Source organism: Periplaneta americana, chromosome 7, assembly GCF_040183065.1.
Source record: "Periplaneta americana isolate PAMFEO1 chromosome 7, P.americana_PAMFEO1_priV1, whole genome shotgun sequence".
Classification (NCBI taxonomy): domain Eukaryota; kingdom Metazoa; phylum Arthropoda; class Insecta; order Blattodea; family Blattidae; genus Periplaneta; species Periplaneta americana.
This window is the reverse complement of record NC_091123.1, coordinates 75,967,192-76,543,907: the sequence shown is the minus strand read 5'-3', so window position 1 is coordinate 76,543,907 and position 576,716 is coordinate 75,967,192. Positions and strand designations below refer to the sequence as shown.

Genomic DNA, 576,716 nt, shown 5'->3' with positions numbered 1-576,716 from the left:
AGGTACTGACAGTTCAGTGGCTTCAAGGCTCAAACCGCTCAAACCAACCAGCCAGGGTACTTTTCACAGCCAGCTGTTTTGTTTCGAAGAGTTTAATCTTCGTTACTGTGCCACAGCAAGCACTTTTGTTCTGTAGTGGCCATTGTTTTCGTATTTATTCCGGCGGTAAGTTTACTTATATTACCTTTACTTAAAAAATATATATACAAAATTCGTTACGAGTTGCGGAATCCTCCACGGCAATTTTTCTACTCTGCACACTATCGTAAAGAATTTTGATTATAAGTACTCGTATATTTTAAAAATCAATGGTCGAAAGATGTTAATGGGGAGAACTGACATTTCGTTGTTTTTCATCATTCCTCATGGTTCCGCAAAACAAACTTTTACTTAAGTATACCTCGGAAAGTCAATATATTGCCTGCGTGAATTTTCAAAATCACCGTCAGTAGTTTGAGTAGCATAACTTCACATTATGACTCTCAAATTTACGTAGGCCTGACACTTCTCCAGGAGACAGTATTAGCTAATGTAAGATAGCCCATGGAGCTCAAAACTGTCTTTCCTTTATAACTTCAAATTTATAGCATGAAACCTTGATTACAGTTTATATTACATAAATGGTTTGCACACTGTATCATATTCATTACCTTTAAAATAATAATAATAATAATAATAATAATAATAATAATAATAATAATAATGTTTGTCTAGCTGAAGAGTCCGTATGACACAAATTTAAGAGTTCGTCAACTGCTCGGTTCCGACATGGCAGGCAGGAGGCGCAATCAGCTGCACCGCACAATTTCACGAAGTCGCTCCCTTTCCGTGTATGACAGAGAGAATTGTCTATATCATTCTAGTTTTGTATAGACTGTAATAAAGTATTTCGTTTGCCTATATATTACATATTTTTATGAATGTACATATTTAACTACATAATTCACTGCATTTTACTACATATTTACATACGTACATATTTTGCTGTATGATCCAAGCTCTTAAGTACCTGTTGTGCTAAGAAGAGGAAGAATTTGATAGGCCCATACAGGGTGATTCAGGACCTCTGCCACAAACTCTGGAGATCGATATATCTCGCAATGAGGATCTTTTTCGTAAAACAACATAATATGATCTCCGATCCTTCGTGTAGGAGATACGCGGCATAGAAAAAATACAGGTTTTAGTGACATTTACAGTTAATTATGAAATGAATTCTTTATTTATTTCTACAAGTACCCTTGCGGACAAGTTACAAGTGTCCTGTCATTTGCTGCCCCATTTGAATGGAGCGTTCTTCGGAACACGAGTCCGCTGCTCAATGCACTTTAACCTGGTTGTACGAGCACATCTGAACAACATCTACTGGGAGCAATGAATAGAGAGAGCCGGACCTGTTGCAGGGCCAGCATGATCACCCGACTTCACGCCCTTATTTTTTTTTTCTTTTGGGATATGTGAAGTAATACGTTACTCGAATTGACACCAGAGAGGAAACGACTATGCGAGTATTAGCTGCGTTTCATCAAATTCGATACAGGCCGATAACCACTGCTACGACGGTGTAATGAATGCAATAAAATTCAGGGTAGACACTTTGAACACCTGTAACTTGTCAGCAAACATACTTGAAAAATAATTCATTTCATAATTGAGGGGCTTAGAACAAAAAGCAGGTAAGTGACGGAAACCTAGTTTTGAGGAAATTACAGTTAAAGTTCTACATGCAATGAAATATTATACACTAGTTTGGTGAAATGATGTCCATATAGCAGCACTGCACAGTGTGATCACGTACCTGATTTTATCCCAAAGAAACATCCTTTTGGGCTATCACAATACGCACTTACCTCATTTTTCTAATAATGTCACTTACCTGCTTTTTGTTCTAAACCCCTCAATTGTTAATATCACTAAAACGTGCATTTTTTCGGTGTCCCTTAGATCCTAACGAGGCATCGGAGAACATAGGTTGTTTTACGAAAAATTATTCTCATTGCGAGATCTATCGATTCCCAGAGTTTGTTGCATAGGTTTTGAATCACCTTGTATAAATAAATGACCGTGGATAATTATTCATTTGACATATTTTATTTGCAACTTTGATACGTTCAGTTATTACTGGACAAAATGCAAAAAGGGGAATAATATACTATTAGTAGGACAATGTTCATTTTATCCGCCATAATCATTAATTATAATCTAGGTTGTCTTCTCTGATTTGTCAGATAATAAACGGTGATTTATGTGGAACTTCTTGGGCCGTGGTTAGGGATGCAGAGATCTACCTCCATGCATACGCAAAAAAATTTTAGACGTCTTCAAGATGAGGTAAATAAAGACGTGCTGGAATATTTAAGGCAGTACACATGATCCCCGTTTGCGGACGATCTTCAGCTAACGTCGTAGGTGCCATGTACACGAATACCAATGCGTCAAGATATCTGTTGGAAGTGTTAAGTCTTATGTAAACGCAAACAGAGTGCATTAAGTGTTTGGCCACGAGGAGACAAGCGTTGTCTCGGTGTGAACAAGCCTCGAAGGAAATGTGAACTCTTGACTTATGAATTAATACCCCCGGAGGCTTCCAGATTTAACAACCTTGACTGGCGATGTCAAAACGTCAATGTCTACATTTTATTGAACGTCATGGTACAATACGGTCAAAGATAGCCGGCATGAGCATTACGCAATAGGAAGTCTTCACTACATAATGCATGGCATGTCGATATTCTAATTAACGAAGCCAGTCGCCGTAACCATTTTGTCGATCCCATCAATTTGTGTATGTCAATTTGATGGCCCACTATAACAGTAGTCTACTAAATTCTCGTTTTGATAGAAATAGACGAAACAGTCATGAACCTTTCCTGAGTTATGCTTAAACTAGTAAACAGCGACACATTTTCTCCTACTTTTGGGCATTGTATGCAGGCATTTAAAAACGGGAAAAGAATATAATTTGCCTAGACGTAAGAACCTATTGTTTTTCTCGATTATACAAAGGCGTTTGATAATATAAATCGGAACAAATTCTTGAGAGTACTGAAATGGAAAGGGCTTCCTCGTAATCTAAGTATGAGCAATCTATTCCTTAGATGGAGGAAAAAACTTAGGGGTTAATTATGGAGATTGTAGTAAAAAGTAAAATTGTAATAAACCATGAAGTGGGAGAAGAATGGCAGATGCCACCCGTATTTTTTAATAAACAGAAAAAAGAAAGACACATCCTCCGCTTGATATGTAACGACTCTCCTTTTCGAAGCTAATCAACGAGATTGTAACCTCATCGGAAAATTCTCTTAAAATGTTTAAATAAACTACAGAGCGATCCAAAAGTCGCGCACATCTTAATAATATATTCACATATATTTATAAAGATGAATTTATTACGTTTACTTACGTCAGTTTTCACATGAGTTACATCATTTTTCGCAACATATGCTGAAAACGACAGCCCCATTCAGTAATGCACGTACGAACTCTTTTTACCATGTTTTCGGCCACTTTTTTGAGCACGCGTACACTGACGTTGTTAATCTCCGTTATGTTCCTCTGTAGTTCCTCCAGCGTGTGTGGCTTGTTTTTGTTTACCCTCCCTTTAAGATAACCCCACAGGAATAAATCTGGGGATGTCAAATCGGGGGAACGTGGGGGCCATAATCCTTGAGAAATGATACGCTCACCAAAAAAATTCGCACAAAAACTGCGTGGTTTCTTTAGATGTGTGACATGTGGCACTAACCTGCTGGAACCAACAATCACGTTCATCATTGTCAAGAAGCGCTGACCCACATTCCCTAAAACGGGCGATTAATCTCGTTATGGTCGAATTGTTAGGCACTGCCACATCGAATAATTCCTACGAAATTCGTCTACAACACGTACGTAAGAAAAACTGGAAAAATAATGTTCAACAAGGAAAACTCGTTGTTCTTGGAAAAACGACATGTTTGCCGAGCAATAAACAAAGGACTACTGCAAGCGTCAGTGTATACATACACATCACAATGACGTCTCGGTTTGTTGCTGTTAAAACCTATGATCCTATCTAGCGGTAGCCGATAGCACTTTCCAACTGCACTACTCAATATAGACACTATAATTTTAATGTGCGCGACTTTTGGATCGCTCTGTATACAAAAAATAGCCTTAACATATAATCTGAATAGGTAGATGGATATATCGAAAACAAACAATATTAGCTGTTGAAGTGAAAAAAAAAAAATCTTGCACCGTATAGTCTAAAATAAAGGATAGTAATTCAATATAAAAAAGTGAGTAAAAATGCTAATTGTGTTGACTGTGAACAGGCTTCAATAGAAACTCCGATCAGAGGGCAAAATAGAGATCTTTAAAAACTCACATGAGGCAAATTTAAAATTATATAACGAATAAATAGTAACATTTCTATTATAGGTTTTTAGCGTTAACAAGAAAAAAACAATCACAGAAAACCAAGACACAGAGTATGGCTGTATAAAAGCGACAATAACAAACGATACAATAGTAATTTAGAATATAAAAGAGTGAAATTACATTTCATTCGTGAGTGGAAAGTTTAGCCCCGAAGCGAAGCCGAGAGTGATAATTTGCACGAGTCTATAAAATCTGTTTACTCTTGGGTGCTATACAATATTTTATCCATTACTAGTATCTAACTTTAATTCCAAATTGTAGGCCTTTTCTTTGTAATTTGTTTTTTGAAAGGAAGTTATAAATCAATTAATTTATGGATTATTATTGTTGGTAATGTGTTTGTTGACATGAAGAGAGTGATTTAAAACATTTTAATTCACTGCTGGTGAATAAAGCCATAGTTTAGGTTGCTAACGACGATGAAAATAAGACCAGTTTAGATAGGCCTACGTTTCACGGATAAAAATAATTATTCTATGTGAAAAATGGTAGAATCAGGGCTCGAAATGGACTTTTTTACGAACTGGAACACAGTTATTTTCGTGGACAGGGTGCTGTTGATGAAGACAACGGTGGAATTAATGGCCAATAAGATGACGCCGAGTATCACCATGAAATATTTATATACACATCATCAATATTATTATAAAAATTTTGGACATATGTCTTCGGAAATTTTCATACCCTTGTTATATTTACACAGATGGAAATCAGGAACCGTAGTCACTTTACGTACGTACGTACGTACGTACGTATTCTGCCCATGGACAGGTTTTTCTCCAATCTTTCATATTTTCTGCCTTCCTCTTCGTCTTCGCATATGATCCATATATCTTAATCTCGTCTATCATCTGATATTTTCTTCTGCCCCGAACACTTCTCCCGTTCACCATTCCTTCCAATGCATCCTTCAGTAGACTGTTTCTTCTCAGCCAGTGACCGAACCAATTACTTTTTCTCTTTATGATCAGTTTCTTTCTTCATCCACTCTTTCCAACACAACTTCATTTCTTATTCTGTCTGTCCATTTCACACGCTCCATTCTTCTCCATGTCCACATTTCAAATGCTCCTATTCGTTTCTCTTGATTTCGTCGTAATGTCCATGTTTCTGCCCCATACATGCTACACTTCACATAAAGCACTTCACCATTCTCTTCCTTAGTTCTTTTTCTAGATATCCGTAGAAGATGCTCCTTTTTATATTAAAACCTTCCTTTGCCATTGCTATCCTCTTTTTGACTTCCTGGCTGCAGCTCATAGTAGAGTCCGATCGCAAACTCGTGGCACCTGCGCGAAAGACGAATTGACATCCACTTACATGGACTCGCCCAAGAGTCTTGTTGGGGGTGGGGGGGGGGTGTTTGAACAGTACGCTCTATGAGTAAGCATCCGCCCGCACACACAGAACTCCACCCACTACCAAGACTCAGAAAGAAGTTCGCGCATGTTGGTGCCACGAGTTTGCGATCAGGCTCTACACCCCAAGTAATTAAAGCTGTTCACTTGCTCTACTGCCTCATTTAGAATTCGCAAGTTCACCTTCTTTATTTTTCTTGCGATAACCATGGTCTTCGTCTTCTTTGCATTTATCTTCAGTCCATGCTGCTCACAGCTGTCATTTAGCTCCAGTAGCATATGCCTTTGTATCGTCTCCTCTTCTGCTAACAGCGCCATACCATCACCAAATCTGATGCACTTTATTCTTCTTCCTCCTACTTTTACCCCTCCCATGTTCTGAAAACAGTTCTTCATCAAATCCTCGAAATAGATGTTGAACAGCGTAGATAATAACGAGTATCCTTGTCATGAAGGTATATTTCGTAAAATAGAACTTCTTTAATAATTTGCTTCGACGAGTGCATTATTATTATTATTATTATTATTATTATTATTATTATTATTATTATTATTATTATTACCAGCAAAAGAACTTATGACTAGAATCTTTGTTTCTCTTTGAAATGGATGCTCAGGTCACAGTTTAATCGATAATAAATTCGACTCGCTGCCTAGTAGTGGCATATGACATCTGATCATTAGCTCAATACGGAGTGATGAAGTATTGCCGAGTCCCGATCCTTTCAATTTCATTAATGCTACGCAATTATTCATAACCTCAACGATACTCAATACAGAGGAATCGCAAGTGAGAGCTTATACATACGAAATTATAATACAAAAAAACAGCACCAACATTGCCGACAGTGCCTTTGTCAATATTTTAAACAATTTAAGTCAAACTTAATTGAAAAGCGCACAGATATATTATACATAATTAATACCAAATTAAAAAGATCCGGAACGGACAATAACCATTTCTTACTAGATGGAATAGGAATATTTCTGAAATTCACCAACCGAAACACCGTTCTGGTCCGGTCCGGTACATTTCGAGCCCTAACAGAATGAAGACAGTCATACATGAACAGGCTTTACATCCTAAAATTGGAATATCACCGAATATCACGAAAGTCGAAAACCAGTAAGTTTTTTGGACGTTCACCAAAGAGATAGTGAGCAAAGTTGAACTTATTGAGGTTGGAACGGGTCAATAAGGCCTACCTTTAATTGCTATGATGGTGGCGGTGGTAATGATAATGGTTATGATGATGATTATGATTATAATGACAACAACGATGATGTTGGTTACTTAAAAAAACGTCGTTTTAAGTCAGTCATGTCAACTGATGCCCATAGGCGAGCTTTAGAGCCCAGGAGAACCTGAGCGCTTTACAGCGGAAAGCAAAGAGACAAAAGAAAGAGGTAGTATATGCTGCTTGGTCGAGCTACGTACATTCAGATGGCCAGCACTGATTTAATAGATAAAGGGAAGAACTTATTAAAACTGTATCCACGTTAATTTTTATATTTGTCTGAGAACTCATTATAAGAATGCAAGTTTTAATTTTAATGCTCATTTTTCACAAGTTTGCTAATTTATTCAAAATTAATAGGCTACGTTATCACCTTTTCTACAGAAAAGTGAAATTTTCAGATACGTTTATTTAGTGGTCTTACAGGTACTGAAACAATGTTTTCGTAAATCTAATATATCGTAAATACGTAATTTTGAAAATATTCGCATGGAAAATGTTTGTAAGGAAATGAATTAACAAAGCAATTACTGTTAAATCATAAACAAAAGATACGTGCACATGTGTTGTAAAAACGTCAGCTCTACGGCTTCAGCAGATTTCGAGAAAATAATTTAATATTCTGATGATAGGAAATTGCGCATCAATATCACCTTAAAAGCATAATGCGATAAGAGTTTTGTTATGTAATATTAGTTATAGTTAAAGTTTTGATTAGTTTATTGATTACTTTTATATGTCTAAAGATACCATCAGTATACCTAATAATTATTTAACATCAATACTTGTTAATACACCCAAATTCCAACTTATCATGCCATATGCAATCTCTTTCTTTGAAATGTCACTTTCTTTATGATGTTTCATTCACTTAGTACAGTATAGTTGTAGGCCTACTACTATGGACTTTATGTGAATATTCCTTCTTAACTCTTTATTATGTTATTAACGTTTAAAACATAACTGCAATATTAAGAAATTGGTGTTAGTAGGGTACTTTTGTTTCATAGACAATATGGATAATATCAAACAGAAAGAAGCCATATAAAAATAACGAATACAATTTCACTTTCCGTTTGAAATTTGTGTACCACTGTCTTCTTAATCCAACAGGCTGCTTATTCATATACATAATCCTTCCTTCTTCCATACCTAGCGCTTGATGCCAGCGCACGATGTCAAGGTCAGAAAAATGAGCTTGCTTTGACAGCACTGTTTTAAGTAATCGTGTTTCTCAACACACTAATTCAGAAAGTAAACGAAAAGGCAAAACGACAAATTCGCTGTCTCGCGCGACAGTCGCTTCTCTAGTTTTGTTGGTACGTACAATATCCTCAGTCATTGGAGGTAAAAAAGTTTTAATGTGGGTTAAATGATTAGTTACAAAGAGTAGCATATCATGTTTGGAAATACAAAAATTAACAGTTTTCTGCAGTTGGTAATACGTAGAAGAGCAAATAAATTTAACTTGCTGTGTTTACTTTCAGAAGCGTAATATACCCACAAGCGAAATTCAATAGTACAAATTATTGACTCTCAACGGCTGTTGTAATTTGATTCTAATTACCTATTCTGCTCTTTTGTAAACATGAAACCATATTTACAAATGAACCTACGAATACTGTTAGAGGAATTTGCATAATACAGTAAGTTACAACTCACACGATTAGAATAAAGTAGGCTTAATACAAATTCTGTAACAATAACATTTAAACGCAACTTAACCATTTGCAATGGAAACTGAAAAATTAAGCCGGAACAATAAAACCGAAATTATTTAGCGAACATTTACAAGCACATGTGATGGACGTGGCATGTAACACACGGTACTATACAGTGTGTCCTCGTATAGTATAACTAACGAATGTGCAGCAATTTCTATAATGGAAAGGCGTATTTCGATAGACAGCTGATCGGCTAGTAGCGATCCTAGTAGTTAGCAACTATCTATGGATGCATATTTACTACGTATTGAGCTTCGTGACTGTATATACTAGACTGTGGTTTAACGTAAAGATATGCAGCATGGTAAAGCTATGCACAGCCACCGTCGTAGCTCATGCGGTAGCGCGTTTGCGTGTGACCTGGAGTTGCGCTCGGGCGTGGGCTCGAGTCCCGCTTAAGCTGATTAACGGTTGGGTCTTTTCCGAGATTTCCCCAACCGTAATGCGAATGTCAGGTAATCTATGGCGAATCCTCGGCTTCATCTCTCCAAATACTATCTCGCTATCACAAAATCCATCAACGTTAAATAACCCAGTAGTTGATACAGCGTCGTTGATTAACAAAGTAAAAAAAAAAAAACTTTGCACTTGTCATTTTCCTTATTCCGAGGCAAACCTATTTTAATATTCATAGGCCTACATACCCATATGTCTCTGAGGCAATTTTACATTGATTCTAGTTCAAAATTTGTGCACGTATCTGCCTTGATAACTTCATTCGTAGACGGAACAACCAGACGAGCGATGACCCATGCCGAATGAGAGGTTTATATTTTATGATCCTCTGGCTCGGAACACTACGTACACCCTTTATAACTCAAATGGAAACAAAATACAATTTCACTGCATTCTGCGAACACTGGCGTAATAGAAGGCTAAGATGGAAGACGATAACATGCATCATAACTTCCTGTCATTTGAATCGAAATTCCAATTTTCCGAAAAAAACAAATATTTGTAGTAATGAATGTTACACCACTTTTTATCATCGACAGAGAGATTCATCAATTCACAAAGGTAACGTAAGACATCGAATGTGATAGACGAAGGAAAATGAAGATGCCACGAGTTCTTTTTTTCACAGTTAGTACGAGAAGGCAGGAAGAAAGCAAGGAAGAATAGGGTTGTGAAAGAAAATAGAATGGTCGCGAAATGAAAAAGTTACATGATGGCTGTAATATACTCCGTGGGAAAAGCAGGACTGCAGTCAATAGCCTGGGCCGGGCTGCGTGCCAAGTGGGTAAGTCCAGGCTGGGTTGAAGCAATGGCCGGCTCTAAGATACTTCCCTAAGCACTAAGACTTAGCGAAAGGCTTATTTCCAAGAGCTATATAATTGAAAATTATTTACGTGAATCTAACTACACTAAAGTAACTAACGTACTTCTGTCTACTCAATAAATTGAATACAGTCTATGTGAATAAAAATATGAATAGCCTATGTGAGGAAAAAGAGACCTAATTAGAGTCTGGCTGGGCGGAAGAGAAGGCCTACTGGCCTTAGCTCTGCCAGATTAAATAAATAAATAAATAATAATAATAATAATTATTATTATTATTATTATTATTATTATTCAATTAATAAAAATTATCAAAACAATTATTAAAATCTATATACAATAGTCAAGGTCAAATTAAAATCGAACCTAGAACACACAAGGAAAAACATTAAGTATTAAATCACAATTGAAAAAATACGAACATATCAACAAAATTGAAAACCGTATTTGCAACGTCTCTGTCCTTCAAAATTAGTATTTTACAACTAGCAAGAGAACGTAAAGATATAAGATGGTCGAGGCTTCGATGGAATGATCAGGACCATCTTTCTTCAGAAAATTCATAGAAACAAACCACAAAGCCTAATCTTAAATAGTTCAAGTTTATTTATTTATTTATTTATCTAATATTAATATATTAGCCAATAGTGATTAATTTATGTAAAGATTAATTTTTTTATCCTACAGAATTATCTGATGACTAGGGCTAGGATTTTGATGAAATTGCATCTTTTTTCTAGTAAGCCTGAAACATAGCTGCTTTTGTATTTATATGTTATGTGATAAACTGAGTGTTTTAAGACGTATTTGTTATGACATTTTTTTTTTTTGCATTTTCTGCCTGTTTCAACCCATAAGAGCATCTTTTGTTTTATTCGGTCATTTTTTTAGGCATTTTCATATAATTTTGGTCATAAATCCCCATGATTAATGTAAAATAATGTTTATTTCCCTTGATATTTTCTTTACATATTTTTTCCATTAATGCCTATAATTTTATATAATATTTTAATCGTTTGCTACACAAATTTTGCCATTTTAACTTAGTACACCCCATGTAATGGATCAGTCCAACCACCCCTTCAATATACACTCCTCTATATCTGCTAATTCCGGATAAGAGTGACCTTCTGATAGACTACATGAAAACTAGAAGTAAAGTAAATCCATGGCACTACAGCCCATGAAGGGCCATGACCGAACAGCTGACTGCTGACCTCACGTCCACATGGCGAAGCAGAAGTGAATGATCATGCATGGAAACTACATCAGGCAAAATAATTAATTAAAGTGTATTACTTAGAAAAAATTATGTAAAATTTAATTTAATTACAAGTTAGTCTAAATATTAAGTAGTACAAAACCTCTTTTCCTACTAAGCCAATTATGTAAGATCAATTTTTAGGGCATTTTAAGGGCATTTTTGAAAGATTTTTAGGTCATAAATGTATTGTTTTTAGGACATTTTTTCATTATTTATAGGTCATCAAAATCCTAGCCCTAATGATGACTTAATAAGTCGAACATGGAGTAAGACCACTAAGGGAAAAGAGCCACAGGAGAAAGATTCGATCCGGTGCAGTGGGTTGAACTTCGGCGTAGCTCAGTTGTTAGAGCACCCAGTGCGTAGAACTGGAGATCTCGGGTTTGATCCCCAGTGCCGGAACGAATTTTTCTCCATTAATAACAAATGGCAACAACGATTAGCCACTAATAGGTTATCATAATGTTAACAAATACAACAATATTAATGAAATTGATGATGTTGATAATAATAATAATAATAATAATAATAATAATAATAATAATAATAATAAAATTTCGTTGACATTTTCCACAGTACAGTGGTTTACCACCTTACCTACCGAGCACATCTTTCCCAAGTGTGGTGGCAGGCCCATGGCGGCGAGATGATAGGATGATAGATGAGATATGATGATGAAGGTGCAATGAGGACTGGAAAAGAGTCGAATCGTCGACCTTGTAATAGGTACTATCCCAGCATTCGTCTACAGGAATTTGAAAAACTACGAAAAACACAAGTCAAGATACGTAGCTCGTCCGTGGGATCGAACCCCGGACCTCCCGAATGAAAGGTAGGAATGAAAACCATTACACCACCACGCTCGGGAATAATAATAAAATGAAAATATTATCATTATTAATTTTATTTTGTCATTTTTAAGCATCCGTTAATTAACATTATAATTTTAATTTACTTATTTTAAATTCTGTATTATAATAATAATTATTATTACTGTAAATTTTCAATTGTGTTCAAATTTTAATTCTGTGCTATTATTGTATCGCTTGTGCTGGGCTATATTGGCCTATGGCTGTTGACCATAAAAATAAATGCAAGAATGAATGAATCAATGAATATATGAATGAATCAATGAATCAATCAAGCAATTAAAGAATGAATAAATCATGAATGAATCAATCAATGAACGAATGAATGAATAAATGAATGAATGAATGAATCAATGAATGAATCAATCAATGAATGAATAAACCAATGAATAAATAAATAAATAAACCAATGAATGAATGGATGAATAAATCAATAAATGAATGAATGAATGAATGAATAAATAAATAAATAAGTAGATAGATAAATAAATAAAATTATTATTCTTATTTGCAATGTCCAGATGAATGTCATTGCACTTCTTGGCTGAGAACGAGTCAAGCAGAAGGGCAGACATAGCCATCGATCACCGGAATCAAAGAAACCTCATTCTTAACCCCAAAGTCAGTTTTGAGGACGACGACCAACAAGCCAATAACGTTAACGACGAAAATAAATATATTTACAATCAATGTATTCCTCACTTTAATGAAAGATACAAAATGGATATCAATACATGGAAAGTGAAAGGACTTCTTTCTAGCACTAAGAGAACTTCATTTAAGTTAACCGAAACCATTATTCTTTCTCTTAAATGTTCTAATGAGGACATTAACAGAATTTGTCTAATGGTATTGAGAGATTAATTGTCCATTTTACATAATCACTTGTCTAATATTACACAATATTATTTACTTCATTTGAATTATTCTTCTTAGTACTTTTATCTCATATTTCACCGAAATCGTATTTTATTTTTAAGTTAATCTTTGCTTTGTATTCTGGATCCTAGTGGTCAGCTGTAGATGTCGGCCAGATGTCCCAAATTGTGGAATTAGTAGTATTTATTCGAGCAACGTAACAATAATCATAATCCGCCAAACAAATGCAGAACATGTGACCTGTCAACTAAGGTCTCCATTCATCGTTTAGCTAGCAGTTCAATCAATTGATCTTCCACCTCTAGGATATTACATCAGGAGCTGGGTTGTATTGCTTCTCTGCTTGCACAATTGACCTGGTTTATCCAATTCTTTCTATATATACTCCTATGCAATTTATTGCAGGTTATATCTTCAGCTCTTGTATTATTTCTTCGAGTTATTATGTGAGCTCATTTTCTGTAACTTGCTGTATGTCCAATGGACGTAATTAATTCTGATATTAAACGCGTTTCATGTCATTTAAGGGGACACGCTACTGAGATTTCTAATCTCCACAATTTTGATTGTAAGTTTTTGAAATTTTAAAATCGAATAGATGTTGATGAGTTACATGTGCACAATTATTTTCAAAATTTTATGTTGAAAAATGTACTCGGAAAAAAATAAAATATAAAAAAGTGTTTATAATTTTAGTAAACAAATACATGGGTCTCATATAAAGATAATTTGTTTCTTAAACTTTTAAAATGATGCTAAGACTACCTACAATGAAATGGTGCATGGGTTTGTTCCTAGTCAATACAGTTCATCAGTAAAAAATAACTTTTAACATTGACCAAAATTGACGAAAACTCAGTAGCGTGTACCCTTAATAAATCAAGCTTGCAGCTGTATGTCAGAATGGCATTTAACAGTTTTGTGTCGTCTTTAGATAATTCCATGATTAAATTTACGGTGTCCAGGTTTCAATACTTGAAAAAATTGTTATCGACATCGGTGTCATATATGAAATGTTGAGTAGCCAAGATAGTTGTAACAGAAGAACATTTTTGAGTTTTGAGCCATGTGTTGAGATCTCATATTTCAACGTTCTGGGAGTACTTGCAGGTGTCATTATCACGTCAATTGACCAAAGTATTAAATGTCGCTCATTCTACCGACACGTCATGCATTCTACACCAAACAATAAACTCACAAAACGATGAAAACAGCAAAGCTCTTCTAAACACTCTCATCATGAAAACCTAAACACTGTATTTAGTTTATGTAGTAACAGTCAAACATTTGTAATATTTTATTTTTTAGCCAAATTGTCCAGGTAAATAAATAATTTCCTTAAAAGGTAGTATTTGGATTTTCTCAACTAAAACTGTAATGCTATAACTTAAAAAATAACCTTCACCATGACCTTCATAGTCGTTGCACTATCATCACTTCTTCCACCGCACTTTGTCTTCAGAGACAGAGCAAAACGAAATCTCGACACGTACCATGAGCGTAATGTTTGACAAATTTAGTAATCTGGACGTAGATTGAATGGCAGAAGTGAATGTAAAGGTCTATCTATGTTTTATTGATTTCAAAAATACATTTGAGAAAGCGAGTCTATCCAAATCATCAAACTCTTAAAATATAAAATTATATTAGTAGCAATAAAAGCTTTTTGTCGTCGTAATCATAATCATCACCAACACCACCACATAAATTACCGCTATGACACCTCTTACTCATAGTTCGTCTTCAAATATTTACTTTTAATTCCAGCTCTTTCACGGAAATTTTATGCTTCTACTCCCTTATGTAGGCCTACATAATTCAGCAGTTGATTTGGTATACGGTCCACCACCACCACCACCACCACCACCAACAACTTGAAGGATTAGGCCTAGCCAAACAGCTGGGTCTCCAAAGAACTACCCACTCCATATATTTCGTCTTTCCAGAAGTTCTCAAAATATGGTACGTGTTTGGTAGATGGTATACTTCCAAATTTCTAAAAATAACCAATTGCTTCATTTGAAAGTACACCGTAAGTACTTTCTAGTCAATATGCAATTGGCCAACTGTAAATGTTTCAGTTCTAGTCTTGGCAGCAGTAACGAGTATTTTCAATTCTAGGATTTTGTATTTTCATTATTCCCTCTCACGAAGAAAAAAAAATCAATGTTTGCTTATGCTGATTCTGAAAGCTTTGTTAAGGAAAATGATATTCGTCTCAATTCTGAAGCGATGGCCGAGATACAGGAGCACTACTATTATTTGAGAACAGAGTTCATACATAGAAATTCGCTGTTCTAATGTGTATCGCACTGCCACGGACTAAACTGAACAGCACCGAATGGAAGTCAGCTTTATACTAATGCTTTAACTCTGACATTCCTTCAGTCTTTATCTGTCCATACTAAGTTAGAAAAAGCTTTCCCACTTTCCAGGGGAAATGTACACACTATTTCTTCTGGCGTGTCGTTCAACTTATATCAGTAAAAGGCTGATGGTATTCACATGAGCGAAACTTTTCAAATGATACATCAAGAAAGAAAAATTTCAAGGTTTTAACACAAAAGATTTACTCTGATGTCACTCGTGGTACCATAGAAACAGAAATGTAAGATGAACTTCGCGGTTTTCCGTACGGTCTATCTCGCTCCATTTCCATTTAATTTCACCTGGATTAAATTGGAGTAAGGTAAGTGACCAAGAGGGTTGCTGCTCATACAATCACTTCCCTCAGCTTCAATTTCCCCTACAAGGACCCGTTTTTGCATAGATGCATTAATATCAAATAAGAATATATTATCGCGTTAAAGCATGCAGACCTACATACTGTATTTTATTTATTTAATTCGAGTACAGACGTTTTACGCATATGATTACGTCTCGTGACCAGAATATTCTACGAAATGGAAATATAAAAATTGGAGATTTATCCTTCGAAGAGGTGGAAAAATTCAAATATCTTGGAGCAACAGTAACAAGTGAAGAGTCCACTACAAGCATGATGGATGTCACTTTCTTGTCAAAAATGAATCAAGACTGTCAATGCATAGCTTAAGACATATAGAATGTACATAGGGAGTTATATGGCATTAACACTGATAGTCATTGTCAGGTAATGATCGGAAAATCTCAGTTAAGCTTTGAGTGCTAAGGATTTCAAACTTTCAATTGCTTCTCCTGCAAAATGTATTCTAAATTACATCCATCATTCTTGCAGTGGACTCTTCAAATATAAAAGACACTCGGGAGGAAATTAAACGCAGAATAAATATGTGAAATGCGTGTTATTATTCGGTTGAGATGCTTTTGTCATCTAGTCTACTGTCAAAAAATATGAAAGTTAGAATTTATAAAACAGTTATATTACCGGTTGTTCTGTACGGTTGTGAAACTTGGACTCTCACTTTGAGAGAGGAACAGAGATTAAGGGTATTGAGAATAAGGTTCTTAGGAAAATATTTAGGACTAAGAGGGATGAAGTTACAGGAGAATGGAGAAAGTTACACAACACAGAACTGCACGCATTGTATTCTTCACCTGACATAAATAGGAACATTAAATCCAGACGTTTGAGATGGGCAGGGCATGTAGCACGTATGGGCGAATTCAGAAATGTATCTAGAGTGTTAGTTGGGAGGCCGGAGGGAAAAAGACCTGTGAGGAGGCCGAGAAGATAATATTAAAATGGATTTGAGGGAGGTGGGATATGTTGATGGAAACTGGATTAATCTTCCACAGGATAAGGACTGATGGCGGGCTTATGTGAGGGCGGCAATGAACCTCCGGATTCCTCAAAAGCCATTTGTAAGTAAGTCTAGACGTTTCACGCAATCACTGGAATTTCTTTACATCCACTGTCAATTTTATCCGTGATAAACGCTCTACATTATAATAAATTAAGGTGAAATAAATAGAGCAACATTATTACACAGGCCTACTTAAAAAAGTATGGTTAAATATATTTCAATTGTAAATTTATAAACTTAGCTTTAAAATTTGAAACGAGTAAGAAAATGGAAAGAAGATTAAAATGATGTATAGCAGAAGAGAATAGGGTAGAAGAGGAAAGAGCTGAGAAAGTTGTGAGAGAACAAGGAAGAAATTAATAATTTTGGTCTAGTTATCTCGTACAGTAGTGGCAAAAAAAACGGACCGACGGAATAATCAAAGTCCCCGAAATGAGCCACTGCGCATGCCACGCCCGCATTCACAAGATAGCGAGTAATCTATTGAAATTGTTGTAGTTTCGACTGCTGACGTAGCCCATTTCGAAAACCATTAGAAAGTAAGCTGGTAAAATTTAAGTTCTAGGAATAATAAGTTAATTAAGTATAGTAAAATATCGCTGCAATCGAAAAGTATTGGGAATAAATTTGAATAAAGAACAAAAAAAAGTTTCCTTCCCAGGCAGGATTCGAACCACGAAAGTCTTAGTTACCAGTCAATCGTGCTGTCACTGTGAACACGGCTCTGAAATCAGCTACAAGGGTCGGTCCGTTTCTTTTTGCCACTGCTGTACAGTCTCAGAAAAAAGCTTTACCGCACAGATACTTCATAAGTCTCAGAAAGGAGGCAGTGCGCATGATCAGAAGACGTGCCACCTGGGTCACAAGAGGACTAGTGGAGATAATAAAATTAGTTTTGTCTCGCTGTATGTTTGATCATGCGCACTGCCTCCTTTCTTGGACTTAGAAAGCATCTGTGCGAAGAAACGTTTTTTCTAAGACTTTACAAGAAAAATAAATAATTCACTAGTGAGATAAGCTTTCTACGCAATGCACCATCCAAGCAGACACACAATGTCGAATATTATTTCCATTACCAGTGTTGAAGACAAATATTCTCGTAACGGTGTATATTCGTAGAATTTTTAATACCCAACTCATTTTAAATCTCTTCGCAGTAAGAACAGAAATACGGTATAGGGCTAATACTACCACTCCAAAAGTGTAAATTGGCTAAAAGAGAAGAAACAGAAGCACAAACGGATGAGAATGCATCATAATTGCCCTCGAAACCTTTTTTTCCCTCCTTTCTCAGCGACACGGTTGAAGATATAGAAAATGGGTCTTGAGCCCTGGTCAGATGCAGATATACGCGTCTGCAAAAGAAAGATGAAGTTCTCCCAAGTGACGCAAATAAGGGCACAGAGGCAAAGCTCCACGCCTGCATAATTTGCGAGAGAGATCGAAGTGACAGGAAAGAAAGCGACGGCCCGCGAACCCGACGCGGCAAACGTCTACTATGAACTTCATAATTATATGCCAGAAACAAAATTAATTTTTAATTTTTAAGTCTATTTAGAGTTCATAGCATGTTGTATTATTTACATGAAACAAATATTAATTTTTACATAAAATTATTAGGCCTATATATTTTACAAAACTATTGTAATTTTAAGCCCTATTTTCATATTATTTATTACTTATTCAATCGATATGAAAGAGTGTGTGATGATGAGTGGAACAGTGAATGTGCTTCCAAAAGTTTTTCATAGTCTTGTTGACTCTCAGAAGTGCACTTTAAAATCCATCTATCATTCTGATCCTAACGCTACTTTTATTCAATTTCAACGTAGAAAACACTTGCTCATTTATATAAATATGAGGATGTAAACATTGAGATAATCTACTGACATGAGGCAACAAATTTGGGAAACTTGATTTCGATTAGGAATTTTCGAAGTAACATTTTCGGGCGTTGGGAAACAACTGCTTAAATTGAGTGTTACATTGCAAGTCAATCAATTTGAGTTGAATGTACTGTACAGTTTTACTATTACGTAGTAGACCTACACATTAAAAAGGAATACGGAAAATATGGAAGTCTTGTTCAAAAATAAATGTCGACAGTCAGTGTCTAGTATCAAATGATTACTCTCAACCAAATGTTCACTGAAATTTCGTGGACAGTTTTTGTATTAATTAGTCTCTGGCGAGTCACTACAAATGAGTACGAAATGCTCCTCTTCCCCCTCGTTTCTCATTAGAAAAAATGATCGGATTTGGATTTGTCGTGGGCTGCATTGAATATGTTTGAGGACCGCATCTGGCCCGCAGGCAGTACTTTGTTCATAATTGCTGTAGACAGACAAATGTCATGACCAAACAATTTCTGAGGATCAGGGGTTGTTGAAAACATGAGTTACAAGAAAATATCGAGATCCATTTCTGCAGCATCACAACACTTCCTTTTTTTTAAAATGAGAAAGTAAATATGACTCTCATAAAATTATACATACGTTTTCATAACGCATGTAGTCTTCGTTCACTGATGTTTTAGCTTGTGGCAAGGGGTGGTAGGCTATCTGTCCAGGTTGAAGGCAGTGAGGTGTATCGGCACACGACAGATAGAATAACGCAAACGAGGTACCAACACGTTACTTTAAGAAGAAGCTAGTTGATATTCATGGCTTAGGCCTATAAGTTGAAAGTAAGTTTTGTATTGCGACTAAGTGTAAACCAGTTGTTATCATGTGTTCTTGGGAATCTGTGTCTCGAAATATTGACAGTTATCATGAAAGTTAACGTTGTGTGTCATCAACTACACGCGGTAAACCCATACATCAGCGGTCATCAAAACACTGCACGCTCGGGCTAGAGTCTCTTACCCGCAGACAAGACACAGCCCTAGCGTGCAACCGTCGCTGCTGGAGGGTATGCTGTCTCTCTATCCCTTGTGCACGACGGAGCAGAGTTCCTTACCCTCCATGCACTCTACCCATTTCAGCGAGCGTTGACGACCACTGCCATACATAATCAGATAAAATCATTCAAAATGTAGCCTATGTAAATATTTTAAGGAGGGAGGAAGACAATGACATGACCCACTTACAAAAGCCATAGCTGCGACAGAAATAGGCCTTTCGGGTGAGAGAAGAGAAGAGAAGAGAAGAGAAGAGAAGAGAAGAGAAGAGAAGAGAAGAGAAGAGAAGAGAAGAGAAGAGAAGAGAAGAGAAGAGAAGAGAAGAGAAGAGAAGAGAAGAGAAGAGAAGATAGTGGAGTGGAGTAGATGTGGAGAGGGAGAGGGAAGAGGGGAGGGGAAAGAAGAGAGAAGGGGAGAGGAAGGAAAAGGAGAGGAGAGGAGATAGAGAGGAGAGGAGAGAGATGAGAGTGGAGTGGAATGGAGAAAAGGGGAGGGGAAAGAAGAGGCAAGGATAGAGGATAAACGAGGGGCGGAAGGACTGGAGTGGTGTGGAGAGGAGTGAAGAGAAGTGGAGTGGAGAAGTGAAGTGAAGTGAAGTGGAGAGGAGAGGAGAGGAGAGGAGAGGAGAGGAGAGGAGAGGAGAGGAGAGGAGAGGAGAGGAGAGGAGAGGAGAGGAGTGAGTGGAGTGGAGAGAGGAGCAGAAAAAATTGGATAAAAGGAAAGGAAATGAGGGTGAGGTACCGATGATATAATGAAATGAATGAGAAGCAGAGGAAGAGAAGATGGCGGTAGTAAAGAAGGCAATTGAAGAGGGTAGGAGTGACAAGTACGTGGGCGTTTCTATTCGACTGAAGAGTCCGGAGTATAGCATGTCTCTTATATTGCCTAAAGGTGGTACGGAAAAGGGTATTGAAACCAGTACTTGCTGGATATCTATAGACACAGTGCTCTAATGACCTGTCATCATAACGCTTCACTTGAAACGGTCATTAGACAATTCATAGAACGGTATTGAGATAGGACGTCAGTGCTTTAGCCAAAGAAGCAAGGAACGAGATTCTGATTAGTGGGTAACTGCATGGAAAACTGAGGTATCTCACTGAGGCACGCAACACACTTTCATTGTAATAACAATTCTAAGTTGTTCCACAAAGCGAAATAACGTAAAGAATAATTATCTTAATAAATTCATTTAAAGGATAAAGACGAATAAAATATTTTGTAGGAAAATTCCACCGTATTACTCAACATACGTAATTATAAAGGGATCTGTAAGGCGGTATACGGATTTGAAACATTCTTGCATTGAAGGTCGGTGCGGAAGAATAAAAAGCCTTTGGCAAAACGGATAATTAAAAAGTTCGAGAAAGATACTCCGCAACACACAGAATACGTAACAAAACCCGACTATTTCCAACTTATCAATGGCTGTTTTGGACCCTCCCAGCCACTGGCTTTCTCTACAAAAGGACTGCCCTCTTCCGTTAATCCTTCTGGGGAAAGAGACGCCTTTTATTAAAGACTTAACCCTTTTATCACAAAAGTGTAGGTCAAGGGTGTCAACACGTCTTCATTAAACACATTTCGAAGTATTCTTACTAGAAAAAAAGTATTTGGCGGTGAAAAACATTCTAAGCGGTGGAAATCACGCATCAAACGTCATACGTGTTATGTAACAGAATCAATTTTATGAATAAAACAAAGCAAATTTGACGTCAACTTCGCTGTCTTATATTTCTGTCTCATTACAACTGTGATGGTACAGTGTCATCACCACCCACTAGCGTGCTATTATTATAACTATGTATGTATGTATTTTTTTTTTGTATATCAGCATGCTCCATTACATTGGAGTAATACTACATGCTTTACATAAAATATTACAATAATTAGTTACATAAGTTATGATATGAGAACAAGATATTTACAATTTTGATCGAGATCTTGAAATTCTTATAGATACAAGTGTTGCCTAATTGTACTTCTTCTATTTTAGGTTACCATCATTGTTAATATTATTTCTAATTTCAATTAGTTATATTTTGCCAAATTCTATGGATTGTATAAATTTTCTGAAGCTTTTGAGGTATGTTGTTGTGAACTGATCAAAAGGTGGAGGCCAGATTTGACCTGTGGGTATTATATTAGCTCGTAGATTTCTTCTTTCTTTTATCAGTGTGGCACATATTAATATTATATGGTTGACTGTCTGTTCTCCTTGTAGTCTGCAAGGGCACGTTGGAGTTGGAATAATCTTGAATCTGTGAAGGTAAGATCTTGTGAAGCCATGATCTGTCACAATAGAAGTAAATTCGGCTCCGATAGGTAAATTTATCTTCAATCTGTCTTTAATTGATGGGAAGAATGATTTCGTTATTGCGCCTTTAGTTGAGATAGTCCACTGCTCTTGCCATTTTCTTAAAGTCTTTTCTCTCTCTTCTGTTAATATGGTATCTCTCGATATTTTGTTATAAACTATTTCCCCTTCATCTTCTATGCCGGCATGTTTGGCAAGACTGTCAGCTATCTCATTCCCTAATATTCCGACATGGGCCTTCACCCACCTAAAGAGAACTGTCCATTGCTGTCTCTCCAATTTTTTCCATTCTTTCTTTATATTTTCAATGATTGGATTATGTTTATTTTTGTTCTGTAAAGTGTCCAGTGTCACTTTGCTGTCTGTGTTAACTACTGCAATATTCTCTGTTTCTTCTGTTATTTCTACATTCTCAATATGTTGTAGTGCCGTCAAGATTGCTATTTGTTCTGCCTGAATATTAAAACATTTTTCATGCAGTTTGTATTTGGATCGGTGGATGATCATGTCGTTCTGGATTATAACCGCAGCAGCTCCAACTTTTCCTCCGATTTTACTTCCATCCGTGTATATATCTATTTTGTTTGCCGTATCATCCATAGGTGATCTTATGAGAGGTTCTTCAGCTGGGTGTGGCCAGTGAATCACTTCCAGAGGTGCATCGTACTCGATGTTTTTGTGGGTGGATCTATAAATTCTGACCTTTTCTTCTATGACTAGACGAATTGGAAGAACTCCTGCTAGTACACATGAGGCGTCATATGGAAGTGATCTGAATGCCTTCGCTATTTATATGTTCATTAGTCTTTGTACACGTTGATATTTCCTTAAGTTGTTTTGTTTTGTTAAGGCCTTCTCCCATATCGGTGCGCCATATGTTAATACTGGTTCAATTGCACCCATGTATATGGTTTTCAGTGCCCGATGTTCTAGACCCCATTTGAGTTTCGCTACTCTTGCTAGCATGTTTATTATCGGAGTGCATTTCTCTGTAATGTAATCTACATGTTTGTCAAAATTAAATCTGGTATCGAGATAGATACCCAAAGTAGTTCGGATACTTGCTCCAGACGTTTATTGTTTAAGTAGATGTTCAGTGTTTTGTATGTATGTATGTACTATTTATTCACACTGCAAATGGGTAAATACCCGGTGGCAGTGGTAACTAATTACACTCAATAATGATAATTAATAAACATAATTAATAAAAAATACAATTAATAATAATAACAATAATAATAATAATAATAATAATAATAATGATGATAAGGAGCATCCCAAATTAAATGAAGCACGATCAATTTAAATAACATTTAAAGTAAATCTAATTTGTATCTTAAACCTAAGTTCGAACTAAAACCCACGAGTATGATATGTTTAGGCCTACATGCACAACTATCTTTCAGAACTGCATCATTTCGCTGTCAACTCACTTACTGTAATGGAACTGCGACACATTTCACTGATACTATTCTGATTTCACTAACACTTCAAAAACATTTCGGTGTTCAGATACTTTGTACTACACTGACACAAACACACTTCACTTACACAACACACTTCACTGACACAACACACTTCTTCACTGATACAACACTTCGATAACAATATCAATTACATTCTTTAAATAGTGTGTATAATATACTACCGTCTGCTAGTAAAGTCTTTAAGCCTATTTGGTTATTGGTAAAGCCTTTGTACTATGTACATATACTGTACTACCAACAACACCTATGTGTGTCGTCCGTCTGTGCTTATCTCGTCTACTATCGAATGAAATTTATTCTTGTCGAATACTTAAGAGTAAATTCATTTGTGAAACAGACCTATGTGCAAAATGCCGTGGTTCTTACAAAATATCACAAAACTGGATTTAACCTAAAATCGATTGTAAGCCTAAAATTTTTCTCGACATCGTACAAACCATCGGTGTAGTTTAGGCGATAGCGTTTTTACCCGCTGATACTAAGCTGTGCTCGAGCGTGGGTTCTATTCCCGCTTAGATGAATACTTGGTTGGGTTGTTTCGACGTTTTCGTCAATTGTAAGGCGAATGCCAGGTAATCACATAATGAATCCTCTGCCTCACATCGCCTAATATCATCCTGCTACCACAAATTCCATGTCGACCTGGTTGGCAAGTTGGTATAGCGCTGGCCTTCTATGCCCAAGGATGCGGGTTCGATCCCGGGCCAGGTCGATGGCATTTATGTGTGCTTAAATGCGACAGGCTCATGTCAGTAGATTTACTGGCATGTAAAAGAACTCTTGCGGGACAAAATTCCGGCACATCCGGCGACGCTGATATAACCTCTGCAGTTGCGAGCGTCGTTAAATAAAACATAACATTAACATTAACAAATTCCATCCATGCTAGATATTCTAGTTAGGCCCAGTTGTACGATCGTGGAATAAATCTTGGAATAGTCATTCGTGGAATAGACTAATTATAGAATAAATGGAGTAGGTACTGTAGTGCATGACGTTCGTTTATTCCAATGACACCTATTCCATAGCAGAATTGGAGCAGAGGTTGGCAATATTTTCAGATGATGTTCCGTTTATAAAGTACATTCACAATACCAATAAAGGTTGGTCCACAATAAACCGGGAACGAGAACGAGAACGGAAATATTGTTAAAATAAACGTATTTAAATGTGGGCATTCACAATTAACCAAAAGCTTGCCTGAGCCCTGGAACGGGAACGTGAAAATTAATTGTGAAAGCTGTTTTTTTACTGTTTAGAGTAGAGACTACGAGACAACGTTTATACACCCTTACGTTTTGAATTTCGGATTTTTTTTTCGATATGCTATACATAAATCGTGTAACAGAAGTTCACATGAAAGGCACTTTCATTTAGATAAAAAATCACATCATATGCACTTTTAACTGCGCTAGCATGTACTTCACGTCAAGTGCTACCTAGATTGGCACTAGCAACAAGTACATGCTCAGACAGAGGCTGAAAGAGGTGCAAGGGAAATGAAATCGGCGTTGCTAACTTTAATTGGTTGTGAATTTAAATAACAACTTATTATATCTGTCTTCATAAAAGTGCAAGCTAGTATCGTTAGACTCTGAATGAACTAAAACACAATAGGTATATTGATCCTTTTTTTTTCTCTTCTTTGGAGGAGAGACCCGAAGGCTTGCACTGCAGCCTGAGGCTTATTCTTCCTACCACTCCTATTCTGTGAATGATTAGGTAGTCGAACGACCGCGTTCTTGTACAAGTACAGCACGCCGCACCGTGAACTTAACCCGAGCTATTGTATAGGTAATGATGTTATGTGAATTAATGATGGCGAAATGAGTCCGAGGTCCAACGCCGAAAGTTACCCAGCAATTTTGCTTCAATTGGTTGAGGGAAAACTCCGGAAGAAAACTCAACCAGGTAACTTGTTCCAACCAGGATTTGAACCCGAACCCGCTCGTTTCATGGTCAGACACGTTAACCGCTACTCCGCAGCGGTAGACTTATACAGAGTGTTTCCGGGCTGGTGTTACAACTTTCAGGGACGATGGCGAAGGGCACATGTATCATTTTGAGATAAGGAACCCTGGTCCGGAAATGACTGAGTCGAAAGTTATAAGCAAAAATAGTTCTGTGGAAATGAAATAATTTTATTCCTCTGTACTTCTTATTTATGTGTATTTATCTGTGCATCTTACACATACTGTATTCATCTAACGTTGTTTACGTTAATTAACTTTTTTATATATATGCCCCCATCAGAATGTTTGCTTGTAACACTTGGTTATATATTATTTTGTTAAGTTTGCATTCCCTCTCTTCCGAATGCACGTTGCATTTCAGTATTATTCAGTTAATTCTTCAGACTGTCTCATACGATATTTATCTGGTTAGGGCAGTGGTTCCCAAACTTTTTCAGCCACGGAGCCCTTTTTGAAGAAAAGGTTTCTCGTGGAGCCCCAAGAAATGTTTAGTGTTTAGTTCTATCTGTGAAGCACAATACACACGATATATATACGGAAGTATGAATAATGATAATAATATATATAAAGGAAATAATAGTAAAAAATAACTGGAGACAATATTATTAAACGTACAAAATCATAATTATAAGTAGTACCGGTAGTTAAGATATGTAACAAATGTTAAAATGTTACATTTACACCCGAATTAATGTGAAGAATGTACCTGCTTCTTGCGACAGAGTTTGTCAATGTCCGATGTCACAGTCAGTTGAAGACGCATATCGTCTTCTGCATCCAAACGAGTTCGATATTATGTTTTTGTAGCCGTGTACTTCGAAAAGGCCGTTTCACAGAGGTATGTAGCACCAAAAGGCAGTAAGATCAATTTAGCTTTTGATCTTAATATCGAAAGATCCTCCCCTAACTGAACCCAGAATTCGGGAAGTGGTTTGCTTTTAAATGATGCCTGACAGGCTATCCGAAACCATGTCTATAAAGGCCTCATATTCTGTCGCAGTGAGGGCTGATGGTTTTGACTTCATTGAAAATGGATCTACAATCCACTCATATTTGTTTCGAATCGATTCCTGAGTTTCCCTTGGAAAGTATGAATTCAAATTTTGAAGAAAATTGTCAAGGTGCTCTTTTATTATTGCTATGAATGAGTTATTCATTGTTATGTTATTTTCTTCTGTAAAGTTTGAAGTCAATGAGAAACATGTCAGATTCTTATTCTAGACTCTTTCCATGTAGAACGTTATTTTTTTTCTTCAGTGCGGCAATTTTGTCATTAGCACTGAATATAGTTTTCTGTTTCCCTTGTATGGATGTGCTGAATTCGTTATTTTTTACAAAATGTGTGCTAAGTAACATAATTTGCACAACGATTCCTGATCATTCAAATAATCTGCTAGCAAACTCTTTTGGTCATTGAAAACTAAAGACAACGCTTATCAAGCGACAACCATGTGTAATAAATAATTAATAACAATGACTTGTACATACTTCCCTATCTTCACACAGAATTTTGAGTAGCCTACACTGCAAAGGTCGTGCCTTAACAAAGTTGATAATTTAGACGACGTTGTCTAGTACATGCCTTAATAACGCTGGTATTTTTTTTTTCCTTGCGAGGGCGTGTCGGTATAGTACACAATAACTACTTGTGCAGTCTTTTAAACTTTCTTGATCCTTGTAACAGCGCCAGCAACAGGACCTACCATGGGTTTTGCACCATCTGTGCGTATATTAATGCAATTGTTCCATGGTATCGATGAAGGATGGATAGAACAGAGAAAAATTCTCTTCGGCACCAGGACCCGAACCCGGGTTTTCAACTCTATGTGCTGACACTTTATCCACTAAGCCACACCGGATTCCAGTTCCGATGCAAGATCGAATCCCCTCAGTTTAAGTTCTATCTTTCAGTTTTCCCTTTGGTGGCCTATCCTCATATACTGTGTCACAGAATATGTGACAGTGGCACAATGTCCAACGCACTATGTACGAGTACAGAGGTTCACTCATTACGAGTGACTAAGTGGCCGGGATCCGACGGGATGAGTACCGGTATCGAGTTTTCAATGAAGACATCTAACAGGGCGGAAAAAAAAAATCAAAACCTCTTGTGGAGGATGGCAATGGATTGCAGAACAAAATATCTTCATGAAAGGAATCTGAAAATTCGTACTGAACAAACGTCATTAGCACAGCTAATCCGGCAACGTCCGTGGATTCGTCAAGTTGTAGCAAAAATTTCGTGTCACTGATACGGGAAATTATGGTATTTTTAACATCATTTGATAGATCTTGGATGCTATTACGCACAGTGTTATTTGATAAGGGCACACTGGAGATCAAGTTTGCAGTTCTTTCGTCCACCATTTACTTCACTACCTTCACTAATAGTGGTTTTATAAGAATTCCGGCAAGGGTGTGAGGTTTACCAGTAAGACCCAGGTCATGGCTAACCAAGTACGACGTTCCCAGTGCTTTATAGTTATTTGTCTTTACACGAGATAAAACTTTTGTCTGAACTGCATGGAGTTCGTCATATTATTTTCTTTTGATGTAGTCTGCAGTTTTATTTGTGAAGTCAGGATAAGATTCGAAATGCTGCCTAAGCTTGGCAGGGAACATAGAACTATTGGACAAACTTTGTTACATATCACACACTGTGGACGTCCATCAGCAAACTCAGTGAATCCCATATCCAAATATGAATCACAATATTTGTGTTTTTTACTTCCTTTTCTGTACTTCTACACTAGGCATAGTAAATTCTGAAGCAGGATCATGTGTAATATATTCTGAATTCAATCCCAAAGAATTCGCACTATTTTCTTCAAAAGTAAGGTTACAGTTATTATCCCCCTTTGACTGAGCACTGGTTGATGACTAATGGCTATAGTAGATCTATTATTATTGCTGCTTCTATATAGCAAGAAGAAATCAAACTACTTTCTGAGAAAGTACTTTTCGCTTGATGGAAGTAGTTTACGTTTTTCGCACTAGAGGCTAGATAGAAGCAGAAATTCTTGTCACCCGCGGTCGGAGCCCCTGAGATTTACTTGCGGAGTCCCAAGGGCTCCGCGGAGCACACTTTGGGAACCGCTGGGTTAGGGAAAGTCATTTAGGTCTACTTGTACATTTAGAATTCTACAAGACTGTAGTCCTCAGAAATTTACTGATATATGTTAACGTAAAATTTTAGCATGTTACATGATACCGCTTGAAGAAAATATTGAGAAATTACGTTTACTATGCGTGCATTTCGCCGCTTTGCCGCAGGGTGTATATGATAGCAGAAAGTTTCATACAAAAATAATATCAGGGTTGAAGGAAAGGAAACAGTAGACATCGAGATAATGAAGAGGTTACGACAAGAAAGTGTAATCTCTCTCCTATTCTGTTCAAAATACATCTTGATAAAGGTCTACGAATCTGGAGAAGGAAATGTCATCGAATTGGAAGGAAACAACCCGTATTCTTCCTGTTGCAGAAGGCAAGAGACAGTTCTTGGTACGAAAATGAAATAACAATAACAAAAACGGGAGTTTCAAATAAATTTACAATATTATTAGCCACTTATGTAGTAGGGTGAACTAAACGGTTGATAACGTAGTTCTAGACCCAGAAATGCAAATGTTCAGGCTGCATAATAAAAAAGGCGGTAATCAAGGCAAGGAAATTAAACGTAGAATATCTCATGCACGAAAAGTTCCGATGCAAAAACAAAACAGATTAACATCTAACAGGATAAACATGTGTTTAAAATATGACTGAAATGCAACACACTTAGATATCTCAAACATTAAACTAAAGGAATTAACAGAAGTTTTCAAAAGGATTTCGAGCAAGGTGGACGCAACAAATGAGCCCAATAAGAAAAACAGTACAGAAGGTGTAGAAAGCCACTGAAGGGTATGAATGACAGAATGGCCAAGCCAATTATGAAATGGACCTCTGAAAGAAAAGGAGTAGCTGACTGGAAATTGAAGCAGAAGACAATGGAATGCAAGAAGGGAAGTGTGCTATTTTAAAGCTGGAAAACGAAGCATTTCCATGTGAAGCATTTCCATGTATGTGTGTATATATGCATGTATGTATGTATGTATGTATGTATGTATGTATGTATGTATGTATGTATGTATGTGGGATTTAAAAAGGGCGCGTCAGCTACTAGGGCTATTTGCGCTCTTTGTTTATTTGCATGTATGTATTTTATTGAGTTATTTTACGACGACATCTCAGGTTATTTAACGTCTGAATGAAATGAAGGTGATAATGCCGGTGAAATGAGTCGGGATCCAGCACCGAAAGTTACCCAGCATTTGCTTGTATTGGGTTGAGGGAAAACCCGGAAAAAACCTCAAGCAGGTAACGCCCCGACCGGGATTCGAACCCGGGCCACCTGGTTTCGCGGCCAGACGTGCTGACTGTGTATGTGTGTATGTATGTATGTATGTATGTATGGTACTGTGATTTAAAAAAGGGCGCGTCAGCTACTATGGCCATTTGCGCCCTTTATATGTATGTATTTAGATGTATGTATAGATTTAAAAATACTTTAATCACAGCAATGAAAATGAAACATGTCAAATCTTTCTGATACAAATTCTTAAGTTTCACACCTTCCATTCCGAATCAACAGCAATACAGCGTAAAAATTGTGGCTTTAAACATGACGTTTCAGCTCTTCCTTTCCTTGTTTCTTTTATTTTGATCTCCTCGGACACTCGTTAGTGCAATGTTTATATGTACAGGAAGTTCGTACCACGAACGTTATAACTGTAGAATTATTAGGTCATGGTGGTAATTATAAAAACATATTACATAACGCTTCTAAAGGAGCGCCGACTGATTTGCACGCCCCCATCCCACGGGAAGGCTCTGCATACATTTGCTGGTAATGACACAGAAGAACATTAGCGAGGAGTGCACTTTTTTTGACTCGCTCTTGAATTGCTGATTTCTTAGCAAGTTTCTTTGAATAATTTCAGCGACGCATTTGTTTCGCCGCAGTAACGTCCAGATATAAAAGAACTTCTGCAACACAGATTTCTTATAACGTAATCTCTATATTAAAATATTTCGACAAGAATCAAGTCCCATGGCTAGGCATCATAAATAAAAACAAAAATGGCCATTAATTATGTAGTATATTTCTTGAATCATATGCTCAGATACAGCTTAATTCCGGAAAATAAATGTGATTGTAATATATGATGATGATGATGATGATGATGATGATGATGGTGATAATAATAATAATAATCTTCTGGGATTAAACCCAATTAAGTTTGCTCCGATGTCATGAATTAGAACTGTTCTATCCATCTCTTCCTCTGTCTGCCAATATTTTTTGTGCCTTTCACGCTATACTTCAATATTAACTCAGAGATTCGGTAATTCTCCATTCGTTCTACATATTCTTTCCAATTATTCCTATTTGGTGTATTTTTTGTACTAAGTTAGAATGTGTCGATTTGGATGATGATGATGATGATAACATGTCTAATATGTACATTATAAAAAAGTAGAAGGAGTACCAATACCTATGCAGACCGGTCCCAATCCAACCTCTACCTAACAAAATCTGATGACAGGCCGCGTTCAGGAGAAATTGTACACGCTGCCCTACGCAGACGTTCCTACTACAACCTTTACCGCTTAGCTTCATCAGGAAGGGAGCTCCTACCGTCATTAAGCCCACGAAACCTTACTACCTGGGACCGGTCTCCATAGGAACTCTCTCTACATCTCAGTTTGACGATATGTCAGAGGAGAACAATTATTGTTTGTAAACATCTTTAAGGGGATAGTCTGGTGAAAATTGAGGTAAAATTAATAAAAAAATTAAAATATATATATATATATATATATATATATTTTATTTGGATTCAGGAGTCTTCTGGCATTTATTCTCATGAGATATGGCTATTTTTGGTATTGGAAATATTGAAAGGTCCTTAGCTGCCATTTTTATATTACTGTGCATTTGATTTGATCCTCTGAATGAAGCTACATAATTTATTTCGGAAAATTATTTTCCTAATTTCATATAATATCTTTCTCAGAGTGTGTATTTGTGTAAAAAACAATTTTATCACAAATTTATACTATAATTTCTTCCATTTTATAATATATCATTATTCTGCATAGCAGTAAACAGAGAAATGTATCCAAAAATATTATAATATGCTGTTGTAACAACAGTATGCCAAATCATTATGAGGTATGAAGTGTGAAGCTTGGAAGTAAGGCAGGCGAAGAGATGAGTGAAATTGCAAGGAAAATCAATGCTCAACGAGACAACCACCGGACTTCCCTGCCCAAAGCTAGGAGTACTGAGAAGTCCAAACATGTGATAATAAATTTGAAACTTCAAAAAATAAGACTAGAACATTGCATGAGACGAAAGGAGGGATCTACATATGGCGTAGGAGAATTTTAGGCAACTTGTAATTATCCTGATACTTCAAGAAGGTATTTCGAAAACCTTTTTTTTTTTTCTCATTTTCAAATTGCTCCTTGCACAATAGTTTTTGCCTAATTGCCTTGCAAATATGTACATACATTCCTTGATACCTTCTGAAGAAATTCACAGAGCATTTTCAGGATAAAATTGAGGAAAGTATGAGAGTTTTGACTTTTTGTTGAAAAAATTAAGTAAACCATGTTAAAAAATGTATATCTCATTATGTGTAAGTATAATCTGTGAAGTAATTTAAGATGTTAAAGTGAACTTGTAAACAAAATTTGAAGTGTCTATCTTAAAAACTCTTGTGCAAAGAACTTTTTCTATTCGTTCCAGATTTTTATTTATAAGAATACAAACAAATTAATATCTTAGAAACTACTCAACGTACAGCCTCCCAATTTTGTGTCTAGAGTGGCATAATATAGATATAATGATTAGCAAAGTTTCAAATGTGTACCTGAAAAAAATATAGATTTTAGTATTTTCACCAGACTATCCTCTTAAACCTGATTAGGCCTAGTAAAAATATGTGACTAGTCAGCGATGTATGCAATAGAGAGGGGAAAAAACTGGCCACCTTACCCCATTATCTTCTGGCTTAGTTGCCTCACGAGTGAAGCCTTATTGGTGTCAGTTATGAGTAGAGCCCGGATGTTTAGGCATTCATAACAGTTAAAACAGGTAGGCAAGAGAGGCAATAAAACTTAAAAAAGGCACAATAATATTTGAAAATGTCATTATAAATTTAAAAAAGGCATAATACTGTATAGGTATTTTAGCAATAAATTTAAATTATATCAACATAACTTAACTCACATATTTACTTCGTAGGTGACACATGTTAACTTATAAAATACTTTTTTTTCGTGATTGTATTTTCACAAATATTACATAACAAAACTGTTCAATCGGTTAAAAAAATACACGAGCATCAAATTCACTAACGTAACCATGAAGTTTACTTTTCAATGGTTTACTGAATTTAACCATTATAGCTAAACGATCTTATACCTTCTGTCACCCGACAATAGCTGACTGTTCCTCACTCAAATTTCTTTCTCCCGCAATAATAAACACGTGTACCACAAATTTGTAATAGTAACATTTTGAAACTATGAAAGCAAACAATTGGAAATGCTACGTGACAACTTCTATGAGAACGACCTTAATATTTAAAATTATAAAGCTGATTGTTGGTACCGTGAAAACATGACAATATTACATTTGTAACTGTGGATTGTCTACCATTATTCTTATTACACCAATAGTATTAAAGCACGATTATTAGTAGATTAAGCACCGAAATAAATTACTTTTATTTACTGTTGTTAGTAAAGTTAGTCATTGTTTGAAATATTTAAATATCATACACATTACATTACAATTAATTAGGAAACTGCAAATAAACAATAAATATTGCTTTAAAATGACAAAAAAAAGGCATTTATTTAGTAAGAAACACCTTAAAAAGGCAAAATAAAAATTGACCCTATCACTTTGATTTATTCCAAATCACATTTATATCTATGCAAATAATGATTTAATAACATATATAAAAATATGATTAATTATTATTCAGTCAATATGGCTTAAGCATTGAATTACATATGAAAGAAAAACATATGAGAAAAATATTGATGTGTTACATCCTATTTAATCTTGATACAAATGTTTTCACCCCTAATGGGGCATCTTCAGGTACAAATATAAGTATCATCTAAAATCAATTACAATACAAGCTTACTTTTGAAACTGCCTTGACTAAAATAAAATATGACATAGCGAGAATATTATCTATACCAACATTAAATGTCCTGTCAAAATGTTAGAAACAAATTTATTTTAAAACAATGTGAATGTGCTTAGCCATACTAAGTAGATCCCCTTGTATGATATCTCAAATGTATTGCGTTGTTGTCAATAAAATCATTAAAATACTAAAACTATACAAATTAAAATATAATATTATCAAATGTGGAGTCATAAAAGCATATATAACTAATTTCGTGGAGCAATTGGAATTTTCGTAAAATGTTCAATGCCCTCGTATCTGAAAACAAACATATATCTGTGATAGGTGAAATAGAGATTATTTTGAAATGCCATGTGAAGGTATGAAATTACGAGTACTTACAACATCATGCGAGTCTAATCATCATACACGAGTTGTTGAACAAATGGATGTGCTTTGCCCGTAATCGGTCTAATGGAATAAACTGCAATCCGATGACAAGTTGTTTGTATTCATTTTAATCTGTAACATATGTTTTATATTATAAAATGAAAGATTTGAAAAGGGGGTCAAAAGAATGTCTAAAAAATTTTTACTTACGTACAGAGGAATGAAATAATGATTTACTCCCACCCAGTAAAAAAAGGCATTTTGCCAAACATCCGGGCTCTAGTTGAGATTCGAACCTGTCTTCGGACAGCTGACTAAACAACAATGACTGTGAATTCAATATGCGTATCTCCAATTTATAGCGCTCTGTATGTAAACTGTAATTAAAAGTAAACACGACAACTAGAAAGATAAAAATAATATCTCACTTTTCTATTTCCATTTTCATAAAGATTTTATTTATGTTAATAATAGTTTTGTGAAATGTTTTGGTATTGATTGCCGCAAATAGTAAATATACATAGCCTAAATTTGTTTTGAAACAAATACAAAATCAAAAGAATAACAAATTTCAGAATATAATTCAAGCAGAACTTCTGACAAAAGTGATCGTACAAGAATGACCGCCGTAAGGAAGACTGGATCAATAGATTCCACGCCACATCAACATTTTGTCACGCGATATCATTGATAAAGCATGACACTTATAAATGCAATAGCATGATCAATTAATATAACTGGTGGTGATTATGATGATGGGGTTGATTTCAGACCAGAATATTATATATGTGATTTCCTGGTCTGAACAGGTTCTCTTTATGATATCACTAAAAAATTCATCACAATTTAATATGTACACTACGACTTTTTAGGAGAATTGATTTTCGATTCTTTACAGGACTTGTCGGACATGTCACCCGGTACTTTGAACAAAAGATTGCATGACAAAACAGTCAATATATAACTCGAGATGAAGATGTCACATTTAACCTTGAATAAGTTGTAGAAATAGATTACATGATTCGATTCTCTATAATTCATGTGCGAATATAAAGAAGATAAATTCACTCTAACTTCTACGATATCTTTGTTACCAGATTCACTAGCCTATATCTATACAACAACGTACGTACCTAAACAAATTAACATACTAAACACTGGTGATCGCCGTTGCACTACTTATTTGCGTCAACGCTTAAGTATTGCTATTCAACGCGGAAATGCAATGAGCGTTTTGGGTACTCTTCCAGAGTCCAGCCCTTTGGACGAACTTTTTCTTCTGCAAAATTTTTTATCTCTATGTAAATGTTTATATTTAGTGTTTATATATATGTAATTATAACGGTGGAAATATTGTTAATCCAATAATTTTTTATTTTTTTTTATATTTTTTTTCATAAGTGTATATTATTTTTGGGAGTGTTTTTGTAAGTAATTTTATGAGGTTGTTATTGATATGCTGATAAATTATTTGTAATGATATTTCAATCGACAAATAGGAATAACACTGGAAAATAACTATGAAGGAAAACCTAATACTGGATGATGAAGTGGGTACAAACAATCCTAGCTTTAATACTGGAAAAATATATGAAAATAGAGACGTCAAGTTAGGAAAGTTATCGGTTAGTAAATCCTGGAGTTTCAGGGTTCAAACTCTAACCTTAAATGCTTATGTCAGGACACTACGAAAAGGTAAAACCTAGTTCGGTACATAATAATAATAATAATAATAATAATAATAATAATAATAATAATAATAATGGAACATGATAGGCTAAATGTAAGTGGGATTGCTACTAAATTGAAATGGTCTGTCTAGCTATTTTTTAACCCCATAAACGCACTAACATTGCCAAACTAGCGCTCTACAAAATATTAGTGCTACATATGGGAGAAAATATAATTAGATCGATGATAATACTGAACTTTTGTATATAATATACAGGGTGTTCCCGGGCTAGCGTTACAAACTTTCAGGGATGATCGGGAAGGGCACATGTATCAATTTGAGATAAGAAACCCTTGTCCGGAAATGACAGAGTCGAAAGTTACAAGCAAAAATAGTTGTGTGGAAATGAAATAATTTTATTTCTCTGTGCACCTTATTTATCTGTACATCTTACACATACTGTATTCATGTGACGTTGTTTACGTTGTCTACTTACAGTATTCCATTCAGTGCGCTGTCTGAGGGATGGGGACAAGAAACTACACTAAAGCAATGCAGATAGCGTAATGTGTAACGGACATGGTTGGTCCTGATATGCACGTCTGTAGACAGCAGTGTATGTGTACAAGTTGCAGTGTCCAGTCGATCAGTCCTAGTGAAATGGAGTACACGCGAGCGGAATATGCAGACCTGATTTTCGAATACGGATGAGCCAATGGGTACAGTAGATAAGCTCACAGATTGTATCGTTGGAGATATCCGGCCCATACAACCTTTCCACAACTGTTCCGAAGGTTAAGGGAAGGAGGGCACGTGGTGCGAAATTACAATTCCATTTCCACACAACTATTTTTGTTTATAACTTTCGACTCAGTCATTTCCGGACCAGGGTTCCTTATCTCAAATTGATACATGTGCCCTTCCCCATCATCCCTGAAAGTTTGTAACACCAGTCCTGAAACATCCTGTATATATAATTGAAATGAATGCAATTGTTTTAATAAAAATGAAACTGAATCAACAAAACCTTCTTGAATAGCCATCGTCCATAGAGTTTAATGAAGACTGTATAGTTTGCATAGACGAGCTCATCATATTACATTACTGCCATCTAACGGAATATTTGTAATGATGACATAGTACAATAATACATTTTCAAGACAGTTCAGTATTTTAGTAAGTCAATTAATATTTTGTATTAGAGTACTTTATTTCTTCTAATCTTTATACACTTTCTTCTAATCGTGTAATAGTCAATTAAATCCCACTCGAGTTTTTATTTTCTCTAAATAAAATAAGAGTGGATAAAGGTATAGAGTGGTACAAAAAAAAGATAATCGAAATACTTTGATAACAATTTTACACAACACAATGCACAGTACCTGTTGTAACAACTCTGTGTTCTACACGTCTTCCGCCATTGTGTATAACATGTTCCATACGCTCTATTCTACTCAGTAACCACAGTATCACACTGCACCCTTGCTACATTGTACTCGTACAGAACTGTTTCGATGTTGTCACAAAGTTCGTCTAGATCTGGGATGAGCATAACGAAGGGGAGGTAAATGTGATCCACTTCACCCCTTCCACAATATTTCGGACGTGTTTACATCACATGAACTTGGCTTCTCTTCCGTTTAGGGCTGTACAAAACTAGTGCTACATGCCATTACATTAAACATTTAAAATCAAGTCAAATATGTAATACGCATTTCATATGGTCACTATGGCTTAGCACTCATTACAGCCTAAATAATCACTTACAAGGTCCAGATCGCCTATACTGTTTGGTCAGGACGAGTCTGTCTATATTAAGATGAATACTATTACTACATAAACGTAAAGCAATTACGAGATGATAGGCTGTTAGACGTGTACGCGCAACACTTTCCATCAGGTTCAATTTAGAAAAAAAATCGGAGACATAATTGGTTGAAAGATTGCCAGCATCTTAGCTGAGAAATTACGTAAGTAAGGAGATTCGTCATTATGTAATAATTCTTACAATTCCTTACTGGTTTTAGCTGATATTTGAAAAAGGGTATTTCTCTATGGCTCACCTATGTGTTTGAAATGCGATAAATTGATCGGACTGGGTGATTGTGGGTTGACTTTTCTATTAACAAATTATTATTGTATATTCTTTAAAACTTTCTCACTACTTAAACTTACACAACAAATTACATTAAAATAACGCATTTCTTTATCGTATGTACCAACTATTTTATTAATATTAATCATTTTAACAATCCTATTTCAAACTATTACCTATATGTTTATGCTCTCCAAAATCCTTCTTATGTTCAAGATCGAAGTGCCGTCTGATATTGTTTTATATAAATCTAAACTGACAGTTGATGCATTGAATTTTACCTTTACTCATAATAACAAAATAGTCTTGTTCCCATGTTTCTTGGAAATTAAAATAAATCTATAATTTTATTTATTCGCCATATTCCATCACTTTGCACATCCCTGTAAAACGCTATGGTACTGAGTTCTATCTCTGCTTGCTGTACGTACGTACACGCAGACAGGTAGAATATTTGTGGAGGGAGAAAAGAAGGGGTGGTGTAGGCTATACAGTGCCCGTGTGGGAACATTGTGCCCATCCCCGGTCTAGACTACGTGGGAGTGAAGCAGTGTTATTTGACTATTCTCTACAAAACCTATCACACAAAGACAAATCAGAACTTCGTGTAGGTCAGTATGGGATATGATATGCCTGAGTATCTAGAAATCAACCGATCGGGAAACATCTGTTAGAGCAGACACCCATTCCCATGACAAGTAAGGATGGTCTTGTTGGAACACTTGCTTGTCCATATGATTGTTTAGCTCAAATCCCCTTGGAAATGTTCAGTAACTTGATCTCTGTACAAAATTGTGCACCGATGTTAGTTCTGTTTCCATTTTCATCCACAATGAAATATGGACCAATGATACCGTGGCAAGACACAGATGTCCACACTGTTACTTTTTCCCAATGCAGTGGTCTCTGTCAGAGCCTTCTTCACTTACAAGCCGGAGCCATACGACGGCAACACTGTAATTAACTGTCAAGCGGAGGCCTACTACTCAGAACATATTGTGTTGGTGCTAATGCCGATTTTCAATGTAAATTAATGTTACAATATAAGTGTGTCGATAGAATTATGTTCGCGGTCATATCAAACGTTAATTGTTGATGTATTATAAACTAAGTGCGTGTTAGCGATAAAAACAAGACAATAAATGAAAATATGGCTGCAGTCTTTAGCAATTTTTACGGTTATTATTAATGACAAAGTGATTGACAATTCTTCTAAATATTAAATATTGTATAAACTACATTTTGATAGTGCTACTTGTGGTCTGTCATGTATCAGAATTCTAGCCAAATTGTTGGGTCTCGCCTGATATATCAATAAAGTTACGCCGTTGATTTTCAAGTTCATTGTAAACAGCTGTTTTGTGATTCCATAAATGTTGCAGTTTTGTTGAAGATTCGGAATGCCTGCTATACGTCAGAACTACCTATAATTTGTAGATGCATACACTCACTTTATTCGTTTTCAAGGTTTATTTATTAATATTATTTCTTTTGTAATAAATTTGTTATAAACATGTTTCTTTTCACTTCGTATTTACAGGATTTCAAGTTCACTGAGTTTACGCTAATTAACATACTTAATAGATAATGATGAGTTTTGTTACGTATTTTGTTGAAGGTATATTGCTTCATTTTTTCATAGATCTTTATACTTGGTCTTGGCCTATTTAAAATTCTATTTTTTTTAATTTATAACAAATAATTTAGAATAACAGTATTGTTATGGTGACTGGCGAGGTTCAAACTAAACTGGCTTCCTGGGTATCTGAAATATTTATAGAAAAGCACGACAGATAATCACATAAAATTAATACGTATATGATATCCTAGACCTCTCACAACATAAAGAGGCAAAACAATGTCAATTTACTAGCCACATAATGGTTAATTGATTGGAATAGGGTTTTGCGAAAGTACGTCGTTATTTTATTCATTTTTGGTACAAGTAACATTTCTTTAAGTATTGATTTTCCCTTGTACCATCAATAAAAAACACGTATGCTGTTAATTTTTTTAAAGTTATAAGTGGCTGTATGCAAGTACTTACGCGGTATTCTGAAACTCAAAATACCATTTCGGATTCCGTAATAAATTACGTTCATCAATACAGTGAATCTTGATCATATGCAATTAGTTTTGTATCAATTAATGTCGAAAATGTACATGTGACAACGAAATCAAAGCACTAAAACGTCGAACGTCATGCCTTTATTTCGCCTCCGCCCGTCTCCACTCAGCGTTGCCAAACCTACCCATGCTCCGGCTTGTAACTGAAGTTGGCTCTGTCTGTGTGCATGCTCATCTGTTTTTCACAACCGAGAAATCGACAATTTTATTCTATTTATTGAAATGTCAACTAAGTATAGCATGCCATTCGTGAGACTAGCACCAATTTCGGAGCTAATCAGGATGTTCTTAAACATTGTTCACAACACGTGCACAATAACGCAGACCTGCTTCGAATTCACCCGCTTTCAGTTCGTGGAATACCTATATTCGATATCGCTCTCTAGCATCCACAACCATGCGCTTAATACTATAATAACTTCGTTTCTTTTTTTTTTTTTTTTTGCACCACTCTGTATTTCTTTTACTTTGATGGAGAATTACTCTATCATCAACATAGACAAATTGCAGTAATATCACAGCGTACCTCGTTTAAAGCCCATTCCAAGCCATTTAAACTGCGAAATAGCGTAACTAAATGATTTATAAATCAAGTAATATAAAGAAATTATGTAGAATGTGTTTGTGAAGAGAGGGGAAGCGAACTGAACTTCGCTAGACCTTGAGGGCGAGGCGGAGGGAGGTTGTCATTACATAAAGTTTGGAAATCGTTGCCTTAAGGAATAACTTTTTCTTTTGTAATTGTTGAGGAGGGAAAACACATGCGTCGTAAAGCTCAAATGACGCAAGGCAAATACACAAAAAGAGGGACCGCAGTACCTTCAGAGTTGCCAAGGATCAGGGACAAGCGTTTACTACGCAAACTGCAGTTACGACAGAATCGTCCTTGCCCCACGCGAATGGTGTTACGTTGTTTCTTCTTATTCCACTTTTTGATACCTTAAATCACATGGCCTGTAACTAAATACATCATTATACATTACGTACACACTTTACTAAGTAATATCTTCGTGGACGGATAGATTTTATAATATTATTATGAAATGCATAAGGGATAGATTTTCTGCGAATTTAGTCTGTCAGCAATTGATTTATTTGTAGATTAGGGAACAGCATATGACAAAAGTATGTGTCAGATATATGGTATATATTTTCTCATTAGGTAGCTATATGTTTCATATGTTTTACAACATTTTAGTTCCTTCGTAAGTTGCAGAAGATATTAACGTGCAGTCTCCTTTCTTCAAATGCTATGCAAAAGAAACATTAAATTTAAAGATGGGTATACACTTAACAATGCTCTCCTCTAGATCCAAGGGTTGAGGGTTCAAACCCAGCTAGGGTCGTTGGATTTTTCAGGACGCAAAAGTCCGGAGCGCAAGTCCTGCGAGAAGGACTTTAAGCCGTGTGTTGCTTGTCGGAGATTTCCGAAACGTTAAAAAACTTCGCTGCGGGCTAAAGCAAGGCGATGCACTATCACCTTTACTTTTTAACTTCGCTCTAGAACAGGGTCGTCAGCACAGAGCACGCTGGGGCTAGCATCTCTTACCCGCGGAAAACGCAGTGCACCATGGTGCACTCGTAGCTGCTAGCGGATATGCTCTTTATCTCTCCCTGCTGCAAGGTGCACATTTCAGCTGACGGCCATTAATCTAGAATATGCCATTAGGAAAGTTCAGGATAACACAGAGGATTTGGAATTGAACGGGTTACATCAGCTTCTTGTCTATGCGGAATATGTTAGGAGAAATCCAGAAACGATTAGGGAAAACACGGAAATTTTACTTGAAGCAAGTAAAGCGACAGGTTTGGAAGTAAATTCCGAAAACACAAAATATATGATTATGTCTCGTGATCTGAATATTGTACGAAATCGAAATACAAAAATTGGAGATTTATCCTTCGATGAGGTGGAGAAATTCAGATATCTTGGAGCCACAGTAACAAATATAAATGACACTCGGGAAGAAATTAAAGGCGCAATAAATATTGGAAATGCTTGTTATTATTCGGTTGAGGAGCTTTTGTCATCTAGTTTGCTGTCAAAAAATCTGAAAGTTAGAATTTATAAAACAGTTATATTACCGGTTGTTCTGTATGGTTGTGAAACTTGGACTCTCACTTTGAGAGAGGAACAGAGATTAAGGGTGTTTGAAAATAAGATACTTAAAAAAATATTTGGGCCTAAGAGGGATGAAGTTACAGGAGAATGGAGAAAGTTAGACAACGCAGAACTGCATGCTTTGTATTTTTCACCTGACATAATTAGAAACATTAAATCCGGACGTTTGAGATGGCAGGGAATGTGGCACGTATGGGCGAATCCAGAAATGCTTATAGAATGTTAGTTGAAAGGCTGGAGGGAAAAATACCTTTGGGGAGGCCGAGACGTAGATGGGAGGATACTATTAAAATGGATTTGAAAGAGGTGGGATATGATGGTAGAGACTGGATTAAACTTGCGCAAGATAGGGACCGTTGGCAGGTTTATGTGAGGGCGGCAATGAACCTCCAGGTTCCTTAACAGCCATTTATTTGTAAGTAAGTTAAAAGCTTCCAAGCCTAAATTAGAGCCTTTGAAGTAAATTTTTCTCTCTCGCGTCCTAGTAACACCCTAGATGCATATTAGTGGCAACTGAGCGATGAGCATAACAAATGTCCCTCTGCCTCTTCCGCAAATAAGTGTAACTAAATTCCTTGTAGATACTAAAGCCTTCTCTAGGGGGTTACCTATGTTCCGACTCCAGAACTACGAGTTCAATGAATGAATGCACTTACAGAACGAATGACAAGTGCGAACATTGGCTATTCGTTCTCTGCTCGGAGCAAATAAGAAACACCAACGAACGAATAGAGAACATTCGCGTTCGCTGATTATTTGGAATGAAGTCCTACGAAGATATGATTATTGCAGGTGTTGCCGTTATTATTTTAAGCAATTTAACAAAAGGGGAATTAAGAAACAAAGGGCGATGGTGGCAGACGTCACTGTTCAAAATTCGCAGTCGGTAGAGAGATAGTGACTTGTTTAATGATTTACGCCGAATTGCATTGGGAAACAATTTCAGAACTTCTGTCGAATATCAGTAACAGACTTTGAAATTAAATAATTCTTTTCGGGTTGTCAGCTATATCTAGTTGGATAGTTGCTTCCAAGCTTTCGATGACTAGCTTTACCATCTTCTCCAGGAATGAAGTGCCGTGGGACCATGTATAGCGGTATATAAGCGATCAGTAGGGCTTCCCGTTGTGAGCCAAACAGGAGGTAGGTCCTAGTCTCGACCGCCTGCCGTGTTCTGATTGGTCGAAGAGTGTTGATTGCATGTTTCCATGCTGTAGTCAGCTGCAGTCCCTCATCTCTGTTGAAATTATTGCCATCTAGTTTGATTTCGAGGGTTTCCTTGACGACCAGGTCTCAGTAACCCGATGCCTTGTCCAAGACGATGGCAGAACTAGTCATCGAAAGCTTGAAAGCAACTATCCAACTTGCCGGGCTGAGAAACCGGGATTCGTACACAAGTTTTCTGTAGGCTATTTTAATCAAAGTATTTATTTATTTATTTATTTAAATTTAAATATAAAGAATACAGAATATAATTACAACAACAGAAATAGAAATAAAATAATACAATCAATATAAAAAAGAAGATACATTAGGCCTAATATTGACAAAATTTGAGGACCGAATGAGCAGCGCTCGTGTTCGGTAGCAGTTCAGAATGAAAACAAACATTGATTTCAAGGATTCTATGAATTCTTTTCTTGGAGTTAATTTATCTATCCACATCAACCTGAGTCAGCAAACGCATTCCCATATACAGAATGTTTCCGGGCTGGTGTTACAAACTTTCAGGGATGATGGGGAAGGGCACTTGTATCAATTTGAGATGAGAAACTCTGGTCCGGAAATGACTGAGTCGAAAGTTATAAGCAAAAATAGTTGTGTGGAAATGGAATTGTAATTTCGCACCAAGTGCCCTCCTTCCCTTAACCTTTGGAACAGTCGTGGAAAGATGGTATGGGGCAGATGTCTCCTACGTGGATATTTGGCCCGATAGAATCTGTGAGCTTGTCTACTGTTACCATTGGCTCATCCGTATTCGAAAATCAGGTCTGCATATTCCGCTCTCGTGTATTCCTCCATTTCATTAGGACTGATCGACTGGACACTGCAACTTGTACTCATACACTGGTGTCTACAGATGTGCATATCAGGACGACCATGTCCATTACACATTACGCTATCTGCATTCCTTTAGTATAGTTTCCTGTCCCCACCCCTCAGACAGCGCACTGAATGGAATACTCTGAGTAGACAACGTAAACAACGTCAGATGAATACAGTATGGGTATGATGTACAGATAAATACACGTAAATAAGGTGTACAGAGGAATAAAATTATTTCATTTCTACACAACTATTTTTGCTTGTAACTTTCGACTCGATCATTTCCGGACCAGGGTTTCTTATCCCAAATTGACACATGTGCCCTTCCCCATCATCCCTGAAAGTTTATAACAGTAGCCCGGAAACACCCTGTATACTGCCTAACAGATACTATTCAATATGAAGAAAATCAGGCAGATACGTTAGAAGAAATAGGCCTATCTGTACACCAACAGAAGGGATATCAAAAACCACTTTCGTAGCTTATCATTAATTCTATAGTTCTGTCCAGAAAAGAATGGGGTTTATTAAGGTATAAGCCAATTTCAAAACATTCTGATATATACATTTCTCTTTCATTAGTAGCTACTCTTCTTGGGAAACAGCATTCATAAGTAAATCTGGCGGAATATCTTGCAATTTTTTACAAACTTCCACAATAATGACAAACTGCAGGGTCCATATCTCAATCCATTGATATTTCTGGATCTTCTCAGTGCGCTGCAACAATCTCTATTATATTATATTCCTAGTAACACTGAATAAGGGCAATAAAATTGTAGAGGCGAAACTCTTATTATTTTTGGTATCAATTTAAAAAAAAAAAGAACAATGCTCATCAAGAATAATTTGAATGACTGTTAATTAGTATTTCACTTGCTATGGCAACAATAGTGAAATAGCTAGAACAGATGTTTTTGTGAATATAAAGTAATTTGTTATGGCATTTCAATAATTCTATACGTCAGATTTTAATATAGAGAAAATATCAGCAATGTTTACAGCACCTATACTTCGTATAATATTATGTATACATTTCAAGATATAGTAGGCCTATGTATTATTACAATCGATATAACTTATATTATAATGACCCACTTTCCCAACAAATCGATACAAAAAAAAGAGTACGACAAGGCTGCATATACACGGACATTTTAGAAGGAGTGAAGCAATAAAACAATATAACAGTCACTCTATGTCACAAGAATTGTTCAATTAATATATACCTAGGATTTGCAGTTGATCTGAGGATCCTGGCAATATCCGAGGATAAGTTAAATACTATAAAATAAATAATAATCCGTGGCGCTACAGCCCGTGAAGGGCCTAGACCGACCAGCCGGCTGCTGGCCTCACGCTCAAATGCCGAAGCAGAGGTGGACGATCATCCAACAAGAATGGAGGTACCGTGTGGTTAGCACGATGATGCTCCCAGCCGTTATAGCTGGTATTCGCAACCGGATTTCGCTACCTATCGTAGCTCCCCAAGTGCATCACGATGCTGGGTGGGCACCGGTCCCATACACTGGCCGAAATTTCTTCCCCCATGAGGACTCGAACCGGCGCGCATTCCGTAACGCGAGTCCTAGGAAGTTAAATACTACAAGGCATAATTTACAGAATTGTCATATCAGAAATTAATATCCACTGGAATACCGTGCCGGCTGCTGATCATGTTGCAGCGTTGCACAACGACCAAGTTTTTCCCACCCATTAAAATATTGTTTATATTAAATAACTAAACAGATTTTAAGTTTCCTTCTCGTCGAATTAAAATATATACATATTTTTATTTATATATCATTCAAGAATTCGAGTATAAAGTAGTCAGCTTTTATAAAAATCATCAAATTGTGAATACTTCAGAAGTGGTCGTTGTGCGGCTCAAGCAACAGCCAGATTCGTGTAGCGGCTGGTATTGAAGGTAGGCTCAGTTCAGGGTTCCCTATCCCAGCAGTTAACACAGCTGGTCGCGGCAAAGCTCTTGCAACAACCGGAAGCAAATAGTTCTTGTATTTGTCTGTAGATTGCAGAAGTGATCATTCCGAACGGACACAGTCGCTGACTCGTGACTTGAGACGAAATTTTCCGATTTTTTCGAATTCTTCGTTTCTCGTGTGGTTACTCACTTCCTGACTTCCTGTTTCCTGACCAACGTGTAGCTAGGTGAGCACATGGTCCAGTCGTTTTATTATCGTGTGAAATCCATTTAATCCTGTCTTAAATATTTAGTTTTTGTTGGAATTTAAGTAGTTTTATGTGAATTGTGCTGCATAATACAATTTTTTTTTTATTGGATGTGATAGTTTCGTCAAGTTTGTGACATAAGTACATAGGCATATAAGGTTATGAATTTTGTAAGTTGTTTAAAAAACAGGAACTTTTCTGGAGTTTAATTAGTTTTATGTGAATTATGGTACATATCACAATTTTTATAGTGCAGTGATGTTTTCGTCAAGTCTGTGATATACGTGAGTTTACCATTATGAATTCTGTAAATAGTTTACAAAACAAGAACTTCTCTGCACTTTCTGACGAAGAGAAATTAAAAATTAAAGAACTTAGTAGACCATTGCCTGATCTAAATATTGTCCAGACAGTTACTACGGGGAAAAGACAGTTCAAGAGCATTTTAGGAAGGAAATTTACAATAATCATGACTGGCTTTGTGGTTGTGAAGTGAAAAACGCACTGTTTTGTTTTCCGTGTATTTTGTTTGGTGGGGAACAGTCGTGGACAAGAACAGGCATTACTGATATTAATCATTTAATTACCAGCATAAAAAAGCACGAGTCTTCAGCTATTCATTTGAGAAACGTATTGAAATTTACACTTTATGGGAATGTAAATGTGGCTTCACAGCTTGATAGTTCTTACAGAAGAAAGTTAGCTGAAGATAATGAAAAAGTGAAACAAAATCGAGACATATTAAACATTTTAATAAACTGTGTTAGATTTTGTGGTGTCTTCGAATCAGCCTTGAGAGGACATGATGAAACTGAAGTTTATAGAGGCCTAATTAATTTCAGTGCAGAATTAGATTATGCAATAAAAAACCCACCTAGAAAAGGCCACAGTATTCAAGGGAACGTCCAAGACAATCCAAAATGAACTTCTTCAAGCAATGCTGGAGGTTTGTCAAGAAGAAATTGCAGAACAAATCAAAGAGGCAGATTTTCTCGCGATCATCGCAGATGAAACAAGCGATATTTCAAACATATTTCAAATGGTCATTGTATATCGCAATGTGGTTAAGGGCAAGCCTGTTGAAAGGTTTTGGAGTTTTGTTTCACCTCAGCACCATGACGCCGAAACATTGGCATGAATAAAATTTTGAAAATGGATAAAATAAAGAACTCACAAACACTCCACCAGGCTGCTGGACATAAGAAGATCCTTGTCAGCTATGGATTCAATTTTTGGTTGTCTTCAGCAAAATAATGCCACTGGTAGACATCTTGTTCGGCCAACTCCAAAAACGAGAAATCAATTCAATTTCTGCTCAGAGGGCTATATGCAACTTTGAACAGATCTGCTCAGATGGCTATATGCAACTTTGAACAGAGCATTCAAGTCATTCGAGAAAAAATTGACGTTGATTTGAAAATGCCAACACAATCTTCTAGTACGCCATCAAAGAAGAGGAAAACTGATAATACAGCGTGGAAAATAGAATCAAAGGAAGTGTGTGACGTTATAATACGTGAAGCTAAAGACCGCTTTAATTTCACAGGACATCTTGTGACATCAAACCTGTTTTCACCGGATATGTTTAAACAATATACTGTAAATTCCCAGAAGAAGCAGTGAAGAAGTGTGTTCAATATACAGTTTCTTTGATAAGGCAAAACTCTCACATGAACTATCTTCCATCTATTCAGCAGAGGAATTTCAGTCGTTGTCAGGAGTTGTGAGTTTGGTAGATTTCATTGTAGACAGTAATTTAGAAAAATCATTCAACGAATCAACAAAACTTCTAAAGTTGGTGTTGACTGTGCCTATGACGTCAATAGAAGCAGAAAGGTGTTTTTCTACACTGAACAGAATTAAAACCTTTTTGAGGAACTCTATCTGTCAAGAGAGACTGACGTTATTGGCGATGCTTTCTATCGAGAAGGACCTGATCATGGAGATACCAGACTTCAACCAGCGCGTAATTGACAAATTTGCTGCAATGAAATAGAGGAGGATGGATTTTCTATTTAGATGAGGTGAGTACAGGATTTACAGATTCATTATCAATAACAATAATTATATTAAAACATAGTTTTTTTTTTTTTACTTTTTCCAATACATACGCAGTATTGGATTAAAATGTTCATGACTATGTACTGATAAAGGTAACTAATCCTACACACCTCATCACAGAAAGTGCAACACCTGGGCCCAAACTTCACCAGTCGCCACTGCTGAAATACAAACTTCGGGGATATTCTGCTGGAAACATATAGGTCTAAAGCTTCTAAGATTTGTGATATGAGGGATTTGATATGACTCCGCAGAATTTAAAGATACTGGTACCAAATTACAGTGGTGTACGAAAAATAAATCGAATTAAATGAAATTCTATAAAATACATAAAAAGAAACGTTATGACAACACAAATTAATTTTAAATCAATGCGACAGCTTAAAAAAACTTGGGGTGTATCACACGCAGTAACATGAGCTGCTGCCAGAATGTCAAAAGGAGGACAGTAATGACCAAGGAAGCTTTTAAAAGAAAAAGAAGCATTACCTGCGGACTTCTGGAAAAAGAACTAAGGACGAGACTAGTTAAGTGCTTTGTGTTGAGTGTGACATTGCATGGGGGCAGCAACATGGACATTTCGACGAAGTGGAGGAAAACGACTAGAAACATTTTAAATGTGGATATGGAGAATAATGGAGCGTGTGAAATGGACAGACAGAATAAGAAATTAAGCTGTGCTAGAAAGACTGAATGAAGAAAGAATAATGCTGAAACTGACCAAGAAGAGAAGAAGAAATTGGCTGGGTCACTGGTTAAGAAGGAACTACTGCCCGTATCTCACTTCCTGAGCCGATATCTCCCTAGTGCTTATAGCCACGCCTCTTAAATCTGCTAGGATCGTCACGGTAGTTGCAGCGTGCGGCACGGCAGCATATTATATGTGCTGAAAACATCCTATGCCATTCCAGGGGTCTTTACTGTTTATAATACTGGAGACTTTAATCGTGATTACCACTATCGCTATTATCTCTGATAGCGATTTCCGAAAATGTATGTACATACTACGTCATTCTTCGTTCAGTCTGGACAATTGCTGAATTACCATAGAAGAGCGTTTCTTAAAGATACTGCCAGGGCTCCGTGAGTCTTATATGGTTTTAAATTTTATTTTATACTTAATGGAGTCTATAAAAATATATAAAACTTACGAAAATGTGAATCAATAATAATATAAAACATAATCGATGATGATAATAATAATAATAATAATAATAATAATTATTATTATTATTACTACTACTACTACTACTACTACTACAAGCGTAATAATAATGTTATGTCAATCATATGCGTAATAATAATAATAATAATAATAATAATAATAATAATAATAATTATTATTATTATTATTATTATTATTATTATTAAACATCTGAAACGGAAAATAATACTTATCACTTTCATCACTGGATTCTTTGCGTATGTGTCCATTAAAACAAAATACGGAAACAGACAAAATGCAGAAGTATAAACGAGACTACAACTTTCAGCCATAAAACCAGATTGGAGGCTAAAAACCAAACACATTCGTCCTACTGAACAGAAGAAAACTGAGACACTAGGTTTCACTAGTCTGTTAATTATTAAATACTAATAAAGTACGTATTACAAGAATTCCGCACTTACACTTAAGGTTAAAAGGAGTTTCGCGGTGGAATAAGTTTGAGAAACATTGCCATAGAGAAAAGAGTTTACGGATGTGTACACACATAACCGTGATCGCGATTAAGTTGATAATCTCTAACAGAGACTGTAGTCTGCCACTGGTATTAGTGTTTAGAATTGATGAGAAGGCCAATTTATTTTGTGAGGGAATAGGCTATACATTCACTTGTCGATGATTGATCTTGCTCTACAGCTAACGAAAGGAATACTGAAAAGACCGATGTGTTGAACGCAGGATAGTATTTGTAGGACCTCCCACTTTCCCTCTCTGTCTCTCGCCCCGCAAAGAAATAGCTCAGGAAGAGAGACACGGGCAGTACCTACTGACGGATGCACTGAAAGGAATGGTGAACGGAAGAAAATTTCGTGGTAGAAGAAAATATCAGATGATAGACGACATTAGGATATATGGATCATGTGCGGAGATTAAGAAGAATACGAAAAATAGTAAAGATTGTAGAATGCTGCGATTGCAGTAAAAGACGTGGCCTTGGGCAGGGCACTATGAATGAATGAAGAGAAACTGTATGCCGAATAGGTGAGATTTATAAGATAATTATTAGAAAATACTAGTCACCAAAGAAATCATATTATAAGCTAAAATCGAATACCAGATTACATACTGCAATGGATGTAATAAGAACTTGCCAATAGCAATGAACAATAATACATTTTCAAAATTTTTAAGTCCCATCCCAATATAGACCCAGGAAAGAAGAGAGGCTTGACAACCTAGACACAGAAGGTGAGCCTTGGAGGAATAAGTCTCAATAGGCCCTACATCCAAAACTTGTTCATTATAATGGCGACAACGATAAGAGTTTACGTGGAAATTTTTGCAAAAGTACACATTTCCATCACTATCGTTTTCTGAATGTCTAATTTTATCTCTATATCTCGAAAATGCATGTTGCAATTATTTTTGAGGCAACCATTGTCAGAAGTCTTGGACGCAATCCAGTTGGATATTTTCACGAAACAAGTGGCTCGAGAGTGAAGGTCCTGCTGTTCATTTTAGTTGTACTGCCAAAAACTTGACTCGGTTCATACGTTGTGATTGATGGAAGTGGAGAAACCAGTCTGTCAACAAAACAAAAAGGCTTCTAAAAAGTTTCTTTTGCTACATCCAATATTGTGACGTACTCAAGCGGTAGAAATAGCTTAGTAATTTCAGAGGGATTTCAAACTGCATCCATATCGATTTACAAAATTGTTCACACCTGCAAAATTCAATCGCCTATAACATTGCAGCTTTTATCAATAATAGCAAACAGATGTAAAATTAATTCTGTTTCACAATTTATATTGACATTAAAAACACAAAACAGTTATAATGAAAGAGAGCACTTCCAAATTCTACATTAATTACCTTCAAATAACTGACAGATTTTGTTTACTCTTCCCGCAAAATAATTCATGTCGATTTAAAAAAATAAATAAATTTCATTTATGAGACACGATTGTACTATGTTCCTTCTTCACTTTTTTTTTAATATTGCAAATCCGTATTTTGACCTGCATTAATTTCTTAACTACGTCTACCTCCAGTCTCTCCAAATGAGGAACAGACTCATACAAACATATCATATTTTATTTGTGTGAGCAGCACAGTCTGCTAGTTATCGCCTTCCTCAAATATGAACAATGCAATTCCGATAGTCTATTGTACGATAGTTCAGAGCACCACAGCACAGGCGTAATGATTCGTGAATAAGCTTCCTTATTCGTTGAATGTGGCACGACGTTGGTTCCTACTTTTTGTACTGTTGAAAGGAAGCTCTGTGCGATACGTTTTCACACTCGCTTTTCGAAACACGCTCAAAATATTTCATTGATATGCATTAGAAGTTGGGTACAATGCTCTCCGCCTGGTGATATCTGGAGTGTCGCTTCTGGGTTTCCGAATGAACTGATATCCTATTCTATTCTTGCAGTACAGGCTATAAGATTTCTTTTAACTGCACTAAAATATAAAGCACTTAAGCTTATATATTACTACTGAATGGTGACGAACGTGTTTCCTTGTTACTGTGGTAAACGAGATAACTTATAGATATTTCAATATGAGTGTTTCATTGTACTAGCACAGACGTAATGCAATAAAATTTAGAATCTAAGCTAGCAAAGTGTATAATGATATGTCATTTGTAGGTCACGATGCATACGAAAGACCAACTAAAACACGAAATACTACAATATTTTGCAAATAGACTTTCTCAAGAGGCATCTAGTCGCGATTAGGTAGCTATTTTGCCGACCTCTAATACAAAGGCACCAAGATAAGTGTACAAAGCAACTGTGAGATTACTATACCTATTCATAATACCAATAGATTCTGTGAGAGAAATAAATTAATGAGGACAGAGTCTTTGTAACAATCATATACGTAGAAAACTTACGATTTTGCGTAGCCTTTGAAGAGTGATTGGCACTCACCTGAAACAAACAAAGAAAAAAACATTTAGCTAAAAATACGATAATATCAGAAAACTTAAAAATTATAAAATAGGCTAATAGCCTATTTACCAATTTATACAGTATTAAACGTAACTCTGACTTTTTTTTTCAGATTTTTTTTAACTTATTTCAGATTTTTCAGACACAGAGTTTAACACAGAGCTAACGAGAAAGGCAAGGCCATCTTGACAATCGCCTAATATAAATACATGTTCAAAATTCTAAAAAACAAAGGAATTGCTATATTAAACTCATGTTCAACGTGCATTTATACATAAACTTATTCAATGTTGGCCATGTTATGACTAAGAATGTGACGTCGCGCCGTATCCTGTCTTTCTCGTTAGCCACAGTTTAACATAAATGACATCACTTGAGAGACTTTATTCGTTTCTCACTCTCAGTGACAGCAACAAATCGATGGTGTTTAGGTAAAAGGGCTTAACAGTCATTTTTAATGCGTCCTTTTTGCTGTAATTAAAGTATTTATTTCAAATTTAATAACAAAATGTGAAAATATATTTTTTGACAATATGTTTACATTTCTTCATATAAGGTAACTAATAATAATGTGTTAAAATTTAATTCTTAAATTATTTTCTTTCGTAGGATAAACCCTTTTACCTAAACACCAACAAAATGATTATCATCTCTCATGCGATATCGTCGGAAATATATATTAAATATTTCATTTATTGTCATTAAACTATGGCACTAGGATACTATACACTGATCACATAAACAACTCACAATATATCCGCAACTATGCGTGGATGACTTGAGTCACTACATTACAATAATATGCACTATACAGAAGTTTCATTACGTACTAACGTTCACTGTGCAGTTGTGCAGTTTAATGAACGGTTTTCAACGTGTCAGACGTTAAATCCTCCAATCATAAGAAATTGAATGCAATACTTCAAGAATTTGTTGTGACATAGTAACAAATGGAGAAAATTTTACTGGAAATTATTTAGATAATGGGGTTTTAAAGAGTGCGCCAGTTACTGGAAATTATGTAAAGTGGAAATTTAATCTATAAAACGAATAGTAATTCAGGAACACTGTGTTATGAAAAAACACGTGGAATACCTCTCTTTACATGGGAAATACAGCAATGAAGAGAGTTCGTCTTCTTCAAAACTTGAGTCAAGTATACACAATTATTTTTGATATAAGTTATAATGCTGACATGTTGCAACATCCCTTCAAACAATTCAGTTGCCTATAACAATCATTCTGCTGCAGTCAAGAAACACTTAAATTACTGAAACAGTGAGATATGTGGAAGAATAATATTGTTAAAGTATATTTACCAATCCGCAGAAATCCCAATAGTCATTAAAGCAAATATGAAAGGTATTCTCGAAAAAAAATTATTGTGGGTTTTAATATGAAGTGCCACATACGAGATTAATTATTAGATTCACAAAACTATTGCTCACTTGATAATATAGACTATTAAATACTGTATCATATTTCAGATTTGCTCCAGTTACGTTTTGTGACGTAGAAGGAACATTTACGCACAAATAGTTTTTCTGAACATAGGATTTTTCTTTTGATACACTGAAAATGTACATAATTAACTAGCTACTGTAACAAGTTTCGAGACATATCACTATGTATTTGAGTTCTTATTTTAGACTAAAAATTATGAAGGTTTTAATTGACAATTAGTGTCTTTTTATATTATCTGCTTATTATGTTTCTTGTTCTATGGGCCACAGACCACTGGCACAAAGACAAGTTTGGTTACCACCCGACTGTACGTGTTTGCTGTGCTGGTTTGTTCACGTTTAGAGCTCCCTTACTACTGTTCATTGGGTAGATATATAGTCGAAGCTCACACAACTTAATAGTTTCGGTACGAACCTCCTAGCTCTGGTAATAACAGTCGCGTACAATACTTTTGAGCGAATCATAGTGAAAAATGTGTTATGATCTGGGACTAATTTCAGAATGTCACTTCATATTAAGAGAAAATATTATAGTCTATTGCATTTCCTTCATTAGCTACTCTTCATTTGTAAATCAAAACAAAACTAAAACATTCAAGTCAACGCAACTGTAGTTTCATTCTTGAAACAAAATGATATATTCTATGTGCCAGTGTATCTCTGATACAGAGGAGAATTTTTGTATCTAAAAGTGTGGGCAAAGATCTTCTATCCTGAAAATAAGGTAGGCCTAACTTAAACTATTACATTTTCGTAACAATTTTTTCGGTAAATCCCGTGAAACATCGCTGATAGAGATACACAGTCACTTCCTTCTCCTCTCAGGACGCATTTCATTATATAAACAGAGAATTCCTATCTATTTTCGGCAAACTTGTTCATAAAAGAAATAATGTCGTCGGACTACTGGCGCGATAGAGGTTGCGAGCGGGACTCGTGTACCGAGACTATGCTCGAGAACGGGTTCCAATTGCGCTTGTGCCGTTTACATGAATATGCATTATTATGTCTTAAGCTCCTCCAACTGTAAGGTGAATATCAGGCAAGCCCATAGTGAACCCTTGTTTTCTAATATGACCCTGCTATCACCAATTCTATATATGGTAGATCAATGTTCAGTTGAAACAGCGTCATGAAATAACCAGTTAAATTAAAATAACTATTTTTGACACGGTGATCTAGTAGTTACCATAAACGGCACTGAATGCAAGGTGCTCAGGTTCAATCTCGGTTGTAAGCGATAAAGATTCTTGGAATGATTTCATTTCGAAGAGACGTATCGTACACTTGCGGTAGATGTACTTAAGAGCTTGGTTTTTCTGAACCGACGCATGCGACGTGCGAGGCGCGAGGCCGCCTCGCACAAATCCGGACTACACGAGAGATAGTGAGTGGTTTCTGTAACTCCAAGATGCGAGGTGGTCTGCGCGCCTCGCAGTCATAGAAACCACTCACTATCTCTCGTGTAGTCCGGATTTGTGCAAGGCGGGTCTCGCATCTCGCACGTTGCATGCGTCAGTTCAGAAAACCAAGGCTTTACAGATCACTCTTCTTAAATAAGGGCGCTCTACTCAAAATGCATTGGTTATTTCTCGTAATATTCAAAATTTAGAGACAGCAAAACGGATCTCTTACATCGACCTATGTGCACATGAATTTGTTTCGCCCTTCATCTGTAATCTTTACGACAGTCTAGCCACGGATTTATGTAATCGTCTATTTTATCATTGAAACAACATATTTCAAAACTGTCTCCGTATATCTTTATTTCTTAATCAATCATATTATATAACTCTTGAGTAAAGTTCTTGAAGCCTCTATTTCCACTCCTTTAATTTACTTCAACTATTTCCGTCGTAGAATAAGTTAAGCGTTAATATAGTATTCCGGGCATTACCATCTTTTTGTAATTTAGTTTGGTCTCCTTTTCCTTTATATATTTCAGTTATATTTCGATGTTGTTTGGGAAAACATATAGGTCATAAAAATGAGTTTTGGTAGAAGTGCGGTGGCTGAATGGTCAGACCTTCAGACTGTCACGTAGACGGCCCGGGTTCGATTCATTGAAAAAATCCACAGCGACACTTGTGGCGGACAAGGTCGCAGTTGGGGTTTTTCCCGGGGTTCTCCCGTTTTTCCCCAAATTAAGCATTTATATTATTCCATCGCCATTTCTCCATTTCGTTATCATTCCGTAGCATTCCCCGAACGCCGGCTGGCGAAGCATGGAGTGTGGTGGCTAGGGACGAGTGGGGGTTGCCTGCTCGAAACTTGGGCACGCAGAGAACCTTAGTGCGGTCAGCCGGTGTGGATTGGGGATGCGTCACCAGAGGGTCAGCGCAATAGATCTTAACAGGTCGCAGTGCTGGATCATAGTGCCTCTCTCCGTTCAATTCAATTCAATTCAATTCAATTCAATTCAAAGCTCCGGACCCTTATTGCAAATAATTTTCTACACAAATAAAACACATCAAATGCTAGTATTCTTTTGTTTTTGGACACCCACTTCTATAATTTAACTTGCGTTTTCACCCTAGCAACAAAATTCCATTTGCACAAAAAGTGACTTACCTCCTTTACTCGAACACTATCCATTTATCGTGTCACATATTTAATTTAATTTTTTTAGTTTCGAAATTTTTGTCGGAACTTCCCTCTGGTATTACAGATAACAGGCATTTAAAAATTCAGTAAATCACTTAGGTATTAGTTGCATCGCCATGCAGTTGAGGAAAATTTCAAAAGAAAAGGAAAAACACATATGATCATACCAAGCGGATTCGAACCCACGCCCGAGTGCAGCATCTGAACACGAGTCCCGCTGGCTACTTCTAGAGCGCATCGGTTAACTGGATTACATGGTTCCACTATGTACAAAGAATGAATATAAAGTGACAATCACCACAGATGGTTGATTATAACAACACGAAAATAGCTAAACGTGGAACAATCGAAGAAGAAATTAATTGAACTGAACTGAACCTGCAAAGCATTTCTAGTTCACTGTGTCAAGAGGAACATGATGATGATGATGATGATGATGATGATGATGATGGTGATAATGATGAACAAATATTAATTTAAGACGAAAGGTGTGGGATTCAAAATTATGTAACATAATTATGTTAGAAGAGTGCAGTAGAGTTGTTTAAATCAAATAAGTAACAAATTCATTACTTCTCATTGAGTTCAATATAGTGGATTCCGTGGCTAAGAAGTGACACCTCATATCCATAAAATTGGTCGTTTAGTTTAAACCAGGCCTGCACAAGGTTTGCGCTCTCCGAGCCGGCTCACAGCTCATGAGCGGAATGCATATATTAGCTGCGCTCTGCATAAGGGTGGACTGGAAAAAGGGGTGATCTCGTACAAAATATACACAAAAAGAAGTACTATTACGAGTGCTTATGAAATGAATTCCTGTTCAGTGTTTGCAAAACTACCTTGGACTATTATTAATTAGCTAATAAAGAAATATTTATTTTACAGAAGTAATAGAAATTCTATAGCTACTTAAATGTGCAATATCATTGTTATATTTTTATTTATCAATACATCAAAACGAGGTTTTATGCTGTTGGTAGCTGAAAGGAACAGTAGCCTACTGATCATAATGAAACATCAGTTACAGATGTTCGATGTCTGACTTTATTAAAGTTGATAATAGAAAACAGTTGCTCAAAAATATAAATGTTGAGCCAAACATAGCAATCATTTTCACAGCCAGCCTGTGTAGTTGTGGATATTATTGCTAATGTTTAGTCTTGTAAAACTCAACCAGGCTAGTAGTATTATTCAAACGATCTTTAGCCCTTAGGTCACATTGAAGATCAATAAGTTCGAGCTGTAAATTGTTAAATGTTAAATGTTATGTTCCGTCTTTTAGATTCCTCCATACTGTACTGCAGCAGTAGGTAAGCAACGTGAAACAGTTACTGAGAATAGGCCTACACACTGCACTCCACTAGATAATTGAGTGGTCGTTTCCCTCTCCTCTACCTATAGCAAGTCTACGTCATTCTGACGTATCTTCTCCGTTTCGGCGAGCGGTAAACACCGCTCTCCCGCTCGGAAGGAGCGCGCGCGCTCGTTGAGCGCTGTTTGTGCAGGCCTGGTTTAAACTGTTATTTATATTAACTACATTAATATTATGTTCAAAAAATTGAACAGTTAACTAATATTTTGTTCTCGAGTCGAAGATCTTACAATGCTATAAAAAGTTAGTGTAGTTTCAGAAAAAATAATTTCTGAAACTCTTTTTTTTTTTTTATACATCTACAAATTTACAGATGCAAGGTATCACTACTTAGCCATCGAGATGTCAGAAATTATTACAAATTATAATAGCTGCACTATTAAAATTGTTAGCCAGAACATATGTAGACACTATATTATTGTATGTATTCGTACATTGTAATTTGTGCGCACTTCAGCACTGACAGATAAAGTGCACGCCTCCCTCGTCTGACAGCAATCAAGCAAGAGGAAAAAGCAACAGGCTTTTGAACAATGACGAAGATAAAAAAAACGAGACCCGTTAAAAAGATGTTTACTACAAGAGCCTGACCATGTAAATGTGTTATGTAATTTAACAAGAAGTTCCGGGTACAAATTATATTTACATTCCCTAGAAAACACGGACGAACTTGCACACACGCACGCATACATACATGAAACTAATGTCCAAGAATTTTGGAACTCAAGAAGTGAGGTTCGTTCACGTTAAAATATTAGTTTGGTTTATATGCATATTATGTACAGGGCTTTCATTTCAAAACTTCCCAGTCTGAATAACTAATTATTTAAATTGAATTCAATTTAAACAAAAAACCTGTCAATTTAGTTATTGAGGGGGAAGTCTGAAACCAGGCTTAATTGCATTTTATATTTCATCCCCCACACCCAGCCTCCCCCACTTTGAAATTTCAAATGGCAGCCCTATATTTTTATACTTAAATATGAAAAATAACTCAATTGTTTATACACCTCATTCATTTGTTTTCGCATCTTTTGTTTTCTATCGTCGCCTGGCAACCTGGATTGTTGTTATTGTTGATTAGAGCTGAAGAGAATAAAGTTACAAAAACTTATTGAGCGTTTCATGTAATAGTATGTTTGTGTATTAAGTTATTTTACAATGGTGTATACCCTTCAAGAGAGAACATAAATCATCCTTAATGATTAAATTTAGGAAATTACACAAAATAAACTGTGTTTTCATCCTACAACCAACTGACAATAACAAGTGAAATGTGTCACGATGCTAGAAACTAGTCCAGCATGCCAACATTTTAAGAGCGCGAAAATACAAAATAATAAGAAAGTTATATGAAACGATAACATAGTCTGTTATCCACCAGAATGAATGACATTACTTCTTTATATATACAGGATGAGCCGTAAGTAAAGTCATTAATTCTGGTGGATGATTCCTTCAGTAAAGATCAGCAAAAAAGTCAAATGCCATTATGCTATATTTTAAATAGTTTTCCACAAAAAAATTAATAAATACATAAAATACATGAGATCGTGCAACGAGCAGGGAGTACATTAAGTTGTGCTGCTCTGAACAACCCCTTCAACTGGCTTGTTTAAGGTCATTGCCATATATATTGTTTTTAAATTCGTAATAAAAGATACAGGCGATATAGCATTTATTTTTTGTGTTTAAATCTGTGTTAGAGAACGGAGAATGGTTAATGCTCATTTTGCGTTAAACAGAATCTTGGAAGAATTAAAATAAACTCTACAACCTAATTTTAATTGAATTTTCAGAGAACACAGACAATAAGATATGCTTATTTCAAACTAAATGGAAAAGGCTAAGCAATATTTATACAATCCCATTTCAATTGAATACCCTAGAGATCGCAAACATTAACTGAGCACCCACGTGCAATTTTGGGGTAAGTAGATTATTGCACGTTGGTGCTAAATTATTCTCATTTTACGTTATAAAAACAAACTTTTAAAACATTTAAAACTGCAACGGAAAAAAAATTAAAACACGAGTACGATGTGCTTATTTTACATTAAAGTTACGACCTAAAATAAAAATATTTTTAAAATCTTTAATTTAATATTAATTAAATATTTGGTAAATATAGACCATAGAAAGCTTATTTTACATTATAGGAATCTAATCAATGATTAAAAAATATCCGTTTGTCGTACTACGAGCATTTTCTTCAGCCAATTAGAAATAGTTCCCTCTCACTTTTTTAAAAGTAGTAACCGGTAAACTTACATACAAGAAATTAAATTTCCCGAGCTATCCTTAAAAGCAATTATGTTCACATTTTCTCGTCTCAGCCATTCCTCGCATAAGCGAGCTGCATCTCTTCGGGCAATAATCTTAACGGCATTATCACAATGCATCACGTTTTAAAATGTCTTTGGAGAACGAAAATTTACGTTTGTTCGGATCAAATTTTTGCACATTTAAAGGTCGAAATTAAAATTCTTTCCTTCATGTATTATCATAATATACTTCTCTCTTAAATTGACTGAGCATATTGGGAAATAATTCAATAGCTTTCCCAAAAAATATTTTTTTTCTGAAAAGGGAAGCAAAAAGCGAGCAAAATTGTATTTAACTTTTTTGTTTGACATATCTCAAAGAATAACCCCTTTAAATTAATAATATTACATAGGGTTCACTCTGTATATACAGGTTGATTCACGAGGATTTACCGTCCCTTACGGATCTTATTTCCGAAGACATTCGGAGTAGAATGTCATAAACATTTGTCCTAATCTCAATGTAGCCTATTCAGAATTACACTAATTTGAAATTGTTTGTAAAATACCATTATTCTTCAGTTTTAAGGGTAAAAGAATATTAGTAGTATTGTAAAACTAAAAATGTGTTGTGAATTCCATAGTTGCTTCGTACAGAATTTTTTTTTCCGATTGTGACTATAAAATTACATTTTCTTACACATTTATCACAACAATTGTTACAAATCACGCTATTCTTGTAAATTCTTAAAGGCTATACATTAGGACGGATAATTAAACTGTAAAGAATCAAATTTCCTAAAGTCGTATGATTTATAACAATTTCTGTGATAAGTGCGTAAGAATGATGTCATTTTTAGTTAAAAATTGAAAAACAAAATCTGTACAAAGCAACTAACAACAAATTTTTATCTTCCGAACACTAGCTAATTAAAGAAGTGATACTTCTGAATAGTTCATTCTCTGTTTGTAATTGTTTTACCCTTAAAATTAAGGAAAAAAGGTATTTACGAACAACTTCAAATTAGCGTAACTCTGAAAATATTGAGATTAGGACAAATGTTTATATGAAATTTTTTGCTCAAAATGTATTCGGAAAAAGCTCCGTAAGTGACGGTAAATCCTCGTGAATCACCCTGTATATCGCACAAGGTAGACACTGTCTGGACGGTAAATCACTTACACAACCGCTCAGCTACAAGCCAAGTTCAGTTGAATCTGGAAAAAAAAAAAAAAGCTTTTCTTAGAGCTGCTTCTAGTGATTATATCGACGCTGGCAGAAATACGTTGTAGCTAGGGGAGATTACTTTGACAGGATTGCAGTTTGCGTAAGGTGCCACAACTCTACCTCAATGTTCTCAGAAGGCTATTACATAACGTGTGTTTGTGTGTGCGCACTGTACAGGGTCAGACAGGAACGGGTAATTTTAAGTAGCGTATATTTCTCACGGCACAGTTGAGAGACGATAAACTGCGAGCACAATCGAAGTTCGTCTATCACTGACTTCAGAGACCAAAAAAAAGTCAAGACCGCCTACAGGTTAGGCAATCTTCATAATCTACACGAGTGAAATTCAATGATCGTGGTGCAAATTCACATGAATGTTCACCTCTGGCCTAAATTAATATACAATCCCTAAATATTTTGCAATGATCCTGCAATATCTTGTATTAAGTTATATGCATACAGAAAATAATGAGTACATACAGAAATGCGCTCTAACGACAGAATTTCGGTTTGCCGTTCCCAAACTATCATTTTCTCCAATCTTACCTTCAATTGAAGACTGGACATAAAATAGACTGTAAGTGCCAATGTAATTAAATATCAGTTTTCCAAAAAAAAAAAAAAAAAAAAAAAAAAAAGGGGTCTATGTCCCTGACTCAAAACCACTCAGAAACATGATTTGTAATTTTATTTATGCCAAAGCTTCTCCTATAGATGTGCAAAACGTATGTTACAGCTTGATTCAGGAATTTCGGTCCCTGCAAAAGGTAAGTAGATAGACTAAGAGCAACACACAGCTCGCTCACTAGCCAAACACCAAGGACAGGGGCCAATAACGTTGAATCGAGCTGTACAATACTAGTTCCACAAGAAAGCTCTGTTTTGTACGGTTTGTCTTTTTTATGTCCAGTCGTCATTTGAGCCATGTATTTCCTTTCTTCAAAATCGTAATGACATTACAAGCCTATCGCCCAATGGTATAAAGTATTAAACCATTTTCCTTCGGCCATGCAAATTAATACGGAAAAATTCACATGATCATCGGGCAATAAAATTGTCTCACACATAGAAGTCCGCAAGCATATCGAAATAAGGCCCGTCACACACTTCAGCGAGAAATATGTAATACGTTTGTCGAGCTATGGAAAATGCTTTCCTTTAGCACGGAGTAACGCTCGAAATAAGGTATAGCTGACATTTGTCGGCTAGCGATTTTTTTAAAACATAGCTACGTACTTCCCGCTCCCATTGGTAACCTAACCTAATTTCAGCCTATAAAATTTATATTATATGAATGAAATTGACCAATTAATAGAAAGTCAGGTGTTCAAATTGATGTAACTTTATTTCTATCAGCGGATATCAAACTCGAAGACCTTGTATAGTTTTATATACAAAGTTTTTGATCAAACTGCCCTCCGTATGACGTAATAAAACTCGTGTTTTAATTATCTATACAGAGATAGCTCCACTGTGTAGCAACATATTTCTCGCTGTAGTGTGAAGACGTTAGGCTAAGCTAAGCCGTGTCCACACATCACATAGTTCATAGCTCTCTCTGTAGTGTGTAACCGACCTAACAGCAATTCTGGAGGAAGAGAAATTATCATCTTCGAAGTAACCTTTTGCAAGGTTGACAAACCAACGTCAAATCATAGAACGCGACATGAGACAATGCTTTTATGCCGACAATACATTACTCACTGTCACAAGAACGTCATAGAGTAGGCCTATATATGACACTTTAAAAAGAGAGACAAGACGTCATCCAACTGCCAAAGCCTGTTATTCTTGCCGTCTCTGTGTGGGCTCTTTATTAGATATCCACAGCTATCACACACATATCAGTGAGCCGTTTGACATCCTGTGACTGCGACCCGTTTGCCAAAAATCGATTCCTGTAATGTAACTGAGACACAATAAAGTTTCATACACTTCTCGATTACCAGCTGGCCGTATAGAAATATAACACGGCAAGAAAAGAAACTATTCTTAACAAGCAGCAGCAGCAATGATTAGTAGCATTAGCAGCGGTAGTGGTAATAGTAATAGTGGTAGTAGTAAGGGTGTTAATGGTAGTAGTGATAGTAGTAATGGTAGCAGTAGTATAGTAGTAGTATAGTAGTAGTAGTAGTAGTAGTAGCAGCAGCAGCAGTAGTATCATTTTACTATTTTTATAGTATAGGTCAGGCCTGCACAAGGTTTGCGCTCTCCGAGCCGGCTCACAGCTCATGAGCGGAATGTAGATATTAGCTGCGCTCTGTATAAGGGTGGACTGAAGAAGGGGTGTATCTCGTACAAAATATACACAAAAGGAAGTACTATTACGAGTGTTTATGAAATGAATTCCCGTTCAGTGTTTGCAAAACTATCTTGGACTATTATTAATTACTAAAAAAATATTTATTTTACAGAAGTAATAGAAATTCTATAGCTACTTAAATATACAATATAATTTTGTTATATTTTTATTTATCAGTACATCAAAACGAGGTTTTATGCTGTTGGCAGCTGAAAGGAACAGTAGCCTACTGATCTAATGAAACATCAGTTACAGATGTTGGATGTCTGCCTTTATTAAAGTTTAGAAAACAGTTGCTCACAAATATAAATGTTGAGCCAAACATAGCAATCATTTTCACAGCCAGCCTGTGTAGTCGTGGACATTATTGTTAATGTTTAGTCCTGTAAAACTCAACCAGGCTAGTAATATTATTCAAACGATCTTTAGCCCTTAGGTCACATTGAAGATCAATAAGTTCGAGCTGTAAATAGTTAAATGTTATGTTCCGTCTTTTAGATTCCTCCATACTCTATTGTAGCAGTAGGTAAGCAACGTGAAACAGTTACTGAGAATAGGCTACACACTGCACTCCTCTAGATAACTGAGTGGTCGTTTTCCTCTCCTCTATGTTATTTTGACATATCTTCCTTTCCGTTTCGGCGAGCGATAAACACCGCTCTCCCGCTCCGAAGGAGCGCGCGCGCTAGTTGAGCGCTGTTTGTGCAGGCCTTGTACAGGTGATTGTGGTTGCTACGAAAATGACTGAGATGGGAAGCCTTCGTCATGAAACGAATTTTTAGAACTGTACTACGTCTTTAAAAATTGATTTCACGCCTAAGCCGCTTACTTTTTTTCCCCCTACACTTTGTGCCAGGTGTTTTACAATGTATACAATACGAAAATACTGTCTGAGAGCCAGCTCTGAAACCGCGGCAGGAATGCGGCTTGAAACCTTTAAGCGGCTAAAGGTGTAAGACCATAGCCCTCTCTAGTCATGGCCCGGCCGTGGTAAATGTGGCAACGCGGCAGCCCGTCCTATCAGCTCAGCAATGTGTTTTCAGTTTTTCAGTGTAAGATGCTCTCCTCGCTTGTGCCTTTGTGCCTATATTTCCATTGTTATGATGTCTATGGTAACATAAACTTTTCATAACCATGCCAGATGTATATCTGTAGTGCCGAGCTGCTTAAGTAAGTACGATAAGACAATAAAAGCAGAAGGATAATATAAGTTGTTATCGGTTTCCTAAAGATCCCGAACTACGCAGTAAATGGATTCGTTGGGTTCCATCAGACTGATCACCAACCAAAGATCTGTGGTATGAAAGGGACATTTTCAGGGAAAGTGACTTGAGCTTTGTTGAAAAATACATCGACAAGGACGGAAAGACGAGTTTTCATAAACGCCATCATTCAGTTTTGTGTGAAGATGTAGTTCCGAATGTTTCCAAATTTTCCTTCATATCTAAGCAGTGTGAGTGAAACCAAATGGAAAAATCCACAACCGAGAGAAGAAATTAACAATCGCCTTAAAACCAAAAGGAGGAATTCTTACAAATCATGCCACTCTTGTAAATTCTTTAAGACTGTACTTTAGGATGCATAATTAAACTGTAAAGAATCAAGTTCCTCAAGTTGTATGATTTTTAACAATTTTTGTAGTAAGTGCGTAAGAATGATATAATTTTTAGTTAAAAATTAAAAAACAAAATCTGTACAAAGCAATTAACAACACATTTTTAGCTTCAGAACACTAGCCAAGTAAAGAAATGATACTTCTGAATAGTTCATTCTCTATTTGTAATATGTTTCTACCCTTAAAACTAAGAAAAAAGATATTTTACAAACAACTTCAAATCAGTGTAACTCTGAAAATACAGTATTAAGATTAGGACATATATTTATATGACATTTTTTGGTCATAATGTCTTCGCAAATAAGCTTCGTAAGGGATGGTAAATCCTCGTGAATCACCCTGTATAATGTATGTCTTTCTTATTTGTATCATTCAATTTCATCAGTAAAAATTTGAATGTTGTTTACAGGTGATGAGCAACAGCAAGTGTTTTCGCAAATATGTAACCACAACCTAAGAAATGTTGCGGGACTACTGCTGACTTTTAAGAGGAAGAGAGAGAATTTTTGAGAGACAAGCATTTTTATGGGCATCGAAGTAGCATATTTGTTCATCAAATTGATCCAATGATGATTTTTACGTGTGAAATAAATTTAAAAAATTTTATAAAATTAATCTCTCTCTCATTAATAGGATTCATGGGATTACAATAAGTTACCTACAGAGTCAGCTTTTTGTTCACATTAAATTCTTCAAATGTCTCGACTCAAGCCCCCACAAAACCCCCACAAAAAATGTATACTGTCAATTCCGGAATCAGAGTGTTCCTACAAGATTAAGCTAATTTCACCCTGAATATATGTTTTAATTTATCTACTTGGTTCATTATGGAAGAGCCTCGGAACGTTTTCCGGCAATAAATTATCTCTATTTGACAACACTTCAAGTTATGGACCGTAACATTGCATCAGACATTAGCACCAATCACAAAGACTCCATGTCGTTACACACCATAGCAGTTCTATAGGATTAATTTTTAGCACTGGTACGACTAAATAGTTTGTCACTATATTCAGTGTCGGTATTAGTAACCTTTGCAAAAATTGTACAGAGACATCATTTTATTTTTACTTCAATTTTTATTGTACCTGATTTTTTAATGTACTTCATTCCCACCCCTTCTAGTAGCAAACTTCCACACACAACCTAAGCCGCATGTGCAGTCAAAGTAATCTTACGGTCAGAGTAAACAGTACTGAGTGAGTTCCAGAAATATGGTCGCATTTTTCAATGAAGAAAGAGCACTCATTATTGAATCATATTTTCATACAGCCCACACCTGTGGAATAACGGCTAGCGCGTCTGGCCGCGAAACCAGGTGGCCCGGGTTCGATTCCCGGTCGGGGCAAGTTACCTGGTTGAGGTTTTTTTCCGGGGTTTCCCCTCAATCCAATATGAGCAAATGCTGGGTAACTTTCGGTGCTGGACCCCGGACTCATTTCACCGACATTATCACCTTCATTTCATTCAGACGCTAAATAACCTAAGCTGTTGATAAAAGCGTCGTAAAATAACATAGCCTACTAGACAGATATTTTCATACAAATACCGTGTGTACGTTTAGTTAATCGCATCCAGGTTTCTCGCACCAGTTTCTGTTGGCTCCTCTGTAAAGGCTAGTGGCTGAGCTGTCTCAGCTCTTTTCTGAAAACATTTGTTGTTAGGAATTGGACTTCTACGTAATATTATACAACTATTTAAAATAACATAAATAAAAGGGCCTCGTTAAGTAATTGTCACGTGATTTCCCCCTTTCTAAGACCCTCCTACATAACCACATGGACAGAGTGTAGATAGCATATCTGAGTAAATTTATCTGTGTAGATCGGGCAGAATTGAAGATTGAATTGACAGTACGTAAGGTATACTGTTATAGAGCAGGTATAGAATTATTTCAACAGGCGTAGGATTATAGCTCCTCCATGTCGCCTGATTTGAGTGCCTTGCATTATTTCTTTGGGATTACTTGAAATAGTTGTGTCTGCTAAACACCCTATAACAGTAAAAGAATTAAGTAATTATATTCAAGAAACCAAAATTCAATTTCAGAATATATGCTAAAAGCTGAAGCCTCTATCGAAATGAACGACCACCATTTTCAATAATTTGTTTGAATATCCATAATTTGATTACTTTATTTAAATTAAATTGGCTTATTATTTAAATACAATGTAAATATTGTATGCTAATGTACTGTAGACAGTATAATATACATTGTATAATAAATACGTCCGCTTGGATAGTTCAGTTAGTGAGAAAAACACTTACTGTTAATACTGTACTGTATTTTGATTAAATAAGAACCTAACGAAAATGATCAAACTTGAAATCTTAACATTTCCTAGTTTACGTAAATGGATGCACTACTTTTATTCCCTCCTATACCTAGTAAAGTGATTTGTATTGTATTTTACACTAGTGTCGTCAAACTCCGGTAGTGGAAGGGGGTAGTAAACGGTGTTTCCAGTTCTCAATCGTTAATCCAAAGGTATAGTCAGGTTAATATTAGAAATGTTAGTAAAAACAAAATGATGTCCCGGTATAACATCCGGGATAGTTTTAACGTGATCATGCTAAATATATCTCCTTCCACCACAATTTTCATAAGTTTGCCGGGACTAGAAGCTCCGCCAACAGTACTTCCAAAAATTCCGACAGAATCGTACTCCACAATTTGAATCAGTAGCTTAAAAATACAAAACATTATCTCGTTTCTAAATAAAAGCTCTTTGCTGTAAACTTAATGGCGTATATGAATCCGGTCACGTCAGAAAAAAAGGAGAAGAATGGCATAGGAAATCCCATACATTCTGTTATCGGAATATCCAGACCATGCATTATTCGTTCTCCGTCCTTAAAACTTCTGCGTCAGAACAGATGCTTCCGAGCTCCAACAGATAGCATTAACCCTGGACAAGATATCACCTTCATTTGTTTTAACGTATTTCGTACCGTTACTCTGACCGGCACTTTCAACGCTAGCCACATGCGGTGGGTCGAGCCAGCTGAGGATGTCATCAGTTACAAACGTTTCTTGTGATTAAAGTATTAATTACATGACAATTTATAAATACAATCCGCACAAATTCAAAATAAAAAAAAAACGCTTAATAATGAAAATAAGCTTTCTTTCTTCTCATTATAAGAAACATACACAAGAAACTAAGATGCTAATGGCGAAGTGCATCAACCTCGGTTAAAATGTAGTAACCATGTTTAAAATACAATTTCTGTGCATCATTCAAAATCACCGGATACTTACACCGGATACTAGCTGACACCTCACTTGACCAAGGTAAAGTCTTTGATGTCACACTGTTTCTACAAAACGAAGAAAGGAAAACATCCATCTCTCTGCAAAGATAATAGTCAACGTCTAAAAACGACTGCGCTTACTCCGTCCTACATCCAAACGAACGTATGCTATATTTTCGCGTTGCATTTGTTTGCCCTTGGGCGTTATTATCAAATACCTTACTATAATAATACCGGACAGCTGTATACTAGCAGCATTGACATGAGTGCGAAATATCGCGGACCTGACATCTAGAGGAGCGGTGTGGAATTACGTCCACAAATACAAATATTAACGTAGCAGGAATCGGACTATTGTTTCAAACGTGAGGTACTACTGTAATATCGAATAATATATGAGTCACTTAAGAAACGTTGATTAGTATTTAATGTAATATTATTATTTTGTATCAAAGCTGGATATTATAAGAAATATTCCATACTTCGTATTACTTTCCGTAATTAGTTGTTAACATATTTTTTCTTTGCTTTAGTGAGACAAAATTAATTCCGACATTAAGAATGAATTTACAATAACGCTTTATATACGCATCACAAAGATAAAATTGGTAGTAATTTGATGCTTGTAATAACTAGTAAAGGCATGTGGACAACAATAAAACTTAATTTGTTAAAACCTTAAATTTCCCAATACATTTTAACTTCTATTCATTTATTAGGCCTAATTTAAAAAGCTAATTTTTATTGTTCTATCAATACAAGATGAAGGCATTAGGCCTACTAAAGAATGTTGTTGACTCACGTTTTATGATCCCTCGGAAATCGAAAGTACGATTTGGAGCAGTTTGTAATGCTGTAATTGTAGCAGTTATAAACAGCACATATACACCCTGACATTTTAACAAAGAACTAATTAACAGAACTATTTACTAGCCCAGTAACAATCTATATTATAGTAGGTTACAGCTTGTTTCGCGGGTTTCAGCACACTCTGCCGCTTAGGTAGCAGCACCTGCACCGTTCGCGCGCAGAACTGCTAGCTGTCCGGTATTACTATAGTAAGGTATTTGTTATTATGCTTGCAGGTTGCATTTTTTGTTTTTCAGTGCTGTTAGGTTAAAATCGTACAAAATGGAAAAATGAAAGCGAAAAAATTAAATCCCAATGTGAGTCTGAAGTATTGCTAGACTTCATTATTAGATTTAAATATGGGGAATCCTAAATGTGTTAAATTAAAAGAGACGGAATATCCATAAAGGAAAAGGATGAAGAAGATTAGTAGGAATGTGTGTACAATCCAGGGTACCCAATTATAGCAGAGAACTGTGCAATATCGTAAGACCCATCCATAACCTCTCTTCGTTCAGCCTGCGACGTAGGACAGAAATACTCGAGTGATCCCTCTTAAAATACTAAAAATATCAGTTGCATAGAATCATAATGCAAGCAGCCGACTCATGAAATAAATAGAACTGTTCATGGATTATTCCAAGTGATCCATTTGTTGCAGCAGAAATGACACGGTAGATTTTGATAATCAAATTCCCTCCTGAAATGTTCTGTCACATAATTCTCCGTAAAAAATTCTCTTTCCACTAATGAAACTTCACGCTCACCATCATTCCAATCCAAGTAATCTTACAATAATAATAGTCTTCGAAATAATCAGTTGTGGATCTGGCGTCATTTTGTTTTACTAAGCCTACTAATCACTGGTTATCTCCTTTAACCGCTCGAATATGGTCGTTTTGGGTGCTATGCATAGACATTTTGCTAGTCTGCGATACGAGCGTGCTAAACTAGCCCCGGTTATCGACTGATTACTTGTACAGGATTCATATCATATCGCTAACACTGGTTTATGAATACGAAAAATGTTAGTTCGCTGATCATCCTACGGAAGCCCGCGCTAAGAATGTTCTATGAATATGGCCCTTAGAGATTACCGTGGTTAATCTCCAGTTTAAGACCTGAGGTCGATGCACCGTAAAAATGCTTAACCAGGGGTTGGATGGCAATTTTAACCGGTGGTTACACTAATCCAGATTGATGCATGTTGCCATAATAAAATTATTTAAAAAAATACAGGGTTTCAAGCATGTCTGACAAAGGGAAAGTACAGTAGTGTGTCGTCCAAATAGTCGTTTCTATTAAACTATTACTCGGAAAGTATTTATGTGAAGTAGGTACGAGAAAAGTAGTAGGGAAACACTGAAATGAAATATAGAAAAGTATCAGGGGAGTTATAAGATCTCTGTAATTGCATGACACGTTTATGTTCTCTGCTGGCTGTTATTGTGATACTAAGATTTTCAAGGAATTGATTCTTATTTACAAGGATTGTGAATATGATTGAGAGTGAAATAAATTTAGTGCATTTGTGTTGTAGGCTTATTATTTCATCTTTATTTTATTTATTTATTTATTTATTTATTGAGTTTATATGATATATAATTGTACAAGACATATTTTGACTGGCTACGGACTGGAAGGTCCGGGGTTCAATCCCAGGTGGTGAAGGGATTTTCTCGTTGCCAAACTTCCAGAACGGCTCAGAAGTTCACTCAGCCTCCTATAAAATTGAGTACCGGGTCTTTCCCTGAGGTAAAAGGCGGTCAGAGTGTGGTGCCGACCACATCACCTCATTCTAGGTCAGGAAAGCATGTAGCTCTATCTTCATGCCCCTCCCCCCAAGTGCCTTCATGACGTGTGACGGGGATACTTTTTTTTTACGTATTTACAATGGGATTATTGTGATTCATCTGAACTGATTTGTTAGAGAGTGGTTAGTAAGAGTCTATGATAAGCAGGCTTCAGCCTAGGGACACAGAGTAACCAGTATGAGGTTTAAAGTACACGAAGTATAAATGACGTCATGACCCGTGTGCAGTCACCCGACTGCAACAGCACAGGTGGATCCGTAATGTGCATTACCGTTGTGTTGCTTCTTGGCTGCGGTATGTGTAACAGGCTTCGGCGTAGGGACACCTGATTGAAGATTACAACTCACGTTAATACTTTAATAGTAGACATTTATTGGATACACTAGGAATGTACTGTAGTACTGCATCTGTGAAATATATTTCGTGCCGTACTGTGACGGACTGTTTGCATGTTGAGGCACGAAGTAACGGCGTGCTCCATCTCCCACTCCACTCGACCAACACAACACTGTCGGCCGTGCGTTCTGAACTTCATGCGTTTCAGTGCCCAGGACCGAAGCCTGATGATAAGATAAATAAGACAAATAATCTTAATTGCAATTTATGCATAGAAGTGAGGCTATCCCTAGCAAACGTCATATCAGTACGAGAGTCTAATCCGTTGCTAATAAAGTGACGTCAGAAAAGTGTGATGTAACTCATAAATTGCAGTTTTGAAGCAAGTGACGTGAGATGTTGAAACATTATGTAGGATTTTATTCATATGACACTCCAGCATAAACGTTTCATGTTAAGGTAATAATATTAGCAATGATTAAAATATAAATTTAAAAACTACTTCACACAAAATTTTCCAAAATAAACATAATCTACGCAAACACAAATTTTAAAAAGAAGTCGAAAATAATACATTTCGGTATTATAAATAATAAATTTTATGTACAATTCAGGAAACGAAACGTTATTTTATTCATCTGTATAGTAAACGGTTTCATCTTACCTCTATATGTATTTTAAGTAAAATAATTAAAAGATACTTAGGCTATAAAATATAAAAAAAAACACTTGCATTATATCGAAAACCAACATAATACAAATGGATATAAACTATATTTACAATCAACAAAAACAGCATACTATTTACAATATTAGAGAGAATAATTTTATACTCGAATGGAATAGTAATGCGTATAAGTCAAAAGACAAAGAAACGACGTAAAAACAAATTAGTAGCATTAATTAACAAACAAAACACAAAATACAGAACCACATACAAATTTTACTATAGAATATTTAAGAACACCAACGTAACATTCACTCAAAATGAAACAGAACTACTAGGAACGGAATTAAAACATAACCTACAACACAAAATGACAACAAATACAATCATTAATGCAGAGACGGCAATACAAAACAAGCAAACACAACACCACGAATACATCAAGCAAGCAAGACATATAAGGAACAAAGATAAAATAAACAAACCCATTACCGATAAACATGAAATCAAAACAATAAAGACATTAAGAGAGAAACAACATAATTTAATATATTGTAAAAGCAGACAAAGGAAACTGCACCGTAATACTGAATGCACACGATATACACGACAAAATCAACACTCTTGTTATGATAATAATATCACAAGTAAAAGCAGAAAGAACAACAAAGTATCAAACTATATCAAAGAACGCAATAAGCCGAAACACACACGTAATAGCAAATAACAAAAAACAGCAATTAAAACAAATCAAATCTGGGGCACCAAAGCTAAAAGCATTACCAAACATTCACAAACAAAATATCTCAATTAGACTATTAATAAATTACAAAAATAAGCCAGCACACAAATTAGCGAAATACATAGACGAAATTACACTACTCGACAAGAAATTGTTTATCTTAATTTGTTCACTATTCCTCAATGAAATTTGCTGCTGAACATGGTTTTTCTCAAATGTGAATATTTAAAAACAATATTATGTATTTTATGTTTCTGAAAAACCAGCCATAACCAAAAACATGCTCTACTTAGTTTTCTTACCAGCAGCTTCAAAAATGGATGTTCCCCCTTCCTTAACGTAAAATAACAAAATACACAACTCCATATATGAAATTCTCATCTTTTTTCCACACGCAAGAAAAGTTCTGATATTGTTTAACGCCAATTATCTCTTTGAAGCTATTGAGATATCCCATTATCCAGAAGATTGGTGTCTCTTCATAAATAGTTCAGCCAGAAGTCTCAAGATTGCTTTCATTCAAATTGAAATCATTTCCTGTTGGTTACTCCAGCCAGTTGAAGAAGGACTACGAGAATGTGTTTTATTTTAATAGGTTCTTTTACGACACTTTATCAACAGCTTGGGTTATTTAGCGCCTGAATGAGATGAAGGTTATAATGCCGGTGAAATGAGTCCGGGGTCCAACACAGAAAGTTACCCAGCATTTGCTCATATTGGATTGAGAGAAAACCCCGGAAAAAACCTCAACCAGGTAACTTGTCCCGACCGGGAATCGAACCCGCGGGTAGACGCGCTAACCGTTACATCACAGGTGTGGACATGAGAATGTAAGGCTAATGCTAGAGAAAATAAACTGTGCCGGTTACTATGATTAGTGGGATATTTGTGGAGACTTTAAGATGCTGACTTCTCTTAGCACTAAAAGGTGCTTTCACAAAGTATTCATGTTTTCTATGATTTTCGGATAGTAGAGCTACTCATTAGCACTATACTAAAAAAAATGGAGCAACCAAGGGAACACTTTATTCCAGGTATATGCCATTACGCAATGTTATCTTCAAGGCTCTAGTTGCAAGGGGAATATTTTGCTGCCCGCTTCAACATAAAACTTGGACTAATGCAACAATTTGTTATAGCACTGAAACCTAATTCTGCTCCTTTCCGTCATAATATTCACTTACCCACAGATTCATGTAATGCTTTTATCTTAAGAAAGTGTGCAGAAAATAGTTGGAATCAAGAGAAATGTTTGGAAGGGCTTCAGAGCAGTGGTGACAGAAGTTCTAATCAAGAATAGAAGTTACAACCAAGAATAAATAATCGCATAATTGAATATTACCAAGTGCTGGGCTGCAGCATGTCAATAAAATTGCGTTATTGCATTTCACCTATAATTTTTTTGGCCAAATTTGGGAGACGTCAGTGAGGAAGACGGTGAATGCTTCCCTCAAGATATGCAAACAATGGAGAAAAGATATCAGGGTCGATGTGTTACTGCTTTGATGGGAGATTACATTTGGAGTCTAGTTCACACTGAATCACCTGCCTCTCATAAAAGAAGTTGCACAGCTTCTCTTCATATGTGAATGATTGGATAACATAATAACAAGCATAAATGTATTATATATGATGTGTATCACTGTATTTTCTCAACTTTTTTGTATTATTTGTTTATTGTTAGTTTTATGAATACTGATTGTACTGTATATTGCAATATGACTAAAAACGTATATGATTTCTGTGCAAATATTGACATTTCAGGCAAACGAATATAATATTCATGACCAGCACCATCAAATTAAGTAACATTATAAAAATAAGATAAACACAAAGTGAGCCAAATTTTGTAGAGTATTGTTATAAGAAATAATGTAACATTTGAGAACCCAACCAGTATAATAAACACCTACTCAACAAACATATTCCATACAACACAATACTAGAATAATTTGAACTCGAAAATTTATATGTACAAATATACCAATAATATAAATACTCAAAACACTCGAACAAATGGCGCGTGGCTTGACAAATCTCGAGTGGTTTCGAGTGGACCACTTCTCGTCAATACACCATTGCCAGACGTTCTTCTACAATTTCATTTGTTTCGCTGTTCTTCAATTTTTATTACTTGTTTTTTTTTTTATGGAAATAATTTTCAATAAAAATTAAATAAAGTTTATGAATCGGACAGTGACGAAAAAGTTTGTTTCGCTGTTCTTCAATTTTTATTACTTGTTTTTTGTAATGGAAATAATTTTCAATAAAAATTAAATAAAGTTTATGAATCGGACAGTGAAGAGAAAGTAGCTTGTGCCGCAGAGGTTTATATATTGTTGAGTGGTGAGTTTTTGAAGAGGAAAACGGTGAAACGTAAAAGGCGTTGGTGGACGGTGTCATTCAATAAAAGTCAGAGAAGGTAATTATAATAATACGGAAACTAATCAAATAAATATGAAATTTAATTTAGGCCATTTAAACAAACTGTAAGGCCATAACACAAGAGCTCCAAAAAGAAGTAAAGGTAAGCGGTACCTACTTAGTATAAAAGAATAAACTTTTGTTTACAGAAATGTAAAAGTTTAATGCTATTTTTAAAGAACTACAATTGAAAAGTGATTAATGGCATTATTATGAAGTGATGTGGAAAGTTATAACAAGCATCATTTTAAAAACACGGCAGTAAAATAATCATAAACATTTACAAAAACTAAGTTAGTGTTATTCACTATTATCAATGCAATAATTAAGTTCAATATTGTCTCCAGACTCTCCACATAGACAGCCTAAATGAATTTGATTGACTTTCATCGCCAACTTCCTGTAAATAGTTATCAAATTTTCTTTCTTGTTCTTTTAGCTCTTTAAAGAACAACTCGAAACTTATCTTACTTTGAATTCATTTCCAAGCATCATAAACCTGGTTCCTATCTTTATGGTGTTGATTTTGTGGATTCCATACGACAGGTTCTCCCTCGTATATATCCAAAAACTCCATAATCACTTCATTACTCCACGCCATAATGAACTAATTGAAACTGCGAACTACTTGAAAACTGTGATGTGAAACTGTGCAACTACATCTCACAATCTCGCTACACAATCTACAACAGGCCGTGGGAACAGGTGCAAGAGCCGTACTCATGCTCGTCATCCGTCGATCCACAAGCCTTTGATGTCCGGCATTTACCGACATTTCACGGGAAAGGTCGAGCCACTCCGAGTCACTTCGAGCAATAACGAGTCTTTACATTTCCATGGCGCGAGGTATGACAAACATTCAGACCAGGCTCGCCAAGCCACATGCCGTGGAAACAAGCCTTAATGTAATGATGAGTCAATCTTTTCATTGTGATTGTACAGTCATTTCGGAATGTGGGGAATAGAGGGGTGGTTTCAAGAAGATATGGAGTGGTTAAGACTTGATACAATCGTCCTGCATTCTACTCAGGACCTCTCAGCTAAGACCCATAACCAGCAATATTAATTCTGTTTACTGTACTAGTAGCGGTTAAATGGTAGTAGTAGTTTTGATAGTGCTCGGACAGTGTTTGAGTTTTATGAGCATACGTTATTAATAATAGCATAATAGTGTTTACTGAAGCTCTTTTGGTATTGATAGTGATGAATGTCATGAAATGTTATAGCAAATAATTTTTTACTCATTGTCATTAAATAGAATACGCACATTTAAAATTTAATGTGTAAGTTAATATCATCACTAATAACAGGGGTCATCACTAGGAGCGTTCAATATGTTGTAGACCACTCAAGTTTTTACGATATAAATTTCATATGCTTTTAGCTTCCGATATATTCTACACACAGGACGTGGTAAATGAATTTAATTATTGCCCCTTTGTCGAGCTTTTTTACTACCGCAACTACAGTAGTTTAATTCTCTTTTGTACAAGAACAGTCAAAATGTTAGGAAAATGGATAAATCGATGTTATTGTATATACACACGGTTTAGCTGTACTTCGTCTTGATAGAGCTTTTTTGTTCTCCAATTGCACCTGCAAAAATCACAGAGTTCATGTTCATATACAGAACTAACGAAAAATCTCGATCACTGAATGAGAATAAGACCAACGTTGCTGGTTCAAACCAGTTCGTGAAGTATTACCAAAATGAAACCCTGGAAACGAAGTTCCGATACGTTTAGACCAGCGGCCGTCAACTCAGTGCACTCTCGGGCTAGCGTCTCTTACCCGCAGGTCTCTTACAGCACCAGCGTGCATTCGTGGCTGGCGGGTATGCTGTCTACCTCTTCCTACTGCACGACGGGCCAAATTATGTTGCTCCGCTTACCCTTTACCCATTTCAGCGAATGCTGACGATCACTGGTTTAGAGTATTAAAAAGTCATAAACATACTATGTATTTAATTTTATCTACCGACTGGAAAACTCGTTAGTGTCGGATTCAAACTTTCAATTTTGGATTTCAGAAATCGGAACTTATACCAAAGATATTATTGGAGCTTATGTCTACGGTATATCTCATCTCTTTAAAAAGTAATATATTTTTGTGAAAAATTATGCGCACTAGATGACAGAAATTATTTTCCAAAAATAACTGTAACTTCTGAAACTCTTTGGTATAGAAAAGTAAAATAATTTTCTCGTAATGGGCTCCAAGAACTTTTTAGTTAAAGTCCACTATCTCCTTAAATATTTTTACAACACTGTTGGACTGTGTTTCTAATAACATCGCTCTCTTATTATAGCGATGTACCGAAGTACATATGATATTTCCATGCAGGAATAATATGATATGCGTATAATCACTTTAAGATTTAGGACGGTGCTCATTCCGTCGGATCCCGGTCACTTAGTCATTCGTAATGAGTGCACCTCTGCACATTGGTGTGTTGGACAATGTGCCACTGTCACACATCTGTGACACAGTGCATGAGGGTTGGCCACTAAAGGGAAACTAAGAGGTGAAGATTAAACTGAGAGGATTCAATCCGGCATCGAAATTGGAAACCGGTGTGGCTTAGTGGATAAAGCGTCAGCGCACAGAGCTGAAAACCCGGATTCGAATCCCGGTGCCGGAGAGAATTTTTCTCCGTTCCACCGATCCTTCATTGTTCTCTTGGTTTCTTACTTCTTCAGATATGGTTTATGAACTTCCTGGATTTCCAGTCTAACGCGGTGAAAAATATCTAAGATGGAAGAACTTGTAAGGGACATTTCTAACCTCCCGATGCAGTAGAAAAAAAGATAGATTTTGTAAGAGTTGAAAATAGTGGGTAAATTTGCTTGAAGCCCTCCCAATCCTTGAAAGGAAGCTGTTAAGTGTTCTAAAACAGCGGTAATGATCCTCCAACTTCACATTCTATCGGAGTGATATTGTTCTTAAAAATACTGTGCATCATCCTCAGGCAGATCTGGGATGTAATATACAAGTAACCAGTGGGTTAGGTAAGAGTAATACAAAGTATTTTATACTATAACCGAATCCATGACAGGTTCGGAGGAGTACTACTCGCTTCAGCAGACGCAAAAAAGGGAAGGAGATAGGGACTATACGTATTTGCCCTCGCCTCAATACGGCAGAGACTGATTAATTCAACAATGGATAATTCTCATTACGAATTATTGAATACTGTACTTCGAATAAAAATTTATTTCCCTTGAAATTCATATTTAAACCAATGTTAAAAATTCATATTTAACTCTAATTCTGGAAGCTTACATTTGGATAATTCGAAGCCAGAACTTCACTGTCTCAATGAAAATAGCATCCTATCTAGAATTCAAGAGAAAGTTCAAAATATTTTAGTGTCAATCTCACTTATTGCTAGACTTCGAAGTTAAGGTCCCAGTCGGGACGGAACACGTTAACTGATAGCGGAGTATATAAGGTGGAGGTGGGGAAACAGACGAGGGCTTTTCCATCTTCTTATCCACTGCTGTCTGTCCAGGCATGGCTGACATTGAATGTTTCGTACTAGCAGCTGTTAAGTTGAAGTACACTGCGCATTTATTACCCATTACTGTATACGAGTGTATACAAAAGTAATTTTTCTTTTTATATGAATTTTCTAAAATATATAACTAGCAGGTTAGTTCGAACTTTGGATATTTCGAATTGTTTTAAATTTCCCCGTAAATTTTAAATCAAAGTGATTTCACTATACAGTTGCATCTATGGAATTCCTGGCTTTTAATTTTCGATGGCAAAGATGTCAATCAAGATGGAAAAAGACAATATTAATTTCGCGAAACCTTACGTAAAATTATGTTTTCAACAAATGACGAGCGACAGATAGAAATATTCACAAAGTTATAATGATATTTATACATGTTACTGTTACTATTTGGGTCACTTTCAGTAAATGATCACTAAACATAAACTTCCAAAAGAGTTATTTATACTAGTTTCCATGTTTAAAAGCGACGAAATAGGAAGTAGTTCTATAGAGGGGTGAGTGCGGGCTAGAGGGATAGCTTGTACAGCGTTGTCACATTGAGTGAGAACGTAACTTTTTACTGGCGTTTACAATAGAAAAATTCGTCCGCTAGGAACAAACTGGCAATACAATGCCAACCGAGCGCGATGCGATATTCTCTTGTTCGCCGGGACAATGTTGCCACACTTATGGCGCCAGGCCACGTGTGTTATATGCAGGCTTCGGCCTTGGGACACAGAGTAACCAGTATGAGGTATAGAGTACACGGAGTATAAATGACGTCATGACCCGTGTGGAAGGGTGACTGCACAGCACAGGTAGGTTCGTGTCGTGTTTCTTGTTCTATGGTCATGGATCACTGGTAGAAAGACAGTATGGTTACCACCCGACTGTACATGTTTGTTCTGCCGGTTTGTTGACATACAGAGCGGCGTTACTACTTCTCATTCGGCAGATAGGGTAGGAGGTTGGTAATACTGTGATACGAGTAATATTGTGATAGTTCTTTTTGAGAATTTATTACAATTGTACTGAGAGAAGAAGGACCGGATTTGTGCAGCAAATTGTCCACAAACGTTGACGCAAAAAAAACCGATCTTCCTATCGCCCAGTAAAATTGTAATAAATTCTCAAAAAGAACTATCACAATATTACTCATATCATTATATTACCAACCTTTACCCTATATGGTTCAAGCTCACACAACTTAATAGTTTCAGTACCAACTTCCTACTCTAGTTATAAATAAAGTGTTTTTTTTTTTTTCGGAGAACATGAAATAATAATCAGTAGCCCTACTTTGTGAGTGCTATGAGTATATTTACATCTAATAGAAAACATTTTATTCGCACAAAATTGCATTCGCAGCAGATTTTGAAACATTATACTTCTCGTCCCCATGGGGTCTGGCCATACACGTGAAAATAATTCTAGATGAACTTTAAAATATTTAGCTTTTGCCAAGTACAGAAAGCTTTTGCTGTGCAAAGACATGCCTGATAAGGATGCATGGGAGCAAAGTCTGTCATGTAGGCCTACTCCTCAAAATACAAATTAACTGTGTTACTTTCCCAAATCGGGCTTATATAGGTCTTGCAAGCAAGGATTACCGACGATACGAATGCGAACGAAACAATTCGATAAGGAAGAGCAGGCAACAGGAAAGGTCACGAGATAACTTGAATAACATAACTCGAATAATATTCAAGAGTACAGTCGGAAGAGGAACGACATCGATAGAATCAGTCTTGCATTGTGATAGTTACATTATGGTTTTAGTTTCAGTTCCACTGCATGTGAATACGTGTCTTGTCCCAAGTGAGTTTATTTTATTATGTAGTGATGGAGAATTCCCCTCGCAGAGTATCATTATTTTATTCGTGAACATAATGTTGCGCGTTTAATTCGCTTCGAATTTCTCTCTTGCTAAACTCTTCATTTCCACAGGCGATGTCCCCATCTGTTCATCTTCTTGGAAGAAGCAGTACTTCCATCGTCCCGCACCTCTCATTTCCTCGGCGTGCCTACATACACACGTCAAAACGCCCGCTCATCTCGCTCCCTCGGCGTGCCTACATCCACACGTCATAACAGACAGTAAAGCCACCACGTTTTTTCGGTAATCGTTCCTTGGGAGAGTTATATCTATATACACACGCTGTTACGCAATAGGAAAAAACTCCGTATTTACTATACTGCTGTTGCTGCTGCTACTACTACTACAGTGTGGCAACATATAAAACATAGCTCTTCCGTTCTTAAGTAGCGCATGATATCATTCCTTCACATACACTAACTGATATCGCGACGCGTGACAAAGAGGTAGGCCATTTTACTATACGCTAACGTAGTAGGAATAAAATAATTTTATATTGTACAATCTAGAGTAAACCGTACTGCACAGGAGCAGATTCGCACTCTTTCATAGACGAGTCTAATGACGTAACCCCACTGCAGTCTGACTGGTAGAAATATTTGGTTTCTATGCACTTTGAAATGTATGTTACCTGGCTATACGCCAGCTCTACACCAGCTTCTACTGTTGCACGCAAAATAGTCCCAGAAACTCATGCAAGGATACAAGCCTGGGGTCCTGTGTACCATTTAGATGATTAATTCTCGTTGATTCACTGAAATTTCATAGCACTGCTCAATGCAAGTCCTTCAAGTTCCATTTGAGCGTGCTTTTCCGATATATTATGTCTGTTATTAGGCCTATTCATCGCAGCATTATGTTTTCTGTGTCATATTAAGCCTTCTGACATATTCTATACTGTCCAAATGCTCCAATTTTTTACACCCAATATGTACATTTAATGAGAAAATAATGCCACTTGCGTTACACCATGTACTTACGAAACAAAACCGCAAACAGTATGCACGTTTGGAAGGTGTATTAAGAATATAGCGACTAGTGAACGACGGGTGGTCCATCAGCTTGGACACTGGCCATGAATACAAGTTTTCACAATAAAAACTGATTTATTATGCAACCATTACAACAGACAGGCAAGACCTAAGGAACGTTTCAAGGATTATGATTATTGGTACAGAGAATATTTATAGACGACAGGTTCTTAGAAATTACTATTAGCATATGTATTCGACTAAAAAAGTAAATAACAAGACACTTGATTGTCGTGGACAGCAATTCGGCGTTAAGGTGTTAATTAATTTTTTACAGAAAGGGAAAATAACCACTAAGTCAAATTTTTAATAAAATAGCATACCATCGTAGAGTTAGTGAAGTCATGGTAGTGTTAAGACGCGTTATTTTATGGTTGTAATAACTCTGGAAGACGTTAAATGACAAAAGTAATAACTTACAAGCAACCTTATAGACCATGAAATAGCTTCTTTCAAAACTTATTACCAGATTTCAAAAGCTCAGAAAGAAAAATAATTGTTTTTACACAAACGAAGCATTAAGTTACAAAAATGATGTTGGAAAACAATTTGAAATTAACACCCAGTATGTTCCAACTTTAACGACAGAGATTTTTACTACTTCTTATAGTAAGTGTACTTTCTCATAAAAAAAACGTATAGAGTTTACAGTAAATCTAATTTAAGATTTTCGCGGTCGGTGTTGGCGTGGCATGTCTTTGCACAGTGTTCTAAATGCCCCAAGTTTCGGTGCTACAAGACCGATTATTTACTCCTGACAGCTCAGCAACGCGAAAGATGGGAAGTAATACGAGTAGTGGGGAGAGCTTCGGAGTAGAGATACGGGCGAGCTGTCAGTAAAGGAATGTAGTACAGATCAACTGTACTGGAAATACAACGCCATACCTCATGCGTGACATCCGATCGCTCTGACTGCAAGCAACAGACTAACCTGAACATCCCTTGGCGTAACTTAATGGACTCGCCTGACCTGGGCGCACATTGCCGGCGACTGTCAGGACTAAATCGTACTATACTTACCGACTCCCGCGCCAGGGATGGAAAGAGGAACCTATCCGTTACCACAAACTTTCGGTAACGAATATAACAGATAGATTCCTCTTTCCATATCTTTCCTGATGATGGAACATATACGTTACGAAGAGCTCTTGATAAAGAATATAATAGATTTCTATTTCTTATCTTACTTAATGATGGAAAACATAAACAACAGCTCTTGGCAAAAATTGCAGCAGATAAGTTTCCTTTTCCTTACCTTTCTTGATGATGGAACATATCCGTTACCAACAGCTCTTGGTTTAGTCTCCTTCAGCTGTTTCCTATAGTTATGACGTCTAAGTCTTGCAGTTTTCTTACTCTTATCAGGTGGAAGTATTAGCAGCGGAACTGGTTAACCTCCTGTTTACTTCTAACCGAGGTCGATGCAAAATAAAAATGCTTAACCAAGAGTTTGATGGCAGTTTAACCGGTGGTTACACTAAGCAACGTTGATGCACGTGGCCACCGGAATGTCAAAATCAGAGCTAGAAGTTGGTACTAAAACTGTTAAGGTGTGTGACTTTGGACTATATCTCTACCGAATGAAAAGTATTCACGCAACTCTCAATGTCAGTGAACCAGAACGACGAACACGTACTACAGCCGGGTGGTAACCAAACATGTAGGCCTATTCTAATCGTCCACGGCTTTAGAAAAAGAATATAATATGCGAATAATATAAAAAGCAATAATTTGTAATTATAAACGTCGTAACTTCCAATCTAAAATAATTTGCCCACACATATAAAAATAACAAAGTATAAAATTATGACTCTAGCCTCATTATAACAAATAACAATGGACGTTTTCATTTTATCTATAGTAATCTCAGACCTGGAGTGACATTTATTGGAACTATTTCGTGAATAAAATAAAAATGTAAACAAATGTATCCCTAAAACTCGCTTAAAAATGTTAATAATACTTAACCTATTGAGACATTATGAAGTTAAAATAGACGAATATCGATTACTGAAATAAAGAAATAGGATATTATTCAGTAATGCCAATTGCGAAAAGCGAAATACAGGTTTGACAATCTTAATTGCATGTATTGAGCTTCTCTCTTATTATAACAGAAACACATTTTCATTATCTGCTGAAATCATAATTTAATTTAAACATTTGATAATATAATACAAATAACCTGATTAATACATTAATTAAATAACATTTATTGTAAACTCACTTACTTATAAATGGCTTTTAAGGAACCCGAAGGTTCATTGCCGCCCTCACATAAGCCCGCCATCGGTCCCTATCCTGTGCAAGATTAATCCACTCTCTATCACCATATCCCATCTCCCTCAAATCCATTTTAATATTATCCTCCCATCTATTATTGTAAACACAATTATCAAATCTGAATGAAGACGAGAATGAAGGAGTGTTATTTTCTTTAAATAGTCTACAATAGACATGGAATTAGAAGATGAAGATTTATATGTGGAAGTAGGATTTCGCACTTTATTTAGTACTTCATCGTTATATTACACACTATACCTAGTACTATGAACTATGTAATATGTGTGAAGTGGAGACAGCTAGGAATGCTTGTGTCTTACAGTACAGCGAGAAATATGTTGCTTACACAGTGGAGCCATCTCTGTATAGACGATTGAAAGTTCAGGACCATAGTGGGCCAAGCGCCATTTACTGATACCGTAGAAAACAAGGCTTAAAATGAAGTTATCATCATAATTCAATGGAAAAATATAACAAGTAATATAAAGTATACACATTCAAACTAAATGATATGTCAATCTTCATTAAACTATGGTATTCACTTAACTTTAACCCTTGCTTTCTCCGTGTTTAATAAATGGCGCTTGGCCCACTATGGCTCTGAACCGTTCAATTAAAACACGAATTTTTATTACGCCATACGGAAGGCAGTCGCATCAAAGGCCTTGTATATAGAGTAAGTTAATACTATACAAGGTCTTTGGTATGATAAGCGCTGACAGAAATAATGTTATATAAATTTGAACATCTGACTTTCTATTAATTGTTCAATTTCATTCACGTAATCTAAATATTGTAGGCTATAATTAGATTAGGTTACCTATGGGTAGCTATGTTTTCAAAAAGTCGCTAACCGACTAATGTCAGCTATGCCTTATTTCGAACGTTACTCCGTGCTAAAGGAAAGCATTTTCCATAGCTCGACAAAAGCAGTAGTAGGCTTACATATTTCTCGCTGTAGTGTGTTACGAGCCTAATGGATTCGATTTACGGGGGGACAACTGGCGACCTCACTAAACAAAAGAACGACCATGCGATAAATTGATCGTGATAAAACGAGTTGCAAAAATTATCGCGATGTATGACTGTGTTTGGTTGGAATTCAAAATTTCATTATACTTTATTGGTCGAAAATAGAATGACGTCAGATAAACGAAATAGTCAAAATAAATACTGCTTTTATGTTCAGAAAAAATTAAAACAATATTCGTTTTTCGAAAATATTCGTTCTACGTCACAAGGCGTTATAGGAGTAAATGTCAAATATGATACAGTATTTCTTACTATCATCTGGTGAACAACTACTTTGTGAATCTAATAGCGTATCTCGTATGTGGCACATAATATTAAACCCATAATTGTTTTCAAGAAATTTTTTCACTTCTATTGTAATAACAGCTAGGAAGTTCGCATCATAATTCCGATGTTGAACTTGGACGGTAACGCAACCGAATGCATAGCAGCACGAGACGTCAACATTTAACGAACAATATTCGGGGAAAAACAGACGTGTTACACATTCCTGTTTGTATGATTATTTAACAACAGATAGGTTTACTTTTTTTGAATCATGCATAATATTAATATTACGTAAATAATACAATAATAACAGAATAGCTCACTTTGTTCAGAACCTAATATAAATTAACAATATTCTTCAAACTATTCATGACTGTACACAGATCCACAGAATGCCACTATGCGTTGTTTATTTATGTATTGGGTTATTTTACGACGCTGTATCAACATCTCAGGTTATTTAGCGTCTGAATGAAATGAAGGTGATAATGCCGGTGAAATGAGTCCGGGGTCCAACACCGAAAGTTACCCAGCATTTGCTCGTATTGGGTTGAGGGAAAACCCCGGAAAAAACCTGAACCAGGCAACTTGCCCCTACCGGGATTCGAACCCGGGCCACATGGTTTCGCAGCCAGACGCGCTGACTATTACTCCACAGGTGTGGACCTATGCGTTGTTTATGTGAACTGCTTAACATCTGTAGCAAGCGGGAGCAGACCGAGGTGTGGGTGATATCTACATATACTTCTCGCTGTCATCAACTGAAATCTACTGTTTTCGTACGAACTTCCTACCAATGGTCATTATAATTCACTAACATACATTCTAATATTCATCATCGTCATCCTTTACGATCCTAAACAAGGCGATCCGTTCCGGCACACAAAATTAAATCGTTGGACGTTTTAACAGTCCGAGTCTTCTTTAGCTTCAAGTCTGTAATTAAAACATTGTAGAGTTATTCTATTTTATTCGATTGTTAACATACGACAGTTGACCAAAAATTAGATTCCCCGTTTTGCGAAGGGTTTTATATATAACTTGAGCACAAATTAAACCTACAATGCCTAGTAGTTGATACAGCGTCGTTAAATAACCAATTAAAAAATCTACAATGATAACCTACAACGTGATTAATACTTTTCTACATAGCCTCCGAGGACCTAGACAATTTATACACTTATCCCATCGTGGCACAAATTGAAGATTACCTATCTAAAGAAATAGAAACCCTGTTCCTGATGTTCGAACCAATCTTGCATCATACAGAAACTGTCCTCCTTCAAGAAGTTTCTTCAGTGGTCCAAACAAATGAAAATCGGATAGGGCTAAATCTGGACTGTAAGGAGGATACTCCATAATGTTCCAGTGAAAGGACTGTAAAAGTTCATGTTCACTGTGCAGTATGAGATTTGACATTATCGTGAAGAAGCTTAACATCTTTGGATAGAAGACCAGGCCTCTTCCTGCGAACTGCCGCCTTTAATCGTTTTAATGTTGCGCAGTACTTTTCAGTTGACTTGTTGTTCAAGTCACCATGAAATCAAGGTAAAGTAACGTAGGATCATGATGGAAGAAAATAACTTTCTCTCATATGAAAGGAACTAACATCGTGGGAACCTTATCTAATGACCAGCTCTTGTATGTTGTTTAAAATTTAAAATATACGTCATTTTTAATATTCATACGAGTATCACTTCAAATATTTATTTACGTAAGTATAAAAACAAAAATTATAAGAACAGAAAAGAGACGCATGATAGAAAATGAGGTTACACAATACCTCGATGAATACGCTTACTTGGGAAAAACTGTCTCTTGAAAAGGAATTGCGACACCGAGATAAAAATAACATTGGACTCGCCTGGACCAAATTCTAGAGCGTACAGGAAATTTGGCAAGACAAAGAGATCAGTTTCAAACTGAAATATCAAGTAATAGAAGGACATGTCATTCCAGTATTATTAATTTCAACGGTGTATACACAGTTACACGGAAAACTATAATGTTAGTAACAGTATTATCTAAAACAGTAAATTCAATAAATAATAATAATAATAATAATAATAATAATAATAATAATAATAATACATTAAATAACATCTTTCATGGATTGGCGAGCCACTGGAGATCAACGGAGCCATTCTACTTGAGCAGAAGATCTTTAGTCAATAGCAATCTACAGAGTATCTCATATTTCATGTCTCAAATGGGAAAGTAAATTAGAAATTATTACAAAATACGAATAGCTACTTTAATTTAAACTCTACATTGTCCTTTGTGTTCCATCACGAAAATGAAATATAATTTGCAACATGATAAGTCAATCGTTGCGAAAGAGCGTGCTAATATTAGTAGCACCAATTTATTTATTACAGTATAACTTAGTTCGAAATTACGGGCCTTGCAAATTTTACCTAACCGCATAGGCCAATGTATACTCTATGTACGTATCTGCATCTATATACACAGTGGGCCAAAAAAAAAAAGGCACAAAATTAGAAATACTCTATTTTCGAAAATGTGTAACATTAATTTATGTTGAAAACACTGTTGGAAAGAGTAGACTTTAAAGATGAGCAGGACTTTTTATTATGTATTTTTGAGGCTCAATTAAAATCTTATGAAGGTCAATACACAATGATGCGAAAAATGTGGTTTTTGAAGACATTACCTCAAAATGCAGAAACTGAATGTTAGTAAAATTAATCATAATTAATGATCTTTCAAATAATCAAAATTAAAAATGATGCTCTATGTGACCGCCATTTTCGCGCACAACCATTTGTAGGCGTCTTTTCCATTATCCAATAGCACTGGACATCTATCTTTGATCACTCCGGTCTCAACATTCAAGAAGGCGTTGTCTTAAATGTTCAATATTACGAATTCTTGTTTTGTAGTAAACTGCTTTTTGTAGTTCACTCCATACAAAACAGTCCACAGAATTAAGATCTCGTTTGAAACTCCAGTGGAAACCATCAGAGAATCTGAGAAATGCGATCTTTCACGCAATAATCTCTCAGGAGGGATATCATGTCCGTATCTTGCTAATCAATCGTTGTACACTTGAAACAAACCATTCTCGCTGAGCGTAGTTCTTTACAATTTGAAGGGCAGATAAATTATCATATTGGTGCAAATGTTTAATGAAAATCTTGTCTTCGTTCGTTGAGTGACCCATCATGAGAACTCAAAACGGAAGAAAACAAATGATGATGGCATAACAAACGGCTTGGCCTGCTGAACTCGTAAGATCATAATGCTTAGTTCGGCATAAAGGATCAATTTTGCACTGCCTTACAACAAAATAAAAAATAATGTTTAATAAATGGTAAAAAATTAAATATTACAGTACTTTCCCGGTCTACAAGGACTGTGAAATTACTTGTGAAATAAACTTTCAAGTAAAATCATTAGCTACTGAAACATAAACATTTAAATATTGTGCCTTTTTTTGGCCCACTGTGTATATTTTCTTTCTTTCTTTCCTTTCCGTCATCCTCGCTGTACGTTACAGTTAGGTTCAACTCTGACGCTGCATGGAAGCCATGGTCGTAAATTCGAATCCCCCCTAGGGCATGAATGTTTATCTGTTGTCAATGTGATGATGTCCTGTGTTCTCTTTGATGAAGGCCCGGCTTCGTGCGGACCCCACGTTACGTGTCACAAGAATAAAGTTCAAATATGTGGTTGGACAAACATAGACAACAATATGAAGACCGCTGACAGCCAGACACAAAGAGGAAAAGAGACACAAACAGACAAGGCATGTACATACACAAGGCTTGACCAACAATAATCAAGATAGCTTGATTAAAGTCAAAACGTTTAATGACTATCAAAGACCTTATTTTCACTTCAGTAAAATTCGTAATCTGTGACAATAGTCAATTTGATGTGATGTTTGAAAATGGAATATCAGAGCGTTGTTGACCAGACTGACTGACTAAAAACTGTTATTTTTGCCTAAATCAAAATATAAAGACCGGATGTATATTTGATGCTGAGTTGTACTGGGCGTGCCTATAAAATATACGAAATGAATATCCTTCGCCAGAAAGGAACAGTATTTGCTACATCCAATCTGTATAAAAGGCGATCCATAGGGTAATATCATGCTACCAGCAAAGTTCTCGTTTTATATTCAGCACATTTTAAAAATGAAAAAAGCAAAGGACAATTATGACAATTGAACAAGGAAATTTATAAATATCTACTGTTTAATAATTTGTAACGCCATTCTGCATTATATATATATATATATTTTTTTTTTTATTATACTTGCCAAACAATATATTCAACTTTAATTGATACGACAAGGATATCCTTCATCACTTACCTGTTGAACATTTACTTGGAGAATTTAGTGAAGAACTGTTGTCAGAACGCAGGAGGAGTGATTACAGGAAGAAGAATAAGTTCATACTACTAAGATATATTTAAAATCATCCGTCCTCAAATGAGGTTGACCACTGAGATCCGGTGTTAAGAAAAAAAAAAAATTATTCGATTTGCACATTAAAACAAAAATTATGTGTTAACATATAAATGATAGTGTAGAATTTCAAGAGAGGCCTTCAGAATTTCCATCACAATTTTCTGAACCTCATAAAAGGTAATTTTAGAGGATTTAAGGATATTACACGTAAATTTTGGCAAAAAAAAAAAACCCTCGTAAGCCTGTAACATCCCAGTTATAAAGCGAAATGCCATATTTTTCACTCAGATATGGAAGGCTTGTCATCATTTATCTGCTGTGCCTGATTCGTGTCTCGCTCAAACATATTGTAGGGTCTAAAACCATCGCTTTCTGGTTTCTTCCATTGATGGCAATTATATCCACCCTTCTATGAGAATCATCTTCAGACACACAATAAATCTCCTCATGTACTTCCCATCCTCTGCATCTTAGCAGGTTGGCAATTGCTGTACGGGCACGATGACGTTGTTGTTACGCAGTAACTCCCCCTTCTTACACAACCCCAGTACGTGGTCAAGTGTTTCAGTCTCGCTGCAGCCGGATGGTGACAACGGGTAGTACTGAAGGTTCTTCTGATAATATGATGTCAGCAAAAGAGACGATACAAAGGTAGTTATATGCTACTGAAGCTAAACGACAGCTGTGAGCAGTATGGGATGAAGATAAATGCAAACAAGACGAAGACCATGCTTATCAAAAGAAAAATAAAGAAGGCAAATGTGAGAATTCAAAACGAGGCAGTAGAGCAAGTGGACAGCTTCAAATATTTCGGTTGTACTATAAGCAGTAACATGAGCTGCTGCCAGGAGGTCAAACGTAGGACAGCAATGGCAAAGGAAGTTTTTAACAGAAAAAGAAGCAACTTCTGCGGACCTCTGGAAAAAGAACTAAGGAAGAGACAAGTGAAGTGCTTTGTGTGCACTGTTCGACTGGTGGTATGAGCGGCACTCATGAATCCAATGCTGACAGATGGACCTTCAGTCATGACAGAGCTAAGTCCCATAATTAGACGAGCCCGAAACTCTCAGCCTTTCGTATATCAGTATCGGAAATACATACTACCCCCTCCCCCTAATACTTCAATAAAACCTACTTTTAACTGCAAATCATAGATAAAATGGATGAAGAAGGATAGTGTTGGTGGAATGGCAGAGGAAACGGGAATACCCCGACAAAATTCCCTCTGCTACGTCTGCTTTTTCCACCACAATTACCATCACGACCTGACCGGAAATCTAACCCAGGCCACGTAAATGAAAGATCAACTGCCCAGCACTTGAGCCATAGACAGGCGTAATTTTATTCAGTACGTATTATAATCAATAAAAATGGATAAAAATCACTATAAAGTAATATACTGTACAAGTGAATGAAACAGTTGATGAATTCTTCCCATCTTCTACAGGAGTGATATAAAATTGCAAAAGGTTTCTTCATTTATAAGCTACATGACACGAATCAAGTGCTTTTTGTATTAAATGAAAATGAATGTCCTAACTTACTTACTTACAAACGGCTTTTAAGGAACCCGCAGGTTCATTGCCACCATCACATAAGCCCTCCATTGGTCCCTATCCTGTGCAATATTAATCCACTCTCTATCATCATATCCCACCTCCCTCAAATCCATTTTAATATTATCCTCCCATCTACATCTCGGCCTCCCTAAAGGTCTTTCCCCCTCCGGTCTCCCAACTAATACTCTACATGAATGTCTGGCTTCGCCCATACGTACTACATGCCCTGCCCATCTCAAAAGTCTAATGTTCCTAATTATGTCAGATGAAGAATACAATGCGTGCAGTTCTTCCTTGTGTAACTTTCTCTTTCTCCTGTAACTTCATCCCTCTTAGCCACAGATATTTTCCTAAGAACTTTATTCTCAAACACCCTTAATCTCTATTCCTCTGTCGACCTGGTTGGCAAGTTGGTATAGAGCTGGCCTTCTATGCCCAAGGTTGCGGGTTCGATCCCGGGCCAGGTCGATGGTATTTAAGTGTGCTTAAATGCGACAGGCTCATGTCAGTAGATTTACTGGCATGTAAAAGAACTCCTGCGGGACAAAATTCCGGCACATCCGGCGATGCTGATATAACCTCTGCAGTTGCTAGCGTCGCTAAATAAAACATAACATTTCTATTCCTCTCTTAAAGTGAGAGTCCATGTTTAACCACCATACAGAACAACAGGTAATATAACTGTTTTATAAATTCTAACGTTCAGAATTTTTGACAGCAGACTAGATGACAAAAGCTTCTCAACCGAATAATAACAGGCATTTCCCATATTTATTCTGCGTTTAATTTCCTCCATGAGTATCATCTAGCCTATATTTGTTACTGATAAATGTCCTTACTAATTAATATTGATTTGCATCACTTGCAACCAATAATTAGCAGAAATCACTGTAGACAGGCTGAGGAAAAGCGTGTAAATATCTTTTCGATATGTTGGGTGTAAAATATGTGCTTCCATAAAAACCCCGAATTACATTTTTGCCGTATCACATTATTTCTCGTGCAAATCTCGAATGACATTTTTGCATTATTACACTATATTTTATAGCCTATTTTACAAAGGCTGTCCTATAAAGACAGCAATATTTTATTTCGTAATAGACTAGTACAGAAAAATTGCAGGTATTATAATTTTAGTAGAAAGTGCGCTTAATGCGGCTAATAGTGAAACACTAAATAAGAAAAATGTCCTCCGTCACTACTGAAACGATACCCTATTGCAGCCAAAGCTAGATTCTGCAGTTACTTTGTTCAGTTCAAGTACTATTCGACCGAGGCCAGTGGAGTCCTGCAGTCCGAGGCGCCACTTGTACTGCTCTTGCGTTCGTATAGCGTCATCGTGACAGTTTACATAACGCCCGCGGCTCCACTCGCCTCGGTCGAGTAATACCTATGTCATATGTTGTCAACCCTGAGCTAGCATTGTAAAATAAGGAATATCGTACATAATAAAAGGAACATCATTTGACTGTGAAGAGTGTGTTTCTCTTCAATAAATACGAGAAGAGAGCACCCGAGAATCTAGCATAGAAATAACTATTTTCACGTTATAACTCGACTAGAGCATTCCAAAACCAACAGATCGTATAACTAAACTACTAAAGAATCGAACCCAGGTTTGCAAACAGCAGAATATTTTTATAACCAGACTGCCGATAGCTTCATAAAATTAGTACAGTGGAAGCTCTTAAATTCGACGGAAAACAAATTCGGCATCCTATAGTTCGATTGCTTATGTAGGAGAATTAGACACGCCCCTATACTGCCACTAAGAAATGAGTTATACCATTTGAATGGGAATTGGTTCTGTGTCTTGTAGTGATACTTTTGTTACAGGAAAACATTAGGACATCCATATTTAAACACTGATTTTAAATTAATGAACTCTTCTTCTTCTATTTGAGAATTGTGTCATTTGTGAGACGGAACTGTCGAAACCCACTGTGCTACTAGAAGCGCATACACAAGTCTCGGGGCGGGCAGGAAATGCAAGTACAGTACTGTATTCGTTGATGGATAACCAACAAGAATTTGAATTCATTTCACCTGCCACACCCACTACCCTTATTGGACTGAATTTTCAATTGTGTTCAGTCGAACTTAGGAGAGTTTACTGTAGTGTACTGTAATATTTTGAATGCTTATATAATGTACTGCTATGGTATCTGCCCAGTAAGTCTTTAGTGACCCATCCAAATGAATGCCGCTTCTGTCCTAAATCCATGAGTTTGTAATATTGGACAATTATGCATAACTATCCATTATTTTTTCATGATCATATTAACACTAACATACACAGTGTACAAAAAAAAAAAAAAAAAAAAAAAAAAAAGGCACAAAATTAGAAATACTCTATTTTAGGAAATACATAACATTAATTTATAATGAATACACTGTTGGAAAGAATAGACTTTAAAGATGAGCAGGATTTTTTATTATGCTTTTTGAGGCTCAATTAAAATCTTATGGAGATGAATACTTATGCGAAAAATATGGTTTTTGAAGACAATTTATTACTTCAAAATTCAGAAACTGATTGTTGGTAAAATTAATAATAATTAATGATCTTTCAAATAATCAAAATTAAAAATGATGCTCTAAGTGACCGCCATTTAGCCCGCACAACCATTTGTAGGCGTCTTCTCCATTGCCCAATAGCACTGGATATCTGTCTTTGATCAAGCCGGTCCCAACATTCAAGGAGGAGTTGTCTTAAATGTTCAATATTACGAATTCTTGTTTTGTAGTAAACTGCTTTTTATAGTTCACTCCATACAAAATAATCCATAGACAGATCTCGTTTGAAACTCCAGCGGAAACCATCAGTGAATCTGAGAAATGCGATCTTTCATGCAATAATCTCTCAGGAGGGATATCATGTCCGTATCTTGCTAATCAATCCTTGTACACTTGAAACAGACCATTCTCGCTGAGCTAGTTCCTTACAATTTGACGTGAAGATAAATTATCATATTGGTGCAAATGTTTAATGAAAATCTTGTCTTCGTTCGTTAGGCGATACATTATTCACAAAATGAGAACTCAAAACGGAAGAAAACAAATGATGATAGCACAACAAACGCCTTGACCTGCTGAACTCTTAAGACCATAACGCTTAGTTCGGCGTAAACGATCGTTTTTGCACTGCCTTACAAAAAATAAAAAATAATGTTTAATAAACGATAAAAAAATTAAATATTACAGTACTTTCCCGGTGTACAAGGACTGTGAAATTTGTCTGTGAAATAAACTTTCAAGTGAAATCATTAACTACTGGAATATAACCATTTAAATTTTGTGCCGTTTTCTTGGCCCACTGTGTACATAGTCAGGAAATCTATATATATAATTTGAACTGGTAATGTAACTTACCGGAAAACGGCCGGACGGATTTTAATAAATGACCCCTCATTTTGAAGCTTGGAACTCAAAGTTTTTCGGAAAAATAGTAGTTTTCAGTGAAATGTCAATTTTCAAACATAATTTTCCTATTTTTCAAAATCCATCTGTCGTCAGTTTTGAGAACTAGCTAATAGCATTCACGGCCAACTTGATATACCCTTCGCTTTTTTGTAAAGGAGAAGCGAAGCGAGCATCAAGTCAGCCGTGTTGCATTTCACAATAAAACAAAACACATACTACAGTAAACAATATTACACGAAGGCCATGATCTGCAAGAATGCTGACATATTTAGAGCTCAAATTAAATTGGTTATTAAAAACTTAACTTACTAAAAATAATTTACAGGTTGGATTCTGTGGTGTGTAATTTTCTGGATACAGCTGTATATTGGATAGACTATTAAAAACTACAAAACTTGAGGTGGTTTGATGACATTATTACCATTAGAAATGAAATATTATTGTAGTTAATGCCATGATGTGACTATTTTTCATTAATTATACATATTAATGCTATATTGATATGAAAGTGAAACGTTTTGGGGTTATATAAGTAGATGTAGAGAACAACTTAAATTAGATTTTGATTTCTATATTTTACTGAGTGGCGGCTATATAGTATATATAGTATATGTTACTGAAAGCTATAAAACTTACGTAAGATAATAAAATTATTAAAAATCAAATATTTTTATAATTATTAATCAAGTGGGGTTGGGTCTTTTTCATATATTTAATGGCGGTGTGGTGTAGATATTTATATGCGAGGTTCTCAGTATTGGCTCGAGAGAGAGTATCTTTCATTGTTATGGAAGCAAATAACTTTCCGAATGTCTGGTATTCTTCATTGAAAATAAATCTGAAAAATGTTTATTTGAACGTCTAATGAACTTAGTTTGCAGCATTTGCTGCACAAGCCACTAGTTACATTAAAAAATAAAACTTACATTTCTTCCTTACACTGCAACGCTTCATACTGCACAAATGTACAGCAACGATTCAATGGGCAATTTAGTTAGACGAAGACTGGATAACCATGTCATTCAAAAGAGAAATTATTGTGCCCAATATCTTAATGTTGAACTTGAGACTGTAATTGTTATCAACGTCAACAAAGCATTTATTTTGTAATCTGAAACAATTAAAAAAAAATCTTTGAGTGGGTCGTTAACGATCCCATGGGCTGATATGGGTGCTGAGAAATAAAGACTAAAAACACGCCAGACTCGCCACCCCCAATCTCGATTCACTGGAAACAAAACACACATGGCCTCATACCAAAACTTCTTGAAGGACCGACCGGGCATGGTGGCGTGTCCACAGATAAGCCCGGCAGTGTGCAGCACATGTGCGTGCTGTGATCCAGGCCCGCGGGATTGCATTACAAAAGAATGCCATCACCATATGAGAGGTAATATATCATCCGACACCGCCACCACCCCCGACGCATCTCTTCCGCCTTCCTGTACAAAAACAGCGAAAATGCAATCGCGTGGCTACAAACAATACAGTGCAGAGTGCGTTTCCAATTCAGGGCTCCAGGATGCAGTCGCACCCGTTATCACCCAGTGTTTTATTATCTCGCCCAATATACTGAAAACTAACCACTCCTATCGAGCAATATAACATTCTCTCAATTAGCTACCAGAGAGCGATTATTTCAATACCTCCGGTTGTTCTGTGACAACAGCGTAGGCTTATCACTTCCTTTACTCGTGTTCGAATCCCGGCATTCATTATAGTGATATGTGTAATAAACAAGCTCGGAGGATGATTTTCTCGTGTCTCTCTCTTTACACTCAACTTGTCAAATTTAATAATCTCCATTTGAATTGACTTTTCCCTCATTTCGCACTATTTCATTTTATTTAAAAAAATATGGCACAGGATAACGTGAAACTTCGGTATCGAAGGTGATCATCGTCGTGGAGATGTGGGATAAGGTCCAATTTTGCAATCGAGTCTATAACCAGTGACCGTTAGGAGACAACGGCTCAACTATATAGCAACTTCAATACTGAAAATCCAAGAGTTAAGTTTTCCATCACCACTAGACCTGAAGACTACATATAACTTAAGGAATGACCCCCAGTCTATCGAACAGCCCAAAAACCCAACAGAGCAGTGGTCGTCAGCACTCGCTGAAATAGGTAGAGTGCATGGAGGGTAAGGAACTCGTGCACAAGGGATAGAGAGATAGCATACCCGTCAGCAGCGACGATTGCACCCTAGGGCAGTGTCTTGTCCGCGGGTAAGAGACGTTAGTCCTAGCGTGCAGTGTGTGATGACCACTGTAATAGAGGATCAACAAGACTTTAACATAAATCTGCTAAAAATCATTGCCAAAATTGATACAAACAGGAAACACTTCGACTCCTAGCTCTTGAAACCATCAATGAGAGAGTCCCAGAAGACGGCTCCAAAATAGATAAATGTCTTAACGCAGAAGCAGAAGTACACAGTGACCTATTTGCATTTTATGCTCCCATCGGAACACAGACGACAGCTTTCGATGGGGAGATTAAAGCCATCCGCATTGCACTGAAACAGTTAATCTACCAACACGACTCTTTTGAAAATGCCGTCATTTTATGTGATTAAAAGGCCGCAATTCAATCTGTTTGCACCTTCAACTCACCATAATCTTAAAAAATCAGAGACTGCCAGATAATATTACAACTGAAGGAAATAAATAAAACTATAATACTGTAATGGATTTCAGGAGACTGTCAAATCTAAGACAATGAACAGGTTGACGTCTTACAAGCAAACATTCTGATGGGGGCAGATAAAAAAGTTAAATTGTTTTCTACCACCATGTTAATAATGTCAAAAGAAGTGCTTATATAAATTTTGGCCACTCGACCGCAATTACAAGGACGTCCACAAAGTGATTTTCCCTAGGGCCATTTACAGAAAAAAAAAACAGAATTGCATGGAAAGACTTATTGAAACAGATACAGCAATTGTTGCGCTAATTGTCAACATATCCCATATTGAAATTGAGATATCTGTCATACCATGGGATCAATTTTTGTATCCTTGTGTCGTAGAAGTCAGCCGCCTGGGGTCGGAACCAGCGTTTGACAGCCATCTGCACCTCTCTGTCGATCCCATGATATGACGAATGTCTCAGTTCTAGTGGGAATATGTTGCAAAATAGCTCAACAATTGCTGTGTCTGTTCCAATTATTTTTTTTTTCCAATGAAATTATGTTTTCTTTCTGTTAAAGGCCTCTGGCGAACTTATTTTTTACGGCCCTTGTAATTACGGTCGAGTGGCCAAAATTTGTATAAGCACTTCTTTTGACATTGTTAACATGGTAAAATAAAAAAATTAACTTTTTTATCTGCCCCCATCAGAATGTTTGCTTGTTAGCTAAAAAGATCACCAAGATTCTACAAATAACAGCACATAAGACCTCATTCCACTCTTCCAAAGTCCATACACAGAAAACTATTAGAAGCATAATATATAATCAGAAACTAATAGAACGAGCTTCCACCAAGCATTGGTAGCTTATAGTGTACCCGATCAGTCCAGGAAGAATGCTGTTGTAGCCTTTCGCCTAATAGTTGATCATGAATGTTTGGCGAAGCACCTCAATCGAATAGGCATCTTGCTCGAACCCTACTGCACATTGTGTAATCAACAGGAGGAAATGATCAAAAGTCACCTTAGTCGCTCCACATTGTTATCCAGCACTTCTGAATGGGACCGATTGTGGGAAGTCAGAAGACAAATAGGTCAATAATTTTTTTTAATGTACCCAGCCATTATAAAGAAAAAAAATCCATGACATTCTTACTTTTCCAGCGGAATTTAATAGACATAATACTGCGCAACAACGTTAACAAAACATGTGGAAAACATGATAACTGGCCGTAGGAGTTGAAAATGTGCGTGGGTGAAATTGAGAATCGGGCAGTTACCTCTCCCACTGGCTAGGCAATTGTGTGCATTCTACCATGTGATTTACGTGTATTAATACTATGAGAGCTTCAAAACAGAATACATGAACAAATACCTACTATCCATATCGAGGATTGTGAAGTAACTGGAAATGAAATGAAGTTTTATGACGAAGAAAAGTCAACCGGAAAATTGAAGTAGGCTATCCCGTGCTACAAACCGCGCCGCTGTTACTCAAAGTATGGATTCACGATTTGTAATATACTAAAAGAGTTTTAACAAAATATTTATGACAAAGAATTAAATCTCCAAAATTTCTTACGGCATCGTAAAATGTGACATGTTGGTATGATAATGGAAGAAAATTTGGTCATGTGTTTACAATTTAAAGTACACTACCGGTCAAAAGTTTTCGATCAGCTATGAAAACAACTATATACTTTATTTCAATGTACAAACACGCGGAAAAACTAAAGAGACCAACAAAATAAATATTTTCTCTCTCTAGCATTATGATATGATAGAATAATGAAATCCTTGTTTTAACCACAAATCCATAGTTGTGATAGGTGATCGAAAGCTTTTGACCGGTAGTGTAAGTATCGGCAAACAGAAGAACTTATCGATTACATTGTGGTCAGTCGTATTATCAGTCCAGATGGCAATTTCAATGATAGGCGGAATGCAATATAGCCACACATACTCCGCTCCGCTTTTGATGACATTTAACATCGCCCTCATTCAGTCCCTTTGACCGATAGTAAGAAGCCCTACGTTCTGATAATTTTCAGATAAATTACTCCCTCATTATGATGATGTGTCAGCAAAGTGACTGCATTTCTTGAAGGACTGTATGGTCACTTCATCTCGTTTCTTATCAACTGCAACTAGTGAAATAGAACCGACAGTCAGCGCTCTGCTTCCTCTCTCCGGATTGAAAGTTAATATAATCGACTAGTAGTTGGCACGAGAGAAGGTTGATAAGTTTAGCCCATCAGACAATTAATTTCAGATCGAAAAAAAATTTCAATCTTACATACTATCTCTTCCTATTACAGACAACAATGTTGGAGCCTGTAGTTACATTATTCTATGCTAAGTTGATCCCTAAAACATTAAATGCTGATCAGAAGCGGGAAAGGATGAAGTGTTGCCTTCAGATTGTCCAGTACATATAGGGAAATGAAAATCATGTATAAGGGGAAATACAGGGTGAGTCAGGAGGAAAGGTACAAGGTGTGAGGTGTGATAATATTGGTGATTTTGAACAAAAAAGTTTATATGAACGTATGCCCTGTTCTTAACAGTATTTGACATACAGCTCTTTGAAAATAACGGGCGTCAGTCTCATGTCCATCAGCACTCGCATGCGGATGCAACCAATACAACATAAGGTTGTAATAGGATCAATGAAACGTATCCTAGGCGTTGGGTCAGTCACGATGGAGTTATTTCTTGGCTACCGAGGTCACCTCACCTTACTTCATTGGATTACTGTGTGTGAGGTTGGCTTAAGAGCGAAGTCTACAAGCACAAAGTGGAAACAAGGGAAGAACTTCTTACTCGCATTTTATATGCTTGTGTTCAAGTAAAGGAATGTTCGAATCAGCTCAGATGAGCAACACAACAACTGTCTACAAGAGCTGCAAAGTGCATTGAAGTTGACGGTGGATTTTTTGAACATGTTCTGTAAAAAAAGTACACAATTAAATAGAACATAAGGTAACAATGTTTTAATTTACTATCACCTGCACTTTTCCCGTTCTTCATTGTTTTTATTAGTTTACTCCGAAACCATTAAGAATAGACATTATGTTCATATAAACTTTTTTTGTTTAGAGTCACCAATATTACCATCCCTCAAACCATGTACTTTCCTCCTGACTCACCCTATATGTTATTATTAGAGACCACAATTTTATGTACTAATAGTTAACAATATCACCAAGTATACCTGAATGGATGTGATGTAGATTAGAACCGTTTTCAGATCTTGTTCACAACATTCTGAAATGTAACAAAGAATATCTTTATAAAAAAAACTGGAGAATGCATCTTGTAAAGAGAGCTTGCTAATTAATTATTTGTAACTAAATGCTGAGACAGCTAACTTGAACTTTCGTTTGAAAAGCGAGCACCACCCACTAAAGTCATACACAATTCTATTTGTAGTCAATTACAGTGAATGTCGGTAATATGAAGTTCGAGCCATTCATTGCAATTGGCCACTACTTTCAACAGAGTGAGAATATTTCTTGCTTCTTTATAACTGCAGCTAATTAGAATATTAGTTCTTAGTTTAGTAGCAAAAAATCCTAACTCCAGTTGTTATGAATGAAATATGAGTTCACCACTTTGACCTTAACAACAACATCCATGAAAACAGTGAAAACATTCATCTACTCCTACCCCAGAAACATATCCAGCACAGAAATCAGCTGGGGAAGTTATGCTTTCAGATTTTAGAATGCAGGAGGAGTTATTGTCGATTTCCTGGAACGTAGTGTTACTGTCAACTGTTATTCTAACCTTCTAAGACGACTGCGTGAATAAATTAAGCTCAAAAGGGGAGGGAAACTCAGCAAATACTTCATCCTTCAACTGTTATGTCACGCAACATACGAGTATTAACAGAATTTAGCTATTTAAGACTTCTTTCCGTTTCAAATCTCATACAAGACTTTAATTGAAAAAAATTCTAGAGTGATATTCAAGTGATGGAAGCCGGGATATTCAGTTTCAGTAAAAAGCTTTTGAAATTTTTGGAGATAAATCTTCTGTTTACTGTCAATGTTTTTTTAAGATAAAGGGGTATTGCTGGATAATACTCATAAACAGGTAAAAAAATCATGTTATTTCGGGGCATTGCAGTTCTCATAATTCAAAAAGAGTTTAAAATTCTGTCAATGTAAATTCCCTTAAAGACTGAACAGAATATATTTGGGCCATATGTAAATTAACCCTAAATCCAGAACCATTATTACAACCATTATCGAGAGGACGACTTGTGTGGATTGTTCTTTTTTATATAGGTATTTTACGTTTGTAACTATCAATTTGGAAGTCGACTCACCTTGAAGGCTTTCGCGTAGAATCGTGGTTGGCCTCTCTTGAGGATCGTCATTTGCTTCTCGTTTTCCCATTCCAGTTACTTGTCGATGCTGCAAGAGTCGATTACTGTATGGTTGATCATTATGACCCTCATTACATGAAATCAAATTATTTTCAGGACCGAAAACTTAAAAAATGCAAGATATTTTTTTTTCTTGGTGCACAGCCAATCACACTGTAAAGATCGTTTGAAGTAAAATTTGGAATTTCTCAAAACTGTTTCTTCTTAGAGATTTATTTCTCCTTCAGTATCGATACATTTTAATAGTTGAAATGTAGGTCTATGTCTTCGATAAAATTTATGTCATAACTTTACTTCGATTAGGGGAGTTTACTACTGCCAGATAGACCGCTTGGAGTAGTTGTAGGGGAATTTACATATGTTTTTGATAATTTAGGGGAATTTACATTATCCGTTATTTCAATGTAAAACGTTCATGCTCGAGGATCAAATGGATGAAATGCTACGGAAGTTTCAACATCTGACTGGCGCACTTGCTTAGAGAGGAATAAGGCCCCTACATTGATATCGTGTTCTACAGGAGAACAAACTTATTTTCTTGCATGAATAAATTTATATTTATAATTTGTTACCATAGACTCATACTAACGGCTCTAAAACAAATTCAGATGAAACAGCAATTCCATTATTAGAATCTGCAATCTAGAGACGATCTGGACCTGCACTTTTCGGCACAATCAAGAACATTATTCTCATAAGTAGGGCTCGGAAGTTGAGGAAAAATACTCTTTTTTTTTTCTTTGGAGTGTCCGAAGACGAGGCCCAACATAATAATGTTCATTTGGGGTCATTGTAGGCCAGAAAATGTGGGTTTTATTTGTTTTTTTTTTTTTGCCTTTTTCGGCGTTTTTCAGCTTATTGGTCCTTTTTAGCCTCTCTTTTAGGTCTTAATGGCTCTTTTTGCAACTTCCGCTTCTTTCGAACACATTTTTACTGTCATTTTTACAATTCACCACGAGATCTCACTTGCTTCAAGTATGCACCATTGACATCCGTTGATGTGGAGAGAAGTTTATCGATGTTTCACAACATGCTGTCAGAAAACCGAAGATCCTTTACACCTAAGAATCCGGAGATGACTATTGTGATATACTGCAATGCTAACTGAGGTAAAGTTTCCGAAGTCCAATTTCTGTAACCCTAGTGTGATTAAGCCAGATATTCTAGTTATACTAATTTCGATTTCTTTTTCCAGGATGTCCATTGGGGGTTCGCTGAATTAATTCTAAATGGAAAAATCGTTCATTCTAATTTCTCCAAGTACTTAAAAAACACGGAATTCCTTTTTTTTTTTTAATTATATTAATCTAAAAAATATATGTCTGAAAGAAGAAACATTGAACTCATATTATCTTTTTCCCCATTGTATGTTGCATACCACCAGAATTTTGTATTTTTGGAACATTATATTCATTAAATAGGCTATGTAATTGAAACTGAAATTATTAATTAATTTGGATCACCTATTTTACGTCCCTTTTTCAATCTTTAGGTCCTTTACCTTACCGAATCTTGCACACCTCTGCTCCCTCTTACTTATTTGTCCGATTCCACAATCTTTCTCGTTGTCATAACTTAAATACTCGGTCACAATATAACACGCTAGAAATACAACTTCACACATCATCTCTTTATTCTTCATCTTTCACTATTGCTACTTCTCGTCACTGGAATTCTCTGCCGCCTGAAGTCAAGGACTGTCGAACTTTAATTTATTTTAAATGTAAAGTTGAAAAATATCTTATGGTGAGTTGCAAATATTTAATTGAATGTATTCCACTGTATTTATTTTTATTGTTTGTTTCTTAATTTTATTGTGTAATTATATAAATTGTGTTTATTTATCACTTAACACCAATATGTATCCTACTGTGTTTTCTTTTATTATTATTATTAGTCTATTATTTTTTATTGTGTACATTTTATTCAATTGTCGGTTTCTGGTTTAATTATGTGAATCCTACTTACTTGTAATCTAATACTAATATGTATTACAATGTGTACTTTTTTTACTGTGTACATTTTTTATTGAATTATCGGCTTCTGTTTTTGTGTAATTCTTATTCGATTCTAACAACATTAGTATGTATTCCACATTGTTTATTTTTATTTTATTAGGTAAAGTTTTATGTAACTACCTCTTTTGATCTCATTATGTACCTAAATCGTATCAGTATGTAATTACTTAATTCCGATCCAGTTGTTCTTCAATTATGTAAGCAAGTTTCAATCCTGGTTGAGTGTAAGAAGAGGCCTTACGGCCTTAACTCTCCTAGGTTAAATAAAGTCATTATTATTATTATTATTATTATTATTTTAGGATAACTTTAGGTCCTTTTAAAGGTCTTTTTAGGAAATTTATAGGTCTTCAACTTCCGAGCCCTACTCATAAGAATATATGCACTATAAAATACTCATTCGTAAAAAAAATACTTAGAAGAATAAAATGACAAAATTCAGGAGAATATCTCGCAGTCCGATATAGCCCAACAGGCGGCTAAGAAACACTGCTCTAGTTCCTTTCCCTCTAGCAGGCGATCGGGGAATACTATGAATAAAAATCGGTCGGAATTATGTTGATGTCTAACACGGAGAAACTGGAGAATCCTGAGAAGAACCCCAACTGGGGTCTTGTCCGCAACAAGTGCCACTATGGACTTTCAATAAAATCCCAGACCTCACAGAGAGACTAACTAGGAATACCTGCATGATAGACCAAAGATCTAGATTTCTTAGTCACGGCTGAGGAATTTACACGTTTTATTTGTACATATCTTTGAAGGAAGAACATTACACCGTCCGTAAGTTTGGTGTGAAGTACAATAGAAATTCAGGGCCTGTTTCATGTCGTGATAGCAGTAAACATTTACCTTCACAAACATGACGCACATGTATTGTAACAACAAAATGCGTTTTGTATGTCATGTGTGCGTTACTCTTTCCAAGAAACCCATCATTAACTGAAATTAATGGCACTGTCCATTAACAGCACAAAAAATAAAACGAAGTTAATAATAATTGTTTCTGGATGATTTGTCACGCAATGCCTACATTTCTTCTGTTTTTACACGTACGCAAATTATCTCTTCTCGTGATGTTCTGTCGTAGGTAAGGCATCAGACGGATTCTCATCAAAGGGACAAGCGTTCGATTCTAAGACACATGTAGGTGACTGTAGTAATCAAAACAGCTGTAGTGCAGCACTCCAGCGAAAATATCTGTTAGCATTTAGTTTTAGTCATACATTATCGTCCTGTCATTTTACCGTATCAAAATAGCGTTCCGTTTTTCTTAAGATTACGTACTTACTTAATACTGACCAACTGCCAAGATCTCAATGTGTCATTTCTGTTACTGTTCTGAGAAATTAAGCTATGAAGCCATCGCGACTTTTTCGAGATCTTCAACACAAAACATTCCGATCTAGTCAATAAACACATTAAATTCTTCATACGTAAAAGAGATGCACTTGAAATAGAAAAGAAAATAATTTTCCCAAGTTTCATCACTGGTACTCTTTTTAAGTCTTAAATTTTTTCTAAGTTGAAAGAGACTGAAAATGAACATGGAGACACGAAAGTGCGAGTAAATGGATAAAATTGTGTTATTTTTCATGTTTAGAACCTTGCATTATACTGTATTTCACTTATCTGAGTCTTGTATTTTATATTAACTCTCAGATCCACGAATCTGTCTGGTATCTGCATCCATGTGTATATAGTTGTCGTATACTGTCGATCCATTCACCTACATGCCATATAATCCTCAACCTGTTTTGCAGTATTTTCAACTTAAAACCTGACAAGTGTAGGATGACAGTTGTGTTTTGTAGGGTCATCATTTGGCCTCCACTTTAACTAAGCCAGGTGATGTTACTAATATCGATACATGACTAGTACATCCTGGACGAGATTAGAACACACGGACTCCATGTCACCATCGTCTGAGATTAACGGACCCGCATGTAACGTAATGCTCTGTTGTTATTATTATTATTATTATTATTATTATTATTATTAATTAAATAAATAAATAAAAAATATTATCCTTCCGGTGAAAAGGGTCTCACTGAATGGATTGTTATCATTATTATCATTATTATTATTATTATTATAAATGCTAACTTCCATGTAGATGATTTCGATTCAATGTATAAAAGTAATAGAACATGACTTTCTCATCTGCTTTTATAATATTATTTGCATAATTTTTCTATACAAACTGATAATACTTACTGTAATATTTAACTTCTTTTTATAACATTTAATAGTATAGATTGTTGTAAATTGACCATTGTAATTCATGTTCTTCATTTTGTTGTTATTGTCACAATTATAGCCTATAGTTAATTTGTATCATTGTTGTTCATTTTATTATTGTATTCACTGTGCTGACTTTTATTGGCAAATGGCTGTTGTCCAGCACATAAATATCTATGAATAAATAAAATAATAAATAAATAAATAAATTATCCATTCAATGTATAGGAGTATTAGATCACGGCAATGTAAATTGCTTTATATTATTTGCAAAATTTGTTATACAAACCGGTAATTTTTCTGTAATATTTAACTTCTTTCTATAACATTTAATAGTATTGATTATTGTAAATTAACCATTATAATTCATGTTTTTCATTTTGTTGCTAATGTCACAATTATAGCCTATAGTTAACTTGTATCATTGTTGTTCATTTTATTATTGTATTCGTTATGCTGGACTTTTACTGGCCAATGGCTGTTGTCCAGCACGTAAATATTGTGATAGCGACGTGAGATTCGAACTCACGACCAGCGTCCCGCAAGAAAGCAGATCGCGCGGGGACGGCGCGCGGCGTAGAGAAGTAAGGGGAAAGGGCCTACGCGGCGAGAGAGTGAAGAGAGTGCGCGCGCGCATCTGGTGCTGGTAGAGAGGAGAGGGCTCTGGATTTTTCTGGAGTGTCATCTCTAGAGACGCGTGGAACTTTCGAGGCTACGTCGCTGTGGTTATAAATTACGGACGCAAAGGAACGACAGAGAGAGTTACAATTTTGAGTTGATTAGTCAGCTAGTCAGTGAGAAAGCCAGAGCAAGCAAGCCAGTCTTGTGTACCGGAGTTCGACTCGAGTGTGCGTCCGCAACTGTATCAGCATCCGAAGGCCTGAGTTCGAGTGCAGTGGACCGCAGTTGGAGGGACCTGAGTTCGAGTGCAGTGGACCGCAGTTGGAGGGACCTGAGTTCGAGTACAGTGAACTGTCTCTGAAGGTATGTGGTTCGAGATACTGTGAACTCGAGTGACTGAGGTAGAAGAACTGTGAACTGAGAACTGATAGTTCTGATTTGTAAATAGTGCTTTGTAAATATTAGTTGAGATTAACAGTTCATTGTTGTTCGTAATAGTCCAAGTAAATTGTCATTGTCGTCGCTGGAGTGCTATAACGAATACTGTGTTGAGTGAAAATCCAATTGTTGACGAGAGCGTTAAGGCGAATTGTAGAAAGGAATTATTGTTGGAAGAATAAAATCCTATTGTTGAGTTGAAAAAATTTACATTGGTGTCAGAATCGGGATATTATCGACAATGGAGAACCTACAGTTGATCCTGCAAGCCATCGCAGAACTGAAAAACGACTTAAGTGCAGTGAAAAAAGAAATGAAAGACGACATGAACGACATGAACAAGCACATCAGTGAGGTGAAAAGTGACATAAGTGAAGTGAAAGGCGACATAAGCGGAGTGAAAGGCGACATAAGCGGAGTGAAAGATGACGTCACTACGCAAATTGAAAGCGTTTCGGCCCACGTAAATGGAATTGTTGCCATCGTGAAAGACGAACTTAAGGCCGATTTGGATAAATTAAACCAGAATGTTACAACTATAAACGAGACAGTAGCCGAGTTGAGACAGGATGTAGACCATTTCGATGGCAAAATCCGCGATCTCGAGCGTCGTCAAGAGCAGACGAGCGAGTTGCTGGACAAGACGAATGAGGTGATGGACAAACACGCTGAGGAAAACAAGCACATCCTCGCGTTGGTGGATCGCCAGGCTAGAGAACATAAACAGATAGTTGCCGAGGAGGTTCGACGTGCCATGCAAGAAGCGGCCACAGAGTTGATGACTCCATGTAGTGGCCCCGGAGAACCATCGCCTTCAGCCAGACATTACAACGTCAAGACGCCGAAGTTCGACGGTACGACGTCTTGGGCGATATTCCGTCGCCAGTTCGAGGCCATTGCACAGCACAATGGGTGGACGCCAGCAGAGAAAACCACTCAGCTGCTGGCCGCGCTTCAGGGACAGGCGTCGGAGATTCTTCACAGCGTTCCAGAAGATGGGACAGCCGCTGAGATAATGGCGGCCCTGGAGGGACGTTATGGTGACCATCAACTTGCTGCAGCATTTAGGACCCAACTAAAACGAGGGTCCAACAGTCAGGCGAGTCCCTACAAGAATTCGCAATGGCGGTGGAACAACTGGCCCATAAGGCCCTCAGGGGCCTGCCTACTGACTTCATCGCTGGAGAGGCGGCCTACACCTTCGGCAGCGGAGTTCGAGACCCGGAAATAAGACAACAGCTACTCTTGGCAGAGCATCGCACCATCAACGCAGCCCTGGCGGTGGCCCTCAGGATGCAGGCAGCCAAGTTGGCGGCGGGAGTCTCAACACCGCACTGGGTCAGGAGCGTCACGGCGACGGATGCTGGGGGGCGCCAACCGAAGCCACCCGAGCGGCAGAGGAGCGGAGCGTCTACCTGCTGGTCCTGTGGCAGACCAGGACACTTGAAAAGGAACTGCGACCGATCTGGCCACAAGCAGGAGAGAGAGGTGGACGACGTCGAGGAGCGCCAACTGTCAACGGAGCGGCGGAGACGACGAGCGCCCACCTGCTGGTCCTGTGGCAGACCGGGACACTTGAGAGGGGACTGTGACCGATCTGGCCATGAGCAGGAGAGAGAGGTGGCCGACGTCGAGGAGCGCCAACAGTCAACGGAGCGGCGGAGACGACGGGCGCCCACCTGCTGGTCCTGCGGGAGACCGGGACACCTGAGAAGGGACTGTGACCAATCTGGCCACAAGCAGGAGAGAGAGGTGGCCGACGTAGAGGAGCGCCAACTGTCAACGGAGCGGCGGAGACGTCGGACGCCCAACTGCTGGTCCTGCGGGAGACCGGGACACCTAAGGAGGGACTGCGACTGCTCCGGCCACCGGCAGGAGAGAGAGGTGGCTGACACCGAGAGAAACCAACAGTCGCCTGAACAACGGAGACGACGGGTGCCCACCTGCTGGTCCTGCGGTGAACCTGGGCACCTGCGGAGGAGTTGCGACCGACCTGGCAATAGTCAGGAGAGAGAAGGGGCCGATGCTAGGAGGAGCACGTCGGCGCCATCATCACCGTCCCCTCGGCTCGTCCTGAAACCGGTCGACAGAAGGTGCGACGATGGGCTGATTGCTGAAGGACGGATAAGAGGCTGTCCATGCAGAGTACTGGTGGACACCGGGGCGATGCTCACTATCGCCAGACCAGACGTCGTACGTGGCCTACCTGAGAGGACGCCGCTGCGCCAATACGAGCTACGGACTGCTTCAGGCGAGAGCTTGACCATCCAGAGAGAGGTCTTCCTGGACCTGACCTTGGGGAAAAGGAAACTGGAGATGTGGGTGTTCGTCGCCAACATCACCGAGGACGTCGTCCTGGGACTCGACGCCATGCGGTTACTCGATGCGACGGTGGACGTCCGGCGCCGTATACTCCGTCTTGGTCGGGATGAAGTGTTCCTGATGGACAAGGAGGACCAACCCGTGGCCAGCGAGCTCTCCCTGGAGGGCCAAGTGGAAAAGCAAGACGGCGCCCACGCAGTACGAGTATTGCTGCCCAGCCAAACCAAGATTGGGGTGGCACCACCATAAGGACGGAGCAGCCGGAGGACCCCAAACGTTGGACCGACTAGCAGCCTACCAAGGGACTGCCCGAGACGAGCAGTCCTGAGGGAGCAATGTGACAGCGACGTGAGATTCGAACTCACGACCAGCGTCCCGCAAGAAAGCAGATCGCGCGGGGACGGCGCGCGGCGGAGAGAAGTAAGGGGAAAGGGCCTACGCGGCGAGAGAGTGAAGAGAGAGTGCGCGCGCATCTGGTGCTGGTAGAGAGGAGAGGGCTCTGGATTTTTCTGGAGTGCCATCTCTAGAGACGCGTGGAACTTTCGAGGCTACGTCGCTGTGGTTATAAATTACGGACGCGAAGGAACGACAGAGAGAGTTACAGTTTTGAGTTGATTAGTCAGCTAGTCAGTGAGAAAGCCAGAGCAAGCAAGCCAGTCTTGTGTATCGGAGTTCGACTCGAGTGTGCGTCCGCAACTGTATCAGCATCCGAAGGCCTGAGTTCGAGTGCAGTGGACCGCAGTTGGAGGGACCTGAGTTCGAGTGCAGTGGACCGCAGTTGGAGGGACCTGAGTTCGAGTACAGTGAACTGTCTCTGAAGGTATGTGGTTCGAGATATTGTGAACTCGAGTGACTGAGATAGAAGAACTGTGAACTGAGAACTGATAGTTCTGATCTGTAAATAGTGCTTTGTAAATATTAGTTGAGATTAACAGTTCATTGTTGTTCGTAACAGTCCAAGTAAATTGTCATTGTCGTCGGTGGAGTGCTATAACGAATACTGTGTTGAGTGAAAATCCAATTGTTGACGAGAGCGTTGAAGGCGAATTGTAGAAAGGAATTATTGTTGGAAGAATAAAATCCTATTGTTGAGTGAAATAAATTTACAATATCAATGAATAAATAAAATAAATTATCCATTCAATGTATAGAAGTATTAGATCAAGGCAATGTAAACTGCTTTATATTATTTGCAAAACTTTTCGACACAAACCGGTAATCTTTAACTCCTTTCTGCAATTTAATTTAACTTTAAATTTGGAAATTCATGAGGAAGTACATTGTGTATCATCAGATGGTTCTTTCAGACGGGCAGACTGCTATGAACGGACACTTAAAACGGGCTCTTGTTCTTGACCCTACTATCCGTTTCGAAAGAAACCTAAATCAGGCCACCGAAGTTGATATTGAGAAGAAGTCCATATTTGAACCTTGTCTGCCTTATCTTTCTCAAAAGTACAACGTCCCTCTTAAACAATGGTCTGTCATTGGTTTGCTGTTTGGCAGTAGAGGTTCTATTTCCAAATTCACATGGAATTATCTTAAGGAACTTCACATTCCTTTTGATTATGTAATGTCTGTCCTTATGAATATTATCAAGGATTCTCTTCAAATATTACATCATCATCTCTATTTCAATTAATCCACTCATATTTGCCTTAAACAATTAACTTTATTTTTTTTCTAATGTATCACATCACATTATATTGTACATGTTTATTGTATTCAGGACCCTTGTAGTCACTCAAATTCTTTGAGCTGATGTCTATAATTTAGAATTTATATATATTGCTCTAAATTAAACATTGCAATCCACGTTCTTCATTTGTTATTGTCATACTTATATCACAGACTAGTCTATACAGTCAGGAAGCTCAATACGTAGGGAATATGCATCCATAGATAGTTGCTAACCACTAGGATCGCTACTATCGCCTCATCACAATGTGTAATAGTACCGGTACAGTCTACTGTTCCTAGTACCATCAACAATTCAAGCTTCGTGACTGTATATACTAGACTGTAGTTATACAGACTAGTTAATTTGTATCATTGTTGTGCATTTTACCAATGTATTAATTTATTATGTCACTGTGCTAGAATTGTATTGGCCAATGGCTGTTGTCAAGCACATAAATGCAAATAAGATTATTATTATTATTATTATTATTATTATTATTATTATTATTATTATTATTATTATTATTATTATCCTTCCGGTGAAAAGGGGTTTCACTGTGACAGCCGTCTGCACCTCTCTGTCGAACCCATGGTATGACGATTGTGTCAATTCCGGTGAGGAATATGTTGAAAAATAGCTCAACAATTGCTGTATCTGTTCCAATCATTTTTTCTATGAAATTGTGTTTTTTTTTGTAAACGGCCCTCGAAACTACGCTCGAGTGGCCAAAATTTGTACAAGCACTTGTTTTGACATTATTAAGATGATGGAAGAAAAAGATAACTTTTTTTATCTGCTTGTAAGAGAAACCCAGGCAGATAAAAAAACACTTTCATCATTAGCGACTCGCATTTTCGTCAGAATATCTAAATCCATTTATTTTTAGCAGAGAATCATAATTTCTATACCGAGAAAATAAAAATCTGGTGATGAAGATACTTGTTTATATATTCACACTGCACTCTAACGTAACATCAAACCAATTAAGAGAAAATCGCTCAAAAGCTATTGCCGTAAATTAGCTTCCAGTGGAGATTTCATTATGATATACAACTTTAATTTGAAATCTTTCCTCTCGGTAAAGTTAAGTGAAGTGCTGAGTTTAATTATCCGCTCGTGAAAGCCATTCCAGTGACAGACAGGTCCGCGCTGGAAATACAACGTCAAAGTGATACACTTTTGGACAATATTTTTAATACTAGAGTGTGGTCAGGCAGAGTTGATCCCTCACGAAAGGTCAACTTTGCCAAATGTTGCAGGAAGAGTAGAGAGTTAAAACTGCCAACTTCAACATCGGTTCCGTTGTGCATTTTACAGACGGGAAAAGGTTAATTACATGCCGAAATTACAAAACATATAATAATAATAATAATAATAATAATAATAATAATAATAATAATAATAATAATAATAATAATCAGGGAAAGGATTTATATGTAAATACATATTTACTTATAAAGCTAATATAATTTATATTTTGCATTATCTTTATGTTTCACAATGTGTAGGGTTGAAAAATCCTACTTTTATTTTCCATATTTTTCCATATTTTAGAGTTTAGTACATATTTTCGTTAATTTCCATATATTTTCCATATTTCATATAAAACAGTCCATATTATATTAGGTTTAACAATAAAACAAAACAAAATTCCATTAACTTTTAAAAATACATTTCAACAATAGAGATTTAAACACATGTTCAGTAATCCCTTTAACATCAGAGTTATTTGAAAATTAGCAGTCCTATCAACAATGGGAAAGTAAGTTACAAAACTGTATTAATTTAATTTAAAATTTTTAACAGACTTCAGTTGTGCAGCTCAACAGTTAAATGCCAGTCAGAGTACACATAGGTTCAGTTTTGTAAATCATACTATAAAGACGGTAAATATGCCAAAAGTACGTCATTCAGTCAATTTAAAATCAAAACTAACAAGTTACATTTCAGAATTTAAAGAAGATGGTTTATCAACTGACAATAAAATATTATTTTGTAATTTGTGTCAGTGTGCAGTATCATCTACACAAAAGTTCCTGGTGCAACAACACATTACAACTAGTAAACATCAGGCCAACAAACAACTAAATTCCAAGCAGAGACAATTGTTTTTAACACAACCAACAACATCGAATGTAAGATCTGAGTTTAACATCGACCTGTGCCGTTCTCTCATCTCTGCTGATATTCCTCTCTACAAACTAAAGAATAAGGTCTTCAGGGAATTCCTTGAAAAATATACTCAACATACAATCCCGGATGAGTCAACACTTAGGAAGACGTATGCTCCATCCATCTACGATGAGACAATACAGAAGATAAGAGATGAAATTAAAGATAGTTCAATTTGGGTTTCCATTGATGAGACTCCCGACAAAGAAGGTAGACTTGTTGGTAATGTAGTTATCGGTTTGTTAAGTGAACAATATTCTGAACGAATTCTTTTACATTGTGATGTTCTAGAAAAGTGCAATAACAAAACTATAGTTAAACTGTTCAACGAAGCTATGGGTATCCTGTGGCCAAAGGGTATTATGTACGATAATGTGTTATTCTTTATTAGCGATGCTGCCCCTTATATGGTCAAAGCTGGACAAGCATTATCTGTTGTATATCCTAAATTGACTCATTTTACTTGTGTGGCGCATGCATTTCATCGTGTGGCAGAAGTGGTCAGAGACAATTTCCCTAAAGTAGATTTGTTGATTTCATCAGTGAAAAAAGTATTTCTCAAAGCTCCCAGTAGAGTTAACGTGTTGAAAGAAATGTACCCTGAAATTCCATTGCCACCAAAGCCAATTTTAACTAGATGGGGTACATGGCTAGAAGCAGTTGAATATTATGCCGAACATATAGACTCTATTAACAATGTTCTCCTTGCATTGGACTCTGAAGATGCAGTCTCAATTGATACTGCGAAAACAGTTACCTGTGACATAAGTGTGAAGAATGACTTAGCTCACATTCAGCATACATTTTCATGCATCATAAAAACGCTCAAAAGTCTCCAAAATAGGCACCTTTCACTATCTGAAAGTTTTGAAATTATAAATAGTACTGTGGAACAACTGAATCGTGGTAGAGGTAAAGTTGCAGATGCAGTAAGAGCTAAGGTGGACACTGTACTTTCAAAAAACCCTGGATATGAAGAACTACAAAAGGTTGTTGCTGTGATGAGTGGTGAATCAACAGTGAAGATTAACTTGGACTTATCCCCAGCAGACATTGTGAAATTGAATTATGTACCAGTTACTTCTTGTGACGTCGAACGCTCTTTTAGTCAGTATAAATCTATCCTCAGAGACAATAGAAGAAGATTCACTTTTCAGCACTTGAAAGAAATGTTTGTAACCTATTGTTATGGTAACAGACAATAAAAATTGTGTTTTGTTGAAACTACATTGGAAGATAAGGTACGTCCATTATATTTTTTGTTTAGTTTGATTAAAATGTACCAATATTTAACGTACATAGTCATTTTTTTATAATTTTAAGTCCATATTTAATTCCATATTTTGGTAAAAATCCATATTTAATTCCATATTTTGGTAAAAATAACTACATATATATTTACATATTTCATATATTTTTAGTCCATATAAATCCGTTCCCTGATAATAATATATTATGCCTATTAAGCCTTTTTTTTAACGTAAGTGATATTTTCATAGTTTCCTGACCCTTCCATGAAGATGACGATGACGATGATGATGATGATGATGATGATAATAATAATAATAATAATAATAATAATAATAATAATAATAATAATAAATGACAACTTTGAGCAGTAAGGGATGAAGATAAATACAAATAAGACGAAGACCATGGTGATAAAAAGAAAAATAAAGGAAGTACACTTCCGAATTCTAAATGAGCAGTAGAGCAAGTGGACACCTTCAAATACTTGAGGTGTAGGTGAAACTCGGCTAATTTCGCAGTACGGGTAATTCCGCAGTAGTGCGTATATGATTTTACTGCGGCTTTACAATAGCGTGAACGTAAGTTTTGAGAGGCCGTCAACAGGAGGCATGTCCTCTGCAGTGCTACAGAAAATAATCAAGGATATTGGTCGACACCTCTGTCGGCAATACAGTGAAACATCGAAAGTTGACTGTTTTTTTTTTCTTTTTTTTTTTCGTGTTTTGCTACACAGCTGTGAAGAAAGTAAGCATTGTTACATATAAATTGTTCCTTTTATGTTACTTTCATAATATATTTCATAATTATTTACGACTGCGGAAATAGTCAAGTCCTATTGCGGATCGCACTGTTACGGAATTACCTGAGTTGTTCTTTTTCAATTGTAATGTATGTACAACTAAATATATTTGCATTTTAATAGGTATCTTTATCTCATTTGGTAATGAAAGGTTTCGTCAATGTTTACATACCTTGGTAATATTTTTCAATAAACATTTTGACAAAAAATATGACAGATTTACTTCTTAATATTGCGGAATTAGCCCAGTCTCCCCTACTATAGTGACTGTTTTATTACGCCGCCATTTTGAGCTGTTGCCAGGAAGTCAAAAGAAGGATAGCAATGGCCAAGGAAGCTTTTAATAGAAAAAGGAGCATCTTCTGCGGACCTCTGGAAAAAGATCTAAGGAAGAGACTAGTGAAGTTCTTTGTATGAAGTGTGGCATTTATGGGGCAGAAACATGTACAGTACACTACTACGAAATGAAGAGAAGAGAATAGAGAAGTATTTTTAATGTGAATGTGGAGAAGATTGGAGCGTGTTAAGTGGATAGAAAGAATAAGAAATGAAGCTGTATTGGAAGAAAGAATGATGTTGAAACTGATCAGGAAGAGGAAAAAGAATTGTTTGGGTCACTGGCTGAGGAAACTGCCTACTGAAGGATACACTGGATGAATGGTGAACGGGAGAAGAGTTCGGGGCAGAAGATATCAAATGATAGATGACATTATTATACAGTATGTGGATCATATGAAGAGACGAAGAGGAAGATTGAAAGCAGGAAAGATTGGAGAGAGCTGAGTTTGCAGTGAAAGATCTGCCCTTGGGCAGAACAATGAATGCATGAATAATCTTATTAACACCCATATAAAATGAATTTATAAAATTATTCTGTTATATAAGGAGGAGATTACATTGCAATTAAGGTTTGAATCTACAACATTAACATGAACTGAAGAAAAGAATTATCGTCTATTATTGAAAAGTAGATTATTTCTCTTGTGCAGCATGTTCATTAGATTACAACTCTGTCGATTACAAATTTGTGGGTTAAAAAGCAAAGGACATTTCGAAGAGATTTTTTGGTGTGCGTGACTCCCCAAGAAAGTGAACAGTAATTTTGTAGTTAGTATGAAAACTGGAAGCAACCGGATCTCTTCTCAGCGATAGTGGTAAATAATGCCTCAAAATTGTGTAATGATATTCGACAACATTTAATCCACTAAGCACAGACGTTTTTCCGATTAAGGCAGGAGACATACTACTCATGGCACGCTTCAAGAAAATAACCATACGACCTTACAGAGCAAATTATTCAGTGCAAGAATTGAAGGAACTAAACAAGGAAATTAGAGTGCGATATTTGAGATGATTCCAGGTTATTCTAACGTCAAATTCAAAGATCCTCTTCAAAACATCGTTTTTGGATGAGGCATGTTTTCACCTGACAGGCAATGTAAACTCTAAAAAAGCAGATGCTGGACTGACAAAAATTCCCATTTTATCCACCAACATCATTACACTTTGAAAATGTTGAGTCTGAAACACAGTGAATGCCTTAAGAGTCACTGGGCCCGTATTCTTCGATGTGAGAATGCACACAGAGATTTCGGTCGTATCTTCATGGAATTAGTGGAACAAGTGGAAACCATAAAGTTGAAGGAGGGTTACTGGCGCTACAAGCCACACATCCAAAGAGTTCATAAATATTGTAACAATCTTCTTCAGTAACAGCATAATTTCAAATGATTTGTGGCTCCTCACATCACCGGACCTAACCTCTCCAGACTTTTAATTTCTGGGGCTACATAACGACAGACTGTGCATATATCGCCAAGTAACATTTATTCATCTGCGAAAAAAAAAAAAAAAATCAGGAATCAAGTTAACAATATTGACAACCATACACTTCGGGGAACGCCAGAGAATACTGTACGACGAGTACAATTCTATTTGTATGAAGGTGGAGGACATTTCCAATATCTACTGTGACACAGTGGCGGCTGATTGACTGAGGCAAGTGAGGCCGGGCCTCAGTCACTTGGCTTAACTGAAATCAGATTTTGTGTTTTTATATAATGTATTAGTTATTTGAATGAAATCGCTGTAGAAGCATTTGAAAACTTTGATGTATATAGACCTGTTTTGCAGTAAAATTAGTTCCTGAGGCCGGGATAGCTCGTGCCGGGTCTGGCTTGTGATGTATATAGACCTGTTTTGCAGTAAAATTTGTTCCTGAGGCCAGAATCGTTCGTGCCGGGTCTGGCTTAATGCATTTCATGTCCTTTCGCGGGCTTTGAGTTTACGCATAAGTCCCTATTTACACTAGCTTAATGTCGTTCGACTTATAGCGCGGGCGCATGCGCAGTACGGATTTCTTTCCTTCCCTTTCGACATCTGCTGGGTAGAAGCTGTTTCTATTTCTGTGCGACATTTCCGTAGATGGGCCTGCCGAATTCACGCGACAGGACCCGAACATGGTTCGGAAAAGGCAGTAGCAGACAATCAGCTGTTTCTCTGTTTTCGCGCGCTTTGTAGCATCATGTCAGAGTGAAACAAAAACCAAGTAATGAAATTAATCGAGCTTTACGAGGAATGTCCATGCTTATATGACACCAGAAATAAGGACTATCACAATAGGATTCGGAGGGAAAATGCACTGGAGTTTATTTGTAAAAATTTGGAGTCTGTTCGTCCCAATACTATTCCCTCCGACATCAAAACAAAAATAAAGAACATCAGGAGTCAATATGCAAGAAAAGAATTAAACTTTCAATTCATTTTAATACAATAAATAACTATTGGACAATTTTGTTCCAGTTTGAAATCTTTACTGAGAACATGGAATAACCAGAGCCTTGAATAACCCTTTCTCCTGCCTTCTGGATATCCATTTCCTTTCCCAGTCTCTCTTTGTTTGTTTGTTTTTTTTTTTTCTTCTCATTAGTGCAAGCTAACAAAACGCTTGAAGCTGCAGAAGCAAAAACAGCTACATTTTTAATTGTTAAAATCCATTCTGTTCATTTAAAAGGCTCACCACATCACTCACACGTTGCTCGAGCTCAACAACTAGCCTCGAGTAGCAGACGAGAAATCTGCCAAGAGTTAACGGTGATACTACATTTAGCCGACAGAAAGCGCTTGGTATAGGACGTTGCTCGACAACTTGCGTCGACTTGTGGACGAAAAATCTGCCAAGTGTAAACGGTGATGCTACATACAGCCGACAGAAAGCGCTTGATGTTGCGCGACAAATAGCAAGTGTAAATAGGGACTAAAACGTTGTAGCTGAGGCACAATTCGTCTGGCCTGGTCAGGTTTCACTCGTCCCATCCATGGGCCGGCCTCAAGGGTAGAGTGAGGTGGGAATAGCAGTGGTGACTTGTCTTCCTAACTAGGCCATAAATAACAAAATTCCAGCTCTTCGGCAGGCAGAGACCTACTCGATTCTCTCTCCTTATGTCTCAGTTTATGACATAAGCGGGGGTGTTCTACTATTGTACTTCGTAGTACAGTAGTGAATCTGGGGCAATGTTGTTATGTATTTGGGGAAAATATAAACAGAGACAAATGAGAGAAATAATGCTGGTGCAGTTAATTCATTGTTAGAGTGTCCTTTTTCGAGAAGAAATAATACTGAAAGAAAGGAAGTTTTAAATAAAGAGAGAGACTACCGAGATACCTACGACATCGCTGACAATTTTTCTGACACATAATCTTAAAACGCGAGTTTCTATTGCATCCTGGTATGGGCAACATAAATGGTTATGTGGTAATGTGATGCAAAATAAACTTCTCTTGGCCTTGTTTGTTGCTGTCAAAGGAAAAAAATAAAAAGAAAAGAAAGAAAGGGGAATTTCAACACATGGGTTGCTTCATCACACTGAAACAATCACTGAAACTCAGAGCATAACAACTTATGGTGAGTGAAATTATTATTTTTCATTGATAGTAATAAGAATATACTAATAGTAATAATAATAATAATAATAATAATAATAATACAGTAATAATGATATTAATAATATAATAACAGTAATAATTAATATCATAAACAAACATTTCCTATCGGAGGCAATTAAACTAGTTGCATCTGGCCTCACCGAGGATTTCGATCACCGGCCGCTACTGCTGTGATATGAAGGGAGATAGGCCTAATTCCCCCACAATTAATGTATAGCTCAGAAATGAACGCCCAGGTTTGTTGTTTTATGTTCAGAAATTGGAATTGCCTAAATTGCTTTATATAATATACGGTTTATATGGACCACCCTCTACTACATTGTAAATCTGTGATAAATACATAACACTACTTACACTATAAATTTGCAGGGTTTAATCCAGTATTAAGCTATCCAACACACAATAATACGCTTAAGAATTTTATTATTACTATATTCCTTATTAAACAAATTGAATTTCAGTAACAAATCTTAAAATAAGAATATAAATTAACAATTCACAAATAATTTGTTTCAGAACATTATGCGGCACAATACAAACAATGTTAGTATAAGCAGTTTGTGCGAGAAACAAGCTCAGACTGAAAGGCAGAAAAACAAATGCAAATTTTAGAAATACCAAGAAATTAAATTCGTTATAATACTAGGGTTGTATGAAAACGGAAATAAATTAGAAACTTGGTTGTTTGTAACCAGCTATCTTTAAAACCACAAGTTCAGCAAAAATCAAAGGTCAGCTGACAACAGTTTTAAGAAACTCTAACTTGGCACCCTTGGAACACATTTCCTTCGAGTATTTGCTCAATATTTCATTCGACTATGGAAGAAAAACAACGACACATGTTAAGTAAACTTATCTTCGGTAGATAATTATTACACAACAAAAAACTGGCCACTTTCGCATGAACGTGTTGAGAACAAGTTCACGAAGTAAGAAGATCCAAGACAAGACAAGACCTTCGTGCATTTGAAGGTCTGTGTTGCCACACGAACTTCTTCATAATCAATTGTTTGGTGTTACGCGTGGGAGTACTTAGTTTAGCCGAAGCAGTGTAGACAAAATGCTTCCATTCTCGAGAGACGAGTCAACTCATTACATAGATCAATTCGCCACGTGTTGAAAACACGCGAAAATTCCAGACTATCAGAACATTTCTCAAGCAATTAACGTGTAAATGAGATCCACAGCTGTGGAATAACGGTTAGACGTCCTGACCGTGAAACGAGCGGGCCCGGGTTCAAATCCTGGTTGGGACAAGCTACCTGGTTGGAGTTTTTTCCGATATTTTTCCTCAATCATTTGAAGCAGAATTGCTGGGTAAGTTTCGGCGTTGGACTTCGGACTTACTTCGCCTTCATTAGCATCATTCCATTAATCATCTTCAATAGTTACAAGTTGACCACGCGGACGTAGTTCCAGGATCCACCTACAGATGACATCTGTCTGCGGGAGCTACGCATATTCAGGGAAGCTGCAGGGGATTCAGTTAGCGGACTGCAACAGACAGGGGGAGTGTAGCTCCCTCGGATAGATGGCGCCTTGGTGAGTCGTGGAATCGACGGTGGCATATACCTATGGTTAAGGATGCAGCAGATGCATGCACGTGAATTGCGAACAGATGCCATCGATCTGAAGAGGCTGCAGAGAAACATCACAGAGAGGCGGAGAGGCGTTCCTGTTCACGTGGACTCCGTCAGATCTGGAATACTGTGGAGGAATCGGTAAGATGGTACAAGACAGTGAATCACGTGCTTGATGAGGAGTCCTAAATATTTAAAAAGTATCCCAATATAAGGATGTTGCACAATAAGCATAAGAATGCGGTGCTTGCCTAAGAGCCCTCCTCCAAAGGAAAAAGAAAACGTTTCAATGAAGTTAAGCAATCACGTAGACGTTTCACGGTTCTCAAAGTGATGCTCGATATTTTGTTTTTGCAGAAACATGCAACATTTCGTAGCTAAATACGGGCTCTACCACCAGCGTAGGCACGAAATGGGTAAACTATAAACCTATGCTAGATCCGTTTCCAAGAGATAATCTCTAACGTTTTTGAGCTAATATGATCTGGTATAAGGCGGCACACAAGAAAGGCATCCGTTAGCAAGAGATACTATTCTCTAACGTTTCGAAGCTACATATGATGGCTCCATCACCAGGAAAGACAAGAGAAACGGAAACTAAATTTTCGATCCCTTAGCAAGTGAGAAAGGAAAACGAAATTTTAGTTCTTCTTCTTCTTCTTCTTCTTCTTCTTGTTCTTCTTCGTCTTTTTCACTCCAGGGTTTAGGCATCAAAGACTGTTCCGTCTTCACAGTGTTATTGCCACCATTTTCTTGGACACCTACATCTCTCCTTCCTCTTTGACTGTAATTGGTTACCACTGCAGGTATTCTTTCGCTATTCAGTCTTTGTAAATTTTGTTTCCATTATTATCTTTGTTCATCTATCTTGTCGTTGAGATTTACAGAGCGAATAGTTCATGTTGCAGGGAAAAAAAAATTGTATATCATATTGGTGGAAAGTCCACAGTTTTCTCAGAAAAAAAATGTCGCCCCCCCCAAATGATTAACTCTAGGAATACTAACGGGGGGGGTGGGAGATGGTACTTTGTGTTCTCCTTCTCCAAAATTTATATTTTAAATATGTAATTGATATATGAAAAATATTAAAATATATTTATTGTCAGTTATAAAACCTTCTATCGTATTGTGTTACTGCTTAATCGTTTTAACTGATATTTTCGTATTTTAGTAAAACTATGTCAAATTGGACGACAAAAATATCCCCCCCTGTTGAAGTAATTATTCTAAAATGTACAATGACATTTCAATTTTTCTCATTTATTATAGTACAAACTACTGTCTAATTACAAATGTTAAAAAATTATACAAAACTAAACATTTTTGTAGTGGTCACAAAATATACCCCCGTTGGTACTGGAATTTATTTAAAATCCATTAGTATTGCTAGGGTTAACACTGTCTTATTCGGTAACTATTGCGAGTAGGATATTGATTTTTGTTCATATCGATAGAAAATCTAGTGCGTTTAATCACAAAAAGTAATATAGATTTTCTGTTCATTTAAGTGTACCCTATCGTCCCTTTCAATCTGCAGGATTATTTAACTTTCACATTATATTTTAAGTTCTTGGCGTTTGTCTTCATTTCTTATTAAGTCCCTTTTTGTGCATCCTTTCACTCTTCTTAAGAATCTCATTTTGTATCCTTTACTAACCTATATTCTCTAAGGTTTCCTAGCTAAATTAGGACTCTTCACCAGGAACAAGTAAAATTAAAACTAAATTTTCAATCCGTTATCAAGAGAATGGGAAACTAAATTTTGGCTCCTTTAATAAGATATATTCTCCACGGTTTCGTAGCTACGTACGATCTCTAGCACCACGAAAGATAAGAGAAATGGAAACCACATTTTGAAACCGTCAGCAAGAGGTACTTTCTATGGCTTCGTAGTTACCTATGGACTCCATTACCAGGAAAAACAAGGGAAACAGAAACTACAAGACATTATCTAACGATTAAGGGTTAGATTGGACTCCATCACTACGGAATACGAGAGAAAGAAAAACAAAAAAATATGGAACCTTTAGCAAGAGATGTAATCAAAAGTTTCGAACCCACGCCCAGGGGAGGCAAAGAAAGGGCAACTACATTATTAAGTCGGATCCGTTAGCGAGAGATATTCTCCAACTTTACGGAGCCACGTGTGGGTTACGTCACCAACGAAGGCAGGAAAAAGATAAATATATATTGGACTCGTTAGCAAGAAATAGTCTGCAACGTTTTGACGCTACGCATGGTCCCCATCATCATTGAAGACAAGGGAAGAGGAAAAAAATAGGCCTATATTGAATCTGTTATCAAGAGACATTTTTTAAGATATCGGAACTAAAGTATGGGCTACACCAGCAGGGAGGGAAAGAAAAGGAGGATGTTTAATCCGTTAACAAGAGAAATTCCATAAACTTTCGGAGCTATGAAAAGGCAAGGCATGGGGAAACGCTGTATTAGATCCATTAGCAAGAGATATTCTCTAACGTTTCGGAGCTAGGTGTAAGCTCTATCATCAGGGAATACAAAGAAAATGGGAAACAATATATCGGATCCGTTACGGAATGCGCGCTGCTTCGAGTCCTCATGGGAGAAGAAATTTTCTCATGAAACGTCGGCCAGTGTATAGGACCGGTGCCCATACACCATCGTGATGCACTTGGGGAGCTACGCTAGGTAGCGAAATCCGGTTACGAAAGCCAGCTACAACGAGGATGATAGTCCACCTCTACTTCCACATATGGACGTGAAGCTAGCAGCTGGCTGGTCGGTCATGATCCTTCATGGGCTGTCGTGTCTCGAATTATTATTATTATTATTATTATTATTATTATTATTATTATTATTACCATCATCATCCCCTCACTGCTATAGACTAACAGCACATCGAACGGACCAGGGTTCAAATCCTAGTAGGAACAAGTTATCTGGTTGAGGTTTTTTCCGGGGTTTTCCCTCAATCCATTAAGAGTAAATGCTGGGTAATTTTCGGCTCTGGACCCTGGACTCATTTCGCTGGTATTAGGACTATCACCTTCATCTCATTGAGACGCTACATAACCTTAGCAGTTGATAGAGCGTCGTAAAATAACCAATTAAAAAACTACGTATGAGCTAAATCCTCAAACAAGGCAAGGAAACAGGATACATTATATTGGATCCGTTAGCAAGAAACATTTTGTAACGTTTCGGATCTACATACATGAACTCAACTACCAGGGAAGAAAATTAAAAGAAATTAAATTTTGGATCCGTTAGCAAGAGATATTCTACAGTGCTGATGTTCAACTCCAAATGTAACTCCGAATGTTGCATGCACCTGCATGTATGACAAAGTGCAAAATCCAAAAATTTCGCTCAAACTGAATCAACCAATGAGATAATCACTTAATCACTCATCAATTAACAATGTATTTAATTCAAACAGAGTGAATTAATGAACCAGTGAGAATCAATCAAAGAATATTACGAATAACAAAATTTGATAAATTTTGCCCAATGTTATTTTCAGAAGATTAACTCCATGTAGATGAAATAATTGTTGGAGATCATCAGTGTGGTTCCAGACATAATATATACACTATTGGCCAGATTTTTTGTATTCGACAGATATTGGAGAAAAAATGGCAGTATAAGAGTACAGTACATCAATTATTCATAGATTTCAAAAAGGCATATGACTCGGTTAAGAGAGAAGATTTATATAATATACTTATTGGATTTGGTATTCCCAAGACACTAGTACGATAACTTAAAATGTGTCTCAGTGAAACGTACAGCAGAGTCCGTACAGGCCAATTTCTGTCAGATGCCTTTCCAATTCACTGCGGTCTAAAGCAAGGAGATGCACTATCACTTTTACTTTTTAACTTTTCTCTAGAATATCCCATTAGGAAAATCCAAGATAACAGAGAGGGTTTAGAATTGAACGGGTTACATCAGCTCCTTGTTTATGCGGATGACGTGACTATGTTAGGAGAAAATTCACAAACTATTAGGCAAAACACAGGAATTTTACTTGAAGCAACCGAAGAGATACGTTTAGAAGTAAATCCAGAAAAGACGAAGTATATGATTATGTCCCGTGACCAGAATAATGTACGAAATGGAAATATAAAGATTGGAAGTTTATTATCCTTTGAATAGGTGGAAAAATTCAAATATCTTGGAGCAACAGTAACAAATATAAATTTAGTAGTATTTATTTATTTATTTAACCTGGTAGAGGTAAGGCCGTCAGGCCTTCTCTGCCCCTCTATCAGGAGATTCCAACTATAATATGAAGAATAAAATTACAATTAGTATTAAATTTACAATTACAATACAAATCAAAGTACGAAAAGATTACCTGACTAATGAAAGCTAGATTAATTTATCATAGAAAAACAAAGAATATTTTATATTTACTGAATTACAAATTAAACCTACAATAAAACAAAATTTTGTAGTGATGAAATTACTGGATATTGAAATAATTTGTGATAGATTAAGGAAACTATTTACAAGAAATCAATTACTGACCAAGTGCCTAGTAAGTTTGCGTTTGAATTCAATTTTATTTCGACAGTCCCTGATGCTAGCAGGTAGCTAATTCCAGAGTTTTGGCAGGGCTATTGTGAAAGAGGATGAGTATGAGGAGGTGCGATGGGATGGTATTGTTAGTATTGTTTCATGACGAGAGCGTGTGTTCAGATTATGGTGGGAAGAAAGATAAGTGAAGCGAGACGACAGGAATAGAAGAGTTCAAGATTTCGAAGAGAAAGAGAAGTGAATGTAAATTTCTTTTCTTATCTAGTGTAAGCCAAGCTATTGCTTCCAGGGATGGGTTAATACTGTATGATCATATTTACGAACATTGCTTACAAAACGTACACACAAATTATGAGCACGTTGAAGTTTCATTCTGTTGTCACTGGAGAGGTCAGTCAGTAAAATGTCAGCATAGTCAAAATAGGGAACAAGGAAATATAAATGTCTTCAGAAGGGACTTTTTTAAGCAAGAGGGGAGATGAACATTTATCCTTTTTAGCACATGGATAATAGAATATACGTTTTTGCAGTAAATGATAAATTATACTCGGGAAGAAATTAAATACAGAATAAATATGGGAAATGCGTGTTATTATTCGGTTAAGAAGCTTTTATCACCCAGTCTACTCCCAAAAAAGTTGAAAGTTAGAATTTATAAAACAATCATATTACCAGGTCTTCTGTATGATTGTGAAACTTGGACTCTCACTTTGAAAGTGGAATAGAGGTTAAGGGTGTTTGAGAATAAGGTGCTTAGGAAAATATTTGAGGATAAGGAGGATGAAGTTACAGGAGAATGGAGAAAGTTACACAAAGCAGAACTGTAGTCTTCATATGACATAATTAGGAACATTAAATCCAGATGTTTGAGATAGGCTGGGCATGTAGCACATATGGACGAATCCAGAAACGCATATAGAATGTTATTTGGGAGACCGGAGGGAATAAAACCTTTGGGGAGGGCGAGACGTAGATGGGAGAATAACATTAAAATGGATTTGAGGGAGATGGGATGTGATGGTAGAGACTAGATTAATCCTTCTCAGGATAGGGACCGATGGCGGGCTTATGTGAGGGCGGCAATGAACCTCCGGGTTCCTTAAAAGCCGTAAGTAAGTATATTACGAATAAACAACTTATGAAACGAATAACTGAATGAATGCTTGAATAAACAGTGGATGGATACGTAAATGTATTGGCCAATAAAGAATTAAATATCCGGAAAAGTAAAAATTGATCAATGCAAGTCTTAACTCGTAAGTGAACAGACGAGTACATGGGAAAATTAATGGAATCGGTTAATCAAGATGAAAGTGACTGGATAGGAAACATAATTACAAATGGAGCGATATAATTGATAGAGTGGATGAATGAATAATCTATAAATTAATGACGAGCGAAATGAATTAATGATTGAATGAATGAATTAATTAATTAAATAATTAATGGATATATCAACAGATAAATATAAATTAATCCGTAAATGAATTCTATTAAGAATTGAATGACTGAGCAAAGAAACAAATGTTTGATTCAATTAATGAAAACGTTGATTAAGGGTAATAAAATATGTATCACTGTGTGAACGACTACATAAATAAATGAACGCAAATGTCGTCTCCACGTCACACTACCATCAACGCAATACAATGAAAGTATTATGACCGTATCTGTTAATTATTTCGCCTATTAAAAAAGTACTGTTATACCACTAGAAGTATAAATATGGAAAGAATCGTAGAGAATACTAGATAGTCTTTTTCAGTATTTACAAACGTTGACAGTTCATAATCAAGGGGATGAGGAGAAGTTCGTGTGAGAAAATCAGAGAGAGCGTGTTCAAACAGCTGAGGATCGTCGCGGACAGCCGAGGAGAGAAAAGAAGGGCAAGAGAGAAATTAAATTTCAGGACAAGACATGTGCCAGGCTGAATGACTCGCGAGATAATTCAGCACAATGGATAGAATAAATATAACTTCATGACGGATTTACCTACTTCATGAAATTTATTCAGAACGGTCCTTCGTCACGGAGCAATACCTCGTTATATTCAAGGCACTTCACTCACTGCATCCAGTTTCTTGTCATAAAACTTATGAAGATTAATAATCTCTCGAGTAAAGTTAGAAACAAAGGAGAATGTTATATGCTTGTACATATTATACATGTGGATAATATAGACATACAAGCAGTCCATCAGTCCATGTCTTATTTAAAATTTCGTTAACATTCGATAGTGGAGGAAGTCGCCAATATGTGATTCGTGGACATCTAGCGCAGATTCAGCGGAAATATGAAGTGGAGAAAGATAAGGTAAAGGCACCTATAGGTATCCTACAAACGAAACTCAGCTCGGACTCCTCGCGGCGCGCATGCTATACTCCTCTTACTCCCCTGTAGTAGGCTTGAGAGCATTTTGGAAACGGGAGCATACGTCATCTGCGCGAGACAGTCACGCGCACCGAGTTTTCCTTGTTGGATGCTTATAAGGCTGCGCAGTCTCTAAGATTGCGCAGTGTCATATTTTTATAGTTGGCAGCATTGTTAATTCCCACTGTTCCGTTGAGAGAAGTTGCTTGTGAGGTGTAACTCCATGGTGTAAAGTGTTTGTGTGAAAGTGAATTTATAAAGTTTTATTAGTAAAAATTGATTTTACCCAGATACTCTTATAAATTTGCATGTGAAGAAGGTTAAGTTTATTTAACAATTTCCAACGATATAAACATGCATGCATGTATTACTGTTGCTAGACAAATACATAAGCTACGTTATGCACGTTTCCCTGTTTGTATACGTAAACACTCCTGCCATTTATTGACTACAATGCAGAACTATATAGAATCCTCTAAGGTTGAGCACTGAACAATCTTAGAGGCACATCGTCTCATTTCACCAGTTTTTTTTTTAAATAAGATATTATTTCTTGCAGCTTTCTACTCTCATGTGTCATGACTTCGTCGTATGTTAGGGAATCAGACAGAAAATTAATATTTACCCAAGAAATGCTAGAGAAAAGTCGAACAATAATCGAAAATGATAAAAACGTACGAAAATAGAGACAAATTTCCTTAGCAGTTCAACCTGAGATTATTGAACAGGCACTAATTTCACCAGTTATGATCTCTTCGTTACCAGAGACAACGGAGTCAAAGAAAAGAAAACGAATTTCAAAAAGAAAAAATCTAAGATTTTGTCATTCTCTCCGTACAAGAACTCACTTCTAGAAACAAGCAACAAGAAACGATGCAAACGAAAGTTCTAATGATTTTTAGCTACAACAAAAAAGTCGTGCAACATTAATCAATGCAGAAAGAGTTTGAATTGCTACAATCCATCAGCGTCAACTTCATCACATCGGACAGAATCAGAAGGAAAAATTTTCTGTCCTGATTGTGAGGAAGTCTATGACGAACCAATTTCTGAGAACTGTGTGCAGTGTAATGGGTGCAAACAGTGGTGGCATGAAGATTGTTCAAGCTACGAAGGCGTTGGACTTTTTAAAATATGATATGTGTTGACGCGCGTTCTTAAAGGACAACGTGCGCAGTCTTATAGGACAGTGCCTGTATTGCGCGTTCACAATTTTTCAAAGAAGTATTTTTGCAAGGAACAAATATTTCATTTTTGTAACTTTTTTCATATTATTGTGATCTTAAGCTTCAAGAGTTTCGTTTCATAAATATAGTTTTTATATTGGTCTCAAAAATGAGTATCTAAGGACATAAATCCACTAAGTGCGCAATCTTAGGAGCATTTACCTTAATACCACTGATCGTGAGCATAATTTTGGTTTCGTATCCTGGAGTCTTGATTTCCATATCCGAGTCCTCCAAATGCAGTCTTTCTGCGAATTTTCTAATTAATAAATGCTGTGCACCAAGAAATAGATCACAATCATCGTTTCCGTCACCATGATCATTTCTACATCTTCGTCACCACCAACCGTTATCATGTCGCAGTATTATCATACATTCTGTCTGGCATTGAATTGTCTTCGTCAACATAACAACATTGTCGCCATCGTATCTCCTTTGTCTACATAATGTCGTGACCTTGTCAGCGTAGGCCTAAATCGCGGTCATGTAACGGTCAATGTTATCGCACTGTGTAGCGTTGTAAGTACTTACTGCATAATTTCCGTGTCCACCGCATCGTCACCTTTATTTGTCATTGTCAACATCGCAAACGTTCATCAATGCATTGTCTTTAGCATACTAGCATAGTCTAGTAGTATATACATTCACGAAGCTTAACACGTAGGGAATATGCATCCATGGATAGTTGCTAACTAATAGGATCGCTACTATTGCCTCATCACAGACAATGCGAAATAGTACCAGCACAGTCTATTGTTCCTAGTACCCTCAACAACTCAAGCTTCGTGACTGTATATACTAGACTGTGATACTAGTAACTTCCGTACTGCCATCATATTAGGTATATAGAAGACAACATCGATACATTGATACGATATGTAGAGCCCGATCACAAACTCGTGGCACCAACATGCGCGAACTTATTTCTGAGGCTTCGAAGTGGGGGGTTCTGTGTAAGCGGACGACTGCTTACTCATAGAGCGTACTGTTCAACCCCCCCCCCCCCAGCAAGACTGTTGGACGAGTCCATATAAGTAGACGCCAATTCGTCTTTCGCGCAGGTTCATTGTGATCGGGCTCTAATAATAATAGTTATTAACGATACTAATGTCGTAACGTTTCATTTTACAATCGAATTTGATTACCAGTCGAGTATTGTAATATGAAGTTTCGACATGTGTATCGTACAAAGTTTTATCCGCTATGATACAAAAAAATAATGTACAATTTAATATTGTCTAAATATAACATTTTTATGGTCGGCTATTTGCTTTTGTAGCTGATCGATTCATGTAGAGGCCTTATACGAGAAACATTTGAATAATGTTATTATTGTTGGTATTGTTACCGTGACTAGTCAATATAAATAATACAAATATGAGTGTTAATGATTTTGAATTAGTAGCAAATGCTGCTATTGATTTATTAATTCCAAGAAAATCGCGACAGAGGTATGAAGAGGGATATGAGAAGTTTGAACAGTGGTGTAAGAAAGAAAAGGTAAAAAATATTTCTGAAAATTTTATGCTGGCATATTTTTCAATGAAAAGTGAAAAAGAGAAATCAAGTTCTCTATGGACTCATTATTTCATGCTGCGGTGTACTAACTCATTGAATAAATACGTGGACATCAGAAAGTACACACAACTGTTAGCTTTTTTTAAAGCGGAAAAGTGAATTGTGAAAATGTTACCATTAATGTGTATAACAAATAACATTTTTACTTTACGACACTTAGTGCGGTAAAGTTGATCGTTACAATACTCTTTTCAATGTTGTTTATGTTTCACTTTACGTTATCAAAGCGGATAAAAATTATTTTTGGTACATTTATAGTTGGTTATATAACGACAGTGTATCAACTACTGAATTATTCAGCGTCGATGGGATCGGTGATAGCGAGATGGTATTTGGCGAGATGAGACCGAGAATTCGCCATAGATTACCTGACATTCGCCTTACGGTTGAGAAAAACTTCGGAAAACATTACCAGTTAGATGAAAGATGAATGTTGTGTGTCAACGCACTGTCAGTTACTTACAGTTCTGTCGACTATATTCATGTTTTTATTGAATATCACTGGCTTCTGTCTGATTGTCAATTTGTATTAAATGTGTATTTTTTTTCTTTCTTCTTTTTTTGCTCCTGTGTGTTATTTATTGGTTTGAATTAAGTTACTTACTACATTTCGTAATCTGTCCTTGTATATTTTATGTTATATTACTGATTAAGACCACACCGTACACGAGCCTGGCTCTTACGGTAGCGGATAGAAACATATTTTTTTTTATAAATTTAATTTGTACTCACTAGCTAGCTAGCTAAATAAATAAATAAAAAAATAAATGGAGAAAAATTCTCTCTGGCACCGGGATTTGAACCCGGGTTTTCATCTCTACGTACTAACGCTCTATCCACTAAGCCACACCGGATTCCAATCCCGATGTCGATCGAATCCTCTCAGTTTACGTTCCATCTTCGGTACTTCGGTACATCATAATAATATTACCACATAGGGTTAATCAGCCCAAGCGGAAATCGAACCCACACTCGAGCGCAACACCGGATCGGCAGGGAAGCGCCTCAGCCCACCCAACTACTCCGGTGGCTTTTTTTTATAATTTGTATTTGGTTATTTTACGACGCTGTATCAACATCAAGGTTATTTAGCGTCTGAATGAATGAAGGTGGTAATACCGGTGAAATGAGTCCGGGGTCCAGCACCGAAAGTTACCCAGCATTTGCTCGTATTGGGTTGAGGGAAAACCCGGAAAAAACCTCAACCAGGTAACTTGTCCCGACCAGGATTCGAACCCGGGCCACCTGGTTTCGCGGCCAGACACGCTGACCGTTACTCCACAGGTGGGACAGGGTGGCTTCTTAGATGTATTGAGTCCACACCTGTGGAGTAACGGTCAGCGCGTCAGGCTGCGAAACCAGGTGGCCCGGGTTCGATTCCCGGTCGGGGCAAGTTACCTGGTTGAGGTTTTTTCCGTGGTTTTCCCTCAACCCAAGGTGAGCAAATGCTGGGTAACTTTCGGTGCAGGACCCCGGACTCATTTCACCGGCATTATTACCTTCATCTCATTCAGACGCTAAATAACCTAAGCTGTTTATAAAGCGTTGTAAAATAACCTACTAAAATAAAATAAATAGATGTATTGAAGATAATACGTTGATGATGAATGCTATATGCTGGTGTGTTTTCGTAACTGCATCACAATTTTTATATCATATCATTACCATCATTTTATTAGGCTATCGTCGTGATGATATGACTGTTTAAAAAGAAATAAAGCAATGATAGAGCATTACGCGTCTTGTTCATCATCTTCGTCATTGTAATATTTACTGACAATGAGTAACACCCAGTGTGAAAACTTCATTTAATAAAATATCCCTTGCAATTGACACATTTGGACACACATGAAAGAGATGTGTTTTACAGTACCGACTGCACTCTAAACTGCCGTGAACGTGTAGGAGAATTCTGTAATGCACACTTTTACAGTTATGGTGTGTGCACACTGTTGGTACAACAAAAAAGAGACGTCGTATCTGGCATGATATGCAGCGGAAGTCGCAATCATTTTATTTTATGTATGAAATTTTATATCGTAAACCGTATTAAAGCATAATAAAGTTCTCACTACACAGATTTAATTGGGTAGTATACAACAACTGCAAGCACCGACGGGAAATTTTATATTTTACGTCAGCCGTAGTGCCTGTCAACATTATTTTAACTCGTTCAATTACGCCTGACTGCGCAAGGCGTAACATATTTGTTTTCATAAGATGGATTTATTACGTTTTGTAATGCAGTAAATTAAAACATTTTAAAATACGAATTATCGATGGAGGCAGATATTTTCCGCGCACTACTTAACTTCGCACTATTGTGGAGTGCATACTGTTACGAACGAAAAAAAAAAAAAAAATACCAACTCGTTCTAATTAACACACACATATCTGTCAGCAAAAATTACTACAAACCGATATATACTACACGTCTCGCTCTTTTTGTCACGAAAGTTATGTACAGCAAGCTCTATTAATAGCCTAATAAATCACTACAAAATAAGTCTCTATGATGGCGTCTTCTGCAGTGCATCTACACAACATGGATTTTATGACAATGCCAGGTTGAGAATTTGGTACGTGCGGATTGTGACAAATTCTTTAAAGTAGGCTGAATTAATACACCTATTTTGGAAAACGGTGCCATGTAAATAGAAGACAGCGTCCTTTTAAAGGGAGAAGGACTTGCATTTTAATATATTTAAACCAGGTAACAAGCACAACTCATCCGAGTTTGGCCTAAACGATATCGGAAAGTTAGCAGCTTCTTTCGGTAATAGAAAGTAATATACCAATATTTTTAATATTCTCCAAATTGAACAAATATATAAATATACATTATTAAAATAGTATTATAAAAATTGTCTGAAATATAAGGAAGAAAACATGTTTATCATACCAGAAGAAATTTGACATGTACTTTAGTTGAACCTAAATTTTACACAGCCACTGGGGTAAATCATGGCCAGAGTTACGGGCCAAGATTATACAACTCTATTTGGTCATATATTCTGACCTAGGTTATTTTGAGTCTCATAAATTTAAGACTAAGTATACACTGATAGCTTGCCATTTGTATCATTAAGTTGTAATCATTTAATTCATTGGTCTGACCCAAATTTTGGGTTTTCCCTGCAACACAGAGTACCCACAATAAAATTTAAAATGAAAAATTATATAAACAGGTTTCAAACAAAAGAGATTAAGACATAAGAAAAAAAATAGAACCTAGTACAATTTAAATTGAGTGTACACCATAAAGATGCTGGCGAAATATCGCTACAAAAAAAACTTTATTATGGTGGTGACGATGGCATCTTGAACATCTCCCTTCAGCTTGTATTTTTCCCTTCACTTTACAAAGGTTTTCGGAATGGTCCCTCTCGCTCCGAAGAAGAGACCGGTAACTGTGATTTTTTCAATGTTGTATTGCACTGATACTGAATCGTGGACTCGTAGAGTTTCCTTTTCTCTTCGTTCACTTCAGATGGTTGAGTGGCTGAAATTTCAAATCTGATAGTAGGATCAATTATTTCGGCTGTCTGTTTATTCCTATTTATAGCTATGATATCGATCCTACGATTGCTTCCACCATCAGCAATACAAAGAACTTCCTCGTGAACGTCTAGATTTTTGCATCGAAGTGCATCTGCGATCATAAAACGTATGGTGTTGTGACGTTTTGTTCTGAGTACTTCTCTCTGTAGGCAACTCCCAAGCACATGTGGTAAAGTTTCATACTCACTGCACTGTCTACAGTGGATTGTGCCTGTAGAGCGACCAGGGAGAGAACGTACTGTGTGATGGCGGATTAAGAACTGGAATACATCTAATCCGCCATGATGTGAATACAGAATGATATAATAATAAAAAAACAAATAAAAAGAGACTAGATTAAGAAAAAATTAAACAAATTATTCAGTCCATTTTTTTTTCTTTTTCTTAATTTCAATATACTATTTATTCATTTCAACTTATGTTCTGTTCTTAACTTGATTCTATATTTGAATCTTCGTAATTATCCCTATTTTGTAATAATTGTTTTGGTTTTGTAATTGTATGAAATCTTTGTTATGTCCTTTAGTACAAAATAGTTATTTATAGGAACTGTCCCTGAACACGAGCTTGCTCAAATGTGTGTGTGCTACATAAATAATACGATATGCATTTATTTTGTATTTTATGTTAACATAGATACTAAATAAGTTAATATGTTTGCGCTGGAACAAAAAATTTTATTAAAGATACTTTCCTGAAGTGTGCATCACCAAGAATACGCCAAAGAAAATTTTAGAAAAAAAAAAATGCAATACCAAATTAATTAATAACTTGCATATTAGTTACAAGAAGTTCCCTTCCCTTAAATGGCATCAAAATCACACAGAATAACTGAGCCAGTGTTTCAAGAAATATATGAGGAGCCTAGGTCCATAACGGCCCAAGCCACAAAACAGTAGTTTGGAGAAAAAATGAGTTTTGTCAAACTTGATACATTTACAAATTATCAAACAGAGAATGTATAAATTCTATAAAAAGCTACTGAGAGGATACCCTAATATTTACAGAAAACTACGAATATATCTTTCTTTATGAAAAATGTATGTAATTTTAATTTCAATTTATGTAAATATAAATTTTCATTGAGAGTTATGAATTGTTTAAAATAAAATAGAATTATGTTAGGAAAAGAAAACTACAAATGTTTTAGTAATTCAGGTAATTTAGTAACATGTCTTATTGCCTTTACACAACACACATTCAACATCAACATTAGGATCATTCACAGTTGGTCACAGATTACGAAAAAAGATCTTTTCCCTCTTAGGCATGAACTCCAACAGTTTCATAAGATCTCTCAGCTTGACTTTGAAGTCTCCCTTCCATATGGATATTTTATATGGAAGGTTTTCCAACACATTTGGAAATACTTATTTCATCAGTCATCACCATAAGACGACCTCGTACATTCTTCACCAAACCAGCTAATCCCGATTGTACTTGACTATAATCCACTTTGAAGTGGAACCGATGTTCATGACAAGAAATATACTTTATCACTGTCATGGTTATGTTCGCAGCGCTGCGCTGGAGAAAATGAAATTCAAAATATATGTATATATTATGCTTTGAAACTTTCTGGAATTGAATTTCATACTAGTTTCCAGGAAGGTGATACTTATTTACTCGTATTTTATAATTCAGCTAGGGTTTAAAGCACATGTATGTCCGTGTGCACCATTCTCGATTAAAATTTACCATAGTTAAGTCGGCACTTGACCATCTTCAACGCCAATTTTCGGAGAATCAATCTCGATCAAAGTTAAACAAGCGAGTTGATGATGATCAAATTTGATCACGGGTGTGGGACCGATTATCTTGAATTGAACATGGTCGTCGAGATAACCAAAATGGCGGCACGATTTGACGTACTTGATGGAATTGAAGATGAAATTATGTATCTTGAACACTCAATCACTGCGGAAATAACATAATTGGTGTTATTGTAGAAAGAGTAAGTTTGTAGATGAATAATAAAAATGTTTTTTTTCTCAAAATAGACTAATGTTTTATATATGTTTCTGCTTTGGAAGATCGGGTCTTTACTTGAGGACAAAATATTATTTAGGCCTAACTGTCCAATTTTGTTAACTTAATAATAAAGTAGTTATTCTATGCCGGTAATAATATAGTAAAACTAAGTTTAAATGACCATTTTGTAGAATGCGAGATTATCACTTATTAGCTACTGTATAGATTTGCCGTTTGAAACTATTAGGACCTACATGACGTTTTGGACAATTAGGCTATTTACGCTTGAATTAAGAGAAATTACACGGATACCTTCCTTTCCCTCTTACTCCAAAATTCCAACCTTGTGAACACAAAATAAATGGATAAATTTCAGAACAAGGATACTTTCCTTTCCCTCTTACTCCAAAATTCCAACCTTGTGCACACAAAATAAATTGGCACTAAAAACTTCCTTTTCGTATGCATGATGATGCGTATTCGACATACACAGACGAATTGTTTTTTTTTTTTCTATTTTAAAATAATTGTTAGCGAGGTATCCGTATACTGAAATATTCCCAAATAAATTATTGGCACTGAAATGTGTCTTTTCGTAAGCAAAATGATGAGCATTCGACAAACGCATACAAATCTGCTCTTTTTAGTAGCCTATTTCAAGATAATTGTCAGCGAGGTATCCGTATACTGAACTTTTTCCAATTATTATCAGTAATATGAAATAACCACTGTATAAATTACGTTACAAATTATACGGAATTATGTAAACACGTATAACTCATGTTGAATTGTGAGGTTAACTCCAACCAGGTAGCCTGATTTTCTCTTAGAGAACTTCCGTCAGTACTTTTATTCTCTAATATGGATGCAGAATTGCTGACGAGTTCTAAAAGAATTCCCACTTCGAACTGTGAGAAGTTCGGTGCTCTTTTCTTTTTTCCTTCCATGAATATTGAAACTTATTTGAAAACTGCGAGGATGTTTGAAACAGTCCGACAAACAAAAACGAAGCGATAATTGACAGAGTGCGTTCGTTAGCTGTTTTATACGCGGTAACCTAGCGCTCAGATGATTCTTCTCAAGCGAGTGTACCGTCAGCTGAAGGTACTCAGTTGATCGAGGGAAAATGTCGGTGCACCGCATCTGTAACTTGATCATTGTCAAGAATTAACCATGTTTCCGTGATTGCTGATAAACGGGCTAGATGATCGAGAATGGTCCACACGGCCAGTACTGTTGGTTCACAAAGTGAACACTACATGGAACCAGCATACAAAAAAGCAATAATTAAAAAATTGCCATCCTGTGTTTTAGACCCTTATAAAACTAGGTGCCTCATATGTTCCTGAAAAAATATATTTGTGACGCATTTACTCCACTCCTCTCTAGATTCACGGAGGAAGATATAACCTGCAGCTATTCACACAGAACAAAGCTACTGTGCACACTAAAATATTTCCCAATGAGAAATCGGAGCATATTTTATAGCCGTGTGATAAATTAAGAAGTGTGGCCACCACGGTCCCCAGGTTTAAATTCTTATAGTTTTTATTCATAGGGAAAGTGCACTATGCCTATAAACTGTGGCCACGCCCTAGATGAATGAAAATATAATAATTGGTGAAATGTTCAACATCACAAGACAAAAAGTGTTCTGCTATTTGGGGAAATTTTTACGAATTTCGCAGTAAGTCTTATGATTCCAAGAATGAGTTGTCACATATATGTTCTATTATAAAGTATGGAAAGTTAGGGTAAAGTTTTATCTCCACAAAACAGACCAGCAGTTTATTGAACAACAGTACACCACTTCTGGAAGCAGCTGCGCAGACTGTAGGATGACTCCACGCACACACACATTGTACACAATATATCACAGCATACAAAACAGGACATGTCATTAAATTTATTTACAGTATGTAACTGTACAGATCTAGGCCTATAATAAGACAGATTAATATAAAATTAGACAGGAAATGCAGATTAAGTTACAGAGAGTATGAATCCCAACAGTTTTGTATGGAAGTGAAATATGAACACTTAACAGTGGAAGAAGTATGCTGCAGGCAGCGGAAATGAGATTTCTGAGAAGTATATTAGGTGTGCCACGACGACACTGTATTAGAAATACATAATAAGCGATACTCAGGAGTATGAGGACGTCTTAGAGTTGATGTGGCGAGATAAATAATGAAAAGTGATAGGTTACCAGAAATTACCTGTAATTTTAAATTAAAACAGAAAGTAATGGCAGAGTGAAAATAGGAAATTTATCCTTCGAAGAGGTGGAAAAATTCAAATATCTTGAAGCAACAGTAACAAATATAAATGACACTCGGGAGGAAATTAAACGCAGAATAAATATGGGAAATGTCTGTTATTATTCGGTTCAGAAGCTTTTGTCATCTAGTCTGCTGTCCGTTAGAATTTATAAAACAGTTATATCACCGGTTGTTCTGTAAGGTTGTAAAACTTGGACTCTTACTTTGAGAGAGAAACGGAGATTAAGGGTGTCTGAGAATAAGGTTCTTACGAAAATATTTGGGGTTACAAGGGATGAAGTTATAGGAGAATGGAGAAAGTTACACAACACAGAACTGCATGCATTGTATTCTTCACTTGACATAATTAGGAACATTAGGCCTAAATCCAGACGTTTGAGATGGGCAGGGCATATAGCACGTATGGGCGAATCCATAAATGCATATAGAGTGTTAGTTGCGAGGCCGGGAGGGGAAGACCTTTTGAGAGGCCGAGACGTAGATGGGAGGATAATATTAAATTGGATTTGAAGGAGGTGGGATATGATGATAGAGACTGGATTAATCTTGCATAGGATAGGCACTGATGATGGGCTTATGTGAGGGCGGAAATGAACCTGCGGATTCCTTAATAGCTATTTGTAAGTAATGGTAGAGCGAAAAATAAATGGGCAAATCAAACCTACAGCCTAATGAGTAACGAAATTGAAGAAAATATTTTTTGTACACTACGTGATATCACTGTCCAAGACTGTCTGTCCTAGAACCCTGTCTGTTCTTACGTTCAAATCCTATTCACCGTAGTTTTGAGATGCTGACTTATTTCTGTAGGATTTTTCTCTCTTTACGTTACCAGTTTACCTACTCCGCATGCCAATAGTACAGCCAGAATCAATAATCTTGTATTGCAATATAATAGTGCCAAAGTATACACCAACACAGTCTTTTCTGCAATTAAAATATCGCTTAGATCTATCCCTTTACATTAAAATGTAGCGTACATAAATCACATTTAAGATATCCTTCAGCATTTTAGTCCTCAGTATTTTAGCTTCTAAAAAAAACTCATTCTTCATTTGTCATTGGAAATATAATTCAGTACTTGCAAATTAAAATATTTAAGCCCCACATTCAAATATCGTTCTCATATTAGGCCTATACTAAAATTTCATTCAGCAATTTTAAATTCATTCATTTTATACTGAAATATCGCTTAATCCTTTGTTGTTTGAAATAGCATTTAGTCTGTTTAGATAAAAATATTTTAGTCCTTTTTGCATTAAAAATCCTTTTTAAACAAAAATATTGTTTAGCCCTATTGCTCGTACATTAAGATATTCTTTTAATCCTTTCACATCAAAATACCGTTTCCTGTAAAACAATTATCCGGACACAAAATATCCGATTCGCCAGTTATCCGATCAATTTTCAAGAAATTTATTAATTATTTATTCAGTGACAGAAAATACCTTTATTTTGTCCAAAAGACTGCAAACATTTCGTTTTAGAGTAGACTGTAAAAATTTTGTTTCAGAATACAGTACATACATAGTAATGTTTTATTATATAGGCTACTGCAATACAAAGGGTTCCTTTTAATGCTTCGATCTCTATACAGTATTTTAAAAATACTTTTTTGTGTTTTAAATATTTGTAACTTTTGTTCTAATAAAAACATTTGTTCCTTTAATACACGTAATACTGCACTTTCAGAATAACATATTGTCAGAGTGATTTACACTTCAGTCCCATTCATCCGGATTTCTGCATATCCAGACCATGTCAATCCCCAATTAGTTCGATTAATTGAAGTTCTACTGTACGTAAAAATATCGTTCAGACTCTTCACATTAAAATATCGTTCCCCTTTTACATTAAAATGTCGTTCTTTTACATTAAAATATCGTTGATCTTTCACATTAGAATATCGTTCACCTTTCACATTAAAATATTCTTGTTCTTTCACATTAAAATAGCGTTGACCTTTCACATTAGAATATCGTTCACCTTTCACATTAAAATATTGTTGTTCTTTCACATTAAAATATCGTTGACCTTTCACATTAAAATATAGTTCACCTTTCACATTTACATTAAAATATCGTTGTCCTTTTACATTAAAATGTCGTTGACCTTTCACATTATTTTAGTTATATAACGACGCTGTATCAACTACTAGGTTATTTAGCGTCGATGAGAATGGTGATAGCGAGACGGTATTTGGCGAGATGAAGCCGAGGATTCGCCATAGAGTACCTGACATCTTTCACATTAAAATATCGTCATTTTACATTAAAATATCATTGATCTTTCACATTAAAATGTCGTTGACCTTTCACATTAAAATGTCGTTGACCTTTCACATTAAAATATCGTTGTCCTTTTACATTTCAATATCGTCAATTCTTTTACATTAAAACGTCGTTGTCCCTTTACAGTAAATTATCGTTATTCGTCTACATTAAAATATCGTTGTCCTTTTACATTAAAATATCGTTCAGATCTTTTACATTAAAACATCGTTGTCTTTTTCACATTTAAATATGGCTCAGCTATTTTATATTAAAATATGTTCTTTTACATTAAAATATCGTTGTTCTTTTACATTTAAATACAATTCAATTTTTATATTAAAATATTGTTCAGTAATTGATATTAAAATATCGTCCTTTTACATTCAAATATCGTTCTCTTACATTCAAATATCGTTGTCCTTTTAGATTTAAATATAGCTCTCCCTTTACATTAAAATATCGTAGTCCTTTTACATTTAAATATAGTTGAGTTATTTTACATTAAAAATATTGTTCAGTCGTTTGTGTTAAAGTACCATTGTCCTTTTGCATTAAAATATTGTTCAGTCCTTTTGTACAGTAGTGGCAAAAAAAACCGGACCGATCCTTGTAGCTGATTTCAGAGCCTTGTTCACTCCAGAGCACGATAGACTGGTAACTAAGACTTTCGTGGTTCGAATCCTGCCTGGGAAGGAAACTTTTTTTTTGTTCCTTATTCAAATTTATTCCCAATACTTATCGATTTCAGCGATATTTTACTACTTAATTAACTTATTCCGAGAACACGAATTTTACCAGCAATCGAGAAGTATTGGGAATAAATTTGAATAAGGAAAAAAAAAAGTTTCCTTCCCAGGCAGGATTCGAACCACGAAGGTCTTACAAGTAAACCTTCAGGTGGGGTAAAAAAACAAAGACTTACCTTTATTACCATTCGATTAAGCATTAAAAGCAATGAAAAATACGTAAATTTTACTACTCGAACACAATGAACACCAGAGATCTCGACCAATAAAGATCAAGTTGACATGGGCTACTTAGATTGCAAACAACTATACCACGCTGCAATGCTAGACGCGAGAGCGAAGACAGTACTGCTATAGACGCGCTGTCAGCTAGTTTGTACCTTGCAGTTTATTGTGTAATGTTATGTGCAGTGAGCTGAAGAAGATGAACCCAGTGAATGTAGTGATTAAAATTTTGGATAAACTAGATGAAGAGGGTTATAAGGAGACAGACTGTGAAATGTCGCGGAAGGCACTTGAAGTTGTTGATGATATATATGACTTATTAAAGAGTTATTAATCGGAAGCAGTTGAAGAAAGTCATACTCTGGACACTGATGAAAATGAACCATGAAATGATGACAATGCCATGCCTCATGTACGAGAAAAGGAGACTGAAAAAACAAATACTACGTCAGAAGAGGAATTAAGTACTTCACAAAGTTCCGGTTCTCAATACGCTCCTTCCCCTCCCAAAACATCCCGAGTCATTGACTTTAAAGAAAAATGTGAGGTAACAGAGTATTGGATTCTGCCAGCTGTACCGACAAACAAAAAGAAAAAGTTTAATCATAGGTCATGGAGCAGTATGAAGCATAAATTCACGTGGTTAACACACGAAAGTCAACTGTCAAAAGATTGCAACTCATAAGTCGTATTTGGTGGCATGATTTTGGACAGTTTGGACAAGTACAATGATGATCAAGTGTTTAATACAGACGAATGTGGGTTCCATAACGAAATGCCTTTCGGCAGAACATTAGAACGTCAAGTGTACGGTGTCGTCCAATCCAAGGGGGCAACTACACATTCCTACACTATAACGCAGGTGGTTTCTAAAGCTGGAAAACTGATGCCAAAGTTGCTACTTATTCTCGAAGAACCGAAAGGTATAAGTAAAAGATTTGCGGAACGCATTTTCCAGAGTGACAACCTTGTAGTAAAATGGACTTCGTCGGGAAAAATGACCAAAAGAAATATGGATACAATTCTTACGAGAAATATTCCTTCCTAATTCTGCAACTTGCAATTTTTGCTGTTGGACTCGTATGGTGTCCACTGCGACGAACATACAATTAAGCAACTGTTAGAAGAAGGGGACTATGGTCTTGAAAAACTAGTAGTTAAAATCATACCACCAAATACGACTTATGAGTTTCAATCTTTGGACAGGTACTTTTTTCGAATGTGTAAGCATATGATTTGACACATTTCTCATAATGTAGATTTTGATGATTCATCTGATACATTACAAAAACGCAACAATATATTGAAACTACAGTCGCTTGTTTAGCAGAAGTTTCCTTTTCCACGATTCTAACAGGCGCATGGGTATGGTTGGGTGTTAGCTGAATTGGGATCCAGAAGTGGACAACGTTTTCAAAACGCTACAGAATACTGTAACCGAAATGTACAAGGAATATGTACGATTTGTGCAAAATCAGCCTGTATAAAGTGCGGGTGGTGTACTGAATATTTGTGTTTCCAACATTTTGCATTAGCTATCACTGTTGTGCGACATATGTTTCTGGATAAAAACAAATCAGATTCTGGAATACGATGCGTTAAGTAACATGATGACCACATCATCGTTTTCCTTCTTATGCATTAATCGCTAGTTGAAGGTATGTTTTCTTGCTGCTTGAAGCCTCGTGTTCTGCGCTCTGTATCGCACTTGATAATTGCAGTCGAGTTACGAAATTTTAGGATTATTCATATTTTATTATGCTGATTCCAAAAATATAAGTTTCATTTTCATTGTTTTTTACCTCAGGTGAAGGTTTACTTGTTAGTTACCAGTCTATCTGGAGTGCTCCGGAGAGAACAAGGCTCTGAAATTAGCTACAAGGGTCGGTCCGGTTTTTTTTTTGCCACTATTGTATTAAAATTTCGTCCAGTCCTTTTAAATTAAAATATACTTCAGTCCTTTTACATTCAAATATCGTTAATTCTTTCACACTAAACTATTTTCAGCCCTTTTACATTAAAATATCATTAATTCCCTTTATATTAGAATATTACTTTGTTCTTAAGCTTTAAAATACTATTTAGCATTTTGATTTTAAATGCCTCTTTGCTATATGTGTAACAACATCGACCTGTCCATTTACCTCAGTACCGGTACTTCTACATTTAAAATTATCTCCGAGGTTCGCGAGTTAAATCCGGCCGAGGGCGATGGATTTTAAAAGGCCATTAAATCCTTAGTATGACTTTTACCGAGAGAGAAATAAAGCTTTGAATGCCGTGTGGAAGATTTACAGCAAGTAAAAGAACCCTATCATTTATAAACGGCTCCGGGCAAAATTTGTCGGCTATTTCTCGCTCGCGTTCAATTCGACACCGAATAACCTCTGCAGTTTCAACCGTCGTTAAGTAAAACAACCACCGCCGCTGCATCTGTTGTTACTTCTAAAATTATCACTGTCATTTTGCATTGAAAAATCATTGATTTCCCATTTGATATAACATCTAGCACTTACATCAAATAATTGATTATTTCACAGCCTGTTCGTGGAAAGGATGTCTGTTAAGGGGTTTAGGCACAGCTTAGAGCAATAAAATTTTTGGAAATATTCAACATTTTTTCCCTCCATTACTGTATCTTGTACAATAATGAAAATTCGTATGTGTAGAACACTGTCCTTCTGCTATATGAAAAAAAAAAAAAAAAAAAAAAACATTTTTACAATTAAAAAAAATATTTTTATATCTTTTTTTTTTTTTTTTTTTTTTCAAATTTCAAAATTGTAGCAGTTCACTGTGCAGTGATAAAGCGTTTCCCTCATAATTCATAAACTTGTTAACTTTTTCATGTTCTCTCTCTTTTATTTTATTGCTGAAACTAATTTTTACAATATCATGCTCCTTCAATTACATTCCTTAATAAATATGTTAGGAGAAAATATTGTTATTTGACCATTTTTTTCAATGAATTTATTTTTTATTAATCTATCAAAGGTAGAGAAGTGATTTTGCATCGTATTGTAGGTATGACACGCATAAATACGCCCAAAAAATTGCATCACAGAATGTTGGATAGTTTTTGAGTTATGAGGGAAACGTTTCATCTCTGCACAGTGAACTGCCACCATTTTGAATTTTGAAAAAAGAAAAAAATATTTTTTTATCGTAAAAATATTTTTTTTTCTTATAGCGGAAGGACAGGGCTTTACACATACTAATTTTCGTTATTGTACAAGATATAGTAATGGAGGAAAAATATTGAATATTTGCAAAATTTTACTGCTGTAAGCTGTACGTAACCCCTTAAGTGACAGCAACAATAAAGTAGCTCTGAAATATGCATACCAAGCTTTTTATAATTCAAACCAAGGCATTCATGCAACTTCTAGCTCTATCTTTACGTTACTCCGTCACTATAAATTCATCTTGATACTTCTTAAGTTTATAATCTCTCACAATAAAGATAAAAATCTTTAGCATCACTTGCTTCGTAAGAGAAGTAAGAGCGAAGAACCTGTGCAAGTTCAAAGCGCCTAAAGGAATTCTGTTCCTCAACATGGTGGCTGGTGAAAGCATACAAGCAATTTTTCACATTAAAATTCAACACTGCCTGTCACAAACCTTGAGCTGCCATATAATTGCATCTTACAGCTAACTTACCGTTTCAGAAACTGAACTATTTCTCTAAAGTTTGGGAAGAAAAGTAACATTTCCATATTAGAAAACAATCTAACAGTCACTGAATTAGTAACTGCTGATCGTAGTAGCCGTAGTGATTAAGATACACACCTTTCACGATGCGGAAAGGCTACTATAATCAATTATAATTCTGATTACGCCGTGGTTTCCTGACATCTTCAGCGAAGATCGAGTGGTACCAATCCCAAATCCGGGAGTGGGAGTTTGTGTACCTGGCCAATTTTCGGTCAGTAAAACTTGTGAAGAAGCCAAAGACACACACTGGATAGTCGAGATGATTATGATGATGATGATGATGATGATGATGATTATTATTATTATTTTTTTATTTATCGGAGCTTCCTCAAATTAGAGGCTGCCATTAGACAAAGCATACAAAACAATACAAGAACAAATAGATGATGAGAGCTAAAAGAGTTAGAAAAAAGGCAAAAAAATACACATTATATAGTAGAAGACTCACTGATCCAATTTTCGTTACAAATTAAACTACGAAAATTAATCAGCCAATCCATCAAAATTGTGCAATACGGGATAACAGTGGGATGACAATCAACACAGCAGAAAACAAATTTTCACTTAAACGTTGTAAAATGACTCTTGAAGGTTTTACAAGTTTCATATTTGGATAATAAACTTTTGCAATGCTGACTTTGTCATTCGTAATGAGTGTTTCTTTGTATTCAAATGAATGAATGTATATATTTGTCTTTTAAGGAATATACCTTTTGGTGAGGCGGCACTTCACATTATTAGTATACAATGTCGTCTCCCCGTTTTACTACGCCTCTCGTACAAGTCATTTACGTCATTACTTTATTATTGCAATTCTTCCGCTAGTCTTTTCTAGTCTGTCATCAATTCTTTCACTACTTTACAGCACACCCATTATTATACCAAAAATACCAGACTTTTAATTCTTGACCCCCTCCCTCCTATATGACACATTTCCCTTCACTTCACATCTCTAACTATTTGCACTTTTCACTGCTAACTTTTCCACATTGCTACTTTATTTAGGTCTTAGTTTTCTTTTCTCACGATTTATTTCCCCTCGACACCATTTCCTTAAGTTATACTGTTTTTTCACCTTGTTTTCCCCTCTTCCTTATTCGTGCTGCTTTAACAAAAGGGATTAAAATTCTTCTTCTACTTCTCACGTCGTTATCTATTCTGATCATTGTGTTCTCTAGCATCCTTCTATTCTTCATAATCCTCTCCTTCGTAACCAAACTCTTAAATTTTACTAATATTGGCCTAACTTGTTCTGAATTTTGTATTTGCTTCTTTCCTACTCTAAACGCTTCCTGTACTTATCCATCGCTCACGTCCTTACCAAAACACTCCCAACACATTCCTAATATCTTCTCATATGTATCGATACTCTGTTCTCTATCTTTTTCTTCTATCCCGAAAAATAACAAGTTTTTTCTCCTCTTTTCCTCCTCAAAGCGATCCCATTTACTTTTCAGAATTTCGTTTTCCAGTTGAATTTCTTCCATCCTCTTCCTTAGCTCTGCCATGCTCTCCTTCATTGCCATTAGGTCTTGTTTCACTGTACTGTCCTCCATTTCACTATTACACACACTTATTCACCGGTTTAACACAGGTCAACCCCTCTGCTACACGTTACTATCCCCTGACTTGCACAAAACGAACCGACTTCCTCTGCAACTTGCTTAAGATATATTCAAATGTAGTATTCTCCAACTGTCATAGCCAGTTACAATAATTCTCCTCTGACCGAAGTTAGCTCTCTCTCTCTCTCTCTCTCTATAAAGTCCAAATGGAAAGCCAGATTCACTAAATTGAAATAAAGTCCGTTGGCACACAGGACGTACAACTTAGTATCTTATTCCACTTCTTTATAAAAATTATGGTAATTAATTTACGTAATTTTAGTATAATAACAGCTGCAGACGTGATTCAGTCGGTTAGAGCGCTTTCCTGCCGGTCTGAAGTTGCGCTCGGGCGCGGGTTCGATCCCCGCTTGGGTTGATTACTTGTATGGGTTTTTTCCGAAGTTTTCCCCAACCGTAAGGTGAATGCCAGGTAATCTATGGCGAATTCTCGGCCTCACCTAGCCAAATATCATCTTGCTATCACCAATCTCATCGACACTAAATAACGTCGTAGTTGATACAGCGTCGTTAAATAACCAACTAAAAAAAGTATAAAAACAAAAGTTCTTAGACACATACTCATTTGCTACATTACCTTCTGAAAAAAACGCAAGAATAAAACCGTTCAAGCTGGTTTTTAACAGTTAATTATTTCATTATTTCAAAAGACTCTCATTTATGTTTTAGTAAACAGAATACGTACCATGTGAATCATTTCCGCACAAAATTAGACTTGCAGATTCAATATAAACAAAATTCGTCCCACAATTCACTAAAAATTTCTGTACGTTTACAAAGACAAACGCTCTGAAAAATGGATGGAATGCATGTCACTTATTTTTCTTTATGCTGTCACGGATGTTAAAAGTGTGTTTCTGTGAATGTATTCAGATCAAATTCATTGCACAACTTCCTTTATATCTACACATCATGTTAATTTGGGGAAGGCGGGAATATAAACATAAGAAAAAGGATACAAACGACATTTTCCGAAACCATTCTTTCAGTATCATGGAAAACCAAAATTTGTGAAAATACAAAAATTTGTCACTTATTTGTTTTTTCTTCCTTCCTCCCTCCCTTTCTTTCTTTCTTTCTTTCTTTATTTATTTCTTTCTTTCTTTCTTCTTTTTTAGCAGCATTTCATTTTTTCCCTAAAGAAGACACGAAAACAGAGACTGCAACTAGTGCAATAATTCCTCTACAATTTACTGAAGTGCGAATTTCTTCAGGGTAACTTAACAGTAGGAACCATATGGTTGTCTGATGCCATACTGTGAGTTCATTTCCACTAAGCAAGCCTTTCTAGACACCTAGCAACGCTGTCAGGCTGCTGGAGCTTCCCGAACTTGTTACAGAGATATTTGCATATTGTCTCCCATTACGAGAGCTTTCTGAAGCCACGCTAGTCTCCGTAGCAGCCTGATGTCACACTGTTCCAACCAACGCTACTATATAATAGTCATTACTATCACCTAGTTAAAGGACTGGGATCGTGCTTGTGAGAACCTGGATACTTGGTTTTCAGCTTATGGAAGAGAAAAACATTTACAGCAATATTATGGATACATAACTTTAATTAAATGTTCTTCTCTACAATCAGTATTTCTAGTAAATATGTTAGGAATTAATCACAAGACCACAAAATGAAGACTTTTTAAGAGATTAGGTAACACAGGCAATCCTTGCAAAATGCGTATCATGGCCACCTTAGATGCCCAGTGGGTTGGGGAGTTGAATTTGTTGGAGTCACTAAAATCTAAGTTATTGTTATTATTATTATTATTACTATTATTATTATTATTATTATTATTATTATTATTATTATTAACTCTTCAAAATGATAATAACTCTATTGAACTTTGGTCTGACGATAATGGAATGAAAATTAATGAAACAAAAACTTTTATCATTTCGTATTCACGAAAAACTACTTCCATAAAATTTAATTATTCTTTTAATAAGGTCTGTACTATTAGGAAAAATTCTATTAAAGATCTTGGTGTATTACTCGATTCTAAATTATATTTTCATGATCATGTTCAATATATTTATAATCATTCAATAAGAATGCTTGGTTTAATAAGATCTATAACTTGTTCTTTTTATACTCTAGAGTCTCTATTAATTCTATACTTTACTTTGGTTCGATCTAAACTTGAATATGCATCTGTAGCCTGGAATTCCATTACTTCAACTGATTCGGTTAAATTGGAAAATATTCAAAGAAAATTTATTTTCTTATGTGCTTTTCGATTTATACCCAATTCCTCCGACTTCAATTATGAGATTACCTGTAAATATTTTAACTGTTGTTGCCTTTATTCTAGACCTCAAAATCTTGATTATCAATTTTTTTGCAAAGTTACCAAGGGTGATATTGATTGTGAGTGTATCAAAAACAATATCAGCCTTCGTATTCCTACAAAGGGTTTAAGATTAAATATATATAACAGAAATTCAAAATCACTTTCTCCAGTCTGTATATGCATAAAATATGCCAATTTGCATGGGCACAATTTAGATCCTTTTAAAGTATAGTTTCGTTTTGATTACTAGTATTTACTGTCCTTGTTCTCAATTTTATTTATGCATGTTTTTCTTGATTTAAGATATTATTTATTTATTTTAGCACCCTTGTATCTTCTGTTTGTGTATTGTGCTGAACTATAATTGGCCTCTGGCTGTTGTTCAGGACACAAATATTAATAATAAATAATACTTACTTACTTACTTACTGGCTTTTAAGGAACCCGGAGGTTCATTGCCGCTCTCACATAAGCCCGCCAATGGTCCCTATCCTGAGCAAGATTAATCCAGTCTCTACCATCATATCCCACCTCCCTCAAATCCATTTTAATATCATCTTCCCATCTACGTCTCGGCCTCCCCAAAGGTCTTTTGCACTCCGGCCTCCCAATTAACACTCTATATGCATTTCTGGATTCTCCCATACGTGCTACATGACCTGCCCATCTCAAACGTCTGGATTTAATAATAAATAATAAATAATAAATAAATAAAATAAATTATTATTATTATTACTATTATTATTATTATTATATTTGACTACTATGGAGCGGAAACATGGAAGCTAAATCAAAATTTGCGGTCAAAATTACAAGCATAAGAAATGGATTTTTTACGACATTCGGGCAGATATTCTAAATTTTAAAAAATAAAATCAGGCAACAGATGAATAAAGAAAATTCACTTTTGGATTTCGTAAAATATAGACACAATGGTATGGACATGTAAAGCGAATAGATGATGGAAGGCTACTAAGAAGGGTTTTAGATTGAATTCCAGAGGGAAGGGAGGTAGAGATTGATCGCAAAACACCTGGTTGCAAGACATAAACAAAGCGTTGGCAGAGAAAGGACTGCAAGAACGAGATTGGAAAGATAAGAGAGAATTGGGCTGCTGCTGCTGCTCACTTTGAGAGAGAAACAGAGATTAAGGGTATTTGAGAATAAGGTTCTTAGGAAAATATCTGGGGCAAAGGGAGATGAAGTTCCAGGAAAATGGAAAAAGTTACACAACGCAGAACTGCATTCTTCACCTGATAATTGGGAACATTAAATCCAGACGTTTGAGATGGGCAGGGCATGTAGCACTTACGGGCGAATTGAGAAATGCATATAAAGTGTTAGTTGGGAGGCCGAAGGGAAAAAGACTCTTGGGGAAACCGAGACGTAGATGGGAGGATAATATTAAAATGGATTTGAGGGAGGTGGGATATGATAGAGATCTAATTAATCTTGCACAAGGTAGATAGCGGGCTGGCAATAAACCTCCGAGTTCCTTAGAAGCTACCACTACCACCACCACCACCACCACCACCACCACGACTACTACACTACCACTACCACTACTACCACCACCACCACCACCACCACCACCACCACCACCACCACCACCACCACTACTAATACTACTACTACTACTACTACTTCTACTTATTACGAAAAATATTATAAAGAAAATATACAACTATAATTCTGAAAATTTACGGCAGAAAATCAAATTTTTATGCATCTGGATTCTAGATTACAGCAACTATGCAATAATGATGTTTTAAAGAAAGTTTAATAAAAACTTACAAACCTTTCGGTAAAAGAAGAAATTAAGATATCAATAAAGAACTTAACGCTTTTAAATTAACGAAAAAAATAACTACAGTATACAGAAAGAAAGGGATAACAAACTACCATACTGAGAAATTAATACTGAATTATGGGTCCGTCAGAAGAAAAATTTTAGAAAGCCTAATTCTGTCGAGAAATTGCTACACGATAATTACACTAGTCAAAAAAAGACTTTTGATGATAGGAAAAATTTATTTACGAACAAGAATTTAAGCACAGAAAAAAAAATAATTAACAGAGTGTTATGTTTGAAATATACTGGACCAAGTCACAAATTTTCATAAATTGAGTTTAATTCATTTTCTGATTATCTGTAGTTGGATCTTTTCCAAGCAGTAATGGATCAAGTCTTAATTCGAAGCATTCGCCGGTAGGTGACACCAGTCACTTTTGGCTCAGATTATTTGTTCACGATGTTCTGAGCCATAGTGGATCAATTCACCAAAGAGTTGTATCAATTAACATCACAATTGTTTATATTTTATAAATCTAGGATTTCAGAATGGAACAATAAAATTATTGCTAGTGAAATTAGATAATCCACTAGAGCAAGTTAACTTTAAGTCCTATTATCTCAAAACTACGTCTCATGGACTTCATCCACTTTAGCTTTGAACGCCTCATTTATGTTTGCGGAGATTACACGACTCTTCACATACAGGATTTGGTCTACAAGACATTTCACATTCTGTCTATTGACACACTGCATAAAAAGTAATAGAAAGATATTGCATCCAATGGAAATGTGGCTTTGGGGAAAAATGGAAATGATAATCTGCACAGATGCGGAAACGAAGTAACAAGCTGTTGATTAAATATAAGAAGATAGCTCACTATGTTCTTTTAATTGAAAAAAAAAAATATGCTTTGGCCATACATTACGTCACAATATTTTTCTCAAAACAGTTTTTGAAGGTAACATTTTAGGGAAAAAACAACGGGAAAACCCCGAAGACGATTCTATAAGATACGATGGCAATCATAGAATGTAAAGATTAAAAAAAAAATGAAAAGAATGTAGCCGAAAGAAGAGAAAAATGGTTTCACTGACAAGACATTGCTTTTAGATGAAAAAAATAATGCTTTCGAGTGATAGTGATGATAATGATGATGATGGTAGAAACAGGGAAATTGAGCACGGATTCAAAGCGGACCAACTATTGGAACCCACTGACCCTTTAACTGAATCACGTGAACTTCCTTTGTTATGTCGCATTCACGTCTCATCTGCCCCTAGCTATGACTACAGTGTGCAAAGTTTATTTGCTTCAAATTGAACTCGGTTTACATGAATCAAAACAGTTGTAAACTGTGTTAATTTAACTCTCAAATACCGAAGTTTCGATATTCAGTGCAGAAACAATGAAATTATCGACCTCACAGAATTTAGGCGCCCACGCACAGTTTAGATCTGCACCCTGAAATGACTGCCAATGCTAGTGCATTTCATATGCTAAACTTCAATATTTTTAAAGCACTATTATTAATATAATTGTAAAATGATCTCTATAATAATCTTTATTGAAATATATAACCCTTCGTGTTGGCTACAGTTACAAAACTTTAAGTAATGAAATTGTAGTAAGTATCGTATTTTAACAATACCGAGCTAAGATTCTTTTGTATTCTGTAGAAAAGAATGTAGATCTATTATACTTAACAGAACAAATCACGATGAACGTTGAATGAATATTCTCGAAGTTGAGCGATGTTGTATGGTTTTGATTTCGAATAAAAGTACATGATTACACAACTTTTAAAACTATATCACTTCGGAAAACGTAGTATTTGTCTTTCTTGTGTTAAATTTTATATTACCTTGTTAATATGACGGTAGAGGCGGGCAAATTTTCAAAACATGGTCATTTTGACTTTTCAAAACAAGCTGCATACCGAACAATGGTACACAGACTACTCAACATACTAATGAACCAACATGACTACAAAGAAGAGCTAAACACAATCAAATACATAGCACAAGAAAAAGATACAACCCCAACATAATAGACAACATAATACATAAGACAAAACAAAACCACAAAAAACAGAAGAATACAACACAAGAACAAAAGAAATACATCACACTAACATACGAAAACAAAAACACACATAAAATAGCAACCTCATTCAAGAAATTGAACTACAACATCGCATACAGAACAAATAACACTCTACAAAAACATCTCAACACACAAACAACACAAACAAACAAATACAACCACACAGGCGTATACAAACTTAAATGCAACACCTGCAACAACGTCTATATAGGACAGACAGGCCGATCATTTCAAACAAGTTACAAAGAACACATCACAGCCATAACATAATTACAAAACACTTCCACATATGCAGAACACATCACAAATGCTAACCACACCTACATCAACATAGATATGGAAATTCTACACATCCAACCAAAAAGCCAGAAACTAAACACACTAGAACAATACAAAATATACAGACACACAAAAACACATCCAAACGAAAATCTCAAAACACACACACTCTTTGACTCCACATTACACTATACAAACACACCCTCATAGGAAACATAAACAAAAGGCGCCAAGACCAGCAACAACCAATTCTGAAGATGGCCGATAGCAGGCTGAAACATGTTAACAAGGTAATATAAAATTTAACACAAGAAAGACAAATAATACGTTTTCTGAAAAGGTACATTAATTATTGTTCACTAAAATTATTTTATCTCATGTGCATCATTTCCATACTGACTTGCACGTATTGAGTAGTCTATGAATAAATCTTTTCATTAGTTCGGCAGAAATCACGGTAAACATAGATCACGCCTAAAACTACTTTTTTTTTTCTATCAGGGATAGTCAGAACGTATATTTCCACGAAAATTTCGAAGTGAACTTTTTGCAACAACACAGTTTTTTCTCTTTATTCTTTGTATGCTGAGAACGCAGAAAAAAGAATTTTCAACAAGAAAAGGAACAGAGACATCAAATTGTGTCTCTAACAGTTATAAAACTGTTTATACGTAAATTAATAGTTCTTTAGGGAATTTTCCAGACATACAGTTAATCATAATGTTACAGTATCGCCCTCCATACTGAAGATCCAGTTTTAGATTTCGAAGATTCTAAATGCAATTTGTTGTGGACAAGGAGAGTCCTGAAGGATGTTCACCTAGTCATTATTCCTCAATTTCCTCAATCTTTACAAATATACTGATTGCCAGTGGAAAGAAAACTACTTATATCGTTATCCGAAGAGAACAACTTCATGGGATTCACGGCGCACATCTTACGCAAAAAATAACCGTAGGAGTACATGGTGATGGCACCTAGACTTTGCTTAATACGGTATAAATATAAATGAAAACACTTCATGGCCATCATTGTCACCGAACTTAAATCCCAATACTGATTGAAATAGGACCGAGATAAAAGAAGAAACGAGTCAGTTTTCAAGCAAGTAAATACAGTCAGATACAGTTACCAGTTTTTAAATCTTCCTGCACAGTGCACACCTATAACAGACGTCCTCTACGCCTCTGCGTCATTTTAATGTGCAAATAAAAAGCGAAATGAAAAGAACTGGTGGAATGTTCATCACAAGTATTATTCGCGGTCCAACCCGAATCCGAGGAATAAGTCCATTCTAGTACAGATTGCCAAGGGACTCAGTATATTGCTCCTATATGGCCTAAAATATTGGATTCTGGCAAGAAAACAATGAAAAGAAATTCAAATTGCTGAAGAGATATTGCTGTACCAAATGCGTGCAAAGACTGATCGCTCCAGCAATCATGATTGTGGAGAAGATAAATACATTTTCAGTAACATGAACGGAAATATAAGGAACAACAGTAACAGACGCCGCAAAATAAAAACAATATCATAAAACGTATGAACAGCCAGAAACGACCAGTAATGTTGAAAATCTTGAACCAGGAAGAATCACATATTATTATCAACGATAAGATAATAAAAAGTGATAGCGTGTAATAAAACAATTATAAAAATGTTTAAAATTGGCTTTCAACTGTTGGAGCCAATTGTTAGTTCTTTCCCACAATATGTCACACGACAATAATTGCAACTCATCCTTAAAGCAGTTAGAACAAAGCTAGGCATTCTTTTAGACTTATTTTCTTAAGAAACACATACAAATTAAATAAAATGCTTTAACGACTATTTTACTGATAACCATAACTTTTTACTACCGGTAACACACCAGAATTTAAGACACTTGGGGGGGGGGACATGGAGATAGAACCTCGGCTCTAGAATGAGGTGGTGTGGTCGGCACCACGCTCCGACCATCTTTCACCCCTGGTAAAGATCCGGTACTCAATTTGTTAATAGACTGAGTGAACCTCAGGCCTTTACTTTGGCAACGAGAAAATCCCGTCAACACCTGGGATCGAAATTCGGACCTTTTAGTCCGTAGCCAACTGCTCTACCAACTCAACTACCTGACTGCACTTACCAGAATTTATGGGAAGTAAATTAGAGTTTGAAAGTCTAAATGAGTGAGAGAATCTTTTTTCTGTACTTGCTTTAGTATTTTTATCTTGCACAATTCCAATGCTACTCTCACTCCAGCTTCTTTTATTTCTTCCGGTTCAATTTCGGAAGTATTTAATCATTCCATCCTTATTCATTCAATAGCAATAACAAAAGTAAGCGAATAACACATAAAATTGTTTTCAAGAAACAAAACTGTCTTTTCTTTTAATACATTTATGAGGCTGATATATATATTTTTTTCTAATTTTGTTCAATATTGCTCTTTAAAAAGCATAAAGTATAATTCCAAAATCGCAGTTTTTTCACATTTTCAATCTAAGCCTTCTATACATATTTTAAAGTATATTTCGAAGAAGTCGATTTAAATAACTTTAATAGTTTCTTCAAAATTATTTCAATCTCATCTTTCATTCGCAGCAGCAACTTACTTTCGAGTCATGTAATCATTACTAAATGTGAAACTGAACAAGCTCCTTTGGTCAATATCACGTTACAATCTTCGTCACATTATTTTTCTCCTTATTAGAGAATTGTTTGTGACACACGATATTTCATGACTTGTGTAGCGTGACAAAAGATATTAAATGTATAGACATATTTTTCATTCATTCAGAATTAGTTTTATTACCAGGAAGTCAAGTTGGTTTGAATGTTATAAAAATAAAGATCTTTCCTTTGATAAAAATATATCATATCCGGCTCTCCGCGGACTGTAATCATAAGTCTCTGCATAAAGAAGTTTATAAAAAACGTTCACTTATCACAATCTCAGGCTTAACTCATCATGAACAGTGACGATAAATTCAACACAAACTTAAACATGCAATTCAACAGGCTCTAATTAAAAAAATAGCGTGACGAAATTCACACGTACTTCCTTATTATTTTCTTAGTAATTTTTATTCTTCATCAAGTTATGAATGCTATTTTACTGTTTATACTTTATTTTTTCAAACTATTTTCTAACATACATTAATAAAATAAATAATTGTGCAAAGAAAGAAAAATAAATATATTTTTGTTGTCTGGATTGCACATAAAAATGCATTCTTTCTAAGCCCCAAAAGTAAGATATTTGACTTCACAGGCACATTTTAAGTAGGACAGATATATCGATTTTGAAAAAAATTCCCTGATCCAGCTATGAGTATACTGTATTCGCACCTAATAGCCTATCACTTTGTTCTTATTATTTTTTAAATTAAAATCAATATTTAAAAGTATGTACGTATACTCAAGATGGGACCCATACATCGGAAGAAGAAACCAGGGAAGATCACGACTCAGATGGGCGGATATGTTGTGAAGGCGACGGGAAAACAGTGGTTAAGAAAAGCAAGGGACAGATCTCAGTGGAAAGAACTAGGACTAATATGAACTAGAAATAGTTAGGAATGTTATAGTGTATAGTGTTAATAGCTACAATGACGACTAGTGCTAGATAGCATACATTAGTTTTAAAGGTATACAGACCGACAAAGTGAAATCTCGCCTGGAATAGCTCACCAAGCGAGTAATAACGAGCCACCCCTTTTATAAGGGGCCTTTATTCTTCATGGGGCATAATGGCTAAATTCAATCATTCATTCATGTATGTATTTATTCACACTGCAAATGTGTAAATACTCGGTGGCAGTGGTAACTAATTACACTCAATAAAGACAATTAATAATAAACACCATCAATAATGAATTAATAATACTAATAACAATAGTATAATAAAATTAACAAGGAGCATCCTAAATTAAATGAAGCACGATCACATAAAATAACATTTAAAATAAATCTAATTTCTATCTTAACCCTAAGTTCGAACTAAAACCCACGAGAATGATATGTTCAAACATGCACAAGTACCTTTCAGCACTACACTCATTTCGCTGTCAACTCACTCACCGCACTGGTACTACGACACATTTCACTGATACTATCCTGATTTCACTAACACTTGAAAAACATTTCAGTGTTCAAATACTTTGATCTACAACTAGAAACTATAAACCTTCACTGACACAAACACACTTCTTCGCTGATACAACACTTCAAACAACAAAACATCAAATACACCTTTTAAATAGTGTGCATAATATACTACCGTCTATTAGTAAAGTCCTTAAGCCTATTTTAAATACATTTTAGATTATTGGTAAAGCCTTTAGTAAGTCTGCAGGTAAAACAGTAAAGTGATAGAAATATTAAAAGATATTAGCGCCGTATTTCATAATGTTAACTCATTCCAAAGTCATTTATGGAGGGAATCAAAGCATTCGTGGAGGGGGATGACGCACTCTGCTAGTTCGCGAAATCAACACCGATCGATTTATAACGGATGCCAAAACGACGAACAGGTACCTAGTTCTCCCATGTAAAGGATGATCTCAATTCCATCTGTTTAAAGTTTGTGGAAAGAAACAAATTCTAACTGCATCTTTTAACACTTAGATACGTCTCGTCGATTTCGTAAAACACAATAAAAAACTTATAGGCCTACCTGAAACTTGAATATAAAAGAAAATCAGCATCACTTGAAAATAGAACATCAAAAGGCTGTTCATTATCTCATTTAAGTTTTTAGATGTTTAATTATCCAAACCTTTTTTTAAACTGATATGTTCTTTTAGTTTCAATCTTCGATCGTAAAGATGAAGTTTCATATACACTGTAATTTTTTCAAACTTCAAAGTTATATTGTTTTTAACTTAATCCATGTTTTTAATCTATTTTAATCCATCGTATCTAATATGTTTAGTCTCATAGACAATGAAGGTTATTATTTATTATTATGTATCATGTTAACGTTCATATGAAGTTATTGATTTGTATGCAATGTGACCTGATGATGCCGGAAGGGACGAAAGTGCTCTTCAGTACTTCATATAATTTTAAGGTTAATCATATTCCAGTAAGTGATTTAACCATCCTCTGACAGTTAATAAGGATTTTGCATAATATTAAATCAATTATATATTTAACTTGTCAATCCAACATGTTTACTAAATTATTATTAATAATAATAATAAAAGTAATATGTTGTAGGTTGAAGAATTGAAAATTAGGACTCGTTTCATCCCCTTTATTGTGAAGTTTTTTAATACCAACAGACACTGGCTCCAACATTGGTCAAAGTGATCATGACACAAGCACATAATGACCATACACTCAATCCCAACTCCACTTTTTTTTATAGGGAATCGAATCCCGGTCCTATTGGATTAACTGTTACATATTATACTACGTAATGTATCGTGGAGGACATGAAAATAATAGTACTACTCTCAAATACCTGCAATAGAAACACAAAGTAGGCCTACAATTAGGCTGACCAGATTCTTTATGGTCCAGCAGGGGACATTGACAATTTCAAGAAAAACCACAAAAGCTTAACTAGTCACTCTCCCTTGAAATGTTGCATAAAATACATGTAACAGTAGATACAATGACAGTACTTTGCACACTAAATTTGCAGAGCATCTTAACTGTTTTAATTAAATGCATAAACACACGTAACTCCTACACATAATTATAGTCACTAAGAATTCAATTTTAGTACTGACGCATGCATGGAAGTCTTTCACATAATATTGTATACACTGAACTCTAACATACACATTTTAAGTACTTGTCTGAAGAATGTATCTTTTTAAGGATCTGTTCATTCCCATACAGCTTCACACTAAGTTCTTCACATGAGAAATGAAAGTTTGTTTTCACTTGTAACAAAACTTTAACTGTTTCAATTTTCATTCTTGAATTTTCATCAGTCCAAATTGAGTTCATTGTGAAGAAAAGTCTTTCAACTGATGGATTACTGACTGAAATACACATGATTAATGTCACTATTTTGAGAAGATTTTCAAATGGAATGTAATATTTTTTTTTCAAATGTTAAAAAACATCATACCACTTTTCACCTGTTGGTTTGTCACAAAATTCCTCATTTTTTAACTACTTAAAAATTGACACTACGGCATCTAACACTTCCGCGCAACGCTGATGAAGGCAAAGATGCTATGTTCTTCTCAAAGAGTACAAAATATCTCATACTGTGCTCGCTGGTTCTTCTGTGTGATACTGAGAACCGTTCAGAAATATGCATGAATCGCAGCAGTTTCATCACGATACTTAAATATTTAACGTTACTGAAACAAAATCAAAACTTCTGGGGACAAAATTAATTTCCGGAGACAAAAACGGGGACATTTGCTCCCAGCGAACAGCAACTCAAAACCGGGGACTGTCCCCAGAAATCGGAGACGTCTGGTCAGCCTAGCGTACATGGTGTATCATGTGTGACGTTGTCTTTGCATATCGCCTACCAAGACACTTACCTGCGTGTACATCTCATTTGATGAAATTGGAGGTATACAATAGTCATAGAAGATAGAATTCTGTATGTAACAAAAGTAAAAACAAAGAATTCAAAATAAAAAATATACTTGATAAAAATGATGTAAAACAAATGCAGCTATAGAGTACGATTGTGGATTTTCTGCATAAATAATTATGGGATATATTCACAATACGAACAATAATCTGCAGTGGATATAATAAATGAATTGCAATTCAGTGTATTTATTTAATTACACGCAAACGCATCAAAAAACATCATCCGAAGTATAAGCATGTGTCATGCTTGAATAGATCAATAGACCCGCAATAACGGACAGAACGTTCATCAGAATTAAAATATTGTAGTTTTTATGACACGTAACAAATGAGTGTGCGTTTAACTGTTTTAATAGAATTAGTGCTACAGTTCATTAACTTCAATTTAGCGAATTTATATTTAGAAAATACGCATTTAGAAAAACTATAATTTTTAAGTCCAATTATCACGTATCCGAATTAAGAAGCTTCTTCTTCTTCTTCTTCTTCTCCTCCTCCTCCTCCTCCTCCTCCTCCAACAAATATGCAATTCCTGTACAAACGGATACAGAAATAAAATTTGGAGTTCCCGTATTGTATAAATTTCGCTTACAAAACATTGCGTATGTGCAGTGAAGACGAGCCCCTGTGTATATTAAGCTATATTGTGGACAGTCGTGCGAAATTGTTGCCTACAAACAGGTGGACTCCCATCAAGACTCGCTCCAAATTTTAATTCCGTATCTGTACACATACACTATTTGAGATTAAGTGTGCAGTTAATATGTTCATTATGCTCAACTGTGGTGAGGTCTTTCTAAATATCTGTAACACGAAATTTAGGGCCTATACAATAGTAGTCTTCGTGGTAATCAATATTGTGCAACGATTTAAGACGTCTTTAACGGTTTCAATATAGTGCAACACTTATAGGGTGCTATGCATAGACATTTCGCTAGCCCGCGCTACGAGCGTGCTAAGCTAGCCCCGGCTATCGACTGATTACTTGTACAGGATTCATAACATATCATGTCGCTAACACTGGTTTATGGATACGACAAACGTTAGTTCGCTAATTATCCACCGGAAGCCTGCGATAAGAACGTCTATGACTATGGCCCTTAGATTTTTGCGCCGTTCCGGAGCTATACACTGTTCCGTCGATATAGGAGAAAGCCAATGTTTGCCTACCTAGATAGGTCTACAACATGCGGAGGAAGTCCTCTGCAGTCGACAAGCATCATGTCTATGTAGAAGATGAACGTCAAGGAATATTATGGACAGTAAAAAATTTATCATACGGGAATGAGTACCTATTTTAGAGTTGTTAATTCATTATAAAAATTAATCTGATACAACATTAATACAAATAATTAATTTAATTTCCTAGAACGAATCTACCATAAAATACACAAATAAATAAATACATAAATAATGAATGAATAAATAGATCAGGGGTGGGAAACTAGTAGGCTATTGTAAACAGAGCAGTCGGCATGAGCATCTAGGTACAACAGCAACTGTAGCGGGAGAAGCTAAGCTCTCTGAGAGTGGCTGTTTCCCGTCCCTGAAGTAGATAAATGAATAAATATATGATCGAGTAAATAAATAAATTTATATGGTTGAGTGTTAGAAAAGGTCGTACGGCCTTAACTCTGGCAGGTTAAATAAACCATTATTATTATTATTATTATTATTATTATTATTATTATTATTATTATACAGTATAAATGCGCTTATCCGAGGTAATAGAGACCGAGGTACCTCGGAAAGCAAAAAACTCGGATAAGACGGAACATGCAGGAAATTGTGGTTTTAGGTTAGAAATGGCGAAATGGTTGTTGTTGATGTAATGCAAATCTTTAATTAATTGAGCTTGTCTTATGCAGATGGGAATTGTATGTAGGTTACAGTACTTAATAGAGTAATCTCTAGTAACCTTTTTTAAATCCAGTTAAACTTCCTTTGAAAATCCTTTATTGTTTGTTGTTCGAGCTTTTTATCCCTCTTGCTCGCAGCTATGTTGCTGCGTATTGTCTTCAGTTTACAATGAAGTTTGGAGCGCATTGTTATTAATTTTACCGTTAATTTATTACGTTGACGAAAGGAATGCCTCGGTTAACACAGAGCCTCGGATAATCGGGTCTCGGATAAACGAATTTATGATGTTTATATATTACTAGGCTCGTATTCCAGCTACCTATAAACGGAAATGAAGTTGCCTGATTCAAAGTATATGTGACGTCACAGCGCAGATACAGGTACGTTCGTATACAAAATACTCATAGTTACGCATCCTCTCCCCTCTTCCTCTAGAAAGTGAAAATCGGGACGCAGCCATAGTGAGTAGTCTTATCGATCACTGCCCTTACTAGTCGTGTTATTTAAATAATTACATCTTTGTGGCTGATTGAAGGTTCATTGCAGAGGTAATACGCCTTAGGTAAGATGTGTAATATTGCAGGGCATAGTTAAGAATATTTTAACTAATATTGTCACTGTCAATATAGACAACATTACATGTAAAATGTGTAAAATAAACGTGAAGGTGACAAAAAAACAGTGCACTGAAAGACACTACAATACCAAAAAGCACAGAAAGTATGTTGAACGTAATAAAAAAGAACCAGTACCATAAAAATCTCAAAATTATGAAGATATTAACTCGACGTTTAGCATGGATTTGTGTAGCCTACCATGATGTTCGATGCCAACATCCCAATTAATAAATTAAATAATCTCCATTTTAAGGAATTTTTAGAAAAGTACATAGAAAATTAGTGGGTTTTCAGTGATGAGTGAGATTCAATATCCTAATGAAACACGAAAAAATCACATAATAGGAATATCTTGTACTACATCATGCACCAATGACGTCATGTGCTATTGAAAGAATATCTTGCAATGTAAAATCATTTCAAGTAACATCCGCATATGTTCAAGTTCCGTAACTTACGAATGCACGTTATTCTTCACTACAAAGATCACGACGAAAATGAACATCACTGCTCAAGCATGTGTTTTCTAATATAGCTTCAGAATGTCGGGAGTTGACTGTACTCCATGGACACGCAGCGACGATCTGTTTGTCTATATCCTTATCCTTGCATTACCTGTGTTCGGCGTACTTTGTACCCAATATGTCTTTAACTTCAGTCTTTAGGTAGCTGGATTACGAAGCCTATATATTATCTTCAACTCTCTTGACTGCAGAGTATTCGGACCTTAAATTGCAATAGAGCAAAGAATGAAAACTATTCGTCTCTTTCCTTTTAATGAATTTCACCATAAGCGCTATCCTTTTCTAATCTAACGAGGTTGCCACATTTCCGTAAAATATATAGTAATCGATTAAAACACATAAATATATAATGTAGAGAATTTGAAGCTGCATCTGTTGGCGTTAATGAAAAATGTCTTACGAAGTAATTAAGGGTTAAAATATTAATATAATGAAAATTTACCTCAAATGCAAAATCTTCGCTACACGAAACATATCACGTCATAACTCCTATATTAAATCCGTTAGAAACTTTTCCTTTTTACTGTTGGTAAAGAAACATTCACTCTCCACGTACGTAAGTTTAAATCTACATTTGAATGATAAGAAAATGCAGAATATATCTTTCTTTTTAGTCATGGTCAGAAATGTTTACACGAAAACACGAAAAAGTCAGCCAGCAGAAACCTTTTTTTGGTGTTGTCTATACATGGGGTCAAAGCGGGAGAAATGTCCTTCGAAGATGGAAGTTATTTTTAGAACAAACTCCAAGTCTGTAGCTCATTTAGTTCCAGATTAATGATGTAGGAAAGGATTGAAATCTGTTTTGTTTCTGATAGCTCTTGCAGCTATCATACAACATACACACATTCGAATTTTCCCTCATGGAGATCACGGAGTTATATACGTTTCAGTCTTGGACGGTCACGTGCATTGATGGTCATAAGTGATTTTATAGTGTCATATATCCAATTACATACAAATAAGGATAGTAATTGTGTGTGTGTGTGTGTGTGTGTGTGTGTGTGTGTGTGTTGGTGCTTGTGCGTAGAGTTTCAGAAAGTAAAACGTAGTTGAGACGTTTCGCTTAACTCACTCTTGCGCGCATTCTTCTGCAGTTGACGTCGCAACAACGCACTCCATAAGCGCTGTACTGCAATTTAAGGTCCGAATACTCTATAGACGCAAAAAGTTTTCTCAAGTTGTGTCAACGACATTTTGGAGTTGTGTGAACGTGGCGCTGCCGGTGGCTGTCAGCGGGAATAGAACGGTAGTTGGCATTAAGGCTCATTCACAATGACAATTAAACATAACGTAAGCGTTATCCTAAGAATATAAACGTTACGGTAAAATCAAGAAATCATACCATCATTCACGATGGGAACATATACATAACAGCAAACATACTTGGTAACCATGGAAACATAACAACGACGCCATTTCCTCATATTCTGTCATATACTTCAGCGCTCCACGATTGTGTTCTGTTTGCAAATCACGTAAGCATAAGCATGAAAGTTTGGAGTTTGCAAACTTTCGCATGTTAACGTCTTACGGTAATGTTTATGTCAATGCTTATGTGAATCATTGTGAATGATCCCATTTGGTAGCCTGGGCGTAAACTTCTGTGTTTATGTTACGGTTATGTTTAATTTTCATTGTGAATGGGCCTTAACGGATCATAATTCGGCGAGTGCGTCTTTCATTTTGTAAGCATCCACGCGCGGTCTGTCTCTCGCTGTGAAAATACTCCCGTTTTTAATGTTCACAGACTTTGTGTATTGTTTTCATACAATTTTTATACTTGGAGGCGCTGTCATTCTTTCGTTTTATAGGATATAATAATTGTGATATCATTATCGTACTGTTTGTGAATAATGAAGTGGAAATATAAGATAATTCATAATTAAAATTGAAGCCAATCTTCATACCGGAGCAGTATGTTTTATAAATTCACATTTGAGCTGCGATTAAGCGAATACACTGCAACTGTCGTAACTTCCAGGGCGTACTTATTTCCGGGGAGGAGGAGGGGCTGCAAAAGTACATAAAACAAATCCTCTGTATTGCTGTTCAGTGAACCGACTACGAAGCAGGTGCTCCAGTTGTTGTGTGCGGTCTAACCCCGGACAAGTGGAGTGTGAACGCAGCACCAGGCGTTTATTAACGGTCCGCGTTATTGCTAATTATTACGACTTGCAACAAAAGCTTCTGGCTCCATTTTCAATTAATACGACTGTTACGACTGTCGCTAGGTTACTGCGTCTGTGGCGAGATTAGTGCCACTGTTATTCAGTCGGAATCAGACTACTGAGCTCAATGTTGTCTACCTTCTACGTATTTTTTTTATTACGTACATTTTCCAATATGCCTAATCCTCCTTGTTTGCAGGTTTTCCCACCCAGTTTTCCTATATCTACCTAAAACACCCGTTTCTATTGATTCTGACGCAGAACTACGCCTTTCTCCTCAGCAGGTTAACCTAGGAATTGACTGTCACACAAAAAATGTAAACACCCTTTCGCTTCCTTGTATTCCCCTTGTTCTCATCTTCCCTTTGTTCGCCTTATATTGCACGTCTCTTTCTTATCGCACCCTTGTTCTCCATGTAGTTCCCCTGCTTTACTTATATCTCCTTGCTCTCCCGCGTTATAAAACTCATTGTATTCCACCTTTCCTTCTTCTATTACTCTCGTCTTCCTTGTCTTCCTCTTGTTCTTCTTGTCTCTCCTGTTCTCTTTGTATTCCGCTTCGTATCCTTATCGCCCATTGTTCTCCTTATAATTTCCCTTGTTATCTTTGTATTCTCCACGTTCTCCTCGCCATTCCCTGATTCTTTTTCTATTCCCCTCGTTCTACTTGCATTTCGCTTGTTCTCCACATTTTCCCTTGTTCTTCTAGTCTTCACTTTATTCTCCTTATATTCCCCCTCATTCTAATTTGTCCTTGTATTTCCCTAGTTCTCCTTGTCATCCTACATATCCTTATATTCCTCTTTCCTTGTAGTCCTCTTGTTCTTTTTGTATTCCTTCTGTTCGCCTTGTTCTCCGCAACCATGCATAGTTGAATGTAAAGATATGCAGCATAGGACCTATGTATCTGTCGACAGATGATCGCATCTACATGCTGTTCTACGTGTACGTAAATATATACAGCATAGTAAAGCTATGTACCTGTCGAATTTTTTTAATTCCATTCAGGCACTCGTGTTTCCGGTAAGCTATTATAAGCTAGAATATCAATCATAGATATTATTTTTATGTAGGTTAACAGCACGTGTTCTCTTGTCGCATCAGCTGAGCGTAGTTTATGCTTCGCTGTCAGAAAGTGAGCTCAGCAAATATATAAGTATATATTTCTGTTGTTGTTTAGTCAACTGTCCGAAGTCAGATTTACGTAAAGATATACAGCATAGTAAAACTATGTACCTGTCGAATTTTTTTAATTCCATTCAGGCACTCGTGTTTCCGGTAAGCTATTATAAGCTAGAATCTCAATCATAGATATTCTTTTTATGTAGGTCAGCGGTGGCGAAAATGTGATCGTGCGCCGAGCCACTGTGTAACCTGCAACGTGCATGGCACCTATGGAGGGAGGCGAACACTCGAAGGGGAAGTGAAGCAACTGTCTGACTTATTAACGGATTTTCATTTTCCTTACGTCAAGCACTTAAATATAATTTTATACAATATAAGGTTACAAACTAATGTTTAGTACGTGTAACGAAGAAATAAATGACACATTATCACAACCTATTAACTGTCTTCAGAATGTCTCTGCGACAGAGTTTCAAAATCAGGAATTATATCACTTGCTACCAGTCGTAGGTATTCACGAAGGTATTTCTGTCAGTCGTGATCTAAATTTGGTTTTTATTATTTTCATTGTTGAAAATAATTTTTCACAAACGTAAGTTGCAGCGAACATGGCTTCAAAAGAACAAGCAAAAAACGAACCTTCGGATATTTATTTTTTTGACAAAGATTTGAATACATTTGTCAAGTCCTTACATCTAGCTTTCATTTAACATCACATTGTAAATCTGTGAGTTTAAATTGAAGATCTAACCGCCACATTATTCGTACATCTGCTGAAAAAGGATCGACATACATAGATAATAATAATAATAATAATAATAATAATAATAATAATAATAATAATAATAACACTTAATCTTTTAATGTTTCATGATTGATATGTAGTGTAATGCCATTTTATGTTGTACAACCGTTTTCCTCGTAATATTTGTGCACAAATCATACATTTAATATTCTTATCATATTGGCAGCAAAAAAAAAAAAAAAAAAATGCGTCCTCCCATCCTACTTGAAACCTTCGTTTTGTAGAGTTACATGGTTTCGAGAGAGACATTGCGACGACGCCACTCGCAGAACAGAGACAAATACAAATGGAACGGAGTTTGACTCCAGTGAGTGAGAGGGTGGGGTTTGGGGGAGGTAGGAAGCAAGATAAATGCACATTTAACATTGCGAGCCACAATGTGCTCGTCAGTCACATATTTGCCACGGCTGATGTAGGTTAACAGTACGTGTTCTCTTGTCGCATCAACTGAGCGTAGTTTATGCTTCGCGGTCAGAAAGTGAGCTTAGCAAATATATAGGCCTAAGTATATATTTTTGCTGTTATTTAGTCAGCTGTCCGAAGTCAGATTTGAAACTCGTAACACCAATAAGATATCGCTCATGAGGCAACTAAGACAGGAGATAATGAAGTAGGGGTCGCAAGTTCATTTTCCCACCATTGCATACGTTGCTGACTAGTAACATATTCCACCAATAAAACTTACAGATAATTGTTTTTTCCTCCGACACATATCGTGAAATGGGATGTGCTGTCTGATAACATATGTAGGTTATATTATATCAGTCAGAATTTAAATCAGAGGTAATATGTTTGTATAATTTCTTATTAAAATTACAAAATAAATTTCCTTTACGCATCAATCAGTTTGGAATTACAAACTGATATGAGGAGTGTGTCCACATTTCTTCTAAGTGCAAAAAGTAAAACAAAAGTTACAACGTGAAGTCAAATATCAGTCATTGGATAGAAAACGTTTTCTGTTGCATAGTCGTGTAAATGTGATCAGTATACTCAGATTGAATGCGGTTAGAAAAAAAGTGAAATGAAATTTTTCATAACAGCAACCGACTATATGAAGGCGAACATAAAAACATATATCTCTATAAAAATAAATTGAAAGTATACTGGGTACTTCTATTTATAATCTATACTAATGATAAATCTGTAGCCGAAATTTTTCTGGCAATTTTCGATTTTCCAAAAATAATTGGTCCTAACATATATAATTAACAACCCTGAAACCGAAAATCGCTTTTTTGAAATTTATGTTTGTATGTCTGCCTGTCTGTCTGTATGTTTGTTTGTTTGTTACCTTTTCACGCGATAATGGCTGAACGGATTTCGATGAAAATTGGAATTAAATTAAGTTCGTTGTAACTTAGATTTTAGGCTATATGGCATTCAAAATTCATTATTTAAAAGGGGGGTTATAAGAGGGCCTGAATTAATTAAATCGAAATATCTCGCTTACTATTGATTTTTGTGAAAAATATTACATAACAAAAGTTTCTTTAAAAATAATTTGCGATAAGTTTTATTCCTTGAAAAATGTTGATAGGACTGATATTTAATGAGATAAATGAGTTTTAAAATTAAAATAACTGCCAGTAATGAATTAAAAAAAAATGACTTCGTCTATAAGAGGCCTTGGACAGCAACAATCAAAAGCTATGAAAGATAGCCTACAGAGAATGCTTCTGTGTTTGTGTGAAGTAATATCGGAAGCTAAATTAACCGATTTGTATAATTAATTATTATTTCACCATTGGAAAGTGTAGTTTCTCTAGATGGACATAATGCTATAATGTTATTACAGTAACTTCTGATATAATATAATATAATATATAATATAATATAATACAATACAATATAATATAATATAATATAATATAATATAATATAATATAATATAACATAATATAATATAATATAATATAATATAAGAGTTCAGAACCATAGTGGGCCACGCGCCATTTACTGAATACGTAGAAAACAAGGTTATTTCAATGTACCGAAGTACATATGATATTTCCATGCAGATATTCTGCGTCATCATACGATGGAAGAGTAATGGAACGGATCCCGGCCAACTAGTCACTCATAACGAGTGCACCTGAGCACATGTGTGGACTTCGGTCCGATGTTCATAGACATCTATGACGTAGTGCACAGGGCGGCCACTAGAGGGAACCCAAGAGTTGGAACTCAATCAGGGACGATTCTGTTCGGCGTCGGGGTTGTATTCGGTGTGGCTTAGTGGATAAAGCATCAGCACGTAAAGCTGAAAACCCGGGTTCAAATCCCGGCGCCGGCGGGAATTTTTCTCCGTTCCATTACTCTTCCATCGTAGAAAACAAGGGTTAAAATTAAGTTATTACCATAATTCAATGGAAACCTATAACAAGTAAAATAAAATATACACATTAAATCTAAATGATGTCAATCTTCATTAAACTATGGTTGCATGTAATAAAAATTAAGAAACATGTTAAAGGAATTGTCATTGCACCAAATGAGTGTCTCTGGACCAAAATGATCGCATTTTAATTATGTTGATGCAATTTAAATTAAGTAACATATTAAACGATTTATCCTTCTATCAAACACGAATGTTCCCTGGATCAAATGTCCTATTTTAATTATGTAATTACTTTATATTTATTTCTAACGGGTGCAGCGGAGCGCACGGGTACGGCTAGTATAAAATATAACAGAACTAAATACAGGGAACACTGAAAGCCAATCATCCACGATGCAACGACCACGTCTGCTGCTTTCTTACCCTTAAGTGTATTATCGATTTCAAAAGGATCCAAGCAACCATCTTTCTGACTCGCATATGCAACCATTTACGTACCGTCGTTGATTTTATGAAACCTCCTATGTGATTATAATTATAGAGAGCATAATTTTTCAGGGGGAAGAAAAAATCAATTAAACAACAACAGGCCTAAACTGATCCTCGATGTCATCATATTCGCCAACAATTTCTACCGAATTATATGATATTCTTATGTAGGCCTTACTTACTTATTTGCAAATGACTTTGAAGTAACCCGCAGGTTCATTGCCCCCCTAACATAAGCCTGCCATCGATTCCTATCCTGTGCAAGATTAATCTAATTTACAATTCATTTTATATATCAATATGCCTGGTAAATTATTAAATAAGTGTATAATAAATTTCAATCTTAAGACATTTTTTTTCTTGTGTAAGAATTTAATTTCGTTTCTGATCCAAATTGTTTGGGCCATAGTTTTTGTTCTCTTAGCTGATTGGGTTTTGTTTTTAATTAATTAAGACAAGATGTCTTAAGATTGAAATTTATTATATACTTATTTAGATTAATCTAGTCTCTATCATCATATCCCACCTCCCTCAAATCCATTTTAATAATATCCACCCATCTACATCTCGGCCTCCCCAAAGGTTTTTTTCCTCCGGCTTCCCAACTAACACTCTATATGCATTTCTGGATTCCCCCATACGTGCTACATGCCCTGCCCATCTCAAAAGTCTGGATTTAATGTTCCTAATTATGTCAGGTGAAGAATGCAGTTCTGCGTTGTGTAACTTTCTCCATTCTCCTGTAACTTCATCCCGCTTAGCCCCAAATATTTTCCTAAGAACTTTATTCTCAAACACCCTTAATTTCCTTTCCTCTCTCAAAGTGAGAGTCCAAGTTTCACAACCATACAGAACAACCGGTAATATAATTGTTTTATAAATTTTAACTTTCAGATTTTTGACAGCAAACTAGATGACAAAAGTTTCTCAACCGAATAATAACACGCATTTCCCATATTTATTCTGCGTTTAATTTCCTCCCGAGTGTCATTTATATTTGTTAATGTTGCTCTAAGATATTTGAATTTTTCCACCTCTTCGAAAGATAAATCTCCAATTTTTATATTTCCATTTCGTAGAATATTCTGGTCACGAGACATAATCATATACTTTGTCTTTCGGAATTTACTTCCAAACCTATCGCTTTACTTGCTTCAAGTAAAATTTCCGTGTTTTCCCTAATCGTTTGTCGATTTTCTCCTAACACATTCACGTCATCCGCATAGAAAAGAAGCTGATGTAACCCGTTCAATTCCAAACCCTCTGTGTTATCCTGAACTTTCCTAATGGCATATTCTAGAGCGAAGTTAAAAAGTAAAGATGATAATGCATCTCCTTGCTTTAGCCCGTAGTGAAATGGAAAAGCATCAAACAGAAGCTGGCCTATACGGACCCTGCTGTAAGTTCATTGAGACACATTTTTAATCTTCTGTAGGCCTATTGATATTTAATTATCTTCTTCTTCGTCCAGAAGAGAATGTTTCATAAAATAAACGACGGTAGGCCTAAGTATTATTTCTTATTAATGTCTTTTACAAAGCACAAGCGACTGCTTCCCGTGATAAAGACCCAGGACACACAGTTTAAATGTGGGCGATATTTTTCCCTTTGAAGTTAAGCATCCTTATCTTAGTGATGACATAATGCGATCTACACCCATAATATACCCCGTCACACAATTCCTTGATAATACACTGACTTATAAAATAATCACGCACTTCAGTTTCTCTAAGATCCAACGGACTTGCAAATGTGTTTCGCAGCCTCCACTTAAGTCATTGTTCGCTTTCAAACTACGCGTTTCCATCTCCCATTAAATTCTGGGTGACCGAATTTCTGTTCTTTCATAATTTCTTGCGAATATATTATTTTCCTCTTACGAGAAATTTCCCTCTGGACCATGTAAACTCTTCTTCAATTTTCTCAATTACTACATCAAACAGATATGAAATCATTTCTTCCAACCAGATCCTGCATAAGACAAATTATAGTAGTCTACTTCTCATGAAATTTCGGCCAGTATATATGGGACCGATGCCCACCCAGCATCTTGATGCACTTGGGGAGATACTCGTACGATAGGTAGCGAAATCCGGTTGCGAAAGCCAGCTATAACGGCCGGGGGGATCATCGTGCTAACCACACGATACCACCATTCTGGTTGGATGATCGTCCACTTCTGCTTCGGCATGTGGGCGTGAGGCCAGCAGCAGGTTGATCAGCCTGGGCCCTTCAAGGGCTGTACCGCCACGGATTATTGTAGTAGTCTACAATGACCAAGGAAGCTTTTAACAGAAAAAGGAGCATTTTCTGCGGACCTCCAGAAAAAGAACTAAGGAAGGGACTAGTGAACTGCTTTGTGTGGAGAGTGGTATTGTATGAGGCAGAAACATGGACATTACGACGAAATGAAGAGAAGCGACTAGAAGCATGTGAAATGTGGATATGGAGAATAATGGAGCTTGTGAAATGGACAGACAAAATAAGAAATGAGGCTGTGTTAGAAAGATTGGGTGAAGAAAGGATGATGCTGAAACTGATCAGGAAGAGAAAAAGGAATTGTCTGGGTCAGTGGCTGAGAACAAATTTCCTACTGAAAAATGTACTGGAATGAATGGTGAACGGGAGAAGAGTTCGGGGCAGAAGAAATCAGATGAAAGATGATATTAAGATATATATATATATGGATCATATGCGGAGACAAAGAGGGAGGCAGAAAATAGGAAAGACTGCAGAAAGCTGGGTTTACAGTGAAAGACCTGCCCTTGGGCAAAACACTGTGAATGAAATGTTAAATTTTATGTTTTATTTAACGACGCTCGCAACTGCAGAGGTTATATCAGCGTCGCCGGATGTGCCGGAATTTTGTCCCGCAGGAGTTCTGTCGCAGGAGCCTGTCGCATTTAAGCGCACTTAAATGTCATGGACCTGGCCCGGGATCGAACCCGCAACCTTGGGCATAGAAGGCCAGTGCTATACCAACTCGCCAACAAGGTCGACCATTATGAATGAATTAATAGTAGTCTAAGTGTAAATACAGAAGAAGACAATAAGAGAGGGCAGAATAGGAGAGAAGAAGAGATGAAGAAAAAAAAATATATATATTTTTTCCTTTTTGGCATTGTTCGTAGTTTCTACTTTCTCTCATAATGTCCCCATTCAAAATCCCCCTACTTCCCACGTCTAACGTAAGTGTGCTGTAAGTTGGTCGATGCGTACTGCATAATTACCGACTGCAATTACCACATTATAGAATAGAGATCAGAAGACTTCCCTTACAATAAAATATATCGCCCTACAAGTAACTTGGTGAGCAAAGTTTGCCTTTACCGCCCAGCACGTCGGCTGATGTCAGCTGGAGATACTGCAAAGATAGGCGCTATTAGTGGGTGCGATTGAACAAGTCTTGTGCTTTGCGTTGGTGTTTAATCACTAAGCTTAAAATGGCCCAATTTAAGTATAATGTAGTATTGAAATGCATGTTAACAGAGTCGGACTGTGAAATTCATATACGATTTCTGGAAAGACTTGCTGATGACAACGATCTAAGTCGCAAAACGATTCGTGATCTGGTAAATAAATTTCGGGAGACAGGAAGCGTTACAGATAAGAGCAAACAACAGCGTATGGCCCTTAACGAGGAACATTTGGATTGTACTGCGCACTACCTAGAAGATTCTCCCTTAAAATTGCTTCTTCACGCTTCGCAGGAAGTATGTGTTCTGGTTCCGTAAGAAACATTACGAAGTTACTAAAACCATTATTACGCAACATTATCAACGTGCAATAATTACAAACAACTTGATGGTCTTCATCGAGTGTTCTCCTCATGATGCTACGATATGAAAGTAAGAGAAGATAATAGTTTTTTTTAACTGTTAACACGAGAATGTAGAGAATGCAATTTTATCTCTTGTCAAAAAATTTTACCGTAGTAGGCCTACATACAGCCGCATTTTCATAATGATAAAACTAAGGGTATTCCCTGTGATATACGCAATGAAGACACTTAGGAGGGAGCCTTAGAAATAGACCTCGGCACTGGAAAGAGATGGTGTGATCAACATCGCGAAAGTTACGTAGCCAGTTGCTCTACCAACTGAGATACGTGGCTACATTTTCCATGTAAGAAATTCATGAAATGTCCCAACAGTTATCAGCGGGCTTAGGATCTGGGACACTTTATCAACCAATGTACAGTACGATTATTTAGTCCTGACAGTCGCCGGCGATGTGGCCTGGGTTAGGCGAGTCCATTTAGTTTCGCCAAGGAGTGTTTGGGTTAGTCACTCGCTTGCCTTCGGAGCGATCGGATGTCATGCGTGCGGTAGAGCGGTATGTTTCTAGTACAATTAATCTGTACTACATTCCTTTACCGACCGCTCGCCCTTATCTCTACTCCGGAGCTCTCCCCACTATTCCTATTATTTCCCCTCTTTCGCGTCGCCGAGCTGTCAGGACTAAATAATCGGTCTGTACGCACAACTTGACTATAGAGTTCCTTGAACATAGTAGAGAGACATACTGTGAATGTAAACAACGACGTCAATGTGCTTTGATATATTCTACTGTTAACAGTAAAACCTAGTGACGGTGGAAAATGAAGCACGATACCTCAAAAGTTTTCGTCACTCGGCGACGTTGAAGGCGTTAGCGTTACAATGAACAGCCATATACATACTTGCAACTAGTTCGAAAAAAAACTGTTCATTATGAATTGAAAATGCACTGTGATGGCCTGAATTCGTTTCGTAGGGAGAGACGGAAGAATACTGTATCTCTGGTCACGAACCAGATTGTACACTAATACACAGGCAAACAAAGCTCAATTTTCGGTCTATTATTATCTATTGGTCATTGTTTAGGAAATGTTCTACTTTTTGTTACATTTTTGCGCTTTTCTACTTTTGAACGGACTTTTCTTTTACGGTGTAGTTGTTTATATTCGAGAACCTACTGCAAATTGCATACGCAATTCGATTGCGTCATGCAGAAATTTTCCTTATTGTTGAATCAGCCTTGACTCCTGATCACGTTTGTTACGTACGTGCTTTCCCCAATTCTACGCAACAGAAAAAATACTTCAGCCGCAGTGTCCGTAGTCAGCATATTCTATCTCACAAGTGAAGATAAATAGAGAAATTTAGCTCACTCCGAAAAGGAGACAGAAAACATTCCATAAGGAATACACAGGGCAGTAGTTGCATACTTGAATACTACGAAGGCATCAAGGAAGAACATCAAATTGTATTTTAGACTTCAGTTCGTTAAAATGTGATAGGATTAGATCGCTTTTAAGCTCTTGACAGGATAACTTCGAGAGATTTCAATTGCGTACTTACCTTAACAGAATCAGGTAGAAATGGAATTCATGTAAGACGTACGTATAAAAGTAGCTAATTTTCCAACTGCTTTCCAGGTACGTAATTGTCACTCGTATCAGCTTACCTGTAACAGAAGAAACGACATATCAAGGACTCTCCTAATGTTTCTTACATTATATCATTGTGTATATTGTAAGCCTATATAATTATTAGGGACCGTAGATTTATTTTGTCCCAGGGCGTACGGAGATAAAGTTAGCTGTTCATAGGCTATATTGACGTGACATCATATTTGACGCGTGCCACAGCATCTCGTTTTTGCTGAAGTTGACGTTTTATTCATGATTCAAAACTAGACCTCATAGACTGTTTGTAATGCATTATAGTGATAAAGACTGATACTACAATGTTGTTTCCTACAATTTAAATTATTTGTTCATTTAATTCATTTATTCTTACTGGCTAAGACCGAACGGCCTTCTCTTCCACTCAATCGGGATGAAATGCATAGTAAATATAAATAACAGCAACACAAAAACAATGGAATAATAATAATAATAATAATAATAATAACAGCAAAATTTACAAGTGTTTAGTTACATTTAATTCTAAGAGCTGAACAATTACAATTTAGTATTAGATAAGGCAATGTGTCAAATAAATATTTTATGATGAAGGACAAATTGAAATATTAAAAATAAAAATTATATTCCACAAAATTCATAGTTATTTGAGGAAAGATCATATTCTAGAGACGAAAAACAGTCTTTTTGACAATAGGCTTTTGAACGTAGTCAATGTCAGACAGTCCTTTCGCTATTACACATAATTTACAAAATAAGTAGCCTATAGTAGTATTAAAATTAAATAAAAGACCTTGCATTACAATACACAACACTGTACAAAATACTGTAAATAATGTTTGATCAATGTAGGTCTAGATTCTTTATCATAGTGTAAATAATAAAAATTGTAAATATTAGTGTAATTGTTACAGTGGTCCACGTTTTGTTCTGCTCAACTTGACCAATGAGGAGTCACGTGAATAAACACAAACATACTTCGCTTGCTACATGCACGCACTCACCCGCTACAGTAAAAATTCCAGTAATATTTAACCTTGCAGCCTCCTGGGGCAAAGTACAGTCTCTAATCATTACTAATAAGCAGGGCTCGGATTTTTATGATATGTCATCTGTTTTTACTCATTCAGTATGCATTGCTCTCAAGTATTAAAATCCTGAACACGAATCTCCGGTTATAAAAATATTAATTCTATTGTGCGTTTTTTCGTCACATTTTTTATTTTGTAAGTTTTAGGTCATTTTTTCAAGTTTTCAGACTTTTTCGGTCATTGTTTTCATATTTTATCTCTCTCTCTCCCCCTCCCTCTCCCTCTCTCTCTCTCTCTCTCTCTCTCTCTCTTTGCAAAACATTAAATTACTTTAAATTATTAAAAATTTATTTTTAATTTAACGAAATAAATGGAAGTTTGATCAGTGACTGGCGGAATTTAAGATTTATATCATCTTTCTACTTTTTTTTTTTTTAGCTTCTGTCATTTTAATTGTTTAATTTTGGGGGATTTTACTATTTCTTTGAACAGCTCTGCCTGTGCCATACCATGTCAAAGAATCCTCTGTTTCAGATTTCCTCGTAATCAATTCAGAAGTTGACCAATTATTATTTTAATAAAGTTTAGTAAGTAAGTTGTGTTAAATTTTGCTTTTTATTTGTATATAGATATACTGAGTGGGTCTTTTTCTTATTTTGGCGGATTCTGACGGATTTTCAGGTGTTAAACTGACGGGGATACAATATATGTATTGGCAACACTGCTCTTGTGGAAAGTTGAAGTGATCACTGGAGCAGTGTAACACACTTTTGAATAGTTGAAACAGGTTATTTCACGAAACTGTTCCGTACTGAAACAGTTTCAATTGTGAAACAGTTTCAAAAAAACTGTTCCAGCTATTTTTACACATCTCTAGTATTTATAGAATGATAATGGTGAGGGGAAACCGGAAGAACAGAGAAACTCCTCGCGCCCACTTTGTTCACCGCAAATTTCTTCTTGACGCAGGAATCGGACATGGGTCCCCACAGTGCAAAGGCAGAGAGGCTGGATAACTTACATTTTACACAAAAAAAAAAGAAACATATCTGATTTCTCATTAACAGATTTACAGACATGTTACCTTGATGAGACTTGTAAAACCATGAAAAACGTCACTAGATCCCATTTTCTAAATGTTTTTACTATTAGTTTCATGCAAAGACCGGTACACATTAAGAGAAGCTATTTCTGTGCAACAAAATGTAAAGTAAGTAGAGAGAAGCGAAAAGTTTGTCTCTGTCCGTGATTAAAATAGAAAGATCTTTTTCTTCACATTACCCTTTCCTACGACACAGTTACCAGGCAACGAATGTAGTGAGTCGGTCCGGTACTTTGTGGGTTATGAATTTTAATAAGCGAGTGTTTAAGATAGTACATAAAATCTTGCATAACTGATTATAATTTCCATTACTGTGACCTTAATGAGGGCAGACATGTAAGGAAGGCTGCGGCTGCATGTACTTTCATGCACAATTTCCAGAAACACGACAGGACTGCATGCACCTTGGTGGTCACAGTAATGAATGAATGCATACTAAAAGTGGCTTGCATTCAGTGCACTTCCTCTTCTTGGTGCTCGACTTCCTGTTAAGTCAGAGGTCACCAAGCTTTTCCATGTCCATAGCTTCATCTTACACGAATTTCACATACCTCTTACACAAATATTTCAAATAAATTGATAGACATAAGATTAATTTAGCGTAAACATCATAATCCTTCACGAATATTGAAGCAGGTGATACATTTCAGCTAAACAAATAAGAGTCGTTTGTCAAACTTATCGCAGCTCATCATACTCTTCTTTACCCGCGCTACCAATAGGCTATGGTCCAAAATTGTAGAGGAAAACTGTATTCATTCATTCCTATAATCAGGGCAGGAAGTTCATGCCATAAAAACCTACTAAATATCCAAGCAAGTACAGTCAATTCTGGATATAGTGAACTCGGTTATAGTGAACCTAAATCGTTGGTCCAGACCCGCATACATTAAAAAGTACATTAATATTTCCGTTTACAGTGAATCCTCGCTTCGATTACAGTGAAACTTAAAAATTGAAGTTACAAGAATTGTATTCTGACAAATTCTTATTTGAAGTCAGACCTTCTTGTATAAAATTGAAAGAATGCGTTGAGAACAACATCTAAGTTTCTTACTCCTTTAGTCAAAGGACAAAGGTAGTATTAGTGATTCCTAGACAATGAGCTGTACTGTAAATCCAGGTAACACGTGACGACCTTGTCTCACTCCACCGTCGAAAGTTTGCCATTCTGCTCTCAGGCACACTACTCTACTGTTATTTCTAATCCTCCACTGTCAAAGGGTTGCTTTTTGTTCTCAGAAAAGTTTCCATTATGACGGATAGCACCGAAACGGAAAATGAAATTGTCTTCTTTTATTAAAAGGGGACGGACATTATGTCCAGAATGATTTCGGTGCTGAATGAGGCCGGTGATATTCAGGGATGTTGTGGCCCGAATTTCCTGGCACTTGCCTTACGGTTGAGGGAAAACCCTGAAAAAACCTCAACCAGGAAATTCAACCCGACCGGGAATCGAACCCGGGCCCTCTGCGTAAGAGACCAGCATGCTGACCCCTACACTACAGAGGTGGCCCAGTCAATATTAATAGTCTAATTCGCAACACAAATGTTTTAGATCTGTCGATAATAAACGTAATATATTATTACATACAAATCTGACCTAATTATTATTCGTATGATTACATTAAAATAATATAAACTACAATCAGGAAAATGAAACGAACTAATTAAAAGAGACAGCAGAATAATGTGATTCGTGAATGAAATTACAGCATTTGAACTTTTACACTAATACTACATACAGAAAAAAAGTATTCTTTATACGAATATCTTGATAAAACAAAACTAAGTGTTCTAAAATCCAGTGTTCCCAAACTTTTTGAAGGTGCGACCCACTTTTGAGCGAGACCAGTTTGCGACCCTCCCCCCCCCCCATCGTACCGGTTCTTGACCCCACTCGAAAAATACAAATCCCTATAAAATCGCAAACAACTTTAATTGTGCTCGAACCAGTGGATACAGGGTTGTTTCCAATCTCTGATAACGATTTTTGAATGACGTCATGTGAATCAGGAGTCACACGACAACTGAACTGTGGTCACAGGTGACAGACCAGTAGTGAATGATTTCATAGTCAGAGTGCACGGTGTCTCACAGCACCAATGTCCAAGAAAATCGAACCTTTTTGGGAGGGGTACATTAAGAATCTTTCCGATGCAAAGTATAGTTAAGTGGAAATAATAGAAGTCTCCAAAAACCGTGGTTTCGTTATTTCCAAGAAAGATATCTTCTTTGTACTTAATAAGGCTGGTAAAGCTGGGATGGGATTAATTTGTATCAATTTCTGTGGTAGTCCGGTTTGTAACGAGGGGTGGATTTCCTTGCTATTTTCCCTCTGGAACTAATCTCATTCGAGATTTGCCAGTCGTATTAAGTACACGGAAGATGCCTTTCTTAATGTACCCATCTCAAAAAAGGCTAGATTTTCTTGGACACTGGTGCTGTGAGACACCGTGCACTCTGTGAAATGACTCACTACTGATCTGTCACCTCTGATCACAGTTCAGTTGTCGTGTGACTCTCGACTCACATGACGTCATTAAAAAATCATTATCAGAGATCGGAAACAACCCTCTATTACCCGAAGTACGATTTTAAACAACAGATTTTTTTAGCATTTTTTGGAAGAAATTCAGAACTATTACGACAGTCACAGATGGATACTGAACTGGCCGAAATAAAAAAAATAAGAAAAAACTCACTGAAATATGTACCTACTGATGGAATGTTGAAACTATACCTTTTTTTCGCAAAGCATTGACGAGTTTTGCATCAAAATAAAATCTCGAGTTTCTTAAAAAAACGCTCTTAAATAATTGTTTATAGCATTTACAACCTCGGATTCATCAAAATAAATTTCTAGTCTATGATTTCTATCAATACAAAAGCAAAAAATCTCAAACTTGAAAATTATATGACTGTGTATGTGTAGCCAATACTTAATCCAGATTTGACAGGCTACATTCTGAAAAACAGGTACACTTATCACATTAATTATTTTTTACTTTATAAGTGCTAAAAGATTTTTTATTTTTATGTTCGACGTTGTTTATGTTTCTAAATACTCTACAAAACAAGACATGTATGTCAATAAGGCGTTTTTGTTTTATTTTGCAAAACATCTAGCGACCTCCTCAGTTCTTTATACGACACCCGCTTTGGAAACCGCTGCTATAATCAGACAGATCTCCACTTTCTTCCTTGTTAGCCTAACAAGCAAACGTTCTGATGAGGGCAGGGAAAAAAGTTATTTTTTTTTTCTTCCACCATATTAATAATGTCAAAAGAAGCGCTTATACAAATTTTGGCCACTCGGCCGCAATTACGAAATCGTCCAGAAAGTGATTTTCCCTGGGCCGTTTACAGAAAAAAAGCACAATTGCATTAAAATATTTATTGAAACAGATACAGCAATTGCTCCGCTATTTGTCAACATATCCCCCACTGGAACTGAGACATTTGTCATACAATGGGCTCAATTTTTGTGTCGTAGAAGGCAGCCGTCTGAGATCGGAACCAGCGTTTGACTGCGTCTGCACCTCTCTCTGTCTATCCCATGATATGAGAAATGTCTCAATTCCTGTGGAAAATATGTTGAAAAATAGGTCAACAATTGATGTGTCTGTTCCAATAAATTTGTCACATGAAACTGTGTTTTTTTTCTGTTAACGGTCCCTGGAGAACTTTTTTACGGCTCTCGTAATTGCGGTCTAGTGGCAAAAATTTCTTTAAACACTTTTTTTGACATTATTAACATGGTGGAAGAAAAAGTTTAACTTTTTTATCTGCTCCCATCCGAACGTTTGTTTGTAAGCTTGTTCTTAATGGTAACATTACTGAGAAGGTAAATGCAATTCAAGTAATTTAAACTACAAAAGATCTAAGAACTGAAGAGAGAAGTGTACAAATATTTACAACTCCGAAGATTTAAGATGTTCTACAAATATCATTTGGCGAGACGCATTTATCAATATTGACAGCAAGACTCAAATATATGAACTGCACAAAATCAATAATGGACGCTCTTCGTAGAACTCCCTAACAAAACACTTACATAATTTGTATCATTTCAACACAAAAATGAAGGTCTTAAAGATCAACAACCGGCGAAATTCTCAAAGGCAATGTAAAAAATAAAGAGAAAGATAACTATAGTATATTAATCATATTGTGAAATGAGTGTAAAAAGAGCATATTAATGGAAAAGTATGTTACAACATACAACATACGACTTTCTGTTTGTTCAGTAAAATAACTGTTTTTCTTACAAACCGTATAAAAATAAAGAACATGGCACAGGTAATTTTATTTATAAAAAACAAAAACAATGGTATTCCATGACAATTCCCGGGGGGAACACAAATGGTTAGTGATAAGTGTACTTTTAGGACAGGCATCCCATTTGAACTACTTGGTGGAGGGGAAGAAATTGTTTTATGAAAGAAAAAAGGAGACATAAATAAAGAGAACAAATATTAGTTCCAGTTTTGGCACTGTAAGAAGAATTCTAAGGAATAAAATAACGAAAAAACACGAGTTAAATGTCATAAAACTATAGCAATATCCACAATAACACGTGTAAGGCAAAGCGAAACTTGAGTTATCTTCAACAAAGATGAACAAAAACGTAATTCCATTTGTGGCACATCAAGGAGAATGCTAAAGAATAGAACAATGGAAGCAACATGAGGTAAATTTTATTAAACTAACAATACTCCCAATACCGGTAACTTGTGAAGGCGAAATTAGGGTCTTCATCATAAAAAAATAAAATAAGAAAATAAGTCCATTTGTAGCACATTAAGAAGGACGCTAAAGAATAAAACAACGGAAGCAATATGAGATAAATTTTATAAAACTATAGCAAGACCCCACAATAACTTGTGGAAGCGAAACTGGAGTCACGTCCACCAAAAAAACGATGATGATGATGATGATGATGATGATGATGATGGTGGTGGTGGTGGTGGTGGTGGTGGTGGTGGTAATGATAATGATGATGATAATGATAATAATAATAATAATAATAATAATAATAATAATAATAATAATGTACAGAAAGAAAATAAATTGCTTCAACAACTATTGTATTGGTAACTAATATGAAACAAATAAAAATTAAGTATAATTGCACATCTGGCAATCAGAGTTCTGTGTATTGTATCACATATTTGTTGAAATTTATACAGTTCATTTGTAAGATCATTCCTCCTGTCATATGATAGCCTACATCACACCCAAGATAATTAAAATGAGAAACTTGTACTATTGGTTCATTATTTATAATTATTTTTGATCTGAGAGGTTGCTTACCTTCAAAGGCCATTATTTTAGTTACAGAATATTAAGAAATATCATTTCAGCAATATCGCTGCTGTGTTAATCGTGGTAGGACTCATGCTTACGGAGAATGAACGGCGTTTTGGATCATGTAGTACCGAAACAATAGCGACCAATATTAATTTCATACATGGCGACCGAGGATCCAGATTTAACACTCGATGACGGCGCATTGTATTTGTGGTGGACAAAGCCAAGGTTGTGAGTTTTTCGAGGGGATATCCCGTCACCCTCTCTTCATTCCAGCAACACTCCCACAACTGCTCTTTCATTATCATCCCCGTCTCGAAAAATAGAACACCATATATATTTGTGCGACGTCGGATCGCCCGTCCGTCGATATGAAATTCCTTAAGACTTGTGCAAAGATTGATAAATGACTGTAGTGATTACGGGTCATAGATCTCCATAGAGGAACAGTACATTCCCAGAATCTCACTCCTGACGGATATATAACTCCGGTGGATCTATAAAAGTACCACTGACCATCACCAGAGACATGGTGAAGAATGAATGGTTCAGAAGATGGAGTCTACTGCTGTGAAGTAACGGTTAGCATGCCTGACTGTGACACGTGCGGGCCCGGGTTCAAATCCTGGTTGGGACAAGTTACCTGGTTGGCACGTTTTGTCCAGAGTATACCCTCAACCCATTAAGAGCAAATGCTGGATAACTTTCGGCGCTGAACCCTGGACTCATTTCGCTTTCACTATCATCTTCTTCTCATTCAGACGCTAGATAACAATAGCTGCTAATAAAGCGTCGTAAAATCACCAATTAAGAAGAAGAAGAAGATGGTGGAGTTGACAACCGGGTAGCGAAATCAGCCCGAACCTAGTCACTTGGCAAGTCCCGTATTTCAACTTACTGCTAGAATTTTACGATGTTCCACGCAAGTGACAACTTCCATTTTTATATTAAACGACAATGGGTCGATCATAACATATGGCAGCACTCTTAACTCGGATACCCCAAAATTGATGACAAGTCCCGTTTTTGATCTCATCTCCTCAATTACAAATACCAATATTGAAAATTATAATATCTTATCTATGAACAGAAGCAAAAATAACGTATCACACATCAGATTAGTACAGCATTAATGCCATGTTTTACGTTGTTGATTTGTATCCTTGGAACGAGTTGCTAATGGAATTACAATGGTTCTAATTTCTACTCAAACATTACAGATAGTTCATCAGGAATCAATAGAAACGAGTGAGGAATGATAAACTGAAAGGAACATGAGCGCTCGTTCTTGCAACGGTTCATGGGCCAGTGGGTAAGAAACTATGTGGGATCCAAGTCGATATTCGGGGGTCACTGCTCCACTGAAGAAACTCCGAAAAGTTTGAAGGGGGAAAGAATGAAAATGGACGTCTACTACAAAGTTAACATCGTTAAGAAGAACACGCAGAGAGCACTAAGCCTGGTCCCCTCAACGATTTTTGCGCGATGTGAAGCAGTAGGAGAGCATGGCTCACCTCTTAGCTTGGCTTTTAGAGGGCACCACCCGGGATGGATCCCTGTACTGAGACTTACTTTTGTTCATTATGAGCCCTATATGCGATGACTATCCAACTCCGGCATATGGTTCGCGTGATATGCTCGGATCTGATGCTGACAGGTGGGCCATCCTGCCTCAGATCTGAGAGAGCCAGGTCCCATCTTCAGACCACTACCGGATAAGTCTCAAGGTCCGAAACCACATGCTCTTCCTATATCAGCATCGGAAACCCGTATTACTCCCGAAAATTCACCCACGCTTACCGTATTTTCTCGAATATCCCGCGCAATTTTTTTTCGAAATATATCCGTAAAAATACGGGTGCACGGCTTATTCGAAATAAAGTTCGCAACATTGCCCAATTTTTCTCCCACTCACCTTCTGCGCGGCTTATTCGAAAGAAAGTTCGCAACACTGCCCAATTTTTCTCCCGCTCAACTTCTGCGCGGCTTATTCGAAATAAAGTTCGTAACATTGTCCAATTTTTCTCCCGCTCAACTTCTGCGTGGCTTATTCGAAATAAAGTTCGCAACAATGCCCAATTTTCCTCCCGCTCAACTTCTGCGCGGCTTATCCGAAATAAAATTCGCAACATAGCCCAATTTTTCTCCCGCTCAACTTCTGCGTGGCTTATTCGAAATGAAGTTCGTAACATTGCCCAATTTTTCTTCCGCTCAACTTCTGCGCGGCTTATTCGAAATGAAGTTCACATCATGGTCCAATTTTTCTCCCGCTCAATTTCTAAGGTGATTGCACATGCCATTAGCTTCCTGCGCCGGTATTTCAATTGTTAACATTGTTAAATGGCGTTTGGATTAACAGTACAGAGTGGGCCATAAGTCACGTTACCCTCCCCCTCCCCCAATTTGTTTATTTCACAACTAACTAACTACTCATATACATACACAAACCTTATTTATCCAGAAGATCTGTGTGTGCACCGTCGTTATCATGACAGCTGAATACGACGGCATGTTCGACGAGAAGTTTTGCGAAGAAAATCTTCTGTTATATTTCTGAACGCTTCTGCCACAGCAACCCGTAACTGATTAATTGCAAAATATTAAAATATTTCAAGTCGTCGTTGTGGATACCTTCGCATGTTGGTATTTCAGGGAATGAGATCGCGGACGCCCTAGTAAAATAGGGGACTGAAATATTGTTACGGACGACCTCCCAACTTTCGTAGCTCACAACTTGAAACGATTAGTTAACCGCTCATTTAAGAATAAGTTTCTCTCAGATCTTAAAATAAAAAGTGATGGCAAGAAATGGGCTGGTCTTGTTGACAAGTCAGAGATACTTCCTGATCATCCTCGTAAAGAGACTGTAGCTGAGTATATACCACTAAAGGTAAGAGACTGCGAGCCTTTACTTGCAGCGAAAAAATTCATATTATTATCAAAGATACAGAGGGACATGGAAATCGTGACGCGTGCTATTAATGTTGCAGGATATCGTGTAAACAGCTGATAAAGCAAGACAACTGACATGCGTGCCATGCGTAAACATAGGAACGTAGGATGGGTTTAAAATACATTCTGTTCCAGAATAAAATGTATTTATTTATTGTTAACTGAACTTTATTTGCGTTTAATTGTATTTAATCTGTCGTGAATATATTTCTTGAAAGTTTTATTTTTGTAATTTATATTTATTTTTTCATGTTTTATTTTATTTCTGTAATTATTTCTTTCAAAAGTGGGGTGCGCGGCTTATTCGAAGGGGCAGGATAGTCGAGAAAATACCGTATTTTTAACTATTGCAGATCAAAAATTAAATGAGGGGAAGGTGGAGAGTATTAGTGAAATGATAGAAGAAGGTAAGAGCCAAACTACAACTTTATGAGACAGCCATGTGATGCATACGACGGCCAAAGCTCTATGCCCGAAAAAAAGTAATCAATCAAGCTCTCTACAGTCTATACAATGTTACAGCCACGCGACTTAGCCACTATTTAACGTTAGACTAGAGATATAGTAGTATATAGGTGCTTAACGGATAGCATAAGGAGCATCCCTACGTACTTCAACCAAAGTAGGGCTTTTATGCATCCGTATTGAAATGAGTTGCATGCCGATTGTAATGTCAGGCTAAGCTAATTCCAACGTTCGCCACAACACGCATTTTTATCCAGCCATCAAATACATACGTATACCATACCGTACCGTACCTCTGTGTGATGGTCTGCCATACTTCATAAATCTACACCCGTTACGCATGGAATCCGATGCCTCATTTGCGGATCTATAAATCGTCTAAAGTCATTATCTGTCTGCCACATATCTACCATTCTTTGATAAACTCCGAGGAACACCAGCCATGATGGACAATCAATTCGGCGTCACGCAAACACAAATGGTGACCTATTTTTCGAGATGGATAAAATGAAAGGGGACAGTGCAGTGTGTTGGAGGAATGAGGAGGAAAGAAAGGTATAACCCCGAGAAAATTCACAACCTTGGCTTTGTCTAACACAAATAAAACTCCGTCATCTCCGAGTTTTGAGCTCGGCTCCATGGTCGTCACAAATCAGCGCTTTACTACCTCAGCTATATCCACAGCCTACAAAGCTGTCTGCAACCAACAGTTCTTCTAAAGAAATGAAACAAGAATAACAAATACAAATATTGGGACGGATAATTAGGATCTTAGCCTATATCTCCTAAACGCTCAATTAGGATATTTTTATGTGACAACCCTCAAATTATGTATGCCACGTACTACTTAATTCTAATGCTATATTCACTAGAACGTGAAACTTCAAGGAAATCCGCCTGTTTCTTTTTCTGAGGCTGTCATTTTATTCTGTGCTTTTCTTCTTTATTCAAAGTTATCCTCTTTTCCAAGGACATGTATTCCTCCAGATTACAATAGAATCCGAGGCTTACCCATATCTTGGCTGGCCGATATCTTCTTTCCCAGGGACATGTCCCGTTCTCTAGAGTTCCTTTTGATTCTGGGCCCGTTTTTGTTAAAATATTAAGATGTCTTCGCTTTATTTTCCTTCAACCGCTATTAAAATGTTCAATTATCAGTGTTGTTTTACGAGCTATGTCAGATTTAGTGCGAGTAATTTTCAGGGTCGTAAAACACGTACGGTAACAATTAAGTCCACTACAATCGTATGTCTACAAGCAATACGTTTAAATCTTTGTCTTGTTTCTACTGACGCTACGCCACTGTACGGTGGGCAGGTTTATGTAAATATGGTTCAATTCATAATATGTCCTCCTTTTCATTCACAAAATCAGGTCACCCTACTCATTACAGCAAAACAAAACGCTACTTCCTTAATAAATCTGAGCTTTGAAAAGGCAAACATAGGAGTCGGTAAACATGTACTAACTCCATAGCTCTGCGCATATGCAGCGTTATTAAAACAAGATATGAGGTAGCATTTCACGTAATATTATGAAAAACACACAATAAACATTACTTGTCTTCATTATCAGTGTCTTTCCCCGTTGTAACGCCGTCTGCCGACAGTAAAAATATGGTCAATCTGATTATGAGCGACATCGCTACAAGGAGAGAACGAGCGGGCGGGCATATCTATGTACGTGGACTTGTAGGAACGTCAAGCTCTTAGTCAATGAAATTTATGGGATTGGACAACTAATCAGCTCATGAATCATTACTCGCTTCACGCATACTGCGACGTCGGCCACCACAATTCCCAGCTGTTATCTGCAAATTCGTTCTTGATAAATTTAATCTATTGCATCATCCTTATCTTCTAACACAGTGGTTTTCAACCGCCGGTCCGCGAAATTATTTTGGTGGCCCACGGCAAAAATTCGTAGATTTCAATTTTAGCATTATTTTTTTTTTTCTTTTCCCCCAGTAATTATACCGGGTCATCATTTTGTTTTTACTAACATTTATAATATTAACCCGACTGTACCTTTGGATTAACGGTTGAGAACAGCAACACTATGTTACCCCCTTCCACGACCGGAGTTTGATGATACTAGAGTAAAATACAAACAAATCACTTTACTAGGTATAGGAGGAAGAAAAGTAGTGCATCCATTTATGTAAACTAGGAACTATTACGATTTTCAGTTTGATAATTTTCGTTAGGTCTTTATTTACTCAAAATACAGTACAGTATTAACAACAAGTGTTTTACTCACTAACTGAACTTTCCAGGCGGACGAATTCATTATGCAAAGTATAATATAGTGTCTACAGCACATTAGCATACAATATGGAGAGTGCATTTAAATTGAAAAAAAAAATCAAAATCTGGATATTTAAACAAATTGTTGAAAATGATGGCCGTTTATTTCTATACGGACTTCGGTTCTTCTGTGTGTATATTATCGAAAACGTTTTTAAGCATATCTTCTGAAATTGAATGTACTGTATCCGGATGTAATTTTTAAATTCTTCTTTTGTTGTAGGATGTTTAACAAACACAACTGTTTAACAGTAACCCCAAAAGAAATAATGCAAAGCATCAGTCGACATGGGGGCCATAATCCAGTGCCTCTTGAAATAACAATTTTATACTTACTCTATAACAGCCTACCGTACTTGCGTATTGTAATCACTTCACTTCTGTCCATTTCGCATAGATAATTTTACTCAGATTGCTGTCTACTGCCGTCCAAGTAGTTATGTCACAGGGTCGTAGAAAGGGAGGAATAACGTGACAGTTACTTAACGAGGCCCTTTTATTTAAATTATTTTAAACAGTTTATAATATTACGTAGACGTCCAATTCTTGACAGTAAATGTTTTCAGAAAAGAGCTAAGAAAGCCCAGCCACTAGCCTTTACAGAGGGGCCAGTAAAACGGATGTTGGAACGCGATGTAACCAAACGGATACAGTACCTGTGCGAAATATGATTCAATAATGAATGCACTTTATTCACTGGAAAATACGACCATATTTCTGGAACGTACTATATTCACTCTGAACTGTATACTGTGACCATAGCATCTGGTAGTGTATAGTCTTTATTATGCGGCCTTGGGTGGAAGTTCCCTAGTAAAAGGGGTGGGAGTGAAGTACATTCAAAAACTCAGGTACAATAAAAATGGAAGTAAAAATAAAATGATGTCCCTGTATCTTATTTAAACTGAGTATAGGTAGCCAGTTTTCTTCCGATGTCTGAATTGCGCTGTTTATCTCTTCTTTTGTACGCCGCAAACCCTCCCCCCTGAGATAAAAAAAATAAAAAGTGATTGGTGCTAACTGTTTTGTCTTCCCTGGGTGCATTAATCTCTCTATAGGCTTTAAATATGGCTGATGCAAATAATGTTTTCCGATATCGTCAACAATGAACGTTCTAAGCTACGGGAAAAAAAAAAAGTACTATCTAAACGCCAGCTCGGAAACCGAGCCGTATGAGGAAGTGGGGAGCGGAAAGACGTGACTCGGCAAGTATAGTCCAGTATACAGCGTTCCACGCCGCATTCCTGCCGCGGTTTCAGAACTGGCGCTCAGACAGTACTCAGCCAAGAAGAGCGGACGGTTAGTACCTAGTTAAATTTAACGGACGTTCGGAGATCGGAAACTTCGTCGTATTTATGTCTCACCTTATTCAATTTTATTTCAGTTTATTTTAGTTTCTGGCCATATCATGTATAAAACGCACAATTTTTATGTAGTGAAAATTAATTATTAAGTAGTGCGTAAAAATTGTTCCGGTCGGCATTGATTTAATAGGCAATGAACCTCCGAATTCCTTAAAAGCCATATGTAACATAATGGTTTGGCTTGACTTTTCGAGAATGGGTCTCTGAATGAGTTCTTGCATTTAGGCTTGCTAACAAAATGGCAGACATCTAAATGGAATAATGTAATTAGGGTTACCATTCGTCCGGAAAAAGGAGGACATGCCCTCTTTTTAATCATTTTATTCTGTCCGACAGGCATTAAAAAAATTGAAATGTCCGGCATTTGGCATTTCGCATTTCAACTGAATTAATATGAATATTGAATAATGTGCGATATTATGCATAGAATATCTAAACAAATGGTGAAAACCTATGAAAGAATTTAACTGCTTTAAATGGTTAAAGCTGGAGCACATAAAAAACATAAAATATGATGACCTATTGACATGCATTGAATTCTTACACTCGAAAAATGTCACTATTCATGATTCTAAGGTATTATATCAATTTTATTCTGCAATGTACAAAAATATGTCAATCAAGTTAATTTGGACAAAGATTTAACTTTAGATAAAGAATGGTGAAAACTCAATTCCATTAGTTCTGCGAGCACTGAAACTTTCTCAGAACTCTTAAAAATACGTCAATTCTATTTATTTATCCCAAGTCACAGTGGAAGTTCTGAGAGAGTATTTTCCCTAATATCTGCTCAATGGACAAAAGAACGAAATCGCATACAAACGGAGAGAGTCAGAGATATCATAATGACGAAATATAATTTCAAGAACATGTCCTGTGAACAGTTCCATAGTTATTTGTTACAAGATATGTTTGTCTCTTCAGGCTCTTGTGCACAAAGTGGGCTCCACAGATATGTAGGCTACATATGTAATACTGATCCAGCAACTAGTGAGAAAACAGACTAAGGTGAGCCATTGTTTTTATTTTTAAATTTGTTCATATCAATTTTTAAAAAGTCCTTTTTTCAGCAATGTCCTCTTATTTTAGATTCCATGTCCTCCTACAGAATTTCTTCTCATGGTAACCCTACATATAATAGCCCTAATGAAAGGAAATATATCAATGCAAACTAGAACATTTATCCATCAGGATCGGTCATTTTTTTGTTTTGAAAAGTATACATTTTTTTTAAGTCCATCGTTTCAGATAGAAGAATGAAGTTGAAGATTGTAACTTTCCATAAGAGTACGAAACTGACTGCAAGCTGCTTTCCAACGTTGATGATTCAGAAGATTCCTCTAGTAGTCTTGTTACAACCTCTTACTTGCGTATTTCTTCACTGTGTATCTCTGTGTTGCACATTAAACTTATCTTTTGAAGTAAACAAAGGAGGGAGGCATGAAGTGGCAACCAGGGAGACGTCCGTAACGAGTGGGACGGGAATAGAGCAGGGAGAGCGGCAGAGTGCCAGCGCAATTAACCTATACACACTTAAGTAATTTTAAGTGGACTTCGGCAATGTAAATAATGATAAAACAATTTAAACATGTAAATAAGTAAATAAAGTATTTCACTTTCCATACACCGCAAGCAAGGCAGAGAGGCGGCGGCGAAAACGAGGTAATTAGGAAGGGGAACGTCGCTTAACGCGTAAAAACAAACTCGCATTACTTCACTATACACACCAACATCCAGTTTGCGAATAGCCTCATATTTTTTCTTTCACCTTCAGTTATAAACAGCGAGGCAAAGGGATCTTCAAAAGAGCGAGCAAAAACGATATAAAGAAAATGTTCGTCGTTAGTTCTTTCCAGGAATGCTGAATCGGTACACAAAACCTGGGCTACAACTCGCTCACAAAAATTCAATATGCCCTATTCAATTATTGTAGACCTACAACAATATGTCCTCTAACTGATACATCTACAATATTATCAGGCAGTACATCTCACTTGACGATACAAGAGTTGATCCCTTTGACCTACTTACAGTTGAAAAAAATAATCTTACCTCATTTTTCCACATTGTTCCTTACTACATTGATGCACTTCTCTCAGTTATGCTCCAACATTTTCACAGTTTCCTGGAAGAAGGGTTGTACAACCTCTCCACCAGAGACCGGCAAATTCTCTTTCAAGCCTGCCCATACCCATTTTACTTCGTGAATGGGTACCGCTCGTCTGCCTTCAACTTTCCCTCACAAGCAGACAGGCAGTGTCGTTGCACGTGACGTCAGTCCTATTAGTGACCCGAAAGGACTGTTGTGTTTTACTGACCTGCGCCAGACTGTGCTACTTTCAGATGCATGATAAATATCAACCAAGTCATTCAAACCTCATAGGAAGCATACAGATGTAGACAAAATACTGAAAACTTAATTTGTTGTTTTCTGAAACGTACCGTTAATAAATACAAAGAAAACTATTCTCGTCAACACAATATCCATTATACAGGGTGTTTAAAAAATACGGGGCATAATTTCAGGTATGTATTTCCCACATGTAGACAATCAAAATAGTTCATTACAACATGTGTCCGGAAATGCTTCATTTCCGAGTTATGGCCTTCACAACATTGAAATTCACCGGAACGTTTTTCTTTCCGCAGGTCGTTGTCATTACAGAAGATGTTCAAACTGTCCACCTCCTGCTTGAATACAGACCTCACATCGATGTCCCATTGACCTGCGAACAAGATCCCAAACTCCAGGAGTATTGCGTATGTCCTCAGAACATGCCACAATTCAATTCCGAAGGGATTTCAAATCAGGCACCGGAGACGAATAAACCAATGATTTTAAATGGCCCCACAAGTAGACATCGAGAGGGTTCAGATCAGGTGAGCGTGGAGGCCAAGCAATTGGGCTACCTCTACCTATCCATCGATCAGGAAACCTTCGATCCAAGTACCGGCGAGCCGTACGACTGAAGTGTGCAGGAGCGCCATCATGCAAGAAGTGAATGTGTTGACGATTGATCAGTGGAGTGTCTTCTAAAACATGAGGTATGGTGTTTTCCAGGAAGTTTGTTTACGCCTGCCCCGCAAGTCTGTTTACAAGTACATGGGGTCCAACTAATCGATCACCAATGATACCAGCCCACATGTTGAGGAAGAACCGCACCTGATGATAAGATGGAACAGTTGCACGTGGGTTTTCATACGCCCATACATGCTGATTGTGGAAATTTGTTATGCCATCTCGTGTGAACTGTGCTTCATCTGTAAATAATACTAAGGCAGGAAAGTTCGGATTTACACCACACTGCTGCAAGAACCACTGACAGAACCTAACTCGTGCAGGGTAATCTGCTGGTGACAGGGCCTGTACACGTTGAAAATGATAAGGATACAATTGATACACTTTCAACAGTCTCCAGACAGTCGTATGAGGAACGTTGACTTGCAACGCTACCCTTCGTGTGCTAATAGAAGGAGTCATGTTCACAGCCTCCAGAATCTCCTCCTGTACGTCTGGAGTTGTAGATCTTGGTCGTCCCCTTCCCAAACCAGGAGAGTTAAATTTTCCATACTCGCACAGACGGTAATGGAGACGTACAAATGTCTTCCGATCTGGACATTGTCGCTGTGGGTACCTCTCCTGGTACAAACGAGCCAGCGCAGCATTGCCGTCCGCATGAAGTCCGCATGAAGTTTATCTCTGCCAGCTCTTGATTTGAATACATGTCGCACAGTCTAACGCCTACACAACACTGAATGTAACCTTCGCCTCGGAATGAAATGCCGGAGTACCCTCTTAATGTCTCCTTTGACGGCAACGATATGCGGAAAGAAAAACGTTCCGGTGAATTTCAATGTTGTGAAGGTCATACCTCGGAAATAAATCATTTCCGGACACATGTTGTAATGAACTATTTTGATTGTCTACATGTGGGAAATACATACCTGAAATTATGCCCCGTATTTTTTAAACATCCTGTATACCAACAGTTATTATAAATTACTTGCACTTCCCTTTTTATCATAGTAATAACTAAATAAATTTAATGCGAATCCTACAAACTTTCAGCTTCATAAATAAAAAGTAACCTGTCCCTCAGAAATTAAGTAACAAATCAATATTCTGAAGAGCGAAAAATTTTTTTATATTTTATAGGTCTCCATGAGGCCTTTAATTATTGCTAAGGAAAAAGTGAAAATGGAATATGTTCCTATAATAGTTGTATTAATAATAATTTGTTACCAATATATTTTCACCATATTCCCTTGCCTTGCCTTTCCTTCCCTTCCCTTCCCAACTAATCACAAGTTACGAAATGTTACTATTATGTTGAGTCAGATACACTTTTCAGGAATATTAAATGTATAATATTGTCTTATTATTTTATGAAATCTGTAGCGCAATAAAATTGTAAAACTGTGTTTCTTTAATCAAGAATTATCTCCCGTTATTTCTTGAGTCACATACACTTTGTAAAAAAATGAAATGTATAATATTTATCTTATTATTTTATGAAATTCTGTAGTGCAATAAATTGTAAACCTATATTTATTTAATCAAGAATTTTCTGCCGTGTTGGACCAGAAAATAAAGATCTTTTGAAGTGACTAAATAGCCAACGAACTTAGATTTCAAACTAGTACTGTTTCATCTTAACCAGCGCAGACTGGCTTCCGTGAATGCAAGTCACTCTACCTTATAATAAGAGCAAACAGGCAAGCTTTCTTGGGTCCAGCTTGGACTGGACTTATAAAATCCGGGCTGAATGGGCCAGTCTTAACCCAAGCTTGACGGCAGGCAGTTACGGGCGTGAGTCTAATGTGATTTGCCGGTGTCTACTCTGCACACCACTGGCTTAAGGACTGCACTTCATTACTGGATGAAAATGTCTTCCCACGCTTTTCTTCTTTGAGTTTTGGGAATAGCTGAAGTCGCTGGGTTCCAGATCTAGTGAATAGGGTGGATGGTACACAATCCAAATCCTACTGTTGAAATTGCAGCCATTGCAACTGAGGACTTGCGACATGAAGCACTGTCTTTTCCACAAGGAAAAGAACCTTTCGCCTCAACTCAATATGTATTAATAGTGCTATATCTCTTGTCATGTTAAATATTACTATATGAAATTTCATAATGATAAACATTCTAGACTTATCGATCAATAGTTCGGTAGTAAATCCAATGGTTACTGTAACAGCATAATTCTGTTCTTAAAAGTAGTCTACCAGAGGCAAACGTACAAACATAGTATCCCCACACCATGGCTCAACGCAACAGTGAAGCTTTCTAAGCGTGTTGAAGGTGGTATAAAATTTTTGGGGATTTGCACTGTCATATATAGACATATCTAACGTTTCGAAGCTCCAACACGGGGGAATGTAAAGAGACGAAATATATTTGCTGGATCCTTTACCAAGAACTAGTCACCAGAATTCAACGTGGAATGCGATGAATTTTACTTGTTGGGGCATACTCAGTAAATAATAATAAAAAAAAATGTTTAGTGCACATGAATACGATATAGTGAGAAAATGGGAAAGGCTCTAGGAAGAACTGCCAATGGTTACTATCCAGAATTATTAATGAAGAATTTTAGGCGTAGAAAAAAATCTGGAAGAAAAAGAAAGTAAAGAAGAATTCTATTCGGTATCAGTTGACTGATCAAACTGAAACCTGATTGTGAAAAAAACGTGTACTTAGAAATCTGATGTGAAAATACGTGTGCTCAGAAACCTGATGGTGAAAAAAGGTGTGCTTAGAAACCTGATTGCGAAAATAACGTGTACTTAGAAACCTGCTGGTGAAAATAACGTGTGCTCAGAAACCTGATGGTGAAAAAAAAGTGTGCTCAGAAATCTGATGGCGAAAAAAGTGTACTTAGAAATCTGATGTGAAAATAACGTCTCCTCAGAAACCTGATGATGAAAAGAGGTGTGCTTAGAAACCCGAGAGTGAAAATAACATGTACTTAGAAACCTGATGGTGGAAATAACGTGAGCTCAGAAACCTGATGGTGAAAAAAAAAACGTGTACTTAGAAACATGATGGTGAAAATAACGTGTGCTCAGAAACCTGATGGTGAAAAAAAACGTGTACTTAGAAACATGATGGTGAAAATAACGTGTGCTCAGAAACCTGATGGTGAAAAAAGTGTACTTAGAAACCTGATGGTGAAAATAACGTGTGCTCAGTAACCTGGTGTTGAAAAAATGTGTACTTAGAAATACGAAGATGAAAATAATGTGTGCTTAATTGTCATATGATTATGACACTATGTCGATCTTTTAACGGTCATGAACATATTCGGGCTAAAGAAAGGGAAGTAGGCCTATCATTGTTCCTTAACTAGAAACCATAGAGATATTGAGTATCTGCCTTGTTGAGGACGATGAAATTATTACGGGTCTGTACAAGTATAAGAATAATAGGCTATTAACTACAAACATCACGAAACAATAACATATCCCAGGTCTACAGTTCCATAATTTGCTATAATCTTCCTCCTTACTGTGTAGGCGGGCCGTTCCGTCGCATTATTGGCTTGTCCTCATGTCGGTATTTATGATAGTATCTTTTTAACGTTCACTCTACATGTTCACACCAATGTTGTCTACAGCCCTTTATTTTCTAGTTTCTTGCATGCATCTGCAATAAATTCCTTGCGTAAATAATTTAGAACGTGGTTTATAGGTGAGTATCATTTCACATATGTATAAAATTTCATTCCTCCAGCTTGCAATAAAATTTATTTATTTATTTATTTATTTATTTATTTATTTATTTATTTATTTATGTATTTATTTATTTTGCGGTCGATATCCATATTTCCCTACTGATAGCAGTAGAAGCAATGTCTTCATTTTATACCAATTAAAAATTGCATTCTTTCGGAAACGTTTCCGCTACGTCACTTTTACTGTATACTGTAGTAAGAAAAGGGTTTTTATTTATTTTATTTTTTAAGATATCAGTTATGATATGAAAAATCTCACACTGCATGTTATCTAAGTTAGTATTTTGTTCTATAATACTAGCTACTATTGTTCTTTGCTGCCGCTATTTTGCAATTAAAATGTCTCCATATTTCACTTAATAAACTGTAATGATCTCTATCAATCATCTCCCAAACTATTAATCTGGACTTTATTATCTGTAAAAGACAATGTTCACATTTCTGTTACATCTCGACATTATACCTTGTGATAATTACTTTCATTATTACGATAATATAACTTATTATGAGAGCGACTATTGATCACATTTTTTGTATTCGACAGATATTGGAGAAAAATGGGAGTATAAGGGTACAGTACATCAGTTATGCATAGATTTCAAAAAGGCATATGACGCTGTTAAGAGAGAAATTTTATATAATATTTTTATTGAATTCGGTATTCCCAAGAAACTAATTCGATTAATTAAAATGTGTCTCAGTGAAACTTACAGCAGAGTCCAGTTTCTGTCTGATGCGTTTCCAATTCCCTGAGGGCTAAAGCAAGGAGATGAATATTTTTTACCTACACTCTAGAATATTCCGTTAGGAAAATCCAGCAAAACAGGATTTGGAATACGCCTATAACGGGTTACATCAGCTATTTGTTTATGAGGATGACGTGAATATGTTAGGAGAAATTGTACAAGCTCTTAGGGAAAACACGGGAATTTTACTTGCAGCAAGTAAAGAGACAGGTTTGGAAGTAAATCCTGGAAAGACGAAGTATATGATTATGTCTCGTGACCAGAACACAGTACGAAATGGAAATATAAAAATTGAAAATTATTTATCCTTTGAAGAGGTGGAAAAATTCAAATACATTGGAGCAACAGCAACAAATATAAATGACACTCAGGAGGAAATTAAACGCAGAATAAATATGGGAAATGCCTGTTATTATTCGGTTGAGAATCTTTTGTTATCTAGTTTCCTTTCAAAAAAGCTGAAAGTTAGAATTTATAAAACAGTTATATTACCGGTTGTTCTGTATGATTGTGAAACTCGGACTCTCACTTTGAGAGAGGAACAGAGGTTAAGGGGGTTTGAGAATAAGGTGTTTAGGAAAATATTTGGGGCTAAGAGGGATGAAGTTACAGCAGATTGGAGAAAGTTACACAACGCAGAACTGCACGCATTGTATTCTTCACTTAATATAATTAGGAACATTAAATCCAGACGTTTGAAATGGGCAGGGCATGTAGCAAGTATGAGCGAATCCAGAAATGCATATAGACTGTTAGTTGGAAGGACGGAGGGAAAAAGACCTTTGGGGAGACCGAGACGTAGATGGGAGGATATTAAAATGGATTTGAAGGAGGTGGGATAGAATGGTAGGGACTGGATTAATCTTGTTCAGGATAGAGACCGATGGCGGGCTTATGTGAGGGTGGCAATGTACCTCAGAGTTCTCTAAAAGCCATTTGTAAGTATGACAGCATATTATCTTGGTCCAGATTAAAGAGCACTGGTGACAATTGAAACCTTGTAGTGCATCTTGATTGATTGTGATAAATTGTTTACCTATCCTTGCCTAGAACAAAAGAGTTATCTGTTCCAATGCAGATATCGTAACGAGTTTCTACGAAGTGAACAAGAAAGCCTTCAAATCTGTCAAATGACTTTTCGAAATTTATCAGCGCTACATGCTTTGTGGGTCAAATTCTCTTCGTTTCTTTACTATAACTGTGGCGCTAATAATATTACATTTCAATCATTATCAAATTTAGTACTCTCTTGATAAATATTGCTAAATGCTAGTGCAGGTCGTTCGGTTAGACTTGAGCTATGATATGCGCGATGGAAGAAATCTGGAGTCTTGTCTTAGATAACGCTCCCAATGTAGGAAGAGACTTGAATTATAATACTGTACTACGCGATATGAAAACATTATACTGCATCCTGAAATCATTTTCTTACCATGAAAGTTATTTTCCTAGTTTAACTATGAAACACTTTAGGAAATCAATTATATACACATTATATATATATATATATATATATATATATATATATATATATATATATATATAATCCGTCCGTGAATTCTGTAAAATGTCGCAAGGTGTCACTCGAGAGAGGGCGGAGCCTGATCATTCCCTTCCCCTAGCTAGCAGGCGGGCGGGAGACAGTTCACAAGACGTGTTGTGTTCCCTCTCCCACGCGCCCTGACTGCTCATTGGACCAACCAGCTATGACGCCAATTGCGCGGAAGGCTTGTTTTGTGACTGACACTCTACAGATTCAACAGACGAACTATACTGCTTTTGTTATTACTGCAACCCTAATCATCCATTCTGAAACTGCGATATTTGACCGACGTTTATAAATTGCGGATACAAATCGATCTTAACTGGTTCGCTACTAAGATACAACTGATTTCTTTCCTCTTCCTTTGCAATGTACCGAATGTTTTTTTTTTTTTTGTTAGGAGGGATAGAGGGAGGGAACATCCCACCCACTACGGCCTTGTGGTCTACTGTACACTCCAATATATGGGATGAGTTGCGTGTCCGTCGATCCTCTACGCGCACCGACCTAACCACTTGACTACCTTAACGACCTGTCCCTACAGCCAACAGAGTCCATATACCACTCCTGCTTCGGCAACCCCACCAAGGCTCTTTTGAAGGTCAGGGGCGGAAGTCCTCCCCCGAGAAGGTCTGCCCTGGGTTCCGTTGCAGAAGCTTCCCATCATTTGAATGCAATCCACGGAGGCCGGTCGAGAAAGCCTGCAGCTTTGGAGGGTCGCCTGTAGAGCGATTGTTACTGCGCAACCAAAAGTTAGAACTCATGTCTTAACGAGCAATCTGTAATAATTTCCTTACGATTACGTTACTACGTATTACGGACATCGAATACAACTGCCTGATGACATGTAGTCATCACAGATATTTGTGTAGCGTTAAAAAATCACTATAGATATTGAAAATTCTTTGAAGATTCTAGGCCTATGTTGTTTCTAGAATGATGAAAATTAAGGATATATTTTGCGTATTGCTATGTTTAATAACGCCATTTGATATGCAGGACGAAAGGGAACTAAATAGAGTTTCATAAAAGATAAATAAGGGCAGAGAGTTAAAAACAAAGTGTAATAAAACCACTGTGGTCTTCTGTCAACGGGTTTTGAGAAAATAAGCTTTTCTAGTTGAATTTTGTAATGCACATTGCAGAAAAACGGGAGATATTGGAGAGCTGATGTTGGGGGTTCTTCAGTGAAAATACCAACAAATATGTCCTCATCTGTTTGTTGTGTAACACTGAGAGTTTTACTGTAATTTTATTGAAGAGCGGTTACAAAGTGTGTGTGAAAGGAAGCTGTGGCAACCGTGCATTCAATGATGGTAGACGCAAGTTGGAAGCAAGACTAGAGCGGGAAGGTGGAAATGCAGTCACTAATGTCTCTTTGTGACGCGTTAGATTGCCGAACCTTTCGTGAAGTCCTGTACTACTCGACCGAGGCGAGTGGAGCCGCGGGCGTATGTGAACTATAGCGATGATGCTATACGAACGCAGCAGCACTACAAATGGCGCTCCGGGCTACGGGACTCCACTGGCCTCGGTCGAGTAATACATAATTTTGCGACTCAACCGCAATTATTACGTGAATGCGTGTTGCAATTTGTTCCCTTTTATTTGTATCAATATCTCAAAACCGCTCACGAACGACTTCACTTCTCAAACGGACCTATTTTGTCCCCTATCAACGTATAATGATCCAGATAAATAGTTAATTTAACATAACCTAATTTTAAAGTACTTCACTGTGATATTAATTTCCAAATTAATTCAATGATATGTAATGAGCCAATGACATATTAATTAACTGAAGAGTTTGATTCCATAACGCATTCAGTCCATTTCTATGAAAGGACTGGGCTATTTTGTTACCACTCGTCTACGAAATGAGCGAATTTTCAAGTGATACGCACAATAACACAAACTTTTAGACAATGATTGACGTTCTTTTCGGAAAAAAAAAACAAAAAAAAAAAAAACAAAAAACAAAAAAAAAAAAAACAAAAAAAAAACAAAAAAAAAAACAAGTTTAAAATATAGCCTACTAATGACAGAGTTTCAAACATCATCATATAAGAGGCTTCAAACATCATCATATATATACAGGGACATCATTTTATTTTTTACTAACATTTTTAATATTAACCTGGCTATACCTTTCTATTAACGATTGAAACAGGAAATACCGTTTGCTACCCCTTCCACGACTGGAGTTCGATGATACTGGCGTAAAATACAAATCACTTTACTAGGTATAGGAGGGAAGAAAAGTAGTTCATCCATTTATGTAAACTAGGAAATACCCGAATTTTGAGTTTGATAATTTTCATTAGGTTTTTGTTTAATCAAAATACAGTAGTCTACTGTATTAACACTTAGTGTTTTTACTCACGAATTGAGCTATCCATTCGGACGTATTAATTATGCAGGGTATATTGTACTGTTACAGCACATTAGCGTACAATATAGAGAATGAAGTTAAATTGAAAAATAATCATAATATGGATATTTAAACACATTTTTTGAAGATGGTGGCCGTTCATTTCGATACAGGCTTCAGTTCTTCTGTGCATATTATCGCACTATAGACTATTGTACCTAATTCCAATTACCAGTTTCGTCCTTCGTACGAGTAACTCATGTTGAAATAATTCTGTACCTACTCTATAAAAGAATACCTTACGTACTGTAAATTCAGTCTTCACTTCTGCCCGATCCGAAAAGATAAAATTACTCAGAAATGCTATCTACTGTCCGTTCAAATGGTTTTGTCGCAGGGTCGTAGAGAGGGGAGGATCACGTGACAGTTAATTACTTAACGAGGCCCTTTTATTTAAGTTATTTTAAACAGTTGTTTAATAATACGTAGACGTCCAATTCCTAACAGAAATTAATGTTTTCAGAAAAGAGCTAAGATAGCCCAGCTACTAGACTTAACAGAGGGGCGAACAGAAGCAGGTAGGGGAAACCGGGATGCGACGTAGGCAAACGGACGACAGTACCTGCACGAAAATATGATTCAATATTGAAAGCTCTTTCGTCACTGGAAAACGCTAACATATTTCTGGAACGTACTATACTCGCTAACTCAGTACTGCTTACGCGCCCTCGCCTCTGTGTCGTGAACGGTTGGAAGTTTACTAGTAGAAGGGGTGGGAGTGAAGTACATACAAAAACTCAGGTACAATAAAAATTGAAGTAAAAATAAAATGATGTCCCTGTACATATATGTATAAATCATAGAAATAGCCAAATGGACTGTGCGAGTTTTGGGATTACTTACTTACTTATGGCTTTTAGAGAACCCGGAGGTTCATTGTCGCCCTCACATAAGCCCACCATCGGTCCCTATCCTGAGCAAGATTAATCCAGATTCAACCATCATATCCCACCTCCCTAAAATCCATTTTAATATTATCCTACAATCTACGTTTCGGCCTCCCCAAATGTCTTTTTCCCTCCGGCCTCCCAACTAACACTCTATATGCATTTCTGGATTCGCCCATATGTGCTACATGAGTTTTAGGATCACACTCTTTACACATTCAAACAATTAACTGGCGTCATATTGATAATATCTAGGCTTCGTATTCCAGCTACCTAAAGACTAGAATTGAAGACACGTTGAGTATATAGTACGCCGAACACAGGTAATGCAATGGATAAGCATACAGGACTAAACAAACACGTCGTCGCTGCGTGTTCGTGAAGTACAGTCAACTCCCGACATCATGAATCTATATTAGTAAACACATGCTTGAGCCATGATGTTCATTTTCATCGTGATCTTTGCAGTGAATAATAACGTGCATTCGTAAGTTACGGAACTTGAACGTATTCGGATGTCAATTGAAATTATTTTATACTCCACAAAATTCTTTCAATAGCACATGACGTTATTGGTGCATCGTAGTAGGCTAAAAGATATTCCTATTGTTGGATATTTTTTCGTGTTTTTATAGGAAATTGCATATGTCGCTCATCACTGAAAACCAATTAATTTTTCTATGTACATTTCTAGAAATCCCCTAAAATGAAACTTATTCAATTTATTAATTGGGATGTTGCCACTGAACATCCTGATAGGCTACATAAATGGATGCTAAATGTCGAGTTAATTTCTTCATAATTTTCAGATTGTGATGGTACTGGTTCTTATGGATTACGTTCAACACACTTTCTGTGCCTTTTGGTATTGCAGTGTCTTTCAGCGCACTGTTTTTGTCACTTTTACGTTTATTTTACACAATAATTTATATGTAATGTTGTCTATATTGACAGTGAAAATATTAGTTCAAATATCCTCAATTATGTCCTGCAATGTTACACGCTTGAGCGTCTTAACTAAGGCATTTTACCTCTGCAATGAACCTTCAATCAGCCACAAAGCTGTAGTTATTCAAATAATACGACTAGTAAGAGTAGTGATCGATAAGACTACTCACTATGACTGCGTGCCGGTTTTTGCTTTCTAGAGGAAGAGAGCAGGGGATGCGTAACTATTTTGTATACGAACGTACCTGTACCTGCGCTGTGACGTCACATATACTTCGAATCAGACAACCTCATTTCAGTTTATGGGTAGCTGAATTACGAAGCCTAATAATATCATATTATCTGAATCGTTTCGACTATCAATTTCATTGTTGTCTCGAGACTGGGCCTCATGGAGTAAGGAAGCGATTCTGAAATAATTAACGAAAGGCACCGCCTTGTTAAATTTAAACACAGGGAGTATAAAGACGGAGCACAGTATAAAGAAGATACAGTAGAGACAACTCTTGTCGGCACCTTTGATGTTGTTGGTACTAAAATCAAACTTAGGGAGGTGTAGTTCTCAATGAATCCAACCATGTCGCTAGTATCGGCAGCGCTAACAGCTGATTTTAGCGATCAGCTGTTCAGACATGCTAAACTTTCAGATGAAATTTTGTATTAACTGTTGTAATTATCCCTTTGTTCTGTAGTGATATTTGTGTCTTATTATGTAGGTCTAATGAAAATTCACTTTTTCTTTTCAAAATACATATAAAATCGCAGTGTTTATGATTGAAGTAAAACATAGACTACTATTAGCGAAGTGCTTACCGTTTTATTCTGTTTCTTCATATCCATTGCATTTCTTTCCATATAATGTTATTAGCTAGTCAACAAAATTTTATTATAGCCATTGTTGACGTAACTTCATCGAAACGAATGTCATGATTTATGTAGCTAATGATTGAATATTACGTTACCAACATAAGCATCTACCAGTGACTTTAAAATTAGCGTCAATTAGTAAATATTTTCATGATGTTTATATACGGAAGTAATTATTATTATGATTATGTTGCCATTCCTTTGCCTCATGTCTTTCATATTGTTAAAAGATGAGTAATAAATCTTTTCAGTTAATATTAAATTATGCCAGCCTGTCGTAGATGGAGAACCATCTGGTGGAGGTTCCAGACAATACACCCGGTTTCGTGACATGCGCACTCAGAATTTGTTCCCACGAAATGGGCTAGTTGACCTTACTGTATCTTCTTTATACTGTGGACGGAGATTAAAAGAAACCAACATTTTTACAATCCCAACCATTCCAATAATACCAATCACTATAGTCTGGATGTTTAGGCATTTATTTTGGTTAAAATAGGCAGGCTTATAGGCACTAAAAACAGCAAAAATAGGCAGTGAAATAGGCATTTATTATTCATGGAAACGTACAAAAAAATAGACAAATACTTAATAAACTATCCCATTCGGTACTCTCTTTCCTTGGTTACATGTCACAACAAGATGCTTTTTTAAGCTGTCAACAGTCATAGTGAGCCGCCTGTCAGAAAGAACATTTTTCATGGTGGGAAAAGATCTTTCTACTTCTACTGAAGTGATTGGAGGAAACTTAAAACAACTTATTTCAGAAGAACTGTCTACTTTCTTTCAGAGATCGGGAAAAACCGACTGTGTATTGTCTCAAAAAGAGGGGTGTGAGAAGGAATTAGACACTTCAAAGTACGCGTGACTTGTGCGTGCAAGCGACAACAGTAATGGGACCTGGAGACTTGCTTTTGATACTTCCCTCATCCCCTTTCTTTCGCTGGTAAACCCCAAAGTGACCTGAGCACTGAGGGTTATACTGTTCAAACATCTTTGTTAAATGACATAAAAGATTGAATCGGTAAGGGAGAAAAGTTTACGACTTCTTGGAAACCTATGTACTGCTGGAAAATAAGATTCTCAGCAAATATTAGTGTGAGGTGCATATATATTTTTAATTTGTATACAACCGTTTCTTTTTGTTTTTTTTTATATAATTTATGTGCGATTTATTTTAAATGCATTAGAAATATAGAAAATGTACTATAACGACGTAAAAAGGCTAAAAAAGGCATTTAACCTTAAAATAGGCAATGAAGCTAATATAGGCAAAAAAGGCAAAATAAAAATTGGGCCTATCGTCTCCAAATGTGTGGAAACGTGTTTATCTCTAATAGGTCTTTCATACATACACTCAGTTTAAAAAAGGCATTTTGCCTAACATCCGGGCTCTACCAATCACGAACACCAGGAACGTTTCACACAATTATAGGCATTCGTTAAATCCCCCGTCTCTTTTTTGTAATTGAATGCCTTGCATTATATAAGAAGTGGTCTTCTCAACTGTTCCCATATTTCTGATACATAGCTCAGGCTGCTAATATTTAATCCTTGTCTCGTCTTATCTCTAAATTGTTGAACTTGTATGTAGGTGCTTGTAATGGACTGCACATACATTAATCTTTCTGATATGTAACATCACCCAAGTCGTGGCGCATTGTCATCGAAAACTCTTGAGCTATAACCGCCACAGCGAACCAAAGTTCAGATATTTCTATGCCACACCACATCAACCATCGGTGCATTTTTATAACACTGACGCTGCCAGCTGATTTATTGCATCTTCGCCCGACATGAAAGAGTACCGTCCCTGATTTGGGAGACATGAGTAATTGCAATGCCGAGGGCTTTGTGATAGAACGGGCCGCAGCTTGTAATTTTAATATTTCAATGCATTATTGTGGTGAACAAGCACTATTCTTGGAACGATTACTTGCAAGCAGTATATATTTACTATGCTTGCTTGTTTCTTTCGTAAGACAGTCTTGAATATACTTCTCTCTACAACATTACTAATAAACACAAAATTAAATTTATTATATGCTCACATGAGTTCCTCTGATTGAGGTTCTGGCTGATATGTACATCTATTATCAGCAGTACATCTCACTTGACGATGTGTGTCAGAGGAAGAACAATTGAAGGGCTACCTGCAAAAACGAGATAGCTCCACTTTTACAAAGTTGTGGAAAACTACAATTAAAAAATTTCCTTTTTCAGAGTATGTCTAGTGATGGAGGAAATAAATTAAATACCGATAAATTTATATTGCAATATATTGCAAACCCAATTTCGATAAACGATATATATCGCACAAAATATATCGATATATCGCTATTCCGTAAGCAAATTTCATTTTCAGGTGTACATTTACTGTATTACAATAAAATTACTTAAATTTTAATATTCCTTTCTACCATTGAAATTAACATCTTAACAGTCAACAGCATAAATGTAAAATTCTAACAATAAACAATACATTTTCAATACCATATGATGTAGGCCCTAACCTAAATCAAAATTATGGTGGAGGCAAGGGAGCTTAAATGATATAGTGGTAAAGAGTTAAGTGAACTCTACATGGTTGAGTAAGCCTATTTGATAATGGAACACGATTCAAATATTCTAATGTTATATAGGATTCAATCCAGGCCACAGATATAATTCTACCTAACGACGTAATCATTAATTTTAAGTGTAAGTAAACAGAACTTGTAATTATTTTTAAATGTAAGTAAACGGTACTTAGAATGTTACAATTTTAACAAACTTCACAGTTGATTTGATACAATCCTTCTATGGTAAGTTTCCATTCCAAACAACAATGGTGATGAGTAAAGGGATAGAATTTTTATGCACGAAAAGATATAATAACAAAACAGAATGTCAGCACTAGGTTGTGCATAGAAATTATACACGTAAACAAATGTCACATCGGTATTAAATTCTTGTTTCTCTTTCCATTTCAGAATATAGAAATAAAAGTTTTGATACCCGTTTTGAGGTCAGACGGTTCCCTTTCAGGTTGGGAGTTGCTCTCCTGCCTTGGAGAACATTAATAACAACATTGAAGCATATTAAACAGTTTGAATTCGAATTCCAGTCCAGCCAATTAGAACAAGGTATTGAGTGAGGTTGCACAATTATGTAACTGTCCATCTTCAGTAGCGCCATCTCTCGGGAATTATCGGAGTTGTCTAGTGTGGATTTTGTCGTTGATAATAATAATAATTCCACAAAAAAAATCGATAAATTTATGAGAAAACCGATATTATTATACAATATATTGAATGAAAATTTCGATATCGATATATCGCTATATCGAAACAATAATATCGGTATTTCGTAAAAGCCGATATATCGTTCCCATCTCTAATGTATGTCCTAGGTACCTGGGAATTTCATTTTATCACTCAATCATTTATTACAATCAACAATTTGCGGGGCAGGATGAAATATAAACAAATAATGGAGCTATCCCCTTTCTGAAATAAAATAGGATATAATTAGCCACGTTTTCCACTGAACATACAATTACTGTGTCAATATCATAAACTAAAACACAAGACATAGCAGATATAGATACACACATATACATACTGGTCGAACCGTAAGTCTCTATCTATGGCTCTTAGGCCCGTTTTCGGGCCATGGCCTCCCCATTTCTTCCTCTCATTCTTCTCTGTCCCTTGCTGCCACCTTTCAGTTCCGTATTCACAGCAAACTGGTAGTATCTTCTTGAACCATATCCTCCCATCTATTCCGTGGTCTTCCAACAGGTCTTTTTCCTCCATATTACCCCTCTAAAGTTCTCCTTGGTATCCTTCCCTTCTCCATCCCGACAGTATGTCCTGCCCATTGCAGTCTCCTGATCCGTACGAAAGTTGACACAGCTGTATCGTTGTATAAGGTGTATAATTCATGATTATATCGGATTTTCCATTTTTCTTCCCTTAACACTGGTCCAAATATCCTCCTTAACACCTTTTTTTCGAAGTTGTCAACTGCATTCTGTGATTTTTTTGTGAAAGTCTAATTTTCTCTTCCATATATAATTAGGCTATACTACTGATCATTGTTTAATATAGCTCAATTCGACTTCTCCAATTAGCCCCACGATACCTAATTAGAGGAATAAGTGAATAATATGCTTTATTAGCGATTTTAATTCGATTCTGGATTTCTACATTCTCTTCATTGTCATGCGTGATAGTTACACCTAAATATTTAAATTCATTTACCACTTCTATTGAACCGTAAGTAACGTCATTAATTTCAGGGAGTTATTCTTTGATATATTTCGAACAAAAAAGTTTAATACAATTTTGTTCCTTTTTGCTTCCTTTTCGAGATAAAAATTGTTTTATATGAGACATTTCATAACGTGTTTTGGGAAAGCCATTGATTTAATCCCCAATGTACTCAGTTATTTTAAGACAACAGTGTATTATAATAAGTAATTGAAATAATTTTAGTTTTGTTCTTTAAATGTGCAGAAATCTGTTCCGAACAAATATAATATTGTAAAATTCGTTTGCAGAACGAAAAGTTACCCCACCATCATAGATCGAACGCGACTGCGTAGGACACAGTGTGTACATTCCCCTGAATCGAGCGCGGGAAGGTTTTCTTTGTGTAGTAGGGACAGATAAGACAGGCTGAAGGGACATCAAGGTTAGATCATTATTATATTTAACTGATTTCTATTCAGTTCAGTTCAGTTCACAGCAATGCATAGTCTAAATAATGTCTAATTAACTCCTGGAAGTAGGAGATATATCTGCGACGACCATTATTCGCTTCAAACGCGCCATATACTTTCAGTACTAAAATATCTGTACGATACGTCTAGTAAAATAGTCATATTGTAAAGTCACATGCCCTCCAATTTACCGAGTTCTCTGGAACAACAACTTAACAATAAAGACTTGAATTTGAGATACAGAACATCAAACATTTTAGACCTAGAACAACAGTGTTTCTAGAGACAACTGTGTTTGTTGAAGGGGAAATCATATTTTGTCAGGAGCGAGATGTGTTATTAAGGATTCAATATATACTGGAGAAGGAAAGATTACGTTAAGTCGTTATTACAAGGAACGGCTTACATCTGTAATATAATGCACAAGTCATAAAACTGTATTGCCGAAAGCTGACACTTCGAACGGCGTAGTACGAAACGAAATTATTTCCAAGCGTATACCAGTTATCCGCCTTTACTTAAAAATTGTTAAATTGGTATGCATTAATACATCGTTCCGATGTTGAAACATAGCTACCCCCTGGAGGAGGTTCCAGTACTTACAAAGACTTTACACTTATTTGGCGAAGAGGCAGTGGTAAGCTCATCACCTCAAACGTCATCTAGTAAGCAACTAAGATATTACTAGGACGCGAGAGAGGAAAAATTTGATTTATGCTTGGAGATCTTTACGTGCCGAAAAACTCCGACACAGGATATATTAAAGTCCTTTCCGGAGGACCTGCGCACCGGATTTTTACGTTCTGAAAAATCCATCGACCCCAGTCGGGTTTGCACCCGCAACTCTTGAGTCTAAAGAAGGGCGCTTTACTCATACACCACTGAGGACGACGGTTTAAGTTCATATAATTAATTTGGAGACAATATTTAGATTACAAACTATTACGCTATATGAAAGTGTTATTCTTAAGCTACCCAACAGTTGTACAAGCATGCTGTTTCTTGGCAACGATCATTACTACGTCCATGAAACATAGGATACATCATAGCTCCCAATAGAAAGGCGGGCAAAGTTACATTTATGTTAATTAACGACATGACTCATGCATTTCACAGCAGTTGCTAGGAATGTTCTCTGTCTGCATCTGTGCATATCTGACACCTCGTAGTTCTGAATTTATTTGAAGAAGTTCTTGTGGACTTGAGCAAAATGTTCTTTGTAATACATTGTTTGAATCAAAATGCAACACTGCTACAGTATTGAATCATAGTAGTAATTTAGGGCCCAGAATATATAAGAAATTTATATTTAAATATCCTAATCTTGTCAATTCTAATATTTATAGTATTCAATTTAAAAAGTTATGTATGGATTTCATAAATAAAGGAAAATTGTAAATTTACTTATATATTATTTTGTAGTAGACATAAGACAAATTGTGTTATATACTTCTCAATTTAAATTCAGGAATCCGCCCCTGAGCAAGAGTTCTACTGTTTCAGGGGTGAGCTAAAGTTTTATCTGTTTATATTATAGTCTATGTTACAATTATTATTATTAGCACAATAATACTCTATTTCAGTTCTTCACAAGTGTGGACATTGTGCTTACACAACATTTTTATTCAATTTCCCTGCATGGTAACATCACATGATATAAGATTCGAAGCGAAATTTACAGTTTTCATATTTTTTATGCTAGCACAGAACATGCCCGTTTCAGATTTCTTGCGTAAAAAACTATGTGCTTTTTTTTTCGTTATTCAGCTTTGTACACCGTGGTCCTGCTGGGAATGATGATATCGACAACATTTCGTAGGAAATTTCCCCTTATCACCAATGACTCATTCTTCACACAAACACAATGTTATCGTACAGTCACACAAGAATTGATTGTCAGTAACTGAACAACTTACCTTTCGTAATATGCTCTGAAACATCATTTATCTGAAATTGAAGGGCATGAGACTTTACAATACGACTATTTTACTAGACGTATAGTACAGATATTTTAGTACTGAAAGTATAGGGCGTGTTTTGAAGCGAGTAATGGTCGTTGCAGATATGTCTCCTACTTCAGGAGTAAATTAGACATTATTTATGGAAAACATAGTTAAGTTTTGTACGAATATTCATAGTGATTTGATTACAAATGGTCTGTGAAAGGTTCGCGACATTATGTACTTCACAAGTAACTAACCGTACACCTTAGGGGCAGAATTTTTAAAGTAATATCTATTACCAACATTGATCTGTCGAAGATCTTTACAATCATCTATTCCATTCACTCACTTATTCCATTGCTAATGCATTATCTTATTCATTCAATCACTCATCCATTCGCTTATTCAAACATTCATTCATTCACTCACCTATTCAATTGATAATACATTATCTCGTTTATTTAATCACTCATTCATTCGCTTATTCAAACATTCATTCACTCATTCAACCAATCGTACATTCACTCACTAATTCAAATCACTCATCCATTCACTCGCTTATTCAATTATCTCATCCATTCATTTACTTATTCAATCACTCACCCATTCAAGTTCTCATTCCTATTCAATCACACACCCATTCACTGACTTATAGAATGACTCAGCCATTCGCTCATTTATTAATAACTCATCCATTCACGCAGTAATTCAATTAATCATCAATTCATTCACTCATCTATTCACTCACTCACTCACTCACTCACTCAGCCATTCAATCATTTAATCACTCACCCACTCAATTACTTTTTAAAATCACTTATCCATTAGATAATTTATTCAATAACTTATCCATTCACTTACTTATTCAATCACTCTTTCATTCATTTACTTACCAGTTCACTAAAATTTAGTGACTCATTACTTCATTCATTCACTTAATCACTCATCCATTCAATCGATTACTATTCATTCACTTATTCACCCATGTATTCATTCACTTATAGCTACAATAACTCATATATTCATTCGCTATTTAATAACGCAACCATTCACCCATTTTTCATTAACTCTTCCATTCACTCACTTATTCAGTCGCAAAACAGTCACTTATCCATTTCTTTAGTTCTTCAATTATTCATCCAATCACTTACTTATTCAATCACTCATTCATTGACTTAGTTATTCAATCAATCACTCATCCACTCATTCACTTATTCAATCAATCATTCATCCATTCACTTAGTTATTTAATCAATCATCCATTCACTTACTTATTCAATCACTGATCCACTCAATTAATTATTCAATCACTCATCCATTCATTCACTTATCCATTCAATAACTTATTCATTCACTTACTTATTCAATAACTCATCCATTCATTCACTTATTCATTCAATAACTCATCCATTCAATTACTTATTCAATAACTCATCCATTCAATTACTTATTCAATCATTCATCCATTTATTTATTCAATCACTCATCCATTCACTTATTTATTCAACCACTCATCTATTCTTTTGCTTTTTCAATCACTCATCCATTGAATCACTTATTCAATCACTCATAAATTCATTCACTCGCTTATTGAATCAGTCACTCAATTATTCGTTCCATACATTGCAGCTTCACTCAGCCACACTCTCACCCTTTTACTCCCTCAACCGCCACATATCCGTTTGCAGCTGTAGCCAGAGTTGTTCTCAACACAACAAAACAACATTTAACCTTCGGATGCAGCAATGTAGCACAAAATATATTGTTATTTCCCCAGTAAAGTTGTCTTGTCTGGATATTCCATGTGCTTCCATAACCCAGGCGGAGTAAATGTGTAGTTCTTACATGCCAAAGGAGTAATCAGCTGTATTTAGAGAAAGAATAGGATTTCAGTATTATAAGAAAAAAATAAAATTCGTTTCCCCTTTTTTAGATTTTGCTTGAGGATAAGTGCTCTCACGTGGAACTTTTTTCTAACGCACATACGATCAATTCATTTACGCAGGCAGTCTCCCACATCCGATCATTCATTATGCCCATTCATCTTTCTTTTCTCCATATACTCTTTATAGGTTTATTAATCACTCTTCTTCCTATTACCTCTCTCCTCTTCCTTCAGTATATCATTTTATCTCTTTTCCTTTTATTATTCTCCTCTTCCTTTAATCCTAATCTTCAACGTTCTCTACTGCCCTTTTCTTTTTCGTTATATGTATTTGTTTCCCCGCTTCTTTCTCTATGATCCTCTCACTCTCTCTCACTCATTCTCCCTTTTTCCTTCTATTCTTCTCTATGCCACATACTAAATCGAGCAACATTTGATTCTCACTTCTCACTTAGTAATTCCCGTGATATGTCAGAAAAAAGAACTTACAGTATAAATTCCCTTTATAGCAGAGTTATCGGCACTGTTTACCGAAAGCGAAATGGCGGGGAGGAGGAGGAGGAACTCTTGGGGTTTTGTGTCACGGCAAAAAAAAAAAAAAAAAAAAAAAAAAAAAAAAAAAAAAAAAAAGCTGCAAATGTAAGATAGTGCAGCGGCGACTCTGAAAAGATGTCGAAACTAAATTTTCTAGTCATTTATCTAGCTGTTTGGTAATTAGTCAACAAAAGTTACATTAATTAGTGTACACACGGCGCAAAGTCTGGTTTCAAGTGTTTGAATAACTTGAAGCTCCTTTCAGCTCAGGTCGTACTAAGGGTCAGATTTCAATACCACATTATTATGCAGCCTCAAAACACGATCTCTTCAATCAAGTGAACTTGTGGAGTCAATGACTGCCTTCGCATTACAATAGCACATTTATTAGGCCCTCAATATACTATTATTGTACAGCCATCGAAGGCTCATTGGCAGAGTGCTGGTTTACGACCTGAGTTCAAATCCAAGCGGAGTTGTATTTGTGATGGGCAAATCAAGATTGTAAGGGATTTTCTCGTAGTTTACATCTCCCCTAATTCATTCCACCACGATACTCCACAATACCCCTTTCGCCCTCATTCCCGTTTCGAAAAACAAGGCATCTACCGGCATTTGTGTTTGTATTGTATTTCTATAGGTCTATGTACAGTAGCAGGGGTCGCTGTAGCGTCGCAGTTAAGGCGTAGCGCTGCAAGCCGGAAGGTCGCAGGTTCGATTGCGATGGGTTCATGGATTTTTTTACTGATTTAATTCTTCCAGTCGCACTATGACTCTGGGGCCTACTAAGCTTCAAACTGAAATGAGTATCAGGGATATTTTCTTGGAGGTAAAGGCGGTGAGCAGGTAGGACTGACATCCCTACTGCCATTAAATGCCGATTGTCTGTAAAGGTGGGAGCCTTAACCTCTCGCCACCCTCTGGACCGATTTGGCTTGTCATGGGATTGATTTTACTTTATGTACAGTAGTAGCAGTAGCAGTAGTAAATAAATACATATAGCTCGAGCAAGGAACGAATTACCGAAAAATAGTTGTGGCGTTACTGTCTGTTTTGACGTGTGCGAGGGAGCGAAAGTTGCGGCCGATGGAAGTACTGCTTCTTCCAAGAAGATGAACAATGGGGACATCGCCTGTGGAAATGAAGAGCGTAGCAAGGGAAAAATTCGAAACGAAGTAAACGCGCAACATTATGTTTACGAATAAAATAATGATTATCTGCGAGGGGAACGTTCCATCGCTACATAATAAAATAAATGCACTTGGAACAAGACACGTATTCACATGCAGTGGAACTGAAACTGAAGCAGTAATGTAACTATCACAATACAAGACTGATTCTATCATTGTCGTTTCTCTTTCGACTGTACTCTTGAATATCATTCAAGTTATCTCGTGACATTTCCTGTCGCCCGCTCATTCTCATCGAGTTGTTTCGTTCGCATTCCTGTCGTCGGTAATCCCTGCTTGCGAGACCTATATATACGTAGTGTTCTGCCAAATGGCAGATCGTTCACGGCAAACCAAGCATTCTCCAATCTTTCCTATTTTATACCTTCTTCTTTGTCTCCACAATATGATCCATATACCTTAATGTCGTCTATCATGTGATATCTTCTTCTGCTTCGAACTCTTCTCCCGTTCGCCATTCCTTCCAGTGTATCCTTCAGTACGCAGTTTCTTCTTTGCCAGTGACTCAGCCAATTCCTTTTTCTCATCCTGATTAGTTTCAGCATCATTCTTCCTTCACCCATTCTTTCCAACACAGTATCATTTCTAAATGTAATTAAAATTATCTCTATCATATTAAAAATCCTTAAAAAAATCTAAATAGCCCTATACAATAACAACCAATAGGATCATTGAACGTTCCACGTAATTACAGATGTAATATGAATCCCTCGTTACTTTTTCTAACCGCATTATTCTTTCGATCAAGCACTTCTCATTTTTTCTCGTCGAGATTTCCAGGCTGCTCTTCTCCAGTAATCCATTTCGACTGTCAATAATTTATACACGTCTTGTCGATTTGCGATAGGTGAAAGAAATATAACCCTGACAGAGGGCTACAGGCAAAATTCCTAGGCTATTTTTTTTTTACTCAAATTTAATTGCGGAATTACGTCTGCATCTGATAAGTAGTTAAATCTAAAGGGTTGTTTCCGATCTCTATAACGAATTTGAATGACATCATCTGCGTCAGAAGTAACACGACAGCTGAACTGTGGCGCGAGGTGACAGACCAGTAGTAAGTGATCTCACAGAGTGCACGGCTACTCACAACAGAAATTCTCAAGAAAATCGAACCTTTTTGGGAGGGGTACATTACGACCCTTTCCAATGCCAAGTAGGTACAGTTAAGTGAAAATAAAAGAAGCCTGCAATAAACGAGGTTTCGTTATTTCCAAGAAATGCAACTTCTGTGTACTTAATAAGATTGGTAAAGCTCGAATGGAATGAATTTGTATCATCTCGTGGGGTGTGGATTTGCTTGCTTTTTCCACTCTGGAATTAATCCCATCCGAGCTTTGCAAGTCTTATTAGGTACACACAAGATGCCTTTCTTGAAAATAACGAAACCACGTTTTTTTGCAGACTCCTATGATTTTAACGTAACTGTATTTGGCATCGGAGAGAGTTGTTATGTACCCCTCCCAAAGAGGCTCGATTTTCTTGGGCATTGCTACTGTGATACACCGTGCACTCTGATTATGTAATCACTCACTACTGATCTGTCACCTCTCGCTACAATTCAGCTGTCGGTGTGATTTCTGACGCATATGATGTCATTCAAATTCGTTATCAGAGAACGGAAACAACCCTGTATTGCCAACGTCACCACCACCACCACCACCACCACCACCGAAGACAAGAAACCATCTTTATAAAAAGGATCATACTGTAGCTGTTCGAAAAAAAAAGGGGGGGAACGGGGGAGGGGGGAAAAGACGAAAAAATTGCTTACGAGTCAATCAGTAAAATACATGTTGCAGGTTTCCAAAGAGGTAAAAAGTGAGCTAATACTTAGTAAAACTTGTGAGTTCACTCCAAACATGTCATCTTGATGATGGCGAGAAATTAATCAATTCCTTATGAAACAGAGTACTGTACGGAAATAAATTTTTAAGAATGTGTACCCAAAAACTATTATTTTATGTCGCCTAATTATCGGTGTATATTTTGCAACAAATTTAATCTATTATAAAGTAATACAGGTATGAGCATAATGTCAGCAAGCAAAGATGAGACCGACAATATGATTTCCTCACGCCCTTTCCTTTTCAAGTTTCGCTTTCTGATTTTACCACCCTCTGAATATTTCATGGAGCTTCGCAAGTTGTCTTCACTCGCCATTACTTTTACAGTTCTCGTGTTATAGACTATTCTTTCAGTCCTTGCTTTCACTTTTACTAAACATGGTTTCATGTGGCCTTTGTCTTCATCTGCACATGATATCAATTTTTTTTATTAACTGCATGAACTTTAATGCACAAGACCGTTTATTACGAAATCGTTTGCATAAAAGAACAGGGCTTGTTCATTTTATCTATATTCACTTTTACTCTTGACCCTTGACGTTGATTATCAAACCAATCTTTGTATTTATTTAAAACTGTAATTGTAATGTATGTTCATGGAGTCGTAAGTATTAAAATGTAATACGCTTTAATTTAATGTATGTAACATTCTGATTGCTTTAAGCAGAATTAAATAATACAAACTACACATATTTAAGTGCGGTCAATCGAGTTTATCTTCGCGTATGCTGAGTATGTGACTGCAAAACATGTGCAGGTGAAAAACAAACAACAGACACTCCGATTTCTTTTTCGCTCCCATAATAATCAAAGACCTGCTGCGAAATTTACAGAATTCCCATGCGCTGTCGCTTTTCTGCTTCTCAGAGTCCAATCTTTCGCGAATTCGTGTTCGATTCCCGGTGTTTCTACACCATTCAACATCCTCAATTCCACCCAACGTTTATCCTCATTCCATTTCATAAGAATATAACACAAAGTCACGTAAAAACCAGCAGTGGTATCAGATGAAGATGGCCGCAAGAGACAACTTCCAGACGCCCGTGGGACACTTTAGGGCGAGACCGCGACATCCTATTTCATAGTTGGGGTTGGTAATTCAATTTATAGATGGTAGGCCAGTAGTGATTCTCAACCACGTTCAAAGTACAGTTAATGAGGGCTGGGAACAATATAATAATAATAATAATAATAATAATAATAATAATAATAATAATAATATCAATAATAGAATTTTTTCTGAAAATTTAAGCGTTACACTATTTTACGTCAAATAAAAACATAATTCAAATATTTTCTTTCTACATTGATATTAACTACGAGCTTCCTCTCACCCTTTGCCTAACAAGGGCAACATATTTTCGTTAGAATAGACTGAAAGAGTGAAGGATAATTAATTTGTCTGCTTTTCGTTCACTGTTAGACCTATTAGAACAGCTGTCGAGCTCCATAGACACATGCAGTACGTGGATGAAGTCTATCAGGTCACAAGCGAAACCTGGTAATCCCTTAGAGCAGCTATGTCATCCCGTTCGATTCTCGAGTCTACCAATGTATTTTTTCCATCGTAGTCAATATATTGCCTAGGTGTTTGTGTTGTACTTAGATTTAAGTTATATATATATATATATATATATATATATATATATGTGTGTTTGTGTTGTACTTAGATTTAAGTTATATATATATATATGTGTGTTTGTGTTGTACTTAGATTTAAGTTATATATATATATATATATATATATATATATATATATATATAACTTAAATCTAAGTACAACACAAACAAGTGTGGGAACTTTTTGAAAAGCTCTTAATGAGCACTATTCAAAAATAATATATATATATATATATATATATATATATATATATATATATATGTTGTTCATTTAAAAGAAGAGAGTTGGAGTTACTTCCGGTTAAACCGGAAGTAGAAATAACTCGGTAATACCATTATTGAGTTCTTAGTATAATATACCATATTATGATTATCCCCACATACCAAGTTTTATGACACTGAACCACATGCTTCAAAAGTTATTTAGGTGGTGCTGGACTTTTAACTAATCCTGTATATGTATATAGGTACTAGGTGCGGACTCGCGCCCTACCAAAAATCCGCTGAGAATATCCTTTTAAGGCAATGATGTTACGAAATCGGCACTACATCTTATAATTTGGAGATATTCGCTTCGCCGCGTGCTCTGTCTTAAAAGACAGCTACTACTCAGCGTTCAGGCAAGAATGTAGAAAGTATTACAAGTAAGGGACTGTAGTTATAAGGAAAATCACAACCACACAAATAAGACTATTTATGTAAGAGCCTGAAATACGTCATGCACAATAATAATTTCAGAAGTAAATAAATTGTAATGCATTTATATTACAATTTCTACAAAAAGAAAATAACAAGGGAATAAGACACAAAAATTATTCTAAAATTGAAATATCTGTCATATGTAGTTATGATTTATGACTATTTATTTATAAATTAACAGTACTTCATGTTAAATAATATAGTACCGGTATATTCTTCTAATAGAAAATAGCTGTACTCCACTTTTACTGTCACAAGGCATTTTATTGCTCCATCTACTGCAATTGCAATTGCAATGTGTATAATGTCAAAACACATTTTCTTAAATTACAAGAATTCATTTTTCTTACTTGAAGGACCTGATGGAGACGTCTGACGTTTATTTTTTAGACATATCATTCTCTATATCAGGTAATAATACGTTTGCAGTTGCAATCCTTAAAACTAAACGTAAATGATTGTCTATCAGTCGACTCCTTAGACTAGATATGTTAAATTCATAACAGAAAAAAACTGCTCACATCTATACGTGCAACCGAACATAGAGAACGTTTCAGTAAGAAATTAAAGCAATTCAGAATATTGTGATAGCTTCAATGCTCTTTACTCTTTAGCATGAGGTCGAGTGATGCAATGTAGCCTATTCAATTTATACTCCGCTAGCTGTAAAATTTGGCAACTTTGGCCGAATTGGTCTGCAACTTGAAAATGAGTGACTGTCCTGCGATCTATCCGCTGTATGCGGAACCCGAATCACGCAAGTAAATTGGGTAGGCATTAGACCAATGATGTCAAAGCAAGCGCATTTTTCTGACCTTGACGATGTGCGCGGGCATCAAGCGCTAAGTATGGAAAGAGGAAGGATTATGTATTTGAATAAGCGGCGTGTTGGATTAAGAAAACAGTGGTGCACAAACTTCAAACGGGACGTGAAATTTTATGTCTTTATTTTTATATGGCTTCTTTCTGTATGATATTATCTATACTGTCTGTAAAACAAAAGTACTAACACCAATTTCTTAATATTGCACTTGTGTTTTAAATCTTAATAACATAATAAAGAGTTAAGAAGGAATATTCACATAAATTCCATAGTAGTACAACTATACTGTACTAAACAGATGAAACACATCATTCATAAAAAAGTGATATCCCAAAAAAAGAGATTGAGTATGACATGGTAAGTTGGAATTGATATTGATGGTACCTTTAGCCTTATAAAAGTAATCAATAAATTAATCAAAACAGTATTACAGTACAAAGCAAAGTTACCTAGGTGCTGTATATGTTTTAAGTGTAACTAATAATCCATAACAAAACTCTTATCGCATTATCCTTTTAAGGTGATATTGGTGAGCAACTTCTTATCATCAGAATATTAAATAATTTTCTCGAAATGTGCTGAAGCTATAAAGCTGACATTTTTACAACACATGGGCACGTATCTTTCGCTTATGATGTAACAGTAGTTGCTTTGTTAATTCATTTCCTTACAAACAATTTCCATGCGAATATTTTCAAAATTTTCAATACACTATCTTCAGTAATACGTATTTACGGTATATTAGATTTACGAAAACATTCTGTAAGGCTACTAAATAAATATACCTATATCTGAAAATTTCACTTTTCTATAAAAAAAAAGTTGAGAAAATATTTCTTTTGAATAAAAAAATGAGACTGGTGAAAAATGAGCATTACAATTAAAACTTACATTCTTATAATGCACTTATGTTTCTCAGACAAATCTAAAAATTAATATAGATACAGTTTTAATAAGTTCTCTTTCCTTTATCTATTGAATGAGTGCTGGCCATCCCTGTGTATAGTTCGACCAAGCTGTATATACTACCTCTTTCGTCTGTCTTTCCTTTCCACTGAAAAGCGCTCAGGCCACAGTATAGAGAACATTGTGCTCAGGCTCTCCTGAACTCTAAGCGCGCGCTTGCTACTATGGGCATCAGTTGACATGACTGCATTAGACACATTTTTTCGACGGAAACACCAATCAGCAATCTGTCTCTTTCATTGACAAATCTGAGACTTCAGTTCAGTAGCACTCATTGTCTGTACCAGTTCCTTGTACATACATTCCACCTAACATGAAACATTTACTAAAATTAAAATTATTATTAGTTGTGAATTTTATATAAACTCCTAAATGTCCTAAGTTGGATTTTGAAAAGTTCGAAATCTCGCTTTTGAGCACATAGAAATCCGTTCCCTACTGACAACACGAGAGAGTCCTGGATTTCATCCAGATCACCTAGAGATAGACTGTCACACTTTATTTTAATATTCAACTGGAATCGGCATCGAGAATTCTACATCAACTGTAGATTCTGTGAGTACAATTGTACTAAACTTTCCTTACCCTTAATACAGGTCACAGACAGATCGTTTGTAAACACAGACGGATGTTGCGCAATTAACATTTTAATGACCTTGGTAGTGAGACTAACACCATTGCTACAAACACGTTCACATTGACAGCGTGAGTTCATCAGCTCTGGTCAAGTGTAGTCATTGTATTCTAGCTTATGTTTCATACATTTCTTACGCTTTCTTTCTAACAGATGAAGTTAGCCGCTAACAGTGTGTCCATAATTTTTCCGAAACTAATACCCTGAACTCCATAGGACATAAGTTCTTGATTTATTTTTCTAGTACTTTCTCCACTGTAGATCAAATTGAAACACACTGATTACACATTCAGAGGACCCGAGTTCGATTCCCAGGAATTAAGTATATTGATTGATTTTCTTTCCATTGAAAATAAGAGCCGAATTCAAGAACGTCACTTCAACTTACAAAAGAAGGCATTTGTCGTCTGGAAGGGTGGAGTTTATAGACCAGATCAGGTTACTTAATACCTTAAGGGTGAAACTTAACCATTTCCCCCCTGGATTATAGTGATTTTCTAATTCTCAGGGTAAATTTTATTTTACCAACTTCATTTCTAATTTTAGTTACTGATAAATACTACAACCGACAGTTAGTTCCTAACCGTTATGTTGGCAGCAATAATTTCGGTTTGCAGTAAAGGAAACTGATGAAAATGAAAGTACCTAAGCTTGTAAATTAATAATCAATTAGTGATACTGTTATTAATATTAATATCAATACACAATTCAGTTCTGTTGCGTTGTGATTCCAATTAAAGTCTATATTCAGGTATACTCAGGTAAGTGTAATTAAATAAGAAATAACTTACAGATTATAGCCGGACCGGTTATTTACGGAGATCGCGAAATCACAAGATAATAGATATACACTAGATTTTTACTAATCTCTACAAATTAAGTGATTCAGATTAATAATATGCGGATAAAACTATCCCGACAAATCGTGAAATAGAGTTCTCACAGCGAAATCTGAACACATTCGCGAATTATTATTGTTGCGCCGTTTTATAACGAATTTCATATTCTGAGTTTTTTTTTTCGGATTTCTTTTTCTCTTGAATTTGTTATATATCCAAGTAGCCTACATTACATGCTATTAAAGCTGTTCTGATTACATTAGTGAACTAAAAAGAGGGAGAATTCAACATTTTACTAATAATTTGGAAGTGTTAATTTGAGGGCTGAAAGTTTTTTTCTTTTTTTCGTTTTTAATGAATTTGTGTTAAATACAGTCTCAATCCAACAAATATTGTCTATTAGCCATACCGCACCTTTACCAGAATCCAACGAACTTTTAACGTTAATTATATGGAAAGTAATATTCATACTGAGTTAATACTCCAATTAGATAATAATTGTATTTTCCAAAATTTCCATTAATCTCCGCCAAGAGTACACATTAATCTCCACCAATCTCCGTCGACACCAATATTAAAGAAACACAAATAATAAAATTAATCTCCATAAATACCTGCACCTGACTATAGACCTACTTTGTATGAAACATGGACAGAAATATATTTCACATTTTAATGAATTTCTGTCCTGTTTAGATTTTCATTAAAATATCCAAGATAGAAAATAGCATGGTAGCGACTTCTCCAAGAAAGAAAGCACTTCTAAGTATTTTAAGTAAGCTATACATTTCAAAAGGGTAAAAGAATATTCTGTTTTCGGAATTCGCACTAATCATTAGACGTGATCAAATTAAACACATTTTTAGGTTAAGTCTGATGAATCGTAAACAACGAATTTCATGTTGTGAAACAACGAATTTCATGTTGTGAGACAAAATAAATGTTAATATTAGATGATACTAATCCTAATTACCAACATAACATGCGAGAAATCCACGAGGAAATACACTATTTCATTAATTATTGAACCATTTAGGAAACACCTCGCAACATAAAGATGAGATGTGATAAATAAGAAGACGTTATTGTTAAAACTGTATCATTCATATTGTTAATAATAATAGGCCCTAATAATAATAATAATAATAATTATTATTATTATTATTATTATTATTATTATTATTATTATTTATTTAAAGCAACTAAAGCGATAGGTTTGGAAATAAATCCCGAAAAGACAAAGTATATGATTATGCCTTGTCCCCAGAATATTGTACGAAATGGAAATATAAAAATTGGAGATTTATTCTTTGAAGAGATGGAAAAATTCAAATATCTTGGAACAACAGTAAAAAATATAAATAACACTCGGGAGAAAATCAAACGCAGAATAAATAAGGGAAATGCCTGTTATTATTCGGTTGAGATGCTTTTGTCATCTAGTCTGCTGTCAAAAAAAATCTTAAAGTTAGAATTTATAAAACAGTTATATTACCGGGTGTTCTGTATGGTTGTGAAACTTGGACTCTCACTTTGAGAAAGGAACAGAGCTTAAGGGTGTTTGAGAGTAAGGTTCTTAGGAAAATATTTGGGGCTAACAGGGATGAAGTTACAGGACAACGCAGAACTGCACGCATTGTATTCCTCACCTGACATAATTAGGAACATTAAATCCAGGCGTTTGAGATGGGCAGGGCATGTAGCACGTATGGGCGAATCCAGAAATACATATAGAGTGTCAGTTGGGAAGCCGGAGGGGAAAAAGATCTTTGAGGAGGCCGAGACGTAGATGGAAGATAATATTAAAATGAATTTGAGAGAGGTGGGATATGATGATAGAGACTGGATTAATCTCGCACAGGATAAGGACTGATGGCGGGCTTATGTGGAGAGGCAATGAACCTGCGGGTTCCTCAAAAGCCAATTGTAAATAATAATATTTAATAATATTTAATAATAATAATAATAATTATTATTATTATTATTATTATTATTATTATTGTTATTGGTATTAGTTGGCAACATTGAAGAAACGGTCAAATCAGACTTTTAGAAACTACACCTACGTGATCTTCACTATATTTGCTGGAATAAAATTGAGCCTAAGTTATTAGTTCTTGCGTAAAGGGTTTATAAAATATCCTGAAAAGATTATGAAAGTGCACATAGCCAGTTTGGGAATGGACAGCCTCAAATGTCGGCCAACGGTTTAACGCAAAAGAACAATTCCATTTTATGTAGGAGCAATTCCTTTTCAAACAAAATTAGATTTCCTTTTATTGAAACAATTTTCGGATAAGTTTCTGCATGCATTCTAGCGATGGTGGTAAGCGAGAAATGCATTTCACGTATTCCACTTTTTAAGTCTTTTTCTCGTGCACTGGCGTCGTTGAACTGCATGTCTGACGCGAAGTTTTCCCTTATCTTCATGTTTTCCAAGACGACAATTTGAAGAGCAAACAAATGTGACTGTAACACGTCCCCAAACAATTACAGACTTCGCAAATATCCGCCGTTGACAGTGTAGACAGCACTTTTATTTCACATCGAAAACAGGGTGAGAGGAAACACTCTTGCAGTAGTCCGTCCAAATTCCTGCTTTTCAATTTCCCCGTAATTCGAACCCTGGTCTCCGAAGTGGAAAACTCACTCTGCAGTTCTTTGGATAACGGCGCGCTACTACTAAATAAAAAACTAAAAAATGTGAGAAGCTGAGTAGTTTCATGCACACAGACGAGTCATTTCCTGCAGACAACGAATTCAAAAGCTGTTTTCTCTCATGCCTTTGGCGGAGTTTCTGGAGCTTCGGTCCGTGAACTAATAGCAGTTGTAATACAGGGCGTCCATAAAGTCCCAGTACTCTAAGTTTGATAAGTGATTCACGTTGAGGCATTTGAAAAGATTGCAACTGCGTGACGCAATATAACCTTCAAGTAAGTTTCTGGAGCTTCGGTCCGTGAACTAATAACAGTTGCAATACAGGGCGTCCATAAAGTCCCAGTACTCTAAGTTTGATAAGTGATTCACGTTGAGGCATTTGAAAAGATTACGACTGCGTGGCGCAATATAACCTTCAAATGTAACTAACAACTTGTCAGTTCACAAAGAGCACTTCGTGCCATCAGAGGGTATTGTTCTCGCCAAGCTTAGACCTCACTCACCGTCTTGGGTTTGTTGAACTACAGGAAGAATCATAAGTCTGGAACTATATAAATATGGTTCATATGCTTTATTTTCGATTACTAGGAGTAGCCAGAATTTGTAAGACCAAATGCTCTATCAGCGACACATTCGATTCCAGCTCTCAGCTATCTCAAAAGCCGCCATTTTGGATGAAACTTTGAAATTTTAAATGAAAAGGGAGTCATGTAGGTACACAAAATCATGTGAAATTTCCTGCAAAAATCAATAGTGTAATCCGTTTTGAGATATCTATAATCGTTTTCAAGTTGTATAAAGATAACTGTCATAATGACACAAACATTAGTATCTGCATCTACAGATATTTTGTAAAATGGTACATTACTAAGGAGGCTTTGGGAAAGGTATTTTTATGATATTCTGCTTTACTGTTTGGTTAATCTGTGACAGTTTCAATGCATTGTTGTGATTATTTGAAGCTTTTCTGTAACAACTTTTTTTTATTTTCATGATGGCATTATCGAAACAGGGAAGAATTGATATCATTCTTCATTCTAGTGGGTTAAGCCACAGAAATGTTGCAGCAGACTGGACGAACAGTTTCCTGGACATTGGATTGGTCGGCGTGGACCAGTAGAATGGCCGGCCAGGTCTTCTGATTTAACACCTCTTGATTTTTACTTTTGGAGTTACATAAAGAGCTTGGTATTTGAAGAGAAAATTGAGTATGTGGAACATTTAAAGAATCGTATCATAGAAGCCTGCGCTAAAGTCACCCTGGAAATGCTACAAAATGTTCTCTCCACATTCTCAATTTTCAATAAAGATAACTATCATACGTTGGACGAAGCAGGCTGTAATCGCACAGAATAGACACAATCACTCCCAAAATGTTAAGAGATGTATTGCAGAACATGTGCAAGCGTGTCGACTTGTATTTACAAAAAGGAGGGGGACATTTTCATCAAGTGATGTTGTGAACGATGTGATCCACTTTCTATGTACAAATATGGTGATTTATAAACTCAAGTGATAAAGGAATAGTTCATTTAATAAATTCAGAAACTTCGAATATTGGAACTTTATTAACATCCTGTAGAATTTCATTTAAAGACTTTTTCAACTGTAGCGGTTATTCAGCGTCGAAATTCAACATGGACGACAAATGGTCGAGAAATTTTTCCTGTACATCTATAACAGAAAATTTACGTATTCCTTGATAAATCCATGATAAGGAATGTATCGCCCTTTAAAATCCATTCCCATAGACATAGTAAGAATCGGCGAATTTCGAATCAAAAGGTAATTACAGCACCAATAACAACCCGCGACTAACAACGATTCTTGACTTGTATCTTGGTCAGAAGCGATGTATTGTAAAACTATTACTTAGCAAAACCATTAATACAAGTACATTTGAATAATTCATTCTAATTCTTAATTTAAAATGGGTTAAGGATCACGGTCAACAAGTTGGTAACTACTGGTATAAAATTAACATAGGTAACTGCAGGTCAACTTGACAGGAGGGTTCCTCAAGGCTAAAGTTTTATAAGCCTGCCTCCTACTCTGAATAAATTGCCACCCGCTGTTTCCAGGACTATAAAAGTTTGGGTGCAAATTACTAATACTTGCTTGTGATCTTCTGAACAACTGTAACAAACATCGTGTTCGGTTTAACATAATAATAATAATAATAATAATAATAATAATAATAATAATAATTTCATACTCAGGAGAGCAGTCAATTGGCCCTTTTGATACACTGGTCAAGTCATTTTGCGCCAGACATAAAACCAACAAACTCTTACTGATTTAGACCTCATGAATTCAAAAATAGCAAGCAAAATTTCCCATCAGCTCGGATTTTCGAGATGCACAATAATTCATTTTCTATTAATTTTATTTTAAAAAATACCGTATTTCGTGTGTAACTATTTTGTTTTTAAAATGTGACGACCCATTCTGTTAAAACAATGTAAGTATAAATAGGCCACCATGTTAGAAGCACTTGTAGAAACGAAAATTATTTTAGGAATCTAGCCTATTTGGAGAGGCTGAAACAGGCTCGCGGTATGAATACGCTTGAGTTTACCTGATTTTATTTCAGAAGTGACTATTTCACTGTGAGCCTTAATGACATTATTGTAGTTCATATTTTGCAATACACCACTATGTCAAAATCACTTCTACAAGCGAAAATTGTTTTATTGCCCTCTTCGGTTCGACTTGGAGGGGGAGAAACAGGTTCGCCCTATGAAATCGCTTCAGTTTACCAGGAGATTTCCCTGGTGTTAGTATTCTGTGTAAGACGTGTACTTTGCGACATTATTACTATTATTTATTATCGCTATTATCACTATCATTATTATTATTATTATTATTATTATTATTATTATTATTATTATTATTATTATTATTATTATTATTACAATAACAACGGACGAAAATGAATTCCCTACGGGAAATCTGCCAAAAATTACATGACTCTCCGGAACAAACACAGCGGAAACAGAATTTCAGACTGCCAGACATGCCCAACGAAAGGTAAATTTTAGAAATGATATATATGAAACTATTTTACTTCAAGTATACAAAGATATAGTTATTTCACCCATTGTTTTTAATACTTAAATACAATAAAAAATAAAATGCGGTTGCTACTTCAAGCTTAAAATTACAACAAAATTACTACATAAACGAATTCCCTACGGAAAATCTGCCACATATTACATTTAATGACTCTCCGGAAGAAACACAGTGGAAACATAAATTCAGACTACCATGCATGCCCAACGAAAGGTAAATTTTAGAAATGATATATATGAAACTATTTTACTTCAAGTATACAATGATATAGTTATTTTACCCATTGTTTTTAATACTTAAACACAATAAAAAATAAAATGCAGTTGCTACTTCAAGCTTGAAATTACAACAAAATTAATACATGCCAACCATGTAGGAAATAGAGAAAATGCCATAATAATTATATACGATTCTTTAAGCCGCTTAAAACTAATGCGGGCATTATGATTTTACAGTATCAAAGGAAAAGAAAACGAATATTATGACCAGACTGCGGCCCTGGGTACCGAAACGCATTAAGTTACGAACACACCGACCATTGCGTTGTGTAGATCGACGGGAATGGGAGATTAAAAGTGCAGTTATTCCTTGCCTCAACATGAAAACATTCAGTCACAGTAAGACACAAAATAAATGTTAAAGTTTACAAATACAATATACTATACAGTACATTTCTAGTACAAAAAATAATTGCCTAACATTACATGTTTCAATTTATACTATGCTGTACAAGTTTTAACAATATAAAATAATCATTTGTGTGCGAGCAGAAAAGAAAAAAAAATACAGGCCTACAGTACTTACATAAAATACATTTCTTCACAATTCAATTCGCAACGTATAAAATAAAACTCACATAAAATACTTACAATTCAACGCACCGAATTACAAGGTACATTCGCAACGTAACAAAAAAGTGTCTCCTACTTTCATTCAAAATAACTTCTGATTTTGATGTTTAAGGCCAGTTTTGACTGTATAATTAAATATTTTCCATGTACCTTTTGCTATTACACATCTTGGAAGAGAAAGATCCAAGCGCCCCCATCTACAGTAATAAGAAAGAGTTTAAGAGGATTCTTGGATGTGTGATCTGAAATTACCGCTGAAACAACGAGAAATTTGGGTCATTCAATGCCGAGACGTCTGGAAGCTGTCATTCATGCTAATGGCTTGCATACAGGATACTGAAAATACACTACAGAGATACAAATCTTATAGGGGAAACATTGAGCGTGCCAATAGTTTTTAGTGCCAGTGTATGACTTTTAATTTAAAAATGCAAAAATACACTTAAAATCTCCTTCAATTTACATTTCTTTTGCCTAAACCACTAAACATGAGACAAGAATTGATGATATTATTTATGTCTCTTACTACTAGAAATGGCCAAAGATATGCTGTGAATATGATTTACACACAGAATTTTCAGTGGTTCTTGCTTTGAAAAAAAAAAAAATTAAAAATAACACTGCATAACAAATTTTAACTTTATTTATGCGCCGGGCATGTGATGCATGTTTTCTATTTAATTTGAGCCTCCTGAATACGAATATAACAATAAAAGACGGTTGTAGGTTATGGTTTTTTGACAAATTTTCGAATTTATATCTATTCAAAATATTTCTTTATTTAATGACAATAAGGTTAAATATTCACTGTTCAGAAGATTACAGGTTTCTTTTTCTGCATTTTCTTTTATACTGGGCATCCGGTACATCACGAGATAAAGTTCAACAATAGTCTGCTAGCATATTGGTACTCCACTGTCAATAATATTTTTTTTCCATAGTTGAAATTTCTTGATGAAAGAGCTCACCATGCTCATCACTGAAATCGCCATAATTCTCGGGGAAAAAATCAAGATGGAAGTGAAGGAAGTGAATTTTCAGGGATACCAGTATTTTACAACCCATAGATTCATACGCCAACAGTAAATTTTGCACTAGTTCTTCATAGTTCTCACTTCTACAATAACCCAGAAAATTTAATATACAACTTTCCTGAACACACTCCAGACGGCTTTCTCTTTTCCTTCCAACAAAGATTCGAATTGACTGTCCTTCATTATTTCTCTAATTTGTGGTCCATTAAAAACTCCCTCTTTTATTTTTGAGTCCCTAATAGCATGAAATTTTTCCTGGATATGTTTAAATGTTTCAGTTTCACGATTCATCCCTTTAACAAAATTCTTCATTAATCCTAACTTAATGTATAAGAGGTTAAATTCCTTTACTTTGAGGTACAAGGGGTTGATGTATAACATTTTTCTTCCCTGGCTCTAGTGACTGTGGTTTTCTTTATAATGCTTATCTCGAGCGCGATTGTCCCATTCGCACAGAGAGCAGCAAAATGTTGTGTAGACTAATTGCATTCCAAGAAGCAATGCTACAACCTTCAAATCCGCACATATAAATCATTCGTACTTTGAATATTATCATTAAACAACACATTAAAGAAATACACGTCTTACACAGAATACAACACCATGGAAATCTCCTGGTAAACTGAAGCGATTTCATACGGCGAACCTGTTTCTCCACCCCCAAATGGAACCTAAAAGGGCAATAAAACAAAACAATTTTTGCTTCTGGAAGTGGTTTTGACAGAGTGATCTATTGCAAAATATAAACTACAGTAATGTAATCAAAGCTCACAGTCAAAGAAATGCACATCTCAAGTAAACTCAGGTATAATCAGCGAATTCATATCGCGAACCTGTTTCACCCCCTTCAAATCGACTCGTGAAAGGGCAATAAAATAATTTCTGTTTCTACAAGTGCTTCTAACATGGTGACCTACTTATACTAATATTGTTTTCACATAATGGGTCGTCACATTTGTAAAACGAAATAGTTACAACGAAATACGGTGATTTTTTAAATAAAATGCATAGAAGATGAATTATATTGTGCATCTCGAAAAAACCCCGAACTGATGGAACTTTTTTTTTTTATTCAGGAGGTCGAAATTAGTAAGAAGTTGTTATTTTTATGTCTGGCGCAAGTGACTGTTGACCAGTGTAACCCTTGATACATGGCAATGCATATATAAAGTCCAGAATCTTGAAATGACAACTGATCAAGTTCTCATCCACAATTCTGATCCAGTCTTTGGCTGATGCTTACACAGGTCCCCACGCCTCGTACTATGTAAAGTAAATAAGACGACGCAGCAGACATCCGTGCGCATCCTTTACCTCCCGGAAGCGGAAGGAGAAATAGTTATAAATACCTCGCGAAGCGTATGTTGTCGCATCAGTCTTCCCACAACTTTTTTTATGTCTCCGCACAGCTTTGCAGGCTGTTTACGCAAACCGCGGATCTAGATCATAACCACACCAAACACTTTCACATACACCCTTTCATAAAACTCTACACGTCTCAAATAATGTAAAGTTTGTTATCTTTACTTTTTCACTACGTCATCGTCTTCATCACCAACATCAACACCATCTGCTTTGGGGGTCTGGAACCTTTGACACTGTCTGTTCTCACTGAGGATTGCCAACCAACATTAGACAATAATAGCGAAAATAAACCAAAGGAACAAATTTATAAAATTATGACAGTGCCCTACACGAAATTTAAGCCTCTACAAGATTTAGAAAGATGGAAACAACACACGCAACCGAACTGTTATTTTTTTATAATCTTTACTGAGGGTTATCCTTTCACATAAGCTCACAAGTAGATGCACCTGGGGCCTAATCCACATAGGTATAATTTTGTACAGTAGTGGCAAAAAAAAAACCGAACCGACCCTTGTAGCTGATTTCAGAGCCTTGTTCACTCCAGAGCACGATATCTTTTGACATGTTTCTTAATATTTACAATCTTACTGTAATTTTTATACGTAAGTTCATTTACTAATTTATTATTTTCAACATTTTTAAGTTGAAAATCTAGAAAATACACCTGATAACACATTGATGACATGGAATTTATATCAACGAACGTTCCACTAGAAAATGTTCCATCCAAAAGCACTTCAAAATGCTACGTTGTAGCATTAAAAGTGCTTATAAAATGCTAAATCTGATTCCTAAAGTGCTAAATGTTTTTAATTTTAGTTGCTAAATTTGTTATATTTGTGTCACTTACGAGGTTCCAATCAGTCTTTGTACTATTGACTAAATATACATAGACACTCTTTAAATTGTACTATCCACTAGCTAGTCAAACCACAGAATTATGATTGTTGCTACAGAATACCCAAAAAAACTAACAAACAAGGAAAACAGTTAATGAAATATGACACATTGTTTCAAGCGACACCATTTCACGCGCAAAAGAAAAACCTAACCGACATTTAAAGAGACACGATACGTAAACGTTTTATTAACAATTTGGGTGGGCCCGGTCCACTTGGCCAACTTGTGGCTGAGCAGTGTTCTAAAGCAGTGGTTCCCAACCGGTGTGGCGCGACACAGCGCAGCTCTATGAAGTGTGTCGCGAAATATTGGAATTTAAAAAATACATTTTATGTCATCCACAAAGTCTCTTTATAACGTATTTTTTATTTACAACGAAGTCTTTGATATGGTACATTTTGTTTTGAGACAGACTTTAACAATGAAACGTGAACACCTGCAACAATGCTCAGTTTAATTTTTTTGCCTGACGATAATTCGAATGAAAGTGAACACCTGCAACAATGCTTAGTAATTCGTTTATTCTTTCGACTTAGTTTAGAATCCTCCGAACATTTTGGTCAGTTTCAGTATATAAGTGTGAGCGGGTCATTGTGCGACTATTTTATCAAAAGTGCTTTATTTAGATTTTATCATAGACAAATTTTTAATTCGAAAAAGACAATCTGAATCAAGTTCTGGGTCAGATGACAGCAGTGCTGATTCAAATAATGTGAGCGAAAATTCCCTGCGTTTCGTTAATATAATGATGAATATTTGCAATATGGTTTTACGTGGCGTGGAGATGAATATAAACAAAATCCCGAAATACGAAATTGTTTTATCAAATCAGTCGATGGTGCCGAATAAACTAAAAATACATTTAGAATGCCGTTTGTAACTTCATACTTAAGTGAAACAGCATTTTCTACCATAAAAATTATGAAATCTAAACAAAGAAACAGACTGCTGCATGTTGAAGATGATTTGCGTGTTTGCCTGTCAACCATGAGGCCACTCTGTGCAATCCACAAAGCGCAGACTTCACATTAATTGAAATAGATGAGTTTTCAAAAATGATAATAAAAATCTTTTATCCGACATCTAGCATAGATAGGTTGGGATTTTTTACACATACCTTTGTTTTTTCTAATGTCAATCAAGTTGCCGCTTGTTTTTTTTTTAATAGAATGTTCGATTGCGTGTTAACATCGACCTATCTACTACACTGGATGTCCGACACTACATAGATGTTATCAGTGATTATTTTCTCCCGGAACGCGATGGAACGGCGTTCCGGCACTTTTTGTTGCATTCATCATGGAACCGAAATATGTCTGAATATCTACGTTTTTAATATAATTTTTCGTTGAATTCTGCTTAGACCTTGAAAGTCTTAGTTGGACGAAAACGAGGATAAAAACGACAAAATTCCCCTGCAGTGAACAGTAATCATCTCCCCGTTCACGATAAAATATTATACACAGAGTTCCATCATTTTTTTTTCCAGAAGAAAAGCACTGCTTGTTATTATACTAGTATTAAAAAAAAACAAGTGTGTGGCGATATAGTGGGCTTCAGTAAAGTGTGTCGTCAGTCAAAAAGGTTGGGAACTACAAGGTTTAAAGAATTTCACACAAGACGCTAGAGTATAGTAGATTTGCAAATTCCGGGCAAAGTCAACAGGTCATTACGGCAGAGGCAATCACAGCTGTGGTCAGCATGGTGAAGGTGAACCGCAGAGTAACTCTGCGACAACTCGCGCGGGACCACATTAGCCTGAGATTATCTCACAGAAGCCACATCGTAAAGGCGTCTCGTTTGCACATCTTGCACGCTATCAAGTCGAAAGACGCTCCTGCCTGTTGCTCATTATCGCAAGTAACGAAACTTTGTTTAATCATTTTGAACAAATCGAATTAGCATGGGACACATATAAGTCTCTTCATTGCCTTCAAACAAGATTCGTAAATGAAACAGTGCGCACATTTTTCTTTGATCAGAAATTAGGAAAAAAAAATATTCGAGTGATGAAAGTATTACAAAATTGATGTATCCTATAAGAGACTTTGGAACTCAATATATTGTAAATTAATTACATTACCTCTGATTGAACACTCAGTTTTATTTTATAATATGTAATACAAAATAACAATTGTTACTTTAAAATCTGGAAGACTGACGTCTCTCATAGTAGACACAATGTATATCTCAATTTTAGTAATATGTACAAATTTTAAGGTACGAATCTGATTATGCATCAAATAGAACAATGTTTTACTTAACCCATTCAATATAATACTTATTTAATTTTTAATACTATAGTTCGCGCAAGGGACGATTATCGAAAAACAGTGGTGGCGTTCCTGTCCATTTTGACGTGTATATGTAGGCACGCCAAGGGAGCGAGAAGCGCCTCTTCCGAGAAGATAAACAGATGGGGACATCGCCTGTGGAAATGAAGAGCGTACCAAGAGAAAAATTCGAAGCGAATTAAACGCGCAACATTACTACATAACAAAATAAACGCACTTGGGACAAGATATGTAGGCTATTCACATGCAGTGGAACTGAAACTAAAACCGCAATGTAACTATCACAATGCAAGACTGATTCTATCGATGTTATTTCTCTTCCGACTGTACTCTTGAATAGAGGTGGGGAAAAAATAACGTAACAGTTATTTTGGAACCGTTCCTTGTTTGGAACTGTTCCAAAAAGTAACAGCACCTTGGAACACTATGTTCCAGAATAACAGTGTTGCTCTGACCTAGTACAAAATACTTGCGGTTACAAATATTCGTTTCACTTTGGAACTACATTATGACAACGCCTGTTCCACAGAACGGAACATGTTTGGCACTATTGAAAGCAGTGACGCCAACTTTTGAAAAACAGTAGGTGGGCTCAAACATTTGACGAGCCTTAAGTTAAATAAATCTCACAACACGATAAATTATTGGGTGGGCTCGGATTCCACGAGGCCATATAAGTTGGCGCCACTGTTTGAAAGCAGAATTAGGAATCCTTTCGTCGTACTGAAATAAATGTTGGAAACTAAAGTAAAAGATAAATAGTAAAGATACGAAGATAGCCTTTAAAAATGTACACATTATCTTGGAACTGATGTTAATTAAGTATAGGATTCTATCAAATAACATAATATCTGTATTATAGGAACTACATTGTGAATTTCATTAAATTTTATCAAGGGAGATGAAAATATGTAGGTTATGTTTTATTTCCAAATATTTTACAGTTTTAGTTCATTACCAATTCTTGAAATTAAACTAAAATCTGTTGAAACATGACTGTATTATTGAAGTTCTTTTGTTTAAAAAAAGTACAACGGTAAATTTTAATATTTCATTACAATGAGATTATTATTCTTCATAACGGTACATTATTAATATGAATTTTAGCACGGCCAAAATTATTATAGCTTTTATTTACGCATTTTTGGAGAAATTGAACACTACTGTGACCTTCAGCTAAGCAGGAAAGGAAGAATAGGTTAGGTTTTATTTACCACTGGGATCCATTTCGATTTCGTGACCAATTTACAAATAATTTAAAATTACATTACATTTCCTGCTTCGAACAAACCTGATCTACGAATTCAATTTAGCATTAGAAATGATTTCATTTCCAGGAATTCACATCTCGACTCATCATGACATCGTACTGCATCACAAGTATGTGATCATTTAGCGTCCGTACATGTTCCTAAATACCACTGTTACATTACGTACTAGTGGTACGTGGCTCGTCCACTGTTACACTAAATACTCCTGTTACAAAAAATACTTGCTGTTACAAAAAATACTCGATGTTATGGAACTACATGAGTCATGACTATAAAATAACGTAACGGCCTGTTCCAAACCATCACTGTTACATTACATACTAGTAGTACTGTACCTGTTAAACAAAATACTTGCTGTTACATGTTACAATATACTCGATGTTATGGAACACGGCCGACTTGATGATACCTTCGCTTCCAAAGATGAAGCGAAGCTAGCTTCAAGTCGGCCGTGTATGGAACTACATTATGACAACCGTTGCTGCAGTGTTATCAATTTACCGACTTTGTCACTAGATCTGGCTACTTTTAACAATTTTCAGGGACAAAATCGATACCAACTTTTAATCCTGAACTGGCGTCTTGCGTTAATACGTGTATAACGTAACTGGTTTCGTGGTGTCAATACTGTCAGTATGACTTCTGGACTTTCTCATGGCCCTCGACTTATACTATTGCCTTTTTTTACCCAAATGTTTGCATAAACTACTTTGACTAAAGGGTTTTAACAAAAATAAATTGTGTCACACGCTTAGCAGAATGACAGAACTGAATTTAGGGACTTGACTCTGGAGGAGTTTCGTTCATTCCTGGTGTGTTTTATTTTGGTACAGTTTCCACATTATATATATATATATATATATATATATCGGCGTAGGCTATAAAATATACGGTGGTAACTTACTGTTATTTTGGAACTGTTATTTGGAACCTAGTATTTTCATGGAACTGGAACAGTTGGAACTGTTACGAGAAAATAACAACTTTTCCCATCTCTACTCTTGAATATCATTCAAGATATCTCGTGACCTTTCCTGTCGCCCGCTCTTTCTTATCCAATTGTTTCGTATGCATTCCTGTCGTCGGTAATCCCTGCTTACGAGACCTATCAACAATCCAGTGACTGACCTATATGCATACGTTCCATCTCCTTTTTTCCAGAAACAGCAATCTTGAAGCGTGTGTGGCTGGTAAGGAAATTAATTAATTTTGTTTAATTCATATTTAGATGGTGCTCCGTCTCTTCTAAGCATCCTCAACTAGTTTCAACAAAATTTAAAACATTCCTTTTTTTTCCAGAAACAGCAATCTTGAAGCGTGTGTGGCTGCTATGTATATTAATTCATATTTAGATGGTGCTCCGTCTCTTCTAAACATCCTCAACTAGTTTTAACAAAATTTAAAATATTCTTCTTGAGATGACGGAATTTTAAATAGCCTAGTACTGTTTAATGTATCCCATAAGAGACGCTAGGACTGAAGAGGATATACCAAGTACTTTACTATTTTGTTATAATAATAATAATAATAATAATAATAATAATAATATTATTATTATTATTATTATCTCATATTTTTATATTTTGTATGTCCCTAGATCATATATCTAACTATGTTAAAATCGTTTGCACTTTGAAGAGAACAACCGCCAGGATCGCCACCCGTCCGCCGTAAACGAACACAAGATGGCAGTAAAGTCGCTAATGCAATTCAAATGGGAATTTTGACGTGACTCCTTATGTAACAACTAGATGGGAGCGTAGTGAACCTGACAAAAGTTGTTAACGTCAAAGCCTATAAGGCCGACCTATCTGGGGTATATATGATCTAGGGTATGTCTAATTTATTTTAACGTACTGTTCACATTTTATTATCCTTTCTTTCTTCATGTTACATATTATGTCTCATTTCTACTGACATGCTGTTTACATTGTATTATGATTATCTACTTTAGTTTTGTTTGTGCCTGTGTGTGTGTCCTGTACTTGAAAAATTTGTAATGTTTTTTAACCATTATATTATTATTACTATTATTATTATTATTATTATTATTATCATCATCATCATTATTATTATCATCATCATTATTATTATTATTATCTTTACGACAATGAGCTTTTTTGAATATCAAATCAATGCACAGTGGAAGAAAATTTCTTGGAAAATAATATGGCTGGACTTTTTTTTTTTTGTGATCATTATGGGATTACATCATATTTTTGGACGTTATATCTGGAAAGCCTCACTACGACGTACTCAGCATAGTGTACGTATGGGATCAATTCTGACTGGCCTCTCTCTAACAGTCCAACTCGTTATGTCAGAATTCTACAAGACTGCATCGCGCACACGCGAACTAAATAAATGACAATGTGACAACTACATGACACTTCCCTGCCTGCGGGCGGACGAGATTTATAGTAATACTGATTGATGCGTCACTGCCGGTGGTCGAGCGTCGAAGGCATCGGTGCGAACGCTGGGGTCACGTATTTGAATCCCAGTCCAGGTATCTATATTTGATGATCGTTCCTTCCAGCGGAAATGAAAATTTCTCAAAACAATTATCAGTCTCTCTGTACGAAATATCGATAGTTTCCAACAAGGTTAGCACATATCTCAGACCCCAATGAAGAATATAACAAGGACAATTTTCGACGTGCAAATAATCCAAACCATGCAATGAAAAATAAATTTATATTAATTGTAACCAGTTCTAGATAAGTAAATTGTTTCGCATTCATACGCAGGATGACTTTAACATTCGCATTTTGACACTCAAAATACTGTTTTCGACACTGATTTAAAACGGCTGAAAGAATTAAAAAAAAACATTTTAGGAAAATTTATTTAAAAAAATAGAAAGAAAATAAAAAAAAAAGAATTGATAAATTGTTTACTATTCTATTACCTTCACCCCACACCTGTGGAGCAACGGTTAGCGCGTCTGGCCGCGAAACCAGGTGGTCCGGGTTCGATCCCCGGTCGGAGCAAGTTACCAGGTAGAGGTTTTTTCCGGGGTTTTCCCTCAACCCAATATGAGCAAATGCTGGGTAACTTTCGGTGCTGGACCCCGGACTCATTTCACCGGCATTATCACCTTCATGTCATTCAGACACTAAATAACCTAAGATGTTGATAAAGCGTCGTAAAATAATCTACTAAAATAAAAAAAATATTCTATCACCTTCAGAGTAATTTCAAAAAAAGACTCTTTTTACAAATTCATTTGAAGTTGGTACACTTAAACAAAAACTTAGAAATTTCACAACTTCACCTCATATTCTTGAAAATGACCACCCCTTTACTACCATTATCTAGTGCTGTTGATCGATCAAAATATTTAACCGATTAACTACTTGAATTTAATCGATTAATTGAGTTTTGATCGATTTGAAAAAATGTTTTAATATACTGTAATACACAGTAATTGTTAAATTTAACTTGTGTTCAGTGTTAAGCGTAAGTAATAAATGCATATATTGTATCGTTATATTGCAAAACAATTATTTTAATTATTTACTAACATATTTATTATGAGGCTTATAATTTATTGTGTCAATTCCTCCGAGAATTTTTGAGACAAACATAAATAACAAAAAGTATGAAGACTCACCTAGTTAATACTGCTTCAAACCATGATATTAAGTGCATTCACATGCTCCGAATTAAGTGCCGCTCTACGTTTAGTAACAATGTTTCCTGCATCACTAAACACGAAAAACTTTTTTTTTCTGTCAAGCACTTCTCCACGATCGTTCAATTTAAATCCAAACGTTTCACCGAGTTTACCTCCCAAATTCTCATATAACATAATGGAGTTTACACTTTTCTAAGACCATAGAAAAATTATTTCTTTATCAAACTAAACACACAACCTTCATATACAAACTCAGTACAGAAACTCCAACTGCAAAAGTACAGCGGTCGAAACAGAAGACTGGCCCCTATTATAATCGAATTACCAGATTTAGAAAGAGAAGAAGATATTTACGCTCTCTCTTGGACACAGTGTAGACATGGCTATTTTATAAGGAATGAGGGGAACGAATCCCAGAAAAGTATGTATTTCATATGCTAGGAAGATGAGCTGACAAGGTGGAAGTTTTCTTAGAAAATCATAAAACTTATTAAGGATTTTGCATTGTGGTTCAACTTTCAATAGAGGTTGACTAGGTCTTTGCCCTCATATCCCCATCTCTTTCTCAAGTGTTCGTGCGAAGTTTTTCCCTACGCTAGCTGGTTTACAGTTAGAAAATATTGTGCTTTTAAGTAAGCGATTTCCGAGAGAGAAATATTGTAGGAATTTTTTGTATGAGTTTATATTAACAAAATAATAATTAATATCAACTACAACCGATTGATTTCAATCGACTCGATTATTCGATTAAATATTTTTGATCGATTAATCTTACGCCAGAAACTGATCGATTAATCGATTAAATCCCACAACACTAATTTTTACTATCACAGATGATAGTTGAAATGAGAGAGAAGTGGAGAGTGTAGGTAGAATGAAAGAGAGAAACGGGAGTAGCCTACCCCAATAAAAACTCTCAGCAACGTCCCGTTTGTCAATATCTGACCGGGGATCGAACCCGGGTCGCCTCGATGAAAGACGAGCTGGCTAACATTGTAGCCATAGATTTGGCAAATTATTGACTTACTATATAATAATAATGTAGGTTTCACGCCAAAGAATATGCTGAATGCTTAAGTACATACTGTATAAAGTGCCCTGTGCATCATGTACATTATAGTTGTTTTCTTAGATTTAAACAGAGTACATCGTAGTATCTGGCACCGCAGTATATTCACGCCGTGTATTACAACATCCTGGTTGCGCCGTTATGTTCTTCCTCTTCTACCTCTGCAAATTTATTTCCATATTCTCTTGAAAAAAGAACATTTCACGTTTCACGGTTCTCTTTCATCTCCTTTTCTCTCCAATACGACTAGATTGCAATGCTTCTGAGTCTATGACCAATATCTCATTTTGTGGTGAATGTCCCTGAGCAGAGCTCTGCTCCACGTAAAGGACGCGCGTGTGTATGTATGTAGGCTATATGTATGAAATATCTTTTATGAACATACGTATCTTTGCAAGAATGTTTGAAATGAACACGCGCTTATAGATGTACATTCAACAGTCTACTTCGTTTCATTTTATTAGCTGCTTACTACTCAAATGTTCTTCCAAGAAATAAATAAACCTCCATAAAAATCATTTCTCATCATCGCAGTACGCCTGCTTTCTTTTGTTCACGTGTACTGCCTGGACTAAACGTTGCCACATACGAGGATAGATTAAAAATGCATTTTTAAAAATCGTAAATATTATTCTAACTTAATTTTCCGGGTAAAAGAGTTATCTGCGGCAAATAAAGTTTAAGTGTTACGACCAATAAGTAGGAAGTTCGTACCGAAATAGTAGATTTCAGCTGAGTGCAGCGAGGAGTATAGATGTCAACCGCGCCTCGCCCTGCTCCCGTTCGCTACAGACGATACGCAGCAGGCCTATGTTCACATAAACAACGCATAGTGGCATTCTGTGGAGCTGTGTACACTCGATAACAGTTTGAAAGAGTATTGTTAATTTATATTAATATTTTAGGTTCTGAACAAAGTGAGCTATTCTGTTATTATTATATTATCTATGTAATGCTAACATTACCTATGATTCCAAAAAAGTGAACTCATCTGTTATTAAATAATTATAAAACAGAAGTGTGTAAGACTTTTATTTTTTCTCTGATTATTCTTCGTTAAATGTTGAGGTCTCGTGCTGCTATGCATTCGGTTGCGTTACAGTCCAAGTTCAACATCGGAATTCTGATACGAACTTCCTAGCTACCATTACAATAGAAATCAAAAATTTTCTTGATAACAATTATGAGTTTAATATTATGTGCTACATACGAGATACATTATTAGATTCACAAAGTAGTTGTTCACCTAATAATAGTAAGATAAACTGCAACATAGCATAGTTTTTATTTATAGTCCTAGGTTTATTGCGTCTATTTAATTATACTTAGAATTAAATTTACATTTATTTTATTTTCATTACTGTAAAGTTTATTCATATAATTATTGTAATGTTATTACTGTATGCCTATATTATATATCACTGCCACCGGGTGTATGCCCAATTGTAGTGTACATACATACATACATACATACATACATACATACATACATACATACATACGTACGTACGTGTTTCAGATTTGCTCCAGTAACGTCTTGTGACGTAGAACGAATACTTTCAGAGTACAAATATTGTTTTTTTTTTCTAAACATAAAAGGAGTATTTCTTTTGATAAAATGAAAATGTTCATTGTTATTTGTTATAATTAGGCTATATCTCTGTTTTTATTTATTTTTTAATTTTTTGGTGACTTATCAGTTATTTACTAGTTATTGATTTAATAATAATAATAATAATAATAATAATATCAGCTATATCAGTAGCAGCAGCAGTAGTAGTAGTAGTTAATAATAATAATAATAATAATAATAATAATAATAATATAAAAGAGAAACTGATTGAATATTGCGTGACAGTGTAGTAATGAAACGAGCTATTAAACTCCAAAAACTGAAATCAGCCTTAAATCATCGTCATGAAGAGAAACATGACATAAATAAATGTGGCGAACGAAATAGCTCGTTCTCTTAAGCCTTCTAACGAAGGAAAGTTTTATAAAAGCGTAATGATCAAGGTGGCTAAAATACAATGAAAGTTGTTAATTAATTTTTAACTGCGCATTTCTCGACTAAATATGCAGAAGAGAATTCAGAAAATTTCTGCTTGTGTTCATGAGGAATTATAAGAAAATTTGTATGTATTTTTTATTGGCTCTTGATGACAGTAGTGACATTACTGATACAGCAAAGCTTGCGATTTTTATTCGCGGGATTGATGAAGAACTCAATGTTAGTGCACGAACCACCACTGGTTGCAGTTTTCATACCATGTAGGCTACCTCTCCCCCGTCTCCTTACTTCTTAGACCGTATCTCGCGTGTAATCACTGCCGTTCGAGTTTTGGTCATCGCTGTTTTAGACCTATGTAGCGCAGAGTTTAGATCATAGAGGACGATACATGCAAGCATGTACTCCGTTGGAAATCCCAATAACTGTTAAACAAAGCAATTATTGTTTTCTTTTGCGCAGTTCAATAGCTTATTTCTATATCTAATATTGGGTGTAATTTTTCAGTACGCTAGCTAATGCTACATAAACTGTTCAGCCTCTTTCATCACCTATTTTCACTATAATCTATTTCTTCATAATAAATATTTCAAAGTTAAATAACGTTTTACCAGCCTCCCCTAGACACAAAATGTAGGCTACGTTACGCTGAAATGTAACATGGTTAAATGCTAATAATTCGGTATCTGAAAACATAGATAATATGAACCTAGTAATGTAAACTAAAGAGTAAATAAAGATCTTTATATACTACTGGCGACATATCTTCAGCGATAGCAAGCATTAGATTGTAACTGGGTGGTAGTTACTGCGCATACGTGACATTGATTTCTACATTCTAGCTAAAACACATCAATTGTATTAGATGAGGTATGTGATCAAAGTTGTAGTCTGCTGTATAGAAATTAGAGTTGAACAAAACTAAGTGCCGCTCTCGCTAGCTGTGTTCGTTGCATTTGTCTTTCGAGTCTCGTCTCGTCACTCTCACGCGCCTCGAGTCTCGCTCATCATTCCCGAAACAGCACCCGGTCGGCGTGGAAAGACTTCGCAACCCCGAACAACATACATCATTGAAACAAACAACATTATAAATGTTTAATTGAGACAAAAAGATAAACAGGAACAGTATCTTAGTTATCAAAATTATATTATATTACTAATGGTTATATAAATAAAAAAAAAATCTCAAATAAATTTGCATTTTCTAAGAAATACAAAACATAACGTTAATATCTTTTTACTTGAGATTGCACACATGATCCCAAACATATGCAAAGAAATTTCCTAGCCTTTTAATAAGGGCCTAGTAATTAAACAAAGACTGGGGAGCGGATTATTATACACTGAACGTTAGAGATGATGCTTCAAATAGGCCACTTGACTGTTCATACACACATAACAGTTGCCAAAGCAGATAAAAGTTCAGTCAGGTACAAACAACTGTGGCGATTCAAGGCTGCTTGACGTTCGGGACTTCGGGAATTATCAATCTCGACGTCTCGAAACACTCACAACCGGTCCCCACGTCAACGGCGCGACGTACACAACACTGTTGTGCGGGTCATCGGCCTTGCGGGCGCCGTCAGTCCTGTCCTCTCGATCGTTGTTCATCTCTAATAGGAATGCCCGTTTTCACTCAATCCTGAAGGTCACTGATACCACTCAGAACAAACTACAAAATTCGTTACCTTTATGAAAGATACCGTCGAACTGGACTTAATCTAATATTCTAAATGTGGAACAACCAGATCAGATTCGTACATGGGAAATGGCATTTGTTACAAACGTTCTTATATGTGTCACATTTGTTACCATACACCTATACTTAGTGTAACTCAAAATGCCAAACTTAGACAAGTTGTTGAATAAATGTGTCAGTGTTGTTAATACGATATTGCAAATGGTGGCTTTTATTATCATAAATATACATATTTTACTGCAATATTTAATAAATTTCAAAACATAATATACAAATACATTACATAATGTTATTTCAACGGTAACTTGAGAATAGCGGTTTACCTGGGTTTTTTAACCCAGTCCTTGACTGCTTTTCTTACGTAAGTAAGCTATATCAAAAGCTGCTCCAGCAAAAGTAAACAATCAAATATATAACTAAAAATAAAATTGAATAGATCAGTTTCCTCTCCAAGTCGATTCGCCTTCCATTGCTTGATTCCATAATTTCCAGTCTCCTACATTTTCACTATTACAGAATTTCAGTAACCCCGAAACATAAAGTTATTACAGGCGTTTAAAAAGTAGGCTAGATAGAACTTGTTGGCTGCCTGATTATAAGAAATTAGCAAAGTTCTTTTGTTTAGGATACTTTTGAATACAGCTACTCAAAGGAAAACTGGACCGTTGGAATATTCAAAGTCCCAGATATAAGACATGAGCTCATGATCGAACACTCACAGTGCAGATACACAAGATAACGTGTGAATTGAGTTATTTACATTTCCTGTTGCTGTTGGAATTTTTTCCGAAACTCATTTCAAAAATTGCAAGAAAAATGTTGATACCTTGTAAATAGCACATAAAAATGTTATAAAAATTTATCTTTATCATATGTGAATTTAATTTCCTTTTAAGAGTTTAGAAGCGATAGAGGTAACAAAAGCAACACTAAAATTTTTATATTTCGTTTATAGCAAAGGAAATGAACTGATCAAAGATCATTTCTTTTACTTTTATTTATATTATTTCAGCCATAAATGAAATGTACAAAATTTTCAATTTATGCCTTTATTTTAACAATACGCCTATGTTCATTATAATTTATTTAGATGGTTTCAAACTTATTGGCACAGCAAACCCCCTTTCCATAGGTCAGTACTTTCGTAGACCCTTTGAAAGTCGTCGATGGAATATGGATAAGTTAGATTTTGGGATTAATATTAAGTGAATAGGCGTAGTGATATTTCAGCTACATTTTCCAAATTTGAATCAATATTAACTGTATACCAGAATTAAAACGTAAATATAATGCAGTCCTGAAAAAATAGTTGAAATAATAGTACAACGATGATATTATTATTATTATTATTATTATTATTATTATTAAATAAATTACATATCCAGGGTAAGACTGACAATATCACTTATTGTAGTCCCGTCGCTCTTATTTCCGGCAGCCAATCACGTTGCAGTCGGTTACATTTAAACGTGTGAGTCTTGTCGTTCGCTGCTGATGATGTAATGCACTTCCTAAGGATCGATAAATACTTAATATAATCGCCCGCCATTTTGGCTCTTTCGTTCGCGTTCGCAGAAAACACACGAGGACGTTATTTGGCGCTCAATTATTTGCTGAATTACAGTCGATTTGATTTATCTTAGGAGCTACGACATGATAATGTTTAACGGTGCGGCAAATAGATTCCTCGTCAGGTAGCTCGGCAATGAAAGAACAAAAATGGCGAACGATTACTACCTACCTAGACTTTATAGAGCTTTCACTTCCTAAGACGTAAGCAAAGAGGAGGAGACACGCCGGAAGTAACAGCGACACGACTATAGCATAGTTACAATACTATGTGGTATGGGTTAAGCCGATGTTGCGCAACCTGACAGGTGTTTAACAAGCAATTCCATGAACTAGACTGTAATTCTTTAATTTAAATCTGAATTTTCATATTGTCCAACAGTCTCTGACATGTTCAGGGAGAGAATTCCAGAGGAGTGGAATTGATATGCTGAAAGATGAATAGAAGGATGTTCTGCTTAAAGGAATAGAGAGAAGGTGCATATTCTTAGTTCGAGACAGTGAAAGGTAAACGTAAAGAGATGCTAGGTAAGAGGCTGTGTAGATGGGGATGATTTTAAACAGCACAGTAATAAGAGAGAGTTGAAGAGTCGTGTTTCTTTAAGTGGATACCAAGACAACAGTTCTAGTGATGGTGTTACATGATCAAATTTTCTAATGCTACAAAATACTTTAAAATTTAAGGATACTAACTCACTGAGTTGGCGGCCTTGATCATTGTTATTAACGCGCCCGTTAGCCATCTAATTTTTAAAAAACACTTATACCCAGTTCAAATGTAGAATACAATATTGTTCCGTTATTATTATATCCGGAGTCTGGTGTTTCATCTAATGAGTCCCCCCCTACTAATATTTAAAATAATAGTAGTAATAATACTAATAGTAGTAGAAGTAATAATAATAATAATAATAATAATAATAATAATAATAATAATAATAATAATATAATATGCAGTTTTTTATCGTTCTATGACGATTTCCGGTTTCATACCCTCAATCTATCACGGTCTTCCCAGTCGCCATTTCGAAGATTTCTGTCTGACATAATTGAAGGGTTCAGAACCATAGTGGGCCAAGCGCCATATATTAAAAACGTAGAAAACAAGGGTTAAAATTAAGTACCATAATTCAATGAAACATATAGAAAGTAATATAAAGTATGCATATTAAAACTAAATGATATGTCAATCTTCATTAAATTATGGTATTCACTTAACTTTAATCCTTGTTTTCTCCGTTTTCAATAAATGGCGCTTGGCCCACTATGACTCTGAACCCTTCAATAATTCTTCTGATTCCTTCCATCCAAAATTGTTTTGGTCTCCCGCGTCTTCTTCTTTCCGAGGACTGCCAATTCAAAACTTGTTTTGGAAGACAAACCTCATCTGACAGTCTTTGAACATGTCCAAACCAGAAAGTTGTTTATCCCTTATATCATCGAGTATAGTCTAATAGTAATAATAATAATAATAATAATAATAATAATAATAATAATAATAATAATAAATGTCAGAAGGACGTAAAATAGAGAGAGTACGATAAGGATGCCCTTCATCACCTACCCTGTTCAACATCTACTTGGAGAACTGTTTTCAGAACATGGGAGGGGTGATAGTAGGAGGAAGAAGAATAAAGTGCATAAGATTTGCTGCTGATATGGCGTTGTTAGCAGAAGAGGAGTTGATACTAAGGGATATGCTGCTGGAGCTAAAAGACATGTGAGCAGTATGGGATAGAGGTAAATGGGAACAATACGAAGATCATGATTATAGGAAAAAAATAAAGAAGGTAAACGTGCACATGAGCTGCTGTCAGGAATTCAAGAGGAGAACATCAATGACAAAGGAAGCTTCTAATTGAAAAATTAGCATCTTCTGCGGACTTCTGGAAAAAATAACTAAGGAAAAGACTTGTGACGTGCTTAGTGTGAGAGTGGTATTGTATGGGGAGAAACATGGACATTACGACGAAGTGAAGAGAAGCGAATAAAAACATTTGAAATGTGGGTATGAAGAAGAATGGAGACAGAATAAAAAATGAAGGTGTCTTGAAAAGAGTGGTTGAAGAAAGAATGATGCTGAAACTGATCAGAAAAAAAATAGTTGGGTCACTGGTTAAGAAGAAACTGTCTGCTGAAGGATGCAATGAAAGGAAAGATGATCGGTAGAAGAGTTCGGGGCAGAAGAAGATTTCAGATGATAAACGACATGAAGGTACATGGATCATATGCGGAGACAAAGAGTAAGGCAGAAATAGAAAATATTGGAAAATGTTGAGTTTGCAGTGAAATACCGGATATGGGTAGAGAACTATGTATAATAATAATAATAATAATAATAATAATAATAATAATAATAATAATAATAATAATAATAATAATGCCATTCCGGTGATTTCGAAGCCGATTTGTGCGGTAATAAAAATGTATTTACAGAACCTCTTGACTGGTTCATCATATGAGATAGAACTCCCTACCTTCAGCAGAAGGCATTGGCCTGTAGAGTTTCTTTTTTTTTTTCGCTATCTTTAATCTATAATACCAGATCAAGTGCTCCAAAAACAACATCTTCGTCCATTCTACGCAATTTCTTTGATTTATACAGACTTCCAAGAACTTGTGGAAATGATAAATTGGTGAACACTACACTCAAGAGGACAAGAGAAATCCACATTTTACACGGTATTCAAAACATATTGTCCTGCAGGAAGATAAGGATCTCGACGTGTGCAAAGTGACTGCTGTGATTGATCTGACGTCGGAGAGTAACTTTGTCACCGGCAAGGAACGAGACGTGACTGCCTGAGAATTTATTAATACAAATCGTTTAACCTACTTACATTAGACAAAACCTCGCCTGATGTCGTGTCTTGCACACATTCTAGAATATCCTTGAGTCGCAATACCTTGCGGGCACAGATCATGCATCACGCCACTCCGCTACGTCACAGCCTCAGATGGCCCATCAAGTGGTGTGGACTGTGGAGGGGCTTCTCAAAGGCCGACGAGTACAGTCTTGTCTGCACACTTCCTATATTGCGCAACCATCGATATATTACTGCCAAAAATTACATCTCAAAGCTGACGAACCTATTGTCATCCAATCATTTCCACCCTATTGTGACTTCATTATGCCAATAAGCTGAGCGATCCCATTCCGAAAATACACCGTGTCCATATTATCTTCACAACTTCAGATGTAAATAACTAAATAAAGAAACGTTACCACCTCAATTCACTTCTATGTGTGCCCCCCTTGTCGCCCTTAGGATATCAAGGCAATAATCAACTTCCTGCCATGTCCGCTGTAATACCTCCACAGTAACTGATGCGATGGCGTCTTGAATTCTTTATAGTAGAACATGAATATTGGAAACTGGCGTCTGGTACACAATATCCTTTGTATAACCCCACAAAAAGAAATCCAAGGGAGTTATGTCGGGTGATCGTGGTGGCCAAGGGAGTGGGCCATCCCTCCCAATCCATCGCCCAGTCGACCTGGTTGGCGAGTTGGTATAGCGCTGGCCTTCTATGCCCAAGGTTGCGGGTTCGATCCCGGGCCAGGTCGATGGCATTTAAGTGTGCTTAAATGCGACAGGCTCATGTCAGTAGATTTACTGGCATGTAAAAGAACTCCTGCGGGACAAAATTCCGGCACATCCGGCGACGCTGATATAACCTCTGCAGTTGTGACTGTCGTTAAATAAAACATAACATTAACAACATCCATCGCCTAGGAAAATAGTTATCTAAGGATGTGCGTACCTCCAGAGCCTGGTGAGATGGTGCACCATCCAGTTAGAAAAATATACCTGGAGATGCTCTAGCTGCGGGAAAACAAATTCCTCTAGCATATCCAGATAAGTATTGCTGTTAACAGTCTCTTCAGCGAAGAAAAAGGGACCAATGATTTTACTGTGCCCAAGACCGCACCACACATTAACCTTTGGACTATGGCGATCGATTTCTCGAATGTCGCGAGGCTTTTCAGACCCCCAAATCCGACAGGATGGATTGGGAGGGATGGCCCACTCCCTTGGCCACAACGATCACCCGACATAACCCCCTTGGATTTCTTTTTGTGGGGGTTATGCAAAGGATATTGTGTACCAGACGTCAGTTCCCAATATTCAAATCCTACGACAGAGAATTCAAGACGTCATCGCATCAGTTACTGTGGAGGTACTGCAGCGGAAATGGCAGGAAATCGATTATCGCCTTGATATCCCAAGGGTGACAAGGGGGGCACAAATAGAAGTGCACTGAGGTGGTAAAAACAAAACTTTGAGAAATTCTCTTTCACATGAAAAAGCAGAATCGAGATACCTCGTTTCATTATTTAGTTATTTACATCTGAAGTTGTAAAGATAATTTATGGACACGGTGTAGAATAACATGTAGATAATATTATATCAAGAAAGCAACTTTAGTGATTTTCCTCATTCGATGCCATTGCGTCACGTCGATGACTCATTGTGTCAACTGTCTCGTTTAATTGTTTAGTTATTTACATCTGAAGTTGTAAAGATAATTTATGGACATGGTGTAGAATAACATGCAGATAATATTATACCAAGAAAGCAACTTTAGTGATTTTCCTCATTCGATGCCATTGCGTCACGTCGATGACTCATTGTGTCAACTGTCTCGTTTAATTGTTTAGTTATTTACATCTGAAGTTGTAAAGATAATTTATGGACACGGTGTAGAATAACATGCAGATAATATTATATCAAGAAAGCAACTTTAGTGATTTTCCTCATTCGATGCCATTGCGTCACGTCGATGACTCATAGTGTCAACTGTCTCGTTTAATTGTTTAGTTATTTACATCTGAAGTTGTAAAGATAATTTATGGACACGGTGTAGAATAACATGCAGATAATATTATACCAAGAAAGCAACTTTAGTGATTTTCCTCATTCGATGCCATTGCGTCACGTCGATGACTCATAGTGTCAACTGTCTCGTTTAATTATTTAGTTATTTACATCTGAAGTTGTAAAGATAATTTATGGACACGGTGTAGAATAACATGCAGATAATATTATACCAAGAAAGCAACTTTAGTGATTTTCCTCATTCGATGCCATTGCGTCACGTCGACGACTCATTGTGTCAACTGTGTCGTTTCGTTATTTAGTTATTTACATCTGAAATTGTAAAGATAAATTATGGACACCGTGTAGAATAACATGCAGATAATATATCAAGAAACCAACTTTAGTGATTTCCTTCATTCAACATTATTGCGTCACGCCGATGACTCACTGTGTCAACTATCTGGATTACCTGCCTCGCGCAAAGTATAGCATAAAAATCCCGTTGTTTTTGTTGCTTAGTCAATTGTCGGAAGACAGGTTGGAACCTCAAAGTAACATCAATAAGGCATCACTCATGAGGCAACTAAACTGACAGGAGAAGTAAACATTGCCGGCAGAGGAGAGAAATATAATTGCTATTTAACCAATGGCAGAGTTCTCATTCCATGTTTATCTTGAAGTTGGGTGGGGACAGAATGCTTCAGACCTCCTAACTTCAAGTCAAACGTCGAATGTGATCACTGTAATTGGTTGAATAGCAATTATACTTCTCTCCTCCTCTGCCGACACTGTTTACATCTCCTGTCATTCATTATTGAACGAAGTATAGGCTATGAACAGTATATGCTCGTCACGGATGCAGCACCTTCGTTTTTCACTCTTGCGGTCAGCAGCTTTGGTAACTCAGTTGGTACAGTGCTGGGTTACGACGAACGCGGACTGGAGTTGTATTTGTGGTTCGTAAAACCAAGATTGTGAGATTTTTTTCCTGGGTTGTCTAATCTAGTCGTCTAGTTATTCTATAATTTCTCTTTCAGTATCATCTCCCTTTCGAAAAATGGGACATCTCCTATGTGTTTTTTTATTATTTTTAGTGAGTTATTTTATCACGCTTTATTAACGCTGTGGTTATCTAGCGTCTGAATGATATAAACGTGATAATGCTGGCGAAGCGAGTCCAGGGTTCAGCGTCGAGAGTTACCCAGCATTTGTTCTTAATGGATTGCGGGAAAACCGCGAAGAAACCTCAACCAGGAAACTTGTCCCAACCAGGATTTGAATCCGGGCCCGCTCGGTTCACGGCCACAAATGCTAGCCGTGACTCCACAGCGGTTGTGTTTGTGTAAGGTTGAAGCTACCATCTCTGTCACAATAGATGTTCCTCGCGGTTTGTACAGAAATCGTATAGTCCCGTCGTTCTTATTTCCGGCAGCCAATCATGTTGCAGGTAGGCTACATTTAAACGTGTGCGTCTTGTGCTTCGCTGCTGATGACGTTATGCACTTTCTAAGGCTCGATAAATATTTAATATAATCGTTCTTTCGTTGGCGTTATTTAATACAATCGCTCTTTCGTTGGCGTTCGCAGAAAGCCACGAGGACATTATTTGCCGCTAAATTATTTGCTCAATTACAGTGCGTTTGATTTATTATCATAGGAGCTATGACATGATAATGTTTAAAGGTTCGGTAAATAGATTCCTCGTCTGGTAGCTAGGCAACGAAAAAACAAAAATGGCGAACGATACTACCTATCTAGACTTTATAGAGCCTTCACTTCCTAAGGCGTAAGCAAAGAGGAGGAGTCATGTCGGAAATAACAGCAACGCGACTATAGATGCCAGTGACGGGGAGCTCTAGACCAGGGATCATCAGGACAGTACACGCTCGGGCTAGCGTCCCTTACCTGCGGAAAAGAGCTCGCGCTATGGTGCATCCGTGGCTGCTGAGGTATGCTCTTTCCCTCTTCCTGTTGCACGACGGGGCATGTTACGATGCACTGCTTACCCGTTACTCATTTCAGCGACTGCTGACGACCACTCTTTAGACGACTCACAGTTCAAACAGGCACCGAAGCTCTCATTTTCCGCTTTGCCTGACGGAGATATGAAGACTAAGAGAAATGCGTCGTGTGGCGGATGGTGAGGCCGGCTTAGCAGGATACCATAGTCGCCACTGAACTCAATCCATCACGGGTGCACAAAAAGTCACCGTGGGTTGAAGTTTCTAAAGATGCTCCATGTCCTGCTCGATAAGCACCCCAATAACTCTATATGTCGCAGTCCCCATACTGTTTGAGAATTCGTCAAAGAGGATAATCACTACAAACCCATATTTTATTCGTTTCTATTCGAACGGAAGTTTTCTACATCAAGGTCACTAATTGACCTATTACGCGAAATGTAGGTTCTGAGATACAGGATATGATATGACATGATTTAGTATTTAGTATTTATTTATTTAACCTGGTAGAGATAAGGCCGTCAGGCCTTCTCTGCCCCTCTACCAGGGGATTACAACTATAATATGAACAATATGATATATGATATGATATATGATATGATATGATATATGATATGATATGATATGATATGATATGATATGATATGATATGATATGATATGATATGATATGATATGATATGATATGATATGATATGATATATGATATGATATTATATGATATGATATATGAAAAAATTTAATTTACAGCTTACTTAACGACGCTCGCAATTGCACAGGTTATATCAGCGTCGCCGGTGTGCCGGAATTTTGTCCCGCAGGAGTTCTTTTAGATGTCAGTAAATCTACTAACATAAGCCTGTCGCATTTAAACACACTTCAGTACCATCGACCTCGGCAGGGATCGAACCCGCAACCTCGAACACAGAAGGCAGCGCTATACCAACTACGCTATCGAGGGCGACATGATTTATGATACGATATGATATGATATATATATGATATTGATATATTATATTATATATATGTATGATATATGATATGATACATGATATAAAAAAATAAATTATGGTTTATTTAGCGACGCTCGCAACTGCAATGGTTGTATCAGCGTCGCTGGTGTGCAGCAATTTTTCCCCGTAGGAGTTCTTTTACATCCCAATAAATCTACTGACATGAGCCTGTCGCATTTAAGTACTGAGGCCGACGATATGATATATGGTATATATGCTATAATATATGATACAGTATATGATACATGATATGATAGCCTATATGAATCGGATACTGTCGGAATAACAGATAATATATCACACAATGAAATACATTCTCGTAACTTTTTTTTCCCGCGTTTTAGTAACAACCAGGTAAGATAAAAGTTATCGGACATGTGGTATGAGAGTGTATCACATTTCCTTAAAAAAAAAAACCTCTTTCGAGAAAGAATAAAATCCGTGCATGTATTACGACTTTCATCATATCTCTATACTGATATGTGAATACTCAGTTTATAAAATGTTTGTATTCATGAACTCTAAATTTCCTAATAAAAAACAAAATCCAAGAGTAATAGTTTCTTCCCTTTCACTTCTCATCTGTTTAAAGAGCATGTCTGACTTAAAATATAACGCAATAATTTAGCTCTGGTAACTTCCAACTTACGTACGTTACATTACGTTACGTCTGTCTTACATTTGCTCTTGAGTTAATTACGTTAAATCAGTGTAAATTAACAGTCACCCAGCCTCAGACAGGCGACGGCCTTCACATTTAGGCTATCCATTCATAACCCTGCTGTTACCTCCGACCTACACTAAATTTCCATCTTAATTGATGAAGCATTATTACATAAACTAATTATTATTATTGTGCCTATATATGACGTGTTGTGACGTTGCAAACACACGTGTTCGAGAACAATACATACAATATAGCTTAAGGTGTTCAGGTTTTTCGCAGTACATGCGACAGGAGGTTGCAAGAATTGTATTGATAATTAGTTTTTTTTTTTCACACGGATTGCATCACAAATCTTACGCAAAAAAGGTTTTCAGATATTAATGAAGAAGAAGTGATAAATAATTTATGAATGTCGCCATATACAACATTGACATAAAAGTAAAATTATGGGAGAATACTTTTACGGAAATAAATAAATATATACATAAAATAAATAAATAAATAAATAAATAAATAAAGTAAATAAATAGATAAAATAAATAAATAAATAGATAAATAAATAAATAAATAACATAAATAAATAGATAAAATAATTAATAAATAAATAAGCAAATAAATAAATCTGTAGTTTTTATGTTCAGTGACTTTTAAAACGTTTGTGCAACGAGAAACTTGACCATCGGATTTTAAAAGTCGTCAATGTCTGACGCCCCTTTATACACTAGGCCTATTATACACAATTTTCAAAATAATTAGTCTACGTTATTATGAAATAAAATACCTTTGATTACAACACACAACACTGTACATAATACTTACTTACTTACTTATGGTTTTTAAGGAACCCGGAGGTTCATTGCCGCCCTCACATAAGCCCGCCATCGGTCCCTACCCTGAGCAAGATGAATCCAGTCCCTACCATCATATCCCACCTCCCTCAAATCCATTTTAATATTATTCTCCCATCTACGTCTCGGCCTCCCCAAAGGTCTTATTCCCTCCGGCCTCCCAACTAACACTCTATATGCATTTCTAGATTCGCCTATACGTGCTACATGCCCTGCCCATCTCAAACGTCTGGATTTAATGTTCCTAATTATGTCAGATGAAGAATACAATGCGTGCAGTTCTGCAAATAAAGCTTTCAGGTACAACTCCCTATAAGTTGATTTGAATAATTTCGAGGGAGAAATCGTTCCGGGGCCGGGCATCGAACCCGGGACCTTTGGTTAAACGTACCAACGCTCTACCCTAGATCACTTATATACCCAGATAGGTCGGCCTTATAGGCTTTGAGGTTAACAACTTTTGTCAGGTTTACTACGCTGCCATCTAGTTATTACATAAGGAGTCACGTCATAATTCCCATTTGAATTGCATTAGCGACTGTACTGCCATCTCGTGTTCGTTTACGGCGGACGGTTGGCGATCCTGGCGGTTGTTCTCTTCAAAATGCTGCCGATTTTAACATAGCGATGAGTTATCTGCTACATATATGATATAGGGCTCTACCAATTGAGCTACCCGAGAACTCTACCGATCTAATTTTTCCCTCTATATCCACTGACTTCAAAGTGGGGTGACAACCGTCAAGCAACCAACATTGAGTGCACACTAACTCTATGTGACTTTAAATTGTGGTTTTCTGTTAACGAGCAGTGACGTGTATTATGCAAATCAAGCTTTCAGGTATAACTCTCTGTAAAGTTGATTTAAATAATTTCGAGAGAAAAATATTCCGGGGCCGGGCATTGTGTATTGTTTATATTATTTGTACCACTCCCACCAGGCGCTTGCCCACTTGTAGTGTATAAATACATACATATCAAAATTGGAATGGTATACCACTCTGCTATGTTTTTCTATCATTATTCTCTTTTTGCATACATTTTGCAAAATCTCTTCAGGAAATAATCAGAAATAACGTAAAATATAAACTTCTTTCAAATATGCGTTAAGGATTACACAGATTGCTGTTTCAGCTGTAATCGTCCTCAGCGGATTCAAATACAGCGACGTGCAGTCTGTTGTGTTTAATGAATTAGGAACGACAAAGACAATGTAACAGTTCGAGTGTGCAAGCTAGTTAAACATTGCTCTCTCGGTTTCGTGACAGAATCTCGAGGCAGCGAAATACGAATTTCCTCCCACTAATCCTCTTGCAGGACGTCTCGTCCCCAGATACTAACTCGTAATTCGGCTCCATGAAACATTTTCATTCACATTTTACAAAGACATGCAGTAGGTCCGCTACATTCGCTAACGCCAATACTGCTAAATGGTTTTCTCAGTTCTTAAGACTTCAAGGATGTTTTAAATCTTACCAACACGAGACAAAAAAAATTGTCTGCTACATTCAGAATAGAGTCGCTCTTAGTTACATTTTTCTTTCATAACATTCAGTAATAATGAATTCTTTCCTTCATTGTCTCTTCTTGCCCAGGGTCATCGGAAACTTTCAGTCTTTATTTTCAATATTTAGAGACATCGAGATGTTTCCCTTTCAGTGAGTAACAGCACTCTGTCTGCTCGTACATTTTCATTATCTAAAAACATCAAAAGCTTTCCTTTTCAGTTGAGTTAATCTGAGTTTCCCTTCAGTACACTCTCATTACCTGGAGTTATTCAAGGCCTTCCTTTTAATCAGTTGTTACAGTTTTGCCTTCTCAATGCAATTCAGTGTTTTTTGTCTTAAAGTTTTCCTTATAGTCTCACATATTCTTCCAAATTTGTTCAGTTTAATATCTATATCTTCACTGCAGTCTTGTGATATATTGAAGTATAAAAAGGTAAAATTCGAAACCTGTTGAACTGATTTATCACCAGTAATGTCACTAGAGGTTTTTATTTAGCCAGAGAAAATCAAAACTCGAGTGACATTTAACTAACTATTACATTACACGATTAGAAGACAGTATAGGAAGATCAGAAGAACTAAAGTACTCTAATACAATAAAATATTCGACTTAGTGGAACTCTATTTCACTAATGTTAGCTTCACCAAATCGTTTGAACGGAGCGCCATTTTCAGTTGACTTTCTATCCTGTAAACAAATGACGATCGCTAAACATGTTTTATAGCACCGTAAAGAATTTGCAGTTTGAAATGTTGGCAAACAAAGAAACAAATGGTAGCGCGATGATAAAAACAGAAGAAAGTAAATAAAGAATAAAAGAAATAAAGTACTCTAATACAATAAAATAGGTATTGACTTGGGTACTAAATTTCTATTTTACTAATGTTAGCTTCACCAAAACGTTTGAACGGAGCCGCCATTTTCAGTTTACTACCTATGCGGGAAACAAATGATGATCGCAAAGCATGTTTTATAGTACCATAAAGGATTTGCAGTTTTAAATGTCGGCAAACAAAGAAACAAATTCTAGGGAAGTGATAAAAACAAACAAATGATAGGGAAGTGATAAAACTGTAGCCATAAACATCCATGATTGGTTGAAACACGTCCTTTCGTACCGTTTTATTGGTCAACTGTAGTATAACGTAGTAAAAGTGTAATAGCCAACAGTAATCTCACCAGAAGTTTTGATTTATCTAGAGAAAATCAAAACTCGAGTGAAATTTAATTGACTATTATATGATTAGAAGAACGTATATAGAGATTAAAAGAAATAAAATACTCTAATATAATAAAATGTTCTTTCAATTGCTAAAATTCTATTTCACTAACGTTAGCTTCACTAAAACGTTTGAACGGAGCCGCCATTTTCAGTTGACTATCTATGCGGTATACATATGACGATCGTAAAGCATGTTTTGATAGTACAGTAAAGAATTTGCAGCTGAAATGTTGGAAAACAAAGAAACAAATAGTAGGGACGTGATAAAAAGAGAAGAAAGTACCGGTAGGCCTATATAGCTACAGATTAAAAGAAATAAAGTACTCTAATACAATAAAATAAGTATTAATTGACTTACCTACTAAAATTGTATTTCACTAATGTTAGCTTCACAAAACGATTGAACGGAGCCGACATTTTCAGTTGACTACGCGGGAAACGAATGACGATCTCATAGCATGTTCTATAGTACCATAAAGAATTTGCAATTTGAAATGTTGGCAAACAAAGAAACAAATGCTAGGGAAGTGATCATATTGTAGCGATAAATAGCCATGATTGGTTGAAACACGTCCTTTCGTACCTTTTTATTGGTCTAAAGTAGTATAACGTAGTAAAAGTGTAATAGTCATTAATAACTGATTTGCATCGGATAGGAGTTTTCTCCTGAAAGGCCATGACCTTAGTTTTAGTATTTGAAATTTTTAGATTATATTCAGTCATAACCTTTTGAAAATTGTATGTGTTTATTAGTACGCAGACTGTCTTCTGATATTTCAAAAACTGCCTGGTCATCGACAAATAAAATTGTCTTTAAGATACTTTATTATCTAAAGCTAACCCATTTATAAAATTATTTTTCCATTTATCTATGGTTCCATCAAAACAGAGCTGGGAACATGGGACACCCCTACCTGACACCTTTTTGTGTGTAATAATAAGCAATAATTATACTTAACCACAAATTGTTTCCTAATCTTCTTCATCGACTCCAGCAAGAATAACTTGAAAATCTGGCGTTATATGTGATACAGCCACACGTAATTGTGCCAAAAGGTTGTTGTCAGAAAGAGGCAGGAGGTCGGAAGTCAATGACTATACTTTCCTCGTCCGTTCACGTTACCAGTAGCAACAGTTTCTTGTACAAGGAGAAGACTGACTTAATTCTTTCTTGCGCCGATCGATAGGTCTTGCTTAAATAGTTCATAATGCTAAATAAAAAAGTCAAATTTGGACTTAATGCCTTTCAGCTTCGAACGATTCAATTCTTATGTGGGTTACTGTAGATTACGTACAGTAATTAAGCCTTTAAATCAGTTTCCCATATACAAATTCAACTAATCAAAACTCTCGTCACGTTTATGGCTGACAAATTTGTTTTTCGTCTCTCCATGACAACAGGGAACCACAGAACTCATAACTTCTCTGTCCTTACTGTTAATAACCTCATTGAATCTCGCATTACTACCCTATATTGCATCTTCACAAAAGGCAATAGAAGGCACAACTCTTCGACCACAGAAAGCAAATGTGTTTGGTAAGACTCGTATGAAGGAGTGCAAAGCTGCTGCTGCTACTCACTTATTCTCTCATCGCGTCTTTCTTCCAGGTACCAAAATAACCTGCGGAGACTATATAGGTTTAGTGAAACTACAGGGACCTCTGTCGACCAAAGCAGAAGCTAAAGAAGAAAAGATGAGGGTGTGCACAATAAATCAATAGATTTTAATGAGTCCGGGAATAGCTAGTGCACACCTTTATTGCAATATCGGAGCGAAGGTGGAATGAGACTTGGAGTAGAAACGGAAGTATCCATAGGAAGCATAACTCATATCCGTACTCTCAATCACAGCTTTTACAGATGTGTCGGAGTTCGAATCAGTTCATCCGGTGATAAATCAAATGAAAGCTCACGCTTCAATCGCCAATGTTTAATTTCTTATAGATGAAAGAAATCTGGACTTATAATCTTTTTTGCTATCATTTTGATTCTCTAAGATACCCGTATCTTTCTACACAAGAACCAGAGTAAATTATGACAAATTTTAAGGACATCCTAGTTTTATTAATTTTATGCTGTGTTTAAAACAGAGAAGGCGCTAAGATAATTCAACTAAGATGTTTGGTACAGGTTTCACATCTCTGACTCATGTTATCTCTCAGTTATGCTCTCAAGTTCTTGAAAGTAACTAAATGATCTAAATTTTTAAACAGACAAACTTTCTATTGTGACTAAATATACATATTGTGGGCCCTAAAAAGTTCAATTGCTTGCAGCATAGGTCTAATATTTTATTTATTTTTTAAAATGCTTCAGTTTCTTTAATTTAGTTTTTTTTGACATGTTCTGAAGTCAAAATGTGTCTCAGGAATTATTACTTCAAAGATTTCATTAAAATGTATTATCCTTAACCATTTAAGAAAGACAAAACAACGATATAACATCAGCTAAATCAATGCAACTATATAAATTATTTTACTTCGGTTATATGAAATACAATGTTGTTAAACGTCCTTTTGACTTAGCATGAACACAGTAGAAATAAGCAAAGAAAATTACTACAGAAAATTACTATGTCCTTAAACTTCTCAGCAAAACACACTCTTCAAATCATGTAACACAGCAGAAATAAGTAAAGAAAACTAAGATGCCCTTATACTTCCAGGTAAAATATCCTCTTCAATTGTATAACACAGAAGAAATATTGTAGAGTTTCCTTTATCAACAACGCATCCTCTTGAATTAAAACACAGCAGGAATAAGTAGCTAACTAAAACTAAAGTGTCCTTAAACTCTTCAGCAATTCTATCCTTTCAATTGCCATAACATACCAGAAATAAGTAAATAAAACTATGGTGTCCTTAAACTTTCCGGCAACACATTCTCTTCAATTTTATTAACATAACATAGCAGATAATAAGTAGAGAAAACTAGGACGTCCTAAACTTTCAGACAACACATCCTCTTGAATTAGCTTAACACGACAGAAATAAGTAAAGTAAACTAGGACGTCCTTGAACTTTCAGACAACACATCCATTTCAATTAGCATAACACGACAGAAATAAGTAAAGAAAACTAGGACCTCCTTGAACTTTCAGACAACACATCCATTTCAATTAGCATAACATGACAGAAATAAGTAGAGAAAACTTGGACTACTAAACTTTCAGATAACACATCCTCTTCAATTAGCATAAAACGACAGAAATAAGTAAAGAAAACTAGGACGTCCTTCAACTTTCAGAAAACACATCCTCTTCAATTAGCTTAACACGACAGAAATAAGTAAAGAAAACTAGGACGTCCTTGAACTTTCAGACAACACATACATTTCAATTAGCATAACACGACAGAAATAAGTAAAGAAAATTAGGACGTTCTAAACTTTCAGACAACACATCCTTTCCAATTGGCATCAAACAGAAGAGGTAAATAAAGAACTAGAAAGTCAAACTTACAGGCAAGACATTCTTTTCAATTAGTGTAACGTAGCAGAAATTAGTAAAGAAAAATATGTCGTCCTTAAACTTTCAGACAGCACATCCTCTTCAATTAGGATAACAAAGCAAAAATACGTTAAGAAACCTAGAGTGCTCGGAAACTTACCTGTAACACATGTTCTTCAATTAACACAACACAGCAGAAGTAAGAAAATAAAACTATGGCATCCTTAAACATTCCGGCAACACATTCTCTTTAATTAGCATAATGCGGCGGAAATGGGCGTGAGTAAAGAAAACCAGGGTTTCAAACATCATCTTGAATTAGCACAACAAAGCAGACATACGTTAAGACAACTAGAGTACCTTCAAAATATTTGGAAACTCTGTTGATCTATAAAATAGTCATTGCAAGCTACTAGAAAAACAACTAACTATATTGCATTATGTATATTCCAATTATGCCATATCTAAAATATTCTATTTATATAATATTCTTATTGAATTTGGTATTCCCAAGAAACTAGTTCGATTAATTAAAATGTGAAACTTACAGCAGAGTCCGTATAGCACAGTTTCTATCTGATGTTTTTCCAGTTCACTACAGGATAAAGCAAGGAGATGCAGTATCACCTTAGCTTTTTAACTTCGCTCTAGAACAGTGGTCGTCAGCACTCGCTGAAATGTGCAACGTGTACGCGGTGCCGTCCCATGTACACCGTCGTGCAGATAGAGAGCACACCCGCTAGCAGCTACGCAGTGCACTATGGTGCGCTGCCTTTTCAGCGGGTATGAGATGCTAGCCCCAGCGTGCTCTGTGCTGACGACCCCTGCTCTAGAATATGCCAGTAGGAAGGTTCAGGATAACAGAGAGGGTTTGGAATTGAACGGGTTACATCAGCTTCTTGTCTATGCAGATGACGTGAATATGTTAGGAGAAAATCCACAAACGATTAGGGAAAACACAAAAATTGTACTTGAAGCAAGTAAAGCGATAGGTTTGAAAGTAAATCCCGAAAAGACTAAGTAGCTATATGATTATGTCTCGTGGCCAGATTATTGTACGAAATGAAACTATAAAAATTGAAGATTTATCCTCTGAAGAGATCGAAAAATTCAAATATCTTGGAGCAACAATAACAAATATAAATGACACTCGGGAGGAAATTAAACGCAGAATAAATATGGGAAATGCCTGCTATTATTCGGTTGAGAAGCTTTTGTCATCTAGTCTGCTGTCAAAAGATCTGAAAGTTTGAATTTATAAAACAGTTATATTACCGGTCGTTCTGTATGGTTGTAAAACTTGTACTCTCACTTTGAGAGAGAAACAGAGATTAAGGGCGTTTGAGAATAAGGTTGTTAGGAACATATTTGGGGCTAAGAGGGATGAAGTTACACGAGAATGGAGAAAGTTACACAACCCAGAATTGAAAGCATTGTATTCTTCACCTGACATACTCGTAATTAGGAACATTAAACCCAAACGTTTGAGATGGGCAGGGCATGTAGCAAGTATGGGCGAATCTAGAAATACATATAGAATGCTAGTTGGGAGGCCGGAGGGAAAATTACCGCTAGGGAGGCCGAGACGTAGATGGGAGGATAATATTAAAATGGATTTGAGGAAGGTGGGATATGATGGTAGAGACTGAAGTAATCTTGCTCAGGATAGGGACCGATGGCGGGCTTACGTGAGGGCGGCAATGAACCTCCGGGTTCTTTAAAAGCTATAAGTAAGTAGAATTCATAACATATAATAATGAAATCAAGTTGCGAGTTAAAATCGGAATATTTTTTCTTAAAATAGCATCATGATTTTGAATGCCATATAAGACAACTACATTTCCTCTGGTAATTTCGTCACACTTTTTCACTCTATGCAAAAATGCTGTACCTCTGGCAGATTTGTATGTCCTATAATTGCTATCCATCACGAAATGCACAGCAGAGTTCATGTAGTCGGTGCAATAAATGCATTCAGCATGAGGAGAAACCCTCACTTACATCACAATCGAAGTAATTTATCTGCAAACGCACCTTCAATTGAATGCCGTGAGATGAAGACCAGTAACAAGAATAATGACATGTTTTCAAAGCTGTTTCACAACTTGTTTCGAACGTCTTATTCAATGAAGGAAAACCAACACCTTAATTACAGCGGCGAACTGCAAAAACCCGACCTTCACGTGATACCATAACCCGGAGTCTCAGACGCAGACACTTCAAGCAACACTTTCGTTACGCCAGTGAAGAAAAAGAAGCGACTATAAGAATATTAGTCACGCAATCTGTGTGTCCGACTAACATATCAGATTCATCAACAGACTAAAAATGTATCCTTTTACTTCTTCTGGTATTGTGGTACTGTTGCTACAGCTGCGTTAAAATAAACTGTTCTTTCTTTAATTTCGTGTATAATTTCTAAACATTGTTTGCTCAAAAAAAAAAAAAAAAAAAGTGTAATCTTTTCGCAACATTTTCAGTAGGACGCACATTTTCTAGTGTCTATCGTGAAATTTTACTTTGTGAATTTCAGATTTCTGTATGGTTGATACATGAATTCATACTTATCTTACATCAAACTACATAAACTAATCAATAATACAGGGTGGACCGCTCGAATGTACCTAATTTCAATTGTATGTGACTGGTGAACGATTGAAGATAGAGCCATACGGTTACGTTTATATGAAAGGAAAACTCAACAAATTTCGAATCTTGTCGGTAGATGGTGCGCAGACACGGTTTCTTTTCGTAGATTGTCAAAATGGCAACACCGCAGATGAAAGCGCAAACTGTTATGGTATGCGGAGTTTAAATCAATTGTTAGAGTTCAAAGGGAGTATCGGCGAGTGTTTAACCATGATGCTCCAACTACTAAAAGCATTAAGAAGTGGCACGATACATTTTTAGCTACAGGATCTGTGTTGAAGAAGCGTGATGATGGTCGTAGAACATCCGACTAAATGGTTGCAAAGTTCAAGCCGCGTATGAGCGAAGCCGCGGAAGTCATCAAGAGCTTCGCGGGAACTTCAAGTACCAAAATCAACATTGCAACGAATTGTCCACAAACGTCTCAAACTGTACGCATACAAAGTGCAGTTAATGCAACTTCTGGAGCCGGATGACAAACCCAAACTAGAGGAATTCGCCAATACGATGCCAGATCGTCTGATTTAACACCGCTCGATTTCTTCCTCTCGGGCTACGTCAAAGATAAAGTGTACGGCACCCCAGTCAGAGACCTTCGTGATCTTGGGAGCGCATCATAGAGGCTATTGAGAGCATTCCAGAAGACATGCTCTAACGTGCTTGGCAAGAAATCGTTCATCGCCTAGATATCGTCACAGTGACAGCTGGAGCTCACGTAGAGATATGGTGATGTGCATATTGAAATTTGTTGAGTTTTCCTTTCATATAAACGTTACTGTAGGTTTCTATCTTCAACCTTTTACCAGTCACATACAATTGAAATTAGGTACATTCGAGCGGTCAACCCTGTACAGAGCGATCCAAAAGTCGCGCACATCTTAATAATACGTTCACATATATTTAAAAATATTAATTTATTACCTTTACTTATATCCGTTTTCATATGAATTACATCATTTTTCACAACATATGCAGAAAATGGCAGCCCCGTTCAGTGCTACACGTAAGAACTCTTTTTACCACGTTTTCGGCCACTTTTTTGAGCACGCGTACACTGATGTTGTTAATCTCCGTTGTTATATTCCTCTTTAGTTCGTCCAGAGTGTCCGGCCTGTTTTTATATACCCTTCCTTTAAGATAACTCCACAGGAAGAAATCTGGGGACGTCAAACTGGGGGATCGTGGGAACCATAATCATTGAGAAATGATACGCTCACCAAAAAACTCGCGCAAAACTGCATGGTTTCATTAGATGTGTGATATGTGGCACTGTCCTGTTGGAATCTGCCCCTGGTTCTCTTCTTGTCTGCAACTGATCTACATTCCCTAATCTCGTTGTGGTCGAATTGTTAGGCACTGCCGCATCCGGATAATTCCTACGAAATTCATCTACAACTCGTGCATAAGAACGACTGGAAAAATAATGTTCAACAATGAAAACTCTTTGCTCTTGAGAAAACGACATGTTTGCCGAGCAATAAACAAAGGACTGCTGCAAGCGTCAGTGTATACATAAGCATCACAGTAACGTCTAGATTTGTTGCTGTTAATACCCATGATGCTATCTAGCGGTAGCCGATAGCACTTTCCAACTGCACTACTCAATATAGACACTACAATTTTAATGTGCGCGACTTTCGGATCGCTCTGTATATTATCCTTTATTGTTTATGACTTATGACTGACTCTCAACGTTCTGGTAGTTTCTCGATTCCACGCCTGAAGAAATAATTCGATGGTTTGAGTTGAAGATATCGTCAATCCGTTTTTGAAGAACAGTTTCCTCAGTGACGGAGATTCCCCGAATAGAGAGCAGAAAATACGAAAATGTGATGAAGGAAGATCACGAGAATAGAGAGAATGTGGAATAATCTCACAACCGAGCTCTTGGATAACCGCTTTTGTAATGTTAGCAGTATGCGGATGGGCATTTTTATGCTTCACACTTAATGCAGCCATCCTGGTCATTTTTATTGAATTGAGGATCCAAGGCGACTAAATTGTTGACAATAAATGTCAGCAGTGATGATTACATTCCTCGGAAGCATTTACCCCTTGTTTATCCCGCCCTCATATAAGCCCGTCATCAGTCTCTATCCTGTGAAAGATTAAACCAGTCTCTATCATCATATCCCACCTCTCTCAAATCTATTTTAATATTATCCTCCCATCTACGTCTAGGCCTCCCCAAAGGTCTTTTTCCCTCCGGCCTCCCAACTAACACTCTATATGCATTCCTGGATTCGCCCATACGTGCTACATGCCCTGCCCATCTCAAACGTTTGGATTTAATATTCCTAATTATGTCAGGTGAAAAATACAATGCGTGCAGTTCTGCGTTGTGGAACTTTCTCCATTCTCCTGTAACTTCATCCCTCTTAGCCCCAAATATTTTTGTAAGAACCTTATTCTCAAACACCCTTAATCTCTGTTCCTCTCTCAAAGTGAGAGTCCAATTTCACAACCATACAGGACAACCGGTAATATAACTGTTTTATAAATTCTAACTTTCAGATTTCCTCTCGAGTGGTATTTATATTTGTTACTGTTTTCTTAAAAAAGAAAAAAAAAACTTGCAGTGAAATAAGATAAGCGTCGAGAACCTCTCGTCCCATTTGTGAGACGACAGTGTCATACATTTTGACTTGCAGAAGCATGGAATTAACAGTGAAATTATAGTTAACACACAAATTGATATATGAGTACACGATGTCAATAACGGCACGCCACATGTAGAGCGGTTACACATCAGCTTGTGGTCAAGATTTCTTTACACGAGGGATGATTAATAATGGCAGAACAGGGGAGGAGACAGAGCATCAGGCGCTCGAAAGAAGCGGTAACCGAGAGCGAGTGAAGTGGAATTTTGTATGCATTTTTCCATTCATTAATATTATCTCTTAATAGAAGAGATACTGTGTAATAAGACCCTTGCGCTTGTAGACCATCAAAGAAGTGATAACCAGACAGCAACTGAATGTTGAAACTATAACACAAAAATAATAAAATACACAGTTGAGATATTATATTTGCAGTGCATATGGATGATTCCGTCCCACCTGGACCCTTTTGCATGATTTTACTAATATTATTAGAATAAATTTACAAAAAATAAGTTACAAATTACTAATAATTTCTGTTGCATAATACCAACCAGTTTACTAATATTGTTAGTGATTTTCGCTAGAAACATTTTACAAATCACAAATTACAAATTACTAATACTAATAATTTCCGTTGCATAATACCCATCAATTTACAATTATTATTAGTGATTTTCGCTAGAAACATTTTACAAATTACAAGTTCGTCAGAGAAACACAGGCATGTCACGGCCTCTTGGATTATAAATTTATATAGGCCTACTAAAGCTATGATAACCACGATGGCAACTATACTAATCTCGATGGCAGTGACTGTAAATTTCGCGTAAAGTAGTAAATAAAATATTGTTGTGTCTTGAATCCCTGAAAAAGATGGTACAGCTAGTCATCGAAAGCTTGAAAGAAACTAACTTACCTGACTGAGAATTCGAGAAGAATTATTCCATATATAACATCGCGAAAGCCTCCCTCAAGTTCTACGAGTACATCAGGCCTGCACAAATGGCGCTCATCGAGCGCGGCCGCTCCTTCGGAGCGGGAGAGCCGTCTAACAGTTCGCCGGAAAGGTACGTCGGAATGATATACGCCTGCTACAGGTAGAGGATAATCCACGCAGCTATCTGGTGTGATGTGTATTATCAGTAGCAATTTCACTTTGCCTATCTACGGCTGCATAAGGAAAAGTAATCATCAGGCAAATTCTTTCAATATCGCATGGGAAAATGTTTATTTTTTACAGCAGCTGGAATCAATACTTATCTGCCACGTAAGTTTGAAAGAAAGAGGAAAACATAATGTAATGCGTCATTACTAGTCAATACATAGAGATACGATGGTTTTGTTGGTGAAGATCGTAGTAAAGAGGTTCAGGAGTTGAAAGGTGCATTATTACATGAGGTAGAGTACGTTAATAGTACATTATGCAACGAGCCTATAATGAAGGTAATTAAGAAGCGAGTATGGATATTTATGAAACGAGCGCAAGCGAGTTTCATAATTTTCATACGAGCTTCTTGATTGCCATTATAGGCGAGTTTCATACGACTCTTTATGCTCGACCATTTTCTAACTTGATATTATTAATTTTCTTTGTATCTGACCTTGACCAATGTCCCGTATGTTGTGAGATGTTGGCAGACGCGAAAGTATTGATTTTTTTCCGAGGAACAGATGTTCACATTGACCTTGCTAGGCCATAGGAACCTACAGAGATAACATTGAAATTAAATTAGACATTGAAAAACGAGATGACAAATTGAATTTATTTGAATATTATTTACAATTAACGCTAATTATTATAGTAACAGAACATTACCTTCTGCGACAGTATTGGATTTCCAGCCTCCGTGACTTTTCGCTAATTCTCTTTCGATTGCATATCCGAGAATAATCGATACTTGCGGTTCATTGGCTGAACAGTTGTAACCTGAGTCGTCATTGGCTGAAAGACCTGACCTTTAATGAGTAGGTGTACTTTAATGACATGCATTAAAGGTCTGCTATCAGGTGTATACTTACTACATTTCGGCATGGTCGAGCATAAAATTTATTAATCTTCAACAATTTAAATACCTCTCTTCAGGGAAAAGGCCAGCTCATTGTTGATATATTGAATAAATTAAGGGACTTCAGTCGTAAACTTACACTTTTCGTAAGTCAGTTTCGGGAAGGTAATATGTCTCACTTTCCGATAGAAACTGCTCGTGATGAAGCCATGTTAAACGATTATGTGCAAATATTAATTGAAATTCAAAATGAATTTAATTCTAGGATCCAAGATCTTGTCTTAATTGGAAAATTTTTCATGAAATTGTGTTTTCTTTCTGTAAACGGCTTTAGGGAAAAGTACTTTCTACACGGCCCTCGTAATTGCGCTCGAGTGGTCAAAATCTGTATAAGCACTTGATTGACTTATTAACATAGTGGAAGAAAAAAGTTAACTTTGCATCTGCCCCATGAGAATGTTTGCTTGTTAGCTGGGGACCCGGAGTAGTGCCGACTCCGACATGGGAGTCCCGCCATGTGTTTGGTATTAAGCTAAAATATAAATAGAAAATAATAATGGACAACCACTCTAGGGCAGAGAAGCCATAGGAAGAAAGATCTACATCTACAATGAAAGGGAAATTAAGAGACAAGAGATTAGAAATTTCTACGGCATGAGTAGTGAGACTGTCGGTATTTTATGTAATCTATAACCACAAGTAAGTAACAGTTCATAATTTATTGGAAACTAAGGTGGACGTACCACTGTAAGAAACAACAGCAACTATTACCAAGACAACTAAAAAGAGTTCCAATACTTTTAAGTAGTTTATGCACTTGCCTGGAGTGTATAATGCGCCACAATTATGTCGCAATAAATAACCAGACACGACATGTACGCTGCAGTCCACCATTAATGCCTTCTCTGTTTAATTATGCAGGCATGTTGTAATTAGCCATTAATAGCAAGTAAACAGTGTACTAAAAGAAGGAAAAAATAAATATTTACGATGCCAATAAGCTTCTCAACGATTTCTCGTGTGGTCGTCATAAACTTATATATAGTCTTCAATAGCCTTGATAATATTTAGCCTTCAGCCATATTTGGACATGCGAACTCATTCTCTAGACGGACATACGGTCGGATTTCTTAATTTGACATCAGCATGACATCGGGCCTCCCATTTCGTAAACAAAAGACATGTCTCGTAAGTTATGATATGCAAAGTTTTCATCATCACGTGCGCATTTTAATAATTTCGAAATTCTCACATCTTGCGCAACAGAAGTACAGGAAGACATTGGACTTAGGGGGCGGATGTTGATGAAAAGTCATCTTCTTATTTTTCACATTAGGACGATGCCTATTAATATAGAAATCCTATGTTAATATCAACGTAAAAAGTTAATTTCTTATATTGCATTTTTGCATTGTTCTTGAAACAATAGATCTTTTTTCGGCATTTTAGGTCATTTTTAATACTACTTTTCTTTTGTCAGTACGAGGGTGTCTTTAGAATTTATGTTTCGAACAGGAGAAACTTTCACCGTGTCCTGCACAGGACGCTCTGTCCCCAACTCCCCATGGAAGGGAAGGGAAGGGAAGGGAAGGGGTAGTATTTTTAACACAAAGATTGCAAGAATACAAGCTGCACCCACAATTTGTTTTGTCATTCACACTCCCCCATCTCGAAGATGTGGTAACAAAAGTAAAGAACGGAAGGAGGAGGAGACGGAGAATGAAGGCACTGACATGAGCCACTGCCGATTGAAACACATTAAAAACCCTCATTAAAATCTATCGTTTTCCCTTAAAACGTTCATTCTTTTGCATGCTCTTTTCCTTCATCTTAGCCAAAATCCATGAAGTTGCCTCCTCTCTCTTGCAGGGCAGTCAATGAAACAAGGTGATTAATTTTTAAGAAATTGTGGTGCGATTGCTTTGAATAATATTTAAATGTCATTTTCTCTTAATTTTATGTTATTTTTCCATTAGTTTAAGGTCATTTTAATGATCATTTTAAGTATATTTTCAGGTCATCAACATCCGTCTCCTAGATAATACACTCGCAAAAGCTGTTTCATTACTATCAGTTAAATGGAAAATACAAAAACGAAAAAAGTTGTAATCTTAAAAGAAATCTTTAGATACTACCAAAACTGTTATGCCCTATTGTTTGCATGTTCATCACTTGAACAATATTTTTGTAAACTTCTCGAGATTTTACATTCTTATAGTTATTAAGTTTTTCCAAGCAATTAATATTAGAAAGCTTTATCGCAGAATTCAGAGTGAACATAATTTAAATATATAATTATTACACCAAGAAATTCAACTCGTCGGGCTTAACACACGTCGTAGAAATAAGGCAAAAGTGCTGTGAAACATGACAGTATCCATAATATGGTAAGGCCTATTGCTGTTGTCTGTCCGAAGACAGGTCTGAACCTCACAAGCGATATCAAGAAGGCACCACCTATGAGGCAACTAGGCCATGAGAAAATGGGGTAGGGAGACCAGCTTCTTCCCCCATCCGTTGCATACCTCGCCGACATATTACACTAGTCAGAATTCATACGCATATTGTTCTTCCTCTAACACATAACGTCAAGTGAGATGTACTGCCTGATAATAGATGTACATATCAGCCAGAACCTCAATCAGGGGATCTATAGAATGTTTGTCCACGTCCGACAGGTAGCCGGGACGGCATTCGTGAATTCGATGCTGAGACGTGGGTTATCCTCCCTCAGTCCTCACCAGTGCTGCTTATGATTAGGTTTTTCTCCGGAGCGGTTGTTTGTGCGCTTTTAATCGGAGACCTCCGGTTACCTCCGATTGATGCCGCGCAGGTTGTATATATGCTGCGGCGCAGACATACATTTTCCGCTGAGCATTCCTTTAATAGGATCAGGTAGTAATTGGAGTCCGCTGACGTCCGCGTATCTTTTAAAATAAGTGTGTAATTTTTTGTCGTTTATTTTCTCTTTTTTATTTACCTCTCTCTCTCTCTCTCTCTCTCTCTCTTCGGCTCTTTTTTTTTCTTGTTTTGCTTGAAGTACTATGTTAGTTGACAGATTTTTTTTTATAGTTTTAAAATTCATAGTATATGTGGAAAGGCGTATTAGTTTTATGTCATTGATCAAATGAATAACATTAAAATTAACTGAAAACTAACGCAGAAGTAAAGCTTTTCAGTAAATGTAAACATTTATAATTCTCCTGGAAACAGTCGTTTATTCACAAACAGATTTTGTCAATTATTATTCTAATCGGTTTAGTTTAATGTAAAATATATTAAGGGAGTTTCAGAATGGACCAAAAGAAACATGTGGTATCAATGGGTTAAAGTTTACTGTCCAAAATAATTTATTAAGATTCTTCACCAGACAGGATTGTGATCATTGTGTTAAAGGGTATCAGTATTTGAACTGTCTCTTCTAAAACGCATCACTCTTCCTCTGTAATAAAAAATATAAGCGGATATCAACTTAAGGATAATTGTAATTATATTATTACCACACGTTTCTTACGTTTCAGAATGAAACTCAATATTTTAATCTAATAACTCAAGTTTCCTTTTAAATATTCCATATAAGTTATGTATGATTTTTATTGCCTCGAAAGTTACGTTTTATAGAAATTTCAAGACTTTTTTTCTACACTGTGAACCTTTGGAACAATAGCACTAAAGCAGTTAAAAAAAATCGTATCAAATGTTTTGCGTAATTTTAAAACTACGAAAACGATTATATCACTAATTAACCGTCAATGTGTATCTGAATGGTAATAATTTATTTTTGACAGTAAGTACGAGTACCACAACCGCGGATCTTAATGTTAGCCTAAACACTTACATACCTACATTTTAAAATTTAGACCTACTCAGAGAATCTATCTAACCTGGTCCACGCCATAGAGATCTCCAAATACGGACCTGTTAGCGTCCTAGGAACGTTTGGCTTTTCTGGCAACACAATCACCAACTCATATTTCCTTTCAAGTAAGCGGCTCATCACTGAAGTTTGGACTTTCATCTCGTAACAATATGCTGGATCAATCTTAGAGGATCCTTTTTTGCTGAAATTCTTTTGCTTTTCAGTTTTTCATTCGCAATGTTACTCTGTCTGCACACAAAATCACGAAATTATTTATTAGAACTTTTATATATAAATCAAAGTAAACACGCTTTTTAAAAGAGTTCAAAAGTGTTTTGAACAGTTAAATTTACTTACTTTCTTCAAGTTCGCGATTGTGCGATCGCTTCAAATGGTCTAACAAATTCGAAGTTCCACCCTTAGAGTAAATTCGCCCACAGAGTTCACAGCGTGCGACTTTATTATCATCTTCAACTAAATTAAAGAATTTCCATGCGACGGGTATACGATTTGGTGCCATTTTATTCCACTCACAACTACCCTCAGTCCGTACGCACCGGTCGTCCTTGAGCTCTACGTCCTCCAACTTCGCTTCGCTCCGGACCACCGCATCCCCTGTCCCACCTACGATAGTATCGGAGATCACCGGTGGAGAGCTTTATTCGTAATCTCCGATTCCTCCGCGGTAGTAGTCACTCCGATGAGCAGCATTAGTCCTCACAGAGCCAGGTGCCATCCTCAAACAACTATCTGATCCGGAGTTAAGCCTTTCCTGCATCAGCACTAGAAATCCGTACTATCCCCCACAAAAACTTCACTACATCCTAATGCAGATGATAAATGAAATGAGGTGTGTTGGTGGAATCATAAAAGGTAACGGGAGTACCATAAGAAAACAACTCTGCTACGTCTGCTTTGTCCACTACAAATTCCATCACGACCAGGCCGGGGACCGAAACTGAGCCACCTGCATGCAAGACCAGCGTGCTAATACTTGAATTACAGCACGGTTAGGTTTGGCAACACAGTAAAGCAATTATTCCAATAAAATAGTATACCGTTATTTTATTTTATTTCGTAAAGGACGCGATGAAATCCAAGTGCATTTGAAAACTGTAGTGCACTTAACATCTCTATAATCTGACTTGAATTTCGCAAATTTTCGCAGTCTGCGTGATTCTCTGGCAGTACTTAAAAAGAAAATGATTTTTTGAACATAATAGAGTGATTAAGCTGCGGTTTCAAAAATATCTAACAAATAGAACAAATAGAAAGATTGGAATACATAGCAAAGTAAAAATAATATTACTACACTAGCTATGTGAAATATTATTTTAATAAATATTAGCAGTACCGTGTATATTATACGGTAGCGAGCGTTTGACGTTTCAAGTTTAATTTCTATAGGTATATTCTGATCTAAACCAGTCATGTCAACTGATGCCCCTAGGCGCAAGCGCGCGCTTTAGAGTTCAGGAGAGCCTGGCCGCTTTACAGCAGAAAGGGGGAAGACAGACGAAAGAGGTAATATATACCGCTTGGTCGAGCTATATACAGGGATGGCCAGTACTGATTCAATGGATAAAGGGAAGAAAACTTTTAAAACTGTATCCATGTTAATTTTTAGATTTGTCTGAGAAGTATAATTGCATTATAAGAATGTAAGTTTTAATTTTAATGCTCATTTTTCACAACTTTGCTTTTTCATTCAAAATGAATATTTTCTCTACTTTTTTTTTTCTTTTTTTTTTACAGAAAAGTGAAAATATCAGATATGTTTGTTTACTAGTCTTACAGGTACTGAAACAATGTTTTCGTAAATTTAATATATCGTAAAAACATATAACTGAAGATAATGCATTACAGATTTTGAAAATATTCGCATGGAATATGTTTGTAAGGAAATGAATTAAGAAAGCAACTATTGTTACTTACTTACTTACAAATGGCTTTTAAGGAACCGAAGGTTCATTGCCGCGCTCACATAAGCCCGCCATCGGTCCCTATCCTGTGCAAGATTAATCCAATCTCTATCATCATATCCCACCTCCCTCATATACATTTTAATATTATCCTCCCATCTACGTCTCGGCCTCCCTAAAGGTCTTTTTCCCTCCGGTCTCCCAACTAACACTGTATATGCATTTCTGGATTCGCCCATACGTGCTACATGCCCTGCCCATCTCAAACGTCCGGATTTAACAACTATTGTTACATCAAAAACAAAAGGTATGTGCGCATGTGTTGTAAAAAAAGTCAGTTCTATAGCTTCAGAAGATTACAAAAAAAAAAAATATATATATATAATTTAATATTCTGATGATAGGAAGTTGCGCACCAATCTCACCTTAAAAGCACAATGCGATAAGAGTTTTGTTGTGCAATATTAGTTACAGTTAAAACATATAGGTAACTTTGCTTTGTACTGTAATATTGTTTTGAATAGTTTATTGATTACTTTTATAAGGTTAAAGGTACCATCAATATCAATTCTAACTTATCATGTCATACTCAATCTCTTTCCTTGGGAAATCACTTTCTTTATGAATGATGTGTTTCATTCACTTAGTACAGTATACTATGCAATTTGAATATTCCTTCTTAATTCTTTATTATGTTATTAACGTTTAAAACACAAGTGCAATATCAAGACATTAGTGTAAATACTTTTGTTTTACAAACAATATAGATAATATCAAACAGAAAGAAGACATAAAATTTCACGTTCCGTTTGAAGTTTGTACACTACTGCATATTCATATACACAACCCTTCCTCCTTCCATACCTAGAGCTTGATGCCCGCGCACGACGTCAAGGTCAGAAAAATGCGCTTGCTTTGACATCACTGATCTAAACAGTCAAATGCTTTAGACAAATCACAAAATATGGAGTTTTGAATTTAAAGAATTCAACTCTTCATCCAGATGATTGTGGAGGTTGTATAAGTGATCTGTTGGGTGATGAAAGCGTGATGTGATATAGTGGTGACGAAACTTGTAGTCATGGTGACAACGACGACGATAAAGTGGTTAATATTATTTAGGCCTATATTACGGTCCTTTAAAACTCCTGAAGTCGTGGAACAAGAATAACCAACAGTGAAATCCGAACAGCAAGAGAATCAAAGTGCTTTGACGAAACCAGACTATATCGGCGCTTTGCCCATCACATAATATATCAGCTGAACTTTAAACTCGGCTTTTGAATGAAAATCCATCAACAGAATGCATTACATACAAAATCTAATGTGTATTACGATGTGTTGATTGATGGTGTTAATGATGGTAAACTGATCAACTGCCGAGAATTTGAAAGGAAGCGTCCGTGACCTCATCAATGCTGCATCCAGACATTTGCTCGAAGGAATGATGGGATATACTGTAAATTTAACGTTGCACTACAGTCCTTCATTCAGTAAGCTGTAGCCGCATTGAATATCTCATGACTTTGCATAACTTTACACCTGTGAGAACACGATAGTGACCAGTAGCTACTTCAGGTGACGGATGTGGTACCTGACGGAGCACAGAATCATTCATGAACGGATTTCACAGCACTGAGAAGTCGTTAGGTACCATTCGTATCCAGAGCGATAATCTATGCAGATTCTACCACTTCGCTATGTTTGTCAATTGTTAATGTGACTTCTTATATTGTCTTACAAGTACAGTAAATAGAGCCTTATTAGCTATTGTGTTCAAAGACACGGGAGTCTTCTTACTTACTTATAGCTTTTAAGGAACCCGGCGATTCACTGCCGTCCTCATTATGTCAGGTGAAGAATACAATGCGTGCAGTTCTGCATTGTGTAAATTTCTTCATTCTCCTGTAACTTCATCCCTCTTAGCCCCAAATATTTTCCTAAGAACCTTATTCTCAAACACCCTTAATCTCTGTTCCTCTCTGAAAGTGAAAGTCCAAGTTTCACAACCATAAAGAACAACCGGTAATATAACTGTTTTATAAATACTAACTTTCAGATTTTTTGACAGCAGACTAAATCGGGAGTATTGTTACTAGTGAGAAATTCAGAGGATGGAACGGAAGAATTTCCTTTTTTGGAGAAAATAGAATACTCCGAACTGCGTAGAAGGGAATTTGAATAATAATAATAATAATAATAATAATAATAATAATAATAATAATAATAAGTCTAATATAAAATCAGCATCATTTGCTCGCCAGACAAGCACGTCAAGTGGCTTGTATGATTTATCCAAAATTATATTGTGACAACTCATGAATCATTTTAACATTATTTTTCTGGTGATTCCGCAGACGTGGAAAATCCATATCTTTATTTGTGTCACCTTGTATTTTATTAAAGGATTATACCTAGGGATCGGAAGTTGAATACCTATAAATTACCTTAAAAATACTTTTAAAAAGACCTAAATATATCCTAAAAAGAGCCTAAAGATTGGAAAAAGGGACGTAAAAAGTAATCCAAATTCATCAGCAATTTCAGTTTTAATTACATATTTAATGAATATGTTTCAAAAATACAAAATTCTGGTAGTATGCAACATACAGCGCGAAAAAAACTATATGAATGAAATGCTTCTTCTTTCAGACATTATATATTTTTTAGATTAACATAATTTGAAATAGGAAATCCGTGTTTGTTAAAAAAAGTACTTGGAGAATTTAGAATGAACAATTTTTGCCACCTAGCATGAATTCAGCATACCTAAAATGGACATCCTGGAGAAAGAAATTGAAATTAGTATAACTAGAATCATATTTGGCTTAATCACACTAGGATTACAAAAACTGGACTTCGGAAACTTTGCCTCAGTTATCATTGCATTACATCACAATATCATCTCCAGGTTCTTAGCTATAAGGGCCCTTACACACGAGCGACTTTTAGCCGCCAAGGTCGACTGCAAAAAGCAGTCGGTCTGCCGCCGACATGAGCGGTTCTTCGACGGCAGAAGCAGTCGACATGAGCGACTCTGCAGTCGATACGGGCGTTGTGTGTCGTCGGTTCCGGCGGCAGTCGAACTGCAAAAGGTGTGTCATTTTTCACTCGTAATATAATAATGCACGTCGAGGAAGAACTAATTTTATTATTTCTTCTCCGTCCTAAAAAAAAGACGTGTTAAATGCAGAAAATATTGGAAACATCGTATTGTCTTTCAATGAGCGCAGTATGGTCAATTTCACTGCCTTTTTCACGAGCTTCGTGCCTATGAAAATAATTTTCTTCACTACTTCAGAATATCAGGACTATCATTCGTTCATCTGTTGGAAAAAGTGACACGATGCAGACCTAGGAAAATGTTTTCTGAATCTTCCGAGAGGTCTGAGAGAAGGAAAGCTAGAAACATACTGCAGGCCACCGGCGTCATTCGGCTAAGGTGCTCGCCTGTCGATCCGGAGTTGCACTCGGGTATGGGTTCGATTCCCACTTGGACTGATTACCTGGTTGGGTTTTTCTCAACTGTAAGGCGAATATCAGGTAATCTATAGCGAATCCTCGGTCTCATGTCGTCAAATAACATCTTACTATCACCAATCCTATCGACTCTAAATTATCTAGTGGTTGATACAGCGTCGTTAAATTACCACACACACTGCAGTCTCAAAAAAGGAGTAACTTCTCTTTCTGATACAGATAAGCTTGACAGATCAGGAAATGAAAGATGCTGCTAATTTTGTGAAGGAATTACAATACTACACCGAAACGTGCCACAAAATAAAAAGAACGTACATGTTAGCTGTTATAAAGCCTAGTCCACTAACTCCTGGGAAAGCTTTGCCTCTTGTTACAAAATAAATATTTTATCTCTAACTGCTGTACAAAGTTTGATCATAATCTGATAGATAGAAGGAAACTTATTAAATTTGTCTAAATTCATCCCTATAATGGGATAGCTTCCTTTGCACAAATATAATTGGAGCTTGTACACAAAACAAATATGTTACCCTTAACTACCGTACAAATTTGATGAAAATCTGTTTCGTATGAGGAAAGGTATTAATTTTATCTAAATTTACCCTACAATGGGACAGTTTCATTTACACAAGTGTAATGAGAGTTTGTATACAAAACAAATATACTGCCTATAACTACTGTGCAAATTTTAATGAAAATCTGTTAGATAGGAGAAAAGTTATTAATTTCATCTAAATGCACTCCTTTCTCTCAAACGTAACAAGAGTCGCTATACAAAACAAATATAATACCTGTAACTACTGTACAAAACTTCATGAAAATCTGTTAAATAGGAGAAAAGTTAATAATACGACTAGTTGCTAATTTTTCTATAAATTCAGCACCTATAAGGGGTAGTTTCCTTTATACAAACTAATCGGAGTTTGTATACAAAACATACAACCTATAACTATTGTACAACGTTTCATGAAAATCTGATAGAAAGAAGAAAATTTATTAATTGTTCTTTAAATACATCCCCTGTAAGTGAAGTTCCTCTTGTACCAACGTAATCAATTTGTATACAAAACAAATATACTACCCGGAACTATTGCACAAAGTTTTATGAAAATCTGTTACATAGGAGAAAGTTAATAATTTTCTCTAGATGCAACACATAAGGGGTAGTTTCCTTTATAAAAACTTTATCAAAGTTTGTATAAAAGACAAATATACTACGTGTAACTACTGTACAAAGTATCATGAATATCTATTAAATAGGAGAAAAGTTATTGATTTTCTCTAAACGCACCCTTTATAGCGGGTAGTTTCGTTTATACAAACGTAATCAGAGTTTGTATACAAAAAATGTACTACTTGTAACTACTGTACAAAGTTACATGATAATCTGTTAAATAAGAGAAAAGATATTAATTATATCCAGCTAAATGTAATGTTTTGAACCATTGCGTGTCGCCGACCTTGGCGGCTAAAAGCCATCCGTGTGTAAGCAGAAAACGCTGCCGCCCGTCGCGGGGACCGACTGCAAGACAGCGGCAGATCTCGTGATGGATTCTTGATTTTAAAAAATTGCAGTAAACATATAGTCGAAAGAAGCTGAAGTTGCAAAAAAAAAAAAAGAAGCCATTAAGACCTAAAAAAGGCTAAAAAAAGACCAATAAGCCAAAAAAAAAAAAACGCCGTAAAAGGCAAAAAGGACAAATAAAACACACCATTTTCTAGTCTACAATGATCCAAAATAAACTTGTATTATGTTGGGCCTCATCTTCGGACACTCGATAAAAAAAGTATTTTTCCTCAACTTCCGAGTCCTAATTATAACTTATTTCTTGCTCTATAATCTATATCATATTTTTGCTTAATTTCTAATTCCGTTTTGTTACATCTATTCCATGCCTCACATAAACATCATCTCCGCTGATGTTAGATACGTATTCTATCACTCTCTCTAATAAATAATTTTATTTAGTTTTAAAGTGCAACTCTTCATAACATTTTCTGCATGTTTACGGTTAGCTTTCATGTATAGGATGACATCTGGAGAATGACAGTTCCTAAAATAAATTAAAACAGTTCCATATTCCCACTACCATAATGCTGCTTTTTACTTTTCTCATTGCAATTAAATTTAATTGTAATTTTAATTGAATACGTCAAGTTTCAACTAGAAAATTGGCTAAAGTTAAAAACAAAAATATTAGCGAGAGTTCAAGAAATTTACGATTAGCAGCTGCGGCAAATTAAGTTCGTGGTGATGGATATGCTGAAAATGAAGTAATATAGGCCTACAATCGTAGTAGAATTTGAATCAATTGCGACTATTTCAAAATATAGGGAGTGATAAGTGAAATGGGCATGGAAGGACAACTGATTAAAGAAAGTGAAGAGCATGCATCGGTTCTAAATGTCTTAAGGTCTGACTAATAAAAACTCCAATCAAGATGTTTGACTGTCTTATACTTACACAACGAATAGCTCGTTTGTAAGACATGTGTAAATTCCTTTCTAATAATCGCTACATACATCGGGTATAACAGTACAACTGTTACACAGCAACGTCATAGTTTCGTCATTATTTCCGATAGTGCGCGCTACTGTGCCGCACTAAGTATCGATGGTACAACTGGCCCTGATCAATTACCACGCTATATTTTGGTCAAGGAGCACAGCTATAGCAATATTATTCTGTGCTCTTTAGTTTGTTCTTCTGTGGTAATTTACAAGATAACCATCATCATAAAATGACAATCGATATGAACAGCTGTTAGAGGGACGGCCATTTTTTCTCTATAAGTTATACAACGCTTAAACAAGAGGTTTCATGTATATAACTACTGCAAAGCAATTCCCATTATATTTGCAGGCTGTTTATACGTCCATCGCTTATGCATGGTTTATTAGTAACGTTTTCTTTCCCAACTCTGCATAAGGGTATATGTACGTGAACGACCACAAATATTATCAGAAAATGCAGGCTCTAAATTTCTAAAATTTTATAAGAAAATGAACTCACAATTGGACAAAAATTACAAGGTACCACAACAAGACTTATAACTTAAATATCTGATAAAAGTATAAAAAAAAGGTTACTAATAATATTTTTCAAACCAGTTTCAACAAAGAAGGAAAAAAAAATCTGCAGTTACATCATTTGGTAACCATAATATTGTTATGGTAACTCTGGCATCTTTAATATTTTTCCTGCAAGTAATAACACTTATTTCTGAAAAGTAGACTACTATCAGACATCTACTGTTGTTCATTTTAATACAATTAATTTTTTATTTGTCCTATATAAAATATATTAAAATTTACATAATGTTATGTGACCTAATTTTTCTATTTTCTACCTTTTGCATAAATGTATGTTAAATCAGTGTACAAAATTTGAGAATTCTATCTCTAATGGTTGTGGAGTTATGAAATAATATGTGTGAAAATTTTCAAATTTTAGAAAATTTAATTTAAAGTAAAAAGTGAATTCTAAAAAATATTATTAGTAACCTTTTTTTTTTACTTTTATAAGATATTTAAGTTCTAATAAGTCTTGTTGCGGTACTTTGTAATTTTTGTCCAATTGTGAGTTCACTTCCTTATAAAATTTTAGAAATTTAGAGCCTGGATTTTCTGATAATATTTGTGGTCGTTCACGTACATATACCCATAAGTTTCGTACAAAAACTACACACTGTTTATTAGTACGACCGTTAATGTATGAAGGTTGTTAAGTAGTGAAGGGCCAGCAGGACCGAATATGTTGGGTGATAATAAATCATATTGATATTCAAATCAGTAGCGACTGGAAAATGACTGTAACTTATAAACTAAAATAAATATATAGCATAAAATAAAATATTAATCTCAGAAGAACAATCCATTCACACATTCATTATATATGAGTGCATACAAGGTACCATTCTATAAACGGAATAAATCTATTAAGTGAGCTCTACAATCTGGACTGCGTAATTTATTAAGTTCTCTTTGAGAGTAGTTAACATATTTGTTTGAAACATACGTTTCGATATTTATTTGAGACATATAATATGTCTAGGACCAATGCAGTTAAGCAGTGGAAATAAAGAAAACGTGTTAAAATAATGCGAGTCAGGAAGTGAAAACTTATAAATGCATTTATATTTCAATACAATGATTTCGAACAATCAGTTCTAAAATAAATAAAAGCTAATTCCTCCTATTTTGGTATCTTGATGGACGACAAATCTTTCCAAATCGCTATTGCGTTGCGTCTGGGCTGCAAAATTTTCCATATTCACCAATGTATTTGCGAAGGGATCGTGGATTTTTTTTGGACATCATGTCTTAAGCTGTGCCGGAAGTAAAGGTCGTATTCTTAGCCATTCTGCTATTAATAACATCATCAGAAGATTTTCAATCTCTTGTGACATTCCAACTCTTCTTGAACCATCTGGTATCAGTCGGTCGGATGGTAAACGACCTGATGGTTTGACATTAATTCCTTGGTCCAAAGGTAAATCTCTCACCTGAGATTTTACATGTATAGATACATTAGCCCTTTCCCATTTAAAATCTTCTCTCAATTGTGCTGGATCTGCTGCTGAATCCGCTTATCATGCTAAACGACGTAAATATGAACATTTAACATCAAATTACATCTTCGTCGCTTTTGCAGTTGAGACTTTTGGTCCGTGGTGTAGAGACGCTAAATATCGACTGACCCAAATTGTTACACGCCTACTGTCGAGTACCGGCGATCCTAGATGTATCAATTTCCTTCGTCAACGCATTGGAATTGCGGTTCAGCAAGGGAATGCTCCCTTCATCCTGGGATCATTTCCTAACTCTATTGCGATGGATGAGATCTTTCTCATATAATTCCTTCCTCCTTATTTTATTTCTTATTATAATATTTCTAAAATATTATATTTCATTCTTTTATAAAACCCGATCAAAATGGTGTAACCTTACAGTTTCATATTTAAGTAAAAATTTAATATGTACTGAGCAGTGGGGGAGGAAAAAGAAGAAGAGGCGAATATTATAGTAAAATTGGTTTGAAGTGTATTATACTCTATATTATACGGTTCACAAAAGTGTGGTAATATAGTCTAATACATTACAAATAAATTCACCTATAATTTGTAAAAATTATGATGATTATGTTTCCCAAAAGTATGATGTACAATTTATAACAAATGTCATGAATTTTTACTTTAAATAATATTATAAACTGTTAAGTTTAATTAGTTGCGGTAGGCCTTATGTGTAAATTAGTAAATTATTTAGTTACCTTTATCAAAATGTACCGTATGAAAATGAGAACGACGTAAATGGAATCAATTTTATTACGATAAAGCAATAAAGTGATCGATAAATTCTTAAACGAAATTTAATTAACATACACGATTAGAAATTTATAAGACACCGGAAAAATCCATTTTGTGATATGACAGTGAAGCCTGAACATATAAGCTAGATGAAAGCCGTACCACAGAGCCTGTAATTAAATTTATGAGAGGAACAGCTGGCAAAACTCCAATGGGCCGTAAAAGAAGCTCAGAAATTCTGGAACAATTAAATATGAAACTTATTATGGACTATATTCACAATTAACTGGGTAAAAATGGCGCTACACATTTCATGCAGGCCTATATTGCAATAAAAACTCCCTCTCCACAGTCTCTCTTACCAAGTGTCAGGACGAAGAAACTTGTGTAGACCAAAGAATCGCTGATGTGAGACCTAACAGGGCAGAAATTCCACTAGCGGCTAAGTAATATTAACCTTGGGCCTGCCACACAGACGGTCAGAGCTCGAGTCCAGTCAGGTCAGAGATTTTTCATTGACATTTGAAGAGTCCACTGCAAGAATAATGGATGTCACTTTCTTGTCGAAAATGAACCAAGACTGTCAATGCATAGCTGAAGACATATAGAATGTACATACAGAGTTATATGGCATTAACACTGATAGTCATTTTCCTGTAATGATCGGAACATCACAGTTAAGCTTTGAGGGCTAAGCATTTCAAACTTTCAATTGCTTCTCCTGCAAAATGTATTCCAAATGACATCTGTCATTCTTCCAGTGGACTCTTCATTTGTAAGGAGGACAAAGGTGCATTTGCATTTTGTTAGGAATCTCCCGTTTCTTCATGTTAGGCATCGACATCATTCCATCAGAGTTCCATTCCATTATGATTCCACAGTATTCTCCGATCGCCGGCTAGGGATGAGTGGCATTGCCTGGATCGAGATCTGGGTACTCAGCGAAACTTAGCTTAGTCAACTGGTGAGAGTTGGATGCGTCTTGCTGGGGTTTAGCGTAGAAGTTTTCTCAGATAGATGAAGCGTTAGGGTTCACTATCCTCCTTCAGGATAACAGATCAGGCCAGAACGTCAGAAAGGAAGAACTGTTATAATGAAATTATTTATATAGAGTGCGTTTCATAGGTCACACATAATTTCTGCTACAGCTAAATGGAAATGTTTTTCGAAAAACGCTCGGTTACGTCAAACAGTTTATTTTAAAAGACACTTAAAAGGTCCCAGGGGGCCCCAGAGGGGAGGTGAAGAAACTTATTAGGTCCTCCTGACTTCACCGAAATTCACCGCAAAGATTAAATATCAGTTCTATCAAAGTTTCTGACCCATCGGAGACAGAGAAATCCCAATTAGGAGGGGGTCTACAACACATCTGGTTTTAATTCTGAAAGTCAAACACTTCCACATTTGCTCACCTGAGGACATGTTAGATTCTCATTCTGTATGCGACTAACGTTCAGGTTTTATGGACATTTGTGGGGTGAAGAGCCGATTGTTTCCACTATCCGGAAACAGACTTCTTGGTAGTGTAAACTCTTTCCTTAATTTAGTCACACTTCAAGAAATCCAAGGGCGTGACATCAGGAGATAGAAAATCATCGATCTATTGGTACTGATAGTATCATACAGAAAATCAGAGAATGTATCGATGCAATGAATCATGTTAGCACCACACGTACACGCGTGGAAGTCTATTTACTTTTTCTATTAAAGCTTGGTGTGCTGTAGACTAATGCTTGGCAATGACGTTTCAATGTCTTTATTAATGATTTATTAAGAGCATGATAACTTTCGGGCATTTCTCCGTGTAGGGGAATTAATACTTCACGTAGTTCAATGCAATAAAATTGTTTTCTAGAGGAAAGAAACACTTATTGAAGGTGAAAATCTCTCCTTCCCAAGGTCAGTCATTGAAAACATCGCAGAGTCGAGGCGTGAACTATCTGCTGTAGTTCGGAAGGTATATTTTAAGAGCACATGCAGGCGTGACTCGTCTCATCTTGGATCGAAGAGGGAGAGAGACATACAACGCGGGGGAAGCGAACTTGAAACGGTTTGTGAATGGGAATTCTTGGCAGCTTACTCGCCGGCTGATGACACCCTAAATACACTTGGCAGTGGCGGGCTTCCAATGACATCTGTGCACTTCGTTTTACATTATCTACTAGTTAATTCATCAATTCTTTATGAATGTAAGATATGTAAAATCAAATTGAATATCCAAGGTACTCGCAGCAATTTTAACAGAATAATTTCGGCAGATTTATTTATCGTACAAAAAGTATCGTGAAATGATCGATCTACTAATAACGAGCGTGTAATTTACGCTACGCTACTTAAACGTGAGGATACTTTGGGCACTTCTTTTAATTTATGTACGGGTGGTTCTAGCCTGTAGTAATTTTAGATTCAATATCAATCACCATCATCATCGTCATTGGTATTGGTAATAATCAGACAGCATATGGAACATCCACAATCAATATTCAGCTCAAGTGGACTTTTTTGTGCACCCATTATGAAATCAACTAACAGCCGATCGTGCTGTCTGGCCAAGCTGGTTCCACTATCCGACGTGCGAAACATTCCCCTTCAGCCAATAAGTCCCAATGTCCCAATAGGCCTACTGTACCTCTGGTGGTCTGCCCTACCTCATAGATCGACATGAGTCTCTAGTTCCGCGCCCTAGAGACTTCGGGCTTTCGATTTTCTATTATCTCTGAGTTACCTAGAATCCATCATCACTGCACTGCCATCTATAATTTTTTTTAACAAACTACAAGTAACATCAACCACGGCGCAATACCGATTCGGCGCCACATAAAAAAGTAATGTCCTGTTTCTAGAAATTGAGATTATAATGAAGAGACAATCATCATCACAATCATTACATTCATCGTCATCGTCTTCTATATCAAACACTAAATTCCATTGAGAATTCAAATATTCAACTTATCAGTCTATCACCTCTTCGACAGTCCTACGATTACCGGTAGTTCTTCCAGTATTCTGTAAATATCACAATAAACGGTAATACAATCTACAGTGACAATAAGTGGTAACGCATCCATCATCATCAATAATAATAATAATAATAATAATAATAATAATAATAATAATAATAATAATAATAATAATCCGTGGCACTACAGCCCATGAAGGGTCCAGACCGACCAGCCAGCTGCTGGCCTAACGTTCACATGCCTAAGCAGAGGTGGACGATCATCCAACCAGACTGGAGGTATAGTGTGGTCAGCACGATGATCCCCCCCCCCCAACTGTTATAGCTGGCTTTATCCATCATCAAGATAACAATAAATGTTAATATAACCTACATCATTATCGTGACAGTAAATGCAACCAAAATCATCATAAGAATAAATGGTTATAAAACCAACATGATCAGAGTGACAATCGGTAAAAGAACCAATATTATCATCGTGACAATAAATAGTAATACAACCAACATCATCATCCTGACAGTAAATGATGATGCAACCAACATCACTGTGATAATAAATGGTAATACAACCAATATCATCAGGGTGACAATGGTAATGCAACCAACATTATCATCGTGGCAATAAATGGTAAAGAAATCAACATCATCACGGTGACAACAAAACAGTAATGGAATCAACATAATCACGTTGACAATAAAGAGTAATCCAATCAACATCATGTTGACAAATGGTAATGCAATCAATACTATCATGGTGGTAATAAATGGTAATGCAATCAATAATCATAGTGACGAAAGGTAATGCAATCAACATCATGTTGACAATAAATAGTACTGCTATCTACACATCATGGTGACAATGAATGGTACTGAAAAGAATAAATTATGGTAACAAGATATGGTACCACAATTTACATATCATGGTGAAATTAATGGTCAACAATTGACACATTATGGTCATAGTAAATAATAATGCGACCAAAATCAAAGTGCTAATAAATGGTAATACAACAAACATCATCATTGTAACAATAAAAGTAATGCAACCAATATCATCACGGTGGCAATAAATAATAATGCAATTAACATCATCATGGCAACAATAAATCGTAATGCAATTCCCATCATCGTGACTGTAAATGATAATGCAACCTATATCACCATAGTAACAATAAATGATAATGTAATCAATATCATAGTAACAATAAATGCCAATGCAATAAATATCATCATGGTAACAATAAATTGTACTGAAATGGACACAGCGTGGTGACAATAAATGGTAATGCAACCGATACATCATGGTGACAATGGATGGTACTGAAATCGACATGATGGTGACAGTATGTGGTACTGCAATTGACACATCATGGTGGCAAATCCTATTGCAATTGACAATGTAGGAGATGACAAATTATAACACAATTGAAACTTTGTGACAAATAATATCATGACTGACAAACAATGACAATAAATAGTACTGCAATTGGCACATAATGGCAGCAATAAAAACAATTTAAGAAATTATCTTTGCAATAAAGAGGACTGCAATTGCGACATTACAGCTTACATTTCAGATATAATTGGTTGACAATAAGATACATTGCAGGTCAAGTAATGTACAGGCAGAGCTTGGTTATTCTGTATTATACACAATTACGTCGTCATTTCCCTGATTATACTAGGAACTCATCTGACCTCCCTCGTATCTATTACAATATATCAGGATGGCCACACCTATGTAACCCAAGCAGTAATTTCAAAGGGTCTCTTGTCCAATTGATTTGACTAGTCAACTATAACACCCAAACCATTGGAGATGAACAACGATCGAGAAAGCAAGACTAAGCGCCCGCAAAGCCGAAAACCCACACAAGAATGTTCTATTACGTCGCGTCGTTGACGTAAAGACTGCTTATGAGTGTTCCGAGACTTCGAGATTGATCACACCCGAAGTCCCGAAAGTCAAACAGCCTTGAATCGTCACAGTTGTTTATACCTAACTGAACTTTTATCTACTCTGGCAACTGTTATATATGTATAAACAATCAAGTAGCCTATTTGAAACATCACCTCTAACTTTCAGTGTATAATAATCCGTTCCCCAGTCTTTATTTAATTACTAGGCCCTTATTAAAAGGCTAGGAATTTTCTTTTCATATGTATGAGATCAGGTGTGCAATCTCAAGTAAAAAGATATTAACGTTGCGTTTTACGTTTCTTAAAAATGCAAATTTATTTGAGAATTGTTCTTTTTATTTATATAACCATAAGTAATATCGTATAATAGAACAAGAACATTTTGATAATTGAGATACTATTCTGTTTTGTCTTTTTGTCTCATTTAAACATTTATAATGTTATTCCACGCCGACCAAATGCTATTTCGAGAATGATGAGCGAGACTCGAAGCGCACGAGAATGAGAAGACGAGACTCGAAAGACAAATGCAACGAACACAGCGAGCGAGAGCGGCAGTTAGTTTTGTTCATCTCTATAAACCATATCTCGAGTGATACGACAATGATGATGAAATCTGTTAAGTACTTCTGAAATGCAGGAGGTATTAAAACCGACTATGTGGTTGGAAAACTATTTTACACTTCTCTTCACAACACAACCTCGCAATATTTGACAAGTTTATCGTGTTCTAGAACATCACCTTAAAGAAAGATTCCACTAGAATATCTTCTTTTACCAGTAATAAATTAGCATCATCAGCATACACAACACGTGGACTGGCAGAAGATTTACGGCCACGTATAAATTTCTGAGGTTTCGAGAACACGTTTGCCATCTCTGCCCACCACAGATTTCATAAGAGGCAACCGTGCCCACAAAAGACGAAGTCGCAAAGCCTAGACACACCACCAGGTCTACCTTGTTGTAGGCTGCACATGCATGGGTCAGCTGTTCGCGAGAACGTCCAAGAGAAGTCTCTCACGTTTCGTCCATAAGTAAAAAGCGTGGGACAGAAATTCGAGTGCAACACAAACGTTTACAGCAAGCACTGCACCACACCACGGCGGGCGTGGGCGTGTCGCACTCTGCCATGGGAGTATATTTAGAGTATTGGTCTCCGACCTCCGAGGGATGGACAAACTCAGAATCCTCTGTGTATATGACTGTCGAGTGTGAACAGAAACATCGAATTTGTAACTAAAATGCGTAGTACTGACGGAGAAAATTATCCTCTTTCTGGAACTGTACCATATGTTGTGATTCACCTGAAATATAAAGTTCCAAATAACAGTTTCATAAATGAACTGTGAGCAGGAAATTCCGTATCAGTATGTTTGGGAAGAAGTACTAAAACACTGTGACGTAACAAGCTATTGCAAATGATTGTGAACAGTTTGTCCACTGCATTTTTAACCTTAATGTTCCTACTTACACAATATCGTTGTCATTGGTGGAACGTTTTCTGCGAACAACTTGATAACTAGGTGGCGGATGTTGATGAAAAGTCATCTTCTTATTTTTGACATTAGAACGATGCCTAGTAATATAGAAATCCTTTCTATGTTAATACCAACGTAAAAAAGTAATTTCTCATATTGCATTTTTTTACGTTTTTAAACTAATAGGTCATTTTTATATTTTTTTCGGCATTTTTTGGTCACTTTTAATACTTTGAAGAACTTTTAGATCATTTGGAATGCATTTTACTTTTTTCTTTACTAATAGGTCTGTTGAATCATTTCCTAACCAAAGAGGACAGTAGTAATTACTACGGCTAGGATTTTGATGACCTATAAATAATAAAAAAAAAGCCCTAAAAACAATGCATTTATGAACTAAAATCTTTCAAAAATGCCCTAAAAGTTGATCTTACATCCTAAAATTGGCTTAGTAGGAAAAGGAGTTTTGTGCTACTTAATATTTAGACTAGTAATTAAATTAAATTCTAGTACCAACATTTAGATTTATTTAATTTTACATATTTTTTTCTAAATGGTACCCTGTAATTATTTTACCTGATGTAGTTTCCATGTAGCCCATCACAAGGCCTCTCTTATACGGAGCAAGTATAGAGGAGTCTACAGGGTGTTTAAAAATACGGGGCATAATTTCAGGTATGTATTTCCCACATGTAGACAATCAAAATAGTTCATTACGACATGTGTCCGGAAATGCTTCATTTCCGAGTTATGGCCTTCACAACATTGAAATTCACCGGAACGTTTTTCTTTCCGCAGGTCGTTGTCATTACAGAAGATGTTCAAAATGTCCACCTCCTGCTTGAATACAGACCTCACATCGATGTCTCATTGACCTGCGAACACGATCCCAAACTTCAGGAGTATTGCGTATGTCCTCAGAACATGCCACAATTCGATTCCGAAGGGATTCCAAATCAGGCACCGGAAACGAATAAACCAATGATTTTAAATGGCCCCACAAGTAGAAATAGAGAGGGTTCAGATCAGATGAGCGTGGAGGCCAAACAATTGGGCCACCTCTACCCATCCATCTATCAGGAAACCTTCGATCCAAGTACCGGCGAGCCGTACGACTGAAGTGTGCAGGAGCGCCATCATGCAAGAAGTGAATGTGTTGACGATTGATCAGTGGAGTGTCTTCTAAAACATGAGGTATGGTGTTTTCCAGGAAGTTTGTGTACGCCTGCCCCGTAAGTCTGTTTACAAGTACATGGGGTCCAACTAATCGATCACCAATGATACCGGCCCACATGTTGAGGGAGAACCGCACCTGGTGATGAGATGGAACAGTTGCACGTGGGTTTTCATATGCCCATACATGCTGATTGTGGAAATTTGTTATGCCATCTCGTGTGAACTGTGCTTCATCTGTAAATAATACTAAGGCAGGAAAGTTCGGATTTACACCACACTGCTGCAAGAACCACTGACAGAACCTAACTCGTGCAGGGTAATCTGCTGGTGACAGGGCCTGTACACGTTGCAAATGATAAGGGTACAATTGATACTCTTTCAACAGTCCCCAGACAGTCGTATGAGGAACATTGACTTGCAACGCTACCCTTCGTGTGCTGATAGAAGGAGTCATGTTCACAGCCTCCAGAATCTCCTCCTGTACTTCTGGAGTTGTAGATCTTGGTCGTCCCCTTCCCAAACCAGGAGAGTTAAATTTTCCATACTCGCACAGACGGTAATGGAGACGTACAAATGTCTTCCGATCTGGACATTGTCGCTGTGGGTACCTCTCCTGGTACAAACAACGAGCCAGCGCAGCATTGCCGTCCGCCTTACCGTACATGAAGTGTATCTCTGCCAGCTCTTGATTTGAATACATGTCGCACAGTCTAACGCCTACACAACACTGAATGTAACCTTCGCCTCGGAATGAGCTGTCAGAGTGCCCTCTTAATGTCTCCTTTGATGGCAACGACCTGCGGAAAGAAAAACTTTCCGGTGAATTTCAATGTTGTGAAGGCCATAACTCGGAAATAAAGCATTTCCGGACACATGTTGTAATGAACTATTTTGATTGTCTACATGTGGGAAATACATACCTGAAATTATGCCCTATACTTTTTAAACACCCTGTATATTGAAGGAATGGTTGGACTGATACATTACATGGGGTGTACTACGTGTATAAAAACGATTAAAATATTATACAAAATAATGAGTATTAGCCACCAGCGTAGATCGATCGGTTAAGGCGCTTGCCGCCCGATCCGGAGTTGCGCTCGGGCGCGGGTTCGATTCCCGCTTGGGCTGATTATATGGTTGGGTTTTTTCCGAGGTTTTTCCCAACCGTAAGGCAAATGTCAGGTAATCTATGGCGCATCCTCGGCCTCATCTCACCAAATATCATATCAATATCACCAAGTCCATCGACGCTAAATAACCTCGTAGTTCGTACAGCGTCGTTAAATAACCAAGTAAAAATTAAAAGGTATTAATGGACAAAATATGTAGACAAAATATCAAAGGAAATAAACATTATTTTATATTAATAATGGGGATTTGTGGCCAAAATTATATTAAAATGCCTCAAAAATGTCCGAATAACACAAAAGATGCTCTTATGAGTTGAAACACGCAAAAAAAAAATGCAAAAAAACTGCCCTAACAAATATGTCTTAAAACACTCAGTTTATCACATAACATATAAATACTAAAGCGGTTATGTTTCTGGCTTACTAAAAAAAAGATGCAATTTCATCAAAATCCTAGCCTTGGTAATTACCTACTAAATAAGTGAATAACAGTGAAGTTTGTTTTATAGTTCGGAATAGATTCTAAAGTCCATCCTTCATTCCTCTGAAGGCTTCACTTCACACAACGGAAGTAATATAAAATGCTTGAGAGCAACTTAGTTTAAGTGAAGACTCTGACCGCTACTGTTCTCTTGTCAGTACGAGGGTGTCTTCAGAATTTATGTTAGGAATGAGAGAAACTTTCACCATGTCCTGGACAGGACGTTGTGTCGTCAACATGGTTCGGAAGGGATGTCTACTGTAGTAGACAATATTTTTAACAAAAAGATTGCAAGAATGCACGCTGCACCCACAATTTGTTTTATCATTCACACTCCCTCATCTGGAAGATCTGGTAACAAAAATGAAGCGCGGAAGGTGCAGGAGACGGAGAATGAAGGCACTGACATGGTTCACCCCTGATTGAAACACAATGTAAACCCTCATTACCATCTATAGTTTTCCCTTAAAACCTTCATTTTGTTGCATGTTCTTTTCTTTTATCTTAGCCAAATTCCAGGAAGTTGCCTCTTCTCTCCAAGATTTGCAGGGCAGTCATTGAAACGAAATGACTAATTTTTAAGAAGTAGTGGTGCGAGTACGGTGAATAATATTTAAATGTTATTTTCTTTTAATTGTATGTCATTTTTCCATTAGTTTAAAGGCATTTCAATGATCATTTTATGTAGCCTAGATTTTTAGGTTATCAACATCCGCCTCTACTGATAACATGCCACGAAAAGTATAGTTCCATAACATGATACTGTTTTCTCTACAGCATTTTCAAGTCTATTTCCACATATAAATCTATTATACTACAAAATCTGTATTAAATTATATTATTACTTATTACTTATTATTTGTTCGAGTCCACAACTTTTCTCGCTACCATAACTTAAATGTTCAACTACAATACATGTCAGAAATTCCATTTCACACATCATCTCTGCATTTCTCACCTTTCACTGCTGCTGCTTCTCGTCACTCGAATTCACTGCCGCCTGAAGTGAAGGATTGCCGAGCTTTGATTTCTTTCAAATAAAAATTACGAGTAGAAGAATAGCTTATGATGAGTTGCTAGACTTAACGCATTAACTTCATGCATTGTATTTCACCGTGTTTATTTTTATTAAGTACACTTTATTCAATTGCATGTTTATGTTTTTATTATGTACATCATATTTGCTTCCAACTTAACACTAATATGTACTATTCCGTGTTTGTTTTTATTGTGTACACTTTATTCAATTGCCTGTTTGTGTTTTATTATATAGTGTTTGCTTCTAACTTAACACTAATATGTTTTCCACTGCTTATTTCATTTTTGTGTAATTTTATTCAATTGTCTGCTACTGATTTTATTATGTAAATCGCATCTGCTTCTAACTTAACACTAATATGTATTCCAATGTGTTTATTTCTATGTTTTATTGTGTACTTTTATTGAACTGTGTGTTTCTGATTTTATTATGTAAATCACCTTCTAACTTAACACTAATAGTATTTAATATGTTTATCCTTATTTTTATTGTGTGCATTCTATTCAGTTGTCATTTTCTCATTTTAATATGTAAATCATATTCGCTTCTAATTTAACACTAATATATAATTACTTACATCTGATACATTTGTATGTTTGACTACGTCAGCAGGTATTACTCCTGGTTGAGTGTTAGAGAAGATCTCATGGCCTTAACTCTGCCTGATACCTTTCCGTATATCAATGATGCTTAACGAGTTGTTTAATCTAACTCTAAATTATTATCCACAGTCAACAATACCAGCATTTGGCTATCCCCAACACCTATGTTCAGTGTTGCCAAATTTGGTGAAATTTCACCAGATTTGGTGATTTAACTACTCATTTAAAAACTGGTGAAATCTTTTCTAAAATGACCATTGTCTGGTGAATTTTAATGTTAATTTTGCTTTTTACAGAACAAGTCCTTCAAACTCTGTATTTTATTTACTTATTAAAAATATCGCACTTGACTACCAGTCTTCAAGAATATATAGTTGTGACCTTTACTCTGTATAAAGTCGGCGCAATCACTTAAAAGAAGCATGGCCGTTGCAACACCTATGAACGTAACTGCTACGCAAACGCAACTCACTCGTTGCCAACAAAACTTAGTACTCACCAAGGCTCAATACTTGAGGATCAGAGTTCGCATGAGGATAAGCCTATGATTTCATTACTAATTTCTTTGAAAATAACAACATTCCATATAAGAAAAGTATGGGAGCCTTTGCTGCTGATGGTGCTCATACAATGATGGGCCATAGACATTCTTCAAAGACCTTGTTTTCTCACGAGGTGTCTAAATTAATTTGTCATAAAATCATATGTATGTCATTCTTTGTCACTATGCGTTTCATGTGCATGTGCAGTTCTTCCTGATTCAATTGAGAAACTTATGTACAGTAGTGGCAAAAAAAAAAACCGGACCGACCCTTGTAGCTGATTTCAGAGCCTTGTTCACTCCAGAGGACGATAGACTGGTAACTAAAACTTTCGTGGTTCGAATCCTGCATGGGAAGGAAACTTTTTTTTTGTCCCTTATTCAAATTTGTTCCCAATACGTTTCGATTGCAGCGATATTGTACTACTCAATTAACTTATTATTCCCAGAACATGACTTTTAACAGCAATCGAAAAGTATTGGGAATAAATTTGAGTACAAGGATCGGTCCGGTTTTTTTTCCACTATTGTACAATGTATACACATACATGCAGCAAAAGACAGACCTAATTTACAGAGTTTCAAGTTATCTTACAAGGTACATTCGCGAAGTGCCTGACTGATAATGGTATAAAATCAAATAGGATGGAAAGTTCAGCTGTAATCAATGTTTATGATACCAATTGTAGCTACCCATAGTGATAATTATACAATGTTTATGAGCCTGGATTGATATTAGTATAATAATGAATAAGGAAGGAAACGCATCTATAAATAATTATTAGTCTACTAATTTTAGCTATCCTTATATATACTTAAACATGTTTACGGGTGTTGATGTAGAAATACGTTAAGCACAATTATTAATGTAAACGGCAATAAGTACATTAGATGAATGATTCATTTCCTCAGCTGGGAGTTGAGCAACTCGAATTTCAGTGTCCCAGATAATATTGGCAGGAGCTTTAAATGCATCACGTTCAACTGGAAAAGTAGCTTTCTTCCAGACATGCTTAATCATGTTAGTGAATATGGGGGCATTGAACTGATTACGGGTAAGTGCATGCAGGTCGATGACAGCATTACGGCTCTGGAGGTCAATATCAATGTTGTGAGTAAAACTCCCTCACAAAAATGTTTGGTGAACTTCTTTCATTGACGAAAAATGTCTATATCCAACGACTGAATAAGGGAAGTTGCACCAGATGGAGTAGTTGTTACCTATATGTGTTATCCCCCATATTCATTAACATTATTAAGCATGCCTGGAAGAAAGCTACTTTTCCAGTTGAATTTTATGCATTTGAAGCTCCTGTCAATGTTATCTGGTACATTGAAGATTCGAGTTGCTCAACTCCCAACTGTAGATATGGATCTTTCATGCAATATGGTTATTGTCGTTTATATTTATGCTTAACGGATTTCTACATCAACACCCACAAACATGTTGAAGTATATGTAAGGAAGCTAAAATTAGTAGAATAATTATTATTTATAGATGAGTTTCCTTCCGTATTCATTATTATACCAATATCTATCAAGGCTCATAAGCATTGTAATTTTGCACTATGGGCAGCTACAATTGGTACCATAAACATTGATTGCAGCTGAACTTTCCATCGTATTTGATTTTATACCATTATCAGTCAGGCACTTCGCGAATGTACCTTGTTAGGCATAAACCCTCACAAGCTTCAACCAGCACAGATACGTTGGTTGTCTTTGCTGTTAGCAGTGAAAAGGATCCTATGTAGAACAATATGAAGCTATTAGGCTACATTTTCAAGCACAACATTGAAACATTGTCAGGTACACACAAAAGGACTTACTTGTTAATGAAGATCAGACTCTTGCTACAATTTTCCAATTTCTTCTCAGTCACTTAAAAACCACAGTAACAGCATATACACGTTTAAATAACACTGTATGTAACATATGTTACATGTTTAATTAACATTGTATGTAAGGTCACTTAATGTGAATGCTATAATGTTTTCATACAATTCATTAATAAAAATATAGTATGTCAGTGTCCATTTCTTCATTTATTTCTTGTCAGACACATACAGATGATTTGCGGATGAAAAAATATATAAACTGGTTAAAAGGCACAGACGTTGGTGAAATCTGGAAACCTTTTTGTTCAAAAGTTAGTGAAAAATAATTTTTGACCTGGCAACACTGTCTATGTTCTTTCATTTTAAGAACAGAATATGTGAGGTTCAGTGGCGTGTGCAGCCGAAATAAACAGTATATTCTTTTTTGTGACTGCTGAATGGCATGACAGAAGCAGTAGCTACTTCTTCAGTAAAAAAAACATAACCGATGGAAAACTTTGAAAATTGGACAGTAGGTCTAAAGCTGACACAGATATAGAAGACATCATTCCGATAAATGACACCGACTGTTAAAGTAAGTAATGTTAATTTAATTAATGTAGAATTTTAGTAATCTTTTACAGGGTGTTAAAAAACAAGGAATCCAATATTTTAGGAGGTGCTAGTATGCATCAAAACAAGAAAATAATGTCTAATAAACATTGGTCCTACAACACATACTTTCTGAGATCTGAACACTTATTCATAGAAGGTGCTCAATGTGAAGTCCATTCATGGCAATGCATTCCTCTGCCCTTCAGCGTAAGGATTAGAAAATCACACATATTAGTACATTATGCAACGAGCCTATAATGATAGTAATTAAGAAGCGAGTATGGATGTTTATGAAACGAGCGCAAGCGAGTTTTATAATTTTCATACGATCTTCTTAATTACCATTATAGGCGAGTTTCATACGACTTTTTATGCTCGACCATATTTCTAACTTGAAATTACCGGTAATTCAGCAGTCCTGAAATATCAGCGTCAGGTGTTCACACTCACTGCGGAAAAAATGTGCTGGTGTGCAATTATTCATGAACCACATCTGTAGTTTTTGCTGATAGCAAGGTAGGTAATACATTAATAAGAAAGTCCTGATAACGAGTGGTAGCACATATGGCCCTTAATCTATCGCCAAGAATGCCCATCCATACGTTGATTGAGAATCGGTGCTGATGCTTTGTTTCTTCAACTGCATGGAAATTTTCATCAGCCCACAAATGCTGATTACGAAAATTCACAACACCATTTCTGCTGAACCTCGCTCATATCCGCAACTAGACTTGTTTTCAGTATTCCTTGCGACGTATCAGTATTCCATGCCAGGGGTGTCAACTACGATATGATTATCTGGTAGTCTGCTGTATTGTAGGGCGAGGAAATGCATTTTCATAAATGGACGTCACATTGAGCACCTCCTCTGAACAAGTGTTCATATCTCAGAAAGTATGTATTGTAGGACCCATGTTTATTAGACATTTTCTCCTTATTTTGATGTATACTATCATCTCCTAAAATAGTGGATACTTTTTTTCTTAACACCCTGTATAGTAATCATAGTTTTGTTTGCTTTTGGGTCATTTTAGTGGTGCAGTACTATACTATCTTGACACATGGCACTTGGAAGTAGTACCGGTGTCTCGCGTTTATTGCTTCAATCATAGCCGTCGATTGCGGATGAATACAGTTTGTTCTGTTAATATCGTGTTGAAAAATACAGTGAATATACCTTACACGATTCTAGGGCAAAGATATTGATTGGTCTGGCTGACGTATGAAATACTTGTACTGTATATTAACTTAACATGAAATATGTAGGTCTATCGTATGATTCAGTAACTGATGCAAGATATACTGAAATTCGAACGAAAATAAAAAGACTCAATTTATGAAGTACAGCACCAAATACCAGACATGCGTATTGTTTGCCTGGGTGAAAATCTGAGGAAATGCAAGGAAGGCGACCGGTCGCGACGTCCAAAATCACGTGTCTGCAGCTTCCGCTACTGCAGGACCACTTACTGGGTAGTTCAATAAATCTTATGAAATACATATTGTAATAACGGACCTTAATGACTGAAGCTTCTTTTAACATATACAGGGCGAACCGTAAGCAGGCTAATGTAATTAATTTCAGGGGGTTATTCTTTGAGATATTTGGAGCAAAACATGCTTAATACAATTTTTTCCTTGTTTTTATTTCTTTTACAAGACAAAAATTGTTTTATATGAAACATTTCATTGCGTGTTTTAGGAAAGCCATTGATTTAATTTCCAATATGCTCCGTCAATATGAGAGAACAGTGTACTATGCTAATTGATTATTGAAAGATTATTTTAGTTTTGTCCTTTAAATGTATAAAAATTTGATCCGAACAAAAAAATGTAACATTTTAAAATTATTTTTCAGAATGAAAAGTTACATTGGTTCGGATCAAATTTCTGCACATTTCAAGGACAACACTCGAGCAAAATTCTTTTAAGTTTTTTGTTTGAAATATCTCAAAGAATAACCCCCTGAAATTAATGACAATTTTTACGGTTCACTCTATATTTCAAGAATTAGTTACCTATTTTATCAAGGTTTGAATTAAATTTGGACTTGAATGCACTCTTCACTGTTGTGTGTCTAAGATCTCTGGAGTAGGCTACTGTTAGAACAGGCACTAAAGTCCAGAAATGAGATATTTGTGATTGGAAGGTAAATAAATCTGAAAGAATGTGATCGTGGATAATTGGGTAAAACTTTTGTATATTATATATAGTTCTGATTTTAATTGCTGTTTATCACACAAAGTGAGAAATCGTGTAATAACATCCATTTGTCTATGTTTTCGTGAAATTATGGCATTTCATATATATTTCGACAAAAGGTCAACATTTTACACAAGCATGTATGTACACAGAGTAGTGTTTTTGTCCATTTATGATTTTGTGGCGTTTCCCTGGCACCCTACTGTCACGTAATCACAGAACAATATATATTACAGTCACAGGATATTACGTCTCGCGCAAATTGTTCGGTTTATATACAGGACAGTCTACATGAATTATTTGACGACCACAGAAGAGTGCTAACCTCACCAACACGCCCCCACTCATTCTTCCTGGTGAATTAATAGGTCCAATTAGTCTCACCTCGCTGTGCAAGAAAGGAAGGAGCATTTATTCTAGGATAAAACCTGAGCCCTAACCATAATTACCAAAGAAACTAGCCCAAGGTGACGGGTTATCACTTGCAGTCTGGGGATACATATTCGATTCTCAACATACCAATCCACTGGTTAATCATAGCTTTTCTTCACAGAACATACATAGGAAAATGCCTTCAATTACAGATCACAACCCAATCATTATCAGATTTCAAGCGACATAAATTATACAACACCCTTATGAGGAAATCGGTGCTTTTCGACCAGGTTGTCAAGTAGTAATTTCAAAGCTCAGATTACGATCCAAAAATTTCTCGAACGAAATTCAGTGTCATGAGAAGGTATTTTGGACAACTCGACAACTATAAAAAATAAAGCAATAAAAATTTAAATGTATCTAAATTTGAACAAAATTAGGGCCTACAGATGAAACTGTGTTGAAATGTGTTTGTTAATTTTAAGGTATATGAGAAATTAATTTTCAAAGAACAGCTAATATTAAAGCCTTGGTTTTTCTGAACCGACGCATGTGAGGTGCGAGGCGGTCTCGCACAAATCCGGACTACACTAGAGATAGTGAGTGATTTCTATAGCTGCGAGGTGCGCAGACCTCACACCTGTAGAAACCACTCTCTCTCGTGTACCTAGTCCGGAATTGTGCGAGGCGCCTCGCACAACTCATGCATCGGTTCAGAAAAACCAAGGCTTAATACATTCCAATACTATACGCTACAACGTAACCTTACTTTGTTAGTAAATTAATAATATTAGAATGTTATAAACAACATTTCTTTATATTATTGTCATGACTGATGTCTTATTGGTGTCACTTATGAGTAGAGACCAGAATTTCATGCACTATAAAATCCCAAAATATGCATGCATTCATGCACTATCAAACTATGAACTATGCACGATCAAGCGAAAAATAAATTAAAATATGCACTTTCATTTTTGTTCCAAAATATCTTATTTCATCTAAAGTTTTTTTTTGGAGGGGGGGCACAGTTAACAACCTAACATTTCTAAATTGGTTTGTGTGAGATTCCTGCGCTTGTCAGTCAATATGTTTTTGTAGGCAGTGAATGACTTTTCCACACCTCAAAAAGTTATGGGTGCAAACCTGAATGAACCTTTTTCCGTTATTTTGTTTTTTTTTTCTTTTCCTTCTTCAAACTTGATTCCTGAAGCTAAGATAGAGAATATAAAATCGAGAAACTGAGGTGTCCATTCAAAACCATTAAAGCATGCATTTAAACTGAATATAATGTATATTATATGCATTATTAAGCCAAAAAGTGCTTACCTATATATTATGCAAGTTTTTATCCCTAAAAGGCCAAAACTTGAAAATATGCACGGAAAAAGTACACATACTTTGAACGGAAGGTAATGAAATGGGTAAGTACTAAGTTTGAGCTATGTCCTATGTTCCTATAGAAACATGCATTTGCATGGAATTCTCGTCTCTACTTATGAGGTTCAAACCTGCCTTCGGACAGTTGACTAAACAACTTGAACAGTTGTAGATATATTCAGCACTCTGTACAGGTCATTCATTATCTCGTGAAACCTACCTGCATATGAGGGACAAGAGAAAGTGGACTGAGAAGCTTCCATCCCTCGCTACGCTTTAACTTGCAGCTACATAGCTAGCTCTCATACCCTCACCATAAGGTTCTTACTACAAGCTACAGCGTACACATACATTTAGTTTCACAAGATGACCTATAAATACTTGATCGAAAGTATATTACTTGTCTAAAGAACACACATGTAAGTTACTTACGAAAGATTTTGCTTCTGGCATGTTTTACGTATTTAATATTGTAAAATTAACAACTTCGATACAGAAAGAAAAAGGCCATTCTTCGCCTGTGGAAACATGGTGTGTAGTCGTTTTATGAATAATTTTAATAGGCTGCGATTCGAAATTTTTTTCCCCTGAAAATGTACTGGATCTACTGCTCTACTGGAGAACTTTTTATTGGAAGACTCTTAAAACGATGGCATTAAACCACTGAGACCGCAAGGGTTCGTTGGGCCCAGAGCACGAATTTAATTACGATGATTATTATTATTCTATCTTAATTAATTTTTACCACAAAAGCTACGATTTTTCTTTTATCTATTGTTATTTTCAAGTTACAACTTTTTATTATTCCATCTAGTAAATGTATAGCCCTCAGCAAAAGTATCTTCTGAATGTGCTAGGGCCATCAACAAATTAAGCGGTCAATGCAAAATTGTGTTATATACACGAGTTGACTTACAAATATATAAATATTTTTACCAGTCACCCAATCTTCTTATTAGGGACACGGAAATTGGAACAACTTCTCGCATTATCTCAAGAGCTAACACAATACGCCAAAACAGCTACAGTGCATAGGGAGCTGGTAATAGCAGACGACTCCTTGAAGGAGGAAAAACACTCCACATTTGTATATCAGCTAAATGAAACGTTTTCTCTACTTAAAACAAGGACCCCAGAGCTTCATATCTTCCCTTACTGTTCAGGTTTTAAGAATATGGAATAACATGGCATGGTATAATTTTAATTAGAAGTAGGGGAGACTGTTGTACTTTCAGCATAGTGTACCTCTGAACATGTTTTGCTTTTTAAATTTTGCTGCTACCTGAAGGACTCAAACTGAAATAGATTGTACAGAAAGCAGCTAAGTAGCTCTGGTCGTAGTTTAGGTTATGCAAAGTGTGAGTTCTGTGGACAAAATAATTTTTTAGTACCAAAAGTAAACATTTCGTTCATTGATATGTTTTACAACACCAGACCAAATTGTATTTGTGACTATCGATCAAGTACAGTGTGTTCCCTATCATATGGTGACTAATAACATATTTTTAATTACCATGATTTATTCAAATCTCTAGTTTTTGGAGCCATATTTGTTTAAACGTGCACCCTCTTCTGCCTTTAAACAAAAAAACATCTTGTACCATGGAACATGTTCCAAGGTACACGATACTATCGGTTTTTGCTTTTCTTTTATTTTAATATCATGTCACGAATTAAGTCTGGAGTTAAGAAGTCCCCAAATTGATCCGGATGCCTTGAAGAAAGCTGTTGAAGTAGTTATTGCTCCTCCAAGAAATAAAATCTCAATCAGAGAAGCCTGTTCTGGTTTATGATTGCAAATACATTTTAAATATGACAGTCAGTTTTTACAGCTACATTCCCACCTATATTCCGTGTATACCAACTTAAAAGAAGGTATGTTCCATGAACCTGTTGTATCTTTGAACACATAACATATCCCTTCACTTTATTTTTTTCATCCTTAATAGATTTGTAAAACAGGAAAATACATACAGGAAGTTGTAAAGGGAACTTCAATAATTATTTCAAGCATTTTTTAATTAAAAAAATTCATTTCCCAAAATTAAAGGAAATAAAATGTGAAAAATATTTGAAGGTACAACAGTCTCCCCTACTCGTTGAACACAGCAAAATCACAATATAAGAAGGTTTCTACTACAGTGAAAATATGTATACGCCAGTGGGAAAAATGATTGCTTCACTTTATATCTCCAAATTTTGTGGAGATATTTGACAAAATAGAGAAATTTCCAAAAATGTTGACTATTTCAGTGAAGGAAACGTCGCTAAGTTCATATAACATTATGATTTAAATACGTTTTTATCGTTATTATTTAAGTATGTCGGCTGCTCCACCTTAAAAGGGGGGCCTGTGTTTCTGAAAACTGTGAGGTCAGCTTTCTCTGCAACATTCAGGTTAGATATACAGTATGTCCTATCTTTTGAAAAATACAATTAAAAACAAACATTTTAGAGAGCTGTTCTTAGCATTTTATCTACATTGAGCTTCACAATCATGTGTTTCTGCTTTCAACGATTTGGTAATACACAGCATATTGTTAGTATGTAGGCGTATACGCCTAATTTTAGATTTAAACAATGAGCGGCTGCCATCCCCTTCGTAAGATTCGGTTGATTCCGTAGGAGCTTAGGTTTACAAGTTAACGAATTTCTTATCCGTTCTGTTTTTCCATTGTTTTCTTTATTTGCTACTTTTACTGTCGTTTATAGATCAAGTGTTGTAACTAATATTCAAGGTGTAAATAAGTTGCAAAATAAACATCATATCCCTAGTCGTGTGAACTAGGCGTTGCCCGAAGTCAGGGTTACCATCCGTCCGGCAAAAGGAGGACATGTCCTCTTTCTTAATCATTTTATCCTGTCCGGCAGGCATTTAAAAAAATGTGAAATGTCCGACATTTCGCATTTCAATTGAATTAATATCAATATTGAATAATGTGCGATATCATGCATAGGTATCTAAACAAATGGTGTAGACCTATGAAAGAATTTAACTGCTTTCAATGGTGAAAGCTGGAGCACATAAACAACATAAAATATGATGACCTACTGACATGCTTTGAATTCTTACACTCTAAAAATGTCATTATTCATGATTCTAAGCTATTTTATCAATTTTATTCTGCAATGTACAAAGATATGCCAATCAAGTTAATTTGGACAAACATTTAAGTTTACATAAACAATGGTGCGAATTCTGCAATTCCATTAGTTCTGCAAGCATTGAAACTTTCTCGGAACTCTTAAAAATATGTCAGTTCTATTTATTTATCCCAAGTCACAATGGAAGTGCTGAGAGAGTATTTTCCCTAATATATGCTCAATGGACAAAGGAACGAAATCGCATGTTAACGGAGACAGTCAGAGGTATCATCATGGTGAAATATAATTTCAAGGATATGTCCTGTGAACAGTTCCATAGTTATTTGCTACAAGATAGAAGTTGGTCCCTTCAGACTCTTTTGCACAAAGTGGGCTCCACCGATAAGTAGAGTACAGATGTAATACTGATCCAGCAACTAGTGAGAAACTAAGGTGAGCCATTGTTTTTATCTTTAATTTTGTTCATATCAAATTTTAAAAAGTCCTCCTTTTTTCAGCAATGTCCTCTCATTTTAGATTCCATGTCTTCCTATAAAATTTCTTCTCCTGGTAACCCATGCCGAAGTAGACTAGGCAGATTCACGCACTGTAAAGATCGCCGAGACCTACTTATTTTGCTTCGTTATTTAATTCTACATCTTATGTACGAACAATGAAGAAAATAATAGTTAAAGTCACATGTTCTAGTGTAGCTGATTAGTTGGCTTTTCGAAGACTGTACCCGGCATTTATCCATGCAGTTCGACTTATATTCTGTTATTCTGCAACCTAAATCTAAACCCTTGAGTTGGCGGACTTTTCAGACCATCAGCCTGTTACCCAGGAAAAAAAATATATATACAGGGTGTTAAAAAGTATCAAATATTTTAGGAGGTGCTAGTATGCAGCAAAACAAGAAAATAATGTCTAATAAACATGGGTCCTACAACTCATACTTTCTGACATCTGAACACTTCTTCAAGTGCACAATCTGACGTCCATTCATGGCAATGCATTCCTCTGCCCTTTGGCGTAAGGAATCACGCACTCTTTGAAATTGACCTGGTTCCTTCATGTGTTCCCATAACCAAAAGTCTAGGGAATTTAGGTTTGGGGAACGAGCAGGCCAAGGTGTGGGGTTTCCCCGACCAATTCAGTGGTCTTAAAATGTCAACGTCAGGTGTTCACGCAAATTGAGGAGAAAATGTGCTGGTGTGCCATCATGCGTGAACCACATCTGTAGTTCTGCTGACATGGTACATTCTTCAGCAAGGCAGGCAATACTGTACGTTAATAAGAAAGTCCTGAAAGTCTCTGTGGTACCCCATTAATCTATCACCAAGAACGCCCGTCCATACGTTGATTGAGAATCGGTGCTAATGCCTTGTTTCTTCAACTTCATGGGAATTTTTATCAGCCCACACATGCTGATTACGAAAATTCACAACACCATCTCTGCTGGACCCCGCTTATATCCGCAACCAGACTTTTTTTTTCAGTATTCCTTGCGACGCATCTTTATTCCACGCCAATGGTGTATAGCCGGTGTGAGTTTGGGAATGCGTCTAGCTTGAGGGATACCGCAACAGATCTTTAAAAATCGTAGTGCTGAGTCGTAGTGCCCCTGCCCCGAAATTCAATTCAAATTCTGCGTCCTGTATGCGATGACTGTTCCCATGTGAGTTGGCCTGGTTGGCATTTGTGAACCCGACGCTGACAACTGGGCCACTGTGCCTCAGCCCTGACAGAGCCAGGTCGCATCTCCAGACGGGTAGCTGATAAACTCCAGGGCTCGAAGCTCTTAGAATCCTCCATTAGTGTCGTAGAACAGTATTTGCCCCTAGACTTCATCTCAGTTTATTTTAACTATTGATGAAAAAATCCTCTACAAACGCCTGCTTTGTACGTCACAAATTCCATCACCACCTGGCTGAGGATCGAAACCAGGCTGCCTGAATGGAAGATCAGCGTGCTAGCACTTGATCCACAGACGGCAGCAATATACAGTCCATAGCAAACGCTGAGTTTTTAGTACCACTAGTGTTCGCCTAACTTCATGACGTCAAACTGGGTTGCATTTCTTTATAGGTTTTCCTTCTGGCTGTCTTAAGTACAGAGTCTGCCAGTTGGTTCTGATTAGTTTGGTAGAGCTCTAAAATGAAATGAGAGTAGCGGAAATGAAATGTTGCCAAGGCAACATGAACTTCCAAACATGCAATTTTGTTAATCATGGATGCTTGGCCAGTTAACGTACGCATTTTTGTGGTATCAGTATATATTGAAAGTAAGTCCGTTGTTCAAACACAACGTCGACTTCGCCGTGAGTTCAATGTTCAGAGACACGGTAGGATTCCTTCGAGGAACACAATAGTGAGTTGGTTTAAGTATGTTTAATGTCAGAGACAATTTACAACCTTCTTTTCATGGTAGTGGACGTTATGTTGGTACTCCAGAAAATATCCAAAGAGTGAAATTGGCTGTGCAACGAAGTCCGTCAAGATCTGCAGTGCGACATGCTGCGGCCTTGCGCATATCTGACAGGACAATTCGTCGGATATTGCACAAGGATCTAAACTTTCATCCCTACAAGATCCCTAATTTCTTCCCAGGCCGCATAATTTCTCGGTTTGGAGATATCAATTGGCCGGCTAGATCCCCAGATCTAAGAGCTCCTGACTTCTTTTTGTGGGGACACCTCAACGCAAGTGTGTTTCAAAGCAGACCACACTCTATACAGGAACTGAAGAACAAGATACAGGCTGAAGTGCAAGAAATCAACGAAACCCCAGGTTTATGCAAAGTTTTATGAACAATTTTCATGTAAGATTACAATAGGTCATAAGATACTAAGGGGATCATTTGAAATGTGCAATTTAAAAAAAATGAAGACATTTCAATAAAATGTATTATTCAAGCTACATACTGTGTTATTTTTTTTAATTTTTAAACCCTATAGTCCCTTTACAACAGCATGTTGAAACTAGTCAGAACCAAATGGCGGACCTTGTACAAAGAGGCTTACTTGAAAGCACAGGTAATGCTTACTCGCCATTTCCTCAGATCCAATCCTTGTAATATTAATATTCGAGTCCCGCTACAAGTCGTCGTAGTATTTCTTGTGAATTTCATTGACAACGATTCTAGAAAGTTCAGTTGTTCCAGCGGCAGCGTCGTCGTTTTGGCGGAGGTGTTGCAGTATTTACATAACAAGTATTCATTATTTATGAAGCTGTTAAATTATTTATTTACTGTGTGAATACAGTTCGAATCTTTTAACCCGCTCGTAGCCGAGACCGTAATCTCACTTATAACACGTTTGTTGAAGGAAAACTTAATCCCTAAAGACATTTCAGCTAACGAATGTCTTGCTGAATGAATTCAATTCACGAAATGTGAGAGATTCATCTTACTTTTTTCATATTTTATACAGGAAACTTAAAACGTCATACATTAACCTTCACCTCAAGATTATAAATTTACTGCGCCTCGTAGATTATTATAAAAGTGCAACTTCGTACAGTGCCTAAATTCATATTAGGCATACAGAGAACTGGCAGTAAATTCATGTAACATTATATAGGTACTGTCCGCCCGACAAATAAAGACATCCGGTGAGAGATTCTCACTTCTTTTCATTAACGAATGGTAACTTCTGTCAGCTTCTTTCACTCCTGCATACTACTAGAACTGAAGTTGGACAGTTACTTACTTTCTTTCTTACAAATGACTTTTAAGGAACCCGGAGGTTCATTGCCGCCCTCACATAAGCCCGCCATTGGTCCCTATCCTGTGCAAGATTAATCCAATCTCTATCATCATAACCCACCACTCTCAAATCCATTTTAATATTATCCTCCCATCTACGTCTCGGCCTCCTCAAAGGTCTTTTTCCCTCTAGCTTCCCAACTAACACTCTATATGCATTTCTGGATTCGCCCATATGTGCCACATGCCCCGCCTATCTCAAACTTCTAGATTTAACATTCCTAATTATGTCAGGTGAAGGATACAAAGCGTGCAGTTCTGCGTTGTGTAACTTCGTCCATTCTTCTGTAACTTCATCTGTCTTAACCCCAAATATTTTCCTAAGAACCTTATTCTCAAACACCCTTAATCTCTGTTCCTCTCTCAAAGTGAGAGTCCAAGTTTCACAACCATACAGAACAACCGGTAATATAACTGTTTTATAAATTCTAACTTTCAAATTTTTTGACAGCAAACTAGATGACAAAAACTTCTCAACCGAATAATAACAGGGATTTTCCATATTTACAGTATTATTATTATTATTATTATTATTATTATTATTATTATTATTGTTATTAACAATTCATTGAGAATTTTCGCGATTTAGGAAGGCGGAGTGGGTGCTGCGAACTGGTTGTATAAAGCGGTAAGAGGGAAAGATATTGAAGGAAAGAGAGAGAGTAGTTTAAAAGTTATGGTGCTGCCACAGAATTCAAGAATAACGCTGGAAGAACTTATTACAAAATATATATATATACAAACTGTAAGATAACATATAACTGTGCAGATTTTAACAGCTTATTCCTAGTATAAAGTACAACAAAAAATTCGAATAGCAAATAACACTTTTTTCAGAAAAACATTTTCGCCTAAATGTTAACAGTGATTTAATCTACAAGTACTATACATACGATCCAGAATTTTACTCATTAGAAATATTGGTACGGAATGGTTTATCTCTTTGCAGTTTTTAAATAAAAATGGATGGATACTGTACTCTTAACACGTCAAAAGGACAACAGAGAATATGGCTCAACCGTATCCTTCGGTGGTTCCCGCCAGAAAGAAAGCACCGAGGAATATTTAGGAGAATACGGAGAGAAAATGTTTAAGAGCCAAGGAACAGAGGAAACTAAAGGACGAAGACTGAATTGATCGCCATCTGTGGAGTCTGAGAACAGGCAGCCGCTGACAAGTGGACAGAACAGTACACCTAATTATTGTTTCAGAATATGTATTATATGTCTTTCTCGTGTTAAATTCTATCGTACCTGGTTAACATGTTTCGGCCTGTTATGGGCCTTCTTCAGAACTGGTTGTTGCTGGTCTTGGCGCCTTTTGTTTTGTTTCCTGTGGGGGTGTGTTTGTGTAGTGTAATGTGGAGTCAAAGAGTGTGTTCTGAAATTGAGTTGAGTGTTGAGAATTTCATTTGGATGTGTTTTTTTGTGTCTGTATATTTTGTATTGTTCTAGTGTGTTTAGTTTCTGGCTTTTTGGTTGAATGTGTAGAATTTCCATGTCTGTGTTGATGTCTCTGTAGGTTTGGTTACAATTTGTGACGTTTTGTGACGTTAGCATTTCTGAAGAAGGCCCATAGCAGGCCGAAACATGTTAACCAGGTACGATAGAATTTAACACGAGAAAGACATATAATACATATTCCGAAGTGATATAGTGTTAAAAGTTGTGTAATCAAGATGTATATTTATTGTTATTATTTTACTGTAATTTTATTACTATTATCAGTCAAATACTATTTCGTAACCTCACGGTCCCAAAGAAATAAGCAACAAAAGTAATATAATTCGTTGGTTGCTCTATTAGTTTCCAATGCTTACAGATCTGTTCAATTGAGATCTCTAAACTCTGCTACTCTTGCATTGTGCTGAATTCCATTTCTGAAGGGAATACAGCATTACCTTCGATAATACAACAGGCAAGGACAATTTCTAGCAAAGAAATCTCTGCACTTGGTTTGACTTTCCGATACCAGATGACAGGCACCATCTGGGATTATGAAGGCTATTGGTAACATGGAGATACATGGAGGTGAATGCTTCGGAAACTACGGAAGCGACAGTGAATGATTGATTAGCGCTGGTCTCCAGGGAAGGAACACGCTGTATGTGAGAGAGAGCAAGAAGTCCGTTTTGGAAGTGGCGGCAAAGAGGGAAACTCTCTCTCTGTCTGGGACGTACCTCAGGGCCTCACTCCAGACGAAGATAACTCTGCTCTAAACATTAGTCGTAACTCAAAGTTTGAGTGTTTAACGAACCTTTGCGGGGTATGAGGCTTTACCATCTGCACCTCTCGTCGTCGTAATAAAATATTTCTTACATTGCAGCTGAATTGCAATTAACTTAGTTACAACTGAGCCCACAGACAACCACCTGTCTATTTAATGAAGGGATTAAATTGCAATTACAATCCATTTTAAAGAACAGCGGCTATTTTGAAACGATGACACGGCAATGATATACCCGATATGGAGCAATGGCGCAAAGAGAACGTCAGAGGAAATCCATGTACTGTGAGAAAACCTTACGAAGTTCCGGCGAATGTTCTCAAACACATAGGGGAGACTGTTGTACCTTTGAACATTTTTTTGTTTTGTCCACCCAGTTAGCACTGTGGTAGCGTGTCTGCCTCCAGACTAGCCGGCCCGGGTTCCGGGGTCAGAAATTTTAATATAAAAATTTCTACCTCGGGACTAGGAGAGATAACGGTGCACAACATCTAATCACTAGATTGTGTACCAATATGCCTGGGTTAAATCCCAAATCTCTCCGCAGTGCATATGAAGAGAAGGCATATGTCACTGTTGATAGTGATTCGTCCGTCGGATGGGGACGTTAAGCCTGGCGGCCCCCTTGGTGCTATTCGACAGGAGTAGGCTACGAGCCGGCACCGGGTTTTTTCCTCTTCCCCCTTCCTCATCTACATCATCATCACTCATTCCAGACACTACACTTACACGAACACTTACACATACACTCACCCTAGTACACGACATCACTCCACACATACACATCCTGTACAATGTGACCCGCTGAAGTGGTGTACAACTAGAAAATGGGACACAGTTCTGCCATCTATCCGCAGCATGCGGAACCCGAATCATGCAAGTGAAGTGGGGGGGCATTGGATAGACACACACACATTTTTTTTTTTTTTTTTTTTTTTTTTTTGCTACTACCTAGAGGACTCAAACTGAAGTAGATTGTAGAGAAAACTGCTAAGTAGCTCTGGTCGTAGTTTCGGTTTGATTTATCGCAAAGTGTGAGTTCTGTGAACAAAATCTTTTTTGTACCAAAAGTAAACATTTCGTTCATTGATATATGTTTTATAACATAAAACCAGATTGTATTTGTTACCATCCATCAAGTACATGTCTTCCGTATCATCTGGTGAGTAATAACATATTTTAATTTCCATGTTTTATTCGAATCTCTAGTTTTGGGAGCCATATTTGTTTAAACCTTAACCCTCTTGTATCTTTGAACATGGAACATCTTGTACCATGGAACATGTTCCAAGGTACATAATACTATTGGTTTTTGTCTTTCTTTTATTTTAAGATCATACCACGAACTAAGTCTGGAATTAAGAGGCCCCCTTTTGATCCGGATGCCTTGAAGAAAGCTGTTGAAGCAATTCTTGTTTCTCCAGGAAATAAAATAGAAATCAGAGAAGCCTGCTATGGTTTATGATTGCAAATACATTTTAAATATGATTGTCAGTTCTTATAATTATATTCCCACCTATATTCCATGTATTTCAACTTATAAGAAGGTATGTTCAAAGGTACATGAACCTGTTGTAACTTTGAACATATTAATTTCATTTTTTTCTATCCTTAAAAGATGTGTAGAACAGGAAAATATATATATAGGAAGTTCTAAAGGAATCTTCAATAATTATTGAAAGCATTTTTTAATTTAAAAAGAATCATTTCCTAAAATTAAAAAAAAATAAATAAATAAAATGTGAAAAGTGTTGAAAGGTACAACAGTGTCCTCTGATCCAATTTAGAGCCCATTTAATGTTCCAGCTTTTAATTAGTCCCATTTCATTTTATCCCAGATTGCAATTAGCACTTGTCGCTGAATTTCACTAATTAAAATAGCTTTTCCCATAAATAATTTATTGTAAATTCACCTCGTATATTGCCCGGAATAGTGTGTAACTGACACATAATTCCAGGAGCAGACCAAAAAGCTCAAACACAAATCTAATATGTAAAACAGTGAATTCTTCGGAAGTGTGAATCGCCTGCGAAAATCGTGTTTGGCATAGACCGTCGAATTTTAGGAACCACTGACTCCCATCCTTATCCAATGTATATCTGTCTGGTACAATCTCTACAACTTCAAACGTTTTCAGATTTGGTGGAAAATTCTGTTCTAATGCGTTGGATAGTTCTTTTACACTCTGTCTTTTGGGAAGCATGAGATGCAGTGGTGTAACCTTTTATAGCTGGGTCCCCCAGCAAAAATGAGTACCTGTGCCACTTTCCTTACTGCCATATTTTTTCGTATTTTGATAATTTAATTTTTTACATCTAATTCGAATAAAACAATTTAGCATAACAAAATACTCCATTTTTTAACAAAATTAAGTGAACAGAAATGAAAAAAATGTAAATGCTATAACTACTATTTCACTAAGGTTATAATTACACAATAATACCGAATATAAATTTAATGGAAGCTTAGTTCAACAAGCGCTTTTCCCTTCTGACCTTTTGATAAGCAAATGACGCAATCAAATCATGTAAATCAAGTCTTCGGGTCTTTTCACATTCAATATTTAATATACTGAGAGCACGAAGTCTTTCTTGAATCATGGTACTGAAACACTGGGATTCCTTTGACTACTTGGTCGACATACTGAGTTCATTTCAGTCAAGTTCTCTTTTCCTTTTGCGTTTTTCTGCACCACTTAAATGTTCATAATTACTTTTAAAAGGTTTCATTGTCACAAAACCCGAGAAAAATGACGAATTAAATCTAGTAACAAGCAGACGTGTTGCTATACAAAAGTCTTTATTTCAATGTGTGTTTACTGTTTATATGCTGCGACTACTGGCAACCTGACGACATGAAAATACACCACGACAAACAATGTCTCCATCCATAAAAATCACTCTCACATTTTCAACGTTGGCGTCACTGAGGCAATCGACGGGGGTGTATGATGCGAAGTACAGTAGAACTTCTATTATCCGTGGTAATGAAAGGGGTTGGCTGAACGGTTAATCGAAAAATCGGATAATCCGTACTATAGAAGGCTTTAATAAATTAAGTGTTGCATAATGCAGTTTTTTAATTTTCTCCGTGGTCATGTGTTTTAACACACAGGTAGTGGATCAGAAGTTTTAAGTATAATAGCTCTGTTGGAAAGAGAAGGTTAAGAAAAAATAATGCTGAAACTGATCAGGAAGAGAAAAAGAAATTGGCTCCGTCACTGACTGAGAAGAAACTGTCTACTGAAGGATTCACTGGAAGGAATGGTGAACGGGAGAAGAGTTCGGGGCAGAAGAAGAGATCAAATAATAGACGGCATTAAGATATATGGATCATATACGAGACTAAGAGGAAAGCAGAAAATAGGAAAGACTGGAGAATGCTGGGTTTGCAATGACAGAACACTATGAATGAATGTCAATGACGGGTTTCTAAGGATCAAGGAAACTTCCTATAATGGATTTCTGTGAAAAGATAGGAAAAGTATAGATCTCGTGTTATATATTTAAGTAATTTATACACTTTATCCTTGTTTTTTATTAAATCCCGCACAGTTCTAACTTCAATCTCGTATTCCGATGTGAGATGAACCACAGTTCCTCTTTTCCAAAACCATTCAATTATATGCACTTTTCTTCGATACTTAGCACAACATGTATTCTTTTGGCACTTATGGAAAACGTTTTGCAGAGAAATTAAAGAGGTAACTCGAACAGTAGATCATAATGTGCAATGGCAAAGGATTGTAATATCACTCTCTACACAAAAAAAAAAAAAAACGTACTAATGTATTGTGCACTACTCAATATTTTTTCTGCAACAAATATAGAAGAGAATGACAGACGGATAATCCAACAATCGGTTAATAGGGTGACGGATAATCGGGGTTCTACTGTATTGCCAGTTGGATCATTGTATGAGCATCCTCGGGTCCAGTGGTGGCGGTCATTATCAGAGAGTAAAAAAGAGTGGCTATGTGTTATGGAAAATACGTAATATGGGCCTTGAACTATAATTTGCACTCATTTACAAATATGCGTCAGTAACCACTGAACGTTTTCGGGCTCCTCTGGCCTCGGTTCCCCCCCCAACTTGGGGTCTGCGGGTGTAAGTTATGCCACTGATGAGATGCTTATTAACGATGGAAGCAGAGGGCTCAATGAATGTTTATGCTGTTTCTTACATTTGTGCCATTACCTTTGCGGCACATTACACTTGCACCAATTGGGATCGTGGGTATGGTTAGTGAATTGGACACCTCTTACATGTCAACGGCGAAATGGATTCGCCCCGAACATTCATTTCTTCTTCGACATAGCCATTAATTTTTTTTTCTCCACCACTATTACTAGTACACAGCAAGCCTTTTTATATTAAATTTGGCAATGACGTCTATGTTTACCGTAACATAAGACAGACAAGACAACCTTTCAAGACGCCACTCCATGCTATGTCAGTTTTAGACTGCCCATTATCACGAATCCTTTCCATCATTTATTATCTTTCTTGTCGATGACCCAAGTCATAGCACAAACAAATTTAAAACCTGCTGCACATCTGCATAACACTGCAATCTTCATTACGACCCTTTCCAATGCCTAGTACAGTTAAGTGAAAATAAAAGTAGCCTGCAATAAATGAGGTTTCGTTATTTCCAAGAAAGGCATCTTCTGTGTACTTAATAAAATTGGCTCGAATGGAATTAATTTGTATCATCTCGTGGGGTGCGGCGACTTGTGACGGGGGGTGCATTTGCTTGCTTTTTCCACTCTGTAATTAATCCCATCCGAGCTTTGCCAGTCCTATTAGGTAAACACAAGATGCCTTTCTTGGAAATAACGAAACCACGTGTTTTGCAGGCTCCTATGATTTTCACATAACTGTACTTGGCATCGGAAAGAGTTGTTATGTACACCTCCAAAAAAGGCTCGATTTTCTTGGGCATTGCTATTGTGATACACCGTGCACTCTGATTATGAAATCACTCAATACTGGTCTGTCACCTCTCGCAGCAATTCAGCTGTCGCTGTGATTCCTGACGCACATGATGTCATTCAAATTCGTCATCAAAGCTCGGAAACAACCCTGTACGTATGATCCCTTAACACATTAAAAAGTACACACCCGTCAAGTACAATGTGTTGCGATGTCCAAGAAAAATATGAGCAGAAGATTTTACTGAGAGTAAATAACACGGGTAGGGCTATGGATTCGAAAAAAAAAAAAAAAAAAAAAACATTGGTGGTGGTTATGGTGGTGATGAGATGATGATGATGATGAAGATGATGATGATGATGATGATGATGATAAATTGTTAGCCAAAGGCGTAAATTCCTCTAATTCTATTTGTAGTACCTAGCTAATGAAGGGCCAACAGAGTCGAATGACAAACAGTCATGAATGGTAATACAAGTAGAATATGCATATTATGCAAGAAGGTGACCGTGACATTACAATGTAAAGCAATTTGAAACATACAGAGTGGATGTCAAGTCATCCTTGAAATGTGACATACAGTATTTCGAAACAAAGACGTCAATTACATTTGGAGTGTCTTTAAATCCAAGTTTAGATTTGCAAACACAGACTAATGGTCATCTAATGGAAAGATGAGTACTCATAATAAATTGTTACATCTTCTTCTCACCCATCGATCATCATAGTACTAAAAAATTTAATTGGCGTCATCTCTTCGTTGCTGATGCCGTCAACAATCATCAACGCCATCGCCACTACTCTATCATTGCCACCATCGTTACTACCATCATCATTACCATCATCATAACCATCACCATCATCATCTACATCATCATATGCCCTATATTATATTCGTCATACTTATTATATTAATTATCAAAATTATTTTCGTCATCATTTTCCCATTTGGTGTGATTACCTGGTTGAGTTTTTCCCAAATTGTAAATCAAATTACGATTCCTCCCGCCAAAAAAGCAGCTAGCTGATCGTCAAGTAACAAATTGAGATATTTAACTACCATCGTGGTAATAATAATAATAATAATAATAATAATAATAATAATAATAATAATAATAATAATAATTTGAAGTGAAATTACTACTACAAAGACAGAAAAATTCAGCGACAGCCTATTTTTAATATTGTATCCCAAATCTTTCCGCAGTGCATATGGAGAGAAGGCATATATCATTGTTGAGAGCGATTCGTCCGGCGGAGGCTACGTGTCGGCACCGAGTTTACCCTTCTCCCTTCCTCATCTTCATTATCATCACTCATTCCAGACACTACACTTACACATACACTCACCCTAGTACACGACATAACTCTCCACAGAAAAACATCATGTACAGTGTGACCCGCCGAAGTGGTGCACAACTATAAAATGGGTCATAGTTCTGCCATCTATCCGCAGCATGCGGAAACCGAATCACGCAAGTGAAGTGGGTGGGCACTGGATACACACACACACACACACACACACACACAGGTCAGAAATGCACATTCAAGCCCGGTAGGCAGATTGTTATGCGCGAGGGCTATCTTCCTTCCCCTACTAGAACGCACTGAAAGAGGGGTAGCTGTGCAAAGGTTGTCCATGCATACGTTATGTAGAGCAGCGATGTATAGAACAGGAAAGAAATATACTGTCCTTGCTGGAAAACAATGCACTGTGAAGAAATGAAGTACTAAATGGAAATGATCCAACACAAATTAGAGCTCTTCTGTCGTCCCTACTCCTCCAGTCCAGGAAATTTGTCCACAAAGTTGCAGCTAAAATTAATTAATCTTTCGTATACCGTACTGCTGAAATGTAGGTATAATGATAAGGACTTCTTTAGCTTTTACAATTCCTTGAATTATGAACTGTGTCAGAGGATTCGTAAATTTGTAGCGAAAATTAGTACACATATTACATTTTCCAGCAGCACATACGGTACCGGTAGGTTTTCATGAACCTAACAAGCCAAGATTAAAAACCAATTTATTCAATTATGATAAGCGCCCTATGCTTGGATTTGCTTCTTTAAATAACATTTTGCGAGATGTAATGTAATAAGTACGGCTATGAAAAGGGAGCAGTTAAAGCTAGTGATGGTACCGAGTATATTTGCGGCGGGTGGAATGGGGTGAATTTCCCCTACAACTTGAAGTAAGCAGCGGTACAGACTGCTCCCTTTTCATAGCCCTAGTAATAAGGTCGGTGTGAGAAAATGGAAGAAGAGATTCTGGCGAAATTTTATCTTAAAAGGTTTATTTTCGCATAACAGTATTGCTATTGTGACGAAAATGACGTAGACCTAATACTCCAGCTATTTTGAAAGTTGCATACGTGAACGCAATTTTTTTTTATAAATTTTATTATACAATCAGTATTTTAATGTACAAACCTCTGCGGTGGCTGAATGGTCAGTCCTTCAGACTGTCACGCAAGCGGCCCGGATTCGATTCCCGGTCAGATCTGGGATTATTTCATTGAAAAAAATCCAGTGACACTTGTGGCGGACAAGGTCGCAGTCGGGGTTTCTCCCGTTTTTTCCCAAATTAGGCATTTACATCATTCAGTCACCATTTCTCCATTTCATTATCATTCCGGCCGGTGACACATGGAGGGGGTTGGCCTAGGGACGAGTGGGGTTGCCTGCTCGAAATCTGGACCAGAGAACCTTAGTGTGGTCGGCCGGTATGGGTTCGGGAATGCGTCACCAGGGAGCTAACGCAATAGATCTGAACAAGGTCGCAGTGCTGGGCCATAGTGCTCCCTTCCGTTAAATTCAATTCAATTCAAATGTAATGTACAAGGAATATTTTGTTAGTTACTCAAAATCGTACATATATAACATCTTCTGCTATGGAATAATTTTATTGTATTGCATTTATTAAAAATGTGTAAACAAAACTATAAAAAGTTACTGCAACTCGATTTCATAATGTTAAATTTGTTCACCCTTGTCTTTTATTCGCTCCTACTTATATAATATATACCTACTGCTGCCAGGTAGCACACCCCTGTTGTAGATAATTGATGAAATGAGCGGAGATACAGAATGCTGATGCATTGGTTGAGGGAAACCGGAGTATCCCGAGAAAAACTCTCTGCAACATCTACTTTGTTAACCACAAATTCCACCACGACCTGACCTCGGATCGAACCCGGGCCGTCTGGACGGAAGACCAGCACGCTACAAAGCAGCAGGAATAAACTGACTCGAATATTGTCGATCATTACTAGTAGATATCGGGGCCGAATTTAGGTATAGTGTCGCCCCTAGGTTGTGCTAAAATTTGTCGCCCCCTCAACTCTCACAACCATTTATAAGCAGCAGTTATACAGGTCATGTATACTTTAAATTAGTTTTAAATGAAATTTAACAATTCAGAAAATAATAAATTACTACAATCAAAATACATGCATCTTTCTTGTGAATTATAAATATTTCCTTCGCACTTTCTTCACAGAGAAAGCATTGATGATGTCATCAAAGTCGATCTGACGAAGCACATCAGACTCGACGCAGAGAAATATATTCAAACTTATTCATTATTGAAACAAAATTGATTCGTGAAAGGCAGGCTGTGGTTTATTTTTAAGCATTGAAAACTAATGCTTGGTGGTATAATTATTACGAGTATTTCTTCCTTCAGTATAGAAAGCATAAATAAATTGAAAAATAAACTCCAAGTCTTTGCGGAATAAACCTTTCATATCGAATTAGTGCACACGCTGGAAAGTGATTAAATAGGCCTAGTATTGTTGACTGTATATTATATTGAAAATGTAACAGAGTTGTGGTTACTATTCATAGTGATAAATAATAAACACACATCCAATTTGATTTTCAACAATGCATTGTTGTTTATACAAGTAGGTAAATTTAAGCAGTTTCATAGTATAATAACGTGATACCAGTATTACAATACAGCTGCTCACTTTCCTTTTACTCTCGCCGCGACCGCGACAATGCGATAACAAACCAATATCCGACTTCCAGAAGGTGTTAAAAAAAAACAGATTTACCAACAAATTTCCTTTGAAATGAAAATGGGGGGAAAAAAAGAAAAGAAAATAAAGGAAGAGAGAGAATGCCGCTCCCTGGAAATTGCTGTCCTAGGCAATTGCCTAGGTTGCCTAGCCTAAATCCGGCACTGGTTTAATTCCTGCACGACGGAAGTGTGATTTTCCATCTCCCTGAAACTTTCAAAACAGCATCGCGGTCCTCTTAGACACCTATAAACATTGGACACCGAGGATAAAAGACGTTTGGAGTTTGATGGTGACTGCGTCAGCTCCTCCTAAGATTAAGAGACTTGAAATAGATACAGCGAAAATATGAGCACTCGAATGTACAGACAGCCAATATATACCAAAATTCAATTTTCCGCAGGAAGCATGCATTTCCATTAAATTCCGTAATCAGTTTTCTGAGATCGCACTGTGCTCTCAATATTTAATACATCGAGAAGGCAAAATGCTGTTCTTTAGCGTGGATGTCAAGCTAAATACAGATGAGAGTAAAACTCAATCTTCATTGATCCATATAAAGCTCTTTCATTTCAATATCAGAAACATTTCTGCAAAATCCATTTAATTAAATCGAAGTATAGTCAGGATCAGCTTACTTAATATCGTAAGGGTGAAACCTAACCATTTTCCCCCTCTGTTAATACATAGGCTAGTAGATTATAGCGATTTTCTAGCTCTCAGATTGAATTTCATTTACCAACTTCGTTTCGAATTTCGGGCACTGACAAGTACTAGGCCTACAACTGGCAGTTACTTCCTAACTGTTATGTTGGTAGCAATGATTTCGGTTTTACAGTAAAGGAAACTGATGAAAATGCAAGCAAATGCATCTTCAGGTTAGGTCTCAAAGCAATTAATTTCATGTTGCCAGACAAAAATAATTACAACATAATATGCGAAATGTCCAGGAGGAGATATACAGCGTGTCCGAAATGAAATTTACCGATAAAGAAATAAACTAACTAGGCATCCATAAAAGTTACCTACGCCCAGCTTGCGCTAAAATGTAGAGAAACTCAAATTTTTATGACGTGAAATTGGCGAATCTGTTATTAATATTGTTGTGTATACACAGATTGTTTTCCAAAATGGCTCCATTCACGCCGCAAGAAAAAGTGCAGTGCTGTTATTGGTTAGCAGAGTTTAAGTTTCCGGTTACAGTTCAGCAGAGATTTCGTGAAAAATACGGCCGTGCAGGTCCTGATAGGCACACCATTGTTCAGTAGCACAAACATTTGCTACAAAATGGAGACTTTCAGCGACATGGTGGCGGCAACATTTCCCGTGTGTAGCTATGTTAATCTCCACAATTGCAGGATCTGGGGTTCTGAGAATCCTCGTGTTATTTTAGAACATGAACGTAACTCTCTTAAGTTAAATGTTTGGTGCGGATTAACCAGTTCAGAAGTGATCGGACTTTTTTCCTTCATGGAGAACACAGTGAATGGTGCAGTATATCTCGATATGCTTGAAAATTTTGCGCAACCCCAGATTCCAGAGAGGTTCACTTTCCAGCAAGATGGAGCTCCTCCTCATTATTGGGGGCCAGTCGTTGAAACTTTACACAATCATTTCCGGGGACGATGGATTAGTTGTGGTGATCCTATTGCATGGCCCCCAGGATCTCCTGATCTTACACCACTGGACTTTTTTCTTTGGGGATTCGTGAAAGACCGTGTTTACAAGACCAGAGTGGATAACCTTCAAGTGTTACGTCAAAAGATTATCTACACAGTAAGATATGTAACTCGGCAGATGTTACACAATGCCTGGAGAGATTGCATACAGGTTAGATGTGTGTCGTGCTACTAGAGGGGGGACACATGTTGAGATTTACTGATGGTGACATAAACTTGTTGAGTCGATTAATATTTTCCCTTAATTTGATTTTGTGTCATTATTAAGGAATAAATTATTTAGTATCTTTATCGGTAGGTTTCATTTCGGACACGGTGTACTATTTCATAAATTATTTAACCATTTAGGAAACATCGCGCAATATAAAGAAGAGATGTGGTAAATAAGACATTGTTATTGTTAACACTATATTATTATTACTGTTATTCTTACTATTATTATTGTTACTTTTATTATTATTATTATTATTATTATTATTATTATTATTATTATTATTATTATTATTTCAGTATGTAGCATTATGATTTTATCTTCTTTGGTGATATCTGGTATTAGTTGGCAACACTGAAGAGACGGCCAAATTAGACTTTTACGAACTACACTTACGTGATGCTCAGCTCACTATAGTTATTTACCAACGGATAATAGAATACTCAGTAACATGATATCGTTTCTCTTCTAGACTAACGGAGTTCATAAATAATTTTATGCGCAATTTCTTGGAAGTATGTACAATAATTACGTATTATTGATGTCTACATGATGAAACGTGTTTCGGTGGTATGTGTGAAAATAACACGAGAAGCTCATCAAAATGTAAATGTCTGTATAAGAAAGACACGTGCACATCAATACGAATAACTATAACAAGGGCAGGAAGTAATATACAGACATATCGCTTGTAAAAATATAATTTTCCCTTGAGACACTTTACGTCCTCACACAGTATAAGGCAATAATTGCCTTCACAGTAATGGGGGAATGATTTATAGAATATGTCTGGTCAATTCCATTAGGAGAAGTGATGCTTTATGTTTCTGTTAGAAACCTTTTACTAACATTAATGGATGGAAACACGAATCGAAATCTGGATCAGTTCAGAAAAACCAGTTCTCATTAGAACAGACACTCTGGCTGGCTCAATTCTAACTGCGGAAAATTTCCTCTTCTCGAGAGAGCATAACAGTGAATAGTAGACGTTATGGCTGAGGCAGATGGGTTTTCCAGTAAGTTTATTACTTATGCTACGTTTTTTTTTTTAATTTTATTATATCAATCTTGCAGAAAATACTATCATGCTGTAAAATTCGATTCTCGGACACTGATGGAAATGCAGTTTCGGGCAATTCTGAGATCGAAAAACAATCATGAAAGTTTATATGCAAATAAATAGATTCCAACTAACTACACTGCAGTAAACAACATAAATAATAACACAATTACTTCGCAGTAGTGCAATTATTTATTTATAATAAAATCATTGCACAGATAAGGAATAAATGTTGTTTATGCAATCCTATCATTAAACACGTTTTTTTATGACGCTATAAATCCTGCACCATTGGCATAATTATGGCACTGGTACCAGGAAAGGTTACCTAACAACTAGTATTCTATGACGTCATCACCGCCTTCACAACGTAATTTTATACAACGTATCTACAAGAAAAAGCCTCAAAACAACAACAAAATAGCATTGTCTTAGAAACGGTTATTTAACAACCATGGAATAAATTGTCATATCCAGTGCTCATGTCTCTACTACTCGTATGTTATAACATTACATTACGTAAATTTATATTAGTTTTTATTTACATATTTTAATGCTAGAATAATTTCAATCGTGGTTTTGTTTCCTATGTTGGCTATAGTGGGAATTCATGGATCTGGCCAAAGTACGAAGATATATCTATGGAGAAAGCTTCTGCCTTTTTAATAAATTTTATTAAGAAAGTTTAACAGTGTTTATGGTAACATGACAATTTTTATTTTAAAATGCTATATATTCATGTCTCTTGGACTATCTTGCGTATTTTAACATAAAGAAATAGTATATTATTACGAAGTACCGAAGTACATATAAAGAAATATACTTTTTTAGATACGCGTACAGCTTTTTATTTCAAGATTTTATTTACAAAAATATTTGTATACGAGACATGATGATGATGATGATGATGATGATGATGATGATGATGATGTATTTCTTCACTAATAGTTAGCCGTAGGCGGGCAATTATTGGACGAGACGTGATTATATCTAGGCACAACAGACTAAGTAAGATTTTTGTGGAATGAGTTGTGTCGATTGTGTTGCACGTCTAAACCGGTTCCACCAATTTGACGCACCTCGAATTTTTCTCCATTCAATAAGTCTGAAAACCACGCCTCTGACAGTCTGTCCGACGTACCACGCATTTCTCTCTACCCAATAAATCTGAAAACCACGCCTCTTGAGAGTCTGTCGTAGCCTACTTCTTACATCTATCTGAATCATCTAGTCCGCCGCACTACTGCCATCTACGAACCTTTGGACGAACTATGAGGAGCATCTGCCACGGCGAACGATCGATACGACACCGACCAAACACAAGTACGTAACGTGTTTTCATGTAGAAGGGCTTACCGGGTATAGGGCGTAACTTCAGAACTGATTGTAACATAAAAATGCAACCCACCTTGTTCTTGTATTCCTCTCGTTTTCCTTATTCCCTTTGCACTCCAGTTCTCATTGTATTCCCCACGTTCTCCTTGTCTTCCCCTGGTGGTGACACACTTCGGACTTTGATCAACAACCCCTTCTATGTAAAGATTGAAGTATAGTAAAGTTATGCACCTGTCGACAGGTGATCACATCCACACGTAGTCCAATTTAAATATATGCAGCATGGTAAAGCTATGCACCTGTATACACGTGATCACACCCATACGTAGTTCTCCGTAAAGATATACACCACGGTAAAGCTATGGACCTGCCGATTTTTTCTCGAAACGCAGATAATGAAAGGAGGATTAAAGAGAGTGTTGGTTGAATGAAGAGAGTCGTATGCCAGCGCTCTGCCAACTGAGCAAGTAAGGCAGGCATTTCCAACTACTGACTCTGTGACGTCATATGTCTCTGATCTCAGGCTCCTTGAAAGGGGAAGCATACCTAAAGAGCAAAGTAGGGGGAGTGACAGTGGAAGGGATGGAGATGTTTAAATAGTAGCGGATTTAAGAACTGCTGTTCTTTTGATTTATTAAATTGACAGATTTATTTGTTTATTTTTAAATTAGAAATGCTGGCATTGATTTCAGATTAACTGCATTGATTAAAGGCCCAAAATAAAACGTGGTTATTAATGTTATAAACTTCTCTTCATAATGTACGTTACATCCATTTAAATGCTGTCAGATATTTTAAATTCCGCAATTGCAAATAAAAATAAAATAGTGTAATTATAACAAAAATGAGGCATATTATAATAATGAAAGAAACTAAATTCCAACAAAAGAAATATTTTGGTGCTTGCTCCTTCTAATAGCTTTATGTTTAAATATCTGGAGAATTTAGACTAATTATATTTAAAAAAAAACTGCATGGAAACTGACGAGGTTTCAGTTGACTGCAGTTGAAATGATTTTGCTCCTTTTTTAAGAAAAAAAAAAGCATTACAAAAAATTGTTTTTGCAATGTCCTTAATGTTATATAAAATGAAAGGATATCAACGTATTTCATATAAAACATACAATTTGTAACATATATCACGTCATGACCATAGGCCTAATACTAGCTGGCCACTATAATGGACGCACGGCTCCTAAAGGTTAAATAGTAGCGGATTTAAGAATTGCTGTTCCTAATTTATTAAAATGACAGATTTATTTGTTTATTTTTAAATTATACATGATGGCATTGATTTCAGATTAACTGTATTTATTAAAGGCGCAAAATAAATTGTGCTTATTAAAGTTATAAACTTCTCTCCATAATATAAGTACGTTACATCCATTTAACATACTGCCAGATATTTTAAATTCCCCAATTGCAAATAAAAACAAAACAGTGTAATTATAACAAAAATTAGATATGTCCCTTGAGATATAATACTGAAAGAAACTAAATTCCAGTAAACGAATTATTTTGGTGCCTAATCCTTGTAATAGCTTTATGTTTAAATATCTGAAGAATTTAGACTAATTATATTTAAAAAAAGGAAGATTTTATGAACTATTTACCGTATCTCACAATTAGGCCTACTTGTGCCGGTCCTTCCATATTTTTAATGTGTTTTGGTTTTAGACTATCAGTTTTTCTAAATTGGAAACCATTGCGTGAGCAACACTAACAGTAAGTGGAAGAGCACGCTATAAATTATAATCCCATAGTTAACTTATTTGCAAAGGTAATTTACTTTAATATGTGATAAAAGTTGTTTGTGTAACGTAACATATTCAGCATCTTCTTTACAAATCTATATAAGCTTAGGAGAGGATATTATTTTCTGTGAAACTCACACAACCTAGTTTTATTTGTAGCCTATATTATCCATTCTCTAATCCACTATCACATTGTAGATAGATAAACCCTGATTATAGTTCTCAAACAATGTTATCTACATCGATTGAATATGGTGTACCAAATGTTGGGAATCTGACTCAGAAGGTTTAATTCTCAAGCCTTGATTCAAATTTCAATTTAAAAATTCCTAATGCCCGCACGAACTCCTTAATATATGCGGATGAAAGAGAATATTCAAGCGCCTTTTTAACTTTTGAAAATGAGAAGTATTACTCTATTAGTCACTTTGCTTTTGAATATACTGTACATGGTGATCCGTAACTAATGTCATCAATTTCAAGGGAATATTCTTTGAAATATTTTAAACAAAAAAGTTAATACAATTTTGTTTCCTTTTCGAGATAAAAACTGTTTTATAGTAAACATTTCATAGTGTGTTTTGGGAAATCCATTGACTTAATTTCCAATATGCTCAGTCAATTTAAGAGAGCAATATATTATTATAATAAATGATTGAAAGAATTTTAATTTTGTCCTTTAAACGAGCAGAAATTTTATTCGAGCAAATTTAACTTTTCGTTCTGCAAAGAAGTTTTAAAATGTTGCATTTGTTCGGTTCAAGTTTCTGCATATTTAAAGGACAAAATTAAAATTATTTCAATCATTTATTATCGTAATGCACTGATCTCTTAAAATGACTGATCATATTATGAATTAAATCAATAGCTTTTCGAAAACACGCTATAAAATGTTTAATATAAAATAATTTTTATCTCGAAAAGGAAGCAAAGACGAGCAAAATTGTATTGAACTTTTTTGCTTAAAATACCTCAAAGAATAACCCCCTGAAAAGTAATGACGTTACTTACGGTTCACTCTCTATATTGCTGTTTTAATGCTGTAATTTATTGTATTATACATTTTGGCAATTGATGCCTTAATACTAAAGGCATATTTCCAAGTCGTTTAAATGGCCGTTTTGCAGACATACGATCTCTGGGACACAACATTACCCTCCCTCACGTGCTCCGCCAGCTCTGCTCCGAGAGGGTAGGGTTACCATCCGTCCGGCAAAAGAAGGACATGTCCTCTTTTTTAATCATTTTATCCTGTCCGGCAGGTATAGGCCTATTAAAAATTGAAATGTCCGGCATTTCGCATTTCAACTAGAATTAATATGAATATTTAATAATTTGCGATATTATGCATAGAATATCTAAACAAATGGTGAAAACCTATGAAAGAATTTAACTGCTTGCAATGGTTGAAGCTGGAGCACATAAACATAAAATATGATGACCTACTGACATGCATTGAATTCTTACACTCTAAAAATGTCACTATTCATGATTCTAAACTATTTTATCAATTTTATTCTGCAAAGGACAAAGATATGCCAATCAAGTTAATTTGGACAAACATTTACGTTTACATAAACAATGGTGCAAATTCTTCAATTCCAATAGTTCTGCGAGCATTGAAACTTTCTCAGAACTCTTAAAAAAATGTCAATTCTATTTATTTATCCCAAGTCACAGTGGAAGTGCTGAGAGAGTATTTTCCCTAATATCTGCTCAATGGACAGAAGAACGAAATCGCATGCTAACGGAGACAGTCAGAGATATAATGGTGAAATATAATTTCAAGGCCATGTCCTGTGAACAGTTCCATAGTTATTTGTTACAAGATATAAGTCTGTCTCTTCAGGCTCTTGTGAACAAAGTGGGCTCCACCGATAAGTAGAGTACAGATGTAATACTGATCCAGCAACTAGTGAGAAACTGACTAAGGTGAATACCAATTTTTAAACAGTCCTCCTTTTTTCACCAATGTCCTCTTATTTTAGATTCCATGTCCTCCAATAGAATTTCTTCTCATGGTAACCCTACGACAGGGAAACGCGCTCCGACGTCACATGTTGACCAGTTGGAAATGACTGAAATAAGGGGACAAAGTATTTGCTAATTTATTCAATTTTGATTTAAGAATCATTAATTGTTTTCACGCATTTCAATTGTAGAACTAAATCAGAGTATTCGGAGGGATCTTGCACCAAATCTTGTTTTTTCAATACAAATTTGACAGGATTCTTCGGAGATCTTATTACGATCAGGTGATTTGAAGTCATCACGTAACTGAATGCGCTATTCGGCTACTCTTTCCCCGCCTCGTCTCTTGAATCTACATGGCTAAGCCACAACAAGCTATGACCAGTCGGAGCGACCAAATGAGCATTTTATCGGCTTCAGTATAACTAAACTAGCCTACAATTATCATAAACTGTGATCGTAATCAAGAACTGCTGTGTCACTTTCGCCGGGACCACGAATGAAAACCAGACGAAAACTGGTTCATACTGCGCATGCAGCCCACGAAAACAAACCAAGGCTGGAATATGGAGGAGGGATATAATGTAGTTCACAAGCCAGCAGCAGCGCGACGAGAACCGCCTACGTTGCACTGCTGTGGGGTCCACGGCCGCTCTTCGATGCATTGAATACTGACTGCACTGCGCATCGTTTCTCGGACTAACGGCCTTCGATGCCTGAATTTGGTAGGCAGGAAACACAACAAATATTAATAATTTCAACAACAGAGTTTTTTCTTCTTCTATTTGACTTCCTCCTGTCCTACCGACTTACAATCCAAAGAGGTGCAAGGAGGATATATAGCTATGGAACAACACTTCACAGGCACAGAATAAGAGATAATTCCTAATCATTTTAAATAAAAGTGTACCTTAAGTTTAAAAACATAAAGTTAGGCCGGTGCCGTTGAGCCTACAGAAAAAATGCAAAACAAAATAAATAAAACAAACAATACAAAATAAAAAACAAAAACAAACTTGTGAATACTAGTGCCCGGTTTCTGGTACACTTCAGTTAACTGTCAGTTACTTAACTGCACTGATACCGTAACTTTCATGAGTTTCCGAAGAGTTAAATGTACATTTATCAGATCTTGTAACTAACAGCTGAGGTAACTTCAAGTTCAGTATCTCTTGTTGTCCATAGACGTCTCCACTAGTATTTTGTTAGTGATTTTTTTAGTTATTTATAGTTATTTTTATTTGCAGAAGTTGTCAGTAATAATATGTCAGTGAGCTCTGTACTAGAAGGAGCAGGCTTTTTAATTAAGGAATCGTGTGATAAACGATAATGTACATTTACACATCCATCTCAGTCGTAATATGATTAAAAAGGCAATAATTGTTGGTATTTGGCATGATCATCGAGGTAAATTATACTTATGGAGAAAGGACTAGATGTAATTTCTGCTACAAAACTGCAACCGCAGTCAGCTGGTGGTGGTTACGGCAACCATATTGGTAAAGTAGAAATATGTTACATTCGTCCATATGAATGCTTTCATGTGTTCAATGGATTTTTCGGAGACCGAAATAACATTGGCATTGATAGAGCACCAAAGAATAAAATATTCCTTGACTGACAACATAGAATCTGAAGTTTATGACGAAAATTAAGCTTAAGATATTCGAAATTGTCTTTACAAACACACATTATTATCCTAATATGCCATAGAAAGTAGAACATTCACCGTAAGTTACGTAAATAAAACGCCAAATTTTTTAAACTATACCGATAATATAGTAAATTAATTAATTCCGGTTTATATTAGTATTTAATATCAGTTATAGCTTACGAAACAATAATGCAGTAGCGCCACATGTCGGTATTTATTCGAATCAGTACTAACAGCCAGGTAACTACAGGCCGAAGCACAGTTACCAGTTGAAGCACAGATGACTGTAAAGATTACGATAATTGCTGTTTCGGAAACTCGTTTCAAACATATCTGCGCGTTAAATCGTAGATAGCTCTGTATGTACAGGTAACTGTCTTTCCAGAAACGGGCAAAGGTCTCGCAAGCAGGGAGTGCCGACGGAAGGAAAGCGAATCAAACAATGCGATAAGGAAGAGCGGGCGACAGGAAAGGTCACGAGATAGCTTGAATGATATTCAAGAGTTACAGTCGAAAGAGAAATGACATCGATAGAATCAGTCTTGCGTTGTGATAGTTACATTACGACTTTAGTTTGCTCGATTGCTTGTGAATACGTGTCTTGTATCGCACAGTATTATTATTTCATTCGTAAACATATGTTGCGCGTTTAATTAGCTTCGAATTTTTCTCTTGCTATTTTCCTTATTTCCACAGCGATGTCCTCATCTGTTCATCTTCTTGGAAGAGACTGTACTTTCATCGGCTCGCACCTCTCACCTCCTTTGGCGTGCCTACACACACACACGTCAAAATAGGCAGCAACACCACCACTGCTTTTCGGTAATCGTTCCTTGCGCGAGCTATAAAACATACGTTTTTTAAAGGTACCATTTTTATAACATTTTCAGGCACTGAAATGTAAAAAATATAACACACACGCACGCACACGCACACGCACACACACACACCAATCAAGTAGACCTTCCTGGATTTTTCAAAGCGGGGAAAAATAAAAATTAACTGTTTTGAACCAATTTATTATCCTGGTCCCTCAAATAACTCGACCACCACAGAGAACGACCATGTTCATTTCTTACCGCGTCAATTTTTCACTATTCAATTAACTGCATTATACTTTCATCTGGTACGAAAAAAGTGAATGCGAATTAATAGTAACGAATGAACGAACGATATCGCTGAATAGAAATGGAAATGCAGTGTTATTCTTTCATACTGGTATCGGATCAGCGAACGAAATGAACGAATCACTTTAGTGAATCATTTCAACTGAATCGATTCTTCAAATAAATCAAACTTCCCATTTTTAGTTTCAAGGTCCCTTCAACACTACTACGTACCACTGATGATAATTCTATACTTCAGCATTTCTTTTATTAAATAATTATAACTTCATCGCACTTTGAACTACTGGAAATAAAATGTCTCCTCTAGAATTCTTTCGCCTCAATTCAACGTGTTAGAATAAGTATACATAGCGGACAGTCGGCAATTAGTAACTGTGCAATAATCATGTTAATTGCACGTCACCTTGCACCACTGTGGACTTTGCGTGATCATACAGACACCTTTTCTTGCCAGATGCCTCAAGAAAATAATTGTTACAGTCTTGGAAAAAAAATGGAAAGACCACCAACTATCCAACTATACCAACAAAGTTAACAAGTTCTGAATGGTTCCAGGAAAAGCGATCCTGTTTGAGAACAAAAATAAATGAAATGCACTCTTCCGCATTTGCATGAATATCCCATACGTTAGAAGTCATTTGACATGAGAAAGAAAATTATAAGAAATGTCGCATTAAGCAAAAGGTATTGCAGAATTCTCTCTGTGCTATAGATCAAAAACCGTTTCTGATTAAAAATGTTGTATCTTTCTTTCTTACCGTGTGCAATTATTGTATGAGGAGAACCCTAAAAAATAGAGTCTATATAAATAACCCACACACCATCAATGAACTGAAAGACAATATAAAAACAGAAATTAGAAGGATAACGAAAGAAGAGCCTTTGTGTGTGAATTCAAATTTCATCACAAAATGTCGGGAATGTCTGACTTCTAATGGACACCACTTTCAGCAACTACTGTATCACAGGTTAGTGAAATAAAATGATTGTGTGCATGTCATTAATTAATGAAAGTTAAATGAGTGCAATACGCCGGAGATTACGGATCTGAATTGTCGCGTGTTACTTCACGCTCTACAGGCTTGCTTCCGCTCGCGTTCTTCGGATCAAGCGTGACCCGACCACCTGTTTAAAGTGAAATAAAAGATAAAGTCCTATGTCCTCTCTGATGCATTCACAAATCTGATGATCGAGAACTAAAGGTAAAGGTATCCTCTATAAGCCTACATGTCATTAGGAGTCTGGGGGCATGGAGGTATGATCTTGGCAATGGAATGAGGTGGTGTGGTTGACACCAAGTTCCGACAGTGCTTTATCTTGGGAAAGACCCGATACTAAATTTGGTAAGAGGCTGGGTGCACCTCGGGGCCGTTCTGGAAGTTTGGCAAGGAGAAAATCCCGTCATCACCCGCAATCGAACCTCGGAACTTCCAGTCCGTAGCGCTATCCGGCCTCCATCGAGAACTCGTAGACTTCGGATAGTGAGCCCTACGGCTGTCCCAAGTAGACCTAAAGAAGCTACTTCTGACGTCCAGTGTTGCCAATTCCAATTTGCGAAAAACCACTACACGTTATAAAAACTCACTAAATACGTCAGAAAACCCACCAGATTTCCGTTCCTATAGATTTTTTTGCACTTCATTATTAAATAATGCGTAGATAAGATATAATAGTATAAATAATTATTAAAAATTATTACAGCATACATCACTCCGTCTTAGTGCAGCTCTAATTTCAAAACTGATTGAAATTCCCATCTTACTTCTAATTTCGGTTTAACGATAATACTTTGAATCCATTTCTGAATTTCACCGAACAAGATGTAGACCCTAACATTGATGGCGCGAACTTGGTAATTCTTTTAACGGGTTTCTGTTTGATACGTCTTTGTATACTGGAAAACTTTACCTAAAAAATCAGTAGTAACGCTGAAATGTTTTCGTTTCATTAAGTTCATCATGCGCCACTATACTTAAACGTTTTCAGTAATTTTTTAGGCTGTGTTCAATTAAGAAAACCTTGATTTATTGTAGAATATAATGGAAACATAGTCTGTCTAGTAACATTTTTTCCATAAATTCATAATGTCTTTTCAACAGTTGTTTGATTTGAGAACAACGAAAGAAACGCGCCGTCATCGAATTAATTTCTCACTTTGTGTATTAAGATTTTGTTCTGTTTTCAGTTCTGTTGGGTTGTTACGCGGTTAACTGCAGAGTACATTCATAGACATCTAATATTGCAAGACAAGTATTTTGAAATGATAATGGTCATCATCAAAAGAGTTGTATTTTATATGCAATCTGCCTTACAGATGTGTTTGAGAATTATTGTAAAATCACTAAAAATTTCCACTGACATTAAAATAAACTAGATTTGCTATTGTCCACCGTGTAATGAATTTTAGCCACTGACAGAGGACCAAAAAAAACTAATTTAGTGGGTAAACCACCGTGTTGGCAACACTGCTGACGTCTCTAGTACGCTAAAGCACGCGGAAACTACACATTCTCCTCCCCTCCCTTGGAGGTAGATAGTAGGTGAGCAGACAGGCTGACAGTGATTTTGTGTTTATTAACTGATAAGTGCGGAAGATAGTGTTTACATTACGAATGTAACTGAGCTAAGGACCTATATTCAGAGGATAAAAAGAAATGAGGGAGTACTCCAAGGCAAATATGCTTGAAATCGGTGTGACGGATATGACGTCAAACTACATCTTTTACGCCCCATAATCCACCGCGAAATACCGCCAATTGTCAAATATTAAATTGCTACTGTCGGTTTTGGTCATACTGTATATTTATTAAAAGTGTTATGGTTGTGACATGAACTGAACATTTGATTTTCACATTCTTTCTCTTATCAAGAAGGATGTTGGCATTCCTTCATATGTTAAAGCACAGGGGGACATATCAACGAACATACTCTACAGTTGAGCCGAACAGAATATTAGCTTATTTATAAAAAAAAATAACACCTGCTGAACTTGACTACACTTTTGAAATATTCACAACAACGCGAAACAATCTGTAATCGTAATAATATGAACAAACAGCTCATAAACACACCGGAAAAAGAGATGAACTATGAGTAATTTGACAGCCATACTAGTACACCTTTTTGGTTCCACCGTTTCAACCTTATGGCCCGGGATTGGACCTATATGTGGCAACGCCGTCTTCAATTGTCTAGTGGTACAGGAAAGAAGAGTGAAATATTCAAATTCTCCTGACAAGCACGAAGTATTTACGATACTATGAAAACTGAGCAAAGGTTTTATTGGCAATGCCGTCTTCACTTGCCTTATGCCTTCGAAAAGATAAGTAATGAGTTCAGTTTCTAACAGCTATCTCATGCGGTTAGAGATGGGATAAAAACAAAAGTCACGGAGCTGTCAGAAGTCGATTCTTTGGTTGCAACAGCTGTAGCTCGCTAATAATCATTTCTCTTTGGTGCGCAGTTCAGCTATGTGTACAAGGAGATTAGTTCTTGTGTTTTCGTTTTTTTTTTTTTTTTTTTTTTTAATCGAGTTGGTACAACCGTGTCTCAATATGCCTTTTGGTATGGCAAATTACAGAAGCAATGACACTTCAATGACGAATGTTTTCTGAAAGCATAGTAGCCTCACTGTAAATGTCACACTCCATGCAAAAATCGTCCTAAATTTGACTTCATTATTCGTTCAGTGGGTAAGACATCAATAATCATCTGAAGTCAGCACGGTAGTACACTGCATAGGACAGTGTCTCGGACAGGACGATTTTGTTCGAACCGTTCGATGTGATTACACGCATTACGCTGTAGGTCATAAGAATTCGTGTAATTATCGACACATCGAACGGTCCGAGAAGAAACCGTTCTGTCCGAGACAGAATGTCCGATGCAGTATGCACGCTCATATTTTCAGTCAACACCACAAACATGATCTTGATTTATTAAATCACGTTCAGACCAATTATTTTTGGATTCATTGCAACAGTAAGATGATCAAAATGTTCTCTCACTTTACTTAATTAAACATATATTTCAGTCTAATGACTTATCTACGACAGCAAGTGAAGTATATATAACGACACTTCAATACAACAAAATGATTTTAAAATATAATTACCATACACAGCAAATATTTAACATATAATAAATTTAAAACACAATTCATTCTATTCAATTATAACACATAATGGTAAATAAATGACAAATAGAACTGTAATAAACATATATTACAATAATTGAAATAATAAGTTAAAACTCAATTGAAATTATTGCAAATTACATTCTCAAATGATATGAAAGAGTAAATAATCAAATGCTGTAACAAAATATCCGATATAAATCATAATTATTATAGATATAATGTTTTTACGTAACACAAATTATAAAAAAGTTATATAAGCTCACTACTTCGATGAGACAATTTATTCCGTCATACTAGAAGTTTACATTATGTACATATTATAAATTTTTATAATTTTAACTTCTAACTACAAACGAGAATTTCATGCACTATAAAATCCCAAAATATGCTTGTATTCATGCACCATCAAATTATGAAATATGTACAATCAAGTGAAAAATACATTAAACTATGCACTTTCATTTTTTGTTCTAAATTTCTTATTTCGCTTCACTTTTTTGCACAGTTAACGAGTAACAGCATTTTTAAAATGGTTTCTGTAAGGTTCCTGCGCTTGTCAGTCAATATGTTTTTTTTTTTTTTTTAGGCAGAGAATGACGTTTCTACATCGCAAGAAGTTATGAGTGTAAACTTGAATGAACTCCTTTCTGTTACTCAGTTTTTTTTTTTCTTTTCCTTTTTTAATTCTGATTCCTGAAGCTAAAATGAGGGGCATAAAAATCGAGAAATTGAGGTGTTCACTCAAAAGCATTAAAACATCCGTTTAAACTGAATATAATGTATATTATATGCATGATTAAGCTAAAAATTTCTTAAATATGCATTATGCATGTTTTCATCCCCAAAAAGGCCAAAACATGCAAATATGCACGGAAAAAGTACACATATTTGGAATCGGAAAGTAATGAAATGGATAAGTACTAAGTTTGCGCTACTTCCTATGTTCCTATAAAACAGTGGTCGTCAGCACTCGCTGAAATGTGCAATGGGTACGCGGTGCCGTCCCTTGCGCACCGTCGTGCAACAGGGAGAGATAGAGAGCATACCCGCTAGCAGCTACGAGAGCACTAAAGTGCACTGCGTTTTCAGCGGGTAAGAGAGGCTAGCCCCAGCGTGCTCTCTGCTGACGACCCCTGCTATAAAACATGCACTTATATGGATTTCTCGTCTCTACTGTATAACTATGAATTCCATTATTCAAGTGTATTGTAACAACCGATGTAACTACTGTTTTAGTATGTTTTTATCTTACTGCCAATCACTCGCATGTACTTTATTGTTTATCATTATTGTAACCAAACATGTAACATTGTAAAACCATTTAGATATTGTAATTTACAACCTGATGATTCCAATAGGCGAAAACGTTAGCATAAAATATTAGAATAAAAACAAATTATTATGTGTTATAATATTTATTTTTGTAATACATATTTAGATAAGTCATTAGACTGAAATAAATGCTTAAATGGTTAAAATGTTACATTAGATTTATCGAAAAATACCATTATAATGAATTTTAAGATAACATTTTGTCTGTTTAAGTTTGTGACAATATTTATGTACCGAGCGAGATAGTTCAGTGGTAACGCACTGGACTCGCATTCGGGAGATCTTAAGTTCGATCTTCGGGTCGACGAATTTGGTAGAGGTTTTTCCGTGGTTTTTCTCGACCGAATGTAACTAATTTTCAGTGAACTAAAGATGAATGACGCATTGGACCCCAATTTACTATGGAATAATTATATACCGGTACTGTATAACAACAACCATTCCCAACAGTAAACTACAAACAGTCGCAATAAGACCTAGGAATTAAAGCGACTGCAAATAAATACAGGTAAAACCTTGGTTTTTCTGAACCGACGCATGCGACGTGCGAGGCGCGAGGCCCGTCTCGCACAAATCCGAATTACACGAGAGATAGTAAGAGGTTTCTATAACTGCGAGATGCGAGATCTGCGCACCCCGCAACTATAGAAACCATTCACTATCTCTCTTGTAGTCCGGATTTGTGCGAGACGGGCCTCATGCCTCGCACGTCGCATGCGTCGGTTCAGAAAAAACCAAGGTTTTAAATAGATCTATGTGTATGATTTGTCTTCTCAAGGAGTATAAACATACACTTCTTCGTTTGTACTAACGGAGTAAGAAAAATAGCCTACTTATTATAAGTAGTCGTACAGAAATACAAACAACATATTATAGTGGAATGAATGTAATGATATAATACTATGATTCTGGGAACTTGTTAATGTATCTTTTCTAATGTAACGACGGTCTAAACAGCGGATTGCACAAACTAGATTGAAGATTACAATATCTTTACTAAAATCTTCAGCTATATAGTAATGAATGCTGCACCTCCTTCAGAACATTTATATTCACCTAAATTCAGTGTCAACTGTTAGAACACAACATGCCTTTCATGTTACACATCACAAAGAGATATCAGTCTTATTCTATTTCAAATACCACTGAATATTCACAACCTGTGCGGGGTAGAATAATTCTAAGCATGTTAACAAAAGAATAACTTACGTAAAATGAGGTAAACTTACTTCTATCCAATCTCTTTCAGACGTACCTGCAACAAAGAAAAGCTTTCATAAAGTAAGTGGTAGCAACCTGAGATAACATATATGTCTATACAAACTTCATACAAAAGCACTATAACAAGGAGTACAAACACACCGGTAGGAGCTGTATATTAACATAATTCACTTCACTGTTCAACATGTCTAGAACCTTCTATCTGAAATTCTGTTAGAATTTAGTTTATTTTTTACTAGTTCATTTAGAATGCTTTCAAATACAGAGACTCCTCGAAGTTATGGAAATGTTGACGATGATGATGCATAAGGATTATTGCAAAAGATTTGGAACAAACTCACAGTGCCCTCCCAAGATATTAACCTGACACTTGAACGTAAAAATTCAGCAACGTTAGTAAAGACTTGCCAGGGTATTCTGTGTTTAATGGCTAGTATCTGGAGGACCGACTATTGATTGGTAAAGGGAGAACAGAGCCACAATAAATGTTATATTTTGCTATGTTATCTGCAAAAAATTTGTCATCATCAGCCACATGGTTTAAGCCTTGTTTGGCTCGTTCCGGTCTCATGAAGTACATACATTTTAAAATAGTTGAAGCCATCTTTTCCTGGGTCTACCTATGTTTCGTTTACCAGTTGGTCTTTAGTCGAATATTAATTTAGGAATACGGTCTTGAGTCATTCTTTCAACGTGTTGTTTCCATTTATTCCTATATTCTGTGAGTTTTTCAATCAAATTTAATATATTCAGTTCTAGTCTGATGTCTCCATTGCGTTTCTTGTCTAAGAGACTATAACCTGCTATACTCCTCAAAAATCTCATTTCTATCACCTCGATTCTTTTGTCTTCGGATTTAGTAAGAATCCAGAATTCAGAGCCTAGCAACATAGGAACTGTCATAACTTAATAAAATTTTAATCTTGTTTCTTTTCTAGTGTATTTTAAAGTTCTTTTTATTACCCGACAGAAATAATTGAATTGTTTAGTCCACACCTGTGGAGTAACGGTCAGCGCGTCTGGCCGCGAAACCAGGTGGCCCGGGTTCGAATCCCGATAGGGGCAAGTTACCTGGTTGAGGTTTTTTCCGGGGTTTTCCCTCAACCAAATACGAGAAAATGCTGGGTAACTTTCGGTGCTGGACCCCGGACTCATTTCACCGACATTATCATCTTCATATCATTCAGACGCTAAATAACCTAGATGTTGATACAGCGTCGTAAAATAACCCAATAAAATAAAATGAATTCTTTATTCTATTTGTAAAATCTTCTTTTCTTGCATATGAGATATTACAGCCCAGATAATTAAAAGTATTAATTTGTTCTATTAGTCTTCCATTCAACACGATTTTGGCTCTAATTGTTTCTATTCCTCTAAAGTTCCTCTAGTTTTAGTAGTCTATATGGTTAAGCTATTTTCTTTGTTAATTTTGTTTAATTTAAATAGTCCCATTTGTAGGTCATCTTCGGAAGCACAAATTAAAACCTGATCATCGGCAAAAAGTATCGTATCTAAGTTTATGTTTTTTTTTTTATTTTAAAATGTACTTTCAAATCCATCTGCCACTTCAGCACGATGTCCTCCATATACACATTAAAAAGTGACGGCGACAATGGGCACCCTTGTCTTACTCCTCTACTTTGCAAAAAATTTGTAATACAGTAAAACTTTGTTAATACGGACTAATTGGGGGGATAAGTTGAGTGGTTTAACGAAAATCCGGATTAACTGAAATAACCTAAAAGAACAGTAGAAAGTGCATTGAAACTCCGTTTATAGCAACAAAAAAGGTTATTATGATGTACTTAAAGGGCATAGGACTAAATACACTATACAGTACAGTAAAATGTAAAGCATTACAATTATAGTTTAATTAGGCCTACTTTAATGCAAAGTTGATGGATTTTCTTTATTTTTAATATATGTGTAATACCGTAATAATATTGTTACGGTCTTACTAATAAAAACTCTATATACAGACGTTTAACTCTCTTATACCTATACAATGAGTAGCTCGTTTATAAGTCGTGTGTAAATTCCTTACTAATAATCACTACATACGTCGTGTATAACAGTATAACTGTTACACAGCTACGTCATAGTTTCGTCATTACTTCGTTACGAAAGGTAATAGAATATCTGAGGTTCTCTATTGGATCCGGTAAAGCGCTTTAGTGTGGGCGTGTTAAGTACCGATAGTACAACTGGCTCTAATCGATTACCACACTATATTTTGGTCAAAGAGTACAAGCTACAGCAATGTTATTCTAATTATTCTGTGCTCTTTGTTTGTTCTTCTGTGGCTACAAGGCAACCATCATCACAAAATGACAGTCGATACGAACAGCTGTTAGAGGGGCGGCCATTTTTTCTTTATATATAACGCTTAAACAAGGGGTTTCGTGTATATAACTACTGCAAAGCAATTCCCATTGTATAGTTACAGCCAGTTTATACATCCATTGCTTATGCATGGTTTATTAGTAACGTTTTCTGTCTCAACTCTACGTAAGTCTCGTATAAAAACTATACACGGTTTATTAGTAAGACCGTAATTCTATAGTTCTAATGCATAAAAGTAAGTCTTAAAACAAGGTTATTTAATTTTTCCAAACTCATCGTTTCTCTTGTCTGTCCGGATTAAGCGAACCTTCAACTTATGTTTCTTTTATTTATTTTTGTGGATTATTTTACGACGCTTTATCAACAGCTTAGGTTATTTAGCGTCTGAATGAGATGAAGGTGAAATGAGTCCGGGGTCCAGCACCGATAGGTACCCAGCATTTGCTCGTAACGGGTTGGGGGAAAACCCCGGAAAAAACCTCAACCAGGTAACTCGAACCCGGGCCACCTGGTTTCGCGGCCAGACGTCCATAGGTGTGGACAACTTATGTTTCCTTTGCTGCTGTTGGATAACTCAAGAAACGCGTAAAATGAAGTAAACGAAATATTTCAAACGGAGATATTATTGTCAATAATGTTCCTGTTATTTATTTATTGCCAAGACAACGTTCTTCTAACATGCCTGCTTAAACCAACAAACTTCAGTTCTTAGGGTTACATAACGTCCAATAAGCTTGACGACCACCAGCCTTCTGCATGTGCAATTACCTATTCAGTTCTTACGTCAATAAAAACAATACAAAAAGACAATTGCAGTATGTTTTTGTTCGCACGCAAAATGAATTACGTTCATTACAAAACAATGTGATTATAATTAGTCTACTGTTCGTAGTTTCACTAGTTATCTAAGCGGTTACCGTTTGAAATTTGAAAGTAAAAGCAATTTAATGTGCATACAGGTTCTTACATCATTTGACTGCAAGTGTTAACATTATTACTACGAGTTACAAAATATTTCGACATGCGCTTGTGGAAAAGTGGTGAAAATCTTTTTCAGGAGAAATGTAAAGGATATTAAAGTATTAAAACTTCCTCACAAATACTGCGTCGCATAAGAATTGACACTCGATTTCTCCCTTATTTTATGTGATTCAAGCTATGACCTTACGGTGACCTGAACCTATGACCCGGGAATCCCAGTACATGGGAAAGTATGTCTTTGTAGTGCTGGTGAACCATTAGGCAATGTCAGTAATGTTGGTGGTCGATTCCTTCAGTAAAGAGAGAAAAAAAAAAAGTCAAATACCATGTCGCTTTGTTTGGAATTTTTTTTTTTTTTCCAAAAAAACGTGTAATTTTAAAAACGTGAACTGTGCCATCATGCAACGTTATAATCAGGAGCCGAATGCACAGTAGTGTGTTATGTTCTGATGAACAATCCCTTCGCCGGACGTGTTTTGAATAGGGGAGTGGGAGGTCATTGTCATGGAGATTGTTTTTAATGTCGTAAGAAAAAAAATACAGACGATGTACTGTTTAATTTTTCTGTTTGAAATATCTCAAAGATTTATTTATTTTCTGCCCACTGCAAACGCAGCATTCCCCAACTTCCTTACTTTCCGCCTTCCTCTTAGTCTCCGCATGTTGTTTAGTTAACGTCCGAAGACAGATTTAAACCTCATAAGCAGTCTTAGGAACTTGGTACACTAAACTTCTGCAACATGACCACCTGCCTTAAATGACCAGCTTTTTAAGGAACCGGGAGGTTCCTATTTATACTGTACAATAAATAGACTCCGTAAATTGACCACCTGTCTAACTTGAATCTTGACTTCAATTTCATGTGCTTGGAGCTCTTTTCCCGCTATGTAACATGACCATGAAGTTTTGTGTCATGCTGTATTACGCACAAAGTTTTGTGTGGTGCTGTACAAAAATTCCTCTTAATGTAGAAAATCTATTTTTATGAATATCGGTGACTATTGGCACGCCTTCTGAAGGTCATTCTCATCCCCTAATGGTCTTCCGGGAAGCATGGGCTGATGGAAGGTTAACGGTTCTTTTCTTTGACGTGAGTTCTTCAGGTTTTCTTAAGATTTCAGTTATTCTTTGAGCATTTCAAGTGTACACTACAGTACAAATTGTAACCAGTAAACAAGTGCATATTATAGACTTCTTTCAGTGAACAGGTATTGTACTGTATAGTTTAAAAGAGCAATCAATTTCTGTTTTGTTTTAACAAATATGTAAACTTATATTGCACTGTACGTACAGTACATAGTCTGAATAATAATAATACTGTACAGTAAAATACTGTACTGTACTTACGTTACTGTACATACTGTACATTATTTACTTGTACAACTGTGCCTACTGTACAATTTTGTCCAATGCTGTTTGTTTCTGTGTACAGTACATAATTACATATACATTTCTGAAGTGTTAATTACGTAAAGAACCATCACAGATAACATAAAATCATAAAATAATGTTATAAATTTTCAATCAAAGACACAACTATCTGCAAATGTTTATTTGCTACATGAATATACTGTAAGGTATATAAACGTTTTCGCCTTGTGGGGCATCATCAGATATATTAAAATTATGTGATCTGAACTTAGAATAAATCAGATTTATAAAAAGCAAATACGGACAGTGTGTAATACAAGGTGATAAAATTTTCATGAGTTATATGTATACTAATTGTAACAAGAAATAAAATGATGGATTTCAATGTAGTCTAATTCAAATATGATTAAAATTAGAATTGTGCGTACATATAACTCATGTTACATTGTAATACATATTTATCAAATAATGTTATGCAAATTATGATCATGTTAAAATGAATAAATGGATAAAATCTTGGGTTATAGTTATTCAATGTTTAGAAAAGACACGTCTTGGAGAACTGTGTATCATACCGAAGTTTGCAGTAGTCGATGTTGTAGGTTGATTGTGATGTGCGTATAAGTTATCATTCATATACTGTAAACATAAAAGTATGATTTATTTATACAAATTATGAGCATTATTTAGTGATCAAATGGGATAGAAGTCTATTTTGGTTTTGGAGATGTGAAAAAGGTGTTAAGATTACTTACGAGTACTTTGCTTGATTGTAATCTAAATGTTGTCTAGTTTCGAAGCAAACAGTGGTTATCCTTGATCCTTTAGATCTAAAAATTTATCTTTTATAATGCATATCGTTGTTGAATTACTGTGTTTAATTAAGATGTGTGTATATGGAAGAATTCTGTAAAAACAAGAAATGTTGCCATTAATAATTCGAACAATTTAAACTATTTTAAAAGAAAAGTGATGTGAGAATAAATAATTAATTCTATGAAAGTGAATATGGGGTATTAATTTGTGTAATATTATATTAATAACGGTTTTCAAATTACTTACGTACGTATATGTCTCGGTGTATGTGGGAGTGTTGATGGTTTGAAGTAGACTGAAGTTGAGTGATCGTGTGTGTTCTGCTGTGTAATAGCGGAGTAATATTGAAGGGAACTATTTGAAAGACGGCGTGTCATGATGTAAATGGGTATACTTTAAATTGTGTAAAGCGGGTTTCTAAAGTTTAGTAAATTTTCATTAATTATATTTTTATCTTTATTGTGATAATATGAAATTAAAAATTCTTCTGCTGCATTTATGAAATTATTATTATTGTATGTTTTTAAAATGCTTAATGTATACTGACGTTGACCTAGTTCGTGTCCAGTATTGATTAAGTGTGCCGCGTATTTTGATTTATCTCTATTGTTGATATTACTAGACACATCTGAAATATAAAATGAACTGCAAATTCATCACAGATAACATAACAATAATTTATGTAAGTTGACCACCTATGTATGTTGACCAGGTGTGGTCGGAACCAGACACGGTCAACTTACACAGTTTTTACTGTACCAAAACATTGCTTTAAGGTTGAGCGCAGTCGGCATATAGATCTATTGCAATAGCATACTATACTCTGTTCATATAAGCAACTCGCAGTATATCAGCAACTATGGGTGGGTGGCTTTACTCACTAAATTTACAATAATATGCACAGTAGTGAAGCAATTCCTTGTAGTGTTCTATACTAAGCCTATAAATAAAATGAGTTGCTCTGAGGAGGATGTACTTTTAACTAGCTTTGCAAAAAGACATAATAAAATAAGATTCGAGTCATTTAATTCTACTACAGCGATTGGAGGCCTTTCAATCGATATACCGTATTGCCATAGCTTTCTTTATTTCCATCTTGGTCAGCACGGAAATCCGTCTACATTTCTCTGGCCAGAATTCTGGACGGAATCGATTCATGCGGGCAGAGGCGATGCGGCCAAGTGCGCAATGCTCAATTTAAAATAATGCAAAAAATAAAAATTCGAACGCGCCGAACGAATCCATTCCGACCTAAATATTCTACTGGTTCCATCTATTTTAAACGTGTGTATTTGATATAAAGTCATAATTTTAATTAACCTTAATACGTATTGTCTTAGAAAAAAGTTTTGTCGCACAGATAATTTATAAGTCTTACAAAGGAGATAGTGCGCATGATCAGAGGGCGTACGACCTGGGTCACAAGAGGAGAACTAGTTGAGGTAATAAAATTAGTTTTGTTTCGTTGTATGTCTGATCATGCACACTGCCTCCTTTCTGGGACTTATAAAGTATCTGTGCGGCGAAACTTTTTTCTAAGACTGTACCATAGTTATGTTAATGTTTAATATATGGAAAATATACTGAAAATTATTACAACAAGAGCCAAACTCTCAAATATGGAAGATGTGGGAAATAAAATTAACATTTTTCAACTCTACACATAGTGATACAGAGAGGTAATACACAATATAATTCATTTTTGCTTCATAAATAGATTCCAAACCGGCATTAAGCACTTCTTTCTATCCCTCATCACAGAATGTCTTTATACTCATACTCCTACACTGTAGAAGTACCTCGCCTCTAGAATTCGTTACCTAATGACGTCACGGACTGCCGGATGTTATCACAATTCAAAATTAAATTGGAAATTTTTGTCTTTATCATGGTTTTTAGGTATTGCTAGAAGTGTTGATTAGTGTTTTTTACTCTAGATTAAAATTTTAAAGTTTTTTGTTTATGTTCGTTAATTAATTAGGATATAATTAATTATGATACTGAATCACTCATTTAAAGATTTTGTGACTGCAACCTGTGTATATTTTTGTGTGACTTTAGTTTGCTTACAGTGTGATTTTTCTTTTTATTTCTATTAGGTATTGTATTTGTATTTCTGGTGGTGTGGAAGAGACTGATGGCCTTACTTACTTACTTTCTGGCTTTTAAGGAACCCGGAGGTTCATTGCCGCCCTCACATAAGCCCGCCATTGGTCCCTATCCTGAGCAAGATTAATTCAGTCTCTACCATCATATCCCACCTCCCTCAAATCCATTTTAATATTATCTTCCCATCTACGTCTCTGCCTCCCCAAAGGTCTTTTTCCCTCCGGCCTCCCAACTAACACTATATGCACTTCTGGATTCGCCCATACGTGCTACATGCCCTGCCCATCTCAAACGTCTGGATTTAATGCTCCTAATTATGTCAGGTGAAGAATACAATGCGTGCAGTTCTGTGTTGTGTAACTTTCTCCATTCTCCTGTAACTTCATCCCTCTTAGCCCCAAATATTTTCCTAAGCACCTTATTCTCAAACACCTTTAACGTATGTTCCTCTCTCAAGTGAGAGACCAAGTTTCACAACCATAAAGAACAACCGGTAATATAACTGTTTTATAAATTCTAACTTTCAGATTTTTTGACAGAAGATTGGATGATAAAAGCTTCTCAACCGAATAATAACAGTATCATTTATATTTGTTACTGTTGCTCCCAGGTATTTGAATTTTTCCACCTCTTCAAGGAATAAATTGGCCTTAACTACACCAGGATAAATAAATAAATAAATAAATAAATAAATAAATAAATAAATAAATAAATAAATAAATAAATTTACATAGAAATCCCTTGCCTTGCTATCTGCAATACTGTATCAAGTGGGTCGTCTGAAAACAGTACAGGACAGAACTAAACCGTCCAAATCATAGGCCAAGTCATTAATTAACTCTCTCAGTCGCATCCTTATGATCTCCTTCATTCACATCAGGCAAAATGATCTCTGTAGTATTAGATGAGTGGCGAACAGAGGCGCGCCGACGAGTGAGAATAGAATAATTACGAAGACCCGCAAGGCTCCACGGCTATGCCAAGCGTGCCATAGCGGTGACAAAGGGCGACCCCTAATACCACACCTCATGTCCACCTGCATCGACCCACTTGCAAGCAATTGTGAAGTCTAGACGGAGGAGTCTTCAATTGAAGCAGATTTTATGTCAAGGCAAATGAGAATGCAAGGCTGGCAGACAAGACCATCGCTCAACTGTAATAATAACAATCACAAAACGAATATACGAAGTGGTATATACAGATACGGAACATGAGCAATACGTAACTTTAAAACTAGGCACGATTTAAATTTAGACTTCAAAGTAGTGTGACGATTTTGTTTTTGTACATTGTCACATAGGGAAATAGAACCAAAGTTATTATTAAAATCATGTTTCATTTAACGACACTCGCAACACCCGAGGTTATATCAGCGTCGCTGATGTGCAGGAATTTTGTCCCGCAGGAGTTCTTTTACAGTACGATTATTTATATTTAGTCCTGACAGTCGCTGGTAATGTGCGCCTGTCCATTTAGTTACGCCAAGTGATGTTTGGGTTAGTCGCTTGCCTTCAGAGCCATCGGATGTCACGCGTGCGGTAGAGCAGTATGTTTCTAGTACAGTTCAGAGCAGTGGTAAAGTTACGCTGTATTGCATTCCTTTACTGACCGCTCGCCCTTATCTCTACTCCGAAACTCTCCCCACTACTCCTATTACTTCCCCTCTTTCGCGTCGTCGAGCTGCCAGGACTAAACAAATGGTCTGTACATGCCAGTAAATCTACTGGCATGAGCCTATCGCATTTGAGCACACTTAAATGCTATCGACCTGGTCCGGGATCGAACCCGCAACCTCGGGCACAGAAGACCAGCACTCTAACGACGGCACCACTCAAGTCGACGGTCCAAAGTTCCCTAATCAGATGAGACAAAAGAAAAGGAAATTTGTGAGTAGAGCCATGAAGACTAACTCTCCGTAATCGATTCAGCCGACCGATAACCGCATCTATCGAAGTAGCGATTAGTGTTCTGCAATGTTCGAACATGAGAGAGGCAACCAAGACATCACACACTTCGTCTGATTTCATATGAAAATGTAATCGCAAGATCTATGCCAAAATCGTTAACCGGTTAAAACATGAAGAGGTGGTAGTGGAGGACAGCGAATATTTCTATAATGAAGTGAAACAAACACGACAAAGCGAACTCTGCAAGTATCAAACTTCACCAGACTCGACAAACTTGAACCGAATATAGCGCCCAGTGCTGCCAACACATAAATTGTATCTCCATCAGTCTAACACCTGAAAATCCGTCAAAATAAAAAAGACCCACTCAATATACCTATACACAAATAAAAAGCAAATTTTAACACAACTTAATTACCAATCCAAACTTGATTAAAATAATAATTCGTCAACTTCTGACTTGTTTACGAGGAAAACTGAAACAGGGGATTCTTTAACATGGTACGGCACAGGCAGGGCTGTTCAAATAAAAAGTAAAATCCCCCAAAAATTAAACAATTAAAATGACAGCGGCTAAAAGAAAAGTCAAATACGATGTAAATCGTCACTTTTGACGGAATTTCCGTCCAGTTCGCAACATTGAAGCGCCTGGAATGCACAGCGCTAGTAGCGATGTACATTTTTTAATGAGGCGCTAGATGGCAGTAGGTGTCAAGGTGACAAACATACAAAAGTTGCATGATAGTGGCATCTCTGCACGGATGTAAAATTATCGAGCAGCGCTCCTTTGTGTAATTTTTCTGGGCAAAAGATCTGGCAATAAAAGATATTCACGAAGAAATGCTGCCGTGTATGGTGAGCACTGTCTTTCACGTCGAGCTCTCTACAATTTTTATTGGGTGCAGAAGTTCTCTGAAGAGTGGGCAAATTTAGTATCGAACATAGAGTCGGTCGACCACTGGAAGATGTCGCAGAAGCAAATGTGTAACAGATTGGTGACTTGATCGGAGAAGACATTATGAAGGGAACAACAGTCACAGGTAATGTGTCTTGGGTGCTTCATTACTAGCCAGAGACATAACGTGCAACATTGCTTGGATCAAGTCGCCAATGCAAACAGTGGTGCACAGTAGAGTTGGGCAACACGATTCTTTTTCAGAAGTCGATTCCAACGATTAAATCATACATTACGATCGATTCTAACGACTCGTTCACGATTCTTTCCAGTTTGCGATTCCAACTATTCCTTTGAATCGTCAACGAGTTCACGATTCTTCCCAGTCTGCGATTCCAACGATTCTTCTGAACGACTCACAGGACACTCCTTTGCAAACTACGGGTAGAACAAAAACGTTCTACATTTCTCGCATAAATGGCATAAGAGGCGAGACATTGGATTTTCTCTTTCTCATTGGCTGGAACCATTCATCATGACCTCCATTAGTCCACAAAATTATTCAAGTTAGTGTTTCTTAATTATTATAATTTATCAACTGAACTTTATTATCAAGTCAATTTTTTGCATTAAATCTCTATTTAACCATGTAAATTTCAGGTCCGTGTTCATTATTTTTCATACTTACCAAATGCAGTATTTTGATTTCACTCTCGCTCGGGAGCATTCGGCACGGTTCGGAAATGTCCGCTGACAGGTTACATCAAACAAGTAAATATAATCGCGGGTTACGATATCATGCCAATTCGGTACGATTCTTTTCAACGACGATTCGTTGATACCAAGAATCGATTCTTACGATTCTTTATTATTAGTCGTTCACGAATCGACCCAACTCTAGTGCACATTACCGTCATCTTTCAACTGCCGGTTCCTTGCTTCGTTTATGGGTTCATTGATAATACTGTCATCTATCGGTGATAGTTTCAGGCGCCTCATTCAAAAATGCAGGTCCCTAATTATTTATGACTCTTCTTTCCTGACGAAAATCGAATCTGATTTCGCTGCATTTGTAATCGAAAATGTTACCGCTTAAAGCATAGTGGAGGTCATCATATTTCACTAATGCAACGTTATAATCTTCAACAACTGACGAAATGAATCTTTCGGACCTTTCGTTAATCTTGTGGAGATCATTACTAAAAATTATACATTCAAAAGTAGAAAATCTCCTACATTATGTGATCAGCATGGCACAAGGTCTCCTCTTACAAAAACACAGCAAGACTACGAAGAAGAAGACTCAGCTCTTCTAATATCTACGTCTCTACTGAGAACTGAACTCTGGTCGCTGGATGTTTGGAAGCCCTATGCCTGAGACAAAGCGGAATACAAACAATATGACTAAAGTTGTTACGACAATAAATAAACTTATAATGAAAGTTAATAACTGTTAGCGTCTGTGTAGTAATTGTAATTCCTAGAACAGTCGTGCTAAATCACGACCAGGAAATGCCTAGAATACTTCCAGTCAAGCATGAAGGTAATATTCCCAAACTCATGCATAATTTCAAGCCACGATAATGTTTTATCATGAAGTATTAGCTGCACATCTCCAATAGTTCTGTCTGCTCAGTGATTAATGAAGTTGTTCCTGTGACAAACTATGAAGTTCAACAGACACGATGGTTAGGTTCGGCGCATTTAATCTCTGAATGCAGAAAGGGGTGCAGATCGTGAGTTGTACTCCAACCGGTTCGCAGGGTAGAGCCGTGCGCTTAGTTCTAAGAACTAATTTAAAACATAAGATATAATTACCTTCCTGAAGTCTGTTCTTGATTACGAACAACATTTATTAAGCAAATTTATTCACTCATACAGAAATATATTGATTCTTATGTTTCCTTTTGTCATAAAAAAATAAAATTATTTTGTAAATGATAAAATTTAAAATTCAAATAACGTGTAATTAACTGCAAAGAAAATACTGTAAATGATGAAATTGAAAACTTATATAATGGCTCAATGACTGTAAAGAGAATACTAGCCTTATATAGTGTATACGATAAAATTCAAAACTTAAATAACGCGCAAATAACTGTAAAGATACTATTAGAGGTTATAAAATTAAAAAGCTTACGTAACATACAAATAATAATTCTAAAGGTAAAACTCTAAATGACGAAAATGAAAATTTAATACATATAAGTAACTGCAAAAGAATACCGGAAATGGTCAAACTGAATTACTTAAAATACTGTAAGCCTAACTGCAAAGACATAGCTATGTAATAAAAGAAACGTCACACTGTAGTTTCAGAAAACGAGAGCCATTTCGAGAATCATGTTTCCCAACGACCAAATGATATTTGTACACAATGTACAGAAAGATCAATTCTGAGAAATTACTGAGCTACAGACCGTTATTTAGTCCTGACAGCTCAGTGACGCGAAAGAGGGGAAGTAATAGGAGTAGTGAGGAGAGTTCCGGAGTAGAGATAGGAGCGAGCCGTCGGTAAAGAAATGCAGTACAGCTTAACTGTACTGGAAACACACCGCTCTACCGCATGCGTGACTTCCGATCGCTCTGAAAGCAAGCGACTGACTAACCTGAACACCCTTGACGTAACTTAATGGACTCGCCTGACCCAGGCGAACATTGTTGGCGACTATCAGGATTAAATAATCGTACTGTACATCTGTTTCATCTAAGCTTTCACAGCTCTCACGTTTAAAGATTGAGAACCAAAAATTTTTACACTTTACATTCACTGCTACGTAGACCTACGAATTTAGTGTTATTGTTGTCGACGTCAACGTTAATAGTAGGTTTTCAAATGTGCTGACCACTTCATCATTACTCTTTTGTATTCGTGTGTGACTCGAGTATTGGTAGCGTCACTGATATTGATATCAATTTGACCTTAACATCCAGCATGCGAGAACAGCTCCTGTTATGTTAATTTCAATAATATTGTACGCCCTCCCATATAGTTATCATTGTCACTTACATGTATGAGTAGAGCTAGGAAATTGGTACCAAAACTGTTAAGTTGTGTCAGCATGGACTATATCTCTACCGAATGAAAAGTAATAGAACGTCTTTCAATGTCAGTGAAGCAGAACGACTAGCGTGTACGAGTACAGCCATGTGGTAACCAAACATGTGCTCCAATCGTTCACAGCCTTAGAACAAGAAAATAATATAAAAAAAACATTAATTTGTAATTATAAAGTTCGTAACTCCCAATCTAAATTAATTTACCCATACTTATAAAATAATATACAAAGTATAAAATTATGATTCTAGCCTCATTATAACAAATAACAATTAACATTTCCATTTTATCGAAAGAAATACTCCTTTTAGGTTCAGAAAAAAAAAACAATATTTTTACTCTGAAAATATTTGTTCTACGTCACAAGACTTTACTGGATCAAATGTGAAATATGATACAGTAGCCCTATATCTTACTATCATGAGGTGAAAAACTACTTTGTGAATCTAATAGTGTATCTTGTATGTGGCACATAATATTAAACTCATAATTGTTTTCAAGAAAATTTTTCATTTCTATTGTAATGGCAGCTAGGAAGTACTTATCGTAATTCCGATGTTGAACTCGAACTGTAACGCTAACGAATGCAACCGGAACTTGTGTCCATCCTCAGTGTGGGGGAAGACATATGTATCCTACGCCGAGAAATGTTTGGAGTAAAGTTTGGAAAGTTGTATTGATAAAAAAATATACATAGTTCAATAGACTCCATATACTGTATGAACCGGTATGCCGACCTGAGTTCCTCGTGAGTTCAAAAGTCTCAGTGTGCTCCCGTTGATTTTATACCAGGACATCATTTTCTTTTTACTAACATTTCCAATATTAACCTGACTAATTATATCTTTGGGTTAACGATTGAGAACCGGAAACACTGTTTGCTACTCCTTTCCACGACCGGAGTTTGACGATACTAGTGTAAAATACAATACAAATAATTTCACTAGGTATAGGAGAGAAGAAAAGTAGTGCATCCATTTACGTAAACTAGGAATTGTTACGACTTTGAGCTTGATCATTTTCGTTAGGTTTTTATTTAATCAAAATACAGTATAAAATTAACATTAAGTGTTTTTACTCAGTAAATGAACTATCCAAGCGGATGTATTTATTATTCAATGTATATTATAAGGTCTACAGCACATTAGCATACAATATTTACAGTGCATTTAAATTAAAAAAAAATAATCAAAATATGAATATTTAAACAAATTACTGAAAATGGTGGTCGTTCATTTCGATTCAGCCTACTGTTTACAGCACATTAGCATACAATATTTACAGTGCATTTAAATTTAAAAAAAAATAATCAAAATATGGATATTTAAACAAATTACTGAAAATGGTGGTCGTTCATTTCGCTACAGCTTCAGTTCTTTTGTGCCCATTATCAAAAACGTTTTCAAGCATATCTTCTGAAATTGAGCTATGGGGTTTCTTGAATGTAATTATTAGAGTCGGGCAAACAGCCTCATACTCCCGCTCGTCTCGTAGGCGAGACTGGCTGGCCGATAACGCCAGTTCCGAGAATCGTATTCTCGAGATTGGCACTCTCGGGAACGAGGAATACCGGGTCCCGGCCTGTTATCGCACGGCCGACTTATCGTTACGAAATGCGTACACTGACTGCCGGCTTAATTGCCGCTCATCACTGAAATTCGTGACTCTTTCTGAAAAATATTAATGTTCATGAAGTAATTTAAGAAGGCACAGCAGTGTGGTATGCAATAATACAGCACATTATGATTGTCGACATTCTTACAGAAGGCACACTATTTTAATGAACTACTTATTGCCTTTCTGGAGAAGCAAAATAATGCAGCACTTTCAGTAGTTACCTAATCCTAAGCTAGTCTAAAACAATAACAAGTTATGGTTGGAGCTATGATATACTTTCTCGCTATCAGCATTTCGTTGACATTGCATATTTAATCATTCGATAGTGTTTTGTATACGCTATAGTAATGGATAACACACGACTGTATTATTATATTGCGCGTTCACATCTGGATGTTTCATTGTTATGCAACGGCATCTTCATCAGCATGGGTAATTATTGTGCTGTGTAAGGACGAAATAAAATAATTAATACTTATTTATATTATTATAAAGGACCAAAGACTCTGACAAAAGATATTTTTGTTTCCCAACTGATAAAATGCTGCATGTGAAATGGAAACACTTTTGCAAGAGGAAGGACAGAATTACTAAACAGAGTAGATCCTTTCACAAATTGATCATAATTACATACAAATGCATTTTAAGGAACCCGGAGGTTCATTGCCGCTCTCACATAAGCCCGCCATCGGTCTCTATCCTGAGCAAGATTAATTCAGTCTCTACCATCATATCCATTTTTATATTATCTTTCCATCTACGTCTCTGCCTCTCCAAACGTCCTTTCCCTCCGGCCATCCAACTAACACTCTATATCCATTTCTGGATTCGCCCATACATGCTAGATGTTCTGCCCATTTCAAACCTCTGAATTTAATATTCCTAATTATGTCAGGTGATAGTACAATGCGTGCAGTTCTGCGTTGTGCAACTTCCTCCATTCTCCATCCCTCTTAGCCCCAAATATCTTCCTAAGAATCTTATTCTCGAAAACCCTTAACCTCTGTTCCTCAAAGTGAGAGTCCAAATTTCACAACCATACAGAACAACCGGTAATGTAACTGTTTTATAAATTCTAACTTTCAAGTTTTTTGAGAGCAGGCTGGGTGACAAAAGCTTCTCAACCGAATAATAACAGGCATTTCCCCTCATATTTATTCTGCGTTTCCTCCTGAGTGTCATTTATATTTGCTTTATCATAACAACAGAGAATAAAAGAGGGTTATTATTATTATTATTATTATTATTATTATTATTATTATTATTATTATTATTATTATTAAATTAGTTACTTTACGACGCTTTATCAACTGCTATAGCTATCTAGCGTCTGAATGAGATGATAATGCCAGCGAAATGAGTCCAGGGTCCAGCGCCGAAAGTTATCCAGCATTTGCTCTCAATGGGTTGAGGCGAGAAACCTCAGCCAGGTAAAGGCTGGTTCACAATAAACCGGGAACGGAAACGACAACGAGAAATAATCTATACTAATAATAAATCTGTAATCGAAATTTTTCTGGTAATTTTCGCTTTTCCAAAAATAATTGGTGTTAACATATATAATTAATTAATCATCCTGAAACCGAAAATCGCTTTTTTGAAATTTTTGTTTGTATGTCTGTCTGTCTGTCTGGAGGTTTGTTACCTTTTCACGCGATAATGGCTGAACGGATTCCGATGAAAATTGGAACATAAATTAAGTTCGTTGTAACTTAGATTTTAGGCATATTCAAAATACTTAATTTAAAAGGGGGGGGGGTTATAAGGGGGCCTGAATTAAATAAACCGAAATATCTCGCTTATTATTGATTTTTGTGAAAAATGTTACATAACAAAAATTTCTTTAAAAACGATTTCCGATAAGTTTTATTCCAGGAAAAATTTTGATAGGACTGATATTTAAGTCTGTCTGTCTGTCTGGATGTTTGTTACCTTTTCAGGCGATAATGGCTGAACGGATTTCAGTGAAAATTGGAATATAAATTAAGTTCGTTGTAACTTAGATTTTAGGCTACGTAGCATTCAAAATACTTTATTTAAAAGGGCGGTTGTAAGGGGGCCTGAATTAAATAAACCGAAATATCTCGCTTATTATTGATTTTTGTGAAAAATGTTACATAACAGAAGGTTCTTCAAAAATGATTGTCGATAAGTTTTATTCCAGGCAAAATTTTGATAGGTCTGATATTTAAGGATATAAAAGAGTTTTAAAATAACAATACAATACATTTTCACCGCCGCCTCAGATTATAGCGTCGTTGTTCCGTAACTGCTATGTGCAAACTATTAAATTTTTTAGTAGGAAGAAAAACAAATTTATTCGTTCTATGGCAGTAGTGCATAGGAGATCGTGAATTCTTACATTTTTACACAATCAACTCTATTAATTTGGAGTGATTTATTAAAGGATGCATTCAAGACTAATTTAGAAAAATGTTAAACGAGTTTTATTTGCACCAAATGAATGGTCTCTGGACCAAAATGATAGCATTTTAATTATTTAAATACAATTTAAATTAAGTAACATATTAAACGATTTATTCTTCTATCAAACACGAATGTTCCCTGGACCCAATGTTCTATTTTAATTATGTAATTACTTTATATTTATTTCTAATAAGTGCAGCGGAGCGCACGGGTACAACTAGTGTTAAAATAAATGTATTTAAATGTGAACATTCACAATTAACGAGAAGATTGCCGGAGCCCGGAAACGGGAACGTGAAAGTTAATTGTGAATGCTCACATTTAAATGTATTTATTTTAACAATATTTCCGTTATCGTTGTCGTTTCCGTTCTCGGTTTATTGTGAACCAGTCTTAACTTGTCCCAACCAAGATTCGAACCGGAAGCCGATCGTTTCACAGTCAGGTGTGCCAACCGTTACTCTACAGCGATTATTATTATTATTATTATTATTATTATTATTATTATATCATTATTATTATTAGTATTACTGTTATCATCATCGTAATCATTAGGATATTAAGATTATGATTATCAGGATTATTATGATGGTTATTATTTATTACTGTCTTGTAAGTTATCATTAGGTACTAGTATTAGAAATCTGATTAATTCTTAATTTGTTATTCTCGTTCCTATAACATAGGATAATTATTGTAAATCATATAGGACTATATAATTTTATATTGTAACATGGCTAGAATACAATAATGATTGTTCTGTAACAATAATTTATAACGTGCACACGAATAGAAAGTGTAGTTTTCTATAGTATAGGCTGGTTCACAATAAACCGGGAACGGAAACGAGAACGGAAATAATGTTAAAATAAATGTACAGTATTTAAATGTGAGCATTCAGAATAGTTAATTGTGAATGCTTACCTTTAAATACATTTATTTTAAAAATATTTCCGTTCTAGTTCTCGTTGCCGTTTCCGTTCTCGGTTTATTGTGAACCAGCTTTTAATATTTTCATGTTTCATATCATTGTGTTACAAACAATTTTTTTATTTAGTTGCTATAAAAGATAGCCTAATTACTATAAAGTGTAAACCATCTTGGACTATATAGCCTCATTTTCAACTACCTTTATTAAAATACCAATTAATACTATCCGCACAATAACGAGTTTTCATGCGTTGAAGGGTTCCGTACAAATTTTACGGAACAAACGTTTGAGTCATGAGTCCTGCGCTAACAGGTTAACTCGCCGTTATTTGAGAACCAGTAAAAATTTTGAGTGGCCATCACTTTTAAAAGTAATTTCCATCCTTTCTCAACATTTCTCTCGCTTTGACCCCCCATCTAACGTGAAAAACAAAAAAGTTTTCAGCCTACAAAGGTGAAGTTGCAAATGTCTATTCTGAACACATCAATCTCCATCGAAGTTAATATTTTTTTTCTCACTTTCCAAAAAATATTTTCAGTTCGATTTTTTTCCTATGTTTTCCTTAGACATTGAGCTATCAATCCAAAAAATTACAGCGCGATTGATCAAGTATTATAGGAGCTACGACATGATATATATTTAAAGAACCGGGAAATGTATAAGCCAATGCTTCCTATAGGAGCGCGGCCCGAGCGATATCGCTTGCTTATCAGTACCATGGTGGAAACATAGTAAAGGTGTGGGACTGCGCATGCTGTTGCGATAGCGGCCGAGGCGTGTGACGTCATCTTTACTGCAGACAGCGATCGCAGCTCATTGCGTTGAGTACAGTTTCTTTAATAAACCTAACTAGACATTAATTACAATACATAATTTGAACTGATTGTTGTCAATGTTATTCATATCCTTTTCATTGTGCGTTTAAGTTCATGTACTCTTTAAAAGAGTTATGAATAAAATTTAAAAAACATATAAAACATTACCAGTAATAGCTTAAAAGTCGCTCCCTCAAATCTGCCGTCCTAGACAGCTGCTTAGTCTGCCGAGGCCTAAATACGCTCCTAATTGCATGTAGGCTACTGTACCTATTAACTTTCTTTCACTTCAGCGCAACAGGAGCATCCAGCACTAATGTAACAATGGAAAATCGCGGAGCCACTGAGTCTACTGTCACAGAGGAATGCCAAATACTAATACAAAGAATTCAAGAATTAGAAGAGAAGAATTACTCTCTTCAAACGAGGATTGAGGAATTGACAGCTGCCAACAGGAAACATGAAGAAGACGAAAGAAAATTACATGAGGATGTAATTTCATTGAAAAACATTAGACAAACAGAAGTTAAATCTAAAGTGGCTGAAATTTTGAAACCATTTTTCACTATTGGGCAAATTGATGCCCTTTTGAGTAAAAAGCGTAGGGTGAAATGGTTTGTAGAAGATTACGGTACTGCAATAACACTTCGAAACCTAAGTCCAAAAACATACCGATACTTAAGAACAAAATTAAATTACCCGTTACCTGATTTGTCAACTCTGAGAAAATAGGCAGTAAAGCAATTATCGCTTGAGGAAGGTGTACTTCATGATGTCTTAAAATTAATGAAGGCGAGAGCTACAAATATGTCGGAGTTAGATCGTGTAACAGTATTAGCATTTGATGAAATGTATTTAAATGAGGTTTCTTTTGACAGTAGGGAAGAACAAATAATTGGACCTCATAAGGCAGTGCAAGGTAGAGGCAGCCCGTATACTATAAATATGATCAGACAATGACAAAAGAAATCCTAACAGACATAATTTGCCAGTTAGAAGGCAGTGGTTTTCAAGTTGTGGCCACAGTTAGCGATTTAGGTGGAAGTAACAGAAAATTGTGGCGTGATTTGAAAATTTCTACCAAACTAAATTGCAGTTTTCCTAATCCAAATGATTCAACTCGAGAAATATTTGTTTTTTTTTCAGACGCTCCACATTTATTGAAATTACATAGGAATCACTTTCTAGATCATGGTTTCAACTTGAACGGATTGGACATTTCATCAGAACCAATTCATGAACTTTTACGTGCATCCTCGTCCTCTGATACAAAATTAGCTTACAAGTTAACTCCGTTACACTTAAGTGTCCGTGGTACCCAAAGACAAAAGGTTAGTTTGGCAGCACAATTATTTTCCAACAGAGTTGCAAAGGCTTTGAAATGGTGTGGTGAAAACGAGCTGTTGAGATCAAATGAATGGAAAGAAACTTCAAAGGCAATAAAATTAACTAATGATTGGTTTGATTTATTTAATACCGTTTCTAAATTCGGTACCCACCGTGGGCTGCATAGTTACGGAATAAACCTTCAAGATCAGAATATTATACTCTCAGAAATGAATGACTTCATGACCACAGTTGAAATAGGAGAAGCAAACAGGAAATTACCTTATCAGGAGGGGATTCTAATAAATAATAAATCATTAACATTGTTGTATGAGGCAAAGAGGTACAAGTACAAAATTGAATACATCATCACAAGAAAACTTAACCAAGATCTGGTAGAAAACTTTTTTTCGGAAATTAGAAGCATGGGTAGAACAAACGATCATCCCTCTGCTTTAGATTTTAAACAGACTGAAGTGGTACATACTAGGTCGAAATCCATTATCTCAGTTTTGTGAGAACAAAAACACCTCCGATTTGCTTTCGGAAGAAGAGGCATTAATAGTGGGTCCTAGTACAAGCCAATCAGGAGTCAATGATAATCTGCAGAAAGAACTATGTGCAACGGCAGAATTTCTTAAAGGCATTCTGAAACCGGTTAAATTTACCAACGATCGAGATCCTGAAGAAAATATAGGCCTCCCAGAAAAAATATATGAAATCTCTGCAAGACAGCGGATATCCCAGGAAGGATTCAAATATATTGCAGGATATGCTGCATCAAAACATATGGAGCAATACCCGAATCTTGGAATTCCCACAAAATTGTCAACTTCTGCTAATCAAAAAGACTGGATTACTACAGTGTCCCGTGGAAACGTAATTCTTCCTTCTAAGGCTCTACAATTGGTTGCCATGCTTGTTGAAGTATATTCTCAGATGTGCACGGAGATTCTGTTTCTCATGAGAAATTTATAATAAAAAAGACTAAATTTGGTTAATTCTGCCATGAAAAACGAAGCAGAAATGAGTTCTCCTCTTCCGCCAGAAGTAATTACGACATTGGTTAGAACAAGAACATTTATTAGAATTAAAGAAATTAATAAAATAATAAAAATGTCTGGAATTTCAAATAGAAATATTATAAAGAAAATGAAAAAGATTGCATAAGAATAAGTATTTACTTAACAGAGTGGGATTTATAATGGTGAAACTATATTATGTCGTGTGTGGAATAATAAGGTAAATAATGTAGTAGACTATATTATGTCTCCAATAGCCTGAATATATAAAAATATTTGTTTACTATAATGACAAATTATTCCAAGAAATTCATATACATATGTTAATGAAGGTTCAAAAGTATTTGAATTCATGTACAAAACAATGTATGTTATAAATAACTGTATAGATCTAAGTAAGTATATATTTATTACACATTGTATTGTAATTATTATAAAACCACGTGTATATTACAGAAGGCAATATTATTAATGACACACTGCCATATCACATTGTTTCTTGAAACTTAAGTTTAATATGTAATAGATCATAATTTTATTACGTTATCATTTCAAGGTAGTTCCTATTGTACTTGAATTCATGTGTAATATAATTTGTGTCATATATGGGCCTAATTTTGTGCATAATTGTAGCATAATGTATTATAATTATTATAAAAGTACGTGTATATTACAGAAGGCAATTATTAACGTTGCACTACCGTATTACATTATTTCTTGACTCTTGAATTTAATTTATTGTTCACTATTTTATAATGTTATCACTTCAAGGTAGACCCTATTATAGCCTATACTGTCAATATTTACTGAATACACAAACCATGATTTTTATTTATTCATTTAAATCTATGGACGCTGATCTAACCATCAACAATCTGTTATGTTGACTGTGTCATTCGAGTGCGGCTTGCAGTAAAGGTGACGTCATGCGCAGACTGAACGAAAACACGCACAGCTTGTCCCACACCTCTACTATGTTTCCACCATGATCAGTACTACAGTCCCGTCTAGACCTCCGAGACTGTCGGGAGTGATCTAGTATCGGTAATCTCGAGACCAAGAGAATCTCGTGTTCTCTATCAATGAGTCATTTGGCTACATTCGGTACGCGCGCACTAAGCGAGACTGTGGAGATTACGCAACCGAGAACGGGCGATAATATGAGGCAGTCTGCCCGACTCTAGTAATTATTTAATTCTTCTATTATTGCACGTTTTGCAAACACAACTGTTTCACAGTAACCCCAAAGAAATTATGGAAAGCACTCAAATCAGGCGACATGGGGGAGCCATAATCCTGCGCCAGTTGAAATAATTCTGTACCTACTCTATAACAGTGTAGGCTACTTTACGTATTGTCAATTCAATCTTCACTTCTGCCCGATCCGCATAGATAAATTTACTCAGATATGCTATCTACTGTCCGTCCATGTGGTTATGTAGAAGGGTCTTAGAAAGGGGTAAAATCACGCGACAATTACTTATTTAACGAGGCTCTTTTATTTAAGTTATTTTAAACAGTTGTATAATATTACGTAGAAGTCCAATTCCTAACAGCAAATGTTTTCAGGAAAGAGCTACGACAGCCCAGCCACAAGCCTTTACAGAAGGCCAACAGAAACGGGTGGGGGAAACCGGGGTGCGACATAACTAAACGGATGCACAGTACCTGTGCGAAAATATGATTCCATAATGAATGTCTTTCTTCAGTGGAAAATGCGATCATATTTCTGGAACGTACTATATCACTCGCTCTGTATTCTATACTATGACCGTAAGACGACTTTGACTGCATATCCGCCCTTGGTTGTGTGTGGAAATTTGCTCCTAGAAGGGGTGGGAGTGAAGTAGGCTACACTAAAAAATTCAAGTACAATAAAAATTGAAGTAAAAATAAAATGATGTCCCTGTTCATGCAGAGCATAGCAGTAATTCTCAACTGTGAGGCCGCGAATATTTTAACAATAATAATAATAATAATAATAATAATAATAATAATAATAATAATAATAAGCTAATAATTTTTATATGACAATTCAAACATTTTATTATTTTGCGTTAAATAAAAACAAAATTATGTTGTATAAGCCTCAGGGCAGCATTAAAGTGATGTGAGAAAAGAGTATCATAATCCAAAATGTTGAGAAACGTTGGTGTATGGAACACATTGAACATGTTCGCGAGTTAGGGAGCAACATGCTCGGCGACTACATTTGACCGTGTATGGAGGCCTTAATACTCAATCAGGGACCTTGACCGCGCCTGTTGCTGCCGATTCATTAGTCACAGAGGTAAAAGCCATGCATACGGTGACAAGTATGAGCCAGACGTCGCATTGTTGGCAACACGGGATTCTGGGGCCAAGGCTTTGCAGCTCGCGCAGTAGGTGGTCTCGGGAGGGGCGTACTGGCGGAAAACACTCCGAGAGTACTGTGACATATTACGCCGCGCCGAAGCCTTACCCTTATTCTAGCATGACAGCACCTCTCACAAATGCATGCAGGAGAAAATCTGTGCGCTCTTTATCATAGCAAACAATGAATAGGCCTACAGTAAGCAAGCAGTTCTATACTCCTTGAATATACTCGTAATTTCCATAGAATATGATATAAAGATATCGGCAGGTGAAATACAGAATATAACCTTTCAGAGGCACTGAACTTATTACATCCTGAAAAGATTTTTGGGTTTCAACTATTGGGGGAGAGAAAGGTATCGTACACAATAAACCGGGAACGGAAATGAGAACGAGAACGGAAAAAAATTATATTTAAATGTGAGCATTCACAATTAACGAGAAGCTTGTCGAAGCCCGGGAACGGTAACTTGAGAGTTGGCGAATTTTCAACTTTGCCGTTCTCGGTTCCGATCACAGCCTACTAGATTCTTTCTATTGTCATCATAAAACTATTTAGTCTTTATATAATTTGTAACAAAGAGACCGTGACAATTTCTTCTTCATCGAATCTAACTAAACCAGAAATTACTAGAATCACTTTTAATATATTATTATTATTATTATTATTATTATATTATGTTACTTGTACAGACCCAGAAACAAAATTTGGGCCATCTGAGTACTGAGCATGCGCATTATATTATAACTGGAACTTCGAAAATTCAGGTGGCCCAAATTTTATTTCTCAGTCTGTACAGTAGTGGCAAAAGAAAAAAAAAACCGGACCGACCCTTGTAGTTGATTTCAGAGCCTTGTTCACTCGTGATAGACTGGTAACTACGACTTTCGTGGTTCGAATCCTGCTTGGGAAGGAAACTTTTTTTTTGTTCCTTATTCAAATTTATTCCCATTACTTTTCGATTGCAGCGATATTTTGCAGAACATGAATTTTACCAGCATATTTTCTAATGGCTTTCGAAATGGGCTACATCAGCAGTCAAAACTACAACAATTTCAACAGAGTGCTCGCTATCTTGTGAATATAGGCGTGGCATGCGCAGTGGCTCATTTCGGGGACTTTGATTATTCCGTCGATCCGGTTTTTTTTTTGCCACTACTGTACATGTGACCAGACTGATACATGTGAATTGAATTCTTCAATATTTCGTGTCGGTCATAAATTTTGAAGTTGTTAACCTATGTTATGATGACTGGCTTGTACTCATGAGACACCACCATTGGCCAGTTATACACAAATAACATCAGAATACAAAATATCGACTTCACCTAATGTTATTGACATATGCATATCGATAAGCATAGTCGTTTCCGTTCTCGGTTTATTGTTCACGTTCACGTCCTTGGTTTTCCGAATTCTATTCGTTCTCGTTCTCATTGCCGTTTCTGGTTTATTGAGGACCAGCCTTAATTCTAACGTTTTTTTTTAATTATGGTTTATTTAACGACGCTCGCAACTACAGAGGTTATATCAGCGTCGCCGGTGTGCCGGAATTTTGTCCTGTAGGAGTTCTTTTACATGCCAGTAAATCTACTGACATGATCCTGTCGCATTTTAAGCACACTTAAATGCCATCGACCTGGGCCGGGATCGGACCCGCAACTTCGAGCACAGAAGGCCAGCGCTATACCGACTACGCTATCGAAGCCGACAATTCCAATGAATAAGAACTACGTGTAGATTGTACGGCAATATGCCCCCAGAATAAGTAGGCTATCTCTACTGTTCACAACTTGTATCTGCGGATCCTACAAGAAATCTGGATGGTGGCTATGTGAACTCATGCACTCCACTGGTGTTTCGAAAAAGTGTGCCTATTACGGTTCATAAAAGTGTGTAGTACTTGCTGTAAACCATGTGTTTAGCAACTCACTTAGTTCTCGTTATTTCCCAGCTAGTATAGTCCGGGTCAGCTTATTTCATACCCTAAAGGTGAAACCTAACCATTTTCCCCCCCATTATTACATATGCTAGTGGATTGTGGTGTTTTTCTAGTTTGCAGGTTGAATTTTCTTTTGCCAACTTCGTTTCGAATTTCGATACTGACAAATACTACAAATGGTAGTGATTTTGTAACCGGTATGTTGGCAGCTGAGACAAATATCGACAATATTTGTCGGTACTGGAGTTCCATGAAATTAAAATTGTACTAGATTTCTGAGCCGTTACTGGAAGCTAGAGAAATTTGAACATACTAATAATTAATATCAGTATTAATATTAATATATAATAGTTATTTTATGTGTTGCGTTGTGGTTATAATTCAAGACTAAGGCCAGGTAAGTTTTTCGGAGTTAGTACTAATAATTTCATGTGGTTAAACAAAATATATTTTTAGGTTAGGTCTCGTGAGTCAATTGTTTAGTCAAACCAATGAAGTTCATATTGCCAGACAAAATACTTGACATGTTGATCCCTTTCTCGTATAGTTTGCCTACGAAAATATGTTACAAATTATTGAATTATTTAGAATAACCTTCCAACATAAAGTACGGTAAGTAAATAAGTCATTTAGTACGTAGGATCGTGTGATAACTGGTAACAGTTGGCAACACTGACAAGACGGCAATATTTGCTGTTTAGGAACTGTTCTTATGTGACCCTCACTATAGCATGCATCACTGGTGAGTGAAATGTTTTCATCATTATAGAGTGTACACCTGGAAACAGGTTTCACTTAGAACAACGGCGTTCTTAGTTCCATTAGTTCGTTTTTTTTTCTCTCTTGGAATAGTCTTAACACTTACAAGCCGTAATTTTGAGCTTCCCTAGATAAATCCGCTCGTCACTTACTTATCGGCAAGTTCAAAATTCCTAATGGCATTACATAATATAATAAATAGGCGTGCTGAATTTTCGAAAGAGTGTTAAAATGCGAATGTCCTTTTGTATTTTCATTTATCACATCCTTTTAATGAATTCTGAATATGCGAAGAAATGTGAAATGTATTCAAAAAGCGAAGTTTGTACTAAAATACAAAACCGACCATTTTTCAAATAAAATTTATCTTAAATAAAGTTAAATTTACATTTATACGTATATAATATAGAATACTCCTGTCTTTCTTCTGAAAAAAAAAAAAAAAAAAAACATACCGAGGACATTGTGCAACCTTGGTATCTATTTACTTTGTCGTTATGAAGAGGGATGATACAGGTGTGTTCTTTGATTTCTTTCAATGGTATCACTCATTCATGATCATGATTAAGAAGGTGCCGGTAATAAGTAATTTGTATCTGATTTTAATTACACAGTGATAAGAAAATGTTCGTGTGTGTTCTATGATTTCTTTCTGATTCATGAACATGATTAAGAAAATGAATAGCACCTTCATTTAAGTATGATTTTAATTCCACACTCATATTTTAAAGACATGGCCTATCTTCCCATATTAACCTAGAGTTCATGTTTTCCTTCAAAACGCTAATGAATGTTTATAAATGTTACAAATACTAAATATTAAAATCAAAATGCTAAATTACTACAAAAAATCACCATCCCTAATAACAATTTAAACGGCCCCATTGCTAACAAACGTGGAACACAACAATGCCAGTACTAAGTGCTGTCTTCAAAAACTCTATCAACTTTGCAGGATTGTGTAACTATCTGACCTTAATCCCGCGACTTTCTAACAATAGTTCTATTTCCGTCTTCCGGTGTGGGACCCGTTAGGTTCGTCGTAAATAACATTCCTCTCTCCACCCGAGACCCAACAGTCTAAAATAACGTCACCGTGCAATGGTTCACACAACTGCTTGTGTTCTTAGGTCTGGGACTGACTTGAGAGTTTATCTACAGAATACACTCACTCAGTTTTTCGTGTCTCCCGCGTCTATCAAAAGATACAAAGCCGTGGCGCCTAAAAAACAGATTAAATACCGAGTGAAAGTCATAGCGATGAGTTCGAATCTCGTTTACCCATAGGCGGAGTTATGGGGGGGGGCATGGGGGGCACTGCCCCCCCCCCAACTTGGCTGAATTTTTTTTTCTATTAACGTTAGAAAATATTGAATTCAAAAGATTCTTCTTGCTTTTGTTTATGATTAAGTTTCTATGCTTAAATTGACGAATTAATGTCTTCAGACCATGTGTTTGGACTATAATATTTATTTTAAATTTCTAAATTTATAAGAATTTCTATACCTCATTTGAGGAATGGAAGCACTGTAATATTTTTTTGTATAACAGCCTGTACTGATGTGTTAGAACTCTGAAGGGTTCAAGCAGATATTTGGAGAAATATGAATAACATACTGCACAATACTGCAGAAAAAAGAAAAGTGATCCCGGTATAATGTGTAAACTTAAAGACGAGATTAAATAAAATAGTTAGAATTTACATTTCATATGATAGGATCTTATAGCAGCTAAGAAGATGGGACTAACAGTTAATGAAGGTAAGACTAAGTACTTACAATCTGGAAGAACACAAGGAAAGGAAAAGCATATCACTATTCATGAATATAAATTTGAAAATGTGACACAGTTTAAATACCTGGGAACTATCATAACAAATGATAATAGTGTAACAGTAGACATAAACTCAAGAATTAAGATGGCAAACAAATGCTATTATGGATTAAAGAAGCAACTCCAGTCCCGCTTTCTTAGCATAAAAAACAAAATGTAGGCTATATAAAACATTGATTAGACCAGTCCTATTATATGGATCAGAGAGTTGGACCTTGAGTAAAGAAAATATAGAAAGGTTAATGGTATTCGAAAAGAAAGTGTTAAAAAAAGTTTATGGCCCAGTAAATGAAGAGGTACCTGGCGTATCAGATATTACACTGAATTATACAATTTGTATAATGATGCGAATATAATTAAAGTGATCAAGGCCAACAGACTGAGATGGCTAGGCCATCTATATAGGATGGATGATGATAGCCCATGTACAAAAAAGTCATTCTTACCGACCCACTCTACACAGTAAGAAAAGTGGGACGACCAGCAACAAGATGGCTCGACGATGTTGAAAAAGATTTGAAGTCAATCGGAGTAAGGGCCCTTACACACAAGCGACTTTTTGCCGCCAAGGTCGACTGCAAAAAGCAGTTGAACTTAGCAGCTTGTCGCGGGGATGCAGTCGGTAATGTATTTAAATGGAAAACGCCGGTTGCTTTACACACGAGCGCTGACCCCGACGGCAGACCGACTGCAGCCGCTGTCTTGCAGTCGGTCCCCGCGACGGGCGGCAGCGTTTTCTGCTTACACACGGACGACTTTTAGCAGCCAAGGTCGGCGACATGCAATGGTTCAAAACATTACATCTAGCTGCATATAATTAATATCTTTTCTCCTATTTAACAGATTATCATGTAACTTTGTACAGTAGTTACAAGTAGTACATTTTTTGTATACAAACTCTGATTACGTTTGTATAAACGAAACTAACCGCTATAAAGGGTGCGTTTAGAGAAAATCAATAACTTTTCTCCTATTTAATAGATATTCATGAAACTTTGTACAGTAATTACATGTAGTATATTTGTCTTTTATGCAAACTTTGATAACGTTTTTATAAGGGAAACTAACCCTTATGTGTTGCATCTAAAGAAAATTATTAACTTTCTCCTATGTAACGGATTTTCATAAAACTTTGTGCAATAGTTTCAGGTAGTATATTTGTTTTGTATACAAACTGATTACGTTGGTACAAGAGGAACTTCACTTACGGGGGATGCATTTAGAGAACAATTAATAAATTTTCTTCTTTCTATCAGATTTTCATGAAACGTTGTACAGTAGTTATAGGTTGTATATTTGTTTTGTATTCAAACTCCGATTACGTTTGCATAAAGGAAACTACCCCTTATAGGTGCTGAATTTATAGAAGAATTAACAACTACTCGTTTTATTAACTTTTCTCCTATTTAACAGATTTTCATGAAATTTTGTACAGTAGTTACAGGTAGTATATTTGTTTTGTATAGCAACTCTTGTTACGTTTGAGAGAAAGTGGTGCCTTTAGATGAAATTAATAACTTTTCTCCTATCTAACAGATTTTCATTAATATTTGCACAGTAATTATAGGCAGTATATTTATTTTGTATACAAACTCTCATTATACTTGTGTAAAAGAAACTGTCCCATTGTAGGGGTGAATTTAGATACAATTAATACTTTTTCTCATACGAAACAGATTTTCATCAAAATTGTACGGTAGTTAAGGGTGACATATTTTTGTGTACAAGCTCCAATTATATTTGTGCAAAGGAAGCTATCCCATTATAGGGGTGAATTTAGACGAATTTAATAAGTTTCCTTCTATCTATCAGATTATGATCAAACTTTGTACAGCAGTTAGAGGTAAAATATTTATTTTGCAACAAGAGGCAAAGCTTTCCCAGGAGTTAGTGGACTAGGCTTTATAACAGCTGACATGTACGCTCTTTTTATTTTGTGACACGTTTCGGTGTAGTAATTGTAATTTCCTTCACAAAATTAGCAGCATCTTTCTTTCCCTGATCTGTCAAGCTTATCTGTGTCAGAAAGAGAAATTACTCCTTTTTTGAGACTGCAGTGTGTGTGGTAATTTAACGACGCTGTATCAACCACTAGATATTTTAGAGTCGATAGGATTTGTGTTAGATGTTATTTGACGACATGAGACCGAGGATTCGCCATAGATTACCTGACATTCGCCTTACAGTTGAGAAAAACCTCGGAAAAAAACCCAACCAGGTAATCAGTCCAAGCGGGAATCGAACCCACACCCGAGTGCAACTCCGGATCGATAGGCGAGCACCTTAGCCGAATGACGCTGGTGGCCTGCAGTATGTTTCTAGCTTTCCTTCTCTCAGACCTCTCAGGAGATTCAGATAAAATTTTCCTAGGTCTGCATCGTGTCACTTTTTCAAACAGATGATCGAATGATAGCCCTGATATTCTGAAGCAGTGAAGAAAATTATCTTCATAGGCACGAAGCTCGTGAAAAAGGCAGTGAAATTGGCCATACTGCGCTTATTGAAAGACAATACGATGTTTCCAATATTTTCTACATTTAACACGTCTTTTTCTAGGACGGAGAAGAAATAATACATTTTGTTAAGTATTATGAGGCATTTTGAATCCCTAGTGTGTTGTAATTTAACCAGTAGCAGTGAAAAATTAAAAAAAAAAATAAGTTTTTTCATTAAAAAATTCAATACATTTTCTCCGGAAAATGGTACGTGATGGGGCAATTCGGATTTTACATTCAGATTTACGGCACACATAGTAATATTTACCCTTTTTTATTTCGAGCAAGAGAAAAAGTAAAAATTTGTTGTTCAGTGTTATTAGTCTTTCGAATGAACGATCCGTTTACGAATCGACAACAACTCTAGTGCTGACACCGCATTGCAGATAACATCTCGATAGAACATGAAAATCCTCGAATAAGGTAAAAAAGGAAGATATAGTGCTGTTGGTGCTGGTGCTACTCCTACTCACGTTACTACACAGCTTTCATTACGGTTTACGTCGTTCTCTGTTTCCAGTTTCGATGTAGTTCTATCTACTTCTGCAGTCTACACAAGTCCTACTTTAGCATCCTAGCTTTCATTGCATCTTCCATTTCATCTCTCCAACATTTTTCCGGTCGTCCTTGCTTCAAATGGTACCGATTTTTAAATCTTCCTAGGTCATCTATCATCATTCATATTCTTGCTGTATTAGAATCTAGGCTTTATTCTTCCTTCTTTCTCTCTGCTTTGGCTTTATTCATCCTTCCCTACTTCTCTCTTTCTAATCTTCCTTCTTAGCTTCTGTCTTCCTTGGCTTTATTCTTTCTTCCTTGCTTCTCTCTGCCTTGGTTTTATTGTTTCTTGCTCCTCTCTTTTAAATCTACTTTCATTTCTTCTCTCTTTTTATCTTCCTTCCTTTTCTCTTCCTTAACTTTATTCTTTCTTCCTCGCTTCTCTCTTTTCAATCTTCCATCTGTGCTTCCCTTTTCCTTGACTTTATTCTTCCTTTTTTGCTTCATTCTTCCTTGGCTTTATTTTTCCTTTCATACTTCTCTCTTCGACTTTATTCTTTCCTCGCTGATTCTATCTTGAAATCATTCATACTGCTTTACTTCTCTCTTCCCTCGCTTCACTCTTCCTTCTTTCCTCTCCTTTTCCGATTTTATTCTTCCTTCAGTTCTATAACCTTGCCTTCATTCTTTCGTCATTTGTTGATTTTCATCCTTGAGGAGAGATGACATAGATAACTTATCACAGATGAAGTAATAAGTATACCTATGGCAATTGATAGCGCTCGAAAAATGCTGGAAGCTTACATTCAGAATACTACTTTATCACACTCCATCTGCTTGCATCTGACATCACATTCAACAACGTCGCGTCATATGGTTCAGCAGATGAAGAGAGCTGTCAGCAAAGATGCGATATAAGAGCAGATCTTAATTACTCTACGTCCAGAGAAGGAAGCCGACAACCAGTGTTAATAAATAAGGTTTTCCACGTCTTGAAAGGAAAAGTCAAATACACACACAAACAGAATTTCGTCTGAAGTTTGTGCCCTGATGTAATTAAATCGTTGCCATAGCAGAATAACAACACGGACTCTGCAAGCTCGGGCTGCCGGCCACCCTGGCAGAGCTGCCGGACCCACCAGAGGGAGCGTGTGTGCATCACGTAATCTTAATTAAATCAGCTGCAAAGGTCCAGATCCATAATCCATATGCATCAAACCAACTCAAATATTACATATTCTGTGGGCCAGTTTTCCAATTTACACGTCGAGAGCGAAAGCAAAGGTTTACGACGCTTCAGTCTTCCTGTCTTCAGCAAAATCTGCCCCCATTCCTCTTTTAGCTTCTGACTATACGACAGTATGAAGATAAAAAGTATTACAGTACACAAATATACCAAATACAAAACTGCTGGAAAAAAGGACGAAAACCTAGAAACAGATTCCACTAAAGTTAAAAAATCTTGGCAAATAGTTCTCTGATCTGAAAGATGCCCTAACGTCTCTTGACAGAAGTGAGAAGGATACAAGAACTGAAATCGAGCAAAAGTAATCCAGAGGGTATAACCATCATTTATTCATTCATAATGTTATACCCAAGGGCAAGTCTTTCACTGCAAATTCAGCATTCTCCAATCTTTTCTATTTTCTGCCTTCCTTTTTGTCTCCGCATACGATCCATATATTTTAATGTCGTCTATCATCTTATATCTTTTTCTGCCCCGAACTCTTCTCTCGTTCACCATTCCTTCCAGTGCATCCTTCAGTAGGAATTTCTTCTCAACCAGTGACCCAGCCAAATTCTTTTTCTCTTCCTGATCAGTTTCAGCATTATTCTTTCTTCAACCCATCTTTCCAACACAGTTTCGTTTATTATTCTGACTGTCCATTTCACGCGCTCCATCCTTCTCCATATCCACATTTAAAATGCTTCTAGTCGCTTCTCTTCACTTCGTCGTAATGTCCATGTTTCTGCCCCATACAATGCTACATTCCACACAAAGCACTTCACTAGTCTCTTTCTTAGTTATCTCTCCAGACATCTGCAAATGATGTTCCTTTTTCTTTTAAAAGCTTCCTTTGCAATTACTATTCTCCTTTTAACTTCTTGGTAGCAGGTCATGTTACTGCTTACAGTACATGTTTACATAATATTATCTATACGAAGTATCAATTTGTGAGCTTATTAGGCATGGTTTTATGTTGCATACAAGTACATATTACTTTCATTTTTATAAATACACTATATTTTCAACACTTGAAGACTTTAAGGCTTATTTATAAGATCTACAAGTTCTCTACCCCCATGCCACAAATAATATTTTTGTTAAATATCCATCGAAGAGTTCAGTTATTTAGATCAATAGCACATTGAGAGAGCAACAGAGATTAAGGATGTTTGAGAATAAGATTCTTAGGAAAATATTTGGGGCTAAGAGGGATGAAGTTACAGGAGAATGGAGAAAGTTACGGAACGCAGAACTGCACGCATTGTTTTCTTCACCTGACATAATTAGGAACATTAAATCCAGACGTTTGAGATGGGCAGGACATGTAGCATGTATGGGCGAATCCAGAAATGCATATAGAGTGTTTGTTGGGAGGCTGGAGGGAAAAAGACCTTTGGGGAGGCCGAGACGTAGATGGGAGGATAATATTAAAATGTATTTGAGGGAGATGGGATATGATGGTAGGGACTGGATTAATCTTGCTCAGGATAGGGACCGATGGCGGGCTTATGTGAGGGCAGCAATGAACCTCCGGGTTCCTTAAATGTCATTTGTAAATAAGTTGTTTAAGTATGCACCTAATATTCCACTTCCACCTGCAACAATGTTAACCCGACGGGGAACTTGGCTCGATGTGGCCTTATATCTGCAGTGCTTGGGAGAAGTGACATAAGTCAGTTTTCACAAACTTTTTTGATAATTTATTGACAACTTACACTGGTTTATGTCGATTTGATTTTTTTCTGTATGAATTATTGCAATGGGAGGAATACCTAACTTATGTATTTTTTTCTAATCGAACAGATGTTCCATAAGTTGTCAATAAATTACCAAAAAAAGTTTGTGGAAACTGACTTGTGTCACTTTTCCCGAGCACTACAGATATTATGTTCAACATCTACAGGCAGTTATAGAGGACCATAATATTTAGCTTATTCTTTCAACAGAATCTACTTTCTTCTGCTTTTACCAGAAGCGAAACGAGATCATCAATTGAGTCAGCACTGAACAAAAGTTTGTTTGTCACTTGAATAATAAATTCTGATGTCGAAAATAAGTGCGATACTAACCGCAGAATTCGCCCGTCTATGGCTACAATGCTAGCGCAGTAGCCTTCGATCCCCGGCCAGGTCCGAGTACTCCCGTTTCTCTCTTTCATTCCACCAACACTCTCTTTTTCTCCCTCATTTAATCTATCATATGTAATAGTAATTAATAAAATAGACTAGGGTAATGTCTGGGGATAGTTCGGGTTTCCGATGCTCATGTAGATTTCTAGGGCTTGAGGCTCCGGTTTCTGGCTCATCAGTAGATGATGGGATCTTACCTGCGGGGCCCAGGAAAGATGGTCCGCCTGTCAGCGTCGGGTTCACGAATGCCACCCGGATCATCCGTCGGGCTTATAACAATCATCGCATTTAGGGCGTATAATGGGCCTAAACGGCTCAAGTTCAAGAATTCATCCTGGGTTAAGTCCTCGTTAAATCAAATCAACTGCAGAATTGTATTTTTCATTACAGAAATATTAAGTACGCACTAACTTCCAGTCGACATCTAGGAACATTGGCGGCAATTACTTTTCGGCTGGCGTTATGTCCAGCACAATGCTTAAAAATTCACAGAAAATAACATGTTCAGTTCTCAATTAATTTGCAGTAATTAGGTAAGCTTATTTTCTGATGCAGCTTAGTGCCTAGTAATTCACTGAATTTCAAGCGAATTCTGACAAACATTTAAACATTTTCCCCAATGTTACATATCACTTACTAGTAAGCTCCGTATTCCAGCTACCTATAAACTGGAATGAGGTAGCCTGACTCGAAGTATATGTGACGTCACAGCACAGATACAGGTACGTTCGTATACAAAATAGTTACGCATCCTCTGCCCTCTTCCTCTAGAAAGTCAAAACCGGGATGCAGTCATAGTGAGTAGTCTTATCGATCACAGCTCTTACAAGTCGTATTATTTAAATAACTACATCTTTGTGGCTGATTGAAGGTTCATTGCAGAGGTGAAAAGCTATAGGTAAGACGCTCAAGCTTGTAATATTGCAGGGCATAGTAGAGGATATTGAAGTAATATTTTTACTGTCAATATAGACAACATTACATATAAGTTATATAAAATAAACGTAAAAGCGACAAAAACAGCGCACTGAAAGACACTATAATACCAAAAGGCACAGAAAGTGTGTTGAACGTAATCCATGAAAATCTGAAAATTATGAAGATATTAACTGGAAGTATAGCATGGAATTGTGTAACCTACCATGACGTTGAGCGCCAACATCCTAATTAATAAATTAAATACTCTACATTTTAGGGAATTTCTAGATAAGGATATAAAAAATTTGTGGGATTTCAGTGATGAGCGACATATGCAATATCCTAGTGAAACATGAAAAAATATCAGACAATAGGAATATCTTGTACTACACTATGCACCAATAACGTCATGTGCTATTGAAAGAATTTCTTGCAATATATTTAAAATCATTTCAAGTGACATCCACATACGTTCAAGTTCCGTAACTTACGAATGCACGTTACTGTTCACTGCAAAGATCACGACGAAAATTAACATTGCGGCTCAAGCATGTGTTTAGTGATATAGCTTCAGAATGTCGGGAGTTAACTGTACTCCACGGACACGCAGCGACGACCTGTTTGTTTATATCCTATCTGTTGCATTCCCTGTGTCCGGTGTACTATATACCCGATGTGTCTTTAACTTCAGTCTTTAGGTAGCTGGAATACGAAGCCTACTTATTAGGTAAGAAGCTCTTTAACTCGATCAAAATGTCATCAGTCCAAAGTTTTCTGGGTCTTTTCCATTGGCTTGTAGATCAATCTGCATTTATTCGGTTAGCATTACTTAATCACTGCTGTGTCCGTTTAAATGCTATTTTACCAAGATCGTAAATATTTGATTTCTATCTTTTACACATTATCGCTAAATTTGTATCCCTTGAGAGCTCACAAGAATATTACTCTTGGTTGTCTGTAATCATCTTTTATATATGTCCATATTCCGCTCTTGTATAAACTCTTAAACCTATAGCTTATTACAGTACATTTTTAGATTTCACTCAACTTTCTCTAATAGTGCTTTCATAAATCTATTCTTACAGTTTGTAAATCTCTATGTCACAGAACTAACGGATGTGAAGTTCTAATTTCGTACAGAATACATAACAAAACTTATTCAACTATGAAAAGACGTCGTGTCCCAAAGCACGACGATCATGTAGCTATTGGAGAATTATGAATGCTGCTCGTGATAGTTCAAGAGAATGTGACCCATCTTGTAGTTCTCTGTTTAGGGAATGGAACTGTCTTACAAGAAGGAATACATAGGCCTATTCAAAATGTCTTTCATCAAAAGTAAGCCGATATTACTGGACAACCCTGAGACATGTAGTGAATATCCTTCTGGCACTGAACCATATGAATTTATACTTTTCTTCTTTATTGCACTTGATAATTAATCCTCTTGTCTCTTACTACCTACTGCCCATCAGTACGCCTAAATCGCTTCAAAACAATTTGACGACTCGTTGCTGGTTCTCGTTACAATAAAAAACGACTTACTCTTACGAACTTATATTGCATTGCAACTTACTGTATATGCGGAACTATGCTAATTCAGTACCAATGATACGCAATTAATTCTGCATCACACTTTTCTTACAATGTAGGCCTATTTATCCCAAGCTATGTTAGGAACCGTATTTTCTTGGTGAAATAAAATGAATGATTTCGGTGTTAAACCTACCATTATTTCGGTAGGTATTTCGTGAAATAAGTTGCCAATTTCGTTTTAGTGAAATAACTTATCAAGTAAATGCATTATGTTATGTTTAATATAAAACTTTTTCTTACTTTTTTCTTACACATGTCACACAATATCAGTATTACCATAATATAAATCAAGCATGTTTTTTTACATTCCTCAAACGAAGCTTTGTGCGACAATCAGGGAGTATTTTCTTGTACGCAGAAAATCCCTCTTCACTGTCCACATTAAATGTAGAGAACCACTTTGACTTTAAATAATTTATACCAAATTCACTGTGGTCCTCTAGTAGTTCACCAAGAACCTTCTCGCATTAAAAAAATTATCCGGTGTATAACGTACTGCAGCAAAGATTAAAGAATGTTGTGTATTACGCAGAACAATCTTCAATCTTTCCTGTAGTCGACTACAGAAATCGATCAATTTTCGATAGTCATAGAGATATTAAAGGTGAGTGTACACACTTTCCATAGTGAAAATACAGAAATAATGGTATTACAAAGAAATTGACAAATTAACTGAAACGAAACATGTTTGTTAACAATATTAAATAACATTTTGTTACATATTTCGTAGTTTTTGCGATAGAGAGAGCATATATACTTCGTGCTTATTGACATATTTCTTAAAATGATCCAAATTTCGTGTTATTTGGGGAATCTGTTTTGATTAAATACAGTATTTTGGGTATCGAGAAGGGTAAATGTAACAAAGAAAGTAATTGTGGAAAATTTCGTGCGTATCGCGAGTACTAAAAAATACGGTCCCTACGATTACAAAAATCAAACCAACATCGCGCTGTTTCACTGTTTTGAAATACAGCAAGAACACGAAGCTAAATGGCGGGAAAGGCAGAAGGATCATAATCACCACCGTTGTCATCTCCATTATGAACAGTAATCTCACTACAGGTTTTGATTTACCTAGAGAAAATCAAAACTCGTGTGGGATTTAATTGACTATTAGAAGAAAGTATATATAAAGATTACAAGAAATAAAGTACTCTAATAGAAGAAAATATTAAATGACTTACTGAAATTCTATTTCACTAATGTTAGCTTCACCAAAACGGAGTCACCGTTTTCAGTTGCCTGCCTATGCTGTAAACAAATGACGATCGCAAAGCATGTTTTATAATACCGTAAAGAATTTGCAGTTTGAAATGTTGGCAAACAAAGAAACATATGGTAGAAAGGTGACAAAAACAAAAGAAAGTATATAATGATTAGAAGAAATAAAGTACTCTAATACAATAAAATATATATTAATTGACTTACTAAAATTATATTTCACTAATGTTACCTTCGTCAAAATGTTTGAACGGAGCCGCCATTTTCAGTCGACTATATATGCGGGAAACAAATTACGATCGCAAAGCATGTTTTATAGTACTGTAAAGAATTTGTAGTTTGAAATGTTGGCAAACAAAGAAACAAATGCTAGGGTAGTGATAAAAAAACAAGTGCTAGGGAAACGATAAAACTGTGCGATAAGCAGCCATGATTGGTTGAAAGACGTCCTTTCGTACCGTTTTATTGGCCAAAAGTAGTATGGCGTAATAAAAGTGTAATAGTCACTATAATTATATTAATACACCTTCACGTCCTTGCCGGAGAAAGCATTGCAAAGAATTTTATCGCTCTTGGCGGGTATTAACCCGCGAACTTCTTATAATTTAATAAATAATAGAGTCAGAATAATTGGATTCAAGGCTCTGTCTCTGAGAATTCTCAATGTAATACAAGTGTCTAAATGTGTCATCGAAATGCTCGACTTTCAAAATAATTTGCAATTGCCGCAAAGCTCGAAAGTGTGCGTTTCCTTATGGTTCACTTTCCAGTGTTGACACGGGAGTAAAATTGAGTAATTTATTGCCCATTCCCTAAGAAACGGAGCACTTTAGCTTGTTACTGATAACTGTAATATCCTGTAAGTTCGTACAACTTTACGACCCATTATACTCTCATTAAAATAGAAGGACATCTTAAGCCAGGAATGCTAATTCTTCTTGTGAAATCGTTTTGTTGAGTATGTGAAATGAGCAGTAATATTCATATTGTTAAAGTTTTATTCTGTTTTTAACTTAGTTGGACAATGCTTGAACATTTAAGAAAAAAAAGATAAAGATCCAATCCAAGCTGAAGCAATGTTCTGATAATCTTCATGTCATGCACGCATGTAATGGAACCTTCTGAATTCCTCTGTGAAGCATATAACGAGCCCCTACAACTGTTCCTTCATCACATAGCTCTGATAAATCCATTACTTAATCCTGATACAATGCAGACGCAATGTACTTCATGCCGAGTGTTTGAAGCAGACGCTTACAATTCTATTACAATAATCGGTCCAGATGTAAGTTCAGAAGCTGCTTTCTAAAGCGTGACATATGAACAAGTATTGTTACAATGCTTTATCTCTGGTCATGAAGCTCCACTATCATTTAATTAACCTGTTTGTGGGGTTTTCTGAGCAAAAAAGTTCATGTCAACATGCGTCTAACTGGGCTTTCAATTAAATGCATTACAATTTTTAGGAATTGAAACAGAAATTTAGTAGTAACAAATAAAGAAACAAAGAAAATATAAAACATAACAATCTTCTCAAATCACTAACCTACTCAAAACCAATGTCATTCCAGTCTGTGAAAATAGCTGTAAAAGAGCAATTCAAGACACAACATCTGCAAGACATAGCCTCAAGAACATCTGAGAAGCCCAGGAGAGAGTCAATTCTGAAAATACCAATTCAGCGAAGAAAAAGTGCAATCCCACTCTTTCGTCTAGCAACAGGGCATGATTTACTGGCGAAAAACCATCCTGCAAATTGTGTAACTTTAATATAAAGATGGACCGACATCACCTTTCAGTATGTCCTGGCCTACAGTCACTCACAGAAGTGAAACGCTATTGGGAAGCCAGATAAATAATAAAATTCTAAATTATAGACATCAGCTCAAAGAATTTTGAGTGACCACAAGGGTCCTGAATACAATAAACATGTACAATATAATGTGATGTGATACATTAAAGAAAAAAGAAAGTTAAATGTTGAAGGCAAATAGGCCTATAAGTTGATTAATTGAAATAGAGATGATGACGTAATATTTGAAGAGAATCCTTGATAATATTTATAAGAATAGACATTACATAATCAAAAGGAATGTGAAGTTCCTTAAGATAATTCCACGTGAATTTTGTGATTGAACCTCTACTGCCAAACAGCAAACCAATGACGGACCATTGTTTAAGAGGGACGTTGTACTTTTGAGAAAGATACGGCAGACAAGGTTCATATATGGACTTCTTCTCAGTATCAACTTCGGTGGCCTGATTTAGGTTTCTTTCGAAACGGATAGTAGGGTCAAGAACAAGAGCCCGTTTTAAGCGTCCATTGATAGCAATAATGTCTATAAAATTGTTTCTTAATATTTGTTTACTTGTTGTTTTCTTTGACGATCAATGATTCTATAATCAATTTATCAGTCATTAAATCAATAAATAAATAAATAAATATATATATATATATTTATATATATTTTTTTTCAGTATGAAGGAAACTATCTACTTTCAGTAGCAAACATGTTCAAGTAATTTAGTGGACTATTGATTCGTAAATGGTATGTTTGTGTCTGGTAGAGTTCATTCCCCACAAGCAAAACGTTTATAGCAGATAAATAACTCCACTCTCCACTTCAGCGCACTTGGATGAATGTATGTGAACCGCGCGCGACACGCGGATCAATTGCTAATCTCAGAGAAAGCCCTTATTAGTGCTGCTCAGCGGACGAATACTACTTACGGAGGAATCGAATATTACGAATAAAGCTCTCCTCCGGTGATCTCCGGTACTATCGTAGGTGGTAGAGAGAGTATACGGAGGGTTGCGGAGCTCCGGAGCAAGCGACAAGCGAAAGACGGAATTCTCAAGGACGACCGGCAGGCCGATCGAACGACGAGACTGGCGATAGTTGTCAGTGGGATAAAATGACATTGAAGCGGGTATCCGACACATGGAAATTCTTTCATTCCGTTTAATGTAGCTGAATTTTGTCAAGGGGATTTTAATTAAAATTGTTTACAATTTACATTATCGGTATTTTAAATTTTGTGTGTATTATTATTATTATTATTATTATTATTATTAAAACTGTTATTATTACCTATTTACAAATTACTTTTAGAGAACTCGGAGGTTCGCCGCCCTCGCGTAAGCCCAACTTCAGTGAATTGCAAAAGCATCAGACAGAAACTGGCTTATACGGACTCTGCTGTAAGTTTCACTGAAACACATTTTAATTAATCGAACTAGTTTCTTGGAAATACCAAATTCAATAAGAATACATATTATATAAAACTTCTCTCTTAACCGAGTCATATACCTTATTGAAATCTATGAATAACTGATGTACTGTGCCGTTATACTCCCATTTTTTCTCCAATATCTGTCGAATACAAAAATTCTTATGAATGGTCGATTTATTACGCCTAAAACTACACTGATGATCTCCAATAATTTCATCCGTATATGGAGTTAATCTTCTCAAAATAATATTGGGCAAAATTTTGTACAAGGTCAACAAAAGTGATATTCCTCGAAAGTTTTTGTTGTTTTTGTTTTTGTTTTTGTTGCTGTTGGTTGTTATTATTATTAATAGGCCTATTATTATTATTGTTTTATTATGTTACAGTACATTTATTCATATTATACTATGTTGATGGAAAATATCCATATTTTATGCGGGTTTTCAACCAGGGTTGCCAGATGTCCCGATTTGGCGGGACATGTCTCGATTTTCATATAAAAGTCTCGAGTCCCGCTTCGATTCGAGGCGGGACGCAAAAAGTCCCTGCGTTAGAAAATTAACGTCACTTGTATAATTGTATAATTATCTAGTAACTATTTTGTTCCAGGCCTAAATAATTACAACAAATTTAAATTAATTTTCTTAACAAGGTAGGTTTTAATATTGGAAAAAACTAATATTTTGGCAAGTACGAGGTTTGTATCAGGTTTGTAACAGCTAATTCAGTGGTGAATATGATATTTCTAAACATTTAAAAAGAGACGTTCATCCCAAATGCATGGCAAAGAGAATGGAAAAAAAGCTTGTTGAAAATGGTAAAATCCAGTAATAAATATTTAGGAAGCTCTGAAAATGTATACTGCACGGTATGTTAAATTATGGGTTTCGAGCAGTAATATGGTAAGTCACAAAATAAATATGAATTCAGATTTCAGTACATTTTATGTTATTGTTATCAATTAATAAACATTGAAATTTTTAATATTTTGTCACACCTGGTGCCATCTTTTGGAATTTGTGCTTTAGAATTAATAATAAACAGCTGGGGAAATCTATGAGTTAGAATTGTTATTAAGTCATTAAGTTAATAATTTGGCATAACATATTATTGCTACAAGCCCTTCAGAAAGACGCCAGAGAAACGTGATGTAAGTTACAGCCAGATAAATATTATTTTGTGTTGAAAACGTGTATCTACAATATGTTTTTTTAAATTAAAATTTCAATTTTGAGAGTCATATTAGTTTCTTCAACTATGTGTAAAGGGATATTTTTATTTCGTTTTTTTATTTATTATTTTTTTTTGTAGTCATGAAAATGTCAACTCTGCCCATATTCATACCATTCGTTCTTTAAAACAAAACGTAAGTACTGTATATTATGATGAAAAAAGAATGTCCCTCTTTGGTAGATCTAAAATCTGACAACCCTGTTTTCAACTCATGACTGTTTCTTCAAGCTACATCGATACCATACTTTGCCAGTTACACAATCCCCTCCATAAAAAAAAAAAACATTATTTTATTATCGACTTCTTCTTCTACTATGTTACCAAGTATACGAAAATGGCTGTAACAAACAGCTCTATTATGTATAAGGCAGTGTAAATATACTTCCAACGGTAAAAAAATAAGTAAATTATTCAGGGCAGCAAACTCCTTGGAGTGTGCAAAATCTTATCATCACGTTCTGTATTTTGCTGCTGCAGATGTTCAAGATGTTTACTACAACCTGTGAACTAGCGGTGACAGTCGGCAGTGACGTAACGGATCATATTCGCGCGCAGTTTCCGTGGGGATACCTTATTTGTAGTCTGCACCGCTGCACGTTGATCAACGAATGTTGCAATCTTCATTGAAATCAACGGACATCGTGTAAAGTGCAATAGACTTTGTCAACAAATATTGTAAATCTCATTTCGTAATGTAAGCACCGAGGAGACAAAAAAAGGGAATAACAAACAAACGCGAATTAGCAGCTGTGCAAACCAAAGATAAGCAAACAGTCCGCTGACTCTTTCAAAATTCAACGGAAATCCTTACAGCAGTGATGACTTCGCAAAACATGTGAAGAAGTACACACGGAAAACACGTCATAAATTAGAGTCTGTGCAACTAATTCAAAATGTACAAGAAATGGCGGACCAAATCCACAGTAAACACAGACAGACTTCATCTACACAGCTCCATGCCACTCCCACAAACCGCCAAGAAACATCTCGAAAGATAACCGTTCCCTTAGCTGTTACAATTCTATCAATAATTTGCGTTTGAGTCCAAACAATAGATGATGAATAAAATTCAAACGCAGAGTGGCACACGAAGAAAGACAAAGTCATCTCGTAACCATGGATTAGTAGTACAAGCGTTCGTCAGGAAAGAGGTTTCGTTCAGGTAAATTTCGTCGGTCTCTTACAGATCGAGCATCACTCCCAAGAAAACAGTGTGTACATTTCCCCTGGATCGAGCGTGACAAGTTTTTTTTTTTTTTTAACACATGAAGCGACATGAAAGTTGAGCATTAGTATAGATTCAGATGACTTCATTGTGCAATACACATTAGAATTTAAGTCTCATAAAATTTAAGAATACCAACGCACTTTATACATAATACGTACGATTACAACTACTAACCTCCTGGCTAACCCATAGAATCTGCGTTAATTTGCGTTTTATATTTACTCTTATCAGCTGTAGAATAAAATAACAGCATGAAACCTAAAATTAGATGCAGCATACAGATGATATGTTTAATAATTAGGAAACAGTTAAGACATTGGTGTTCAAGTAAAAGGGGTATCTCACAAAAGAAAAATTTTTCAGAAACAGCTATAATTAAATTTTAACACATTATTATTAGTTACTTTATGTGAAGGAATGTAAACATAATTGTCGAAAACTACTAATTCCACAATTTGGAACATCTGGCCGACATCTACGGATGACCACTAGGATCCAGAATACAAAAGCAGAGATTAAATTAAAAATAAGAAACAATATGATTTGCGGAGAGAATACAGAATAATGATAAATTTAAAAATAAAGTACAATTTGATTTCGGAGAAACATCAGATGAAAGTACAATTAAGAGAAATGAAATGAAGTAAAAAAATAATATTACGTAGTGTTGTACAAGTTTTGTAATTTAATTTTCATTAATTACACCAAAAAAGTAATATTTAAAAAATAAGGGTTAAGCCCTTTTATCTAAACACCGTCGACATGAAGACTTAATTACTAATCTTTATTGCAAATAATCATGTTTAGGCTATGACATGATTTTAATTGCATCACATGATAGGCTATATACAATCTCGTTACCTCGAGTATACTGGCATAGAAATAATTTTGCATTGAAAGTTAAAAATGTTGTTTCATAAATTTTCATACAGGATTCCTGTAACCAAATGCTCAATACAGTATGAATTCTGAAAATTTCAATTGTATGTTTCTATTAAAGATCTAGGTTTAATCCGTGCATACACTTTAAATTTTCAAAGCACATCAATGAGATCATAAATGAAGTGGGATATTAACAACCAGGATTTATCTTTCGTAATTCCAGACAGGCTATATTTTAAGGATGAAATATTTTGCAATTACTTTATAGCTTAATACGCATAAAATTAGAATTTGGTTTTGTGGTAACCTGTATATAAAAATAATATTAATTACCGCAATAGAAAAATTCAGAAGAGTTTCCTTCGACATATATACTCTATGGGTACTACACGTTGGAGCGACGATAAACGATAAAAGAAGCAGCGATGCTATATCAGAGAGAATTGAAGCATGCATTGTCATTAAGGTGTGCATATTGGAGTAACGATAAAAGCGAAGATACATGATAAAAGCGACGAAAAGAAAAATTCCATTTTCTTCGCTGTTGTTCATATGATCTCTGATTACGATAATATTAGTCTGTATGATGACCGGTGGTTATCAATATATCCGAGTATTAACCTATTTGTGATTATTTCGGCATATTAAATTAATTATCAAATTGATCAGTTATGTATTTATTCGTGATACATTATGTTGATCACAAGAACCAATCACATTACAATGAAGTTAGTATAGTTTTGGGATGAGAAACGGGTTCAATTTTGTACGTATTTAAGTTATATTAACCTTGACCCTAGAAGCTGATATTTTCTAATATATTCTTTCATTAAGTGGATGTATAGAATATCTTCTACCGATAAATCTAAATGTTCGCTTCCCGCGTTCTCGTTGATCCGATATGAACACTTGATTCTTTGATTAATACAAAAGCGTCGCTAGGTCGTTTCTTTTATCGTTTATCGTTGCTCCAACGTGTACGTACCCCGATAAGGTAGATATGCTTTACTTATGAACATTTCTTATAATGCATTATTAAGGAAATTTAATTATGTACGCCTAACTTTAATTGGCAAAAGATTGATGAAGCAACAATTATTCTTGTATAAAATTAATAGTGTAATTATTAGTAATAAAGTGGAAACAAATTTAAGAAATATACAATTACTGCAGATTTCCATCTTTAAAACAACAGTACCGGCATTAAAATTTTCATCTTTAATTCAAACGTTTAACATAGGCCTATTTAATTCCCTAACCCTTAAAAATAACATAATATACAACATAGTCTATACCAAACTGCTTTATGAATATTCGTATACGACATTTGATTAATCCGTTATAGTAATCTTCATAGAGGTTACACTCATTTACTTCGTGTTTTTTCCTAATCGTATGGTATACGAAAGCTACTGCAAATGCAAAACTCTTAATGCGAGTTGAAAATGGACCAAAATCAAGCAAATAACCATTCACACTCTCAAGTACTCTCATTTCTGCAGCCTGCTTGGCAATATGTGCACTATAAACCTATAATATTGCTACGTTCCTCCTTCAAACCGGCTTCAAGTGGCAAAAGTCTCCTATCCTTCCAATATCTTTGGATTCCTGCACACGGCCTGCTTGCTTCCTTGCTCGCGGGTACACATACAGTACTGCTTCGTAAGAGTATTTGAGTTGATCACCACTGTTGATTCTAAAATTATTGACATATTTTGAAAACACAGTATTTAATATTTATATCAATTATTAGTTAATAACGAGATTCAAAGTACATTCTTTGTCAACTAAGCAATACTACCACGAAAACAAAATAGATTTGTAAGTTGAGAAATTATATTTTATATTCGGCTTTTGTCGTGGATACACTGGTAGCATCTTAGCGACTTTGATAGTAAAGTGATGGATGACGTGTGTTATATGGAAGTACAGGTAATGCTTCAACAAAAACAGACCCTCCGTGGTCTTAACAAGCAACGAACATGGATTTCGAACGCACAAGAGCAACTTCGTTGACAGAAAAGTTAAAGAAGGAAGTATTTCATAACAATTGGAAAATAATACTCATTGAAAGGGTTGGACATTATTACGGAAGCTACATACTGCTTTTTTTATAGTCAACTGTCCGAAGACAGGTTTGAACCTCATAACTGACACCAATAAGACATTACTCATGAGGCAACTAAGCCAGGAGATAATAGGATATAGTGGCCAGTTCCTTTCTCCCTCCGTTGCATACATCGCTGACTAACTACATATTACACTAATCGGATTTCAGATGTACACAAACAATTGTTCTCCCTCTGACCATATCGTCAAGTGGATGTGCTGCCTGTTAATATACATACATATCAGACAGAACCTCAATCAGAGGTAAACTACATACTATGAATCAATAAACTGTGTCATGTAAATAGCACAATTTTTATTAAAAATTTAGGCAGTTTCCACTAACCAGGAATTCAACGGGAATGTCACCAAACGAATTATTGTGGAACTGTTAAGTGAGAGGAAATCGATATAATATTCTGCAGACGCAATACTCCCAACACACCAAGCTCTGCTAAGTAAGTGGGTAGGCAGTGAGCAATGCTTCCTACAAGACCACCTGCACACATACGCCTCTTCTTCATCTGTCTTTTAAACTATTTCCTTTCAAGAAACTTATGCAGCTATTCCAACTACATAAATAAACATGAATGAGGTAGTTCTTCTCGAATTGAAGCATATTTCTACAGTTAACGATGACTGATATGGGATAATTTTGTTTTCGAAAATATTATATGCAAGAATGAAATGATGAGAGTCTATTTTTAAAAAATTTCATATTGTGTTTGTCTAGTTTATAGACATTCCTCGAAAAAAGAAAGTCAATATTTTACACATTACTTTCGGAATGTTTTGATTAATGAGTGTTTCAGGATGAACGAAAAATACGAGTATATCCTAAGGTTGGAAGTACTATAATTCAGCAGATTTTGATGGCTTATTTCTTGGTTAGAGTAAAACAAAAAATTCTAATACAGCACCATATTAGTCTCAAATAAATACTCTTTTCAGAAAAAAATTATTGTCCCCTAAATGTTAGCACTGTTTGACTCAATACGCATTACTGATGTGATTCTGATTTTTACTCTTATCATTAGTGGAAGTGATAAGGATGTTTTAAGTAAAATGGATTTTTTTAATTAAATAAAAATATTAACGCGTGTAGTTATTTCCTGAACAAAAAGTGTTACAACTATCCGGTCACCGATGAAATGTTGAAACTGTTCAATGCAAATATGTATAATAAGGATACAAGAGACAGCAAAATAGCTGGGCCGCTGGTTGCGGAAGAAGGGGGAGAAGAATGTGAACAGGGTCATCAATAGCATGCCAATCTGAGGGTGAGTACTCTGTTGCACTGTGATATTTCTTAGGAATATAGTCTTTTTCTAATTTATTATTTTAATTCGTTTTTAAAATGTGTAGTTTAGAGTTTAGACCATACCACTCTAAGAGGGATTTTTTCTAAATTTGGGGGGATTTTTCAACCCATCTGAGGGATTTTCTTTTGTAAAAACCTGGTAACACTATAGTAACTATGAGAATGAACTTCAGGCACTTAAAATGTGAACGTAACGCTCTTTATTTAAACATCTTTGGAAGAAATGAGATGTTATACACAGAATGGAAAAATAATTGAATACTTAAAAATAAAAGAAATAAATATAGTATTGCTTAGTCACATATCAACAGAAAATATAATAGTTGTGCACTATACTTCACTCGTATTTTCCAAGGAAAGAGTAGAGGAAAAGGGAACATTGATCGACTGCAGATGTGGTTGTGCAACTCAAGATAGTGGACGAGCTAGAAAACAATAGAAGTGATTCATGCTGCGACAAACCAGGAACAGATTAGAGAAGAGATCGGGAACAATCATTAAAGGAGCAATTCTCAAATAAAGTGACGCGACTCAATACTGGATCCTGAGGAGACGCTTGCATATTGTCATGAAAATAGCAATCCTTCAAATTCTTGGCGCGACAATCCATTGAGGACCAAAGCCTTATGTACAAATGCCTCAGCAGAGGTGAACGATCATTCAACCACTACGGGGTTATCAATGACAATAGCAACAATACATTATATTTAGAGAAAATGAGAATTTACAATATCGGTAGTATGGTGTAGTTTCTGCTGTCTGGTGACGATGAGTCTCAGTACATTAAACCCACCGATCTGTTCTATTAGTTCCCCTTGAGTGGAGGGGCAAGGGCTGAGGACTGTTGTCGCACGTAGGCCGCTTGGGTGAGACCATTGTACTACCCGAAATAAAATGATGTGCATGCCCTATGGCACTCCGCCTTACAGATTTTCCTGCGGGTCGGCCCTGAACTCCCCCTACAGCCTGCAGAATCCTTTTACCTTCCCGCGTAGTCCTTACCGCTGTCCCACAACCCCGGTCCAACGGGTTACCATGAGTCCAGGGGAGAGCCCAATGTATATAGCAGTACCATCAGCAATTATATATTAATGACCTCATACCACAGGATCCAAGTTCGATGACGTCGCACAGCTCACTCTACATCGGATACCAGCCCGAATTATGGGGGGGGGGGGAGTCTGAAATTATGAAAGAGGGGAAATGAAATTATGATGGCGAAATGAACTGGAGGTCCAACGCTGAAAGTTTCCCAGCATTTCTGCTTCAAATGGTTTAAGAAAAAACTCGAAAAAAATTTCAACCACGTAGCTTTTCCCAACCAGGATCTGTCCACCGCTGTGGAGTAACGGTTAGTACATCTGACCGTGAAACGGACGGGCCGCAGTTCAAATCCTGGTTGAGACAAGTTATCTAGTTGGGGTTTTTTTCCGGGGGTTTCCCCTCGACCAACTGAACCAGAATTGCTGTATAAAGTACAGTTACCACGGTGCTTGATTTCTTGCGTGTTTCCTTGCTGGCTAGCAAGCTGGGTGCCATGGTCGGTACGGTGCTGGCTCCTGTGTTGACTACGGTGATGGTTGTTGTTCTCACGGAGCTGGCTCTTTTCACAGTTCAAATTGGAAATTCAACTGCTATTTCATCTGTTGCCAACACTCATGGTCAAAATGAAACTAAACCGTGAGTGGAAAACAACCGAAGTCCTACATTAACAATAGTAAATGTCGTAATAAAGCAAATTAAGCCTGAAGCAGTAATTAGGAGAGGGAGAGACCGATTTATTAGCGAAGTGATATCTTCATATTTCTATTACATGTATTCGCGGGGATGTTCTGGCGACTTCGTTAGAATTAGCTTCCTCACACAGGTGTTTCGTCACTTGTCAGCATCGGACAGATTTAGGGCCACGTTGAGCGGGGTTTCATAGAGACTCGATGAAGCATAAAGCCGGAGTCGGACTAGACCCGTGGGAAAGATACTGCCAAGCTTGGGTTTTCCAAAGAACGGGTATTCTTGTGAGATATACAAACTAATTTGATGTTATGGGAAATCCAAAGTTTAAATTTAGAGATGACATATTTCGCGCCCAATAAGAAGAGATCTTGGTCCAGCTTATGAGGTCACTTTGGACCAATAGGGAATAGATTTTAGGCCAGTTAGTGACGTAGTTTTTAACCAATAGGATAGTTAGTTTTAGCGTAGGATAGGTTTTTATAAATAAGGGTGACGGGGAGCGGAGATGACGACTACTATTCCGCCGCGGAGCGGAGATCATAAAAACGAGTTCGCATCGTGTCGGCGGCCCTACATACAGGGCACAATAACTACTTCGTTTGGTGTCAACGACTACTATTCCGCTTCGGAGCGGAGATCATCAAAACAACTTTACTTCGTGTCGGCAGCCCTACATACAGGGCAGAATAACTACTTCGTTTGGCGTCGACAGGACTACTATTTCGCTTCGTGTCATAGTGTACTGGACAGAATATTGAATTTGTAGTATCGGATAGAGCTTATTCAGAGCCGCCATAGAGTCGATACAGAAGTGCGACCAACGATTGAATTATAAGTCAGCCGGAAATACATATTCTAGGGTTTACCAAGTGGATACTACAATAAACTTATAGTTTTGAAGTTTACGCTGCCTTTTATTTAAGTAGCCGGCTTGGTATTATTCCCGACATCACCCTATACCACAACAGTACCTCGGCTACCCTGAGTGAATCTCACGCAACATCGAGACGCACCCACCCTCAAATGGCGCCCAACGTGTGGTCACAATAACCACTCAACAACGATACCACCCTCAAATGGCGTCCAACGTGGGAAAACAACAACGAATCCACCCTCAAATGGCGCCCAACGTGGGGCAACAACAACGAATCCACCCTCAAATGGCGCCCAACGTGGGGCTCGAAGGAAGACAGCTGTTCCAGTGACCGGCCCCGGGTGCGAACACACACCAAACAACGCGGAGGACCGGACGGAGCATTTCAGCCCTGCATAGCCGAGGAACGACGCTGGAAGGCGGGAACAGAACCAAGCCATCGCGACATCACGACAACACTAGAGAAGACAACACGGGGACCACCAGAGAAGGCGACTCGGAGAGGCGGTGGCAAGTATGAATAGAAGATGAATATGTGTATATATGTATATGATATTTTGGGGGAATAATTATAAAGTGTATATGTTTCAATTTCTGGTGTGATAATTTGGGTATATATATATATATATATATATATATATATATATATGTATTTTTTTTGTGTGTGATATTTTGGGGGAAAGAGTGAAATAACTGTATTGCGTAATTTGTTGGAAGTGAGCAGAGGGCAAATACAGGCCTAGTTAGATTATTATTGGGAAAGCGAGCGTCGGATAGATGACAGAGTAGCATATAGATGATACTACGTAGCCATAGGAGTAAGGTAGTTAGGAAAATACGAGAAAGACGAGGAAATAGAAACAAGGGAACCATGGAGCAAAGGAAGGACGAGGAAATTATGGAAATTAGGGAGGAGGTCGAGAATAACGCAGGACAAGAAATAGAGGGAGAGCGAACGGTGGAAAAGCAACAGAGTAGAGACAGTGGCAAAGGGGAAATGACGCTAGAACAGTTATGGGAGCAGATGAGACAATTCATGGAAAATAACTCAAGGGAAAGTAGAGAGCAGATTCTGAGGGAAAGTAAAGAACAAATAAAGCAAATGGAGAATAAATTAGACAACAATTCAAGGGAAAGTAGAGAACAAATAAAACAAATGGAAACTAAATTAGAGAATAACTCGAGGGAAAGTAGAGAGCAGATTCTGAGGGAAAGTAGAGAGCAGATAAAACAAATGGAAAATAGATTGGGGGAAAGTTCGAGAGAGATTAGAGATCAGATTGCAAAATTAGCGGAAAGAGGAAACAAGATGGAAGACAAAATAGAGAAGCTAGAGGGGAAATTAGCCGAGAATGGGATCGGAATGGAGAACCAATTGAAGATAGCTATGGATAGGATGTCAGAAAGTATGAAGGATTTAGAAGTTAGGGTTAGAGATAGCGCTACTAGAGAGAATAGCGATCTAAAATCAGCTGTTGAGGAAACGATAGTGGAGAAGGTTCGAGAAATTCAGAATTCGGTGGAAGAGAAAATAGGTGAGATGGATCAGGAAGTGGACGGTCTCAAGCGAGCCATAAAGAATAAAGAAAGGGCGGATAACGAATGTTTGGAAGAATTAAGAAGTAAACTAAACTCAATAAACGACGTACTAAATGGGGGTAGTCCCGCAAATTTAAGCGGACATAGCAGCTCGGACCGTGCAGTTTCTAGACAAGAGGGCACAAGCGAGAGCCCGGCATCAGGTAGCAACATAAATGTAAGACATGTTAACAATAGTGTTGGTGAGGAATGTCAGACCTCACGGGATGATGTGCGTAGTGAGTTGATAAATGTAAACGACAAGGCATATTTAGGCCGTCCCCAGTACCCCACTCACATTTTGAATGAGATTGGTTACCCTATTTTTGATGAGGTTGAATTTTCAAACCCACATAACTACATAAGTGAGCTAGAAACGTACTTTAGGGTAAGAGGGGTGCCGGATGACTTAAAAATGACTGTCGTACGAAAGAGCCTAAAGAGCCGACCACTCAACTGGGCGCTAGTGGCCCTAGGGGATAATGTCACTTATGAGGAATTCAGAGAAAAATTTTCGGAGAGATACTGGGGACAAAGACAACAACAAAGAATTAGGAAGGAAATTAATCAGAGCAGGTTTGACGCGGGAAGAGGCGTCTCTATGATAGACTATTTTCTTGAAATTGTTAAGAAAGGGAAAAGCCTCAATCCGCCAATACCGGATTCAGAGCTGATCCAAACTGTGATTTCGCAGTATCCCGAGAACATAAGATATAATCTGATCGTAGCAGGGCCCCGAGACTTCGGGGAAACAATAGATTTATTGACTGCGCTGGATGGTTCGGACGCCACGCACTACGAATGTAGTGGACAGGCAGATTATGAACATGGCAAAGGAATGGGTTCAAGCCCCACCGACCAGAAAGCGGGGAAGGGGGCAAGTACGGCCTTTTCATCCCCGAGGACAGGAGCCCAAAATCAGAGTAACTGGGGTGGTGACAGGAGCCCCAACAATGCACATAGTCAGTACCATAATGGCCATAACGGAGGGAAAAGTCCCAACAGGGAGAGAAGGAGTGACCCGCCCTTTGGGGGTCCTTACAATAATAGTAGGAATAACCAGAGTAGTCATAACAGGATGAGAAACGATAGAGGAGGTGTTGGTCCCGTGCGTAGGGTTAACCACATACGATGGTGCACGGGAAGACAAGAAAATGGAAATAATAGGCTTAGAACCCAACCACACTGGCTTAGGAACAGAAATTACAGACAGGGATTCTGGCAGCCTAATTTTAGCAGGGGACCGCAAAATCGAGGTGATTGGAGGAGACAGGAGCAGGAGAGAGATAGGCGAGACGTCCTACAAGAAATGGCCTCACAAGGGTGCAATAGGCCACCTACACAGTGTAACGTGGGACAAAGCAGGAATAGAGACATGAACGGACGTCAGCAAAGTCCGGTCAGAATGAATATGGGCCGGGAGCCTATAAATTGTAGAAATAGAGACGAGGTAGCAGTGGAACCGACTGCATCGCACTCGGGAAACTGCTAGACAGAAGTCTCAAGGGTTCGGAGATTTCTGTAGCTAAGTGCAGTAAGCCACTGTCAAAAGAATCCACCAACGCGGTAAGCGTGAAGAGACAGAGCGAGATTACTAACCCAGAGTTAGAAAATAATGGGACTTATGTATTGCCTTATATAGATGCTAAAATATTTGGGATAAAGTGTTGTGTGTTGTTGGACTCGGGCTCCACAAATAATGTATGCAGCTTGGAATTTTTTCAAAAGGTTAGGGATTCAGGAATAAAACTGCAAACGTTACCCATATGTTCACTGTACTGTGCAGGCGCCCTAAGCAAGAAGAAGGAAAAGGTAAAATATCAAGTATGGTTCGAGTTAGAGTGCGGAGAAGTGAAATTAAATGCTATTTTTCTTGTGATACAAAGGTTGACTACCGACATCATTATTGGAGTAGAAAGCTTCTATGAATGGCACGCGCTATTAGATTTCAGGGAAAACAGACTAGGGGTTACGGCAGGTAACGGCAGTGTCGGCCATGTCCCATTCAGTAGCAATAACGCTCGAGCTGAGTTAGATGAGAGAACCGCGGGAGAGATAGAATTACAGGAAGAGTTATTTTTTGTAGAGCACCTCAAAATTTGTAAGAATGTAATTATAGAGGTTAATCCTTGGGAAGGTAACGAGGTAACTAGGGGAGTGTGTCAAGTAGGCTGCGGAGAATGCGAGTTGTGTATCGGCGAATTAGTCCAGGCGAGACAATTAGGACGTAATCTCGTTAGCGGTAGGGCCAGATATTGTAATGAGATTTCGCCGGGCGATCTTAGACAGGTAGACGCGTATAACAATAGGAAGACAGGTACTTTCGAAATAGTGAGAGATAAAGTTAACCAGGCACACGGCCTGAGTGAGTGTGAAAGAAAACGCCTAATGGATGTTGTAGGTAGCCATTTAAATGTCTTTTCAGACGCGCCGGGTCTGTGTAGAGTGTATACACACAAAATTAAGGTGGTAGGAATGGAGGAATTTCGGCATAAATGTAGACCCATCCCCCTATCTTTAAGGGATCAGGCAGACGAAGTCATAAATGATATGTTAAAAGACGGAGTTATAGAAGTATCGGACTCGCCTTACGTAAATGCATTGTGCTGGGTTAGGAAGCCCAATGGAAGCTTAAGAGTAACGATCGATGCCCGACACGTTAACTCGTTTTCAGTTAAAGATAATTTCAGGACGGAGTCAGTGGACACTTTGTTAGGCCGTATCAGTGACTGTTCTATATTCACTAGTTTGGACTTGACCAGTTCGTATTGGCAGATTCCGCTGGACGAGGACTCGAGAAAATTTACAGCGTTCCTACATAACGGGAAAGTTTATCAGTATACCCGATGCCCATTCGGCATCGCGAGTTCTGGATCTGCGCTACTAAGGGCACTTGACATAATTTTTGGTGATTCGACGAAAGGTTTTCTGGCACAGTACATTGACGATTTTCTTATATATGGCAATAATGTTGATAGGCATATTAGGGATATTGATTTTGTACTTACTAAATTGAGAGAGGCTGGTATGACAGTCAAGCTGGGGAAAACAGCATTTTTTAAAGTTGAGACAGTTTTCCTCGGTTCCGTAATTTCGTCTGACGGAATTAGACCGGACCAAGAGAGAATTCAGAGCATTTCGAGGATCCCGCCGCCGCGGAACCGGAAACAGGTTCGTAGATATCTAGGTATCCTACAATACCAGAATCGGTTTCTCGTCAATTATGCTAAGCATGTAGCCCCACTCAGAGCATTGTTGAAGAAGGATACACCCTTCAGGTGGGGGTCGGCAGAGCAGGAAGCATTCGATCGAACGAAACTGCTTTTTGCCGACTCAATTCTGTTGGAAAGGCCTAACGACAGCCTACCTTTTCAGATTTATACTGATGCGTCTTCATATGGATATGGAGCAATTCTATGTCAGACAGATGAAGATAAGAAGCGACATGTGATTGCCACAGCTTCTAGGGGACTGTCGCGTACCGAAAGCAACGCATCAATCACGGAACTAGAGATTTCTGCTGTGTACTTCGCACTACAGAAGTTCCGTCAGTATATTTTTAATAGGCAGATCATCATATTTACTGACCATGTAAGCCTAGCGTTTCTGAGTAGATGCAAATTGACGAACTCTAGAATATCTAGATATGTGCACGAAATTTTGGCTCATGATGTGACGATCAGACATATTCCGGGGGCAGACAATATCTTTGGTGATTGTCTCTCTCGTTTGAATTCCAAATCGGGGCTACCGGAAACTATCACCGCCCCCGCGTACGAAATTGCCGTGATGAAAATTGATTCCACGAGGAATGGAGCTCTGACGGGAAAATTTCGGAAAATTGCAGATTTGCAGCAGGAGGATTCCACGATAAGGGCCTTAATGGACAAAGCTAGAGAAATCTCACAGGTGAAAGACGAAGTGTATGGATTGCGCTCTGGTATCTTGTATAAATTGCATAGTAGGGATATCCAGAAGTGGAAGATATACATACCTGCGAGTATGGAGAATGAACTTATAAACAACTTTCACCTATCTATGTGTCACTCTGGGAGTGATAGGATCATTTTAACTATGTCAGAATCATTTTATATTAAGCAACTGTCAAAGAAGGTTAGAAGGGTAATATCCCGTTGCGAGGTCTGCCAGAGGGCGAAACCTCTAAATGTTAGGTATGACAATGTACCACAGGTCATTATCAGGGGTAAAAAGAATGAACTTGTAGCAGTGGACGAACACGGTCCAATGCCCACATCGTCCTTCGGACACAGGTACATATTTGTTACGTACGATGTGTTCACAAAATTTGTAAAGATTTACCCTTTAAGAAATATCTCTAGTAAGTTGTGTGCTGACAAGCTGGTTAGAGATTACATACCGACTTACGGTCCGGTAACAGCGGTGCTCAGTGACAATGTGTCGGTACATAAATCGAAAGTGTTTTGCAAAAGGCTGGAAGATGCGGGCGTGAAACTATACAATTGCTCCGCATACTTTCCCAGCGGTAATCCCTGCGAAAGAGCGCTTAGGGATATATCATTGTACCTCCGTATTCTGTGTCACCGAAACCATAAGGACTGGTTTAGGCAATGTGAGGTGATTGAGAGAGTCATGAACCACTCTATCAATCCAACGACCGGAATAGCTCCGATCAAACTTATGTTAGGGATCGATCCCGATCCCATGATAAAGAGTTTGCCGCAGGCAATACAGGAGGGTGAGCCTCCTAGTGATGAACTACTGTGTAAACTAGCTTTCGACCGAATCAGGAAAAAGGCTGAGTATAGACTCGGTAAAGTTAAAAGATATCGCCACAAATGGGAGCCCTCACCCGGCGATTTGGTATTGCTAAGGGACGTGAAGTTATCTTCCGCCCTTAGAGGACGTCACTCACGCATGGAGCTACTGTACAAAGGGCCCTACGAAATTAGAAGTAGATATGGAGACCATACTTTCGAATTGGTAGAAAGGGGAAAAAGTAAACCTGTTGGAAGGTACCACAAGCAACTCTTGCGGCCTTTCAAACAGGAGAGGCTAGGAGGCAGGAATGAGAAAGAGTAGGATGGTTAGTCTCACGCGTACAGCTAGGTGAACCTGTACAGGGCGGCTGGTACAACCAAGCACGCAGAGTGTGTAACTGATCAATTAATAAATAAATGTAAATATGTGAATGAATGGTATTGTACATATGTAAATGTGGATATAAATTGTACATTGTTGTGCTTATTGTGTGAGAGTTGTGTACATAGAAAGGCTTGTGAAGATATATGTAATATTTATTGTAATTGTTTGTAGTGACATTATAATCTCACTGTATTGTAAATAATGTGTTACCGGCTGATATCGCGTGGGGGAACTATGAGGCTAGTTATAGGCAGAAAGCGGGGACATCTCATAACATTGGAAACTCTTTCGGGAATTTCCAATGGTTATGTAGATGGGCATTTTGAAGCAGTAATTAGGAGAGGGAGAGACCGATTTATTAGCGAAGTGATATCTTCATATTTCTATTACATGTATTCGCGGGGATGTTCTGGCGACTTCGTTAGAATTAGCTTCCTCACACAGGTGTTTCGTCACTTGTCAGCATCGGACAGATTTAGGGCCACGTTGAGCGGGGTTTCATAGAGACTCGATGAAGCATAAAGCCGGAGTCGGACTAGACCCGTGGGAAAGATACTGCCAAGCTTGGGTTTTCCAAAGAACGGGTATTCTTGTGAGATATACAAACTAATTTGATGTTATGGGAAATCCAAAGTTTAAATTTAGAGATGACATATTTCGCGCCCAATAAGAAGAGATCTTGGTCCAGCTTATGAGGTCACTTTGGACCAATAGGGAATAGATTTTAGGCCAGTTAGTGACGTAGTTTTTAACCAATAGGATAGTTAGTTTTAGCGTAGGATAGGTTTTTATAAATAAGGGTGACGGGGAGCGGAGATGACGACTACTATTCCGCCGCGGAGCGGAGATCATAAAAACGAGTTCGCATCGTGTCGGCGGCCCTACATACAGGGCACAATAACTACTTCGTTTGGTGTCAACGACTACTATTCCGCTTCGGAGCGGAGATCATCAAAACAACTTTACTTCGTGTCGGCAGCCCTACATACAGGGCAGAATAACTACTTCGTTTGGCGTCGACAGGACTACTATTTCGCTTCGTGTCATAGTGTACTGGACAGAATATTGAATTTGTAGTATCGGATAGAGCTTATTCAGAGCCGCCATAGAGTCGATACAGAAGTGCGACCAACGATTGAATTATAAGTCAGCCGGAAATACATATTCTAGGGTTTACCAAGTGGATACTACAATAAACTTATAGTTTTGAAGTTTACGCTGCCTTTTATTTAAGTAGCCGGCTTGGTATTATTCCCGACATCACCCTATACCACAACAGTACCTCGGCTACCCTGAGTGAATCTCACGCAACATCGAGACGCACCCACCCTCAAATGGCGCCCAACGTGTGGTCACAATAACCACTCAACAACGATACCACCCTCAAATGGCGTCCAACGTGGGAAAACAACAACGAATCCACCCTCAAATGGCGCCCAACGTGGGGCAACAACAACGAATCCACCCTCAAGCCCTAAGTGTAAAACAGTTAAAGCCCGATATTTAATCGTTTCTTAGAAACTAGAGAATATCGAAAAAAAAAACAGGTTTAGTTGGAAAACAACGAACATGGCAACATGGTTTCAGTGGTGATACTATATCATCTTTGGTTCCAGCCTGCAAGAAACCTGCCATCGAAATTCAGCAAGCTAGCCACCAAAGCAGCCACCAGAGCGCATTACTTCCAGCAAGCGCACGCAGGGTAGCCATCAGCGCAGCCAGCTTGGAATCTATCACAGAAACAAGCACCGTAGGAACCGGGCTTAACTTTCGGCGTTGGACCTCCGATTCATTTCGCCATAATTAATTCACATGTCATCGTCGTCGTCATTCATACCACAGCCCGGGTTATGTTTACGGTGCCTCGTGCTGTACTTGTACAAGAGCTCGGATGTTCGGCTACAAGTACAGTATCATTCACAGAGCACGAGTGGTCAGTGGGTCATTCCATGCAAAAAAGTATGTTTTTGAACCATTATGTCTCAAAAGTTAAAAATATTGTAGTAGGTTATTTTGTATGTTCTAAATATGAATTTCAAGCAATACTATATTTATATCTTTCATAGTTTGGCAGCAATCAGCATTTAAAATATTGGTTTAACAAATAACACAGTTTCATTAATTGAAGTTTTCTTACTCTATAAAGGAAGATGGAAAAATGATTTCAATGCAATTCGAAAAAGAAGAGCCTTGTTTATAAATGCCCTTAAAATGAAAATATATATATATATATATATATATATATATATATATATATATATATATATAATTTTTTAAATAGTTACCCACCGTAAAATAATTTAAAAAATGTAGAACACAAAATGCAATTCATTTTACAGATGAAAACACACGTCTTTAATTATTTAGAGTATATTGATTCCACTGTGAAAATTTCAGAATGGTGACTTACATATCATGTCAGTTTTAATAAAAATAACTCACCGGAACAAAGGAGCTCAACAGGTAGGCTCTCCCGTCGTACAGAATGTTGCGCGATCAAGGTCAGGAAGATGGACGTTTGAGATTAGGCTACTAATCGTTATGAAGTCTCGCGAACGCTGCGACCGCCGCACATAGCAAGCGATTTTCAACCGTCGGAACAAAAATTAACAATTTTATTAATTTAATTAGGGTTCACAGGTTTTTTGCGATAAAGTCATAAAACTTGGGAGATGGATTAAGAATAAGATTTTCTTTAATACGAATGAAATTCGCAGGAATTTAATTTGTTGCATTCGAATATAAAACAATTTTTTTTTCAATGAGGTGTTTTTATGAGCATGCCTCACTATTATTCGGATTAGTATTTAAGGTATTAAAATATGGTTATTCAGGTTTACAATGGCGTCTGTTTAGTTTCGATGACACTTCATATAGGATGTCTAGAATATTTTAAATGATGGATAACATGTGACTGCCACCCATTTGTCAGTCATCCGTATGACTAAAATATTAATGATATGGCGATCATAGTTGGCAGTTTAATTTATTTTCATAATAACAGGCCCTTAGAAAAAGATCCTTCGAGGTCCATGAAGAGGTACACTGCGTTGCGTCTGAAGGCGGAGGAATTAGAAGAGCGGACATCGTGGCTCTAGACAAGACTAATAGTAAAGGCTTTATACTGGACCCAACTGTTAGATTTGAGATGAGTCAGACCCAACCATCTGAGGTCAACAAAGAGAAACAACATATTTATGAGCCTACTATTCCGTATTTTCGTAAAAAATATCATATGGAAGGCACCTGGGAAGTACATGGTTTAATGATCGGAGCGAGGGGCACCATCCAACGATCAACTGTAAACACTATCAAAACATTAGGAATCCATGATATCATTCCAAAAATAATTACTTCTAGCATTAAAGGGTCTGTGGCAATTCTGATAAATCATTTATACGGAATATTATAATCCCCCCCCTTTCTATCCGTTAGTGTGTGATTGTTGCAATATATGTACAAATTTATTAATTCTTAAATTTAAGTTCTAAATTCACATTTCAATTTGACTCATCTATTTACTGTAATCGTTATTATTCTTATACAGTATGTGTATTATTCTGTGTTGTTGGCAACCTAGGATGCCTGGACAGACTATTTATTGGAAATAAATTATATATAAAAGCCCCCCCCCCCCCAAAAAAATTCATGACATCGCTGGCACATTCTTAAAATTTTGTATGGAATGACCCAAGTACAATAAGCCTCAGGCAGCAACGTAAGCCTTAGAGTCTCTCCTCCGTAAAAGAGAAAGAAAAACAGGATTTGTACCCGAGCCCGCTCATTTTACGGTCACATGAGTTAGAAATAGATGAATACTATATAAAGTTAATTACGAAATATAACATCCTAAAATGACGGACTTTCCATATTGCATATTCCATGAAAAGCAATATTGAAACTTCAACGTGTGTTACGAATTCCAATTACTACGCTGTAAAACATTCTATGTTAGTACCTAACAGAACGAGAGTGGGGAGAAAAATGTGACGCTAAATGAATAACACTCAAGGTGTAATCAGTTTACGACCCCACCATCAAGGAAAAGCACTAAAACATGACTGCTACATCAACAGTGAGATAAGATAATGTCTGTTTTGTTTAATTCCTGTGCAATGCTTATGTAAGTCTCCGAGTTAAGTATCGGAATCGGAAGTAGTATAAACTGTTGCTTCATACGACACTGTATCCATTATATAACAAGTTTTAACGATGTACTGCGCAAATTGTGGGTTACTACTGCACGTTCATTACGACAGAAAACCCACGAAGGAAAAAAGAATAACCATCAATTGATTTTACTGCACTCTGCACACTAATTCCCCTGCCTGTGCACACACAGTTGGATAAAACAGGCGATTTTACACATGCATACGCAACGAATGTTTATCTGAATGTCTGAGCATGTGAAACACTCCGCTCCCACTGGAATTATTACGAAATTTCGGTACTTCCAGAAAATATCACAAAACCTGCTTTCATTAATTATCAGTAAAATACCTTGTTGTCCTTCTACAAATATTTCACTTCGATTTTTAGCTATAATACATCAGTGGCGTAGCCAGGAATTTAAGACGGGGTGGAACAAGTTTTGGGAACATCACTTGCCACATTGGCTATAACTTACATACATGTTTAAAATACAATAACACAATCTAGTATATCCAGTCACGAAGCTTTAGTTGTGAAGGTGCTAGGAACAATAGACTGTGCCGATACTATTTCGCATTGTCTGTAATGAGGCGATATTAGCGATCCTAGTGGCTAGCAACTATCTATGGATGCATATTTACTACGTATTGAGCTTCGTGACTGTATATACTAGACTGTGATAATAACCTTTACGTTGACAATAGTCTAATATTGACACATTTTATCATTTTTTATTTATTTTTTGCGCTAAAGAATATACGGTTTCATGATAAGATTTTTTTTGTGAAAATTGTATCTGAATATCTTAATTATAAGTCTACTTTTGTATAATTTGGTAGAACTTGTGTTAATGCACGAGTTATGTGTAACCAAAACTTTAAATTTAATTATCTCAAAAAATAAGTTTTCTACGTTTTCAACGACAAGTAGGCCTATGCGTTTTATTTCTCATTGGTTAAAGCTGGAGTGATGAAACGTGGCACACTTATTCATTAAAATCTCTGTTGTGAAATGGAGCATTTGATTGGTTGTATTCTGCATAGTTTTACTGCTAAAGCACCATTTCCCAAAGTGTCTGTCGCCCCCTAGGGGGTCGTATAAAGAGCTGAGGGGGGGGTCGCGAGATGATTTAGAAAACAGAAGAAAAATGCCTTATTAACACATTTGTTGTATTCAGAAACATAATCAAAATTAAACGTAAAAATAAAATTAAAAAGTTTCAGTAGTTATAACTAAAGTAAAAACTAATTAATGCTATAAATGTGTCTGTTTTTGAGAAAGTAACTTCTAAAATCTTCGCTCTGTATTCAATATGCACACAGTTATATCATTTTCAAGTTTAAGGAGATTTCTCGCTTTTGTTTTGATTGAAGTCATAGACTGGAAACTTATTTTGCATAAATACGAGTTTGGAAATCGTCATTGTTCCTGCAATAACTCCTATGTGACATATTTATAGATTTTCAGATTTTTGCTCTATTAAATAACTTAAATAGTAATACAGCAAATAATAAAATCTTCTATATGTAATTATATTTCTTTCTTTCGAAACTGTAAGAATTCACGGTCTTCTAAGTAGGATAAATAAATGTGTTTTTTCTTCCTACTGAAAAATTTTATATTTTGCACATAGGAGTTATTGCAGGAACGACAAAATGCTATCATAACTGTAAGAATTTATTTTGCAAGCTCGAGGTATTCTTACATTCCTTTGATCTAAAACTAATCTACGTTGTGAAAAAATTGTACTTTTAACCTTCCATCAGTAAGCACATATTTTAACAAGTCTTTTTCTTATTTTTATTTCTTTTTTTTTATTTCATCGAGTTAAATGCAACTTTTAGAAACGGATTCAGTATTTATCTGTTACTGTCATGAGTGTTTTGAATTTCTTCCGGAAGGTATTCAAAAAGCTGTTGTTTAAAATTGTGCAAAGTTAATTGTACAGTAGAGCATCGATTATCCGAAACAATTGGGGACGGGGGTTATTCGGATAACCGATCATTTACGAAAACAAATTGTACCGGTGTCATGGGAGCAGTATGAAACAAAGAAACACTGATATTAAACACAAAACTGTACATAGAGTATATATTTTGTATCACACGTCTTACAAATAACACAGAGAACTGAACTGACTAGCCTAGTTTGACAGTTCAAAATGGTCTTTAAAGTAGGACTACAGTTTATGAAAAAAAGTGTTTTTGAGCTGAAACTAGTTCTTTTGCCGCTAAATCTCGCAAACAGCGCTAGCAAAACTTCTACATGGCGCGCGCGCAAATTTGGATTTGCTGACTGCAACGCTTTCGGTTAACCGATGTTTCGGTTGATCGGTATTCGGATAATCGATGTTCTACTGTATATCTCCGAAAAAAACAAACTCAGAATATTTTTCGTGTCATACGATGCGTAGCTAAATTTTCCACGAGTTATTTAATGCACTGGAATGAATAAATTTTCTTTTTACCCAGTGATGTCTACCAGAAAACAAGTTTCCTTATAAATCCTTCCATTTTATCTCTGGCTGTTATGTTAATATCTTGGCTTGGCAAAGTACTATTTCAAGTGTTCTAAGTGTTTTAAAAGATATATCAAAAAGGAAGGCCAGTCTAAGAAGCCAAAAAGAATTGAAACAGTATATTGCGATACAAGACTGGAAAGTGCTTTTACAAAATCAAGGAAAAGTTTGAAAAACGAACTGCACTGTAACGGTAACAAAGTAACAGTAAGTTCACTAGAATGGGTTTATTTCAGTAGACTATAGTTTTACAACAGCCTAGTATATAGTCACGAAGCTTGAGTTGTGAGGGTACTAGGAATAATAGACTGTACCGGTACTATTTCGCATTGTCTGTAATGAGGTGATACTAGCGATCCTACTGGATAGCAACTATCTATGGATGCATATTTACTACGTATTGAGCTTCGTGACGGTATATACTAGACTGTGGTTTTGCGCTATGGGGAATGGTTTCCCTAGAAACAATTTTCTGTGTGAGAATTTTATTCTAACTTTCAAGACCTAGCAACAATAGTTGTAAATACAGCAAAAACACGATCGTGCAAAAAATAGATTTGCGTATTGCAATTTCTCGTCTTGCAGGTAAACACATTAGAAGTTGGGTAGTATCTACTGGTTTTGAGTAAAATTATCGTTGTTCACGATCTTACAGGCATTTGTATTTTTCGAATGGGGTTAATTACTGATATGGTAATGAGGGGGGGATTCGTAAACAAATGTCTCACCCGAAAGGGGGTCGCACCTTCAAAAAGTTTGGAAACCACTGTGCTAGAGACTTATACGTAAAGCAGTACAGTAAAACCTTGGATTACGAGCATAATTCGTTTCTAAAACGTGCTCTTAATCCAAAACACTCGCATATCAAAGCGACTTTCTCCCCCCCCCCCCCAAAAAAAAAAAATGCAAACTCAGACCAATTCATTCCACAAATTTTATTCATATAGAATACAGTGTAATTTAGGTAAAATTCAATACAATAGTGCAACACAAAATACTTTGCTGTACTGTATTTTGTTTTTGAATGTCTTTCACTTGTTTTACTGCTTAGTAAACTACTTGAACATTGAAGGAAAATATTTTCATATCACTAAGGGAATGACTTCTGACTGCTTGACTGACTGGAATCTTTTGCTTTGACTAAGAACCTATCCAATAACACCTGGTTTTTCCTCGTTTTTAAGATTCTGCGGAAATGTGACATTGCGTTGTTGTTAAACAGATTTATCGCACGCACTGCTACAACCTTTTCAAGGTGGTGCATTTGGACAAAATTTTGTACTGCTTCCCACTTTTTACACATCTCTTTAATCTCATTTGAAGCGATGAACTCGTCCGTTCTTTTCGCCTCTTTCTCCTCAGACGCGATTCCCTCCATTGCCTCTCGATGTTGCTCGCAAGCGAAACAAGTTACGTACAAATCGTGCTGCTCGTATTGCAAGACATCGCTCGTTTATCAAACAAAAATGTTTATTCATTGTTCGGTCGTTTTGCAAAACACTCGCAAACCAAGTTACTCGTAATCCAAGGTTTTATTGTATTTTTTTTTACAAATGACAAATTAGAGTAGAGCATTACTAAACTAAATTATTTAAAATAATCTCGAATCTATAGTGAACACAAACCAACTCTGAATATGGTATAAGCCAATTGAATGCTGCTTGAGGCGCACGGTTGCCAGCCACAGCGACACAGCGAGAGCGAGAGAAACGGAAGACAGCTGTTCTCTCTTAGTGTATTTAGTGCTCGTAAAGGACGAAATAAACGGCTTCGCACAGCGAGCTAGAGCGTTTCGTTAACTAGACAACGTTGCAGCAAACTCAGTCGCTGAGTGCAGAATAGCGGCCAAGTCTAGCCCTGTCTCATGCTCGTAATTGTTCTGTGTTCACTTTAATTGGCAATATCCACTAGAAGCTCACATTCATTTTCCTATATGATATTTTTTTAAGTTGTACTTATAAATAAAGAATGGTATTGTTATTTAACTTGATTGTGTACACTTGAATCATCCAGTACAGAACAATCCACATCCCATTTCTTCTATTTTTACTTTTTGCTGCATATTATAGTCCATGACGCTAAGCAACTATTCGTATTGAAAAAGAAACGCTCCAAATCCATACATTTTCGATTTTCGTTGTTTTTCTTGCTACAATACATTATGCTATCCACATCAGAGGGAGGACAGCAGCAGCCACAAGGGGAATTAACGAAATACAGAAACCCACCGGAACTTCCTGGCAATAGGGATGTGCCGGTAGTTATTCCGCGCCAAAATCATGAATATATTAGAAAAAGTAAAACCCAGATTCATGAAAAGGATATTGGGAGTATCAAAAACGACATCATCTCGACTGGCTTACACATTAGCACAGGAAGATTTTCTTATAGAGGAACTGAGGTACAGATTACTACTGCCATCTACACCTCAAGCTGCAGAATTAGTGAGGAGGAGAATGGAAAAAAGAGAAGAAATATGGCCGGAGTTCTACATGACAGATGCCATGACGAATCGAGACTGGGCAGGCCCAAACCAAGAAATGCTCAATGCAATCACGAGGCTCGTCATACATGGCTTTCATCATAAACTCTGCATGGAAGCATTTTATCACGAACCGAATGAAAAATGTGTGTGTGCAAACTGTGTAGCAAGAAAGCGAAAGATACCACTTCTTTGTATGCGCAAAGAGGACAAAGAGACTAAATGAAAACAGCAAGGAGTGATAGCCCAAAACTTTATGCACGTTCGTGCGCATTTCTCCTGTTATTATTATTATTATTATTATTATTATTATTATTATTATTATTATTATTATTATTATTATTATTATATTATAAAAATTTTAATTCGGAGAATATTTAAATTGACATGTTGGCTAACCTACAATGCAGTTTGGCGCCAAATAGGAGTAACTGCTTAGTGGTGAACGAATGTTTTGTAAGAGTCTACAAAAAAAGTTGAGAAAGAATTTTGCTTCATCTTCATTTTTAGCATTGTAAGTAAACATACTGTGCTATTTTTTAAGAATATGTTGTTTTTATGAGTAATGTACAGTAGTTAACATTTATTACAATGATTTTGAGATCTCCCATAACCTTAGTTCATTAAATTATGATGTGTTTACTTTTTCCCCATAGTTTTAATTGCTTGGGTAACTGTAAACATGTTTTACTATGGTTACATTTCTTACTTTTCATTAATCAAAGAGACCCCCACCCAACTACACTGTAGAGGATATATAGAGGGTTGTCACAGATGTGAAAAGTGGGAACTACAGTTATCGTGAAGCTCAGGAGACGTACAGAGTTCCTACATCCGTCATATATCATAGGTTAAAGGGACGAAATGTACCAATGACCAAAATTGAAGCTGGAAGGAGTACAGCTCTTTCTTCTGAAACAGAACAAAAATATTCAGTGCCTTATAGCCCATGCGAAAATAGGTGTTTACAATTAACCCCCCCCCTCTCAAAGGGATAAATGTAAACTAGCAATTAAAAGATAAAAAAAAGTCAACCTTATTATTTTAAACCCACTTTCATGGAAAAGAAAGATCTAAAAATAATACAATGTTTCTTTGTCATGCTTAACTTTACTGGGAGTTGTGTAATGTTGAAATATATTTGAAATCAGTGAAAAGTGTTTACAATTACCGTGGTCTTCCCTAACATTATGCGCTCAGATGTAGCGGCACAGATTTCTTAATTCATTATCTGACGTAATATCAGAGGCATCTTGTATCGATCATACATACTATCAGAAAAAAAATATGTTGAAAATTTTTGTTTCTTGTAGTTGGGCTCTTTCCATATTGGATGATTCACTTGCATTTCATTCCAATACTATTCCGCACATGTTACCTTGATACATTATGTAGACTACCAAACAAGAGAAAATCGAAATTTTTTTGTAATCAAAGGTTCTAGCTTTTAAGCTGGTAATATTCGGAATACTTTCATTCTAAAACATTTTTCAAGAACTTCAAGCCTTTTTTTTTTTTCTTGCCACATGGAAAGTCCCCCAAACTTGTTTCACCACTGCTGGTGTTGTACAAAAACACTTGCGTTAATCTACAAAATTAGAAACTCTGTAATATAAGGCCTTAAATGCTGTTTGCATCGGCAGTAGTCTTTGTTACGTAATGAAAGGTTTCGAGAGAAAACTGCTGTGGTTGTGGGTCACGAGGAAAGGGTGGAATAACAGTAAACGTAAAAAGAAATATACAGCGAAGTGAAAACGACAATCGTTATAGCAACTGCGACGTCGAAAGTATGGAGCCCCGACAGTCTCTGGTTCAGCAACGAAGCGTTTAAGTAATAGCGGGGGCATGCTAATGGGGCATTAACAGACAGACTGGGAAATGGAAGTGATAGTGGGCTACAATACGCACTTGCAAAGTATTACCTTCCTTTTAATCAAACGTACTTACGTCTTACACAGACGGTGGCCTTATTGGTTGAATTGGAAACCCTTTGGACAATATAAGCTAACAGTAACGATCATCCTTTGTTATCAATAGGGCTAAGAATTGTATGCTGTTACATTGCGCTTCATGTGCCTTTGACTTTAGGTACCGGTACGTAATTGCGTTGGGGTGGGGGATTTCAGTGTGTTTCGTTCAGCAGCGAACTTTAGTTGATCGGTTACATTACGACCGAATATTGCTATTCTTAACAGGCAACATTCAACGTCCTGTAAAGAAGAATAATAGCAAGATGCCGAGGACGAAATTTGTGACTTATAGCCTAGTAGTGACGCTGTTATTCCCGGCGTGACTCCTCCCCTTTGCTTACGTCATAGAAAGTCAAGGCTCTATAAAGTCTAGGTAGGTAGTATCGTTCGCCATTTTTGTTCTTTCGTTGCCGATCTACCGGACGAGGGATCTATTTGCCACCCCGTTAAACATGATCATGTCGTAGCTCCTATGATAATAAATCAAACGCACTGTAATTCAGCAAATAATTGAGCGGCAAATAACGTCCTCGTGTGCTTTCTGCGAACGCAAACGAACGAGCCAAAATGGCGGGCGATTATATTAAGTATTTATCGAGCCTTCTTTATATTCATCAGCGAATCACAAGACGCACACGTTTAAATGTAGCCGACCTACAACGTGATTGGCTGCCGGAAATAAGAGCGACGGGACTGCAATTTCAAATGAGAAAATTTGTAACAATGATACAGATTTTGAAATAAATAATGCTTGTGTAAAATACTTCAAATATGTCCCCATTTTTCTTCAGAAGTGGAACGAAGTTTTTCTAGATATAAGGCTACGTTTTCTAGCAATAGGCAATCATTCTTCTTTCAAAATTTGAAAATGTTCTTTGTTATTCAACGTAACAATATATATGAAATGAAAAATCATGTAAAACAAAAGCGTAATACACTATCATATTAACATAGTGAAATAATAAGTCTGATACATCTTGTCAATGTTATATTAGGTGTATTTTCTGCAGGCGGAAAATAACATGTAGTCAATGATATTGTAACGAAACTGAATACTTGGAACACGAAATAGGAAAAAATGTAGCAAACAAGATGAGAAAAAATACTGAATAAACATTATACAGTAGATATTTAGCTCTATGTAAAATTTGTGAAAATTGCGAAGAAGGAAGTTTGTAATAATGATACAGATTTTGAGATAAATAATGCTTGTGTAAAATATTTCAAATATGTCCCCATCGTTTCTTCAGAAGTGGAACGAAGTTTCTCTAGATATGAGGCTGTGTTTTCTAGTAACAGGCAATCATTCTCCTTTGAAAAATATGTGAAAATGTGGTTTGTTATTCACTGCAACAATATATGAAATGATAAATTATGTAAAACAAAAACATAATACACCATCATATTACCACAGTGAAATAAAAGGCTGATATTTATTTATTTATTTTTTTTTATTTATTTATTTATTTATTTATTTATTTATTTATTTATTTATTTATTTATTTATTCTGGTGTAGTTAAGGCCATCAGGCCTTCTCTTCCACAACACCAGGAATACAAATACAATAATATAAATAAACAGAAATAAATACACTATAATATACAAAGTAAAGCTGCTCAAGAAATAAAGAGAGAGAAAAAAAACACTATAAACAAAGTAAAGCCACACAAAAATATACAGGTTGCAGTCACACAAACTTTAAATGAGTGATTAAGTATCATAATTAATTCCATCCTAACTAATTAACTAACATAAACAAGAAACTTGCAATTTTAATCTAGGTTAAAAAGAAAAAAAAACACAAATCAATACTTCTAGCAATACCTAAAAAACATTAACTAAGACAAAATTTTCCAATTTAATTTTGAATTGTGATAAAGTCCGGCAGTCCCTGACATCATTAGGTAACGAATTCCAGAGGCGAGGTATTTCTACAGTATAGGAAGATGAGTATAAAGACGTTCTATGATGAGGGATAGAAAGAAGTGCTTGATGTCGGTTTCGAAGAGTTGTAAGAAATTGAAAGCGCGATAACAGATATTTCGGAGTAGAAGTATGCATGATTCTAAACAGAAGAGACAGTGAATGTATTGTTCTTCGTTCCTTCAGACGCACCCATGAAAGTAACTGGAGGGAAGGTGTTATATGGTCAAATTTACGAGTATTGCAGATGAATCGTATGCACACATTATGAACACGTTGTAGTCTCTCAGCTAAGCGTGAACTTACATTAGTTAGCAAGGAATCGCAATAATCAAAATGGGGCATTACAAGCGTCTGAATAAGATTCTTTTTTAGACCAAGTGGTAGAAATTCTTTCATATGAAACAAGGAGTGAAGTTGAGAAAATATTTTTTTGCAAATGTGTGTTACTTGAGTATTCCAATTTAGATCGCTATCCATAAAAATGCCAAGATTTTTAACGGTTTCACTGTATTTAACAATAATCCCATTCAATATTATATGTGGTATAGTACTGCTATCAAGAGTGCTTCGTAGACGATTATGCCCCATTACGATTGCTTGCGATTTCTCTGGATTTAACCTTAATCCAAATTTGTGTGCCCACAGTGAAATCGAATTCAAGTCTTCGTTTATTTTGTTTACTGCGTCACTAGTCTCGTCAGGGTGGAAATGCAAATAAATTTGCAAGTCGTCAGCATACATATGGTATTTGCAGTGTTTTATCATATTAGTCACGTCATTAATATAGATCATGAAGAGTAAAGGTCCGAGAACTGATCCTTGTTGAATTCCAGATTTCACGACACACCATTTTGAAGAATAATCGCATGCAATGACACATTGTTGACGGTCGCGAAGGTAGGATTCAAACCAAGTAACAGAACTTTCAGAAAGATTCAGAAGTCTTAATTTACATAATAGAAGGTCCGTGTCAACTGTATCAAATGCCTTACTGAAGTCAAGTAATGTCAGTAATGTTAATTTACGTTCATCTGTGGCTTCACGTATATCCTCATTCACTTTTAGTAGTGCTGTAGTCGTACTATGTCCATTTCTGAACCCGGATTGATATTCGTCCAGTAAGGCATGTTCGGTTAGATAGTTCATTAGTTGTTTGTGAACAATACGTTCCAGAGCTTTTGATAGGGCAGGTAGGATACTAATTGGACGGAAATCATTTGCACATAATGGGGTTTTGATTTTAGGGATCGGACGGATAAAGGCTTTCTTCCAGAGGTTCGGGTAGGTAGAAGTTATGAGTGAGGCGTTGAATATATGTGTTAATGTCGGCAGTATTATGTCCAATATTTTCTTCAATAATATTATACTAATATTATCCACACCTTCAGCTTTAGAAGTAATACGTTTTATTGTCGCTCTTACTTCAGTTTCTGTGACATAAGTGAAGTAAAATATTTCTCTATCCGGAATTGGAGTCATTTGTAATTCGTTAACTGTCTGCTGTTTGTCGACCGTATCCAAGGTTATTGACTGTACAGTTGCAAAATGGTCATTTAGTTCGTCAAGAGAAACTGGCACACTGTCTACCTGAGTCCTGGGATTTCCTAAACCAATTGTCCGTAGGTTTCTCCACAGATTGGAAGGGTCAGCTCCCCCCTTCAAGATGTTATGAAAATGTCTCAGTTTTGCGTTTCTAATGGCTTGAGTAGTTCTGTTACGTAAGAGTTTATAATAATTATAAGAGATTTCTGTCTTGTCATGTTTAAACGTTTTGTATGCAGCGTTTCTGTCCATAATCATACTACGTATGTCAGCAGTCATCCATGGTGCTGGTGTCCTTTTTACGCGTTTAGATTTGATAGGAGCATGCTTGTCATATAAATTTATAATGTATTCATTTAGTTTAACAAGTTTCTCGTCAACAGTATGTAAGGTCCATATTGAGTACCAGGGAATCTTCATTGCGTCTTCAAGTAGTTGGGTTTCATCAACACGTTTCAAGTCACGGTACCTTATGAGTTTAGGCGTGGGCTTGGGACACTTCAAGGAATATACTAGATAAATAATATCATGGTACGAAATTCCCGAAGCAGCACATTGTCCATGTTTTTGTACTTTGTCTGCATTCTTCGTAATAATTAAGTCTAATAGGGATTCGGAAGATTGGGTATGGTGGGTGGGTTCAAGGGGAAGGACTGCTAGATCAAGAGCCTGGAACATGGTCAATAGATGTCTAGTGTAGTTCGAATCAGAGGCTAACAAATTTGTGTTAAGATCACCCATTATTAAGACGTGTTCATAATCTGTGATGAATTCCAACAACGATCTCTCGATCTCTGCAATATCGTTAATCTTCGGGGGTTGGTAAATTACACAAATAAGACATTTCTGAAAGCTTGTCGAGACTTCTACAAATAGCATTTCAGGTTTTCCGGCATACTCGCCAGGAGATGTGTATATTATTCTGGGATTGAGATCTGATCTAACATATGCAGCAACGCCGCCCCCTTGTTTATTTAAACGATCATTTCTCAATAGCGTATAACCATCTAGCATTTGTCAATGCTATACAGGGATATCATTTTATTTTACTAACATTTCTAATATTAACCTGGCTATACCTTTGGATTAACGGTTGAGAACCGGAAACTGTTTGTTACCCCCTTCCACGACCGGAGTTCCATGATACTGGCGTAAAATACAAACAAATCACTTTATTAGGTATAGGAGGGGAGAAAAATAGTTCATCCCTTTACGTAAACTAGGAAATATCGCAATTTTGAGTTTGATGATTTTCATTAGATTTTTCTTTCATCAAAATACAGTAGCACAGTATTAACAATACGTGTTCTTACTCACGAACTGAGCTATCCATGCGGACGTATTCATTATGCAGTACAGTATATATTATACTGTCTACAGCACATTAGCGTACAATATAGAGAGTGAATTTAAATTGAAAAATAATCATAATGTGAATATTTAAACATACTTTTTAAAGTTTATAGAATTCAGTATTGCAAAACAATCCAGACCTAAGCAATTTACACATTCTTAAGTTTAAAAATAAAGTGAAAATGTTTGTATGATATCTGATAAATTTAATTATTTTAAGTGTTACTAGCATAATATGTTACTAATATTTATTGTATTTATCTGATGCATGTAACCTTTAAGATAAAACATTGTAATAAATATAAATAGATCACTTTCTTAATTAATAACACTGTATATTTCCAATAAATGATTTCTTAGCATCGCCACAGATACACTTGATTGTACTTGTCACTATCTCTGTCGCTAGAGAGTTCTTGAAATTTATATTTTCCCCGCCATTCATAAAATATTTTGATATGATACCTCTTGCACAAAAGGGGAGATCTAAACTGAAACTTAATTAATATATTTCAGTATTATTTGTATTTATCCTGGTAATAATGAACAGTTTGACTCGTAGACATTTCGTTTTTCAGCATTAACTTCCCATGATTCTATGAGAAGATTCGAAGAGAACGGCAGTTACGTAGACCTTCGGCTCCCCCTTGCTACCAATAATGCGTAACAGAATATCAATACGGCGGTTGCTGTCGTCTGCGATACAACGAACTTTTTTGTTGATTTTCGAGTTCGTTATTTTTTCCTGGTTATTATATGCTTATTTAAGTTGTTTAACTCAAACTAAGTGATTTAATATTTTATTTATCCCTCTTAGTATTCATTTTATTATTGTTAATATTTTTGTTTTATTATTATTATTATTATTATTATTATTATTATTATTTCTATCATCAATATTATTATTGATATCTATAAAATTTATATAGACTACTGGACTGTACCCGAGCACGAGCATATGCTCATTTCGGGTATGTATATACTGTATATATATAGCATTTCAAATGTAAATTGTGAATAAATTTGAATTTTGAAAAAAAAAATAATGGCTGTTCATGTCGATACATGCTCCAGTTCATTTGTGCAAATTATCGCACTGTAGCCTATTGTACCTAATTACAATTACCAGTTTCGTCCTTAGTACTAGTAACTCATGTTGAAATATTTGTGTACCTGCCCTATAAAAGAGTACGTACCTTACATATTGTAAATTCAATCTTCACTTCTGCCCATCGGAAAAGATAAAATTACTCAGACATGCTATCTACTGTCCGTCCAAGTGGTTATGTCGCAGGATCGTAGAAAGGGGGGAAATCACGTGACAGTTAATTACTTAACGAAGTCCTTTTATTTAAGTTATTTTAAACAGTTGTATAATATTTCGTAGACGTCCAATTCCTAACAGAAAAAGAGCTAAGACTGCCCACCCACTAGCCTTTCCAGAGGGGCGAACAGAAGTGGGTGGGGGAAACCGAGATGGACGTAAGCAAATAGACGCAAGTATCTGTACGAAAATATGATCCAATATTGAAAGCTCTTTCTTCACTGCAAAAGGCAACCATATTTCTGGAATGTACTATACTCACTAACTCAATACTGTTTACTATGACCGTAAGGCGACTTTGACTGCATAATTATGCGATCTTGGCTCTGTGTGGAGGATGGTTGGAACTGCATTAGTAGAAGAGGTGGGAGTAAAGTACATTAAAAACTCTGGTACAATAAAAATTGAAGTAAAAATAAAATGATGTCCCTGTATTAGGTGTATTTTCTACAGACAGAAAATAAGATGTACTTAAAATAGTGCAATTTTTCTTTAACAAAGAAAATAATGTCTTTAAATTTTTCTTTAGCAGGTAGTTGTGTTTCGAAGTCAAAGGAGTGGCTTTCAACCACCCAAATGCTGAGGACTAACTTACCGTGATGATAAGCATGAGTTCAAACGAACGAAAGACACTGCGTTAACTCATCCCAACTCTGAGACGTACTCAAAGTCAGAGGCGCACGAAGCGTACTGGTAGTATGACGGCATGTATTTTTCTGGCCTAGTTATCAACGATTAAAAAAAAAGAGCATTTCATGAATTTCACAACGTAGTACAGAACTTTAATACAGAAATTTAATCTTTGAAAGCAGAAACAATTACATTACAAAGAAAATAACACATACAAAATGTAATATAATTTTGAATAACACGAAAAAAAAATCTTTTTCTCTTGAGGAGAAAGATGGTGGTGTCTTCCATTTTTAAGCATTCTTCCATGGTATCCAGAAAACATCGTATTATAGATATAATAATTTGTCCTACAGAATTTGGCTGTAATATTCACACTTAATATTTGCGGAGAAAAATTCGCTCCGACGCCGGGGATCGAACCCGGGTCCATGGTTCTACGTACCAAGCGCTCTGATCGCTGAGCTACGCCGAATTCAATCCACAGCACCGGATCGAACTTTCCTCCTCCGATGTTTCCCTTTGTGGCCTGACTCCAAGTTAGGCATATATATGTTGACGTATATGTCCAATGTCAACTGCCATTATACTAGGAGCGCACTTAGCTGACCGACTTGTTGGCCGGGAATCCGCAGTTATTAATGCACTGCTAGCTATGAGAATATGATAGATATATTAATTTGTCCTACAGAATTTATTAAGTGTCAATATTACAGATAAATTCTATAGGACAAATTAATATTATCTATAATATTCTCATAGCTAGTAGTGCATTAATATCTGCGGATTCCCGGCCAACAAGTCACTCAGCTGAGTGCGCTCCTAGTATAATGGCAGTTGACATTGGACATATAAGTCATTCCACGTCAAATCGCACAAAATTATACAAATTTTGATCTTCATATTTCTGATTGCGTTTATATTTTTTTACCGACTCTATAGGTCTAATAAACCAACAGGTGTATTTTTATTTCCTTTTTAAGTCCACATGTTTTTAAAATACTGCATGTTAAAATTCGCTAAAAATGTCACACAATGCAACATTTAAAGCGTCATTTCTGAGGATATTGATATTAAAAATTAAAAAAAAAATGCATTTAAGAGCTTAAAGTACTGTCTTTTGTTAAATATTTACTAACTAACTTCAATATAATTATTACAAATACTTTTTTACGATTCAATTTTTAAAAGTTAGATATCAATGTGAAATAGCCGTATTAAAAATCTAATAAAATGCCTACTAGGTGCACTGAAGTATTCTTAATAATTATAGAAAAAATCAGAATGGGATCTCCAATAGTTTAATGGAAATTTAATTACTTACGACACAATGTGCTACAGCAGTGGACGGGAAGCGTTGAAGCACGCTGGGAGGTTTATCGGCGTTGGATGATCGATTGAACGTTGCAAGATTACACCCAGTACGGATCAAGTCACTCGAGGAAACACTGCTAATTTACTTATTATATCTTCAAATATTTGTACATTATGCTTTTTAAACGTTTGTTTTCATTCACACTACACTTTAAATTTTCTACCTTCTTTCTCGAAAGAAAATTGTTTTACTAAATCTTCAGTTTTTGACAACGGAATGAAATAATGTAATTTTAATGTACCAATTATTAGTTTTAGATTGTGGTATCTGGTATGAAAATTTTCAGTGTGATTTTTGTGCTTATTCAATGGACAAAATATAAATGACACGTTAGAAATGTTTTTGTGACCAATCAAACGGTATTTTTTTGTGTTGTTATAGGATCTTGTATAGGCTGGCTCTCGTGGCGAGTCTTTTAACAGTTCCTCCAATGCCATCACATGGACCTTTACCACGCGACGACGTTGCAAAGAAGTGTCACTCAACGCTAATGCCATAATCGTCTTCATGTAAGCAATTATTTTTAAAATTCTTTTTGTTTTTGTATTGTCAACTTGATCCATCGGAAAAGTAGATGATTTTTTTTTTTCATATCGTTGAATTCTTGCTTTAAGAAATTGATTTCTTCGGATTGAAAAAAGTGAAATGAATCGGTGTCATGTTTCATGCTTTCTGAGATGACAACAATACTTTTGTGAAGAATTTCTGCATCTTCTTTGAAATATACTACGAAAGGATGTATTGTGGCTTGGCATTTGTTCCAATGCACACCTTGTACTGAATCTTGTATTACAAATGAATAATTTTCAGAAAAGTCTGCAATAACTATGTAATTTTCAGGTTGTACATTTTCTTTCCATTCCGTCAAAAATAAAATATGGCTGACTTTTGAAGGGATGACGATGCATCTTTTACATTAAAAACTTTACTTGCTAGGGAGCCTTATACTTCTGGAAACTTTTCACCAGAGTATCGTTTTGTTGTAGTTTTATTTTCTTGATAGGGGATTCTTTTGACATCAAACTTTCGTTTAATTCCTCAATATTACTGATTTCTAGCGCTGTATCCATAGAACTGGTAGAAGAAGAACTGGGATAATCAGTTTCTCTGTCTGCACTTTCATTTGATTCATGTTTATTAATATCACAAGAACTAAATATAATTTCACCTGACCTATCCAGAAGTTGAAAGATTTTTTTACGGAACGAATCACATATTCGCACATTCAAAGACTCCTTTAAATTGAGCTTTATCAATAAATCGCGACTTACGCGTCTTAGTGTACTATTCTTTTTAAAAGCGTGATTAGGAAGGTCAAATGGATTTAAACACTTGTTATATATTACGCGATCTTTACCGTCACTCTTGTTGTATAGAAGTCACGTCACTCCATGAAATTCAAACCCTGACTGATTATTTTTCTCTTCTATATTTTGTCTCCTGCCACCTGTTTACTGTCATAAAGTTTACACTTTACTGCCTTGCCCAGCCTTGCTATCGTTAAACACGTGGTTATATTACAGTATAAACATACAGCATTGTGAAGGGCTCCCCCTCTTAGCTGAGCTGACAATAATAAAATAACTTTAGATAAGATATTTACTGTTCCTTAAGGTATTAATCACTTGATGAATGAATGCATTTGTTATTTAGTGTGGCGACATCAGTTATATACAACGGGGGATTTCGTAAAACTTTCCGCGGGCAACCTTCTAGCCAACGTCCGCAAGCAGTTCATTAGCTGGGAATCGCGAGCGCGTGCATGCCTCCGGAAAATAAATTGTTACAAATGTGTACAGATCGCACATTTCTAAAGGCAGTGGTTTACAGATAATACATCAGGGAACAAGTATATATATATATATATATATATATATATATATATATATATATTCAGATTTTTAACTTGGCTATTTAATATAGTAATTTTGCTTTGAAAAAGAAATGGTTAAAAATTAGGCCAAATTTTAAATTTATTTGTGATAGACCTAAAGTAATAAAAAGTGTTGTATTTAGTCTTTTAAATGCGCCAAACCGCAAATCTCAATTATATGTAGACACAGAGTTCCAACTGAGTTTATGTAACAGTGCGCGCATAATTTGCGTAATTTCAAATAGTCATAACTACACAAATAATTAATAATTGTGAAAATAAAACAATACGGGTCTACTTATTTGATGTCTGGAATTCATGAAAAAAAAAATTCGACCATTTACGAGAAGGTCGTGTTTTAATGCTGTGCGATTTGACGTGGAATGACTCATATACGTCAACATATATATGCCTAACTTGGAGTCAGGCCATAAAGGGAAACATCGAAGGAGGAAAGTTCGATCCGGTGCTGTGGATTGAATTCGGCGTAGCTCAGCGGTCAGAGAGCTTGGTACGTAGAACCAAGGACCCGGGTTCGATCTCCGGTGCCGGAGCGAATTTTTCTCCTCAAATATTAAGAAAACATCGTGGTTAAAAGTAATTTTATGAGCGTATATTTAATTTTAGCTATTATTTCCTTCGGAATATATATATGCTTTCACGTGATAATTAACTAGGTTACCTTGTTGACTAGTTTCGGCTGGTGGGCCATCATCAGAACTGGGTTGTCTTCGCGCCTTCTGATTGCGTTTCCTGTGGGGGTGTGTTTGTATAGTATAAAGTGGAGTCAAAAAGTGTGTGTTCTGCAATTGAGTTGTGTGTTGAGGATATGATGTGGGTGTGTTTTTGTGTGCCTTTAGTGTGTATAGTTTCTGCTTTCCGGTTAAAGATGTACAATTTCCATGTACCTATGTGTTTATGTTGCTGTAGGTGTGGTTGACGTTTGTGATGTGTTCTGCGTATGTGGAAGTGTTTTGTGATTTGGTTATGTCTGTGATGTGTTCTTTGTAACGTGTTTGAAATGATCTGCCTGTCTGTCCTATGCAGAAGTTGTTGCAGGTATTGCATTTGAGTTTGTATACATCTGCGTGGTTATATTTCTTTGTTTTGTTTGTGTGTTTTGAGTTGCTTTTGTAGAGCGTTTTGTGTTCTGTATGCGATGTTGTAATTTAATTTCTTGAATGAGAACGCAATCTTGTGTGTGTTTTTGTTTTCGCATGTTAGTGTGATGTATTTTTATGTTCTTGTGTTAATGTTGTCGAAGTATGATAATATTCAGTTTCCCTGCTAATTTTTAGCAGCTATGTCCATATTTTTGTATCCAGAACTATGGAAACCTTACACATAATAGAAAACACATACACGCATATTTATACATACATGCATTACATACGTACACAAATAGCTTTCTTCACAAGGGAAACCTGTGTCGTAGATAATGATGAAAATATCCTGGAACATTTTATATCAGGAAATTTTCCGTCATTAATAGTATTTTTAGCTTACTAATTTTGCTACACTTTATAATTGTTCTGATATAATTATCCCTCACCTATTATCCTGATTGACAAATGAAATAATGCTGTTACAAATAGCTGTTGTTCACAACAGCATGTTTTTTGTGTTATCCAATTGCACTAAACTACATGTATACATGCAATTGATAACGAATCAGGATTTAAAAATACACTTGATCTGCAAATTAAAACTACACGAAACCATTTTCTTAAGAAAATTATACATCACACACAACACAATGCAGAACTTGGAACGAGTTATGTGTCTGAACTAATTGGGCTGGGAATGCGTAGTAAAAAAAATAAAAGGAAAGCCCCAGTGCTTTCATGGCAATTTTTCTCTTGGCCTTACGCCCCACCCCTTGTTTTCTCCCTTGAAATATATTTTACTCTCCTCTCTCTATTTCTCCGACTGTCATTTAATGTTTTTTTTTTTTTTAATATTAAAGAGGAAATAAAGAAATTGTTTTGCTTTACATTTCAATTGTACAACAAGCTTGATTTAAAGAATACACCATGTAGCCCCACCGTAGATGCACACTTGTTTGGATGAATCTTGGAGTGTGTATTTGCAGCACTTCTTGTTTTCAACCATTATTTTATATAATTCTGGATTCCAGTGCTGCAGAGGTTGACAATTTTTGTTTCTGAACATCAAACAAAATATATTAGGAACAGCAAGAGATAATCTAAGATCTGTACAGATCTCCGCGTACAAAACTTAGGCACCCATATGCCGTATGACTCCTTACAGACAAAATTTTCTTTTCTCCATACGATCAATTAAAAAAAATTGTAGGTTCCCATACGATGTATGGCCCCGTATGGCCTCCATGGCAGCACTGGAAAGCCCACAGATACAAAAAAAAAAAAAAAAGCCTGGCAATCAGAACTACATAGGCTGCTATGTACAGTATATAAATGACTTTCTCAGCCAATAACTAATTAATTTAAAATAAAAGGCATACATCAGCAAATAGTGTTGTGATAGTTTACATTAGATCTACGCAGTTATCATAAAATGATATTCGTCAGTGTTTTTTTAATCAATATCAATGGCATGGAAAGCAAATGTGACAATGGCGCTTGTTTTGAAATTAGTAAGTGACACAGCAATCAAACGTTAGACTACTTAACACTTAAGCCAACGTCAGATAAGCCGGTGGCAAATGAATGAGCAATACAAGTGCAGCAAGAATGCGAAGAAGCAACAATTTGATTGGGCGGAGAGCTTTCCGGAAAAGATAGTGGAAAATTTTCCTGAAAATGCGAAAAATGTCATCACATCACTAGTCCAGATTCATGGCACGTGAAAGAACCCCGTTTCCGGCTATTTCTCGCCCTCAACCGAATTTGGAGTTAGCAATAACAGCCTTGTGCAAGTGCGAGTGGAACTTTTCCATCCTATACGCGAGATTCATGTCATCCAGTACACAAAGCCTGAAATTTCACAAAGCTATTTTCATCATAAACCGAACTTCACCGCACAAATAAAACAGATTTCAGCCCTTCGACAATTTGAGCTGAGCTGGCATCAAAACAAAGAACACATCCCAGAGAAGGGAAGTTGTATGTCGGAGGTAATTATTTACGTTAAGATATGGCTTCCACGGTTATTTCCCAAGGAGAAATTGTTGTTTTTATAGTCAATAAAGCTGGAGAAATGCGATAGTTCAGCTCCGTGTACGAGTAAGAATTGATGACGCAGTATGAAGGCAGGGTTCCCGTACATACGATTCCCCCTTGGGAGGGGAGGACATGAGGACAGACTGACCTTCGAGTCCGAAGTTATTACGGACTGAGACTGCAAACAGCGGCGGCCACAGACGCAGCAATCTCGGCTCAATCATTTGCCTACATTATTTGCATGCGAGCCGGGATAATTCAACATGATTTCAGAATTCGAACATTACTTAGCAAACAAAAAACTTTCCTGATAAATCAGTGCCAAAGGTGGGCACCGCCCACCACAGTATATGCTGCAAGGAAACCCAAAAGCAGGTCAAAAATATGAATGAAACAATCACTATTATTAACTGAACTTTGACATCACTAATGTGATTTTGTAATAAATTTAAAGCCAAGAAAACGGGTACAGGAATAGCACCAGCAGCAGCAGTGACTTTTTATAAATATACAGGGACATCATTTTAGTTTTACTTCAATTTTTATTGTACCTGAGTTTTTGAATGTACTTCACTCCCACCCCTTCTACTAATGAAGTTCAACCGTCCTCCACACAGATCCAAGACAGCAGCAGCAGCAGTAGTAGTAGTAGTAGTAGTAGTAGTAGTAGTAGTAGTAGTAGTAGTAGTAGTAGTAGTAGTAGTAGTAGTAGTAGTATTTTATTTAACGATGTTTTCAACAGTAGATGTTAGTAACGAAATTCAACGTGAACGAGAAATGGCAGACACATTTACGTACATCTTACAGCTTCCAATAGGGAAGGGATCTTCTACTTGATGCAAATAGACGATTCAAGACTCACAGATCTATATTTCCCTCCCGGAAGAAGCCATTGGCTGGCTTGGCGTGGCTTTTCGAGGGTTGTACCTTCAACGAGATCTTGCACTTAGGCTTCCTTTGGCCCATTGTGCGATCTATATATGCGATGATTGTCCAGGTCCAATAAGTGCTTTGAATGACATTCGTGAATACGATGCTGACAGGTGGACTATACTGTCTCAGCTCCTACAGAGCCAAGTCCCGTCCAGACGAGTAGCCTGATAAGACCCAGAAGCCCGGAGCCCCAAAATCCTTCCTATATCAGCGCCGGAAACCCGTAAGTCTACCACATTCAAGACTTTACCCCAGCCTGTTTTTAACTACAATTGCAGATTACAAATATGAGGGGCAGATGAGTGTTGCGGAATGACACAGAGAAACGGAAGTACTCCGAGAAAAATCCTCTGCAACGTGTTAGCCCACTATAAATTCCATCATGACCTGGTGGGGATCGAACCTGGTAGCGTTTAAGCCATAGAAGCGGCGGGAAGAAGTCATGGCAAGAGTTTTATCGTTATTTACAATCCATCACTCTCGGTAAGGTTTGAACCCGTGAACCTCGGGTGCAAATTGCTAGAGCACAGAGGACAATTGTGGTAGCAATAGAAGTAGAAGTGGCAGTAGCGGTAGCAACAAATTGAACAGCATCAGCAGCAGTAGTATTAGCAGCAGTAGTATAGTTCATAGAATAAACAGGTAGGTAGACAAAGTAAAAGCATTTATAACCCCATCGAAGTATCATGGGAATGACCCTATACCACAGTATAGCTCGTGCAAGGAACGATTACCGAAAATCAATGGTGGCGTTACTGTCTGTTTTGACGTATTGTAGACATGCCGAGGGGGCGAGAGGTGAGGGCCGATAGAAATACTGTCTCTTCCAAAAAGATGAACAAATGAGGACATCGTTGTGGAAATAAAGAACGTAGCTAGAGAAAAATTCGAGGCTAATTAAACACGCAATATATGTTTAACAATCTGTTTTTTGTTGCATCCCAAGGTCTGTTTTTGTACAGGTCCCTTGTAGACACAGATATTGTTTCTTGTGGTTAATTTCATGCGGTGTTATTGAAGCCATATTTTTCAGAATGCCTTTGTATAGGATGAAACCTTGAAAAGTATTATCATGTACCTATTTATCTTCAGAAACAGTATTATTTATTTCGTAGTAGAATTTTAGTCGGACATTTAAGGAGCTGTATCAACTACTAGGTTATTTAGCGGCGATGAAATTGGTGATAACGAGAAGGTATTTGGTGAGTTGAAGCTGACCATTTACCAAGGCTTATATGATATTAGATTTACGGCTGGAGAAAAACTCGAAAAAAAAAAAAAACCCCAACCAGGTAATCAGTTCACACGGGAATAAAAACCCACGTTCGACCATAGCCCTGAATCAGTAGGCAACGCGCTACCGCCGGAGCTACGCCTGTAACTAGATTATTAATATTATTATTATTATTATTATTATTATTATTATTATTAGTAGTAGTAGTAGTAGTAGTAGTAGTAGTAGTAGTAGTAGTAGTAGTAGTAAGGGTGTTTGAGAATAAGTTTCTTAGAAAAATATTTGGAGTTAAGAGGGATGAAGTTAAAGGAGAATGGAGAGAGTTACACAACGCAGAAATGCACGCATTGTATTCTTCACCTGACATAATTAGAAACATTAAATCCAGACGTTTGAGATGGGCAGAGCATGTAGCACGTATGGGCGAATCCAGAAATGCATATAGTGTATTAGTTGGGAGGCCGGAGGGGAAAAAAGAGCTTAGGGGAGGCCGAGACTTAGATGGGATATGATAGAGACTGGATTAATCTTGCACAGGATAGGGACCGATGGCGGGCTTATGTGAAGGCGGGAATGAACCTGCGGGTTCCTTAAAAGCCATTTGTAAGTAAGTAGTAGTAAATGCAAGTCAACCAAATGGCGCGTCCTCGCGTCTGTCGTGAGGGAAATGATGTTTTGAAAAGAACTCGCAGAGAAGTAAATTAATGCGGAGAAAATCTCTCTTATTGACTTAGCCAGCGAAAAAAAGAAAAGCAGAAAATAAAAATACATAGACCCAGAGAGATAGAACTATTCTACACAATTGACCCGGCACTATCAATAAGTACAGATAGGCTTCGAGACACATGAACAGTTTCATAAGCGTCGTTAAAGCTTAACAATCCGTTATAGTCATTTTCACAGAATATTTAGTAAAAGAGAGTTCATCATTCCCTAATAAATATTTAATAAATCTGTTAAATCTCTTGCGATTTCAGAACACATTTTTAAAGTCTTGGAGTTGTTCATTTTATAAGATGCCGACTAGACAAAATATTTTCCTATCAACATTTTTGTATCGAAAACATTTAAATGATGAAAGATAAAAGATAACTGTACCACAAACGAATGACTCTGTTTGACTTAGGCAATAAAAATTTTTAACAAAGAGATGCTCAAAGAAACTGACATTACATTCCGGATTTTTTGGGTGCAAGATACTGCGACAAGGTTTAGGCCTATTCGAAAAATGGTTAAGGATTTTTATGCTAATTTCCATCTTATAAATTACTTAGTTCACACATTTATTACGATTGATATCATTTTTCTGTTCCCAGTTTCCACTTAATTCTACCAAAATTACTTATTTTACACATTTATTACGATTTATATCGTTTTTCTGTTCTCAGTTTCGACTTAATTCTACCTAAATTACTTATTTCACACATTTATTACGATTGATATCGTTTTTCTGTTCCCAGTTTCCACTTAATTCTCCCCAAATTACTTATTTCACACATTTATTACGATTGATATCGTTTTTCTGTTCTCAGTTTCCACTTAATTCTGCCTAAATTACTTATTTCACACATTTATTACGATTGATATCGTTTTTCTGTTCTCAGTTTCCACTTAATTCTACCTAAATTACTTATTTCACACATTTATTACGATTGATATCGTTTTTCTGTTCTCAGTTTCCACTTAATTCTACCTAAATTACTTATTTCACAATTTATTACGATTGATATCGTTTTTTTGTTCTCAGTTTCCACTTAATTCTACCTAAATTACTTATTTCACACATTTATTATGATAGATATCTTTTCCTGTTCTCAGTTTCCACTTAATTCTACCTAAATTACTTATTTCACACATTTATTACGATTGATATCGTTTTTCTGTTCTCAGTTTCCACTTAATTCTACCTGAATTACTTATTTCACACATTTATTACGATTAATATCGTTTTTCAGTTCTCAGTTTCCACTTAGTTCTACCTAAATTTCACACATTTATTACGATTAAGGGAACCCGTATGTTAAAATTTTAGATTTTCATGCATTTACGTATTTGTAAGTAACTAGGCTGTTTTTACATATAATGAGAAAAAAATTGTGAACACTCGTTCTTCAAAGTAGGAGAAAACATAATTTAAAATTGCATATAAAACGACGTAGTAGTTTTGGAATAATTCAGATCTAAATTATGCTAATTAATTATACATAATCAATTTGATAGGTACACTTTTCAAAGAATATATTAAGGCTAGAGACTTGAAACTTTGGAGGCCTAGTAATAACGCTTTGGGCTATAATTTGCCACCTCTGCTAGACTGCTGACTTATTTCTTACATTATTTAAATCAATTTCATTTTTTATAATTAATTTACATAGAAAAACAATCAATCCTGTGTCACTGATAATGGAACTAATAATGTTAGAACAGTAATTGTGGTAGCAAACAATTACTAGTACAATAATAAAGCACTGTTCCAAATTTCAGACTGATAGCTGCAATAGTTTTTTAGAAAAGTGTACCTAAATTATAAAAAATGTAGTTTTGAGAAAACAGTGGATAAAGTTCAAACTTACAGTTACTGTAGTTTCAATGCATCCCTGGATTGTAATCATCTTCCTTTTCCTTTTCTTCTTCTTCTCGTCTTCTTTTCTGGTTCCCCTTTGCAGTCCTATGCTCTTTTGATTGGGTTTGCACCACTTTCTCACCTTCTTTTACTCTTCGGACTTCGATGGCATATAGCTCATGTTCCATACTGAATCCTGGTTTTATGTCCAACTCAAGAACTTTCTTTCTGCTGCTACTGCCATCATTGAAAGTGATAACAGCATCCAGGACACCAGTCTTGAGGACATTCAGGCCCACAAACACTGTCTTTGGCAATCTCTCCCATATAGAGTTGTTGAAACTTTCGTTGGGGTTTTGGGTGCAATTGTGTGTACATTTCTCTAACAGCTTCTTGTCAGCAAGATCTCTGAATATTGGTTTTACCTTCAACATGACAGCTTCTGGTAGGGAATGTTTGTGATCATATACTACATCTTGAGCTTGTGCCTTATTATAACCGCACCACAAATCCAGACCTTTGGGACAGAGTTGATAGTATGGTTTCTCGTTGGTTGAAATTTTATGGAAGTATGTAACCCATACACTCTTCCTCATTTCTTCCACATTCCCTGTGTTCCTTCTAATGGCTAAGCCATAGTAGGTCTGAAAGAGATCAATTTTTGTATTCGTCAAATGACCCGCTCCAGCGAGTGTCTTGCCATCATCCAGTTTTATCCACTTTAGTTCCTTCTTGAGTCTCCCCAGTCGTGCTCCCATTCTCTTGTGGACGTGGCCTATGCATTCAATTTTTTCAATTTCTACCCCTTCCCCACAGGGCTTGTCTTCTTGTACCTTTTTGAAACCCTTGCTGTCACTATCACCAAGATATTGCACACACCGAATATTCAGAGAATCCTCAGACTGTCTAAAAATGTTCAATGCACCTTGCACCTCCAGTCCTCCAATATAAACTTTATAGTTTTTTGTACATTTATGTACAGTTCCCTTTCCCTGTCAACATATCTGAGAATATTTTGTCAATATTTCCACTGCCAACACCTTGCCAGTGAGTAATGATGTTGCAGTGACAACACCATTGAGTGACATATGCTCTCACTTTTGCCAACTGCCATCAAAAGCCCCACATATGTCTCTATTGTCACCATTCAACTCCACAGTTTCCATTGCAGCTTGTCTCATTGAGGCTTCTGCAATTTCAGAGAGGAATTCTTTTATGAAGAAAACTTCTCTGTCAAACCTAGCAGGTGTAGAAGTAAGATTCATAATAGCACAAAAAGTTTGTGCAGCCTGTCTGCCCTTACCAATGCTTCGCATACCATACACAAGTCTTGTACTTACATTGTACAGCCTATTTCTGTTCATTGCAGATGTCATTGTGGCCTTTACACTTTCACAATTACTGCAATGTAAATTTATTTTTGTTGCCAACCCTCTCCTGGAACTAATGTTTTCAAACATTTCCATACAGTCTTCACTATTGCAGAACAGAGTAGCCAACACAATTTTCGTCTTGTACATGTTTTCTTCTTCTTCTTCTTCTTACATGAATTCAAGGAGAAAATAATGATAGAAACAGACTGCAGTCGAACCTGTGGTCGAACGAACTACAGAAGTGCCAGCGTGACGCTAGCGTGCATTTAAATACCCACGCACACTCAGCCATTTAGTCATAAAAAGTCATTGAAAAAGGTCCTACCGCTAATATTGTATATATCAATCTGTTCAGAATTGAATAAGGAATAATATTAAGTAAAAATCTAAAAATCGATGTTTTGGTCAATTTTAACATACGGGTTCCCTTAATATCGTTTTTCTGTTCTCAGTTTCCACTTAATTCTACCTAAATTACTTATTTCACACATTTCTTACGATTGATAACGTTTTTCTGTTCTCAGTTTCCACTTAGTACTACCTAAATTACTTATTTCACACATTTATTACGATTGATATCGTTTTTCTGTTTCCAGTTTCCACTTAATTCTCCCCAAATTACTTATTTCACACATTTATTACGATTGATATCGTTTTTCTGTTCTCAGTTTCCACTTAGTTCTATCTCAATTACTTATTTCACACATTTATTACGATTGATATCGTTTTTCTGTTCTCAGTTTCCACTTAATTCTACCTGAATTACTTATTTCACACATTTATTACGATTGATATCGTTTTTCAGTTCTCAGTTTCCACTTAGTTCTACCTAAATTACTTATTTCACACATTTATTACGATTAACATCGTTTTTCTGTTCTCAGTTTCCACTTAATTCTACCTAAATTACTTATTTCACACATTTCTTACGATTGATAACGTTTTTCTGTTCTCAGTTTCCACTTAGTTCTACCTAAATTACTTATTTCACACATTTATTACGATTGATATCGTTTTTCTGTTTCCAGTTTCCACTTAATTCTACCTGAATTACTTATTTCACACATTTATTACGATTGATATAGTTTTTCTGTTCTCAGTTTCTACTTAGTTCTATCTAAATTACTTATTTCACACATTTATTACGATTGATATCGTTTTTCTGTTCTCAGTTTCCACTTAATTCTACCTAAATTACTTATTTCATACATTTATTACGATTGATATCGTTTTTCTGTTTTCAGTTTCCACTTAATTCTACCTAACATGTGACCTTCTCTAGTATCCTAGTCTTCATTGCATTTTCAACCTCATGTCTCCAATATCTTCTGGATCGTTTTCTTGTTCCAAAGTGATACCCGTTCTAGAATTTTACTAGCCATCTAATCTCATTCATCCATTGGGTTTGACCAAACCATCTAAGCATCCTCATCTCATGAATTAAATAATAATAATAAGCATGTCTTACTTTTAAAACTCTACTAATGTATCAGAAATTGAAATCAATCATTTAAGACTTTCTACAAAATGATGAAATGCTTTGGTGCTTATTGTAATAGATCATTTAAATATTTCACACTACATTTCTTGCACAACCTGAAAACACATTGTTTTATCACTTGTTGAACTACGCTGAAAGAATTTGTTACAAAATTCGTACGAAATTCAAACTAGTTTTAAACGTTTTGAATAGCATTGCACAATGAAATTTTTCCCATAGAGTTTCATAGATATACCCTCGTTTTTTTCAGTTAAAATGCTACAGAAAAACCTAAATTATTTTTATTATTGTAATCAGGAGAAACTCTCTTAAATATAAAAATGAAGTAAATAAAAATGACTAATCAAACATTGAAAAATATCTTCAGATTTTATAGGTTAAATGTTAAATTAGGAATTTTTTAGGATCTACTGCCCAAATTATGTCCATTTAGATCCTTAAACATGTGTAATTTCTCTCGCCTCCTACAAGCTGCAATGAGACTACGATGTACTGTTTTTTTTTTCTTCTGGAGGATGAGGATAGAACGCATGAAAGTGAAATAAGATTGTTGTAACACAGCCCATTTCCTATTCATTTTAGGTGCGAATGATTGCATGCACATTAAAAATTCCAATTCTTAGAGCAGTGGTCGTCAGCACTCGCTGAAATGGGTAAAGGGTAAGCGGAGCAACGTGTTGTGCCCCATCGTGCAGCAGGAAGATGTAGAGAGCATACCCGCTAGCAGCTACGAATGCACCATAGTGCAGTGTCTTCTCCGAGGGTGAGAGACGCTAGCCCCAGGGTGCTCTGTGCTCAGGACCGCTGTTTTAGAGAAAATATTAATTATTAAAATACCATAATTTAAAATATTTTCTTTTGAGTTTATTGCATGCAGTATCCATTTAAACAATTTTTTCATTTGTATTTCTTTATTAAATTGCAATGTTCGCCTATTGTGTAGTATATCCTTCCCTAAACGCAATACTTCACAGGAGGGGGCGTTTTTAGAGGTAGACTGCGCGACGAAAGTAAATGTTTAGAAAGTACTTCCGGCACAAACAGAGTCGAATTCTTAAACGTATTTGCAATTCACCAAAGCGGCACTGCATCTCACAAATAAGAGATCACCTGATGTGACGACATTCAAGGACCCAGTTCATTGACTCAAGGTGTTCATGGCTTCGTCGGAGATTTTCAAACAAGGAGGATAATCCGTAACTAAACGATGCATACGAAAATACTAAACCTGTGTAGGCTACATGCACACTAGACATTCTTGTCCTACACTATAAATTTTCAAACCACATTATATGGTCTATATTCCAAACATAATTGTATTTCTAAGCTGTCAGTGTATTTTCTGATAACTCCTGATGCATATCTACCCACTTATGTCGAAGTTTCAATAAATAAAGTGACAAGCTCTGGCCTTGCACAAGACCTCTGAAATGACTACATTTGTACTTATATAGGTACAGATCAGACCAATAATAGCCTTGGCATACATTACCTTTCTATATAATCTCCATACTTGTCAATGCATTTGTTACATCGAGGTATCGATAGAAAAAATCTGTGTCGAAGTGCCTGACGGCTTTCTGAACTTCACCGTGGGTTGCAAATCGCTTTCGAGAAAGAAGCTTCAACTGAGTACCAGGGCCAGGTCAGGGCTGTGTGGTGCATGTTCGAATACTTCCAATTATTTTCTTCATATTGTCCCAAAGTGCACTAGACCTACCAGATCGTTCGGCTATTCTACAACTTATATCAGACGTGTGTTATATCAGACCTTTCTTCCCATCTGGTATGTATTTCGAAATTATTGTGAGTAATCAAGTTTGACATACTAACGTAGATTAAAGAACTCTCCGCCGACCGCGTCATAACACAATGGTAGCACATTCGAATCCGACTGAAGCCTGACTGTTTGGTCATTGTAAATGTGACATCTTGTCTGAGCCTGGCGACGTGCTGACCCCACGTTACGGAATTTTCGTGTCCATCTAATGTCAGATGTAGTAAGTAAAACAAAAAGTAGATCTACTAGCGGCAAAGTCTCGTATGGGGCATAAAACAATCGATGAAACGTCCCAAGAATGACAGCGCTCCAAACTAAACTTTTCGGCCATTTCTTCAACTCCGCCATAGAAGTATGGCAAGAACAACTCGTAATAGTCCCACGCAGTGTTCTCCGCAGCCACCAATCAGCACCATGTGAGACCGTCTGGAATTTTACCACCGTCAAAAAACAATTTTACGCATTATTTCTAGGATGATGAAAGGTGGACATCATTTTCAACACGTTTAAAAATATGGAACGATGATCTAGCAGGGATAATAAGACAAGAAAGAAGCATATATGAAATACTTGAATCAAAAAAACATACGATAATTTAATAGATTATAAACAGAAAAGCGCCGTCGTTAGAAGAGAAATCCGAAAAATAAAGCGATGGTCATGGGGAAAATTATAAGCGATATAGAACATGGCATACATGGAAACCAAGATAGAGCTTATAAAATCTTAAGACACTTGAACAAGCAAGAAAGAGATCATCTAAAATTCAATCCGATATCCTATGAACAATGGTTAACATATTTTAAGAATGTATGGACAGAGACATCTGAGGAGGAAGAAGAAGACAACAATAACATCCAACTAGAGGAAAGTATAGATCCAATTACATATGAGGAATTTAAAAAAGCGGTAGACAATATAGTAAAAATTAAAAATCCGCAGGATCAGATAACATAAATAACAAACTCATCATCAGGGAAAGGATTTATATGTAAATACATATTTACTTATAAAGCTAATATAATTTATATTTTGCATTATCTTTATGTTTCACAATGTGTAGGGTTGAAAAATCCTACTTTTATTTTCCATATTTTTCCATATTTTAGAGTTTAGTACATATTTTCGTTAATTTCCATATATTTTCCATATTTCATATAAAACAGTCCATATTATATTAGGTTTAACAATAAAACAAAACAAAATTCCATTAACTTTTAAAAATACATTTCAACAATAGAGATTTAAACACATGTTCAGTAATCCCTTTAACATCAGAGTTATTTGAAAATTAGCAGTCCTATCAACAATGGGAAAGTAAGTTACAAAACTGTATTAATTTAATTTAAAATTTTTAACAGACTTCAGTTGTGCAGCTCAACAGTTAAATGCCAGTCAGAGTACACATAGGTTCAGTTTTGTAAATCATACTATAAAGACGGTAAATATGCCAAAAGTACGTCATTCAGTCAATTTAAAATCAAAACTAACAAGTTACATTTCAGAATTTAAAGAAGATGGTTTATCAACTGACAATAAAATATTATTTTGTAATTTGTGTCAGTGTGCAGTATCATCTACACAAAAGTTCCTGGTGCAACAACACATTACAACTAGTAAACATCAGGCCAACAAACAACTAAATTCCAAGCAGAGACAATTGTTTTTAACACAACCAACAACATCGAATGTAAGATCTGAGTTTAACATCGACCTGTGCCGTTCTCTCATCTCTGCTGATATTCCTCTCTACAAACTAAAGAATAAGGTCTTCAGGGAATTCCTTGAAAAATATACTCAACATACAATCCCGGATGAGTCAACACTTAGGAAGACGTATGCTCCATCCATCTACGATGAGACAATACAGAAGATAAGAGATGAAATTAAAGATAGTTCAATTTGGGTTTCCATTGATGAGACTCCCGACAAAGAAGGTAGACTTGTTGGTAATGTAGTTATCGGTTTGTTAAGTGAACAATATTCTGAACGAATTCTTTTACATTGTGATGTTCTAGAAAAGTGCAATAACAAAACTATAGTTAAACTGTTCAACGAAGCTATGGGTATCCTGTGGCCAAAGGGTATTATGTACGATAATGTGTTATTCTTTATTAGCGATGCTGCCCCTTATATGGTCAAAGCTGGACAAGCATTATCTGTTGTATATCCTAAATTGACTCATTTTACTTGTGTGGCGCATGCATTTCATCGTGTGGCAGAAGTGGTCAGAGACAATTTCCCTAAAGTAGATTTGTTGATTTCATCAGTGAAAAAAGTATTTCTCAAAGCTCCCAGTAGAGTTAACGTGTTGAAAGAAATGTACCCTGAAATTCCATTGCCACCAAAGCCAATTTTAACTAGATGGGGTACATGGCTAGAAGCAGTTGAATATTATGCCGAACATATAGACTCTATTAACAATGTTCTCCTTGCATTGGACTCTGAAGATGCAGTCTCAATTGATACTGCGAAAACAGTTACCTGTGACATAAGTGTGAAGAATGACTTAGCTCACATTCAGCATACATTTTCATGCATCATAAAAACGCTCAAAAGTCTCCAAAATAGGCACCTTTCACTATCTGAAAGTTTTGAAATTATAAATAGTACTGTGGAACAACTGAATCGTGGTAGAGGTAAAGTTGCAGATGCAGTAAGAGCTAAGGTGGACACTGTACTTTCAAAAAACCCTGGATATGAAGAACTACAAAAGGTTGTTGCTGTGATGAGTGGTGAATCAACAGTGAAGATTAACTTGGACTTATCCCCAGCAGACATTGTGAAATTGAATTATGTACCAGTTACTTCTTGTGACGTCGAACGCTCTTTTAGTCAGTATAAATCTATCCTCAGAGACAATAGAAGAAGATTCACTTTTCAGCACTTGAAAGAAATGTTTGTAACCTATTGTTATGGTAACAGACAATAAAAATTGTGTTTTGTTGAAACTACATTGGAAGATAAGGTACGTCCATTATATTTTTTGTTTAGTTTGATTAAAATGTACCAATATTTAACGTACATAGTCATTTTTTTTTATAATTTTAAGTCCATATTTAATTCCATATTTTGGTAAAAATCCATATTTAATTCCATATTTTGGTAAAAATAACTACATATATATTTACATATTTCATATATTTTTAGTCCATATAAATCCGTTCCCTGCTCATCATATATGCTCCAGAGTCTGTGAAATATCGTATTTTAGATTTAATTAATGTATGCTGGAAATACGGTCATGTACCTGAAGAGTGGAGATTAGCCGAAATATACCCAATATATAAGAAAGGTGAAAGGAACAACTTGAAGCAGTAATTAGGAGAGGGAGAGACCGATTTATTAGCGAAGTGATATCTCCATATTTCTATTACATGTATTCGCGGGGATGTTCTGGCGACTTCGTTAGAATTAGCTTCCCCGCACAGGTGTTTCGACACTTGTCAGCATCGGACAGATTTAGGGCCACCTTGAGCGGGGTTTCGTATAGACTCGATGAAGCATAAAAGCCGAAGTCGGACTAGACCCGTGGGAAAGATACTGCCAAGCTTGGGTTTTCCAAAGAACGGGTATTCTTGTGAGATATACAAACTAATTTGAGGTTATGGGAAATCCAAAGTCTAAATTTAGAGATGACATATTTCGCGCCCAATAAGAAGAGATATTGGTCCAGCTTATGAGGTCACTTTGGACCAATAGGGAATAGATTTTAGGCCAGTTAGTGACGTAGTTTTTAACCAATAGAATAGTTAGTTTTAGCGTAGGATAGGTTTTTATAAATAAGGGTGACGGGGAGCGGAGATAACGACTACTATTCCGCTTCGGAGCGGAGATCATAAAAACAACTTCACATCGTGTCGGCGGCCCTACATACAGGGCACAATAACTACTTCGTTTGGTGTCGACAGGACTACTATTTCGCTTCGTGTCGACACAATCACAACATCTCATCGTGTCGGCGGCCCAACTTAATAGTCTTTCTTCAGGCGAAGACTCGATAGATTGAACTTTGTCATCGGTGAGACTACTCGCCAACGTTTAGGAGCTTCGATCGTAGTGTACGGGACAGAGTATTGAATTTATAGTATCGGATAGAGCTTATTCAGAGCTGCAACTGAGTCGATACAGAATTGCGACCAACGATTGAATTATAAGTCAGCCGGAAATACATACTCTAGGGTTTACCAAGTGAATACGACAATAAACTTATAGTTTTGGAATTTACACTGCCTTTTATATAAGTAGCCGGCTTGGGATTATTCCCGACATCAACCTACACCACAACCGTACCTCGGCTACCCTGAGTGAATCTCACGCAACACCGAGACGCACCCGCCCTCAAATGGCGCCCAACGTGTAGTCACAATAACCGCTCACCCTCAAATGGCGTCCAACGTGGGAACTCAACAACGACACCACCCACAAACTGTGACAACTATAGGGGAATAAGTATTCTAAATACGTGTTATAAACTATATGCAACAATATTAAAGAACCGATTGAAGATAATAATGGAGAATATTATCTCGGAAGCTCAAAACGGATTACGTGAAGGAAGAGCTTGTGTAGATGGCATATTTAGTATAATCCAAATAATAGAAAAACACAGTCAATATAACATACCAACATATATGGCATTCATACACTACGAAAAAGCCTTTGATAAGGTTAATAGAAATAACTTATGGCGTATTTTAGAACAAAAAGGTATACCGAAACACTTAATAACAATAATAAGTTTATGTAGACAACAAAATAACGATAGAAACAAGAACAAAGAATGAGGATAAAATAGCAACAATTAACAAAGAAGTGAGACAGAGTTGTCCTCTCTCACCACTGCTTTTTAATATATATATATATATATATATATATATATATATATATACTGACAATATCATAGAAGAATGGCAGATACATCTAGAGACTTACTTACTTACTGGCTTTTAAGGAACCCAGAGGTTCATTGCCGCCCTCACATAAGCCCGCCATTGATCCCTATCCTCACATTTTAAAATTAAGAATAGGGTTTTAGGCACAATTTTATTTGCAGATGACCAAGTTCTAATCTGTAGCTCAGAGGATAATTTACAAAACGCCACAGACAAAACAAAAGTTGTAGCATTCCAAGAGTCCAATACAATCAGGGCTAAAATTATCTTAGAAGGAAAAATTATAGAACAAGTAAACAATTTTAATTATTTAGGCTGCAGCGTATCATACATTAAAAATGATGATGTAATAAAAAGATTAATAAATTTAGGCTAACTATGTATGTGGAACAATAAAGAGAAACCTTAAACAAACTAGGAAAGAAACGAAATTAAAATTTTATAAAGTAATGGCAGTGCCCATGTTCCTATATGGCTCGGAATGTTGGACATTAAGAAAAAGTGAAGAGAGAAAAATAGAGGCCGCCGAAAAGAGATTCCTAAGCAGTATAGCTGGCTACACTTTGTTAGACGAAAGGAGAAATGATGACATAAGAAAGAAATTAGGCATCTGTAAACTAATAGAGAAGATACACCAATATAGAACTAAGTGGAGGGAACATGTGGAAAGAATGGAAGAATACCGCATTCCAAAACTGCTATTAGATTGCAGACCAACAGGCAAAAGAAACATTGGCAGACCAAAGAAAAGATGGACCCAACAAATGTTTAATGCATGAGACCGGAACAAGCCTTTAGAGGCTTAAACCTTGATGATGATGATGATGATGATGATAATTATTTATGGCATTTAAGGAGCCCCGGAGGTCACTGCTGCCCTAACATAAGCCCGTCATCGGTCATCGGTCATCGGTCCCTATCCTGAGCAAGATTAAATCAATAGGTTAGGATTAAATGGGTCCGTCTAATGCTTATCTATTAATATTAATAAGCATTAGACGGACCCATTTAATCCTAACCTATTGTACTTTGACTATCGGTCAAAACTTCAACAAAATGAAAAGATTAAATCAGTCTCTACAATCATATCCCACCTCCCTCAAATCCATTTTAATATTATCCTCCCATCTACGCCTCGGCCTCTCCAAAGGTCTTTTTCCCTCCAGTCTCCCAACTAACACTATACGCATTTCTGGATTCGCCCATGCGTGCTACATACCCTGTCTATCTCAAACGTCTGGATTTAATGTTCCTAATTATGTCAGGTGAAGAATACAATGCCTGCGGTTATGCGTTATGTAAATATTGTGGGTCCCTGTCACCACGCATAATGCGTCCTTAGGTTGCGGGTATGGAGGGTAGCTGCGAATATGTTAAACAAGCAGTCTCGGACAGGCGATGAGTGGTGGTCCTCCAGCTTGGAGGTTGGGCGAAGGGCTAACAACCCATCAGCTTGTTACGAAACTCCAAATTAATAATAATAATAATAATAATAATAATAATAATAATAATAATAATAATATGCTGTTAAGTTATTTCAGTAAATAAGTAACGACTTCACTGTGTTAACATTTTACATTTTTGGTGTTATGTTAGCTGATTAACTAGTTTCGATATTGTTTGCACCATCCTCTGAATCTTAGATTTTTTAGATTTAGATTTATTTATTTAACCTGGTAGAGATAAGGCCGTCAGGCCTTCTCTGCCCCTCTACCAGGGGATTACAACTATAACATGAACAATAAGATTACAATTAATATTAAATTGAATCCTAGTGAGTTCCAGTGTTATCTTCTGATGTCTTGTTGTGGTGGGGTGTGTTATGAAATCCAGTTGAGTGTTGAAAATGTGTTGTCGGTGTGTTTTTGTGTGTCTGTAAATTTCCTGTTGTTCTAGAGTATTGAGTTTCTGGATTTTTGGTTGAATGTGTAGTATTTTCATGTCCGTGCCTCTGTTGCTATAGTTATGGTAGGAGTTTGTGTTGTATTCTGCGTAGATTGAGTAGTTGTGCGGTTTGGTTATGGTTGTGATGTGTAAGCTATTCATTTGTTCAGTGCTCTGCCTAAGGGTAGGTCTTTCACTGCAAATCCAGCATTCTCCAATCTTTCCTATTTTCTGTCTTCCTCTTTGTCTCCCCATATGATCCATATATCTTAATGTCGTCTATCATCTGATATCTTCTTCTGCCCCGAACTTTTCTCCCGTTCCCCATTCCTTCCAGTGCCTCCTTCAGTAGGCAGTTTCTTCTCAGCAAGTGACCCAATCAATTCCTTTTCCTCTTCCTGTTCAGTTTTAGCATCATTGTTTCTTCACCCACTCTTTCCAACACAGCTTCATTTCTTATTCTGTCTGTCCACTTCACACGTCCCATTCTTCTCCATATCCACATTTCAAATGCTTGTATTCAATTCTCTTCGTTTCGTCGTAATGTCCATGTTTTTGCCCCATACAATGCCACACTCCATACAAAGCATTTCACTAGTCTCTTCCTTAGTTCTTTTTCCAGAAGTCCGCAGAAGATGCACCTTTTTCTGTTAAAAGCTTCCTTGGCCATTGATATCCTCCTTTTGACTTCCTGGCAGCAGCTCATGTTACTGCTTATATTGCAAGTATTTGAAGCTGTCCACTTGCTCTATTGCCTCATTTAGAATTCGCAAGTTTATGTTCTGTATTTTTCTTCCTATGACCATGGTCTTCGGCTTATTTGCATTTATCTTCACCCCATACTGCTCACAGCTGTCATTTAGCTCCATACGGCAAAAGGAGGACATGTCCTCTTTTTTAATCATTTTATCCTGTCCGGCAGGCATTTTAAAAACATTTGAAATGTCCGGCAATTCGCATTTCAACTAGAATTAATATGAATATTGAATAATGTGTGATATTTTGCATAGAATATCTAAATAAATGGTGAAAACCTATGAAAGAATTCAACTGCTTTCAATGGTTGAAGCTGGAGTACATAAAAAGAGAGATAAAATATGATGACCTATTGACATGCATTGAATTCTTACACTCTAAAAATGTCACTATTCATGATCTAAGCTATTTTATCAATTTTATTCTGCAATGGACAAAGATATGCCAATCAAGTTAATTTTGAAAAAAAAATTTAAGTTTAAATAAACAATGGCGCAAATTCTTCAATTCCAATAGTTCTTCGAGCACTGACACTTTCTCAGAACTCGTAAAAATATGGCTATTCTATTTATTTATCCCAAGTCACAATGGAAGTGCTGAGAGAGTATTTTCCCTAATATCTGCTAAATGGACAAAAGAACGAAATCGCATGCTAACGGAGACAGTCAGAAGTATTATCATGGTGAAACATAATTTCAAGAACATGTCCTGTGAACAGTTCCATAGTTATTTATTACAAGACATAAGTTGGTCCCTTAAGGTTCTTGTGCACAAAGTGGGCTCCACCGATAAGTAGGATACAGATGTAATACTGATCCAGCAACTAGTGAGAAAACTGACTAAAGTGAGCCATTGTTTTTATCTTTAATTTTGTTCATACCAATTTTTATAAGTCCTCCTTTTTTCAGCAGTGTTCTCTTATTTTAGATTCCATGTCCTCCTATAGAATTTCTTCTCAGTATATATCCGTTAGTATATTGTCTCCTCTTCTGCTAACAACGCCATATCATCAGCAAATCTTATACACTTTATTATCAGGCAGTATATCTCTCTTGACGATATGCTATGTGTCAGAGGAAGAACAATTGTTTATATAAACCCTAAAGTCTGATCAGTATGATATGTAGCTAGTCGGCGATGTATGCAATGGAGGGGGAAAGGAACTGGCCAACCTATTCCATTATCTCCTGGCCTAGTTGCCTCATAAGTGATGTTTTGTTGGTATCACTTGTGAGGTTCAGACCTGTCTTTGAACAATTGACTAAACAACAACAACAACAAATAATAATAATAATAATAATAATAATAATAATAATAATAATAATAATAATAATAATGGCAATGGTACGGAAACATAACATTAAAAACGTTTTTATATAATAACTTAAAAATCTTGGAGATTATCGTGTCATAGCGGAAAAACGGAAGTCGTGGAATAATCGCAGATGACTCCGTATTATGCAAGGAATGTTGGCAAGTCTATTATAACCACAAACTGATCATATCATAACATACCGACAGTAGCGACCTTCGCGGACGCACAATGGAACTTTGTAACACGTGGTGTCTACATTTCTCGGCACTTGTGTGGAAATACAGCAAGTAACACGTTGATGCCTGCTTCCGGACCAATATCTATACTTTGCGATGAGCCATCTGTGTACACATAGGTCCATTCTTTTGTTACTTTTGTACATAAGACTTCTAAATTCGTGTCTTTGATGTGTTAGTTCATAAATATTTTGAATAACCACTTAATTTTTTAATGAGTTATTTTACACAAGAAGTAGTAGGTATTTAATTTTGAATTTCAATAGGCCTGCGTACCGTTCACCAACATTTATTCATTTACTTTGTCAGTGCAAAAATTGTCACTGTTCCGGAATTGTAATTGTAATTTTTAGAACCTCAAGTAATTAATTCCAATTAAGAAGTTGTTTATCACCTCACCTGTCTGCTGAATGAAATATCCGTGTTATATTTCCGGCCCGCGCCGCGTGGGCACGGTAACCAGTAATACTACCCACGGCCGAACATGGGTGAACACTACTGGATTGAACGAATGACTCTGCCACGACCTGTGTTGGCTTACTCTTACTCCCACGTGGACATCAGTAACCAGTACTGCAGTTCATACTGTATTTTCTAATTCCTGTACAGCCCAATGAAGTAATAACGAATATTACCAGATATCGACAGAAATGTATGGCTTGTTGTTCCCTGAATTATACAGACCTCTTCTGAAATTATCTGAATATAGTTATGCGATTGAATCTTGTAGTTAGGATAATTGGATAATAAACGGACGATTTCTAACTGATGATTAATATTTTCATTTGTGAACATAGATCAGTTCTACATTGCATTTAATATTTATTTCTAGGAACCCAAAATAACATTTATAAATTATGTGTGTATGTATTTATTCACACTGCAAATGGGTAAATACCCGGTGGCAGTTGTAATTAATTACTCTCAATAATGACAATTAAAATAAATTACAGTTAATAATAATAATAACAACAATAATAATAATAATAATAATAATAATAATAATAATGATAATAATAATACTAAAATAATATATATGATTATGATATGAAATATGAAAAGCCTGAAATCCCATAAGGCCAACGGCCTCCTACAGTAGTGTAGGGGGATCCAGTCCAAAAGAGCTTACACTATACTCACAAACTTAACACAGAAAGAAACTATACAAACTAAACACGAAAAGTATACAGACTAAACACAAATTATACAAACTAAACACCCACACAAAAAACTATACAAATTGAACACATAAATTATACAGTGTGAACACACAAACTATCCACACTAAACACACAAAAAATTATACAAACTGAACACATTAATTATACAGTCTGAACACACACAAACTAAGCACACAAAAACTTACACAAATTGGACACATAAATTATACAATTTTAACACACAAACACTACGCAAATTGAACACATAAATTATATTGTCTAAACACAGAAACAAACTATACAGACTAAACAAGAAAAAGTATACAAACTAAACACAAATTATACAAACTAAACACCCACACAAAAAAACTATACAAATTGAACACATTAATTATACAGTCTTAACACACACAAACCTATACAAATTGAACACACAAATTATACAGTCTTAACACACAAAAACTATACAAACTGAACACAAATTATACAGTCTAAACACACAAACTATCTAAACTAAACACACCAAAATCATACAATTAAACACATAATTATACCAACTAAACACGGATTCATACTATCCAAACTAATACACATAAAAATAACTACCTATATAAACAATACAACTTAAAATAACATTTAAAGTAAATCTAATTTGTATCTTAACCCTAAGTTCGAACTTAAACCCACGAGTATATATATATATATATATATATATATATATATGCTATATATATGATATGTTCATACATGCACAAGTACCTTTCAGTATTACTCATTTCGCTCTCAAGTCACTCACTGCACTGAACTACGGTACATTTCACTGATACTATCCTCATTTCACTAACTCTTCAACACATTTCACTGTTCAAATACTTTGCACTACCACTATCGCTAGCCTAGACACTATTGCAAGGTATTTTAGCACGTTCACTAGAACTCACACCCTTTCACTGTAAATCAATCTCTTTTTTCTGCCGCTATAACTCTCAGAATAAATTAGGGGAAGAAATGTCGGAGGAAACTGGAATAGAAAGAGGTGAACGACAAAGATGCCCTTCATCACCTATCCTTTTCAACATCTATTTGGAGGATTTAGTGAAAAACCTTTTTTCAGAACATGAGAGAAGTGATAGTAGAAGGAAGAAGAATAAAATGTGTGAGATTTGCTGATGATATGGCGTTGTTAGCAGAAGAGATGATACTAAGGGATATGCTACTGGAGCTAAATGACAGCGTGAGCAGTATGGGAAGAAGATAAATGCAAACAAGGCGGCCTCCGTTAGCCAAGGTTACAGGAAGAAAAATAACGAAGATGAACTTGCGAATTCGAAATGAGACAGTAGAACAAGTGAACAGATTCAAATGCTTGGGGTGTGCTTTAAGTAGTAACGAGTGCTGCCAGAAGTCAAAAGGAGGATAGCAATGGCAATGGAAGATTTTAAAAGAAAAAGAAGCTTCTTTGCGGACCTCTGGAAAAAGTGCCATTGGAGTGTGGCATTGTATGCGGCAGAAACATGGACATTATGACGAAGTGAAGAGAAACGACTGGAAACATTTCAAATGTGGATATGGAGAATACTGGAGCGTGTGAAATGGACGGACAGAAAAAGATATAAAACTATGCTAGAAAGAGTGGGTGTAGAAGGAACAATGATGAAACTGTTAGGAAGAGATTTGGCTGCGTCATTGGCTAAGAGCACACTGCCTACTGAAGGATATACTGAAAGGAATAGTGAACGGGAGAAAAGTTCGGCAGGGATCAGGTAATAGACAACATGAATATATATGGCTCTGATAGACAATATTAAAATATATGTGTCGTATGCGTAAAGCGGAAAAATAGGGAAAATTGGAGAATGCTGGGCATATAGTGAAAGACCTGCCCTTGGGCAGAACACTGTTGAATAAATGTATTTTTATATACTATTACAAATTTTAACTACCTACTCAATATTTTTATTCTGTGAAAAAATTCTTAAGTTATAGTAACTTATATAACATTACTTCATATGTCAATGGGCAGGGCATGTAGCACGTATGGGCGAATTCAGAAATGCATACAGAGTGTTAGTTGGGAGAACAGAGGGAAAAAGGCCTTTGGGGAGACTGAGATGTAGATGGGAGGATAATATAAAAATGGATTTGAGGAAGGTGGGATATGTTGGTAGGGACTGGATTAATCTTTCTGATGATAGGGACCGATGGCGGGCTTATGTGAGGGCGGCAATGAACCTCTGGGTTCTCTAAAAGCTATTTGTAATGTTTATAATCGTATTTTTAATTTTGTATACATCAATGTATGTGGTAATGTATTGCGTAATCAATCAGTCAATATCAAAGACATGCTTTATACACAAATACATGGGCAAAAAGTATTTGAAGGAAAGGTTTCGAGAAGAATGTTTGGGCTCGTAAAATATTAGAAAATGTTTAATTTGAAAACTACTTACAGATGTCGTACAAGCATCATCATCCGTTTAACTGCATCCTTAAGAATATGGCTCATTGTGCTTTGTGGTTTTTATTGCTGTGTGAATGCTGACTGGTAACTATGATGGTGATAATTCGGGAAAATATCCCTAAATATATCCATAAGCAAATTAGAAAACATATTTTGAATAGAAACAGTCCATTGTTATGCATGTCTACCACAGATAGTTCAAGAACTCGATTACTTTCTTACAGAAACAACAATAAGTGATTGATTAGAATAAGAGTAATGAATCCGGACAAAACCGTTGACATAAAAATAATAAAATATTCACAGTTTATCTTTGCATCTAAGCTTGTACACCTAAATAATGAGGCTAAAAACACTTAATTTAAGGACCAGGGTGCGAATTAATGGGGGATGGGGGATTTCCCCCCTGTTGGAAAGTTATCCCCATCTCATAAATTCATATTAACATCCCTGCCAGGGATAACTTCTATCCATCTCACAAAATATAATTTTATTATTTTAATACGAGTATACTTTATAAAGTATATAGTAAGCAAAGAAGATAATACTGATGTATTATCACCACCGGAAAGCTGACAACAATCAATAACTTAAGAATTACACATCTTATCTTAAGCCTGCTTAGGGATATAATTATTATTACGATTTAGATGCGAGAGAAGCACGCTAGTAGTGCGACCAAGCGTTGAGCCGTATCGAATGAGGATAATAATAATTTTATGTATGGTATTCTCTATCTAGGATTCTATCCCGCCCTCATCTGATATCTTAATTCGCACCCTGTTAAGGACCCACGTATAGAAACCGTAACAGGTACTGTCATACCAATAATAATCTGATCCGTGGAAATAGCATTCAAAGAGCTATCAATAAATACGCTCATACCAGGTACCAGGCAGCAACAAATGACAGACATCAAATATCAGTACAGTGCTTCTGCGAACACGCAATATGAACTTTGGCAAAGGTTTGTGCGTTTTCTCTTATGAAAGCCAACCAAGATTTTCCTTGATAATAATAATAATAATAATAATAATAATAATAATAATAATAATAATAATAATGATACTAATGATGTATTTATTAATTTTAACTTGATAGCAACAGCGATTACCCATTAATAGAAGAACACAAGATTTACAACAATAACACAATAATAGTGATTATAAAAATAACAGTAATAATAATTTGTTACGGTTTAATTTTACAATTATGCGGCAATTAAGTCTAAATGGATCAAATTTACTGCTGTACAAGTTAGCAGTTCTAATGTATCTGGAGAAAAAGAAAGAGATATAGAATTTCTGTTGTACAAAACTTAGGGAGTTTTCTTACCTTACATAGGAACACGAAAGCTAATATTGTTTATAAAGGAATTACAGACCGATTATTTAGTCCTACAGCTCAGCGACGCGAAAGAGGGAAAGTAATAGAAGGAGTGGGGAAAGTTCCGGAGTAGAAATAAGGGCGAGCGGTCGGTAAAGGAATGCAGTACAGCTTAATTGTACTGGAAACATACCGCTCTACTGCACGCATGACATCCGATCGCTTCGAAGGCAAGCGACTGAATAACCCAAAACCCCTTCGCGTAACTAAATGGACTCGCCTGACCATGACGCACATCGCCTGCGACTGTCAGGACTAAATAATCGTACTGTACGTAGGTTATATTACCCTTAATGGCTTTGTACAAAATGGAGAATTAAGTTCTTGGCGTCTGGAATATAAACTGTGACATTTGAAATAATCACACTGTCTTTTTCTCATAATAATTGTCCTTGGAGCCACTGGGCGGAAATATGAACATAACAATTTTAGTTAAATGCTTTCTAAGCGGAGTCAGTTGTGACAGAATCTAACACTGCATACGCATAATCGAGTTTCAATCTAATTAATGTAAAATATATTATTAAAAGTGAATTAGACGTAAAGAAAGAGCAAGTCATTGGTCGTATTAGACCCAACATTGTAATTGTATGATTATGTAATCTACATGCTTGTGAAAATAAAGGTCACTGTTGAATACTCCAAGGCCTTTAACACAGTCTCTCTTGTTAATGTGATTATTATTTATGTTATTATTGAATTTAAGAATAGTAGTTTTCTTGAAAAGTTTATGACGTTATGACTTGGTCTTGGAAACATTAATTTTTATGACATCGTGCAGTTTATAGCGAGGGATTCGAGCATTTACTCTCCCCCCCCCCCCCCATTGCCAGCATGAATGGTAATTTTCCCTTATTACTTTTCCTATAGCTGTGACTGTGAACATATACATTATACTACTGTATACCGCCGTTCAAATAGTATGTCGTTGTTACTTATAATTCAGTAGGCGAACAAATTTTCAATATTTCTCAAGATATCTTGTATGCATTTCTATAATGTAAGCCTGTGTGGAAATATGTCATTATGAGTGTTTTTATTTTTTAAATTGTATTTTAGGGAAAATGTTGGAGAAGATGGAGGAAAGGAGAAAATTTAAAAATACTAACACAGAAGAAGGTAGAAGAAACTACAGGAAACTTAGCAACGAACTAAGAAGAGAAACTGACAAGGCGAAGGAAGACTGGATGAATGAGAAATGTAAAGAAATAGAGGATCTAGAGAGAAAAGGAAGATATGATTAAAGTACCGCGAAGTACTTCACAAATAAGAAAAGCAAATCCATGTGGTTGATAGAGGACGAAATGAAATAACAGACAGACCAAGAATACTGAAAAAATGGACGAAATATATAGAAGAGTTATATGAGGCAGGGAATCGTCCATATGACTTGGCTATAGAAGACGAAGTACCCGTATCAGACACGAAAAAGGATTTTCTATTTTAAGGAAAGAATTTGAACTAGCGCTTAGGAATATGAAGAATGGTAAAGCAACAGGAATTGATGGAAACGCTATTGAATTAGTGAAATGCTTGAGTGAAGACATGAAGAAAATTCTATCACTATCCAATGAAATATATGAGAAAGGCGACTGGCCTGAAGATTTACGGAGACAGTGTTGATTCCAATATAGAAGAAAAATAATGCCAAGAAATGTAACGAGTTCAGGACTATCAGCCTGATATCGCACTCGACGAAGATTTTTCTGCGAATACTGAATCGACATTTATATTCCAACAAGCAAACATTCTTATGGGGGCAGATAAAACAAGTTATTTTTTTCCTTCCGCCAAAACAAATGCGTATACAAATTTTGGCCACGCGAGCACAATTACGAGAGCCGTCCAGAAAGTAAGTTTGCCTGGGACCCTTTACAGAAAGAAAACACAATATCATGGAAAGATTTATTGGAACTGATAGAACATTGTTGAACTATTTTTCAACTTATTCCCCAACGGAAATGAGACATTTGTCACACCGTGGGATCAAATTTTCTATTTCTGTGTCGTAGAAGTCTGCCGCCTGGGATATTGTGAGACAGCCGTCTGCACCTCTCTGTCGATCCCATGGTAATACAAATGTCCCAATTCCAGTGAGAATAAGTTGAAAAATAGGGTAATAATTGCTGTATCTGTTTCAATAAATCTTTCTGTGAAATTGTTTTCTTTTTGTAAACGGCCACAAGGAAACTTACTTTCTGGGGGGGGCCCTCGTAATTGCGCTTGAGTGGCCAAAATTTGTATAAGCACTTGTTTTCACATTATTAACATGGTGGAAGAAAAATAATTTTTTTATCTGCCCCCATGAGAATGTTAGCTTGTTAGCTGTGAATGCGTAGTAAAGAAAAATAAAAGGGGGAGACCACAGATGTAACGAAGCCAATAAACAAACAAAAATCGTGGTGTGACAGCCATGAAGGGCCAAGGCCGACCAGCTGAGTGCTGGCCTCACGTCCACATGTCTCACGAGAGGTGAACGATCATCCAGCCAGTACGGGAGCAACGATGATCCCCCCCATCGTTATAGCTTATTTCCGAAACCGAATTTCCCTATCTAGCTTAGCTTTCCAAATTCATCACGATGCTGGGTGGGCACCGGTCCTATACAGTAGCAGGAATTTCATGGTAAGATTTATAATTACAAGTATTTTTAAATGATAGGAATATATAAGTTCCACGTGAAACAAATAGTGTTACGACAATTTAGATTAGATCAGTAAAGTTCTTAGAAAATGATATTGGTCAACGCATTTGTCTTAGTCTGGATGAATATTCTGTTAAAACAAACGTGAACAGCCACGCTTGTTTTGGCATTAGTATTGACAGAGACATGAGTGATTAGACGACTTAAGACTTAGATTTTTTAAGCTAATGGCTAGTATCTAATGAGGATACAAAATCAGCAGCTCGGAAAAGTATGTGTTTTGAAAGCATAAGAAAGAAGTTAGAATCTTCTATTAACTTTACTTAATTAATACACCTAAGTCAATAATAAAAATAAATCCTAATAGAGGCTGTAAGCAGGATAGAAAAAAAGGTAACAATTTAATTAGATGGAAAATATTCCGGAAAAATCTGTGCGGAAAATCTTCCATCTCACAGAGTTTCCTTGTAGCATATCTGGTTACAGCTACTCCACTTGCTTAGCAGACTGAGCACGACTTCTCGCCACTTCTTAATTAATATTCATCTACTCAAGAATCACATGTGGAATTCTGCATTAAAATTCAATATTGCTAATATGTAAAGTAAATCAACATCCTGTTATTGTGTGCGGTTTCAACAAAAAGACATTAAAAGATGCCAATGTGTGTTTCAGTCCGTATGTCTCAAGGTCAGTTCTCTGGTGCGAACATTTTAATGAATAGCCACATGATGCGTCCACATCAATGAATGCATTGCGTTAATTCTGTAGAAGGGTAACTATTTACATCTGGCGTAATAAGTGAATAACAAACTGCTGTTACACTACACGTTTTTTATATCATATTGTAAATGAAAACTTTAGTATATATGCATAAAGGTAACTCAACAGAACAAAATCAGATTATTGTTAGCTGGTTTGAGATACCTTAATATTAAAAACTTCCTGGAATGTGCTATACTCAGTCAACCAGCCAACAATGAGAGGACAGACTTATGGGATCGTAGAGTTTCAGACTATTGATTTTCACTAGAGTAGTTAACCTCAAAAGTTTCTTATAAAAGTTCTATTCACTATTTTGTGAATTGCTATTCTATGGATAATCTATTTATTTCTTTTGTCAGTATCGTTTTGAAACACAGTTCAAAAATTATTTGACTCCAGTATTGAGGGCCAAAAATTTAGAGAAGAGAAGTAAAAACAAAGAGGAACAGAAATATCCCGGTAAATAAGGGTCCGCAAATTAACCGTTTACGAGATAATGCCTCTTTTTTCTGTTTGAGGCCGCTAGTAAACCGAGTACCTGGATACCGGTACGGTAAAGCGACAACATTCATGCTTCGTACGTATGTTGCACTCTCCCATCTCATTTCCTTCGTAAGTGTGAAACGATACCTAAACAGAGGATATGGTGAATGGTGGATAGGTAGAGGAGGACCTGTACCTAGTGCACAGGATTTAAATCCTTTGGATTTTTGTGAATGGGGTTATCCAGAAAGTCTGGTTTACAGACCAGACATCACTCCATCTGAAGAATTGCAGCATTGGATTGTATATGTCTTCCAGCAAATGAAGAATGACCCAGGATTGCATTTTTGGGTCTTTTGAGGAGAAGACTAGACAGATGCATTCAAGTGCATTGTCAGTAAAATTCTTCAGTTACCATGTTCATATTGTATTGTACCTTGTTTATCCACACACTTTACTGTTGTTAAAACAAGAAAGCCACTCTTGAAGCAACTTGTATAATGCCTATTGTTTTCAGTTTGTCATTGGAAATACGCGACGACACAATCGCAGTACTAGTGCTTTTGGGTTTCTTAGGAAAAATAGCTTGATTGCAAAATCATCATGTTAAGTGGAAAGTAAAGGGATTGACGGCATGAAATAGGTTTGAGCGATTGAATGGTGGAGACCTAATAAACTTCCCTCAGGAAGACCACATATTTTCTGGTATGAAGCTATCAAACCAGTAGCAATGAATTTTCAGAAAATCTTGTTAGTTCTAAGGTCACAGTCTCACTACCTCACCAATTTGGGATTATGTCTAAACGGCGACTATTAGATCCGTATGAATTGACAGAAGGATAGTTATAGCTGTAGGGTTCGGATTTTGATGACCTAAAAGTCAACATTGCAACAATGTATAGTTCAGGATCAGCAAACATTTCCTCTATCTGAGGTATTATCTTCATTGTCACTGGGTACTCCCAATAGCATCGCTAAGTTGGTCAAACACTGCGGTCTTCTTGATATTTATCCAGTTATGGGATGCACAGTGGGTTGTTTGTATCTAAGTGCTACAGTAGAAGTTTACACCCTTAATTTATAAGAAGTAGAAGTAAAAGTCACTGGATACTTCTCTTGTAGTTTCTGTTATTATTATTATTATTATTATTATTATAAAAAAGGATCTCCTCTTACAAATTCCCATCTCCCACATTTCATATCTCCTAGATTGATAGACTTGATGTTACACGCGTTCTGTGATTGTTAAGAATGACGCAGGGCGCTTAGTACAATATTTTACTAATACTGCTAGACGCTAGACCATATAATAGAAGAAAATAATTTAATGTGCATGGACATAAGAAGATGAAATTTTCGCTTCCTCGATGTACACAAAACGTCGTTTCTTACTTATATACTTACTGACTTTTAAGGAACCCGGAGGTTCTTTGCCGCCCTCACATAAGCCCGCCATTGGCCCCTATCCTGTGCAAGATTAATCCAGTCTCTACCATCATATCCCACCTCTCTCAATTCCATTTTAATATTATCTTCCCATCTACGTCTCGGCCTTCCTAAAGGTCTTTTTCTCTCCGGCCTCCCAACTAACACTCTATATGCATTTCTGGATTCGCCCATACGTGCTACATGCTCTGTCCATCTCAAACGTCTGGATTTAATGTTGCTAATTATGTCAGGTGAAGTATACAATCCGTGCAGCTCTGAGTTGTGTAACTTTCTCCATTCTCCTGTAACTTCATCCCTCTTAGCCCCAAATATTTTTCTAAGCACCTTATTCTCAAACCCCCTTAATCTCTGTTCCTCGCTCAAAGTGAGAGTCTAAGTTTCACAATCATACAGAACAACCGGTAATATAACTGTTTATAAATTCTAACTTTCAGATTTTTTGACAGCAGACTAGATGACAAAAGCTTCTCAACCGAGTAATAACAGGTATTTCCCATATTTATTCTGCGTTTAATTTCCTCCCGAGTGTCATTTATATTTGTTACTGTTGCTCCAAGATATTTCAATTTTTCCACCTCTTCGAAGGATAAATCTCCTATTTTTATAGTTCCATTTCGTACAATATTCTGGTCACGAGACATAATCATATACTTGAAACGTCGTTTCTATAATGTCAAAAAGTAAAATACCTGATTTCAGTTATAATTCTTATGAATTAAGTAGATATGATTAATTTTTCTCGAAATCGCATAAATAGTCATTCGTATTCGTATTAATTTTTAAGCAGGTTACTTAACGACGCTGATCAACTAGTAAGTCATTTAGCATCGATGGGATTAGTGATAACGATATATTATTTGGCGAGATTAGGCCAAACATTTGGCATGTGATCACCTAACATTCGCCTTAGTTTGGGAAACCTCGGAAAAATCTCAACCACATAATCAATCTAAGAGGGTATCAAACCCTCTCCGATCGGCAGGCAAACGCGTCTGCTACTTAAGATACGTTAGTGACTCATATCAATTTGTATAAAGAGGATGGAAAAAGTAAAGCAAAGCGCTACAGCAAGATCTTTTAGTTGGTGATATAACGACACTCCATCAACTACTAGGTTAATGTCGATGTAATTTGTGGTGTTAGCAAGATGGTATTTGGCCAGTTGAGGCCACAAAATTACCTGACTTACGTCTTACAGTTGTGAAAACCTTGGAAAGCCTAACGAGGTAATCCTCCCAAGCGGAATCGAATCCAGGCTCGAGCGCAGCTTCGGATTACCGGATAAATGTATTACAGCCTGACCTAGGCTTTTAGCTGCTACAGGAAAAAAATACGCATTTGTAAAATCTTGAAAATTTATAATTTGTCAAACATTATAAAGTTAAAATTGCCGATAATATAATGCAAGAAATATGAAATGGGAACCAAATCCATTTCCTCATTACTTGGAATGCAGTAATTTCAATAAACATTAAAATATTACTATTTGTAGACTGAGGATTTCAAGTCTCAAAATTGTACAGTCTTAGACACAAAAAATGACCGCTCTGTAGCGTAAAATTTGTGTAAATCCACTTCGGACAGCGCCTGGTTCACACGACTAGGGAAAAAATGTTTATTTTGCGCTTAATTTACTTCTTGAAAATATATTCGTTATATATTATTCATAACACTTTACCTATAAACAGAGAGAAAAAGCAACAAACAGACAAAACAAAGGAAAAACAGAGCGGAGTCGTCCATAAGAAATTCCTTCACTTGTAAAATTAAACTGTCACGGAATCGATCGGAATCTTCCGCATATGGCAGCCGGTCATTTTTTTGTTCAAGACTGTACATTATGGAATGAAAAGAGGTAGAACAGAGTTGCATGAGTGAGTATTCTTATTGCTTTGAGCATGAGAATAATGTAGAAGTTAAATTACATGCGATTTTACTCATGGAAAAGTTTATTTATGTAACCTCCAATTATCGTTGTAATGCTCAACTCAGTTCGGATCTTATGACAAACGTGACGGATGACGGCTTCAGAATTATATGAGAGAAGAGTCGAGTATTTTAAAACGGAATTATCATGAGAACGTAACAAATTGTATGAAATATACATTACGGCAAGCAGACTAAGTAACATATACGTCACTTTCAAAAAAGTTTCATATGAAACAAATATTGTTACAAATATCTACAAAACTAAATATTGTTAACAGGAACGTTTAGCGTTCAAAATACTACTGTTTCATCACATACTAGTTGTACGTACCTGTTCCAAAATATCACTATTCCATTAGATACTATTCGTGTGTAGCATGTTTAAACTGTACAACTGTGTAGTTTAAATTTTACTGTTATTTCCGAACTGTTATTTGGAACTTAGTATTTTCAAGGATCGGGAACACTTCGAACTGTTACGAGAATACAACTTTTTCCGTTTCTATTTAACACTTTATTTTCAAATTTCCATCAACGTTCAGTCGGTCTTTCATCATAGAAGGAGTAACTAAGAAAAATTTAATTCAGGGTCTTGCAAATCGGAGTCTCGCGTGGATTTCTCTATACTGACGCTCTATCTACTAAGCCACACTATCTACTAAGCCAATCCGATGCCGGATTGAATCCTCTCAGTTTAAGCTCCACCTCTTAGTTTCCCTTTAGTGGCCAACCCTCATGCACTATGTCACAGATGTGTGACAGTGGCACAATGTCCTACACACTAATGTTCTAGATCATATAATAACAGATAGCTCATCCATATGTTAAAATCGGAGCACTTTGAAGAGAACAACCGCCAGAATCGCCACCCATCCGCCATAAACGAACACGAGATGGCAGTACAGTCGTTAATGCAATTCAAATGGGAGTTATGACTTGACTCCTTATGTAACAACTAGATGACAGCATAGTAAACCAGACAAAAGTTGTTACCGTCAAAGCCTATAAGGCCGAGCAATCTGGGTAAGTTATACAGGGACATCATTTTATTTTTACTTCAATTTTTATTGTACCTGAGTTTTTTAATGTACTTCGCTCCCACCCCTTCAACTAATGAAGTTCCAACTGTCCTCTACACACAGATCCAAAACCGCATATAGTAAACAGGACTGAGTTAGTGAGTGTAGTACGTTCCAGAAATATGTTCGCGTTTTCCAGTAACGAAAGAGCTTTCAATATTGAATCATATTTTCGCACAGGTACTGTCCGTTTGCCTACGTCGCATCACTATTTCCTCCACCTGCTTCTGTTCGCTCCTCTGTAAAAGCAGGGCTGTCTTAGCTCTTTTCTTAAAACATTAATTTCTGTTAGTAATTGGACGTTTACGTAATATTATACAACTGTTTAAAATAACTTATATAAAAGGGCCTCGTTAAGTAATTAACTGTCACGTGATTTTCCCCCTTTCTACGATCCTGCGACATAACCACTTGGACGGACAGAAATAGCATGTCTGAATAATTTTATCTGTGCGGGTCGGGCAGAAGTGAAGATTGAATTTACATTACGTAAGGTACTCTTTTATAGAGTAGGTACAAAATTATTTCAACATGAGTTACTAGTACGAAGGACGAAACTTGCAATTGGAATTAGATGCAATTGTCTATAGTGCGATAATATGCACAAAAGAACTGAAGCCTGTATCGAAATGAACGGCCACCATTTTAAAAAATGTGTTTAAATATCCATATTATATTTTTCAATTTAACTTAATTCTCTATATTGTACGCTAATGTGCTGTAGACAGTATAATATACACTGCATAATGAATACGTTCGCATGGCTAACTTAGTTTGTGAGTAAAAACACTTATTCTTAATACAGTACTGTATTAAGATTAAACAAAAACCCAATGAAAATTATCGAACTCAAAATCGCGATATTTCCTAGTTTACGTAAATGGATGAACTACTTTTCTTCCCCCCCTATATCTAGTAGATTGATTTGTTTGTGTTTTACGCCAGTATCATCGAACTACAGTTGTGGAAGGGGGTATCAATCTGTGTTTCCGGTTCTCTAAAGGTATAGCCATGTTAATATTAAAAATGTTAGTAAAAATAAAATGATGTCCCTGTATTATGATCTAGGCTAATGTGCAGAGGTGCACTCATTACTAGTGACTAAGTGGCCGGGATTCGACGGAATGAGCGCCGTCTTAAATCAGTAAGTGATTATATACGCATATCATATTATTGGGACGTACCGAAGTACATATGATAATTCCAAGCAGGAATTCTGCGTTATCATATGATGAAGGATCGGTGGAGTGGAGAAAAATTTTCTCCGGCACAGGGATTCGAACCCAAGTTTTCAACTCTACGTGCTGACGCTCTATCCACTAAGCCACACCGGATTCCAGTGGATAGAGTGTCAGCACGTAGAGCTGAAAACCCGGGTTCGAATCCCGGTGCCGGGAGAATATTTCTACGCTCCACCGATTCTTCATAAAAAATAATGCAGTTTAATTAACAATGACTAAACATAAACTTGCTTCTATTAATAAAGACAGTCTTGTCTTCTGATAGTCTAACTGAACTTTTCAACTTCCCTGTGCACATAATATACGCCCTTTGTTCATAACGAGTTTACTTATATCAAGAGTTAAGCTGGTGGAACGTAGTCGCAGATGTCAGATGCAAGTCCGTTATTCTTGTTCTCATTGACCTGACAATGTTAATTTTATAAAATAACTGCTCACATACTTACGTAGATCCATGCATTCCTAACTAGAGACCAGCAAAACTACGAAGATTAGGGAATTTATTTTCAGACAGAGCTTTAAGAAACTCTATGCTTGCTTTCTTAGATAATCTTATTGTTGTACAGTTCTGCACATCAGTTAATTCTAATTGCAGTGACGCTGGTGCCTCGAATGGTTGAGCAGAGAAAATGTCATTGAAGAGTCTCCATTCTATACTCATGCATGCAATATCTGAAAATCTGTCTTCCAACTTTTTGTAAAGTATGTCTATAATTTCGTTGTATTTATTAACTACACCAAGAGAAGAAATTGAATTTTTCAAGTTTGTAAAATGTTGGAAGCTATTTATTTGGAGTTGTTGGGAAAACATTTTAAGTTTTGACATAAATGATTTTTTAGAATCCATAGGGAATTTCACTGGAAGCAAGTAAAGAGATAGGTCTGGAAGTAAGTCCCGAAAAGACAAAGTATATGATTATGTCTCGTGACGAGAATATTGTACAAAATGGAAATATAAAAATTGGAAATTTATCTTTGGAAGAGGTGGAAAAGTTAAAATATCTTGGAGCAACAGTAGCAAATATAAATGATACTCGGAAGGAAATTAAACACAGAATAAATATGGGAAATGGGAAATGCCTGTTATTATTCGGTTCAGAAGCTTTTATCATCCAGTCTGCTGTCAAAAAATCTTAAAGTTAGAATTTATAAAACAGTTATATTACCGGTTGTTCTTTATGGTTGTGAAACTTGGACTCTCACTTTGAGAGAGAAACATAGGTTAAGGGTGTTTGAGAATAAGGTACTTCGGAAAATATTTGGGGCTAAAAGGGATGAAGTTACAGGATAATGGAGAAGGTTACACAACACAGAACTGCACGCATTGTATTCTTCACCTGACATAATTAGGAACATTAAATCCAGACGTTTGAGATGGGCAGGCATGTGGCACGTATGAGCGAATGCAGAAATGCATACAGAGTGTTAGTTGGGAGGCCGGAGGGAAAAAGACCTTTAGGGAGGCCGAGACGTAGATGGGAAGATAATATTAAAATGGATTTGAGGGAGGTGGGATATGATGATAGAGACTGGATTAATCTTGCTCAGGATAGGGACCAATAGCGGGCTTATGTGAGGGCGGCAATGAACCTCCGGGTTCCTTAAAAGCCAGTAAGTAAAGTAAAGGGTTTATAATAGTATGGTCCTTTCCTTGCAATTAAATATGTAACTTGTCTAGAGGAGTTAACAAATCTGTAAGAAATGCTAAATCGCATATCCACTCTTCATTGGATAATTGAGGTAGTGTAATTCCATCGGATTTCAAGAATACATTTCTTCTCGTAAGGCGAAGATCGCTCCTCTACTTAACCATCGTACCTGGGAATAGTATGAGAGATCTGTGTATTCTGGTCCAACTTCTTGCAAATATGCCTGAAACCGACGATGACAAACTTTTAATCGAATTAACGTTTTATGACTATCTGCATGACATCATCCTGCTTTAGAACATAATGCCTCTCTATGGATTACGCAGTGAATTGCAACTAACTCATCTGATGATTCATTAACGGATTTTGGAAATCGTCATAATATAGCTACGATGCCATTAGGTTTCCCTACCATTGCTCGGGCGTCATCTGTGGCTATACAAATCAATTTTCCCCAGGATAATTCATTCTTTGTCACAATCTGAAAGATAGCTTCGAAAATAACATTGTTTACTGTAATCCTTTGCGCGAACAATGTTAAAATGTCGCACATTAAACAGGGCACAATACTGCTCTTTCGAGCAGAGCAGAGCAGAGCAGAGCAGAGCAAACAAAATGCCTTATCATTATGTACGACACAAAAGTACTTCAATTCTCATTCGAGTTTGAAAACACATTTCTTTGCTCTATCACGAGACATGACTCCACCACTGATGCCCGCTCAAATGTTATGAAAGACATATTGGTGCTTACCTAGTAAAGGTAGGCAAGTCGTGATCACTGGTAGAAGGGGTTAAAACACGGACAGAGCGGAGGGAACTAAATGAGGCACTTTTCCCCATGACTGCCTAAATCAACAAAGAATAGCTGTACGTTTTGAACATCAAATTAAAAAAACTATGAATAATCGCGCCAAAAACTAGTCAATGAGAGCATATTGGTAAATGTTATTTGGCGCTAAGAAGAAAACTAATTACATACATAAAATAGGCTATGTTCCTGGATAGTTGATAAATTGAGCATACCTTTAGCCTACTTGAAATAGCGGCTTTTCTGTCACTGTGTAAAATGTGTACGAAAGTATGTTCATTTTAACAAATTATTTCTTTAACACAGTAGATGCATCGTAGTTCATACAATCCACATCTTGTTCAGATATCAGTTGCCCACTCGTTATTGTTTTATCAACATTACCCTTTAGCCTGTGGTGTAGAATTTTACTGTCTCCATGAATGTATCGTTCACTTCAACTTGCACTGAAGATAAGGCCTACAATTTCATGAAGGTCACATCCATGAATTAATTAGTCACTTTATGAATGATCAATTTATGAATGTAGAACAGCAAATTGAATTTAATGACTAAGACGCAGAGGCCAGAACTTCGTTAGTACGCACACAAGGACATTTAAAGCACAAAAAAATAATGAAAACAAATTTAATATAACAAATTAGGGGCCTACACATATTTCGTCCTCATACATTTCAAAAGTAAATAAAAACAAACTGTTGTCAACAAGATAATACACTTTAACATCGTATGTTTTGTGTGTTTGGCAACAATCCTAGTTTTATTTGCTCCAACTAGCATTTAAAAACACGCATATACAGAATGGTTTCGAATTCTGCCGACAAATTTTGGAGGTGTTTTCCTGGAAATACCAATGTTTTGAGGTCGGGAATTCATGGACGATAAGGATTCCTTACAACATAATGAAGAAAGATTTTGAATCTTACAAAAGTCAATAAGACAAAGTAATTTAATGTGCATTTAATTGCTTGAAACATTTAAAGTATAACTAAAAAAAATGCAGACCACGAACAACGCGACAAAGTGAGAAATGCTTCACCATGGACTGACGTATACACTCTGCACAGGGCTGTGTGCACCTCGTCAAAGTCTACGATAATACTTACAAGAAAAGCAGTCGTCAATCTGAACAGGAGTCTTGAAAATCAAATCTTAGTAATTCTGCGACGAAACGTTCAACAGTAGTGAGTCGAAATGCTTTTATTGGTCATACGACGGTACCAATCACGACCGATCTATTGGGGTGCAATTATTTCTTTAGGTGCTTTCTAACATTTATGATCATCTTCAAGAGATATAAACTTTATTACCTAGAGGATGCCTTTCAGAAAAGCTCTGTAGGCCTACATGATACTGTTCAATCCAGGAACAACATGCAATGTTTACCAAATGCTATACTTGCCCAGATAGAAAATAATGTATGCTAATAGGAAGAGGATTGAACAAGGATTGACTGAACACCAAACTTTTGAAATTTTCCAAAGGTATTAAGCCAAATGCTCTTATTGGCCATGTGACGATACCAATCATGAACGATCCACTCAGGTATAATCATTTGTTTGAGATGGTTTCTAACATCGGAGGCGTGGCGTTTCGTCATGCTGAAGCCATATTCATCATCTTCAAGAGAAAGACACTTTATTAGCTCGAGGACGTCTTTCAGAAAAGCTCTATACATTGTACTGTTCAATCCCGAGAGAACATGCAATGTTCTACCGAGTGTTAGACTTGCCCAGATAGCAAACATATTCTGATAGTAATGGCACAGAACTGCACGTAAGCTTTTCTCTTCACAGACGTGACTAACTCCTTAATCAATGCTACGGAGACCCTTGGTCCCTTATCTCTAAACATTAACGCTCTTTTACAATTTGTCGGAAGAGTTCAAAACCATCCTGTATATGTAAATGAAATCATTCGCTGTGCACAAAAATAAGAATAAAAAAACTCAATTTCCTGCACTGCACATAAAAGACATTTTGTGTAATGCAAAAAATTAGATACGTGACTTCAATTATAAACTGTACGACGGACATCAAAATTCTATCTACAGAAATGTCACTGATCGAAATGTCTGGGTTACTGCTACCGTTTATAGTACTTCATTGATTTATGACACTGTGACTTAACCTTTTCCTGCAAAGGCATATGAGGGTAGCTAACCTACTTTTAAGCTACTCCAAAAAGGAAGAAATAATTGTACATTTTCCCGTGACAATGAGGCAGTTTGGTGCAAAAATAAACATTGTGCCTGCCCATTCAGTGTGCATTGTTACAAGTATATAAATTTAATGAACTTTTTATTGGCTGAAAAACAGAACAATTTGAGACTCACCAGAGGTGTATAAATATGAAATAAGACTACCCGAATGTTTTTTTTTTCTTAAATGTCAGAAATTGCTATACTGTATATCTATTGTTTTATATTTTACTTCTAAATTCATATTGTACTCTTTATAATGTGCTTAGGAAAATATTTGGGGGTAAGAGGGATGAAGTTATAGGACAATGGAGAAAGTTACATAACGCAAAACTGCACGCATTGTACTCTTCACCTGACATATTAGGAACATTAAATCCAGATGTTTGAGATGGGCAGAGCATATAGCACATATGGACGAATCCAGAAATGCATATAGTTGGGAGACTGGAGGAAAAATACTTTTGAGGAGGAGACGTAGATGGGAGGATAATATTAAAATGGATTTGAACGAGGTGGGATATTATGTTAGAGACTAGATTAATCTTTCTCAGGACAGAGACCGATGGCGGGCTTATGTAAGGCCGGCAATGAACCTCCGGGTTTCTTAAAAGCCGTAACTAAGTATTATACTCTTTATAATATTCTCTTTTTTATTTTAGTAGGTTATTTTACGACGCTTTGTCAATATCTTAGGTTATTTAGCGTCTGAATGAGATGAAAGTGATAATGCCAGTGAAATGAGTCCGGGGTCCAACACCGAAAGTTACCCAGTATTTGCTCATATTGGGTTGAGGGAAAACCCCGGAAAAAACCTCAACCAGGTAACTTGCCCCGACCGGGAATCGAACCCGGGCCACCTGGTTTCGCGGCAGACGTGCTAACCGTTACTCCACAGGTGTGGACTACAATATTCTTAATTATGCGACTAAAAAGAGGAGTTTGCACTCACTGTGTCAAGGACCATTTTTCGAAAGAATGTTTGACTGTTGCTTAAGACAGTTTCACTGCAAATAATTCCCAAATTTCACATAAAAATCCGCAATGTGAGTAACTTTATTCCAAGTTGATACTTTCATTTACAGACAGGAACTACATGCACACTTTTCATAATACTAGGCAGGAAACATCATCAGACTTCATGTCGACAGGCTGAAAACTAAAGTGTATTATTCAACAAGACGGAATTATTTTAAAATGCAGAGCATAAGAAGAAACACGAAATTAGTTTCTTGTCGGTTCTTTTTGATTATGTATCTCTCCTTGTAAACAGACTCATTACATTTACATAGTAAAAAATGGTTAAGACAGTTTACGTTGAATAGAAACTACAGCCACCGTTTCGAACCCCGCCTAACACTTGACTATTGCCCTCTGTCAATATTATTTTCTGTGTCATCTTGGATAGCGACTCGGCGTCATGCTATTCTCACACCATGACATTCCTGCCACGCATCTAACATGTATAACTGAAGGCAATAAATCAATGATCGAAACAATTAGTTTGAAACAAATTTTAAGACAACTGTCCCGAATTTGTGTTTGATGCAGTGGGATATAATCATCTTTGTTTTGGATTCAGTAACCAACAATATGATGGACGAAGAAGACACAGATTTAGTTAAGCCTATTTTTTCAACCCTCTGTCTTCTTTCAGTTGTTTCTATCGTATAAAAGAAACAAAAATTTTACTTCATGTACTGGTACAAATTTCTCTATTGAGGTAGACCTTTTTATGTACAGATCTTAGATAAAAGAATTCTGCTGTACGTAATAAAGTAACACATCACAATCCACTGCTGTCTCCTCTCCCATGGTTCTGTAATTAAAATAAACGACAAATCTCTCTTTATAACAATACACTTGAACAAGTGACCGTTGTCAATTGTGACGGACTACAGGACTCTTTAAACGTAGTCGGTAAAAATTAATTCGCTCACGCTCAGTTTGCTTTGTTGTTTAAATATATCCATCGAACATTTTGCAGCTGCACTTCTCAGACAGTTGTTCAAAGTTCGAGAAACAAAAATCTTGTTTCAAGGGTATTGGGTAGAGCTGGTAACAGTATTTTTGCATATAAATATGAATACAGTATATAAATTATTTTTTCCTCTTTCTATCAAAAAACAGATTAATGTTCTTTGCACGTGTGATACACAAATGTTAGGGAGTTGTGAGCTGGCCACAGAAAGAAAATATCTTTCATCGTTTTAATACAGAAATGGTAGAAAGAAAGAGTAATGAAAAAAATATACTGTTTTAAATTTAGGAACCATTTCCTCAGAAACTACTTAAGATAAGAGGCTGAAATTTTGTAAACTAATATAAACTATATAGGCTAGTTCTTCAAAATGAATGGGATACTATTTTAAAATTTTTAATTCATGCAGTGAAAATGTTGAGATGTGTCATATTTTTATATGACAAAACAAATGTATAGGGATTTGTCACATTGTGCTTGTGTAACTGAAAAAATACTATTTTTATTCCCTCATTTTCTAAAATAATACGTTTTTGACATGAGGGAAAGTTTGAAAAGTGTGAGATTAGAACTTTTTGTAATATGTGTTCCTCACTGTTGACAATCGCAAATTCAATAGACTTTTCTTTCTGCCATGTCTCTGTTAAAACAATGAATGATAATTTCTTTCTGTGACCAACTCACAATTCACCAACATTTTTTTTATCACACAGTGCAAATGACATTAGTCTGCGTTTGATAGAAAAAGAGGAAAAAATAATTTATACATTCATATTTAAACATGAAAAAACGGTTACCAGCTCTATCCAACATCCTTACAATGTTTTGTCTGTGGGAAAGTTCAAATATAAAATAATACAAACTTCTTCATCGAATAGGTTTTCTTGTTCGTCGAAAAGGTCTTGCTCGAGGTTAGTTGTATTTCGACCAGTTCAATTCAATTTATTTTGGTAATTAGACATACAGTTTTACGCTTCGTCAGAATACACTGAAAAACATATAATCTATTTGAAAAACACTAATAAAAGAAACAGTAAAATTTAACTAATAAAATAAAAACATAACATAATTTGAAACTTTTCAATTAAAGAAAACAGTTCATCCTTAATGTATTAATTGTAACTAATTGTAATTAAATATATTTATTAAAAAACAATTTCATACAAGTTTGTGTTGAAAAACTCACCAACAGAATAAAAAGGATTATTTAATAACCAATTGTAAAATGTAGTTTTGAAGCTATTGATTGGTAATTTATAGTATTGACTGGGGAGCTTATTACATAATTTCATCCCCATAATTGAAAAGTTTGTGTTGCTCTTGTGTAATCTACAATATGGAATATTAATTTGTTCACTATGAATAAGCGTCCTGCATGTGTCTGAATGACGAAAGAGGCAGAGTGAGAGAAGAGTAATGAAACATAGAATTATTATTATTATTATTATTATTATTATTATTATTATTACTACTACTACTATCCGTTGCTCTGACATAAAGAATAGGGCATCCGCGTTCCGAACCAGCGATTCGTAGTTCGACTTCCTGCTTGAGATTAATCTCAATTTCACGGAATCGGTTCTTTTTTCCTTGTCTTTTACTTGTCTTGTGACATCCCCGCGGTGCAGCTGTAGGTCTATCGTGCTGAGTGACAATCAGGGAGGCTCGCATTGTGATAAGAGTCCTAGGTTTGTTCCAAAGGCACCCTGTCTTTCAGTCGCACTGGGTTATTAGTAGGGGGCGGATGTTGATGACCTAAAAATCTACTTAAAATGATCATTAAAATGCCCTTAAACTAATGGAAAAATGACATACGATTAAAAGAAAATGACATTTAAATATTATTCATTGTACTCGCACCACACGTTCTTAAAAATTAGACACCTTGTTTCAATGACTGACCTGCAAATCTCGGAGAGAGGAGGCAACTTCTTGGAATTTGTCTGGTTTAACATAACATCAGGTATACCACAGGGTTCGGTACTCGGACCATTGTTGTTCACGATATATGTCAGTGATATTACATCTCATGTAAGGCATTGTAACTATCACTTGTATGCTGACGACCTTCAATGCTACATCTCTTCCCGCTTAGATCGAATAAATGACGCTATAGATAAATTGAACAAAGACACTGACTCGATTGTGACATGGACAAAGAAATTCCATCTTAATATCAATCCTGGAAAGACACAAGCAATCATATTAGGACACAAACGGCAAACCGACGCTGTAAAGCACCTCGACATTTCCCCCGTTAAAGTAAGTACAGTGCATATCCCTTTCAGTTCTTCGGTAAAAAATCTTGGCATTCACATGGATAATAATCTCAACTGGAACATGCAAATCACAGAAACCTGCAGAAAAGTATATTCTATTATTCATGTGCTAAAAAGGATAAATGTTCATCTTCCCTCTTGCTTAAAAAAGTCCCTTGTGCAGACCCTTGTATTTCCCCATTTTGACTATGCTGACATTTTACTGACTGACCTTTCCAACGACAACAAAATGAAACTTCAACGTGCTCATAATTTGTGTGTACGTTTTGTAAGCAATGTTCGTAAATATGATCATATTACCCCATCCCTGGAAGCAATAGGTTGGCTTAAACTAGATAAGAAAAGAAATTTACATTCACTTCTCTTTCTCTTCGAAATCTTGAACTCTTCTATTCCTTCGTACCTGTCGTCTCGCTTCACTTACCTTTCTTCCCACCACAATCTGAACACACGCTCTCGCCATGAAACAATACTAACAATACCATCCCATCGCACCTCCTCATACTCATCCTCTTTCACAATAGCCCTGCCAAGACTCTGGAATTCGTTACCTGCTAGCATCAGGGACTGTCGAAATAAAATTCAATTCAAACGCAAACTTACTAGGCACTTGGTCAGTAATTGAGACTCGTTCAGACATGGTTTCTTGTAAATAGTTCTTTTAATCTACCACAAAATATCTCAATATCCGGTAATTTCATCACTATAGAATTTTGTTATTGTAGGTTTAATTTGTAATTTAATAAATACAAAAATATTCTTTGTTCTTAACTTCTATGATAAAATGTCTAGCTTTCATTAATCAGGTATTCTTGTCGTACTTTAATTTTTATTGTAATTGTAATTGTAAATTTAATATTAATTGTAATCTTATTGTTCATGTTATAGTTGTAATCCCCTGGTAGAGGGGCAGAGAAGGCCTGACGGCCTTATCTCTACCAGGTTAAATAAATAAATCTAATCTAATCTAATCTAATCTAATAAAGGAAAAGAACATGCAACAAAATGAAGGTTTTAAGGGAAACTATAGATTTTAATGAGGGTTTACAATGTGTTTTAATCAGGGGTGGTCCATGTCAGTGCCTTCATTCTCCGTCTCTTCCTCCTCCTGCGCTTCACTTTTACTACCAGATTTTCGAGATGAGTGTGAAGGACAAAACAAATTGTGGGCGCTGCGTGCATTCTTGCAAGCTTTGTGTTAAAAATACTGTCTGCTACAGTAGACATACAGAAGCCAGTGACAGAGGAGAACTAACGCTACTGACATTACTAGACTTCAGTAAAGCTTTCGACACAGTTGACACGGATCTCCTTTTATGTACTATAAAACTACAATCTTTCTAACAATGCCGTTGCTTGGTTCGATTCCTACCTTCAACAATGTGTATCAACCGGTGGTCATTCTTCCAATTGGCGTACCGTCAAGGCCGGAATCCCTCAGGGCTCGGTTCTTGGGCCATTACTTTTTACGCTTTACATAAACGACGTAACAAAGATATTAAAATATTCTAAACATGACCTATACGCTGACGCCTTACAACTTTACATTCATTCCCGATGATTGATTGTACAATCAATGACTCTGTGATCAGAATTAATGAAGATCTAGCATCTGTAGCTCAATGGGCTCAAAAATTTGGACTCAGACTAAATCCAGACAAATCGCAAGCTATAATAATTGGACACAAACGAGCATTAAACAAAATAGATCTAGCCACTGTATCAAATACAAAAATAAATAATACAATTACATACAGTATGACAGTAAAAAAATTAGAGATATATTTAGATTCAAATTTAAATTTTCAAAGTCAAGTGGCCTACATATGTAAGAAAACTTTTTCCATAATTCATTCCCTCAGATATTAACCCAACGTTATACCTCACAGCATTAAAAAGACCTGATCCAAACTTTAGTGATGCCCCACTTCGATTATTGCGATTCTCTATTTACGAATCTAAATACTGATCTTGCCCATAGACTACAGCGTGTTCACAATATCTGCGTTCGTTTCGTTTGTAACATTAGAAAATTCGATCATGTAACACCGTCACTGGAATTGTTGTCTTGAAGAAGATTCTTTAACTCTCTCTTATTACTATTTAAAATCATCCACACCTCCGCACCCTCTTACCTAGCATCTAGTTTTGTTTACCTTTCACTACCTCGAGCCCGGAACATGTACCTTCTCTCTATTCCTCTGCACAGAACATCCTTCTACTCATCATCTTTCAGCATATCTATTCCACGTCTCTGGAACTCTCTCCCTGACCACGTCAGACACTGTCGGACAATATCAAAATTCAAATATAAATTAAAAAACCACATTCTAGTTCATGGAATTGCTTGTTGAACACCTGTCACGTTGCGCAACTTCGGCTTAACCCATGACATATAGTAAATATTGTAACTATGCTGTTGTACAATTGACAATTAATATGTAATGTATTTGTTATTATTATTATTATTATTATTATTATTATTATTATCAGTTATCAATGATCACTATCATCATTGCTATCTCTGTTTTTCTTTCTTTTTTGTATTAACTCGATGAGAGCTCCATAGTATTCTTTTGACCCTGTTGACCATCTATAGAGCTTCAATTTAATTTGTATTATTTTCATCAGCATTTGTATTTCTTTTTTGTATTTATATGTGTTAGTTAGTTAGTGGGGTTTAAAAAGGGCGCGTCAGCATCTATGGCTATTTGCGCCCTTATCTAAAATTCTTTACACAACAGAAACTATACAATAATCAGAATGCTTAAAGAACTAAAAAACGTTGTCACGATTAAAACGAGGTACACAAATGCAGTTTCAACAGGGTGATGCATAAAACATTATAAAAATCTGACCTTAAGTAATATTTAAAAAGAGATAAAATAACAATACAAATGCTACCATAAATAAATTATCTGGCGTATTTCTAAAATACTCGGATGCAAAAGGTCCGAATGTCAAGTTTGTTAAAAAACTTATATACTAAATAACAAGTGTAACCTCCGGATGTAAAGAGTCCGGAGGATAATTAAAACGGGTCAAAAACTAAATCACCCTGTCAAGTCCAGTACTCGATAAAAATCTTAGGACTGCATTTGTACAATTAAAATCATTTCCAAGAGCGTCACGAAGAGTCGGCCGAATTCCATATTGCCGACGGACACGGCCATATTTTCTACAATGTAATAAAAAATGTTCCACCGTAAGTGGAACATGGCATAGATCACACTCCGGCTGAAGCTCGCCACGTAGCAGATGGCCATGTGTCAGATAACAGTGGCCAATCCTCAACCGGGTGAGTAAAACTTCTTCGTGTCGTGACGCTCTTGTGGACGAATCCCAAACTCGGACAGTATTCTTTATTCTTCGTAATTTGTTTTCCTCTTGTGCAGACCATTCTCCTTCCCATTGCCACCATATTCTACATTTCAAATAATTTTGTAAGTCTTGCCACCTCTCGCGCCAATATACCAGAGTGCCATTCGTGGCACCATCTTTGGATGCAGCATCTGCGGCCTCATTCCCACGAATTCCGACATGGCCAGGAATCCACACTACTCCAATCTCGCAATCAGAGCTTAGGAGTGTGTGGAACAGCTGCTGAGTTCTTAACACAAGGGGATCCTCTGAATAGAGACACTGCAAAGACTGAATGGCACTTAAAGAGTCGGAGCAGATTAGGTATCTGCCACGAGGTTCTCGAATTAAAAACAATAAAACTCTGTAAAAAGCATATAATTCTGCAGTAAAAACACTGGTATATTCGCTCAGTTTATATTTAAATATCTGTCCATTTGCAACGAAGGAGCAACCAACACAATCATTTACTCGGGATCCGTCAGTATAAACTAAAGAATAATTTGGATATCGGGATAAAAGTTCACTAAAACGAAGTCTATAAACAAAAGCTGGTGTAAAATTCTTAAAACTTTGGCTCAGGCTTACATCAAACATGGGGCGTCGCATAATCCACGGTGGAGTGGTGGTGTATTCTAGTGTGCGAACGGATGGTAGATCGACGTCGAGCTCAGAGAGCAGTTCACGGAATCGCACACCTGCTGGACGAGGTCTCCGTGGATTTTCACTGTATCGGACGTAAAGAGACGAATGATGGAAAGAGTCGAAAGAATTGTGCTCAGGCTGCGAGCGGAGTTTAACCGCATATGAGCACAACAGGACATTACGTCGCCGATACAGTGATGGTTCCCCCGCTTCACAATACAGGCTCGCTATCCGACTCGTTCGGAAGGCACCTGTAGCGAGTCGTATCCCATGATAATGGATAGTGTCTAAAAAACGTAGCTTAGATTTATTTGCTGAGCCATAGATAAAACAGCCATAATCCAGCTTTGAACGGATAAGAGAACGATATAGACGTAAAAGCACTATGCGGTCTGCACCCCAGCGAACCCCTGACAAAAGGCGTAAAATGTTTAAAGATTTTTCACAACGCCTTCTCAAATCACGGATATGCGCCTCCCACGTTAATTTATAATCAAAGATAAGGCCCAAAAACCTCGCAGTGTCTGTATATTGCAAATCCACTCCATTAAGACGCAGTTCAGGATGTGGATGGAGTCCACGTTGGTTGTAGAAGTGGACACACTGCGTCTTATGAGTGGAGAATTTAAAGTCATTGCGAAGAGACCACTCCGATAGCACATTGATGACCAGTTGCAACTGTCGACCGATAGATGGGAGGTATCGGGAACTGTAATATAGACTGAAGTCATCAACGTACAAGAGAGAAGATACTCGGTTACCTACACAGTGGGTAATGCCATTGATCGCAATGCAGAAAAGAAGAACACTTAATACAGACCCCTGCGGGACGCCATTTTCTTGGAGATGTTCGTTAGAAAGTGTGGTGCCTACTCGAACTCGGAAATACCGCTCTGCCATGAACTTCGCAATGAACGTTGGCAGACTGCCACGAAGTCCCCAGTCATACAGGGTTTGCAGAATTCCAAAACGCCACGTGGTAGTAAGCCTTTTCTAGATCAAAGAAGACCGCCACAAGATGTTCCTTCTTGAGGAAAGCATCTCTAATGGCGGTCTCCAGCCGAACAAGATGGTCTACGGCGGATCTGCGCTTGCGAAAACCACATTGGATGTTAGATAATCGGTTTCCCGATTCGAGTACCCACATCAGGCGTTTGCTTATCATCTTTTCCATAACCTTGCACACACAGCTGGTGAGACAGATTGGCCTGTAATTGCCAGGTAAAGAGGGTCCTTTCCCAGTTTCTGGACTGGAATTACAATGGCAGAACGCCAAGCAGATGGAAATACACCCTCAGTCCAGATTCTATTGTACATAGACAGAAGAAAGGATTTTCCAGCTGGTGGAAGATGACGAAGCATGCGGTTATGGATGTTATCAGGGCCAGGGGAGGTGTCAGGGGATGTGTCTAGTGCCGCCTCCAGCTCCTCGGATGTGAACGGTGCATTGTAGTCTTCAGTGTTGTCAGATTGAAAATTTAGGTTTCGTTTTTCTGCAGTATCTTTGATTTTCAGAAATTCCGGGTCGTAATTATTTGAGCTGCTTATTTGTGAAAATGTGGTAGCAAATATTTCAGCAATGTCTATTGGACTGGTGGTCGTTACTCCATTGTTTAGAAGGCCCGGAATTACAGAACTACGTTTCCCCATTATTCGACGGACTTTGTCCCATATGGTGTTAGCTGGGACGTTGTGTTTCAATGAACTGACGTAATTTGTCCAGGACGTCTTCTTAGCATCGCACACAATGCGACGAGCTTTGGCTCGAAGACGTTTAAACTGGACAAAATATTCTTGGGTCGGATGGCGCTCAAATTGGCGTAAAGCACGTTTGCGGTCACGGATTGCATCTCTGCAGGCATCCGTCCACCAGGGGACAGAGAAGCGTTTTGGCCTGCAGGACGACCGGGGGATAGATAATTCCGCTGACTTTATAACCACATTTGAGAAATGGTCTACTACGGAGTCCACATTTTCATGTCCGTTATCATCGAATGATATGGACTCCGAAAATCCGACCCAGTCCGCCTTTTTAAGAACCCAGTTTGGAGATCGAGATTCCGCCGGACGTAAAGCGGACATACGCATTCGAATGGGATAGTGGTCACTACCATGTAGGTCGTGAATCACAGACCACTCGAAATGCGTGGACAAAACTGGGCTACAAATGGAGATACCTATCATGGAGTATGTACCGTAAGCTAAGGAGAGATGTGTTGCTTCCCCTGAATTCAGGGTAACAAGATTTAGACGGGTACATACCTCTGCAATTTTATTTCCTCTGTCATCATCGGAATTTGAGCCCCATGAGTGGTGGGATGCATTAAAATCCCCCACTACCAGATATGGAGCAGGTACCTGCGAGAAAATGTCTTCAATGTCATGCACTGTGAAAGGTGTGTCTGGGGGTATATATACAGAGACTATTGAGAACTGGATGGAAGGTAGAGTGACTCGAGCGGCTATGCATTGATGTGGGCTGTTGATGTTGATAACAGAGGAAAAGATACTTTGGCGGAATAGGAGAGCACAACCTCCGTTGGCACGAATACCGGCAAGGTGATCGTACCGGTGAACGTAGTATCCCGAGATACTTAGGGAGTTTTCGGGCCGAAGGTGTGTCTCCTGGAGACATAAAATAGCAGGGTTTTCATGATAGATCAATGCTGTAGTTCTGTATATCTGCTGCGTACACCGTTCACATTCCACTGTACAATATCAGTCATCAAGAGGAGCTATATCATGTTCCTTTCTATGGGAAGATGCTTTTGCCTGCGACTGCTTTGTCTTCGATTCCGGCGACTCACTTGCAGTTCGTCGCACTCCTGATCGCGATCTTGATCGAGGACGTGATCGAGAACGTGATCTCGACCTGCCACCCGAACTAGGAGTGCGACGTTCTGGTGTTCTACTAGGTCTACAATCCTTCTCTGCTGTCATAGCAATAATTTTCTTAGGGACGTAAGGCCTGATGTCAAGTCCACAAGTGTCGTCTGACTCAGCAGTCTGAGTAGCGGCGTCTACATATGTCTGGGTTGCGATCTCAATTCGCTTCCCAGGTATGTTCGTAAGAGGTGGCGTTTGTGTGGTGGCATCGATTCCCTCTGTTGCTCTCTGCAGTACAGACGCATAGGACTTTTCAGTTGCCTTCTTTTCTTTATCTAAAATACGCTTACGTGCCTCAAAGAAGCTAATATTTTCCCGGACTCGAAGCTCTTGAATCGTCTTTTCCAGCATATACTTTGGGCAGTTTTTAGAATTTGAAGCATGGTCCCCAGAACAATTCACACAGTGCTCGGCGCCAGTACATGGGGAATCCCCATGGTCTGCACCGCCGCACTTTGCACAGATGATATTGTTTGTGCAACGTTTTTGCGTATGTCCGAACCGTTGGCACCTAAAGCACCGCATTGGGTTCGGCACATACGCACGCACAGGGACACGCTCATACCCAACAAAGATATATTCTGGCAAGAGAGACGTTTCAAAGGTCAGAAAGACTGTGCTCATGGGTTCAGTCCGTCCGTCCCGCTTCCGTATTAAACGGTAAGCCTTGGACACGGACTGTTCCGCCAGCTCTAATTGGATCTCTTCATCTGATAGACCATCTAGAGAATCTGTATGCACAACTCCTCGCGTGGTGTTAAGCGAGGAGTGTCGTTCAACTCTGATGGGGTATGACCCCAGCAACTTTGCTTTCAACAGCGTCTCACTCTGTTTTGCAGATGCAGTCTCAACGAGGAGACTACCGTTGCGGAGTCGAGTTGCATTTCTGACCTTTCCAACGAGTCCATCGAGCGCACGTCTCATGTAGAATGGACTAATGTCTTTCATAGTTTTTTCCGTTCCGTCCAATGTGATAGTGATAAACTTTGGAGGCGGCACTTTTACAGTAACTTTCTCAGGGTCCAATTCCATAGCAATTTTCGTCATATGACCACCAGTCGTACTTTCTCCTGTCTTATGTTTCTTATTAGCTTTTACTGAAGGAGGAGAAGAAGAGCGCGTAGAAGCCATTTTGAAACTGGCCCCCCCCTACGGAACCGTCGGCGTCAGCCTGCCACCGGGGGGGCGGAAGAAAAAGACACCAAAAAAGTCTTCTCGGTCTGTGCCGGCCGTGGGGACCCCCCCACAGCCCGATCCCAAGCAACCCACTTCACGCAAGTTACCCTTCAAACTGGTCATTACACACCTAATGGCAAGTCTTACACCAGAGGCGTGTCGCAGTTTTATGCCCCTACCACGGGAATAACCGCCCGTGGCTCCCCACTCTACACTGAATACAAGTGCCAGACTACTGCGGCTAACTCCGACCGACCCTCCCAAAGCCGGAGCAATCCGAGACCGCACGCAGCTTCAGGGGACTTGTGGTTGATTACACTGCGACACCCATACGTCAGCGGTAACACGTCGGAGCGATATATCCGCCCCGGCGAGCAGAATCGGTCACCGGGACGTTTAAGTCGCTCCGGGCCCCCATTGGAGTTCCACGTGAGTGTACATGACTACTGGTCCGGGCTCCGCACCTAGACTTGCATATAGGGGCAGTATGAAGGGTCCACTATTGCTTCGTTGCTGGGCGCCCTGTCGGGCCACACAAGTTGGAAGTCGCGCTCGAAACCGTGGGACAGGACCACGGAGATAGGAAAGATCCCCGCTGGTGAGACGGGAGTTATAAACCTAAGAAACTTAACCTAATATTAGATATAAGAATTAGAAGGGGAAGAAGAATAAAGCCTCATCAGGCATTGTTAACAAATCCCGTCATGGTGGCGGACGTGGCAAGAACAAAAACAGCGGGGATGGAGAGGTGAAAATGGCTGTGATGATGTGGTGGGCGTTCCGCATGCAATGGCGGCCGGCGGAGAGAAATAGTGATGAAAAAGAAGAGAGAACGAAGAGGAGTGGTTGGTGATAGGACGAAAAATGGCCGATAAGAAGAGCACGAGAGCCACCATTGCACCCCCCGGTCACCACTTGGAGGAACCCACCTCGACCGGTATATGTGTTATCTGGTAGGATGGAACAGAAGGCCTTATAGCCTTAATCCTATCAGATTAAACAAATAAATAAATAAATAAAAATAAATAACATCCCTTCCGAACCATGTTGAGGACACAACGTCCTGTCCAGGACATGGTGAAAGTTTCCCCGCTTCCAAACATAAATTCTAAAGACACCCTCGTACCGACAAAAGAACAGTAGCGATCAAAGTCGTCACTTAAACTAAGCTGCTGTCAAGCATTTTATATTACTTTCGTTGTATGAGTGAAGCCTTCAGTGGAATGAGGGATGGACTTTAGAGTTTGTTCCAAACTATAAAACTCAAACTTTACTGTTATTCGCTTAATCAGTAGGTAATTACTACTGACCTATTTGCTTAGAACATGATTTAACAGACCCATCGGTAAAGAAGAAAATAAAGTGCATTCCAAATGATCTAAAAGTTCTTCAGAGTATTAAAAATGACTCAAAAATGCCCCAAAAATATAAAAATGACCTATTAGTTCTAAAACGCAAAAAAATGCAATATAATAATTTTTTTTACGTTGATATTAACATAGAAAGGATTTCTATATTAATAGGCATCGTCCTAATGTGAAAAATAAGATGATGACTTTTAATCAACATCCGCCCCATAGTTATAAGTCTGTATGAAGGAGAGAGTCAATAAGACGAACGTATTATTATTATTATTATTATTATTATTATTATTATTATTATTATTATTACTCTTTATGCTTTACACTGTAGAATTTGTATTTAATTCACATTCCTATTTCCTAGTTCGTTTCGTGCTTTTAGGATTCCGCAGTTTCAAGAAATGTTATCCCAAACATAACTGCTAGCTAGCAAAATGTAGAATGGTTATGAAGTCAGTTGCCGATAAATTTTGCCTCGAGCCCTTTCAATAGGCCTAACAGAAATTTTTTTCCGTTCCCTAAATCGGCGAGATAATTCAAAGAATTCTTATCTCTCTTTAAAACTCCACAGTCCTCGGGAAGAGATTGAAATCACGGGCTCATGAACTTCGTAAACAAGAACCGATGATGACAGAAGAGACAATTATAGGTTACAACTGGCAAAACTCTGGTGGAGGAGGTTACTAAACCTTACCGCTGTGCTGGAGGCGCAGTCGGAGTTCTCCCTCCATTAATCTGAATTTTAGATCTACAAAAAGAAATTCATTTGAGTGAATAGGGTGAAAGTGATGGCCAGGAAATGGATTCATCGCGTCCAATCCAGCAACCTATTACGTAGGGGAGCCTCACTGTGTTGAGAGAAAACATTGAATTGCAGATCAGCTATTTGGGATTCACGAAGTGTTTCAGCATGTTAAGGTACACGGCACAAGTTACTGTTATTTCACAGTAGAATGACCCGATAATCCTGTCCTTCATATGTCTAGTTTCGGGCTATCTCGGATGAGTTCATTTTGGAACTGTAAATTTTGCCAGCGTCGACTTCAAACATTATGACGGTTGATTATTCCTGATAGGAAAACAAGATGTTTGGAATAAGTTCTTGCCGAAGTGGTTTGTCGTACAATACGCACTTTGGATACAAATGGAAACGCTTGTGCAGCACACAAATTACTAGGCGTACGTCTTCTTGGAGCTTGACGAGTGCATTTGGCTGGACTTCTCTGAAACCACACTCAAATTTTTTCCATGCTGTCTTCAGAAACTCTTATGTGCTGCTCCATATTTTTTCAGATCACTTCTAGTTACTAGAAACTTTTCCAAATATGCCTTAATTCTTTTCCCATCAGGTGAATCTCATCTGCATATTGGTTGGTAATTTCTCTGCATCAAAATTTGTTTCCACATACCAAAAAAACTTGGATTTGCTGTAATAGAGTCGCCATTCTTGTTTATTTCCCATAAAAATTAATAATATCTCAAATGGCATAAACCCATCTGCATTTATTACTTGATTTAAAATTACTGTTTCTTGTCGAAATTCACTTGTTAACATTGCAGTTGACTAACGTCCACTTCTATTTCAATATACTTATACCTATCATATCTACAGAAAAAATGCGGACATATCGTCATCTTTTGCTTAACGTACAAACAAAAGATTGTAATAACCAGAGTATTTGCGCCTTTTTGTTTGTGTTCTTTGATCTCGTGACATTAAAAGTCTAGGAAACCTTCCAGTGAAGCCATAGCATAGCATATGTAACACACAACATTTTATAAAGTGGAGAACAGGCTGTGATCCGTACATGACCGGTGCGTCGATGAAGCTGTTTAGAGGGGGCGCGGACTAATTAATTTTACTAAAACATAAAGTTAATTATATCATAACTCGAACGGAATTCAGCTTCATATTTAAGGCTACTGGCATTGCGTCCGTGCTTCACTCGAATGGTTTCCTCCAGCCTGCCTCTCATTCAAACAAAAAAAGGTATGCTCTACTACACACACATGTGTTAGCCTATAGCATCGGTTGCAATTATCTTAGTTCGAAATGTTCAATAGTTAAATTTCTCTGAATAATTCTGAAATAAAAATTCGATTAGCAGAATCAAACATTTCAGTTTCATACCAAAAGAGAATAGTTCACAATTTTTACGAGATGCTCAGGGGCTTTCAATTTTTCGTCGGTCTTAGCTTTGAAACTGTCACTTTACATTTCAACAAAAATTCTGATACTCTCGCAGTTTAACACACGTGTTGTGCAAAATCTGTAGCTTTTCAAATGTAATTAAACAGTGCAAAGTAATAGCGTATACTGCCGCGTCTGTGGCTCAAATGCTAGCCCGCTGGTCTTCCATCCAGACGACGTAGTTTCGATCTCCGGCCAGGTAGTGATCGGATTTTTGGTGGACAAAGGAGATTTATTTATTTATTTATTTATTATTTATTTATTCATTTATTTATTTATTTTTCTAATAATTGTAACACAAAATATATTATAAACAGAAAAACAATGTTACAGAAGGTTTTTTCTCGGAGTACTCCCGTCTCCCTCTATCATTCCACCAACACCCTTCAACTCCACCATCATTTCATCTACCATCTTCAATAGTAAAAATAGGCTGGGCTGAAGTCTTACAGGTAGTACGAGTTTCCGATGCTGGAATAGGAAGACCCTTAGGGCTTATCACGCTACTCGTGTGCGCACGGGATTAGGAGTTGAGGCTGGATGGCTTACCTGTCAGCGTCGGCTGATGAAGAGTTTGGGGCTCCGGGCTACTCGTACGCGAAACGGAACTTGGCTCCATCAGGGGCTGGGGCAGAATGGCCCACCTGTCAGCGCCGAATTCAGAATGCCACCCAGGTCAACCGTCGGACAATCATCGTATATAAGAGAGCAGAAAGGGTCGAACCGTGCCTGAGTGTACTGAGCGATTAGCACCAAGAAAAACTTATATCATATTGGTGGAAAGTTCATAGTTGTTTTAGAAAAAAAATATATTTTGCCCAAATGTTTAACAATCTCTTATTCGGTAACTATTGCGAGTAGGATCGTGATTTTTATCCATAACGATAGGAAATCTAATAAAGAATAATTTATCCCTCTGACGTATTTCAATAGAGTGAACGGTTTTCGTGTAAATTCAATTTTTTTAATCCCTAAATTCAAACCATTGCACAAAGCGAACGCCTGGCAACGTCTCGTATCTTACATACGGAGACTCACCGAGTTCGTTGACCTCTTACATCTGTATATGAGTAGTGTGTTTTAGAGACGATGTTGCCAGGCTGCTGACACTCCAAACTTAATTTTCTAATTAACCGTGCATTTAAACGCAAAACGTAATATAGGTTTTCTACTCATTTACGTGTACCCTATCGTCTCTTTCAATTTGCAAGGTTATTTCACTTCCACCCTGTAGGGTAAAGTTGCCTAATGCCGTGATGCCCCTAATTCCGTGATACTTTTTTAAAACTGTATGTCAATCAAAGCTTTGCCGTTCGATCATAGCGCCAGACATCTTTCTCGAAAGAGTGCATCTTTCAGCTACTTTTGAGACATCGGTGAACTTTCAAGCATGATACCCAATCTCGTGATAGTCAGTGAAAAAAAAAAATCACGGAATTAGGGGTATCACGGCATTAGGCAACTTTACCTTATAGACCTAAAATAATTAATTTTCTGAGACAATTATTTAGGTGAGGCAGACCTATACCACTGACTGTCAGTTATTTTCCCGATCGGATAAGGCGTCGTGACATTTTGGAAGGAGACAATACCAAAAACAACGAAAAATGAACAAAAAACACACATATTCCAAAAGTAATTGAGCGTCATTTTTATGAATATAGATTATTTATCAATTTGCGTGCTTAATCCAATTGCACTTACACCTCCGATCGAACAGCAAACAAACTAGTCTTCTCGATTCCACCTGCATTGCGAAATGACAACGTTCCTTTCAATGTGGAGATTATACCTTCCGCCATTTCAGTTTGACCATATTCTCCTCCCCTCGCGTATGTGGTACCTAAGAGGTTACGTCCATTTTCGGCTTTTCCCCTTCAAAATTTTCTAGAGCTCCTTCAGTAGAGCAGCATACCTCGGAGTGAGACAAGTGGCCGACAGGCTTGTAGCTCACATATTCAGTTTCTTTCAGCCCCGAACTCTTTGCGAGGATGCGTTTTGCGTACCTTTTAAATTTCTCCTCCCACTTCTCCTCTTTCAATTTAATTCAACTGCACTTGTACTTCGCTTAGCTCTCTGATCAGTTACACAAGGAATATAAATAAGGAATTACATTATAATCGAAAGTAGAGACGGAAATGGTCATTTAAATAATGAAAATCATACACATGTATAAATGTTTGTGTATGGAAAAAATGTCATTTCTTTGTGGGGCATAGAAGTTACAGACAGATCCCGACTTAAGATAGACCCTACATAATATGCAGACTAAAATTTACGTAGCAAAATAGCTTAGGCCTACATAGGGAAAAATACTAGGTATGTTCAGACCTTGAACAGCAATGATGCCCTCCCCAACACTCTTTCAGCTGTAAATCGAATACACATGAACTCTTGGCAATTAGGCTATTAGCTCCCACGTTTTCCTTATCATTAACAGATTAACAGTAAATGAGATTCGAATGATTAATAATAATCGCAACTCAATTACCCAAGGATATATTTCAGGCCTGTCGGACCCTTGCGGAGCCAAGGTACTATTTTTCGAGGCCGGTTATCGGAAGGGCACTTTTATGATTTGTACATCACTGTCAAATTTTGCATTTATAAAAAGTCACGTTTTATTCATATTTAAATAATATCATAGTAAGATCTACTTCGCAGGCCTAATAACCTCTACATATAGATTTAAACCTATGTGTTTTCGTCTGACATTCTATACGTATTCCTGTGAAGGGATGATGGTTATTATTATTATTATTATTATTATTATTATTATCATTATTATTATTATTAAGACGGCGACGACGAAAACAAATGCAGGCACTATCGAAAGCCCAGAGCCAGGGCACTTTTCTGTTTAGGAATACACCACTGCAATTGCCAGACTTTTGGAAACAAATAATCATATCTCGTTTCTTCTGTGAGTTTTCTGAAGTGCAGAAACAAATGTAAACGTGAGAAATAAGTCACAGAACTTCCTTCTCATACAATTCTTTTTGTCATGTTTTACCTCATTAACTGATAGCGACTTGCTATCAAATGTAGAAGTTGTTGTTTAGTCAACTGTCCGAAGACAGGTTTGAATATCTTAAGTAACACCAATAAGGCATCACTCATGAGGCAACTAGGCCAGGAGATAATGGGTAGGGTGGCCAGTTTCGTTCCCCCTCCAATGTATACATCGCCGATTAGCTATATATTCCACTAATGAGACTTCAGATGCATTTATTGTTCTTCCTCTGACACATATCATCAAGTGAGATGTACTGCTTGATAATAAATATACATATCAGCCAGAACCTCAATCAGAGGTATCAAATGTAGTGAGGAGGGTATACTACAGTATTCTTAGACCAACACTAGATATCGAAAATGTGGACCTCCCTGGACATGTGCTCAGCATGGCACATGGCCACTTGAGAGGCAACACGGGATATATATATATATATCCCGTGTTGTCTCTCAAGTGGCCATGTACCATAAATATATATATATATATATATATATATATATATCCCGTGTTGTCTCTCAAGTGGCCATGTACCATAAATATATATATATATATATATATATATATATATATATATATATATATATGAATGTACTGTAATTCACCCATCGCTCTTATGTCGAAACATAGGTACTCCTGACCGGAGTACCGACAAGGAAAATTTAGCCACACACATCTACCGACAGGGGCAGAGGGACAATTTATACGTTCATCGCCTCAAACGCCACCTAGTATGCAACTACTGGAACGCGAGAGAGGAGAATATTTGGTTCAGGGTCTCTATACAGAGTGTAAGGGGTATAAGTGCCGTCCTTTTCACAGTCGTCGGGGACGGTCTACAAAATCAAAAAATGTTCAAACAACATAGGGTCAAAACTTGGTAGTTTTCCCAGAAAAAAATATTTCTTCTCTTATTTTATTCGCGTTATACTGCGTATATCGTTAATAAAATTACGAAAACAATTACATCAGTAGGTAGGCCTATATCTAGCAAAGAGTTGATATTAGTTTAAATACATATTTGTGTGTTCTATTACGTTTTCGTGAAATTAAATAAAATTGCATGCTTAAATTTGTTAATATTCTGGCGTGAGAGACGTGGCAAAGTGTTCAGCAGGCAGTACTCTGCACAGACTAAGTACGAGTCAGCTGAGTTCAAGCTCCCTGTTCGTAGATACACTGCCGAGCAGATGACAGTTCAGTACAGGGTATTAAGTAAACAACTTACAATGTCATTTACAGTTTAGGAACATCATGTTATTAATTTATGGAGAACGTCGTCGTAATTCAAGTGAGACAAGAAGGATGTACCGTCAACGTTTTCCTCAAAGAGAGTTACCTAATCGGCGAACTTTTGTAGCAATTTCTCAACTATTTTTGGAAATTAGGAGTCTCTTATCCCGTTTCGAAAATCACACGAACATAAATCTGTTTACAAATGATACTGCTTTACGGAAGCGGGAGAGATTAAAATTATCATGGTCCGCTCCTGCATTAGAACAGAGCATTTGTACCGGTATGTCTGTACCCGCTTGAGCTGTACTGTGTACTTATAAACTATCCAGCAACGTTGCAAAACGTCTAATATTGTAAACTTTAATAAATTAGTTAAATATTGCAATTATAAGAAAATTGTAAGGACTTTTTTCTTCGTTATGACATGAATAATCATCAGTTAAAATAATGACACTTATACCCCTCACATCCTGTATATGAATGTACATATTGCAATTAACCCATCGTTCTTATGCCGGAACATAGGTACTCCTGACCGTACGTTTCAGTACAGACAAGGAAAATTTAGCCACATATATCTACCGACAGAGGCAGAGGGACAAGTGATAAGCTCATCACCTCAAACGCCACCTAGTATGCAACTAAGGTGTTACTGGAATGCGAGATAGGAGAATATTTGTTTCAGAGTCTCTATATAGGCTTTGAGATCTTCGACGTGCAAACATAGGATAGTAACCCAGTAAATGTAAGATAAAAGTTCACTGCCTACGCTGAACCATGGACGGCTTGGACAGAAAATGTAAGCTCTCTATAAAGCAACGGGGGCAGATTTTCTAAATTCAAGCATTCATTTCCGTCTATTGTCGATTCGTTTGACACTGGTGGCAAAAATTATTAATTCGAAAGAGTCGCGGTTGGAATACCGACAAATGAAAGACGGAAGTCAAATGTCAAGTTTTAATTCCGATAACTGTGAGAGACAGCACTGCAGATAGACAAGGCGAGGGCCAATCCTGCAACTGAGTACGCTGCACTTCGTAAACTAATCACACGTCAACGAAATGCCAATATCATGCTGGTGCTTCAAAACTGATGTGGTGATTGGATGAGGACTGTATGGTTAATGAATTGGTGCTTAGTAACAGGTCGTTCTCCATTATACAGTGTGAGGCAATCCCGACAGAATCATCATTGAGCTATACTTGGAAAGAGGAAATGAAATTAACTTGTAGTGAATGCATTGTGACTTTAAACATCCTCATTCATATCTCAATGGCCGTTTTGTGCTCATAACTTTACAAAAATCAATTGAGTTTAGTCGGTGCAGAAGATTTTAGACAGAAAGATTTGTGATCAGCCTGATAGGGGAATCGTTCCAACACCTACGACAGTAAATGACTGAGTATGACAATGGCGTACAATTGGTAATGTTCAAAACAAACAATGTCTTACTTACTTACAAATGTCTTTCAAGGAACCCGCAGGTTCATTGCCGCTCTCACATAAGCCCGCCATCGGTCCCTATCCTGTGCAAGATTAATCCAGTCTATCATCATATCCCACCTCCCTCAAATCAATTTTAATATTATCCTCCCATCTACGTCTCGGCCTCCCCAAAGGTCTTTTTCCCTCCGGTCTCCCAACTAACACTCTTTGCTGTGGTCGTGCCAGAGAATCAGTCCCATTCCGAGGCTTATTGTATGGATTCGTAACAAGCTATTTTTTACGGTGATGGGTTGTTAGCCTTTCGCTCAACCCCCAAGATGGAGGACCACCCCTTATCGGCTGTCCACGACTGCTTATTCAATATATTCGCAGCTACCCTTCATATCTGGAGGCTGTCTCCTCTATCCGCAACCTGAGGACGCGCCATGCCGTGGTGATAGGGACCCCACAACACATGGAAACAAACATTATCTACGATCTAAAACTGTAAAAATGAGTTATTCTGCTCCGAAACCTAAAGCACAGTACAGTAACATGCCTGTATACTGAATATATCAAAACGTCTATGTTGACTTCGCATTTAGTTTCTCACTTCCATCCGTATAAGATTCAATTTGTGCAGTAGTTGAACCAGCGCGAGAAACTCTACTGGATATGTCAGAGAAAAATTCCAACTCCTTAAGATCATTTCTGAAGTGTTGAAGTCGTTTCCATTTGGATGGTTTTGTAACCAAATAAAACTTTAAATAGACCTATTGGGCAGCAGAAAATTCACAGAACACATGCAACGTAATGCCTGTGTACATTTAACAGAAAGTGGTGTGGTGTGTAGGAGCAATGTTTGTTATACGATCACGCAGTTTTGAAATCGACGATGACCGAAAAATCACTCAAAATGGATAACTTTTGCTACTGACTTACTCATTCCTGAATTGCAAATATATCAGTATCAGATGGACATCTTGTGGCGCACCATTTCGCGTTTTGATGAAAATGCACGCCCCCACTATCACCGGACTTAACAGCTTCTTATTTTTGTCGGGCTATATCAAAGAAGAAAAGTCTGTACAACTAGACTGATAAATGTTGAAAAAGTGAAGAGAAAAATTCGAGAGGTCGCAGTGGATATCAATCGTCATTTCACAGCAAGTCAGGGACTGATACAGTGCGTGGCAAACAATGGTGCACAACGAAAAGACATAATTTTTAGATGGAATCGAAAGATGCAAAAATTGTTACGGATTTATAACAATCAATTACTAATGTGTGGATTTCCATACTGGTTTTAAAATGATCAGTTGAAAATGCAACACCCTGTATTTCATAAAATGTTAAGGCCTCATTCCAGTATTTCCTGATTCAAAGTTTATAAAATCATTCCGTACAATGACGAAAACTGAAATGAGATGAGTGACAGCATGTTTCGGCATCCAGTACTGAGCACCCTTATGAGAACGCGAGATGAGCTATCTAGGCTATTTCTATAAACTTCTCCATCTCAACTCAAATCTTGCTATTGTAATTTTCATATACAGTCCGCAAGAATAGTGTATATTACAAGTACGGATGAATATAGAGTTTTCCATTCACAATAAAAATTATATTCAACCTCATTCAAATTCATACTGTATTTAGTTATAGAATACTTTCCTAGAGTTGAAAAGTCTTCAGAAAGAAGAATGACCGCACATTCACATTACACAGGGTCAGCAAGAAAAAAAAACACCACCACAGTTTTTAAAACAGCTATTCAATTTGGAATTTTCGACTTCGGTGGAATCACTCGAATCAAGACCCGTATGAAATGATTTGCAACTTTCAACATTGCCAGTGTTGAGAGTCAAAACTGAATGGTTGTAGCAATGTTTAGATTCAATTGAAAACGTCCAATTCTTCTGAAGAGCTATTTCCCAACGTACTGAGATGAAAATCTTCCCCTTCTTAAGATATGTTTTTAGGTAAATGATTTTGTTAAGCTTTGTAATTTTGTACTACGATAATTATAAATTTTCCTGAAAAGTTTATCCATATTAGACCATTATTTTAGCACATTTATTTTGTTAAGTTTTAAATTTTACTGATAATAGTTTCCTGAACATTTACTCTTTAATTTTCTTAGCGGCTTGAGTTTGCTAATTATCTACCAACAAAATTATACATTTACCTCTCCATTTTATACTTATTTATTAAGCAATTATTTTAGCTTATTGATTTTGCTAAGTTTTATAATTTTCCTAATATATATGACCCTTATAAAACAATGTTTTTTTGTTTATTGATTTTGCTGTTTTATACGTTTACTGATAAACGAGTGATTATAAATGTTCCTCAACATTTTACCCTTACTAATCAATTCTTTTGCTTACTGAATTAGGAAAATTAATCATTTTACTGGTATAATTATAAATTTTCCTGAAAATTTTCCCCCTTATTAACAATTTTGTCAACTTATTGATTTCGCCAAGTTTTATAATTTTATTGTACTGATAAACTTTCATTTTGTGACCAATGAATAAACTAATTTCTACTCAAGTAGCCAAAATTTGCACAACACATGCATTTTTTACTACACAATCATATGAAAATTGTACACTCGCAATTAAAAACTGATCAGAATTTTAAAATAAATTTTATCTGGAAATTAACTATGCGATCAATTACCGTATCAATTACAACGTAGAATTCGCACTTGCTATGGTATAGGTGACAGTGAGCTGTGAATGCATTCTAAAAATAAATATGGGGCATCCACAGGCATATTTAAATACCATAGATAGGAACTCCATAGACTTCCTGTATGTCAACTTCAACCTCAAAAGAAACATAACATAGACTTAAGATAGAATGTATACTAAATCGTCAGTAAAAGATATCGGGAAATTGTAACTTCCCAAGGATTCGTTTACACACGTTAAGTAAATTATTATTCTTAACAACGGTAAATTATATATTTTTCAGCACTTTATGTACATCTTAGGACTATATTACCGATAACCGTTACAGACGAGTTGACAAATGAATTTCCTGCAAGTGTATCTACTCCATTTTAAGATAAACTGATATAGAAAGCAACCACAACGTTAACATAGAAATCAAAAAAAGGAAGAGAAAATCCATAAAGTGTCGCAGTTATGGAACATGATGAGAAGAAGATCTAGTCTAGAAGGAACTGAAATTATCATCCATATTCTGCTGAGGAAATGAAAATATTAAGTGGACATCCGACAAAGGATTAATGTTGTACTGATAGCCTACGGGGAATCACATCATGATTATTTCAAGTAAAGTGACTCACTTTGCAACCGATGTTTTATCTTCACTTCCCGTTTCGGTTACAGCGGGACAATGATATTATCCGTGTTATCACAAATATTAGAGAGTTACAAAGATTTCCGAGTTTGAAGCAGAAGTTATAGTTGTGTAGTGCATTTAGATACATTGCAGTATGGACGGTTTTTTTCCTTAATGATCTCTACTTTCCGCGTATAAAAGGAAGTCTAACACAATATCGAGCACTAGTGCGAAAAGTATTTGTTCTACGATAGTAACGTCAAGCTGCATTTTATCCACTGTTATCAGTGCGTAAAGTGAGCCTTAAAAAAAAGTAAGTAATCACTTTACGCACTGCCAAAGAAAATATAATATTCATTGTACAAACTTCAATAAGAAATTAATGCATTACCTCGATTTTTCATGACGTAAATATTACACGTAACACAAATAAGTAACAAATTTAACATTCATATTTACATTTTAGCCCGTATTATTCTGGAGTTTAAATTTATAACATTCATTGCAACAAGATTTAGCATTCAACTTTTCCTAACCGCTTTGTTAATAAGGCCAGTTTGGCCATGAAATAGTGATCAAGAATAAAACAGATTGTAATTCTATGGATACTTATTCCTTACAGGTTCTGAGTTTAGTTGGCCGTGAAATCGTGATCTTAAGATCACTCGAACTTGAAATATTTAATGTAAATTTGTGCTATTGTGAAAAAAAAAACATTGTATGATACACATTCATAAACATATCTTTTTGGCTCTCGTGCGTTTGTGAAAGTCGGCTTCGCTTTACTTCACAAACTTTACACTCTTGCCAAAAAGAAAACCTTTACGAACTTGTATCATAAATAACTATTTAACACCAACTTTCAACTGTTTCTGTCTATTGTCAATGTAATAATTAATTTCAGTGAAACACTTGAGTCTGGAACATAATTCCCTGCTCATTTATTTATCTCTTCATTTTATGCTAGAAACAAAATAAAAAAGTAGTTTGAAACGATTTCGAGTTGATTGATCGGAGAGCAATTAATTATGGGTATTAAACTATATGTATATTTTTAGACAATCATTCCTAAAAATAGAACTTTTAACGCCAAGCAACGTATTAAAAATGAATTATTATAGGGCAGCGTGCGAAAATTACTTTTAGGAAATTTAATTCTGTAGTCCCAGTTTCAATAATTTGAGTCTTTAATGAATTCTGGTGATGACAATGAAACCAACGAATTTATCATTAATATTAATATTAACCATCAATAATAATTTGTAAACCACTGCAGAAACATTTCATTTGAGTATTAGGTCTATTATTAATAAAGTGTTAATTATTGCTAAAAACGTTCCTGTATAGATGCATTTATTAGGAAGCGTGCGGAAACAGAATACGGAAAATATTTTCTGCACTCAATGCAGGAAACCTTATTTTCAATACCAGTTTTCTTGTCGAAAATGCTGTATTTCCACGCGTTCGTATAGGAGTATTTATAACACGTCAACTTTTTGCGCCTACTGTCAATTATTTCCAACTAGATGTCACAAATCAGCCATTGTTATTCCAGCGCCCGCTATTTGCCGTATACAGTTGTAAGGGAATGAATGTAGCATGTATCCTAAATCAGAGTCAAATATTTCTAATTTTAGGGTGCTATTCATAAGCGAGACTTTGAACCAAAGTTGACTTTGGAAAGTATAAAGTCACTATTTTCCTATTCACAGTCGACACTTTGACGAAAGTAAACTTCAGTCATGACTTTACTTCGAAGTCGCCAAAAATCTAGACTTTGACTTTCGTTCGTGTACATCAGGAAAATGGCTGATATTTGGAAAATTATTGAATTTACCGATAATATTGAGCACATCCAGAAGATTGTTGAAGCTGCTCATGTTCCTTAGCTTATTATTAGATATAGACATTAAACTGAAATCAAGATACAGATTTCATAAACAGACAGTATTATACCTCGTCGCGTTTCAACATTCATTAATGAATAATAATAATAATAATAATAATAATAATAATAATAATAATAATACTCACAGAGGATTATCTGTTTCGCCAATAACACAACTTATTTCATCGTGATTTTACACTACAGCTAGAGATTGATAGCTTATTACTGATTTTGACTATTTAATTCTACAGAAGATAGGTTATACAGTTGCAGTTAATTTATAATCCTTGCGGTCGTCATAATAATGTTTTCTGCATAATGAGTTCAGATAATTTTAAGTAGTTTCTGCAGACATGCAGGGAATAACTCCGCCATCTGTCAGCAAGATAATGTCTCTTTCGTAATCTGTAATTCGTGGCATCTTCTTATCTTCCATATATTCAGAATAAAATTATTTTACAATGAAATAATAATCTTATACAGGGTTAGTTAAAATTCCCGCACCACCTAAATAACTTTAGAAGCATGTGGTTCAGTGACATGAAACTCGGTATGTGGGGATAACCATATACTAAGAACTCAGTAATGATATTACCGAGATTCTTCTGCTTACGGTTTAACCGGAAGTAACTCCAACTTTCCTATTTTAAATGGAACACCTAATATATATATTTTTTTTATTTTTGAATATAGCTCATTAAGAGCTTTTCAAAAAGTATCCACACTTGATATTTCTGTACAAATTCAGTGTTGCTAAGTCAAGAAAACCGAAAAGTGTATCGAATATTAAAATAATAAAATACTCATTCCTTAACAAAAACAAAACAAAGCTAGCTCACCTTCTAAATTCTGTGTTCAAACTGGTAGCCCTCAGCTGCTTGACATTGTGTCAGTCGATCATAGAAACCATTTAAGGAAAGATTTAACCAAGTTTAGGAATATCTTGCACCACTTCCATTATTCGATGCTCCAGATCTTCTAAGTTGTTGGGTTTTTCTCGATATACTACTGACTTCAAATGGCCCCACAAAAAGAAGTCCAAAGGCGACAAATCTGGGGATCTAGGTGCCCACTCTATGTGACATTTCCCACCAATCATCGTTGTGGAAAAACCTGGTCTAAATGGTCACGTACATTCTGTCCATAGTGAGCTGGAGCTCCATTTTGTTGGCAATAGATGTCATCTCTGGGTAGACGATGGTTAGCTGGATGTGGAAATAAGTTTGCGATGGCCGGTACTACTTGATTTTGGAGCAAATCCAAGTATCTATTTGAATTTAGCGTTTCTTTAAAGAAGAAAGAACCAATAATATGGCCACCAATCATACCAGTCCAAACATTAAGTTACTACGTGTGGTTCTCCTCCATTCATTGTGGATTTACGTCTGACCAATATCGGCAATAGTGTCTGTTGACAAATCCATTCAGGCAGAATGTGGCTTCATCTGAGAATACAATTTGTCTAAGGAAATCCGGATTGTTTTTAATGCGATCCATCGTTAATAAAATTCATAAAACTGCATCCTTCTGTCCTCGTCCTCTGAAAGTTCCTGAAAAAGTTGCATTTTATAAGGACGTTGCTTGGAGCTTGTAAGGATTTTCATCTCGGAACTTTGGCTTATATTAGATTCTAACGTCAAATTTGTAGTAGATACTTATGGACTTTCTTGCATACAGGTGAGAACGCCCAATGAAGTATTATCAATCAGTTCCACTTTTCGGGCGACCTGATCTTGGTAATTCCTTTACACTTTCAGTTTCAGTGAATTTCCTTACGTTCGTTGTCACTGTTGTATGTGGAATTGGATTGCGATCCGGATTCAATAAATTCGCCGCCTCTCGATGAGATCGTTGTCTGTTTCCATAGCCAAAAATCATTACATTTTGAATTCTTTCCCTTTCGCTCAACATCAGACAGAATTATTTAACACACTAGAATGTCAGATTCAATTCCTTAAATAAGATGTCTATATCAATAAACATGTTTCCATGGATATACACAATGAACAATCAAATTACAATAAACAAAAGAAGCGTTTTACCCTTATTCCATGAATATAAACAAAGGACAGTCAAATCTCAGTAAACAAAACAGCGTTTTACTCGTATTATTCGTTAGACCTACACTTTTCTGTTTTTATTACTATTATTATTATTATTATTATTATTATTATTATTATTATTATTATTATTATTATTATTATTTAGCAACACTGAATTTGTACTTTTTGAAAAGCTCTTAACGAGCTTTATTCAAAAATAAAAATATATATTGGGTGTTCCATTTAAAATAAGAGAGTTGGAGTTACTTCCGGTTAAACCGCAAGTAGAAAAAATTCGAGATATCATTATTGAGCTGTTAGTATATGGTTATCCCCATATACCAAGTTTCATGTCACTGAACCACATGCTTCAAAAGTTATTTAAGTGGTGCGGGACTTTTAACTAACCCTGTATAAAGCTGCAAGAATGGCTAACAATCACTTAAGATGTACCGATGTTCAATTGTTCCATTGATTTGTGACTCAAAAGATGGCTATGATTGTGGCAATGCGTACTCTATTTCAACTATCTCTTAATTTAATTCGTCTGAAAGGCACTGATTGTGATTGCCAACATTACAAAAACATAATCAAATCCTGACTTACCGAAGTCAAAGTCAAAGTCTCAGAAGTAATGTCTATGAATAGGACTTTTAACAAAGTTAAACTTTACTACGAAAGTCGACTTTGGTAAGTTTTCATCCAAAGTCTCCTTTATGAATACGACCTTTAAGGGCCGCGGACACTGGCCTAAATTGAGTTTACTGTAAATCCTATCCGAAGCGTGTTGAAATGGAATAACAATGGCGGCCGATTGCGCTACTCTGGGTATCCACGGACTATGAACGTAAACGATCAATGAAAATGTTCAAAACAATGCCAAGCCTACTTTAAAACTGGCAGCTTTTTTATTAAGAAACTTACACAAATTAAATAAACTGATTCAGGAACTACTTTATTGATAACACTGTAACTTTCACTACTCCTAACACACGTGCCAAAAATTTCGGAATGTAAATGAGGGCTTGAAACATAAAAATCGACGGTCCAGCTCAAAATGTAAAGTTTTCCAAACCTACATTTTAAAGTTCCATATTGTTTCAAAAATCAAAGGATCGTTGAAATTGCTCCAAATTTTGTTAATGATGTTTTATATAGACTATAAATTTCAAATTACAGTCTGTTAATTGGATTTTTCACAGCAACATGAAGCTTTAAAATACAGGTCTCCCAAAACTTTAAATTTTGAGTTGTTTGCCCTTTGAACTGCGCCGTCTGAATGCGAGGAAGAATCTTTTCACTGTACTTACTTTGAACATTCTTTATCTTGAATCAGTCCATTGAACCTGTTTATGATGTATAATATTGCTTCTTTAATTTTTATGTTGCTGGTAATAAATCCAATGTTACTCTCCCTACAGCTTATTTTATTTCTTCTGCTTCATTTTCAGAATTATTTAGGCTATTAATTTTTGAACGCGAGTTGAAACTCCAATCACAATGTTTCATAAACTACCTGCAAGATGGCACTCAATGCCACACCCATTATGCCATACTGTAAATAACAGTTCATAAAGTTGCCGCCAGATGTCAGAGCCAGTAATTTCAAGAATAATATGTAAATAAATTATTAAATTATATTTAATGTAGCCTATTTGTAATTACTGGAAGGATGTTTAAAGAATAGTGTACGACACATGTTAAAAGTAATTTTATGTCGTTCGTAGGTTTACTACACTCGGCCTGCCGTCTCGTTTCTCTACTCACAAGATGAACTATTACATCGAACACTTGAGTCTTAAGTAACCATTTTGTTTCCTTATTTCCCGGATAAATTGACATCCTGCCTAAGGTTTTCCGTGGTTTTCCTAAGGCGCTAAGACAAATGTCGGGATGAGCCCTAAAAGAAATGGGCCACGGATCTGCACTCATATCCCCATGAATCTCCCTAATTAACTCTAAATTAATTAACAATTAGAGTAACCTGGGGCAAAAGTCCGCATGGGGTAAGAGTCCTATTATCGCTTTCTCTGTCTTCGAGTTGTTAAGTTGCCACTACTGTATGGTGGTTTTGAAGGTGTCATGGTTGCCGTTGTGCTGACATAGTTTGCTTCAATTCGTGTGCAAATTGTCTGAACAATGAGGTAAGTTTCAATTTACATACTGTTGATGTTATATTTAACGTTTCTGGAAACGTGTTAACATTATAAGTAATAATGTGTATACAAACTATTGTAAGGGATATGAAAAGAGTCAGTATAAGGTACATGTAGCGTTACTTGAAGGTTCCTTAATTGCCCGTGCGATGGCAGCACAGATCAGAACATGAATTTTCAAAGGTTGGGGCAAGAGTCCGCATCTTAGATGGGGCAAGAGTCCTGGTGCGGACTTTTGCCCCAACTGCCAAACGAAAATGCTTATTCTTGTTTGCATTATCGGTTTAAAATTTAATCATTTAATGAATTTATTTACTTATTTTTTTATTTATTTATTTATTTATTTATTTATTTATTTATTTATTTTCAGAGACTATAAAAGAAAATCAGATCGCAAACCAGTAACATCAGAAATGCTTGCTGAGGCACAAGAAAAAATTGCTAGTGGCATGTCCAAAAGGAAAGTCGCCGAGCATTTCGGTATTGATGAGTCAACACTGCGGAAAAGACTCAAGAAAGGTACAGGTGTTTCAGCGCTAGGAAGGTTCAAATGCATTCTAAATCAAGAACAGGAAATGGAACTTGCACAGCATTGTAACTTGCTTAGTGACATGTTCTATGGACTGACACTATCATCTTTGCGCAGTCTAGCATTTAAATATGTTCAATTCAACAAAATAAATCACCCATTCAACAACGAGACTCAAATGGCAGGAGTTGATTGGGCAATCAATTTCTTAAAAAGGAACAATTTATCTCTAAGGCTCCCACAGAAAACTAGCGTCGCTCGAATAATGGGCTTCAATCGCGTGCAATGTGACTTGTTTTTTAATAATCTCACAGAATTGCAAGGGAAATATAAATTCTCTCCTACCCAGATCTACAATATGGATGAAACTGGGATTACAACAGTACCCAACAAAGCCCCAAAAATTGTCACTACAAAAGGGAAACGAGCTGTGGGAAAGGTATCATCTGCAGAGAGGGGCCAACTGGTGACTGCAGTTTGTTGTATGAACGCTGCTGGGAACTACGTCCCCCCAGCATTAATTTTCCCCAGAAAGCGGGAAAAAGAAGAGCTAATGAATGGGGCTCCACCGGGCTCGGTGATGTTTATATCAGACTCAGGCTATATCAACTGTGAACTCTTTGTTAAATGGCTACGTCACTTCCAGAATCATGTTGGAGCAACTACGAACAAACCTGTGCTACTGATTTTAGACAATCATACTTCACACATAACACTAGAGAATGTCCAGTATTGCAGAGAGAACAGAATTCATCTTCTGAGTCTTCCACCACACAGCAGCCACAAGATGCAGCCGCTTGACAGATGTTATTTCAAGTCCCTTAAAGACTTTTATAGCACATATTGTGACCAGTGGATGATGAGTAACCCAGGCAGGGTCATAACTCAGTTTCAAGTCGCTCAGCTGTTTGGCAAAGCATATCTCAAAACCAGTACGGCGGAGAAGGCTGTCAAAGCGTTCGAAGTTTGTGGTATTGTGCCCATGGATCGCTTGAAATTTGGCGAGGAAGACTTTCTTCCTTCGGAGGTAACTGACCAGAGGTCCATTTCCCCTTCTGCATCATGCGATGACATTGGATCACATAACGAGCAGCAGCCACCACAACCGTCAACATCTGGAGTTAGCAAAGCCAGCAAAACAGATGTGCAAGAACGTGAGTGTTCACCCTGTGGATCATCAGAGAACCGTGAAGGAACACAATACTCACCCTCGGAAATAATTCCTGTTCCAAAGGTAGAATTCAAGAGGAAAAGAATGGGGAAAGGGAAGAAGTCTACTGTACTGACTTCAACGCCGCATAAGACTGCACTCGAAGTGGAGAGGAATAGTAAAGTTAATGTTGCCAATAGGAAATTGACTTTCAAGACCGGCACCAAAGAGAAGAAAGAGAAAAGCAAGAAACCTGAGTCATCTGAAAAAACAATTTGTCCTGGGTGCGACATGGATTATGAGGATCCTCCCACAGAAGACTGGATAAAATGTGACTCTTGCGAAGAGTGGTGGCACGAAAAGTGCACTTCCTATGAAGGAGGACGTTTTATCTGTGATTTGTGCTAGTGTTTAGTATTCAACTGTTTAATTTGTTAATGAAGAAACTTAAATCCTTTGTGCTTTAAACATTTACAGCAGTGAACAGTATCATAACTCAGCATCGCCTTCATTTGGAGTGGACTACTGATTAGAAAGTGTATTTTTTCAATAATTCGTATTTTTGTTTGATTTAATTATAATAAAAATACCAAATTTATTAATTTAATTAACACTATCACTGATTTGTTTGTTCAGAAAATATAATTCCACTGGGTTATAACCATTGAGACAAATTATTATAATACTTTAAAGTAATTGAAAATAATTTTTAGATTCGGACTCTTGCCCCTTATGGACAGGACTTTTGCCCCGTGCATGGGGTAAAAGTCCTATTTTACCACAAACTCATTATAATTTAATAGCAACTATTAGATACATAATATATGAATGTTACTTTGCCATGTTGTAGCATAAACATATAGCATGTGTCAGGACAAAAATAGGATAAAAAATTTAATTATATTGAGAGAAATCGACTTTTGTCTGAAAAGTGCGGACTTTTGCCCCAGGTTACTCTATATCTCTCCCCCCTCTTCGTAATTGAGCCATCATATAGCCAAATGGCTGGTCTCGAAATTGAGACAAATCAACAAGGCTCATGACAACAATCACCTCCTACATAATAGCCAAATTGGCTAGTCTCTTATATGAGACAACTCATCCTGCCTAAGGTATTCCGTGGTTTTCCTCAGGCGTAAGACAAATGTCGGGATGAGCCCTATAAGAAATGGGCCACGGACCTATATGCCCTTCCCCATATATATTCCCCTTTATTATAAACTACGTATGCCCTAGTTCAGAACATATAAATTGTCTATTAAATATACGAGGTCACTCAATTAGTCGCAAATTGAAAGGACAGGGACCTCTCAAATTGCAGATTTAGATTTCACGGCGCTTCTTCCGACGGCCTTCACATGCTTTGTCATCGAACAACAAATGACAGCGTCTTGCCATCCTAACGGCAAACACCAGCCAGCTCTTCCTCTTCCCATTCCGTGATCACTTGATCAAATCTCAGTCCCCCTCGCGTATGTGGTACCTAAGAGGTTACGTCCAATTTCGGCTTCCCCCTCAAAATTTTCTAGAGTTCCTTCAGTGGAGCAGCGTAACCCGGAGTGAGACTAGTGGCAAAAAAAAAAAAAAAAAAAAAAAAAAAAAAAAAAAAAAAAAAAAAAAAAAAAGGAGCATGCTTTTTTAATTTTTTCACCTGGATATAGCCCATATAATATGAATGCCCTAAATTCAAATCTGGTTTCAGTTTTACTCTACTGGGCTAGGTTTTTGAACAATATCAAAATAGATGTAGTAATGCACTTAACTCTTTAATGAAATATTGTAACTATTAAAGACAAAAAGCTGAGGCAAAACTCTTCCTGTGTGTTTAATTTTGACTTAAATATGAATAGATATGTTGAAATACGAGAGCTATGTTTCAATAACTGTGAATTTCAAAACTTTGTTCACACTTACTGAGAAGAAAACTAATTTTTTTCGGAGCCCTGATGTGTTCATCACTAGCTTGTCAACGTGTGAGAAGAAGGGTAAGAAATCTTTTTCCCTTTGTCTGTAAAATGTTACAGAAGTTCCAGGTGCTAATACGCTTTTTTCCTTCAATCTTCAATCTAGAAGTTCCCAGCTGTTTTTGGGGAGGAACAAATCTCTTACCAGAGCATTTAATCAGCCTGTGTAAACAATTGAGGCTTCTTCGAGTCTTCAAGTTCACCAGTAGGTTGGAAGTCCATGTCTGATGACCGTGGTATATCTTCTTGCATACTGGACCTTGAATTGCTTTCACCACCAATATTTTCAGGTCCAGAAGGAACAGGCACTTCCTCACTATGTGGAACTGGACGATTGCAGAGTCGTCAAAATTAGTAGGATATTTTAAAGATCTTTTATTCTTTCTAGTTATACGCCACCTGCAATGTTGCACAAACAAAAATAACAATTTGTAGTATGGTCTTTAGGTTCACGCCACACCATTGGTATACCAAACGCCAACGACTTACGTTTGCCATAAACCCAGTGCCTTATATTTTGGGCACACGAAGAATATACGAGTATGTGATGGGGACTCGACTGTTTATCCAATTCACCAACTGGCATGTCAAAGTAAGCTTTACACAGTATGCATTTTCGTAAAAGTCTGTTATATTTGAAGAGTCCACTGCAAGAATGATGGATGTCATTTGGAATACATTTTGCAGAAGAAGCAATTGAAGGTTTAAAATGCTTAGCCCTCAAAGCTTAACTGTGATTTTCGATCAGTGTTAATGCCATATAACTCTCTATGTACATTCTATATGTTTTAAGCTATGCATTGACAGTTTTGGTTCATTTTCGACAAGAAAGTGACATCCATCATTCTTGCAGTGGATTCTTCGTTTCTTCTCTGCTTTGTGCAGTTAAACTACCACGCATATAGCAAAACGAATCAGAGCTATTTACGCACCGACGGCGATGGGATATTTCACGCGCACATTCGAACTCACTGGAATTCAAAAGATCAAAACTCGACTGACTGCAGCCAGGTCATTGACAAAACTAAGATATTTCTTAGAAATCACCGGTTTAGAGGGAGAATATTCCAACTCTCTTTTGTTGCTGAGAACAAAGTGAAGGGACCTACAGCAATAAAAGCAAAATGCTGGGCTCAGGTCGGTAATCCGTCGACTACCTTCGGAAACAAGTAGAAAATAGAGAACCAGGGGTGGGAAAGAACTTAAGAGAAAATTGTGAACCATTTTATTATGTTTAAATCTCTCAGGAAGTTTATTTTATGTACTTGTTCAACGAAGAAAAATTAAAACTAGTATTTTCTGTAATACCAATTTCTGAAAAACTGTAGTCCGATAAAACAAAACTAAAGCTGGTTTGAGAGCTTCCAATGTGGTAAGGAATCAGAAAATATGAACAGTTTTTATTCAGCAAAAATTATATAGCCTATACCAGTGTAATGAATATAAACAAAATCCTTCGAATAATTTAGAATAAATCGCGGCATTCAAGCGAACAGCCACATAGAAAACCCAAAACCATTTTACGGTATAAGGGATGATGAAACGTGTATTGTAGCTAAAATCTCGAAAATGTATTTTCGCAGCAAGACGATATTATCTTTTAATACTTCGCATAATGAGAAATCATCTGTCGCTGTGATTGCCATTCAAACGGTTCGTAGTTCAATTCCCGATGTGGGAAATGAACATTCATTTTCCCTTCACAGGACTGGCTGGTCGTCCTTATCGTTTGCTGTCTGTCCTGTGTTGTCTCTGCAGTGGTCTTGCACCATGTTGACCACATGGTCAGGGAGGATCGCAGTGTGGATGTCTAGTTTTGATCCAAGGATATACCCTCCCGCATACTTAGGCCTACAGCTTGTCAATATGTAGGCCTATCAAAGGATGAGGTAATACAAGACAAAGAAAGAATGAGAACGTAGAAAGCGAACGTATACCATCAATTGAATTGCTTGACAGTCACATCCTACAACAGTACATAATTATTCGACAGTGTCATACGCATATGAAGCAAGCTGAGGTCGGTCGCTGTCCATTAAGCTACAGCCTAATTTCCTATACCGACAAAAAATGAACGTCCGTGCTCTAATATAGGCCTACAGGGGCCGGTAAAACAAAAATCAATTCTATGTCCATACTAACCCTATTTTGACAGAATACAGTCAAATGAAATCAAATTGCGCAACTACCTTCTCCCAAGTATCTTTGTAAATGCATCTGCCTCCCTCCATTGTAACAGAGTTATGAAAAAAAATACTCAAAATGACCACTGGAGTAAAAAAAATGGAGCATAGCTCTTTTGGCAAGATACTGTAAGTATCCGACCCGAACATGATAACGATAGACTTTCATTATATGAGTTTGCTGCTAGAAGTGATATAAGCTAGCATAGGTTATAGTAAAAAGAAAGTGTTGCGGGTAATTACTTGAACCTCTTCTTACTTTATCTCCTGAATGGCTGCTCTTTTATATGCATTTATTCGCGATGTCAGTTTTGAATGAGTGTATATATTTTTACTTCAGTGGTTCATACTTAAGGCATATTTCAGTATTAAATAATTATTGCTCTGTACTAAATACTCATAGGAATGAATACGGGTTATAATACAGGGTGATCCGTTTGGGTATGGATAAAATAAATATACCGTAAAACATTTACTACTGAACTTTATTTGTTGAAACTTTGTGCATACAACACTGAAAGATGGGAGATTCCTCAGAGCTCAACACGACACCCATTGCGCACCCTGCACAACTCATAGGCCTAACGGTTATGCAATTCAGCCCATGTCCGTAACATAAGATGGTTGATTTGTCGAAAAGCTGGGAAATTTTTACTCATATCACCAATGTTCCTGGGTTTCTGTGAATAGACAATGTCTTTAACAAAACCACACACAAAGAAGTCAGGAGGGGTTAGATCTGGGGGAGTTTGGGGACCAAGCTAGTTCTCGTACTGGGTTTCTCGCCTGCGATCTCCTGCATGTTTTTTTTTTTTTTTTAACGCAGAATCTGTTTCTAGAAATGATCGATTCCACAACATTACGGAATCGTATTTAGGTACATTAAGCACACCATACTCACGTCGAAATTCCCTTTGAACTATTAACACTCTCAAATTTAGCATACCAAAGAACACATTGTGCTCGCTGTTGATTTGTAGTAGCCAGTTTAATCATCTACGATTTTCATTTGTCCTTTCAGATTAATTATTGATTGTCATATATGAAAACTCCCATCTTTTAATCATTATACAGGGACATCATTTTATTTTTACTAGCATTTCTAATATTAACCTGCCTATACCTTTGGCTTAAAGATTGTGAACCGGAAACACCGTTTGATACCCCCTTCCACTGGAGTTCGATGATACTGGCGTAAGATACAAACAAATCACTTTACTAGGTATAGGAGGGATGAAAAGTAGTTCATCCATTTACGTAAAGTAGGAAATATCGCGATTTTGAGTTTGATAATTTTCATTAGGTTTTTCTTTAATCAAGATACAGTAAAATATTAACAATAAGTGTTTTTACTCTTGAACTGAGCTGTCCGTTCGGACGTATACATTATGCAGCGCATATTATACTGTCTACAGCACATTAGCGTACAATATAGTGAATGAAGTTAAATTGAAAAATAATCATAATATGGATATTTAAACACATATTTGAAAATGATGGTCGTTCATTTCTATACAGGTTTCAGTTATTTTTTGCATATTATCGCACTATATATTATTGTACCTAATTCCAATTACCAGTTTCGTCTTTCGTACTACAAACTCATGTTGAAATAGTTGTGTACCTACACTATAAAAGAGTACCTTACGTACTGTAAATTCAATCTTCACTTCTGCCCGATCCGAAAAGATAAATTATTCAGACATGCTATTTATTGTCCGTTCAAGTGGTTTTGTCGAGGGTAGTAGAAAGGAGGGAAATCACGTGAAAGTTAATTACTTAACGAGGCCCTTTTATTTAAGTTATTTTAAACAGTTGTATAATATTACGTAGACGTCCAATTCCTAACAGAAATTAATGTTTTCAGAAAAGAGCTAAGACAGCCCAGCCACAAAGGGACGGGCAGAAGGGATGGGGGAAACCGGGATGCGACATAGGCAAACGGATGACAGTACCTGTGTGAGAATATGATTCAATATTGAAAGCGAACATATTTCTGGAACGTACTATACTCACTCAGTACTGTTTGTGTTTACTAAGACCGTAAGTCGACTTTGACCGTATACGCTTGGTTCTGTGTGGAGAACGGTTGGAAGTTTACTAGTGGAGGGGGTGGGAGTGATGTACATTCAAAAACTCAGGTACAATAAAAATTGAAGTAAAAATAAAATGATGTCCCTGTATAACCAGCAATAAATTTTTCCTACTATCATAATAGCTTTGTAATAATAATTTACTATTATCCATACCCAAACGGATCAGACTGTATTTATCTACATTTTAAATTCATATAGTGTAGCTATTGTACAAGGAAATCGTTAGAACCGTCTTGGTCTTTCCTCTCAAGATTTAAAATAAACTGTCACTTTCTTAGTAAAGAATTTTCGTATTTTATGTATAGTCTTCATGAATTAACTTGAAATTACTGAATACAAACGAAATGCGAACAAAAGACTAAGAGTATGGCATATAAAACGTACAATTTTTTTTTTTTTTTTTTTCCGTAGAAAATCTCGAAAACTATTACATAGTATTTTATACTGCCTTAAAAAACTTCGTAACACTATTCTGATGATCATTCAGGTAGAGATTACAGTAAAGGTGATTATGATGGTGACGTTGATTATTAGCCTATTCAAGATGATGACGGTGATTTAGTGTTCACGGTGGTGATTTTGGTCATGACGGTGGCGATTAGTGTGGTAACGGTGGTAATTATGATTGTGATGACGGTGAAGGTGGTGATTTTGGTTAGTAAAGATGGTGATTTTAGTGGTAACGTTTGGAGATTATGGTGGCGAATGTGATTATGATAGTGATTTTTCTGGTGGCGGTGGTGACTAAAAGATGACGGTGATTAAGGAGATAACGGTTGCGATTATGATAGCGGTGATTTTGGTGGTAATAGTGATAATTAAATTGGTGTTGTTAGTAATTTAAGTTAGTAGTGATGGCAATTAAATGGTAGTGATTTGATGATGACGGTAGCAATTATGATGAAGGAAATTTGGATGGTGACTGTGATGTTGATGGGGGTAGTGGTGATTATGGTGGTGACGATGGTGATTATGACGTTGATTTATGATCGTGACAACAATGATTATGGAGATGACGAAGGTGAATATGATAGTGACGCTGGTGATTATGATGGAGACGATGGTAATTTTGGTGATGACAGTGGTAGCGGTAAAAGTCGTGATGATGATGGTCATGATGGTGTTTATAATAATGATAATGGTGATTATGAAGTTCTGTGATAGTGATAATGATAGTGCTGGTTATTATGACAGTGGAGATTATTTTTTTTTATTCAACATAATCCATAAAGCATGAATGAATACAATAATATAGTTTATATGACTACGTTCTAGTAATGTACTTCACTGGAGTTCAATTTTAAATCTCTGTAGAAAGTCCCTTACTCTTTGAATGCAGTAAAATATCACGAATGTAACGATTCTTAATCTCACACCAAGACGTGGTTCAAGCAGCAGGGATATCTGGGCCTATTCCACTCGTTCACAGCTCGGAATTGAAAGATAAACCTGTCCTATCTGCAACGCAAAAATACGTTACGCCAGCCGAACCCTCGAAATTAAATTCAGGACATAGGTCTTTACAGAGCAGTTCAAAGACACTTATTTAAAAGAGACCAGCCAGCCCTCGCAATACTGGATCGAAACAAACTCCATTTACAGCCCGACGTCGAGCACGCCTACCATATCAGTTTCACATACCAGAGACCAGAGCTCTCTCACTGCTCTGCGTGCGGCACAGTGCATTCCGAAGCATTGTTCTCACACTTACTGTACGTTATGCAAGCTCCATTTACAAGTTATGCAATATAAAAACCCATTATCAAAGATATCACCTTTTAATAACGTTCTTTTTACATCAGCATCATCATCACCATAATCATCACTTTACATTCAAAATACGATAGGTTTTATGACCCGTCCTGAGATTCGAAATTTGAACATGGGTCACTATCTCCATTCCCATCGTCCGTTATTATTTTTTTTTTTGCACGATCGTGTTTGTGTTGTACTTGCCACTATTGTTGACTTGTTGCTGAAGAAATAGATTAGGCCTATTGTTACAAATCACAACAGCACTATAGTCCCGTCGCTCTAATTTCCGGCAGCCAATCACATTGCAGGTCGGCTACATTTAAACGTGTGCGTCTTGTGATTCGCTGATCAAGAAATTATGCATTTCCTAAGGCTTGATAAATAGTTAATATAATCGCCCGCCATTTTGGCTCTTTCGTTGGCGTTCGCAGAAAGCACACGAAGACGTTATTTGCCGCTCAATTATTTGCTGAACTACAGTGCGTTTGATTTATCATAGGAGCTACGACATGATAATGTTTAACAGTGTGGCAAATAGTTCCCTCGTCTGGTAGCTCGGCAACGAAAGAACAAAAATAGCGAACGATACTACCTACCTAGATTTTATAGAGTCTTGACTTCCTAAGACGTAAGCAATGAGGAGGAGTCACGCCAGGAATAACAGCGTCGCTATAGCTATTATTATCCCCGCGGCCTCATGCTTAACATGTCGGCATCATACAATAACGTGCGGTGTGCATTTAAAACATAATTTTGCCGACCAATTGTTGCTCTGTAAGTTTCACTTTAAGCGTCACGTTGTCACGTCAACTTCCTTGATAAGAATAGCACTAGTTTGATGGCTATTATTATTATTATTATTATTATTATTATTATTATTATTATTATTATTATCTTTTAATAAATAAAATATTAAAAGATTTTGGGATGGAAATTTCAGCACAAAAATCAAAAGTAGTGGCATTTTTAGGACAAGACCCAGTCAGAAGTAAGATAATACACAATAACCAATGCCTCGAACAAGTGCAAAATTTCAATTATCTGGGTTGTGAAATATCTTATCAAAATGAAAAAGATGTGAACAAGAAAATTACCAAATTTACACAAATTCTAGGAATAATAAACAATGCATTAAAAGCTAAATTAGTACAAAAATCTACAAGAATAAAAATATACAATACATTAGCATTACCCACCCTTTTATACGGAAGCGAGATTTGGTCATTAAAGAAAAAAGACATGAACAGAATCAAAGCAACGGAAATGAAATTTTTGAGGACGACAGCAGGATATACTCTTTTAGACCGAAAAAGGAATGAAGAAATTTTAGAACAATTAGAAGTAGAGTCAGTAGAAGAAAAAATCAGCAGATACAAATTCAATTGGCTAGATCATGTAAGAAGAATGGAAAATTCAAGAATCCCAAAAATTATGATGCAATATAAACCTAGAGGACATCGTCGACCAGGAAGACCTTTAAGAAGACTGCTAGATGGGGCCGAAACAGGTCTACAGAGGCCTAATTCGTGAAGGATGATGATGATGATTATTATTATTATTATTACTATTATTATTTCATATACGAATACGTTGACATTCTTAACTCTTAATAATAACACTTTAATAATAATTTTTAATCACATACCTTAATGTTCGTCCTCAGCACAAGACCAATAACCTGGGTTTAGTCCACGTGGATTAGACAGGTAGGTGTCATTTTATAATGGAAGCAGCTTATTGGTTGCAATACTGAAATTGAGGCGAGTGATTGGAGCGGCAACATTAGAAATTGAAAACAATAATGCAATTACATTTCAAAGACCTGCCGAATGTTATGCACGAGGCCGCTCAAATACCTGCCGAATGTTAACCATGAGAGCGCGGCGATAATACCCCCGGTATTGGAGTTACCAAGAGATTAACAAATTGTCTAAAACTAAAGTCAGAAATATATTTTGTAACAATAGTGAATAAAAGTTTGGTGCACATTTCGTAGTTTTTGCGATAGAGGGGGCTATATTTCGTAGTTATTGACATATTTCGCACAATTATCTTAGTTGCGCGTTATTTTGCAAGTTTGTTTTGCTTAACTGCAGTACGGCATTTTAGTATTTGGAAGGGTAGATATAACAAAGAAAGTAATTGCGGAAAATTTCACGCGTATCCTTGTTACAAAAAATAAATCCCTATTCATAACTAGTGGAATCAAGAGCGACATTTGAGAGAAGTAACGGAATTACTACTGAAACGCAAAACCTAGAAAAGTCTGTAATAAATTTCCTTACCTCATATAGAGTCTTTCATAAGTAACGAGTCTATCGACAAATTATCTATTTTGGATAATTTTTTGAAATGATGTTCATCCTCACGAGAAAGAACTCTTCCCGGTGCCGTACAGTCGATTTGGAAACAAACACCCCCTGCCCTCGCCACCATAGCAATTAAACGAAAGAATGGTTAGTATTCTAACCTTTATTAAAACACACAAATGTAAAAACAGTTTCAATTGTTGACAAATTATGGTGTACAATATGTCTTCCGTTTTGCTGAATGCACAAATGTAAGCGACGTATCAACTCTTATGGTCTCTGGTGAGCATGTTAGGCGTAACCATTTGTATCGTGTGTTCAATTCGTGTCACTAATTCAGGACTGGTGCGTGACTTAGTCGCATAGACACGATCCTTGATGAATCCCCAGAGAAAGAAGTTCACGGGAGTCAAATCAGGTGATCGTGGAGGCCAACGAATTGTGCCTATGCGACCGATCCACCTGCCTGGAAACACTTCGTCTACGAAATAAACGGTTACTTTGAGCGACACTGTTTCCAAGTTCAAACCAGTCAGCAATTTTTCTTTTCTGCAATAACGTTAAGCGGCTGCGTGGCATTTTATCTTTCCAATCTATCACAACAATGTGTATAGACATGACCGTGTGTCATTATCCTTCGCGTATAGAAGGTCATGCTCCAGGTCATTTTAAGTTGGCATAAAATACACATTACAAATGAATAAGTAGCTCCTCTGGCGACGGGGGGGGGGTGTTTGTTTCCAAATCGACTGTACGGCACCGGGAAAGGTTCTTTCTCGTGAGGATGAACATAATTTCAAAAAATTATCCAAAGTAGTTGATTTTTCGATAGACTCGTTACTTATGAAAGACTGCATTTCTGCTCTGAAGCGGCCTCCCTGACATCTATATGCAATTAAATTATTACATTGGCTACATTCGAAATTTATTATTTATTCGATTTCCCGACGCTATCTACAACAAATCGTAGTAGCAACACGTAATGAGAACAAAATTTCCTACGAGTGAGAACTTCATGCTGCCACTCAATGCAGTGTCACGCAAGCTCTGATTCCCGGAACCTGAGACTTTACGGGTTATGTGCGAGATGGACTATTCATTCATTTTCATAGATTGCATCTTTGTTCGGAAACGTAATTAATTGCAAAGAAATTAAACTGAATATCAAATTGCGAAATGAAAATATTTCTATAGCACTGTCATGGCTATGAAACTTCGGGATCGGTTGAGATGTTTCAGTGATTCCATCTGATTAAAACAAATACAGTGCAAGCTCTTAAGTTCGACATCCTATAGTTCGACTGCTTACGTAGGAGAATTAGACTCGCCTCTATACGGGCACTAAGATATGGGTTTGCCATTTGAATGGGAATTGGTTCTGTGTCTTGTAGTGATACTTTTGTTAAAGGAAAACAGAATATTTTATTGATTAGGAAATCCATATTTAATCACTGATTTTAAATTAATGAACTCTTCTTTTTCTATTTGAGAATTGTGTTGTTTGTGAGACGGAACTGTCGAAACCCACTGTGTTACTAGAAGCGCATACAGAAGTCTCGGGGCGGGCAGGAAATGCAAATACAATACTGTATTCGTTGACTGTATATTGATATAAAAACAAATAAATTGACTGAAATTAACTTGTAAACATATTTTCACACATTGAGACAGTTATTAATTTCACCCCTATATCCTAGGGTTATGCGCTTCCAAGTAAAATGATGGATAACCAATAAGAATTTGTATTCATTTCACCTGCCACACCCACTACCCTTATTGGACTGAACTTTCAATTCTGCTCGGTCGAACTTAGGAGAGGCCACTGTACTCTATCATGCAGTTTTTTATTTTAAATTCGTTAAAATATATGTCAAATTTCGTTAATTTTTCTATCCATTCTTATTTCCATCTATTACTTCTATCTTCTCTCATTTCTTCTTCCTTTCTATGCATGTCCTTGTCTCAACCGACTGGAAGAAACACGAAGGAAAGGAAGAAGATGATAAGGGATTGAAAGAAACAAACAGTATGGCAAGAAAGGAAAGGTTAAAAAAAGAAAAGAGAGAGAAGACATACAGAGAAAATTGAAAGAAAAGTTCTTACAGTGAAAGAAAGATAGAGCATGGCAGAGAAGGAGAGAAAGCAAGGCAAATAAAAAAGAGAGAGGAAAAGAGAGAGGGTAAGACTGAAAATTGAATGATACAAAGAGAGACTGAGAGAAGGAAAGAAGAAAATATGAAATATTGATTGTCAGGATAAATGTATCCATGGTTAAAAATAAAGAGTTTTTAGATTCAAACGAAACTCTTTTAACTTTAATATGGTTTAATCGCCATTCTAGAATTATATGCCATAGGCCTATTGGCTTTTGCATAGCAGATGAGGCTACCGATTGCATCATGGGTAACAGTACGCAGATCATGTAACTATTTTTGAGACTTATTAATTAGTTTTATTAATCCCAAATAATTTATATTTATATTTGTCTTTAATATACATTTATATTACAATATGTACGTTCATATTATTTGAATGTCTCACTTAATTCCAGCATTAGTGTATGTGTATTAGAGATTAACAAAACTAACTGCCGCTCTCGCTCGCTGTGCTAACTGCATTTGTCTTTCGAGTCTTGTCTCGTCATTTTCGTGTACTTCGAGTCGAATTTCGGTCATCATTCTCGAAATAGCATTTGGTCGGCGCGGAAAGATTTCGTAACTTTGAATAACATACATCATTGAAATAAATAACATTATAAATGTTTAAATGATACAAAGAGACAAAACAGAGCAGTATTTTATTTATCAAAATGTTCAGGTTCTATTATATGATATTACCTATGGTTATATAAATAGGAAAAAAAAAACAATTCTCAAATAAAATTGCATTTCTAAGAAACATAAAACATAACGTTAATATCATTTTACTTGAGATTGCACACTTGATCTCAAACATATGAAAAGAAAATTCCTAGCCTTTTAATAAGGGCCTAGTAATTAAATAAAGACTGAGGAACGGATTATTGTACACTGAAAGGTAGAGATGATGTTTCAAATAGGCTACTTATTTGTTTATACATATATAACAGTTGCCAAAGCAGATAAACGTTCAGTCAGGTATAAACTGTGGCCATTCAAGGTTGCTTGACGTTCGGAACTTCGGGAGTGATCAATCTCGAAGTCTCGAAACACTCACAAGCAGTCTTCATGTCAACGACGCGACGCATACAACATTGTCGTGCGGGTTTTCGGCTTTGCGGGCGCTGTTAGTCTTGCTTTCTCGATCGCTGTTCATCTCTAGTATGTATGTGTGTATGTATGTATCTGATGTCACTTGCGTGATTCAGGTTCCATATATTGCGGACAGATGGCAGGACTGTGACCCAATTTCAAGTTGCACACCACTTCGGTGGGTCACGTTATGCATGATATGTATCAGTGGAGAGTTATGTCGTGTACTAGGGTGAATGTATGGTTCGTGTAAGTGTATTGTAGAGAATGGGTGAGGATGATGAGAAAGGGAGAAAGAGAAACCCGGTGCCGGCACGTGGTCTACTCCTGTCGAATAGCACCAAGGGGGCCGTCAGGCTTAACGTCCCCGTCCGACAAACGAATCACTATCAACAGTGACATATGCCTTCTCTTCATATGCCCGCGGAGAGATTTGAGATTTAACACAGTCATATTTAATCTAGTGATTGCGAGTTGTGCACCGCCACCTCTCATAGTCCCGAGGTAGAAATTTTAGACGAAAATTTCTGACCCGTCGGGAATCGAACCCAGGCCGGCTAATCTGAAGGCAGACACGCTACTACAGAGCTAACTCGGTGGACCTCCAGTGTTAGTTTTCCTACATAAACAATAAAGAAGAATAATACAGTATTTTTTCGTTGCCTGGAATAGCCAGACGTAACAAGCCTAACACAGTAGGCGACCCTACTGGTCATACCTATCTACCGTAATCATGTATCCTGTATGTAACTCCGCAAGGTTGGAAATGTTAAGTTCCAAGATATGGTGGACCTAAAAATCTATTGCTGGTTAAAAACAATGTATCTCGGAAGTTATACACACTTCTGGTATGCGCTATCACAAAAGTAATCTCTCCAAGTTTTGTTACATAAACCGCTCAAGCGCATACGCTAGCCGGTGACCTTGGGCGAGCTCTTTAGCTAATTTTCGGCTAACCGAGTTAAAAGTCTGTTATAGCTATTCGGTATCGTTTTAGAACGCAATATGGACGTGAACCTCAAACACGAAAAGCATGCAGTTCTGGGATAACACACTGAGAACCACAAGAAGTCTTTTTTTTTTTATTTTATTCTTCATACCTTTGAATACAATCATCCGGACACACTATACTGTTTATTTATGTGTATCAGTAAAGCATTCTGAAGTCGAATTAAATGAAATCCCATTGCAATTTCACATTCAATTACTAACAATACCATACAAAAGAAATATTTTTGATTGCGGAACACTAGCTGTTCCGAAAATACGATGACTAAAGCGCTATGAATTCCAAACACATGCAAAATTTAATTAAATTTCGATTGCTCTTTCGTGTTTGAAGCAAATATTAATTTTAAGACAATGACTCCACTCACACACGAACCGATAAACATATGAATGTTAAATATAAACGCAGCAGTTCGAACACAATCACATATGGCTGTGGAAATGGAAGATACAGATTTTGAACATAATCAAGTGTTGATAGGTACGCGGTATGACTAATTTTTCAGTACATTAGACTTATATTGAAAGTGCGCATTTAAAAGAATGTCAATGTAGATATGGAGCTTGTACCCTAAACTCTTTTGTGAGATTTTTCAACCTGACGGAACTAATGCTCAGGGAAATCTCGTGACTTCGAATCAATAAACAGAATCTCTGCCAGAGACATTAGACAGATAAACTTCAATTATCTAGACATAGTTCCGACTAACGAGTGTAGCTTCCACATGACTTAAACGGACATTCATACACCTAAATACGTCTCCTTCAAATTCGGTATTTGAGAGAGAAATAGAAATCATTAAAACCCGAAAGACGTATCATCAAATCTAAGAATGATGCAGTGGTTGCAATGGTAGGTTGAAGCTAGAGGCGGATTAGATTAAACCGTAAATCCCAGTATATCCAGTTTAATAGCAGATAGAAAGCTTGAACTTCTGAGACAGATCCATTTCATTCACAGAGTATTTACGTAAGCCAAAGATGCCAGGAACTGATTTATATATTACCTTGATTTCAACATCAGATATTAGTACAATTTCACGAAACTTGCAAAAATATTCCGCAAATCAGACAATTTGGACAAGGTTCTTAAGGGATGGGACGTTATTGAAAAATAACCGGTTACTGGTTAACCGGTTATTTTAAAAATAATTTAACCTGAAGGAAGTTAACAGATCAAGAATAACCGGTTAACCGGTTATTTTCCGATTGTTATTTTTTAACATTTTAAAGTCAGCAAATTAGTCAGGAAAACAAAATAAGAAATTATTTGCAACAGAAATCAAAGAACAATTTGCAAACAACTGTAAACCAACCAGAAGATAGTTAAAAGAACGTCATTAGAAGCTGAATATCATCAATGACGTCCCTAAACAAAATACAGAAAATAATAACAGGATATGAAATAGTAATTAGTTAATTACTTCACTCACATTAAGGTTACAGGTAAGATAAATAAACAATAACACAAATTACATAATTTTTACAATTATGGTATACATTTTGACAGGCACTCTATTCTCCTATAACCAATAAATAATAAAGTCAAAGTTTCTCGCCGTTTAAAATGCTCCAATAACCCCCAGATATACATTATAAGCCAATCAGAGAAAGTCAGCGGTTAAGACAGGCGACACTGACTCAAAGTCGAATTTCATTTTGCCATCTATGGACAGATGACGTGAGTAAAGTAGTAGTCCATACCCCATCTGTGAATGGCCCACGAGACAATTTGTATAAGAGGTTGATTACATACAGTACAAAATAATAAAAAGAAACATTCGATTTCGTGTATATTTAAAAAAATAACCGGTCGATCGGTTATTATGGAAAATAACCGGTTATCAGGTTAAACCGCAAGCAAACATAACCGGTAATTAACCGGTTAACCATATGAAAATAACCGGTTATCAAAACATCCTGTTATTTTTGCACATTCCTAGTTCTCATATGTGCAGTAAATCTATGAATCGGGACCCCCATTTCTTTCGAAGTAAGTTACGTTATACATAAGAAATTTAAGACTTTTAAAGTTGCCAAGTTCAAAAAAAGAATTTGAGTTTTAAGTTTGTGTTCAGACTCAATCTTAAGTTCTTTTCCTGTATAGGCTGAGGATTTTCATTTTTCCTAACAATTAACAATTGCATACTTTGGATTCAATAGCAAGTTTGGTAACCATTACAGCAATGAAAACAAGAGCCATGTGAGCTACGAGTATTAATGAGACTGTGCGAACAAGACTACAAAGATAATAAACAAAATTATTCAATTTCAAAGGAAAAATTGTTCTGGGGCCGAGTATCGAACCCGGGACCTTTGGCTAAGCGCACCAACGCTCTACCGACTGAGCTACCCAGGAACTCTACCAGACACAGACTCAAGTTTTCCCCTTTTATATCCACATACCTCAAAGTGGGCTAACAAACCGTCAAACATCCAACACTGAGTGCACACAAACTCTGCGTCACTTAAATTGTGGTTTTCTGTTAACGAACAGTGACGTGTATTATGCAAATCTAGCTTTCAGATATAGCTCCCTGTGAAATTATTCAAATTACGGATTAAATAAATACTCCTATTCAATAGTTAGATAATGAAGCGAGAAGGCCCGCGTGAAATGACGCAATGAAAGAAAGGAAAATGAGAGGAGAAATAATTAAATCGTACCTAGTCTACGTGATCGAGAGACCTTGCAAGAGAATTTGGGGCTGTGAGGAAGAATCTATGTGAGCTCAAAGCCTGTTGACCACTTGTCTCACTTCGTTTTTCACCGTACCGTTGAATAATAATAATAATAATAATAATAATAACAACAATAGTAATAACAATGATTTTATTTAACCTGGCAGAGTTAAGGCCATAGGACCTTCTCTTGAAGAAACTTAAGAGAATTTTGAAGGGAAAAAGCCGAAAATGTTACCAATCAGTCAAACAAAGGTGGAGACATAGGCCCTAATGAGTGGGTTTAAATGGCAGGAAGAGATTCAATTCATGCTCCCATGTTAATTTGAATAATTTTGTCACGTACCCAGCTGCAAAGCTATTAACCCTGATTAGCCTTTCAGATTAATTGTTTCTCTTACGTTAATTCACTTTTGGTGCAGGAAAAAGTAATTTTTTAATTTTGACATGGCTGAGTTGAAACGCAGAGCATTCCTTCCCATTAATGCAATATTATTATTACTTACTTACTTACAAATGGCTTTTAAGGAACCCGAAGGTTCATCGCCGCCCACACATAAGCCCGCCATCGGTCCCTATCCTGTGCAAGATTAATCCAGTCTCTATCATCATATCCCACCTCCCTCAAATCCATTTTAATATTATCCTCCCATCTACGTCTCGGCCTCCCCAAAGGTCTTTTTCCCTCCGGTCTCCCAACTAACACTCTATATGCATTTCTGGATTCGCCCATACGTGCGACATGCCCTGCCCATCTCAAACGTCTGGATTTAATGTTCCTAATTATGTCAGGTGAAGAATACAATGCGTGCAGTTTCACTGAGACACATTTTAATTAATCGAACTAGTTTCTTGGGAATACCAAATTCAATAAGAATATCATATAATACTTCCCTCTTAACCGAGTCATATGCCTTTTTGAAATCTATGAATAACTGATGTACTGTACCCTTATACTCCCATTTTCCTCCATTGTCTGTCGAATACAAAAAAATTGATCAACAGTCGATCTATTAAGCCTAAAACCGCACTGATGATCCCCAATATTATTATTATTATTACTATTATTATTATTATTATTATTATTATTATTATTATTTTAGGTCTCATCCCGACTTTGTCTTTATGTCCGAAGGAAACCAGGGAAAAGCTAGGGCAGGATGAGTTGTAGTGACGACTAAACTAATTAGCTTGTAGCGAAACAGCATTAAAAGTTAGACGTAAACTAATAGCTATTACAAGAAAGAGAGGACGGTGTGAAAAATCTAGAGGCACAGAGCCAAGAAAAACAGCATGGAAAACCACGAAGCTCGAAGTTCATCTTACAAATCTGTTTCCATAGTATCGTCAAATGAGATGAAGTCGGACAGTCCTCACGTATTTTATATTGTAGCTGCATAAGGTGAATGAGATTTTGTTTTTCTTTTTGGTTGTACTTTGGGGTATATATTTAGTGAACACATTACCATTACTGTATAACAGTTTATAATAATCAATAAAATTAAGTTTATAGAAGCATATGAATACTGTCCGATGTCACCCTACATTTTGGGGTAACTTCGGACACTTTTTCTTTTCAATGTTTGTCCAACTTTATATTTTTGTGGGGCTAAATCGGACACGTAAAAGTGTTATACTAAAAACAAAAGAACACAAACAAAGAAATCAAACAAACTACAGTATCTTACATAATATTATCATTAAAAACGAACTTCCCTTTCTTCTTTATTGGATTAGGAAGAACTTTTTCAATCTGGTCTTTTGATATCTTCGGGGAACACAAATATCTTCTTATTATTCTCATACGACCGCAAGCGATTCACCTCTATGTTCTAACTTCCACAGCTATTCCAACAAATTATGGTGTGAGCTGTATCTGATATCCTAGATCATATATACCCAGATAGCTCGGCCTTATAGGCTTTGACGGTAACAAATTTTCTCAGGGTCACTATGCTGCCATCTAGTTGTTACATAAAGAATCACGTCATAATTTCCATTTGAATTGCATTAGCGACTGTACCGCCATCTCGTGTTCGTTTACGGCGGACGGGTGGCGATCCTGGTGGTTGTTCTCTTCAAAGTGCTGCCGATTTTAACATAGGGATGAGCTATATGTTACATATATGATCTAGGCTGATATTCCCGAGCTGTAAACGGATAGCTCCAAAGTGCAGCTATTAGGTTGCCATGTAGGCTACTAGCTGCCAACCTAGAAAATTAAACACACAGCTAATGTCCGAACTCCAATATCCGAAGTCACCCCATTTGACGGTATAGATCTCGCAAGCAGGGATTACCGACGATAGGAATGCGAACGAAACAATTCGATAAGGAAGAGCGGGCGACAGGAAAGGTCACGAGATAACAAAAGCCATTAAGTAAGTAAGTTGTAAGGTATTCAAGAGTACAGTCGGAAGAGAAACGACATCAATAGAATCAGCCTTGCATTGTGATAGTTACATTACGGTTTTAGTTTCAGTTTCATTGTATGTGAATACGTGTCTTGTTCCAAGTCCGTTTATTTATTATGTAGTGATGGAGCATTCCCCTCGCAGAGTATCATTATTTTATTCGCTAACATAATGTTGCGCGTTTAATTCGCTTCGAATTTTTCTCTTACTACGCTCTTCATTTCCACAAGGCGATGTCCTCATCTGTTCATCTTCTTGGAAGAGGCAGTACTTCCATCGTCCCGCATCTCTCGCCCCCTCAGCGTGCTTACATACACACGTCAAAACAGACAGTAACGCCACCAGTGTTTTTCGTCAATCGTTCCTTGCGCGAGCTATACCACGAGTGACGTGAGAGTAAACCTTTCAAGTCAAATCGTTATAATTCTTCTCTCCTTATAGGTCGAATATAGAAGTTTCACGCCAAAAAGAAAAAAATAATTAGCGACTATATAGCAAGACTTACCGAAATGCAACATTGTAATTAAGAATGTAAAAAATATTTCGTCAGTGAATAAGTACGTCGAATTCTGCACAACATCTGAAAAATCTGCTCGTATTTCTCTAGCTGAAAGGGGGGGGGGGGAATTCGTGGAACCGTGGAATCGTAAAGTACTGTCGATAAGATTTCCTATTCGTGCAATATTTGCTCTCCATGACATAAATATACAAAGCTGAAACCAATCTTGCCACAAACCCCAGGTGCTGGAGGACAGCGCTACTCAGGGAATTGCAGAGATATCGTGTGCATATTGTTACAAGTCAACCGATGACCTCATTCCTGCCTCGCACCTGGGGACAGCGCGGGATGACAAGTTCTAGCAGACCGCCACCGTATCCAACAGCGACTGTAGGCTACACATGCGCGTATCACAATGGCACCAAAGTCGAATTTAATCGCAAAACCGATACCAACGACAACCGTGACACTGACTTGCTACACGACGCGAAAATCACACTTTGCAAAGCAGCAACTGGACATTTTCTTCATCTTCGCTGTTCTATTTCGTAGTATAAGTACGAAGAGGGCTAGTAGCTCCAATCAGCACTTGACTATTACACTTGACTTGACCTCAAAGGAATTATATATACACACTAGACAAGAGGAAAAAATAAACCACGCCAGTTGCCATTTTTACCGTCAATTAATAAATGAAATTTCTTAACACGTACACTACAATAAAGATAAATTCAGAAAAATTCCCAAGAAACTAAGGCGGCATTAGTCGCTTTATCACTTCTGGCATGAGTAAAATCTCAAGTCTTTCAATACCATATGCGCCATTACTTATAAGCTGATATAATGATTCTGAATATATTCATAAACATGATTCGAGAGAAACAAATTAGTTTCAATTCTGCTGTTAATACGTGAGCTTGCAGATAGGCTATATTAAGGCATTGATCATTAATTTTTCCCGCACCACAATTTTTTTTTTTTTTTTTGTGGAATGTTAGGGCTCAGTTATTCAAGCCCGACTATATAAGCGTAGCTCATAGATGTCGCTAATGAGCTACACCACTTAGTACGTTAGGAATTATTGGGATGTCAGAGGGAAACGGGAATACCCCCCCCCCCCCAAAAAAAAAACCTCCACCTTACCTGACCATGGGGTTGCCTAGCACAAGCTATAAATAAATTCAGGGTGGATCAACCGAGATTTGAACCCGGGCCTCCTGGCTTATGAGTCCAGCACATTAGCACTGAGCAGCTGTAGTAGTCACTTTTCCTCTTTTCAAGATTAATATGAAAATATGTTCGTCTTGGAATATACTGTATGGTAAAAATTGGACAATTTCGAAATGCAAAACCAATTTCAGTATCACAAGAACAACATAGCCAGATGGCAAGACGTATTAATGTGGGGATAGAACGGGTCAAGGTCCTTAAACTGGCAGCATGTCTGACACAGTATGCTGCAACCTCATCAGAACGCGTGTAAACACCGTCACATCGAAATGTCCGAAACAAAACCGTCCTGTCCGAGGCAGGATGTCCGATGCAGTATGCTGCCGCTTCATCAGAACGCGTGTAAACACCGTCATATCGAACGGTCCGAAACAAAACCGTCCTGTCCGAGACAGAATGTCCGATGCAGTATGCTGCCGCTTCATCAGAACGCGTGTAAACACCGTCACATCGAACGGTCCGAAACAAAACTGTCCTGTTCGAGACAGGATGTCTGATGCAATATGCTCCAGCCTCATCAGAACGCATGTAAACACAGTCATATAGAACGATCCGAAACAAAACCGTCCTGTCCGAGACAATGTCCGATGCAGTTTGCTGCAGCCTCATCAGAACGCGCATAAACACTGTCACATCGAACTGTCGGAAACAAAATCGTCCTGTCTGAGACAGAATGCCCGATGTAGTAAGCTGCAGGCCTTACGAAAGACAACATAATATCAAGAAAATTAAAACTGAATGAATGTAAATAAATATTCACTACATTTCTAGGGTCTGAACCTCCGTCAACAGTATCTGTAGTTAAATTCCGTCTTGTATAGAGAGGGAAAGTACTTTAGTGTGTCAATTTATGCTATTCCGAATTCCTAGAATTTGCTACAGAAATGTGATCCAAAAATATTTAACCTGCCGTATACAGTGTGTCAGCGCCCTTTAGCCCTATTACTTGCCTTGGCACTCAATTTGCAATAGCAATCTGTACGGTTTATGTCACCAGGTAATTACCGGTGAGTTACAACGATGGATTTAGCAATTGGTAATTTAATCGACATCTCAGATCGATTTGTCATATCACTAGAAAGCAATTATGATAATGATGATGGCAACGACGGTGGCGGTAATGAACCGCTGTATCGAATATCGCTTAACACGAGTTTTATTATATTTCACAACTATTTACATTTTAGTTTTAAAAATTTGTTAGCTTAAGATTTTTTTTACTTTCAATCATGCAAGCGTAAAATTAAGATCCAAATTTATCAAAAATATTAGCGACAGCTTTGTTTTAACATCCTATGTTATTGTTGTATATCTTGGGATGGAGATACCCAGGGTGGTATAAACACGAAATAAGACACTCACCAAGAAGTATAGGCCATACAGATTTTACCATAAATGTGACTGATTTAAGACAGTAAATTGTTTCGCAAATTTTCCTGAATATTTGCTGTTTCTGCGGAAAGTCTTCATTTCTGCAATTAAAACGAAAAAGGGCATGTTTTTAAATAAATGCAGTATAATATTTTTGAATATGTCAACTGCAAAAGAATAGGGAGACAAATTATTTGATCATTTTATTTTTCTATTGTTCTCTTTAATCGGCTGCAGAACCATTGACGACTGGGTTTCAATATATTCGTAGAACTGAGTTAGGCAACAATAATGCTGATGCACAAAAGGTATTATATTATTATTAACAGTTTTATTTAAACATGAATGTTGTAAATACAACATCGTATATAAGATTACAAATCTATTGGTAATTAAAATTGTGTATGAGTAGGCTACATATGAAAATGAATAATCACGATATTTTCACGGAATTACTATCACATTTGCAATCATAGTAGGATATTATATTTGCTTTCCACAAAAAACCTGATCCTGGGAATACCAAACAATTTAAAATCTACCTGGAACTATTATCGTTAGAAAAATGGAAATGCTAATTTCAAAACTGAATCTCATCAGGTCATAACCATTTTCACCTGACGAAGAATTGAACCGTTTGGTGTCTTCATAAGCAGTGCAATTTTTCATGGTCACATGATGAGTCGTATTATTATGAATTAAGTCCCTTCAGCCAATTTTATCCTCACTTTTGTGAGGTTCACGTATTAACGTTGGATATTCACAAATAACAGGAATGAAGCAAGTTATCTCTCGAAGTGAATCCTCAAATATTGGTCTATGTATCCTCAAAGAAAACTGAAAAGGAAACGTCTATAAGGAGAAACGCAATGTTTTAATGAACTCCAACTCAAGTTACAAGATTAGAATAGTAAATTACAAGCAGTTTTTTTTTAATATGGTGCAGTAAATAACTTTACTCTATATGCAACAGTTGCAGCTTGTACTACGTCATTACCGCTCTAGCCGAGTTATTTACGGCGTACGCAAGTATGATCATCTCAAAATCTTATTTTCAGCGTTAGGCCTGATGGTCTGTAAATGAACTTCCGCCATTATTTTGGTGTCTTTCAAATCTGTTTTAGTAAAAAAATATCTTAGATGTTCTAAATATATTCATTCATTCATATAGTTCTGCCAAAGGGCAGGTCTTACACTGCAAATCCAGCCTTCTCCAATGTTTCCTATTATCTGCCTTCCTCTTTGTCTCCTCATATGATCCATGTACCTTAATTTCGTCTATCATTTGATGTCTTCTTCTACCCCGAACTCTTCTTCCGTTCACTATTCTTTCATATTCTTTCGTTCGTACTTCCAACTCGATAAAATTTGTAGGAGAAACAAAAAATGTTTTCAATTTTAGGTTCCATTTATAGTCGTTTTAAGTGCGAGATCCTATCGAGACTGTCTGCTATGAATAATACATTTGATTAAATTTTACAGTAGTCTGTCTACAGCTACCATTTACAACAGAACTATGGATTTAAGTCTCACAAATCAGCAATAAATAAATAACTAAAATAACAGAATAAATACATAAGTAAATAAATAACTAACTATATAACTAAATAAATAACTACATAAGTAACAGAACAAAGAAATAAACAAATAATATAAATTTTATATCTTTGTTGTAGTGGAAGTGGGAACCACATCTTTTGAAATAACTAGATTACTGGTTACTTAAGAGCCCGGAAACTGCTCAAAAACTCCGATCAAATTTGTCGATCTCTAAATTTGAAACTAAGCCTCCCGAATGTGAGTCTAGTGTTTTGCTACTGAACCACTTTGCCCGGTACAAATACGCTTGTTAAAATTAAAATATACTCGTATATATTACCAAATAATAATTACTACTATTAAATCAATGTAGGCTACAATAAAATGGGACTTAGAAGATCTAAACTGCCAAAAGCTCGTATTTAAAAAGTATACAGATATTTAAATGTAATGTACAATAGGGTATGGATTTTCTATCTTCTGCGTACAAGGCTTTTTTTTTATCAAAAATAGCTTACGGGATCTGTAGAATTACAAGGGATTTATTTTTGCTGTCATTTGCTACAAACTCGTTTTTCACAGAGTAGGATCAAGGGATTTTGGATTAACAGCGACACGTTAACAGATTTTTCGCCTATACCAAATTCTGACCAAACTGACAATATGAGGGAAATTAAACATAGTATTAGAATCGATAAAATAATATAAATAGATATGTAATATAAGTTTACTGAACACAAAATATAAATTAAGTTAAACAACTAAAAACAAGTGCGAATGTAGAGATACGACCTTAGAATCCCACACAGTTTATAGATTATGCAATTCAATCATGGTCACGTGCATCAAAGTCGATTAGTGTAACCACTAGGCCTACTTAAAATTGTCACCTAACCTCCGGTTAAGCAGTTTTACTATGCACAGACCTCGGTTAGGGCTTAAAACAAAAGGTTAACCATTGTAATCTCCGAACAGTCATATTCCAGCGAAGGATTAGTAGTTAAATAAAATGTCAGCTAGATTCAGAGCTGATGATTTCGATGACAAATTATTGTATTTGAATTATACTTGGTTCGGGATGATATTGATAATGATTGTTAAGTTGTGTTAATGGAAACAGAATTCTTACGAGGAATTAGATGACAGAAATTTTCAGAAGAGATTTCGTTTACTGTAATCTAACGTGTCATCTCTGCTGCAACAGATGGATCATCACAAATATAAATACCGCTGTATCTCCTATGAACCGGCTACTGACATTACGATTCTATGCAACCTACCCGTATTTGGGTAGCCCGAAAGAATTTTACGGCCCCCAAACTTATGCTAATCTTAGAGAATTAGCAGTCGAACTCTAAAACGAAAAAGTGGCATGTAACAGCAATTTAATATAATTTTATTATGCTACTATCCAAAGCAGGCATGTGTGAAGTAGGAAAATATCGAAAATTTATTTTCAGATCGATATTTTCTTTTCTCAAAATATAAATTTGCCGCCCTAGGTCCTGGCCCATATGTAAATAAGGGGGATGAACAAAGGGAGGTTATGGATAGATTTTAGGATACTATTGCATACTTTCTTAGCATAACTCGGATTCTTGATTGTACACACATTCGTATTAGAATAATCTCCTGATGGTCAATGTTTAATGTTTTTCATTTACGGAAATCCCATCTTTTATTAGGCCTACATATATTACATTTACATCTAGTAGTTACGTCTATTAATACTTCAGACTCACATTGGGATATAATTCTTTTCGCTTTTTATTTTCCATTTTCTAAGATTTTAATATATCAGCACCCAAAAATAAATAAATGCAACTCGAAAACGTAACAGTACCGAAAAGCAAACAAAATGCAACACAATTTAGTATAATCATCCCTTGAGTTCTTTTTCTGAAACCGACATAAGTTTCCATCATCATCATTGATATTATTATTATTATTATTATTATTATTATTATTATTATTATTATTATGTGTACTGATTTTCTTTCGATTTATAGTAGATATTTACTTAGTAGTAGTTTTGTATTTGTATCTCTATTTGTATTTATTTATTTGTAATGATCTTTGTGTTTGAATTCACTTCTTAAACATGCGGAAACTACCAATAAAATATTGTACAAACTACTCAACAAATGACATAAGTATACGCCGAAGAAATTATGATAGACTACCATACTTAATACCATTCAATTATAAATATTCAATAGGCTCTCCTGTAAAATTTTGTCTGTGTGGCTTAGGGTTATAACATTCTCACACCTTCAATTTTCAGAACACATTTTAACGACAAAAGCGACTTGTCAGACACTTTAGTGCCCTCACAGATAATAATATTTCTGGAGAATTAAAAACAATGTTGCCTGGAATAAACCAAGGTTCTGGAGTTTGAATATATGCTGTTCAGAATTCAGAAGAACTTGAAATTAATTTTAACATTACTTATTTTTGGACAAGTATGTCAATAATTTTCAAACTTGCAAAGACACTTGCATTGTATATTTTCTCAATATTTGCTTGAAATTACTCGTATGAATCAAGCTTCTCAGAAATATCAGTCACATTCAAAATGCTTCAAGATTGTGCACTATCTCTTACACTCCCAAATATAAATCCTCAATGAACATCGTGTTCGTTTCTCTCATTAAGATGTTGTGAATTCAATTAAATATAAAATAGAAGCAAAAATGTTTGCTAACATTAAAATATGAGGTATACTGTTAATAAAAAATATTAGACACCATGAAAAACATTTTCAATACTGTAAATAATATTAGAGTATTAAACGCTCATTATTGTCCTCTGGCTAGAGTTAAAACACAAAAACACTAAATGACCTGAATAAAAAATTGGGAACCCACTACCCTACAGCTTTATGTAGGTCGCTAATCTAACGTCTCCCAAGTCCAGAGATGGCCAATGTATGGTTCATAACATTAATCCTTAGGAGTCGTGCGTCCATTATAGTGGCCAGCTAGTATTATGGCCATAATATGTTATAAATTGTATGTTGTATATAAAATACGTTGATATGGTTTAATTTTATATAACATTAAGGACATTGCACTTGATTAATTACTTTTTTTCTCTCTCTCTCTCTCTCAAAAAAAAAAAAAAAAAAGGAGCAAAATCATTTCAACTGAGCAGCCAACTGAAACCGCGTCAGCTTCCATGCGTACCATTACACCGATTGTTTTACACGGGCCCTCCCCATCCTTTACCACAGGCTCAATTGATTACAGTCGCCGGGACACGAACCTGTGATCTTAGGCAAGAATGCTGGCCGGACATATTTTGTGCGCCTTAAACCGTTCGGCTAACGAACCCAACACGAATTTACCCGATTATGCAGGTATACAAACCCCAGGTTAAGAGTTAGACATTTGGGTGCAATAGTGGTATAAGTCTTCCGGCTTCTAAGGGTTAATGGACACTACTACCATGAAAGAAGAACAATGGTGAACTAGAAATATCATTTTGCAATCTATTTTTTGTTCTCTGAAACATTAATGACACTGCTTCCTACGTATGGGAGGAAATTATCTGTCTTGTATATTCTCCCAGATGCAGTGTACTTATACAGCTCGTCTGTTTATTGGTTATAAAAAAGTTTAAGTGAACTCTTAAGTAATACATAAACATGGAAACCATATCAAGGACGGAAGAGTTGCTGCGCATGGAAAGGTCTGCTTCTCGCCATTTCACTAGTCTACTTCGTCTGACGGAAAGATGTTTTACACACGTCAATACGACTTCCGATTTTTATTTATGAATAAAAAGCTTCAATTTTATTGTGTTCTGTTAGTTGATGGATTTTACCAGAGTTTATAGGGTTCGATACCGAGAGAGATTCTGTGAGGGTCAATATGGACAAAACGGCTCTATCAAATGGTGCCCTATTTGACCCCGACTCCCATTTGAAATTTTAAAGTGATACGCCACTGACCCTATTTCCTGTTAAGGCTGATGATGAAATCAAGCTCAAGTGAAAGTTCACATGTGGTTTAGTTATAAATATTTTTGTCTCAAAGATGTTAATGCACTAGACTAGTTTCCGAAATAAATGACTGTTACAGGTGGTCCGAATCACCCATTGCCTTTTTCTACGTTTTCTCATTGAAAGAGTAGGAATTATTAAAAACATTTCCTATGAAAGTTGTTTGTTTTGAAGAGCTTTATCAAATGGTACCTTATTTGACCCCGGCTCCCATTTGAAATTTTAAAGTGATATGCCACTGACCCACTTCCTGTTAGAGCTAATTGATGAAATCAAGCTCAAGTGAAAGTTCACATGTGGTTTAGTTATGAATATTTTTATCTCGAAAATTTTAATGCACTAGTTTCCGAAACAAATTACTTACGGGTGGTCTGAATCACCCTGAAGACAATAATACTTATTGTTTAGTACACACTTACAAATGGCTTTCAAGGAACCCAGAGGTTCATTGTCGCCCTCGCATAAGCCCGTCATCGGTCCCTATCCTGAACAAGATTAATCTATTCCCTTCCATCATATCCCACATCCATCAAATCCCATCTACGTCTCGGCCCCTGAAAAGGTCTTTTCTCCTCAGGTCTTCCAACCAACACTCTATATGCATTTCTGGATTCGCCCATACGTGCAACATGCCTTGCCCATCTCAAACGTCTGGATTTAATGTTCCTAATTATGTTACGTGAAGAATACAATGAGTGCAGTTCTGCGTTGTGTAACTTTCTCCATTCTCCTGTAACTTCATCCCTCTTAGCCCCAAATATTTTCTTAAGCATCTTATTCTCAAACACTTTCAACCTATGTTCTTTTTTCAAAATGAGACTCCAAGATTCACAGCATATAATATAAGTGTTTTATAAATTCTAAAGACGAAATTTAAATAGTACATTATGCAACGAGCCTATAATTATAGTAATTAAGACGCGATGATGTTTATGAAACGTGCGCAAGCGAGTTTCATAATTTTCATACGAGCGTCTTAATTACCATTATAGGCAAGTTTCATACGACTTTTTATGCTCGACCATATTTCTAACTTGAAATTATTCATAAGTATTCACGTTATTGTTATGTGAGTGAGTGCAATAGCCTACCTCATAAATTGTGAGATGTGCGCAGACGCGAAAGTATTGATTTTTTCCGGGAAAGGAATGTCGATGACCTTGATATAATGTAGAGAGTAAGATAAAAATTAGTCTTGATATAACCTTGAAATTGAATTCGACATTGAAAAACGAGGTGACAAATTGAATTTATTTGAATATTATTTACAATTAACACTAATTATTATAGTAACAGAACATAACCTTCTGCGACAGTATTGGATTTCCAGCCTCCGTGACGTTTCGCTAGTTGTCTTTCGATTGCATATCCGAGAATAATCGAAAACCTGAACTTAAATGAATAGGTGTACTTTAATGGCATGCATTAAAGGACTGCTACCAGGTGTATAATTACTACATTTCGGCATGGTCGAGCATAAATCAATATAGACTCCCCCAAAGTTGTTATAAAAGCAAAATCCATTCTCCGTCGTTGCAGAGTGAATGAAGAGACGCTGATTCTAAACAAATCTAGTTATTTTATTAGGAACTGAGAACGGTAACTTCATAATTTATTTGAAAATCGGTCAATTAAATAAATATATATATACATATATATACAGTATATACACACACACAAACACACACGTATGCCAGCAGAAATTTAAAAGGTGTGTTATTCTAAATGTTGGTTACTGCCGGTAGAAACAGTCAACCATTATTTCTCTTTCAGTGTCGCACTTACAACTCCGATAGAGAACTGTTTCTTTATGGTTTAAATCTAACGTATTTTTTTATATTTCTTGAAAAAAAAAAAGAGGGAGTGGGCTTCAGCCAGGTGAGCCCCGCTTGTCTACGGCACTGCTATCTGGAAATATCTGTATAGTTTTTACAGCTACAAACTCTACAGAAAATCTGGAGAGTGAAGAACTGAACACATTTCTCCGCGTTACACATTTTCCGAATTCACGAGTAATCTACGCAATAAGCAGAATTCACAAACATTTCGAGGATTAGCAATAAAGTTTACGATGTCGTAATTTAACATCGCGATGCATAAATTAGTGTTCTAGGACTCGGAAGTTTTAAGGGGTTGCGGAAATAATCAAATTCAATTAAAAAGTCTATTCAAAAGGTGGACGCAGGGTTTATCTGCAAGTGCTGACATAAAGGGATGGCTTTTGTGAAACCACAGAGAGCTCTCATTAAAGCTGGAACATAAAGCATTCCTTCTGAACCACTTCGCAGACATCGAGCGAATCTGAATCACATTTTTCTACTTGTAACACCACCGAAACTAAATCTGGCGTAATAAAGCTATATATAATCTAACGAGATGTATATGTCATACATATTTTTAATGGGCGAGACCTTTGTCTAAAATGATATATGGCAAGTCTCTGTACAGCCGCCTAACAACGAGGTCACAGATAGAACAATATTAATGACGCATTGAAATGTTTAGTAGTTGCTGATGGGGTGTTTGTAAGTTGTTACAACCCAATTTACATAAACAAACGCGTAACTGTCTCTCTATGTTAAACATATACAATTTAACTACATCACAGAAAACAAAACAGTACGTTACAAGCCATACATTTCGTAAAACAGGACGATTTCGCTAAATTCCTAATCCCAAGGGATCCTCTTCCCCCCATCAACCCAGCGCTGCACCACAGTTGAAGTACAGCGAATAAAGCAGCTATTTTGAGAAAATCTCATGCTATTGGATAATCCACTATGATAATCGACATTACTTTATTTATTAATTGCATGAAATATAAGGATGTATTTTCATGGCGCAAAATATCAACTTCCTATCAATTCTGTACCCCAAGCAGGCCAAAGGATCTCAAACAAGGTTTTGGAAGGTGACAATTAAATCCAAAAATTTCACGAAAACACATGATTGTAGTATAGGGTAAAGGTTGGTAATATTGTGATATGAGTAATATTGTGATAGTTCTTTTTGAGAATTTATTACAATTTTACTAATCGAGAGGAGGACCGGTTTTGTGCAGAAACTTGTCCACTAACATTCCTTTAATATGTTGACGCAAAAACTCGATCTTCCTCTCGCTCAGTAAAATAGTAATAAATTCCCAAAAAGAACTATCTCAGTATTACTCGTAACACAATATTACCAACCTTCACCCTACACGAAGAACGAAAAGTGCAATATTCTGGAGTAACGGTTTGCATGTCTGACGTGAAACGAACGGGCCCGGGTTCAAATCCTGGTCGGGAAAAGTAATCTGGTTGAGAATCTTCCGGGGTTTTCCCTCAAGCAATTAAAAGCAAATGCTGGGTAACTTTCGGCGCTGGATCATGTATCATTTCGCCGGTATTATCAACTTCATTTCGCTCAGACGCTACACAACCATCGCAATTGATAAAGCGTCGTAAAATAAACCAATAATAATAATAATAATAATAATAATAATAATAATAATAAAACAAAACTGTCACTCCTCGTGAAGTCTTGTATCACTCAAATCGTTGCTTGGAATTTACAATATTCAATACTTAGAAAGTGTGTACACAAACCAACTGAATTGTTACTCTAAGGCCCGATTACATAAATATCTCTAACTGGGGTTCACTACTGATCGAAGGTAAACAGAGGTGAAACTTAATTCATGTCCTTTTGCTGTTGTTTCCTTAGTGTCAAATACAGAGTAGAAGTGAAATAACCCTGCAGATTTTCAGAACGAATAGCTCATAGCGTATGTAACAAAAAAAAAAAGTGTAATATAATACCATATTGGTGGAAAGTTCATAATTTTTCCAGATAAAATTTTTTTTCAAATATTTAACACGCTCTTATTCGGTAACAATTGCGTGTAGGATCGTGATTTTTGTCCATATCGATAAAAAATCTAATAAAGAATAATTTATCCCTCTGGCGTATTTCAATAGCGTGGACGGTTTTCATGTAAATTTAATTTAAAAACCACTAATTTCAAGCGAACAGATTTCGAAGTTGTAGTCTGAGAGGGATCTGGAAGGTAGGGAGGCAGATCTGAGTTCGTTGACCTCTTACACCTAGGGTGACCTGACGTCCTCTTTTGTCCGGACATGCCCTCCTTTTTAGGCTTTTGTCTCGGGCGGATTTTTTTAGAAAGTAAAGAAATATCCTCCCTTTCGTAAAATGAATTCCTGATATTTTTAAATTATCTAGTTTGACGCCTTTTCAAGTAATTTGCTGTAGGTGGCAGCAGCATCGAGGGAATATACTCTTTGCCAATGTTCATAACTCCCTTTTCTTCTCCTTGTTATGGTCGTTGCTGAGAGGTAGCTAGTTAATCGAGGTGTGAATGTAAATCTAAATAGATATTTTCTGTTCTCTTTAATAATTTTATTACAGTTCCCTCTATTTTCGTATATTTATAATAAAATAGGTATTAACATAATTTTAAATATGATATACCTTAATCTCTACTGTAAATATTTTGTAATAAAGTACAGTAGATATTGACGTAATTTAAAGTATAGTCTAATATAGGCCTAATCCTAAACCTAAGTACAAATTTTTTATCCTCTTTTTTTCAAACAATGTCCTCGTTATTTAAGCTTTGTGTCCTCTTTTTTTTATCGGTGTGAATGTGGTCACCCTACTTACACCTGTATTATGAGAAGAAAGAGCGTGTGTTAGCGGCGACGCTGCCAGACTGCTGAAACTTCCAACTTAATTTTCTAATTAACCGTGCATTTAATCACAAAACGTAATATAGGTGTTCTATTAATTTAAGTATACACTATCGTTCCTTTCAATCTGCAGGGTATTTCACTTCCACCTAATATATATGGTGATAGTTTGCTATATAGGCCAATTGTTCAATATTCATATTTTCCTTGATAACACACGTAACCAACACAATAGAGGAAGACAGGATGACAATGCGTTTAACACATTTTAAAACTGAGAAAAAGAGAGGGAGGGAGGGAGAGAGAGAGTGATGGTGGGAGAGAGGGAGAGGGAGAGGGAGAGGGGGAGAGAGAGATGGCGATTGAAAATGTTGTAAAAGCAGTAATGGATGACAAAAATTGATTACGGAAGCTTGGTACCGGGATTAAAGTTGAATAACGTTAAATATTAGGGTTTGTATTAAAAGAACTTACCTTGCCGTTAAAATAGTGTAGGAAGGGTTGGCATACAGGCCCAGTAGATGTCTGAATTGTTTCTGTTAGAGCGTTACGTTGGTCAACTTAAATACTTATTTGACATAAGTCTTCCTTCGTTTGTGTACATTGTTATTAGAATGGAAATTATCTTTCTCTTTACGTTTTCTCTTCTTATAAAGTCTCATATATTCTCCGCGAATGCTTCCCATAGACATGTTTATCTATGCGTGACGCAGTTATTAAGGTTATGTCCAGATCCAATTAGATCGTTCTTTGTGTAATCCAGAAGACGAACATATATCTTCTTTCTGTGACCAGTAGCCTAAATTCATTCATTCATTCATTCATTCATTCATTCATTCATTCATTCATTCATTCATTCATTTATTTTATTCCATAGATCTTACATGAGCAATGAAGCTTTAAGATGTGGAACAAGTCAACATTTTACAATATTACAATTACAATTTTTACAAATTTTTATAGTTTTACAATTTAGTAATTTTCTACAATTTTTACAATTTTGTGCAATTTTTTACATTTTACATTTTTTGGTGATAACATGTCTTACTATTTTACTGTTCTCCAACCAGAAGATTAACCGTGAAAGGAATGTGCTTACTATTGCGTCATCTATTGGAGCGAAGTAGATAGATAATATTACCGTTATAACGTCAGTTTAAAAAACATGCGCTCACCTGCATATGTTATTTCCTATATGGAGGGATTATAAGACCAGAAGATTAGCAGTGATCTAATTTTGTAACTAGAGTAGTATAAGTATGTGTGTATCAGTGTTATCGTTTGTGCTGTGAGAGTTAGCTAATGGAGATGCGTGTACCCACGTGTGTGATCTTATGACATCAACATTCATTCACAGCATTACCCCGCTGGGTCTCATTCCCCTGAGACTTTCTCGTGACTGGAGTACAGTACCAGGTTTACCGTTATTAATATTGACTCTTCAGTTCCCCTTTCAAGGAATCTACAAGATCTGGATTCATTATTGATCCCACTGTGCGTTTCGAAACGAATGAGGAACAGCCAGCAGAAGTGGATAAGGAAAAAAGAATATCTACAATCATACCATTCCATATTACCTCCAAAAGTACCAGCTAGAAGAGCTTGAAGTAATCGGACTTCTGGTTGAAGCAACAGGTACCGCTACTCTCTTCATGAAAGATGTATTTAAGAGGCTTGGAATACGTACATCCTATTATTCCGATTGTAACTTTAGCTGCATTGAAAGGATCAATTGCACTCCTGAAGCATCACCTACTATATATTCGAAATGAAACCAAGTTCATTAGCATTCTTTACATTTTTGTAATACTTGCCTCTCTAAAACTAGGTATATTTCCACCAATCACAAAATTTATTTGCAGCTATGTACTGCCCGTGCCTCACTTCCTGAGCTGTTTCTTTGCGGGGCGAGACGCAGAGGGGGTGAGTGGGCGGTCCTGGGTACCGCATGTACCTACTACCCTACGTTCAACACATCGGCCTTTTCAGGATTCCTTTCGTCAGCTATGGAGCAAGATCAGCCATGGACAAGCGAATGTATAGGCTGTCCCCTCACAAAACAAATTATGTCCTTCTCATCAATTCCTGTAACTAAACATTAATACCAGTGGTAGACTACAGTCTCTACTTGAGATTATCGATCTAATCGCGATTACGGTTGTCACGTGTACACATCCGTAAACTCTTTCCTCTGTGGCAGTGTTTCTCAAACGTTTTTCCATCGCGAAACCCCTTTTAATCTAAAGTGTAATTGCGGAATCCTTGTAATATTTTATTAGTATTTAATAATTAACAGATAAGTGAGAGCTAGTATCTCAATAATTCTGTTCAGTGGGACGAATGTATTTGTTTTTTAAGCCTGCAATCTAGTTTTATGGCGGAAAGTTGTAGTCTCATTTATGCTATACTTCTGCATTTTGTCTTTTCGGTATTTTGTTTTTGTGGACACACGCAGAGAATACAGTGATGAAAGTGATAAATATTATGGGTATTTTCCGTTTTAGACGTTTATTAGGCCTAAACATATTGTTATTACGCATATTATTATAATATTATTAGTCATATTCTTGGGATATTATTATTATTATCATTATTATTATTATCATCATCATCATCATCATCATCAGTTGTTTCATGTTATTGATTCATATTTTCGTAACATTTCTATATATTTTTATAGTATCCACTATCGGTCTTACTAATAAAAACTCTATATACAGACGTTTAACTGTCTTATACTTATACAATGAGTAGCTCGTTTATAAGTCGTGTGTAAATTTCTTACTAATAATCACTACATACATCGTGTATAACAGTATAACTGTTACACAGATACGTCATAGTTTCGTCATTACTTCGTTACGAAAGGTAATAGAATATCTGAGGTTCTCTACTGGATCCGGTAGAGCGCTCTAGTGTGGCATGTTAAATATCGATAGTACAACTGGCTCTAATCGATTACCTCACTACATTTTGGTCAAAGAGTACAAGCTACAGTAATATTATTCTAATAATTCTATGATCTTTGGTTTGTTCTTCTGTGGTTACAAGGTAAACATCATCATAAAATGACAGTCGTTACGAACAGCTGTTAAAGGGGCGGCCATTTTTTCCCTATATACAACGCTTAAACAAGGAGTTTCGTGTATATAACTACTGCAAAGCAATTCCCACTGTATAGTTACAGCCTGTTTATACGTCCATAGCTTATTCACGGTTTATTAGTAACGTTTTCTGTCTCAACTCTGCATAAGTCTCGTATAAAAACTATACACCGTTTATTAGTAAGACTATAAGTATAAAATAGCCACCGGTGCAGCCCAGTCGGCTAAGGCGCTTGCCTATCGATCCAGAGTTGCGCTCGGGCGCGGGTTCGATTGCCTCTTGGGCTGATTACCTGGTTCGATATTTTTCCCGAGGTTTTCTCCAACCGTAAGGCGAATGTCATGTAATCTTTGGCGAATCCCCGACCTCATTTCGCCAAATATCATTTCGCTACCATCAATCCCATCGATGCAAAATAACCTAGTAGTTTATACAATGTCGTTAAATAACCAATTAAAAAAGTATAAAATAAAATTTAAAATCATATAGGGCTCACGGAATCCCGGAACATACTTTGAGAAATGCTTCTCTATGGCAATTCAGCAATAATTGTCCAGACTGAACGAAGAGTGGCGTAGTGTGTACTTACATCGCCATCGCCACCAGAGATAATAGCGATAGTGGTAACCACGATTAGAGTATCCAGTATTATAAACAGTAAAGGCCCCTGCAATGGCATAGGATAATGTTTTCCGCACATGTAATATGCTGCCGTGCCACACACTGCAACTGCCGCGCCGGACCGAGCAGACCTAAGAGGCGTGGTTATAAGCACTAGAGAACTCTCGGTTCAGGACGTGAGACACGGGCAGTACTTGTAGGAGTTTCATTGTCAAAACAAAATTAATGGTTCACTGAACTTGTAAACATTTATATGGTTAAGTACTCTTTGTCCCTTGTGGCAGCTCACGAATAGTGAGAAGATTTCTAAATTCATTATTCCACAAATCTTAAATTCATAAAACAAATTTATTTTTGTAAAACTTCAATTCTGGTCAGTATTACGATTTCCTTCATTACACATATGTCACAATCTCAATATCAGTTTCACGACGCCACTTTCGTGGAATTTCCCCACAAAACTTCTGTATTTTTGTTTCTCTTTCTGATAGAAATATAGTCTACAGAACACAACAGTCTCTCTAGCTGCCGGAAACACCAAAAATAAATATGTCAAAAGAGGGTGGAACAAGACAGAATGATGATTCATGACCATGTGTAGGCAAATAAGGGTTAAGTGACTAGCAACGCTATAGAGTCGATAACCCAATCCAAGACTGTGCACTACCCACTACTGGCATAAAGCCAAACGAATGCATCTCTCATAATATAAACCAAACATCTTGACCTTCTCGATAAACTCATATATAATGATAGCTGCAACACCACAAGAAATGTAATGTCCCTAAGTTGAGCATAAAACGCGTTGCTACCACACACGGGACCTAAGCACTGGCGAAAGAGTCAGGGATGCCATTAAGGAACAACCATTAGTGCCGCAGAAATTTCAATGAATCAAGTCACAGAAGTATCGCAAGAAATAGAGCTGCAAAAATGAAGTAGCTTGTAATTATTACATTTCCTTTACACTTGCCAGGAGAATCTAAGATAAGGATTTCAGCATAGGAAAGGATGAATAGTTAAAATCAAACTTTCAGCGCCACAGATTCGAGTTCAGATCCCGGAGACTCAAGATGTATTAGTCATAAAAAAAAAAAAAATATTATAGTATTACGAAGGGGCACATACTTAATCGTTATACATCTTCCCGATTTCTCAAAAATCCAATTGCTTTATCGTGTTGTGAACAATATTTCCATTTACTGTCTATTTTTAACCATTATCCCAAAGACATATCACAATGAAATCAGTTTATATTTTCGCAAATAAAAAAGATGATTTTTCGTTCTCTGAAAAACAAGACATTCTCTGTAATTCCAAAATGTATTTTTCACAAATTAACGTAAATAGCTGCAACAAAATCCACAGCGCAACAATAAAAGAAGGACCAAGGCCGAGCAGCCGACTGCTGGCATCATGTCCACATGCCTCAGCAGAGATGAACGATAATCGAATTAGTATGGGGGTAACGTGTAGTTTGCACGATGAATCCCACCAGCCGTTATACTTGGTTTTCGTACAAGCTTTCGCTACCTACCATATCTCCCGAAATTCATCTCCATAATGAGTGGCACCGGTTCCATACGCTGGCCAAATTTCATGTGAAAATTCCTTCCCCATAATCGTTTGAACGAGCCGGGATAGACTAAATAGCAGTATGTTTAATTGTAATCATTTCTAATGCTTCTCCATTTACGAGCAACATTATCATCATGAGCTATTAAATAGGCTTCAGGCTGAACGCTGGTTGTAAACCTATGTTTCCACCCCTTTTTTTTCATCCAAAGTCTCTCTTTCCACAAGGATTGTAGTGAAATAGCCTCTGAGATACCCTGTTGTTGGGGATCCGTGATGGATTTTCATATCAGTTATATGTCCTGTCAAAGGCCTTCGCAGTCTCATTTCTGCGGTTCCTATTCTTCCAAGTAGTTCCAATGTTAAGAACCACTCAAAACTGTCTCTGGGATAACTTAAAAAAATGTCGACTTTATTGTACCAAAAAATTGCTAAAATTTGGATAATTTGATGTCCCTTGCATATGGGAGCACACCCAGGCAGAAAAGTAGGCAGATTTAGAGGACTTACGGTGCCAGCCCCATCACTAAAATCACTCAGCGATGGATTGGTACCCCATTCTGAGGACATTCTCAAATACTCGAAATCTTCAGGAGTTACTATGAAAATAGCCATATACTCGTAAAAGTAGGTAACATGAACGTTAAAACATATCAGAATTGTTATTAATTGTTATTAGAGGAGAAAAAATTCGCTCCGTCGCCGGGGATCAAACCCGGATCCTTAATTCTATGTACCAAGCGCTCTAACCACTGAGCTACAACACCGGATCGAACACCTCTCCTCTAGTGTTTTTCCCTTTGTGGCCTTACTCCATGTTCGACATATATGTTGACATATTAAGTGAACTGCCATCTTACAAGGAGCGCACTCAATTGAGTGACTTGGTGGCCGGGATTCCACAGTATATGCACTGTTGGGCGAAGAATCTACGTAAAGATTAATTTTTTCTCCTCTATTAACAACTGTTACCATAACAGATAGATTCTGTAGGACCAAACATTAATCTTTACGTATATCACAATTTGTTTTCGTCCAGTCACAATATGTTTATGACGAGGCATTCCAATCCTGTAACTATGAGGCGCTCTTCACTGAGGGTACTGCTTATCTACTTTGGCACGAATCTTTAACGAAATTGGAACAAAATGAAGAAATAATTCTGCATATAAGTAATAATTTCAACCGGCCATTTAAAGATGCATCGACTATTAGGTTACATAGCGTTGATAGAACTGGTGATAGATGATATTTGACTAGAAGAAGCCGAAGATTCGTCGTATGATTGCCTCACATTCGCCTTACAGTTTGGGAATATCGAAAAATCTCAGAACAAACCCAACCAGGTAATCAGTCTTATGGGGAATCGAATCCACGCCCCAGCGCAGTCCCAAATTAACAAGCAAACTTGACTGCTGCCTACCCGGTGAAAGCGTACAGTAACTTTTCTGAAGCATAAGGGTGTGAGGGATTTCTGACCAGCCTTTCATTTGTCTCATTCCTATTCAAGAAACAATATTTTAAAAGATTACTTACAAATGGTTCATTGTCGCCCTCACATAAGCCCGCCATATGTCCCTATCATCATATGAATTCGTAACAAGCTGTTTTTTTACGGTGATAGGTTGTTAGCCCTTCGTCCAACCCCCAAGCTGGAGGACCACCCCTTATCGACTGTCCACGACTGCTTATTCAATATATTTGCAGCTACCCTCCGTATCTGGAGGCCGTCTCCTCTATCCGCAACCTGAGGACGCGCCATGCCGTGGTGACAGGGACCCACAATACATGGATATTTTAAAAGATTATTAAAAACAATTAATTTCGACTTCATCACCATTTTCTGTTGTTGATTTCAAATAAAAATCTATAATTTTTACTAAGTTATTACATTTCATGTATATGTCATTTAAGAATAAACTAGTATAAGTAAAATGTGTACAAAATCGAGGAAAAGTTTGAAAAACGAGCAGAGAAGGTTTTTTAATTTCCCAGATTTTGTAATGCACTTCACAGACGTGTAATGTACAATATTTTTTGCAAGATCATATTTTTAAAATTGCAAATACAATATATTTTGCACTGAAAATTTAGAGTAATATTATTCCAAAGTCTTCACAAAACTGCACTATAATGGTAACTAAATACCAATAAGTGCTGGAAACGCAGCACGCTAAGGGGAACTTTGTGTTCCCGTGATGATGTCTGCTGAAGTAGCAGACTAAACGTGTGGTAGCAATAGCTCCAATAGATCACTGCCCTTTAGCTCGGATAACATTGATCCCAAAATTCGTAAATCACAACAGAAAAATATTCGATTGGTTATTGTAGGATACCTACACCTACAACTACAACAACAACAATAATAATAATAATAATAATAATAATAATAAAAATAAACATCTCCGACTGAAGTTCTGGCTGATATGTGCATCCATTATCAAGTAGTACATATCACTTGACGTTTTGTGTCAGAGGAAGAACAATTTATTTGCGTACATCTGAAGTTTGATTAGAAGACAGCACATTTTCGGTCCCGTACTAAGTATTAGGTGTATGTCAGTTGCAGGGAGGTCAATAAACTCATTGCTATGCTCCCACCGTAAGCCAAGGGACGTGGCCAGTGGCATAGCATGGCTTCCGAAACAGGGGAAGCAATCAAGATTAATTTAGTAATAATAATTATTATTAAAATTAATTAAAGATAAGGCTATAATTTTACGTACCAATAAGAATCACAGATGTTTGAGTAAGTAAAAGTAACATTCTGCTAACAGTCTTACCTTACCGCTTATAATGTTGTGTATTATTTTTAAATGGTTGGCTTAAAAGTTAGATAGCCCTACCCTGGTACTTTTATTTTAAATTATTATGTAATAAATAGCCTATCCATTACAGTATCCATCGAAACAAAGATTAAATTCCTTATAATTTGAAAGTTACAAATATAGTTTCTTACTAGGTTAGCTAAAAATATAACACCAATTGTAATGTTTTGATTATTTTTATGATACACATTCTTAATCTATACTAATAACAAATCTGTAACCAAAATTTTTCTGGTAATTTTCGCTTTTTTTTTTAAAATAATTGGTGTCAACATGTATAATTAACCTCCTGAGACCAAAAATCGCTTTTTTTAAATTTCTGTTTGTTTGTCTGTATTTTTGTTAGCTTGCGATAATGGCTGAACCGATTTATATGAAAATTGATATATAAATTAAGTTTGTTCTAACTTAGATTTTAGGCTATATGGCATTCAAAATACTTTATTTAAAAGGGGGGTTATAAGATGACCTGAAATAAATAAATCGAAATATATCGCTTATTGTTGATTTTTATGAAAAATATTACATAACAAAGGTTACTTTAAAATGATTTTCGATAAGTTTTATTCTATGCAAAATTTTGATAGAACTGATATTTAACGAGATACACGAGTTTTAAAATAACAATACGTTTTATCGTTGCCACCTCAGACTAATAGGCTATAATGAAATGAAAACAAATGACTTCGTCTATAAGGGGTCTTGCACAACAACAAACGGAAGCTATTCATTTAATACTATTTTATAGGGATATAATTGAAAACACTATCACAAACACAACCCTTGTCAAAATTGCTATTTTTCAGAACAATAAAAAATAAAAGAATAACAAATGTCAGCTATTTCCGTTCAACTGGTATTTTACCTTTGTGTCTATTGCACTTGACATGGGCCATTTTTGGAGTCTATAAACATTTAAAATAGTAGCAAATGTGTCCTGAACTCAATTTCATTAAAAATGACTAGGGCTGTTTTTGTAATAATGTCTTCAATTGTATGATGGGAATATATAAATGTTTATCAATATTAACATACAGAGAATGTTTGTGTGTTTGTATGAAGTAACCTCAGAAGCTACTTCATCGATTTGTAGTGATAGACAGATATTTTTTGGCTGTGAATGGTTCTCATTTTAAGCACCTATGATAAAGTTTGGTCAGTTACAATGTTTTGTTTAGTTTTATGGCCTACTCAACATGATTTTAATTATTTGTCTCAAGTTTTAAGTCCAAGAAACAAGTTTAATAAATTGTTAAAAGACATGAAACGGGTAAATGGGTAAAGTTTCTACGCATTCATACATAATATTTAATGGAGATTCGGAATATGTAAATTTTAATATACTGTAGGATGCCATTTAAAAAAATTAGTTTACTGTCATACGCTGTATGTATGTCTGAATAACTAAATGCTTCCAAACACTAGCATAATATTGTATGGTTTATATCCAACAGTTTTTGTATAAAACTTGTTTTTGTACAATTAAAAAATTTTAAAAAATTAACAATATTCCATAACTATCTGTTGAATGAAGAACCAGCGAGTAAGTTAATTTATTTCTTCTTAAATTTAATGTAACACTTAAGTGAAAAGACAGCATAATGTAATTTTATTGTTGGTTACTATCAATGCAATGGAGGTATTACTAAATCGATCTATGTTTTATTTGTGAGAGTTATTATTATATAAAAATGATACTTAAAAATTAGTTATTTTCGACACTGCTTGGTATCTAATTTTCATAACAATATTAATAAACGCTAGCAGAGAAAAATCTGTTACTCCAATTAGTGAAAGTGTCCACCCCTGTTTATCCGCACTACCTATGCGCGCCAATCAGGCAGCCATTGATAGTGCATACTGAGCAGACTTCATGCATATTAGGCCCTACGCCATCAAAGTGCTCTCCTGGCTGACAACGGCTGCCATAGACCAAGCTTATCTATCTTCTGCATTAGTGCTTTGAGTCTAAAGTCACATTTCCTAGCGATTTCATTCTACAACGTTACCACAACGTTCAAAATTAAAATACAGATTAATCGGATAGGTAACCCTCGGACCAGAATGTTGAGTGGAGAATTTTCGGCGGGTTTTGGGAAAGGAATAAAGCTGTACTATTCCTTTGCGTGAATTAGGAACCATCATGTAAAAATTCCTTCTATGCAACATAGGCCTATAGTCCCGCCGCTCTTATTTCCGGCAGCCAATCACTTTGTAGGTTGGCTACATTTAAACATGTGCGTCTTGTCATTTGTTGCTGACGACGTTATGCACTTCCTAAGTCTCGATAAATACTTAATATAATCGCCCGCCATTTTGGTTCTTTCGTTGGAGTTCGCAGAAAGCACATGAGGACGTTATTTGCCGCTCAATTATTTGCTCAATTACAGTGCGTTTGATTTATTATCACAGGAGCTACGACATGATAATGTTTAACGATGCGGCAAATAGATTCCTCGTCTGGTAGCTCGGCAACGAAAGAACAAAAATGGCGAACGATACTACCTTCCTAGACTTTATAGAGCCCTCACTTCCTAAGGCGTAAGCAAAGAGGAGAACTCACGTCGGAAATAACAGCGACGCAACTATAGTCTTATAAAGGTACAATAATCCCCATGCAGGCCCACATGGTGGCAAAATGTTTAGGCTCCCATCTGTACAGGCAGTCGGTACTTGACAGTCCTCAGAACCCGCTATCTTAACCCTCATGGAAATATTCCTGGTATTTTTTTTTTGTTTGGTTATTTAACGACGGGATTGGTGATAACGAGATTATGTGGCGAGATGAGGCCAAGGATTCGCCATAGATTACATGACATTTGCGTTACGGTTGGGGAAAACCTCGGGAAAACCCAACCAGGTAATCAACCCAAGAAGGAATCGAACTGGCGCCCGAGTGAAACTCCGTATCGGCAAGCAAGCGCCTTAGCCGACTGAGCTACTGAATTTAAAAACCATGTTGAAGTCGATAAGCAGTTATATTAAATTGGGTTAAACAAGGTCTGTCTATGCTTATCTTTGAAACAAAAATAACTAAAAGTTATTTGTACATATTATTTAATAAGTTTAAACGTTTTCGACTCTACAGAGTCATCATCAGAAGTTATGTCGTAGAATATATAGAAGTTTGAATATGCATTTATGTGATCTACTGTAGTGTATAACACTAAATAAGTTACAAACATTAGTTATAAAATACCATTATAAAATCTTATGTGATAAAAATTTAAAATATAAAAATCAATAAAATGCTTGTGTGACGTACTGCATTAGTTTAATGTTAAAACTAAGATGAAACTACAGCTTGTTGAACAGTCTGTGAAAGGGGATCATATAATTCTAGTGCAGTGTCTTGTGCATAGAATAAACACAACTGCAAACAATGAACACTGTATGAGAATTGTATCATATAGATATGCAAATCATATGGGATGCGAACAATAACAGGTTAAACACACAAGTTACGAAATATAATGGTGCAATATGAAGAAAAAGAGGGTTATCAATAAATGCTTTGAAACCATTAAGTAGTGCATAAGCCTGAATGAACATGAACTAAAGTACAATCTTATTTCAGACTTCGTTAAGCGAAGTATGGCCGTAAGCGCACGAAACAGTTGCTGTAATAAGTTTAAATATACAGTGCATGTATAGGAAACCAATACTGAGCTATGCCGGTGACTATCCCCAGTACTCTTCGAAATGAAATTTGAAATTTAACTTGGCAAAGCTTCATTTCTCACACTAGTTTATTAAACCTTGTCGGAACGTAAAGAAAACAACTATCACAATGTCCATATTTTTATATGTTGTACAATATTTTTTTTTTTACTATCTGACCTTCCAAGGCTTGCCTATAGACACAGAATAACACACAATTTACAATAATGGTTGTACATGAATGCGCACATGAAAAAAATATATCTATACTAATAATAAATCTGTAAGCGAAATTTTTCTGGTAATTTTCGCTTTTCCAAAAATAATTGGTGTTAACATGTATAATTAATCATCCTGAAACCGAAAATCGCTTTTTTGAAATATTTGTTTGTATGTCTGTCTGTCTGTCTGTCTGTCTGTCTGTCTGTCTGTCACCTTTTCACGCGATAATGGCTGAACGGATTTCGATGAAAATTGGAGCATAAATTAAGTTCGTTGTAACTTAGATTTTAGGCTATATGGCATTCAAAATACTTTATTTAAGAGGGGGGGGGGGTTATAAGGGGGCCTGAATTAAATAAACCGAAATATCTCGCTTATTATTGATTTTGTGAAAAATGTTACATAACAAAAGTTTCTTTAAAAATGATTTACAATAAGTTTTATTCCAGGCACAATTTTGATAGGACTGATATAAGGATATACAAGAGTTTTAAAATAACAATACAATACATTTCCACCGCCGCCACAGATTATAGTGTCGTTGTTCCGTAACTTCTGTGTGCAAAATATTAAATTTTTTAGTAGGAAGAAAAACAAATTTATTCATTATATGGCAGTAGTGCATAGGAGATCGTGCATTCTTACATTTTCGAAAGAAAGAAATATAATTAAGTTATATATAGTAGATTGTATTATTTGCTGCATCACTATTTAAGTTATTTAATACAGCAAAAATCTGAAGATCGATATGTGACATAGGAGTTATAGCAGGAACGACAACGACAGCTACAATGAAATCAAAATAAATGACTCCGTCTATTTAAGGCGGCCTTGACGTTGATCAATATTAATATACAGAGAATATTTTATGTGTTTGTATGAAGTAATCTCAGAAGCTAATTAACCTTCACTATTTGAAATTTGTAGTTTCTCTAGATGGATATAATACTACAATTGAGGACTGAGGTAAGATGAAAAGAAATCTGTACGCACAGAAAACTTTATATTCTGTCGAAATATTGTATAACTTGATTATTGCAACTTTATCTGGTCCACATAAAATACTCTAATTTTATACACTCATTTTACCATAGAGATCACTGGAGCCGAATTATTTTAAAAGGTGTCATGAAATGGCGTTTCTGTGCTCATAATTTACTCATATTCGTTTCCTGTGTTTCTTAAAATAATATTTATGTAGGGTACATCATTTTTTTATTTGCATAAACAATGATATACAACCGAACGAGTTGGCTCAGGCGGTAGCATTTGAGACACGCATTCGGGGGTCCCGGGTTCAAACCCCGTGGCCGACCAATCTGACTGAGGTTTTTCATGATTTCCCTTGGTCATAAAGGCAAATGCCGGATTGGAAAGATACATGCCATTATTCATTACCGCCTCAGTTACCAATACCAAAAACATTAATCAAAGTCTATAATCAGTTACATGAACACAAGCCATTTACAACACACAATAGAAACAGGAACTCAACAAGAGTACAGACGGCCTGCTGATATACCCACATATTCTAAACACGCGACACGACCACAGATGTTAAAGCGTGAATAAAATAAACTTAAAAAAAAAAGATGTACAGTAATGTTAACACAAAAATTATCTTCGTACACAATCAACTCTATTAATTTGGAGTGATTTATTAAAGGATGCATTCAAGACTAATTTAGAAAAATGTTAAACGAATTATATTTGCACCAAATGAGTAGTCTCTGGACCAAAGTGATAGCATTTTAATTATTTAAATACAATTTAAATTAAGTAGCATATTAAACGATTTATTCTTCTATCAAACACGAATGTTCCCTGGACCCAATGTTTTATTTTAATTATGTAATTACTTCATATTTATTTGTAATAAGTGCAGCGGAGCGCACGGGTACAGCTAGTATACAGATAAAAATTTAAGATAAAAATACAGATTTTCAATCACATATAATTAAACAATTATGTGGAGTGTTTATCATATAGGTGATTTTTTAAGATGGCAACTGAGTATTTAATTATGTTTTGGACAATTTCGTCATGAATATCTTTCCTTACTTTATATTTCCCTTTCCACGTCACAAAAAATTTAGGGACTGTTCTATAGTATTGTGAAATTTTAATTTTCCTACCAATTTTTTTCTATTGTTCTATTAAAATTATAGCATATAGCCTATTAACCTGTTGTATCCTATAGGATACATTGTCAATTTAAGGGTTAAAATACTGGATCTACAATTTTCATTTTTGCACATATTATTTGACATATAAATATTATACACATACATTTTGAGCTCAATTGGTAAATATTTTGTACATTTTAAAAGAGTTTAATAAATAATTTCCATTATTTTTTTCATTTCCTCACATAAAAATTATTTCTTCACATTGAAATTTTACTACCATGTTGAGCAAACTGTCATTAAAAAATTGGCATGGAAATTTTAGGTTTGCTCATTAGTTTTGCCTAAAAAAATATTTACCTTATTGTAACTGGGCAGAAGACTATGAATGTCTTTCACTGCAAACCCAGCATTCCCAAATCTTTCCTATTTTCCGTACCCTCTTATTCCGCATACGATCCATATAAAATGTCAATCTTGTTTACCGTCTGTTATCGTCTTCCGTCAGAACGTTTTCTCCCGTTCATTATTCCTTCCAGTGTATCCTTCAGCATGCAGTTTTTTCTTAGTCAATGACCCAGTCAATTCCTTTTTCTCTTCCTGATCAGTTTCAGCATTCTTTTTTCACCCATTCTTTCTAGCATTTTCATTTTTTATTCTGTCTGTCCATTCACACGATCCATTCTTCTCCATATCCACATTTCAAATGCTTCTAGCTATTTTTCTTTTTCACTTCGTCGTAATAACCATGTTTCTGACCCGCACTTCGTATAAAGCATTTCACTAGTCTCTTCCTTAGTTCCTTTTCCAGAAGTCCGCCGAAGATGCTCCTTTTTCTATAGACATATTTCCATTTAGTTCAATAGGTTCAAACTTCGCCCCCTAAACCAGCAATAAGTATAATGTAAAACCAAAAATTAGTAAAAGATAATATTTAATTTATCACTAAAAACAGGTAACTCTAAATCGAAATAATAATAATAAAACTCCTACGTTATATGCTTTGTGAACACGGTAATCCAGCGTATAAAATATAATATGTTGCAATAATTACACCGCCGGTATTTTTAAAGCTAGCTTCAGGATGGGAGACAGAACAGAAAGTGGGAGGTAATATAGACGTAGGGTTTACACTGCGGAGGTAACCGTAAAATTAAGTTATAAAATGTGCGGAATGCACATTATAGACACATTCGACTAAAGCAATTAAGTTTAAACACTAGTTACTGGTAATCCACAAAACAAGCTAATCGAAATGGCTACGTCACGCGCGAATGTACAAGAAACGTGAGGGAGGGAGATAATGTAAAGTTCTCCGAGATAACCCATGACATCACTACGAGTCATGTAGCACTGTGTAAAGAACGGAAGCTTCATTCAACTTCTGTAAATTGTATTAATTTTTTAATAACAGTCGTTCAAATCATCCGACATAAATGGTTCAATTATTTGCACAACATAATATGTATTAAAATAAGAAAACAATGAAGTTCGAGAGACCCAACTGATTCCACGACGGTTTGGGATACGATTTCATCGATTAATTCAATTTTGCCTCCCATTTTCATTAAAGCATTCTTCCAAAATAATCTTAATGACCAACATGAACTTTCATTCATCTAATATAGTTTAAAGGGTGCGTGAAATATTATTATTATTATTATTATTATTATTATTATTATTATTATCATCATCATTGAATTGTCATATATTGTAATTATAATATGCTATTTCACTTTTATAATAATAATAATAATAATAATAATAATAATAATAATAATAATAATAATAATAATAATAATAATAATACAGGAAAACAATGATAAAACGTACCCTCAATAAAAAGGAAACCTGCACAAACGAAAAATAAATTTGGCAAAGGAAAGATTTCCTATGTAAAATAATACTTTAAAACGGAAAACTGCTTAACGCGAAAACGGAATCATTTTTGAGCACCATTTAGTTATTAAAAAAAAAAAAAAAAAACCCTGACTAAAACGGATAATTTTAAGCGTAAATTTTGCTAAATTCTATCAAATCATTTTTAATTTTGCGATAATACTGTACGAAGTATGGCATATTTTTTTCTGTGACTGTACATGCAATGATCTGGAAGACTTTCGCTATTCTTTGTCAGGTATTGGGGGTGAAGCTTCTCTAACTATGTCACTATTCTGTGCTTATTGTCAAGGACCCGGGCAAGTTACTGTCCTCGTGTACCGTTACTTCGTCCAACCCTCTTGCATTTTCGTTCACTTATTCTCAGTTGTGTGCTAACAAGCCAATCTATTTTGTTCACAGGTTTGCTACATTCGGCCTACGGTCTCGTTTTGCGAGCATTCCTATTCACAAAATAAAATGACATCTTTAACACGTTTGTATCGTAACTATTAGATCTATAATATCTTCTTCTGCCATTCATGATCTTCCTTGATTACAATACCCAGTGGCGGCTCGTGAGTTCTAGACTAGGTGGGGCCAGATTAAAAATAAACTCATAGCTTATACCGTTTGTCTCTATAGGCGCCTCTCGATATGTCGTTATAGTTACATCAACATATCAGTTCCTATTATCAATCGTTGAACTAGAAAAATACTTAAGAATAAAACATGTAATAATTAAAATATTTCTACTTGGTTAGTAGGCCTACATGCATAATTAATAAAACAATAATAAAGTAAAACAAATCAACAAACTTACAGTGGCCGATAATTTGTATAGCTATGCCGCTTTTCTATTCTTCCTGATGCGAAAATTTATCTACACTTTCGAATTATAGTTCGTTATTTTGTGAATGTAGTCCTTGTGAATAGAAAGAACATCCGGTGATTTTAATCTTTCTTGTGCCATAGTATTTCTAATAAAAAAAAAAGTTTTTTTTTTTAGTATAAGGGCGCTGTAACAATGCTCTACTACGGCAGTAGCCACAGGGTCACAACTATTTCCAACAACTTTGTTACTTCCTGGAGTGTGGAAGGTCATTTTCATGGAGTAACAACGTTAACGCAATAGCGGTAGTACATTCCTGAACGTGGGGTTAGAGTACAATGCACTTCGTTAATTTCTACGTATTTCCTTATTCATCATATTGTATTGCGTAATAATGGTCTGAAACAATGACTGAGGGAAATTATCACAATAAATAGGAAATGGGATAAACTATCGAAAATGCAGAAAAAAATTCCCGAAGTTTGGAATCTGTCACTTATTTGACACATGATGATGTCACACGCTTCTTCTGAATTGACAACCCGTAAAGTCTTATATGCTATAGCGTTGTTAATGTGTGTTGTAGAATTTTCATGTGATTTTACTCTCTCAGATAAAAATGTTTTAAATCTGTACACACCTTATTTGTACACAGAGTTTTCGCCCCCAAAAAGCAGACAATAAAAACAATATAACGATTTTCGTTTCTCACATGCCGTTAACCATTCCTTCTTTTCAAACCACTAGAACAAAATTTTCTGCATTTCTTTTCGTTCTGTTGAACGATATTAATGTTTTTAGTAACAATGGTTATTAAAGCAGAAAAATTCGCTCAGTCCCTTGGGATCGAAACCGGGCCTTGGTTCGATCCCCGGCGTCGAAGAGAATTTTTCTCTGTTAATAACCATTGTTACCATAACATATAAATTCTGTAGGACCAAAAATTAATCTTCACGTAAATATTTTTAAGCTGAAAAGGTCCGAGAGCTTTAATCGTCAATTTATCTTTTAATTTTAACCGAGAGAACGAAGTTTGAAACAAACTGTCTACTGTATTCATTCCTTCAAACACTTTTGCACAATTATAATACTTTTACTTAATGGTGTAATGTTATACACACTTTTGTAAACGTACTTATACAACTTAAACCCTGTACATACACTCACACGCACTTTACGTTGAAATTAATGTAGGGGAGACTGTTGTACCTTTAAACACTTTTCCATTTTATTTTTTTTTAATTTTGGGAAATGATATTTTTTTAATTAAAAATACTTTAAATAATTATTTATTGAAGATTCCTTTACAACTTCGTGTATATATTTTCCTGTTCTACACATCTATTAAGGATGGAAAAAATAAAATGTAATATGTTCAAAGGCACACCAGGTTCATGTACCTTAGAACAAACCCTCCTGTAAGTTGGAACACATGTAATATAGGTGGGAATATAGTTGTAAGAATTGACAATCATATTTAAAATGTATTTGCAATCATAAACCAGAGAAGGCTGCTCTGATTGAGATTTTATTTCCTGGAGGAGCAATAACTGCTTCAACAGCTTTCTTCAAGGCATCCGGATCAATTGGGGGCCTCTTAATTCCAGATTTAGTTCGTGGCACGATCTTAAAATAAAATAAAAACAAAAACCTATAGTATTATGTACCTTGGAACATGTTCCGTGGTACAAGATGTTCTGTGTTCAAAGGTACAAGAGGGTGTACGTTTAAACAAATATGGCTACCAAAACTAGAGATTCGAATAAATCATGGAAATTAAAATGTGTTATTACTCACTAGATGATACGGAACACATTGTACTTAATGGATGGTAGCAAATACAATCTGGTTTTATGTTAGATAACATATATCAATGAACGAAATATTTACTTTTGGTACTAAAATAGATTATTTCGTTCACACAACTCACACTTTGCATTAAATCAAACCAAAACTACGACCAGAGCTACTTAGCGGCTTTCCCTACAATCTACTTCAGTTTGAGTCCTCTAGGTAGCAGCAAAAAATAAAAAACAAAAAATATTCAAAGGTACACTATGCTAAAGGTACAACAGTCTCCCCTATTATAGCACTTCAATTTTAACACAATACTACAGAAAAATAAACAGAAGGGCCTGCCCCAGTAACGCTAGAAGACTTTGAGGGTGGTGGGGAAAGGGACGGGGAAAAACTGCTATAATGTGTTACAGTCCAACCTTTAGTGCTAAAATGAACTACATACAGGACGGATTCTCTCGCAGAATTGCGTCAATGCATAATATATATTATATATTTGTATTGTAAACGCATTAAGAAAGATGACTTTAATATGAAATATATTAATTTGTATTTTGTAGTTTGCGTTCACAAAAACGGGGACCTGGCACGGGCCCCAAGGCCTTAAAGAGGAGCCGCCACTGAGAATACCACTGTGAATGATTAGATCATCGACAATTACATGAACCCATTTTCGAAATATTTCTGCAAATGCAGAAGATCTTTGACTTCTACTTGTATACAACAGAATTACAACTTAAAACATATCCATTTTCTACTGAATGAGTCGGCAACTTGAAACTGTGTTTACTTGCTTTCCAGGGACCAGGCGTCAGGCCCATTTAGTGGGTGGCGCGTCGAACACGTTCCGACAAATCCAGTCTCTTTCTCGATCCCTATCGTTCTCTCACTGACGGTCAATTACACAGCGTCTTTAAAAGCGCTATTATGGCGTTCTCTTAAGAGAGTCAGTTACATAACAATCAATTACTTCAATTACACGGCATATAACTCTTCTCTAAAGTACTGTGTACTGTACCCGGGCTGATGAGTCAGAGTCGGAAGCTATTTTGGGAAAAAATATGTCGACTACGAATGCGATAATACTACTGCAAAGAAATTTAAATAAACGACATAACTTTACTAGTGGCAAGGGCATCTATTAAACGAATATTATATTTGGCGCGGCAGCATGTCGTATCGAATGGTATGCCCTGTCCAAAGCTGAAGATTTGGAACTTAAAATCTTTTTATTTTGTAAAAAAAAAAAAAAAAAAAAAAAAAAGGCCACCAGCAACGTAACTTAGGCGACAGGAGCGATTTCCCGCTGATACGAAGTTACGCTCGGGTGTGGATTCGATTCCCGCTTGGGCTCATTAACTGGTAGGGTTTTTCCGAACTGTAAAACGAATGTCAAATAATCCTTAGCGAATCCTCCGCCTCTTCATGGCAAATACCATCTCGCTATCATTAATTCCATCGTCACTAAATAACCAGTAGTTAATAATAATAATACCTAATATCTAATAATAATAATAATAATAATAATAATAATGTATGTATTTATTTACACTGCAAGTGGGCAAGCACCCGGTGGCAGTGGTATATACAATATAAACAACACACAATACAATTATACAATACACAATATAATAAGAATACACAATACAATGTAACACAATAATTACAATTAATAATAATACATAAAATAACTTAATAAGTAAACCTAATTTTACAATACAACCGACATATGTATAGGCCCTACGTAAGTTTCACATTGGTACTGATAATAATCTTTCACTTTACTCTCATCTCACTCGCTGTAGTGGCACTAAGACGCATTTCACTGACACTTTAGGACACATTTCACTGACACTATAGAACACATTTCATTGACACTATAAATTATCACTGATCGGAACTATTCACTGCACTGTAAAACAATAACTTCACTGACTCACCACGCTTCACTGATGCAACAGCTCAAATGAGACACATAATTACACCCTTGTGCATACTTATAAACAGAACTATATTTAAACTAAACATTTCTAGTCTAAGACCCTCTTGCACGCTATTTTTAAATAATTTACAATTCAAACTCAAGGGAGTAACTCGTCAGGCTAAATAAATTAAAAAATTAAATGTTAAATGTCACCTTAATTTTAATTTACACTTTATACACAGCTTTTTAAGTTGTTCTTGAATCTCCTTAGGGAAGGACAGCCCTCAAAGACCTCTGCACGTAAGTCATTCCAATCATTTATAATGTTAATGTTATGTTTTATTTAACGACGCACGCAACTGCAGAGGTTATATCAGCGTCGCCGGATGTGCCGGAATTTTGTCCCGCAGGAGTTCTTTTACATGCCAGTAAATCTACTGACATGAGCCTGTCGCATTTAAGCACACTTAAATGCCATCGACCTGGCCCGGGATCGAACCCGCAACCTTGGGCATAGAAGGCCAGCGCTATACCAACTCGCCAACCAGGTCGACAATCATTTATAGTTCTAAATAATAATAATAATAATAATAATAATAATAATAATCATCATCATCATCATCATCATCATCATTAAAGACAGGAATTTACCCACAGAGACTACAAGGTTAGGCCGGATGCACACAGAATCAGACGCAACGTTTTGCTTTGCAACGCCTCGCGACAGCTTCACACGGTCTGCTCGCGACAACTGACCTGCTGGCTGTGTGGGTTTGGAAAACTAGCCTAGGCTAGAAAATGGCGTCAATGAAAGAGGACTGTCTGTATAAGAAATTCTATTGTATTTGGTTGTTATTTCCTAAAGACGCCTAACACGCTTAAAAATCTATACGACTGACAGAGTCTTAAAATTAAATACTACTAACGTAGTGCACAAACGTCATTTTGTATGTTTATGACTAATTTTATTCTCAACTCACAAAAAAGAAAAATAATATCTTAAATCAATAATGAGTGATAGTATAGAGCAGAGAAGTAGGCCTACAACAAATTATTATTATTATTATTATTATTATTATTATTATTATTATTATTATTATTATTATTATTGCTTAGTCAACTGTCCGAAGACAGGTTTAAACCTCATAGGTAACACCAATAAGGCATTAGTCATTAGGCAACTAGGCCAGGAGATAATGCGGAAGGGTGATCAATTTCTTTCTCCCCCCAATGCATACATCGCTGATTAGCTACATATTTCACTAGTCACACTTCAGATGCATACTAGATTAATGATGCATACATTTAGTACAAACAATTATTGTTCTTCCTCCGACACATATCGTCATGTGAGATGTACTGCCTGATAATACCTAATATATATACATATCAGCCAGAACCTCATTCAGAGATGATGGTGATGATGATGATTTATTATTATTATTATTATTATTATTATTATTATTATTATTATTATTATTATTGCAATAATTTCTAACAAATTTTTAGAAACCACATTACTGTCGTGATATTGTTTCGAAGATTGTACAGAGCGTGTCTTTCCTGTACTAAAACAACTAATTTATTTGCGGCATCGAGCTCCGTTATGAATAATGTGCACTACACAACAGTAGTATTTGTAAATAGTGAAAGCGTGCAATCATAACCACTACTAACGCATGCGCAGTACACTGCAGCTATCAGACAGTCTCCTCGCGACAAACTTCAAGCAGTCATTCGATGTTGTCTCTCCGTGTCTGCTCGTGACCGTCGCGCCGCGTCTGATGCTGTGTGCACCACATCATAAGAAATCAATGGGAGACAAGTACCATCGGAAAAAATGTCGCGTCGCGTCTGATTCTGTGTGCACCCGGCCTTCTGGTATGCATAGAATGTTCGTTGTGTAAAGAGAGATTGAGCGCAGCTAGCAATGCAGGTGCATGTTAGGGAATGGAATTTACGGAGGGGAGCACTATGGCCCAGTACTGCGACCTGTTGAGATCTATTGCACTAACCCTCTAGTGGCGCATTCCCAAATCCACACCGGCTGACCACATTAAGATTCTCTGTGTAGAATTCGAGCAGGCAACCCCACTCATCCCTAGGTCAGCACCCTACATGCGTCGCCAGCCGGCGTTCGGGAAATGCTACGGAATGATAACAAAATGGAGAAATGGTAACGGAATTATGTAAATGCCTAATATGGGGAAAACGGGAGAACCCCGAGAAAAACCCCAACTGCGACCTTGTCAGCCACAAGTGTCACTATGGATTTTCAAAATGAAAAATCCCAGACCTGACCGGAACTCGAAATGCATGTTAGGGAACTCTGCCGTGGTATAAGCAGCGTGAGATTGTAGCTTTATGTAGTTAACCAATCAACGAATCGCAGTGCACTGTAAACAAACCAATTGCCGGAGAGCAACGCTGAACCCTACGCACGAGAAACATATCCCCATTCAGTTGCTGAGATTGGAAAACACATTTCAGTTGTAACCTGGCCATACCTCGGGCTTCACGTCATTCATGACATAACGACAGTCTAAGCACAACTAACACCTAATATCCTCATGTTGTGGCATAAATTTCTACCTTTAATAATTATATATGCCTAATCTTGTTAATGTTCTAAATTTTCCTAAATATTGAAATCCATGAAATTTTTCCGACTTTCAAGCAGAAGATTTCTCTTCCTTCCTTTTCATAAGAAACGATTAAAAACTCCACCCCATTCAACAAAAAAAAGGTAAATTTTCCTTCGACTTATCTCTGATTTTACAGCCTACTACATTTGAAACGCGCCTGTCAAAATAATAGCAACACCCAAAGAGACCTATCCTATGGTCAACAACAGTTAAAAAAATGACAACTACTGACAACGGAAGATCCGTGAAGAAGAAATTACCCGCATTACTACTTCCTTGCAGTGACCAGATGGCGTTGTTAACGGTGTTCCTTTGTGGACGACTCCGCTCAAACAAAAGGTAAATCCCAGTTTCAACATGCATTTTCCTTCATACGGAGCTTTTAATGCACGACCCTCTGTCCTCTCCAACCCTGCACTTTGCGCTTTGTTGCACGCCAGACATATGTCATAAAACTGGAGTCAAATTATACAACTCGTGTCCCAGTCTTCGACCTTCGGACCTCACTCTTTGTCGACTCTTACAGACGTCTGGGCGGAGACGAAACCAGATCCGTAAAGAGGAGAGCATTTTATGTGACTGATAGAGTGAATTCTGTAATATTCCAAGTGTTCTGAATAATAATAATAATAATAATAATAATAATAATAATAATAATAATAATAATAATAATAATAATAATAATAATAATAACACTGCAATAACATACCCTAGCCACAATATTATTATCATTATGAATTCAAATCCAATGGCAAGAAAAGAACAAGAATAGAACTTCATGATAGAAACAACAAATGGAATATAGACATCAATTTATCAAACGTTTTGAAAAATAAAAACATCTAAAAACACCAAACTTATATTTAAAAGTATTGTTAATAACGCAGCACTAATTTATGACTCTGAAACCTGATTAGTAAATAACATAATTAACTCAAAGATGCAAACATTTACATAGAGTGATTCACGAGGATTTACCTTCACTTACGGAGCTTATTTCCAAAGACATTCTGAGCAAAACATATCATATAAACATGGGTCCTATTCTCAATATTTTTAGAGCTGCACTAATATGAATTTTTTTCTTTAGTTTCATTATTGCAAATAGAAAATGAACTGTTCAGAAGTACAATTTCTTTAATTGGCTAAGTATTCTGAAGCTAAGAATGTGTTGTCAATTCCTTAGTTGCTTCGTATAGAGATTTTTGTCACTTTTTAACTACAAAATTACATTATTGTTACGCACTTATCACAACAATTGTTACAAATCACACGATTTCTAGCAACCTCGTTCTTTACAGTTCAATTTTGCATCCTAATGTACAGTCTTAATGAAAACATGGCATGATTTGTAACAATTGTCGTGATAAGTGCGTAAGAAAAATATATTTTTATACTTAAAAATTGAAAGAAAAAAAAATCTGTACGAAGTAACTAGCAACGTATATTTAGTTTCAAAATACTAGTCAATTAAAGAAATTATACTTCTGAATAGTTCATTCTTTATTTGTAAAATTCTTTTATCCTTAAAACTAAATAAAAAAGATATTTTACAAAAAACTTCAAATTACAGGTAGGGGCCATAAGTTACGAATACTTCGATGTCTATCTAGGCCCACTGCAGTGGTGAGTACCATTTCATTATTTTAATAAGTAATCAAAGCATGTACAGTAGTGGCAAAAAAACCGGACCGACCCTTGTACCTTATTTCAGAGCCTTGTTCACTCCAGAGCACGAGAGACTGGTAACTAAGACTTTCGTGGTTCGAACCCTGCCTGGAAAGGAAACTTTTTTTGTTCCTTATTCAAATTTATTCCCAACACTTTTCGATTGCTGGTAAAATTAATGTTCTGGGAATAATACGTTAATTAAGTAGTAAAATATCGCAGAAATTGGGAATAAATTTGAATAAGGAACAAAAAAAGTTTCCTTCCCAGGCAGGATTCAAACCACGAAAGTCTTAGTTACCAGTCTATCGTGCTCTGGAATGAACAAGGCTCTGAAATCAGTTACAAGGGTCGGTCCGGTTTCCCCCCCCCCCACTACTGTACGTCAGTAAAATAAATTACTAAAGCCATAGCGACACAGCGCTTTGCCAACGGCAAGCAAAACAATGCAGGATCAGCCTACACTTCGTTACATAATGTCTGACACGAAAAGTAAACATTGCCGACAGAGGAGAAGAGAAGTATAATTCTAGTCACACAATGCGATGGCAGAGGTCTCATTTCACTCTTATCTCGAAGATGGACGGTGGTAGTACGCTTCATACCTCCCAACTTAGAGACAAGAGTGGAATGAGACAGCTGCCATTGGTTGAATAGCAATAAAATTACACTTCTCTCCTCCTCTTCCGATAATGTTTACATCTCCTGTCAGACATATGGAACGAAGTATAAGTGGTTGACACCAATTTTACTACTTTTCGCCATGCCTTTTTTTTTTGCATTTTTTTTTCCTGGGTATTCTACCAATGCTCAATCATTAGAAGAATAGTAGAATAGTTGAGCATTTCTATTTTGAAAATATAGGCACCATTAATGATGGGACGAAAACCACGAATTACGAGTAATACATTCTCCAGGCACTGAATCCAAAGATATTTAACATTCATTACACAAATACGAACGGCAAGTTGAAGAGAATTTGGGCAATGTACGTGATCTTTCAGAAATGGAAGTTCGATCTTTGTAGGACTAAATTTAAGATGGAAATGGGGAACACAATAGCAAAAGAACTTAAACTTGATTGACCTAAATCAATGTAGGTCCAGAAGCGATCTATTCTGAGGACCGTATTGAATCTAAGGAATCGTAGAAACTTGGAGAGAGTTTGCAGAAGTCTGTACAAGGAAGACCCTGTATTATTCAGTGGCTAAGATTCGGCTCATACATCAAGCTCCTTTGCTTGTACGCGAGTAGCGTGTTAAAACGAGAAGACGTGAGCAATAAAAGCTAGCTTATAATGCTATTTACATGAAGCAGGGGACGTACATGAATGTAACCTGTAGGTAGGCCTACTCTTTTTAAAGAAGTATTATGTACACATCTAAAAATGATATGCATAGAAACTGTTTTTCCAGATACTACAATTATTATTAGTCTTGTAACGCCCCACCTGTACAGAAACGATAGCGAAAATCAATCTTCCCATTATATTGTGTCTAAAAGAAGCCGTAATTCAACCACTTAACTTATGACATTTCATATAAGAGATCATGTTCTATTTTGGACAAATTATTTTAATGCTGTGACGAAAACGCGGCTGTAGGACAAATTATCTGTAAGAATATCGATTTCTCGTTCTAATGTCACTACTACTGTATTAGCCTACCCGTATGCTAAATTATCGCCATCATCATAAACAATCTCAATAAATCAAGATATTAAAATTAATCTCTAACTACCATGATAATGTTTCGTGAGAGACTATCCCGGTATGTGAAGGGGTACTTTCCTCTACACATATTTACTTACTTAAGGAACTCGGAGGTTCATTGCCGCCCTCACATAAGCCCGCCTTTGGTCCCTATCCTGTGCAAGATTAATCCAGTCTCTATCATCATATCCCACCTCCCTCGAATCCATTTTAATATTATCCTCCCAGCTATGTCACGGTCTCCTCAAAGGTATTTTTCCTCCGGCCTCCCAACTAACACTCTATAAGAATTTATTGATTCTCCCATACGTGCCACATGCCCTGCCAATCTCAAACGTCTGGATTTAATGTACCTAATTATGTCAGGTGAAGAATACAAAGCGTGCTGTTCTGCGTTGTGTAACTTTCTCCATTCTCCTGTAACTTCATCCCTCTTAGCCCCAAAAATTTTCCTACGAATTTTATTCTCAAGCACTCTTACACCCTTAATCTCTGTTCCTCTCTCAAAGTGAGAGTTCAAGTTTCATAACCATACAGAACAACCGGTAATATAAATTGTTTTATAAATTCTAACTTTCAGATTTTTTGACAGCAGACTAGATGAAAAAAGCTTCTCAACCGAATAATAACAGGCATTTCCCATATTTATTCTGCGAGTGTTATTTATATTTGTTGCTCCAAGATATCTGAATTTCTCCACCTCTTCGAAGGATAAATCTCCAATTTTTATATTTCCATTTCATACAATATTCTGGTCACGAGACATAATCATATACTCTACTTTGTCTTTCCGGGACTTACTTCCAAACCTATCCCTTTACTTGCTTCAAGTAAAATCTCCGTGTTTTCCCTAATCGTTTGTGGATTTTCTCCTAACATATTCACGTCATCCGCATAGACAAGAAGCTGATGTAACCCGTTCAATAACTCCAAACCCTCTGTGTTATCCTGAACTTTCCTAATGGCATATTCTAGAGCGAAGTTAAAAAGGTGATAGTGCATCTCCTTGCTTTAGCCCGCAGTGAATTGGAAAAGCATTAGATAGAAACTGGCTTATAAGGACTCTGCTGTAAGTTTCACTGAGACACATTTTAATTAACCGAACTAGTTTCTTGGGAATACCAAATTCAATAAGAATAGGATATAAAACTTCTCTCTTAGCCGAGTCATATGCCTTTTTTAAATCTATGAATAACTGATGTACTGTACCTTTATACTCCCATTTTTTTCTCCAATATCTGCCGAATACAAAAAATCTGATCAATAGTCGATCTATTATCCCTACACATAGTAATATAAAATTAATACCATTACGGTACTGTAGTATACTTTTATTGGGGGCCACCATTTAAGAAAACTGTTAGAGCGTCGCCTTTCCATACCGCAGACAGATTCAAATCCTGGCAAGTCCAAGTAGAGTTTGTGATCGGCAAAGACGTGACTGAAATACGTTTTAAAGCGGCATCCACTTATCCTTTGTCAGAATTTACCATTTCTACATTATTCATTAATATTATTTTATGTACAGTACCTTTCCTCATGATGCACCCCAAACAATACTGATGTAATAGGATATTCCGTGACTGGAAGCAGTCCGTAGGACTTATGAAATTCTCGACAGTTTAACGGTTGACAATGTAATTAAATATTAACATCTAATTACAAAAACACGAATTCTGCAAAATTCAATATGAAATATGATGACAGGACAGATTCTTCTCCTCCATTTCCATGTAATTTACTGTAATCCCTTTAACAGAGCAGACAGCAACGGAAAACTGTGTGCTGACTCATACAGTAAGGATAACTACATATTACAAGATTCAGAATGAAATACACACTCTAGAGCCAAATAAACAACAAAAATGCTTGTAATTAAGAGCCAACATCATAATTATAAGATTAAAGAGAGTCAGCGAGGAGTTCAGAAGGACAAGGAGAACGAGAAGTGAAGAAACTACTTAGAGGAAAAGAAAACACAAAGAGTAGGAGAGAAGGAACTAGATAGAAGAATGAAAAGAATGCGAAAGAAGAAAACTAAGAGAAACGCAAGAAATTGTAAGCGAAAAAGAAAAGCTAAGAAAAAGAGGTGAAATAGAAAAAAAGACTGTTTGACCAAGAGACGAAAACTGAGAGCATGGGACTAAACTATGCAAGCAAAATACTAAACTGTGCGAGCAAGGGACGAAACTGTGCAAGGGACGAAACTGTGCGAGCAAGGGACGAAACTGTGTGAGCAAGGGACGAAACTGTGCGAGCAAGGGACGAAACTGTGAGAGCAACGGACGAAACTGTGCGAGCAACGGACGAAACTGTGAGAGAGGGATGAAACTGTGAGAGAGGGACGAAACTGTGCGAGGGACAGATGAAACTCTGGGAGAAAGAGGCGAAACTTTGCGAGGAAAGGACAAAATTTTATCACGGAAAGACGAAATTGTGCGAGGGAAGGAACGAAACTGCGTCAGGGAAGGCCGAAACTGTGAGAGGAACGAGGAAAAACTGTAAGAGGAAGACTAGAAACTATACGAGAAAAAGAATAGGAGAAACAAAGAGAGATAGAAAGTAGATAAGAATTAGGAAAGAAGTCGAATACGAAGAAGAGAAATAAAACGGATTGAGGAAGAAGAATGAGATGTAGGACGAATACGAGAGAGAATAATAGATGAAGCAAACGGAGAAAAAATTAACGACAGTAAATAAGATACTAATATTAAAAAATAATCCATTAAGAGCGCTTTCAGAATAAGAAGGCATACAAGGCGGAGCTAGTTCAGGCCGGTCTATCACGACTAGCCAGTAACAGTGAAGCGGTGTTGCCTAGTTAAATAGTTAGTGCTTCTACAAGTCAGAAATAAAATACAGCAGGCAGAGAGAGACTGGCTGGCCCATCTAAATATACAATAGGTAGTCTAATAGGGCAAACGGTCAGCAAACCAAGAAAACAAGAATGAATACGTACTGTATACAGTATAATATGTTTGAAATTACCCATACATAATTAACGGTAAGTAACGTACACCGGTGCGCCGCTGTGGCTATGTGGAAGGTGCGTGCGCTTCCCGATCAAGCGGCCCGAGGTTCGATTCCCTGTGTGGGCAATTTAAAATATATTTTCCGTCCACGGGACTACGTGTTTGTCCGTTGCCTTGCGACCGTCCTGTGATGTCTCTGCGGTTTCCCTGTGCCATGCTAATTCCATGACCAGTGAGGCCCGCACTTGTGGGATGTGTGAGATTCAGTGATTCTCTCTCCCCTACCCGCAGTGGCGTGTAAGACGGAAATTGAGGAAGTTAAATCGACTAAGAAAGATGACGTACACTGACACAACGGTATAGCAGAAACAAACTATAAAAATAGTTGTCAGATTGCTTTCTTTCTAAATCCATCAATCCAAGTAAAATGTACCTTAACCGAAACTTCGTGTCTTTTTAATTACAGATAAATTAATTGTATAACTGAATTTTTCCTTCTTGTGGTTCAAGTGGTGTGGCGTTTACACATCTTAATCCGGCGGATTTTCGTTCGATTTCCGGCACAACAATGGAAATTTACCTCCATTCAACAGAGATCGAGTATGTGTCCTTTGATTTGTACGAGTGTTTTTTTTTTTTCGTCTTAATAGGTGGCATATCACCATGCTAACAAGGGAGAACTGTAACTGGTGTATGTCTAATGGTTTAAAATTCTCATATAAGTAAATGGATGAAAGGGTCTAAGAAAAGAAATTTGATCAAGATGACAATGATGATGCTGGTGGTGGCGATCTATAGGGAAATGGCGATTTCAGGCACAAGTGTATTTTCTCTGAGGAAATCTACACCAATAGCGACTTCTTTTCCATACAATTGTACTTAGGTCGCGGAAATATCCGTACCTGAATTTTTGGTTTGAAAGCCGATGCCGCAATCGACGGTTAACGGCACAATAAGTTCCCCAGAAGATACACTATGTATAGAGTATAATATAAAATATAACAGATAAATTTCTTAGAAAGAATCCAGTATAGGAAAGCTAAATTTGTTAAAGGTAAAAGAGAAGACGGAAATGATACGATAAAAGAACTTAAATGGGAAACATTAGAAAACAGACGTAGAAAAATTAGAATAACATCATTGTATAGAGCACATCTAGGTCTAAAAGCATGGGTAGACACAACGCCTCGGTTAGAGAAGCCAACGTACTATGGTAGGAACGATAATGATTTTAAAATCAAATGTAGGAAAAAGAAAACGGATGTAGGTACTGTAAATTCTCATTTTTAAATAAAACTATAAATGATTGGAATGACCTACCTGCAGCGGTCTTTGAGGGCTGTCCTTCCTTGAGGAGATTCAAGAATTACTTAAAACGTTGTGTATAAAGTGCAAATTAAAATTAAGGTGACATTTATTTTTTAAAGTGGCATGTATTTATTTAGCCTGACGAGTTACTCCCTTGGTTTGAATTGTAAATTATTTAAAAGTAGCTTGTAAGAGGGTCTTAGACTACAAATGTTCAGTTTAATGTACTTCTGTTTATAAGTATGAATAAGGGTGTAACTGTTTGTCTTATTTGAACTGTTGTATTAGTGAAGCGTGGTGAGTCAGTGAAGTTATGGTTTTACACTGCAATGAATAGTTCCGATCAGTGATAATTTATAGTGTCAATAAAATGTGTTCTATAGTGTCAGTGAAATGTGTCATAGTGCCAGTGCAGTGAGTGAGATGAGAGTAAAGTAAAAGATTATTATCAGTACCAATGTGAAACTTATGTAGGGCCTATATATTTATGTAGGTGGTAATGTAAAATTAGATTCACTTATTAATTAGGTTATTTTATGTATTATTATTAATTGTAAAATTATTGTGTATAATATACTGTATTGTGTATTCTAATTGTATTGTGTATATAATTGTATTGTGTATCTAATTGTACTGTGTATTGTATAATTGTATTGTGTATTGTAATTTTATAGTGTATTGTTTATATTGTTTGTACCACTGCCACCGGGTGCTTGCCCACTTGCAGTGTAAATACATACATACATACATACATACATACATACATACATACATACATACAGTCCACACCTGTGGAGTAACGGTCAGCGCGTCTGGCTGCGAAACCAGGTGGCCTGGTTCGAATCCCGGTCGGGGCAAGTTACCTGGTTGAGGTTTTTTCCGGGGTTTTTCCTCAACCCAATACGAGCAAATGCTGAGTAACTTTCGGTGCTGGACCCCGGACTCATTTCACCGGCATTATCACCCTCATATCATTCAAACGCTAAATAACCTAGATGTTGATACAGAGTCGTAAAATAACCCAATAAAATAAAAATACATACATACAATACACATATGAAAATAACGCTCCCGACATCAATATAAGCTTTCACTAAGGCAGAAATGCCCCATTCTTCTGTTATTTTGGTGTCCCAATTCTCGTTTCGTTTACAATTCGCACTACAATAGGGTGGGGTCGAAAAGAACAATGATCGGTCCTTGAAACCAAATGATGTGTCGAATAATCCTAGGCCTACGCCCGCCCGATATCATGGTGCAGCTGTCTAATGATTTGGCAGAGATAATTTCGTCGAGCACAGTGAAAATAGATAACATTTTTTGTGATAACTTAAGCACATTCTTGTTGAGATCTACAATGTCAACTGCTTGACAGTTGCCATGGCTGGTTCCTATTATAGCAACGATATCATCAATGGTCTTCGCGCACCACACGTAGCTCGCGAATGTTTTCAGATCTCACATTTCTCAAACGGCCGGTATGTGCTGCACCACCACCACCACCACCACCACCAACCATGAAACGTTTGTACCACTTAAAATTGGGGTTCGGCAGAATTGATCGCTGACGAAAGTCAACGTTGCCAAATGCTGAAGGTAGAGCACATGATGGTCTAGTTACGACGAGAGTTGAAAACTATCTCCTTCAACAGAGATCTGAAAGTTTGGTGTAACTTTAACCAGTTTTATGTAAATATTAGTAAACGTAAATGCAGAATAAGAGAAACACAAATGCACAACAGTAGCAGTAGTGGTGACCGTGGTGACAGCGGAATAATAATAATAATAATAATAATAATAATAATAATAATAATAATGATAATAATAAAAATAATAATAATAATAATAATTGCTCGAAATAGATATTTAATAGTTTAAATACAAAGGTAGTGTGTAAGGCCCACATACGAACTAGAAATTATTTATAAAACAGACACATGTTTATAATCGTCCAGACAGCTTTTTTTATGGTTTATTTAACGACGCTCGCAACTGCAGAGGTTATATCAGCGTCGCCGATGTGCCGGAATTTTGTCCCGCACGAGTTCTTTTACATGCCTGTAAATCTACTGATGAGTAGGGAAAGGAAGTTCATGCATTTGCGTATTTGTTCTCTATCGTTGTGTGAATATGCTGAAAGATTATCTACATGAATCACAAATTTCTGAATAAAATGATATTATTTTCATTGTGCATAAAAGTGCATATTTATAAAAGCATCATATTTTAACATTTATGAAGGGAAATTACATATTATGTATGTTTATTTGTATTTTTCTCATTTTTAAAAGTGTGTAACCTCGTAAACACGACTAATTTATGTTTATGAATTTTGAACGCAACGATGACGCCCTCATAGAGAGCCCCTCAAGTTAGCAATTGGTATTCCTTTACTGCAGTCTTTAGAAGATTTCGATAGAACAATATCCAGTTTAACATCACTTCCATGAAATGTAGGAGATAAAGGGTCCGAGAAAACAGCAAATATTCTTTCCAAAAATCCTGGCTATTATCAACTTAAAGAAATTCAAGATAGTCTCGAGGGAAAAATACCCCAAAAACCAACAAAATTTTCTGTAGAACGGCTCACAGCTTTTGTGCAAGCGCCTCTTACTTCTTGTGTCGTAGAACGAAGTTCTTCGCGTTTCAAAGCTATGTTGAGAGACAACAAGCGAAGAATAACAGAAAACATACGTCACTGCTTAGTTATGAACTGTAACAGCATAAATGGAGCATTCAGCAACGAGGCAAGCACGTCAAAATCCATAGACTAAACGTAAGTTACCTATACCTTATTATTCTGTTAAAATAATCTCAGACTATAATGTATACTTTGTAGCATATTTATCTATTTTTACGGCAGAAAAGCATACATATTCTTCACGTTTTTAGGGCATGAACTTTCTTTCCCTACTGATGAGCCTGTAGAATTTAAACACACTTAAATGCCATCGAGCTGGGCCGGAATCGAACCCGCAACCTCGAGCACAGAAGGCCAGCGCTATACCGACTACGCTACCGAGGCCGACTCCAGACAGCTTTCTCTGTCAGCAAAACGTGAAGTGTGAGTAATAATTCGACAAACTGTGCAAGTTCTGCAAAGTGAATTGTTTTGGACAGAATCCAAAGGTAGACGTGTTATGAAAATAATGAAACTCTTGAGAGGTTGCTGGCCAGGTAACAAAAATATCAAGTAATGTATTTACCGGCAAGAAACTAATTATAAATGTACCTCTGGGCTCTCTATACAATGTAATTCACAAACTCAAAGTTAAGAGTCAACGTTTCCTATTCATAACTTCACATTCATTCAAGCTACGAACCAAGAATTCTACAATCCACGCTTTTGATTCTAGTAGTGTAGGTCTAATAAGCATTATTTTGCTCATTTGAAAGGCCAGTTCGCTATTCATCCCTTCATCCTAACATTTTATTCTCAATTCCCGCCAGAAGCCTCTTTGGTCCCACATTCAGCAGATACGTATGTATATCTGCACACACTACAGAGTCGTGCGTTACGCGTTGGTCCGAAAGGAACTGTCTGTAAAGCAAAGAAGGAAACAGCTTGCCGGAAAATGTAGCTTGGAGTTTTTTAAACCTGTAACTATAGGGCACATAACCTTTGAATTCACTTCCTTTCCAAAGGAAGGGTTGCTAAGGATTTTTATAGCTTCTTAAAACTATATTTCGTCCTTGGCAAGTATTAACTCCACATTACCGGACGCAATGGTAAACACTATAAGCACTGAACAATCGAGGGAGATTTTAAGCATTTACTTAACCACTTGAGTGATTATCAATTCAACTATGTATTGTAAACTTTGTTCTGCACAAATTTTAGTTAGCCTTGTCGTCGGAAGATAAAAAGTAACTACAAATATTTAACTTAAATATTCTGTATCATTGTGTACACTTTGGCTAACGCATGCAGCTTTAATTTTGTGTTCGAATCTCGCCTATGTAATACTCTATACTGTAGTGTATATTGTTAATTGTAAACGTAGCAACTTATGTTGCCTTAGGCAAAATCTTGACGTCATGGTGACCCTCATTGCGGAAGTCCCACTATGTGCCCAATAAACAGATATATACCGGTATATACAGCATAGAAGCGTAGACAAAAATAATATAGTTATTGATATACAGCAGTGGTGTCACGAAATGAGCACGGCAACTTCGCTTCGCCCGCATGCTCTGCCTTAAAAAAACAGCATATAGGCCCTAAATAACTGTACGACTACTCAACGCTCAGGCAGGGATGTAAAAAGTGTTACAGTATGTAAAGGATTGTAGTTGTAGGGAAAATCACAATCAAACAAATGAGACAATTTATGTTAGCCTATAAGTGCCTGCGATACGTCATGCACAATAATAAACAGCAGTAAATAAATTTAATGAATTTATGCAATAACTTCTACAAAAGACAAAGGGATAAGGCATAAACATTATTTGAAAATTGAAATATTTGCGATATATAATTATACTTTTATGGCTATTTATTTATAAATTAACAGTACTTCACATTAAATAATATAGTATATTCCTCTAAGGGAAAACAATAGTACTATACTTGAATTGCCCGTATATTGTGTCACGAAGCAGTGGAAGAAACAAATACTGGTACATAAAAACATATACAAACTAAAAACAAAAATATAATTATTATTATTTTCTAAGCTTTTATTTCATTGCTCGTATATTGCAATTGCAATGTGTATAATGTCAAAACACATTTTCTTAAATTATAAGAATCAATTTTTCTTACGTCTACTTCTGTAGACGTTTGAAGTTTATAGGCCTATTTAGATAACATAACATTCTCTATATCAGATAATAAATATTACATTAGCAGTTGTAATCCTTAAAAGTGAACATAAATGATTATCTATCAGTCGACTCAGACTAGATTTGTTACGTTTCATGAAAGAAAAAACTGTTTACATCTATACGTACTGCCAAACATTGATATTATTTCTGGGAATTTAAAATAAAAAGTAAAAATTGAAGTAACTGTTGATATTATGATAACTTCAACGCTCTTTACTCTTTAGCATGAGGTCGAGTGTAGTCCCCCATCACGTCTAGCGTAAGACTGTAGATTAGGCCCGTTACACACTTGAGATTTCGCTAGCGAGAAATGTGTTGCGAGAAAATTCAAAGATTAATAACATGGATTCAAATGGACATCCAACACACTGGATGAGATTCTCGTTCCAGGCGAAAACCTCGAGCGAGTTTCTCGCTGAAATCGGTAGCTCAGCGAATTTTCTTGACATATTTATCAAAGATGTTTGACATTTATATTCTTTATGACGATTGAACGTCGAAAAAGATATCACAGGTGGCGATGAATTGTATTGCTTTTATTGAAAATGAGGAAAGATGGCTGATAATTGCAGTCAGAAACTTATCGAACTTGTACGATGTCACCTGTAGGCCTATTTATATGATACACGGGATTAAAACTATAAAAACACGAAACTTAAAGAAGAAATCTGGAGACAAATATCAGATGATTTGAAAATAAATAGGGCTGTATTTTATTTTGATGAGATTTGATAGTATGTAATACGCTTTGCCAAATTTGGAAACTTTTCCATAAGGGTAGCTTAATTTATTTATTTATTTATTTATTTTAGAAATAATGTATCTATATGTCTTAACACTTTACATAATTTTAATCAGAACATAGCAAAGAATCCTCTATCATATTACGAATGGCAAAACACTGAGGTCTATTCAACCTGAAATAACGCCTAAACGTATCATCCAAACCGAAATTAGCGACGGAAACTCGCCCTTACCTTCGTGAGATACAATGTGATTGCCAGATATTTCTTGCTTTAATTTTAGGCCTACTTTTTCTTTTCATTAACAAAATATGTTCTTATAACTCCATTTCCTCATCATCTAAAGATTCAGATTCAACACAGTAGCGTTCGTACATAATAATTTGTAAAGTACGACAATATACTCATAGGTTATACATTTAAGTACGACAATATACGTAAATACATAACCTGTAATATTTCCCCCAATGAGTGATTACTATAATCAGAAAAATTATCTCTGCATGAAGGCAGTACATACATGAACAGCGTGATGTGATCTGTGATAGCGAGAACTCGCTAATGGAGAAAGGCTCTTCGCCTTTTCCTCGCAACACATTTCTCGCTAGCGAGATCTCTTCAAGTGTGTAACGGGCCTAAGAGAGCGGTAGCAAGGGAGGTAAGTTTTGAACAAGTGCTGTTAATGAAACAAAACTGAAGAACAAAACGTAGTCGTAATAGGACAGAATGACATCGCTGATATACAGAATCCTAATTAACAACACCGAAATATTTTCACCTAGTATAGAGGGGTCCTAGACAAGCAACTTGAGATACGGAACTCAAGTTCTATAGTCTATGTATTCAAATTTTCATTTTATAGCATAAAATCTACAAAGAATATGCACGCCACACCACTAACTTCTATATTATACAAAACAATAGCGGACATTAGACCTATACTGGGTGAACAGTATACAGCAGAACAGGTTTCACGGCTCTTAGCCGGCCAGCCGGTGAGGGACTCAAGGCCGCGCGAGTTCTGCTATATACTGTTCACCCAGTATTTTAAAGGCAAGGAACTTAAGATGGAATACACTGAAATTCCATAAGCAATATACAAGGAAAATTATATTAAGTGCACAGTTTTACAGAAATTGCTCTAACTGACGACCTTCAACCTCTTGTAGTCTATCAAAGATTCCTGGCATATCAAGAATAAATCTAATCTGATTGATTGGTTTCTTCCGAGGATTACCCCAGCCGTGGGACTGATGCCGGATGGTTTATGGCGAGTTCTCGGCCTCACTTCACTTCTCCCCGTTTGGTCTGATTACCTGGTTGTGTTTTTTCCGAGGTTTTCCCCAACCATAAGGCAAATGCCACGTAAGCTTTTGGCGAATCTTCGGTCTCACCTCATCTCACTACATCTCGCCAAAAAATTGTAGAAAATTGTAAAAAAAAAAATTGCATAGAATTACAAAATTTTAAAAAATGTAAAAATTGTAAAAAAAATTGTAAAACTGTAATTGTAATCTTGTAAAATTTTGACTTGTTCCACATCTTAAAGCTTCATTGCTAATAAGATCTATGGAATATAATAAATGAAATGAAAAAAAAAAATTAAATTTACAGCCTAGTTGAGTGTACCACAAATAGTAACATGAACTGCTACCAGGAAGTCAAAGGGGGATAGCAATGACAAAGGAAGCTTTTAATAGAATGAGGAGCATTTTTTTCCGACCTCTGGAAAAAGAACTAAGGAAGAGACTAGTGAAGTGCTTTACGTGGAGGGTGGCATTGTATGGGGGGACAGAAACATGGACATTACGACGAAGTGAAAAACGATTAGAAGCATCTGGAAAGTGGATATAGAGGAGAATGGAACGTGTGAAATGAACAGACAGAATACGAAATGGAGCTGTGCTAGAAGGAGTCGGTGGAAGAAGAATAATACTGACAATGATCAGAAAGAGGAAAAGAAATTGGCTGAGCCACTGGTTAAAAAGAACTGACCTACTGAAGATGCACTGGAAGGAATGGTGAACGGAAGTAAAGTTCGGAGCAGAAGAACATATCAGATAATAGTCAACATTAAGATACCGGTACATGAATCATTTGCGAAGACTAATAGGAAAAAATTGGAGAATGATGGGTTTGCAGTGAAAGACTTGGCCTTGAGCAGAACACTATGAATGAAAATGAATTAATTATTATGATAGCCATCTAGGGGAAAAAGTAGAACCGCAACAATTGCTAATAAATTAGTTCTGACTGCAATACTAATGCAATGGCGTGCAGTCATGTGATTATTCTGTAAATTTTGGAGATTACGGTAAGGCTAAATTATGAAAACGCTGTTCAAGAGTTATTTCTGTTATTAGCAATTCGGTTTCTCCTAGTTACTAAGAAGGCGAGATGTAATTCTAATCTATATTGTAACCCTATTTTGCTTCAGTATTAATTTAGGAGTACAAAATTGTACAGACATTTTATATCGCTGACCTATTCCAAGTTGCTTGTCTAGGATTCCTTTATAATCAGTAAAAATAATTCGGTGTTCATTAACATTCTGCATATAGAAACGTGTCCCCTTTAGACACATGAAGACGCATGGGGACAGGGAGGTAGAATTCCACGTTTTCATGACCCATACCAGAGTAAGGTGGTGTAGTCAGCATCAGGCTTCAACCGATTTTTTTTTTTTTTTTACTTCCGAAAAAGATTCGGTACTCAATTTGACAGGAGGCTGAGTGGATCTTGGGGCCGTTCTAAAGTTCAGCAACGAGAAAAATCCCACCCTCATTTGGGATTGAATCTCCGACCTTCCAATTGAGCTAGCCGGCCGCTCAATATAGGATGAACAGATAGATGGATAAACAGACACACAAACATTGGTAGATAGATATAGATACGAGTCTATTAAACATTTCATGCTAATGTGAACCTCTCCCATTCCCTCCCTTTGTTATTCTTTTCAAAACTGAGACTATACTTTATACTACGTCGATTGTAGTATACATCACAATACCAAATGCGACATAGGCTAACTCATTAAATAAATAAAAGCGTATACAACATTTACCATCATTATCTGCACACCCAACGATTACGTACTGTATATTATCATTCGAACAATACTCTCTGAACTTTTTATAAAGGACTTATTCAAAGGTTCCATTCTACAATACGTTTTCAACATTAAGCAATCATATGAAATGGATCTATTTGTAATGTTTAGCAGATTAATGGATCACACCTATGTTAATACTATATACTTAAGCTTTTGTTTGTATTGTTAACCATATTTTAGGAATAAAATGTTCGGAATGGAATGACAAATTTCGATGAAAATCTAACAACTGTTGAATGAATTGGTAAAAACCGGAAAACCTGTCCCAGACCGAATGGCTATCTTCAGATTGACTGAATTATAACTGAAGGATTCAGCGCCATTTATTAAAAACGGAGAAAGCAAGGGTTAAAGTTATGTGAATACCATTGTTTAATGAAGGTTGACATATAATTTAGTTTTAAAGTGCATACTTTATCTTACTTGCTATATGTTTCATTAAATTATGGTAATCACTTAATTTTAACTGTTGTTTTCTCCGTTTTTAATATATGGCGCTTGGCCCACTATGGCTCTGAACCTTTCAATTGGTAATTTAGAATCCAGTAATTTTGCATGTTACAGTACATGACAAGATTTTGGAGAACAATACTAAGTCTCCAACATTAAAACCTCAAGCGAAAGTGAGAAGTAAAGCTTTGAAAAAACTCTAATGCCATTGGATAAGAAGAAACTGCCTACTGAAAGATGCACAGGAAGGAATGTTGAACGGAGAAAAAGTTCGGCGCAGAAGAAGATATCAGATGATAGACAATATTAGGATTCGTGGATCGTATGCGGAGACTAAGAGAGAGACGGAAAATAGGAAAGATTGGAGTATGCTGGGTTTGCAGTGAAAGACCTACCCTTGGACAGAACACTATGTATGTTGTATGTATGTATGTATGTATGTTTACACTGTATTAAGTTTAATAAATAAACAACTAATGCAAAGTGCACAAAATTCTATGCCAATAATATTATTTATACAGAGTCAACATTTGTTACTTAAAACAAAACCAATACTAAACAGTTCCCTACGAAACAGGTGTAGAAAATTTACACATGCAGCTATATTTTAGTGGATTGAAAATTTTAAATTATGGTTTATTTAACGACGCTCGCAACTGCAGAGGTTATATCAGCATCGCCGGTGTGCCGGAATTTTGTCCCGCAGGAGTTCTTTTACACACTTAAATGCCATTGACCTCGGCCAGGATCTAACCTGCAACCTCGAGCATAGAAGGCCAGTGCTATATCAACTACGCTACCAAGGGCGATTTAGTGGATTGAAATTTACATAAATTTTACACATAGGTTCACAATGAGATCCCAATTTTAAATTTGATAGAAATAATTAAAAATATCAAGAAATAAATAACTTTTTATATTTGAACATAAGAATGTGTTTATAAAATTTCAAGCTCATAATATTGAGAAATTACTTCCTCATAATTATGTGACGAAGAAAATATGTCAAACCGTGAACAAATGTTCTACTGCAATATTTCAATAAGGAGCTAAGGAATGTAAGATCCTGTACAGTACCAAATACAACAATTTTGCCATTTTTAATGTATGAACTGTGATTAGTAAGTAAAACTGATTTAATGCTTTCCTTTATTTCACAACTCATATCAGTCTTACATTACTATAAAATATTCACTGAGAATCACATTTAAACAACTTTTATGTTTCTGCACTGTGTCATAAACGAAGAAACATCCAACATTATGGTGCTAGCTGTACCGGCTACTTCATCGGTGAAGGCAAACTAATGACAAACTATCTGAATGTTGGGTTGGATCCATTATCCAGAGCTTTTCTCCAATGGATCAAACAGATAAGTTCCCCCTTCTCTACTTTCCCTGAAGATGAAACCGACATTTGGCTCTAAAATCTTCAACCTTTCTATATCTATGACACAAACCCATAAAATTCCACACCAAGTTCAACACTCAAAGTTTTACATCATATTAAATGGTGAGATAACAGATAATTTGCACAGGGTAACTTGATATGAATTACCCTGATATAACTGACAGTGACTGACACACTAACAATATGACACCTACCAGTAAGAATATAGTATGCTGGACTCTAATTTTAATATATAATTCATTTACAATTTATTTACCTATGTGCTAGCATTTTACACTAACAGAAACTGAAGGAAGTCCATCTACAGAACCAATCTTACACTTTCCCCCCACCAATGACATTGGACCAGTGATGGTTAAAAGATTCGTTTTCCAAAATAAGACTGTTCAGTCAGTTCTTTCCACTCCTTTCCAGTGCATCATTCAGGACTAAGTGATTCTTGTCTATAATTGTGTTTGATTTTTTTTTGTGTAAAATAAGATTGTCAGAATTAATAATATTTCATTTACTATACAAACACGTTTTGTCAAGCAGTGAAGTCCAGTTTAAAATAGAAAATTTGCAGTTGCCTATTTTTTCAGTTTCTACCACTTTCTGTGCATAAATCCTAATGTTTTAAAACACTTTATCTCTATGTTTATTTAAGGGGTTAGGTACAATTTACAGCAGTAAAATTTTTGGAAATATTCAACTTTTTTTTCCTCCATTACTGTATCTTGTACAATAATGAAATTGGTATGTGTAAAACACTGTCCTTCTGTCATATGAAAAACAATTTTACGATTTTTTAAAAATTACTTATAAGCTTAGCCTACTTTTTTTTTTTTACAAAATTAAAAATGATGGCAGTTCACTGTGCAGTGATGAAGCATTTCCTTCATAACTCAAACTTCATAACTTTTTCATTGCTGAAACTCATATTTACAATACAACTTCAACTTCTTTCAACTACATTCCTTAATAAATATATATTTTTTTAATTTCTGTGTCAGAAGAAAATACAGATATTTGACCATTTTTTAAAATGAATTTATTTTTTATCAGACAATCTATCAAAGGTAGAGATCTTGCATCATATTGTAGATATGACATGTATAAATACACACAAAAAAGTTCATCACAGAATGTTGGACAGTTTTTGAGTTATGTGGGAAACGCTTCATCACTGCACAGTGAACTGAATTTTGAAAAAGAAAATGTAGAGAATTTTTTTAATCGTAAAAATATTTTTTTCATATAGCAGAAGGACAGTGTTTCAAACATAGCCTACCAATTCATTATTGTACAAGATACAGTAATGGAGAAAAAAAAAGTTGAATATTTCCAAAATTTTACTGCTGTAAGTTGTACCTAACCCCTTAATGTTGGTTTATACTAAGGGTATCTTGAAGTTAATCTCTGTCAAGTACAAAAATATTCACCTAAACTTAAGAAAACTTACTCAAACATGATCATATTTATATATATTTGATTAGGAGTACTTAGCCCATTGCACAAAATAAATTTTTTTTTTCTGATTGTCCTGTAAGTAGTGGTGAATTCCTTTACTCTAGGCCTAGCTAAATTTAATAATTAGGGCCTAGCTAACTTTTGTTTCTTTAGTGCTAATTTCTCTGGAAGATTTCTATTAATCTTACTGATATTGTACCTCATTTCCAAGGAGATGAAAATTATCTATAGATCATTAATTTGGCCTACTGTATATAAAAATTTATAATTCCCATTTTCAGTAAAAAAAAAATATTATTTCACTCATCACTTCTCTACTACTATCAGACAGATAACGTATGTACCTCAAATTTATTCATAATTTATCCTACTTGGACCTAAAACTGTGATAGTATCAGCGTTGATAAAATTAATATCCTCCCAGCAAAATAAACATAAGCCTATTCTACAGAAAACGAAGTTGATAACTTTGGACATAGCTGCACTAATATAAGCCTCGCTGTATTTCACTTTCAAAACTAAAATTATCTGTAATACAAATATAGCCTATAGGTATATATAAAATTATCTTTCAGAGGTTCTATAGCCTACACAATTCACTTATTAATGACATTATTTTTAGTATTAAGTAAATATTTGCTTTACAAAATCAATCCAATACCGGTAATAGTATCAGCACAATGTAGGCCTAATCCACAACAGTTTGTTGTCTCAGTATCTTAGACAACTATTATTGTTGTAAAATATGTGCAGACACATTAGGCCTACTTACACAAATTTCAAATAACAAAGTCTTTTATCACACAGGCCTATAAAGTGCAATTTATTAAAAATATGAACATGCTTTGGAAGATAATGCTATTAGGATCCATACTATGGCATACCTCACTCGATTAGCATAAATTAATAAAATATAGGCTACTTTTAGATGACAAACACTAAGCAGGCTATATGAATTGTTGCTGTTACCTGTCATATTCTGCATTGTCGTCATCACACCGCTCATCCTTCAAATCTTTCCAGCTCTTCCCATGACGGCAGGTGGTCACCAGAACAATATCCTTTTCGTTATGGAGATGGTACAGCGAATTTCGAGTCTCAGAACCGATCCCATGGACATAGCGTTTTCCTTTAAATGCAAGTAAGTACTTTTTAGACACTGGAAAATTGTTTGTTGTGACAAAGCCTGGGTCACCACCTTTTTCTGGATGATTCTTATGAAATAGAGGTATTGAAACATCAAACCCTGGTCGAAAGTTTGTAACAGACATGCTCGCCTTTGCTAAAATTGCCATCCCGGGGTCGAAGCCCAAACTATCTTCTGCATAATCCGGCCACGTTCCAGAATAAAGATTAAATACTACGTGATTCCTGCCTTCGTTCCATAGCCTCAATTTTTGTAAACGAGCCGGTACATTTCGAACATAGTCAGTTGAGAGGGTATCTCTATCTAATGTATCAATAGCTAAAACAAATAAACAGGCTTGACTAGGATCTGATGTGTAATAACGCGATTCTTGAATCACATTCAACACTTTTTGATATGATGGACTTGGGGTTAAGATTGTTGCAGTTTCTGATTCCTCCGACTGCGGATAAATGTACACTTTAAATTCACCACGACACTTACTAAAATCGAAACACGTTTCCATGCGACATTTCTGATTGCTATTAACATTATTATTATTATTATTGCTCGCCCACTTATGTATACCACCGGTCCGTCTCAGGTGAGGTGATGATTCCAAATCACGATCATAGAACTGTTCATTTATATCCACATATGACGGAAGATTGTCATAAGGTAGTCGTGCACTTTCACTTTTCAACCTGTACCCTCCAAAATAACAATACGCTAAAAACGCACATGAAAGGAGTACTAAAAGATATCGTTTCTTTGCTTGCATTGTGTCACATTAAATTGACCTTACAACACAAGAGCACATTCACTTTATGTCATGGTTTCATTTATTACTGTATTGTTGAAACGTTATGGCTATTGTAATAAAGGAACTTCAACATAACCTCAAAACGTTCTGTCATTTTCAGCATCTTTTTCACGCCATCTTACAGATTTCTCTGCACCCTCCGTCTTCTCAGATGTTGTGGGCAGAGTCGATATGGTATGCTATGAAAACCACGCGCATCTTTCATTAACTCACACAAAAAACCAATCACACGATTTAAAAAACTGTATCTATAAATAAGAACTTCGTATAGTAAACATGCCGACAGTAAAGGACACACACGCTAAAACGACCCGCCTCCTACCATTTCCGAAGAAAGTTTGCCAGCTGCAAAACTCTTCTGCCAAAACGACCGTCATTACGGCGGCAGTACCGCCTCTATGCGGCACTGCTCTGAACCAGTGAGAAACAAACGAAGAGCGTGAAGCGAATCAATACACAGCGCGAAATACAACACTGCGTTGTGCCGTGAAAATTTACGGCTTTTCAGTATTCGAACTTGTCATAGTGTATCCTTAATATGTACTGTCCATTAAATTTTACGTAGATATAGTGAAATTATTAAGTTTAAGATAAATTAAGAACTTAAATATTACTGTAAAATTACATATAGTGTTAATGAATGGCATTAAGTTTGATAGTTCAACATGGAACCTAAGTACTTAGTTATGAAACTAATCTAAGATAGCCTATTCATTTTGTGCAACTTGATCTCGTTCATTCATTTTCTGCACAATAACGTTCGATCAATATTTCTAGTCGGTGATTTAACGACGCTGTATCAAATACTAGTTATTTAGTGTCGATGAAATTGATGATACTGAGGTGATATTCGGCTATATAAGACCCAAGATTCGAGATGGATTACATGATAATCGCTTTACAGGTAGAGAAAATCTTGCAAAACAAAACCTGATAATCAGAATAAGTAGGCGCGCCCGCAGGAAGGGTGGGCAACCGCTACTATAATTGAGAAGTCAGACCTTTCTACTTTTTAATAGAGTACGGGTACATTATGTAGATTTTTTTAACGTACGTTCAAGACTGTGTATCCATGTGCGTTAGCTTCACTATATTATAAGGCGGGACAGAAATTAATTATCAAAGAATGTTATTCATAAAATTAACATCATGGACATTGAGAAAGTGTTTTGTTCTTATCATGATGAAAACCTGCGCGTGATCCTAGTCAAACTAGAGCCCCATCTCTACCTGTATTGTCTTCAATGATGTTCAATTGATATCCATAGTTGTAGGACATTTTTTATTTGATTTGCTATAGAAATTTACATGCTACAGATTATTAATAATTATATTGCATATCTGCCCGATGGATATTGAAATACTTTACACTGAAGACAATTTATTTGTAAAACACTAACAAATAGGAGTAAGACAGTCATTAAATGAAAAGTAAGATCCAACATACAAAATTCTAACAAAATGTTAAAGAATGCCGCCTGTAATGAGTCCTAATCAACTAGAAAGTATTTTGGCTTATCTTTCAGATATCCGTAACACTGCAATACATATTCACCGATAATGATAACTAGAGAACGGAATTTAGGCAAAAACCTGTTTTTTCCTTGATATATACAGACTTGAGATTTAACATTTACATTTTTCATGGAAATATAGGCATAAATAAAGGGGTTTCATAGTGCCAAAAATGCCTATTTCGACGTTAGTGCTTATTTTTAATAATAATAATAATAATAATAATAATAATAATAATAATGGTTTATTTAACCTGGCAGAGTTTAGGTTTTTTTTTAAATTTCGTATCATTTTTCGTAACTTATTACTTATTCCTTAACATCCTGTACCGTTTACATTCCAAGACGGATAACAACTCCTTCCTAGCAGTGAAAAATACAATAGAGAAGTACCTCCGGACCACCCCTTCTCATTCTTACAATCCTTCAATCCTAAAATTCAGACTTTCAATCGGTCTGGGTAGCGTAGTTGATATAGCGCTGGCCTTTTGTGCTCGAGGTAGCGGGTTCGATCCAGGCTTAGGTCAATAGCATTTAAGTGTGCTTAAATGCGATAGGCTCATGTCAGTAGATTTACTAGCATGTAAGAGAACTCCTGCGGGACAAATTATTATTATTATTATTATTATTATTATTATTATTATTATTATTGCTGTCAGCAATTTAACACAAACTCGCTGGGTTGTACCCGAATATGCATTCTCTTACATTCCAAGACAGATAACAACTCCTTCCTTTCTTTTCACCATTTGTAAGTACAGCAGTAAGCGACACAATAGCCACAATGGGTGCTGATCATCTACTGTGAAGCAAACTATGGAAATGTGATTGGTGAATGAAAAACACTAACTTAAAGACAGAATGTCTTCATTTTGTGTATGCATGTGTGCCCTTGTAAAATGTGAAATGTGTGGAAGTTTCTTTTAATCCAACAATTTTGCATTAAGTAAATGTTGAATCTTATATTAGTGACATTCTTTAACAAACAGAAAAGTATATTTTTTTTATTTATAGAGCCTAAATAAAGGAGTTAAGAGCCTATTTTAGGCGCCTAAAACGCTACTTTTTAGGGCCTAAAATTCCGCTCTCTAATGATAGCCCATGGCGAACTCATCTCTTGGGTGCTGATAGAGGATCCTACTAGATATAGTGGGGTAATCTAAATAACTTGAGTGAAAAAGGTCTACGGACAATGTTTCCATATGTCCAAAAAATTGGAATTATCTCGCTATTTGGGCTTCAAAAACTGTCTCCTTTGAAATGGAAATAATAATGAAAATTTCGATTTTGAGAAAAATAATGAAAATAGATTTTGACAAGAAAAAAAATACATTTTCGATTTCTTAGCTAAATAAACAGTATGTGTATAATATGATTATTTATTCGGCATACTTTTGATGGTATCGATTTCAGGAGCAGAATATCTATTTGATTTGATTACTAATATCATGAAAATACTATGTATGCCGTGCTGAATTTTGTGATTACGCCTAAGCTGTAAAATAGTACATACAGTACTTGTACTCTACAGGTGTTTGTGTTTAAACATCCAATTAAAGAATATATAATGTATAATCCGTGGCACTACAGCCGTGAGGGCCCAGACCGACCAGCCGGCTGGTGGCCTCACGCCCACATGCCGAAGCAGAGGTGGACGATCATCCAATCAGAATGGAGGTAACGTGTGGTTAGCACGATGATCCTCCCAGCCTTTATAGCTGGCTTTCGCTACCTATCGTAGTAGCTTCCCAAGTGCATCATGATGTTGGGTGGGCATCGGTCTCATATACTGACCGAAATTTCAGGTGTTTGTGTTTAAACATCCAATTACAGAATATAATATAATGTATAATCCGTGGCTCTACAGCCCGTGAAGACCCCAGACCGACCAGCCGGCTGCTGGCTACTGGCCTCACGCCCACATGCCGAAGCAGAGGTGGACGATCATCCAACCAGAATGGAGGCATCGTGTGGCTAGCACGATGATTTCCCCTGTCGTTATGGCTGGCTTTCGCAACCGGATTTCGCTACCTATCGTAGCTCCCCAAGTGTATCACGATGCTGGGTGGGCACCGGTCCCATACACTGGCCGAAATTTCATGAGAAAATTTCTTCCCCCATGAGGACTCGAACCAGCGCGCATTCCGTAACGCGAATCCTAGGTAGGATGCCATATACCACGACGCCACAGCGCGGGACAATTAAAGAATATATAATTTTAAATGGGCCTATGTAATATACAAAAGAAAAAATGTGATCTTCACTCCTTAAGTACAGTAGATATTTCCCTTCATCTTGAAAAGTGCATAATGTAGCAAACAATCTATTTCACATTTGGTCCAAGTTTCGCTGAACTATTACATATATGCACCCTAACCTCTAACATAAAAGTCTAATATGAGGTTTAATTTCTGAAAAGATATGAAGAGTTTATACCGAGAATAAAATACTGAAAGACTAACAGAAGTTCTCTAACCACAGGAAAGTATAGGCTACTTGTCTAGGTTTTCTCTGACTTCAAAACAAAGGAGTATAGTTAGAAGGCTGCTGCAAAATTTATCGGTAAAAAAAAGTACTCACAAAACTCGGTGAGGGATGCCGGCATCGGAATAGGTTCAATAACCTAAACCACAGAACCAGATTATAATAATTAGGATTATCACAAAATCATTAAAAAGTATTTGTACATGTAAGCAATCAGAAATATTCAACTATTACATGAGTAGAGATTTTCATGTTTTGTGACTACTAGTAATGCGAATATTTCTTTCCTGTAGCGGGTACATAACTGTTCGTCATTCACCCACATATAACCAAATTGCGTAGACAATTTACAGATCCAATCGTTTCCTAGGATGCGCAATAATAATAATAATAATAATAATAATAATAATAATAATAATAATAATAATAATAATCATAATAATAATAACAACAATAATAATAATAATAATAATAATAATAATAATAATAATAATAATAAATAAGACTAATAATAATAATAATAAATAAGACTAATAATAATAATAATAATAATAATAACAATAATATTTTCTTGTTATTATTATTAATATTGTTATAATGAGAATAATAATAATAATTTTTATTATTATGGTGATTATTATGATGCTAATAATTATAATGATGATAATAATAATAATTTTTATCGTCATAATCTTTCATTTATTGCCATTATCTGATATTTATTTATTTTGTAAACAACTTCTACCTATATGACTAGTCTACAATATTATTATTCAGTGTTATTTTTCTGCTATATTTACACTATATTATATTGCTGATTAGTATTTAGCAATGTTTTTATTTATGTATCAATTAATAAACATTATAATCATTGTAAACATGTTTTATATTTTTATATTATTGTATTAATATTGTAGGCCTACCTATTGTGCTAGACTATTATTGCCCAACCACTGTTGAGTAGCACAACAACAACAACAACAACAACAACAATAATAATAATAATAATAATAATAATAATAATAATAAAATAATAAATCATAATATTATAATTATTATTATCATTATTTTCATTGTATTTATTATTATTACTATTATTATTATTATTATTATTATTATTATTATTATTATTATTATTATTATGCACCCATCACTAATGTTGCACGACTTTAAGAATTTTTCCTATACTTTTCAAAATACAGTGAGTCTAGTTTGGAGTTAGTGACAAGAATAGAGTTCGGAGAGGCTATTTAAGGATTTTCCAATTTCATTATTTTATCATATTTTTTCCGTTATTCACTATGAATCTCACCAACCATTTCATTGTATGTTTTACGCTTTCCAAAACAACTCAGTTCCTCTATCATGTTGCGAACGATGGTATCGTTATTGGTTTTTTCCTTTACTGCTATTCGAAATGCAAACACAAACAAAATAATTTCATATACTCCCAAATAAAAACATGAACTCCATTTCTCTAGTGTACACAATTCTCTATAAGCACATAATTAAGACTATTGACTTCAAATTGTACAATTTGAATAGAAAAACGTAGAATATATAGGCCCTAATTAATCTTCTACAATTGTAGGCTACATACAATAGCTGTAAATACCCATTATAATAATTTCTGATATTTTTCTGTTTACGAAAATCGGAATTTAAAGGTGGCATGAATGTGTCAGTGTATCTAATGCCTACCCACTTCACTTGCGTGATTCGAGTTCAGCATACTGCGTATAGATAACAGGACTGTGACCCACTTTAAGTTGCACACCACTTCGGCGGGCTACGCTATGCATAATGTGTACCTGTGGAGAGTTACGTCGTATATTAGGGTGAGTGTATGTGTAAGTATAGTGTAGGAAATGGATAAGGGTGATGATGGTGAGGAAGGAAGAAGGGGGAATCCGGTTCCGACACGTAGCCTACTCCTGTCCAATGGCACCATAGGGGCCGTAAGGCTTAACGTCTCCATCCGACGGACGTATCACTATCAACAGTGACATATGCCCTCTCTTCATATGCACTGCTGAGATTTGGGATTTAACCCAGGTATATTGGTGCACAATTTAGTGATTAGAAGTTGTCCAATCCATACCTGTGGAGTAAAGGTTAGCGCGTATAGCCGCGAAACCAGGTGGCCCGGTTTCGAATCCCGGTAGGGGCATGTTACCTGGTTAAGATTTTTTCCGGGGTTTTCCCTCAACCCAATATGAGCAAATGCTAACTTTCAGTACTGGACTCCGGACTCATTTCACAGGCATTACCACCTTCATTTCATTCAGACGCTAAAGACCTGAGACGTTGATACAGCGTCGTAAAATAACCTACTAAAAAGTTATGCACCTCCAACTCTCCTAGTCCCAAGATAGAAATTTTACATGCAAATCTCTGATCCCGTCGGGAATCGAACCCGGTGGCATAAATGTTAAACTTTGTTAAATTTTGATTTGGTTGAATCACGCGTAACAACATTTGTTTATGACATGAGAGATGCTAATCGTATGACATTAAGGTGCTCTTACCACGCGACTTGTCCTGGAATTATTGCAAGCTAATACAATTCGCAACGAAAAGTAGAAATAATTTTGCATCTGTATCTTTGAAACATAGGACTTTGAGGATACACTGAACATCTTATTTAATTTATTTTAAGCTGATTTAACCATTTTGTGTTTCAGATACGTACGTATGTACGACCATATAGACTACCTGTACATACACTGCATTTATATCGGTCCATAATACAATTTATATATGTATATACATACATAGACCTATATAGGCTCCTACAAACATAGGCCTATATAACCTATATAGACATTACTGTACACATACATACATACATACATACATACATACACACATACATACATACATACACACATACATACACACATACATACATACACACATACATACATACATACATACATACATACATACATACATACATACATACATACATACATACATACATACATACAGGCCAGTTACTTTATGGTGACAGCTCTGGCCTGGCGACGCAGTGGTTTGGGCGAGTTCACTGTTTGTTCGAAGGGGTGTTCATTTTAGTCTTCCCCTGGCTGCGCTGGCGGTCACATCTCGGGAGCGTCAGTGTGGGCGTACAGTCGCGCTAAGGACGTACTACACCACCACTGTCTTGTATATTGCAATTTATTGTGTTTGTTACGTACATTTCATTTAGTTACTTAAATAGTTGTAGTGCTTCTGTTTTGTATTGTTTAGTATGTAATATTTATTGTCTAGATTCACTGCTTTGTTCTGTTTGTGAAAATGCTGCCTGTTAGAAGCAAACTGAAAGGTCGGGTATTGCATTCGCAGTCGCGAGAAGTCGTGAGCAACGTGTAGCGCTTTATAAAGATAGCGTCGGAAGAAAAAACGTAATAAATGTTGGAAAACTTGTAGCAGAGTTTACCGCTGTGTCTGAGAGCTGTGTTAGCCAAATAATAAGGCAGACTAAAGACATTGATAATCGGCGCCAAAATCAACTGTGGACAACTTTAATGAAGCTGTCATAAGACGAACCAAAGCACGAGTTCTATATTTCACAGAAATAGCGGCCCACACTTAAAAATATACATATTATTGAAATTGAAAGACTGTCGACTTTCAGGGAGGTATCTCGACTTTGAGGAAAGTTATTATGAAATTAGAATTTCATTGGAAATAAAAAACACAAAATAATCGCCAAATTCTGGTCGAGCATCACAGTATTAGGGCCAAACGTTTGCAGTATTTGAGGAAAATAAAGAAGTACAGAGAAGAAGGCCGCTCCATCTTTTAGATGGATGATGATGATGATGGTTTTTTTTAGTTGGTTATTTAACGACGCTGTATCAACTACTAGGTTATTTAGCGTCGATGACATTGGTGATAGCGAGATGATATTTGGCGAGATGAGGCCGAGGATTCGCCATAGATTACCTTGCATTCATATTACGGTTGGGGAAAACCTCGGAAAAAACCCAACCAGGTAATCAGCCCAAGCGGGGATCGAACCCGCGCCCGAACGCAACTTCAGACTGGCAGGCAAGCGCCTTAACCGACTGAGCCACGCCGGTGGCCGATGATGATGATGATGATGATGATGATGATGATGATGATGATGATGATGATGATGATGATGATGATGATGATGGGAAAGGTAACAGTGAAGCACTGACGAACATTACCGATATTTCCGCGTGAGTATATTTCATTGTTAATTAGTGATTAACTGTTAAATATAGTGATTCGATTGCTGCTCAGTGTATTTCCACATTAGTGTTTATTAGTGATTATTGTTTCGAACTGCTGCCCATTGTATTTCCACATTGGCTTACTTCTTTATTGTTTATTATTGTTCCGAACTCCTGCTAATTGTATTTCCATTAGTTTACCACTTTAGTGTTTATTAGTGACTATTGTTCCTAACTGCTGCTCATTGTATTTCCACATTAGTTTACTTCTTTAGTGTTTATTATTGTTCCGAACTCCTTCGCAGTGTATTTCCATTAGTTTACTACTTTAGTGTTTATTAGTGACTATTGTTCCTAACTGCTGCTCATTGTATTTCCACATTAGTTTTCTTCTTTAGTGTTTATTATTGTTCCGAACTGCTGCTAATTGTATTTCCATTAGTTTACTACTTTAGTGTTTATTAGTGACTATTGTTCCTAACTGCTGCTCATTGTATTTCCACATTAGTTTTCTTCTTTAGTGTTTATTATTGTTCCGAACTCCTGCTAATTGTATTTCCATTAGTTTACTACTTTAGTGTTTATTAGTGACTATTGTTCCGAACTGCTGTTCATTGTATTTCCACATTAGTTTTCTTCTTTAGTGTTTATTATTGTTCCGAACTCCTGCTAATTGTATTTCCATTAGTTTACTACTTTAGTGTTTATTAGTGACTATTGTTCCTAACTGCTGCTCATTGTATTTCCACATTAGTTTTCTTCTTTAGTGTTTATTATTGTTCCGAACTCCTGCTAATTGTATTTCCATTAGTTTACTACTTTAGTGTTTATTAGTGACTATTGTTCCGAACTGCTGCTCATTGTATTTCCACATTAGTTTACTTCTTTAGTGTTTATTATTGTTCCGAACTCCTTCGCAGTGTATTTCCATTAGTTTACTACTTTAGTGTTTATTAGTGACTATTGTTCCGAACTGCTGTTCATTGTATTTCCACATTAGTTTTCTTCTTTAGTGTTTATTATTGTTCCGAACTCCTGCTAATTGTATTTCCATTAGTTTACTACTTTAGTGTTTATTAGTGACTATTGTTCCTAACTGCTGCTCATTGTATTTCCACATTAGTTTTCTTCTTTAGTGTTTATTATTGTTCCGAACTCCTGCTAATTGTATTTCCATTAGTTTACTACTTTAGTGTTTATTAGTGACTATTGTTCCGAACTGCTGTTCATTGTATTTCCACATTAGTTTTCTTTTTTAGTGTTTATTATTGTTCCGAACTCCTGCTAATTGTATTTCCATTAGTTTATTACTTTAGTGTTTATTAGTGACTATTGTTCCGAACTGCTGCTCATTGTATTTCCACATTAGTTTTCTTCTTTAGTGTTTATTATTGTTACGAACTCCTGCTAATTGTATTTCCATTAGTTTACCACTTTAGTGTTTATTAGTGACTATTGATCCTAACTTCTGCTCATTGTATTTCCACATTAGTTTTCTTCTTTAGTGTTTATTATTGTTCCGAACTCCTGCTAATTGTATTTCCATTAGTTTACCACTTTAGTGTTTATTAGTGACTATTGTTCCGAACTGCTGCTCATTGTATTTCCACATTAGTTTACTTCTTTAGTGTTTATTATTGTTCCGAACTCCTTCGCAGTGTATTTCCATTAGTTTACTACTTTAGTGTTTATTAGTGACTATTGTTCCGAACTGCTGTTCATTGTATTTCCACATTAGTTTTCTTCTTTAGTGTTTATTATTGTTCCGAACTCCTGCTAATTGTATTTCCATTAGTTTACTACTTTAGTGTTTATTAGTGACTATTGTTCCTAACTGCTGCTCATTGTATTTCCACATTAGTTTTCTTCTTTAGTGTTTATTATTGTTCCGAACTCCTGCTCATTGTATTTCCATTAGTTTACTACTTTAGTGTTTATTAGTGACTATTGTTCCGAACTGCTGTTCATTGTATTTCCACATTAGTTTTCTTTTTTAGTGTTTATTATTGTTTCGAACTCCTGCTCATTGTATTTCCATTAGTTTACTACTTTAGTGTTTATTAGTGACTATTGTTCCGAACTGCTGTTCATTGTATTTCCACATTAGTTTTCTTCTTTAGTGTTTATTATTGTTCCGAACTCCTCCTCATTGTATTTCCATTAGTTTACTACATTAGTGTTTATTAGTGACTATTGTTCCGAACTACTGCTCATTGTATTTCCATGTTAGTTTACTTCTTTAGTGTTTATTAGTGACTATTATTCCGGAGTATGAAGTGAACACAGTGACAGGAGCTCATAATTATGCAGACGCTGCAACGTGGGACTTCATTTCTGATATGACTGTATTTCCCTCCCTCCGTTCGCTCCGTCTCGGATCGGTCTCCCTCCCACAGTCGAACCTTCTCCTCTCTCGCGTCGACGAGCTGTCACC

At 36.3% G+C, this 576,716-nt stretch overlaps 1 protein-coding gene across 1 annotated transcript; it reads right to left on the bottom strand.

Moving 5' to 3' along the window:
- Window positions 1-335,191: 335,191 nt before the first annotated feature.
- On the bottom strand, window positions 335,192-566,451 carry LOC138703209 (exostosin-1-like). The gene is made up of 2 exons (XM_069830914.1): window positions 565,100-566,451; window positions 335,192-335,766 (listed from the first exon to the last, which is right to left on the bottom strand). The coding sequence occupies exons 1-2, from the start codon at window positions 566,035-566,037 to the stop codon at window positions 335,757-335,759; spliced, it is 948 nt and encodes a 315-aa protein (XP_069687015.1). The 5' UTR covers window positions 566,038-566,451; the 3' UTR covers window positions 335,192-335,756.
- Window positions 566,452-576,716: the final 10,265 nt, after the last annotated feature.

Bases quoted from the DNA above. Each gene is read 5' to 3' on its own strand.
- LOC138703209 (XM_069830914.1), bottom strand. From the start codon at position 566,037: ATGCAAGCAAAGAAACGATATCTTTTAGTACTCCTTTCATGTGCGTTT.